Raw genomic sequence first — 576,716 nt, forward strand, 5'->3', positions numbered from 1 at the left:
TAACCTCCTACCAGTTTGGAACAGAATTGTACAAGAACATGAAAACTCATTTTTTAACTGCAAGTGTCCACCATGCTGTGGTGAGTAGTCAGTATTTATCAAAAAAGGGAGGAAGAGCAGTGGTCCAAAGTCTGTTTTAGGGTAGCCTGAATATCATCTTATTTTTAAAGATAATTTGGAAGAGATCCAAGAGTATTCCTCTAACAATGTCACCTTAATTCACATTTCAGTTTTCTTTCTTAAGTGAAGGCTGCTGAGATAAGGTTGGTTACCCTAAGCAGTGTGTAGCTCACAGAAGTTTACTACTGGCAATCATCACTCACTGAATGTTTGCAAGCTGACATGATATGGTTCTTAGGTGTGGAGGCTGTCAGTTATCTATTGCCTCAGTAGTGCTATATAGCAAATCAGCCCCAAGCTTGGCTTAAAGGAACCAGTTACTTCTCATAAGTCTGTACACTGGTGGAAGGTTCTGCTGATCTGGACTGACTGGGCTGATCCCAGATGGGTTGGCTCATGTGTCTGCAGTCAGTGGTAGGACAGACAGGACCTAACTAGTCATGGACTAGTTCTTGGCTGGCACTACTCAGTGGAAAGACCATTTGATCATTCCTACCAAGCTCTGGGCTATTCCTATATTTTGATGGGGGTTAAATTAGACATTCTCAGACCTTAATATGTATATAAATCATACCTGGAGATTTTTAGAAATTACAGATTTTGATTCAGAAGGTTTGGGACAGGGGCCCGAGATTTTGAAATTCTATCAAGTTACCAGGTGATGCCATGCTCCTGGCCCTCAGAACGCATCCAGAACAGTGAGAGTTATAGTTAAGACACCAAGGCTATGATGAGCTGCTCTGTGACATTTGGCATTGACTTATTTGCTGTGGCTATCTGGTAAATATATGTGTGACTGATCCTTGAGAAGTCAATTTAGAAAACAGGTCCATGGGAAGTTTCCACCCCTATCCTCAATCAGCAGCAACACCACAAGTTCATCTAAAAGCTGGCTTCTAGGTTCTCCGCATGTTTGCCGATCTGAGCTCTCACCCTATGCATTTATTGCAGCCTCATAGAGAAGAGCTTCCTATGAAATTATTTATTTCAAGCTCCTAGCCAACAGGTGAAATCTCCCCTCTCTCCCCTCCTGGTAAATGGTCACAGCAGCCTTTGACTACCTTGATGGCAGGGACTCGCTATTTCTAAAGGGGCCTGTTAACATTCAGGACAGCGTCCTTGAAAACAAAGTTCATCTTTCGGGCCGGTGCCGCGGCTCACTAGGCTAATCCTCCGCCTTGCGGCGCCGGCACACTGGGTTCTAGTCCCGGTTGGGGCACCGGATTCTGTCCCGGTTGCCCCTCTTCCAGGCCAGCTCTCTGCTGTGGCCAGGGAGTGCAGTGGAGGATGGCCCAAGTGCTTGGGCCCTGCACCCCATGGGAGACCAGGAGAAGCACCTGGCTCCTGCCATCGGATCAGCGCAGTGTGCCGACCACAGCGCGCCAGCCGCGGCGGCCATTGGAGGGTGAACCAACAGCAAAAGGAAGACCTTTCTCTCTGTTTCTCTCTCACTGTCCACTCTGCCTGTCATAAAAATAAATAAAATAATAAAAAAACAAAGTTCATCTTTCTGCTGAGTCAAAATCAATTTCTAGTAACCTTGGCCCACCAAGCTCCAGGAGCCACCTGCAGTGTTTCAAGTCAGCTAGCTCCCTCTTGCTCAGGTTGGCCTCCCTAACATTGTAGATAGCAGCTGTGCCTCCTTTCCTCTCTTCTCCAGTTGACCTCTCCAGCTCAAAGTCCTTCAATTGCTCTAAGGGCTCCGTTTTTATTGTTTGTACTAAACTTTTCTGGGCATGACCCTGTTGGTCGGTATTCCTCTTAAAAATGGTGCCTGGTCCATATCCAAGAGAATTGAAAACAGACTCTTGGAAAATATTCATACCTTCAGGTCATAGCAGCATTATTTGCAGTAGACAAAAGGTAGACCCAACTCATGCCATCAGCGGATGAGTGGACAAGCAAAATGTGATTTAATTTAATTAAATGCCATGGAATACTATCCAACCTTGCAAAGGAGGGGAATTCTGACCTATGCTACAACGTGGATGAGTCTTGAGTAGATGGCGCTAACTGAAATAAGCTGGTCACAAAAGAACAAATACTGTAGGAATCCACTTACATGAGGTACTGAAAGTAGTCACCTCCACAGAAATGCAGTGCTGATTTCCAGGTACCCGAAGGAGAAAAGGGAGCTTCTATTTAGGGGGTATAGAGTTTCAGTTTCACATGATAGACTATTGTACAACACTGTTCATGTGCTGAACACTGCCGAACTCAACAATGGTTAGCAAACTTTGTGTATTTTACAATTAAAAAAAAATAGTGCCCAGATCTAGATAGAGCCTTCCAGAAGTGTTAAGGTTAATGCACACTACACCAGGGTTATGATTTTCCTTTCATCGCCAACCCCCTCCATTTCTATACTGCAGCTTTGGATTATGGGCGCCACCCTTCTCAGTAGTCAGATAGTCACGTTGTACGTGTAGTCCAGTAACACCCTCAGCTCCTCTTCACATGGATTTCTGCCACACTGTCTTCAAATAACATAACTGACTTCTCTAGTTTCTACCTGTCTTTAAGAAAATATTATATATGGATGAGATGGCCATCTTTTAAAAATTACACTTTCTCTCGCATACTGTTTTATGTGCCTTTTATTTCCAAAAAAATAAATAAAAACTTTGATATTGGTCTTAAATCATTTCAAAGGAAGCTCACGAATATCTGTGTATCAGTAAACTTATGAGTAGTATCTAAGGATCTAAATTTATGGATAGTACTTGTGCCAGTATTTCTGTCTTCAAGCTGATATTTCTTTATTTAGTAATGCTTTAGCACTCTTGGCAAAACATACTAATAAAAACAACTCTTTACTTCCCAATGAAAACCTAAACACAAGCATGGTGGGTCATCCACTTTTGATGCTCTAATTTGTAGGAAACCCTCAGTAAAGAAACCACTGGCTTGAGAACAAAAGTGTCAAACACAGACACAGTCTTCTAATTTATTGATGACCATTAACCCAAACAGCAAATACTGCGATTCAAACCTCTATTGCTTTCATGCCATTGGCAGGTGTAATCATCTTTCTTTGAGTCTCATGTTTACCTATGTTTTGAAATTCCCCAGGTTACTAAATATATTTAGCTCTCCTTTTCTCAAGTTCCAACAACTACTTTGGTTCTTTTTTTCTTTTTGTTCTAGAGGCATATAGTTGTGTTTGAGTTTGTTTGGAAAAGCCAAGTGCAAGTGAGATAAAAAGGTGCTCACGAAGGGAATTGTGGTGTAGTTTCCAAAAGCTACCTGTTGCAGGAAATGTAATTTCCAGAGCCTCTTGGATGAAAAGGCTTGTAAGAGCTCAGTCACACTTCGCAATTACAGAAAATTGTTAGTTGCATTTAAGTCAATCAACTATACAAATAGACCAATTTTGGTTTTAAAAAAATGTTATCCCAGAATATCTATGGGTCAAGTCATTCAGGTGCCACTCACAGCAAAGACAATTTACTACCTCTGCACCACAAAAAGGAAGGTGAGTGAATCATTTACAGTTGTTTTGAGAATGCCAATGTAACAGCAGTTTACACTCAGTATTTTTTTTCTTCAAATAAAGATCACCAACTCTAAGAAAAAAGTTCCAATATAACTATGAAAGGTCACCAAAAAAAAAAAAATACTTACTTTAAACTCAAGGAGTAAAATGAGGACTATCAGTCCAGTGGTTCCTAGATTTTGTATCCTGGGTTTTGGTGACTTTCTATGATTTGTTCATTAAAGTGGATATTGATAGGTAAATCTCTTCATCCTGATGACTTTCTACATAGTGACAGAGAGACAGGGAGGGTAAAATCATGAATTCTTGTGCTCAGGGCAAAATCAAGACAATGTTTAAAATAAACTCAAAGTTACTGTTGATAATGCAAGAAATGCATACTTTCAATTTTCCCCGCAAATTCATTTAGATCTCCTGTGTATGTAAAATGAAGCTCTGAGGGGGAAAATGGCTGGACCCACTCAAGTTACACTTGAGTGAATAAACCTGTGGCCTGGTTATGGTTGCTGTGGGAGCTATAACTTTATCCCGATTTTTAATGTGTAACTTGTTGTCCAGAGGTGGTGATTGTTTTCGTCTTCTCCATATGGAATATCTGTGACATGGAAGAATGAGAATAACTAATGGAGATGGTTGACTTTTGCAACACTGTGCTTCCTTAGGATGCTCGCTGTGCAGAGTTCACGGGGGCTTGACCAAGTTTCCGGGGAGGTAAGGTCATGGGACACAGACGCATCCTTTGGCTCTGTTGAAAAGGAGCAAAGAGATAATGACTTGTGAACTTGCATTAACTTCTCTACGATGTCCAGACAGGGAAAAAGGAATACATTCAAGGCTATTTCTTATGCTCCCTCTGTAATTTGGACCTTTCTCAGTTAAATGCAGGAAGGAATTAGGAGAAAAAGCAATGAGGGAAGGAACTACCTTTCACCAAACATAGTTTCACCAAACTACGTCATCACCATGCCCTACCCATAGCCTTTCTCTCTATGGTGGGTAAATCCACTATTTTGGTATTGTCTACTGTGTTTTCAGCACCCTGAACGATACCTGGCACATCACTAGCTATTCCCCCAACACTTGATAATGAAAATTTTCAAACAGAATACTTTGAGAGAATTATGCAGTGAACAGCAGTGTAACACCTAGATTCTACCATTAGTAGTTTACCATCCTGCTTTAGCATGTACTGTTTATCCGCCCAACCATCTTCTCCAATCCTATACAACTTTAGGCATTTTGAAATAAGTTGCAGACACTATTTCACAACCCCCTAAGAAGTCTACACTCACATAACTGGAGGTTTTTTTTTTCTCTTTTGAATATACAAGTATGATGAAATGCACCCACCTTAAATGTGCTACTCAGTGAATTTTGACAAATGCATACAGCTGTGTAATGAAACCCTATCAAGATATAGCACTTCATCATGCCCTACCTCTAGAAGAGCCTCACACCCATCCCAGGCAATTTCTACCCGCCCCTCGTGAAATCACCCCTGTGGTATTTTTCCCCATAGACTAGTTTTGCCTGTTTCAAAACTTCATAGAAGTGGGTTTATTCAGGATGTATCTGGCTTATTTCACTCAGCATATTTTTTTAGATCAGCTATGTCCCTATGTGAACGACAGTTTTCAGTAAATATTGATTAGCTGATTTTTGTTTTTGATTAGGAATTCCAGTTGCTTATATTAATTAAATACAGTTAATGTAGCTTGAATACCTCTTGTTAAGCCCTTTGGGGGTTCAGGGTTGCTGTCAGTGAATGACTGAGTAAAGGCGGGGGAAGTTTGGTGAAAAAAGGAAAACAAGGTAGCTTCCTTTTAGAATTGAAGGAGAAAGGTGTTTGAGGATGGTTATGATGCGAGCACACGAGGCCGGCCTCTCCCGGACTCTCAGGTGGAGGTGTGATGTGCACCCACACGTGGAAGGCTTTACCCACAGCAGCTTAGGTGACGGGGATCTCCACGGCTGACCTCAGCAGCAGTTCCCCATTCTCCAGGGAGGGAGGCTGCGAACTGGCTGTGAGGAAGTGACAGGTCAGAGCTCCCCTTCAGCATCTGTTGCCGCAAACGTGACTGGCTTTTTTGGGGGAGTCCCAATTACTTGGAAGAGCCCCAACAGAAAATTTTCAAAAGAATCCCCGCAAATCCGCAACTACCTTCCCTCAAAGTGAGTTCCCAGGCTAAGAGAACTCCATACTATTTGCCATGAGAGTTTATTACTGACTTGACATTCCTGTTAAGATAAATCAGGTGGGTTTTAACCTCTGAGAAATCCATATTGTTTCCTATTAGTCAAATAGGCTAAATCACCGCTAGACTGGAGCTGACCTCGGTTTACAGGTAACTCATGATTGCTACCCCGAGGCACCTGCAACCCAAGGCAGCCTCCCAGGCTAAGCAGGGGGCTGGGTATACACTCTTCAACTAAAAGCAAGGCTCCATTCCCTACTTCCTGAGAGGCGTAGGTACAGAATTGCATTCAGAAGGAACCATGCATTTCCTTAAAATGCAAAGAATGTGCATTTCAGGACCACAGCAGCTTTCTTTGTGATTTGGTCTCCGGCGCCCCCCCGCCCCCCCCCCCCCCCCAGGAGCGCGTTTTGTACTAACGCTCTAACAGGGATTCTGGGCATAGAAGTGAGAAGGGGGATAGGAAGTGGGGGAGACTGCTATTTCTGGAAACTTCGGTCAAAGCTAGTTGGGACTGCACTTAACTGGATGCATCTGGGACAACTGGTGGGAGGAGGATGGGGCACATCCAAACTCCCAAGTTTTTGCTGCCTTGCCAGCTGCTAACATGACCAGTGCTAAACCCTTCTAAAATACGGATTCATTTTCTCAGGATCGATCGAGATGGGACGTTTTAACCATGAAAAAAAGCACTGTTCTTCAGCACATCTTGTTTTTCTGTTTGGCTGTTATATGCAGGTTCCTCACCATCCTTCCTAGACTCGAATCAATGTCAAGGAGTGCCTTGCTTGATTCCCCATAAAGATGACATCGGGCACTGAAATACTGTGCACGTCGAGTTTCCCATCAAATGCAGGAAGTAGGTAACTACAGACCACCCGCTGTTCTGTCTTTCAGTAACTCAGCACGTTGGAAACTGCTTTCCCTTGACCCTATAGCCGCCACCCATCACGCCTCACAGCCCCAAACTGGCCGCCGAATCATCAGGCATTTTGGCAGCACACGCCCAGTGCAAGCTAAATCTTTATCCACCGTCCAGTGGGCTGAGAGTTCATGATGTACTTTCCTGCGAGGGAAATCCATGCTTTCCCAAAGAGCTCCCCTCACACGCAGCAGCAAATCCATAGGGAGAGGGCTCGGCTGAGTCTTCAGCCAGCCTCAGGGTTCCCTTTGCCCTTGATGACGACCCAAAGCGTCGTCTGTTCACCGCCAAGGCGAGCCTAGCATCGGTGCCCACCGCCGCCCCCAGAAAAGCCAAGTCCAGTGCCGGCTAGGGCGGTGAGACGGTGCCTGCCAGGCCCACCGCCTGCCACCCAGCGAGCGGCTCGGAGGCCGCCTACAGGTGCAAACCGGGCACTGCGGTCCCGGCGGCGCGGCGCGGAAGGTGTGCAAGCCCACCTCCACCTCCGTCAGCCCTTCTTCCAGCCTGAACCGGGCTCCGGCTGGCCCGCCGCTCGCCGCGGCTAGCAAAGGAAGCCCGCAGCCCTCGCAGGTTCCGCAGACTCGGATTTGGGAGGGGGAGGGGCGCGGCCAAGGCTTCCCCCTCGAGTCTGCGGCCAGCCTGGCTCCGGGCAAGTTTTTTTCCCAAAGTTCCCAAGCCGCGTCTAAGCCCAGGTCGCCTCCGCAAGGGCGAGCAGACGGCGGCAAGCGCGCCAGCCTCGCCGCCGCCAGCCGAGCGCTCTGGGCGGCTCGCTCGCTCCCGGCAAGCGGGCCGGGCTCCCGGCGGCCAGGCCCTCCTCCAGGGGCGAAAGCCGCAGCTGACGCAGGCGGCTCGGAAGGCGGAAGCCGTCCCGCTCCGGCCGCTCGGGCAGCGCCGCGGCGTCTACACCTGGGGCCCCGACGTGCCCGGGGCGCGGTCCCCGTGGAGGAGCGGGGGGCGGCCGCGGCGCCCCGGAGCAGCGGCTGCGCGCTCTCCCTTCCCGGCGCTCCCGTGGACACGGGCTTGCGGTGGGGGGCCCTGGACGTCCACGAGCCCCGGGCCCCTTCCAAGTTCCTCCCCGCGCCGGCCCCCTCCCCGTCCACCAGGAGGGAAGGGGCGTGTCCCAAGAACTCACGGCCCCTCATGAATATTCATAAGCGCATGCGCTTTGCCGCGCGTGCTGGGTAGAGGTGGCCAGCGCGAGCCGCGGCTCCCAGACCGGCGCTCCGGGTCCCTCTCCGAGAGCCAGGCGGGCACGCGTCATTGTGTTACCTGCAGCCGGCCGGCCGGCGAGCTAGGCTCGGGTTTTTTTTTTTTCCCCTCCCTCCTTCTTCTCCCCCCCTTCCCATGCAGCTGATCTGAAAGGGAATAAAAGGCTGCGCATAACCATAATAATAAAAGAAGGGGAGCGTGAGCGAAGGAAAGAAAGCCGGGAGGTGGAAGAGGAGGGGGAGCGCCTCAAAGAAGCGATCAGAATAATAAAAGGAGGCCGGGCTCTCCGCCTTCTGGAACGGGCCGCTCCTGAAAGGGCTTTTGAAAAGTGGTGTTGTTTTCCAGTCGTGCATGCTCCAATCGGCGGAGTATATTAGAGCCGGGACGCGGCGGCCGCGGGGGCAGCGGCGACGGCAGCACCGGCGGCAGCAGCAGCGCGAGCAGCAGCAGCGGCAGCAGCAGCAGCGGCGGCGGCGGTGGCGTCCCCAGTGCGCGCGGCGCGCGGCGCAGCGATGCGGTCCCCACGGACGCGCGGCCGGCCCGGGCGCCCCCTGAGCCTCCTGCTCGCCCTGCTCTGTGCCCTGCGAGCCAAGGTAGGAGCCTCGCGCCGGGGCCTCCCTCCTGGCCGACCCCCCACCCCCACCCCTTACCCTCGTGGGCGCCCCGGCCGCGGGCGACGACACGAGCCCGTGGGTGCCCGGCCCCCCGAGCCCGAGAGGCTGCGCCTGGGCGGGAGCGCTCCTGCTACCCCTTGGGCAGCCCCGGGGGCACATTCCCCGGGCCGTAGTCGGATTTTTTTTTTTTCCTCCCCTCGCACTTGTGCGTTTTGTTCCCCCAGAATCACGTTGGGCCCTCGAAGCCAGTTTTCCAGAATTATTTTCACTTGGCGCCGAGGGCTCGCCGGGGCGGGCGGGCGGGCGGGCTGGGAGTCGCCGCCTCCACCCCCCGAGAAAACAACTTTCTCCCGCGCTGACCTGCCTCCCTCGCTCGCCGGCAGGTGTGCGGCGCCTCGGGTCAGTTCGAGTTGGAGATCCTGTCCATGCAGAACGTGAACGGGGAGCTGCAGAACGGGAACTGTTGCGGAGGTGCCCGCAACCCGGGGGACCGCAAGTGCACCCGCGACGAGTGTGACACGTACTTCAAAGTGTGCCTCAAGGAGTACCAGTCCCGCGTCACGGCCGGGGGCCCCTGCAGCTTCGGCTCGGGGTCCACGCCTGTCATCGGGGGCAACACCTTCAACCTCAAAGCCAGCCGCGGCAACGACCGCAACCGCATCGTGCTGCCTTTCAGTTTCGCCTGGCCGGTGAGTGGCCCCCTCTCCGCGCCACAGGCTCGGCGCTCGCGCGCCCGGCCCCGCGTGGCCTTTGCGAGACCGAGGTAAAAGCCCCCTGCCTTGCAACTCTGCGCCGACTGCGCGCGGCTTTCGGGGCGACGGATCCGGCAGCGGAGACTCCATTCGGAGAGTTAAGACTTGCGGGGCTGGGGCCCCATCTCCGCTGGTGTTTGCCTCGCGCGCCCAAGAGGGCACCCCCAGAAGGGGTAACGATTGCCACGCTCGCGGGAAGGCCGGTTTCAACTGGCCCCGGAGTCCACGCAGGCCCCCACCCCCGTGCCCCTGGAGCCAGGAGGTCCCTGGAGGTGATCTATTCGCTTCGCCGCTTAAACCCGGTGCGCCGCGGAGGGCGAGCCGACGCAGCTCTGGGCTGTGAACGCCGTCCAAATTGGCACTCTCCCTTTTCCCGTGAGCGGCCGGGAGGGCGGGTGTGTCCTTCCTGGAGGGTGTGTGTGTGTGTTGGGGGGCAGGGGGAGCCCGTTTCCCGCTGCTCCCTGGAAATCTCGGTGGGTGCGGGGGCGCTCTCCTGGCGGGGCGTGAGGGGCCTGGGGGCGGCCGCCGCGGGCTGCAGGCCCGGGAACCCCCGCCCCCTGCCGGCCCCTTCCTGCCCCCGCCCCCGCGCGGCGAAGCCCTTGTGGCCTCACTTCCAGCGGTTCCCGGGCCCTGGAACAGCTGTGTTTGCAAACTTCCCCGGGAAGGGCGGGCACACGCCCTCGTCCGGCGGGCGCGCGGTCCCCAGAAAGTTCGCAGGCCTTGCCAAGGGTTTTGCAAGGGGCAGCTCGCTAGAGGTAGTGCTTGCAGCGCGAGTGCGTGAACCTTCAACTCCCCCCCACCCCCACCCCTCCCTCCGCCATCATCCCAGAGGAGCTCGAGGCCCGGGCCCAGCTGGCAAAGCTGCAGCAAGGCCCTTACAACATCTCAAAATGGGTGGAAGGAAGATGGGTGCGATTGCAGAAGGGGAGGAAAGGGAAATGTTGGGGGTGTGCCCCGCGCCGGGCTCCCGCTGTCCAGGAGGCGTGACTCATTGCCAGGGCCGGGGCTGGGCGGGAGGGTGGTGGGAGGGGAGCTCGGCGCCCCCGAGGGTTGCTTTTCACCACGTGCTCTGGTGGGATGCGCTCTGCTGCCTCCTATCCGCCGGCCGGGGCTGTGGCTCCGCAACTGTGGGAGCGGAGGGCAGAGGTGTGCGTGAAACTTAGGGCGGCCGTTAATGTCCACGCTTCCAGGAGCCGGCGTTCTGAAATGCTCTCTGCTTTGAGTGACATCAGACCGTAATCAAAAACATGCCCTGGAATGGGTCGCACTAGATGTGAATTAGTGGATAAACAACGCGCCGCGCCGCGTGTGGAATTCTGAGCTCTGAAAGCGTTTTCTGCTGCGGGATTTCACTTTTACAAAGACTGTTTATCTTGTTTGTTAATCCCTTATTAGGGAGAACTTTAAGCTACAGAAGTTGGCCACCTTTAAATCTGGCTGGGCCCAAGCCGCGTGTGAATGCTGACTAACCTTGAACTGGTGTTTAGAGTTTAGGGGGAAGGGGCCTGCAGGTGGTGCCACCCTGGGAGGATCAGCCCAGAGCCCCTTGCTTTTCACAAGACCATAAAAGGAATCTTGTTAGTGATTTGAAAAAGCTGCGGGCCTGGCTGAGGTTTCTTCTATGAAGTAGGGTCAGAGGTGGCTTACAGGAAAAACTGGAAGCCTTGCTTGCCAGGCTGGCGGAGGACAAGTGGCCCAAGAAGGGGGTCTGTCCCTCTTTTGACACTGGACAGAGGGTCCTCTGGACGAGGAGCGGAAGTGGGGTGAGAGGGCAGGGCAAGGTGATTTGGTGGTACTCTTCTGTGGTTTGGGGCCTCACGGGTCACCAACCATGAAATAGACTCTTTGGCTTTGCTACTATGGGGGAGACTGCTGGGGCAATCCTCAGAGTGTGGTTGTTTTGAAGTCGGGCCAAATGCATGTATCACTCGCAAACAAGTCGCCACCCTTCTGCCCCAAAAAGGCCTCCCGTGAAACATAAACCCTGCTTCCCAAGAGAAACTGGAGTGTAGGTGCCGTGTTCAAATTTGTTTTCCCGTGTGTGGCTTGGAGAAACCCTGCCACCAGCAACGTGGGACAATGATTCCAGGGTGCGCGTCCACTGGAAAGCACTTAGGTAGCTAAGCTGGTATTGAAGTAGACAGCACTTTTTTGTGCGGTCTGGCAGTTGATAAGTGGATCTTTCTAAAGCTGATTTTTGGGCTAGGTTATAAGTGAACTTAGTGTGGAACTCCAGAGGTAGTGAATGGAAGATATGTGATGTGAAAGTAAGAACTCCCAAACCCCCGGACTTCTACCTCCATCCCCCAGCCCCCCATGCTGCCGGCCCCTGTGCAGCCACAGTTCCCATCTGTGTGCATCCTCCCAAATTTGCTGACGCTGGAAGAGCTGTTTGTTGGTTGTGTTGCAGGGGTAGGTCAGTTAGAGAAGGTCATGCAATTCATGCCTTTTGTTTGGAAGTATAACCCCAATCAAACAACTGTTCACGTCCTGCAGAGGAAAAGGAGGAAACGATTTGGGTAGATATGAAACACAGTCCACATTCCAGCGCGCGTTGTGAGATGCTCTGTGGAGGTGGGCCTGCCCGCCCACCCGCCCCATCAGATCTGATCACTGTGCCCCATCAGATCTGATCACTGTGCCCCATCAGATCTGATCACTGTGCCCCATCAGATCTGATCACTATGCCCCATCAGATCTGATCACTACGCCCCATCAGATCTGATCACTACTGGCTTGGAGTCCCCTGCCCTGGCCCCTGTTTCGTGGTAGTTTTTGCTTTGCTTGTTCGTCTCTGCTCCAAGGGGCTTGACTTGAAGCGCCCGGCCTGATTTACGGTGCTCAGGTTGGGGGGACCAAGTGATAAGAACAGCATTGTGAGAGGTAATTGGGCTTAACAAGAAATGACTTGGGAATAATCATTCATGAATCACTGAAATGGTTAATTTGCACCTCTCAAAATTAGTGCTAAATCCCAGTAGTGCCTGCTTATTAAAACTGTATTAGTGTAATTGCCACGACTTTTTTTTTTTTTTTTTTTTTTTTGGGAATCCCAGAACCCTAGTTAGCTATATGGCTGAGTTTGTGGCCCTAGAGTGACTGGGTGGTGGCAGGGGCGGGGAACAATTGCAATACCTAACTTGTTAGTCTCCTATTTAAATACTGTTGGCCCTATTTAAAGGCTAGCTGAGATCAACTTTTTTTTTTTTTCTTTTTTTTTAAAAGAAGAATCTAATGAAATGTGATTCTTGCATACCAGAGGGGATGCCAGCTTTGGCTTCCTTCACATGTTAGGCCTGAATGACCAATTGCCAGGGCTTTGGGTAAATCAGCTGCCAGCATGTAAATCACAAAATACCATTGACAAGTCTTTGCCTTTATGCCTCCTGCTGCCTTCCCCAGTCCCTGAGGCTCCAGAGCTGTGTGGACCCTTGGAGGGCAGAGGGATGGGGTTCTCATGATTGACCTGTGTGGTCAGCGTGTTATGCACACGTGTCATATGTAAGTGCTCAGTGCAGGGAACTTTGTGCACATGGAGAAAGAGCCCAGACGGAAGCAATGATATGTCTACAGAATGATGTGTCTACGTTTGCAAAGCCAGGCTGGGGGGGAAGCGGAACTGTGTCATGTGTCTTCAAGATGCTGCTCCCAAAATGAAATCCCAGTCCCAGGTACTTGGTTTCTAATAGTTTTCTCTTGCAGGTGTATAACCACCGCTGTTTTTTTTCCTCATTGTTGTCATGTTTCTTAGCAACTTATTCAAACCTCCAGTACTTAGATGAGTTTGCACCCCACCAGCTCCACACCCACAGTTCTACAGGGACTTGAGAACACTTGGAGAAAACGGTGAAGGTTTTGGCACAGAGGCTGTTGGGGGAGTTGAGTGCTAAAAGGAGCGGCAGCAGCAGCTTGCAGACGTGTAACCTTCCAGAAAGCCAGCCACGTGAATGCTGCCTGAGATCTTTACACTTGGACAGTGGGCATGTGGGCAGTTTAGCATGCAGAAAATGTGTTCTCTCTCTCTCTCTCTCTCTCACACACACACACACACACACACACAGCAGGACTAAGGCAACAAGTCATCTTCACGTTCCTGACCTGAAAACTGGAATACAGAGTCCTTGGCTGCATTCGTTAACGGCCACCAACCCTATTGTACAGGGGCCAGAACTTGGTCCCCATGTCAGGCTTTTAAGATTAGTTACAATGTAAGAATGCATAATCTCTGGACATGCATACAATTAGCATAGTAATCCACAAAAACAAATATTCCTGAGAATTCTTCCTGGGTAAGCTTCTAGAGGCATGCCTCCCCCTCACCTCCCCCACACCCCACAACCCCAGATTGGGATACATGGGATACAAAAAAAAAATTTTTTTAAAAAGTGGGAACGAAACAAGCTTAGCCTTTTTGTCCAGTTGTTGAGAGAGGAAGGCATGGGCAGTGGCTTTAGAACAGTGATGGAGGTGGGAGAAGGGTCTTGGGTGTTTGGAAATGCCCCACTTTCCCTGGCGAGTAGCCACGTAATGACTTCTGTGCTGTCTTCTGGTTTCTGGCTGCTGCGTGGCCCCCTGCGGCCCCCTGTGTGATGGTGTCAGTGACATCTATCACTGGCACCAGGCGTGTGCAGATGAAATTCCCTGGTGTGACTCCCTCTGGTTAAAGAGGGTATGCAAATAGTGGGACCTTCAGGGTCCTCGGCCAGCTCAGCCCAGTTTTTATGCCCTTTTGGTAAATCAGTAGAAAGGCTTCTTGTTCGGGCTTGCTCTGTGTGAACCGGACCGTTGAGCTTGGCTGGCTTCTCGGTATTCTATCTATTAACCTCGCCACCCTTTTGTAACTGGTGCATTTAATTATCAGTGGGATGCTTTTCAAACAGGTAAGGGTAATGATGGAAAGGGGATAGGGGCACTCATTGAGTCTCCAATCTGGATATGAGCTTTGGGGCCGCTTGGTGAGCCTTTGAGGTAGGCTTTGATGAGAAAAATCGCCCTTTGTAACCAGATCGGACTCTATTGACATGCCAAGCACTGCAGACTTGATTGCCTTCCACGGTGAAGGCTGGGCTCGCGAGCTGTGTAGGGGAGTTGTCTTCTCGTCGCTCGCCTTGCCAGAACTCCGTGGTACGAGGATGCTGTGTGTAAGCATGTGCCCACACATGAACTCCCCTGAAACCTGTTTTTGTTTCCTACGTTCTGTGACTGGAATATTTTAGACCCTGGCCACCCAGTTGCAGGCGGGACAATAGAGTTGGCCGAATGGACTGAATCGAGGATTACGGAGAAGAATGGGGCCTCTCCAGAAATACTGCTAATACAGGGACAGCGACAGGAAGCGGCAGTTGAGTCAGCAGAGTGCAGGGCCCCCCGACAGACCCGGGGCCGACCCACCGCGCACAATGGCTGCGCCGGGCATTCCCAGGATGTGCGTGCCTCCGGCTGGCCCGCCTGCCCGTCGCAACGGCCTGGGGTTTTGGATGCCCGCACGCGTGCCGTTTGGATGGCGGTTTGTTTGTGTCCGTCAGCTTGGCAGGAGGGGAGGCAGCCGCTTCTCAGGGCTTGGTTTGGCTGCCACTGTTGCCAGGAAAAGGAAGCTCCCAGCTGCCAACACAATTACCTTTGTTTCTAACATCCCCCCTTCTTAATGTGGCAATTAAGTGCTTACCGCTCTGCCCAGTGCCAAGGTAACCGCCATGGAGTGGGACAGGGCACAGCTCAGCAGAGTGTGGAGCCCTGGGGAGGAGGTGTTGGTGGGCCAGTGGTGGGGGGTGGGAAGGGGAACCTGGTGGCCCCAGGATGCCTTGGGGTGCTGATGCCAGGACTCTCCTCTAGGTAAAGTCCACAGAAACCGCCCAAAAAGCAGTTCTGCAAGCTGGCCAGTCCTGTCCGACGCTGCTGGGAAATGGCACCCGGCCTCTGTGTTGCCAGATTTCCTGGAGCCCAGAGTGGCGCAGGGACAGAAGTGACCACTTTGCAAATCCAGGCTGAAGATCTGGGCACTACCCATCCCTCCTGCATGGCCCCTAGACTCTGGATCTGGGAAAACTTAAGGAGAGGAGGAAAAAAGATGAAAGCCAGGTGACCCTGCCGAAGCATCTTAGTTTTTCTAGTTTGAAATCATGAAAAGCCCAGGTCTTTCCTGTTTCCTTGGCCTGAACTTAAGTTGGAAAACTTAAGTTTGAATACAGGACTGAAGGCCCTCGCTGGGTGTCAGGTTTGCAGTGACTGATGGGTTGGGGCAATTCATCCGAGCGGATTGCGGATCTGAGGCCTGGTACCTGCTTTGGTGTGCCTGGTCTAGGATCTGAGTGTCTAGATGGATCCTCGGGGATGTACAGAGGTCAAGCGTGGGCCTGGGAAAAATTAAAGTTCCCTAGCAACTAATAATCATTGCTGGGTTATCTTGATTGTTGATCTAGTGTGGGGATGGAGTGGGAGGTAAGAGTGCCTAATAGGAGCCTTGGAGGGAATCCTCTTCTCTGAAGATCCGGGCTCCAGGAGGCAAGTCCCCGAGCTCTCATCCCTTCTGTGAGACAAGGGAGCTAGAAAGTTCCTTAGGCTCTGCTGCTCTTGCAGGGCTGCAGTCTCCCCTCGTCCTGGGAAAGGAAGGTGGACCGTGGGCAGTCGCAACCATGCCAGGCCTCTTAAGAGCCTAGTGCGTCGTCAATTTCCCTCCAGGTCGGGTGGTGTTGGTCAGCAGCTTCTTGCTCGGTTGTGCAAGACCTAAGGAATCCTCGCTCTGTGGGTACTGGAGCAGGGCTACTGCTGCCATGCCAGCCCAGTCCCGGGGTGTCCTCCCTAGCAGTGGCATTTGTGGGTATTATGTGTTTAGCGCTTATGCAAGTCTGTCAGAACTCTCGGTATCAATGCATTTAATCAGAGAATTAATTACAGCAATATTGTTGAAGTGCAGGACGTGGGCCTCGACGTGACCAGCGAACGAAGGGCTTAATTATACGGAATTGGCCACACATCCGGCCTCGTTTCCACCAGGCTGTTGTCTAGAATCAGTTGAGAAACATAATTTCTTGCTGCTCTCTGGGAAGAGTCCTGTAATTTGTAGGAAGTCCTAAGAGACTTAAAGAGGCTGTAAATAAGGTGTAACTTTCACCAATAAAATATTAACGACGACGACAATGAACCTGGACCCATGGCCACTCACAGAAGAGGCCTGGGTATGTGCCCTGGCTTGCCCGGCTCTGCTTGCTTCTCCGAGCATTTTCCCACAGTTATCAGTGAACGAAATGGGATCCTACTCTGCTTTGAGTATGAAACATATTTCGGCTGAATTCCAAGGCTGGGTCTATCTTGGAGATATTTTTATATTCAGAGGAGACCTGCTGTGTCGCCTTGAGAGCAGTGAGCTTGCCTCCAATTATGAATGAAGCTTTTTTTTTTTTTTTCCCTCCTGCTCCCTTTCTTCTCTGCCCTTGCTTGTCAGGTGCCTCTTCTCTGCTTGGCGGCCCAGCATTAGCTCATCAGTACACACTTTCCAGGGTGTGGGTTTCTGACTGAGTTGAGCAGGGATGCACCGACAGGTTCACGGTCCTGGGCTGCCCACCTGCCCTGGGTGTATTTCACTAGTGCTAAGAGACAGAGCAGACAGTTCATGGAAACCCTGGTGTTTTGTGAGACTGACCTCATTGTAAACGACTACAAATGAAGATTTGAGTAAGAGCGGGCACTTTCTAATAGCGTGGGTTTTGGGGAGGGGGAGAGAGGAGGTAGGCAATCGTGAGATAAGCCTGGAAGATAAAAAAGTGCCTTCAGTATGAAAGCTGGCATCTTGCCCGTATCCAGGGGATTTGTTTAGTTAGTGGACTCTGATTATGCCTGGAATGTTAGATCTTATTGACAGATAAGTTCATCAATAAATATAACCCATGGGTGTGCGGGGATTTCTCCCTTTGTACATTCTTCCCCGAAGTCTGACCCCTCGGCCCCACCGCCCAAGTTAGGCAGCCGCCTTTGTCTTGGGAGTCTCTTTGCACCTACCCCCTCCTGCTTCCTAGGGTTACCTGATACTTGTGGGAGCTGGGATGGTCTCACACAGACAGGGCTTTCAAAGGGGTTCTGAAAAGGAAAAGGGGGCCTCCCTGGGGACCGCCCCACCAGGCCCCAAAGTGTAACCTTAGCAATACCCCTTTGCTACAGATACCTGGGTAGGTTAACTTAGAATAAATCCGTGTGTGTGCGTGTGTGTGTGTATTTTCCCTTGATTAGGGTTAGGGTTTGGAAACTTTTTGAGAAAAACGATATGCTGAGTGCTCTCATATGGGGAGGTGACATTTCTTGATGGGGACTTAGGACCACTTCCATGTAATAGCCCCAGTGGGTCCCCACCAAGTCGTTTGCCACCCTGGGGAGGGTGTGCGAGAGGGGAGGGGACCCCCTCTACATTTAGACACCCAAGACCTCCATGCAGTGGGCAGTGGAATCTTCATTTTGGCCTCGGGGCTCTGTTGGGCGGACTGTGAGAGAAGGCCTGGAGAGCTGAGCACTGTTGCTGACCGGCTAAGCCGTTGTTTCTCTGTCTTGCAGAGGTCCTACACGTTGCTTGTGGAGGCATGGGATTCCAGTAACGACACTGTTCGTAAGTATCACGTCGGGGGACCTGGCAGAGCTGGCTCTGTGTCCTCAGTGCCTGTCGGAACTATGACTGCCCCCTGCCCCTGGCTCGCCCAGTCTGGTGGAGTCTGCTGCTTAACTCTGCCTGGCATCCGGGCTTGGAATATTAAGTGGCCAGAACAGACTCCCAGTTAACTCAGTCCCCCGAATAAGGAATAAGGGACCTAGATTATCTTTGGGATAGAGATCTTAATGGTTTTACAACTTTAAAACCTTGTAGGCTGCTCAGGGATCAAAGTCATGACTTTTTAAAAGTCCATTTAAACTTTTGAGTGTTTAATCTCCCATCAGAAAGATAAACCCATCCAGGTGGCTCTGGGCTCTAAAGACCGACCTTGAATTTCCCTCAGTGGGCAGGTGAGCTTCAGGCCCATCTGGATTTCCCACGCTGCACACCACAGCTTTTCATTGAGGCAGAATTCCAGGGCCTCGGAGCCATTATCCGTTTCATCGCCTTGGAGAGATGCTCTGTTTTCTGCACAGGTCACTTTCCTGCACTGGACTGCGTGGGTGGGTTTGGATGGAGAAGCCACAGAGGGCGTGTGATGAGAAAGTAGCAGTCTGGCCACTACAGCAGCCTTGCTCTTCCTAACTTCAACGTATGTTTTCCCTCATGGGGCTGAAACTGCTGGTACCCTGTGTGCCTGCAGAGCCTGGGTGGCTGTCATTAGAAACCCCAAGTCATATTGAAGGCTCTTGGTCCATGCATGACGAAGACTTGACCCAACTTTTTTTTTTTTTTTTTAATACTTTGAGAGGTGGAGTTACAGTGAGAGGAGGAGACAGAGAGAGGTCTTCGATCCGCTGGTTCACTTCCCAAATGTCCACAATGGCCGGAGCTGGGCAGATCTGGAACCAGGAGCTTCTCCCGGGTCTCCAAAGCGGGTGCAGGGGCCCAAGGATGTGGGCCATCTTCTGCTTTCCCAGGCCATAGCAGAGAGCTGGATTGGAAGTGGAGCAGCCGGGACTTGAACCTGCGCCCATATGGGATGCTGGCCCCTTGACCCAACTTCTTCCCCCCCTTACTGATGCTTTGTGTGCTCACTGCTACCGACCTCTGCCCCTTCATCTTGGTGTTTCACAGAACCTGAAACTGGCGACTGTCTGGCATAGGCATTGTTGGAGCCAGGTTTCTGCTCTTTGGGCGGCTTTCAGTGCCGCTGGCCCAGGGGACAGCTCTGGGTCACAGAACCCTTGCTGAGCCCAGGGTGCCTGAGGCTGCTACGCCCTCTGGGTCACTCCTCTTTGTTTTGGAGCTCCCAGTCCAGCTCTGAGGTCATCATCCCTGCTGTAGGGGAGCCTGCAAATGTCCAGGGTCCGAGCCTTCCTCTATGGGGAGCATGCGGGGAGCCAACACCCCATCCTACCACGAGGGTGTGTGTATTTGGGGGATGGTGCCAGCTTTGGCTGTGGCTGATGGCGGTCAGGGTCACAGATACTTGTTTGTTCTCCCCTCCCTCTGCTGCCACAGACATTGAGGACTGAGTGAGCGTTATGTCACTGTGACCTGTTGACAATGGTAACTAAGCATTGGGAAGATGGGGGCGGGGAGTGGGGAGAAAGAGGCTCTTCAGGTAGTCAAGTGCAGGCCTGGTCTCCTTCCCCTGCCTGTTGGCTGTTAAACCATCCATGTGGAGGACGGGACATCAGTGAGGTGGCTCCTGCCTGTGCTAACAGTTGGGTGAGGGTACTGGTTAGGGATGCGAGAGAGAGACCCCACCAGCACCCAAGGGGCTGGCCTTCCCTCGCCCCACAGGTCAGGAAGGATCGTCCCTGGGAACCTGGTGCTTGCTTGTCCAGAGCTGCCCACATCTGTCTGCGTTTCCCAGTGGCCCCTTATGGTTCTGGGACCTCTCGGCTTTGGCTGGGAAGTAACTGAATTCCTGTAGGGGGACAAGGAAGATGGGGTGGGAATATACCTTGAGAGGCTGCTGAGGCCCACGTGGTGAGCCCTGGGGAGCAGGGGATCAGAATTCAGGATCTTCCCTCTGCAAAAGCACAGACCTCTTCTAAAGCCCTCTTGGGAGACGAGCACCAGTATATGAACACCCGGTGCTATAAGCCACACATCTGGAAGGCCTCTTGGGCATCTCGTCTCTCTGTACTCTCTCAGCACCTGTATGTTAATCTACCTCCATGTTCTGAAAATCTCATCACTGACACATCACTCAAATCTAGCCACCTCCCACCATCTCCACTGCCACAGTGCTGGCCCAAGGCACCAGCTGCTCACCCTGAGCTCTTAGGGGCCCACCAGCCGGCGGGTACCATATCTGCCTCCAGTGCTTTCTCCATTTTCCTGCCGTCCTGGTCTCAGAGCATAACATTTGATTGTTTCCCTGACTTCTAAAAGCCAACCATTTGGTGACTTCCTGTTCTGGGGACAGATCATCATGTGGCCCACAAAAACCTTGTCTCCCTGACCGCTTCGTCTGCTATACCATGTGCTTGTCCATCACATCTGTATCCTAGCCATACCCTAGCAGTTGCCTTTCCATCCTCAAATATGGTAGGTTCTCTGCCTCGGGGCCTTTGTACGTGATCTCCTGGTATGTTTTGCTCCTTTTTCTTTTTACCCTGTGTGCCTCCTGGTGGACTGGACTCCATGAGGGCTGAGGAATCCAGGCAGTGGGCTGCCCTTTGGGGCCCAGCAAGTTGCAAACATCCTAAGTTCTGATAGAAATTAAAGATATCCCAGAATTTGGGAAATACATCTTTGCTTGTTAGAAGGCCAGAATTCCTTCTGATATCAGTTCTACAATGAACCCTCATAAGCAGAATACAGTTCAAGGAAGTCCAGGGTGGACTAGGATTGTTCTAGTATGTGTTAGAATCTTCAGAGCTTGGCCCTCCTGTCCTCAGTCCTCCGAAGTTATTTGTGTTACATTTTGGGACTGGGGGGGGTATAAAGGTCTTAACTCTTTCTGTCTGTCGCAGAGTACATGGTTTAAGTTTATTGTATTGCTTAATAGGGAAATAGAAATAGACATGCATGAGACGAGACTTTCCTTAGCCGCCTTGGTTAAGACTCCCATCTAGGTTTGCCAGGTGCCATGACGCTGGGTCTGTCATGGTTTCCCTCTTGGCCCAAAAGCCAGTTGTGGGTGCTTTGTGAGATCACTGTCTTCAGGCACTTGAGGATTGCGGGGAGGTGTGGTGACATCCTGTCCTGGTCACGAGGCTGCGCTCTCCGGGGAGCTGTCCCAGTTACATTCTGAAAGCCCCACGCTGATGGCAAGTGCGATTCAGGCAGTAGCACGTGAGAAGCAGGTAGCAAATTCGCTCTCAAACAGTGCAGGCGCTGGAGAGCGTGTGACGGACAAGCCAGCTCCCTGCTGCAGCAGGTGGCAGCTTCTTGGAGCCCCCTGAGGATTCCCAAGTGATGATCTTCGCAGCATTTCCTGGAAATAAGGAGAAGGCCGTGAGCCACTGAGCGTTCCGTGTCAGTCCGTACATACCCTGCAGGTCACGCACACTCTTGCCGGAGTTGTTTGCTGTGATACCGGCCTGAGAGACGCTGGAAGCTTTGAGTCCTGGGCAGTGTGTTTAAGTCCTTTTCTTCATGAAGATCTTGTAATTGTGCTGTACATTTTCACCGAAGCAGCAGAACAAACAGTTAAGGGAGGGACGTTTTTGCTTGTCTTTTGCCTGTGTTTATTCAAGTTTTTGCAAATACAGTGTTATGTGCAAGTGCTATATGCCCAGGTGTGGGTCTGCAGGTGTGCGGGCTTGTTCAAGGCGCGTGTGACAGTCGAGAGAATGCCAGGGCTGTGTTGGAAGTGCAGTGTGCGGATGAAGCGCACAGGAATCTTTCTTTTCCTGGTCACCTGCGGGGCTTGTGAGGCTTGCTTTGTGAGGGAGCGCATAGGCTCAGGGCCTAGAAAAACAGCCGTGTGGGTGGGTAAGAATCACACAGACCTTGTGAGCAGGTCCCGAGTCTGTTTCTCCAAGGTGGCCTTGAATTTGACAAGGTGGTGAGGAGTTAGTGCTGCCAGGTTTAAGAAAACAAACACAAAACCAGGCACGGGCGCTGGCTTAGTACCCTGCTTCTGCCTTTGCACAACCCTCCCCTGAACTCCTGGCACCTGTGTTTGGAGCTGATTTTTCTACCTGTCTCTTATGTCAGACTAGATTATAAGTGACTGCAGGGCAGGGACCACTTGGTCCTTGCGAGAGCCGCTTGCACTCTGGGCTTATTTTCCTTAGGAAGCATTTTTATGTATTTATTTATTTTTAAAGATTTACGTATTTGAGAGGCAGAATGACAGAGATAGATCTTCCATCCACTGGTTCACTCCCCAGATGGCTGGGGCTGATCCAGGGCAAAGCCAAGAGCCTGGATTGCCATCCGGGTCTCCCACGTGAGTGGCAGGAACCCAGGCACTTGGACCATCTTCCACTGCTTTCTCAGATGACTTAGGGTGCTGGATTGGAAGTGGAGCAGAGGGGACTTGAACCGATACTCACATGGGACACTGGCATTGCAGGCAGCAGCTGACCCCTCAGTAAGACCTCTTTAAAGAAGATAACTTGGCAAAAAAAAAAAAAAAAAACAAAAGCCAAACCTCAATGACCTGTTTCAAGCTGACGCCCACATGGGATGCCAGCACTGAAGGCAGCAGCTTAACCTATGCCATAGCGCTGGCCTCGCTTACCTGTCTCTAAAACGTGGGTGAATTTTTCTCCCACCTGACTTTTAGGTGGTGGGAAAAAGTGAAAGACATTAGATCTGCAGTGTTGCTATTGAAATCCCAGCTTGAAAGGTGGCTGTGTTAGCTTTTTTTTTTTTTTTTTTTTTTTAATGTAACTCATTCTATTCCTTGAATTCCAGTGAGGCCACAAAAATAGACAAATCTTTTTCTAAGCAAAGCCCAAAACTCTAAAGGTGGAAGGGAAGAGACTGTTGACCTTTGGGCTCATGAAATTTGTTACATGTGACCTTCTGTAATATGTAAAGAGCCTTTGCAAATTGGGAGGGCCAACAAGGTAGCAAGAGGGTTGGCAAAGGAGAGGAACAGGTTGCAGCTCACAGGAACCCATACGCAGGATTTGTGAAGCACCTGAAAGGGTGTTCACTTAATTAGATGCTAATTAGAACAGAAGATGCTTGGGTACGTATCAGGCGGAGATCAGAAAGCGATAATCAACCCTGTTGGCACTGCTGCTGGAAATGCAGTTTCCTGTGCTAGTGGAAGTGCAGATTGGCAGGGCTTCGCTGGAGAGTCCTTTGGGATTCTCTGCGCACAGAGGGGATTGGTGGCCTCCACTAGGATGCTTCTTAGTGCTGGTGTTACATGTACCTCGGGGCTCTGGTTAATAGCAAGAGGCAAAAACAGCCTAAAGGCCCGAGGTTGGGGTCCTAGGTAAGTTATTTAAAGGAGCTCCTGGGCAATGCAGGACTGTGCACCCATCAGGGGGTCCACAACTGGTGACAGTGCAGTGTCTGCCTGTGGTGAGGGGGTGCAAACATTTCATTTTCTGCTCTTTTTGTACAACTGTTTGCATTTTGCACCATGCATATTTATTTATTTATGTATGTAGCCGACGTGGTCCCAGTAGGAGGCTCTGAGGGGATTCTTAATGCGATTCTCTTGCTCATCTTTTGCCTCTAGAACCGGACAGCATTATTGAGAAGGCCTCCCACTCGGGCATGATCAACCCCAGCCGCCAGTGGCAGACGCTGAAGCAGAACACGGGGGTGGCCCACTTTGAGTACCAGATCCGTGTGACCTGTGACGACTACTATTACGGCTTTGGCTGCAACAAGTTCTGCCGGCCCAGAGACGACTTCTTCGGCCACTATGCCTGCGACCAGAACGGCAACAAAACGTGCATGGAAGGCTGGATGGGCCCCGAGTGTAACAGAGGTATGTGCGCCTGTGGCTTTTTGCTTGCCCACTGGGCGGTCCGATGGTGTGTTCCTGTCTTAGGTGGGGTGGTGTTTTGGGAGTTAATACAGGCCTAAGTGCGAAGATGCTGAACAGATGAGCTTGGGGGGCAAAAGGCATAAACCCGTACATTTTGGTGCAAATGAGTCTTGAAAACCATGCAAAAGTTCATGGAAGATGTGTATTGTGAAAGAATTATATGGACTTCAGAAAAGTTTTTTTTTGTACCAAGGGGAGCTTACCTTTAGGTTCTGTTCTCTGCAAGCTGTTGGGGGTGCTGTGGTGCACCCATTCCCCAGCTGCTGAGCGCTCTGGCGCCTCGTAGCTTCCAGCTGCTCCTTTCCCCAGAGCTCATGGTCAGCGAGCGAGTGACAGCGTACGAAGGCCCGCCCCCTTTCCCTACACAAACACACACACACATATGTGCCTGTGCCTCCCTTGGGACCAGGCAGAAGCCAGATTCCAGCTGGAGCCACCTCTTGGCCCAGCTCTTGCCCTTGCCCTCCATCTCCTCCTCCTGCATGTGAGTCCCCTTCTCGGGATCTGCTAAGGAGCCTGACAGAAGAGATGGCAGTGGGACTGGGTTAGCCCACTGACGTCTGAGCTCAGAGTAGCCCCGTGAGCTTCTGCTGGACATCCCTGGGTGCTGGGGCATGGAGCAAGGCTAGCCTGCTCCTTCATACTTCTGGGGGATTGAGCCCCACACTTCCCCCACCCCAAAGGCGTAGAAGTTTCTAGAGTCCTGGGTGCAGTCTGCTGTCCTTGCCACTTCTAGAATTCAGTGATTTCTAATTCCTACAACTTGCTGGGTGACTAGTTAACCATATACTCTCCCCTCAGGAACAGTTAACAGACTGCCCATTTTGTATGATAACTGGGCAGATTCTTTGTTGAAACTCAAATGAATTTTTAAACCCTCACCTGGGGACATGTGGGAGGAATGAGCAGGTCTCCTGGGCGATGCTGCTTTCTTAACTGACAGGTGACAAGAGTTTTAAAAAGGACGGCACTTCTGGAATTCATATGAAAGAAGGAATTGATTGATATATTTTAAATAGTTGGTGTTTTAAGAATCAGTAACAGTCACTTAAACCCTGTGATGTTGAATGAATATTTTTAAGACATCAATCTTTATATACATGAAAGAATTGCTTGGGGAAGAAAATGTTGCCAGTTTAGCTTGCCAGATGAGGCCAGTGTGGAAGGCTCTGTGGCTCCCATGAGATTTTTGAAACCAAACAGTTGTAGGGGTTTTAGGAGCTCATCTGACTGCACCCTGATGGGCAGAGCAGGTGGGATGAGAAAGGATTCTCTTTTTCTTTTTTGATAAAGGTGGATGTAGGAAGGCTAGGAATTGGGGCTCCAAGAGGAGCGAACTGCTGCTTAGTGAGATTGGATGAGGGCCCCTTCCCCCATCCACTCGCCTGCATTTTGTCCCCATGTGTGTTTGGAGGATCTGCCAGCATGGCCTTGAAATTTAAAGCTGGATTTGTTATTTGGGCCCCTCCCGTCTTGCTCTCCTTCCGGTGGCCTTAACGTGAGAACTCTTAACATCGTGGATTTTGTAGGCTTAATGTATGCAGCCATTCTCATGATGGAGGCAGTGCGCTAATGTTTCCTTCTGTGATTTCTTACAGCTATTTGCCGGCAGGGCTGTAGCCCCAAGCACGGGTCTTGCAAACTCCCAGGAGACTGCAGGTAGATGACTCGACTGGTCTGTTGTGGGGTTCTTTGCTTCTTAACATTTCTTAAATGTGAGAGAGAGGGGCTGACTTTATTGTGAGCATTGCCTCTTTTTTTTTTTTTTTTTTTTTTTTTTTTGGAGGATGAGAAAGCTTTTAAAAAAAAATCAGATAGGCACATCCGAAGCTTATTAAATTATACCAGCTGTCCAGTGGAATGCACACAGCACTTCTCTCTTGGGGGGAGAAAAGGAAACTCTGATGGGCATAGCTGGTGACTTCATGTATTAACTGTTCTGTAAATTGATAACACACGTTCATAATCTTCCCTTAAAGTGCTAATGGACTCGATTGGAGGGATGTGGGTTTGTTGCTGTGCCCCTCTCCTCCTCCACCCTGGTGTTTCCTCTGCCTGCCCTCCCCCACTTTTCCCATCAATAGGCGAAAGTCCAGCATTCTTTAGAATGGGATTAGTACAATCTCCTGGCCCCTTTGCAGGCGGGAGCTGGGCTGGTGCTGAGAGGTTAATGGCTGCGCTGGAATCTTGTCAGTTGAGCCTGATGAATGTAGACTTTTGCTGCTGGCCTTTGAAGTTGGTTCTTTTATGGTCCAGGAACAATGCAGAAGCCAGAGACCTACTCTGGCTACGTCCTGATTCCGGTTTGGGGGGACGTCTTGAAATGTATATTATGCCAATTTGGGAAGGGAAATATTGGTGGTGTCTGTGGCGTTCTGACAGTCTTACACTTCCTCTTCTCCCCCCGCCCCCAACCTCAAGTTGTAAGGATTAGCAGATTGAATGTGACACTAAATGGATCCTTGGGGCCTGCCGCTTGTGTCCCCAAAGCTGCTCTGACTTGAGCCAAGGGCAGCTTATGGAGCAGAGTGCAAACCAGTGCACCTCAAATGAGGATGGTACCTGGGGCTGTTGCTAATATGCAGATCCTGATTCCGCAGGGCTGGGGAGGGCCCTGGTCTGCATCTCTACTGAGCGCCCAAGGGATGCTGCTGTCATGGGATGGCAGGGGGACCTTACTTCAGGAATCGCTGCCTCCAGAGCTCGGTGCTCAAAGCCTAATTCCCAGCATGAGCCAGGGGATTGTTAAAGTGCAGGTTCGTGATCTCGGGAATCTGCATCTGACAAGTTTGCCCCATGACTTTGCTGCGTAGTATGTCTTCCTGCTCTGAAGCCTTGACCCTGATGACCCCGCCCCTCCATCTGTTCCTGTCCCATGCAGCAGGGGACACTGAACTCTCAGGAGGTGAGACTAGGAACAGGTGTTCCTGAAAGGACCCCTTGCTGCATTTCAGAGTTTATCTTGCGGAAGGCCGAAGGGGCTCCCATCAATGCCCTCATGCGTGGCAGGTGACGGTAGGGTTTAGCGGCATTGCTGTCAGATGTGCGCAGGAATCCACCTACGTTCACTCTTGCTAATTAAGGGTGTTGTGGAGAAAGTCACTTCGGCGCTGCTATTAGTGACTCTGCTCCCTGCTCAGATGCGTATCAGCGGAGGCCACGATTTGTGCTACTGTCATCAGAATAAACATGCGGCGGCTGCTGCTGCTGCCGGTGCCGCTGCAGGGGAGGGCTCTCCCAGCCAGAACAACAGGCTTTGTTTCCCGAGTTGAGCCCTTTCTCTCTCTCGAAGTCTCACCTCCCACTCCCTGCCCAGACACGCAGCGGTGCCTTTGTTTACTTAAGGTGCCACTTTCCCACGCGGTATTTGCATAGCCTCTCAACCCCGGCTCCTTCTCCCTCCCTTGAAAGAAAAGCAAAACAGAACCTTCCAGCTAAGGAAGTGCAGGCCGTGTCCTGCTACAGAGATGGCTGACTGGCAAGTGCCTTGTCAGTTGTCTTTTGGATTATGTATTACACGGTTTTTTGTTTTTCTTCCTCCCTGCCATGAGAAAACTGCCTTGGTTTTCTGGTTCCCAAGTGCACACGGGTTTCCTTTTCCTGGGTGCACATGCTGACTTTATTACATGCCTGCCAATGATATCAAACTTAGTGATGAATCATCACCGGAGGAAAGTGGCTTCAATTTCTCATGAGAATCTTAATCATATATTATTAAACTGGGATAACTTGGTGGATGCCTGTCTCTTCAGGGTCAGTATTTTTATTTGTTTTCTTTTGAAGTCATCCGTGGCCTCTTGTGGTTGCTTTTTTTTCATGCTTTGGGATTGCGCTCTCGTTAGTTAGGAGGTGAGGCCGGGTCCTCGGCTGCCTCTCCTTTTTCTCTTAGGCGGGCCGGAGAGGTGTAGCAATCCCTAATGTGGGAAGGGTAGGAAAGACAGCCACAATATTGCCGTTTGCCTGTAATTTCACTCTTCCTATCTTCCAGGCTAAGACTGTCAGTCTCCACAGAACAGCTGCCCCCCGCCCCCTCCTCCCCCAACGGGGGTGTCCGCTCCTTAAAGTCATTTCTACCAGATGAGTTAGTCCCGCTTCACTCCTTGAAATAGTCGCTTGTCATTTAGACGGACGTTCTGTTTTACATGAGCCAGAATCCTGTGTCTGATTAATTTTAAACCACACATTCTCGTGGTTCTTGGTGTTTGGGTGTGGATGGCTTGTTTTTAGAAGTTAGGAAGCGGTTAGTCAGTATTCTCAGGGGTTAAGTTGCTTCTCGGCCATGGGTGATTAGCTATTTAGCTAGATCCCTATAATTTTCCCATGACAAGGATTTGCTCTAGCTCCAGCTCTCTGGAAACTGAAAGCCTTTCCTTCGGGGGTGGGGTGGGCGGGAGGTGGGCACTGGCGTTTGTTTTCCAGAGTTGCAGCTGAGCGGCTTACGGGTCGGTTGGTTCTGATCATGGCTCTTCCCAGGTCCTAGTCTGGAAACCTTGGTCCCGTCCCACGCTCACCCCCACCTTCATTCCGGCAGGGGCCGCTTGGTGCTCTCTCGCAAGCTCTCCCCACATCCTTTTGGGAAAGCTTGGTTTTTGAGAGGGCGGTTAGGGTTTCAGAGGGCTTGAAACTTGAGGGGAGAGTGGTTTGAGACCCTGCCCTCTCTCCCACCCAGGTGAAGGTTTATATTTGTGTTTTTGTTTGGGGATCAAAGACACCATTTGGCCTCGAAAGAGTCCGCTGAACAAGGCGCTTATAAAGGAAACTTGACTCCCCCAAAACTAGATAAACTCGGCTGTCCTTTTTTCTTTTTTTTCCCCTCTCTTGCAAAGTGAGAAATAACTATAAATTTTGCAGGGACAGCCATGGTAATGGGTCACAAATTATCTATGGAATTGGTTCCAAGTGCTGCTGCTTCCCTCTGTCACCCTGCAGAATTGGGGTTAGGGATGCGATGGGGGTCTCCCCCAAGGAGGATGCCTCTTCCCCTCCTTATTTGATTTTGTAACTTGTCATTGCAAGGCAGTTTGCTGCCACACTTAGTGTCTTGTTGCATTTCTCTGTGCCGGGGTCACGACTTGCTGTTGAGATAAAGAGGTCAGTGGAGCTGCAAGTGCAGCCTTTGCATAGCTTTTGTTGTCACCAGAGTCCTTTCCTTCTATGGTCTGTCCCAACCAGGTCCTGGCATTGATTTATTCCATACTCCCTCCCTCGCTCATTTGCGGGAGCCTGAGAAGAGAGTGGCTTTGTGAAGGGTGTCCCCACACTGGCCTCTCCCCAAACAGCTCTCCTTTTGTCGGGATCGGCTGGGAAGGGGACCTTGGCCCAACTGTGAAAATGTTTGTTTATAAGGAGTCCCCTGATGGGCCTTGCAAAGTGTACTACCCTGTCCCCAGAAACAAAGCAGAAAAGGCTTTGCCTTTGCGGTTCTGAGTATTCAAGAGGCTGGGAACAGGTGTTGTGGCGCCGCGGGTTAAGCCAGTGTGTTCCATATGGGAGTTCAAGTTCTGACTGCTCCGTGCTTCTGATGCAGCTTCCCGCTAAAGTGCCTGGGAGGCATACTTGGGTTCCTGCTACCCACATGGGAGACCCAGATGGAGTTCTGGGCTCCTGACTTCAACGTGGTCTAGCCCTGTCTGTTGTGGGCATTTGGAGAATGAACCAACAGATGGCAGATCTTTGTCTCTGTCTCTGTCTCTCTGCTTTTTAAATAAATAAATGAATCTTTACAAAGAAGGAAAAAAACCCTCTGGCTGAGCGGGGGTGTATATGCTTTATTTGCAGGTGCCAGTATGGCTGGCAGGGCCTGTACTGTGACAAGTGCATCCCACACCCGGGATGTGTCCACGGCACCTGCAATGAGCCCTGGCAGTGCCTCTGTGAGACCAACTGGGGCGGCCAGCTCTGTGACAAAGGTACACCCACAGAGGGAGGGCACCTGGGGACAGCGGGAGATTTTTAAGATTCTGAATCTGTTTGAATTTATCTAAAGTGGGGTTGATTGTTTCATTTTTAAAGGGGGCACGAGGCTACAGAACCATGGAGGGTTAGTCGTCTTGACAGGTGTCTGGTGGTGACTTTGGCATCTTTTTGGCAGATCTCAATTACTGTGGGACCCATCAGCCGTGTCTCAATGGGGGGACCTGTAGCAACACCGGTCCTGACAAATACCAGTGTTCCTGCCCTGAGGGCTATTCGGGACCCAACTGTGAAATTGGTGAGTGTTCCATGCTGAGTGAGATCTGTTGAGGTTTTTCTGTAAACTTGGCTGTACAAGCTTTGGACTTGTAAAAAAAAAAAAAAAAAAAAAAAAGTGACCGTAGTTGCCAGAGTTGATGACCCTGGCTCCAACCCTCCTGTGGGTCTCTGAAGCTTCTTTCAAGTTCTCGAAGTTGTATGGGTGATGCCAGCTAGTGCAGGAGGTGGCAAGAGATGCAGTGACCCTAGCCCTGAGATGCCCTGGAATGTGGCTGGAGACTGCATAGCGGGAAAGAGGACTTCCGTTCTTCCTAGACATCCCATCTCTGCAGGGTTCATATTACACGCTTGCTTGCAGTTCTGGAAGCATGTGTGATGGTGGCGTGGGCGTGGGATTCTGTTGAGGGGGGAGGTGGAGGTGGCTGTCGCCGGCCTCCCTTAACCACTGCCCTTCTTGGTTTCCGTAGCGGAACACGCCTGCCTCTCTGACCCATGCCACAACAGAGGCAGCTGCAAGGAGACCTCCTTGGGGTTTGAGTGCGAGTGTTCTCCGGGCTGGACTGGTCCCACGTGCTCCACGAGTAAGTCCAGGGTTTGGCTGGTGTCCATTATGGAGGATCATTGTATGCGGATTCGGGGTTAGGGTTATGTAACCTGGGCCTGCCTGTCGGGGAGGAGTGGGTGTGGCCTCATGGCACCCCCGCCCACCTGTTAAGTTAGCACACATGTGCGTTCTTGGAAGAGACTTCCTTTTGGAACAGCTTAGGGCTGTGCATGTGCTTCCCAGAGCTGTCTCCTCTGCATCGGGATTGTTCTGCTGTGGCCTTGGTAATGAGGCTGCTTTCACGAGCGGTTGGCACTACTGATTTTGTCAAAAGGCCAGGGCAGGGCGCAGGCTACAGTGCTTACCTTGGCTCTTGAGACTTGGCTGTTAGAACTGTTTGGGGTGCCTTATGGTGCAGCTCTGGGTCCCACCAATTCCCCCTAGAATTGGGGAGCCCACAGTCCTTCAGGCCTGAGAATTGCGTCATCGGCACCCTGACAGTGGCATGGGGTGTGGTTGGTGATGTGGATTCTGGGGTCAGGTTGCCCGAGGCCCTTGTAGGATGCTGGTGGACCGCGTAACCTCCCCAGTTCCTGTTCCAGTGGGCTGGTAGCAGCTTCTATCTTCAATGGTTCTTGTGAAGACGAGGGAGTGAGTTCTGCAACAGTGTGGCACACCTCATAAAAGAGGCAGAGAGATCTCCTAGTCCAGTGTGGGAGTTGGGGGTGCAGCCCCTGGGTGTGCTATTTTGGGAGACTCAGAGGAAGAGGTTTGCCACCTGTCAAAGTTACTTTCCCTTCCCTCTGCATGCGTAGTGGCCATGATGGGGGAAAAAAAAAACCAAAGATGAGGCAGATAAGGAACGTCCAGTGCTCCCCTGGGTTGATGCGCTGTGGGTATCCAGCTGTCTGTCTTTCCCCCCACTGCTTAGGGGGGATTAAATGAACTGGGGCAGTGGGGGATTTAAAGCTAAAATGGAGCCTTCAGCCGTATCGTCCCCGTCCCACTTGTCCTGCCGTGGCTTTGCTGGGAGCAGGTGTCTGGTTCCCTGGGACCGCGTCCTCCCTGGCTGTGCAGTGCATTGGCATTAAACTGTCGATTCCTCTGTGCTTTCTTGTTGAACAGATATTGATGACTGTTCTCCCAATAACTGTTCTCACGGGGGCACCTGCCTGGACTTGGTGAATGGATTTAAGTGTGTGTGCCCTCCCCAGTGGACCGGCAAAACATGCCAGTTAGGTAAGAGAATCCTTGGGACTGTCATTTCCATACCAGGGGTGGCTGCAATCATCGCAAGCTCTCGAGGAAGCAGAGCATGTGGCCAGCGGTGTGAGTTTGCGCTCCGTGACACTCCGGAGTCATGTACTCTCCAGACCCTAGCAGGCCTGGGAGAAATAACTTGAATGCAAATGGACTGAGCTCTTTTAGGCCCTGTGGGAAAGTTGTGGGATTCCTTGAACCATGTCAATCGTCTGTCCGAGGAGCGTTCAGCTGGGTTCCAAACGGGGATGATCTCATGAGGAATGAGCCGTCTGCATTCTTCTTAGCACATTTAGATCCCAGCAACTAGTGTTGTGCTGGGCTTTGCGCAGAAATGCCTGGTGGCTTTCTGCTGTTCTGTTGTGGGGCCGGTTGGTAACCAGCAGCTGGGAAGTTATCAATTAGCGCTCCTTCCTGGACAACGCAAGGGAGGGGGCTCAGATGGTCACAATAGAGGAGCCTGCTACCTCTTATTGTGCTGCCTTATTAAAGGGTCTCTATTTCACACCAGCTCTGGTGTTTCTTTCCAAGGGGAGGGGGGCAGGTGGGGGAGAGAACTCTGTCTCAGTGGTCATCCTTGTTTCCTTTCAGATGCAAATGAATGTGAGGCCAAACCTTGTGTAAATGCCAAATCCTGTAAGAATCTGATTGCCAGCTACTACTGTGACTGCCTTCCCGGCTGGATGGGTCAGAACTGTGACATAAGTGAGTGACTTGGTTTCCCCAGAACTTCTGGGGCTGGAGGCTCTTGCTCGGGCTGCAGTTCTGAGGCTTGAGCCATGGAAGGAACACTTAAACTGGGGATGTTTTTGGAGAGGTCGTGGTCAGTGCAGCAGTGCCAGCATACGCTGTGTCGGGCTCCATAGCTGCCAACCTGGCCATAGTCTGATAAGGTGGCGGGGACAAGGGCGTGACGTTTCACTCCCTGAGTCTGGAGCACTTAGCGGGGGAGCCCCATCTCACAGGGGGACCTTGATGGGAGACTTTGGTCTGTCCCGAGCTGAGAGGGCTTTTCCGTGAAGCTATATTTTGGGGTAAATCTCCTCTTTCCTCACTGTGCGTGTCCATCTGTATATATGAAATACATGAAATTTGTTCCCTTATAGAAGTTGTAAAAAACTTGCCTCTTTAATGTGATGACTTACTTACTTTTTAGATATCAATGACTGCCTTGGCCAGTGTCAGAATGACGCCGCCTGTCGGGTATGTAGACCCCTGCTTGATCCAAACTTTGGGCGACTGACAGCAGATCTCAAGATGTATGGGATGTGGGGAGAGCTCCGTCCCCATGAGGTTGAGAAATGCAGGTGGAGAGGGGGGTCTCTGGATGTTTCCCTGGGGCTGGCATTCCCCGGCCTCCTGGGCGGGGTGGGGGGAGGAGGGTCATCTTGAAGGATTCCTCTATGGCCTCAGGCAGTTAGGAGTGCTTTAGTTGAACAGTGGTGGCCCTGCGAACAGGCGGGGAAGCCCTGTGTCTGGAGTGCAAAGTCAGCGTGTGTTCCTCCTGCTTCTGCCCCTCCAGGATCTGGTGAATGGTTACCGCTGCATCTGTCCACCTGGCTACGCAGGCAACCACTGTGAGAAGGACATCGATGAATGTGCCAGCAACCCCTGTTTGAATGGGGGTCATTGTCAGAATGAAATCAACAGATTCCAGTGCCTGTGTCCCACTGGTTTCTCTGGAAACCTCTGTCAGGTGAGTGCTGATGAAGCCTCAGACGGCCAAGCTGCCACAGCGCTGCCACCTCCCCTCTTCCTCCACGTGCCCCCCTCTTGACTGTCGTGTCTGGAGTCTCGTGACGTCTGTCGTCCTATTGGTTAGGAGCTCCGCTAGACAGATGCTGGTTGGCAGGAGAGGTTGATGAAAGATTCTCTGCTTGAAGCCTGCAGCCCATACTGTTTGGCCTTGTGTTCCATTTCCATCACCCCCGGCTCAGTGCGCTCTGCGCTCTGCTCTGTTTTTTCAAATACATACCTGAACCTAGGGCATACGACACAAGGTGTCTCTTTATAGAAGCAGATGGAGGGTCATGTTCCTGCCCCAGAGTAGGGGCCATGATGCTTGTTTTACTTTGATTTTTTTTTTTCCCCCTCCCTCCTTCCCTGCGCTTGACATTTGCAGCTCGACATAGATTATTGCGAGCCCAATCCCTGCCAGAACGGTGCCCAGTGCTACAACCGTGCCAGCGACTACTTCTGCAAGTGCCCTGAGGACTATGAGGGCAAGAACTGCTCGCATCTGAAAGACCACTGCCGCACGACCCCTTGTGAAGGTACCCCCGGCCCCCAGAACCCGGCTTTCCCCAGACTTCGTCCTCTTTCACCCCAATTTGCCACCTCTCCTTGGTACTGCCAGAAAGGGCCTAGAGCTAAGGAGGACTGGCAGATTAAAACTACTGTGGTCTGCCTGCGAGGGAAGTCGGGACACCTGGAAACCATCTAGTCGGGCCCAGCAGTGGGAAGACTCTGCCTACAGGCAGCCCAGGGGAGAGCGTGTGAAATCCATTTCTCACTCTTGTTCTGGGGTGGGCTGACTGGCAACCCCAAGTTGAATTCCTCAGAGCAGCAGCTTTCCTGCAGCAGCCGGGAATGTCCTCTAGCTGTGTCGTCAGCTGTGGTAGCCCTGGCCACGGTGGCCACTGAGCATTTAGAGGTGTGAACTGGTGTCACTAGAAACTCATTTACATGCCGGTAGCCACATGTGGCCCGTGGCTGCTGTAGTAGGCCGCACAACCTTTTAAAGGCTTCTGCAGGTGTGTCCTTGCGTCTTGTCTGAAGCGAGATTAAGGAGGGAGGAGGTTGAGTTTTTTCCTTAGCAAGCATTTACCACATGCCCGAGTGGGATGCAGGGAGCCCACAGGCAGAGGGGGAGACTGCTTTAAGCAAACAATCTCCATGAGGTGTCTCAGCCCCGCCTGCCACTGCGCGGCAGGGCACGTTGCCGAGTGCTTCTCCCCTCTTCAGCCAAAGGGCGCTGCTCTCCAGGAAACAGGGCATGGCCCATGGGGGCCTCCGCTTAGGAAAGCCATGTCTGTGCGTGTCCCTGGCTGTGATCTGATCCCCAGCCTGTCTTCTAGTGATTGACAGCTGCACAGTGGCCATGGCGTCCAACGACACGCCTGAAGGGGTGCGGTATATTTCCTCGAACGTCTGTGGTCCCCACGGGAAGTGCAAGAGTCAGTCGGGAGGCAAATTCACCTGTGACTGTAACAAAGGCTTCACGGGAACATACTGCCATGAAAGTAAGACCCCTCTCATCAGGGATTGGGCCACAGCTGCCACTGCTCAGCCCGGGGGTGGGGTGGGAGGAGTCACTTAATCAGAAAGGGGAAGACTGGGGAGACTGGCAAAGGCTTACTACATCTGGGACCTGAGACTGAGGTCATGTTCCATTTACGAGATCTTGTTGGGCCTCCGTGCCTGTTCTGGAATGTTTTGGAATCCTACAAGTGTAGATGGTCCCTCTCTTCTGTAAAAGTTTCTTCCCCGTGTCCCCTAAGTAGCTTCGTGAGTGAGGCCATGAAACCACATGGGGAGGCACTGTCTGGAGGCCCCTGCTCGCTGAGCTGCCCGTATGTTTCAGAAAACGGTGCCCATGGAGTTGAGCACGCTGAGATGCTGGGAAGGCGCAGGGCTTGGCTGTGGCATGACTTGTCCTTCAGCCCCCTTTTCCTCCTCCCTCCTTTCACAGATATCAACGACTGCGAGAGCAACCCCTGTAAGAATGGCGGCACTTGCATCGACGGCGTCAACTCCTACAAGTGCATCTGTAGCGATGGCTGGGAGGGGGCCTACTGTGAAGCCAGTGAGTCTGCAGTGCTGGGAGTGACAGTCTTGCAAAGGGGAGGGCCCTGGGAGGACCCCGCCTCAACCTGGGGACTGTGTGCAGTAGGACTGTCTTGTGGTGTCCTGTTTGTGTTTGCTAACACTGCTGACAGCCGGCGGGGAGGGACTTCTGCTTGGGACAGCGCAATTAAGATAATACAGATCCTGTGTGGAAGGCAGGCACTCTTTCTGTTATTTTAGTGTCTGTTCATCTTGAATTTAATTGTCATGGGACTTTCAGAGGCCTGCCCGCTGTCTGGCCCGGCTTGGGGCATTCACAGGAGCCCTTTTGGGAGCGCTTTTATTCCTAGAAAAGGGGATGATGGTGTTGAAGTCCTCAGACTGCTCAGCTTTTCTTGGAATGTGGGGATTGGAAAGGAGGGCCCGGGTGTGCCGTGCATGGTTCTGGCATCACCTTTTGGCTGAACATCTCCTTGTCGATTCTAGATATTAATGACTGCAGCCAAAACCCCTGCCACAATGGGGGCACGTGCCGAGACCTGGTCAACGACTTCTACTGTGACTGCAAAAACGGGTGGAAAGGAAAGACCTGCCACTCGCGTAAGTGGCAGCTGGTGCCGGCGGTTGTCCTTGCCTCTGGGAGGGGTCTGGCTGGGGGCTCATGCCAAGCTGTTCTTCCTCCAGGTGACAGCCAGTGTGATGAGGCCACGTGCAACAATGGCGGTACCTGCTATGACGAAGGGGATGCATTTAAGTGCATGTGTCCTGGTGGCTGGGAAGGAACAACCTGCAACATAGGTAACCATCAGCCCCACAGGGGACCTGTGGTGGGCGTAGCCGCAGGAGCCTGTGTGCTGGTTGGCTCCTGGGACTTAGGGTCATGTTCCGGGGTTCCGGTTTTTGCTCCCTCCAGACGGTGAGCGCATTCTCAGAAGCGTGGTCTTGCCTGCTCTTGTCTTGTAGCCCGGAATAGTAGCTGCCTGCCCAACCCCTGCCATAATGGGGGCACCTGTGTGGTCAACGGCGAGTCCTTCACATGCGTGTGCAAAGAAGGCTGGGAGGGGCCCATCTGTACCCAGAGTGAGTGTCTTCCCCCTTGAACTCTCCCAGGGCTGCTGCGGCATAGTCTGACACCCCTGGGGACTGACTTGCAATCGAAACCAGAAGCAGAGCTGTTTGATGTCTGCTTTTGTATCACCTGGGTCTGTGTTAATGACTTGATGGGATGCAGTCCTGACCTGGGCATGAGAAAGTCGCCAATGAGATAAGTGGAGACAGATGGTGTCTTGTTCCCGGCTCTGGATCTGACCAGCAGCCTGTCTGCTTCCATGCTCTCCCCTACCAGGGCCTCTTCCTGCGTACATGTGTCCCACGGCAAATGAAACCGAGTGTGGTGCAGGCCTGGTTCCAATTTAGCAGAGGTTTTAAGCGTATTTTGCTGGTGTTAACTACGACTTTATCATTTGGTTATTATAGAAATAAGTGGTGCTTTTACTTAGGGCCAAGACTGCCTTCCCTGTTGAAGGCCTCACAGTTAAATTGTCTTTTCTTTGCAGATACCAATGACTGCAGCCCTCATCCCTGGTAAGTTTGACAGCTTTAACCTGCGTGGGAATCTGGCTTTATGTGCGGGTTCTGAGTCGGGAGGTCTGGGGTGGGGCTCCAGACTTCGCTGTCCTAACGAGCTCCCGGGTGGTGCTGAGCCGGCTGCTCTGTGAAGCACGCTTTAATTAGCCAGGTTGTGCCTTCATTTAGAGCAGTGGTTCTCAACCTTGGCTGCACAGGAGAATCACCTGGGGAGCTTTTAAAAGTCCCAGAGCCTGGGCTGCAACCGAGACCTAGGAAATTTAGACTCTCTAGGGCTGGGACCCAGGCATCAGTATTTTTGTAAACTCCCCGGGATGGTCAGGGGTGACAGCCGCTGATTCTAAGTGGCACAGTCATACATGATGGGTGGGCTGTCAGAGATGTGGACTGGGCCATTGGTTGGTAACCCAGGGGGATTATTTATCTATTTTTTGCTTTCTTAGCTACAACAGTGGCACCTGCGTGGATGGAGACAACTGGTACCGGTGCGAGTGTGCCCCGGGTTTTGCCGGGCCGGATTGCAGAATAAGTAAGGACCCACTCTGGTTTTTCCAATGGCTTTACTCTCCCCCAGCTCCACTCCTCAGCCCGAGACTGTCCATCTTTAAAAACAATTAAAGCCATCGCTGCTTTAAGGAACCCTGACAAAGCAAATAATCTCCTGCCTCCAGCTGGGATTAAGGTGTCCCTAGCTGGCTCCTCCCAGGTCCCTGCCAGTGGTTCCCCGGGTGGCACAGCTTGCATAGTTCTTGGGGGAAGTGAATGCCAGCTGCAGAATCTGACGACTAAGCTACACGGAGGCCCCAAGGAACGCGTTTGCTTTTCCTCATGACTAATGTGAACTTGTGGGCCCGTGGATGGTAACCACAGCTGTCGCGTGGAGCTAAGGCAAACGGAAGGGCCTTGAACAGTGGCTTCTGAAGGCTGCTTGCTCTGCAGTGGGTTTGAGCAGGCCTGAAGAAAATAAAAGTGAGAGGCAGGCAATGTGGATTTTTCAGGAAGCTTAACCTTTATTTTGAGTCTTTACTCTCTTACAAGTCCTCTATTCTTCCCCCCCCCCCAAAAAAAAAAAAAAAAAGTATAGAACAGTCAGTTTAGTACTGGTTTGTTCTTGGCCTCTATTGTCTGAAACTTTACTAGTGCCTCACATCTCCAGGTCTGGGGTGACTGGACCTCAGCACTGGGTGGGCATAGGTTTTATCTGTTCTGTGTTTCTAAGGGGCTGGCAGAGTACAGCCTGGTGTAGGGTACAACATCTGGCCCACGGCCTGTTTTTATACAAAGCTTTTTTGGCATATGGCCAGAACCCTTCGTTTTTACATTATCTATGGCTACTTCATGATGTCACCATAGAGTCGGGCAGTTGCGAGAGACCTTAGGGCTTGCAAAGCCTAAGCTATTGCCTCTTCAGGAAAAGCCTGCTGGCCTTGCTCTAAATTGTACTGTCAGGGAAAACGAATGAAACATTGGTATTCTGAGCTGGCAGAAGTCAGGATGGTGGGGATCTTAGGGAGGGTGGAGGCTTTGGGGATACATGAGTGAAAAGTCATCCAGCTTTGACTTATGTTTTATAAGCTTTTCTATCTGTGTTACTGAACAATATAGAAGAAAAACCACTGCTGCTCCACACTGGGGCCTAAACTTGAACTCCGTTTTTCCTAGACATCAATGAGTGTCAGTCTTCACCTTGTGCCTTCGGGGCAACTTGTGTGGATGAGATCAATGGCTACCAGTGTGTCTGTCCCCCAGGGCACAGTGGTGCCAAGTGCCAGGAAGGTAAGTGGGCCAGGCCCTGGCTACTCCCTGCATCTTAGCAGTTAGTGGGCACTGCAGTTACCTTTCTGCCTGTTCATGTTTGAGTGCTGTGCTCAGTGGGGGGACACATGGTGGGGGGCTGCAGGAGGAGTCTGCCCCAAACAGGGTAGCTACTTTTAGACAGCTGTTGCCACAGTATGGCTGAGTAACAAATGATCCCGAAACTGGCTGTATTGTGTAGGTGGGCAGAGTGAGATTGTGCTGGGGGGTCAGGTGAGGTTGGCCAGCAGCTAGCTGGGGGGCACATTTCCTTTATTAGCAAATGGCCAGGCCCATTGAGAGGCCGAGCTCAACTGTGACAGTCTGGTGATAAGGGTCTCTTGTCCCCTCTATTGCTGTTGCATTGGCCCAAGCAGGTCACATAGGCTAATAGGCAGAGTCAGTGAGAGCAGGGAATATATGTACCTGTTGTCCTGGAATGAACTGTTAGTGCCTGGGTATAACCATTTCATAACAAGGAAGGAGTTGAAGAGGCAAGAACCTTGATGCACTCCATGGAGAGGTATGTTCACTGACCTCTCTCCTCCACCTGTCAGTTTCAGGGAGACCTTGCGTCACCATGGGGAGTGTGATACCAGATGGGGCCAAATGGGATGATGACTGTAACACCTGCCAGTGCCTGAATGGACGGATTGCGTGCTCGAAGGTAGGGCATGGGAACTGCTGTGGTTCTCCTGCGTGCTGGAGTCGGCGTGGGTGTTCCTGCTAAGCTGCCACCTCCTGTTCTCTCTGCAGGTCTGGTGTGGCCCTCGACCTTGTCTGCTCCACAAAGGGCACAGCGAGTGTCCCAGTGGGCAGAGCTGCATCCCTATCCTGGATGACCAGTGCTTCGTCCGCCCCTGCACTGGTGTGGGCGAGTGTCGGTCGTCCGGTCTCCAGCCTGTGAAGACCAAGTGCACCTCGGACTCCTATTACCAGGATAACTGTGCAAACATCACGTTCACCTTTAACAAGGAGATGATGTCCCCAGTAAGTAGCACCTTTTTAGGAGTTGAGAATGGTGTGCAGGTGCTTGTTGTAAAGGAGGAGGGAGTTGAGATCCACCTCCCCTTAGCCTAAACCCCTGTCTTACGGTAAAACGAGGCTTGGGTTTTAGCCCTGCTTCCAAACATCAGCCTTTTGCTTTCTTCCTGTATCTTAACGTGTGTGGGTTTTCAAAAACTGTTTCAGGGTCTCACCACGGAACACATTTGTAGTGAATTGAGGAACCTGAATATTTTGAAGAATGTGTCTGCTGAATATTCAATCTACATAGCTTGTGAGCCTTCGCCCTCGGCAAACAATGAAATACACGTGGCCATTGTGAGTAGAAGATTCATTCTTACATACCCAATTATTTGACTGCAAGGTAGTTAAAACTTCAGTTATGTAGTATCAAAATGGGGCCAAATACACTGGAAAAAATAAAAAGCCCATGTGCATGGGTTGTCTAGTAATTTTGAATGAATGCTACCTTGATTGGTTCCTGGCTCTCAAAATGGACTGTTTTTTTCCAGTCCGCTGAAGACATCCGGGATGATGGAAACCCCATCAAAGAAATCACCGACAAAATAATAGACCTTGTTAGTAAGCGGGACGGAAACAGCTCCCTTATCGCTGCCGTGGCAGAAGTGAGAGTTCAGAGGCGGCCTCTGAAGAACAGAACAGGTAGGTGTCGAGTGCAGCAAATCCATCTCCTCACCGCACCCAGAAAACCCACCGCACCTGTTAACACTGGGGCCAGCCTGTCCAAGGTCACGTGGCTGATGGGGACAGAGGTCTGCTGTCTTTGGTGTTTGCCTGCTAGCACACTGTGTGCGTTCCCCTGAAGAACAATAGCAAGAGTCTAGGGCAAAGCACCGCTGTGCCTGGAGCCTGAGGTGGCACCGAGCCTGGTTTGGAGCTTTGATGTCATGACACAGACGGTGAAGTGCAGGTTTCATAGAGGGCTTGATGGCCCTGTCTACAACAGCTGGGGCTGGCCCATGTTGGAGCCAGGAGCCTAGCACCCCATCTGGGCCTCCCACATGGGTGGCAGGGACCCACGTACTGGAGCCAGCACTTGCTGCCTCCTTGGGTATGCATTAGCAGGAAGCTTGAGCAGGACTCATTCAGGCATTCCGACAGGATGCAGGCGTCCCAAGTGGGATCTTGCCTGTTGTGCCAAATGCTTTAGAGGATCCCAGCCCTCACTGCCCTGGCGAGGTGGGAACATGGGCCTGTGCTGTCTGTGCTCCGGTTGGGCTTCTGAGAATTCTGAAAACAGCTTCAGTCACAAGACACCTCTGGCCCCAAGCAGAGTTGGGGTGCCTGTAGAAGCTGCTGTTCTACCTGACCCCTCTGGCCACACAAGTGCCACGGTCTCTAAGGGCCCCTTAGAGCTGTGACGTGACTACATGCAGTTGTAAAAAGGGACTTGTCCCCATGGTGCCCCTGTTAGGGACTTGCCAGGAGGAAGCACTGTTGGTTTTCTTGGGTTCCTGGGCTGATGGCTCGGTTGTTGTGCTGAGCGTTCACTGATCCTGTGCCTGCCTTCCAGATTTCCTGGTTCCTTTGCTGAGCTCTGTCTTAACCGTGGCTTGGATCTGTTGCTTGGTGACGGCCTTCTACTGGTGCGTGCGGAAGCGACGGAAGCCAAGCAGCCATGCGCACTCGGCCTCGGAGGACAACACCACCAACAACGTGCGGGAGCAGCTGAACCAGATCAAGAACCCCATTGAGAAGCATGGCGCCAACACGGTCCCCATCAAGGATTACGAGAACAAAAACTCCAAAATGTCTAAAATAAGGACACACAACTCCGAAGTGGAAGAGGACGACATGGACAAGCACCAGCAGAAGGCCCGGTTTGCCAAACAGCCGGCGTACACGCTGGTAGACAGAGAGGAGAAGCCCCCCAACAGCACGCCGACAAAACACCCAAACTGGACAAACAAACAGGACAACAGAGACTTGGAGAGTGCCCAGAGCCTGAACCGGATGGAGTACATCGTATAGCAGACGGTGGGCGCTGCCACCAGCTAGGTAGAGTCTGAGGGCACTCGGAGCTTGTCGTTCTTTAAACTGTTGTCCTGTTCGAGTCTGAGGCTGTCGCTGACTTAGCAAAACCCCTGTGTTAATTTAAGTTTTGACAAGCTGGCTTACACTGGCAATGGTAGTTTCTGTGGCTGGCTGGGAAAGCGAGGGCTGCATCTCACAGCTATGCAAAAACAAAAACAAAAAAAACCAAAAACCCACAACAAACAAACAAAAAACCCACGTAGGCGAAAAGCGCCCTGGTGTTTGCGACCCCTCGCGGATCGGGCTCCCAGGAGACTGCCCCGGCCTTGAGCTCCCACTCCTGCCAGATGTCCTCATGGTGATGCAGTCTTAGGATCATAGTTTTATTTATATTTATTGACTCTTGAGTTGTTTTTGTATATTGGTTTTATGATGACGTACAAGTAGTTCTGTATTTGAAAGTGCCTTTGCAGCTCAGAACCACAGCAACTATCACAAATGAGTTTATTATTTATTTTTTTTATTGTATTTTTGTTTGTTGGGGGAGGGGGGACTTTGATGTCAGCAGTTGCTGGTAAAATGAAGAATTTAAAGAGGAAAAATGTGTCAAAAGTAGAATTTTGTAGTTATGTAAATAATTTTTTTATTAATCACTGTGTATATTTGATTTATTAACTTAATAATCAAGAGCCTTAAAACATCATTCCTTTTTATTTATATGTATGTTTAGAACTGAAGGTTTTTGATAGCAGTGTAAGCGTTACGACTTCATTTTTTTGAACTTATCTTCTCATTACGTGTTGCCTATAAGCCAAAATTAAGGTGTTTGAAACTAGTTTATTTTAAAATAAGATGGGCTTTTGTGCCTGGAATGCTGATGGATTTTTTTTTTTTTTGTACGACGTCAGATGTTAAAACACCTTCCGTAGGATCACTTTAAAATGCGTTTTAAGGACTGACTGAGGCAGTTTGAGAATTAGTCTAGAACAGGTTCCTTTTTTTTCCCCTGCTTTAGACTTGAAAAGAGACAAGCAGGTGATCAGCTACAGAGCAATTTAAGGGAACAAGCTGAGCTATGACTTAACGTAGCCAAAATGTGAGTGGTTGAATATCATTAAAAATATCAAATTGACTGTGTGAACTTGGAAGCACACCAATCTTACTTTGTAAATTCTGATTTCTTTTCACCATTCATATGTAATACTGAACCACTTGTAGATTTGATTTTTGTTGTTATCTGCTGCATTTAGGGAGTATTCTAATAAGCTAGTTGAATACTTGAACCATAAGATGTCCCGTAAGATCACTGTTTAGATTTGCCATAGAGTACACTGCCTGCCTTAAGTGAGGAAATCAAAGTGCTATTACAAAGTTCAAGGTCAAAAAGGCTTATAAGAGAGTAATCTTGTTGGTTCACCAGTGAGACCGTGAAGATACTTTGTATTGTCCTGTTGGTGTTATATGAACACAGAAATGCATCTTTGATGTGTTGTTCCTGGCAATAAATTTTGAAAGTAATATTTATTAAATTTTTTGTATGAAAACATGGACCAGTGTGGCCTCCTGTGAGCTTACATGGTTCTCCGTGGCTTTGCTGTGTGCCCCTGCCACGCTGCTGAGCCTGTCCTGGTAGTCGGGTGTAACAGGCTGTGCCTGATGGGCCCAAGGACGAAGAACTGAATGGCTTTTCAACCAGAAACTTCATCTGAGGTTCTCAAAAACCATGGGGCTGCTGTGGAGCTGGAGCTTGGGAGCCCCGTCTCGGGGAGCATGGATTCCCTTGTGATTCAACAGCAAGTGTGAATACTGCTTGAATAAACACCACTGGATTAATGGCCTCTAGTGTGGCGGTGAATTGTTTGTGAGCACTCACGGGAAATGCCCACCGCACCACGGGGGTTTTAAATAGTTTGGAATTGGGGGGATGAAGAGGGACGTTTAATGCTGTTTTTTTTCCCCACACTCCGGCTACTTGGATTAATACTGATGTCCTGTCTTCATTGCAGACTTTGTGCGTGCTCATCCATTGTGGGTGGTTTCTTTCTGCAGAGCAGGTAGCACTTACAAGCTTCTGACATCAGGACCCACGTACTCCTCACCTTGGTACGTGGGAATCTGTGGGGCTGGCCCCGCTGCTGTGAGTTGCCAGGTGTCTGGCCTGCCATGAGGTGGGCTTTCTCTATTTGTACAAGGGCAGAAGAGCTGCAGGTCTCCCTGGTGGCAGCTGGGATCTGGAGGTCTACTGGCAGAAGCTGAGGTCCCTGCCTGCCCCGCGGGAGCAGGGGAAACTGCCCCTGGCACCTCTACAGGGAGGGATGAGTGGCAGCGACAGGAACATGGACAGCTTCCAGCAGCTGCGGGGAGTCAACAGGAATGCCCTTGCTTCTGGGTAGGAAGCCAAAGCGTAGCCCTCTCAAGGCTGACCCCCGGCGCTTCACCAGTTTAGGCCTTTCTTCCCACCTCTGGTTTTTCATAGCTGAACTTCAGACGGTGTCAGGGACTCTGAATACAGGAAAAGCTGATGGGAATGTTTTTCTTCCATTCTTGGAAAAAAAAATTTTTTTTCTACTAGGCTAGGAATTGTCCTCTTTGGGCATCTTGTTTAGGCATGGGTGACAGGCTTTGGGGGTCTCTGCTTCCTTGTGCCTCAGCAGAGGTCATCAGGGGGCCAGAGTCCATGATGGCCCCAAGAGTGGCCAACAGCCTTTTGGCTCATTGGGGAGGCAGCCAACAAGACCTGGATGGTACAGTCCGGGTTCCCGTGACATCTTCCTGGGTTGGTGTAGCAATACTTTCACACTGGTAGACAGCTGGCTTCTGTAAGGTGGAGTCAAAGGAAAGGAGAAAACACAGACCACGAACCAGCAGACAGTCTGGCCCAGTCGCCCTGGATTCAAACACCATCCTGAAGCAATACCTTGTCCTGGTGGTTTGTAAACTTGGATTCTGCAGGACCCTAAAATTCTCTGGGTAGCTGCCAAATGCTTTTGTGCCAAGGAAAAAAGTTTAATGAGCCTCTGTGATTCTTCATTCCAGGAGGGAAGTGATCTTGAGATTCATGGGTGTTGTCTTAACGAACCTTCTGTCCAGGGCGCTGTTGGTAGTGGGAGGGCATAGATTAAGCTCCTCCTAGGCACAGCTCAAAGCCAGGAACTTAATTGTGAGGGGTGGTTTTTCCCTTTTCTGGGGAGAAGGGAGTAGGGAGTGAAGCCCTGGCTATCCTGGGATTCGGAAAGGGGAAAAGAAAGGACTTCTGGGCCCTCTTTAAAGGGGTCCTGGAAGAGAAAACACTTTTGGTCCAGAAACCGCACTGACTAGAACTCTAGCATTAGAATGTATCATTGAAATCCCAGGAATGAAGCAACTTGCAGCTGGTTGTTTTATGATGGGAAATCATAGACTTACAGTGTAGATTTGGAATATATCCACTAGAATATAAGTAAGGCTGAGTGGTAAATCTCCCTTAAATGCAGATTCCCAGGTTAAGCCCACGACTCCATTAGACCAGACCCATCCAGCTGGACCTGGGATCTGCATTCCCCACAAGCTCTCCTCCCCGCCCCCACCCCAGTTTATGTACAGTAAAATTTGAGAACAACCCTGCTCAAGTACTGAAGTACAAGCTCTTCATTAATTACAATGTTTTTCCTCCTTGTTAAACTGAATTAAATACCCTGGGAGCCAGTTTGTTGCTAAATTGCCACCTGACATCATTTTTAAGTAAAATAATTACACTGCCCCTTGAGCAAGTTATGGTCTAAGCCCTTCATCTTTATTAGCCGGTCTGAGAGGTCAGTGAGTCAAAGTTAACTTATTTAGTAATATTTCTTAGGTCGCAAAGAGCAAAAGGAACCACAGCATAGGTTTCCCACCTTTCTAAGTGGCTTACACCTGTCCCAAAGCGAGCAAATGTGCAGGTAAAAATCAGCTTTCTTTAAAGGAAAAAAAAAAGTTCTGCAGGCCTACAGAAGTTTGAATTTGGGCTGAGCAATGTTCCACCATTTCCGTTTTGACTGTGGGTCTCTTTCTTGCCTCTACTGGGAATGAGAAACAGGAGTTCAGAGGTTCCTGGTCTGGGAAGACACACAAGCACATGGGTTATGGGAAGCCTCCTCCTGCTAATGTGTATTTATACTTTGTAAGCTCTGATTCATCCAGGCATTGGAACAGAAATCTGCTTCCTGAGGTTCTGTTTTTAAATAGATAGTTTGCAAAAACAACAATTATTTTTCTTAACATTTTTTTTTCCACCCCACAAGCAGCTAAACATCCCAGCTCAGGCTATGTCAGTCTGCAACAATGCCAACAAACAGCTTGGTTATCTGAAGTGGAAGGGTGCCCCAAGGCAGTTCTTGACAGTTCTGGCCCCAGAAGTCTTAAAAAACAAAGTTTAGAAACCATTAGGGCAATCTTGTTGCATCATTTCAAATCCATGAGATATTTCTGTGTCTATTAAAAATAACGAATTTCCCTTTGTGAACTGCCTTGCAATGACTGTTAAAAGAGCAAGTGGTGAAAACGGAGGTTTTCAGGGCAGCAGCTGAACGGTTGCCTAGCAACAGAATCTCCTCTCCCTGCCGCCCCCCCCCCCCCCACCTGCATGGCATCCTCTAAGATCCTTTCAAAGGGGCGTGGTTCCCTTGCTTTGGACATACATTCTACCAGTATGACTTGCTCTTGCATGCCGGGCACAACCTTCCTGGCATGGACTGTGTTTCTTTCAAGTCCAAGGCAGCTTTTACAAGTCTCAAATTATGTATCATTATGCATGGGTCCAGTATTAACCTGTGATAACGCAAGTCTGGAAAATTAACTTGGAGAATAAGGCTCCTAAATTCAGTAAGAACCTTGCACTGAGTTCTTCCTGCTGCCTCCCCCAACCCACCCACCGCAAATAACCACACTAGGGCACTCAAGGGTTGAGTTATCCACAGAGCAAGCATCTGTGCCAACAACATGAAAGTAACAGCTCTGTTGTAAAGAGAAGCTCTCCTGGCAGGGCCAGTGGGGCTCATCCGTGATCCCGGAGGGAACTACAAGTTTGCAGCTGGCTTCCTAATGACTACTCAGGCGACCAAATGGTTTGGCCCCCTCTCTGTTTTGCACCTGAAGAGTGAAGAGCTGCTTTATTTTATCCTTGCTGAGATACGTGCGGCTGAAAAGCCTTCATCTTAGACCCACGGGATGTTAAAGCAAGCTGGGACCTTGCTGATCAAAGGACTCCCCTCCCCCCAACTACTTTCCCAGAAGGGGAAAGGTCTAGACAGTTTCAAGGACTTGCCCAAGGTCATACACAGCGTTAGCAACAGCCAGGGTTAGACCCTGGGGCTCCTGTTTCCTGGGCTGCTGAGTTTTTCTGTCTCTTCTGGGAATTTGCCAAGTTTATGCAGGGATCCTGCCTTTGGCATGGTTTTCAAAGGTGAAGCATTGGGAAATGCTTCACAAAACTGACACAAAGGCTCGAGGGAGGGCGCGGGAAGCTGCTGCAGTCACTGTGGCCGCTCTGAGCTGGTCTGGCCGAGGAAGTGACATCTTTCTAAATCCGGGATGGGACCAGTAGGCGTTTTCTGGATCAGGGGCAGATTAAGCCCCATTCCTTTGTAGGTTATTCCTTTGTTCTTGCGAAGTTTCATATTTCCTCTTTAGTTTCTATTTTATAGAATTATAAAGTGAATCACAGGAAAAGGAGTTCAGAGCGGAAATCCACAGCCCTATGAGGTCGCCCTCCTCCCTGTGCTTGCACATGCACGCACACGCACACGCATAATCCGCGCGCACATGCGCGCACACACACTTCGCAGGCGTCTTCCGGACCACAGTGCTTTCTGGGTGTGAAATATCCTGGCAAGAGGCCTGTCTTGTGTCAGACGATTGCAATTATGATGAGGCCTCATCCCATGTTCCTTAACTACTCCCGTGTCTCCCTGCAGGTTCCTTACAGGTTATCTTGGAAAAATCACCTGAGCACTTAGAAATAGCAAACTGCCGCTTGCTGGAAGTGATGAGGTTCACCACGTCCGGTGCGCAGCGGGGCCGGCACAGACATACTCGGGAGTTCCCGGAACTGCCTGTGGGTAGCTGCTTCCTTTGCCGGGCACCCCAAGACGGCTGCTCCCCCAGCTTGGCGCTGATGGCTTAGCAGCATATCCCACAAGTCATCTTTAACCTGCTTGTCATGTCGGGGTAGGCCAGAATTAACATATTACGCACAAGTTTCCTCTGTGCTGAGGCGCCCACGCAGACTGACTTGGAAAAACCCCATCCCAGAGACAGAAACATAAACCCTCCAAGTTCAGGAACATGAACAACCAGATACCCTCAGGGGGCTTTCTCTGGCTCTGCAGTCTTTTTTTCTTCTTTTTTTGAAAGTATTTTTAAAAGAATTCAAGGCACAACAAGGAACTCCAGGAGCACAAATGTGAACCAGCATGCGGGTTTTGCACAAAGCTAAGCATCCGCGTAGGGAAGGGAGCGGGAAGGGGCCGGGACGGGTGGAGGGTAGGGCTTCACCACAACCTCCGGCTTTCTCCGCATCCACGCCCCGTTATTTCTCGGCTTCCTGTGAGTTCTCGGTTGGACATCCTTGGCTGTGAGTGCAGTTCGCACGGAGGTCCTTAGCGTTTTCCTCCAGAGTGTTCTGCCCCCGCGCGGGCCTGGCTCCTCTCTGCACTGCCCTTTTACCTTCTCGGTGTGCAGAGTCAGGCTGTGTAGGCGCAAGCTGAGTGGCCAGGGGCACACACTCTGCGGCCAGACTGCCTTGACTCCATCCCAGCTCTTCCTCCCCAATTCCTGGCGTGGAATTTTCTGCCTGTGTGGCCCAACAACAGACTTTCTGGGCCTTGAGATCAGGAAGACCTGAATTCTAGGCTCTGCCACTGACTAACTTGGGAAAGTTTGTGAATCCCTCTCTGCCCAGTTTCCTTTTCTGACAGAGTGACCATGAACATGCAACACTGTCAATATTTATGAAAAGAACTGCAGGAGGAGAAAAGTCCACCGCCCTTACTATTTTCTCTAAGGAACCGGAGACACCAGAGTCTATGGAATGCAGCTAAGATTTCAATGAAGTCTCCTGTCTCCCCAAATAACCCGGCCTCCTATGAGAGGGCAGCTGTGGGCTGTCAGACATGCTGGTGGGCAGGATTCTGTTGGTGACCTGCTCAAACACCCCCTCCAGGTACTGTGGTCCAGGGATGTGGCAGATGTCACTGAAGTCCCAAATCAGCTGGCTTAGAATGCAGGTTATCCAGGTGGGGCAGACCTGCCCACAGGAGCTTTTTACAACCAGTTTTCTCTGGTTAGTCACAGAAGGAGAAGTCAGGAGATTCCAGGCTAAGAGATTCACAGCCAGGGTGATTTCTGCCGCTATTAATGAACTAGAGGGGGCCAGAGTGGTGAGGATCTGAGAAAGGCTCCTCGGAAGTCCCCAGCTCACAGCCAGAAAGACATTTGGGGACCTTAGCCCTAAAACCTCAAGGAACTGAATTCTGCAAACAACCTAAGGGAAGCTCATGCCTCCAGATAAGGAGATAGTCTGACATCCTGAGGTCAGCATAGCGAGGCCCTAACTAAAGGTGCCCTAGGCTGCGAGATAGTAAGTTTATGTTGTTTAAAGCTGCTAAGTTTGTTCCGCAGTGACAGAAAATGAACACGGGCCTCTCCTAAAGGGATTCATACCAGTCTGAGTCATGTGCAAATGCTGTATTTGATGGTTCCTGTACAAATCTTAGGCTTTTTCTTTGGTTCGGTGCCTACCGCCAGGGTAACAGAAAGAAAAACTCAAAGAATGAACTGCCGTACTACGAAAAACTTGGTGCCCAATTAAATTCTCCCACAGTGTGTGGTCTGTGGGTGTAGATCGCTGTCCATAGCCTACAAATAATGGGAGGAAAACGCAGTTCCTTCTTCTGTGTCATCACTGTTTCATAAAATTAGTGCCAAATGAGCTAAGTTCAGGTGCTTGACCTTGAAGAACTCCGGGATACAAATTCTTGGGCCAGTTTTCTATCTTTGTGAAATGGTGTGGTAATATTTGACTCTTCATTTCTTGATGGGGTTTTCAGTGGATTGAGCATTTCAGAAATACTTTATAATCTACCCCCCCTTCTCCCCCCGAAGCTTTTCCCCAACAAGGAAGTGCCTATCTTGACTGTCATCATTGCACAGTGGCCAGCTCTTCTGGTCTGGGAAGGGGCTAAATGTCAAACTCCCCTTTATCTCCCACTGTCTCCTCTCTCCTCGGATTGCCCTCATGCGGTGGGCAGCTGGCTCCGGAAGACATGCCTATCTGCTGGCTGAAAGCTAAAGTTTCTCTTGAGTTCTGTGGCTCTTCTAAAATATTCCTGGGACTTAGAATTAGTCCTGGCAAGCATGTGAAACGAGAGCCAACGTCATTGCTAGAATCAAGGCCCAGAAGAATGTGCGATTTGATAAACCAGTACCAAGAAGTATCGTCAAGCGAGAGGAATGGCAATTTGCTGCAAAGAACTGGCAGATGGCCAGAATCTCTTCGTCTTTGATTTTAGGTGTGATCTAGTAGGTTCTTCCAGCTGCAGTCTTACTAGCAACAACACACGGACACGGAAACCAACAGCAACACAGCTCCCCCGTATCTCTGGCATGCCTAGCTCTCCCACTGATGATGGGACACCTGTCACTGGAGAGATGCCTCGAAGGGCCTTTCGGGAAGCCCCAGGCTCTGCTCATGCAGTCTCCATGTCTTCTAGAACGGTTACTTTGCTGAGCAGAGAGGCACTGGGAAAAGGCTCACTAGGGAAGCATCTGAAGGAGGATACACAAATAAAGCAGTATTGCTGTTTCACAAGGCTCTGGCACCATTACAGCGAAGTCCTTCCAGGCTCCGCCTACTGGGACGCATCCCAAATACTGAGCCCAGGCTCCCACATCCTGGCTGGAGGTCACCCTGATTTAGCATTCTACCTTTTCCTGCTGACAACAGGAATGGAGGGGACGGTATTAACTCTCCCAGGCATCCAGAGTGGGTTTGGGAAAGAGCCCTCTGCATTCTTCTCACCAGTCAAGCATGCGAAGGGGGAACTGAGGAGCTCTGACAGCCACTGGGCCTAGAGAAGTTCCCAGTCAATCCATCACCTGCCTGTTCTGGAGCGGGGTCTGCCTGTCTGTCCACAGTTCCCGGGGCAGGTGGAGAGAAGCACTGAGGTAGTGAGTGGAAATCAGGGCTCTGGGTGTGTGTGTGTGTGTGTGTGTCTGTCTCTCTCTCTCTCTAAGCGTAGAGGCAGGCCCAGTAATAGCAGAGCAGGCAAGAGGGCGTGGGAGACTGGGAACTCATTTATAAAAGCTCTTCTGCCCTAAAGCAAGTCAAACTCCCTGCTGAGGAGTTGCTTTTTTTCTTCCTCCCTTTGGAGTCTTCTGTGCTGAACTGACCTCCCCCCTCACAGAGGTCAGCGCTCAGCTCGCCCTGCGCACACTCGGCCTTCTGGGGCTGCCTCGCCTTAGAGCCTGGAGAGGGGACAATTCAGCAGCCCGAACTCCTGAAAGAAAAGCTGTAGGAAATCTCTGAAGAAGCTGCCCTTTGTTTTTTTCCATAAAACACACACACACACACACACACGTTATGATGAAAATCTTTTGGGAACCGTGCAGAAAGCAGAAAGCAGAGATAAAAACTGTACATCATCACAGCCCCCTCTCTCAGCCTACTTCACCCCCTAAAATAAATCAGGCCGGCTAACGAATGAGGCTTTAAGAAATGTAGCTGAACGTAAAATACAAGGTCAGTATCTCATCCTAGGTAATCCTTCGCAGGATGAGAAATTCTCCTGATTTTCCCACAGGGTTATTTCAGATTCGCTTCCTGAGCCAAACTATTTTAAAAGCGTTCATTCTTCCACTGCCTTGCCAAATGCTAACTTGAGATTCACACGCACTTTGAGAGAGCCTATTAATGATATTAATGATCATGGATCAAAGGCAAACCCCAGAGGTTCATGTACAAATTTCAGGCAATTATTTAGGTGCTTTAAAAACTCATCTTCCAAATGTGGGTAACAATTTCTCGGTGCCGGCAAAAATGAAGTGGTGTGTGCGGATATATGGGATCTAAAGTGGCAGGACAGATGGAGAGGGACCTTCAGAAGAAAACAAAACACCATCGCTTTGTATGATAATGTGTGTTTACTGACACCTTCTCCCTGAAGTCTCTCTTACTCTGTTTGAAAAAAGATAGACTTTGGATTTGCAGAGAATAACCCCCACCTTGGTTTTTTGGAAAGGCAGAGTTATATAGAGAGAATTCTTCCACCCACTGGTACTCCCTAAATAGCTGCAATGGCTGGGGCTTGGCCAGGTCGAAGCCAGGAGTCAGGAAACTCCTCTGGGTCTCCCATATGGATGCAGGGGCTCATGTACCTGGGCTATTTTCTGCTGCCTCCCCCCCCCCCCCCCCAGGCCTCCAGAAGGGAGCAGGATGGGAAATAGAGCACATAGACCAGTGCTCACATGGGATGCCAGCATCGCAGGCAATGGCTTCACACACTAAGCCACAATGCCGGCCCCACCTCTTTTCTTTAAAAAAAATTATTTGAAGCAGAGACATACATGAGGAGGGGTGGGGTATGGGGGAGAGAGAGAGACAGAGGGAACACACACTCCCATCTACTGGTTCACCAACAACCTCCCCCACCTAAATGCCTGGGAGCCAGGAACTGGATCCAGCTCTCCCACATGGGTGGCAGGGACTCAACTACTTACCTGATGCCTCCCAGGGTGTGCATTAGTAGGAAGCTGCAATCAGGAATAGGCCAAGCACTGGAACTCAGGCACTCTGATGGGGAATTCAGGCACTCCAAGTGGTGTCTTAGCCAGCAGGCCAAATACCTGCCCCAGAAACCATCTCTTCTACAGGATACGCAGCTCTTAGATGACCCTGCCTCTTTTAACATTCAGTGTAGACACACACACCATATTTTAAAACACTCACTCTCAGTGGTGGCATCTCGTGAGAATCATTATTTGAGGAATCTTAAAAATACCAATGCATTGTAGTGTAGTGGTTTAAGCTGAGCCTTGGGACATCAGATTCCATATGAGGGTGCCCTGAGTCCTGCTTTCGATCCAGCTCCCTGCTAATGCCGCTGGGAAGTAGCAGATGATGGCTCAAGTATTTGAGTCCATGCCACCTACGTGGAAAACCCACAGATGGAGATCCTGGCTCCTGACTTAGACCTGCTCCAGTCCCGGCTGTGGTGGCCATCAGGGGAGTGCGACAGCAAGTGGAATCTCTATCACTCTGCCTTTCAAATAAATAAATAATTAAAAAAGAAAAACAAACAAAAAATACCAATGTTCAGGCCAAATCTTAGACATCTGGATTTAACTAGCAGCCATGCAGCTGATTCTAATGTTTGGCCAACGTACAGAACTGTTCCAAACAGAAGAAGAAATTAATACACGGGAGTGGTATGTTTACCTCAGCATTCTAAGAGCCATGGGTAGCACTTACAATAGCAGAGATTATTTTACTTGACAGATGGAGAAACCAAGGCCTGGGAGGTTAAGTGACTTGACTCAAACTATATAAAACCGATAAATGGGGGGATGGCATTGGGGCAGAGTGGGTTGAACCTCTCTGTGACATTGGCATCCCATATGAGCACAGGTATGATTCCTGGCTGCTCTATTTATGATCCAGCTGCTTGCTAATGTGCCTGGGAAAACAGCAGAGGACAGCCCAAGTGCTTGGGCCCCTGCCATCCACATGGGAGACCTGGATGGAGTTCCCGACTCCTGGCTTTGATCTGGCCCAGCCCTGGCCATTGTGGCCATTGGATAGTGAACCAGCAGATGGAGGACCTCTCACTTTCTCTCTGCCTTTCAAATAAATAAATAAATAAAACTTGTAAAAATATATTTTATTTATTTATTTTAGAGGCAGAGTTACAGACACAGGGAGAGACAGAAAGATAGGTCCTCCATCCTCTGGTTCACTCCCCAAATGGCTGCAAAGGCTGGAGTTGATCTGATCCAAAGCCAGGAGATTTTCCAGATCTCCCATGTGTGTGCAGGGGCCCAAGCAGTTGGGCCATCTTCTACTGCTTTCCCAGGCCATAGCGGAGATCTGGATGGGAAGAGGAGCAGCTGGGACATGACTTGGTGCCCATATGGGATACTGGCACTACAGGAGGAAGCTTAGCTCATTACGTCACAGCGCTGGACCCAGTAAATGAACCTTAAGAAATTAATAATAAAATTATGGGGCCGGTGCCATGTCTCACTTGGCTAATCCTCCGCCTGCAGTGCTGGAATCCCATATGGGCACTGGGTTCTAGTCCCGGTTGCTCCTCTTCCAGTCCAGTTCCCTGCTGTGGCCCAGGAAGGCAGTGGAGGATGGCCCAAGTGCTTGGACGCCTGCACCCGTGTGGGAGACCAGGAAGAAGCACCTGGCTCCTGGCTTCAGATCGGCATAGCTCTGGCCGTAGCGGCCATTTGGGGGGTGAACCAACAGAAGGAAGACCTTTCTCTCTGTCTCTCCCTCTCACTGTCTGTAACTCTACCAGTCAAAAAAAGAAAAAGAAATTAATAATAAATTAATGGAAAAGCAGTACTTGGATCCAAGGGTTTGTGGCTTGCAGTTCCTTGCTGTCCTGTAGTCCCCAGACACTGAGCCCAGCCTCATGTCCTGGGCAGGCCTCATTCCTATGGCCTAGACAGTACATGGCTGAGCAACCATGACCAAAACAGTAACAAGTGAGCTTTGCTTCATTAATTGCAGAGGTTCTCAGCATTGCACACCTAGGTATTCAAATGTATCATTCCAACAAGACGCTGAAATGTCTCTGAAAAGTTATGGCACAGGACAAGAGGGGAAACATTATTAGAAGTAAACAGGGCCGTCGCTGTAGCTGTGCAGGTTAATTCTCTGCCTTTGGTGCTGGCATCCCATATGGCTGCTGGTTCTAGTCCTGGCTGCTCCATTTCCAATCCAGCTCTCTGCTATGGCCTGAGAAGATGGCCCAAGTGCTTGGGTCCCTGCACCCACGTGGGAGACCTGAAAGAAGTTCCAGGCTCCTGGCTTTAGATCAGCCCAGCTCCAGCCCTTACAGTCATTTAGGGAGTAAATCAGCAGATGGAAGACCTTTCTCTTGGTTTCTCCCTCTCACTGTCTGTAACAGAAATGAATCTACTTGGGGAGGGCCAACGTTCTCTGCAAAGGGCTCAAAGCTCCATCCTTGAACCCCCACAAGAAGTCTATCTCAGTTCACGGTTGGGAGCAAGAAGTGGGAACAAGTCTGCATTGTAGTGGGTACTCCAAAATCTTAAAGGTCAACTATGTCTCAGTGTTTCACACTGGGTTTTCCATACCCGAATTTTTAGTGCCAGTGATTCAAATATAAAGTTCCTTTAGTTATTTTAACAAAGTGCTGTATTTGAAATATCAGAATTGATTCAAGGAGGACACAGTATCTTACAAATAGAACATAATTTAAAATAGCATGTTCAGAAAAAGGGCATGTTGGAGCATATTGCTTGGGTATTTATTCACCTGCTTGTGAAGAACAAAGTTTATACACACGAAGGTTCTGAAATGATTTTGCTCTTTAATCCTAAAACAGGTTTATTTCTCCTACATAATAGCTTTATCCCCTAGGCATGTACAACTACTGTAACTATTTAAGGAGTTTCAAATAAAACAAAAATGATAAAGTCAATGGGAAAAAATAACTCTTCTATTGATTATGGCAGTATTTGGTTTTTTTAACTTCAAGAAAGGTGTTCTGGGGGCTGGCACTGTGGTATAGTAGGTTAAGCCTCTGGCTGTGGCATTGGCATCCTATATGGGCACTGGTTTGTGTCTCGGCTATTCCTCTTCTGATCCAACTCCCTGTTAATGGCCTGGGAAAGCAGTAGAAGATGGCCCAAGTCCTTGGGCCCCTGCACCCCTGAGGGAGACCCGGAAGAAGCGCCAGGCTTCAGATTGGCCCAGCTCCCGTTATGGCCATTTGGGGAGTAAACCAGCGGGTGGAAGAGCTTTTTCTCTGTTTCTCCCTCTGTAACTCTGCCTCTCAAATAAATGAATAAAATTTTTAAAAAGAAAGAAAGAAAGATATTCTGAGGATATGTCAAATTCACACTTTCAGTCACCTGATGAGATAGTGAAGGGTCAAATGTAGGGTTTCACTGATTTTTTTCCAGGAATCAAAACTTTTGATAAAGAACTATAATGGCAATTATTAGGCGACACAGTATATAGTGGTGAAATGCTGCAAAATGAAACTTGCTTGAATGTTATTAGATTCAAGCCCAGTGCTGAGCAGTTCTGGATGACCGAAGACAAATTCGTCTATCCCTGCCCCCTCTGTTAAGCTGTACATTGCCATGCATTTGTTCCCTGGCTTGTTAAATAAATACAGAAAACAAATTAGAGAGAGGACTGCAAATTTCTGAGAATTTAATTATATCCTTAAATTACAGTATCAATTATATATATAATATATATATAGAGTTTGACTTCTGTAAGGAGTAATTATCTGAGCTAACTTCATTTTACGATGCTTAATTTATTTTGTACTAAGGAAAGCTTTCAAGTATGGAAAAGAAACCAGCTTAATTTTAATTTTGATTTTTTTTTTTAACTTGCTCTAACACGTTTCAATTCATTAGTGTTTCAGTAACAAGGAATGAACTCTTGTCTTGACAAACCAAGCATGGAAATTTCCTCATAAGAGAAAAAAAGAAATTAAAATGATTTCCATGTTCAAGTCACAGCATGCTAATACAGCATGTTTGGCCCTTAGGAGAGTCACTTGTTGCCTCAAAAGGAGAGCCACTCGCTCTAATGTGGTGGAAATATTACAGTAGTGCCTGCCAAGAAGGAATTCAAGGAAACTGGGAATAGCAACACTGTGATCCCAGGCCATTCTCTTGGGCACAGGGATTTCCTCCCCTTATGTGGGCTGCCCTCTCAAGTTCTTTTTGAAATCAAAGACCACTGATACGCACAACAATCCATGCTAAAATCCAAACATGACACCAAAAGCCAAAAGTTACACTGTGACCCCATTGTTTTTCTCTAAGATAGATTTAGAGATTTCTCATTTAGGGATAAGCTGTATTTGCCATAAATCAAAATACAGAGGTGTTTTGTGACTCCTGCCTTTGAGAAAATGAAGTATACTTCCCATACTTCCTTAGTATGGAAATAAGTGAACAACAACTCTCCACTCCCCCAATGTCTGCTTCTCTGCATGTGGCGATTCACACGCATCTCTGGATGGCTGACCTCCAGTGGCAAAGAAAAGAAAGAAATGTGTAAGAAGAAGCACACAGATTACCCCCATACAGTTCTTTATAGACATTAAATTAAAAAGACCCTGACACTGACCTATTAAAATGTCATTTGAAAGCATATAAAGGTGGCTTAGAATCCATGACACTCAGAAAGTTAGGAAGCTCAAAGTTATTACCTGAATCACATTAATATCTTCAAGCATCAAAGTCACAGTGATTTTAATATGAATCTAATTTTGGGTATTAAGTGGTTGAAGAACTTGTTCGTTAACAATAAATAAATAAATAAATAAATAAATAAATAAATAAAGGGGCTGGTGTTGTGGTATAGCGGGTAAAGCTGCCGCCTGCAGCGTTGGCATCCCATATGGGCGCTGGTTCTAGTCCTGGCTGCTCCACTTCCGATCCAGCTCTCTGCTCTGGCCTGGGAAAGCAGTAGAAGATGGCCCAAGTCCTTGTGGGAGACATGGACGGGGCTCCTTGCTCCTGGCTTTGGATCGGCACAGCTCTGATCATTGCAGCCAGTTGGGGAGTGAACCAGCGGATGGAAGAACTCTCTCTCTGCCTTTCCTTGTCTCTCTGTGTAACTCTTCCTTTCAAATAAATAAATAAATCTTTAAAAAAAAAGAACTTGTTCATTTTGGCTAAGAATACTGACAGGATCTCAGACGAAGATGCTGAATTATTAAGAATATCAAAATATACACCACTCTCAACAGTAGAGAAGTTTTCATATTCTACCTATTAAGCAACAAGAACAAAACAGTTTAGCATCCACTTTCCCCTCTGTACTTTCTAATATCCAAAGAATCACACATCTACTCAAGTGGCAAGAGATCCAGGGGTGTTTCAGACATGTGCAAGGAAAATGCTTAAAGTCAAAACTCCTCAAACACATGCCATTGGAGGGGAGCTATTCCCTGTCAATCCTGTTAAAATCCTTTGTGCAAGAAGGCTGTGAGAAAGACCACATCTATTTACAGCCAAAGGTGCTATTTTCCCGCTTAGATCACAGTACCTGTCATTTCCCCAAATATAATAAACTCTACAGTCAGACCTTTCTGAAAAAAGAAAAATCATTAACCACCAAGCCCAGGTTAGCTAAAGAGATAACTTTTCAGAAAGAACTCTCTCTGCTGGCTCCAGGGCACACGCTTCTCCCTCGTCCTGGAGCTGGCAGCAGCCATTGTTCCAGGATGGTCATTTTTTTATTCTAGGCCCTTTTCCAGGGAGCTATTTCTTGGCCTCTGATTTGGGCTAGTAGGAGAATTCACATGCGCCCTGTTTATAAACCGCTGTGATAACTGTTTCTGTTTAAGAAGATTCAGAGACACACTGTGGTCTTGTCTTCAGTAAAGAATGCATCTAGAACAGTGGGTCCAGGATGGGACACAGAACCTGATGTTCTGCCACACCCTCAGGTTTCCGTTCTGTGCAGTCACACCTACTGCCACAGAATCAGCTCGACTGATGTTGCTGCTGTTGGCTCTTTCCTCGCCTACAGGATCCTTTGACCGGAATCATTTGCGAGCAGCAAAAAAAGCTAGAGGGGAGAGGAAAGGTCTCTGGGGAGCAGGGCTATGATTCTAGTGGGAGTGGTGGGGCAGGGACCACAGGAAAGTGATAGGTTTTCCAGCAGGATTTAGGCTAGGCTTGGTGACCAAGTTTGAACTTTAAGGCTCAAAAAATGGTTCCATGAAATATGGCTGCGTCTGAATGAACCTCACCGTATCATACAAGAGGGGAGAGCACACATGGGGAGGGACAGAATAAGAAACCACCGATTCATCTCAAGCATGACCCTTCACAGTACTTGTTCCCATGTTCTTTTCTTTGATTGGGCCTCTCCTGGGTTCATTTTCTGCTGATTTCCACACTTTGAGCAATAGAATTGATTTTTCCTTATTATTTATGGGAGGTGTTATTTCAAAGAACTACCTGATAGTAAGAAAAAAAAAAAAACATGTTGGATGAATATAGTTTCTTCCTGTTATAGAATGAAACTGTTCATTAGTAGGTGTTCATCCGAAATAAGTCGTGGCTGTGACTCACTGTCACAGACATTTGAGCGAGCCCACTGCAGAAAGAAGGCAAGTCTCCTGTATTGAAACTTAAACTGCCTGTGAAGCTTCCAAATGGGAAACTAAAGTCTGGCCACTGAGTGCCCCCTGGGCTCAGGTCCGTCCTGAACCTAGTCCTTGGAGGTGGAGGCAAGAGAAGGGGCAGGGACATGCCTGAGCTGTAGTCAAGAGCACCTAGTCCATGTCTTCCCCTAGTGCTGGAATGAATTATTTGTCAACTTTCAAAATGGCAAGGTAAGCACTCGCTGGGTACTGTGGCTGCCACACTGCAGAATCTGGGACCAGAGTGACTCACACACTGGACTCAGGTGTTTGTTTCACAAGTTGGAGGGCGTCTGAGAGTAGACATGTTCTCATGTGGTCCCAGACGAGGGGATGAAGGCCATGGTGGCCAGGCCAGAGGAAATACACACCAAGGAGTCTCCAGTTAGTCTAGTGGTCCTCTCACCTGAGCATACTTCTGGATCAGGTGGAGCTCCTCGGTCAGCAGGTCTGGGGTGGAGCCATACCTCCCAACGGTGACGCTGACCCCAGGACCACGTACTTAGACTGGCAGCCCCCTTCCTGCCTCTGCCTGCCTCCCCTTGCCAGGCAGAGGAGCAGCAGGAGGGAAAGTACTCAGAGAATTGAACAGCAGCCCTGTGGCCCCAGCTGTATGTTGCGTCCTCACGTGGTCTGCCGAGGAAGACGCACGACTGGGTACTTCACGAGGAGCATGCACGGAAGGGCTTGTCCCTGACAAAGCAGGTGATTTGTTATCATCACAGTCATTTTTTGAAGATAGTGATAGGTAGGAAGAGAAAGTAGTGATGCTGTGAAAATGGGCCAGTAGCCTCCTGGGGGCGACTGCTTGAAACAAACTTTTACAGAGACAGGACTATACTCTAGTTCAATGAATCATTCTAATCAATTCCTTTAGAACCCCAGCATCTACACCCGCGGCTGTCCTGTCACAGGTTTGGCTGCTATATGCTTAACTATAATTTTGCAAACCTTTGCAACTTCTTCCTTTTCTTGGTTGGGCTGCCCTGCATCATAGATAATCTTTCAGTGTTTGTGGCTGAGCCCATGTGCTGTGCCTGCCCTGGGTTATTTTTCATAAGCTGTCTGGAGGAAAGATTTTCCAAAACATGTAAGTCTTCCTTAGACATGGTTTCTGCTAAATCTTGTTTCAAAAGGAACCCCGGATCTGACAACTCTAAAGTTGGCAACACATTGACAGCTTCCTCCCCCCACCCCCCGACTCCCACTATTATTTCTCTGGGGACTAATCGATCATTTCCAAGAGAAACTCTCTTGTGGTGGTCAAAGTCGTCCTCAGAGTCGCAGTTCCTGCACTTCTGTTGTGTTCTGGCAGCTTGTGGACTTTGTTTTGGACCTGGTGGTGCTGACTCACAGCTACAGACGGGGCTCCTGCTTCGAAGCCCTGTCTTCAACAGCTCCCCAGGATGAGGTTTTTGCTGGCTGCTAGTGTCTTCTGGCTGGCTCTGAGGAACATTTTCCAGCTTTTGAGCAGGAAGCCCCCAGTGGCGCTCAGCTGCCTTTATGTAATCTTAGCTTGTCCCGCGGAATCTGATGGAGAACTGGATGAGGCCTGTCATCCTTGCTACCTCTGCCATTGCTGAGTTGCTGGATGGCCCCACAATGTGCCTGCTGGTCTGTGATTTGCTCACAACGCTGCATTTTGTTTCAGTTCTTTTCGAACTAAAACAACAAACATGCAATGGCATACTTTTCTCTAAATGCCTTGCACCCCATTGCTCTACACCTGAAAAAGGAGGCACGTGCTACCTGCCTTCTCCTTGCCTCCTTTGCACATCTGGAAAAATCTCCAAGTGTCTCTTTAAATGCAGACTGGATCAAGCACATAATCCATTATATGTGGACACATTTTGCTTGTAGATCTCTGGTTATCAATGGAGTTATGTTGGAATTCAGATTTTGACCAAGGCAAATTTAGGCATTCCTTTCTGATGTTAAGGGCCAATATTGACTATGTTTGATACATCAATTTTTTTTAAAGATTTATTTTATTTATTTCAAAGACAGAGTTACAGAGAGAGGCAGAGACAGAGAGAGGGGTCCTCCATCTGCTGGCTCACTCCCCAGACGGCCGCAACAGCCGGAGCTGCGCCAATGTGAAGCCAGGAGCCAGGAGCTCCCTCTGGGTCTCCCACGTGGGTACAGGGCCTCAAGGACTTGGGCCATTCTCCACTGCTTTCCCAGGCCATAGCAGAGAGCTGGATCGGAAGAGGAGCAGCCAGGACCAGAACTGGCACCCATATGGGATGCCAGCACCTCAGGCCACGGCTTTAACCCACTGCACCACAGCGCTGGCCCCGATACATTGATTTTTATCCATGAACAGATACTCAAATACATTCAATGATCATCTCTCTCTGTGTGCATATACATAAATATGCACACATGCACACACATTTTCTATTTGTGAGTAGTAAGGGACAATCTGCAGGAACTTCTCTCGGGCTGTTTCAGGATGTTATTCAAATACAACAACCATTTAGCTCGTGTCAACTTGCTCATCGACCTGAAGGAAGCAGGGCTTAGCTAATAGAACTCGACGTGTCCCAGAAGAAACTTTTGATCGCCAGCATGAAAGAAAAGAAAGTAGAGTCACGGAAGACATGCCAGTGCTGGATTTACAAATCTCTTTTCTCCAGCATACACAACAGGCAATGTGAACTTCACTTGATTACAAAACTAACTCTTAGGGAGAACATAGAGAATAAAGAATCTAAGGTTACAATATATGAAGGTATTTCAAAAAATTCATGGAACACTGGAATAAAAAATTAAGTTTAATTTGGTGTAAGAAGTTTTGGAATGCATGTATATCAGGAGTCTCCCAAAAGATCATGGAACAATGCATGGTATGAAAAAAGTACTCACGATTTCAATGTTTTCTGTTTTTTGCACTAAAAGAAGTTTATCTTTTAATCTCATCTTTCCACAAACTTTCTGAAGTACCTTGTATTTTCAGGGTTGCTAATGGCCAGAACTTTCTTTAGTCACCAAACTCAAAACACTGAAGCTGAAATACTTATTTTGGGTAATCGTTAGTGTAGAAATAAATATATGTGAGTATAGATACATGCACTTTCTGTTGCTATCAGGGGTGCAAGGATTATGATAATTATATTAGAGTTAGAACAAGCATCGTAGGAAAGGAATGCAAGTTTTAGCTCTGTCTGCAGTCACTCAAAGTTGCATGAAACACACCACCAACAGGTGCTTTTTATCTTCAAAGAGCTTGTAATTAATTACTCCTTGCAACACACCTGTGGAGTAAGGACTCTATCCCCAGTGCCCAGAAAGCAGCGAGAGTCAGGAGGGTGGGAAGAGTGAGAATGGGACTAAGGGCAGGCTTGGTGCCAGAGGGGATTTTGTGATTAGGTTCCAGGCAGTCCTGTTTAATTCTAGACTTCGTGTTATCTATCCACACACAGAGGCAGTTGAAAATGGGAAAAAGGAAACACATTGGACCTACATTTCTTTCAGAGCATTTCTCTTGAGCTTTGCACTGGGAGGAAGTGGATTCTCTGCACACTCAGCAAAATAATCAGACACTCCATGGAGAGCTCTTTCTGTCTACTCCAAAAGATAACAAAAGCTCAATCAGAAATCTATGAGCTGAATATGAGAGAAAACAGTTACACTCTGAATGCCCCCACGACTAGATTTATTTTTGGAAAGACTAAATGAAACTGCTTAGTGTTAAGCCATTTAACCTTTTTTTATCCAGGACTTTATGACACACTGTAGCTTTGTCTGGACTGCTCAGTTTACACATCTCATACATGAGCATGCACCACACACTTACTAGACTGTAATGTAAAGGATGCCAATTCCAAACCATCTGGGAGCTCCTGGCTGACAGCTGACATTTCTTTGCCCCAAATTTGACAAAAGCCCTCAATCACTGTGCCAGGCAGCAGCATATTTATAAACTTTGCTCTTCCAACAAGACTTGATGGCACGATGGCCCACCCCCTGATTTTCCTAATGTTTCCCTACATTTTCTCTACCAACAAAAACAGGGAATAGGGCCTTTGCAACACTCAAGACTACATCAAGTGTTAAAACTTTTAATATTGCTGTTTTGAAAACTGGAGGCTGTGATTCTTGTCTACCAAGACAAACTGGCAGTTTTTTTTTTTTTCTTATACTAATCACTACCGTAGCTTTCTATAATTCATAGATTATCTGCCTATCTATTATGGTCCCGTAAAAATGCCATAAGGAAGTAATTATAAAAAATAAAAGCCTGCCAACCTTTGCCAACATTGATCCAACACTGTGGGACACTTTCCTCTCAGATGGCAGGTAGAAAACTCAGACAAGGTATTACCTGCTCTCATTTTCAGGGACAGTAAGAAGTCTTTCCCACCAACTTCCATTAAGATGTTGCTACCACTAGGAACAGTTTTGGTAAGTTATCAATAGGTCCCTACTTTGAGCTTACAATGGAATTCACAGCTACACTCCCTGGTAGAAGGCAGCCAGTAGTTTTATGCCTGGGTACTTCCCAGACCAGTGTGCTGAGTGTTACCTATTATGCCCCACACCAGAGTAGGATGAGCCTTCAGCTGTCTCACTGTCCTCAGACTGCAGAAAATGTCAACGTCATACCCAGTTATAACCCAACTCCGCTTTAAGAGTTAGTAAATAGATTATACTGTTTTATTGGATTATATTGCATTTTGATGCTTCTCCCTTTCGTTTTGCTTCCTAACACATACTAGTTGACCAAAAAGAGTGAGAGTTTAAAAGTTAAATATGAGAGATATTGAGAGCAATGGAGATTTATGTGTGAAACACTTCTAAACATGCCCTGTAAGTACAGTAGATTTTCCCCTTACAACCACACCCTGTAAGTGCTGTATTTTCAGAGCTGAACAATTAACATAAGGAGCATGAGTCAGGCTTTGAACAGCTCTGTGGGAACCAGAAAGCCTTTTGCTATTAGGAATGATGTAAATTCCCCAAGGCTGGAAGAAGTCCACAATGGAAGGCAGACAGGGTCATAAATAACAACAATGGATTCTGCACACACCACATAAAGTATGGTGCCGTGACAGTGACACTCACTTCAAATCTCAGATCGGATTGAATCACTGTCTTTATTTATTTATTTATAAAGCTCAGTTTAAAGAGCTCTATGTATTTCCTTTGGGAACTTCAAAAACTTCTTTAAGAAGAAACAGAGCTGCCAGTCGGCTCTCATCCCAAATCCCACTGACCACAGTGGGGGAATATGTCCTCGGAAGAAAAGGGACAACAGAAAAGGTGACAGAGTGATAGAAGGAATGTCCAGTTCAAAAAGGCTAAAACCTGTGACTTAGCTTTAAGGGGAAAAAAAGGAAAAGGAAAAGAAGAAAAGAACAGAAAGGCAAGGCGGGTCTCCTGCTTACAAATTAAAACCACATTTTGCAATTTGTTGAAGGAGGCATATTTACATTGGTATAAAGACTGGGTGGGCAGAGGAAAAAAAAGATTAGCCTCCTTCTTCAGCCCTTGAACTGCCAGGTTTCATTAGAAATCTCTTTTTCTTAGGTTTCTAGGGTCAGTTCACTTCCCTTTGTCACTAAATCATAGCTTCCAATCTGCCACCCTCCCTCCCCCGCAACAAGTAACCCCGAGGAAGCAGCTATCACCTGGAAACAGTATTTCCCAATGGGAGTTGTCCTGATTACTAATGGTTTCTCACATCTGGCATCAAAATGCAATCTGCAGCTTTTCCCGAGGCTCAGCTCCAAGGTGCAGATAGACAGTGTGTGCTGAGGAGGCTGCGAGTATCTCCCGGGCTTACACGTGACTCTACCAATGTTTTAGACTCTGCAGTTAATAATGACCCAGTCATCTTCTGCAAAGAATAGAAGTCCAGCATACTCAAAGAAGCTACCGACTGGCCATCCAAAGTCCAGAGACAGCACCCTACGGGATTCAGGTATTTAAGAAATGGATTAATCAAGAGCATCTCCGGGGATCTTCACAACCTGGAAGCTGGCCCTTAGTCTGCAAGTACCATTCCTTGGTATACTCCACCTTGCCTCCTGCTTCATCCCTGCCTTACCCCGATTTTAATTTTTCTTAGTATTTTAAGCATTTCAAAATTAAACCTTCTACCTATGAAGAGTGTCAGTATGCAGTTCTAGGGCAAAATCTAACAGAAATAGGGCCCCAAAAGTCTACTCAACTTCCACTGGCAAGTTGAACAGCCCTGGAGCAAGGTGTTAGGCCTTTTCTCCATCCCTGGGAATGCTCTGGGGACCAAGGAATGCGCCCCAGACTTGAAGACAGTCCAAGCACAAGTGCTCCAGTACAGATCCAAGGAGAAGGTGGAGGAGTGTTTGGGTATTTGCTGGGTGATGATAACCCCAAATCTATCTGGTCTGACCTGGTAAACACATTTTAAATGTTGGACAGAAAGGAATACAAAGAATCCCCACCAGAATAAACTGAGCACTCTTGACTGTATTCAGAGAATGGACTGGTTTGAAATGCAGTTAGAAACTATGGCTGATGCTCCAGTTAAGTGGATAAACTGAGGAGCTCACTCCAAGATGACTTATTGAAGAACATTTTTGAACAGAACATTGTTGGATTAATGGGGACTGGGGAGAGAAGTTGGCTTAAAACAACATAAAGAACACCTACTCTTGGGTTTACAATCTCCTCTCAAGAAGTCTGTAAAACACAGTCAGGCTCCGAAAGGCCAGTGGGAAGACTGGCTGCATCAGGGGCGCTATGGGAGCTTTTTAAAAATAAAGATTCCCAGGCCCCGTCCCTGGAAGTTCTGATTCACAAGATCTGGGGTGTGGCTCAGAGAGCTATATTTAGGTTCCCAGGTGATTCAAATGCTACTGATATATAAGAACAACACTTGACAAGGCAGAGCAATGGATAAATAAATGTACACTGGTACAATGAGATGGCATTTTGCAAAGTGGGGTCCAGTTATCTCAGACATCAAATCACTTGGGGAGTTTGTTAAAATGCTTTCCAGATTCTACCCAAGAATTTTGATCTCCAGGGATTGTGATCCCCAGTAGAACTAAGGACCCTCCATTTCAAAGGCACCTGGAATTGATGAGGAAGTAGAATAATCCAACTAGGCAAACCTGTACTCTGCACCCTGCACTGCTTGAGGTTGCTGGAGGAAAGGACGGGGACCCACAGACAAAAGACCTGGACTTCCTGCAGCCTCCATCTCCAGAGGGAAGACAAAAAAACATCTGAAGTCAGGTGGTGATGATGCCATGAGGAGAAACAAATGTCTAAGATCATAGGTGCTATTTCCTTATTCATCTGAAAGAGACGGAGAGAGAACACTCCCATTTGAGGGTTCACTCCCCCAATGCCTGCACCAGCTGGGCCTGGGGCAGGCCAAAACCAGGAACTTGGAATCCAAACCAGATCTCCCACACGAGCGGGACTCAGACAACTTGGGCCATCAACGCTGCCTCCCAGGGTACACATTAGCAGGAAGCTGGAATTGGGTGCGGTGCCAGGTGTATTAAGACCGGGCAGTCTGATGTAAGATCCAGGTGTTCCAAGCAGTGTCTTAACCACTGAGCCAAATGCTCACGCCCTGGGTACTAGCTAGATATAGCGTTCAGGGAAGGCTGTGGTTGGTCACAAGGTGAGTTTTACACAGAGACCTGAGTGAACGACAACTGGCATTTCAGGCAGGTGGAACAGTGAACACCCAGGCCCTGAGGACAGGGTGCCTGGAAGAGTGGAGAGAGAAGGGATAGATAAGAGGGGTAAAGGGAGATTGGGCTGGGTAGGGAGAGAAGGAGAGGGAGGGAGAGAGAGAAGGAGAGATAGAGACAAACATACAGAGAGAATTGGTGGTAGAAGGGTAAAATTGTTTATGACTTTTGTAAAGATGGCAAGTCTGGCTGTGAAGATGATGATGGGCTCATGGGAGGTTCTGAGGAGCAAAGTGACTGGACATTTTTAAAGAATCATTACAGGGAGACGAGTGATGAAGCCCTGGCAATAGTCCATTCAGAGATGATGGGTCTTGGAGAAGGTGGGTGGTGGGAAGAAGTGGCTAGACTGGAAATATAATCAAGATAAAATGATTCCACAGAGGCGAGAGAAAAAATGAAATGAAAGTGATGAATACACTGTCAGTAAAAGTGACAACTGTGTGGAATGCTGCTGACCTGTTACAAATGAAAAGTGACCATTGGATAAAGGTGACCCTGTCTTTTGCTGTTTTTGGTAAAGTGTTGGAACCTGAGATGGAGTCAAGAGGAAAGTGGAGACCAGAAAGCTCCAGCAGAAATACAATGTGGACTGTATAAGTAACCTGAACTTTTCTATAGTCCCATTAAAAAAGAAGGAAATTGGTGAAATTAAATTTCAATAAAGCATATAAGATCTAAAACATTATCATTATATGTACTCAATATAAAATATTTTATTTACTAAGTCTGGGAAATCAGGTGTGTATTTTATACTTATAGTATATCATTTCTGAATCACATTTTAAATGCTCAATAGCCAAATGCAGTTAATGGCAATGGTCCTGCCCAGAAAAGGTCTGGATAATACTTTAGAAATGAGAAATGAGATACAGGGGAACACACTAATGTCCCCCTCACTATAGCTAGATGAAGTAGATGTTATTATGAAGGGACTTTAAGATACTCATGGAAAAATGGAACAAAAAGATAAAAATAAAAATATAAACTTTATTTTTCAACATAACCTCTATCAAATTTAAGGCACTTCTGTAAGCAATGATAACCATTTAGTCCATCCCCGAGGAACTGAGGGTGCTGGGAATTTAACCATGCCAACCCAATATGTTGCATTGTTAACTGAAGAAAAACATATGTGTGTGAGTGTGTGTACATACACATGCACATATATTATAATATATATATATCATATATTATGCAACAAAAAGAAGTCAGAAGGAGCCAAATCTGGACTGTTGTAAGGTGGATGTGTAATGCTTTCCCCATTGAAACTTGCAGAACGGTCCTTGTTTGATGAGAGAAATGAGCAGGAAGGCAGGAATGCTGTGGTAGAGGCAAACTCTCTGGTAAAGCTTTTCTGGGAGTTTTTCTGCTACAATTTTGACTAACTTTCTCAAAACAGCCTCATGATAAGCAGATGTCATCTTCTTTGGACCTGCAGAAACTCAACAAGCAAAAAGTCCTTTAAGCATCTCAATAAACTGTTGCCATGACCTTTACTCTTGACATGTCTGCTTTTGCTTTGACTGGACCACTTCTCCCTCTTGGTAGCCATTGTTTTGATTGTGCTTTGTCTTCAGCCTTGTTTCATCTGGTATTGCAATTCATGGAAGAAATGCTTCAGGATGTTGATCCCATGTGTTTAAAAATTTCCATTGAAAGCTCTGCTTGTCTGCAATTGACCTGGGTACACAGTTATGGGACTCCTGGAGCAAAGTTTGCTCAAGTTTAAGTTTTCAGTCGCAATGGTGTGAGTGGAACTGGTTGAGATGTTTATGGTATTACTATTGTTTCTGCTGTCAACTACTGCTCGTCTTCAACTGGGGCATAAACATAAATTTTTTCGAGATTCATGTGGACGGTCTGGTGCTGCAGGCTTCTTTAAAATTATCTTACCCTTTCTTAAAACAAGTAATCCATTTGGAAAATGCTGATTTCTCTGGGGCATAAACTTTTCATATCGTACCAATGATTTCACCACTCTTCCACCCACGCTTCACCATCAATTTGATGTTTGTTGTTGCTTCAATTTTAGTAGAAGTCATGTTGTGCTGAGAGGGACTCCTTTCAAACTTATGTCTTATCCTTCTTACAGCCTCAAACTAGATCCTGTTCAAACATGTTATGACATGTTAGTATGTGTTTATTTTGGACAGAAAATATTTAAATCTACAAATAGTTTTTTTCATAATACACATTTTCCATGAACATTTGGAAGACCCCTGGTATTACTACCACACCACTAGCTAACACCTAATTCAACATGGACAAAACAGATTGGGTAGGCAATGCTACTTCTCATCTGAAAAACTGGGCTTTGTTGGGAAGATCTTACAGCTAGCTATCCAGCACCTCCCTGCGGGCTCAAGGGCATCAATAATAGTTAAAATTGAGATGATACTTGAGGACTTACCAGCAGGCTACTGGTCACTCCAAGAGCCCCATGGGTACACCAACCAATCACGGCTAATCCTAACCACATAGCCCACCCTTTGCGTAGTCCTCCTAGCACAACTGTAGCCACAGCCAGAAGCATGTGACAGAACTATCCCACCAAACTCTTGTTTTCAGGATTGTAAAACATATAAAGGCAATAATGGGATGTGGAAAAGGTCTTTAATGCTATCAAGATTATGTCAAGGTAGCATTTAATATAATAACGTGGTGCTCTCATTCTTTATCTTGTGACTGTTGGCTCTTTTTAAAAAAATTTATGTGTATGTACATGAGTTCTGAATCCCTTTTATTTACCCTCAAATGAAAATGCCTTAACTGTAAGGTTTTAAAAGTAGGCCATTCATAGACTATTAAACTATAGAGTCTTAGGACACATTCAAAACATCACCACTCTTAATCCCTCATGACCATATGTGCCAAGAAGGACACCCCTTGAGTTGACCAAACCAGGACACCTGCAGGATGAGCACAGAGCTGAGGGCAGTGGAGACCTTGGTCTCACTGTTATCACTGGCTTGTTGAAGGCTAGTTTCTCAACCCCTGATGGCTGGTTTCTCAACTACTTCCCTGGACTGTTTGGAAAAGATAAATGCAGTGAAGTGGGTGAATGCAGCATGCGTTGGAAAATTTTCTTGAAATTATTGAAAAAGAGAATCTGTTGCCTTCACAAACTATATGGGGCTGTGATTCTCAAAGTCTTATTCCCAAGCTCTCCTCTGGTCCTTCCTGGGTATTCAACAGCAAGGTATTGTCACTCTTTGACAGATGAGAAAAATGAGACCCACAGTCTTTGTGTTACAGGACTGAGTCCAAGAGGCCTTCCCCTAGCAGTGCTGTCTCCACTCTGTCCAGTGACCGTACTGTCATTCATCATCACAGGCAGAGATGAAGTCACATAAAAGGGAGAGGACTCTTAGTCAGAAGTCCTTGGCTCTAATCCCTCACTGGTCATCGTCTGGGTGTGAAATTTGGACAACAGTCTTATCTTCATTGAGAATTAGTTTCCTCATCTATAAATAAGGGAAGAAAAAAATATTTTTAGGGGCCAGCGCTATGAGGTAGCAGGTTAAGTTGCTGCCTGCAACGCCGGCATCCCATGTGGGTGCAGGCTGCTCAACTTCCCATCCAGCTCCCTGCTAATGTGCCTGGGAAAGCAATGGAGGATGGCCCAAGTCCTTGGGCCCCTGTACCCACATGGAAGACTTGGAAGAAGCTCCTGGCTCCTGGCTTTGGACTGGCCCAGCTCTTGTTATCACAGTCATTTGGGCAGTGAACCAGCTGTTGGAAGATCTCTCTCTCTCTCTCTCTGCCTCTCCTTCTCTGTAACTCTGCCTTTCAAGTAAAAATAAATAAATCTTTACAAAAAAAAAAAAAAAGAAAATAGTATTTCTATAATGGATACTTCTTGATTTCCTGGAAGTAATATTCAGATTTTACCTAAGGAATCACATTCTTGCCCTACATGCAAGGACCATGTATTTTAAGAGACTTTGTCTCTGTATCTGACTCCAGAAAGGGGCCTATGACTCAGTCTGGGCTGACAGGAACACAGGTACTGAATTTCAGAATCTTAAAGAGAAGCACGAAACACAGTAGTCCAGGGCAGACTCCAGTCTCCCTTCCTCCAGCAGGATACGAACCGGGAGCTGCCTGGACCAAGCGCCACATACAGGCTGAGAATGAAGTAAGCAAAGTAGCAAGGCAGGGCCAGATGTGGTGAGAACCAGTCTTAATGATAATCTTTGTGCCTCTGATCAAACTGTACCTGAAGTCTGGACTTTTCAGGGACACGAGCCAAAAACCTTCCTTTTTTTTTGCTAAACCATTTTGAGTTGGCCTTCCTGTCCTTTGAAAATGAAAAAGTTCAAGACTGATACAATCTCCTTTCAGGTCTGTTGCACTGAATAAGTTATTGTACGTGACTGGCTCTCTGCACTCTGCAAACAATTAAGGCCTTTTGCAAACAATGAAAGCAGAGCATAAGTGTAATATCTTATTAGCTTATTTTGAGGCACTGAGTAACATTAAAGTATAAAGCTGGAACTACTTTCAATTCTTCATGATTTTATTACAATGAAGCAAAAATCAGAAAAATTGCTCTCATCTTGCGGTGGGATGCCTATGATTGTAGTAGCATCAGTATTGTGAAATCTGACACGATCTGAAAGCTTGGGGTTAGTTATAGAGAGCTCAAGCAAAGCATAAATATGACAGTCTTGGACCACGATGTGACCACATGGAAGTCATGTGTCTTAAAAAGAGGAAGAAGCCTCTTTCCCAAATTTCACTTCTAATACATTCTGAAATTATTTGATAATAAGGAAGTATAAATGGGAATACAGGTGGGATGGAAATTAAAAGAACGGGTAGAGCTGTGCAGGTGGTGACTCAAAGGAATGGAAGCCCTGTGTAAAATGAGAAGGACAGCAGCACCTTATGACCACCACTGGCACTGACGTTGTTTCTGCTAAAGGTGATGAGGGTGGACATTTGTTGCCGAGACACCGTGGACAGAGCACGGTGTAGAGGCTATCCCCTGGTAAACCCGATGCCCACAAGGCAGACACGAGCTTCTCCATGTTAGGGATGAAGGAGGTCAAAATTCTGGTCATGTCAGCTGCTGGATTTCCAAAGTGAGGTGTCGGTCTTCTGCTCCCCTGTCTTTGACCCCAGTCCGTCCTCTCAGTCTTTCCCTTCTCTGCCTTCCCCTGAAAGGATGGGTCTCTCAAGGGAAGGAGAGCTGGGGGCTAGCTGTGCTAGTCATGAACGCTCTACTATTTTCTTAAAAAAAATTATTTTAAAGTTTTCTTTGATTGATGATTACGGAGCTGTTGTGTACATCTAGGGAAGTAGTAATAAGTAGTTTTAAAGGATGTTCCCCTAAAAATGTCAACAATGAAAAAACAAAATCAAGGAAGCTATTTTACAGGAAGTACATATTTCACAGGGATTTTCCAGTTTGCATTCACCTGCCCTCAAGAACCTAAATATACATCTGGATCTAACTCGGTCCCACTGAAGCCACACAACTGAGACAGGACTTGGTCATTTTGAAGAATTTGTATGTCTGGGCCAGTGTTTAACACTAAGGGTGGGGGTGGGGGGATGACCTTGACCATTCTGAGAATTGGATGAAAGCTATTTAAGTTTTACCAAAGAAACCATAATAATATGCAAACTATTTTTTTAATTCTAGGGAATTCATGAATCACAGTTTAATAACCCTCAGTTTCAAAGTAGAAGGGAAATATTTGTGAAAATGAGAGATTTAATGGGCATTATTCAAGGCAGAGATGGCCTTTGGGGGATCTCCTTGTTAAAAATGCCTCCCCCAGCAAAGGCCTGTGATCGAAAAAAAGCCAACACCTGCAAGAAGACGGCCAGCCCTTCATTCAGGGTGATCATCTCTTTCCTACCCCCTCACATGGCTGAGCATTTGGGCCTACACAGCATGGGAGAGGAGAAAGGTGGGCAGATATGGTCCCGTCATGCAGGTGGCGAGGCAGTGCGAAGCGGGCCCCCAGGAGCCAAGGACATTGGTGGGAAAGAGGCAGCGGAGCCAGAGACAAGACACCACAGAGGAATGTCTCATTCCAAACGCTGCTTGGCGCTGGCCCTCTGCCCAGGGATGTGGAAGGAACAGCTCTTGCCATTTCCCCTAAACAGAGAGCCCCTCTTTCCAAGACTCAGATCTCACGATAGTAACTGCTTTTGTGGACTAGGCTTGGGAATCTCATCCTCAATGACGACATTGTCTCCTTGGGAAAATGGGTACTGAATTCTAAATCATCTGTTTCCCAGTGAACTTTCCAAACACAAGCCACTCATACATCCAGCTCTGTCTGTGCTACGGCTGGTGCTACTATGAACAGCATGAGCTCTTAGGAACTTGAGCCCCAGCAGTCTGTTGTTTTTTACTTCCTGTGTACCTCAGAGAAGTGGCTGGGTCCTTCCTCCAAAGCCATATGTCAATGTGGGTCTATGGCAGTGAGTGGAAATGACCAGGGTTTAGCTGGTGCTCTCTGCTCCCTTTTTATAGGTTTAGTTATTTATTTGAAAGGCAAAGAATAAGAGAAAGAGGTATAGATAGAAAGGGAAGGGGAGAGAGAGGTGGAGAGGGAGGGGAGGGAAAGAGAGAGAGAGAGAGGTATCATTCACCTGCTGATTCACTCCCCAAATGGCCTAACACCTGATCTCCCACATGGGTAGCAGAGTCACTGGTTGGCTGGCTACAGGGGGCTTATCACTTTCTGGTACTTTAGTTTTTTAAAAAATTAACTTATTTATTTGAAAGGCACAGTGACATGGCACACACACACAGTGATTGATCATTCATTTGCTGGTTTTCTGCACAAACACTTGCAACAGCCAGGGCTGGGCCAGGCTGAAGCCAGGAGCCAATAACTCCTCAAAAGTGGCAGGAACCTAGGTATTTGAGCCATCATCTGTTTCCTCCTAGGCACAACAGTGGGAAGCTGGATCAGAAGCAGAGGTGGAGTTCCACCCCAGGCACTCTGATATGGGATGTAGGTAACCTGCTGAGTTACAACACCCATCTCTGGTAACTGAGCTTTGACAGCTGCAAGATGAAGTTGAGCTGGCAAGTGGAGACCAAGGAGGGTGCTGAGCCTCTTGAGGAAACACGTGCGCATGGATGCTATCAGCTACTTTGTTCATTTCAAGCACGGGGGAAGAAGCACAGCTACCTGCCAATTTGGTGAGAATGATCCTGAAATGAACTCCTCTAGTGAAGAAGGGACATGGTGATGATAATACTGTGTCTATCTGGAGCATTTACATGACATTTCAACATTCACCAACTCACCTGATCCACAGGGAAACTTGGGAAAGCCTGCGTGGCAGGCATCACTTTGACCCATTAGTGAATTAGGAGACTGAGGCTCCAAGGAGCCAAGCGATGCGTCTGAGACCAGGGAAGCAGTGGTCAGAGTTGGGCCTTTGTATTTTAACTGCTCTGTCTTCCAGTTGTTCAAATGCCCGCCTTGTTTTTTCCTAATTCATTTTATCAGGTAAATGTTTCTCATAGACCACTAACAGCTCTCTGCAACACCAGAAAAATGCAGCGTAAGAACAAACACAAAGGCTGCAGGCCCAGACACAACCTAGTGTAACTGATCTTAACTATTCCAATTCATTTATCCTATCCCATTCTAATTCAGCAAAGAGTAAATTTCCTTGTGGGGTGGGGCATGAACCATTTCACATTTGGTAGAATTTTATTTTTAGAAAAAGAGAACAAAACTTCAGGTTACTGTAACATATAAGCAAAGGATACTTAGTTTAAACAAAAAAAAATGATCTCACCCAAGAAATATTTTCCCTTATATTTTCTGCTACGGTCTAGAACAAGTAACTAGCAAAGAACATCTTCATCCATTCCACCTGCCTTTTCATTAGTATCATCCACCTGCCAGTTCACATGAGGGCAGGTGGGAAGGCCCCTCTCCAACAAAAATGGTCCACCCACAGAACCTGTTAAGGGACATCCAAGAAGTCCTCCAGCTAAGGGACAAAGAGGGAGCCAGGTCCCTAGAGCTGCCTCACTTCCATGAGTGAGGCACATGGAGCTTGGCCTGTTCTGTAAGCCTAAAAACCATAATTCACATGATGCTGGTCAACACACAGATGGAGGATCTCAAATCACAAACTGAACTAAGTTCCATATAAAACAGCACAAGAATATAAGTACATATTTAGTGAATTTGGAAAATATAATGCCGAGATCATCAAAAGCAGCCATTGTTATGGAAAATAGAAATTTGAGGACACAGACTTATACCAAACAGCAATGACACACAATTGAAAGGTAAATGACAAACTAAGAGCTACTTTCCTTACTATATAAGGAGTGTTTACAAAGTAAGGAATTTGTGAAATATAAAACATGAGCAGAAATATGGATACAAACACACAATTCACAAATGGAGACCTAATTATAATAAATGCACATTGACCTCAGTTATGAAGCATGCAAGAGGGACAGACACAGATTATACCAGTAACAGAGGTTATCTTTGGGTGGGGAGGTGCAGATAGTTTTTATTTTCTATGTATATATTTGGATTTACATTTTTTTGTACAGTGAACATGTACAATTTTGGTAATCAGTTATTAAGTAAATACTAAGATCAGAGCACTCTGGAAAATGTGAAATATGGAAGGAGTTTTTCCCTATTCAAGGAATTTTTCCTAGGGCTGCAGGACGCCCTCATTAAGGGCCTCCGTGTAACGCACCAGTAGCACTGGTTCACTAAGCACACTGTTCAGGACGGACGATGAGAAACGAGGAGACTGGATTTGTAAAGCCTATGATACTGGAAAAGTCACCCACTGCTTATTTAATCTAATAATTAAAAAAAAAAACAGAATTCTTTTCCTGAATGAACTGACTTATACCTATGTCAAAGCTCCCTTACGAAAGTTAAACAAGTCTGTCATCAGGGTACAAAAGTCAGTGCGTAATCAGATTGTTAAGTACATTACAGAGGCCTAAAATGTTTCCTTATAACTTCTATTTATCTTTCCTAAAACAGAATATAACTCTATCCTCCCAATTTTTTTATGACAATTGAAAAATGTACCAGTAAAGTCATTTTGTAGAAAGTTGCTTAAGTTTTTATTTAGCTACATTTTCGTCTGCCCCCTCTGACAGAATTTCTGTGTGAGTAAAGAGTTTTCAGATAACTTGATACCTATTCCTGCCCCCTCCCCTCCCCGACCCTCTCCCGAGAGGAGGGCCAAGGCCCACTGAGGTTGGATTACGCACAGCTGAGGAATACAACGGCCTAACTAAAAATAACCCAGCTGGCAGCATTTATTGCTCGAGATTCATTTTCACTTCAGTTTTATATTCATAAACTGGAAGGAAAATTCTTTCAGGCCAAACAGTAGTCTGACTTGAGAGAAGGCTCAACTTGGTGCTTAAACATGGTCTCTTGTCAGGTGGCCCAGTAATCCTTCTACTTACTCGGTGTTTCAGGGACATCGCCTGGTGTGGCTGGGCTGTGTCTCCAGAACTCTGACAGTTAGCTTCACAGTTCAGCCCCAGCTCATTGAAGCATCAGGAAGAGATTTCAATATCCTCCCAATCATATGCACTTGCACTATGTGCCTTTTTTTTTTTTTTTTAATTTCCAAAAGAATCATAGACCTCGACAGTTTAGGCTTTAAAAGTGAGAATGTCAATCTAGAATCCTAGACTTTTCTTCTGCGTAGTGGAAAATACGTAACTGAACGATGAAAGGAACAGGTGCTAAGCGCAATCATCTTTAGGAAAAATGCAATTACACTTTCCGATCAGCAGGGTGCCCTTACTTAGCACTGACTTGCCAGATTGTAAGCTCCTTGAGGGCAGAAGCATTTTTAAGCTTTTGTTTCCCCAGTGCCTATTAGAGTTCCTGACACAGAGCCAGCCACTCAGCAAATTATGTTAAAATGTGATGGTCAGAACAGATGGGAAACGGGGGTGGGGGGACAGGCATGGGGTGTCCCCAGAGACTGGGAGGAGTGGCTGTACCTAAGACACAGTGAAAGATTAGTTGTGTGCTACCCTGATATGTCCTATGATTATTTACACAATTTTAATAAGGAAATAATAGAAATAAAAATAATCTAAAATTTCCCAAAGCCTCCAAGGTTTACATTAGAAAGAAAACAGACTCTGCCTAGGAACTTAGGTTTGTAAAAACAAAATATTGTTAGAACAGAGGTAATGACAATTTGCTTAATGGTCTTCATATTTTTTAAGGACAAAAAAGGTAAGGACAGGAAATAGTAATAAAAACTAAAGGTAAAAACTCTCAAAAAGACTCTCCAGCTCCTTATCTAAGCAACAGGCCAAAAACTGAGGCTCTAAGGGCTTTGAGATTTCTTATGAGAAACTCTAGTAAGAAAAATACAATGACTCATTTCATAATAACGCCCTTTCTTCCCAAAGTACACATCACAATTCCCACATCCCTAGAGCATGGGCACCCTGGGCAGTTATTGCAACATGGAGAATCTCCCTGCACCAGTGTCCCCGAGTGGACAAGAGAAATGCCAGCTAGGGGAGTGGGGGAATAGACCTTCCTAGTGCTCAGGGGTGAGGGTGGGGTGGGGTGTGGGTGGGAGGGGGTGGTGGTGGCAGCCTAGCTGCATTCGCTGCGCCCTGCACAGGAGGGGAATTACTCCCTTTGTCCTGTCTGATACTGAACTGCAACAGCAGTTCCTTTGTGGACTGAGGAGCTCCGGGCAGCTGGCTTCCTTGTCTACAGGCTGCAGGAGTCCCTTGGCAGAGTGGTTCCGAATACATACTCACAGATTTCCTAACAAATCGTCACTTACCCAGGTGAGGAACCAAAAAGGGGACAGAAAGAGTGGGGGGAAAAGGGACCCATGCTCGGGTATCAGCTCGCTCCAATCACTTCTGCAGCCACGGGAAAATGAGTTAAGTAGTTGGTTATAGGAAAACAACTGGAGTTTCTTGTCCAAGAAACAGCTCCAATATAGCTACTCAGGCAGCCAATTTCTTAGGCCTTGCCCAGTCAGATATTCCTTGAGAATCATTGCTGAGAGACAATGAGATGGATCCTGCCCTTTGGCCAATATCAGTGTAAACTGACAATAGAATTCGAAAACTTACAGGAAGTTCAAGGAATACTCAGAGGGACCCGACATCAGTGACTTTGGGCATTTGAAGCACATAACAAGGAGTAAGAATGCCTTCTTCCCAGCAGAAAACAATTCTGGGAGGGAAGGATTGTTTATTGATCCTTGAATAGCTGAGACAGGCGGCTCCACAGAGGTCACATATCAATGAGGTTTAAGCTCTAAGACACTTTTGATGGAAAATCAGTATAGCTGACTTGATGGGCAATTTGCCAAGTGGGTCCTTTACCTGACCTGGATACTACTCCTTGCAACAAAGCAGAGGAAGTGGTGGAGTGGAGGCCCACAGGTGAGCAGGCTAGCAGAGAGGTGCACAGAGCTTGTGCCTGGAGGTGAAGCCATTGGTATTGTTGACTGTTCCACTTTGTGTGTGTGTGTGTGTCTGAGAAAGTGCATAGGCAAAGGCACAGACAAAGGGGGGAAAAAGAGCAACCAAACACAAAGAGACTGACTACAACTAAGGGGAATCACTCAAAATGATGTGAAAGCCCAATGCTGTAAATGGCATTTTACTAACAAGCCAACAGGATCATCTCGTGATGGTGGTACTGCTAGATATTGGACCATTTTAAAGATAAGGAAACTGAACTCACTCATATAAAAGTCTCAGCCTGGTCAACTTTGCAGAATGAAAATTCTCACCATTTAGGAAGTCTTCCAGATTATAAGATTTATATGACAGCAGCTACAGAAAACTTACATCTGTATAAATACCAGGGCCCCTAAGGGGGATAACATTTCATTTGTATTGAGATGTTTCAATTCTCCCTTAATAATTTAAGATACCAAGTATTAATATTACATATCAGATACAAGATATAATTTCTCCTGTATTCCATCTGAAAGCAATAATAGGTTCTGGTACAGTTAATTGCTGTTTTCTTAAACCACAGATCAATTTTTCCCTTGCTCTGAGAATCAGTTAAGCTATATTACATTATAGTCATATGCCAACAGCATTACTACTTTAGGATTTATTAACTTATTAAGATAACTCAACATCCTAGAACATTTTCAAAGGTTAAACTTTTAACACTCTTTGCCAAACCTGTTTCATGTATTTTATGTAATGTGCATATGAAGAGTTTTATTGACGGATGAAGAAGAAATATGAGAGTCACACCGGCTTTTCCAAAGGGCTACTCTGGTCCAAATGAAAGCATTTGCATTTAAAGATGAGTTTTCTGCTCTTTACGTTTCCTGGGTCTCTGTTCGCCCTTTGTAGCCTCTGAAACACTCTTATTATGTATTTGTTTAAGATGAGATAAGAAGCTGGTTTCAGACTATGTGGGCCAAATTTCAAATTTCATATGGATTTAAAAAATAATAAACATCAGGGGTAATTTAATATCCTCATAAATTATTTTAGAAGCATAATAATCATGTCATCCTTCATGGCCGGGTTAATGTCTGCTAGGCTTCTTTAATTCTTGTTTGTGAAAGTTTTAAGTCATCTGTCCAAGAAGTTTGGGCAGAGGCAAGGTCTAGTAGGTTGGGCTGTGACTGCAGCAAGACACACATACAGGCAAGGAGGCTGTCAAGTGTCCGTGTTAAGTTTAAAAGACAATGCTGAGAGCTACAATATTCCAAGGAAAAGTACTCTAGCTGTTTGTCCGAATAGAAAACTCCAATGAAACAGAAACAGGCCCTGATGGGGCTCAAGTCTTGAGAGAGAGAGCGAGAGTGCGTGTGAGAGTGAGCGAGCATGCGCACACACGCAAACCCTGTCAGCTAGGAAATAATTCACCAGGGAGAAGTACTGGTTCTCATGAAAATGCCAGTGATTCACCACAGAATAAAATTCAAAAGCCACTGACCCCAACGAAAGCTTCCAGCGGAAATGTGTGCATTTTGCTTCATTTACTTGAAATACTATCAAAGGCACCATCGCAGTTTTTGTGATATGTTGCTTTCTCATTTTAAATTGATATGGGAAAGATACTGCTGACCTAATAAAATACTCAAGGGGTCTTCAGGAATGGATAACACGGAACACAAAGATTAATCGATATTACCATGCAAAATAGGAAGGACATTTCAACAATTGAAAAAACAATAGAATTCTCTTTTTTCCTATTGTTTTATCATACCTTGGCATTTAGGCAGATTTATTTGTTTATAGAATTTTTTCATACGTACCAGCTCTTCCTTCTGACTCACCAAAAGATCATGATTGAATGCGAGCTGACTCACACAGACCACAAATCTGTCAGGGAATACACGGAGTTCTGTATGAAATGAAGAAAATCAAGTTACTAAAGGTGTCAAAAAACTGAGAACGCAGAGAAGCCCAGACAACTTCATTTTACGTTATGGCAGTATGCGTACACGTAAGACACATGCGTATCCTCCGCTCCTTCCAGGGCTGCCCATCAACAGGAATGGGTGCGTGCAAAGCACTAGGGAGAGCGAAGGAGGCTGCAGGTTGGGCCACTGGGCCCCTGGACCACTATATCGCAGGAAACCCCTAGGCAGGGACTTCACAGCCTTCTCCGGTGTCAGCTTTCTGTTTGGGACTTGTATTTGAGAAACAGCATCAACATTTTCTAATGAGTGTGCAGACTGGAGGAATATTCAGTCAAATCTGAAAAATGTGACCCATCAACAGGTTCACTAGTTTCTATATCATCTCCTTGGTCAGCTGGTCTCACAAAGGTCCTCTATGATGTAGGGCAAACTCTCAGTCTGAATCGGCTATGAAATAGCAGCTTCTCTTAGAATTTAATTAACAAACTATTTGGGAAATGGTTAAAGACACAGTAAGGATGATATAACCACACCATAGTCATAGTACTCTATTATTACAGCGTCTTATAGCAAAACCACTGACTTCCGAGTGGGGATGGCTAAACGAGTCACAGGACGGCACTCCTAATCACTCAGTGAGAGGAATACAAACGGTAATGCCATCTGAATCCCTCCTCTTATGTCATCCATTTGTTTGTCCATTCATTCATTCACCTGCCCCTGCCTACCCCAGGAATCATGTTCAACCAGTGCTAACAGTGGGCAGGGTCTTCTTTGTTACAGTTAGTTGTATTGCTTGAATTTTTGAAAAACATTTAAAATTTTTATTATTAATTTTAATTCATTTTTTAACAGATTCAATGTGTTTTGTAGACACAATTCTAAGAACACAATGATATTTCCTTTCTCCCTTCATCCCCCTCTTTCCTTCCCACTCTTCTTCCTCCTATCTTGTTTTTTAGCTTTGAGACAGTATTTTAAATTTATATTACAGTAAAAAGCCTTACTTCACTGAATAAGAAGCTTAATAAGTAAAAAAGCAAAACGACCTTGATTCAGTGGGAATATAGACAATGGCTATAAATAATAGTTGAGTGGAAAAATGACCATCCCACCCATATACAGTAAATTTTCAAGTAATCACGGATCATTAAAACTATAGTAGTATATCCTTCTTAACCACAGGTAAAAACATAGAAAACAAAGTTTTACAAAACTATATTTGCAGCAATACTGAAACACACAGACATCTTTTTTTCTTCTTCTTTCATTTGTTTTTAAAATTTTAGCTCCCACATATAAGAGAGAACATGAAATATTTATCTTTCTGGTTTCAGCTTATTTCACTCAACGTGATATCCTCCAGTTGTATACATTTTGCTGCAAATGGTAGACCTTCACTCTTTTTTATTTACTTGAACATTTTAAAAAAAGTTTACTTATTGGGGTGGGTGTTGTGGTGCTTAAGCTTAAGCCACTGCTTGTAATGTCTTTATCCTGTAATGAGGTGCCAGTTTGAGTTTGGCTACTTCATGCTTCTGGTCCAGCTTCCTGCTAATATACTTGGGAGGTAATACATGAAGGCCCAAGTAGTTGGCTAATTGAGTTCTTACCACCTGCATGGGAGACTCAGATGGAGTTACTGGCTCCTGGCTTTGGACTGGCCCAGCTATGGCTATTGTGGGCATTTAGGGAGTGAATCAGCAGATGGAAGATCTGTCTCTCCCTTTCTGCCTTTCAAGTAACCAAATATTTATTTTCGTTTTATTTGAAAGGCAGAGAGAGGGACAGACAGACAGACACAAAGAGACGCTCCTATCAGCTGGTTCACTTCTCTAATACATGCAACAGCCAGGTCTGGACCAGGACAAAGTCAGGAGTCCTGAGCTCCGTCAGGCAGCAGTAGTCCCAGCATTGATGCCGTCTTCTACTTCCTTCCAGGTGCATTAGCAGAAAGCTGGATCAGAAGAGGAGAAAACAGGATATGAACCAGACACACCTATATGTAAAGTGGGCATCGTAAACAGTGACTAAGCTGTTCTGCTATTTTTCTTTTTTTTTTTTTAATTTTAATTTTTGACAGGCAGAGTGGACAGTGAGAGAGAGAGACAGAGAGAAAGGTCTTCCTTTGCTGTTGGTTCACCCTCCAATGGCCGCCCCGGCCGGCGTGCTGCGGCCGGCACACTGCACTGATCCAAAGGCAGGAGCCAGGTGCTTCTCCTGGTCTCCCATGCTGGTGCAGGGCCCAAGCACTTGGGCCATCCTCCTCTGCACTCCCGGGCCATAGCAGAGAGCTGGCCTGGAAGAGGGGCAACTGGGACAGAATCCGGTGCCCCGACCTGGACTAGAACCTGGTGTGCCGGCGCCACAAGGCGGAGGATTAGCCTGTTGAGCCACGGCGCCGGCCTGTTCTGCTATTTTTCTAATTTATATTTTTATAATCCCTGCTTGAATATTTTTATAATATATACATTTCATATCTGAGATGGAAATAAACTCATTTGCCTAGAAGAATAAAATTTTTTAAAGATTTATTTGAAAATCAGAGTTATACAGAGAAGAGAGGCAGAGAGAGAGGTCTTCCATCCTCTGGTTCACTCCCCAATTGACTGCAACAGCTGGAGCTGCACCAATCCAAAGCCAGGAGCCAGGAGCCCCTGCCAGGTCTCCCACATGGGTGCAGGGGCCCAAGGACTTGGGCCATCTTCTACTGCTTTCCCAGGCCATGGCAGAGAGCTGGATTGGAAGTGGAGCAGCCGGGACTCAAACTGGTGCCCATATGGGATGCTGGCACTGCAGGTGGTGGCTTTACCCGTTATACCACAGTGCCAGCCCCTAAACTTTCTTAAAACATAAAGTTATGACCAGGTACATGAAGCCTTTTACAGAGAGTACACACGAGGCTACAGACTGCAGTAATCATGTGTCTCCACCTGATGCTCTCAGGAGCTAAGAATGAGTGCATCAGGGCTGACATTTGGCATAGTGGGTAAAGCTGCCTCCTGTGACACCGGCATCCCATATGGGCACTGGTTCGTGTCCTGGCTGCTCCACTTCTGATCCAGCTCCTTGCTAATGGCCTGGGAAAAGCAGCAGAAGATGGCCCAAGTATTTGGGCCCCTGCCACCCGCGTGGGAGACCTGGAAGAAGCCCCTGGTTCCTGGCTTTGGCATGGCCCAGCCCTGACCACTGCAGCTATCTGGGGAGTGAACCAGCTGATGAAAGGGTTCTCTGTCTCTCACTCTCTCTGTATAACTCTGACTTTCAAATAAAAAAATAAATCTTAAGAAAAAATAGAATGAATTATAATTATGATTATGCAGATGCACAATTTAAACAGTTAACATCTTACATTAAACTGGCCAGGTTAGATTAAGCCAAAAGGCCTAACGATCTGATCTGCTGTTCTAGTACCAGCTCTCCTTACCCCTGGATAGCTAACTGCTGTCTCCTTGGTGATCACTCCCCCTCTTCCAGTTCATCCAAATCAGCACAAGTTAACAGTTCAAACACAGGTTTACCGACCCCACCCAAAAGTCTATCATGGCTCCCCAGTGCCCAACATGGGAGGTACAAACATCAAAACCTGCTGTGAGTGGGCCTAGCCTATTGTCCTGTCATACCCCCAGCTTCAGGTGGGGAACTGGGTGTGCTTGAACCATGACTCAATGTGGATGGATCTGGCTATGAGACCAAGGATGGACTTTGAAAAGCCAGAAGAACCAAATTATCAAGGTAGATAACATTTATTCATTAGTTCTTAAAATGCCTAACATAGACAGGGGTAAGCAGCCTGCTTTCCACTTTATGGAAGGGGAAAGTGAACCAAAGAACTCATTATTTTTCCACCTGCCCTCAACAAAAATCAGAAAACTAAAACACTGCAGTTCATTAGTGAATCAGAATTAGAATGCAAAATTGTCAGTTCTTTCAAAAAAATTCCATGTTTTGTATTCCTATTTCTTCCTCTGAAAAATAAAAATGCTAGAATGGTAGCTTTTTAAACATTTGGTGGCAGGAATTGGGCAGAAAGCAACTCCTACACCCATTTACTCTGCTTGGGTCATAACAGTTATTTTAATATTTAACATAGATTATAGATTTAGGTAATGACAGTTCCTACCACGAAGGATAGCTGGGTTGTATTTTAACAGACACAATTAGCTGACTTCTTTTACTAAGAGAGTTGAACAGAGTGGAAGGCCCTATTAAGAGAGTAATATATTTGAGTAACACTTAAGAAAGTGTTGATAATTGTGAAGATTCTACAAGCAAACCTCCATGGAGTTAAGTTTTAGACCCCGGTTCTTATCTTACACCCAGAATGAAACGGTCTAAGGAAGCTGAGCTACATTTTCTTTCCAGTGTTCAGATCAACTCCAAGGATAGTCATTAGCTTCTGACTTTATTGTTGTTGGCTGGACAAGTCTGACATCATTTCCCCAGTGGACATCTTGACTTGGGGAAGTTGGGGGTAGGGAGGACTGGCCTCAGCGCATACCTAGGGAAGGCTCTGCCAGATCTGGGCTGGGAAAGTGTTCTCATATGCACGCTTGCTCTGTACCCCAGGGCCTTGGTGTGCACTGACAACCATGAAACTCTGGAAACCCAATAAAGTGCCGAAATGCATCAGCAAAGGAAAGCACAGTGTGGCCCTGCTCACTGTTCTCCAAGAAGCAGTAAACAGTACAAGCTGTGTGGCGGGGAAACCACGAATGTTTGGAAACACTCAATGACATGAAAGCAATGGAGCAAGCAGGAGTTTCCATCCCTTCATGTTCCTCCCTTCTCTAGGGCAGGCTGGTTGTGTGAAGTGATCCAAGGACTCAGCTTCTCACCAGAATTCCGTGAGCTTCTGATGCAGCGCAGACGTATCCCTCTCTTGAGGAAATAGGCTGTGATCTGAAAGCCATAACCTGAAAAAAATGAAAGAGGACATCCTTAGGTTCTAAGTTCCTTTACCACAGAACCCCAGGGGTCCGGCCCAGCGTGCAGTAGGCACTTAAGGATTACTTAGCAAACCAAAGGCTCAATAGAGGCAAGGGTGAACACTACTTTCTTGGCTCCTCCAGGAGGCCTGGTCCTAACACCTGGCATGGTCCCTAGCTCCTGAAGTGACTCAGTCACTCCACCTGTAAAATGGAATAAACGAGGAGGTGTAACACGCCTGAAAATCTGTGCTTTCAGGTGGGATGATTAATTCAGTCTGAGCTGGTGCACAGAACTTGGCCACCTTCTGCTAGCCAATGCTAATTAGCACATGAAAAGAATCATTTAACACCTATTTGAAGAAGCGTGTATCTTGTCTGTAAGTAAGTTACTCTAATTCAAGTAGAGCCAAGTCTTTATATAGAATAAGATAAAAGAAACATGACATGAGTAAAAAAGAAATTCCCCCAGTCACCAGGATGGCCTACATGAAAGAAGAGCCCCGAGTGTTGGCAGACTGTAGCACGGCTGGGACGTTCACGCACTACTAGGAGCACAAGTCGCTACCACCAATGTGAAAAAGGGCTGAGTATGAAGCAGGCACCTAGAGTGCTCATAACGGCACTCTTCGCAATCATCTCAGACTGGGACAAATGCAAATATTCATCAGCCAATGTTTTTCAAAATAAGGATACAGTCAGCAGCGAAATACTACGACATCCCTGAAATACGAATGAGCTGCAATGGCAAGCAATGACAGAACTAAACCTCAGAAACATCATGCTAAGTGAAAGAAGCCTGGCCCCAAGGCTTCTCTGAAGATGTGAGACACTATCATTCATCTTACAGGATTCACAGAAAGGACCAGGGTAACTCCTTCCTCCTGCCCTCGTTTTTCTCTCTCTCTCCCTCTCCCTGTTCCTGTCCCTGTCCCTCTCCCTCTCTTCCAGCTTCCCTAGAGGTATAAACTACCCTGTCCATGACTTCCCTGGAAAAGATAAAATAAGACTGTTGCCAGTTAACACAGTCAAGTATTTGGTGGAAGAATGGGAGGTGAAGGACCACCTGAGATGGGGGGGTGGGGGGGTGGATCTTGAGGTACTGAGATGATGTCCGGAAATCACTAGCTCCCTGAAACAATATTTTATTCATGAAATTGGAGGAGGCAAGAATTGAATGAAGTGATCTCCAGGCCATCAGATCCCCTCAGCACCCAAATCCATGACTATGATCGTTCTGAAATAATGTGTACATATGGGGCTGGTGATGTGGCATAACTGGTTAGGCCACCCTTTGCAATGCCAACATCCCATACGGGCACAGGCCTAGTCCCAGCTGTTCCACTTCTGATCCAGCTTCCTACTATGATACCTGGTAAAGCAATGTAAGATGGTCCAAGTCCTTGGGCCCCTGCAGCCATATGGGAGACCTGGATGAAGCTCCAGGCTCTTGGCTTCAGCCTGGCCCAGGCCCGGCTGTTGCAGCCATTTGGGGAGTGAACTAGCATATGGAAGATCTCTCTATCTGTAACTCCGCCTTTCAAATAAATAAGTCCTCAAAAAAGAATAAAGAAATAATGTGTACATAAAGGACAACATATTAAAAGTTCCCACTTTTACATTCAGTATTTTGCTAACACTCCTGCAGAAAGATCCAGGACATCAGTGAGTAGAGACTTTGACGCTCTGTCTAAACAAGTTACTGCTCTGACAGCACAATTGCTTTGGTCACGCGGATTGTGAAATAAGTGACATCTATGAAAGGCTAATCTCCAGATTTACTGAGATGAGATATATTTTTTTCCTAACAGTCTTGAAAATGCACTGCATTATGGTCATGTGGCTTTCTTCTGCTTAAAATGTCAAACAAAATGTGCACATTATTGGCATTACTCTGGGAGCTTTAAAACAAATGTTTCATTCCTTAGGTCACTGAGAGAGTGGAAGTCACTTCTCCAGCTGTTTATTTGTCCTACTGCTGGGGGCGGGGGGACTGTAACAGAATCGTCCTTAGCAATTTGGGACTCACAAACACACATTACAAAACTTAAAAGTGGTTTTTCAAGTCATGATTTATAATGTTTTCTCTGAAAGGATTGAACAACCACAACAAAACCAATGCAACATTGAACAGAGTCATTGTTTTTACTTGTCGACAATTCTAAATGATTAAGATTCAGATGGTATTTTCAAAATTTCAAAAATCTTCTTCCTGTGCAAATCTCCAGCAGTAAAATGTTATCAGGAAGAAGCTAAACCTGAAGTTGACCATGAAAGCTACAGCTTTGAGTTCAGGAAGCCTGGTATCTGGAGATACCACTTCAGTGATAAATCCTACTTGGCCTGGTCAACAATGAAGTCTCAATATGACACCTTCCCCTATAGAAAAAGAAAACAGTAAAAGGTAGATTCCTAATGATTTATCACTGAAGTTACCAGGGGAAATGAGTTTACTAAACCTTGCTTCCTACGCCCCCTCCCCCACCCCGAGGCCAGGAGCATGCCAAAGCAAATCATTCCTGAACCAGCACCTAGTTGTTAGTGGTTTCAAGAGAAAATAGTAATCCGGTCTCATAGCACCTGCAAACTGACTGGCAAATTCAACACGCAAGAGAGATCTGCAGCTGCTTAGTTCCAATTCCATTGGTCATATCAAAGTTTAGTTTTTAAAGAGAAGCTTGAAGAGAGATTAAACACACTAGGAACTTGTGTCAGTTCTCATGGCAAATCAAATCCATACATAAACAAAAAATGACTGTTGCTGAAACCTCAGGGAGATGTATTTCATTTGTGCATAGATAACAGGCAGTGATAAAGACCACATTCGCATCTCTGCTCTCCATGAAATCCACTTCGTAGCGCTCAGTAGCCCACTGCGATTCTGTATGTGCCCAGGGCTATGGTAAACCTCCTCTCTCGGAAGCTAACCCACCTTCCAAAGAATCTAGGAGGCCCTTTGCTTTCCTGACTCGGGGTACCAACTCCCAGCTTGTAACACTGGTGTTCTAAATCCTCAAAACCTGAGTCAGGAGGACAGTGGGGGGAAAGAAGCAAACCATAAAGCAGTAAACTTTCCATCTGAAAACTACCTGACAATGGCATTCAAAATTATGAGGCACTTGCAAATCATGGGTAAGTATGCCTGTTTTCTCATAGGCTGTTATGGTCCTTTTAAATCTGAGAGGGCTGTTTTTAGACATAGGATGAGATGGGGGGGAGGGAGGGTGACTTTGTAAGAAAAGTATCTTCCCACCAGGAACCTTCAGGTGTGTGCATTTCCGCAAATAATTCATGTTTCTAAATTGCTTAACATCATTGGATCGTCTCTGCTTGGCCTCCAAGCAGCCCGAAGTCTCCAGTCCCCCTCGGCCTCTTGCCTTCTGCACTTTTTTGAGAGTAGCTTCAGGTCTCTCTATCCTTCAACAACCTCCAAACCCTCAATGAAAATGATTTGTTCCCACGTTAACTTTCTTTTGGCTCACCTGGTTGTTTGCCAAAGAATATTAAGTCTCTGAGATAAAAAGGGGGGGGGGGTGTCCAATAATAGTTTATGATAGGAAGGACAAACGGGAGTTTTGCTACTATTTTATTTCATACTAAATTATTAACTGCTGGGGCTGGCACTGTATCCTAGTAGGCTAAGCTTTTGCCTGAGGCGCCTGCATCCCACATGGGTGCCAGTTCATGTCCTGGCTGCTCCTTTTCTGATCCAGCTCTCTGCTATGGCCTGGAAAGCAGTAGAAGATGGCCCAAGTCCTTGGGCCCCTGCACCAGTGTGGGAGACTTGGAAGATACTCCTGGCTCCTGGCTTTGGATCGGCCTAGCTCTTGCTGTTGCAGCCATTTGGGGAGTGAACCAGAGGATGGAAGATCTCTCTCTGACTCTTTCTGTAACTCTACCTCTCAAAATCTTTTAAAAAAATTAATTGTTCCAAAATAGCTTTATTAGAAATTGGAGATTTCACATGTAGACAAAAATTACAATTCAAAAAAAAAAGTCAAGCATGAATTGAACAAATTCCATCCTGGCTTAGCAAGGCAGTAAACTACTTACTGTGCTCTAATGAATAATGTGTTTAAGGGAGTGGTCATTTATTTAGGGTGCCATAGTTCACAGTCCCAAGACGCTGACAGCAAATCTCCAACAGAGTTCTTATTTTCAAAGTATCCAGCCTCACTTTTTGCTCTCAGTGGACTCATGGTCAAGGTGCCTGGAGCAGCCCCCGACTGCCAAAGAGAAACCTGTGGTGGAAAGAAAGCCCTCTGCCATGGCTCCTCTAGGACCTTTCACGGGGGCGCCTGGAAAAGTGCCCCTGTGTGGCCTGCTGACCACTGGGAAGGCCTGGCAGGTGCACACTGTTGCACAGGGGCCTCCAGCCATTACATACGGTGCTCTCCTCCAGCAAAGCCTTCTCCCCAGCCACAAGGCAGGCTCAGGAAGACCTACCATGCCCCGCAGTACTTCCCTCCCTCAGCTGACAGCTTTATTGGCATCATCATGCAATCATGAAAACAACCCAGACATTCAAAAATGTAGAAAAATAGTGCCACAAACACCCCAAAACCCTCAATCTGGATTCAATGATGGTTAAGATTTTGCTGCTTCATATCCAAACAATTGTATTTGCTAAATAATTTCAAAACAAATTAGACAATATGAAACTTTACTTCTAAATATGTGAGTGCAGACTTCCAAACAGTAAGGAGATTCCTGTCACCAAAAAAGTATTGCTGCAATAGAGCAAAACATTATTGCTCAAACTAGTACATATTTAGATATATCCAACTGTCCGAAATCTGTATCTCAGATTTTCTCTCAAATTGGAATCCAATCAAAGGTCATGAATTTTGAGATGTATTCTTTTTTTTTTTTTTTTTTTTTTTTTTGACAGGCAGAGTGGAGAGAGAGAGAGAGAGAGAGAGAGAGAGAGAGAGAGAGAGAAAGGTCTTCCTTTTTGCCGTTGGTTCACCCTCCAATGGTGGCCGCTGCGGCCGGTGCATCGTGCTGATCCAAAGCCAGGAGCCAGGTTCTTTTCCTGGTCTCCCATGCGGGTGCAGGGCCCAAGAACTTGGGCCATCCTCCACTGCCTTCCCGGGCTATAGCAGAGAGCTGGCCTGGAAGAGGGGCAACTGGGATAGAATCCGGCGCCCCAACCGGGACTAGAACCCAGTGTGCCGGCGCCGCAAGGCGGAGGATTAGCCTGTTAAGCTACGGCGCCGGTGAGATGTATTCTTTTTTTTTTTTTTTAAATATTTATTTATATGAAAGTCAGAATTAGAGAGAGAGAAGGGGAGACAAATCTTCCACCTGCTGATTCACTCCCAAATAGCGCCAGGCTGAAGCTAGGATCCTGGAATTTCATCCAGGTCTTCTATGTGGGTGCAGGGGCCCAAGGACTTGGATCAATCTTCCACTGTTTTCCCAGGTGCATTAGCAGGGAGCTGGATAGGAAGTGGAGCAGTTGGGAAATGAACCGGCACCCATATGGGATGCCAGTGTCCCAGGCGATATCATAACTTGTTAAGCCACAATGCTGGTCACGTCCTCTTTTCCTTTCATCTAAAGCAGTTTTCTTCTTCTCTTTATCATAACAATGAGCTTTTAAAGAGATTGGGCTAGTTATCTTATGGATCAACCCTCATTCTAGATTTTAACTTTTTAAAAATTTTAATTGACTCAATACAAATTTTAATCTGTATGCTCTTTAAGAATATAAGCCATTCATCACTTTTGATTTTTCCTTCAATTGCTATAGCAAAGTACAGGTTCAAACTACACTACACTTGATCTTAGCCAAAAGGCCAAGAAGCGATTACAGGTTCAAACTAAAGCTGTATTTATAATTCAAAATCTAGAATATAGATGACTTGAAGATTTAGTTCTGAAGGTAATTTCAAAGAAATCAACTTTAAAACTTTTAGATGCTCAAAATTTTGGCACAGGTAAGCTTACTTAAGGGATTTAGACAGTGGTCTTCTATTTGTTTTTAAGAAAGGGTATTGGTTTCAATCAGACTACTGTGCGTTAACCCAGAAGTGGCTCTGTATGGCATGCCAGTTCAGACATGCAACTGTTTTCAGTCTGAAGTTGTGAGTCAGTTCTCAATCTCCACCTGAAAAATTGGTTGCAGTTTAATAAGAGGGTAGGAAAAATGAGGCTAATATCTACCAAGTTTTGACAATGCCTTGGGTGCTAGACTCCATCAGGAACATAGAACATAAATGATGGAAAATGATCTGTTTTGTAGCTGTTTCACTCAAGGAAAATGAAGTCATAACTTATTACTCCCCAAACTGGGTGCATTTGCAACATTATACCCATCCCTATCTGGAGGTCTAGGGCAGAAAAGGTAGAGGAGTCATGAGTCTGACACTGTCACTTAAAACATAATGAGTCTAAGTCTGAGATGAGGCCTTTGGAAGAACCTCGTGTGGACCCTTGGAAACAAGTTGCAGGCCCAAGTGTGACCTTTACTATTGCTGCTGATGTGTGGGACTGAAGAAAGGGGTTGTTCTGTGGGAACCAAAAACTAAGAGTCCTGTCATAAGTTTAAGAATACACACACAGGATCCTAATCTAAGACCACAGTTGGGAAACAATTTGGGTGGGTAAGTTGAATATTTGGCCCTTGGCTAAAAATTTTACTTATTACCCAAGACATTTTAAGACTCCAAGAAGGTTCCCTGGAGATAACATTTCATGTCCTTAAATAAGGACAGTACTAGACTCTGAGTCACAATACAGCTATGTCTGTTTGATGCCAAAACAAATGGGGCAAACTGGTTAGTTTCATGGAAAAAAGTTGTGAATAAAATATTTGTTATCAAATTTATTTAGAGAAAACTTATTCTCTACCTGTCATCTGTTGACTGTATAGGTTATACCAGAGCCACATGAGCTGTTAATTTTATCTGTGGAAACCACCAGAGATTGTTAACGTTGAAAGAGAAAGCTTTTTGCGGCAGACAAAAATTAGAATAAAACAAATTGAGAAATTATCGCCTCGGATTTCTACTCTGAACTACTTTCTCACTTTCTGTTTATATAAAAATATGCCCTCGACGTTAAAAATGAAAAGTATGTTTAGATAATATGCAAGCAGAGATGAAATGATACTCAAAACTATGGTTCCCACAATCGTAACTCTGCCAGACCATGCACAATGATGAAAATGATATAATACTGTGTACTTATAAAACTCAATGTTCTCGACAAAAACTCTTCACTCATCTTTAAATAACCACGCTTAAAAGAAACACAGATTTTTAATAAATCTTCCAAATGGGGTAGCTTGTTAACTCTTCAAGCAGGCCCTCGGCAGCAGCCTGTGCCTGGGGAGTAGGCCAGACGAAGCCAGCCTCTGGGGCCTCCCCGGGGCCAGTCCAAGTCTGAGCCTCGACAGCCGTGTGCAGTGAGAACTCAGGAACCACTGGGCTGCACTAGCAGGATCTTGGCATCCAGGCAAGAAACCACCCTGAGAAGTCATCTACGCTCACCTCCACTGGGCAGTCGGGACCATCTTTTTTCAAAAGACAATACCAAAAATGTCGAAAATGCCATGCCACACCCACCCATGTGCAACTCAATTCTGCCTTCACCACTTGGACCCACGGGCCGGGTTCGATGCAGAAGCGGCAAGACAGGTACTGAGAGCAGGGTCTGGTTCTGACAGGAAGACTTGGAGGGAGCTCAGAGCCATGTTACAGCAGACAGTAGTGGCTCAGTACCAGCCATCAGTTGCCATTAGAAACTAATGATGCCACATGTTAGGCCTTTCCTGAAAAGCTGGAAATCCAAATTTTCCCTCGAATTTTCTCAAACTCTAGATGAATTTAAACTTTTCAAATATGCTGTGCAGTGCAAATAAAACGTTTGAGTCTCATGCAGCCTCAAGCTGCTAGCTCACACGCTCTCATGTAAATTCCTCACACGTGAAGTCTCTTTTTTGTGTCTTCTGCAGAGCAGAGCTGAGAGAGAGCGAGCTGTTCCCAAACGCTGGGAGATAGGTATTCAGTTTCAATTCAGCCATTTATTCTAAGCTAAATAAACCCAGGTCCTTAACCTCACTACACAGGGCATGTTTTTCCATGTTTAAATCATCTTTCTGACTCTTTTAAGTCCTGACATTAAGGCTATTCAGTTAAGGGTTTGACTCAATGTGGGGGAAAATGGAAAGATTATACAATTTTAGAAATTATTAATTGCATGAATGTGTGGGATTTGTATTAAAAAAAAAAACACAAAACTTCCATTAATAAAGAAACGAGTTGAAAAGATTGAGTAACATGCTATGTTCTCTATTGGAAGGGCTAACCTCAAAGATGTGAATTGTTCCCATATTTATTTACTTAACAAGTATGTACTGAGTGCCTATTATGTAGCAGACAATTCCAGTCAAAATCACAATGAAATTGTTATTTTTTTGTTTGTGTGTGAGGGGAGGAGGTAGCTTGGAAGTTGCCAAAAATAACTCTGAAGTTAATCTAGATGAATAATCAAGTAAGAAGAGTTGGAAAAATTCAAAATGAAAAGTTTTTTCTAATTAAAAGTAAAATGTATACTTTAGAATACAGTTAAAAGTAATATATTCTTAATAATTCTCTAAACATATAGACAAAAACAAGGTGTAAAGAAAAAGTTAAACCAACAACTTGCCTACCCAGAGATGTGATCAGTTAAGAATTTGTTTTTATGCAATCTCATGGATAAGAATTGAATATTCAGAAGAAGGTCGGCAATGATCCCCAGTGCCATTCTGTCACACATAGGCCTCTCCGAGTTATTTTATTCTATTAGTTGATCAGTCAGTACCCCCTGTGGTAACCACCTAACCTTTATTTATCATATTTTGATCTAGTAGGCCGAGTTCCTCTCCTGATCCCTCGAACAGTATTTTCCTTAAAAACCTGGAGGTATTCTTACCTTTTATCCTTTCATTTAGCTCATCAAGTTGCATGAAAAACTCCATGAAGAGTTTTATTTGAAAGACTTTGAATCTAAAGATCAGTTTGGAGAAAACCATACACCTTTATCTTTGTGTTAATGAGACTTCTTACACATTTAACACTGTAAATCTATCAATTCTGTTTTTCAATAAAACCTAAATTTCTCAACATAAATTTTTGGTGCTTTATTGAGCTATGTTTTTATTGTTGCAATTACAAATATTAACTCTGAAAAATTATATTTTCCAACTGACTTCTACAGATTGTCAGCTGAAAAGCCTATTAAACTCTTTATCCAGCTTTACTGAGATATAATTAACAAAAGTTAGATATTTAAATGACACAATGTGATGATCTGATACATGTACACATTGTGAAATGATTACCATAATCAATTAACACATCAATGCAGCACCTCATATAGCTGGTATTTTTTTTTCTTTCAGTGAGAAACGATCTACTCTCTTACCAAATTTCAAGTGTTAACTGCAGTTGATCCCTGACTTAAAACACTTGGACAAGTTTTTGACATTAGGATAGTGGGAAAACCATACAAACTGCATAGAAACTAAAATTTAATGGTGATCTCTCCTGTGATGCTGGGCAGTGGCAGGGAGTCGCAGCTCCCAACCAGCCATGAGGTCACCAGGGTGAACTGACACACTAGAATGCACTGTGCCCTTATGCTGTGATGTTCAGTAGGTTACATGCAACAAAGACATTTTCAGCTTAGGAAATTTTCAGTTTTATCAGTATGTAGGACTCCAATGTAAGTCAAGGAATATCTGTATAGTCACCATGCATTACATCAGATCCCCAGAATTCAACCATAACTCAAAGTTTCTGGGCTGGTGCTGTGGTGCAGTGGGTAAAGCCGCCACCTGCAGTGCTGGCATCCCATATGGTTGCTGGTTGAGTCCTGGCCGCTCTATTTCTGATCCAGCTCTCTGGCCTGGGAAAGCAGTAGAAGATAGCCCAAGTCCTTGGGCCCCTGCACCTGCATGTGAGACCCGGAGGAAGCTTCTGGCTCCTGACTTTGGATCAGCACAGCTCCGGCCATGGCGGCCATCTGGGGAGTGAACAAGCAGACGGAAGACCTCTCTCTGCCTCTGCCTCTCTGTAACACTGTCTTTCAAATAAATAAATAAATCTTAAAAAAAAAAAAAAAGAAAGTTTCTACCCTTTGACTAATACTCACATTCCCTATTCCTCCACTTCTCTCCATCTGCAGCTGGCCTCTGTCCCCAGCCCTGCCCATAGCAAGTACCATCCTAATCTGTTTCTGAGTTCAGCTTTTTCAGATCCCACATGTAGGAGATCATACAGTAGTTTTGTCTTTCTGTGTCTGGCTTATTTCACTTAGCATAATGCTCTCCAGGTTCATCCACACTGCTACACATGGAAGGAGATCCTTTTTTGGTGGCTGAAAAATATTCCATTATTAAGTACTCCACACATATACCACATTTTGTTTATCCATTCGTCTCCTAAGGGACACTTGGGCTGTTTCCACATTGTGACTATTGTGAATAATGTGAGTTTAAAAACAATTTTCTTTGAAAGGCAAGGAGAGAGAAACAGACAGATAATGACTGACTCTTCATCTGCTGATTCACCTCCAGATGGCCATACAGCTGGAGCTGGGCAAGCAGAAGCCAGGAGCCAGGAACTCAGTCAGGGTGTCCCATGTGGGTGGCAGGGACTCAAGTACTTCAGCCATCATCCCCTGCTTCACAGGCAAATTATTGGAGAGCTGAATAGGAAGTTGGGTAGCTGGGACTCAAATCAGCACTCTAAATATGGGATGTGGGTGTCCCAAGTAGAGCTTAACCTGTTGCACCACAGCACCTGTCATGATTTTGACTTTGAGATCACACACACACACACACACACACACATCATTGCCAAGACCAATGACACAGAGCTTTTCCTTTATAGTTTCTGCTGTCAGGTTTTACATTTAAGTCTAAGATGCATTTTGAGTGAATCTTGTGTATGTGTAACATAAGGTCCAATTTCATTCTTTTTTTTTTTTTTTTTTGACAGGCAGAGTGGATAGAGAGAGAGAGAGAGACAGAGAGAAAGGTCTTCCTTTTTGCTGTTGGTTCACCCTCCAATGGCTGCTGCGGCCGGCTCATCGCACTGATCCGAAGCCAGGAGCCAGGTGCTTCTCCTGGTCTCCCATGCGGGTGCAGGGCCCAAGGACTTGGGCCATCCTCCACTGCCTTCCCGGGCCATAGCAGAGAGCTGGCCTGGAAGAGGGGCAACCGGGACAGAATCCGGCGCCCCAACCAGGACTAGAACCCAGTGTGCCAGCGCCGCAAGGCAGAGGATTAGCCTGTTAAGCCATGGTGCCGGCCCCAATTTCATTCTTCTGCATGTGGATATCCAGTTTTCCTAACATCATTAATTGATGGGCCTGTCCTTTCCCTATTGTGCATTCCTTATGCCTTTGTCAAAGGCTAATTGTCCATGTCTGAATGGGTTTCCTGGGCTATCTTTTCTGTGCCATTGGTCTGTGTATCTGTTTTTATGCCATTACTATACTGTTTTGATTGCTATAGCTTTGTTATTAATTCTTATAATTAATATTTGCTTTAGACTTTTCCACATATGAGCAAAACCACCTGATTTACCAAAAAGAAGATACTTTATTTTTCTAATTTTTTCCTTATTGTTTAGGCTAAGAATTCCAACAGAGAGGTAGTGTTGCTAGTAGACATATTTCTCGTGCTTCTGATTAGAAAATTTTTTTGATGTTTCAGCACTGAGACAATATCTGCTGTAGGCTTTTTGTTGGCATAATCCAAATTCTATGAATTTCCATTATGAATGGTGGCTTTTTTTCTGTATCTAGTAAAATTGCTATATGCATTGTTCTTTTTTTAATGTTGTAAATACTAGTAATAGGCTTTTTAATGCTAAAACAACTTTCCATGTCATAATTCTGTTTTTTACACTCCTAAATTTGGCTTGCTAATATTTAAGAGTTTTGCTTTTATGTTGGAGATTGACTTGTAATTTTTTTCTCTTTTATTGCCCTGGTTCTTAGTGTCAAGTTATACTAGCATCATAAAATGAGTTGAGGATGTTCTTATTCAGGTACATACAACTGGCATCACCTAGTTCTTAAATTTTGGGGAGAATTAACTCAGTAAAATATCTAGACCTGGTGTTCTAAGTAGTGTTCACATTCTTTAATAAGATTTATTTAGGTTTTATATTTTTTCCTTTCATTTTTACTTATTTGAAGGCAGATATTATATGTGTATAATATAATATGTGTCTGTATATGTATATTTACATGCAGAGGGGTGGGGGGGAGACACACACACACACAGAGGCAGACAACATAGAGAGTGCCTATCCTCTGGTTTACTCCTCACATGCTCACAGTGGCCAGGGCCCAAACTGGGAGTTGGGAGTTGGGTGCTTAACCCAAGTCTCCTACATGAGTGGCAGGGACCCAATTACTTGAGCTATTACTGCTGCCTCCTAGTGTCTGCACTGGAATGAAGTCCGAGTCAGGGCCAGAGCCAGGGATCAAAATCAGGTCTTCTGATATGTGACACAGGCATCTTAACTACTAAGCTGAAGGCTCCCTATACTTATTCTGAACTCAGTTTTATAATTTCCTGGAAACTTTTCCATTATACCTACATTTGCAAATTTATTAGCATGAAGTTGTTCTTTATTAAGAAACTACTGTCTTATTTTGATTTCCACTGACATCTACTTTTGTCTTCTTCATTGCTAATATCTCTATTCCTAATGCTTCTCTTCACAATTTTCCTTTTATCATTCTTGATCAACTTCTTTTGATACTGTGTTTAGACTATTAAAGTCCGCGGTTCATCTTGCTAAAGCAGAGTTCTCTAGCTATCTTTCAGTTTTGAGCACTGTCTGGTTCACAAATTATTCTTTGCTTAAATAGTTTACCCTATTTTGTCTAAAGTTTTTCTTTTAAAAGAGCCAAGTGCGAGAAGGCAAGGGTCATAGGCAGATGTAGGACTAGTGGGAAAGGGACACATCCAAGGGACACTTCAGTGACTGGATCAGGGACACACTTGGCTGTCAACTAATGATGCTCAGAACAGGACAGTTCACTACCATGGCTTTTCTGATTAGATGAAAGGGAGCTTCTAGAAACAGAGAAACTGGGGAGAGTTGGTAAGATAATGAACCAGGCTTTAGAGAGAAGGATATCTGAGCAAAGCTGTCAAAAGAGCAAATAGAAACAAGGTGTAGAATTCCCGGCAGAGGTGAAGGTTGGAGATCTACAGAGGCACCTGTGGTCAAATGAAAGGGCCAAAAAAAAAAAAAGCAGAGCAAGTCAAAAAAGGAGGAGGACAGAAGCAATGCTGGAGAGTCATCAGGGAGAGAGAAATCCACACAGAGTGCTCAGCCAAGCAGGAGGATCACCGAGAGAGTGAAGTGCTGGAAAAGAGTTGAAAGATCAAATGCAGAGCAGGTATTTGGCTTAGCAGTTAAGTTGGGTCTTTTTCTTTTCTTTTCTTTTCTTTTTTTTTTTTTGACAGGCAGAGTGGACAGTGAAAGAGAGAGAGAGAGAGAGAAAGGTCTTCCTTTTCCATTGGTTCATCCCCCAGGGGCCACTGCGGCCGGCGCGCTGCGGCCAGCACACCGCGCTGATCCGAAGCCAGGAGCTAGGTGCCTCTCCCGGTCTCCCATGTGGGTGTAGGGCCCAAGGACTTGGGCCATCCTCCACTGCACTCCCAGGCCACAGCAGAGAGCCAGACTGGAAGAGGAGTGACCGGGACAGAATCCGGCACCCTGATCAGGACTAGAACCTGGTGTGCCAGCGCCGCAGGTGGAGGATTAGCCTAGTGAGCCGCGGCGCCGGCCATCTCATTTTTGATATATTGATTCAAGCCACACTTGAAAATATTAAACATCTCCAATATTTTTCAACTCTTCTACTTTCTTTTCCAGTTGTTAAGTAAACCACGATGACGTGACCATATCTAATATGTCTTTAACAGTGATGAGGCATGGGGAGAAAACTCATTTCTAAAGCACTCAAGGCCCAAACTACAAAGGTGAGTCCTAAGAAACCAATGCATATTAGCTCAATTATTATAACATCTCTAGAGGATTTCAAAGAGCATCTCTCATGCTTTGTCCCCCTCCCCTCTTTTCTTTCTCTTCTGTAACTTCTTACTGACCTTTTTTATTTATTTATTTATTTATTTTTATTTTTTTGACAGGCAGAGTGGATAGTGAGAGAGACAGAGAGAAGGGTCTTCCTTTTTGCCGTTGGTTCACCCTCCAATGGCCACTGTGGCTGGCGCATCGTGCTGATCCGAAGCCAGCCTACCTTTTATTTTTATCTTCTACAAATCTTCAAGGGCTTATAGAAAATGTATGTCATATTGATATGTAAAACCTAAAATGACAGGTAGGCAGCAACTTAAGACATTAATTAGATGCTAAATCAGGTATCATATAGATTCAGATTTTAAAATAAACTATGTATATCAACACCCAGGTGGTTTTTCCAAAATATTACTGTTATTTTAAGTGCCTGAATTAGGCAGTATCAGAAGAATATGTCAAGGGTCTTTTTAATTTTGTTTTGCTTAAACAGTATTCTCTAAAAATATAAGTACCAAATCTAAAATATTGATTAATTAAAAATCATAGAACAGGGCTGGTGTGGTGGTCCTGGTTGGGGAGCCGGATTCTGTCCCGGATTCTGGCCCCTCTTCCAGGCCAGCTCTCTGCTGTGGCCTGGGAGTGCAGTGGAGGATGGTCCAAGTCCTTGGGCCCTGCACCCGCATGGGAGACCAGGAAAGGCACCTGGCTCCTGGCTTCAGATTGGCATGATGCGCCCGCTGCAGCGCGTCAGCCATGGCAGCCATTGGAGGGTGAACCAGTGGCAAAGGGAAGACCTTTCTCTCTGTCTCTCTCTCTCTCACTGTCCACTCTGCCTGTCAAAAAAAAAAAAAAATCATAGAACAGAAACCTCATTTGCATTCCAAACACACTGCTAGCATGAAATTGGGCAAGATGTAACCAGAATTTGCCTGCTGCCCAATGAAACATATCCCATCTAACACCAAGTATTCTCACAGATATGGAAAAAAAAAACACAGTAATAAGAAGGAACTCGAAACTCATCAAGACTATGGATCAGACTATCAGTTTACGGAAAATACCATGTCTGGAAGAACACATTGCTACTATACATAGGCAGCCAGCCAGATCCAAACATGGGAAATTTCAGAGATGCTTGACCTGGTTTCTTTGATAAATAAACAGGGGAGAGGGGTTCCAAGGGGAGTTGCTATAGGCTAAAAGAAATGTCCATCTATGGTAAGGGGAATCAACCAAATGCAATGAAAGTGTAGACTAGCCTTGTGTAGACCCTGATTGAACAATTCAACTATAAAAGGATGGAAAAAATGTTCTGGATAATCTAAAGATGGATTAGACATTTGATTTTAAGACTTGAAAAACTGTCTTTTTTCCCCATCATTAAATTTTGTTTGACGGAGTCTCAAAATTTTGTGACAGATTTTTGGTTGAGTTGTCTGCATTAAAAAAATATGATTTGAAAAGCTAAAATTTAAAACTGTCCCTCCACACACACATGGCCCACAAATCACCCTCCTGACCTCCTGAACGTTTTGTGACGCATTGTTATCATTACCAGTCTTTTATTATTAAACTTGAATGATCAGTGGAAACAAACCATGCTGAGAACCTCCTTCCACCACTGAGACTGCTATGGCAGACACTAGGGATAATACTCATTTAGCCTTTGGAGCTTTCTTGGCAGACCTTACCAGCTCTGGTAGCCTTCTTGTCCACTGCCTCAATGATATCCACAGCAACTATCTCCTATCATGAACAGCAAAACAACCCAGATGAGCACAGTCAGAGAAGCTTTCAACACACCCGGGCTTGCCAGGAACCATATCAATGAAGGCAGCTTCACCAGACCAAGAATTCAGGGCCATTGTCCAGCTTCTTACCAGAACAGTGTTCACTCATTCCTCTCAGCTGAGCAAATGTGCAGGCAATGAACTATGGGAAAAACCAGTGCAGGGGCTTAAGGAGCACTGATTTGGCCTGGACGGTTTAGGATAATCACCTCAACATGAAGCGGCTGCTTCCACTGGGGAATCACTTTTGCTGTTGCTGGAAATGTTGCCACAACAAACATCTTTTTTTTTTTAAATGCACTTGAAAGCGAGAGGGAAACACAGACAAAGACACACACACACACAGGCAGAGAGAGAGAAAGAGAGACAGAAAGAGACACAGAAAAAGACCTTCCATCCATTGGTTCACTCCCACAATGGCCACAAAGAGAGAGACAGAGACAGAGACAGAGAGACACAGAAAAGATCTTTCATCCATTGGTTCACTTTCATAATGGCTACAAAAGCGAGATCTGGGCCAGGCTGAAACCAAGAGTCAAAAATTTCATCCTGGGCCGGCGCCGCGGCTCACTAGGCTAATCCTCCCCCTTGCGGCGCCGGCACACCGGGTTCTAGTCCCGGTCGGGGCACCGATCCTGTCCCGGTTGCCCCTCTTCCAGGCCAGCTCTCTGCTGTGGCCAGGGAGTGCAGTGGAGGATGGCCCAAGTCCTTGGGCCCTGCACCCCATGGGAGACCAGGAGAAGCACCTGGCTCCTGCCATCGGATCAGCGCAGTGTGCTGGCTGCAGCGCGCTACCGCGGCGGCCATTGGAGGGTGAACCAACGGCAAAAGGAAGACCTTTCTCTCTGTCTCTCTCTCACTGTCCACTCTGCCTGTCAAAAAAAAAAAAAAAAAAAAAAATTCCATCCTGGTCTCCCTCATGGGTGGCAGAAGCTTAAGTACTCAGGTAATCTTCCTTCGAAAACACATTAACAGGGAGCTGGATCAGAAGTGGAGCAGCTAGCATTTGAACCAGCAATCTGATATGGGATGCTGATATTGCAAACAGCAGCTTAACTGGCTCTACCACAATGCCACACCCATGATGAACATCTTTGACAGCCACATTTTTTTTTTTTTTTTTTTTTTGGACAGGCAGATTTAGACAGTGAGAGAGAGAGACAGAGAGAAAGGTCTTCCTTTCCATTGGTTCACCCCTCAAATGGCCGCTACGGCCGGTGCACTGCACCGATCCGAAGCCAGGAGCCAGGTGCTTCCTTCTGGTCTCCCATGCGGGTGCAGGGGGCCATCCTCCACTGCGCCTTTCCGGGCCACAGCAGAGAGCTGGCCACATTCCTGACACACTGAAGTTCACATTGTCCCCAGCCATGGCTTCACTTAAAGCTTCACGGGGCACTTCAACAGACTTCATTTCAATCATGTTATGGACTGGAGCAAAGGTGCCCACCATACCAGATTTGAGAACACCAATCTCTACAAGGCCTACAGGGAACATGTCAATACCATATCTATATTTTGTAGACATCCTATAGCAGCAAATGCAAGAGCTCGCTAATTGTTGGTAGGATACAAATCCAGGGCTTCGAGCAATGTACCTCACTGGCATTGCCATCTTTTCTGTGGCTTTGCATCCCTTGTACCAAGGCATATTAGCACTTGGCACCAGCAGGTTGTTACCATTCCAAGCAGGAATCAGCTCAAACACCACTGTGTCGGGGTTGTTGCCAATCTTCTTAGTGCATATGCTGACTGCCTCTTATTTCTTCTGGCTGCAGGAGACTCAGTGGAATCTACTTTGGTAACACCAACAGTTAGCTGTTTCACACACAGCGTGTAAACCAGGAGGTCATGCTCACGGGACTGCTCACTTTTAGAGACACCGGCTTCAAATTCATCAACCCAAGCACCAACAGTCAGGACAGCACATTCGGCCTGAGATGCACCTGCAATCACGTTTTTGATAAAATCTCTGTGTGCTGGGGTACAATGGCCATCACAAAATTGACCTCAAAGTTCCACAGGGAGATGGCAATGGTGATGGCAGGCTCACACTCTGCCTTCAGTTTACCCAAGGCCCACGGACTCTTGAAGCAGCCCTCTCTCACCTCAGCAGCCTCCTTCTCAATTTTTGAAATGGGTCTTTCGTCAATCCCACCACATTTTTAGATCAGATGGCCAGTAGTGATGGACTTGCTCATGCCCGTGTGTCCAATGACAACGATGTTGACATGAGCCTTTTCCCTTACCATTTTGGCATCAATTTAGCTGTGGCTTTTCAGGACAACTGTGTTCTGATGCCAAGCCCATTGTGAAAAGAACTTTCTTGTTTTTAGTATCACTTTGACTATAAAAAAAGAAGTGTTTCTTATCTTTTAGAGTTCTATATATTGAAATATTATTATATATAAAATGATACCCAGCATTCACTTTAAAATGGCCTGAAAGTAGGGGAGGGAAAAGTAGGTGAACATATTAATGAAGTAACTTTGGCCATACATTAAAATGCGCTGGGTGTCAGAAGAGTAGGCATTAATCATACAGTTTTATTGTTGTGTACATTCGAAATTTCTGATAAGCTTAAAAAATTGGAGACTCTTTTGAAGAGGACTTATTTTTTTTTAAAAGAAACACCATCATTTTATTAAAATATTTAAGAGCCTAAAAGATGATACCTCTTTTTGTGGTCTGAATATTTGTGTTAATACAGTCCCTCTTCCAGAGTCTCAGAACATAAATGATTAAGGCCTGCTTACTCTAGAAATAGCATTTTTAAAGAGTTCAAAAGTACTCTTTATTATAACTATGATTGCTTGAACAATTCTTTAAGCAGACAGCAACAATTCAAAAGGAAACTAAAAAAAAAAGAGCTATAATAGGTAACTGTAAAACTATCATCTTCTTCAAGTGAGCATACTACTGTAGAATAACAGTAACTCCACTTTAAGATTATTTTACAACTAGCTGCCCACACTAAACTATAACTCGTTATAGATACAGACGTAAGGACAGATTCACACACACATTTTGCATTTACCAACATGTTCAGCGTGGAGTAAAAAGTGTACCATTGTTGAAAAATAAAGCCTTGTAGTAAAAAGAGTTCAGCTCTAAAAGCTGAATCTAGGGTATCTTACACATTAAGATAAAGGGAATGTTTCTACTAAAACCAGATTTCGGCTAAAAGGAAAAACAAGCAGCTAAGCTCAAAACAAATGAAAATATCCACAGACAGGTGCAGTGGTTAAGACACTGCTTGGGATGCATGTATCCTGTGTCAGAGTGCCTTGGTTTGAGTCCCAGCCGTTTCCAAATCCAGCGTCCTGATATTATCTTTTTCTACCTAATGAATGAAAATTTTAAGTGAGAGAGAGAGAGAAAGAGAAAATTTTGAGGAAATACCAGGAATAGAGAAGAACTTAAAACAAGAACAGGAAACCATGGACAGATGCTTCAGTGGCCTACGGAGAGGGTCAGATCAGGCACACGCAGGTGAGGACTGAAGCTGCCTCCTGCCTGTGTCCTGCCCAGGCAGGCACGGATCTGTCACTCCGTGGACAGTCTGCTCTCCCTGGACTTCTGCTGCCATCCCCTGAGGCCCCCCAGGACCCAGCCTATGTTTCATCACAGACAGGTAGAGGGAGAGAGGGGGAGAAAGACAGATGTCTTCCATCTTCTGATTCACTCCCCAAATGGCCGCTACAGCTAGGGCTGGGCCATGCCGAAGGCAGGAGCCTGAAACTCCATCTGGGTCTCCCATGTGCGTGGCAGGGGCCCAAGTACTTGGGCTATATTAAACTGTGTTCTCAGGTTCATTAGCAGGGAGCTGGATTGGAAGGAGAGCAGACAGGACTTGAACCAGTGCCTATATGGGATACTGGCATTGTAACACAGCAGCTTAACCTGCTGGGACCACAGTGCTGGCCCAAAAACATGTCTTTTCTTTAAAAAGAAATTCTGGGTCTGAAAAAAATAAAAGAAGTGTCAGTAAGACCAACATTGTTGAACAAGTCCTGGTCTGGGAATTCTATGTTGGCTGATTCTATCATATATCACTCTCATGGTCAGCTATTACTGAGGGAGCAGCTGGAACAGCAGGCGTGAGTAGGTATTTCTAGATAGGCAAAACATTCCACTATGTGAGGATTTTAAGCTTTCTGACCCTGAAAATGATCTCAGTAGATTTCTAGGAGCAAGTGTGAATGAGAAGTGGTTACATTATTTCATTCTGTCACAACCCATGCCATTCTAATAGTCAAACAAGACATCCAGCTCATGCTGCTTGCACACCTACTACTATGTATGAATACTACCCAAGCCCTGGATGTGGCACGGAAAACACTCCGCTCTGGCTTCTGAGAGACTCACCAAGGTTGGAGGAAGACACAGGTAGACAGTTACAAGGTATTGCTACAACAAAGGCACAAGCAAAGGGAACTGGGGGAGCCAAGAAAAAGCCAAAGGGACGAGGGAGGGTAACAAACTACCGTGGGAAGAGGGAGCGCTCCAGAGGGCTGCATCCAAGCATATTCTTGAAGCATCAGGAGGAGTCTGCCATGACTGAAATGGGAGGGCACCGCATGCCTATCTGTGAAACCACAAACTCCGTGGGCTCCTAGGAGCTCTGCTACAATAGATGGAGGCCTAGAGTCCAGAATGTATGGAAGAATAGGGTGATAAGGGAGATGAGCCTGGAAGAGTAAGCCAAGGAGGCCAGGTTTTAACCTGAAGTCAACTGCCGAATCTGCAGTATTTAAATGAGAATTAGAGACCCATGAGTGTCCCTAGTTAAATCTCACAATAGACATCTCAATGTGGCTTTTCTACATTAAAGACCTTGCTGATAAACAGGCATTGCTTTTTTCCTCTGGTTTTAGTTAAAATGGAATGGAGCTAAATTTGTGAAATGGTTTAATTAAATCTAAAACCCTGAAGAAAATCTTTGGTAAAATAAATAGTATCTTATTAATTCATTAAAAATGAGGTTTTTAAACGATTTAAAATTACATTTGCACAGACTAGGTTAAAAATGACACTTTATCCTAACCAGTAAATATCAGTTTTGACCCTGCTAAGAAAAATAAATTATTAAAAAAATGAGATGACAATTTAAAATTTACTAAAAAGCTACAGCAGGGAGGCAGTGTTGTGGCTTAGCAGGTTAAGCCTCCACCTGCGATGCCTGCATCCCATGTGGGTGCTGGCTGCTCCGCTTATGGATACAGCTCCCTAACACACCTGGGAAAGCAGCCGAAGATGGCCCCGTGCTTGGGCGCCTGCACTCACATGGGAGACTCAGAAGAAAGTCTGGGCTCCTGGTTTTGGCCTGGCCCACCCAAACCATTGTAGCCATTCAGGGAGTGAACCAGTGGATGGAAGATCAATTTCTCTCTCTGTCTCTCTGTCTCTCTCTCTCTCCTTCTCAATCTTTAATTATGCCTTTCAATTAAATAAAAATTTTTAAAAAAGCTATAGCAATCAAGAGAGTATAGTAATGGCATGGGAATAGACATGTAGAAATAGAAAGGAAAGTCCAGAAATAAAGTCATACTTATTGTCAATTGATTTTCTTTTTTTTTTTAAGATTTATTTTATTTATTTGAAAGGTGGAGTTACAGAGAGGCAGAGGTAGAGAAAGCGAGGGAGGTCTTCCATCCAATGGTTCACTCCCCAGATGGCTGCAACAGCTGGAGGTGTGCTGATCCGAAGCCAGGACACAGGAGCTTCTTCCGGATCTCTCACATGGGTGCAGGGGCCCAAGGACTTGGGCCATCTCCTACTGCTTTCCCAGGACACAGCAGAGAGCTGGATCAGAAGAGGAGCAGCCGGGACTAGAACCGGCGCCCATATGGGATGCTGGCGCTGCAGGCTGGGGCATTAACCCACTGTGCCACAGCACAGGCCCCTCTAAATTGATTTTCAACGAAGCTGCCAACTATTCTGGGGACAGAATAGTCTTTTCTACAAATAATATTGTGACATCTGGATCTCCACAGGCAGGAGTATGAAGCTGGACCCCTTACCTCACATCATATACAAACATTAACCCAAAATAGATTAAAAAACTAGATGTAACAGATAAAACTATAAAACCCTTGGAAAAGACAACATGTTTAAATCTTCATGACCTTGGATTAGGCAATGCTTTCTTAGATATGACATCAAAATCACAAAAGAAAAAAATAAATTTGGCATTACTAAAATTAAAAACTCTTGTATTTCAGAGGATAATATCAACAGAGTAAAAATCTAGTCCACAGAAAGAGAAAAATCTTGCAAATCATATTTTAAGGGACAAACATTGAGAATATGTAAAGAGTACTCATGACTCAAGAACAAAAAGACACCCTAATTTTAAAAATGGGCAAAGGTTTTGAACAGATATTTCTCTAAAGATGACACACAAATGGCCAATAAGTACTTGAATACAAGGTAAACAGCAATATCTATCAGGGAAATGGTATCAAAATCAGAGTGAGACACCACACTTCACAGCCACTATGATGACTACAGTCAACAAGACAGACTCTAATGTGCTATTGAGGATGTGGAGAAAACGGAACCCTCATAGATTGCTAGCAGGAATATAAAATAGGATAGTCACTTGGAAAACAGTCAAAGTTCCTCAATATGCTAAATATGCAGGTACACAATAACCCAGAAATTCCATTCCTAGGTAGACACCTCTGAGAAATGAAAACATACATCCACTCAAAAGTCTGTAAACAAATGCTCATAGTAGCATTATTCATAATAGTCAGAAAGTACTAACAACCCAATTATCCATCACTTAATGAATGAACGAAATGTGGCATGTCCATACAATGAAACCTGTTGGCAAATAAAAAACTATTATGTCCTACTGACAAATACTATAACATGGATGAACCTTGAAAACATTATAATTAGTGAAAGAAGCCAGATACAAAGAAGTACACAGTGTATGACTCCATTAATATGAAATGTCCAGAAAAGGGCTATCAGGGGAAAATAGAAAGTAACTGCTAATGGGTACTGCATTTCATTTTAGAGTGATGAAAATTATCTGAAATCGATGCTGATGATGGTTGTACAATTCTGTGTATATATAAAACCACTGAATTATATACTTAAAATTGGGAAATTATATGGAATATAAAGTATTTCTTAATAAAGCTGTCATAAAAAAGAATGGGGAAAAACGTTCTTCAGCTAAAAATGGATAATGTTAATTTTTCTTATTCTTAAATCTCTCTGAGCCAAACAGTTAGGAAGAATTATGCCTTCCTTAACTGAAAATGCCAGAGCCTTTTAAAATGGGATATATGGTCAGTTGATCACACTGAAAAATTACAAGAGGATACATGGAAACAATGCTCTCCATCACTTCACCAAATCCCACAAATGCATCTAGGAGCATCTGAGATACAGATTCTGTGATTTTCCAACCATTGGCCTCCCTGCCCAATAGTTGTCCTAATTACATTTCATGGGTGTCTTGTAGTCCCTTAGAATACTACACATTACTAAAGCTACCCCAAGCTCGATTTTCACTTTTCTAAGAGGTCAGAGAAGAAAGATTTAATAAGCTAAAAATGAGGGGAGAGGGAGAATGAAAAAGCCTGTTTGTAAGAGGACTATGTGTAAACTCTGTACCCGTTTGGTTGTTAAAAAGTTAATATTTTGCTGAAATAAGGGTGAACTTCCACAATGAAAAAAAAAAGCATAGTCTTTCACAAGTTCATGTTACACCTGGAAGGGAAACCCTGAAGCTGTTTTATTTCCAAATATATCTTATAGAGCAAGATTTGCTAAGTGTTTCCAAAATGTTTTCTATTTAAGAGAAACCTTTACAAGTCATTCTTGTAAATAATGAGAATTTCTTTTCCCTCAGGGGAATACTCTCTACTTCAGTGTTTCTAAGAATACACAGAGTTAAAACCATGTAAAATAGATTTTCTCACAGTTGGGGGAGAGCAAAACACTGCAAATAGGAAACCAGACAGCTAGGGGGTCAAAACACTACACTTCCAGGTCAGACTTCTGGTTGCAATTAAGCAAAATTCCTGCAAATATTTGTAAGGAAATCATATTTTTGGTGTCCCCTTTCAGGACCTGTAACTTATATTTTCTTTAGCAGCAACTTAAATTTGTGGGCATATACATATCTATATACTTACTAAATACACAGAGAAACTCACACACACACACACACACACACACCTTTCCTTGCATATATATCCATCTAGATCCCAGAACTGCAACTTGATCTTGGCCTAAAACTTAAAACCAGTATCTTTTCCAGACATTCATGTCTATGTTTGAGATTATGTGAAGTTCGTTTGTTTTTTGCTTAATGTGGACATAGATAATTTTCTCCAAATATTTAATAAAATAAACTAGATATGTTTCCCATTAGGTTACATGGTTCTTGATCAAACAGTTAAAATAAATTAGCATTTGGCATCTGTTAGGTGCTAAGTAATGACAACACCACAGTAAACCAATGAATATAAAATAAGCTACACTATTAATGGTACCTGAAAGTTATTAAATATTACCTCACTCAACTTCCTGCTTCACGAATCTGCATCTCACTCATAATACGGCAAATGCAGGTAGGGCCAGTATAAATGCCTACATTTATACCTCTACCCAGTTCACAGAAGTTACTATAGTGAATATAAAGTTATTTTGCTTACAAACAATTGAAGTGGTTAACTGAAAGTATTTAGGAAAAAATATTTAGGAAAATTAAAAAAAATAATTCCAGATTCTCTACTTTTATTCTAAATGATTAGAATAATTAAGGGTGCCATGTAAGAAAACAGAAAGCAAATCTCTCTGGGTTTCAGTCATCATTTGGGTTGGAGTTCCTCAAAATTCCAAAGATATTTTTAGTTAGCAAATCTCAGCCCCAAAGTGTAAACCACAGTGTACTTTCCTAATACCGGGGCCTCTTCGCTGGGCCTTTATATCTTTCAGAATCACACGGTTCTTACTGATATCTTTTAGATTACCATGTATTTCTCTTCCAAGCTTTCCTATAAGGGTTAATAATAGTTACATGAATTATGTGAATTTTGGGTCCTAAGAATTCATGATGGGAGTCCTTGCAGGGGTTGGGTGGGGAATAAAGGGGACAGACAAGCTGGTAAATGCTACAGGCAAATTCCTAGATGTTGGAAATCTGGTGCTATAGGTATAACGGACATGAACTCCCATGGAAGAAACAGTATGTGCCAGGGTAAACATTCCTGCTAAACCCTGCCATACTACATATTAAAAGGTGGTGTGCTGCTCCTATGAGAAAAGACCCCGGCTTTATGAGGGTGGTAGGAAGAACTCTCCTTGTTAGTTATCTGCCAAACACTGGAGGCACCATGCCTTACGAGACTTCGGCCAGCACGTGTCAAGGGAAAGTTTCTCCTACTAGGGATCTCCCTATCTCCACACGTCCCTCACCCCTCACCCCGACATAGACACATCTGCTGTTGGCAGCTAAACCAGTCAGGCGATGTCAAGCCAGTGCCCTGGGGTACTGTGTTCCCAATGTGCTGGGATAAACCACGCCTTTCACCTGCGGAGGGCTGTTCTCAGCTGGGTCAAACTGGAGAACGACCGGCCTCCCAGCAGCTGTTGCCATGAGAAATATCGTGACACAACAGATCACCGTAAGAAAGGCTTTAATCTCACCTCCCCATCAATATAAGGGTGAGTAGCTTGCTCTCCCCCTTCCCAGCAGGACAGGAGTGCCAACCAGTTATACCTGATCCCCAAATGGGATTTTCTTTAGAATACCTAGCAATAAATCAGTTGGCTCCTGGCCAACTAGGACAACTCTTCCAAATGTCTTACAAATCAGAAGTTGATGACAAATATCTTTCTAGAATCTGAGAGTCTGGGGGGATTTGGTAGAGTAATGCTGTGGACTTTCCAGTTCCAATACATACAGAATTTTAGGTACAAAAAACCCAGCTGTACATCTGAACAAGCCAAAGCAGACTCAAAAGTAGCAGTGGAGGTGCAGCACCATACACACTTCAACAGAACTGTCACTGTGGTTTGAAACTAAAGACATATTTTGTTTTATGGGAGAAAAACTGCTGTTTTCCTGATGTGCAGGATGGTGGGTTCAGGGATAAGGGAGCTGGTGGGATCACAGTGGATGGAATCCCCCTAACAACAATATTGAAAAAGTCCTCTGGGGCTAGCACTAAGCCTCTGCCTGCAGTGCTGGCATCCCATATGGAATCCAGTTCATGTCCCAGCTGTACCTCTTCCAATCCAGCTCTCTGCCTATGGCCTGCAAAAGCAGATGAAGATGGCCCAAGTGCTTGGGCCCCTACAGCTGCATGGGAGACCCGGAAGAAGCTCCTGGCTCTTGGCTTTGGATCAGCCCACCTCCAGCTGTTGCAACCATTTGGGGAGTGAACCAGCAGATGGAAAACCTTTCTCTCTCTCTCTCTCTCTCTCTCTCTCTGTTACTCTCTCCCTCTGTAACTCTACCTCTCAAACAAATAAGTAAAATCTTTTTTTTTTTTTTTTAAGTCTTCTAGTGGGTCTAGTTGAAGTCCAACTACTTCCTCAATTGGTGAAAAGGATACTAAACTCTCTTGGAGTTGTACTTCAGAGGAGATTTCTTCTTTTGTATTTTAATTTCTTAGAAAATTAAAAAGAGACAAAGGATTAGGTAGTGCAGCTCTGACAATATCCATAACAGGTGACTCTGAGAAGCAGTGACAATACTGTTAAGAGATTTTGCTTTCTTTCCATTTATTGCAATAAATGGGTAGAGAAGTCTCCTGAGTTTTTGAAATACCAAAGCCATCTTCTATCAGTTGTTTTAGCAAACTTTTGGTGAAATGTATAAAACTTCAAGTTTTTACAAATTGCCCATTCCTGGAAAAATAATCTTTGCTGAAATTATGGCGCATTCACCAAAGGGCTTCTAGGCACTTGCTTTCATTACTGCCTTTTTAAGCTTTTCATGTGTGGATGAAAGCCTATAAAATGTTTTGATTGAGTACATTATGGGAAGAAATGTAAATAATAACCAAAGTTATTGAAACACATGTGTAAAAAGGAAACACATGTTCCCACTGAACGCTGCCACAGACCCAGGGAAGCCTGTTCCTGTTTGCAAAGGCTGTGAAGAGAAGACACTGGTCTAAATGTAAAGAATATTTAACCGAACCAGAGATGCTTGCAAACGGGCTATGTTGTTTCACTGTTCGTAAAATCACTCTGTCCTCCAGGTCTGCTTGGGAAAGGCAGAGTCCTCCCCACGGGGCTCCAGCGCAGCCTCATTCCTACTGTGGGTGTGCTCAGTAGGAACAAAACGCTAACGCTCCACTCTAATAGCTGACTCACGTACAAAGTGATCGTTAAAAATAGCATCATTTGACAAGGCCCTGTGTTTATTCAGGGTTAATGGCTGTTGGATGTATAGCATTTCTTAATTGTTATAAAAGTGTAAGGAAAATGTCAACTGCAGGTAAGCATAGGGATGGCATTTCAGGGTAAGTTTTCACTGTCCTTTTTGGAAATGCCTGAAGGTTTATATGAAGGAAGGGCTGGGCTCAACAGGGAGAAAAAAAAAGTACTTCCAAAATTTATTTTAAATAGAAAAAGGCCCTGTTTTCAATGGGCTGGGAAAATAAATAGAAAACAAAGCATCACATATACAAATTTGCACTCCTGGAGACACGGCGGGGGAGGGCGCACAATCCAGCCTGTGTCTGGAGGAGCAGGGAGAAAGCTTTCTTTGGCAGGTACCATGCACGCATTGGGTGCTGGGGAATGGAGCAGAGCATTTCTCAGACAGAGGGAAGGATAGGAAGAACTTGCTTGTTTTGGCGATTCTCATCTTTTTCTTTGTCTCCTCTTGTTGTGTGAACACCCACTGGCTTCCTCACATGGTGGTAATGGGCCCCACCACAAAATGCCGTGTGGGAGGTGGGCGCTCAGAACAGACAGGAAGCCCTGGTAATGCAGCCTCGCACATTTGCACGAGATCCCCGGGCTTCCAGGGAAGGATGGGCAGAGCCCACTGCCCTTTGGCTGGATTTAAGTGAAGCTTTTAGAGGAGCCTCCGTTTAGAAGCGCAGTCAGGAAGCAAGGCTCTGCAGACTGAAACCACAGTACCCAGGAAAATTTAATTTCTTTTCTGGCAGTTTCCAAAGGACTGGGTTTCTCAGATGTTAACTACAAGTAAAGGGTATACCAAACAGAATAATAGGTAGTAAAAGTTTTTTCTTTTTTAACTAATACTGCTGAATTAACAGGAAAATATAGGGAACCCCATTTAGACAACACACTGGGACAAGTGCTTAAAGCTGGAAGATTGAGGTCTGTTTTAGGGTCTGTTTTTCCCTTTCCATCTTGTGATCAGAGAGTAGGAAATAAAATCTCAAACAAAGATACCCACAGGGTAGGTTAAACAGAACAGTACTCCTGGTTCAAGGCAGCTGTGTTTTCATTATTAGAGAAAAATTTTCATAGAGGAACACAAACATTCTCCTTCTAGGGATACTGAAGCAGTGAGGAGAAGCCAGACACCAGGCAGTCCTGTTTCCACGCTGCCTTGGCCACTTAATAGCTATGTGACCTTTAGGCAAGTTACTTCAGCTCCAAGTCTGGTTCCTGTCTTCAGAACAAAGATTAAGAATGTGGGCTGCTGGGGTCTTTTCCAAGAAGTCTTTGCTGGTACCTATATCTTGCAGGGTTTCTCCAATGCTCTCTAATAATTTGATGGTATCAGGTCGTATATTTAAGTCTTTAATCCATGTTGAGTGAATTTTTGTGTAAGGTGAAAGGTAGGGGTCTTGCTTCATGATTCTGCACGTGGAAATCCAATTTTCCCAGCACCATTTATTGAATAGACTGCCCTTACTCCAGGGATTGGTTTTGGATCCTTGATCAAATATAAGTTGGCTGTAGATGTTTGGATTGATTTCTGGTGTTTCTATTCTGTTCTATTGGTCTATCCATCTGTTTCTGTACCAGTACCATGCTGTTTTGATAACAACTGCCCAGTAGTATGTCCTGAAATCTGGTATTGTGATGCCTCCGGCTTTGTTTTTGTTATACAAGATTGCTTTAGCTATTCGAGGTCTCCTGTGTCTCCATATGAATTTCAGCATCATTTTTTCCAGATCTGAGAAGATGTCTTCAGTATTTTGATTGGTATCACATTGAATCTATAAATTGCTTTTGGGAGAATGGACATTTTGATGATATTGATTCTTCCAATCCATGAGCATGGAAGATTTTTCCATTTTTTGGTATCCTCTTCTATTTCTTTCTTTAAGGTTTTGTAATTTTCATCGTAGAGATCTTTAACATCCTTGGTTAAGTTTATTCCAAGGTATTTGATTGTTTTTGTAGCTATTGTGAATGGGATTGACCTTAGAAGTTCCTCCTCAGCTGTGGTATTGCCTGTGTATACAAAGGCTGTTGATTTTTGTGCATTGATTTTATATCTTGCTACTTTTCCAAACTCTTCTATGAGTTCCAATAGTCTCTTAGTAGAGTTCTTTGGATCCCCTAAATAAAGAATCATATCATCTGCAAAGAGGGATAGTTTGAGTTCTTCCTTCCCAATTTGTATCCCTTTAATTTCTTTTTCTTGCCTAATAGCTCTGGCTAAAACTTCCAGAACTATATTGAATAGCATACTGATAGGTCTAAGAGTCAAAGGGATCACACAAACAAGACTAGTGTCTGCTAATAGTAACTGATAGAATCATAAAGGGAGAGAACGATCCATCATGGGAAGTGGAATACACAGCAGACTCATAGAATGGCAGATGTCCTAAATAGCACTCTGGCCTCAGAATCAGCCCTTAAGGCATTTGGATATGGCTGAAGAGCCCATGAGAGTATTTTAGGCATTGAAAGCCGAGACACTCTGGGGGAAAAAAAAAAAGACCTAAATGAAAGATCTCTGTGAGTGAGATCCCAGTGGGAAGAATGGGGCCATCAAAGAAGGAGGTACCTTTCTCTGAAGGGAGGAGAGAACTTCCACTTTGACTGTGACCCTGTCAGAATAAGATCGAAGTCGGCAAACTCAAAAGGCTTCCATAGCCTTGGCAACTCATGACTAGAGCCTAGGGAGATTACTGATGCCATAAACAAGAGTGTCAAATTGTTAAGTCAACAACAGGAGTCACTGTGTACTTACACCTCATGTGGGATCTGTCCTTAATGTGTTGTCCAATGTGAAGTAATGCTATAACTAGTACTGAAACAGTATTTTACACTTTGTGTTTCTGTGTGGGTGCAAACTGATGCAATCTTTACTTAATATATACTAAATCGATCTTCTGTATATAAAGATAATTGAAAATGAATCTTGATGTGAATGGAATGGGAGAGGGAGCGGGAGATGGGGAGGTGTGAGTGGGAGGGAAATTATGGGGGGGGGGGAAGCCATTGTAATCCATAAACTGTAATTTGAAAATTTATATTTACTAAATAAAGAAAAAAAGAAATTACATGAGAAAAAAAATTTAACACCTTCTCTATCAAAATTACTACCCAAGGACCAGATATGAGTCTTGTAAAATGAAATCTGAGGTCATAAACATGCTTTGCACATCTGGAATCTCGCCTGGGGCAGATATCCTAAACCTTGAGATGCTATATTAAAGCAAGGAAAAGAACATTAAAAAAAAAAAAAAGAATGTGGGCTGCAAAGCTCTGTCTCCAAGGATCTGCTATGGGTATGTGGAAGACCTAACCCAGCGCTGGAACTGGGTGGGTTGACGCCAGTTAACAGGTATTTGGTACTAAAGATCGCTTGGGATGCAGTGGAGCTGCAGGGAGAGTGTTTTCTACTGCTAGGGGTGCAGCCTAATCTTACAATGGGGTTGGATGTGGTTTTTGACTTTCTAAAATCTAAATGAGAAAAGCTACTTAATAATTAGTATGTCACTGATCACTTTGCTTCTGCCTTTTGCTGTAGGGTAGGGATGTGGCTACAGAAGCATGCTGCAAAGTCCTGGCAAAGAAACGTGGGACTGGTGGGCAGCAACAGCTTCTTTCTTTTTCCCAACACTTCCTATGCTCCTTCTGAATGACAGGCTTTGCCATGCGTGCCCAACAGGATAACCCTCCCACCCTTAATGAGACTACAGTCCATCTGGAAGGTGGCGAAGCCAATGGATCAAGTACCATACTGGAGAGCATGAACCAGGTACTCGGGGAGAGCAGAGGAAGCTCCCTGACAGAGAAGATATGCAGAATCAGATAGTACTCCTCAGAGGAAGTCACACCTGGCCACAGGTGTGCAAGATGAGCAGTTCACCCACTGGAGCGGAAGCAGCATGTGCAAAGGCCCAGAGGCAAGATACCATCACATTCTGGAGACTGTAAATCAGTAAGGGGAGACTGACAAGCTAATAAGTGACACAGACACTCTGGGTTTGCTGGCCAAAGTCAACTAGGAGCAATGATTCTCTTCTCCCTGGGGAAGAGGGTCTCCTCCCGAACTTAACACCCTACAGGACTAGACAGAGGGTGGCCAGTCTCCAGGGACTGGGTGGTTGGCTTGCCTAGCATTCTCCTGAACAGCCAGGCTGCTTGGTGCCTGAAGCTGAGACATCTGCCACCCCATCCTATGGGGTGACTTTTGTGTTTTCCCAATGACAAGGATGACCAGTGAGAGAATTGGGGCTCCTCTGCTGGAACACAACTACAAAGTACCTCAAGCTGTATCTGGTCAAGCAACCTTGCACAAAATGCTAAGGGAGCAGACGCTAGCTGGGGGAGGATGCCAGCCTGTGCCAAGGGATTCCCCTGAGTTCCTTGGAACCCTTTGTGAAAAGCTATGGGAACCAATCTGGGGAGCATACTGCTACAAAGGAGGTTCCTGTGAGAATGCAACCCTGAGAGAGTGAGAACTAGCTGTGGGAGGGTTAACAGCTCAATGAGGTATGGTATCTGTAAGACCACCAAAGTCCAAAAGTGGGTGGGTTACCTGATGACTGAGTGGCTAGAGGTGTGCAGTCAATTACAACCCACTGTAGGACAAATCAGTTGCTTTGCTGGACAGTCATAAGCCAGTGGTAACCTTGGTAGGAGCCCTGTCAGATGGCTTGACCCATATATACCTCTGGCTTATCTCTTAACTGATTATGTCCATAATTCCAAACAAGATAGAGAACATACCTAGGCCCTGCTGAAATTGTTTGTTACTGTGTTCCCCTAAATTTTACATGTTGAACCGGTAATTTCTAGAATCTCAGAATGTGACTGTATTGTGAGGATCAGGTCTTGAAATAGGTCATTAAGTTAAAATGAAAACATTAGGGTGGGCCCTAACCCAGTATGACTGGTATTGTTATAAGAAGAAACACAGACATGTATGGAGGGAAAACCATGTGAAGACACAGCCATCTAGAAGCTGATGAGAGGAGCCTCAGAAGAAACCAACCCCAGGGCAGGCGTCATGGCACAACAGATCAACCCACTGCTTGGGACACACATATCCCCTATCAGAGTGTGAGTTTAAGTCTTGGCTCCTCTGCTTCTGATCCAGCTTCCTGCTAATGCACCTTGAGAAGGCAGCAGAGGATAGCCCAAGTTCTTGGGTCCCTGCTCCCAAGTGCAAGAGCAGCATGGAATTCTTGGCTCTTGACTTTCATCTGGCCCAGCCCCAGCTGTAGTGGCCATTTGGTGAGTGAACCAGGGCATGGAAGATCTTTGGCTCTCATTCATTCTTGCACTGTTACTTTGCCTTTCAAACATATAAATAAATCATAAGGTAAGAAAACAGAGAAAAGAGATGAAGAGAAAAAAGAGAAAAGGACAAGACCAACCAATCAACCCTGTGGATATCTTGGTCTCAGACTTCTAGTCTCCAGACTGCGAATAGATAAATTTCCATTGGTTAAGTCTCTCCGTCTGTGGTGATTACGGCAGCTCTAGCAAATCAATACTGCAATAGAAAAAAAATCTTTTAAGAGCTTTTTAAATAAGGAAAGGACATGGTTTGTAAGAATGACTTTATCCTGATGGCTAGTTTACTCTAGACTGGAATGGAAATGGTGAAATGTTTAAAGTAAGTTGAAGAGGGTGTGTGGAAGTCACAAAAGGTTATAAGAAAAAGAAGTATTAAACATGCTAACTGCTGCTCCAGGGGGTATCTGTGCCATGCTCCAGGAAGAATGTTGTTTCTGGGTCAGACTGGACAGGTACAAACCCAAATTTGTACTTTTCCTGGACAATTCCAAACAGCTCCAGGACCAGGCCAAGCAGGGCTGGGATTTCTGGCCTAACATCTGGTCATGGAAATCTTGGCTATTTCCTCTCCTTGGCCCAATAACTTCTGTAATCTTGCTGCTTCTCTTTGGACCGTGTGTTTTTTAATGCCCTTGTTCGTTTTGTCTCTAGCAGACTAAGAGCTGTTGAACTCCAAATTGTCGTCAGACAAGGCTTCCAGCCCATCCCACTGGACGACCTGAGCAGCCCCCTGGACCGAGCAGCACAGTCTTTCTAAGGCTACTGTCACATACCATAGGACAGATAGCAAGAGGAAATACCCAAATCTCCCTCGATGCCCACATGCCAGCTTTGAAGAAGTTACAGAAGACGGAACTTCATCCATAATCCCAAAAAGAATTTTGGGTATTACCTCTTGAGGGGGGAATGTTAGGTAGGAAGTCAGTTATGAGCTTATGTGTGTGTGACAGGCCTAAACAGAAGACATCTATATGCATCTGCATCTCAAAGTCATCCTAACAATGTTTCAGGGGAAGCCCAGATTTCGCATCCTGCCTGCCCTGCCCCCTTCTACCTGATAACCTGCCAGGTGGAGGCCCTCACCCCTCCTGCTTCCTGCCTGATAAATCTTCCACAATCTCCCAGGTGCAGCCCAGTATCTGCATCTCAAACACCCTGCTCCCTTCCTCAGGTCTGATAACATTTGCATCCATAAAGTCCTTTGTTTCAGACCTTCAAGAGAAGTTTTTCTATTTACATCCAAAAAGCCCTTTGTTCCAAGAGGAGCAGAGGTGGGGAAGCAAGACCCATCTCCTTAAAACCCCCAGCCTCAACTGGACTGCGCGCTCAGCTCTCTGCATCTTTGCTGAGTTGCCCGCCTGGCCTGGCCTGGCCTGGCCAGGTGTACTCTCCACTCACCCATGCAGCCCCCCCCCCCCCCCCCCCCAGTCTGAGGGACTGGGCACTCTCTCTCAGGTCCTGTCTGGAGAGGTGCTCATCCGTCCTTACAGATGTTCCTTCTTAATAAACCTTGCTATTTTACCTCCCACTAAAAAAAAAAAAAAGAAAAAAAAAAAAAGAAAAAAAATCTTCTTCTGAGGACCTGCAATTGTTTACTAGGATATCTATGTAATTAGAAAAAGGAAATCCTAAAACTTGTGCGGGTTACTAGAAATGGACCATGGGATCAAGGGTTCATGATTGCCATCATGTTTTGCCGGAGGGTGATAAATAGAAATCTCACTTAGGGACCGGCATTGTGGCATAGGTTAAGCCTCTATCTGCATCCCATATGGGTGCAGATCCGGCTGCTCCACTTTTGATCCAGCTCCAAGAGAACAGCAGATCACCTAAGTCTTTGGGCCCCTGTATCCACATGTAAGACTTCAAAGAAGCTCCAGGCTCTTGGCTTTGGCCTGGTCCATCCTGGGCCATTGTGGCCATTTGGGGAATAAACCAGTGGATGGAAGATCTCTCTCTGTCTCTCCCTCTCTCCATAACTCTGCTTTTCAAATAAGTAAAAAAAAAAAAATCTTTAAAAAAATCTGACTTGAATTCATCTCACAAAAGCATAGCAGGTTTTTGAAAATCTCCTGTAGTTGTCTTTTTGGTTGCTGAGTGTATAATTGGGAAAGATTTAGTCTGCAATGGGTAGAATCCAAACTTGGACTTCCATATCATGGAGTTAATGATATTAAGGTCATGAAGGACCAGATGAAAGTCTCTAAAATTTCTCTCCCCATCAAAACTGTGAATCAGAGCACTATTAATCCTTATGGAATAAAAGAGATATGCTACCATGAAAAACTTGGAATATCTATGAGTACTTTTCAAATAGTCTTATTTAATATGCATCTTTGGTCTAAGTAGAAGACAGATACGGATCTTGGACAGTGATGGTAGATTAATGTAAGTTTAAACAGTCAGTATTCTTCCAGAGCTGGTCTCTCAACTCAATACAACCTAGCCTCAGGACTACAAAGCTGGCAAAATCTGTTGCTTTTTTCTTTCCCAGAGAGCAGTCAACATAGAAACAGATTTCTGTATACCAGGAGATGGCCCTATAGCTTCACTGTTTTTGCCTCATCGCTCAGTTAACATTCTGCTTCAGTGACACCATTCAGTCCACAGGCTCCTTCATTCTCTCACTGTCTTCTAGGATACTGTTCTGGTCTACTACACTGAAGGCAGTATGAAAAGACTGACAGGGTAGCAGGTGGCATGCAGTTTAGATGTCATGTTAAGACACAGGCATATCAGGCTTATCCAAAAGGAAAGTCATTTTTTATACCCTGTTCTCCTTCTACGAAATAGCACAGACTTCAACAAGTATGTTAATGTGTTTCTCTGACATTATATGAGCAAACTGGGACGGTGGGACTTAAATGGCTGGTTGACTAGGAGATAAAAACTTGGGCTTGGTCAACTGATGGTTCTGTCCAGTAGGATGCTATCACAGGGAGATGGGTCAGTGGTGGTGGTGAATTTTATCAGGCCTCCTCTTTTATCACACAAGAGGCAATGATTTATCGTAATTAAAATGGTCCCTTATTTTGGATTTGGATGTGCCATATTTCTTCCAGCCACGTGATCCTTGGACTCTGTGAAGGCCTCATTCACCATCACCATCACAGTGCTTCTCACAAAGAAACTCATTTTTCAGGGGACAAAGTAAGGCAGTGCACTCATAAAATTCAGTGGTCTTAATTAAGCAAGGCTCGAATGCAGCTGGCCTTCCAAATGGTGAAAAAGTCTATTAAAAATTCAATTAGGATACTAACTGTGAGGCAGACCTTGTGGAACTGGGTAAGTTCCTAACCCAAAAAATACAATACATGCTCTGACCAGCAGCACAATATGTGTTCCCTTGGCCAGGGACATGGTTCCTGGAAGCAGAGAGTGGAAGAGGGAGGTGACCAACTAAGCAAAGGTTTGCTTTCCATCCCCATTACTGCTTCTCAGGTCAAAGGAAAGCTGTAACCTAGAAGAAAAACAAGTTATTGGGTACAAATTTCTAAATGCCATGTAACTATTTCAGGCTCTTCATGCCACTAGAGACAAAGGCAAAAAAAAGGAGATGAACTATTGGCTCATGAAGACTTCCAGGGGCACAAGGACAAATGGACAAAACACAAGGGATGTAATGGGTTCTAACTAATGGAGCATATCTAGTGCTAAGAGTTAATGAAACAGTGGCTGCCCCGCCAAGACAGGACCACTGATGGCTCAAATCTCTCAAGAATGAAGGTAATGGATCCCGTTATTGATGAAGAAAACAGGGAATACACAGTAAATATTAGAGGCAGGAAGATATAAGCAGTAACTATTTGGTGGTTCAAAAAGTTAGGCTGCTATCTACCTTGCTATCCTATGTATATATTTATATACATTAACTACATTTCAGTTTGTTCCTTTTTATTTTACTCTTCTAAAATTTTTACGTATTTGAGACAGAGACAGAAAGAGAAAGATAGAGCCTCCATCTGCTTGTTCATTCCTCAAATGCCTACAACCACTGGGATTGGGCTGGGTTGAAGCTGGGAGCCAGAAACTTACTTCAAGTCTCCCTAAGGGGGGGGCAGGGACCCAGTGACCTGAGACATCACCGGCTGCCTTCCAGGATGTGTATTAGCAGAAAGCTGGAATTACAAGCAGAGCTGGGACTCAAACCCAGGGACTCAGACCTGGAATGTAGTCATCTGAAGCGGTGACTTAACTGCTAGGCCAAACACCTGACCCATCCTTATATTTTATTTAAGGTGTGTTGGCAACAGTTAACGTTATTATTTAGTTGACAAGTTAGTAAATATGTGAATTAACTAGAGGGAAATGCTTGACCTGGAGCTAGGACATTGAGACTCTGGGTTACCCCTTTGAGAGGAGAAGGTGAGCACATAACCTTTGTACTTGGGAAAGCAGTATTGTTAAGCAATAGCTTGTGGTTACTGTTTGGAAGTTTATTTAATAAAGAAATCAAGAGAAAAATTTTAGTGGACATTTGTAAACTGTGTCCACTCACTCCAAAGTCTTGACTATCCTTGTATGTTTAGGTAACAATTCACATTTTAGAAATCTCACATTGCCTAGGTAAAAATCAAACATTTTGCATCTTTGACTCATTTCCAACAGCCATGAGATGTAGTTTGCCTTGCAGTGGACTCAGAAGGAGCCTGAGTCTGGGGTCACACACCAGGCAGCTAGTACCTGCGGGAAGCAGAGGCCTGAGATAGGCAAGGCTTCTGGTAGCTGGTCATGAGCACTATACACAGCAGCCGGCCTGATGCATGCACTACAGCTTCCTTCCTGTCGTGGCTGAGGCTGTCCTGTCTGTGTAGCTTCAGAATGGGACTCTCAGAACCTTCCAGAGATCTTCTGAGCTAGTTAATGTCTTTGATGAGCTTCCTCTCTGCTATAAAGTGAGACCACGTTGGCCAGTCTCAAGCAGAGATGACACTGCATATAGCACATTAGGCAAGCAAGATTCCAGACCATCCTGGGTTTCAGGCTGGGAGCGATCCCATTTTTGTTTTCCAAAGGCCACTTCAGGAGCAGAGGTGTGGCTGACCTGGGAGGGAAATCAGAAGACTCTGGCAATAATTCAAGAGCTGATTAAGGAAAGAGTTGGCCAAGGGAGTAACAATAGGAAAAAGAGAAAAAAACTAAGAAGAAAAAGGAAAACACCCAAACTGTAATATTCAGGTTAGTCAGTAAACACATAAAACCTTGACAGTTCCTTTTTTGATTTTTGGCCAACCAGTCAGGCCAAAGTTAAAAATATCGATAACATCTAGTATTGGCAAAGCTGAGAGGGAAACTATTAATTAGGTAGAATTGATGGGAACTGACAGTTAAGTCTAAAAACTTTCTTATATCAGATACTTGTGTTGAATCCATAAACTTTTCAGTTGACTTTTGGAAATAATAAGGAAGTAAGTATTTGGTATAGCAGTGAAGTCACCACTTGAGACACTTGAATCCCATATGGAACAAAGGGCCTGATTGGAGTTTGAACTCTTCTGCTTCTGATGCAGCTTCCTACTGATGTGTATCTTGGGAGGCAGCAGGGTGATAGCTCGTGTACTTCAGTCCCTGCCACTCATATGAGAGACCCAGATGGAGTTCTGGGCTCTTGGCTTTGGCCTGGCCCAGCACTGCCTTTTCTGGGCATTTCATGAGTGAACCAATGGATGGAATATGTCTTTCTTTTCTTTTAAACTTTTTAAACAAAGATTTATTTACTTGAAAGGCAGTATGACAGAGAGACACAGAGAAAGATTTATCTGCTGGTTCACTCCCTAAATGCCTGCAATAGCAGGGGCTTGGTCAGGCTGAAGTCAGGAGGAGGAACTCCATCTGGGTCTCCCACATGGGTGGCAGGAGCCCAATTACTTGGCTGTCATATGCTGATAAACCCAGGTACATTACTAGAAACCTGAGTTTTCTGACTACAATGGAATGAAGCTGGAAATTAACAACCTAAGACTCTCTAGAAAATATGCAAACACATGGAGACTGAACAACATACTCCTGAATAAATAGTGGATCATAGAAGAAATCAAATAATTCAAGGAAACAAAGATGACAATAAAATATATCAAAACTTATGGGATACAGCAAAAGCAGTGTTAAGAGGGAAGTTTATAGCAATTAGTGTCTACCTCAAGAAATTGCAAAGTCATCAAGTAAATGAGCTATCAATGCAATTCAAGGGCCTAGAAAAACAACAAACCAAACCCCAAATTAGTAGGAGGAAAGAAATAATTAAAATGAGAAGAAACAATATCAAAACAAAAAAGAAAAAACCCACAAAAGATCAGTGAAATGAAGAGCTGTTTAGAAAAAATAAACAAAAATGATACATCATTGGCTCAACTAACCAAAAACAAAACAAAACAAACTGCAAACAAAAAAAAAGAGGAAGATGAGCAAAATTAATAAAATAAAATTGGAAATGAAAAGGAGATATAACAACAGATAACTACAGAAATAAAAAAGAATCATCAGGAATTACCACAAACAGCTATATACCAACAAATTGGAAAATTTAGAAGAAATGGAGAGATTCTTGGATACCCATAATCTACCCAAATTGAGGCACAAAGACATTGAAACCCTAAACAGACCAGGAGCCGAGACAGATTGAATCAGTAATAAAGACCCTCTCAACAAAGAAAAGCCCAGGACTGGATGGCTTCACTGCTGAATTCTATCACACTTTTAAAGAAGAAATAATCACAATTCTTCTGAAACTATTCAAAACAATTGAAAGGGAGGGAATTCTCCTAAACTTCTTCTATGAGGCCAGCATCACCTTAATTGCAAAACCAGAAAAAGATATAATGAAGATAAAAAACTACAGACCAGTATCAGTGATGAATATAGATGCAAAAATGCTCAACAAAATACTAGTTAATTGAATTCAACAACATATCAAAAAGATCATTCACCTGGACCAAGTGGGATTTGTGCTCGGTACACAGGTTCAACATACACAAATCAACCAATGTGATATATCACATCAACAAATTGAATAAAAACTATACAATTATCTCAATAGATGCAGAGAAAGAATCTGATAAACTACAACATCCTTTCATGATAAAAACTTTAAGCAAGTTGGGTACAGAAGGAACACTGCTCAACAGAATCAAGGCAATAAATAATAAGCCCACAGCTAGCATCATACTGAATGGGGAAAAATGGGAAACATTTTCACTAAGATATGGAACCAGACAAAGAGGCCCACTTACACCGCTGCTATTCAATATAGTTCTGGAAGTTTTAGCCAGCCAGAGCCATTAGGCAAGAAAAAGAAATCAAAGGGATACAAACTGGAGAGGAGGAAGTCAAATTATATGTTTGTATATGATATGATTTTATATATAGGGGAACCAAGTCTACTAAGAGACTACTGGAATTCTTAAGAGAGTTTGGTAAAGTTGCAGGATATAAAATCAACACACAAAAATCAATAGCCTTGGTATAGACAGACAAGAAACACACACACACACACACAAAATGGGAAAATCTTACATGTTATGGATTTGAAGAATATCAAAATGTTCATACTACTGAAAGCAATTTACAGATTCAATGAAATCCCAATTAAAATACCAATGACATTCTTCTCAAATCTAGAAAAAATGATGCTAAAATTCATATGAAAACACAACAGGCCCCGGATAGCTAAAGCAATTTTAAACAACAAAAACAAAGCCAGAGTTATTACAACACCAGATTTCAAGACATACTGCAGGGCAGTTATAATCAAAACAGCCTGGTACTGGCACAAAAATGGGCATGTAAACCAATGGAACAAAATAGAATCTTCAGAAATCAAACAATGCATCTACAACCAACTTTGACAAAGGAGCTAAAATCAATTCTTGGAGAAAGGACAGTCTCTTCAACAAATGGTGCTGGGAAAATTGGATCTCCCCATATGGAAGTATGAAACAAGACCCCTACTTTACACCTTCTATAAAACTGAACTCAAGGGGCCAACACTGTGGCATAGTGGGTTAAGCCACCACCCGCAGTGCCAGCATCCCATATGGGCGCTGCTTCAAGTCCTGGATGCTCCACTTCTGATCCAGCTCTCTGCTATGGCCTGGGAAAGCAGTAGAAGATGGCCCAAGTCCTTGGGCCCCTGCACCCATGTGGGAGACCCAGAAGTTCCTGGCTCCTGGCTTTGGATCAACGCAGCTCCAACCATTGTGGCCAACTGGGGAGTGAACCAGAGAATGGAAGAACCACCCCACCCCCCGTCTCTTCTTCTCTCTGTGTAATTCTGACATTCATATAAATAAATAAATCTTTAAAAAAATTCAACTCAATTTACTAGAGGAGAATATTGAGGAAACTCGTAAGACATTGGCATAAGCAAAGACTTCTTGGAAAAGACCCCAGAGGCACAGGAAATCTAAGTCAAAATAGACAAATGGAATTGCATCAAGTTAAGAAGCTTCTGCACTGCAAAGGAAGCACCTGACAAAGGAAGAGGCAGCTGACAGAATGGGAGAAAATATTTGCAAACTATACAATTGATAAAGGATTAATATCCAGAATCTATAAAGAGCTCAAGAAACTCAGCAACAACAAAACAAACAACTCAGTTGAGAAATAGGAAAAAGATTTGAATAGGCATTTTTCAAAAGAGAAAATTCAAATGGCCAATAGACACATGAAAAAATGCAATTAGTGAAATGCAAATCAAAACCCAATGAGGTTTTTACCTCACCCCAGTTAGAATGGCGTTCATGCAGAAATCAACAAACACTAAATGCTGAGGAGGATGTGGGGGAAAAGGTCCCCTAATTCACTGTTGGTGGAAATATAAACTAGTACAGCCATTGTGGATGCCATTATGGAGATTCCTCAGAGATCTGAAAATAGATCTACCATAAGACCCAGCCATCCCACTCCTGGGAATTTACCAAGTGAAATGAAATTAGCATATGAAAGAGTTACCTGTACCCTATGTTCATTGCAGCTCAGTTCACAATAGCTAAGCTTTGGAATCAATCCAGATGTCCATTAATAGATGACTGAATAAAGAAAATGTGGTATATATACACTATGGAATATTATTCAGCTGTAAAAAAAAAAAAAAGAAATCCTGTCTTTCACAAAAAAAAAAAGGATGCAACTAAAAATCATTATACTTACTGAAATAAGCCAGTTCCAAAAAGACAGATACCATATTTTTCCCCTGTACTGCAACTAATAGAATAGAAAAATGTAATGTATATAAGCAAAATTGACATTTTGAGATTTGATTATTACTTATAGTCCTTGTCTCTACTTTTGTGGAACAGTTTTTTCCCTTACTTTTTGTTGAATTCTTTACTTAGAGGAGGGCTAACCCTGAGATTATAAAATAAACAAAATAGGTCACTGTAAAAATTAAAAGAAAGAGTAGAGGAAGGAGGGCTGGAGTATAGGTGGAAGGGATGGAAGGATGGGAAGTATTACTATGCCTCTAAATCTGTATATATAAAATCCATGAAATTTGTTCACCTTATATAAATTTTTAAAAAGTTGATTAAAAAAGGCCAATGACAGACTGAGAAAAATCACCTATGTCATATATGATATTGATATACTTTAAGAACTCTTACAAACTAAAAAAAAGAGCATTGAACTAGAAACATTATAAAGAATTTGAAGTATGTATATTATTAGGGTATTCAAGGTGAAAATATTATATGCAATCTAAATAAATCCTATCAATAAATTAAGACTACATGAATTTAATGACATAGTATGCAAAACAGCAATGTGGATCTCAAACAGTCAAAAAAATCATGAGAAATAATGAAACAATTTAGAAAGGCTCAAACTTTTGATTTCAAAACTTACTGCAAAACTATGGTAATCCAAACAGTGTAGTGCTGGTATAAAGTCAGATACACAGTGAAATAGAGTGAAATAGAAAAGTCTCAGAAATAAATCATCACATATATGTTTACCTGATTCCTGATAAGAGTGTCGAGACCATTCAATGTAGGAAAGGACAGTCTTTTCAGTAAATAATGCTAGAACTACTGGACATCCATGTGCAAAAGTATAATAAAGTTGGACTTCTGTCTTAAACCATAATCAAAAAATTAACTTAAAATGCATTAACTATCTAAATGTAAAAGCTAACTCTATACAATTCTTAAAAACAGGGGGAAAGATTCATGGCATTGGATGTAGCAACGATTTCTTCTATATGACATGAAAAGCACAGATAACCAAAGATAAGTTGGCTACAATAGAGCTAACTGCTGTGCATTAGAAGACACTATTACGAGAATTAAAAAACAACACAGAACAGGTGAACAGATTTTCAAGTCACACACCTGATAAAGGGTTAATATGCAAAACATACAATGAACTCTTACAATTTAAAAAAACATAAAAACAGGGTCAGCACTGTGGCGTAGCAGGTAAAGCTGCTGGCTGCAGTGCTGGCATCCCATATGGGCGCGGGTTCAAGTCTCAGCTGCTCCACTTCTGATCCAGCTCTCTGCTATGGCCTGGGAAAGCAATGGAAGATGGCCCAAGTACTTGGGCCCTGGCACCCGCATAAGTGACCCAGAAGCAGCTCCTGGCTCCTTGCTCTGGATTTAGGCAGCTCTGGCCATTGCAGCCAATTGGGTAGGGAACTAGCAGATGGAAGACCTCTCTCCCTCTCTCTCTCTGCCTTTCCTTCTCTCTGTAACTCTGACTTTCAAATAAATAAATAACTCTTTAAAAAACATAAAAACAAACAATCCATTAAAAGATGGACAAAGGACATAAAAAGACATTTCTTCAAAAAAAACATACTGATGGCCAACAAACACATGAAAAGATGGTCAATATCACTAGGAAATGCCAATGAAAACCACAATAAGAAATTAGCTCACATCCATCAGGATGGCTATAATCAAAGTACCAGAAAACACATGCTGACAATAGCGTAGAGAAGCCAGAAAACTTGTGAATTGCTAGTGGTGTAAAACATAATTCCCTTTGGAAAACACTATAGCAGTTCCGCAAAAAAAATGAATTAGAATTACTACATGAGGCCAGCACCGTGGCTCAATAGGCTAATCCTCCACCTGTGGCACTGGCACACCAGGTTCTAGTCCCGGTCGGGGCGCCGGATTCTGTCCCGGTTGCCCCTCTTCCAGGCCAGCTCTCTGCTGTGGCCCGGGAGTGCAGTGGAGGATGGCCCAAGTGCTTGGGCCCTGCACCCCATGGGAGACCAGGACAAGCACCTGGCTCCTGCCTTCGGATCAGCGCGGTGTGCCAGCTGCGGCGCGCCAGCCATGGTGTCCATTGGAGGGTGGACCAATGGCAAAGGAAGACCTTTCTCTCTGTCTCTCTCTCACTGTCCACTCTGCCTGTCAAAAAAATTAAAAAAAAAAAAAAAAAAGAATTACTACATGATCCACCAACTCTATTTCTAGGTTTACACCCAAAAGTATTGAAAGCAAAGATTTAAACAAAGACTTAAACAGCAGCATTATTTACAATAGCCAACAATAACAATCCAAATGACCATCAATAGAGGAATGGATAAACAAAATGTGGTATCTAGTGGAATACTAGATACTACAGAAGAATACTATTGATCCTTAATAGTCTGATACATACTATAGACTATGGGTGAACTTTGAAAACATTATGCTAGGTGAATTAAGCCAGACACAAAAGGACAAATATTGTATGAATCCACTTATATGAGATACCTAGAGCAGTCAAAGTCATAGTTAGAGAGTAGAATAGTGGTTACCAAGGGCTTCGAGAGGGGGAATTGAAATTAGTAATCAGTAGGTACAGTTCAGTTTGGGAGGATGAAAAGGTTAAGGAGATGGACAGTGGTGATGAACAGAAATCTGAATGCGCTTAATGCTACTAAAGAGTACTCTTGGACATGATTTAAATAGTACATTTTATATTATCTCTATTTTTCAACAATAAAAAAGTTTCTGAAAATGGGGATGTATGTGAAGGGACTTTTTAATAATGCACCAGGTGTAAAACACAGTTCACAACAGTCACATATCCATACAGTATAAGATCACTTTTCTGTTTAAAAACAACATTTTGTTCCCATGTAAGTCCACGAACAGCTCTGACTGCCATTTTGGACCCAGAACTATGTTGCCTTCTTGTGAGAAAGTGTGGGAAGTGAAACATTCTGCTTCCTGCCCTCAGCAGCGAAGAGGACCCTGAAGGGTGGGTGGAGAACGGCTACCGAGCAGGCCCACTGGAGCACCTAGCTCACTGGGATGCGGTGCTGGCTCTTACTTTTCCTCTCATAACAGAAAGCAAGACAAGCCAGGTCTGTGGGCATACGAAGCGTGCGCATTCCTATGGTTTCCTCAAGATTTATATACTACTACGGAGACAAAACAGAAAACATCACCTACTACAACACTGTTCGGACTGAAAATTCCTTTTGTTCAGGCTTTCAGTTTGGGTAACAGCAATCTGCCTGCCTCACCCACACCAGGGCGAACACCGGATCCAGGATGCCATCGAAGGGGTGCATAGTGTTTTTCCTGAAGAGGTGTTGCACTGCTGCCGTCTGGTTCACAGCAGTCTAGAGGCTTCTGAGAATTAACTGGGGTGACTGTGTGTGTACAACAAATAGTGCTATGAAAATTCCAAAAAATTAAAAACCCAACCCTGAGGGTAGAAAGAACACCGAGTTGGGAGTCAGAAGAGCCAGGTCTGAGTTCAGGTTCTGTGACTTAGCATCCGACTTCGTTCAACATGTCACTAAAGCTGGCCCTGGGTTAAGTTCAGAGCAGGGGTGGTGGGAGGCGAAGATACTGAACAAACAGGATCATCTCCGTCCTTTAGAAGATGTTTTATTTGGGCAGCATATAATTCTGCAGACACCCAGCATCTTCGCCTATACCTAAAAGCTGTCACCTCACGTGTTATTAGAAAACAGGATGGATATCTCAACCTTGCTGCCTTCAAGTTTGGAGTCTGATCATTTTGTCTTGAGAGGAGGTTCCCCAGTACTGCTCCATCTCTCACCAGTTAAGACAACTGAAACTGCTGTGGACATTATCCAATGTCCCCCGGGGATAAGACTGACCCCATTTGAAAAACTTTGAATTAGGGTGACATACATGAAAACATTTTTTAAAAGTCTAAGGCACCAAATCAATTTAAGTCGGTATTAATATAAACCCACTTGTGAGACTACATGTCAAAAAAAAAATTCTTTTAAAGAATTCAGTTTCCTTAGGAATGTTTTATTTGCTATTTTTATTTATTTTGCCTACCATTAAAAGCCCTTAGGGGCTTTCTAGTTAATTTTCTTTACTCAAACAAAGTATTTTCATTACAACATATTTTTTAAATGTATCACTATACTAACACGACAAGTCCAACACAACTGCCATCTCTACAAAGCAGAAATTTTATCTTCTGTGTCCATAATCAAAGTGCTCTGTGCCTACCTTTTAAGGACAAAGGATTGGATCTTGTGAATTCAGGACTTGATGGCTTGTGTTGTTTACGAACTTCCAAGTATTCCTTAACTCTTGAATCAATGGTTTCTTTTAACAATAAACACACTTCCTAAAACAAACACAAAAATTGGATATAACTTTCTAATTTAATGCAATGCAAAAAAGTTAACACAGTACATATGAAAAAGTCAACATTGGACATTTCATTGTGTTTGCTTTTTAATTTAGCTATGAAGTCTGGAAGGCATGTGATGTGTGCTTTTGGATAACACCGCAGTTTTAAATTTGCTGCTGAGATTTATGGGAAGCCAGGATGCTGGCCCACTCTGCAAACTGGAAAATTCATTTCCTTTCTTGCTGCCTCAGTTTCACATCGCTGAAAAGATGACAGAAACACTTCAAGGTACAAATCAGGGTGATGAAGTGATAAAAATCAGCAAGGCGAAGAATGTTCCTCGGTAAATAGCAATCACTTACTGTATTGTGACAAAAAAAGAAAAGAAGCCAAGTATAGTCCATGCTGGCTGGCAGCAAGGGCCTGGGGGAATGAACACTGCAGACACGCCCACCCACACAGGGGGCTGAACACGAGGAAAGGGGCCAGGAGAAGGGGCCCGCTGGGTCACTGTCCGTGCAGATGGTCTAGGGGCCCACGGATGGTCACAGCCCAACCACTGCTGTCAGGTGTGCAGACCCAGTGCTGCAAGATTCTCCAATATGTCCAAGAGAAGCTGGGAAAGGCGATTTTGACATACAAATTTCACATTTTTAACCTCAGTTTATTTTTTTAAATATTATTTATTTGAAAGGCGAAGTTAGAGAGGGAGAGAGAGAGGGAGAGAGAGGTCTTCCACATGCTGTTTCACTTCCCAAATGGCTACAATGGCCGGAGCTGGCCCAATCCAAAGCCGGGAACCATGAACTTCCTCTGGGTCTTCCACATGGGTGCAGGGGCTCAAGTGCTTGAGCCACCTTCCGCTGCCCTGCCAGGGGCATTAGCAGGGAGCTGGATCAGAAGTGGAACAGCCGAGACTTGAACTGGCACTCAAATAGAATGCTGGTGCCACAGACAGCGGCTTCACCCACTAAGCCACAGTGCTAGCCCTTCAACCTTAGTTTAATTTGGGGCTGGCATTGTGGTGTAGCAGGTAAAGCTGCTGCCTGGGAAGCCAGCATCCTATTTGGGAGCTGGTTCATGTCCTGGCTGCTCCGCTTGTGATCCAGCTCCCTGTTAGTGGCCTGGGAAAGGCAGTGGAAGATGGCCTAAGGATTATGACCTCTGCCACCCATGTGGGAGACACGGATGAAACTCCTGGCTCTTGGCTTCGGCCTGGGCCAGCCCTGGCTATTGCTGCCATCTGGGGAGTGAATCAGCAGATGGAAGATCTCTCTTTATGTTCCTCCCTCTCTCTCTGTTAATTCTTTCAAATACATAAATAAATATTTAAAAAAAATAAATTTCTTAATCTAAATACCATCATTTATTTGTTTCTGACCTCAGGTTTAGAACTCTAGTAAAGCAGAGTTGTGAGCCCTGTATTAAACAGAGGACTGGACATCAGTGATCTGACTTTCTTTCCCACGCTTGCTGATGACACTGTGAATGCCCATTTGCTTTTGTTAAGAGTGCACCATATTGATCTATTATTAATAAAAATAATTATCTTCTACTTCTATAAAGTAGATTAACCTTTATTAGACCACAGAAACATAGTTTTAATTCAATTTAAACATGTTGTATTACCAGCAAAATTCTGGAAATGTCAAGTTTATATATTGGTTATTTATAAAAAGAAAACAAAAATTTAAAAGCTCAACCACGAAATGGGAAGATACTCTTGTGTAGTGTTCCCTGTACTACCAGGAAAATGTAATATAATATAGGAAAAGGTGGGGGGATCATAACATAAATCTAATTTTCTTAATTTAAATGCAGAAACGATTGGTACGGACTGATAATCCTGGGTCGATTCCCAAAGACTCTGAAGCAGGCTCTCAGCTGCCCAGGTCACCTCAAACCTGTTTCACTGGTTTCTTACTGATGCCATTGCAGGCTGATCTCTCAGAATCTTCCAGAATTAAAACAAGAAAAAGTTTTCAGCTGCTCTGAAGAGCAGTGATAGTGAAACTTTTCTTTTAATGCAAATACCTGCACTTCTCAAACAGTATAGAAAACCCTCAACTGACTTCACAAATGTGAGTTTCTAGATAAAATACAAATACTAGTCTCCCTTTTCCTGCTTTCCACTTTGCAGCTCGGAGATGTAGTGCCTTGTGGAATACAGAGATATCCATTTACAGTCCATGTTTTGGCATTGTTCACCCAACAGAAAGGCAGGCTTGCCTCATACTGTTATTTTAACAATTAAAGAATTTCACTTCACATGCAGGGTTCAATGATGACTGAGCTAGAAAATATGTGAAAGACATACATGGAAACAGGGGTTGTTAGAATTTGGCCATAAATGCCCTATAAGGCTAGAACTAAAAATAGTGTGTGACAAAAATAAAGCAAAGGCCCATACACACACGCTTTCTCCCTAAGGTTTTTGGGGCTTTTCCTTTTGTGAGTCAGGTTTGACGAACAAAAGGTAGACCACGCGCAATGTGGCCGAGGTTCCCTGATAACTGACCACACCACGTGTAGGGAAGCAGTCTCTTCAGAACCAGAGAAATGCAAGAAAGTACAACCTGCCAGTTACTCGTGGAGGGCTGACAAGAAAACTAAGTGAAAATCAATGAGACAGAGATGCAAGTGACATCTCTCAGCTAGTAGGGGCGTATGTGCACTCCCCCCAGTGGACAAATTAACAGTTTAAGTTGGACTTTTTGGGTCAAATGCTACTCATGCTGGGCTCCAAACAAACAAATATTTGCTTAATCCATGTAATTAGCTCCTTTCTCTAAGAATGAACTCAATAGACAGTCACTATCTAACATGACTGTTAAAATGCTATCAAATCGGCTGCTCGTGAAATCCCAATCACTGGATCATCTGAGGATTAAAAAAAAAAAAAAAAGGCACCGAGACACTACGCATGAGCGAGGGTCCCATCTTTTCCTCAACTCGCCTTTCTCCTTTCTTAGACTCACACACAAACGATCTCAGAACAATGCTAACGTCAGTGAACGTGCACATTAAAGGAATGGCGTGACGCAGGAGCAGCAAGTCGTCTGCTTTGCCGTGACAGGAATGCTCAGCTTGCTGGCACAACCCAGCTCTGGCAGCAGGTCCTGCGGTGCATGCGCACCTTTGCTAAGTCACTCCCTGCTGCCCTGCAGTGGGTGCTAGGCGGAGTCACCCTGTTGCAGGTGGCACCCCTAAAACAATGGAGCTTCATGCTTTGGCTCGGGGGTGATTCACACATTCATAGCTTTATTTTAAAGCATTCTAAATCAACGTTCTCTCGGGCAAAGCTGACTAAATATCAACACAAAAGGCTTAAGGCTGAGATGGGAAAGCTGGGAGAGAAGAAAGGAAATTCTGGGCCTGGAATAGGAGATTTGACAACACTGCTGTTCTAAGTTGTGTCAGAGGCCTTTTGGGTGAGGTCCCTTCAGGCGAATGTTAGTCATTTTGGGAAAATGAATGAACCGATTTGATTCATGGGGCATGCTAAAGCTTGGAACTTGGTAAAGGTGAGTGGCAGCAGGAGAGGTAGGCCTGCTACAGAAAGGAGTCCAGGTCGCTACCTGAACCTGGGGCCTTCCATTTCTCAGGTATCTTTGCAAAATAATGACAGTATTATAACAATAAGTACATTATATAAATATCATCTGATAATAATAATAAAACAATGATGACACTACCTTTGGGTGAGTGAAGGGAGGGACAGCTGCTAGCGATTTCCAGAAGCTGACTGAGAACAATTATCACAGGAAAGCTAGTCAGGTAGTGTTTGTTGGTTTTTTTGCCACTATGGCCAGTTTCTTCTCCATATACTACATATTAATATAGTTTGTTTTTATAGTCATTCTGGAAGTGCAATGTACAGATGGTCAGTTTCTAAAGTGGAAAGGAGTGTGTATCGGTGTCTGTCACTGGGAATACAGCTGTTGGTCAAGGAGGACACACAACTGCGGCTTTTCCCGCTAATGGAAATGAAAGCTGGGAAAAGCTAAATTTCTTGTTGCATTAGCAGCCACTTGCATTAAACAGTGAAAAGTTCTGTAGTACCTCCTTCTTCTGTTCAGAAAACCAGCTGGTATCTTTGTTTGGATCTTGCGGGGATATATGAAGATCCACCAGGACAGCAAAATTCCCGCACTGAAAGACAGAAATGGCAGAGTGAGTGTCGGTGCAGCTCACGCCCGGCAAACAATGAGAGAAAATCTCCCGAATTCCTATGTGGTTGCTCATGATGCAATGGCAGCAAAGTTCACGACTGCACAGAAATCTGTGGGACAAGGCTACAGGTTATAACTCTCTACTTTTCCTAAGTTTAAAGCCTGAAGTGGAAACACTAAGGAGACACGCAAGGTTCATCAGGACAGAACAAAACAAAAATGTCTATCTTGGTGCCACACCTTGAAAGGGGATGCCCAGACACCCCGGTGGCAGTTGGAGGATTATCAAACACCAAGGGAAGCTAAGTAGGTCAGTGCTAAGTAGGCTCCAGAGAAGAATGATCCTGTGCCAGGGGAATTCTTTCCTCTAAGCAGGAAAAGAACAGGTAGAAGCTATAGCATTTTTTTTAGACAGACAATAAGACTGGTTGGGACAGACATCTTGGAATAGAAATAAAGCAAGAAGGAATGAGAAAGAGTCAAGGAGAAGGTGGTAGATGCTCGATGTTAGTTATCTAAGCTAAGGCTCCATTAGAATACGCAACAAAGGGCAGGCTCAGGTGCAGCAGTAAAGATGCAGCTTGGGACATTTGCGTCTCGTAGTGCAGTTTGCATACCAACTCTGCTTCTAACTCCAACCTCCTATAATGCAAACCCTGGGAGGCAGCACGTGATGGCTCAAGTACTTGGGTCCCTGCCACCAACATGGGAGACCTAGATTAGTTTTGGGCTGCTGACTTCAGCCTCGGCCAGCTCTGGCTGTTGTAGGCATTTGGGTAGATTGGGGATCTCTCTCTCTTTCAAATAAAATAAATGTTTTTGAAAAAAAAGCTATGAAGCAGACCAAAGCCTGTCTCTGTTCTTATTCTACAGGTTAGCACTGTGCACTTAAAAAAAGTGGAAATATTCTATATTTGCTGTGTTCCATAATGTGGCCAATAGCTGAACCTGAAATTAAGTGCTTGAAGTGTGGCTACTTTGAGAATATAAATTTTTAATTTAATTTAAATAGCTACATGTGGCTCCTTATTTGACAGCATAGCTGTGGACCCTGTAAAACCTTGTAGCTTTATAAGTCCTCACACCTTATGAGTAATTTCTGATAGTCACAAGACCCAGATAAACAAATCTGAGAAGGAACTGATGACCAAGCCCATAGGTTGGGATGGTCTAAGGGATTGGAAGGTTCAGTTCACAGCCCACAGGAAAAGTCACTTTTGGGTTCCTCTGGTAGAAAAACTGATTAAAAAAATTCTGTGCTATCATTCAGAGGAAAAAAGTAGTTTCAACAAATGGTGTTAGAACATCAGTTATTAATATGGAGAGAAAAGGAAACTTGACACATTGCAGACAATACACAGAATCTGAGATGGCGAAAAATAGGGAAAGCTGGGTGTGGTTCAGTAATTGGGAGAAATACGCTATATGAGAGTCTGATACTAGAGGAAGCCTGGGTGAGGGGTAAATGGAAACTCTGTATTACTACCTCACAAATTTTGCTTTGTAAACTAATAAAGAAAAAAAAAAGGATTTGAGATGGACATAGACTCAAATACAAAAGCCAAAACAACCTTCCTGATGTATGAAGTAGGAAAAGATTTCTTAGGATTCAGAAAGCACTATGGAAGAAAAATCATAAAATTAGACATTGTCAAAATTCAAAATTCTGTTCATCATAAAGTACCATGAATATGTATGTCACAGAATGGGAAAAATGTATTCCAAAACATATATTTGACATAAAGGACTGGTATGCACAACATATAAAGAACTCCTACAAATGGATATTACAAAATAAATAACACAGGCTTAAATAAACAGGATAAATGAGTAGTCAAGAAGCACGTGAAAAAAAGTATTCATCATCATCAGTCAACAGGCAAAGGCAAATTAAAACCACTAAGAGATACAACTCAGCAGAATGATTAAAATGTCAAAGAATGACACACCACCACCACATGTTGGCAAAGACAAACTCGCACACAGTGCTGACAGAAACGTAAAATGGTTTAACCACTTTGGCAAGTAGTTTGCCAGTTTCCTATAGTTAAACATATTTTTTATTTACAGATTACACTAACAATTGCACCCCAGGTATTTACCTAAGAAATCTAAAGTATGTATGCACACAAAGATGCACACACAAATGGTCGTGTAAGTTTTATTCCTAACAACTAATACCAAAGACAACTAAAAAGCCTACCGACAGGGGACTAACCAAATGTGGTATGTTAGGAAAACACAGAAATTCTAGTTTGGTCATGCAGTGGAATGCTACTCACCAACCTACTGGTACATGCAACATGCATTCATCTCAAGAATATTATATTGAGAAAAAGACATCAGAAGAAAAGAAGACATAGTGGACAATTCCACTTAAGTGAAATTCTAAAAAGGTAAAACCAATGTACAGTGAAAGAAATCAGAACAGTGACTGCCCAGGGAGGCACTGGCTTAGAACCAGCACAAAGAAAATGTGTGGTGATGGGAATATTCTATTTCTTGATGTAGCATCTTTGACATAGAGCTAAGATCAGTTCCTTAGTGTATATAAATGGTAACGTGAAAATATTTGCAATATTTTTTATTGATTTGAAAGTTTGGGGGAGGGCAGGGAAAGGGAGGTGAAGGGAGGAAGAAGGAACGTGCACGCTCATTTGCTGATTTATACCTCAAATGCTGACAATGACTGGTGCTGGACCAAGCTGAAGCTGGAAACAAGAAACCCAATCCAGGTCGCCCATGAGTAGCAGGGACACAGCTAACTGAGCCATCACCTTCTACCTCCTAGGTTGTGCATTAGCAGGAAGCTGGAATCAGGAATGGGGCTATGACTTGAGCCTAGGCACCCTGATAAGGAATGCAGGTGTCTGACTCTCTAAGCCAAGTGCCCACCCCTAAATAATTTTTAAATGGTGCAGAAAATACATTCATATTCATTGACAAGTATTGTTGACAAGTGTGGCTTTTTTTGTGGGAGACCAAAATGAAGTTTGTTGATATTCTCCCATGATGTCAAATAGTGCACTCTGACCCACTAAACAGCAGCTTAGTATGTTGCAACTAGCATCTCATTTTAATGAAAGAGAATACTACAATGCAATAAAAAATATCGATGCATCACAAGGTAAGGTCAAGATCTACTCTGTGAAATGTAAGGATGTGAGTACTGGGTTATGATGGAAAACCTACTTCTTACTGTGGGTTGTGGTCTAAAGTATTTAAAAACCACATTCAAGTATACTATTATTTTTAAGTAAGTTTCTTCTCAACTGTTGACTACAGAGTCAACCTGTAAGGCGTATGCTGCCACCAGGTGGAGGTTGCATGCCACAACGACAAGGTACGAGCCAGGGGATATTAACCTTCTGTGTGCCACGGACCTCTCTAGTTGTGAAGCTGATGAAACTTGCTCAGAATGATGTTGTTAAATGCTTAAAAGACAACACATTCAAAAGAAAATTAACTACACTGAAGTTTAGTTATCAAGTTGTAAAAACCAAATTTGTGAGATAATAATAACGTATTTACTCATTTATTAAAGCACTGGATCACGCCACATGGTGCTGGATCCTGAGACTATTATAAATCCAAAGCAGTGATGAGTATCAATGATATTTGCAGGTATCTACAACAACTACAGTATGCAAAGAGCTGTAATTTCTAATGGTGAATGCTATTGCTAACACACATTTTCAACCCTACATTCATAAAAGGGATTTTCTCTGTAATTTTCTCATATCAATTATGACTTGGCAAAAATAAAGGTTTAAATTTTTTGAACCATCCAAGTTCAACAATCCTCTGAACTTTATAATAGGCCCACTGAAGTTCAGGAATTGTAGAATAAAATCCCTTCCAAACCAATGGTAGGTACCTCACACATTTTTTCTGGGGATTCCTATTGCTACTTTCTATGCTGACTCTTCAGTCTAAACCAAGTTCTCTGCTACACCTTCATTAGCAGAGTTGATTCTTAAAATAATTAAAAAACAGTGATGCCTGAATAGCCTGAACGGATACGATCCGAGACCCAGAGGCAGGAGTTTGGGGCAGTCCTTAAGACCACATTTGGGATCCTTGCATCCCCTATCACAGTGCCCGAGTTTGAGTCTCACCTCTGCTTCCAATTTCAGCTTCCTGCAAGGTAGCAGGTGACAGCTTTGGTACTTAGGTGCCTGCTACCCAGATGGTAGAGCCAGATTGAGTTCTGGGTCCTGGTGTTGGCCTGACCCAGCCCTAGCTGTTGTGGGCGTTTAGGGAATGAACCAACACATCAACAATTTCTTTCTCCCTCAATGTCTGTCTCTGTTACTCTTTTTGCCTTTCAAGTGGATAAAAATAAATATTTTTAAACTCATGGAAAAAATAAAAGGGTGTTTATTCTTAAAAATTTAAAAACAGGCCGGCACCACGACTAGGCTAATCCTCTGCCTGCGGCGCCGGCACCCTGGGTTCTAGTCCCGGTCGGGGCACCGGATTCTGTCCTGGTCGCCCCTCTTCCAGGCCAGCTCTCTGCTGTGGCCAGGGAGTGCAGTGGAGGATGGCCCAAGTGCTTGGGCCCTGCACCCCATGGGAGACCAGGAGAAGCACCTGGCTCCTGCCTTCGATCAGTGCGGTGCTCCGGCTGCAGTGCGCCGGCCGCAGCGGCCATTGGAGGGTGAACCAACGGCAAAAGGAAGACCTTTCTCTCTCTCTCTCACTGTCTACTCTGCCTATCAAACAAAACAAAACAAAACAAAACAAAAAAAACAAAAAACAAAAATTTGAAAACATATAAGAGCCAATTTAGTATTTTTCTTACTATTTCGTGACTTTGATCACAAATACTCTGGTCTAAGTCTGATCATAAACAGACTGATTAGAATGTCTTTTTTATGATTTATTTATTTATTTGAAAGAGTTACAGAGAGGTGAGGAGGGTGGGCAGAGACACAGAGAGACCTTCCATTTGCCAGTTCACTACCCGGATGGCCACAATGGCTAGCACTGAGCCAGGGCCAAGCCAGGAACTTCATTAGGGTCTGCCACATGGGTGGTAGGGGCCCAAGCACCTGGGCCATCTTCTGTTTTTCCAGGGATCTAAGCTAGGAAACTTAACAGCACCCATAAAGGATTCTGATGTCACAGGCAGTGGCTTTACTCACTAAGACACAACACTGGCCCCTTGAAGGTCTTTTTAAAAATTAAATCAATGAATCTGACTCTGGAATCAAACTTTGCCGGGGTTTCTGCACTATTCCACGGCTGAGAAGGTCATCCTCTCTCCCCTGCCCTTCCACCGGTCTCTTCCTCTGTGGGGCTCAGTTCTGAGATTTCTGGCAAAGAACCCTCTCAGACTTGCACATGAATCAGAGGTCTGTCTTTGGAAAGTCCCCTGCTATGCTTTGCTTCTTTTCTCCCAGAAGTAAACACAAGTAGAAAACAAACAAACAACAAAATACCAGCTTCTTACCACCGCAGGCAGCACAGTCTGTCTCCTCCTCCATAATCAGGAGGTGACTTCTACTCTTTTTTAAAGATTTTATTTATTTATTTATTTATTTATTTACAGAGAGAAAGACAGACATCTTTCATCAGCTGGTTCAATCCCCAAATGGCCACAATGGCCAGGTCAGGGCCGGGCTGAAGCTAGAAGCCAGGAGCTTCTTCCAGGTCTCCCACGTGGATGTAGACCTGGGTCATCTTCCTCTGCTTTCCCAGGCACATTAGTAGGGAGCTGGATGGGAAGTAGAGCAGCCAGGACTTGAACTGGTGCCATATGCGATGCCAGCACTGCAGGGGGCAGCTTAACCTCTAGGCCATGTTGCAGCCCTTGACTTACTTTCTTAGAAGAGGAACTCGAGCTGGCCTCTCACAGGAGCAACACGGAAACACCACTTCTTTCTCAGGCCATCAACAGAGCTGGTCATTCTTTTTTTCTACCCAAGAAACCTTTGAGCTGGTCACTTTATAGAGGCCAAGTTACCCCTTTAACAGCCTAGAAGCTACTAAAACAGCCTCACTTCCCTCACATTGGGAGGTGAATCAACAGGCCAAGGTCTGGTTCAGCTTCTACCCCCATCTCCACTCATAGGTTTTGGCCAAAAACCTGTGAGTCACCTCTAACTCTTCCCTTTACCTAACCCTCCAGGATTGGTCCCACATCCTGTCCATCTCTCTCTCGCACTGCTTCTCCTATCATCTCCCACAGGGAATATTAAAGCCAGTTCTGCTCATGTCCCAGAGAGCCCTCAACGCACTACCAGGGCAATCTCTAAACAACAAACTGGATCAGCAATATAAATCCATTCCTGCTGCAGCTCAAAGCACCACACTCAAAGTCTCCCATGGGGCCTCACCTTCCCCACTGCCTCTCATGGCTCTTCAGTACACGTGAGAATCCTTGGCCCTTCACTTGGAATGTACCTCTCCCTGTTCCCACACAGGGATAACTCTTGTGCATCCTTGAAGCCTGGTGAAACTGTAGCCATCTCTGTGAGCTTTTCTGAGTATTTTCTCTCTCCCCCCTCTCTGGAGCAAATAAATTCTTCATATGCCCAACTGATTTCTGCATTAAATTAACAAATTGAGTCCTTGTGGCGGCCCTGCCCTGCTAGACCATTAGCTCTGGAGCAGACAGAGTCCCACCTCTGCACATAGCAGCAGCCCTGAGGAAAAGCCCTGAGTAGCTCTGCTCAGAGTAAATGCTAACCCGTAAGGAAATGAAGAAAGGATGAATGAGAACATGACAGAACCAGTCAGCCCCGAGTTCTGAGCGCGTCACAGCCTTATCTGCAAAGCGAGGGCTCTAGGCCCTCTCTGGGGCCAGGGCCACTCCTAGTCAATCCAGGGCACTGGAGCACTGTGGACACTTCCTCTCTCCTTATTCTGGAGTGGCAGCAACTAGGTCATCACCAATGACAACCAGTCATTTTGCAAATGGTGAAAAACGGGAATGCAAGGATCCTAGGGTTACCTCACCACAAACGCACTGCCAGTGAAGCTTGCTGGTGACTTTCCCTGCCTCTTTCTTAAGAATCCCAGAGCTGCAACTTATCGTGCACTGCTTCCAAGTCTTCAGAGGTCAGGGACCCTGTCTTCCAATTTTACATTAAGAATAAAATAAAGGTGGGGATGTCGACATGTCACACACAAAGGCACCTCTGGAGCGGGGTGAGAACTCAAGAGAGATGTGGAAGGGTTCCCACATTCTCTCACTACCTCATTTATTCATTCATTAAACACCTGCTGAGCTTCAGAGGGGCACAGGGCCAGGCCCTGCGAGAGGGAGAGGCAGCAACGAGGCACTGGAGCGTGTGTGACCACGGCGCAGAGCCAAGGACCAGAAGCAGCAGAGTGGGAGCGACGCCTGAGGGCGGTCAGGGAAGAGACGATGGCTCACGTGGTGAAGGCCTAAGGAACAGCACAAGCAGTGGAGACGGAAAAACAAAGAGCACTGATGCAGAGAAAGAGGCCTGAGTCCACCGCATACTGCGGGGGCAGAGGAGCGTCTCAGAATGTGGCAAGACAGGGCAAGACCAGCAGATAAGGCAAACAGGGCAGGAGGGCCACGGAAGGGCCCTGGGGCACTGGTGGGCTGAAGGAGTGTGGAGCACGGGCTGGAGGGAGGAGGTCACCAGAGTCAGGCAGACAAGTTCAAAGTCACCACTAGGACCCAAGGGAGAGACGGTGGCAGGTGGTCCTGAGGTGGAGAAGGGGCAGATTTGAGGGATACGCAGAGGCGGAAGCAGGAGGATGTGGCTGTCGGATGCGAGGGGAGGAAGGCAAGGGTGAGGCCCAAGGTGTGTGCGCCGTTGCCACTGCACCTGTGCGGCTGTCCGGAGGCAGTGCATAAAGACGGGTCTGCTGTGAGGAGGCAGCAGAAACCGTCACGGTCAGTTCACACCCACCTGGCTTTAAGGACTTCAGGCAGCTCCCAGCAACAGGGAGAAGGTTCAAAATGGGAGAATTGGGTCAGAAAATCACAAGGGAAAATATAAAACAAAGACAGTGTTCGGTCTGCTGACAACTTCCCACCATAGTCCTAAGTCTTTGCAGCTTTTAACTCCAACTTTCCTAATTATCAATATAAAAAATGAATGTCAATCAGAGACCATCAGAGGAGGAGTAATCAGTGTTGAGACTAACTGAATCTTTTCTTGAAGATCTTCATAAAAAATGGCAATTTTCTTCCTGGAATTTTGATTTTACTAAGAGGTTTTAGGAAAAACATGAAATGTTTTCATATTTTCATATTAGAACAAACTGCATATATATTAGAGTGTGAAATTTTAAAGTCCCATGACTTTTTAAGAAATGCCACAGTTTAAAATATTTAGTACCATCTGCAGAGTGCCCATGCCAGTTTTACCCACACTCTTCGGTTTACTGCTTGCCACTAGCTTACGTGAGAGCCCAACTATATTACTCACATTCCGCAAACAAGGAGCAGAGGTGGCAAAGATGACCAGTGCAGGGTTACACAGTAACAGACCCAGCAACCAAACCCTGAACCGTGAGATCCCAAGCCCCTCCTTCAGCCATTCCTTTGAAGGCATTTTCACCCTGGGGAGGGCCACTCGGGACACACCTCCATTCAGCCCCATGTAGGGCGCATGGAAAATGGCTGAGCTTGGAACCCCTCCCCTTTGCTCAGGAGTCCCTCTAGGGTGAGCAATGGCAGATATGGTTGCCCTACAAGACCCCACCCCTAACGTCTGGTGACTGAACCAAGGATGCTGAATGGGGCCACTCAGCCCCCTTCCTTAGGCAGCTGGACTCCATGCTGGAGCAGAGGACGTGAGGGCTGGGAGCCGGACGCTGCCACTGTGGGGTCTCACGCTGGAACAGCAGGGCAGCGAAGCAGTGTGAGCCCCACCGCAGGTGGACAGGGATGGCAGGGATGGTGAGGGGAAAGGCAGGATGAGAAGGGTGAGAAGAGAAGGCAGCAGAGGACGAGGACAGTGACTCAGGTGGAAGGGGGTGGAATGAAAAGGGTAGGAAGAGAGGCCTCCCGACACTCCGATTCCCTATGCAGAGTTAAAAGCTAAGGAAGAGTCACTGAAAACTTGCGGGCAATTTACCCGCTCTGACTTCTCCCTGGTGTAGAATACTTAAGAAAATCCAAGCTTGCAGATTATAGTCAAGAAAGGGAAACAGCATACCTTTTAGATGGCACACACAAGAACCTAGCAGGCAGGTTAGGAGATGGGAGAAAAAAAGAGTTGTTCTGTTGGAACACACTATATCCTTGGCCCACTTGTGAAAACTTACTAATGGCAAACAAGTTGGCAATAACAATGGTTAAGGCTCATTGAGAACTTACTGTGTGCCAGACACTGCATCAAGTCCTTTCTGTGTCGTATTGTATTTAATGCTCATGACAACACAGAGACGCACAAACTATTGGCACTCAGTGTTCTAGAAACACTGAGAAACTTAAGAGCACTCTCTCTTTTAGAAAATCATGGCAGGGTTTTGTTTGGTGTGGTAGCTTGCCAACCTGGGAGTACTTGTCAGGCCAGGTACAAGCAGCACTCCGTAATCTTAGTAACAGAATTAGACACAATCTGCATTTGAGACCACAGCACAGAGGCGGCCTGGAGAAAGCCCTTTGATAACAAATGGGGAATGGTCTGGCACAGGAAGTCCAAAGAATGTGAAACTTTTCTGACAATGCCCTAATTCAGGAGGCATTATACTACTTCCCTTTTCCGGGTGTCTGCTCCCTTATATATTAAAAGAGAGAACCCATCTACATCTCCTGCAAGGCACCTTCCACTTTGAGATCCAATTCCGTGGATGCTTTGGCTTGCAACCATTTGCTTGGATTCTATCTGCACACAGAATGTCTGTTCTTCTGTAAATGTTACCGAGAAGCCACAATGAGTCTGGTACCTCGTACTGCCCTCCAGTCTGGGTTGTTCAAACACCGTGGTCAAATCCACCATCGTTTTTGGTGAATTAGAATAGAGAGTGGGACAGCATGTTTCCTGTGTACTGACCTCTGTGGGTTTGAGTTTACTCTTGGTAACCAAGGACAGAAAATGCCAGTCACACAGCTAGAAATCATGGTTCAAGCCATGGAAATGGAGAGCTTCAGTGGACTTAGGCGAGGGAAAGATCTTAGCAACCACCAAGTTTTTCCCCAAAGCGTTCCCTGACACCAGCAGGCAGAATGAAGCTCTTTGGCAATGCTGTAGCACTTTGTTCTGGCTTCTGTTGCAGGACTTTTCCCAAGCTATAAACACCTAACCACAGATCTCCTTCTCCCACGGGGTGTCCTGCAGCAAGGAGCAGCCTTCTTCTACCTCTTGGCTCACAATGCCTACCCCTGGGTCTGGCACACATGCTATGGAGAATGATAGATGAGTGGTGGAAAGTATACAGGCAGCAGCCCTGTTCTCTTTAGAAGGGGCTGCTTCTCTCTCACCTGCTCCCTGTCTTCAGAACAAGAGCTACATCAGAATTGTGCTCATGGTTTACAACTAACGTGGTCTCCTGTGTGCACAGACTTGATACCCCACAGCTGGGCAGTGATGCCTGCTGCTCCAAGCCAAATGGTGATTTTTCTCACCAGCCGATCGATCAGGTGGAACAAGAGGCAAGGATGAAATACTGATTGACGATAGGCACCCAGGCCCTTCAGAGGGAATGTCCTTGGTTTCAAATGGGTGACTGGTTCTTTGAACTTGTGTTTTTCTGGCTGAAGAGCAAGCATGAGAGTGTGTGAACCGTTCAATGTGCACAGGAGTTGGGTGGAGGAGGGGGCCTCCCTGACATGTTTGGTGTCTGTTGTGGACTTCCAACCCCCAGTCAGAGATGGGCAACTCACAATAGACTTATAACCAGGATTGGGGAAATGCTGAAAAGATAAAGAGCAAATCACAAAGGAATGAGAAAAAAAGAGGAGGGAAAAACAGAGTTAATGGATTTGGTGACAGCTTCTAAGAGGAGGAAACAAACAGAGTAAGAGAGGGAGGTTCTTCAGCAAATTGTCTCTGGTCTATTAAGGAGTTTTGGTGTTCACGGACAGCGCTGACGGAGTGGTCCCCTGCCCACCACCCCCCACCACCCCCGGGTTAGACTTGGGCAGGGAAGGAAAGTGCTGCTGGGAAGAAAGCAATGGCCAACCAACGTGCTACTAAGAAGGGACGCTTACATTTAACTCATGCCACTGGGGATAATTCAAGGCTGAATTCCAGACTAAAATCCATCACCGCGTGAAGACTGCAGTTAAGAACAGGCTATCAGCAGGTTCCTTTGAAAAATTAGAACTGACTTCAAGTCTTCAGACATTTTCCCTGCTGATGTCCAGGAAGTTATCCTTTCAAACGGAACCCATAGGTCCCTTTGCTCAGCTGACTGGCCCACAGCATGCACAGAGCACTTGTGGCAATGAGGAACACAATGGCTTGGGGTAGGACAGACCTGATATCAAACCCCGGCCCTGTGTCTCTTTGGGTGCATGGGGAAAATAATAACAAGTGTTTCCCGGAGTTGTTTTGAGGGTTGAGAAAGCATAGACATGAGGCCTCTGCAAGTCCCAGCCATACAAAGGGCTTAAAGTGAAATACTGGTTACTTCTGTGTTTTTTCCTCCTCCAAAGTAGATTTGGCCTCGAATTCCAAGGCATTTTAAATGAACTCTTATTTGTCAGTTCCTAAGATTTACAAATAGGTAGGGCAGAGGCTTCCACCCATTCCTACTAAGAGCTAATAAATGCCTCATAATTCTTTGGCACAGTTTACTCTGGCCACACACTGCTTCTCAGAAGAAGAGCAGATGGTTTATAATCACACCAGATTACAAGGTAAAAATACCAACTTTCCCCTTCCACACTTCAACAGAGACCACGAAAAGATAACTTGATGGAAATTATTACGCGCTCATTGTCGTTGAGGACCTGACTTGAGAGGGTCAGAGGAAACTAGGAAACAAGCCTCATCCATCCTTAGCAACACACAGGCTGTTAGGAGCATGTTCAGGATCAACTACGGCACTTGTAATCTGAAAACGGGGTTTGGTAAACAATAAGGGTTTCGGTCCCCACAAATTTTGTCCACAACTTTATCTGACATGTGTGAGCAGGCAGCTTTGGTATGTGGGTTTTAATTTAAACTCTCTAAAAATTAACGTGACAGAAGGTATATTTTTATATCTCTGAAGAATCTTGACAGAAATACAACACTGTTCAACTCAAGAATTAGAGGAATTTATGGTAAATTATGTGTGAGTCAAAGAAAAGGGAAAAAAAAAAAAAAAAAAACCCAAGCCATCAGTGTGGAGATTGGTGGACTGTTCTCAAGGGTGGCCATCCTTGGGGCGATTTCTTGAAATGAGAAGGGAGGACGAAAGCCAGGTGGCATGAACTCTCTCTCTCCTTGGCTGGGACCAGAGTCCTTGATGAACATTTTGGAATCCGGATGCTTAGAGGGAATTCTATTTATTTGGCTAGATGGAAAATAATGTAAAGAATCTCTCATGTCAGTATTTTTCCCTCTGGAATCCTCTGACCTAACTTCCTAACAGGAGTATAACAAAAGACTTGCCAGGGAGAGCTGCGGCAGGCACTCTCTGCTCTCTCCAGTGGTCATCTAATTTTTTCTGAGCTATTAAAATCATGTAAGAACTCTTGATACCAGGGGTTACAATTGCTCTTCTAAATTGGGTGCCAATTTTGACAGGCCTAAGACCAGGCTATATGTATGCTTTACAGGAGTCAAAAAGAATCCCAGGTGTGTGGCTGCAAAACAAAACACAATCTCAGAATGCAAAACTCCCTGAGGCTGATTGCACGAGGAGTTTCCTCATCCACAGGGCCCAGGGTTACCAGAGCCCCAAAGAGGACTAAAGCAAGTAGCAGACCAATTTCTGTCCTCAACCACACTTAACATTTTGGTTCTGCCGGCTTAGAAAAGCTCTCTGTATGCACAATCTCAACGGCATTTATCCACTGGAGTCTCAACGTACCAGCAGCAGCATCTCCTGGAGCTAGTTCGATCTGCAAATTGTGGGTCCCATTAAAACCTACCCAATCAGAAATTACAAGGATGGAGACAGGTAGCCTGTGTTTCAGCGACTCCTCCAGGTGATTCTGGTGCATGTGCAAGTTTAAAAACCAACACAGTAGGTCCCTATGTATCCCTGCAGCCTGCTCATAGCATTCTCAGTACAATACAGGAAGGTTTTTAAAGGTTACAATAGAAAGGAAGGAAAAAGATACCTGATGAGGTTTTACCAGGTAGTACAACACAAGATAACAATTTACCAGAATATGGTACAATTCTAAAATGCATGAGAACATCGCAATTTTATCACCATTATAAAAAGACCACTCCCTTGGTGTAAATTATGATTTTCTCAGGAAAGAAAAAATAAACGCTTTCCAAGTAAATTGATATGCAACCAGGACTGAGACCCACAGGTAAAATAACAGCTGGTGGGACATCCTAATCACTCACCCCTGGATTAGCATATAAAGATGGACACCCATAGTGAAAGAGATTTACCTGCTGGACCAAGAGAGCCTTACAAAGAAAATGAGAAGAAAGGCCAGAAATGGAAAGGGTGGTGCTGGTGAACTCAAAACATCAGGGAGAGTCTACAACTTAAATTCTTAAATGCTTTCATGAGTTCCCATCACTGGGCCCAGGGGTTTCCATCCCAGAGCAAGAAGAGAAGGGATGCTGCAGGGCAGCTCCACACGGTGTGTGTGTGTGTGTGTGTGTGTGTGGCTGTGGGTGTGGGTGTGTATGCACAGGATCTGCATCTACAACTTACCGAGGGCAAAATGCATAGCACTTTTCAAAGAGGTGAGAAAGCCAGAAGTTCATCCATGACGGAAATTAGAGGGGATGGAAAGGAAAATCTCCATTATGAAAATTTAATCTCATTTTCTTCTTTGACAAGGTTCCCTGACTGCCATGACCAGTGAAAGGTGGCTGCCAAAGCACATGTGGCCCTCAGCCAGGGGCCAGTTTCGCATGATGTTCAGCCACATGTTTCACATGTGTTCACCCCACTCCACCAAAACAGCTCAAGTCAAAGTTACAATGCTTTTTCTGCAGCCTGATGCTTCTTAGCACTATCTTAAAAAATGGTTCGTTCATTCTCTCCCCCTGGTTCTCCTCCCTCCCCACTGGCTGCCCTTTCTCGGTCTCTTCTGCTGGTGTGTCCCTACCACACAGACCTTGAAATGTTGGAGAGCCCAGGACGCAGTCCTTAGACCTCTCCCTGCCTCCATCTACGCTCACATCAGTCTTGAGATTCAGACACTGGGCAGTTCACCTGCTGAACTTAATGTTTAGCCTAATGTATTTGCTATAGCTTGAATTTCCCCTTTGCCTTTGGTTCCACATCTCTGACTGCCTACTTTGCATTTCCACTTGGATGTTCCATAGATACCTACCACTTATGTTCAAAACCAGACTACGGGGGCCAGCGCTGTGGCGCTGTGGTAGAGTGGGTTAATGCCCTGGCCTGAAGCACTGGCATCCCATATGGGTGCCAGTTCAAGACCGGCTGTTCCTCTTCCAATCCAGTTCTCTGCTATGGCTTATGATAGCAGTAGAAGATGGCCCAAGTCCTTGGACCCCTGCATCCATGTAGGAGACCTGAAGAAGCTCCTGGCTTCTATTGGTGCAGCTCCGGCTGAGGCAGCCAACTGGGGAGTGAACCAGAGGATGGAAGACATCTCCCTCCCTCCCTCTCTCCCTCTCTGCCTCTGCCTCTCCTCTCTCTGTGTAACTCTGACTTTCAAATAAATAATCTTTAAAAAAAAAAAAAACAACTATGCACAGACTTCAAAAAGCTCATGGAAAATGGAATTAAAAGATTATTTTTTGTGGTACAAAAAATTTTTGAAATCCATGTACATGAGCAGTCTTCAAAAAGTTCATAGAAAAATGTATTAGAAAAAAATTCATGAGTTTCAAATTTTTTTTGTGCCAAAATAAACTTAACTTTTAATTTTATTTTCCCACAATTTTTTTTAAGTACTCTGAAACTGATGCTTGAAATTTTCAAGCCTGCTCTCTGCCTCCCCAGTTTCGGTGAGCTGACTTGGTAAATGGCAATTCTAGTCTTCTAGTCGTTCAGGACAAAAACACTGGAGTCATTTTTGCTGTCTTTCCTTCTCCCATATTCCACATCTAATATATTAGCCAACCTCAACAACTATACTTTGAAAAGAGTCTGGCGGCCGGCATCGTGGCTTAACAGGCTAATCCTCCACCTTGCGGTGCTGGCACACCGGGTTCTAGTCCTGGTTGGGGCACCGGATTCTACCCCAGTTGCCCCTCTTCCAGGCCAGCTCTCTGCTATGGCCCAGGAAGGCAGTGGAGAATGGCCCAAGTGCTTGGGCCCTGCACCCGCATGGGAGACCAGGAGGAGTACCTGGCTCCTGGCTTCGGATCAGCGAGATGCGCCGGCCGCAGCGGCCATTGGAGGGTGAACCAACGGCAAAAAGGAAGACCTTTCTCTCTGTCTCTCTCTCTCACTATCCACTCTGCCTGTCAAAAAAAAAAAAAAGAGTCTGGCACATAGCAGGAGCTCAGTAAACATTAACAAAATGTGTTTATGAATGAACAAATGAATTCTCATGAAAACAGAAAAATAGGAGTGGACAAAAGAACAGATAGATAGATGGATATATACCCAGTTGATCAGCCATGAGCACAGGAGCCATTAAAGGCTTGCATCACCATGGCAGGAGATGTGAAGACCTTTTTCCTTGACCCTGACCTTGTTCTGCATGTTTAGCAGCATCATAGCTGAAAATACCCTGTACAGGTGCACAAAATAGGAAGGTAATGCTACACAGAACGAACAGTTGAGTACTAGGGAAGGGTGAAGGGATCTAAAATTGGATCTCTGTAACTCAGAGATATGAGAGCAATCTAACCAGAAGCAAGGGTATGGATAAGTGCCAACTTCTGGCTCAAGAAGCTAACGGCTCAAACACAGGAGTGCTCTTAATCAAGAGTAAGTGCTGTGAGTGGGCAGAAAAATGCTGTGACCAACAGTTAATTTCATTTTAGGTTGCCTTAAGAGCAGAGGACCAGAATAAGTGATAGGATGACTGTTTGGTTCATTGAACCATCACTTGCTGTTGATGATTTTTGTTTGTTTTTAAACTCCTAAAGATGTTAGGTTATGGACCTCAAGAATCAGGGGACCTGTCTTCTAAGAGATGCTTTAACATACAAAGCATGGCCTTTGGGATCATGCATGTATGTATCTAGACACTGGGTGCTCCTTTCACAGGCTGTACAAACCGGGTAAGTTTCTCAGACTCTCTGAGTCTCAGTCCTCTAACCTGTAAAATGGGGGCAATAATGCCTGCCCTTACAGAGGTACTATTATAATTAAATTCAAGATAAAACAGTTATCAAATAGGCACTAACTACAAGTCAGTAGTTAATAAATAATGATACCATTCGCAGTCTCAGAATCTCAAATGCCAAGGGTGACAAAACCTCACTGCTGGTTCAATAACTTCCTGTGATGATGGAGATGTGCTGTGTCTGTAACGTCCAGTACTTTAGCCTTGAGCCACACATGACTGCTCAATGTCTGAAATGAGGCTAGTGCAAATCTGGATTTTATTTAAATTAATTTATATGGACTAATGGATTTATAACTTATATGGACTAATTAGTAATTAATTTATTAACTTCAATGGCTACATGTAGCTGGTGGCTACTATCCAGGGAAGTGTTGATACTTCCCTAAAGTGGCTCCTGGGCAAGAAATTTATTATTTCAGTGACAGACAAAAACCACAGAGAGCAAACAACATTGGGAACCCCACAGTAGGAAGTGCCTGGTGAGGCAAGGGGATTCCCATCCCGTAGGGAACTCCAGAAGACCCTTCGGAACTACATGTGAGGGAATGACAGGGACTAACCTGGGAAATTTCTATGAACTTTACCAAGGAAGACTGATCCAACAGGGCTATTTCACTTACAGATGTTTTCCTAGTCAATAGAAAATTAAGAAAGCCAAACTTACTGACAGAGGATTAAGGGATTGAAGTTTCCCTTCACCTTTCACCCTGATCCTCTTTAATCAAGTCAGAACACAAATGCAAGTGGAATTCTTCAAATTAGTATTGAAGTCTCTGTATAATAAATGCTTGGTTTTGTTGAGAATGAATCTGAAAGTCTGGTCCCCAATTTTTCTCTATGCTTTGCTTCTAAGAGTTTAGGAAACAATTTTGTCACTATTTTTATCACTGAGAAAGTTTCTGCAAAATGAACAAGAGTTCAAAGGGAATTTTCAACCAATTCATGCCTAAGGCAGGAAATTGAAATACCAAATGAGACAGAAGTACGTTAGATAAACACAAGTGAGGTCTACTGGTGAGGGCCAAGTTTTTCCTCCTCTGACCCATTTTTAGAGAACTACAAAGAGGAATAAAGGGAGGTGGCTAATTGGTCACAGGACTGGTTTATAGAGCCACCTCTACTTTTCTTTTCTAATTGAGTGCTGGGAATAACACCCTCTTCAAGGAACGCTCAAAGGGGAAACGTGCTGGGACAGGAGACCACTGATGAAATGGTTTGAGAAGCTGAAGATCATTAATTAAGAATATTGAGAGGAGGTTGAAAGCTTAGCAGAAACGAGTGGGAGGGACAACTCAGTATCAGCTGCTGCCTACACTTGAGCAATTAAGCCCTATAAAGGCACTTGGTGGAAAGTTACATCTCCCAGGCATCCCACTCTTGGGCAGGTGGACTCTGAAGTCCACGGCATTGACCTCAGAGTAGTATTTCCAACATCCACTACTACACTCTGGAGTCTCAGTGTTCTGTGTCTTCTAAGCATCACTTCCCACCACCTGAACCAGAGATTCTCCAGCTTGACAATGCATCAGAATCACCAGGCAGGAGGCTTGTTAAGAACTTGGGTTGCTAAGGCTCAGATCTTAGACCTGGGGCAGGCTGAGAGTTTGCATTTCTAGCAGACATCCAGGTGATGCGGATGCTGTTGCTACGGGTGCACCCTGAGAAACACTGACCTGCAGCAGGCCTTCGCAACCATGGAAGCACATTAGAATCACTTGGGGAGTTTTATAAATACAGTTATGTCCAAATCCTACATTGATTAAATTAGACTATCTCGTCAGCTCCTCGGCTCAATAGGCTAATCCTCCACCTGCGGCGCCAGCACCTCGGGTTCTAGTCCCGGTCAGAGCGCCGGATTCTGTCCGGTTGCTCCTCTTCCAGTCCAGCTCTCTGCTGTGGCCCAGGAGTGCAGTGAAGGATGGCCCAAGTGCTTGGGCCCTACACCCCATGGGAGACCAGGAGAAGCACCTGGCTCCTGGCTTCAGATCAGCATGGTGCGCCGGCCACAGTGGCCATTGGGGGGTGAACCAACGACAAAGGAAGACCTTTCTGTCTCTCTCTGTCCACTCCGTCAATAAATAAATAAATAAATAAATAAAAGAAAGAAAGAAAGAAAGAAAAGAAAAATTAGACTCTCTTGGATGGGTTTTGGCCATCAGTCTATTTGAAAAGTTCCCTACTTGGTTCTTATACCCCAGCTAGGCTGAGACTCACTAGGTTGAGAAGACATTATTTAAATTTGGTGGCTCCATATACTCTGATCAATGTAATAATTATTCCTTGCTTTAAGTAAAACCCTTACCTTTAGAGCTTATAAAATAAATAAGGAAGTAGAAAACGATCTTGTTTTTCCTTACAAATTAGAAGAAGGCAGATCCTGGCATCCTTTTGTTTTTTCCCACTTTTCTTTCAAATCAAATATCAGGACCTTCCTCACCCCAGCAAATGCCACTCTGTGATCTTAAGATATTTAGATAGGATTCTCTGCAGATCTGCTAGTGAGAGCAACTGACACTGATAAACCTGCTAATCCCTTTAAGATATGGTGTGGAATGAATGAAACATTTTGAAATGTGAATCCTGTAACTAGTTGAGCAGCAGGTAATGATTTCTCAAACAGTCAACATCTTCCATGGTTTCTTCCTTCAGCCTATTTCCCTCTCCATGGATTCCTTTTCCTTCTTTCTAAATCAGTTTCTGCTTTTCCTCATTTCTATTCACCCATCATTTGCCTGCTTCTATCCTTCCCTCATTACCTCTACTTTAATATGACAAGAAGTTGATAATTATGCTTGGGAAACAAAGTTTCCTGGTGTCTGTCCCTAAATCAACAAACAGGGAACTACATAATTTGCTTTGGTGAGAAAAAAAGAAGCTAAATTATTTTTGCTATGTGCTGCCTGATTAACTGTGCCTTGAGCATTAGACCTCTAAAGGAAACTTGTTCTCCATCCCAAACTCCTCAAATGAAGGGATCATCAGGCTAAATACACTATGTGCCACGGACCAGCACCTGTGTGAAGTGTGACAGTATGGTTTACCCCAAATCATGATGTTACAGAGGAAGGGCTATATCACTGAGGTTCTGGAGTGGTGATTTGAGATTCTTATGTAGGGGGAGATTTTGCCTCTCTTTTCCCCATGTCCAACATCTGGAAACATTTAGGGTTGTCACAACTGGCATCTAGTGGTAGACTCCAGGAGTGCTGCTAAACAGCTTCCAGCGCATGGGCCAGCACCTGCCACAAAGAACCAGCTGGGGCACTCTGTCACTAGTGCCGAGGCAGAGAAATTAATTCTGATTTAGAAGCACCTATGTGTAGCAGCTTCTTAGCACTGGAGAATTTGCAAGGATCTAAGGCCAGGAGGAGGAAGAAAAGAGGACAAATGGTCCAGAGTCAAAGAAGTACAAAGAAAACCCCAAAGAGCTTGAGCTCATCCCCTCAACCACCAAGAAAAACAAAGACAGGGTCTTCTTAGCCTTCCCCTTGGCAGTAGTGCTCAACAAGGCCTTTCTTCATGGGGTTAGGAGCTTGATTTGGTAACAAAGGCAAATCTATTCCATGATTCATCACCTGGCCAAATGACAGAATGCATTCTTATATCATGGAAGGAAAAGGAGGGAAGGAGGAAGGAAGCAGGGGAAGAAAAATTAAAAAATAAGTACAAGAATCTGAACAGATAACATTTTAGAAACAGATTGCATCATCATTATGCCTTTTCTTGAGACAGTTTGTTATTTAACCATTTTTATTTTGGGTAACTCTCACTGAGGTGTTTGCAGTGGGGTAGATGGTGTGATATTTAAGGATTCTTCTCGTGCATCATTAATATCAGAATGAGATCATGATATTGGATGTATCTCCTGTTGCTATTTAATTCCTTAATAAAAATTACATGTATAGGTTTCCCCTGGTCTGCTTTAACAAAAACCAGGAAAAAGGGAAGGATAAGTAGCAGAAGCAATGTAAAGATAGGTGGCAGGCCAATTAATGGCTGCTTTACACAGTGATCTGCCATCAAGGAGACCCAACAGGCCAGTCCAATGCATTGGTTTTTGGTGTTGAAAGCCAAATCAGCTTATGAAGAGCCCTGGCAGCTCTGCCAGCCAAGAGTTGGGTCACTGGAAATGCAACTGCTCTGGAGTCAAAGGACTTCCTGGTCAGAGCCACAGACCTTGCTGGCTCCAAGCTGAAAAGCCCTTCACTCTGCCCAGCTTCCAAAGTGACCACTGCTGCTAAGGGGACGGCCAAGTAGCGTCAGCAACTTTGCAGCCAGAGCTGTAAATTTCCTGTTAGAGATGCCACTTGCCTTTACCTGGCCACCTCTCCTCCCAGGCCAGCCAAGTAATGAAATTCAACAGGGTGCCTTCCCTAAAGACGTCACACTTCCCTTATGATGTACCCCATGCGAAGAGACAGATAGGTTTGGGCCTCATAACTGGCAAGGCTTTAAAGTCCACCTAACTATTATCAAGCCCCCTTCTGTCAATTTCCATTTGCCTCTCAACGGGAAAACTTGCTCATGGTTTAGACAGCACCTTTCTCAGGTCCTCTAATAATGACTATTATGTTAACTGGGTCAGGTAGAGCAAAATGTTAAAAAGCTCCAACAAATTGCTACATATATTAAACAGTCTGCCCTAGGGTCCAAAGAGTTTCTCCTCTCTTCCTCCCTATGGAATCCCCTCACCACTTGGTTAATGCCACTCCTAGGACCATTGGCTGCTATTCTCACCTTGGCTTTTATACTACCTTGTCTGTTTAAATGTTTACAGGAGGTGATAATGGAACGAACCAAAGCTTTCACCAACCAGGCGTTCAACCAAATGCTGCTACAGGTATATACTCAATTGCCTAACAAGGAGATTGTGGCTTGAGACATCACTCCATTCCAGCAGAGAGTAACTTGTTGCCCCATGCCAGCAGGAAGTAGCTACAGAAGACAAACTCATCGTCCCTCCACACCTCTTGGGATTTTGGGGATGTAATCCCATACAACACTTGATTTATGAAAAACAAAAGGGTGGAATGTTAGTAAAATGGTGCCATCCTATCTGTGGTACCATCTTAAGCCCTGGGCGCCATCTTAGCTCTGGCCCCCATTGCCATCTTGCACAGAAAGCTTTGGTCCTATGCCCAGCCTGGCTTGCTAGAAGTCAGGTGACCACATGGCCCAACCTAGCGGCATTCATTGCTTCCACTTCCTTACCCACTGAGAGGCTCTAACAGGACCTGCTTCCCATGTGCTCTCTCTCTCTCCCTTTCTCTTTCTCTCTCTCTCCCTCTAGCCTGTTGGGTTTCTCTTACCCAACAATAAACTTTTCGTTTAAACAAAAATTGCATTTATCAACCAAAATATAAATATCAAATTGATTCAGCTTTAAAAGATCAATATTATGTTTTTAGATGTGTAGTGCTCAAAATGAGTATGGTAGCCAGCTATTATTTGTGATAATCTTTGGCTTTTAAATGCTAAATAGCTTCTTAATGGGCCATATAAATATCAAATTCAAAATTTTTGATTGATATTCATTTTATTTGAAAGGAAGAAAGATATGGGGGAAGGAGGGAGGTAGAGAGAGAGAGAGAGAGAGAGAGAGAGATTCTATCTGATGGTTCATTCCTCAAATGCCAGCAACAGCCAGGAGCATAGAACTCAATTTGGGTGGCAGAGCCCCAATTACTTGAGCTATCACCTGTTGCCTCCCAGGATATGTATTAGTAGGAAGATGCCTGAAAGCAAAGGAGCCAGGACTCAAACCAGGTGAACCAGGCTCTCTGATGATGGAATGAAGGCATCCCATGCCACCACTGTGCCAATCTTTAAAAATCTAAACTTTAAAAAGGGTTATATTAAGGAAGTGCTTAAATGTCTCACAAAATAGGACTTCCCTTCTAAGCATTCACTAAAGAGTCCTTTAAAGAGCGAAGCTCAGTGAGTTCACCTGAGTGCACACCTTCTTCCCTGCTGGGGAGGGAGAAGAAGAAACACTGGGAAAGACAACAGGGACTATCCTGAAGCAGTCCAGTTACATAAAACATCAAGGTAGCCCCAAAGTCTCACCACCTCCTCTCAATGCAGTTAGTGATTTCAATTCTAAAGTTTTACCATGAAACATAAACTTATGTCTAAATTATAAATTGTGTAGACATATCATCAAGAAATGTTAAAATGTCCCTATCAAATATAAATTGTTTATCCCAGGCCTATAATGTTCTCTGCCTTAATGCTTCAAAGATATTAGATACTAAAATTTGATTAAAACCATATTCCTTGCATTTGCTGCTATTATCAATGATACAAATTCACACATGTGCTAGCTAATGAAGCAGCCAGACAGGGTTTCATAGGCAGGAAAAAAAAAAAGCTGAAAAGAAATCTTTTTGCCAAATAGAAAGTGGCCCAATGTGGAAAATGATATGATATCCAAGGTAGTCCCCACAAGCCAAAATTGTAAATAAGGTTAGACCTTCACAAGGTTCCAAGGTCTGAGTATACATTACAACATCTTAAACCAAACATTCATTTCATTATAGGGATTTCTGCCAGCTGGCACGGCACAGCTGACCAAAGTGAAAACCAAGTTGGAGTTTTCCTTCCTTGTAAAACTCGGTACATTTGTAGCATTAGCCCCTTACCAGAAGAGGGCAACGGTGGCCAGGCTGGCACAGCTCACAAAGCACAGAGTTACCTGCGGTCAGAGTAACACCTGCCAAGGGACTCAGACCACATGGCACAGCCTGCAGACCTGTCGCCTCCAATGTGTCACACGTGCAAAGAAACAAGGCCCTCTGCCCTTCTTTCTTCTAGGGTGAATTAATAGGCAGCTGAAAGATCAAACATTTCAATATTTTCAATCCGTGACAGAGAACCACTCTTCTTTGCAACCCACCCATCACATTTTTAAAGTTGCCATCTCACATTTTAAAGCTGCCATCTCTCCCCATTCATACTAACTATAAAACTTCACAACCTGAAACTCAAGGTGCTTTACAGATCTTTGAATGGAGAATCATTGGGTAAATAGTATATAATAAGTCTGCAAACTATAAACACCAGCAGACTCAGGTTCACCTGCAAGTGCCCTGGCTTTCTAGCCCCCTCTGGTCAAGTCTCCAGCCTCTATCCCTGCTTCTTTCTCTCTCTCTCAGTCAGGTTTCCAGCTCAGGGTCTCTGGGCTTTTCCTAAGCAAAGCATTCTTCAACTTCTTATGCCTCTTGACAAAGCATTGACTGCCACACGGGTTTACTCAATATTTACTTCTCAATCCAGTAAGTCCCAAGTTTTCAAATCTGTGAATAGTGCAACAAAATTGACACAGGTGCAAAGTTAACATAAGTTGTATATTTATTGCTCAATTTAAGTTTTTACAGGTGTCCTATGTATGGGATGATGGGATATAATGGGCTAAACACATTCATTTCTAGTGAAAGAAAAAAATTCGCTTTCAGTTAGCGACATTTCAAGCATAAGTGAGTAGTGGATGGAGCAGGAATGGAGCCTGAAAAAGCATGAAACACAGGTGAAGTTACATTATTCTCTCCTGGTATGGGAATTCATGAGACTAAGTAGGAAACGGTGAAGTTCATACACTGACTTCTCAACCTGCCCCAGACTACGTATCTCCCCCCAAGCTGCTCCCTTTTTCTGTATTGCCACAGTCTGGCACCAAGACCTGGCCAGTTCCAAGACCTTGACACCTCCTTTTCTCAGCAGCTACGAGAACTCCTTACCATGCCCCAGTATTACATTCTCCATCCCCATTTCCAGTGCAAGCCACGATCGGGTCCTGCTTGGCCCCCTGCACCCCTTCAACTTACCTTCAATCAGTTACTTTGCCAGAGTGGCCAAGCCAGGCCTTGCCTCCACCCACAACTCCCACTCAGCTGAAAACTTTCGAAGGACTTCCCATTGCTCTGAGAGGAAAGACGGAAGTTCTGTGGTGGCCTGGAAGAGGCTGAGCACACATCCCACTTCGCCCAAGTCAGTTGCATTTTATGCTCTACTATCCTGACATAATTATTAATTGCACTTCCTTTTGCTCTAAAAACTGTCTCAAATTTCATGGTAACCTACATGGTTTCTTTACCTGCAATCTTGTGTGAAGTCTGGCCCTGCCAGCCTCTGCCCTCTCTGGCCCTGCACCAGCTCTCCTGGCCTTTGTTCATTCACTCATTTGTCACCAGACGCTAGCCCTGTGCCAGGAGCTGAACACGGAACAGGACACAATAGGATCTTGGTACTGGATGGAAGGAGCTCCCCACCCCTCCCTTCTCCCCACTCCCCTGGGCCCACACAGGGGCTTCCTTCCGTCCTGGCTCCAGGTCTCTCCTTCATGGAAACCTTCCAAGGCTCAAGGCCATGGCAACCCACACTTCATCTTGCCAGCAGCATCACATACCTCTTTTTTTATATATAATGAATATTTAATAACAATTGATCATGGAGCTATAACTAATTAACTGTAACCAATCATTGAAATTGCAAATCTTTTGAAAACAATAGTTCAAGATGGCAGTTGTTCCTGCTTCTGTGTGATTGACCTAAGTCTGTTTTTGCTATTTACTGATGTACTGATGCTACTCACTATTAGCACCTGGCCCATAGAAGGTGGTCAGGAAGGTACTGCAGAAAGAAAGGAAGGATGGAGGCAGGGAGGGCACTCCCTAACTCAGGGCCCATCTCCTGTTCCAGTGCAAATCAAGGATGCCCAGAGTTTTAGCCTCTTACGACTTCAGCCATTGTCGCTGCAGACTCCTGCGCTCATGGCTCAAAGCCGGCCCAGAGGTCTGGAAGGGAGCAGAAGCTGTGGATCCTGTCCATCACTCTCACTCCCCACAGCTGAGACAACTCTGCACGCCACACAGATTCTCACTCCCAGCAAAGGGCTGGGGGAAGACCGACAGGGGACACCAACCCCAACCACAGGAAAAAGGCATGGCAGTGTGAAAAGCCGGACCACACGGGATTGAGATAAAAAATCATGGAACGAAACAAAGAGATGCTTTACATAAAAAGGTAACACATGAGTCACAACGCTTCCTGCACCAAATGAGCTCTTTCCCACACAGTGGCTTATCTCAGACTTCTCTCCATTTCAGACTGGGGCTCTGCTTTATTTGCACTAATACAAGGTTTATTTGAACAGTTTTCCCAAGGAAATTCTGAACACTTACCTTTTCCCCTATTGACAGAAAAATATTGCTTGTGGCTTATGAAAGTCCATTTTTTCCTTTGGCTACTACCCATGATGGATTAAAATTTCACAATCCAAATTTAACTTGGGTACATGCACACATCTTGTGAGGAGGACTAAAACAGTGTGAATCTCTATTCAAGACATTGGTTATTTCCACCACAATTTGCCATCAAAGAGGGTAGAGTGTGCTGGAGGCTAGCAAGTATATATTTTTAATTAACTAGTTTGAAAAGTACAGAAACAGAGAGAGAGAGAGAGAGAGAGAAAGCTCCTATCCACTAATTTACTCACAAAATGCCTTGCAACAGCCAGGTTTGGGTTAGGCTGAAGCCACAAACCAGGACAAGAATCCAAATTTCCCACATAGGTGGCAAGGACCCAAGTGTGGAAGACATCACGGCTGCCTCCTAGAGTCTGCATTAGCAGGAAGCTAGAGTCAGGAGCCAAAGTTAGATGTGAAATCCAGGTACTTCTATGTGAGACACAGGCCAGATGGGATTTTCATGAACTAAACCACACTGACAACATGTGTAGCATGTGTGTCAGCAGAAAGGGCTTTGCCGTCACATCCTCCGAATCCACAGCACCTCCTTTGAGTCACCTGCTCAGACACAGGACTCACCAACGGACCCACCTAGTGACGAGGCAGATGACTTCAATTTTTCTTGCACTGGCAAATCATAATTGATATATTTATTTGAACATTGTGATGTCATACTTATACATTAAATCAAGTTCATTAATATATGGACCCTCTCAAAATTTTAACTATTCTGAATGGCGACATCAACTTTTCATTAGTGTTTTTGCTTATTTATTTATTTTTAAAGATTTAATTTATTTATTTGAAAGACGGAGTTACAGAGAGAGGTAGAGACAGAGAGAGAAGTCTTTCATATGCTGGTTCACTCCCCAGATGGCTGCAATGGCCGGAGCTGCGCCGATCCGAAGCCAGGAGCCAGGAGCCTCCTGTGGGTCTCCCACGTGGGTGCAGGGGCCCAAGGACTTGGGCCATCTTCTACTGCTTTCCCAGCCATAGCAGAGAGCTGGATCAGAAGAGGAGCAGCTGGGACAAGAACTGGCGCCCATATGGGATGCCGGCGCTTCAGGCCAGGGTGTTAACCCGCTGCGCCACAGCGTCAGCCCCAGTGTTTTTGTTTATTAAATAAACTGAGTCTATCTAAAACTTCTAATATTTTCCCACATAACAGTGGGTCTTTTAACTCTCCAGCGTGCCACTGCAGTACCCGCACACAACTACAGAGATCACTGCAGCCAGTTAGTGCAACATCTGGGTGAAGATGTTGAGGCCCAGAGTAAAAAAAGGCCAAGTCTTGCCAGCAAATACAAGCATGGTCAAGAACATAGTATCAGAAACAAATGCGATGCCCACAACCCATATCAGAGTCCCTAAGTTGAAGTCCTGCCTCCACTTCTGAGCCAGCTCCCTGCTAATGTGCACCCTAAGATACAGCAAATAATGGCTCAAGTATTTGGGTCCCTACCACTCAAATGAGAGACCTAAGTTGAGTTTCAGGCTCCCAGCTTCATCTCTGGCTGTTGATGACATTTAAGGAGTGAACCAGTAAATGGAAAATCTATCTTCCAAATAAGTAAATAAATGAATAGTATAAAAATAATTTTTTAAAAATCAGAACAATGAGAATTAAATGAGGTGAAATATGGTATGTATAATGATAAAAGATAAATGTTATAAAGAAATTAAAACCATCCTGATATATGGAACAGCACACAAAGATGAAAAGTTTGTACAACCTGCTTCTCTGGAACACTGACATGTTTCTATCTCAGAGGCTATGCACCTGCTGTTCCCTCTGCCAGAACCACTTCCTTGAGATCCCTGGGGAAGTGCCTCCCTGTTTTCATTCAGGCTGCAAGGCCATTGTTCCCTGTTTGAGGAGGCTCTCTGACCTTCCTGCTTCAGACTGGACCCACCACCAGTCACTAGTCATCAGATCACCATCTTTTGTTTTCTTCATGATACTTCTCAGGGCAGATTTGAGTATGTTTTATCCAAAAATGCTTGTGACTTAAGTGTTTTAGATTTCTTTTTTCCATTTCCATTTCTTTTCTGCAATGTTTGAATGCACTGTACAAGTATGGCATTCTTAATCTGAAAATTCAAAATTCCAAATTTCTGGAGTGTCATGCCAGTACTCATAAAGTTTGGGATTTTAGATTTTTGAATTAAGGACGATTAACCTGTATCTGACATTATCTTGTTTCTTCCCTTGTGCAGTGTGCCTTATCCTGAACAAAATATCATCTCTACCCTGTCAATCTTATTCCAAATTGTTTCACCAGAGCTAGGCACCATTCCTGGCAGAGAGAAAACAATGAACATTTATTAGGTACAATTTTCAAAAACAAGAGAAACACAGGAGTAGTAGAAGACCTAACTCTTGACTTTTAGTCCATGTCAGATCAAGGAGGCAAAAATGAACGAGATTAGAGAGAAAATATAACATGGAAAGCTGATCTGTATGATGGATGTCAAACCCTATATGATGAAAGTGGAAACATACCATATTTTCAAACATTCATGGAACAGTCTGTGTGTGTGTCAGCCCCATATGAATCTGAACATCTCTGTTAAGGCAGATCAGGTAGGAGGTAGGGTGAGGGTCCAATCCCATAGCAAGAAATAGTAGTTGGTGAGTGTGTGTGTGTGTGGGTGGGGGTTTCATCCTAGAAACAAGGCCACTCCCAGATACATCTACTGGGTCACTCCATTCTCATGCCATGCTGCTCAGTGCACATCAGTGTAAATCTAAATGAAGACATGATGCGACTTTACTACATAAACAAACCTAACTATGTATGTAAAGCCGGAGGCTCTATATAAACATGTGCTCCTCACGCTGCTGATGTACTACTCATGGCAATCTGCTAAGATAAAATGTGTGAGTCCAGACTCTGCCATCTGTACTTTTACATACAAGCCAGCTGCAACCTGGATTCGTTTTCAAAGTACTGGTAAATATTCTTCACTGCCCACCTTAGAGTCACTTTAGGAACTAAAACCCCTTTTTAAAAAAATTGTTTCAATACCCAAGTTAATTATTTTCTCTTTGTAATCAAACCAGTTTTGAAGCAAGATGGGAAAAAGCTGACAGTCTGTACAGCAAACCCTTATGCTCATGCCATAAATAATTTATAGCAAGACAGTTGCTTCTCAGCAGAAGGCTCAAATTCCCATTTTAATCAAAACTGATTTTGAAACCTATTTCTCAATTTACATGTGGTCAGGGAACTTCTCACCACGTGGACTCTCAGACTCCTTCATGGAAATGGGCGTGCTTCCCAAACTCCTCAAACATCGGGACATTATTAACCACTGGTAATCATTTTCTCCTGCCCGCTGATGCTCTTAACTTCATCAAAGGCTAACAGCATGGCAGTAGCTTCAGAGGAAAATCAAAAGCGAAAATCCACAGAACACCAGCGGTACTATGTTCACTGATATTTCTAAATGCGTAAACAGACCTCGAAAAGAAAAAGGCTCGAAGATTCCCTGAATTAGCTAAACTCACAAACTCATCCCAGAAACATTAAAAACTAACAAATAGATGCAACTAGCAACCACCATATTGTGGGACTGCAAATCTCCAAAGATATAACTCTGAGAATGCTTTGCTTTACTCTGGGGCAGGCAACACAGGGAAGCTTCTACAGATGACCTTTTTTCCAAACACAATCTGTATTCACCCTCTGGCAGAATAATTTAACTTTTTTTTTGGTCTTCGCAAGGTAGATTCCCTTAAATAAAAGAATACTTCAAGAAGTTTGTGGAAAATAGAATTTGTTATACAAAAAATTTTGAAATGCATGCATACAAGGAGTCTTCAAAATGTTCATGACAATAAATATTATTTAAAATATGATGCGGCCCAGCACTGTGGCATAATGAGTTAAAGCCCCATCCTGCAGTGCAGGCACCACATACCAGTGCATGTTCCTGTCCCAGCTGCTCCACTTCCGATTCAGCTCCCTGCTAATGCACCTGGAAAAGCAGCGGAGGATGACCCAAGTCCTTGGGCCCCTGCACCTGTGTGGGAGACCTGGAGGAAGCTCCTGGCTTTGGATTAGCCTAGCTCTGGCCTTTGTGGCCATTTGGGGAGTGAAGACACCCAACCCCCATCTCTCCCTCTCTCTGTAACTCTTTCAAATTAAATAAATAAGTAAATAGTGCATAATCTTCAGAGATTTTGCACCAAAAATAAACTTATTTTAATAAATTCCATCTCCCACAATTTTAAAATGAGCATACTCATTTTAAGTTGATAAGGGGTCAGCCTGCTCGAAATATGAATTCCCAAAGCTCTGGAGAAGTGCCATGCTCTATGTCTGAGCACTGACCAGGCCATCCAAATTGTAATGGAGAAAACTAGACTCTCCATGGAGTCAACTCTGCTGGTCAGCTCTAAACTTTCACCCCTCTGAGATGGAACCTCTGTAGAATACACATTGTCTTCATTAGTGGAGAAATGAAACAGTTGACAACTGAGACCAGAGACTCCAAAGGCTTCCTGAACTCACAAAGTTCTCCTGCTTGGAGAAAATTGCTAATTTTAGCCTAAGTTGGTTTATAACCAGATGTACCAGAATTGACATGATCGGAATTATGGAAGAAGGTCCTCAACATTTTAATGATTTTGGTATCCCTTCTTTTTTCTCCCCAGATACATCAGACCAATGACACATCTCTTCAGAATTCAATCTGATGAACTATGTCCCTTGTTTCTTAGAGGTATGGAATTCTAACAGAATTAGGATTTATAAAAAGAGTGACCAAGGTCACTTTTTAAAATTTATTTTTTGTAGCTGACACATAAGACCAGCACATATTTATGGAGGACCATAAATATGCATGTTTCAATACATATGTAATGCTCAATCAGAACAAATACAAACATTTCTCATTCCTTTGTGGTGAAAACATTCAAAATCTTTTCTTTCAGCTTAGAAACACAGAGTATATTACTGTCATCTATGGTCACTCTATTGTGCAATACAAACCAGAACTTATTTCCTCTAACTATGACTTAGTACCATTGATCAACCTATTCCCACCCCTTTCCTTCCTCCCCCAAGATCACGTTCTAACATGCCATTAATTTTATCTTCTTTCACTACAAGGCTGAAGAACAAAATTGTAAGATTAGATTATAAAAATCAAACATCTCTTATTAGCATGACAGGAAAACTACATGTACCTACTTCTCCTAAAACTGGACTTTCAATACAATTAAAGCAGTGGGCACAAATCTGAATCTACTTTTATCTTAGGATACCACCCTAAATTTATTATTATGAAAAACAGAATATGAGAAGTAGACTCAGATATCCATCTGAACAAAGTACCCTGATGTCTTAGTGCATTTCTTTCTTTGCACAGACCAAAATGAGATAATAAATATTGCCATGGTTTTAAGACAAGTACAAAAAAAAAAAGAAAAAGAAAGCTCCGGGAGTCTTCAACAGCTTCAACTCTGAGCTGGGCTATATTCAGTTACGTGGTCTGAGGGTATCTGAGATGTCTGCATATCTACATTTAGAAGGAAAATCTCAAATTAAAAAAACACGTATTGTGGCCTGTCAAACATGCTGAGCCCTGGGCAACATGATGACTGGGTCGAATACTGGCCAGCCGCTCCGGTCGGGTCTGGATCACCACACAGAAATCAAGAATTTTCCCTTCTGGGTCTCCAGACTGGGACTGACAAGTTAAGACCTCCGTCCATTATCCTGGTACATTAGGAGGCAGATTTAGGGGTTATTACAAAGAGCTAGTCTGTTATAATGACAACATACTCCCAAGAGTTTTATAAAACAGAAGAGAAAAGTAAAATTCCAAGAATATAGCAAGGCCAGTGAAGCTTAACTTCCACAAGTCTTTTAACTCCTAAGTCAAATTATTTTCTATTCCATGTTACTTGATGCTTTTGTCATTACTCATGAGTATCAGAGGAAGGAGGGGAGAAGTAGAACAGGGGCGCAAGTGACTACAGAAGGTGCAAATCCCACATGAATGATTTAATCTCACCATGAAAATTAATTACATCTCAAACATGATGATGTTTATCAAACTAATGACATGTTCCCATGAAGGGCCCAGTTTAAACACAGAGCTTTTAAAAAAAATGCTTTGATGCTCTTTTGTGTTTATAGAATTTCAGGGTTCAGAAAAGTTGTAAAAATGGTACAAAGTTGGAAAACTTAATAGGACATTTGGAATTAATTTCTAAGAACTATTTCTTAATTAATTACAGAAATAAAAAATAGAAATAAAATAAATTCTACTGTTCCCTGATAAATGGTTGCACAATGCCCATAATGATCAATTACTTGGGAAAGGTAGGAACATCAGGTCTGTCAACATTTTTTTTTAATTGGAACATGCAGGACAGAGGATGACATTTGTGACCTACTCCCAGGAGTGCAGAGATAAGCAGGATGGGGTTTATGTGCAATTACAGAGGCACCAGCTGTCCCTCTACCCCTTGCTATCCCAAATGACAAACTAGGATGGAATACAAATGAAAAGGAGCAATTATACTAATGGATAACCTTAAATGTCTATCAATTTTTGTTTCTTTTCTTTATTTAGTAAAGAAGTCACTGACCAACTTTGGTACTCGGGTCAGTTATAAAGAGGTACCTAAAACACTGCAATAGGAGATAGGGGTCAACCTGCAATTAGAACTAACAGAGATGATAATTTTGAGTTTCTGAGTTATTCCTCTGTTTTACTTAAGTGCAAGAGTCCATTAAAAGAATACCCTAGAGAAATAATTTTGAGTGCTATCAAGTACCCCAAACCAAATGAAGGCAAAAAACAATTCTAAGGGGGGTAAAGAAGTGCCTTCCTTTTGCCTCACACCTGACAAAAGCACCTTCCTTGGAGATGGGGTAAATTTTTAGGCCAACAAGTGACGGGGATCAAGTTGAATGAACTGAAAAGAATCTGTAGGAAGTTTCGGGTCTGACGGTTCACTTTGGTTCACAAACCACTCTGTACACTAGAGGTCTGTTAGAGAAACATCTCTGGATGGTGAATCACTGGACTAAACCTCTCATCAGTCCCTCTCTGTAGCTTTCCCACATATCTAATATTCTCGCTAGGGTTTCTCTTTGTATTTTTAATTTCTTATTTCCATGGCTTTGCAAGAGTATATTCAAACAATAGGTTAGGACCCTCCTGGGAAAGCTAGCCTTCGTAGCAATGCTGTGGGTTCCTGGAGGATCAGGATTTTGTTTATTTGCCTTTTATAAAGCCAGCTGCTAGAACACAGCCTGGTTTGTGGTATGTTTATCTGTTAAGTGAATAGACAGATAAGCAAAATATCCACTAATGGGTGATTACCATGACCAGGTATGATGATGTATCTTTTGACTAGCCACAAGGACCACACATCTTAATGGGCACCTGACTTGCTCCCTTTGTCAGTGTCATTGTCAGAACCTATGAGTACCATCTTATTTGGAAAATTAAGATGAAGCAATCTTAAGACAAAGGGATCATCCTGGATTATCCGAAGGCACCAATTGGAAGTGTCCAAAGGATACAGAAACACAGAAAAGAAGGTAATGCAAAGATTAAACCGAAGGACGTGGCCACAAAAAAGGCAGGCAGCAACTACTCGAAGCTGAACAAGGCAAAGGATTCTCCCCTAGAGCATCCAGAAATATGGCCTACCTGACATCTTGATTTCAGACTTCTGACCTTCCAAAACTGTGAGAGAATAGATTTATGCTGTTTTAACCCACCTAGTTTGTGGTCATTTGTTATAACACCCATAGGAAAAACATACAAGGCCTACTAAGAGCATTTCAGTAGATCTAAAAAATATTTGGTGGAAACATTTGAGTGGGAATATTGAAGACATGTTTCAGACAGTGAGCATTTGTTAGTTTGCTGATCATATCTGAAGTTACCTACTACACTGAAAATCATTTTCTTTGTGAAACACTATCACTTTTATTTGTTAATGAATTACTCCTTAGCTCTTCCCAAAAGGATCATGGCAGTGGACAAACTCAAAACCAAAAATTCCCATATACATGCTTGAAAACTGACTTTTCACTCTTGGCTAAACCAAAGTGGAAACGACCCTCTTTCTCAACTAGAATTTTTTCCCCTGAACAGGTATCTGGTTTGATGATGACACTTTTACCAGGTAGGAAACTGTGGAAGCACCCTCCATCCTGAGAAAAGAGTGTGAACAAATGCAGAGGTATGAAAAGGCATGGTGATGCTACAGCAGGAGAGAGGGCACGATGGGGAAGGCAGATCTTGAAACATAACTAGGACAAAGGGAATTGGCTCACAGGCCAGCAAGGAACAGGGCAAGGGCTTCAGTCATGAGTGAGGTCCTGCTGCACCTTGGCTCCAAAAATGCTGGCAGAAAGGCCTTCCCAAGACCCCAAGTCCTCACCCCATATTCATATTACTTCCTTACCAAATTATCAGAAGTGAGTACCAACAATAAGCCCAGAAAATGGAAGGCACGATGCAGGAAAGAGAGGATGCAACAGAGAAGAGTAATGAAGATAAACAGAATGACATCTGTGTCCTGAGTTTTAAATGGGGCTGGTCTAGTGTGCTGCACAACGATACTTCCAGGAAGAGACAAAGTAATGAGCTGATACATTACCTGATTGGCTTGGGAGTAGGGAAGCATTCTTTGGAAGTACTTCATAGCTCATTTTTTTTTTTATAATTCTGGAGGTAAATAGTCAAAGAAGCAAACAAAACTATAAAAAGAAGGGGGAGTGGGGAGAGAGGGGGAAAGAACAGGGAGAGGGAAGAGGACAAAAGGAAAGTAAAAAGAAGCAACTCTAATTTCCAGGAAAAACAAACCATGATAACATTAAGAAAATGCTCTCATGATATACAGTTTGGCTCAGCACTGAAAATACATATACAGTTCTAATAATACAAATATTACATACAGATTTAATCAAACATTAGGATACAACAGTGGAAGACAGAAACAGGACAAGTTTCTGTGTGGGTAAGCAGAAAGTGAAAGGTATAAGAGCTCTAAATTCTCATCTAGAAAATAACAAAAAATAAGGCTGGCGCCACGGCTCACTAGGCTAATCCTCCGCCTTGCGGCGCCGGCACACCGGGTTCCAGTCCCGGTTGGGGCGCCGGATTCTGTCCCGGTTGCCCCTCTTCCAGGCCAGCTCTCTGCTGTGGCCAGGGAGTGCAGTGAAGGATGGCCCAGGTGCTTGGGCCCTGCACCCGCATGGGAGACCAGGAAAAGCACCTGGCTCCTGCCATCGGATCAGCATGGTGCGCCGGCCGCAGCGCACCAGCCGCGGAGGCCATTGGAGGGTGAACCAACGGCAAAAGGAAGACCTTTCTCTCTGTCTCTCTCTCTCACTGTCCACTCTGCCTGTCAATAATAATAATAATAATAAATTTTAAAAAAAGAAAATAACAAAAAATTTTAAAATTCCCATAAAAAATAACATTAAAATTTGGCAAATCAAAAAATTATAAACTGCTAAAAAAGAAGTATTTTCTGGGGTACAGGCGTCCAGGACATGAGAACTGAAGGCAGAATGTAGTTTTTCATTAAAATCTTTGTAGCACAAAGTTTGATATTTTAATATATATAATATGTAAAATGATAAAAGTTATTAATCATAATAGTGATCAAACCACATTTGAAAGAAAAGAGGTAGGCTAGACCAGACTGTAAATATTTTGTTGTGGTTTCTATCTTCCTACTTTTAAATTTCTATTTATTTGAAAGGCAGAGACAGATGGACTACCCCCCGGTTCACTACCTAAATGCCCATACCAGCTGAGCATAGGCCAGGCTGAAGTCAGGACCCTGAAACTCAATCTAGGTCTGAGGTGGTTGGCAGGGATTCAAGCAGTCATCACCTGTTTCCTCTTAGGGTGTACAGTAGCAGGAAGCTAGAATAAGCAGAGCTGGGACTTGAACCCAGGTATTCTGATATGGGATAGGGGCATTCCAAGTGATGCCTGCCCCCTCCCTTTTAATAATGTGCTAAGGACTTTTCTAATCTTACATGCTAAACACACACACACACACACACACCACACAATTACCCTAGCTCCAAACGCAGGGTGGGTCAGAATCAATGACACTAGTCAAGTGGCTGGTACATGGTCCTGGCAGCAGGAGATGATAGCCTGAACTGAGGTGGTGGCTGCACAACAGATGAGGGGAAACGTCCAAGAAACAAACAAGAGTAACAGGAAAGATCAGACTCTGGACGTGCTGAGTTTCAGATGTGGGCAACCATGAATCACCCCATTCTGGAGATCTGTAAACTGAGGATCTGGAGAGAGGAATTGGCAGAGCTCCAGTCTTCCTTCTCAACATTGCTGTCTTCCACACATACATCATTTGGCTAATACTTGGGTAGCTCCACTACCATCCCACACCCTATGAAAACTTAAAAGTAACTCACAAAAATATTAATTATTTTCAACATCAAGGCACTTTCACATGTATAGCGAAATGAATTTCCAATTAAACCTCTTCCTTATGACTATTTCTCATCACCCCTGAGTGGGCCCCTGGGAGCGTGTGTGTTTCTGACTTCATCCCAGGCCTGGCCGTAGCTGATGGAACAATCGTTTCATGTTTCTCAGCAACACGGATGGCAGGGCAGGGCAGAGGTCCACAGCATCTCCCTGCACGGCTCTGCCTGTCATAAGAATACCTGGGCACTGCGGGGATGCAACAGGGCCAGAGGACCCGACTGCTTCCCAAAGAGGGGGTGACATGAGAGACATGGCAGAGCGTCCTCCTGCCCTGCAGTTCTATGAGCTGGCCCTGAAACTATGTCATAAATTCCAAATGGACACAGCCAGTCCACTTTACCAACCCCACGAGGCCTGCAGCTTTCTTCCCTCACACAACCTTGGACCGGGCCCAGGCTGCTGCTGTCACTAAGCCTCTTTGCTGTCTCCACACCTCCCAGCACAGAGTCTTCAGACCACGGGCTGGCTGCCCACCAGGCTTGAACGTTAGATCAGGCTGCCCAGCCCTCCCAAACCCAGGCCAGGCGGGAAACCAACCAACCACCGACTTCACTATTTCCTCACCTACTGTTGCTCATTCTTCAAAAGACTGATTCAAGAGATTCAACTGAGAATTCATCTGAAGCTGAATGGCAATGCGACTTTGTTTACATAGTGAGAAGCAACTCAAAAGCGATTTCTTAGTTTGTTCATGGTTTAAAGCTTCCGTGAGCCTCTTGCATAATCCCCCCTCCAGCAGGCAGCTCCAGTGTATCCTCTCCTGGAATATTCCATTCATTCATTCATTAAATAAGCACTGGAGGCTTGGTGCCGGGCACTGAGGAGGCTGCCATGGTCCCTGTCTTCCCAAGGCACTTACAACCTTAATTTAGAAACAATTAGAGAGTTTCCTGCAACATTTAAAAAGGAGAAGGAGCTATTACCTTATTTATTCTATAATTAATGAATATCTCTCCATATAATTATCTGTCTATAGATATGGAGAAATAAAAACAAAAGCAGGAATGGGCGTTTTAGCCTAGCGGCTAAGACATCTGCATTCCACATCAGTGTTTGGGTTTGATTCCCAGCTCTGGCTCTTGGCTCTAGCTTCCTGTGAACCGGCAAGCAGCGAGAGATGGCTCCACTGACTGAATTCCTGCCACCCACGTGGGAGACTTGGATTGAGTTCAGGCTCCCAGCTTCCACAAGACCCTGACTGCAGGGGAGTTTGGGCAGTAAACCAGCAGATAGGAGCTTGCTCAGTTTCTGTCTCTCAAATTAAAAAATAGAAATTTGAAAAGTAATAAACATAAGAACATCAGACTACACCCACATCCAGAAGTCAGTTGAAAGGGAGGGAACAATTTTGTTGATTTAACAATTCTCATGAAAAACAGTTAAATGTGATTGGAATGAATTCAGTTCCCTTTCTTCCCGGCTGTGAACCCTTATTAGAAACAAATAATAGCACAAACTTGTACCAGGAGGAGCTATCAGGCACTTCCATGACAATATCTTGTGGAACTGAGTTTGACAACATCCGGCCAGAGAGGCAGTCCCTGCTACTTTCTGCATGCACACACGTGGAACCACTCTTCCATGTTGTGCCAAGAGGTCTGATACAGAGGAAACACTGGACCTCTGTTTGCACTTGGGGTTCAGACACTCCCAGGCAGGTCCAGCAAAAGCAAGCAAGAGCAGTGGGCCAGGAGGAGCTCCAGGGCAATGAGTGCTCAGTGAGAGCGTTGAGCAATAGGAGAGGGGGCTGTGTGCCCAGTGGTGTCGCGGTGACATGCTGTCCTCCCAAACCCCGTATTCACAAAAGGTCCAAAGAACCTGTGGAGGATCCTCTTCCCCACCAACGGGCTGTGTCGCGGAGAGGATCCCTGTTCCCCGACAGTTCTGAGGCTGCTGTGGCTCTGACAGATTAAGAGCTTCATTGTCTGGGAAGAAGAATGAAGACAGCACTCTGAGGACCAGTAGCAGCCACTGGACTGATGGCAGGGAGACAACCCCTCCCTGGGAACAGCAGACGAGGAGAGGCTCATGGCTGAGCCTATACCCAGGTCAGCTTTAGTTGCATGTGCTGCCACTGGCACCCACAGGCCCAGGAGCAGGCATCTCCCTCCTGCCTTCACACTGCCCTTTGCTCCCTGCTGAGCTGCCTGGGGTGGGCAGGGCGGCAGACTTCCACCAATGCAGTGTCTCTGGTCTGTGAGCTTGCATACTCTGTTACCTGTATCGCTTAAGAAAAGATTGTATAGCTTTAAAAAGAGGAAAGAGAAGAAGTCTGAAAAACAGTGATTTATGCCGCTGAGATGGTTGGGAGGGCTTTAATAAGTCTTTTCAAAAACATGTAAGCTCTCAAGAAAAAGACAACACTAAATAACAACTAATAATCCCACCACATTAACTGCAACACAACCTACATTTTCTATTGACAGCAGAAGATCAAAACAGACATTTTCCAGGGTTATTTCACGAATAATAATTTCTCATGCTTGCATGTCACAACACATTTAATCAAATCCCTGTTCAGCGTCTCTGTACTGCAGAGCCCGCCTCTCCCAGCCTCCAGCTGCCCCAGGTCTATCTTGAGAATCTCTATCACTTGCCATGGTTGCTAATGTTCCGCGGCTGTGGTTAATGGACACTCTAATTGCTTCCATTTACTGTGCAAGGAGTCCATCAGCCCAGAGGAGGAAGCTGTCCCTCTGGAAGTCAGAGAGAGATGGCACATCAGGGTAGGGCCTGGTTCCACTTCGGGTCTGTATTTGCTCAAAAAATCTTAACCTCAGTCTCCTCTGGAAAATCTGAAGGGGCTGGTCTCGATCATGGCTAAGACGACTTCCAGATTTTTCGTTCTAAGGAAGTGGTCAGACTTACAGAGTGCCCTAACATGCGAGTTCAGTATGTTATTATTTCAACATACTACATAAAACTCTCTTTTAGAGCATCTTGACATGCTCTAATAATAGATTTCCTGGTTAACGAAGGCAATGTTGCAACAATAAGACAGCTTTTTTTTACACATACACGCATACACACACACCATCCATGCTTAATTTTTCCATAATATGCATTTTCCATGTATTTTTGAGGACCCTTCATATGCACAGATTTCAGAAAATAGTGACCAAAATAACCAGATCTTTAAATTCCATTCCCACAAATGTTGTAAAGTATCCTTGTACATATAAATGACACACATATATACCATACATACATACATATACACATTTTTTAAAATTATTGGGCACATGTGGGAGATATAAATGCCATTTATGAAGAGGGTCATCATTATGTGTCTTTAAAATTCAGTAAGGAAGACAGGCATTGTGACGCAGTGGGTTGACCAGACACCTGCAATGTCAACATCCAATATGGGTGATGCTTCGAGTCCAGGCCAGCTCCCCGCTAATGCACCTAGGAAAGCAATGGATGATGGTCCAAGTGCTTCGGTCTCTGCTACTCATGTGAGAGACCAGGAGAGAGTTCTGGGCTCCTGGATTGCCGTCCTTGGCCTAGCCATGGTGGCCATTTGGGTAGTAAACCACTGGATAGAATCTCTCTCTCTCTCTCTCTCTCTCTCTGTGTGTGTGTGTGTGTATCTCCCTGCCTCTCTTGTGACCCCACTTTTCAAATAATAAACAAATTTTTTAATAAAAATAAATCCAGTAAGATGGGGTGGGCATTTGGCACAGAGGCTAGGACACCACTTGGAAGCCTGCATTCCATATCCAAGTGCCTATATTTGAATCCTGGCTCTGCTCTCCAATCCAGTTTTCTGCTAATGTGTATACACAGGAGGCAGCAGGTGATGGTTCAAGTACACGGGTACCTGGAAGTCTTGGATTGAGTTCCAAGCTCCTGTCTGGACCAACCCAACCCTGCCTGTGGGTATTTGGAGAGTTAACCAGCAGATAGGAGATAGCTGTTCTCTCTTTCCCTCCCTTTCTCTGTGTGAGTCTTTCAAATAAAGTCAATAAATATTTAAAGTAGATAAGAGGGATTAAGTTATTAAATCCAGATCTCAGCAGGTATTCTATTCCCATATGATAAGGCAATAATTCTTTTATTTGTAATGACGACAAATGGATTGTTCTATATAAGATTGTTACCCAGATAATTGAAATTTACTCCTTTAAGCACTTAAGGTTCACAAAGAGCACCAGGCACAATGCCTAGCATAAAGGAGCTATTTAATAAGCATCTCAGAGGTGGGTTGCTGAGAAGTACCATAATAAAGTGATATTTCTATGTGACCGGACTCACACAGGACTGCCTGTAATCACATTAAATGATATATACACCCCAGTCTTTACTAATTATGCATTGATTTTAAAGGCCAGCATTTTACTATGGCAAGAAAAGCCCTCGCGCTTTAGTGGCCATGTTTGGGAATGCAGTACACTTCTGTTCTTTTCCTGTGACTAACTGCTTGCTCCCTAGAGTTCCAGGGATGACCAAGACTGCCATTTGAGGTTCAGTGCGCAGTTCTTGACTCAGCATTTTAGCTCCTTTTCAGTAGCCTTGAGCAGGAACAGAAAATACATTAATTAGCTCAAGGGTCTTAGATCAGGAACTTCATTAATTTGGGCATCAGTCTTCTCCACTGGATATAAAGGATCTTGGAGAAAAATTCATGCTAAGGTAGGAAGCCCGTGAGTCAAGTAGAGGAGAAAGGCAGGCAGGTCCTGAAAGAAGAGCAACAGGAAGCCTCTGGAATCCAGCACACTACAGGAGAGCGATCAGCCCAGAATGAATGGAACAAGAGAGGAATCCAGCAGGGATGACTCACAGCACAAACACACAGAAGGACAAAGGGGAAAATGGAACAGAAAGATTATCTGCCAGGTCTGATTGGGTAGAAAATTGGATTGGCAGGCACTTTAAAGAGTGAGAGACAGATCAGCAAGACTGCTGAAGAGAACAAGCAAAAAGCACAAAGGGCGGGGGTAGTAACTCAAAGGGAAAGAAACGTAATCAGAGTACACTGCTTGGCTCAGCAGTAAACACTGTCATAATAATGAGAATACATAGAGACTTAGGTAAGAAGGTGTCAAAATTAAATATACTGAGTTTGAAGTAATACTCAAGAAATTGCCAAGCATGTTATTTAGAAATGCAGAGGTAAAAACAGAAGAAACAGCCAAAAGAGTTTAGAGTCATCACTTCTAGAGAATGGGAACAGAGGATGCAGAAGAATGGAGGCAGGAACCATTGTTTTTCTTTCAAAGTGTATAACATGACTCGAGAATTAAAGGAGGAAAGAGTTTAAAAAGGAAAGAAAAGAAAACATATGTTCCTCCAGATGGTGCTGGGACAACTGGATAACCACAAGCAAAGGCTGAAGTGGAACACATTTCTCAAACCATACGCAAAAACCAACTCAAAATGAATCACAGACTTACACATATGAGCTAAAACCATAAAACTATTAGAAGAAAACATAGGCATAAACCTCCTCCACCTTGGTTAGCCTACGATTTCTTAGATATAACACCAAAAAGCACAAGCGACAAAAGAAAAACAGACTATAAAATTAAAACTTCTGTGCTTCAAAGTATACCATTAAGAGAATAAAGAGGCAACCCACAGGAGAAAATATTTGCAAATTGTGTATCTGACAATATATTAAAAAAAACTCTGGGTTCCAGCATTGTGGCACAGCAGGTCAAGCAGTTGCCTACAAATGTGGTCATCTCATATGGGATGTTCCAGTCCCAGCTGTTCCAATTCCAATCCAGCCCACTACTGATGCTACTGGGAAAGCAACTGATAATGGTTCAAGTACTTGAGCCCCTGCCACCCATGTGGGAGACCTGGAAGAAGCTCCTGGCTCCTGGCATTGGCTCAGCCCACCTCCAGCCATTGCAGCCATTTGGGGAGTGAACCAGTAGATGAAAAATCTCTCTCTGGGCAACTCCACCTTTCATGCAAATTTAAAAAATTGAAAAAAAAAAAAAAAAAAAAAAAAAAGAACAGATGGGAGTGGGTATTCAGCACAGCAGTTAAGACACTCACATCCCTCATTAGAATACCTGGGTTCGGGTCCTGGTTTTGGCTCATCTCCAGCTTTCTGCTAATGCAGATTGTGGGAGACAAGGGTGATGACACCCTTGGGAACCAAGTTTGATTCCCTGTGACATATGTGGGAGACTTGGACTGTCTTCATGGCTCCTGGCGTGGGCCTCAGCCCAGGCCCAGCCATTGCATGTATTTGGGTAGTGAACCAGCAGATGGGAGCTCTTTCTATATATGTGTATAGTTTTTTCTTTTTCTTTCTGCCTCACAAATAAGTAAATAAATATTTTATATTTATAAACAAATGGTCAATAAGCACATGGGATTACTCAATATCATCAATCATCAAGGAATTGCAAATTAAAACTACAATAAGAAACCACTTCACACCATAAGGATGGCTGTAAACAAGAAGACAAACAATATTTAACTTTTGGCACTGATAATAGAGAAATTAGGACCCGCATTCATTCACTGATGGTGAAAATATAAACTTGTTTAGTCTGTTTGAAAACAGTTTATCAGTTCCTCAAACAGTTAAACCTGGAGTTACAACATGACCTACAGTTCCACTCCAAAGTCCTAGGTATATATCCAAGAGAAATAAAAACATACATGTAGTCACAAATTTTTTTTTAATAAATTTTATTTGACAGGTAGAATTATAGACAGTGAGAGAGAGAGAGAGACAGCGAGAAATGTCTTCCTTCCGTTGGTTCACTCCCCAAATGGCTGCTACGGCCGGAGCTAGGCCAATCCGAAGCCAGGAGCCAGGTGCTTTCTTCCTGGTCTCCCATGCGGGTGCAGGGCCCAAGCACTTGGGCCATCCTCCACTGCCTTCCTGGGCCACAGCAGAGAGCCGGACTGGAAGAGGAGCAACCAGGACTAGAAACAAAAATTTTTACACAAAGATTCATAGCAGCATTAATCACAATAGGCCTCAAAAGTAGAAACAACCCAAATATCTACCAACTGATGACTCAATAAAAGTGGCACATTCATATAACAGAATCATATTTGATCATAAAAGAGGAATGAAGCATTGACAAATGCTACAACATGGAAGAACCTAGAAGACTTTCTGCTACGTGAAAGAAGCCAGTCACAAAAGACCTCATAAGAACTCGGTTTATCGGAATGTCCCAGACAGGCAATGTACCAAGATTGGAAGCAGATTCAGGGTTGCCAAAGACTAGGAATAGGGCTGGAGATGGAAGGAGGAATGGGGAGTGACTGCTAATGGCTATAGGGCTTCTTTTTGGGGTGATGAAAATGGCCTAAAATTAGTTTGGTGTGATGACTGCACATTTGTGAGTAGAATAAAAACCACTGAATTATCCACTTTACATGGGAAAAATCTTTAAGTATGTGAATTATATCTCAACAAAGCTGCTTTTTAAAGTCCATAAGGCAATGGATACTAGCGGTACACATTTGTCAAAACTCATCCAACTGTACACTTAAATGGTACATTTTATTTCAAGTGAATTATGCTTCAACAAAGTAGGTTTTAAAACAGTGCTTTCAATGCAATGATTTTATTACAGTGAATTCAGACAAATGTGACTTTCAGAACACCAGGCAGGAAAGACTATTAAACTTCCTAGTACCTTTCCACAGCCAGCATTAATCATCTACATGAAGAACTTACCCTCTGCCTGCGTTAGAAAAGCCGCTAGTGCTGGCTGGAGTACAGCCACGCAGTGACAAAACTCCTTCCAGCAGGAAAGCAGCAATGTCCGTTTAATCAACATCTTCCTGAGGCTATTAGCAAGAATGCCTTCCCGGCAGAGTAATTATTTTTCTAAATAGAGCTCTTTTATTTTTTTTTTAAATTATTTATTTATTAACAGGTAGAGTTACAGACAGTGAGAGGGAGAGACAGAGAGAGTTCCTTCCGTTGGTTCACCCCCCCCAAATGGCCGCCACGGCCGGAGCTATGCTGATCCGAAGCCAGGAGCCAGGTGCTTCTTCCTGGGCTCCCACTCGGGTGCAGGGCCCAAGCACTTGGGCCATCCTCCACTGCCTTCCCAGGCCACAGCAGAGAGCTGGACTGGAAGAGGAGCAACCGGGACTAGAACCCGGGGCCCATAGGGGATTCTGGCGCCACAGGTGGAGGATTAGCCAAGTGAGCCATGGCGCCAGCCCTAAATAGAGCTCTTAATTTTTAAGGTGCAGTTTGTTCTCAGTTTGCTTTTGGGGAGAAATGCATATTCACCTTTATCAACATAAAATGGGGACCAGCACTGTCATGCAGTGGGTTAAAGCACCAGCTTGCAGGTCCGCCATCCCATATGGGCACCAGTTTGAGTCCCAGCTACTCTACTTCCGATCCAGCTCCCTGCTGATGCACCTAGGAAAGTAGTGGAGGATGGCCCAAGTCTTTGGGCCCCTGCACCCACATGGCAGAACCAGAAGAAGCTTCTGGCTCCAGATAGGCTCAGCTCTGGCCATTGTGGCCATTTGGGGAGTGAACCAGTGGATGGAAGACCTCTCTCTCTGTCTCTTCCTCTTTCTCTAACTCCGATTTTCAAATAAATAAAATAAATATTAAGAAAAAACCCATGAAATGTTCCTCCTGGAAGAACCTTGGATGTCATATGCCTTCCTTTAGACCTGGAGAAATTAAAGACTCAATCAGGATCACATGGATAGTTAAGAGGACAAAGCTGTGATCGGAGTGCCAGCCCCAGCCACTTCTCTGCGCCTCCAGAGACGGAAGCCCCACCGTCAGCAAGCAGGGAGGCTTCCTAAAGCCTGCAGTGCTCTCCACACCTGTTCCTCACTACCGATTCCACAACGCACAGATGATTTCCCCCACTCCAATTTCAGCCCCACAGTCAAGGAGCTCATGAGAATGGAGCCGGGGGTCCGACTCAGGCTGTCGATCTTTCGCCACAAGCTAAACCTCTCATGAATGAGACATGCCCACCTCCCTAAAGCAAATGCCTCATGTTTTCATTTCTTTAATAAACGTTGTCATTGTACATTTCTAATACAGGGTGTGGTATGGACTGACACATCATTTCTGTTAGAACAGTCTGCTATCCCTACCATACACAAAAGCTCTGGCCTTTGTGTTGAATCTATATCCCTATCTCGCTCCGAGTCCCCTCTTGTCAAGCCAGCCTGAGGGTCAGACAGTACCCTTGGCCTTTGGCCGTGCTCAGGCATGACATCAGCCATGTGAGGGCAGATATGACAAGCAGTCTTGTTTGTGTGGTATAAATGGAAATAAAGAACCAATAAATCACGAAAGACAGCATGGAGTTCTGAGAAAGACCGGTTTAAAATAATTTCTTTAAATTTGTATTTTCTCAAATGGAAAGCCTTAATGATTTAAAATGATCAGGACAGACATAAATAGTTCTTCCCATGCTCATTCAAACACATGAGTCTATCAGGTTGTAAGTTGCAGGCTGACCTAAAAAAAAATTCTTGACCTCAAAATAAATCTATTAAATATTGTATAGATTGAAGAGAAGGAAAAGGAGAAGTCTCTGAGAACCAAGACCATATTTGGACTTAGGAATCCACTGAGATGTAAAACACAGACAAAATTATGGGCCACTTTAGAACAAAGCCGTAACTGCTCAGACAAGAATAAAAGCCAATGAAGACAACCTCAATGACTTCGAAATTTCTTTGCTCATTCTAGCAAACTCCTTCTTAAGAAACAGGGCAGTGAACTTATTATGTGATATTTGTATTATAGCTTTGTTTGATGGGGTGAGATGCTCCTTGTTAGAACCCTCTTGATGGAGAGGAGCCACAAAGCAATGAATATGAAATGCACATCCCAGAACTGATGCTTGCAAACAAACACACTTCTTGGAAGGTGGAACGCTCATTTCTGAATGCCCCAATGCTCAGGAATATCTCCCCTGCGATGGCTTATAGAGTCGGTCTCTAAGTTTTGCTGGAAAGTAATCTTCATGATTTTTGTCATACTTCAGCTGTGGTCAGTAACATTAACCACCTTATTTATCTACAACAGTGTTGCCTGTCATTTTCTTGGATTGAAAAATAAAACTTCCCCTTAAAGAATAAGAATTTGTCTGCATTTACATTTTGTGAGTATGTGCACCTAACCACACCAAGGAAGGTATCAGTAGCCCAGACACTATGGTGTGGATAAGGATAGCCCCAGAAATCAAGGGAGAGATGTTGTCAGGTGACCACACTGCCAAATCAAGTGCAAGGACTATTTCTTACAGCGTTTACATTTTACAAAGCTTAATTCAGTGACAGTGTTTGGGCTGATGAGCTGATGAGCTACACTTAAGTCATGAATTCTATACAGGAGACATCATTTCTTTTCAAATACTTGAGAAATATTAATATCCTAAGTCTCTAATGTATGCACATTGTAACTCTAAGTGTCCTGACTGGGCTGCATTTGGAGTAAGGAGCAAATACTATTTTCAACAAGCCCAAACATAACACGGATGAACCTGTTGCATACTATGTGAAGTGAAATGTGTCAAGCACAGAAAAGACAAATACCCATGTTCTCACAACACAGAGGCTAAAAAAAGTTGATTGCACAGAAGTAAAGGATACTGGTTACAGAGGCTGAAAAGGCTTGGGGGGAGGGGAAGATGGAAAGGGGATGCCTGTTGGGCACCGGGGTACAGCTGGATAGGAGGAATAACTTGTAATGTTCTGTAGCACAGCAGGAGAACTATAGGTGACGGCAATTAAATACATATTTCAAAATAGCCAATAGAGAGGGTTTTGAATGTTACCAACACAGAGAGATAAGAAGTGTCGGAGGTGACAGACACGCCAATCACACTGATCTAATCACTGCAAATGCACACCTGTTTCACCAGGGAGTAATTCCCCTAAAAATGTTTCCACTTAGATATGAATGTGAACTCAATTTAACACAAATACGTGAGCCTTTGATTTTTACCCCTAACCGTGAGTGTCCTATTTTCTAAAATACTTAAGAAAGGTCAAATTTAAATGATCCATATTCCCAATCAAAGAACAAGGTCTTGAAGCCAACAAGAACTATGTGGAGGCGACAATTCTGCTGCCATCCCTGTTCATAGTCACTAAACCTGACACAGAGCAGATGTACCTAAGTGGTGGGACATGTCTCAACCTGAAAGGATCAGACTACAAAGAAATGCACAAAGAACTAAGTTAATACTTAGCCTGTTTCTATTGTCTCTTTCTACATAAAAAATACTTTCAGAATATGTTACTGGTTTCCAGTCTTATAAACCTCCAACCCCACAAAGCTGCTTCGAAGAATTTCTCTCAATTTGACGTAAGTTAACTTGACAGTGAAGAAATACATTTTTTTTTTTTTTACCACATTAAGGCTCCCGTGTGGCCCATTAAAAGTGTTTGGGATTATTAGTACAGTTATTAAATGTTTAATGCATTATACAGAGGGTGATCTTTCCATGCTATGAGAACTTTAACTTCAGTATGCTCTGACCAGAATACTCAAACATGAAAGCTAACTGTTTGCAGATTTCTGCACTTAGTGCCCTAACATCAGCTAAAATGTAGAATACAAGAGGGAAGAATTTAGCCAAGAGCTTAACAGAACAGAAAAAGAAGTTGGGGCAAGAGTCAGGCAAACAGGAAACATCCTCTCATTTGTCCTGATGCCAGAATGATCTGAGTTGTCCAGGGGCAACATTCAAAATCTGAGAAAACACACCCAGCTGAACACACCTCAAAGGACACGTGAGAAAGCTGGGACCAGGAGACACACTTGCTGCGTCCCTGCTCCAGGGAGGAGCTTGTAACCCAACCTACAGGCACCCTGCTTTGCACTTTTCCCTAAGTGAGGAGCTTGCAAAAGCTCCAAATGACTGTCCTCATTGTGGTTAGGGTCATTGCTTTGGAAACTGTACAAAAAAATACCACCCAGAAATAATAAGAGCTGATAGGAATTACGTTTAAAGATTTCCTTTTGGCACAGGTTTATCTAAAGAAGGCAACTCCCTTTGAAAATGACATACAACTTGGTGTTCTCTTTAAATCAGTGAGCAAAAGTACTGAGGGGTGGGGTGGGGAGGCGGGTTCCAAGCTGTAAGTGTCCAGAGACTAGCGAGCTACAGGTGTCCTGGGGAGCAGCACATTGTAACGGCCAGGCAGCTGCTATGTTGAACACTAACTTCTGTACTCTGCTGCAGAGGGGCAGGGGCTGGTGAGAAGCAAAGCAGGAACCCCTCGTCCTTCTTAGGCTTCTTAGACACAGAGCCCCGCAGACACCAGAGGAAGCCCTAATGCAAACTGCGGTCCCTCTTCAAACCCTCTCTCCCCAAGGATCCAAGGATGCTCTTGCCCACCCAGCACCCTCTGGTCTCAAGTTCTTCCAATGCCTCAAGGCTTCTTTCAACAAGACCTAAGCATTTCATAATTATTCACTCCAACGGAAAGGTCCCATCTAACACTCCCCGAGCACTGTGATGTTTATACTGAAGGTGGCCCAGATGGGAGATAATGGGAGAATGCCAGTTCTGTCTCATCCCAAACTTCCACTTACATTTGACTGATTTATTAGATTTAATTATTTCGCACTTGTTCAGATTCGGAGCTTGGGTTCTGGGGTCAGACAGACTAAGTCTAACTCCAAATGCAACTACTAGCTCTGCTACTTTGGGCAAATTTCCCAACCTTTGTCCCAGTTTTCCTCATTAGTAAAAAGTGAATAATAGCCATGGTTAACTCATGGGATTAGTGAGCATTTCCTGAGCTAGAACATATAAAGCCGCTGGTACAGTGCTGTTGGTAAAGTGCCCAGCATAAAGGCACTACTCTCAAAAGACGAGCTATGGATACCCCCCAAGGGGGTTTCTAACCTTCCTACCAGGATTTCCTCTACTGCCAGGCCCTCTTCCTGCACTGGAACAGGACAGAAGCCTATGGAAAGGTGACCGGATGCAGAAGGGTCCCAACTGCAGTAAGGATTAAAATCAGTGATTCAATATTTAACACCAGGGCGACAATACATTATTGAGCAAGCAACTTTGAAACCAAAAGGGATGCTATTAACAATTATGTCAGGAGCAGATATTTAGCCTAGCAGTTAAGACACCAGCATCCCAGATCACAAGATATGAGTTGAATACCTGACTCCGGCTCTTGATTCCAGCTCCCTGCTTATGGGAACCCAGGGAGACAGTGGTGATGGTTTGAGTAATAGGGTACCTGTCAACAACTTGGGAGACCTGGATTGCGTTCCTTGCTCCTAGCTTTGACCCTGGCCTAGCCCTGAACATTAGAGCAGTGAACCAGTGGGCTGGAGTGCGCTTCCACTTTCACTCTTGCTCTTTCTCTCTCCATGCTTCTCAAATCATAACAATGATAATAGTTTAAAATGCTCTTTATCCTTTCTACATTAAAAATCATGCCAAAAAATTATAGCTACTTACTTAGCATCCTCTTAACAACACTTCATTATCGAGAAAAACCTAATTAAGTATGAACTATATGATCTAGGGATTTCCTAAATACAATTTCATTAGAACACAGCCATGCTCATTTGTCTACATATTATCTGTATCTGGCTCCACGCAACAATGGCAGAGTTCAGTTACTGCAACAGAAGTGATATGGTCCTCAGAGCCAACTCCTGTTTCATCCTGGAGTAATTCAAAGACACTGCCTTCCATTCCCTCAGTCTTACATTTGTATGCTATTCTCTGAGAAGAAGAAAATGGAAAAATCATTTCTCTTAAGATAAACATGGGTTGGGGCTCGGCGCTGTGCGCTAACACCCTGGCCTGAAGCACCCGCATCCCACATGGGCACTGGTTCAAGACCCGGCTGCTCCACTTCCAATCCAGCTCTCTGCTATGGCCTGGGAAAGCAGTAGAAGATGGCCCAAGTCCTTGGGTCCCTGCACCCGCATGGGAGACCCGGAAGAAGCTCCTGGCTCTGGATGGGCGCAGCTCCGGCCGTTGTGACCAACTGGGGAGTGAACCAGCGGATGGAAGATCTCCCTCTCTTTGCTTCTCCTTCTCTCTGTGTAACTCTTTCAAATAAATATATAAATCTTAAAAAAAAAGATAAACATGGGTTTTTACTAAGAAGTAGGGCCATATTTAAAATTAAACTAAAATTTATCAAAAGACAGCTTCCCCATGAGAGCCAAATCTCCAGAGGATTCTATCAAATCAAGAAGGATCAAAAAAGTAGGAATAGGAGCCAGCAGGATCAAAAAAGGATTAAAAATGTAGGAATGTGGCATAGCAGGTAAAGCTGCCACTTGCAAATGTGGCATAGCAGGTAAAGCTGCCGCCTGCAGTGTTGGCATCCCATATGGGTGCCGGTTCCGAGTCCTGAATGCTCCACTTCCAATCCAGCTCTCTGCTATGGCCTGGGAAAGCAGTAGAAGATGGCCCAAGTCCTTGGGCCCCTGCACCCACGTGGGAGATCCTGGCTTCGGTTCGGCACAGCTCCAGTCACTGCGGCCATCTGGGGAGTGAACAAGCAGACGAAAAATCTCTCTCTCTGCTCTCTATAACTCTGACTTTCAAATAATTTTTTTTTTAAAAGTAGGAATAGTTGGATGTGATGAATAGACATTATAAATGAATGTCAAAGGAACTCAGCTATTTAATATAGAAGAAGGCAAGATTTGGGATTGGGAAAGATAGGACTGTGGTCTCTGCATAGGGGAAAGGCTGTCACATGCATGGGTGAATCAGCATGACACATGACTCACGGCTGCTCTCCAGTCTGGCTACCTAACCATCATCCTTGACCCTCTCCAAACCTCATCTGCAAACTGGGGTAGCAACAGCCCTTTCCTCATGGGGAGGTGGAAGAGCATCGAATAAGGACAGCAGCCAGCTGCTGTTGCTGCTTTTATGAAGCTAATCATCTGCATTGGTGTTGTTACCAGTGAGGAGCTGGTGAACCGAGCCTGTTCTCAAAAGTCAAACAACTTGAGGGAGACTTCAGGGAGGCAGATTTCAGTTCCACATATGCAAGAGACTGATCACCGTACGGCTTGCCTGGTGGCCAGGTGAACAGACGCTGTTATAGGGAGCAGTCAAAAATCCCTGGCCATATCCCCAGAGGTGGTGGAACCCCATGGCAGAGAGCATGCAGGAGGGACCACAGAAGGGTGAGAATATGACCAGGTGACTCCAATGTCTTTCTCTAGAATTGCCCGTTAAGAAAGTTTTATGAGTACTTGCAGGATAAGTGCACATAATCAGCCCCATCTTATTGATGAGGAAATATGATCTACTGGAGATTAAATGGGTATCAGATGAGGAGAACAATGTACTGCCCTGCAAACTCTGAGTTTTAAAGAACCACTAGCAACTAAAAATAGAGTAAGAAAACAAGCCAGTTCCTTTTCGCCAGCGAGTTAAACGGACGGGCAAGAACACAGGCCCAAAGCCACGATACTCTGATGAATTAGCCCAGGAAGTGGCCTAGTCTCAAACAACAAACCCGGTGGTTTTGGCAGGCAGCATCCTTCAGAGGTACACTGTGCCCAATTCATGCTGGGTCCATTCATCCTGGCCCATTAATAATTTGCCAGGCGCCCGAGGCCAAGCCTAGGCTCGCTCTCACTGCAGCCTGCCTTATCTTTTAGCAGAGTTGGACAGGCTCCGACAGGAGGGCTCCATGCCCCACACTGATTGTGGCAGGCAGGAAAAAAAGCTGACTGCATAATGGGCCTGCAGTCCCAGCTGCCTCTTATCCCGGATGAAAGATATGTGTGGCCACAAGCAGTATAGACATGCACTCCGTAGTGCCCTAAAGGCCCGAGGGTCATTAGTTCAGAGTCTGAATACACATCAAGAGTTTTAAACCAATGCCGGAGCAGGAAAAGGAGAAGAAGAAAACAAGGGCTTACTATTCAAAATCACAGCTGAAACAGTGAGATAAGGCCACTGAGGGAGGGGGTGGATAAATGGATGAACCTAAGAACGCCTCGAGAACATGCACGGTCCACTTTTTTATTCTCAAATTATGTCTTCTCAGCCATCTCAAGCCCTCTCCCCAGACTAGACAGGGAGCTGAGAGGTATCCTGGGACACATAACGATTGTTGCTCCTTTGTGTGGCACTCTGGTTTATAAAACACAAACACTTACAGATACTACCAGGGCTGGGAAGGTCTACTCCCATTCTTGGAGATGAGGAAATGACTTGGCCAATGCCTTGTGGATAAAGAGCAGGGAAGGAGACCAGCGTCTGCAAACCCAGTGCCCTTTTTAATCAGATTACTGGACGACTATTGGATGCTGGAAATCTCAGGGTAGGAAGAGATGAAGCAGGGAGAGAGAGAGGCAGAAATGTCTGCCGATCTTGCAGGAAGTATGCAAATCAGCGTTGGAGAGGGAAAGTGAACTGTGCAGGGTCAAGCGCAAGTTCACACCAGCACTGACAGTGCTCACTCTGGGTGTTTCCTCCTCCTCAAGGCTGCATGGTAAGCAGTTATGAATGCGCCAAGGTAGGTGAAACCCGAAGACACGGCTAGAAGTTGCTTCATATCAGCTTTGGGAAACAGGGCACCAAAACCCAGGCCAGAACACAGGCAGGAGACATCGTAAGAACTGGCCAGGGGGGCTGAAGAAAGGAACGGGTGATGGTCAGGGTGGGAGGACGGTCAGGATGGCTGGGCACCTCAGGCACGTGTTTATCCTCTGCAGGATGCAAATTCAATTTGAAAGTAGTCATGGGGACTATGGACCAGCATGTGGTTTGCACTTGAGTCTTCTATTTGATAGAAAGAAAACAGAAGCAGAAACTTAAAAAGCAAGAGCAACCTGGGTTTTTCTAGAGCAGCACCTGCCTCCTCTGGCCCACAATTCCCACCTGCTGGCCCATGTTCTCACTGCTACCCAGTGGGGCTGTCCTGATCCTTCTAGACCCCTTCCCACTACCATACTTTCAGCAGTTAGTAGAAAGTGAGCAGGAGATGAAGATCAGGGTTTGAGTCTCTGTTGGTCTCTTTCTGAGCCCAGTTCCATGCCTGCCTTCCCAGCCCCCAGATGGGGCTGTGAGAAACCATGCAGCCCCCTACTGTCTCCACATTCCCAGCGATGTGAACCTGGCAACAAAGAGCCACTCCTTGCCATAACCTGCCAAGTGCTCTCTCCCTGACTGCCCAGGGATGTGAGCGGTATGAAGGTGCTGTAGGAGGCAGATGAACGATCTGAACTGACCTATGTGGACCTCAGAGTAAGCTCCAATTACCAAGTGCCAGCTGAGTCTCGGTTGCCGTAACAGAATGAATCCTTTCTCACAAAGGCTGCGGTAAAGACTCAATGAGATTGCACCTGCTAGAACCTGGTACTTCCCTCCTGGCACCGAAAAGCCCCTGAAGGAATGTTAGTTCTCTATACTTCCTTCCCTTCACCTAGTACTGGGAAGCTGAAATGGCCCGTGTGACATGTGCTCCTCTACCCCTTCCCTCCTGTTCTCCTTCAGCTGGATGTCTGCTAAATGCCACACACAAGGGCAGATTCCAAGACCTCACCTCAGAGGACCTCAGAAACACACCAGTAGCAACAACTCTTTCCTTCTTTTTCTAAAGAAATTTTACAATTTATTTTAAATATAATAAGTATGTCTTACTTTTAAATGCTTTGTTTTGGTATGAGGCTGAAAATGATCTGCAACTTTGTCAATGACAGTATTATCACTAATTCTATGCATATAATTTTAATGGGTGCATAATATTCTATCACAAAGTTATGTCAGAAGTTTACTTCTCATCTCAGCCCTGGACCAGCTGTCTCTAACTTTTCACTTTTGTAAATAACACTGCAATGAACATCTCTGTACATAAACCTTTATCCACACAATGAACAAGTTCCAAACTCTCTTTAACCAGCAGAAAATGTGGTCTGCATTTCAGAATCAGCAGAAAATGTGGTCTGGATTGCAGAATCATCCCACCAGGCATGGGAAATCTGACACTGAAGAGAGATCACCAACTTTACATTGTTGCTAAATCTGTCCCATTTACTAACTACTGGGTTTAGATATCACAACACAAAACCAGAGCATTTTGGTCCACAGTGGCTGAACTGTTCCATGGTGGAAGTATTGTGCTGTTGGTGACTGTCAGCTTAGCCATCTCAGTCACACCATGTTCCACCTGGGGGCCTTAGTTTCTCTAACTGTAAAAGTACATGCTAGAATGAGATTATCTCCATGTTTCCCACTACCTCCATATAAATGAATGAATACTTCTATGTTTAAAAAGATTTATTTATTTATTTGAAAGGCAGAGTTTCAGAGAGAGGGATAGACGGTAAGAGAAAGAGAAAGAATGAGAGAGAGAGAGAGAGAATCTTCTGTTCGTTGGTTCACTCCTTATATGGCCACAATAGCCAGGGCTGGGCCAGGCTGAAACAAGGAGCCTAGAGCTTCATCTGGGTCTCTCACTTGGGTGGCAGGGGCCCAAGCACTTGAACCATCTTCTGCTGCTTTCGCAGGCACATTAGCAAGGAGCTGGATCAGAAATGGAGCAGCCTGGACATGAACTAGTGCCCATATAGGATGCCCACATTGCAGGTAGCAGCCACAATGACTATTTTAGCTAAGACCCAGCAGTGACTTTCCTCCACAGCTGTATAGTCAGATGTCTCTCATGCTGAATTACAATCTGGTGTCAACTATCATGGCAGGGATGGGAGACCCTGCACCCAAGCACAAGGTCAGACATTATGAGAAGAGTCCCAGGTGAGGAGATAGGGAGCCCCTCCTTGGAGTTGGAAGGAAATGAGCCCACCATGGAGCAAGTCAGGAATGCTCACAGACCAGTGCAAGCATTCCCCGTGTGTCTGTCAACCAGCATCAAGATGTCACACTGGGAAGTCTGACAGACACCCCAAGTCAGGCCCCAAGGCCTTACCCAGAAAGCACTGCATTTGATTATCTGCTTTCCCAGGCTCCAGCAGACAGGAACTCTTCAAAGAGTGGAAGCTGTGTCCCACACTGAAGTACCTGGGTTCAGTTCCCAGATCTGTCTCCTGATTCCCACTTCCCACCAGTGCAGCAGCTGGGAGGCAGTGGTGACGGCTCAAGTGGTTGGTTTCCTGACATTCACATGGGAAATCTGGGCTGTGTTCCTGGCCCCAGCTCCTGCCCTGTGTAACCCGACCATTGCAGGCATTTGGGAAGTTAGCCAGCATTTGGGGGCTAGCTGTGTCTCTCTCAACTAAATAAATTAAACACACAAGTGAGAAGCAGGACAGAAGGAGAGCTAGAGGCAGGCCTGCTGACAACCGGAAGAGAACTGCTGGCTGGTGGAGAGGGAAGACAGCCACAGTTAGCAAAACCAAAGAAATCTGGGGCTGGTTCCTGGAGGAGGAAGGGGCCAATTACTTGGGAACATCAATGGATACTGACTTTTCTTTTTGCAAGATTTTTTATTTGAAAGTCAGAGTTACAGAGAGAGGGAAAGGCAGAGACAGAGATCTTTGGTCTGCTGGTTCTCTTCTCAGAAGGGTGCAATGGCCGAGGCTGCATCAGGCCAAAGCCAGGAGCCATGGGTTTCCCATGTGGGTTAGGGACCCAAGTATTTGGGCCATGTTCTACTGATTTTCCCAGGCTGTTAGCAGGGAGCTGGATTGGAAGTGGAGCAGCGAGGACATGAACCGGCACCCACAGTGGATGCTAGTGTTGCAGGCAGTGGTTTTACCTGCTACACCACACCTCTGGGCCCTGAATCCAGCTTTTGGTATTCAAAAGAATGATCCTGATTAATCCACACCAAAGGCTAGCAGGCATCATTTAAAAAGATACGGAATCCAAATCCAAATTTTATGATAATTCCTATCAGAAGCATTTAAAATCAGAACAACAAGCTTTACTTTTCTGGAAGAGTCACACATAAGTAGAATCTCATCCACTGAAGGTTATCCCGGAGGCAACGGCAACTTGGCCGAAACAAATCACGTGGCAGGGATGCCTGTGAAGAGACTCCGAGTTTCTCGGGCTCTGGCTGACCTGGCGCTGCCCCAGTCCTGAACAAGGAGCCTAAGGAGCAGGGCCAGTGCAGCAGGTGCAGGGGTGTCTGTACAGTCACTAGCTGACCACATCCAGGTGAGTTTGGGGTTACAGTGTCTACCACGTGGCCTTCTAGGAAGCGCAGGCTCTATTCTCCACCTCCTTCTCCCCCAGATGCAAACCAGAAACAAGAGAGCTGCAAAAAGCGCTATCAGTTGGACTCGCAATATGGGTTGTAGTGCAGGGACAGCAATCAAGGGTGATGATTAAAAAGAACCTTAATTTTGGGACCAGCACTGTGGCACAGTGGGTTAAAGCCCTGGCCTGAAGTGCTGGCATCCCATATGGGCGCCGGTTCTAGTCCCTACTGCTCCTCTTCTGATCCAGCTCTCTGCCATGGCCTGGGGAAGTAGTAAAAGATGGCCCTGCACCCGTGTGGGAGACCTGGAAGAAGCTCCTGGCTCCTGGCTTCAGATCCGCGCAGCTCTAGCCATTGTGGCCAATTGGGGAGTGAACCATTGGATGGAAGACCTCTCTCTCTGTCTCTAACTCTCTCTGTAACTCTGTCTTTCAAATAGATAAAGTAAATCTTTAAAAAAAATTTAATGTTGACATTATATAAAATAAAGGAGAATGTATGCCTGTTCATTGTACACTTGAGTATACACAACGAATAATAGAAAAGGCTGGAAGAAAATATGACAACATGTTAAGTGATAGAAATTCTGGGTGGTTGGTATAAAAGCACTGTTAGAATATTCTAGGAATTTTTTTTTTTGTATTTTCTAAATATCTCAAAACTAAACAGTGGGTTGCCTTCAGGAGGTGTGTCAGTAAAGCAATGGCCCACGAGTCTGTCTTTTCAAAAACTTACTATCTCACTGCGCCAAACATTTGCCAGCACAGGCCCATTACCGTCCAGCTCTGGTGATCCAAGCAGAGCCCTGCCCCTGTGCAGCTTTCAGTCCTGCAGTCTCCTTCCATTCTCTGAGCTCTCGCGAGAAAGGCAAGGAGAAGAGTGTGTCAATCTCACTGCTTCACACCAAGGAGAACCCAAGCCCCTGGGCGTGAGGCACAACCTTACCTGAGCCACCTCCTCCTTCCTCTCCACCTCCTTTCGTTGTGGGTCCGTCACAGCGGCCTCTCTCCTCTCTGTCTTAGGCCATTGTCATTCCTCTGCCTGCAACCTTCTCTCCTAACTCTTCATATAACACGTGCATCACATTCTAGTTCTGTTCAAATCTGAACCACGTGATCAATGGGCCTTGCTCCCTAAAGTCTGTGTCATACCCCCACTGGTCTTCCACTAAGAGATGAGATCTAAAGTGTTCTCGCCACACACAGAAAGACAGACACACACACACACACACACACATGGGTAATCATGTGAGATAATGGATGTGTTCATTATCTTGATTGTGGTAATCATTTCACAATGTGTAAGTACAGCAAATCATCACGTTAAACACTGTGAATAAATATAATTTTTATTAGTCAATTATATCCCCAATAAAGCTTGAAAGATAAATAAAAACAAAACATTGCCTGTCTCTTCCCCCTGCCTCATTCCTGCTGATACCTTCTGCTTTTTTTTTTTTTTTTTAATTTATTTATTATTGGGCTGGCGCCGCGGCTCACTAGGCTAATCCTCCGCCTTGCGGTGCCAGCACACCGGGTTCTAGTCCCGGTCGGGGCACCGGATTCTGTCCCGGTTGCCCCTCTTCCAGGCCAGCTCTCTGCTGTGGCCAGGGAGTGCAGTGGAGGATGGCCCAAGTGCTTGGGCCCTGCACCCCATGGGAGACCAGGAGAAGCACCTGGCTCCTGCCATCGGAACAGCACGGTGCACCGGCTGCAGTGCGCCGGCTGCGGCGGCCAATGGAGGGTGAACCAACGGCAAAAAGGAAGACCTTTCTCTCTGTCTCTCTCTCTCACTGTCCACTCTGCCTGTCAAAAAATTAAAAAATAAAATAAAAAATTATTTATTATTTATTAGAAAGAATTATGGAGAGAGAGAGAGACAGAGAGAGATCTTCTATCCTCTGGTTAACTCCCCAGATAGCTTCAACAGCCATTGGCTTGGACAGACTGAAGCCAGGAGCCAAGAGCTTATTCTAGGTTTCCCACATGGGCAGCAGGGGCCCAAGCACTTGGACCATTTTTTGCTGCTTTCCCAGGCACATTAGCAGGGAGCTAGATTAGAAGTGGAGCAGCCGGGACATGAACCAGTGCCCAAATGGGATGCCAGCATGACAGGTGGCAACTTTACCTGCTACACTGCAACATCAGCCCTTCAACTTTTCTTGTTGGGTGGTACTTACCACCTACACACACAATCTATGCTGTATTTGTTTCAGTTATTGCTTATGGTCTACCTCCTGTACTATCAGATGAGATCCATAAGAGAAGAACTGTATGTCCATTCTGTCCACTGACACATGCCAAGGGTCTCCAGAGTGCCCTCAGTATGCACTGGATGCTGATAAACCCACTTCACAGCAATCAGGTATCTTCTTGCACAGTTACCCGATTACTTATAATTTGTTTCCCCCTAGACAGCCAAAGAGAGGATGTACAACACTGAGGCAACAGCCACTCTCTTACTTAATCCAAATACTCAACAGGTAATGCATGGGAGGTGTTCAGTAAACGTGCGAAACAAGACACTGTCAGTCTAGGTCTAATGTGACTTTTTCTACCAAGGAACATTGTACCATTCCAGCTACCCATTTTCCTCTGATTCCCTAGAACAATCTTAGCCATCTGAAAGGGAATCATTATTTTAACTAACATAATCACAATGCAAAAATAATTACACTTATTCTGAATCCCAAATTTGGAAGTCAACTTCAGGCTGTAATTGCTGCCTAAATCCCAGTAGTAAACAAGCCAGCTTTGCCTTTTATATGTTACCATGAGGCTCTCTCCAGGTTTGCTCTTAGGAGCCAAAGAAATGTTGACACAGTTGCACACCAAGTTTCAACATGCTGATCATGTTAAAATAGTGCACAAGAAATATTTTTCCACTTTATAAAAAGCCAGACGTTTACATGCTTAAGTGGCCAGAGACTTTGCTATCTGTGTGTGGTCCTGAAGTTTCAATATCATAACCATGAATACAGAGTGGAGCAGCATGCAACACACTCATTTATGTAACTCCACAGCCAAAACGGGAACTGAGATGTTACCAGGCAGGAACTGACAAATGGGCAGGTTAACAGGGGCGGGGGAGAGGTACTTTTTGAAATCTAATTTTAAAATTGTTTTAAATAAAAAAATAATAGAATTTGGCTCTATTTATACACACTTAATATACAAAAACATATTATTAAATAGAGAGAGGGAAGGGGGGGGGACAGAAATAGCTTACAAGGTCTTTGGCGCACGTATTTCTGGTCGAGATCATACAGAAACATGATGAGCACAGCACTTTAACTACAGCGCCAGAGTCAAGTGGCAGAAAAAATCCAGGAAACGGTTACCAAACACGGATCTTCAGCACAAACATGAGAGAGAGATGAGAGGCGTTAGTTTGGCTTGGCCGGGCAGCCTAGCACAGGCCTTGTGCAACCTCCCAGGAGCACCCAGCAGAGGAGGGGCCCTGAGTGCACGGTCCGGCCAAAGGAGAAGAAATGCCTCATCTCCTATGTCTGTCCCGTTTCCCAAGTAGCACTGGCTTTGGTGCACGATAATTTCGTTTTTCTTCAAGCTAGAAATAGAACTTAAGAAGGGGCTCCACCCTGTCCAGACAAGATATAAGTGAAAAGAGACCTCACAGAAAGAAAAATTATCTACACCCGACTAACTGAAGACGTGCACACATTTCCAGAGTTCCAATGCTCCAGACGGTTTCAGGACTCAGGGCTGTTTGCATTTATCATTCCTCCAAGTCCCCTAATGCGGCAGGTTAGAGAGCACTGCCGGTTCTCACATTTTTAATAGCTCTCCACTTGAAGAAAGTTCTCAGTACACTGTGTCTAAACAAAAAAATAAATCACGTAATGCATGCAGGTTCATATTGCAACGTGAAATGCCATTTGCCATTCAATTGCCAAATGCACATAGTGTTATTCTCAGTTGACTGAATAAGTGAAAGAATGGTACTTCATTAGATTTTTTTTTCCTGGCATTATTTATTTTTTCCTCCTAGAGTTTCTTTTACAGAGTCTTCCATAGCTATAGGTCAAGACAGTTTTCCTGTTGCTATGAGAACAGTGTAAATAACTCAGTTTTAAAACTCACTTTGGGGGTATGGAGCTGACACATTTCCGGCTACTTAAGGCCTGCTGGGTGTGTGCTGCACTCTCTTCCTAACACACAGTGGATCACGGCCATTTCACACAGCCTGCTTCCATCGCGACCACCATCTTTCTGGCCAGGAAAATCCCATAAGCCTCACAGAGGCCCTCTCTAAGGACTGGGACCAACAGGCACAGATCTGGTAATGGTCTCCTGGCTCTGCAGGGAGAGGAAGGTCAAGTCCAATGTTACATTTCTCCACATGCAGGGAGGCCTAGCCTCCCCGACTCCACCAAGTGCCTTCTGCTTCCTGTATAACAACGAGAAGCCCTAGAGATACCTTTGGAAGGACAGGGTAAAGGCCAGGGAGGCCAGGCACACACAAGAGGAGTGCAGGGGTATCTAGTCCGGTGGGGCTAGGAGCCTGTGGGCACCTCAGCTGTAGGTAGAACGTGGCTGTCAGCTGTGGCTGGAATCTCCCCCTCTAGAACTTCTTGTGCTACATGTGTGACCTTGGGGTTTTAAAACACATTTTCAAGTTGCAATCTTCGAACCAGAGCTAGCAGAGGAGGGGGCTGAGCCCCTAAGAAGAATCAGGCTGTCTCCAGGAGACCCCCACTATCTCCAGAGCCTCAAGCCAATCAACATACAGTATGTGAAACCTCCCGTCCAATGGGCATCCCCAGTGAACAGAGTAATGCCTGAAAAACCCTGAGTGTTTCCTGAAAGCCATGTTCCCTTCGGGCACTCCATCTGGTCTCTTCTCAGAGCAGGTGCTTTACTGTCGCTTGCCAACCAAATGAGTTTGAGCTTCTTAGCAAATTATTTCCCAGCTTTTATTTCTATACTGAGGAAAAGATCTCATGAAACTTGCTCCAGCAACCACTCTCCGCTCAGTGACCAGTAACAAGGAGCTAACAACCACTTGTACCATCCGGTGCCAGCCTTGTAGATCTGTCTCCAGGCACCAGAGCTACACACCTGTGAGAGGGGAGTTCTTCCTGCATTTCTGGATAATTCTGCATGTACAGTTAACCTGTCCATTCTTCCAGTGATCCTGGACCTCAGAGCAAGAAAGAAGGTACACTTGACTCACTTTTCTGAACTGCACTCCAGGGTTTGAAGACAAAAACTGCAGACCTTGGACAAGCCAGTCAACAAACAGAACAGTATTTAGGGAAGCTCAAGAACATGAGAGAAGGTAAAGTCTGCTCTCCACCTTTACAAAACAGACATGTTTTCTTTATGGTTACAGTTTCTTTCTCAGAAATTATGTGGGTTGATCTGTGGCCTCCAAAACTACAAGAGGATAAGCCCAAATTCCTGGTACCTATGAATGTGACCTTATTTGGACAGAGGGACTTTGCAGATGTAATTAAGATAAAGTCACCTGGGTAGATCCTTAATCCAGTAAGACAGGTGTCCTTACAAGAAGAGAAGAATACAGAATCATGAGAGAGACAGCCGTGTGAGAACAGAAGCATAGATTCGAGCGACTTATCTGCAAGGCAAGGAACGCCAAAGACGGACAGTAAGCATCAGAAACCAGAAAGAAGGACAGTCCCATAGGGCCATCAGAGAGAAAGTATGGCCTTGATGACACCCTCAACTCAGAATTCTGACCTCCAGGACCCAGGACACAGCCATTCTGCTGTCTGAAGCCACCTGGTTTATGGTAACATTGTAATGGCAACCCTTGGAAACTTACACAAAGAAAGATTCTTGTTTCGAGCTGAGAAAATAAGTCATGACACTTGTGGGTGGAGATGCCCTTCAGACGAAGGCAGGGCAGCTTGCACAAAAGGCACAGGGCGACGCACATCAAGTCCTCCCATGGCAAGGTGGCAGCAGGCTGGCCTCAGGAGCAGTTTCTCAGCAGACAGCACATGTGGCTGCTTCTCAGAGGGACACTCAACACCTGGGATGTCTGGCTTTCTAGGGGGATTCAAGGGTCCATCCAACCCAGCCCCATCTCTGGGCCACGTATACACAAGTCTGCCATTTGGTCACATGCCAGTGGGGATGGAGACACAGCAGATACTTTAACCTTGTGCTACACTGGAGGAGGCAGGCCCCAAGACTAGGGAGGATGACATCATAAATACCCGAGTCATACCCTAACCTCGGCACATAGAAGGGCTCCATTCAGACCCACAGAAAGTCCCACTGATGTAAGGACATGTGGGAAGGCAGACAGCAGGATAGATCCTGAGTAGATACCCACAGTTGTATAATATTGGAGGGGTATCTAAGGCAGCCCAAGGCACATAACTGGGAGAAAAACTAGACTCTTGATCACCAATGCAAATTCTACTGGCAAATTCACCAAATATTAACTGAGTACTTCCTATGAGCCAGGAATTATTTTCCTGTCTTCAGGGCTGGCCTTGTGGCCAGAAACAGGTTAAGCCACTGCCTGTGAGGCCGATGTCCCATATGAGTGCAGGGTTGAGTTCTGCTTGCTTCACTTCCAATCCAGCTCCCTGTTAACACTCCTGGGAAAGCAGTAGGAGACGGCCCAAGTACTTGGGCCCCTGCCACACATGTGGGAGGCCGGGATGGAGATCCCAGGCTCCTGGTTTCAGCATGGGCTAGCTCTAGCAATTATAGCCATTTGGGGAGTGAACCAGCAGATGGAAGACTAATTCTCTCTCTCTCTCTGCCTTTCAAACAAATAAATCTTTTTTAAAAAAATTCCTGTCTTCATGAAATTTACATTGTAATTAAGACAGATCCTCCTCAGCCCCCACAATCAAAAAATAAATAAATAAATAAAGCAGAGAACAGGATAGGAAACACTGGGGATGGGGACAGTTGTTGTATAGAAAAGAAAAAGAGATCTTGTCAGTGGTCAGGGAGTATTCACTGTGAGTATCTGGAGGAAGACTCGAGACAGCAGGAGCAGCAAAAGTCAAGGCTGTGAGATGGGGGCTAGAGCCTTCGAAGAGTGTCAAGGAGGCCAGGGAGGGTGAAGGCAAGCAGCTTTGTGAGCGTACCTGCTCATGCGCACAGACAGCAGTCAGATCAGAGGTCTTACAGGCAGGAGCATTGCTCTACATATGGTGGCTTGCATCAACACCTCAGCACCTAAGCAGAGGAGTCGAGCGATATGACTCGTGTTTAACAGGCCCCTCTGCTGTTATTGAGGGCAGGCTGAAAGGGAGTGAGGGCAGAAAGACCAGGCTCCAGCTCTCCGAGTACAGAAATGCATGTGCTTCCTCAACTCTGCCAAGTTCCTGCAAGTAACCCCACTTCCTACACAGTCAGGCCACGGCGTCATGATCAAAGTAGGAGTCATCTCTCCTCACGTAAAGAGGAAGCTGCCACACCTGTACTAGAATGGAAGATTACAAACCTTTGCCGATGTGTGGAATGAGTTAACCCCTTTCTGGCATCTACCATAAAGGAAAAACTAATAAACTGCCACTTCAGCTGCACCCAATGAAAAACCTGCCCATTCTTTGCTTAGTGAAACTGTGCAAATCAAAATTCCTATCTAGCTTATTTAAGGTGACAAGGTCTACTCTTTTCACTCCCTATTGGAGTGCAGAGGATCGGGTCCTGCTTCTGCCTCCGATCTAGTTGCCTGTTAGTGCACATCCTGGTAGGCAGCAGGTGATGGCCCAAGTACTTAGGTTCCTGCCACCCACTGAGGAGACCGGTTGGAGTTCTGGGTACTGGCTTTGGCCTGACCCAGCTCCAGCTGTTATGGGCATCTGCGAAGTGAATTAGCAGATGAGAGAGGTCTCTGTGTGTGTGTGTGTCTCTGTTTCTGCCTTTCAAAGAAATAAATCTTAAAACAAAAAACAAAAACAACACCCTTCTCATAAAAGCAGAGGTATGTTTTCTAGAAGGTCTCATAACAAAACATTGTTTTTACAAGTTGTCTATGTCTCACAAGAAAATAAGAAATGATTACATCAAGATACAAATTTTTCGTGATGGTGAGAATTCTTATTTCACCACCAGACCTTTCCAAGGCTGACTTGGGTAAGCAGAAGCAAGTAAAAGCCGCCGTTTGGCACGACTGCCATCCTTTTGTGGCCATACAATAAATCCTTGGCAGCCCTGCCTGCCAGCCTCAAGAACCAAGCGGGCAGCACAGTGCAGAGGAGGTAATACAACGAGGCTTCTGTGGAGGCAAAGCATTTAGCACGGCTCCGGCTCTGAAGGCGGGGGGATTGCTGTGGGGCTGTGGGGCATGAACACTTCACCTTGAGCTCCCAGGAGGTCTAGCGGCTCTCTGGCAACCAGGAACAGTCACGTGCAACTCTCCAGTGAAGGCAGACTCAAGTTATGAATGGCAACCACTCCTTTCCTTAGCTCTAGTTCCCTTACTGCTCCCTAGTATCTGTTCTGAAAGCACAGACTTGGGGTGGGGGGTGGTGGTGAGGGAGAACAAAGGAAAATCCAACATAAGTTCAAGCATTAGTTCTTCTCTGGAATAGAGCAAAGCATTTTCTGTACTAGTCAAGAATGTAAGTTCTAGAGTTGGAAGAGTTGGGAAGGCACAGGGATTGTTTCAGCACGTTTGTCGGGACTCCTCAGAGAAGCAAAACCAATGGAGTGTGTGTGTTTTGGAGTGTTTTTCTATGGTTTAGATGCAGTCTGTCCCCCTAAAAGTCTCTGTGTTGGAAGTTCGGTCCTTGGAATGGTGATGTGAGAGGTAGGTGGAACCACAGGGCCAATGTTTGGCCTAAGGATTAAGATACTAGTTAAGATACCCATAACCCCAAATCAGAGTGCCTGGGTTCAACTCCTTGCTCTGGCTCCAGATTCCAGTCTCCTGCCAATGCTGACCCTGGGAGGTACCCGTGAGGGTATCCCACATGGCTTCAGTTTCCAGTTCCCAGTTCTAGCCCCCTACTCTTTGCAGCCATTTAGAAAGTGAACCAATGGATGCATGTGTTCTCCCCCTCTCTCCCTCCCACCTTCTCTGCCTCTCCTTCTACTCCTTTCTCTCTGAAATTGGTTGTCATTGGGGCACTGCCCTCAGAATGAATTGATATAGTCTTTAGGGGACCCAGGTTAGTTCTTGCAAATGAGTTATTATAAAGAACAAGACTGCCTTCCCCACTCTGGCCTCCTTTTCCACCATGTGACCTCTTTCCCTCACACCAGCTTCCACCCTGATGCCATCCTCCATGATGTGATACTACTATGTGGATCCCTCACCGGAGCCAGTGTCACACTGTCACCTTGTAGCCTTCAAACTATATACTTTTTTTTTTTTTTTTTTTTTTACAGAGTTAGACAGTGAGAGAGAGAGAGACAGAAACGTCTTCCTTCCGTTGGTTTGCCACCCAAATGGCCGACACGGCTGGTGCTGCGCCGATCCGAAGCCAGGAGCCAGGTGCTTCCTCCTGTTCTCCCACACAGGTGCAGGTGCCCAAGCACTTGGGCCATCCTCCACTGCCTTCCCAGGCCACAGCAAAGAGCTGAATTGGAAGACGAGCAACTGGGACTAGAACCTGGCACCCATACAGGATGCAGGCGCCGCAGGGGGAGGATTAACCAAGTGAGCCACAGCGCCGGCCCCTCTCCTCTTTTTTTTTTTTTTTTAAATATAAGATATCAGTCTCAGGTACTTTATTACAGTAATAGAAAACACTGAGTTAAAAGCTAATATGAATTTACACACACACACACACACGTTCTTCAAAAACATTAAAGGATGTGCTGGTGTTGTGGCACAGTGGGTTAAGCAACCTGCAACACCAGCATCCCGCGTTCAAACACCTGTTCAAGTTTCAGCTGCTCGACTACTGATCCAGTTCCCTACTAATGAGCCTGGAAGGACAGTAATACATGGGCCCCAAGCACATGGGCCCCTGCCGCTCACATAGAAGATCTGAATGGGTTTAACCTAACCCTGACCCAGACTTGGCTGTTATGGACATTTGGGGAGTGAGCCAGCGGATGCAAGAACTTTCTCTCTCTCTATGTCTCTCTGTCTTTCAAATAAATAACAACAAATTAAAAAAAAAAAAGCTTCATGAAAAAGCAAATCATGAGAAGGCTATGCATGAATTTCAAAGTTTTTTGTGCTAAAATAAACTTATCTTTTAAATTTTTATTTATTGGTTTTTATTTTATTTGAAACACAGACACAAAAACAGGGACAGACAAAGACCTTCCATCTACTGGCTTATTCTCCAAATGCCCACAACCACCAGGGCAGGGCCAGGCCAGAGGGAGCTCAGAACTCAAATCCAGAAACCCATGTCGGAGGCAGGAGCGCAAGGACATGAGCCATCGCCTGCTGCCTCCCAGGGTGTGCATCTGCAGGAAGCTGGAAGTGGAGCTGAAACTTGAACCTAGGCACTTCTATAGAAGATGTGCTCTTAATGCCCAACCTAAACTTACCTTTGTTATTCCATTTTTTTCACAAACTTCTTGAAATACCCTGTATTTGTGTGTTTGTGGAGAGATAGAGTGATTCATTTTAAGAAACGGACTCTCAATTGCAGGGCTGGCAGAGCCTGAAATCTGCAATGCAAGCCAGCAGGCTACAAATATGCGGAAGAGTTGATGGGGCATGTCTGGGTCTGGAAGGCAGTCTGGGGTAAGGTCCTCTTTGGGGACCTCGGTCTTTTCTCTGAAGCAGTGAATGGGTTGGATGTGACCTACCAACACTCTGGAGAACAACCTGCTTTAATCAGTCTAGCAACTTACATGTTAATATCATCTATAAAATGAGGGGCCTTCAAAAATTCCATGGAAAATGCACACTAATCTCTAATTCCTTATTTCCATGAACTTTTTAAAGTACCCTTATACCTTTACTGCAATACTTATACTTCAATGGGTCTTGATGACCAGAAATGGGGTATTATGATCAAGCTGACATACAAAATTGAAACCATCACACTCAGCTTCCTCATCTGAAAAAGGTATGAGATCACAAGACAGCTGTGGTTGTGACTCTACATGAGCTGTTCCATGTAAAATGCTTATTAGGATTGGTGTATGTGAAGGTGTATGTGAAAGTGCATGTGTTTGGGGCTGGCACTGTGGTGTATGGGGTAAAGCTGCAGTGCCAGCATCCCATATGGGCACCGGTTCTAGTCCCGGCTGCTCCACTTCCGATCCAGCTCTCTGCTATGGCCTGGGAAAGCAGTCGAAGATGTCCCAAGTCCTCGGGCCCTAGCACCTGCGTGGGAGACCCGGAAGAAGCTCCTGGCTTCGGATCAGTGCAGCTCCAGGCCTTGTGGCCAATAGGGGAGTGAACCAGCAGATGGAAGACCTCTCTCTCTCTGCCTCTCCTTCTATCTCTGTACAACTCTTTCAAATAAATAAATCTTTAAAAAAAGAAAGTGCATGTGTTCGTACATAAATGCTAGCCACCCTTATTATTATTACCACCACTCTTACCAGTAGTGTTTCTATTGTGTAGTAACTGAAAAATTTTCACCTATTTTAGCCACCATTAATGCAAGTACATAAGGCTAAACTCATAATTCATATGTGAATTTTCATGGCTTATTTCAGTAGACTTCCATAACAAAGGCACAAATTGATTTTCTCAAACATCATCAAGCCATTGGAAAAGGGAGTTCATGTCAAGTGAACATGGGAAAAGACTGGCTCGGCTATACTAGCCCCTACACACATGACCTTAACCTGTGTGTACATCGCACATTCTGTGTTTGATTCCTGAGTCTGGAAGCATCATCACCAAGAATATTACCCATAAAACAAAACTGGCTACAAAACAGGACAGTGAAATGAGCACCCGGGGCATGGGGCAGGGGGTGCAATGGCAGATGCTTACAAACATTCCTCTTTTTCGACACCTGAAAAGCAGCACAGGAGAGTCTTTGAATACAACATAACAATGCAGAGTTTTCTCTTTCTAACCTAGACCACACCATCCAATAAAGGGGCAGGGTTTTTATACAACCCTTTGATCTCCAGACAAAAAAGTATTTCTGAAAAAAATCACCTCAGAATTGTGCAATAACCACATTTTAGGAATAGCTTTTCTTTTTTCATCTTTGACACACATTATTTTCTTGAATTCAGTTAATTTTTCTATACCTCTAATAGCACCATTGTTGTGGTTAGCTATATATTTTTTCTCTTTTAAATCCAGTTAAACCCAGGTTATAGTTTGACATAAGTATTTCATTGTCTTTTATCATTTTAGTATTTTTTTTTTTTTGACAGGCAGAGTGGACAGTGAGAGAGAGACAGAGAGAAAGGTCTTCCTTTTGCCGTTGGTTCACCCTCCAATGGCCGCCGCGGTAGCGTGCTGCGGCCGGCGCACCGCGCTGATCCGATGGCAGGAGCCAGATGCTTCTCCTGGTCTCCCATGGGGTGCAGGGCCCAAGCACTTGGGCCATCCTCCACCACACTCCCTGGCCACAGCAGAGAGCTGGCCTGGAAGAGGGGCAACCGGGACAGGATCGGTGCCCCGACCGGGACTAGAACCCGGTGTGCCGGCGCCGCAAGGGGGAGGATTAGCCTAGTGAGCCGCGGCGCCGGCCCATTTTAGTATTTAAAGAGCCAAGTTTTAGCCGGCGCCATGGCTCAACAGGCTAATCCTCTGCCTTGCAGCGCCAGCACACCGGGTTCTAGTCCCGGTCGGGGTGCCGGATTCTGTCACGGTTGCCCCTCTTCCAAGCCAGCTCTCTGCTGTGGCCCGGGAGTGCGGTGGAGGATGGCCCAAGTCCTTGGGCCCTGCACCCCATGGGAGACCAGGAGAAGCACCTGGCTCCTGCCTTTGGATCAGTGTGGTGCTCAGGCCACAGTGTGCTGGCCGCGGCAGCCATTGGAGGGTGAACCAACAGCAAAGGAAGACCTTTCTCTGTCTCTCACTGTCCACTCTGCCTGTCAAAAAAAGAAAAAAAAAAAAAAAGAGCTAAGTTTTTTTTTTTTAATACATCAAAGGGATATCTGCACTCCCATTTTCAGTGCGGACTATTCATAATAGTCAAGATACAGAATCAACCAAGGTATGTTCACTGATGGATGAATGGCTAAAGAAAATGTGGTATATATACATAGTGAAATATTATTCAGCCTTAAAAAAGAATGAAATGATGTCATTTGAGGCAACATGGGTGGAACAGAAGGATACTGCCTTAAGTGAAATATACTAGTCACAGAAACAAAACACTGCATGTTCTCCCTCATTCGTGAAGCTAAAAAAGTAAAAATTACAGAAGAGGAGAGTAGAATCATGGTCACCAGGCATTAAGGAGGAGGAAAGGACTGGGGAAGTAGAAACAGGCTTGGCTCGATAATGAGTGTCAGATACAGTGAAACAGGAGAAATTTGTTCTACTCTTATATAGCACAGTAGGGTAACCATAGCCTAAAACAATTTATGATGTATTTTAAAATAACTAGAAGAGTCTCAAGGTTCCTAACACATACAAATGCTAAATGTTTGAGGAGATGGAAATGCTAATTACTCTGATTTGATGATTACACATTTTATGCATGTGTCAATTGTATCATACTCCATAAGTATACACAATTATATATAAGTTAAAATTTTTTTTAACTTTTATTTAATGAATATAAATTTCCAGTGTACAGCTTATGGATTACAATGGCTTCCCCCTCCCATAACTTCCCTCCCACCCGCAACCCTCCCCTCTCCCGCTCCCTCTCCCCTTCCATTTGCATCAAGATTCATTTTCAATTCTCTTTATATACAGATGATCAATTTAGTATAAAGATTTCAACAGTTTGCACCCACATAGAAACACAAAGTGAAACATACTGTTTGAGTACTAGTTGTAGCATTAAATCAAAATGTACAGCACATTAAGGACAGAGATCCCACATGAGGAGCAAGTGCACAGTGGCTCCTGTTGTTGACCCAACAAATTGACACTCTAGTTTATGGCGCCAGTAACCATCCTAGGCTGTCGTCATGAGTTCCCAAGGCTATGGAAGCCTTCCAAGTTCGCCAACTCTGATCATATTTAGACAAGGTCATAAAAGACAGAGTGAGGATAGTAACCAATGATCCTAAGAGTGGCATTTACCAGGTTTCAACAATTATACAGCATTAAGTGGGGAAGAGGACCATCAGTATACACAGGTTGGGAGTAGAGCCATTGGTGGTAGAGTAGAGGTTATGATTACAAAGGAATGAGGCCCAAGTACGCTAGACAGGGTCTAGAACAAAGGACAGAGTCATTATTAGAGGAGCTAAGAAAGGTGCTGTCTAAGCTACAAGTAATTTTTCTGATTGAGAGGCAAATAGAACCTGATAGAAGGGGCTTGATAATAATCTGTTGGGCTTTAGGCCTTGTAAGTTAAGAGGCCCAGACCTATCTATCTCTTCACATGGGGTATATCCTAAGGGAGGTGTGAACCTCCTAGGGGAAGGTAGGACGCACAATTTAATCTTTAGACCTTATAAAAGAGATGGCTAACATTTTTCTGTAATAGCATAGCCAAAATAAGAACTTAAATAATAATCTCATAGCTAGATTCTCTTCGCCATCAGCAAAGTATACAGTAAGTAGAAAAAACCTCCCTTTCAGACCAAAGGGAAAGAAAGTTTTAAAGTGAGAATATAATTTTACTCATGGGCATTGTCTACCTTAGAAAAACTACTACAGAACATGCCTGTGACTATAGACTTGTCGTTCAGGCCACCGAAGATTAGAGATGGGACTTGGGCACTCCCTTGACTTGCATCCTCTGGTCTGCTTTAAGACAAACCAGGAGGAAAAGAAAGCTAGGCATCAGAAGCAATGGGTGGCAGGCCTATTAATGGCTGATCTGTACAGTGATCTGCACTCAAGGAGACCCAACAGGCCAGTCCACTGCAGTGGCTTTCAATGTGGTAAGCCTGGGCCTCAGCAGAAGTCAGCTTGTGAAGAGCCCTGGCAGCTCTGCCAAGAGTTGGATCACTGGAAATGGACCTGCCCTGGAGTTGAAGGATGCCCAGGTCAGAGCCACAGATCTTATTGGCTCTAAGCTGAAAAGCCCTTCACTCAGCCCAACTTCCAAAGTGACCACTGCAGCTGAGGGGATGGTCAAGTAGGGTCAGCAACATTGCAGGCAGAACTGTAAATTTCTTGTTAGAGATGCCCCCTGCCTTTACCTTGCCAGCTCTCCTCCCAGGCCAGCCAAGTAATAAGTTAAAATATTTTTAAAAGAGAAAAAAGCCAAATTTTAGAAATTTTTTTATCTCAGATCAAATGGATTCTATACTCCCTGCTGTGAGAGGGGTTAAATAATGACTTTGTTCTCATATAGAAATAATCATTTTGCATTTTCAGGGACATCAGAGAATTTCTCATCTGTAAGGGAATACATTGAATATGTTTGGACAGTGCCTGTGCCAGTAATACAGCTGGAAAGATGAACAAGTGGGAAGCACATTAACTTTTACAGACATTATTGTTATGTACAGTAACCACTGTTTTCAAATAGTAACCCATTGGTGAGTCTAACAATCAACTTACTGGGTTACAACTAATATGCTTTTAAGTATAATGAAGAGTCTAGAATTGAATAAAGCTACGTATACTCTTACTATAAGTTACGAAGCTAAATGCTGTGACACTGGTTTCAATCATATGTATGACTTCATGTGTGGAGCGTGCATGTTGCATTAACAAGCATGTTGTATCTGCTATGTGTTTAGGTACTTGAAATCACTTAAAATATATTGCTTATTGTAGGTAGAGTCAAAGTTTTAAGATATACAAATGTGTCTTTATTTAAAGGGAAGAATGAGAAAGAGAGAGGGAGAGATGCAGAGAGAGGTCTTCCATCAGCTGGTTTACTCCCCAAAGGCGCTCAATAGCCAGGGCCTAGCTGAAGCTTAGCTGAAGCCAGGAGCCCAGAACTCCATCCAGATCTCCCACATGGGTGGCAGAGACCCCAGTACTGGGGCCATTATCCTTTGCCTTCCCAGGCGCATTAGCAGGAAGTTGGACTGGAAGCATGGTGCCTAGGATTTAAACCAGCACTCTGATATGGCAGGTAGGCATCCCAAGCAGTGGCTAAACCCACTGACCACAACTCCCACCACTGTCATCATTTAAAGAGAGCAAGTCTTAAATGTACAAAGCACACATGATATAAAATATCCAAAGGAAAATCTATATTAGGCCCACCTGGTTTGCCAAAGAAAGTAATTAACATGATCACTAGGTATGAATTAAAAATATGTTCACACATACAGTTAGGAAAATGATTATATATAATTAGTGCAGAGTAGAATATCATAAATCTGTTTAAAGCAAGAAGTTTTAAAAAACTATTAACTTTCAAAAAATTTTAATATAGACATTTAAAAGCTGAATCCTGAAAATAAGGGACAACAGACTCAATCACAACAGCATGCAAGGCACAATCGCCAACTCTGAACTCTGACATCACAACAACACAAAAATTACCTCCTGTCAAGATGAAAAAGTAAGTCCTTATTTTGAAGAATCCCTGTGGCAATTATCGTGGTTTTAAAACCATCCAAAAGCCATCAGAATGATAGATAAAATTAGGTTTAAAATTCAGAAAACCAATACATGTGCCAGAAATGAATGTGAGGGGCCAGCACCGTGGTATAGCAGGTTAAGCCTCTACCTGCAGCACTGGCATCCCGTATGGGCACCAGTTCAAACCTTGGCTGCTCCACTTCCCATCCAGTTCCCTGCTAATGTACCTGGGAAAGCAGTGGAAGATGGCCCAATTGCTTGGGCCTCTGCACCCATGTGGAAAACCCGGAAGAACCTCCTGGCTCCTGGCTTCTAACTGGCCCAACCTCTGCCATTCCAGCCATTTGGGGGATGAACCAGCTGTTGGAAGATCTCTCTCTCTCTCTCTCTCTCTCTCTCTCTCTCTCTCTCTCTCTCCCTGGCTCTGTAACTGCCTCTCAAATAAATCTTTTAAAAAAAATCAATAACCAATTTATTGTGCACAAAAAATTGTGAAAGTTCAATACTTAAATAAAATGTGCCAAGTCTAGATTACATATTCAAAAATATAAATACTGAATAACTTTATAGTTTAATGAAAATTTTGGAATCAAATATGTATGGGAGACATGGTGGATGATCTTGACTCTAAACCCCATTATCAATTTCCCTCTAGCTTCCTTCCAGTTATGGAGGCTCCATGACACAGTTCCTATTAACAAGATTGAATCTCTTGAGTGTGACTCCCAGAAAATCCTTTGCTTGTCTGGCAAAATGGGGACTCCTCAGCTGGCATCTTTCTTTTCTCATTAACCCTTTCCTAACTTCTTCTTGCACTGAACATGGATGTGATGCCTGGAAGTGCAGCAGCCAGTGTGCAGCCATGATGCAGCAGGAAAGAGAAAAAGGCCACAAGCTATGAGATAAGAAAGGAAAAACAGAAGCCTGTGTCCCTGACAGGAGTAGTAAGTCAGACTCTAGATTATGTGTTTCACAAGAAATAGCACCGAATTGTTTGTGCTCCTCTAAGTTTTCTGCTACTTGTCATTGAACAAAAAAGGACCTTCCAAAAACTCATGCAAAAAATGAATTAAAAGATAATGTGAATCTTCCACGTATGTTCTGAAACCTTCTCATAATCTTTTTTGTATTTATTTATTTATTTATTTATTTTTTATTTGACAGTTAGAGAGACAGAAAGGTCTTCTTCCATTGGTTCACCCCCGAAAATGGTCGCTACAGCCGGCGCTGCACCAATCTGAAGCCAGGAGCCAGGTGCTTCCTCCTTATCTCCCATGTGGATGCAAAGGCCCAAGCACTTGGGCCATCCTCCACTGCCTTCCCAGGCCACAGCAGAGAGCTGGACTGGAAGAGGAGCAGCCAGGACTAGAACCCGGCGCCCATATGGGGTGCCAGCGCCGTAGGCAGATTAGCCAAGTGAGCCCCGGTGCTGGCCCATCATAATCTTAACCATATGGTAAAAAGAATTGAGAATGAGCCCTAAAATGACAGAATGACTATGGCTATATTCTAAACCCAAATAGGGACTTTCAAATGAGAAGGGGACACAGGTTTAGATACACTCAGCAGAAGATAAGAAAGGGGACAGGAAGATGCAAAGAAAATAAATGGTAAGGCAAAATATACCCTAGCAGAAGTACATCTAAATATACCAATATTAACAATAAATCTAACACATCAACAGATATAGAACATTCACTGGGCAAAAACAAAAATTAAAAAAAAAATCTGATGTTTATAAAAGAGTACCCACAAAAAAGAGTGGAAAAGAAAATGAGTTACAAATTTTAACCAAAGAAACACTGATGAATATTTGTATCAGATAAAAGAGAATCTTAAAGAAAAGCTGTAATGTCACTAAAGATGTACACATGACAATATAAATAGAAAAAGCTACCAGGATGATAGAATAACTGTTCTTGTGCATCCTTAACAACACAGCTCCAAAACAGATACAGCAAACCCTGACAAAGGGTAAGGAAAAAAATGACAAAATTAAAACAGAGAGAAGTACTACCAGAAACTGAGGCAGCTTGAAAAATATTTGAATTATAATAATTACTGATTTGACAAAATCCTGAATTTAATATATACAGCGTGCTAGTTCTTTTAGATTATACACTCAACATTTACAAAAATTAATCATATGCCCAGGACAAAAAGGAAATCTCAAGAAACCTCTAAGAGTTGCTATCAGAGAGATCATATCTTCTACTCATAATGTAAGCAGTGAAATTAGAAATTCACAATAAAAGTGTTCTTAAAAAGTATTTGTCTGAGGCCTGCACTGTGGCGCAGGTTAATCCTCCACCTGCGGCCCCAGCATTTCATATGGGCACCGGTTCTAGTCCCAGCTGCTCTTCCTCCGATCCAGCTCTCTGCTGTGGCCTGAGAAAACAGTAGAAGATGGCACAAGTCCTTGGGCCCCTGTCCCCACGTGGGAGACCTGGAAGAAGCTCCTGGATCCTGGCTTCGGATCAGCACAACTCCGGCTGTTGCGGCCATTTGGGGAGTTGGTTGGAGCTGTTGGAAGACCTTTCTCTTTGTCTTTACCTCTCACTGTCTGTAACTCTACCTCTCAAATAAATAAAATCTTTAAAAAAAAGGTATTTGTCTAAGAAATTTAAGATGCAGTCCTAAATAAATCATAAATTAAACCTATAATATACAGTTAAAGAGATACTGAGATATAGTTTTACCATCAGATATATTTTTTATTTTTAATTAATAACAACATATTTAAAGGGTAAATGAGATGTTTCAGTATGTGCAAATGCAGGGTGATTACATCAAGCTAATTGACATATATCACCGTCATTTAATTTTTGTGACAAGACATCTAAAATTACTCTCTGTGCGACCCTGAAATACGCACATTAACTACAGCCACCATGTGGTACCTACCAGAGATCTCAAGAACTGACTCCACCAGTCTTGCCAAACTCCTTGCCCTACGGCAAACATCTCCCCATTCCCTCCTCACCCTTTCAACCTCTGCTTTATCTATTTCCTAAATCCTAAGAAGGAATCAAAATGAATTCAATTCACAATAGAGTAAACTAAAAAAAAGAAGTGTAGACAGAATGAAAAATGGGGGGAAGGAAGGAAGGAAATTAGAGGGGGGAGAGGAGAAAGTAGAAATTAAACAGAAAATAGTCACATTCAAATTCACCAGAAAAACTAATTAAGCAGGCAAAGCTCTGGCACAAACAATAGGGACTAAAAGGCAGGATATAATCATAAATATGGATTTTTAAAAAACAAAACTATAACTCATATCAATGACAATATTTGAAAACATGGATAAAAATGGCTGGTCTTTTAGAAAAGAAATTACTGAGACTCAAAAGAAATATTAAAATGTGTAGAAAGCAATAAATGTAAAGGAAATTGAACCAATCATCAAAACCCTATATTCCCATCCTCCACGCCTAAAAACTCAGGCCCATACACTGTCACAGGGAAGTTTTGCCAAGTCTTCAAGAAGCAAAGAGTCATAAATATTACAGAATATTTAAAAAGGCTGGTCTATCTCATTTAGTGAGATCAGGAACAACCACAGCCTAGAAAAAATTATAAAATGATAAAGTTCATTTATAAAAACAAATTAAAAAACCCTAAATTATAGTACTGGCAAACAAAAGCACAGTTTATCCCAGGATTAACAAAATTGACAAAATCTACTAGTATAATATATATTAAAATAATAAAGGAAAAAATGATCCTCTCAATGTTTTCTAAAAATCTTCAACAAAATTCAACATCATTCATCAGACAATATGGTAAAAAAACCAAAAACAAAAACAAAAAAAACAGACCAGTAGGAAACTTTTTTGATTTGAAAAGTGGTACCTGTCAGAGTCTTTAAAAAAAGTACTCCATTGGTGGTAGAGTAGAGGTTATGATTACAAAGGAATGAGGCCCAAGTGCACTAGACAGGGCCTAGAACAAAGGACAGAGTCATTATTAGAGGAGCTAAGAAAGGTGCTGTCTAAGCTACAATTAAGTTTTCTGATTGAGAGGCAAATAGAACCTGATAGAAGGGGCTTGATAATAATCTGTTGGGCTTTAGGCCTTGTAAGTGAAGAGGCCCAGACCTATCTATCTCTTCACATGGGGTATATCCTAAGGGAGGTGTGAACCTCCTAGGGGAAGGCACTCTGTTGACTTTCATTACTTGGCTGGCCTGGGAGGAGAGCTGGCAAGGTAAAGGCAGGTGGCATCTCTAACAAGAAATTTACAGTTCTGCCTGCAATGTTGCTGACCCTACTTGACCATCCCCTCAGCTGCAGTGGTCACTTTGGAAGTTGGGCTGAGTGAAGGGCTTTTCAGCTTAGAGCCAATAAGATCTGTGGCTCTGACCTGGGCATCCTTCGACTCCAGGGCAGGTCCATTTCCAGTGATCCAACTCTTGGCAGAGCTGCCAGGGCTCTTCACAAGCTGACTTCTGCTGAAGCCCAGGCTTACCACATTGAAAGCCACTGCAGTGGACTGGCCTGTTGGGTCTCCTTGAGGGCAGATCACTGTACAGATCAGCCATTAATAGGCCTGCCACCCATTGCTTCTGATGCCGAGCTTTCTTTTCCTCCTGGTTTGTGTTAAAGCAGACCAGAGGATGCAAATCAAGGGAGTGCCCAAGTCCCATCTCTAATCTTCAGTGGCCTGAACTACAGGTCTATAGTCACAGGCATGTTCTGTAGTAGTTTTTCCAAGGTAGACAATGCCCATGAGGAAAATTATATTCTCACTTTAAAACTTTCTTTTCCTTTGGCCTGAAAGGGAGGTTTTTTCTACTTACTGTATACTTCGCTGATGGCGAAGTGAATCTAGCTATGAGATTATTATTTGAGTTCTTATTTTGGCTATGCTATTGCAGAAAAATGTTAGCCATCTCTTTTATAAGGTCTAAAGATTAAATTGTGCATCCTACAGATTCCTTCATAATAGAATTAGTTTCCTACCTTGAAGAGAATAGAGAAATGAAAGAACAAGTTGGGCTTAGAATAGAGAAATGAGGGAGCAAGTCCTTGATCGCTTGCTGACAATAGCAATATCACATGAATACTTAGCAAACTGTTTCAACCATTAGATAACAACTTAAGAAAACATTTACCAGAAGGTCCAATTCCTTCTATTAATTTTAAGAATCATGTATTTGAAAACACCTCTTAAATATCTCTACTCTACCACCAATGGCTCTACTCCCAACATGTGTGTACTGATGGTCCTCTTCCCCACTTAATGCTGTATAATTGTTGAAACCTGGTAAATGCCACTCTTAGGATCATTGGTTACTATCCTCACTCTGTCTTTTATGACCTTGTCTAAATATGATCAGAGTCGGCGAACTTGGAAGGCTTCCATAGCCTTGGCAACTCATGACGACAGCCTAGGATGGTTACTGGCGCCATAAACTAGAGTGTCAATTTGTTGGGTCAACAACAGGAGCCACTGTGCACTTGCTCCTCAGGTGGGATCTCTGTCCTTAATGTGCTGTACATTGTGATTTAATGCTGTAACTAGTACTCAAACAGTATGTTTCACTTTGTGTTTCTATGTGGGTGCAAACTGTTGAAATCTTTATACTAAATTGATCTTCTGTATATAAAGAGAATTGAAAGTGAATCTTGATGCAAATGGAAGGGGAGAGGGAGCGGGAGAGGGGAGGGTTGTGGGTGGGAGGGAAGTTATGGGGGGGGGTGAAGCCATTGTAATCCATAAGCTGTACACTGGAAATTTATATTCATTAAATAAAAGTTTAAAAAAAAAAAAAAGAAAGCTGTGCATAATCAATGAAACAATTAATGGAGTGTATAGAAAACCAACAGAATGGAGGAAGACAGTGCTAGTCTTTAATCCAACAAAAATTTTATATTCAGACTATATCAGGAGCTAAAAAAAAACTCAGCAGCAAAAATCAAATAAATCCACTTAAACTGGACAAAAGACTTAAATATTTATAAAAACAAAAACGGTCAAAATATACATGAAAAAATGATCACTATTATGATCCACCAGGGAAATGAACATGAAAACCACAATGATATCACCTCACCATTTTTAGAATGGCTGTCATCAAAAAGACAGAAAGTAACAATTGATGGCAAAGAAATGGAGAAAGACAAACCCATGTATTGTTGGTGATGAGGTAAAGCAGTGCATCCACAAAGGAAAATAGTATTTCCTTAAAAAACTAACAAGAGAACTTAACATACGATCCAGCCATCCCACAACTAGGTACAATTCTAAGAGACATGAAATAATTGTATCAAAGAAATACTGGCTCCATCAGGTCTATGGTAGCACTGCTCACAATAGCCACGGTACAGCATCAAAGTATCAATCCTCAGATGAATTAATTAACAAAATGTCATACATACATATACATATACATACACACATACACTTGACCAAATGAATACTAGTATTATACAGCATAGTGGGCTGCCTATAGTTCACAAGTACTGATTATATAGTTTTTGAGCAAATAAAAAAAAGAGCCAAGCCCATGATCACAAAGTCACAGCAAAGAAGGGGAGACGTCAATGATTCTGATGTGATAAGTACACATTGTATACATATGTTGAAATGTTACGATGTAGCACCAAAATATGTACAGTTATTATTAATAAACTCTTGTTAAATATTATGTTCAATAAAACGTACTAAATCAAATCATCACTGGTTTTGAAATATATTAGAAATAATTAATTTAAAAAAATATTATGTAGGATCTCTGTCTTCAATGTGCTGTACACTCTTATTTAATGCTATAACTAGTTCTCCAACAGTATTTTTTTTTTCACTTTGTGTTGCTATATGGGGGCAAACTGGTGAAATCGTTACCTAATATATACTAAACTGATCTTCTGTATATAAAGAGAATTGAAAATGAATCATGATGTGATTGGAAGGGGAGAGGGAGCGGGAAAGGTGAGGGTTGTGGGTGGGAGGGAAGTTTTGGGAGGGGGAAGCCATTGTAACCCATAAGCTGTACTTTGGAAATTTATATTCATTAAATAAAAGTTTAATAAAAAAAAAAAAAGTACTCCAATGTGGAAGGCCGGCATTTTAACTGCTAGGCTAAATACCCACTCCACACTTTATCTTTTAATTCTGTATTTCCATGAACTTTTTGAAGCTCCCCCTTCAAAAACACAGGGAGGGGCCGGCGCTGTGGTGCAGCGGGTTAAAGCCCTGGTCTGAAGTGCCAGCATCCCATATGGGTGCCAGTTCTAGTCCTGGCAGCTCCTCTTCCGATCCAGCTCTCTGCTATGGCCTGGGATAGCAGTAGAGGATGGCCCAAGTCCTTGGGCCCCTGCACTTGTGTCAGAGACCCAGAAGAAGCTGCTGGCTTCGGATCAGTGCAGCTCCAGCCGTTACGGCCAACTGGGGAGTGAACCAGCGGATGGAAAACCCCTTTATATCTCTACCTCTCTCTGTAACTCTGTCTTTCAAATAAATAAAACAAATCTTTAAAAAAAAAATAAAAACCACTGGGAACTACACAGCGGATCCATCACTAGTTCTACTACACATATTCATGCAATTACGCTGCCAACGTGACCGTGAGTGGCAAGAGCAAATTGCATAAAACCAAACACAGTGTGTACCATTTATACCAAGTCTGAAAATGTGCAAATCAATACCAAATGTTGTTCATGGACACAGTTACCCCTAGAAAAGGCATAAAGACATGTAGAGAAAACAACAAATGCCAAATTCAGAAAAACTGTTATTTCTGAAGTGAAGAGTTAGAGGTTGAAGGGCTATACATAGAGGGATTCAAAGAGGTTTATTCTTGTCTAACACACGGACACTGGTGATGCACTAGATAACTAACTTGGGTGAAGACTTGACATATTTTTGTTAAATAATTATGTTTCCTATTTTATACACACCACATATTCTTTTATATATCAAATTATTTTATAAAAGTTTAAGGATTTAATCAAAGCAATTAATTCTGAAATTAAAAAAGAAATGGATGTTCAGATCTTTTTTTTTTTTTTAAAGATTTATTTATTTATTTTAAAGGCAGAGTTACAGAGAGGCAGAGAGGCAGAGAGGCAGAGAGAGAGAGAGAGAGAGAGAGAGAGAGATTTTCTTCTGCTGGTTCATTCCCCAAATGGCCACAATGGTCGGAGCTGGGCCAATCCGAAGCCAGGAGCCAGAGGCTTCTTCCAGTCTCCCACGTGGGTGCAGGGGCCCAAGGACTTAGGCCATCTTCTACTGCTTTCCCAGACCATAGTAGAGAGCTAGATTGGAAGTGGAGCAGCCAGACTCGAACCAGTGCCTATACAGGATGCCAGCACTGCAGGTGGCACCTTTACCTGTTACACCACAGCTCTAGCCTCTTGTCTTTAGATCCTAATGATCCCTCGTGTTTTGGGGAAAAGTGATAGAGATCAACTGCTATGACTCTTAGGGTAAAGGTACTCGGGCATTTTCCCATCATAAATGCAGAAAAATTCCATTTGCAAGGGGAGAAATCTGAGATGACCTAATGTTTGTCCACACTGGTCAAAGGAGAAAACAATAGTAGAGAATCCAAAAGCTGTAAGGTGTTGAAAGTTAGACCAGGGAACACGACATGAAGTTGCTGTCCTAGGATCCAGAAAGGATGTAGGCATGTGTCAAAAGGGCAGAAGAAGAATCCTCAGCAGAGACGATATGCAGGCACGCTTCTCAAAGATACTTCTGGAGCCAGCCCACTGAAAAGCAGAAAAAGCAGTGGAGAAGGTAAAAGATTAAAGGATATGGGAAAGCAGAAGATGGCCCAAGTGCTTGGGCCCTTGTACCCACGGGAGAGACCCAGAAGAAGCTCCTGGCTTCAGATCATCCCAGCTCTACCAGTTGCGGTCATTTAGGGAGTGAACCAGTGGATAGAAGATCCTCTCTCTCTCTCTCTCTCTCTCTGCCTCTGCCTCTGCCTCTCTGTAACTCTACCTTTCAAATAAATACATCCTTTTTTAAAAAAAAAAGAGACTAAGGGATAAGCACAAAACACATTTACAGAAAGAACCAAGACCCAATAATGGCATAAATATGATTATAGGGGCTAATAATCTTGGCTGAAAAAAATACTAATATGAGAAAAAATAGGGACACTGAGGGAGAAACAGGAGAAAACGTAAAGGCATTAAGAAAGAGGGCATGTAGCACAGTGGGTTAAGCCATCACTGGGGATACTCGCATCCCCTGTCAGAGCCTAGCTTGAGCCCCACCTTAACTTCCAACCTAGCTTCTTGCTAATGCATATCCTAAGAGGCAGAAGATGATGGTACAAGTATTTGGGTCGCTGCCACCTAAATGAGAGACCCAGATAGAGTTCCCAGCTCCTGGTTTCAGCCTGGCCCAACCCTAAATATTGCAGAAATTTGGAATGAACCGAAGATGGAAGATCTCTCTCTCTGTCTATCTCTACTTTTCAAATAAATTAAACACACACTTTTTAAGGCATTCATTTCTTTGTTTTCTTCAAGAGGAGCTGATGGATAATACTATGTTTAGCAAAAAGTTACGAAATATTTAAACTGGAGAATGAACTCAAAGGTGTTCCTTAAATATTTCAAAGGCAAATAAAATTTTTAAGAATCAATTCAATTTACAAATGACTGAAGCAAGACAACATTCAAGTACCAAAGTGTTTAAAGATTTGTTGTGTTTTGTTTTTTTTAAAGTGGAGCCTACTGATGGCAATGTGACAAAACCATTCTCCTCCATGCACTTTCCACTGTACTACCCTGAATGGGGATGAAAAGGGTGGAATTACAAGTAGCTTGCTCACAATTTTGCATAACCTTGGATACACCCCTGTGAGTGTGTGAGGCATTGAATGCCATCTGTGTTACAGCAGAAAACAAGTTGAAGAGCCACTGAATCGTAGCATTCAAATCAACGATTGAATACAAACTGGCTCTTAACCATCAGGAGCCCTGCTCCCAGAGAGGAGGAAAATGGACAGACACACTAAAAAAACCCACCAAATAGCAATGACAAACAATCTGAAGTCACTATTTGGCCAAGAATTTCATACTGCAGACCCACCAAATCTTTTCAACTTCTAACAACTAACAGCAACACAAAGGGGCTGAGTTTTGATTCCCTCCGCTCTTTCAGGGTGCTCTGGAAAAGGAACAAAAAAGGAGCAAAATGCAGGAACAATAGGTTACCGGAAAAAAGGCACTGAGATTAGAGTCGGAAAAATTCTTAAATGAGTGACAGGTCCCAACAAGGTGCTGTCAGAAGATTCTATGAGGCTGTGAATCGTGACCTTGGGGAGTGGGGGGGGGGGGCATTTTACTTAGTTTCAATCCATACTTGAAACCATAAGAAATAAATGCTACAGGAAAACACATGGGCCAAATTAAGCTGAATGTCTCCTTTGTTATGACTGCTCTGCTTAAGCCAGAGCCAATGCCTGGAACCTGCATGAAGACTGAGGCACAGATCCAGAAAAGGGGTATTTTTAATTACTGTATTTCATTCAGCAACAAATGAGATTACAAATAACCATAATCCATGTGATACATAGACTTACAAAAGTTTGGGTTTTCAATTTCTAAAAGAACATATTTGAGTACAATACCTCATTTTAAACCACAACATGTTTCTTAGGTTCATGTGCTAGAGATTCTTTCTTAAGGCCTTTAGTGGTGATGGTATTTTTCCAAGGTGTGTCACTCAAATTCCATACAGGTGATTCATCAGAGTCTCCTTAGAGTTAGATATTAATACTAAGGACATTTTTAGGCATTTTACTGTGTTTTAACCTATGAAAGATACATGCATGGTATGGAATTAAGCAAAGAAGAAAATTTAAAGCAGAGATTAGATTTAAACCTTGCAGGTATTAAAAACACCTTCAGAGAATCTGGAAAACATCATGTTGAGTGAAATAAGCCAGTCCTGTAGGGACAACTATCATATGTTCTCCCTGATCTGTGACAACTGAGCACCTAAAAGGAAACCTGTGGAAGTGAAACTGACACTATGAGAAGCAATGACTTGATCAGCCCTTGTCCTGACTGTTGAGGAACAGCTTACTATTTTATTCTTTTTAGTATTTTCTTTTTGTAGTTAACACCATTGGTTGAACTCTTTAATTAACATGATCATTCTTAGGTGTTGAAATCCAATTGAAAATGGATCCCTGTTTAAAATAAGAGTGGGAATAAGAGGAGAAGGAGATGTACAGTTTGGCACATGTTCCCTTGGACTTACCTCTAAGGATAAAGTTAAAAACTTGCCATGGGACTCCAATTAAGTTGGCAGGTACCAATGCCATCTTACTAGTTAAAGTGATCAGTTTAAGTTCATAACTGATCATAAAGATAGGATTAAGTGTCAAAGGGATCACATAAATAAGACCAAGTGTCTGCTAATAATAATTGATTGCATTAAAAAGGAAAGAATGATCCAACATGAAAAGCAGGACAAACAGCAGACTCACAGAATGACAAATGCCCTAAACAGCACTCTGGTCTCAGAATCAGCGCTTAAGGCATTCAGATCTGGCTTAAAAGGCCATGAGAGCATTTCAGGCATGGAAAGTTGAGACACTGTGGCAAAAAAATGACCTAAATGAAAGATCTCTGTGAGTGAGATCACAGTAGAAAGAACGGGCCATCAAAGAAGGAGGTACCTTTCTCTGAAGGGAGGAGAGGACTTCCACTTTGATTATGGCCTTGTCTAAATAAGGTCGGAGTTTGTGAACTCAAGAGGCTTCCATAGCCATGGCAGCTCATTACAAAAGCCTTGGGTGATCACTTATCATAAATAAGAGTGTCAATTGTTAAATCAACAACAGGAGTCACTGCGCACTGGCTCCCCATGTAGGACCTCTGTCCTTAACATGTTGTACAATGAGAATTAACGATAAAACTAGTCTTCAAACAGTACTTTATACTTTGTGTGTCTGTGTGGGTGTAAACTGTTGAAATCTTTACTTAGTACAGAGTTGATCTTCTGCACATAAAGATAATTAAAATGAATCTTAAGAATGGGATGAGAGAGGGAGTACGAGGTGGCATGGCTTGGGGTTAGGTGGGCAGGTATAGGGGAAAGAATCACTATAATCCAAAAGTTGTACTTACGAAATTTATATTTATTAAATAAAAGCTTTCTATAAAAAAAAAACCTTCAGCAGATAGCAATTCTTGAAGGATCCAATAAGCATCACTGAACATATGAATGAAAGCATACTTTTAATTTATCTGAATATAGTGCTCTGTGTTAACCATTTCTCTATCCTTCTCACCAAGGAGTACAAAGAAAACAGAAGGGGCTGTTATGAGACATCCAGACATATGTCATCTTGGCTAACCCTAGTCCCGTTTTAAATTATCTCCCTAAGCCTAGCCTGGGGTAAGCAGAGGAAATACTTCAGTGGAAGAAGGTGGTACAAGATGGTTCTGAGAAAACTAGGGAGTGGATCAGCTGGAAGACTAAAAGGTATCAAACATTTCATAACCTTATTTTAAAGGCTTCCCTTCTGTGCTTCTAATCAAATATATACTATTTTGTTGTTTTTAGAAAGAAAACAATTTTTTATTACTTATGCTTCCTTAAAAACTTTAAGATACTTTTTTTTAAAGATTTATTTATTTATTTGAAAGTCAAAGTTACAGAGAGAGAAAAGGAGAGGCAGAGAGAGAGAGACAGAGGTCTTCCATCCACTGGTTCAATCTCCAGTTGGCCCCAATGGCTGGAGCTACGCCGATCCAAAGCCAGTAGCCAGGAGCTCCCTCTGGGTCTCCCACGTGGGTGCAGGGGCCCAAGGACCTGGGCCATCTTCTACTGCTTTCTCAGGCTGTAGCAGAGAGCTGGATCGGAAGAGGAGCAGCCGGGACTCAACTGGCGCCCATATGGGATGCCGGCACTGGAGGCAGCGGCTTTACCCGCTATGCCATAGTCCAGCCCCTAAGATACATTTTTTTAAAATTACCCTCTGTCGTCTTGGGACTAAGGGAAAAAGAGGGAGAAGAATCTAAAGAAAAAGCCCAAGGTGGCACTACTTCAAAGACAGCTTGTGGTTTCAGTTGCAGAAGGAAAGATATGGGGGAAGAGAGAGGTTGGTGGTCGTTTCCTCACTGCACTCCTCTGGGTCAGCACCAAGCACTGTGTCTTGACTGTGCAGATCCGGGGACTCAACCATACTCTACTGACAAGTGAAGCAAGACGACCAAGCCCATGTGGAACTCGCTGACCTGTGTGCAGAAGGCGCCTGTGCAGCTGCTAACAGGGCTGAGGCATCTAGCCAACACCTGAGTGCTTTGTATCTAGGTAGCAGATTCCTTCGGCAACACCAGAAACAGCGTGGGACTTCTGAAAGAAATCATACAAATCTAGGCAAGAAAAGTTCATGAAGTGCCATCCAAAATGTGCTACTCTCAAACCAGTAAAAAATAGCTACATGGGGCCAGTGCTGTGGCCTAGTGGATTAAGCTTCCCCCTGAGGTGCAGGCATCCCATATGGGCACGGGATCTAGTCCCTGCTGCTCCTCTTCCAATCCAGCTCTCTGCTATGGCCTGGGAAAGCAACAGAAGATGGCTCAAGTACTTGGACCCCTGCACCCGCATGGGAGACCCAGGAGAAGCTCCTGGCTTCAAATTGGCCGAGTTCTGGCCAATATGGGCCATGTGGATGGAGAGTGAACCAGTGTAGATGGAAGACCTTTCCCTCTGTCTCTCTGTCTGTAACCCTACCTATCAAATAAATAAATAAAATCATTTTTAAAAATAGCTGTATGCTTTTAAGTGATATATTCTTTGGTTATTTATTGTATGCATATACAGACCAGACGTGCTGTCATTTTAGTGTGTCAACTTGGAAGAGACAGCCTTGCCCAATATTTTAACTTAAGGGAAGTATCACCAAAGACTCCTGAGCAGAAAGAACAAAATTGGGAACTGAAAAAGACATAAACTTTGTGTAGTTTAGTGATATTAAGAAATATAATTACTTTGCTGAAGATTGAACGTACTTTTTGAAGTATGAATCATCAGATGTCAGAGCAGGAAGCTCCCGACGTCATCTACTCCAACGCTGTTATTTACAAATAAGGAAGTAGAAGTCTAGGAAGTTGAGAGACTTGTTCCAAATTTTGTACCTTTTGGGGAATCAGGACGGCGTTAACTTCCTGAGGGTACTACAGAAAAGTACCACAAAAAGGGTGGCTTAAGCCAACAGAAATTTACTCTATCACAGTTCTGAGATTAACATAGTTCTGAAAATAAAAATTTGTAGAAAAAATATTCAATCTACTCTCTCAATTTGCCTAGAAAAGGAAGCACACACATGTGGAGCTTCTTATAGTGAGAAGACAGATCAAAGGCCTTGGATTTCCAACAGGCTTCAGTTTCTTTCTGCTGTCCAAGCGACACCATAAGGGGTTGGCAGGTGGATTCCTTCTGAGAGCTGGAGGGAGGAGATTAATCCCAGGAGTCCTCTGGGTTGTTCAATGGCATTTTCCCGATGTCTTCACATCTCCTGCCCTTTGTGCATGTCCAGTATTTCCCTTTTTCATGAGGACACCAGTCACGTTGAATTAAGGCTACACTAATGACCTCATTTACCTCTTTACAGGTTCGGTCACATTTTGCAGTACTGAGGATTAGAATGTCAAAGCTTTTCTGGAGGACACAATTCAACTCATAACTATACTATGAGTAGTACTCTGCTCAGGAGCTGGGGGGAGCCCAGGTCTCCAAATTCATGCCAGTGACCTTTCTTATTCATAAGATTTCTCTGCTCCTGGCACATATTAGCAGGTGGCAGGCCCTCCTCACAAAGTCAGATGTGACTTCTACCCACAATAAGTGGTTCTATCACAAAAGACAAGGAAACATTCAAACACCAGCAAAGGGAAACCATTATCCTATCTGATCACTAATATTTAACATATTTTAACTTCCTCTATCACAAAAATGCCTGAGATATTTCTCTGCTAGGTTTGCTCTTGTTTCTAAAATGTCTACTAGTCAGAGGAGGCAAATACGTGGAAAAAAGACTATGGAAGATGAAGAAATTAAGTCATCTCCCTTCGGTGCGGTGGTTAAGATGCCACATAGGATGCCCAAATCCATATCGAGTTCCTAGATCCAAGTTCTGGCTCTGCTTACAATTCCAGCTTTCTGCTCATGTGCACTTTGGGAGGTAAGAGGTGATGGCTCGAGTAGTTGGGTCCCTGACAACCACACAGGACACCCAGTTCGAGCCCCAGGCTTCTGGCTTTGGCCTGGCTCAGCCTTGGCTACTGTGGACATTTGCAGAGTTAATCAAGATGGAAAATCTGTTTCTCTGCCTTTCAAATAAAATGAAAATAAAAATTTATAGAAAAAATATTCAATCTACTCTCCCAATTTGCCTAGAAAAGGAAGCACATATGTGCGGAGTTTCTTGTAGTGAGAAGACAGATCAAAGGCCTTGGATTTCCAAAAGGCTTTAGTTTCTTTCTGCTGTCCAAGCGACACCATAAGGGGCTGGCAAAGCAAGTATGGTCAGAGACATGGAAGCCAACAGCTCAGCTGTGGCATCAGAGCTTGTGCTGGGTGCTGCAGCCTGGCAGAGGCACTTAACAGCAGCCTCTGTTCAAACTACTCCCTCATCCTGCTGCCTAAGTACCCTGAAGAGAATTGGCATACTGTCGTACTATTTTCCATTATAAACTAATGACATCTGTAATACTAAGACATAAAGAGTCTATCCAAAAAGCTGCATTAAAAATGACATGGAACTGTCTTCCCTAAGTGGCCTCTTAACAAAGACCTTACCCGCCCTTTTCCATTATGGCTTTAGAATCCTGATCTACAGCTGGCTTTGGAAAATTGGGAATTACATTTTTATAAGATCTAACAAGTTATTACAGTTCCAAAAAATGAAGAGAGAGAAGCAGTGTTAGATGCTGTGTTTGTTGCTTTGTTTTAACACTTAAAGAGCTACAGCCTTAATAATTTTCCACAGAGGATAGGTTTAGAGCTAGAAGGGCATGTGGGCTGCTCCAATTCAGACCTCTGTGTACTAAGTGGGACACTGAGGTCCAAAGAATTGAGTAAATCAGAACCAATGATGAAGCAAACTATCAACACCACTTGACTATACAAAAGTAACAAACCAAGTTAGAAATTCAGGCATTAGTTTTCTTCCAGACTAGACTCCTTTAAAAAAAAAAAAGAAAGAAAACTTCATATTTATTTGAAAGCCAGAGTGACAGGGAGAGAGAGAGAGAGTGACAAAAAGAGGTCTTCCACCCATTAATTCACTCCCCAAATAATCACAATGGCTGGAACTAGGCTGGGCCTAAGCCAGGAGCCTAACTCCACATCCAGGTCTCCTACATGGGCAGCAGGGACGAAGTAACTGGGCCTTCTGCTTCTGCTTTCCCGGGCACATTAGCAGGGATCTGGATCAGAGGTGGAACAGCCGGGACTCAAACGGGCACGCTGATAAGGAGCGCCAACATCGCAGACAACTCAAGCCACTGTGCCACAACCCCAACCCCCAATCTAGAATCCTTTCAGAAGGGTAATTTTTAAATGTTCTAAGAAATGCTAGGGTTTAGCATCTGATTTCAAGAAATATTTAAGGGATTAATTAGAATTTAACATTTTGTGCACAGGGACTACTGAGCTGGCCTGATCCTTTGACCCAGGAAAATTTAAACAATACTGATTTATTCTATATGAATGGACTGCCTATGCTATCTATAGTCCATTAGCAAATCAAATTCATCCAGACCTCTGACTTCAATATTCATGTCCATACAAATCAGACCCTGAAGCCTCACTGCTCCATATGTAGGGATTAAAAATCTTACCAGGATTAAAGAAGCTATATAAGTTCCTGGCACACAGGTTACATCTCTCAATTCTTGACCCTCGAGCAGAAAGCAGCACCTTCTCTACCCCTCAACTCCTGCAGCACTTTATCACTACTTTTCTCTGTGAATGGCATTTCTTCCTCTCTGAATGCCTAGGTAGTACTTGGTATCCTGCATACAACACATCCTCATCATTTCTGCCTGAATGTTTTAAATAAAACATTTTTGCTCTTTTTTGCAAAACTTATTTGTAAGAATCCCTGTCTATATAAAAAAAAAAAAAGAGTTGAAAGTTAATTTGCTTAAAACGTCAGAAAAAAAAAGGAAATTGCAACAAATTTACAAATCCTCCTAATTATTTAAGCCTTTTGCATACAAGAGGTGCAAAAAAGTGGAGCAGGCATTTAGGCTAGCAGGTAAGATGCTGGTTAAGACACTAATGTCCATATTGGAGTCCCTGAGTTCAATTCTCAGGTTTGGGATTGGATTCCCACCATTCATGTTGAAGACCTGGATTGAGCTCTGCTTCCTGCAGGGGCCATTGCATGAATACATCAAAAGCTATCTCATGACAGGATAAGAAAACCTCTCTCACTCAAGTTCATGGCTGAAGCCACTGTAACAAAAGGCAGACTAACAACAGAAAAGCAAACAAACTTATTTAACATAAGTTTTACATGACAAGGGAGCCTTTCCTAAGGAAATGAAGACATGAACAGCCAGCCAGCCATAAACTTGCCTATTTTTATGGGAGGTGCCTTGCAGAAGTGGATGGACATGAAGAAGCATGGCTGGATAAAATGTATGCTCTGACAGGAATAAACCGGAGGAAGCACAGCAAGTGCATTCGTTCAGATTTCTTCTCTGTGGCCCTTTGTCTGCAGAGATAAGGATATGCTTTTCCTCTGGGTCTGGGGAAGGCATTTCTTGAAAAGGGGTTTTATGCCATGCGTCAGGAAGAGGGCAGAAACTTCTTGCTAGGTTTTATGAGCTATTTCAGGAGAGGAAGGTGGAGGAAGGACAGAGAATGACCTAACTACTTCTGCTATTTTCACAAATGCCAAGATGCTGTATTTCATGGTATGGCACGTTCTGAACTAACATCATCACAGAGTCTTTTTTGGAAAGTATTACTTTAAAACATTTTCCTTTCTTGTTATTGGTTTCTTTTGGGCAAGAAGTAATGAAAATCTGTCTCATTACATTTCTTTCATACTCAGGTAGGACTTTTTCATTTCATAGTACTCAATGAGTACATAGAACCTCCTTGATAATCTTTTTGTTTGCTAGTAAAACTAAAGAGAATAAAATTGCTCTTTCCATACTAATTATAAAATTATATTTCTGGGGCTGGTACTGTGGCACAGCAGGTTAAAGCCCCAGCCTACAACACTGGGATCCCAGAGGGGAATGGTTCGGGCCCCAGCTGCTCCACTTCAGATCAAGCTCCCTGTTATGGCCTGGGAAAGCAGTAGAAGATGGCCCAAGTCCTTGGGCCCCTGTATCCGCCTGGGAGGCTCAGAAAAAGCTCCTGGTTCCTGGCTTTGGATCAGCACAGCTCCAGCCATTGCAGCCATTAGGGGAATGAACCATCCAATGGAAGACCTCTCTCTGTGTCTCTGCCTCTCTCTGTAACTCTTTCAAATAAATAAAATAAATCTTAAAAAAAATTATTTCTGGTGCTACTTATCCATTTACCATTATAGCTGGTAAATGAACATAAAACAGTGAGTGGTCGGGTTTGGTGAGACCTCTCTAATCCCAAAATTCTTAGTAATACCTCCAATTTTGTTTGTTTTAAAAAGGACACTGAACAGATACACTTTTTTTTTTTTTTTAAGATTTATTTATTTTAAAGGAAGAGTGACAAGAGACAGAGGCAGACGGAGAGATAGCATCCATCTGCTGGCTCACTCCTCAAATGTCCACAATAGACAGGGCCAGGCTAAAGACAGGAGCCGGGAATCCCATCCAGGTATCCCACCTGTACAATAAGTACTTCGACCATCAACTGCTACCTCGAGGCACATTACCAAGCAGCTGGATAGGAAGGGAAGAGTAGCCAGGACTTGAACGAAGCCCTCTGATATGGGATATGGGCATGCCTGCTGCACCACAACACCCACGCCAGATATGCTTTTTTTAAAAATCACTTTGCTAGGCCATATACCTTTATACCTTTATGGCCATATACCATATACCTTTCCTAAAACGTGTCATACTGCAAAGTTAAAATGGATAAATTTTATGATGTTCAAACTTTAAAAAATCATTTTGCTAGGCTATGCTTGAACATCAAGCATAGCCTAGCAAAATGATTTTTTAAAGTTTGAACATCATAAAATTTATCCATTTTAACTTTGCAGTATGACAGGTTTTAGGAAATGTATATGGTTGTGGGCCGGCACTGTGGTGTAGCATGTAAAGCCGCCACCTACAGTGCCGGCATCCCACATGGAGGCTGGTTCGAGTCCCGGCTGCTCCTCTTCCAATCCAGCTCTCTGCTATGACTGGGGAAAGCAGTAGAAGATGGCCCAAGTCCTTGGGCCCTTGCACCCACATTAGAGACCCGAAAAAAGCTCCTGGCTCCAGATCAGTGCAGCTCCAGCTATTGTTGCCAATTGGGGAATGAACCAGTGGATGGAAGACCTCTCTCTCTCCCCCTCTGCCACTCCTTCTCTCTCCGTGTAACTCTTTCAAATAAAAAAAAAAAAAGGTATATGGTTATATGACTGTCACCACAATCTACTTTTAGAGCATTTCCGTCACCCCCAGAACATTCTCTGAGCCCATTTGCCCACTTATGAACATGTGTTTCTCTTTCCTACTGTGAAGTGGAAGAATTGGATGTTTGGTAGACACAGTTAACAACAAGCAGCCTATGTGGACCTAGGCCTTCCTCATCCCTCCCCAGCAAGGAGCAGGCTCTCATTCAGGAGCTCTAACAGGCCAGAAGAGTAGGATCCCGGGGGCTCTGCTGCTAAAAATCACAGGGCCCACACTGTGGTGTAGTGGGTGGAGCCGCTTCCTGCAGTGCCAGCATCCCATAGGGGTACTGGTTTGAGTCCTGGCTGCTCCACTTCTGATCCAGCTCTCTGCTATAGCTTGGAAACACAGAAGAAGATGGCCCAAGCATGGGAGACCCAGAAGAAGCTCCTGGCTTCAGATGGCCATTTGGGAAGTGAACCAGCAGATAGAGGACCTCTCTCTCTGCCTTTGCCTCTGCTTCTCTGTAACTCCGCCTTTCAAATAAATAAGTAAACCTTAAAAAAAAAAAAATCACCTCATCTCAACTGGACTTTCTTTCTGCAGAGATCATCCTTTGCAGCCTCAGAAAGGGGGGTTAGTCAAAAATACTCCATCCTCACGTCGTAGCTTGAAGGGAAATCTAACTGGCCTTAGATACAGAGGGCAGAATATGAGAATGTTGCTTATACTGTATCACAACAAATAGAATATGTGAAAGAGCCACATGAAACCAAGGTTAAAAGGGCATGCTTTCTGTCTCCATCAAAAGCACAGTATAAAAAATGAACAGATTTACAAAAGGCACATGCCCAAGCCAGCAGGCAACATCATGCGAGAAACAGCAGCGCTCAACTGTACAACAGGGTCTGGGCCCCACGGCCTTTGACCAGCACAGTGGTCAGTGCATTTATTTCTTGAGAGGACTTTTGTTGGTGCTGTTGAGGGGCTGGGGGTCCCAGGTTCCCCTCTTGAATAATTATTTTTGTCTTGCCTACTCCCAAGGTTAACATATTTTAATATGGTTAATAGTAGTGTAGGTGGTAAAATGTTTAAAATCATAAACCACCGTATCATAAGGAGTTACATTTCTACTGGACAAGGGGGATTCTAAATTAATATCTTTATAAGATTGTAGCTACCAGTTTCAATCTTCACTTTGAAAGCTGCCTCTCACATTCTCTCCCTCTGAACTGCATCAATCACCCAGTCTCACCAGCCCTCATATTAACAGCCTCATGTTAACTGCCCTGTCAACAGCGAAATGTAGCTCCCAGTGTGGTGCGAATTAAGTAGGATAGCAGGTGAAAAACACCTACCTCAGTAGGCAGCCAGTAAGTGTTAGTTCCCTCTTCTTACTGTCACAGAAGTGACAGTAAGGGACTTTGTTACAAGAAACCACACACACTGCACTTTACATCCCAAGCAGCTGAAATGAAATGCCTGAAGAAGATAAGAGAGGGCCTAAATGGTCTTAAAATTGGCCTGTTTCTTAGCTGGTATCTTTATTTTGATTACTAATAGCTAAGGCTTATTTATTCAGCACCTTTTATGTAACAGTCCTGTGGAGACTGACACTTATCATCCCCAGGGTGCAGAGCAGGAACCAAGATCCCACAGGTAGGAGAAGCACCTGGGTCCATCCATCCATTGTGCAGTACCCCAACAGAACTCCTGTTAAAATAAAGGCAGACATCTATGGAACACTGGTGTCTTCACAGCCCAAGGTACCTCAAATTACCTGCTGCTTTTGTCATGGGAAAACACATGGTAATGTCCTAATAGTAACTCTTATTGTAATTCTAATAGTATTCCTTAGAATTTACACTAAGGGGCCACGACGCGCCGTGGCTCAACAGGCTAATCCTCCGCCTTGCGGCGCTGGCACACCAGGTTCTAGTCCCGGACGGGGCGCCGGATTCTGTCACGGTTGCCCCTCTTCCAGTTCAGCTCTCTGCTATGGCCCGGGAGTGGAGTGGAGGATGGCCCAAGTGCTTGGGCCCTGCACCCCATGGGAGACCAGGAGAAGCACCTGGCTCCTGCCTTTGGATCAGCGTGGTGCGCTGGCCGCAGCGTGCTGGCCGCGGCGGCCATTGGAGGGTGAACCAACGGCAAAAGAAAGACCTTTCTCTCCGTTTCTCTCTCTCACTGTCCACTCTGCCTGTCCAAAAAAAAATTTTTTTACACTAAGGACTGGAAGAAGGAACTGGGACACTGGTTTCACAAAAGAGAATTACCAACAGTGCAGAAGTTGGCAAATCCATCTTAAACATGAAAACCACACTTAAATGAGCTACAAGCTACCACTCACTTTAAAGCCAGCCTTCTCAGCTTGAATATTACTTAACTGTAAAATTCTCCACAACGTTGAAAGCTAGTGATAGATACCTCAGTGTTCCTCACATTCCTTCCTATTTTAATCGTTTTTAAATCTTCCATAGAAAAAATTTTCTTAAGTCTACACACATATCCTTCTGATTGCTGGCATGAGGGCTGATTCATGTTAAGCTTTACAGAAGATACTCTTCTCTGGATAATTTTAACTTTCCCTAAAAATAAACATTCCAGTCACCCACCCAGTGAGGGGGCAGCAGCTCAGGAATGCACCGTCATGGCAGATGGAGAATCAGTCATTGTGGGAAGTGAAACAGAGACCCAAGCGGCATCGGAACTGATACAGGGACATCTGATTCCACCAGGCAATCTTTACAACAGTAAGCATTTCATCAGCTGTTGGATGACTTGGTGCAGTGGCTAGCACCATTACTTGGCGACAATTAAAAATACTAAAGCATTTCTTCTTGTTTCATGCTGGAGGAAGTACAAAAGGAATGCTGAGTCAAAAGTAAACATGCCGACTCATAGTTGACCAGGGGACTCTGTGCAATGCATTCAGTGCTTCAAGATGTAAGATTTAAGACCAGATTCATTCGACTGAAAGGTGGGTCCTCTCCTGACCCCAATGTCGTCTAGAGAGTAGACAGTCATAAATTTTTGTACAATGGCATTCTCTTTGATACTTTTGTTGATTTTTGCAATATTTCGGTTTAATGAGCATAATACACACACACTGATAGGGGCAACCTTACAATGCCTTAATATGCACACCAATAATAAAGTCCCAAAACTATAAATAAATCAGTAAACATGATCATTCTCATCACCAGTAACCAAGAGAGCCTTCTCAAGGGTCAGATTATTCCAGTTGCCTCTTGGAACCCCTGAGGCCTCTCTACAAACATTAAGGACTCACGATGTTAGTAAGAAGATCTGTCCATGGCAGTGCTGAGAAGAAACTTTATAGACCTGTCTCTATGCCATACTTTACTATTGTATAGCTCCTGGGGACAGCTGTGTCCCTTTTTCTGACAACTGCCATCCCCAACAGTGGGCACAGGTGCTCGGCGCCGTCCTCGTCCAGCAAGAGACAGAGACCGAACACTTTGCACGGGGTTCCTTTATTGCTCGGCAAGCAGGAGATCCAGCTTCGATCTCTTCTGGGCAGGAACTTCCCTTACACCCGCGTAGCAAGGGTTTATATGCACAATACACGTCACAAATCAGGTGATAGGCTAGAAGCGCGGGGATAGGACAATCTCGTGACAAGGCGGGAAGGAGCGAGCTAGAGCGGGAAATCTAAGGCGGGAAGGAGCGAGCAAGAGCGGGAACTCCCTGAGATGAGGAAGAACCCGGAAGCAGGGAGTCGGCGCCATCTTAGGGGCACGGTTCCTCCGGTCTGGTTCCCTACATCTCCCTCCTTTTGTTTTTGCACAAATCACATCCCCGACGGCCCTGGCTCATGAGGGCCGGGAGAATATTTACTAGGCAGAGAGTAGAGGTGCATACCCAGCGTGCTTGTGATCCGTTAGTTACGGAACTTCAAGGGCCTGGCCACAACCCCTGATGTCTCCGTTAGGGATCAGTTTTTATTCCCTTTTGCTGGGGCAGGCTGGGAATTGAACCTGCATGCATATGCATATGCTCTCCCAGGACCCCCGGAACCCCCGGGTGGACTCCTGCTGCAGTACCTTTGGTCTCGCATACCCAGTTTTCGCTCCCCGTCAGGGATGGGTGATACAGCCCAATGAATGAGAGGGGGAACAAGACAACTCGAGGAAGGTGTGTGCCTGATGGAGGCATTGTCCATATGTGAGGCGTGAGTAGGGATGGGGGGACGAGGGTTTTAATCGCTTTGTTAGCTGTTGGTGGCGGAGCTGGTCCTGTGGGCCTCCGCCATCAGAGATATGCACGGGTGCCGTAGTGCGCCAGCACGCCCACTGTCCAGGCGTACCAACACAGGGGGCTGAGAGGTAGGGGGATGAATGGACTACCTGTGGCAAATGGTCAGGACTAGAGGACCTGCGAGTACTTTGTAACTGGGTGGCATAGTACGACTGACCGCCAGAAGTGCATTGGAAGTATGAGGAATCGCAAGAGCTGTGCATGGATTCTTGAAAGGTCAAGCAAGGACAGGAGTGGTTTTTGCTATGGGGATCAGAAACGCGGGGTTTGGGCACACATATGTAGCCGCGTGGTAGGCCGGGGATCCCCTGGAGGGGCAGATATGCAGTTTTGTCCCCACAATCAGCTGTGGCGATGTGAGTACGCTGCAGTACGGTGTTGCTGGTCCCCCCCTTGCAGTCGCAAGGGTTGCCTACGTTCTGCAGTAAAGCAGTGGGGTTGGAGTTAAAGCCCGCATAAGAGCCAGGGAGCAAAGCCGCTGCCAGTATGAAGAAGCGGAAGGGGTGCATCTCACGTCTCGTTGTTTTGTTGCAATTTGTCGTCCTGTGAGAGCGTGGTAATCTCGGTTATCTCGGGGGAGATGTCGTCCGTAGGTGATAGAGGTGTATCTTGTGGCGGCGGGGCTGTTTTTCTGACCAATCTTTCCGGTATCCAGAGAGGTTCTCTTCCAGATTCCTGTGGGAAGACACAGACCGCGCCTCGGTTCCAGCATAATACCGGATCCGGGCCGTACCACTTTCCCGTGAGGACATCTTTCCAACGGACATAGCCTCGTGAAGATGGCTCCTTTAACATGTGTCTCTCAGCGGGGGACATAGAATGATCTGTCAAATTCAAAAAGTTTATAGTAAACAGTGCAAGGGAGAGGCGCATTCGAGGGGTTTTGCCCGTGGCAATTCCCTCCTTTTGTTTTAAGAGAAAAGCCTTGAGGGTTCGATGAGCCCTTTCAATTATGGCCTGTCCCTGAGGGTTATAAGGGATTCCAGTTTTATGTTGTACCTGCATACGGGTGCAGAAATCTTGGAATGATTTACTTGTGTATGCAGGACCATTATCTGTTTTTAAAGTTTTTGGTTTGCCCCAGGCTGCCCATGCAGCAAGGCAGTGATTAATGACATGGGTGGTACGCTCACCCGTCTCCAGAGAAGCAAAAATTACTTGGGAACAGGTGTCAACTGACACATGAACATACTTTAAGGTCCCAAACTCGGATATGTGGGTGACATCCATCTGCCAGATATGTCCTGGTAGTAATCCTCGGGGATTAACCCCCACCGAAGGCACAGGGGTTAAAGTAGGGCATGCGGCACAATGGCGAACAATATCGCGAGCGGCAGCACGAGAAAGACCGAATTTGGCGGCAAGGGTTTTTGCGTTTACATGGAACTCTGAATGAAACTGGATAGCCTGCTCTTCTGGGGAAGAAAATTGGAGTATCCAAATGGGGCGTGTGGCTTGATCAGCTATAGCATTGCCTGTGGTCATGGGTCCAGGTAAGGAAGAATGAGCTCTAATATGAGTAATAAAGAAAGGAGCAGACCGATTCCAAATAGATTTTTGCAGGGTGAGGAAAACTGTCGCTACGGAGGATGAAGAATTGACTAGTCCTGCGGCCTCAAGGATAGACACAGAATTAACCACATAGCGTGAATCAGACACAATATTGACAGGTCCGGGGAAATCAGAGAAGACTTGGTTAACTATAAGAAGTTCAGTTACCTGGGGGGAGTTAGTAGCGAATTGGAATGTTTTTGGCACAGATCCTGAAACAACATATGCACCGACTCCTGTTTTAGAACCGTCGGTATACACTACTGGGGCTCCCTGTAAGGGCTTTTGGGATGTGGACTTTGGAAAAATAACTGGGTGAGACTGAACAAAGGTTAGCAAAGGATCAGAGGGTGTTCTGTTTGTAATAGTTGCGGAAGTGGAGCAGACTAAAACCGCCCAAGCATCAGTACAAGCGATTAGCACACGTACCTGTTCCATGGAATAGGGGACAACAATGGTGGATGGTTCGCGTCCAAAATGTTGGATAGCCCTCTGAATGGCTAGGAGAGTTATCTCCGCCACTGCCACGGGATAGTAACTAATAGATCTAGTAGATGACATTGAGGGATGGATCCAGAGGAGAGGCCCATCCTGCCATAGGACCGCGGTGGGCTGTTTAAGGGTGTCGAGGACCCAAAGAGTAAGGTCTCCCGCAGGGTCCCAACGTTTTAGGGCAGCTTTACTAAGGGCATCGTTGACAATTGACAGTGCTTGTTTGGCCTCAGAGGTGAAGGTTCGGGGGGAAGCAAGATCCGGGTCTCCTTTAAGTATATTAAAGAGGGGCTGCAATGCAGCATTAGGAATGTTAAGGTAGTGCCTAATCCAATTGATATCCCCTAAAAGTTTTTGTAAGTCATTTAGAGTGGAGATGGCATTGATTTTTATTTGAATTTTTTGAGGTCTAATTTGAGTAGGGGCGACTATAGCCCCAAGATAAGAAACTACAGACGACAATTGCACCTTATTAGGTGCAATATGCAGCCCTGCCCCTTCCAGCACTTGTTGGAGTGTACTGTATAAGGCCAGGAGCCTCTCTGCTGTGGGGGCTGCACACAGTAGGTCGTCCATATAATGTAGGCACCTGCAGTCGGAATATCGGTCTCTAAGAGGTTTTAGTACTTGGGCTACATAGACTTGACACATGGTGGGGCTATTAGTCATACCCTGAGGCAAGACTGTCCACTCCCAACGCTTGTCCGGTTGTTCCTGGTTCTGGGTGGGGACAGTAAAAGCAAAACGTGGGGTATCCTTTTTGTCCAATGGAATGGAAAAGAAACAATCCTTAAGATCTATTACAATAACAGGCCATTGGTTGGGAAGTGCCGAAAGCAGAGGAAGACCACGTTGCACAGGGCCCATAGGCTGCATCTGTGCGTTGACTGCCCTAAGATCATGTAAGAGTCTCCATTGACCTAATTTTTTACGGATGGCAAAAATAGGCGTATTCCATGGAGAGGTGGATGGGATCAAATGACCAGCGTTGACCTGCTCCAAGACCAGAGTGTTGACTGCCTCCAGTTTCTCCTGAGATAGGGGCCACTGTGGAACCCAGACGGGTACGTCCGTTAGCCACGAGATGGGTAAAGGCTCCACTGGTTTAGGAGGCGAAACAGTGACCCCTAGGAAAAACCCAGGCCAACTTTACTTGGTCTTTGTTTTGGTTCAATGGGGGAAGGGTGGCCCTGGAGCTGGACACCGAGTCCCTTGCCTGGGACGTAACCCATATTTTGTAGCATAGATCGTACTGCAGGGGAAGTGGTGACCAAAGCAACATCCATTTCTGCCAGGACGTCTCTCCCCCAAAGGGAAATGGGTAGAGGTAAAATGAATGGAGAAAACTGTCCTCTATGACCCTCGCTATCCTGCCATGACAACAAGGCTGCACTGATTTTTGGGAAATGAGCAAAACCAAGTCCTTGCAAGGTTTGTTCCGCCACATTTGTAGGCCATGTACTAGGCCAGTCCTTTGTTGCTATAATGGATTTGTCGGCTCCTGTGTCTAAAAGTCCCTTAATGTCCTTGCCATTAATCTGCAACACTAAAGTGGGACGTTCATTTAAAAGCATATGTAAGCCGGTAAAATTAATGCCAGAGGACCCAAAGTTACCAGTGCCGCGAACGTGGTTTTTAGCTGGGATTAAAGAGTGAAGACTGGGCAGTAATAACATTTGTGCGACACGGTCTCCAGGATTGATTACTAAAGGTCCCTGAGGGGCCTGAACCATGATCTTTACTTTACCAGTGAAATCAGAGTCAACTACCCCGGGGATCACAGCTAGCCCTCGGAGGGCGGCGGAGGACCGACCCAACACTAATCCAACCGAATCCGGGGGCAGAGGACCGGAGCAGTCGCTCTCCACTAATTGTACCCCCATCTCCGGAGTTAAGAGGAGAGGGGAGGTGGCGCGGAGGTCCAGGCCTGCGGACCCGTGAGTGGCACGGGCTGAGGGTGCACTGGGTGTAGCGCAGACACGGGAGGTGGAACCTGAGAGTAGATTTGATTTTGGGGGCTCCTCGCTGGGTTGGGGAGCCCCCTCTGGCCGTTTTTTGGCCCCTGGGCGCTACCTGTAAGTGGGTTGCCATCGATATCGAAAGCAGAACGGCATACCTCTGCCCTATGAGGGCCCTTGCGGCAACGGCGACAAGGCTCTATGCCTGAAGGCTGTGCCGTGGAATACCCATGGCTGAGATTGGGGCAATCGCGTTTTCTGTGACCCGGTTGATGACATTGGAAGCAAAGTCCTGAAGATATGGGGGGTCGGGTCGATTTAGATTTTGGACTGTTTTCTTTGACTTTTGCCAGCATCGCAGCTAGGCCCGCATTAGTAAGTGGCCCACCGGTATCTCTGCAGTATTTTAACCAGGAGTCCAGAGATTTATGTCTATATTGTCGAAGAATGTTTTTGCACTCTTTATTAGCCTGCTCAAAAATAATTTGTTTGACCAGTGGCTGAACGTCAACCTCGGAAGGGAAAATACGCGACGCAGCCTCAAGTATGCGAGCGACAAAATCAGCGAAGGGTTCGGCCGTGCCCTGAACGATCTTGGTGAGGTGGCTAGCTGAGTCACTTGGATTGGACGCCTGCCTCCACGCACGTTGGGCACAGTTGGAAATTTGCCTGTATACTTGTCTAGGGAATTGGGTCTGGTCAGCCTGATAAGGTCCACGCCCTAAAAGCATATCAGCATTCCACGTAGGGTGGCCGTCCTCAGCATTTTCATCTGCCTGGTCATGACAGCACTCTGTATTCATAGATTGCCACAAAAGAAAGCCGCCTGGACTTAAACAGGCCCGAGCCAATTGGGTCCAGTCGCTAGGTGTTAAAATGGACTGGCCGACTGATTCAAGGAGTGACAATGTGAATGGGGCTGTGGGTCCATAGTCATGGACCGCAGCCTTAAGTTGTTTTAATACTGTCATGTCCAATGGTTCGTGCCGGGCCTCTCGCGTGCCCAAAGCCAAAACAGGGTAAGCCTGAGCGGGGGCAGCGGGAGCGCCAGTTCGCAACTGTTTCCAGGCTTGTTGATGAAACTGTCTGCCTGAAAAAGGTGGCACATTTGGGACGTTTAATGGCCATGGCGGCACGGGTGTTAGATGGGGCTGAGGCACGCCTACATGACCGCCAGTAGGAGGCGATGCGTCTTTAATCTGATGGGCGGGCACGACATCGATAGGAGGAGCCGTAGGCACTAGAGGGCGTAAACAGGCATCTTTTAACTTTTGCCGCAGCTGCGCATACGTAGGAGGCGGGGATTTAGGATCGCCGTCCCCTTCCCCCTCAGACTCAGAGGAGGCGGAGCCACATTCGGAGCCTGAGGCCAGTGAGGAAGTCTGGCATCCCGTGTCCTTAAATTGTATGAGGTCCCGGGCGCCGTCCGAGCTCTGAGAACGAACTTCCTCGAGAGCCTCGCGAACCGCCGTAAGAGTCGGGCGGTCCGCTCCCACCGACCTCTCCTCTTGGAGGCACGCCCGCAGTAGTTCCCATAAGGGGAGAACAACGGGGTCGATATCGGGTTCCTGGGGATCGTTAACTGTGCGCCGGAGATCCTTTCCTAATTTCTCCCAAGACTCAAGAGTTATTTGGCCCTCGTGGGTGAGCCACGGCGCAAAGAAATCAACACTTCCAAGGAACCTGACAAGTGTGGTCTTAGAAACCTTAATCCCTTTGCTACGCAATAATGCTTTTAACGGATTAAGCAACATTGAATGGCTAGATGAATTTCCCATTTTCAGTTTAAAGCGGGAAGACACGTCCGCTATCTTATTTTCAGTTTAAAGCGGGGGAACAAGTCTGCTATTCTTTCAGTTTAAAGCGGGGAAACAAGTCTGCTATTCTTTCAGTTTAAAGCGGGGAAACAAGTCTGCTATTCTTTCAGTTTAAAGCGGGGAAACACGTCCGCTATCTTAGGGTGCGTCCACCCTCCAACCACGAGATATACCTCACTCGCGGGGCCCAGACGGTAAGACTGACCTCGCTTACCTTCTACTTACCGGGCAACGTAGAGGAAGTTCCCCGTACGGGCCACCAGCTGCTCGGCGCCGTCCTCGTCCAGCAAGAGACAGAGACCGAACACTTTGCACGGGGTTCCTTTATTGCTCGGCAAGCAGGAGATCCAGCTTCGATCTCTTCTGGGCAGGAACTTCCCTTACACCCGCGTAGCAAGGGTTTATATGCACAATACACGTCACAAATCAGGTGATAGGCTAGAAGCGCGGGGATAGGACAATCTCGTGACAAGGCGGGAAGGAGCGAGCTAGAGCGGGAAATCTAAGGCGGGAAGGAGCGAGCAAGAGCGGGAACTCCCTGAGATGAGGAAGAACCCGGAAGCAGGGAGTCGGCGCCATCTTAGGGGCACGGTTCCTCCGGTCTGGTTCCCTACACACAGGCAGGCACATATGCACTGACACTGGCCTTGTGTCAGGGTCGAGGAGCAAAGGTGAACACCTGCAGAAGTTCACTGCCGGCGCAGAAAGCCCAGTCTTCTTGTAGGATATGTCATGTGAGGGGAGAAGCTGCTGCATTCTATGACATTCACCCAGGAAGGAGACAGGCTGGCAGAGAAGAAACATGAGAAAGAGACAGCGGAGACCAGGATCTCCCTTCTCAAGGAGAGGCCCCTAGTGGAGCAGCCGGAAGCTGTCCCCGGGACTTCATGAAAATCAACGCCACCTTCCAGAAGTGTACTCTTGAGACTCTCGGGCTGAAAATGTACCCTTTCTCTGTTTCCGAGGTCTGTGTGGGTTTGCCACTTCCCTCCAGAGAACCCCGACTAACAGTTACGTTGATCCAATCAAGATATTGGCCTCTAAACAAGATCCTGAGTTCTCCTGGGCAATCTTTGAGCAGCTCACCTTCCGTCCCACAAGGATTCTTACCTCATCTCTGAAGGCGCTGAATTACACGCACTTGTCAGTGTGCTTCCCAACCCCCTTCTATCTGGGTCAAATGTGACACAAGACCTCAATGCGCTAACCTGATGGCAGCGCCACCACTGGGGCTGCAGCAGGAACAGGGGTCTGGCTTGGGCCCTCCCTACAACACAGAGCTTCCAGTGTGAAAACCCTGAACTGGAAACTCTTGGGCCCCCAGGAGCTTCCTACCAGCCATCGCCTGCTCACTCAAGGACACCAAGACAAAAGGATGAGGAAGATTACTCAAGCCCAGGCACCAGGAAGCTCAGGAAAGATGAGCCCTCTATTCCCGGCCACGACCTCAGGCCACAGCTCCCTCAGGGAAAGCAAAGGCTTCCGGTCCTGGATGGAGGCACCAGTGGAAGGCTGAGTGAAGTTATGGCGGGCAGCTCGGCGGCCAAACAGTGTCATCCCCAAGAACATGCCACCACCTCTGAATCAGCAGGTCCCAAAGACGGAACAAACTGCTCTGTGCTTTGGGAATTTGGTTTAAACATATGTGTAAGGGAGAGAAAAGAGGAAATGAACAAGGCAGCTGTGGAGATGGAGAGACTCAGGCCCCAGCCCAAACACCAAAGCCCAGGCCCTCTCAGCCCAGCTGGCCTTCCTTTTGGGGTTAGCCATGATCCTTATTTGACCACAAATTAGAAGGACAAAAAGAAAAAGAACAATACTCCATATAGAGACTTAAACAAAGGACATCCACATCTAAAATAAAGAAAGAGAGTTCTAGAGACAATGGCTCATCAAAACAAACTCCAGAGTTCAGACATTGCCTGGGGATTCATTAAAAGGGATTAATCACTCCCACAAAGGCTTCGAATGTATCTGCATAACTGTGTTGTATGATTTCTCCTCCTCACTGTAGACTGAAGAGTATCCTCTTCAGAATTTATGGGCTTTGAGGGTGGGCATTTGGCACAGCAGTTAAGACATCCACATCCTGCATCAGAGTGCCTGGGTTCAACTACTAGCTCTGTTTCACATTTCAGTTTCCTGCTAATACACACACCCTGGGAAGACCAGGTGATGGCTCAAGTACTTGGTTCCTGGCCACCCACATGGAAGACCTGATCTGAGTTCCAGGCTCCTAGTGTCAGCCTGATCCAGTCCCAACCAATACCAGGCATTTGGGGAGTGAACCAACACATGGGAGATTTCTCTCTCCCTCTTTCTTTCTCTGTGTGAGCGTGTGTGTTTGTCTCTGCGTGAGCGTGTATGTTAGTCTCTGCCTTTTAAGTAAACATTTTTTTTTTTTTTAAATCATGGGCTTTTGGGGGAAGCATTTACCATTGCAGTTAATGACACCACTTTTGGACACCCACATCCCATACCTTCAAGAGTGCCTGGGTTGGAATCCCAGCTCTGCTCCAGCTTCCTGGAAGGCAGCAGATGATGGCTCAAGTGGGTGGGTCCCTTCTACCCACACGCTAGACTTTGGCCTGGACCAGGGCTGGCTGTTGTGGGAATTTGGGGAGTAGAACCAGTGGAAAGGACCTCGCTCTCGCATATTCTTTCTCTAATAATTATAAGCTTTTATAAGAAACACCTTCAGACTCTGCTTAAACCAGTCTTCATTTCCTTGACAAGTTAAAATACTGGTAGACCAACAGATCATCCACAGGATTCTGAAAAGAACTAATCAGAACTCTGGTAGATTTAAAAAGAACTACAAAATAAGCTGCTTCATGAAACTTGCTAGGAAAAAATTAATCACATCGAGTAATATTTATGATGATAAGCATTACTGATAAAAATGCCTGACGTGTGCTAAACACTTCATATGCATCCTTTCACTTAACCCCCGCAGTAACAGCACGAGCACAATAAGATGCTGCAGTTAGTACAGCAGGTGCTGATGCTGCTGGTCTGAGGGGCGCATGTTGAAATCAGTGCTTTGGAGACTACCACAGAGCTTTCCTTTGCTTCTGCTCCCCTGAGTTGCTAAGCTTTCTGACTCAGGTGGCTTCTGAGATCATACCCCAGTCTCACCTGTCAGGCCTGGGCCAGAGGTCAAGTACTACCATGGCCAAAAATAGCCACAACACATGGCTTCTCCTTTCTGCCTGACAAAAGTTACCAGAAATGTCAAATAACAGCTATTCACAGATCAAAATGCATTTCCAAGCTAGTTCTTTTTAAGCCTGATTTCTTATGAGTGACGATGTTCTAAGGATAATTTATAACATAAAAACACATAACCTTAACAGACTGGGTTGAACTCCTGGTCTTAGAAAATATCCTAGGACTCACAAAACATAATTAGGTGCCTAAACATCTTTTTTTGGGGTGAGGCCCAAGCACCTGAGCCATCTTCCACTGCTTTCTCAGGCACATTAGCAGGAAGCTGGATTGGAAATGGAGCAGCCAGGATTCAATCAGCATCCCAACATCTTTATATGAGAATTAAAACAGAATGTTCAATTAATGCCTTTGATTGCTTACTGGTAGCTTTAAAAAGGTCCATATTAGATAGTAGAAAGGGTGCTAACACCTCCTGAGTGATGACTCTGCACTAAGATGGATAATTATTCTAAAAGTGAGTCAATATTAATATTTTATTGATGAGTACAAAAGTCTGTAAAGTCTCAAGTCACTGAGATCAATGTTAAGACCCTAATTCAAACCTAGGCCTTTCTGTCTCCAAAGCCCAAATTCTTTCTATTATATCAAGCACAAAGAATTTCTCCCATAAAAATTTATAATAGTATGGAAAAGTAGGGCTAGATAAACTCTTAGAAATTCCCTAATTTGGGGTGGCTTTGTGGCATAGTGGGTAAAGTTGTTGCTTGCGATGCTGGCATTCCATTTGGTTGCCAGTTTAAGTCCCAGCTTCTCCACTTCCAATCCAGTTCCTTGTTAATGGCCTAAGAAAAACAGTGGAGGATGGCCCAAATACTTGGGCCCCTGCACTCATGTGGGAGACCTGGAAGAAATTCCTGGCTCCTGGCTTCGGTCTGGCTCCGTCCTGACCACTGTGGTCATTTAGAGGATGAACCCAGTGGATGGAAGATCTCTCTCTCTCTCTCTCTCTGCCTTTCAAACAGATAAAATAAATCTTAAAAACTTTTCCCTAATTCAACATTTAACAGGTAAGGAAGCTATGGTAAAGGAATACCAAGGACAGTCAGTAATGATTCCTCCCCTTCTTTGGCTGTGCACAGAATCTGTTTCCTCTGCTCTTGACCCTGTGATGTGCTGACCAATAGAATTCGTTGGGTGTGAGGGTGTGTCAGTTCCTGAGGCATACTTCCATGCTCCTGGGGGAAGCCAGCCACCAAGCTGTGTGGGAGCTCAGGCTAGCTTACTGAATGACGAGACACCTTGTAAAGAGAGAGAGAGACATCATGGACAAGTGGTCATGTGAATGAAGCCCTTCTTGAGTTTTATAGTCCAGCAGATAAGTGAAAGCATGCAAGCATCCCAGTCAGTGCCAGGAAAAGCTGAAAAATTGCCCACAGGAATTCTGACCCTTGAATTGAGAGAAGTTTGGGACTCCCTTCGTTATGCAAATACAGATAATCAAAACAAATAAAGTTAGCTGATCTTTTCCAGTCAGCAAGGAAGAAAATCCAACCTTTTCTAATCATGGTCACCTGTCACTGTGGCCCACAGTATAAACTGATAAATACATAGGGCACCCAACAGATTGTCTGACCTAAGGCTTTGCCACAACATCCCATTCAGAGCTGAACAAAATTACCGCACTCATCTGGTTATGAACCAGCTAGGTGGGGTCTCTGGTATACCTGTTCACTTAACCTACTACTATTTAAAGCTTAACAGATGAATTTTTCACTGAAAACTCTCTCAGTAGAGGGACAGGCAATCACCAGCCTTGTCAGTCTCTCTCGTGCCCTACGAGGGCCTTATGTGGCAGACATAAATGAAGATTTGCTAAAGGAGACTTCACATATGAAAAGAATTACCCTTGTCTTCACTCCAAAGAATTATGAGATGAGGAACAAATAAAAAGTGAAGGCCAAGTCCCTCTAATACTATACAGAATGTCATTATAAAATAATTACTGAGGGCCCATGACATATATGAAATAATATTTTCATAAACACTTTCATAGCATGTCTTTTATTATTAATATTCAAATGAAGCCCTGAGAAACAGAGAGACCTGTTATTACTATCTTACAGCCATGGAAACGATGGTCAGAGAGGTAACATAATTCACCCAAATCTACCCAATCTTCACAAGGGAAGCCACAACATGAATTCAAAAATCTTGATTAAAAATCTGAGGCTAATTTCATTTTTTAGAATCTGAAATGATTTATTGTATTTAACTCCTTAGTTTTAGACCTTGTATGTTTTAGTTTTAGACCTCAGAAAACTGATTATCTAAATTCCAAGAAATCATTATAAAAGAACCAACAGTAACATAAGAAGATTATAGAGAACCAAAGAAATTTGGAACTCTACATGTTCTCAATATGAAGTAATAATATGTAATTTTTCAGGTAATGAGGACAGGGATGCTAGGCCTTGTTTATGCCTCACCAGAATATATATGATGATATTTAGCTTTGTGAAACAAATCGTGCAACATTCTATTTTCACTTCATATCATACAAAACATAACATATGCATGTGTATTTGTGAGTGTGTAGGGTAACTCCTAATAGCTTCCTGTTTATAACAGTCTTAAAATCAGCATGTTATTGTCATATGCTACTTGCATGTGACAGAGTGACACATACAGAGGTCTAGCTTCCTGTACTACTTCATCATGGGCATTCTAGGAGGCTACTACCAGACAAGTGTCTAAGAGGATAGTAAGTAAATACTGAGCATACACACATGACCAGACTACTGCACACCTGGGCCATTTCAATGGAACATCATTTCCACCACATTCTCAGGGGCTGTAGAATGCAAGCACACTTGTCAATCCCCACCCCACCCCTCACGTCCTCAATCAAGCATCTCCCAAACTACTGGTACTGATGACAATAAGGAAAAGTAAGTAAGAAGAGACAGTAAAAAAATTCTATGACTTCAAGTACTTCTCAGCCCCCATGGACCTGATCCAGCATTTACTGGGATAGGCTCCCAAAGCTTTGCAACAGCAAAAGCAATCCTTACTCTCAGAGCTCTTGGGGAATCCTGAGAACACTCCCTGAGGCCACCTGGATAGTTGTTATGATAGTTTTGCATGTGTTGCAGCACTGAGTGGTGGTAGACCTGGGAGCAGGTAGACGCAATCTAAGTGCACCGGCACATAACAGGGTAGGGATACAGGCAGGCACACAACTTGCAAGCAAACAAACAAGCCTTTAGAATTTCGTAACAATTTAGGAATAGGCAGAGATTCTCAAAGCACTTTAGCTGCTGTGCTTCCTTGGATCACACTATAGTTACTTTATAAACACAGAACAATGATGCCCTCTACAGTCCTCAAAGAGAAGCCAAGGCACACACTGACTTCAAAGATCCTATTTTTCTAGTAAGAACTTCTTTTTATAGTAGAAGAATATGTAACAAAAGTACCTGCATTGTATTTGGGAAATAATTAACATACAAGGTCTAAAACTAAGGAGTTAAATACAATAAATCATAACATTGCCCAGATAATGAAAACCATTATACTGAAACAGTTTAATTCCTGAAAGACATATAGAAGCAAATTCCATGGATTATCATTTTGATTACTAAAACAAGTTGCTTTTCAAAAGAATTATTGAAAATACTTTCAAAGAGGACCTTAGAAGGAGAAATGGGTTGAGATGAATTTTTTTTTTTCAAAAGAATACTACAAATTAAGGACATTGCCCAGCTGAAATTGAAAAGTGAGGAGTAAGAATAACTCTGAAGCTCCAGGGACTTCCCTGTCCTTCATTCCATGAGGAAGGAAACTTCTCATCTTTGGAATAAGGAAAGTGAGGGATACTGAGCACCTTGCAAATATTCTAGAACATGCAAGGCCTGTGAAGACACAAAAGCAGCCAAGCACAGACCCTTCCTCTCAAGGAACGTGGTTGGTCATGGTGCATACAAAAGTGTGTATTCAGATACATCTTCATGCATATATTACAACTGGAGAATATGTGTAAAACATGATAACATGAGCTTCATATAAAGCTAAAGCCTCAAAAAGTAACAGGGTACCAACATGAGAAAACCTAGATCATGTATCAAAGAAAAAGAGAGTCATTCATTGATTAAGCATGGAAAAAACTGACGGGCACGGATCAAGGAAGGAAAGGTGAGAGATAACAAGGCAGAAAATTACAGGTCAGGTGAGGGCAGGAAAGGCAAATGCTTCCATTTCCTAAGAAGTGGGCCATGTTCCCAAGTTCCAGATGAAAAACACGAGACCAAGTGAAAGAGGAAGGGGAGAGTAATAATCACAGCACCTTAAGTATAGCTGGAGAGTTTAGATTAGATCTGATTAAACAAAAGGAATTGCTCCAATCACTTAAGCATGGAGGTAACATGATGAAAACAGTGTTAAGAAAACACTACAGTGACACTTGTCTAGATGAACTGGAAAGGCAGGACAAGAGAGGCAGAGATCATCCAAAGATAAATGGAGAAATAAAAACAACAAAGATAATAAGGGATTGAGTCTGAAAGAAAAGGAGGGGCTGGCACTGTGGCATAGCAGGTAAAACCGCCGCCTGCAGTGCCAGCATCCCATATAGGTGCTGGTTCCGGCTGCTCCACTGCCGATCCGGCTCTATGCCATGGCCTGAGAAAGCAGTAAAAGATGGCCCAAGTCACCCGCATGGGAGACCTGGAAGAAGCTCCTGGCTTCGGTTTGGCGCAGCTCCTGCTGTTGCAGCCATCTGGGGAGTGAACCAGCAGATGGAAGACCTCTCTGTCTCTCTGTCTCTGCCTTGCCTCTCTGTAATTCTGCCTTTCAAATAAATAAATAAATCTTTAAAAAAAAAAAAAAAAGGAAAGAGAAGGTATAGATTCAAGATACTCTACAGAGGTTGGATGCATTAAATAGGCCACTGTGAATTACAGGACAAGAAGACTTCAATTGGGCAAGCCCAAGGTGTGTGAAGGTAGTACCAAGAACTTCCAAAGCAAAACTCAAATCTTAGTTCAATGTCTTAGAGATCCATTTAGGCAGAAACTTCCTGGAGTCAGGTGGAAAGTTGAGAACGTGGATAAGAAGCCAAGGCTGGATTCAAATGTTTTTTAAGTCATCCAATAAGAGAATAGATGAGTTTATACACATGGGGGAAATACTGGGAAAAAGAAATCCAGAAAACTGGCTGCCTGGCCAGAACGGCAGAGAAAACACTTAGAAAAGGAAGTTTCAAGTCCAAGAAGAACTTTTTTCAAAGACATCAATATTACCGAAAAGCTATAAGCCTCAATGAGCACTAAGTGAATGACCGCTGGTGAAGTTGATTAATTTGATTTCTACTCTATTAAGTAATCAGGATACATGATGGTGGTAAACCATGCAAGCTCTTTGTAAGGAAAAGATAGAAACAAGGAGAAGCTAGAAGATGAAGAGTTTTAAGTGTCACGAGAAGAAATACAGAGGTACTTCTTTCACTTCAAAAGGTTTCACAAACACAAATGTCTTTTTCAAAACATTCTGACATAAAGATGGCACACTCTGTTCATTCACGTTTCTTTCTAGAAAGGAATAAAACATGAGGCTTTTGTGATTTACTCTATTAGGACATTTCCATTTTACTTTTGCTTAAAATATAGTAGAAATCAATACCTAGAACTCAATTTACATGAAAATAATTTCCTGAATCTTTTTGCAATGTGATACACAAAAGCAACCCAACAATTTTCCAAACAGCACTGATAACAAGTGTCACGTTCCCCTTCAGGTAAACTAAAAATTTAGGACATAGATTTAAGTGACTCACTGGGGCATGTTAGCAAGACAAAAGCCTACAGATTACACATTTCCTATTCAACTGTCACTTTCTCTGAAGTTTAAAGTGTTTCTCTTTACTTTTACTATAAAGGGGAAATTACTGTCAATTCTTGGGCACATTTCCCTTTTTGTGGTATTCAAAGGAATGCAAAGACTCAGGGTAACTGAGATCCGGAGCAGAACATAAGGCTATTTTAATTTAATCGCTACAGAGTGGAAAGAAAAACAAAGATAGGAAAGATCCAAGGAGTCTAAAAAATAAAATCAGCCCTGTCTTCCTAAATATTAGTCAAACTTCAAAACCTCTTTAGATTTAGAAAGTGACTCTGGCTTTTCTATACCACAGCATCTCTCCCACTCTCTCTTACTTACACACACACACACACACACACAAAGTGGACAACTATCAAACAGCAAAAGTAAAAGCTTGCAGCCTCCTAGAGAGGGTGGGAAGGAGGAGGAGGAGGGGGTCATTACACATTCCCTGTGGAAGACAAAGCCAGATCCACATTCCAGGGAAATCTGGCTGGTCTGAGCTTTTCCTTAAACACAGATTGGCCTGTCACTAAGCCAGGCTCCGTAATCTTCCCAGGCTGCCTCCACTAGGGAAGCCAGGAATCCCTTCTAATTAATCAAGCCCTACCAACAAAAATTTTCCCACCCACAATTAAGTGGACTGGGAGGAGGGGAAACAGCAGAGCAAGCTTTGCAGCCAAAAGAATTCTAGACTTTGGTGTCATACCTAACTAATCCAAGAAAACAGATGCAGGAAGTAAAGGAAATGATCTACACACAGACACTGACAATGAGACAGAAAACTTGCCCCAGACCCAAGTTGAAAATTTAAAACCATTAGATGTAATGATCACAGAGAATGGATCCTTCAGTTTTCCCAGGCAGACACCACGTACTCAACTCTTCAACAAAAATTTCTCGTACAGATTTATCTGTTTACTAAAGTTTACTACATTTTTGTGTTCATGTCTACTTCTTGCTTCTAAATGCAAATAGGCTTAGGGCCTTTGCCCTTGCTAATTTATTCCACCCTTGTAGTTAGTTTAACCCCAAAACTTCATTAAATGTTTATCCTGACAAGGTCCAAGAAAGTACCTAAGGATGCAGTGATTTACATGTGTGCTCTCCAAAGCATCTGCTACCAGCCACCTGTACTGAGTATTTGAAAAAAGGCTCATGGGAATTGAGATGTACTGCAGGAGATATATTTATACATAAATCAGTATACTTCATACTCTGTAGGCAATAAGGTCTTTATTGGAACTACTCAACTCTGCCACTGTAGCATGAAAGTAGCCACAAACAATATGTGAACAAATAAGAGTGCTGTGCTCCAATACAACTTCACTTAAAGAAACAAGCAGCTGCCATGCGGGCTGTAATATGCAGACATCTGATCTAGCCCTTTTCCCTTACCTAAAGAATTTACAACTTTGGAAATTTTAAAATTTTAAAAGAGTAGGGAAGGGTGCAAATCTTGGGTTTAAGAATGCTATGGAGCTCAAGCAAGGTCCATGCCTGCAGCACCACTTCTTCCAATGAAGACAAGAGTCACTGGAGTGCAGACATACATCCCTGCCAAACCTGTTGTGGTCCAGAAGTCAGATCCTGGAAACTACAGGGCCAGGGACTCTCTGGTCTCTTGCAAGACTGACATTTCCTGGAAATCTGGCCTGGGGGGTGGTTCTAAGAAGAAAGAGTTCAAGGCCAAGGCCACAGCAGTTAGAAAGGAAAAAAAAAAAAAAAAAAAAAAAAAACAAGCAAAGGCTCCCTAATATGTAGGAAGGTCAACAGACTTTTCTTCATCTGAAAAAGGGTAAGTTGTTTGCGTGCACAATTAATACCAAGCCAGGGAGTCTTAGAATAAATACTCCTGATCCAAACGGCAAGCTATTCAAAGTTCATCAGTTTTGTTATTTAGGAACCTGCGTTCTATCTTAGTATTTTCTCAATGCAGTCAAAAGTAGATGAATCTGTATGAAAAATGTACATAAATTAATTTCCTTTAAATTTTATTAACATCTTTGTTAGTGTTTAGACACAAAATGATATATCCAAAACAGGTTTCTTCTGCCCTATCCAACCCTGACCCTCCATCCACCAGGTACAGCCACACTGAAAACCTGGCTATTTGATCTGGTATTTACCATCATATTTCTAAATACTATATTTATACCACGATGTCTTATTATTTTCATTTTACATCCCATCCATAGAAAACGAGAACTTACACCCACATGTGTTTTTTGCCAGCCTTCCCAAACTTGGAGTTCACAGTATTATGAAATGTAATCTTCCTTCAAACTCTAGCCTTGTAGTGCATTACACTATGCTTACTTTCCTATCTTGCACAATCATTTCTTTACTCACAATGAAGGGCTGTATCACTTTTCTTTCACTTAGTTTATCATAAACCTTGAACTAAATCATTCCTAGGATCTCTGACAGGTCTAAGAAAACCTCCTCAATACATTTACAAAAACATGAGATATTTTATTCCCTTCACTTTTTGCTGATGACACCTTTCACGAAACCCTCTGTTCTGTCCCAATGGCACTGGTGGTTTCCAGGCCTAAGAGTACACAGAGTTCACCATGGGATTTGCTTAGGCCCTTACTTCTTGGATTCCTTTTTTGCTGGATCCCATATCCGATTGTTTCTGTATGTACTTCCCACGTTAGAATTCCACGTACGTCAGAAGGAATTTTTCTTCACACCGCATCTCTAAAAATGTCTCTACTGCACCACAATATGTGATTGAAGGTTGGGCGGGCTGTGAAGGTAAATTCCAAGTGTTCTGAAATTTCAGACAATATCCCTTAGTACAACTCTTTTTCGTTGACTTTGATGAGTACTTACTTATAGTCCTTCCAAATAGGAACACTGTGTCCTACACTTGTGGTAAATTTTGCTGTATTACTTCTTTTTTAGCATTCCTCGCCATCATTTTGATTTGTTTTGTTTTCCTTTCTAGAAGTCCACATTTTCATATCAAGACTAAATCTCTAATTCTCTTGTGTTTTCTTCCCTTTTTTAAAATCTGATCTCTTTTTGTTTTTCTTTCTGGGCTGTATTCTTTGATGGTCTTTCCACATTTTATTTTGGTTTTTATCATGTTTTCAATTTACAAAAGTTCTTTCCTATTCTCAAGAATTTCCCTCCATCATAATATCCCAATCTTGTTATAATATCTTCCTTTTTCTGGTCAGATGACACAAATTATGATATAGTCTTCCTTTGCTCCCAGGAATCTCTCTGACCTGAGTTTGTTCACTCACTTTATTCTCTTATTTTTATATTCCAAGTTTCCCTTGAATCTGTAATGATACTCTTGAGTCCATGCATAATTAAAACAATGAGATAATGACTGGACATTTTGCATTCATGGACAGAGCTTATTAACTGAAAGATTCTGGGAATCCAGCAGGAACCTATAGTTCAATCAGCAGATCTCAAATATAGGCTATGTTAATAAATAACAAACAAGGGCCAATGCTGTGGCATAGTGGTAAAGCCACTGCCTGTGGTGCTGCATCCCATATACAGGCCAGTTAAAGCCCCTGCAACTCCACTTCCTATCCAGCTTCCTGCTAATGCACTTGGGAAAGGAATGGAACCCAGATGAAACTCTTGGCTCCTGATTTCAGACTGGCCCAGCTCCAGCCACTGCAGCCATATGGACAGAAGATTGATCTCTCTCTCTCTCTCTCTGTCTCAACTCTGCCTTTCAAAGACATAAATCAATCTTAAAAAAAAACACTCTAACAAACAGATTTTAAGAGATACTGGTAGAGGAGAGCGGCAAGATGGCGGAATAGGAAGGGAGCACACTATTAGTCCGGGGGAGAGACACTTTAATAAAAGTGGAGATACTGCAGGGTCAAGGAAGAGTAGGGGAAGAAACAGCAGAGGAAACTCTTCCGGAACTAGTGATTCACAGTGGACCTGCGTGGAGAGCGTGGGAGCCCAAGTTCGGGACACCAGCGGCAGACTCAACACACCAGCGCTGGAACGCGAGGTGAGCCGAACCTCAATAGCCTGAGACACCAGCGGGCAAGCGGAAAGAGGAGACTAGAGGGAACGAGGCTTGAAACCCCGTGGCGAAAAGTTCACCAGGATAACTAGAAGAGAGAGAGGAAAAAAAAAAAAAGTGACCGATACGGACACAAGTTTCTCTCTCTCTGCTCACCTCTTAAAGGTGAACAAGACAAAGAGCAGGCGCCATTTTGGACATATGTCATAAGCAGGGCGAGCTCAGGTCTGCACCGGCCCTGAGCCTAGCAGAAAAACCTGACTCTGGGGGGAGGGGTGAAATAACAGGAGATTAGGATCTAACTTGGCAACCCAGTGGGAGACTGCAGGAGAATTGGAGCCCACACCGAGGGCAGCAGAGATTCCCAGTGTGGTCCTTGGGAAAGAGCTTCCAATCTCTGGCTCCTGTGGGTATATCATTTGCCTGCTAACTACCTCCAATTACGTTCAGCTGTGCAGAATTACTTCCCTTTTGAATCAAAAAAAGAAAGAGATTTACCACACCTAACCTGGGAGTGTCATCTTTGACACACCCTCAACCCTGAGGAACCAAACACAGCTCTAAGTCCACACTCATCTCAAGCCTCTAAGGCTCCACTGAAAGCAGACAGTCCACTTAATATAGAGCCATAGTGTAACAAGAAAAAACACCACAGTGAAGAAACCAAATATCTCCAACATGCCAAACAACAAACGCAAAAACCGAGGGAACAAGAACAAGGAAGACACTATGACGCCCCCAAATGAAAAAAGACACCCCAGTTCAAGATTATGAAGACGATGAGATCGAAGCAATGCAAGAAGCGGATCTCAAAAAATTGATAAGAACATTAAGAAGTTCTCAAAAACAAATTCTTGAGCTACAGAAATCCTTAATGGACAAGATAGAAAATCTCTCTCATGAAAATGAAATATTAAGGAGGAATCAAAATGAAATGAAACAACTAGTGGAACAAGAAACTGTGATAGTGACGAGAAATCATAATGAAATGAAGAATTCAATAGATCAAATGACAAACACATTAGAGAGCCTTAAAAACAGAATGGGTGAAGCAGAAGAGAGAATATCAGACTTAGAAGACAGAGAACAGGAAAGGAAACAGGCAAACCAAAGAAAAGAAGAAGAAATTAGAAATCTAAAAAATATTGTCGGGAATCTACAGGATACTATTAAAAAACCCAACATTCGGGTTCTAGGAGTTCCTGAAGGCATGGAGAGGGAGAAAGGATTAGAAGGCATTTTCAGTGAGATACTAGCAGAAAATTTCCCAGGTTTGGAGAAGGACAGAGGCATCTTAGTACAGGAAGCTTACAGAACCCCTAATAAACATGACCAAAAGAGATCCTCACCACGACACATTGTAATCAAACTCATCACAGTGAAACATAAAGAAAAGATCCTAAAAGGTGCAAGAGAGAAACGTCAGATTACTCTTAGAGGATCTCCAATTAGACTCACAGCTGACTTCTCATCAGAAACCCTACAAGCTAGAAGGGAATGGCGAGACATAGCCCAGGTACTAAGAGAGAAAAACTGCCAGCCCAGAATACTATATCCTGCAAAGCTCTCATTTGTGAATGAAGGTGAAATTAAGACTTTTCATAGCAAACAGAAACTGAAAGAATATGTTGCCACTCATCCTGCCCTGCAAAAGATGCTTAAAGATGTGTTACACACAGAAACATGGTCACCAATATGAAGGAAGGTAAAGGAAGGAAACCTCACAGCAGAAGATCACAGGAAGCTCAATTTCTCTTTGACATAGAATTAAACTCTGATGCTCTGTTAAAGCAATGTGTTAAAGTAATCTAATATGTTCTCTTGATGTCTGTTAAATTCTAATTGTTCAAAAACAGCTGAATTTTTATTAAGAGCTATGGGTTATTTAAATATGTGTTTATTTTCAAAGATTTGAATAATCACCTTATAACAATGATCAAATTTGGTCTATGTTATGTCATGATTTTAAGGAATCTTATTTCAACCAGATATTTTGGATTTTGAGCCTTCTTGGCATTCTTGACAGCCATTCAAAAAATCAAAGTTTCAAACAATCTGGTCTCTAAAATTTCCAGTAAATCCTGGACTTTGGTTTTTCCAGTTTGGGCCCAACTGAAAAAAATCGAAGGACCTACGTCTCTCATCTTATAGAGACACCAACTAATCAGGCTATTTGGATTATATTAGAAGGACTGTCAAGATGTGATGTGGTACCAAACTTTAAGTTTCTATAAGGGAAAATGCTATTAATACAAATGTTTGAGAATTAAAAAGTCTAATGATCTTGTGTTACTAGACATGATAGTTATCTTAATGAGAAAGCCCCAGAGGCCTAAAGGGTTAAATACTTGTAAAATCCTACAGGTGCTTTCAAAAATACTGTGAAGTAAGCAAGTGCCTCTTGTTGATTGATGAGTTTATAATTTTAAACATGGCGACTTAAAGTCTTTTGTCATCTACAGTTATATATGATTTGCTGCTCATAAAACTAATGCGTTGTTGGTTCTGTGTTTAGCTGTCCTCCTATAGGTTCCTATGGACTTTTCCCAGCCCCTTCTATTGTATTCAGTACTTTGGGATGGCTCTGTAAACTGCTGAAGCCAATAATGTATTAACAGTACCAACTGAGAGAAAGTATGGTTAACTGAGGTTACTAAAAACAAAAAGCAATTCAAATCAATTGGCAATCTACAAAAAGAGTTAAAGATTTTAAAAGCTATTAAAAAAAAACCCCCTTTCAGACCAAAGGGAAAGAAAGTTTTAAAGTGAGAATATAATTTTCCTCATGGGCATTGTCTACCTTAGAAAAACTACTACAGAACATGCCTGTGACTATAGACTTGCAGTTCAGGCCACCGAAGATTAGAGATGGGACACGGGCACTCCCTTGACTTGCATCCTCTGGTCTGCTTTAACACAAACCAGGAGGAAAAGAAAGCTAGACATCAGAAGCAATGGGTGGCAGGACTATTAATGGCTGATCTGTACAGTGATCTGCCCTCAAGGAGACCCAACAGGCCAGTCCACTGCAGTGGCTTTCAATGTGGTAAGCCTGGGCTTCAGCAGAAGTCAGCTTGTGAAGAACCCTGGCAGCTCTGCCAAGAGTTGCATCACTGGAAATGGAGCTGCCCTGGAGTCGAAGGATGCCCAGGTCAGAGCCACAGATCTTATTGGCTCTAAGCTGAAAAGCCCTTCACTCAGCCCAACTTCCAAAGTGACCACTGCAGCTGAGGGGATGGTCAAGTAGGGTCAGCAACATTGCAGGCAGAACTGTAAATTTCTTGTTAGAGATGCCCCCTGCTTTTACCTGGCCAGCTCTCCTCCCAGGCCAGCCAAGTAATGAAAGTCAACAGAGTGCCTTCCCCTAGGAGGTTCACACCTCCCTTAGGATATACCCCATGTGAAGAGATAGATAGGTCTGGGCCTCTTAACTTACAAGGCCTAAAGCCCAACAGATTATTATCAAGCCCCTTCTATCAGGTTCTATTTGCCTCTCAATCAGAAAACTTAATTGTAGCTTAGACAGCACCTTTCTTAGCTCCTCTAATAATGACTCTGTCCTTTGTTCTAGGCCCTGTCTAGTGCACTTGGGCCTCATTCCCTTGTAATCATAACCTCTACTCTACCACCAATGGCTCTATTCCCAACCTGTGTATACTGATGGTCCTCTTCCCCACTTAATGCTGTATAATTGTTCAAACCTGGTAAATGCCTCGCTTAGGATCATTGGTTACTATCCTCACTCTGTCTTTTATGACCTTGTCTAAATATGATCAGAGTCGGTAAACTCGGAAGGCTTCCATAACCTTGGCAACTCATGACGACAGCCTAGGATGGTTACTGGCGCCATAAACTAGAGTGTCAATTTGTTGGGTCAACAACAGGAGTCACTGTGCACTTGCTCCTCATGTGGGATCTCTGTCCTTAATGTGCTGTATATTTTGATTTAATGCTATAACTAGTACTCAAACAGTATGTTTCACTTTGTGTTTCTATGTGGGTGCAAACTGTTGAAATCTTTATACTAAATTGATCTTCTGTATATAAAGAGAATTGGAAATGAATCTTGATGCAAATGGAAGGGGAGAGGGAGAGGGGAGGGTTGCGGGTGGGAGGGAAGTTATGGGAGGGGGAAGCCATTGTAATCCATAAGCTGTACACTGGAAATTTATATTCATTAAATAAAAGTTAAAAAAAAAGGGGGGGGGGAGGAAAAAAAAAAAAGAGAGATACTGGTACAGACAAAAAGACACATCCCCATCCTGCCAGCTTGAAACTCATGGTGGAGGTAATTCCCTTGCCTGCCTTATTTAAAAGCTGGGGTCCAAGCCGTGTAGATATTATAAAATGGGACAATATAGGGGCACCGGTTCAAGCGCCGGCTGCTCTACTTCCAATCCAGCTCTCTGCTATGGCTTGGGAAAGCAGAGGAAGATGGCTCAAGACTTGGGCCCTGCATCCGTGTGGGAGACCCAGAAGAATCTCCTGGCTCCTGGCTTCGGATTGGCACAGTTCCAGCCATTAACAGCCATCTGAGGAGTGAACCAGCAGATGGAAGACCTCTCACTCACTCTCGCTCTGCCTCTGCCTCTCTGAAACTCTGCCTTTCCAATAAATAAATAAATCTTTTTAAAAAATGGAACAATATAGTAGCAGAATCTGCCACTTCTGTGTATATGGTTTAGAAGTCAGTAGATCTATCTTTGACATAATTTGAGGCCTGGGCTCCAAGCTTTGTGGTTGGGTAGTACTGTCCATCCTACTGGGCCACACACAGTTTCAAAAAGAAGCCCTGTCCATTTCTAAGCAGATAACCTGCAGAAGATCAGTCTTGAATAAGTTAATCTCACTCTTCTAGCATACCAGAAACCACGGTATGAGAGTATCCCACAAACTTAAAAAAAAAGGGGGGGGGGGTGGCCAGAAGAGAACGGGGAGAATTAGGAGAATATCTGAGAAAAAAAATGGTCAAAAATTTTCCAAAAGTGATAAAAGATTTGAGTCTTCAGATTAAAGATGTTCCCTGCATCCCAAGCTACACACACACACACACACACACAATCAAGTCTATGTCTAGAGATTTCATAGAAAAAAACTGTAGCATCCCAAGGAAAAAATGAAATCTTAACAGTGACCAGAGAGAAAACAGACAACTAAGAAAGGAATCACATCAGGCCAACAGTAGACTTCTGTGATAGTCTCCGGGGATGTACTCCCAAATTCCCTGTAAGCACATGCTAGAAGAAACCCTAGTCATACAGAGTAGCCATCTGGGCAAGATTTGAAGGACAAGTAACAGACCTATTTGAAATTCTAACCACGGTCAACATCAAATGCCAGCTACATGTGTGCCATCTTTAATGTTCTACCCAGATTGAGTCTCTAGATATTTGCCGCCCCAGCTAACATCAAAAGGGAAAATTAGGTACAGGTGTGTGACACAGTGGCTAAGATAATTCACATCCCATACTGGATACCTGGATTAGATCCCTGGCTCTGGTTCCTGATTCCATCGTCCTGTTAATGCAGACCCTGGGAGACAACAGCTGATGGGTCAAGTGGTTGAGTCCCTGCCACTGAAGTGGGAAACCTGGATTGAGTTTCTTACTCCTGGCTCCAGCCCCACCATGGGCATCTGAGGAGTGAAACAACAGAAAGGACCTTCCCCTACCCTCTTTCCATTTTACTCTCCGTCCTTTCTCTCTCTGCCTCTCAAATTTTTAATTCAAAAAAAAAAAAAAAAAAAAGGAGACATCAGGGGCCAGCGCTGCGGCACAGCGGTTTAACGCCCTGGCCTGAAGCGCCAGCATCCCATATGGGCGCCGGTTTAAGACCTGGCTGCTCCACTTCCCACCCAGCTCTCTGCTATGGCCTGGAATAGCAGAAGATGGCCCAAGTCCTTGGGCCCCTGCACTTGTGTGGGAGACCCAGAAGCTCTGGCTCCTGGCTTCAGATCGGCACAGCTCCAGCCGTTGCGGCCAATTGGGGAGTGAACCAGCAGATGGAAGACCTCTCTCTCCTCTGTGTAACTCTTTCAATTAAATAAAGGGGGGGGGGGGGGCGGGGAGGAGGAAATCATCCAGCTGAAAGTTTCTTGGTAACCTGCAAGATCATGAGATAATAAAATGACTGATATTTTAAATCACTAAGTTTTAAGGGGTTTTAAGTATTTACAGATAATGAAAGCATTCTCAGTAGAAACAGCAGATTTCTTTCTGGAGTAAGACCAAAATACTTACAGACAAACACTGAAAGTTCACCACTTACATACTCACAGAAATACATACAACATATTGACAAAAGAAATAACTCTAGGAAGTTAAATTTTTAAGTATTTTGGGAAACCTAAGTAAGCACTGATGTGGTTAAAAAAAAAGTGCAACATTAAATGTATCTAACCCAGTCAAGTAGCTACTGTAATTTATTTGTAGTTTTATGTGTTGAACATGTACTTGAGATAACAGGATACAGAAAATGTATGCTACAATAGCAAACATATACAAGTGCAAAAGCATCTTTAAGATCTTGTACTACCCTTTTATCAATTCTTCTCCTTGCCTTCCCCACCACCCCTCACACAGGGTTCCCCCATCCCTCCACACCTGAGGAGGTCTCAATCTTAGCCACCGAGGGAGAGACGAGATATTTTTAAGAGGAAAATTGAAGGCAGGCAAGAGGACTCTCCCCAAGCATACACAGTTGAGTATTTATTGTCTGTTTCTTTTACTTTGACCTTTTATCAGCTTTATCATCATCAGAAGTCATGCCACTGACATGCAGTGGGAATGGTAATTTCTAACACTAAAGACCAGGTTATAACCAAAAAACATCTTAAGACCTAAATAAGGGGTTCCTCACAACCTGATAATTTTCTCCTCCATCTCATTCTAAAACTACTAAATTTTCAGTGCATTTACTTAAAAATTTCAGAGTCCCAAATGTAAAGAACAGAAAGAGTAGAAAGTTCAGAACTTCAATTTCCAGTTAACATAGAACTCAGTAATATTAGAAAGTGGTTAATCATTTTAAAGAAAATTGTTAAGCATTACTTACTTTAACAGCAAATTTCTTAGATGCCATGGCTTACTGATTCCAGAGCAACATATACCTTTAAAAAAAGAAAAAAGAAAGCTATAATTAGGTACATCAAAATCTTTTTAGGTAGATATTATTAGATCATCAGAACAATACCAATTATTATTTTTGAGATGAAAGTTCACTTTTAATTGCTCTTAACCAAATACTACCTTGAATTAACACTTGAAAACTTCCCTCAAAGAAAAGCACAAGCCCAGATGCTCTTCCTGGTATATTATCAGATGATTAAGGGATTAATAACAATCCTCACAAACTATTTAAAACAGAAGCAGAAGAAAAATCTCTCAAATCATCCTAAGAGATCAGTATTATCTTGATACAGATACTAGGCAAAGGTAGCAAAAGAAAATTACATGGCATTACTCCTTATGAAGAACACAAAAATCTTCAACATACAAAAGGACTATATACCATGACCAAGTTAGAGTCATACCAGAAATGCAAGGGTGGTTTAACATCTGAAAATTATCAATATATCATGTAATATAATAAAGCACACATGATAATCTCAAATACAAAAAAGAAAAAAATTAATCCCACATTAAAAAAAATCCAACACAACAGAAATAGAAGGGAATCTCTCTAAACCTGATAAAAGGGATCTACGAAAAGTTCACAACCAAATCATACCCAATGGTGAAAGACAATGTTTTCTCCCCAAACATGAAGACAAGAGCGTCTGCTCTGCTATTTCTATTCAACTTGTGATCAGTGGCTATGGTAATGTACAGCCCAGTTTTAGGGTATTTTTATTTAATAAGGAAAACACATATTTCTGTGTCCTGAATTTCTTCAGTAATAGGGTTATTTGGCTTAGCAGTCAAGAAGTCACTTAAGACATCAGTGTCCCACGATCAGGGTAGCTGTGTTTGACATCTGGATCTGGCTCCTGACTCGAGTGTTTTGCTGATGCAAAGCTTGGGAGGCAGCAGTGAGGGCTAGCTGGGTCCCTGTCACCCACAAGGAAAATCTGGATTAAGTTCCCCATTGCCAGCTTTGCTCACAAGTTCAACCTGGGCCCAACCCCTGCTGTTATAGGCATTTGGTAAGTGGACCAGCAGAAAGGGGCCATCTGTCGCTGTCTGTGTGTCTCTATCTGCCCCATAAATTAATTGAAATAGAAATAAGTAACTCAAAATTACTGAAGAGACTAAAGACACATAAAACACCCGATATAATTATTTCTAAACACTAGCCTTCAATGCACATAATAATTCCCAATACTTGGTAAATGGGTGATTGTTTTTCTAAATATAATAATTTTTATGGTTTTTTAAATAATCTGATAAGATTCTAATTTTTAAAATGGAAAAAATCTTTATTAAATCTTTTTAATTGTTCATTTCCGTTCTCTGAACAATACATACAATTTAGAAAATTTTTAACATCAATCTTGGCAAGCTCTTTTAGACATAGGTGTACATGGGAAAAAAAAATGTACTTGGAGAGATGCACCAGCAGTAAAGTCAGCGCTTAGGAGGTCTGCATCCCACCATCAGAATGCCTCGTTCAAGTTACAGCTCCTTGACTTCCCATCCAGCTTCCTGCTGATGCATGCCACAGGAGGTCGCAGGTGATGGCTCAGCCCTGGCTGTTGTAGGCATTGGGGGAATGAATCAAAGAATGAAAGATCTCTGTCTCTCCCTACCTTTAAAACTAAATTGCAAATAAGTTTGTTAAAAAAAAAAAAAGCTCCTAGAAAAATCAGGATATGTATATGAAAATATTTATAGTTTGTCCTGAAAAACCTTACTTTAGATCATTAAAATTATATTGCTTATGTTTTATATTTTAAAATCAGCCTCCTTAAATATTTTTTAATCAGAGTTGAGTGATTTTACTAAGGGTTTAAGGAGTCCCCCAGTGGGGTACTTAAAGGGTACTCAAGTGGATCAGCTAGGAAGAGAATAAGGAGAAGACTTTGTCAGCAAGTACCCAACGAAGGTGAAGCACGTGTGATTTCATTTTGCTTAAATATGTACTGGTTTCGCTGCATGGCCTTCCTTTACTCAAGGACAGGCTGACCACACAGAAGTCCAGTGCAAGGTTTTCACACTATATCTGCCCTTGGATAGATTACAAGCCGTATTACAGTGAAGGTTACATTTTTAACACACAATAGAGTGTGTGTGAGTGTGTGAGTGTGTGTGTGTGTGTGTTGATTGGTTTCCTGCTTTCATCAGTAAAACAAGAATGGCTACATTTGCTTTATAATGTCTGGATTTTTCAGAGTACCATCAAAATCCGATCTCAAAAATACAATTTGTAAGAATACAGAACAGAAGGACATCTGTTTTCATAAAAAATGATATGGTCTGTTAAAGTAAATAAGCTATAAGGGAAAAAGGAAATGTATACTTCAAATATTTTAGTCTGTTTTTAACAACATGAGGCACTCTGCCTCAATGTTTATAATTTATAATTTGTGCACTTGTTTCTATAATATTTACAGACTCAAAAAGTCACAACTGTAGAGCTAAAAGAATCTTGCAGACCATCTACTCCCTTCCCGATTTCCCTAGCAAGACCTTACGGGACCAAGCCAGGGTCTCACAGTTGACAGCTCAGCCAAAGGCTGGCATATTTCTTGTCAGACCCACCGAGGACAAACTAGCACCATCTGTCCCCAAAGAACTGCCAAGACCGATGGCTAACTGGACCATCACAGCCTTAGACACCTCCCCTTGTCAAGTCCCCAACCAGAAGTGACTTCAAATAAAGCTGCATGAGTAGTGGTTCTCTGCTGCTACTCAAAGACAGAAAGAAACCCTCTATAAAGAAAATGTAGTTTGAGTTAATTTATCATTATGCTATGGAATATGGCACACAGCATATACAGAATAAAAGCAAATGAATTTTACCAAAATAAAGCTTATAACATATCTGTATAGTCAGTTGCCTAGATCTTGCACTTGCATTCTTGCTGAATCATTTCAGGTTTTTAAAAATCATCTTTCCTTTGGTTCACTGCAGCCTAAGTCACAGGTGCTGGGAGTGAATTAAATAGTGTACCAAATTCCAAAACTAATAGAACCACTTTGCTAAGCCCCAACCACAGAAGTCACACACTTGCCCAGGGTGGAAGGAGTACGTGCGCGTAGGTGAGCAACTCGCAGAGCAGCACCTAACACTAGAGGGTGCTCAAGAAATGTCTGCTGGATGAAATGTTTTAGATAATTGCAGCTAAAAGTCACTGACACATACACCATCTCTCTAGTTTGCTATTTTTAGGGAAATTTTCCAAAAAATGGAGTGCTTACCAGTATTCACAAAAATACCATATATTGAATATTTCTTTGGCATTCCAGATCAAAACTGCCATGCCTTCATACACCGCACAATGTCCCTCTGATCTGCTGGCTCCTACACGGAGCTTCTCCACCTTAGACCTGTGGAATCTTCTGTCTGCTCCTACAGACTTTCTATGCTCAATCAGTGCCTCCTCTAGCTTCCTTTCTTCTCACCACTCTTAAACTTAATCAGATAAGCCGGCGCCGTGGCTCACTAGGCTAATCCTCCGCCTAGCGGTGCTGGTACACCAGGTTCTAGTCCCGGTCGGGGTGCCGGATTCTGTCCCGGCTGCCCCTTTTCCAGGCCAGCTCTCTGCTGTGGCCAGGGAGTGCAGTGGAGGATGGCCCAAGTCCTTGGGCCCTGCACCCCATGGGAGACCAGGAGAAGCACCTGGCTCCTGCCTTTGGATCAGCGCGCCGGCAGCAGCGCACTGGCCACGGCGGCCATTGGAGGGTGAACCAACAGCAAAAGGAAGACCTTTCTCTCTTTCTCTCTCACTGTCCACTCTGCCTGTCAAAAAGTAAAACAAAAAAACAAAAACTTAATCAGATGGACCTAAAAAAACCTCATGGATTTGCACAGATTTCAGTGCAAATGCTTGGAGCTGAGGTCAGTGTTGTGGTGTACCAGGTTAAGCAACCACCTGCAATGTTAGTATCCCATTTGGGTACCGGTTCAAGTCCTGGCTACTCTACTGCAGATACAGATCCTTCCTAATGCAACATGCAGGACACTTGGATGGAGTTCCAGGCTCCTGGCTTCACCCGGGCCCAGATCTGACTGTTGGGGCCATTTAGGGAGTGAACCAATGGATGGACAGGATCACTTTCTGGAACTTTGCCTTTCAAATAAAATCTTTTAAAAAAAAGTTTTGAGCCATTTATTTTAGATAATAAAATGACTGTTACCTTTACTTCAGAATAAGGATTTCTAGAATGGTAAAACTGCTGAGTCATATTATAGTAACAAGTATCTGCTAGATTTGAGCCTCAGAAATTAGTCTTGCCTCAGAGAGGTTGCACAGATCAATCTCTAAAGTCTTTTCTATTTCTGTTATTTATTTTCACTTACTTTTATATTTGAAAGCCAGAGAGAGAAAGAGATCAAGCCCACTTACCACGCATAAGCTGATTCACTCCCCAGAAATGACACCTGGGCTAGAAAAACACAGTGCCAGTCTCCCAGGCATGTGATGTGAATCCTATTACTTGAGCCATCACCACTGTCTCCCATGGTCTGCATTAACAGGAGGCTGGACTCAGGAGCCAAAGCCAGGTATTGAACTCAGTTACTCTGATAATGGACACGGGTGCCTCAACTATTAGTCTAAATGACCATCCCTCTTCCATTCTTCCACTTCCAAAGCTCTACAATCCAAAAGCAGTTCAAGCAAAAATGAATAAATAAATAAAAATGCCAGTTTATGAATACTTACAAAGAATGGAAGAGGGAAATCACCCACAACTCATTGTAAGGAGCCCGGAGAGCAAAATCAGATAAAAGCAGTGTAAGAAAAGAAAACTTCAGTCAATTCTATACATGAATACAGAGGTAACAATTCTAAACAAATACAAGTAATCTGAATGTAGCAACCCACTTAAAGAAAACAACCAACCAAACATCAGAACCTAGTTAGGTATATGAGTACAAGGTCAGTCTAACACTAGAAAAATCCCAGCTGCTCCACTTCCAATCCAGCTCTCTGCTATGGCCTAGAAAAGCAGTGAAGGATGGCCCAAGTCCTTGGGCCCCTGCACCCACATGGGAGACCTGGAAGAAGCTCCTGGCTTCGGATCAGCACAGCTCCAGCCGTTGAGGCCATCTGGGGAGTGAACCATCGGATGGAAGACCCCTCTCTCTCTCTGCCTCTATATCTCTCTGTGCAACTCTTTCAAATAAATAAAACTTTAAAAAAAAAAACCCTAATTTCTTTGAAACAGGTAGAAAATGTAGAACTGAAAATATAAAGTAGCACCCCATAAGTAAGAAATGTCTAGAAATAAAGAGATGTGTACGAGACATCCTCACATTGATTTATTACCTTAATGCAATTCCAACAACAACCTTGAACCTGAGGAAGAGCAAAAAGGACGAAACTCTTCTAGGAGAGAAGGGAAATAAAGGAGGGAAAGCGTGTTGTCTTAGTAGATTCAGGAAAACTACTACAATGCCGTGGAAAATAGATAAATGAACCAGCAAAGGAGTAGACAAACAGGCTGAAAGCTCCATCTACACACACCAGAAACAAATCCATGAATTTATGGAAATGATGTGACGGGCATTGCATTGTAAATTAGGGAGAAACAAAAAGACTATTCATTCAATAAACTGTGTTCAAATAACTGCCTACATCCATTTGGGGAAAAAATGAAATTGGGCCATAATTTACACAATACACAGAAATCAATTACTGATGGTTTAAAAACTCAAATGTGAAAAAGTAAAACCTTTCAGAGAATATTTTTATGAACTCAGATTAAGAAAGTGTTTTTTAAGCAGATACAAAAAGTATAAACCATAAAGAAAAAGAATGGCATATTTCATATTAAAATTAAAACTTTTCTAGAAAATGGGAGAAAATATTTGCAATCCACATATCCAACAAAAGATTTATATCTAGAATACATAAAGAACTCCCACAACTCAAGTTAGGGGCCAGAGTGATGGCACAGTGGGTTGAGCTGCTGCTTGGGATGTGGCATCCCTTATCAGAACTCAGGTTCAAGTCCTGGGTGTTCCACTTCTGATCCTGCTCTGGGCTAATGTGCTTGGTAGGGCAGCATAAGATGGCCCAAGTACTTGAGCCCGGGGCACCCATGTAAGACACTATGGTGGCCATTCCGGATCCAGGATGGAGATTCTGGACCCAAGCACCCATGAGACAGGCCAGGATGCAAATTCAGCCCAGCCTAACTCTGGCTGTTGCAGCATGAGAAGGTGAACCAGTGGATGGAAGATAGCTCTGTCTCTCCCTCTTCCTTGCATATAAATAAATAAGTTTAAAGGGGTCGGCGCTGTGGCGCAGCGGGTTGAAGCTCTGACCTGAAGTGCCAGCATCCCATATGGGCACCAGTTCTAGTCCTGGCTGCTGCTCTTCTGATCCAGCTCTTTGCTATGGCCTGGGAAAGCAGTAGCAGATGGCCTAGGTCCTCGGGCCCCTGCACCCAAGTGGGAAACCTGGAAGAAGCTCCTGGCCCCCAGCTTCAGATCAGCACAGCTCTGGCCGTTGCAGCCATCTGGGGAGTGAACCAGCAGATGAAAGACCTCTCTCTTTCTCTATGTCTCTCTGTAACTCTTCCAAATAAATAAATCTTAAAAAATAAATATAAAAAAGTCAATATCAACAAAATACTCACAATCTAATCATGAGCAAAAGCCATGAACAGCTATTTCACCAAACAGAATATACAAATGGCAAATGAGCACATGAAAAGATACTCAACATTCTTATCCAATAGAGAAATGCAAAATAAAACCATGATAAGATATGCACCTACCAGAAGGCAAATAACAAATAGCAAAAACACCATATGCCGATGAGGATGTGGCCAGAACAAATATCGTGTACTGGTGGGATTGTAAAAGTGTGCTGCATGCACTCCAGACAAAATGATTGCCACTTTTGTAGGAATCTAAGCACACAGTTACCACACAACCCCAAGACCACACTCCTGAGAAGTTATCCCAGAGATAGAAACCTGTATACAAATTCTACCAGCCCAAAACTGGAAACAATCCAGCTACCTTTCAGTGGGTGAATGGTTAAACAAACCACAGTAGTTCATACGATGGGCTATTACTCAGAAAGGAGAAGGGATGAACAAATTCACAAGAATTTGGATGTACCTCAAGGAAGTTATGCTGAAAGGAGAAAGCCAATATCAAAAGTATATGTAGAGGGGTCATTGCTGTGGCGCAGCCTGCAGTGCCGGCATCCTATATGGGTGCCGCTTCGAGTCCTGGCTGCTCCTCTTCCAATTCAGCTCTCTGCCATGGTCTGCAAAAGCAGTGGAAGTGGCCTGAGTCCTTGGGCCCCTGCACCTGAGTGAGAGACCCAGAAGCAGCTCCTGGCTCTTAGCTTCCAATCAGCTCAGCTCCAGCCATTGTGGCCATTTGGGGAGTGAACCAGCAGATGGAAGATGTCTGTCTGTCTCTCTCTCTCTCCCCCTCTGTCTCTAACTCTGCCTCTCAAATAAATAAAATCTTCAAAATATAAAAATAAAAATAAAACAAGTGGAGGGACTGAAACTTGAACCAGGAAAGCAGATATGTGATGCGAGCATCCCTCTGCTGCTCTTTCAAATAAATACATGTCTTTTAAAAAAGAAGAAGAAAGAAATAATATAGAGATGGGAAACAGACTAGTGGTTGCCAGAGGTTAGGGATGCAGAAGCTGGTGGTGTGGCTGTAAGGATGCAGGAAGGAACAAGTGGCAACAGGACAGTTCCATATACAGATTGTGCAGTCAGTGCTACGAATAAACGCATGTGAAAAAACCCACACAAAACTAACCGAATGCATGTGAAATTGGCTAAATCTGGGGCACGCGATGTGGCATACTGGGTAAAGCCTGCCTGTGGTGCCAGCATCCCATATGGGTACCGGTTTGAGTCCTGGCTGCTCCACTTCCAGTCCAGCTCCCTGCTAATGCACCTGGGAATGCAGCAGAGAATGGCCCAAGTGCTTGGGCCCCTGCACCCACATGGGAGACCCCGAAGAAGCTCCTGGCTTCGGTCTGGCCCATCTCTGGCCGATGCGAAGATTCTGTCTCTCCCCCTTCTCTCTCTGTAACTCTGCTTTTCAAATAAATACTGTCTCTTTTTAATGAAAGGGCTTTTTAAAGATTTTTTTTTTTTTTTGAAAGGCAGAGTTACAGAGAGAGGGAGGGAGAGATGGAGAGAGAATATTCCATACACTGATTCACTCCCCAAATGGCCACAACAGCCAGAGATGGGCCAGACTGAAGCTAGGAGCCAAGAGCTTCTTCCAGGTCTCCCACGCAGGTGCAGGGGCCCAAGTACATGGGCCATTCTCTTCTGCTTTCCCAGGCTCATTAGCAGAGAACTTGTCAGGAAATGGAGCAGCTGGGACTTGAACAAGCACCCATATGCAATGCCAGTGCTGACGGCTGTGGTGTAGTGGAATAAGGGATAAGTGCCAGCCCCTAAATAATAAATCCTAAAAAAAAAAAAAAAAAAAAAAAAAAAAAAAAGCTAAGTCAAATCTAATAAACTCTATACATTGGGGGCCAGCATTGTGGCGCAGCAGGTTGAACCACCAGCTGTAATGCCGGCATCCTAATATGGTTCCCAGTTTGAGTACAGGCTGCTCCACTTCTCACACAGCTTCTAGCTGGTGCACCTGGGAAGGCAGCAGAAGACGGCCCAAATGCCTGGGCTCTTGCCAACCACGTAGCAGATCTGAAGCTCCTGACTTTGGCCTGACCCAGCCCCAGCCGCTGCAATCTTTTGGAGAGTGAATCACCAGATAGAAGACTTTTCTCTGTCTCTCCTTTTCTCTCCATAACTCTGCCTTTCAAATAAATAAATCTTAAGAAAAAAAAAAAAAACCTATAGCCTAAACCAATGTAGATTTTGTTTTTATATTTGTGTTATAGTTATGTAAGATGTTACCACTGGGGCTGTGGCGTAGTGGATAAAGCCGCTGCCTGCGGCGCTGGCATTCCATATGGGCGCCAGTTCAAATCCCGGCTGCTCCACTTCCAATCCAGCTCTCTGCTATGGCCTGGGAAAGCAGTAGAAGATGGCCCAAGTCCTTGGACCCCTGCACCCATGTGGGAGACCCAAAGAAGCTCCCAACTCCTGGCTTCGGATCAACGCAGCTCCGGCCGTTGCGGCCATCTGGGGAGTGAACCAGCAGATGGAAGACCCCCCCCCCCGCCTCTCTCTCTCTCTCTGTAACTCTTTCAAATAAATAAATTAATCTTTAAAACAAACAAAATTGTACATTTAAAAAAAAAAAACCAGAAAAATGTTACCACTGAGGGAAACTGAGTGAAAGCACACAGGAACTCCCTGTATGTTGTTTGCAACTTCCTGTGAATCTTTAATTACTTCAAAATAAAAAGTTTTTAAAAGTTATAATCTGTTTATCAAAATACACCATTAAGAAATGAGGAGGAGGAGAGTCTTGAGTTGGGAAGAGACATTTGAAAAGCATATAACCAGCAAAGGATGAGTACCCAAAATAAAACAATCCAAGAGAAAAATGGGCAGAGGTGGTTTCCAGAGAAGAGCGGGCCTGTCTCCCAGCAAGTCCCTGCAGGTCTGGAAGGCAGAAGGCAGTGGAGGGGGAGCAATTCCCGATCCCTGCTGTCATTGATGGCTTAGCAACTACCAGGCAACATCCAATCAGGAATCACTTATCTTCTCTGGGAAGATAAGGGACATGTCCTCAAGAACTCTTTTATACAATTTGAGAAGTGTGATGTCCCAATGCAGAACTATTTGCCAGGGAATCCGTGGACAGCACACGGCTCTCTTCTCTTACTGCAGGCACACAGCCTGTCTCCTGAAACAGAACAGATGAGTCACAGATGGTTCCATCTGCTTCCCACGGGCAGGAAAAATCATTACATGGTGTTATGGTCTGAATGTGGATGTCCCCTCCAAAATTCTCATGTTGAAACCTAATACTCAAAATGACAGTGTTTAGAAGTGGAGCCTTTGGGACATGCAGTGTCATGAATAAGGTCAGTGTCCTTACAAAGGAGGCTCAAGTTGGGGGCCAGTGTTGTGGCATACAGGGGAAAGCCACTGCCTGTGATGCTGGCATCCCCTATGGGCACCGGTTCACATCCCGGCTGCTCCACTTTTGATCCAAATCCCTGCTAATGGCCTGGGAAAAGCAGCAGAAGATGGACCAAATGCTTGACCCCCTGCCACTGATGTGTAAGACCTGGATAAAACTCCTGGCTTCGACTTGGCTTATCCCTGGCCATTGCAGCCATTTGGGGAGTGAACCAGCAAATGGAAGCTCTCTCTCTCTACCTCCCTGGAACTCTTTCAAAATAAGTAAATATTAAAAAAAAAAAAAAGAGGCTCAATTGAACTCCCCCAAGAGGGAGCCATCTTTGGAGCAGAGAGTGAACCCTCACCAGACTCTGAAGCTGCTAGCCCCTTGACCCTGGACTTGCCAACCACTAAAATTATGACCAACAAATTACCATTGGTTACAAATTACCCAGTCTAAGGTATTTTGTTATAGCAGCCCAAAGAGACTAGGGCACATGGTGATGCCAGAAGATCCCAACCCAAAAGAGAAACTTATCCTGAGGGTTTCCAACAACCATATCCTCTACAAGCACCTCCCATCTCCATCCTTACCTTTCTATATCCCAAAAACAATCACTACAGGTATCTGAACAGGAATCCCCTACTCAAGACTCTTCCCTGGGACTTACCACAGCTTCCCTCCACCTGTGCCAAGGCCCACACCTCCATCTCATGGTGCAGGCAACTTCACATCTATTATGGACCATAATCAGCTCCTGGCAGATGCCCTTGAACACGCAGTTCTAGCTCTCCATACTCTGCCCATGCATGCTGCTTTATGGAATGCCCCCTTTGTCCAAATGGGAGTTTTCCCTAAAACTCAACTCAGATAACACCGGTTGCTTGGATCCTGCACAAATCTCTAGATTGACTCACTCCCACTCTGGGCCATATCTGCACCACTTCCACTCTGACGCTTAGCTCACTGAATTCCTCATAACTCAGGTCCTCAGTATCTCTCCTCTGCCTAAAAGTAAGCTTCCTGGCGTCAGAGTCCATTCCTGTCCACTTTAATACTGATGCTTGGCATAGGTGTGCAACAAAAGTTCTCTTGAATCTACCAATGTTATCAATGTAATGGCCAAAAGATCAGAGGAATGGTTAAAACCATAAAGGTGAGTTTTTTCAGTGCGTAAATTTTGGGGGTGATGGCTTCAAAATACTGACATGCTAATATTTATCTGAATGCAAAAAGATACTATTAGCCTCTGTTTAAATCTGGGTATGTTGAGGCTTTTCTAAACTTTTGTTTGCTGACCACTGAAAACCAAATGTACACGCACACACACACACACACAGAGAAAGCAATGATGCATCTTTAAAAAATTACTTTCTGGGGTGTGTGTTTGGCACAGCAGTAAAGACACTGTTTGGGACACCCATATCCATGTCTGAATGCCTGGTTCAAGTTTTGGCACTTCTGCTGCCAATCCACCTTCCTGCTAACATGCTCCCTGGGAGGCAGCCAACGATGGCTGGGGGGGGGGGGGTACCTGAGTTCCTACAACCCCCATGGGAGTCTTGGATGGAGTTCTGGGATCCACACTTGTTGCAGGCATTTGGAGAGTGAACCAGCAAATGGATCTCTACCCACCTCTCAAACAAAATGGAAATAAATTTTTTAAAATATTTATATTTATTTGGAAGGCAGAGTTATAGATACAGTTACAGAGACAGAGAGAGACAGAAAGAGAGGTCCTCCATCTGCTGGTTCATTCCCCAGATGGTCACAACAGCCGGAGCTGGGCTGATCCAAAGTCAGGAACCAGGAACTTCCTCTGGGTTTCCCATGTGGGTGCAGGGGCCCAAGGACTTGGGCCATCTTCCACTGCCTTTCCAGAACACAGCAGAGCTGGATCGGAAGTGGAGCAGCCAGGACTCAAACCAGCACCCATATGGGATGCTGGCACTGAAGGCGGCAGCTTTACTTGCTACGCCATGGTGCCGACCCCTAAATAAATAAATTTTCTATAATTAATTTCCTAGGCCCTCAAAGTTGCTTTCAGGAGAGCAGGGTTTAAAGCATAAATGGTAGAACATCTTTGCCACCAGAGTTGTTAGTTGAAGTCTAAATTCAGTGTCATTTTTATTTTGTTGCTTGTTTTTAAGAAGTTTAATACAATCTCCCAAAGATTAACTTTCCAAGTGTCTGAAAGCATGCAATTTACCAAAGCACACTGAGGAACTAAAATATACTATAAATCTCACAAAAAACGTCTCATCCTCTGTACTGCATCCGAGTCCACCTCCCCTGGCCTGGATGTGGACATTCTATCACGAAGAGGAGACTTCGACAGTGCATGACCCCACCAAATACGCGAGCATGTGTGTCTTCAGTGGGGAGGGAAAAGCCCTAAGACCCTTCAGAAAATTAATTTTAGGAGAGAAGTAGATTAAAAAATATCACATGATTGTCCTGTCATTTCAATACACAGCAGAGATAAACTCTAATAAAGAAAGTCAGTGACCTTGTAGATTATTCTGTGGGAAAATCTAAGGCATTCTGAAATTCCATTTGTCTTCCTTTTAGGGCTGCTGACCTATGTCACAAGTGAAAGCAACTACTACGATTAAAAAGGCCAGGAAATAACTAAGCTTCTAATCTCTGGATTTCCAATTTCATCCAGAAAATTATTATTTGTCTATCATCTTAAAAAACTTTCATCAGCTGTGGGAGCAGAAATAGAAAACAACAAAGGTCCTAGAACTTCTGAACTTACAACTATAATTCAATAATGAGAAATAATTTCACTGTTTCTCATCCTATAGCACCCACTAATTTTTTTCACCGAAAACCCCAACAACAAAGAATCACACAAACTTTAACAAGAAATCAAGGGAAAAATGACAAGTGAACAGAGATCTTACTGGTGACAACCCAGATAAAGTTTGAAAAGGCAACATCAGCACAGAAAAGAATCAGCTTTTCCTATTAGTCATAAGATAATTTAGAATGTCGAATTCCACTTGTAAAACAACACAAAGACCAGTGCTGTGGCATATAGGGTAAAGCCACCCCCTGCAGTGCTAGCATTCCCATATGAGCGCCTACTCTACTTCCAATCCAGCTCTCTGCTATGGCCTGGGAAAGCAGTAGAAGATAACCCAAGTGCTAGGGACCCTGCACCCACAGGGGAGACGGGGAAGAACCTCCTGGCTCTTTGCTTTGGACTGACTCAGCTCTGGCCATTGTAGCCATCTGGGGAGTGAACCGGCAGATGGAAGACCTCTCTGCCTGCCTGCCTCTGCCTCTCTGTAACTATCTTTCAAATAAATAAATCTTAAAAAAAATCACAAAGCAAAACAAGCTCCAACACAGGAAAAAAGTGACAAAACATCAGGCCTTTTCTTTTGTCATTAAAAGTAGTTCAAATATTGAAATCATTGACCAAGATTAATTCCACAGAACATTCCTGACCTTTTAGTCGCTCTGCCTTCAATCCAGTCAGGGGACCACTGATCCGAGCCTCTCCTTCCTGCTATGCCCACAGCAAATCCTTGCCAGGCACTGCAGGGATGCTTCACTAACAGGCAACATCCAATTTTTATTTCATTTCACACCTTATCAAAGACAGACACAGGCATCCCCATGTGGTGCTGTCATGTCCTCAAGTTCCAGTCAAACGCATCCCTTCTAAACCCGCCCGTTCATGCGACCTCAGACAAGCTATTCAATTCCTCTAAATCTCTGGCTTTCTTACTTATGAATTGGGATAGAGTAACAGTTTCTCACAGCTCCTGTGAGGACGGCATGAGATCTGATGCGTGTTCACTCGGCCCAGTGGCTGACACCCAGCAGGTGCTTTGTGAATCAGAGTCCTTACAACCACAGAGGGGACAGTAGACAGCGCATCATCAATCCACTTTGATTTATTTATTTTTTTATGATTTGACAGGTAGAGTTAGACAGTGAGAGAGAGAGACAGAGACACAGGTCTTCCTTCCGTTGGTTCACCCCCCAAATAGCCGCTATTGCCGGCGCTGTGCCGATCCGCAGCCAGGAGCCAGGTAGTTCTTCCTGGTCTCCCATGCGGGTGCAGGAGCCCAAGCACTTGGGCCATCCTCCACTGCACTCCTGGGCCACAGCAGAGAGCTGGACTGGAAGAGGAGCAACCGGGACTAGAACCCGGTGTCCACATGGGATGCCAGCGCTGCAGGCAGAGGATTAACCAAGTGAGCCACAGTGCCAGCCCCGATTTATTTATTTATTTATTTGAAAGGTAGAGTTACAGAGAAGGTAAGGCAGAGCAAAGAAAGAAAGAGGTCTTCCATCCACTGGTTTACTCCCAGATGGCTGCAACAGCCAAAACTGGACCAATCGGAGGCCAGGAGCTTCTTCCGGGTTTCCCATGTGGGTGCAGGGGCCCAAGGACGTGGGCCATCCTCCACTTTTTGTTTTTTCCAGGTGTATTGGCAGGGAGCTGCATCGGAAGTGGAGCAGCTGAGACTAGAACTGGCACCCACACAGATGCAAGCACTGCAGATGGCAGCTTTACCCACTTTACCACAGTGCAGGTCCCATCATTCCACTTTGTAACCCAAGATCCACTCTCTTGACTACTGTTTTCCAGTCACCTTCATCAGAGGGAAAAAAAAGAAGAAGAAAAAAAAAACACTTCTGATGATCATTAATGCAATGATCTTGAAATCTAACCTTTACAGGTCACTGGTTGCTAAGTGTGGAGAGGTGATGGGGTTACTATAATGAGGTAGCAGGAGGGAATTTAAGCAAGGGGAAGGGTGATGAAAAGTGTTCTGCATCCTGGTGGTTACAGGACTCAGTGCACTGGTCAGAAATCACAAAACTGTATACTTACTGAATGGCAATTTAAAATGGTTTTCAGTTGCAATAGACCTTTAGCCTATTCTAGCTAAAGAGCAAAGCAAAACAGACACAGATGAATTTTTACATCCAAGATGTTATACAAGCCACATTCTATATATTAACCTATAATTAACATAAGTCATATCCAATTTTAAAACACTTCTGATTTATTCAAGCTCAAAATGTCAATACTATTTAAAAAAAAAAAAAGAGGCACTGCTTTTCTATAATAGAAGCAAAAAGACTTTAGAAATGCACTTACATCAAGTCCCAATGTAAGTGGTACAAAACCATGTACTTACAAAAGGAAGCTTACGGCATTTTGGGCTTGGCTTTACAGAGCTTTATTCTGCAGCCTAATGAGATTTCTTAACGTGCACGAATTATTGTTCTTGGCCTCTAAAAAGTAATATATAAACAGAAGACTTTACAGATTTAAGAAGCCTTAAAATGATTAGACATGCACTTGTCTACTTAAAGGTGCCTCTGTTTTATATATTTTTAAAAATTTATTTATAAGTAAGTTACACAGACAGAGGAGAGACAGAGAAAGAGAGAGAGAGAGAGAGAATGAAAGAGAGAAAGAGAGAGGAGAGACAGAGAAAGAGAGATAGGGAGGTCTTCCATCCGCTGGTTCACTCCCCAGTTGGCCACAACTGCTGTTGCTGAGCCAATCCAAAGCCAGGAGCCAGGAGCTTCCTTCGGATCCCCCAAGTGGATGCAGGGGTCCAAGGGTCTGGACCATCTTCTACTGCTTTCCCAGGCCATAGCAGAGATCTGTGTTGGAAGTGGAGCAGCCAGGACTTGAACCGGTGCCCATATGGGATGCTGGCACCACAGGCGGTGGCTTTACCCTCTACGTCACAGTGCTGGTCCCTGTTTTGCATTTTTAAAGCCATATGTTTAATTCATAAAATAGTGAGTCATAAGCGACATAGAGGCATAGGTGAAGTCCCAACACAAACATGTTTTATCATTTTCATTGCTTATTTTCACTACATGCAGAAGAGTTGGCCACCAAATAATTAGCCTTTCTTTCTAGATTAAAATAACCTAGAGAGAAACAAAACAATGTACAAATGAGCAATGTAAAAATAAAGTCAGTCCTGAGCCAGCACTGTGGCATAGGGGCTACGCCTCCACCTACAGCATCAGCATCCCATACGGGTGCCGATTCTGGTTCTGGCTGCTCCACATCTGATCCTGCTCTCTACTATGGCTTGGGAAAGCAGTGGAAGATGGCCCACATGCCTGGGCCCCTGTATCCACGTGGGAGATCCGGAATAAGCTCCCAGCTCCTGATAGGCTCAGCTCCAGCCATTGCGGCCATTTGGGGAGTGACTAAACGGATAGAGAGCTTTCTCTCTGTATCTCCCTCTCTGTGTCTGTAACTCTGCCTCTCAAATAAATAAATAAAATCTTTAAAAAAAATAAAGTCCAAATGCCTATCAAGAGGTGAAGGTATAAACAAATTACTGTCTACCTTCACATTGCAATACTGCTCAGTAATTTAAAAAGAATGAGTTACTGACACCTGCAGCAACAGATGGCTCTCAAAATAATCATGATGTGTAGGAAAAGCCAAATTTCTCCTTCTGCCATAGACCACACATACTGCAAGATTCTATTTAGATAGAAACCTAGAAAATACAAACTCATCTCCAGTGATAGGCCAGTGGCTGCCTGCAAGAAAGCCACAGGAGGGATGAAAATGGGGAAGAAACCACCTTTGGGGAGGGTGGACACGATCATTATCTTGACGGTGCTGACGGCTTCACTGGTGTATACACTAGAAGATACCAAACTGTACACTTTAAATACATGCAACTTATTTTTATGACAAATAGACCTAAAGAAAGCTGACTAAAAAGGAAACAGAAAGCATCTTCCTGGTCTGTTTAGACCACCTTATTTCCAAACAGTCAAGCAGATGCATATCCTGCAAAGTTACAGGATGGCAGCACTCTTCCCCCAGCTGCTGCATGCACCAAACATCAAATGATGCTAAGGCTTAGCTATAATAAAAAACAACAATTGTTAATTAATACTGACATAGCTGTGGCTACGAGCCAGGTACCATTTTAAGCATTTCTATTGGATTAAGTTATCTGCATTCAACCCTATTTGACAGATGAGGAAGCTAAGGAGTTAATAATCTGTTCTAGGTCACACAGCTGGTAAGTGGAAGTGGTAGGAATCTGGCTCCAGAGTTCATTTCCTTACCCACCATATCTAATACCAAACAAAATATAAGAGTTCATTTCCTTACCCACTATATCTAATACCAAACAAAATATAAGATACAGTATGTAAAAATCATAAGCAATGAATATTGCCCCTACAGAATATGGGTTCAATACACCCCACACCATCCACACAAAACTAAATAAGAAACAATAGGAACTTTCATTTCTCTTTTTCTAATCAATACGTGGAGGACACAGAGAAAGACCGGCTGGCCAACTTGCTTAGGATAGAATAAATAAAGTTGGTCAGATACCGAGAAGTTGGTTCACTACATTCCCAATCCAATTATTCTTTTCATTGCCTTCAAAAATCACAATTGTTTTAAATAAAACCATAAAGGGGTGAAAAATCTAGCAAAGAGCAACATGAGAAACATAAAACCACCTGCTGTTCTCTCACACTCTACCAGCTCCTGGTAACATCCAGGAGGTCTTGAGTGTGGCTGATGCTGGAGCACCGGAAAAGCTCCCCAGGTGACTGTCCTGTGCAGCCAAGGCTGAGAACCCCTGATGCAGATCTCTCATTAAAGGAAGAGGCAGAAGACAGCAAGATCTCCAAAAGATCTGGTAAACCACAGCCCAAAGTTTTCAAATCAGTATTAAACTGCTGTCCACAGGCAGACTTTTGAGTTCAACTGTTAACAAATTAAAAGTCAAATATGCATGCAAGTCACAAGAAAGCAAGAAGCATAGGAAGCATTTTCTTTTTTTTTTCCAAATGCAAATGAACTGTCAACTAGATGTTAGGAGTTAAAAATACAACTACATTACAGATGTTGTAACGGATATTACATAAATGTGTACTGGACCGGTAAAACGACTTTTCAGCTTTCTGGATCATGACTACATAATTATTCCAAACATACACTGCCTTTAATATACGCAATAAACCGAAAAGACATTGTGGATCTGGTTAAAAAGTGCAGATTGGGCCCATGTCCTGAATCAGTGCTCGTCCCAGTCAGCTGCAGCTCATGGGGAAGATTCGCAGTCAGCACACCTGGGTCTTGTAGTACGGACAAGCTCACAGGTGGTGCTAATGCTGCTGACAGGCAGGCCACACCTGGTCCAGGAGGACCCAATTCACTTGAATACTGGCTGTAATGCACCAGTCACTTGGCTTACAGATACGATTACATCTAAGACCTAAGATTTAAGTATCAATACAATTCATTCCTAGCACAGGCCAAAAGACAGAGGGGGACAGCAGGTGGGTTAGAGAGAGGAGCAAGCAAAGTAGTAGAGCAGTGCTAAGAACCGCACAATACCTGATTACCCCAACCCAGTACCCGTCACGGTGATGGGGTGCAAGCTCCATAACAGAACGTTTTCCGTTTGGGCTGAATTCGTATGGCCTAACACAAACTAGACACTCGATAAACGCAGTGAGTACGTGAATGAATGGGACGTCGCATCGCAACACTGGGAAGAACGCTACATTTGCACACATGGATGCAGGCAGCCATAATTTAATACAAATCCCTGGCCCATCCATTGGGCTCCAAAAAAATATCCTAAAAAACAAACAAAAAACCAGAATTCTCCGGCGCATTTTCTCTTTAAAGGGCAGGCGTCCCGTACCCTGATGTTTAACACCTTCCTAGCTCTTTGAAAAACACGGAGCGGGGTGGAAGCCCAGGGAGGAGAATTAGGAAGACGCTAAAATTTGAAAGCAAAATTAACAAGGGAAAGAGGCGATGGGCGAGCAGCCGAGTTCAAGTGAAAGCACATCTTGGGGTCGTAGTCCGCTCTGTGTGCTTACCTAGGATGGTGCCGGGGTTTGGGTTCTGGCTTTTGTGTTTTGTAACTGCCCAGGGTCCCCGGCGGAGAAGCACCTGGCTGGGGAAACAGCCTAGGCAGGCAGCAAGCTCTGCAGCCAGCCAACTTCAGGCGCTTGGGGATTTCGAGTTTCGCGTCAATTTCCTTTTATTCCCAGCTCTCCCCGCGCGTTTGGCAAACACAGCCGCCGCCCGAACGCAAGATGATCCGGGCAGCTTCGTCGCGGGCCGGAAGCCACTGCCAGGAGTTAAGATGGCGGCAAAACGGTAGGCGAGGGCCTAGAGACTGCGAGAAGCCTGCCCACAACAAAAATGGCTTCCACGTCCGTGATGGCGGCTTTCCCGAGCCCAAAACAAACATGGTGGCAGAGGTTGTCCGTGCGGAGGCTGGGCACGCAATCGATGTGATTGGCTGGTAACGAATCACAGCTCCCGGCCAGAGCCGAAACGATCGAGAGAAAATTTAAACGTAGTTTCTGCGGTACACAGGTAAATTCCTAGCGCAAGGACGGAAGGGATCTTGGGAACGTAAGGTCGTAAGAAAGGTTGGACCGCAAAGGCGGCTTTCACAGTGCCGGAGGAACTTCGGGTAGCTCGCTTAAGCACAGCGTGCTCTGTAATTCCTTTTAATGGCGCAAGAGAATAGAAGTTTTGTCCTGGAGTCGCCACAAAGTAGGGAGGCCTGGCACTGCGTGCAGGACCTCACTTCTGGACGGAACCAGGGCGATCCGCAGGGAGACGCGCAGGGGCGCGACCGGCTCTGCCTGCGCCGGCCTGGCCTCCAGCCGGACCCACGCAGTCCTCACGGGGAGCTCCGTGTCTCCTGCTTTTCGAGGCAGCCAGAGCCAGAGGCGGGGCCTCGGCGCCGTGTGCTAGGTCGAGTCTGGGGGGGACGCCGGGCCGATCTCCACTCATACAATACATACTTGCTAATCCTACACCGAAGAACAGGCACTGTTTGCTTTGGCTGTGTTAGTTAAATCTGACGTGTTAGTATCTTCGGTTCCGAAAATCTGCTAAGATTGACAGTGAACAAACCCCGCCCCCTGACCTTGCCGTGACCTAGAACTTCCCCTAAAACCCGGATGCGCGGAATCCGAGAGGGTGGCGCGCCCGCCGCAGAGCTGCGCATGCGCTGCGTCCGCGCGGGGCAAAGGTGGCGCGGCTCCGGGGGCATCTGCGTGCGTTCCGGCTTCTGGGGCCGGCCTGGGGAGGCGCAGCGGCTGGCGGGCAGGTGAGAGCGCTGGATCCTCGGGCGAAAGCGCCCAGTTGTGCGGCCGAAGAGCGGGGAGGAGGCTCGAGTTGGCCGCCGCTCCACCCCGCAGAGGTCGCCGGCGTCCTCACTGCAGGATATTTGGGGCGCGGGGACCAGGAGGACGAAGATCCGCCTTTAAAATGGCCGTGGGCCGTCAGCACCTGCGACGGAGCGAGTGTGCATGGCGGGGGTGTGTGGACGATGTGGCGAGGGCTTCCTCGCACCGGCTCCACGTGCGCTGCCCCCTGCTCCCTGCAGCCCGCGGCTTCTCGGGTCTCCTGCCTTCTGGCCGCTGTCCGGTGGGCACGCGGGGTCCCCAAGGCTTGTCGCTCCAGGACTGGTTGGGGGTGAGGCAGAAGCGGGACCCGCAGCTCAGAGTGAGGGGTGCAGGACGCCTGCTGGGGCCATGTTCGCCCTCCCCCCAAGCTGGGACCGGGTCCAGCTCCTGTTGTGGTGGCAGATCCATTCATTCATAAGACCATCAGGTTTTCCGTTAATACGCATGGTCACGTGCCTGCCGTACAATGGCACGGGGGTCACCTGGCTGCGTACACAGCGGTGGTCCCACAAGATTATAGAGAAGGGACTCCAGAAACCCCTGTACCTAGTGATGGGGCTGCTGTCCTACAGGAGTATAGCACATGCTGACATGTATGGTACTTAATGCTTGATGATAAATGGCTGTGTTACTCTGTGTGTTTACTTTAAAAAGAAAGTTTGAAAGAGAGATGTCCATCCACTCACTCATTCCTCAAATGGCTGCAGTGCCCGAGGCCTGGAGCCAGGAATTCCATCGGGTCTCACACATGAGTGGCAGAGCCCAGTGCACTTGGGCCATGTTCGGCTGCTTTCCCAGGCATATTAGCAGGAAGCTGGATCAGAAGTGGAACAGCCAGGGCTGGAACCGAGGCACATACAGCACCAGCCCACATACCATACTTTTTATCATTATTTTTGAGTGTTCTTTCAAGTAACAAAAAAAACAAGAAACTTGTGCTTTGTTAGCGTCGCTAGCAGCCTCTGAGATGTTTACCAGTTGCCATCATTGGATCAAGTCACCATGTCAGGCGGTTGACCTGCACCATCTAGGTTTGTGCACATGCACTCTGACGTTCATACAATGGCAACCACCAAAACAGGACGTTTCCTGTTAAGCGATTGTAAAAGTGTGTGTCTTTGCAACACTGCTTGGATCCAACAGTGGTCAAAAGAGATATGAATCAGGCCATCCTCATCTTGGTCCCCTGAGCCTGCTAGTCTTGCAAGCAGACACTAGGTGAACATTTGAATATTATCTTGCATACATTTAAACTGAAAATTAAGCCCTAAATGATGTAAGCACTGGAGGTGTGACTGCATTTGCATCTAACTTTATGGTGTTTCTTAGTTTTGTTAATTGCAACCAAATGTTAGTCAAAACATTAGATGCTAATATATAAATTGCTTTTATCAGCAGGAGTCTCCAGAGCTGCCTGTTGTCGTATATGATTTGGATTTAAGATAATACATTTCCAATACTAAGTAAAGCTGCCATGTTTTCACTACTTCCCAATTTCTAGGCATAGAACTAAACTGTGAATGTATGTAGTAATCCTTATAATGTGGCCCCAGCTTACAGATTGCAAAACTGAGGCAGGAGAGAAGTGTTTGTGATGGAGGTCGGAATCTGATTCCCACTGTTAACTCAAAGCCTTTGCCCTTAAGTAGCCAGCAGTGTTTCTGGAAATGCAGTCTAAGTCCCAGTTGTACTCACGCTTCATCACTTGACGACTCTTATTGTCTTACCTATTTTCCGAGAAACAGATGTGAGATCATTCCCACTGCCTTTGCTGCGTTGCTCTGAGTGTTTTAGATTTTCCCATTTCCTTCAGTTTTGGTGGCTCTCACCTAAGGAGCTTGAATCTTAGTAAGCCCTAGAATCTGATTACAGATTCACTCTACCCCAATCAAAATACCATCACAAAGTCCCCAGAAGCTCTTTGCTTAAAATCTGAGTATGTTTACTCCTAACTAACTGAAACTGCCCAGAGAAAGGCCCTGCTTTTTGGGGATCTCTTCCCTTAATTTGGGCATCTGCTCCAATCCTGTCCTTGCTAAATTCCAGGTTAATTCCAGCAGCACCTTTTCTTCAAGAAATAAACACAATCAAAGCTGACCTTTGCTGAGCCTAGGCTACGTGCCAGATATTGTGTCAGCTGCCCAACAACCTGAGGAAGTCATCATCATTCTAATTTATAGATGAAACGGACGTTTAGTGAGATTAAGTGATTCATCCCAGACTGCACAGCCAGTTGTAAAATGGGTAGGTGGAGAATCAAAGTCCAGGCCGTGTAGTTCCACACATCTCATCCCCTCACTATGTGATACAGCATTTTAAAAAATTTATTTATTTATTTGAAAGAGTTACACAGAGGAGAGACAGAGATCTTCCATCAGCCAGTTCACTCCCCAAATGGCCACAACAGCGGAGGCTGGGCCAGGCTGAAGCCAGGAGCTTCTTCCGGGTCTTTCACATGGTTGGCAGGGGCCCAAACACTTGGCCATCCTCCTCTGCTTTCCCAGGCACACCAGCAGGAGCTGGATGGGAAATGGGGCAGCCGGGACTCAAACTGGCACCAATATGGGATGCAGGCACTGCTTAACTTGCTGCGCCACAGCGCCAGCCCCTTGACAATGCATTCTTAAAGTGAGTTGCTTTTTTCTGAAAACTAGTAGGCAAGAACTAGATCTTGGCCGGCGCCGTGGCTCAACAGGCTAATCCTCCGCCTAGCGGGGCCTGCACACTGGGTTCTAGTCCCGGTTGGGGCGCCGGATTCTGACCCGGTTGCCCCTCTTCCAGGCCAGCTCTCTGCTATGGCCCAGGAAGGCAGTGGAGGATGGCCTAAGTCCTTGGGCCCTGCACCCCATGGGAGACCAGGAGAAGCACCTGGCTCCTGCCATAGGATCAGCGCGGCTGCCATTGGAGGGTGAACCAACGGCAAAAGGAAGACCTTTCTCTCTGTCTCTCTCTCTCACTGTCCACTCTGCCTGTCAAAAATAAAAAAACAAAACAAAAACCTAGATCTTAGTGAGTTTTAATTTTATTTAAATTTTAGGATCTACTTAAATATGTCACTGAAGGCTTCTAAGCAAAGCAGGGACACAAGTAGATTTGAGGGTTTTGTAAGAGAGCTACATGGAGAGTGTAGAGAATGGATTTGTGTGGCATAGACTGGAGTGCTGGTTCTCCAATTTAGTCTCAGAGTTACCTAGGGAAGAGTTCGAGCTCTTGTAGAAGTCACCTAACAGGTTTTCTGGTGTATACTGGAAAACTCCCGATGGGCCAAGGGGGGTTGAGGGGTGTGTGGAATTCCCTAGAGAAACAGATCACTGGACACCGCCCTGAAGTTTCTGATTAAGTAGGTCAAGGGCGGAGAGGAGCCCAGGTGCTGTTAGTGCTGCTGAGAGGACCACACTTTGAGAAGCAAGGTTGTGTGAGGGGACAGGGGCCTGACTGTGACACAGGGACAGGAGTGCTCACGTCAGATAGCTGGACATGGTGCCAACTTGAGGTGCGTGAGGAAGGGGCAAAGTCCACTCAACCCAGATTTCTCAATAGAATAGCTTGGTAGATAAGGATTTTATTTTTTTTATTATTATTATTATTTTTTACTAAAGAAGGAAATGTAGGTAGGAGCCAGTGCTGTGGTGTAATGGGTTAAGCAGCACCAGATTCCCTTTTGAGCACTGGTTCAAGTCCTGGCTGCTCCTCTTCTGATCCAATTAATGGTCCAGAAAGCAGTGGAAGATGGCCCAAGTTCTTGAGCCCCTACACCCATGTGGGAGACCCAGAAGAAGCTCCTGGCTTCAGATCAGCCCAGCCCCGATCACTGTTGCAGCCATTTGGGGAGTGAACCAGCGGATGGAAGACCTCCCTCTGTCTCTCAAGGAAATAATTTTTTTTAGAAAAAGGAAATGGAGGTAGAACAGCAGTTTAGGAGTAAAAGGATTCTTTTTTTATGTAAGATGAGTTGAGACTTTTTGTGGGAACAGCTAGGTAATGGTGAACTGTAGCAGTTGGATATGTGGGTCTGAGCCGAAGGTGCGAGAGGCTTCAGTGGATGAATTATAGTAGACACATTGGGTATGAATTAGACCACCCAGGGAAGCAGAATATGGGAGAAGACGACCAGTGACGGATCCCGAATGCGGACAAACAGGTGGGTAGAAACTGATGGGCCATTAAAGGAGACCAAAAAGGATTGGTATAGAGCCCCGAGTACTTGGAGTCCTAAGAACACGGCAGAAAGCTTCAGAGCTCAAGGATGGAGGACTGGTGAGCTTTGTAGTCAGAGCAGGTGCCATGGAGGATGGAGCAAAAACATTACATGGGCTTAAAAGAGAGAATGGAAAGTGACTAGAAAGGAATTGGGTTTATAGCACCTGAAGGGGAGTTGCCTTTAGGAGTTTGGTTTTGGTTCTTTTCAATGGAATAGAGTGATCATGGTTATGCAGAGAAGGAAGAACTGTAAGAGGGGATGTTTGAGATGGGATAGTGAAGTTAGAACCCAGAAAGTGGGACTAGACCACAGGTAGCAGAGACAGGGAAGCTAGGTAAGATGAAAGCGGAGATGGATGGATGAAGACAGGAAGTTGAATACTGAAGTAGCTACAGTTATCTCCTGAAACAAAGGTAGGGAATAAAATACAATCATAAAAAGCAATGGGAGGCCGGCATTGTGGCACAGCAGGTTAAGCTGCCGCCTGTGACACCAGCATCCAATATAAGTGCTGATTTGAGTCCTGGCTGCTCTACTTCCAATCCAACTGCTAATGTGCCTGGGAAAGCAATTGATCATGACCCCAGTGCTTAAGCCCCTGCCAGCCATATGGGAGACCCAAATGGAGCTCCTGGCTCCTGGCTTCTGCCTGGCCCAGCCTTGGCCATTGCGTCCATTTGGGGAGTAAATCAGAGGATGGAAGATCTCTCTGTAACTGTAAAACACACACATACAGTGAAGGACAGAAACTGGCCCTTTAATAATTGAGAGCAGACCAAGATCAAAGTCACTGCTGTAGCACCGAGGACCCAGTCAGCTGGATGTTTAATCTGGAACAGTCTGGCTGTCTGCAGGCGCTCATCCCCTCTGCATCCTCACCATCCCCAACATCAAATGACAGCCAGGCATAGAGCAGTGCAGGAACTCTCAGACCACTGTATAAACCACTGCCACCTTTCTGATGAGCCACGGCCTGCCGGTAGGCTTCTTGACACATCTCATCAGTTGCTAATGTGTCACTTCATTTCTTGGATGCCTACAGTGTAAGACTTGTGATTTTTTTTTTTAAGGATTTATTTCATTTATTTGAAAGAGATACAGAGAGAGAAAGGTCTTCCATCTGCTGGTCCACTCCCCAAGTGACTGCAACAGGCCAGAGCTGAGCTGATCCAAAGCCAGGAGCCAGGAGCTTCCTCCAGGCTTCCCGTGCCAGTGCAGGGGCCCAGGAACTTGGGCCATCTTCCACTGCTTTCCCAGGCCACAGCAGAGAGCTGGATTGGAAATCCAGCAGCCAGACTCGAACAGGCACCCATAGGGGACATCGGCATTGCAGGCCAGGGCTTTAACCCTCTGTGCCACAGCACTGACCCCAACTTGTGATGTTTTAAGGGCAGTTTTTATTTTTGTTTTTAAATGCACTGAATCCACAGCAACAGGCAGGGGGCAAAGACCATGGAGTTCCTACATGGATTCTGTGACTACAGATTCACTCCTGACTTGTGCTGTCCACAGTCCTACCACTCACTGTAGGGCAAGCTGACCTTGAGTGGTGGGGTGGACAAGATGGCAGGATTTTGGAGAATGCAAGTTTTAGAACTCAGGTGTGATCTAGTGGTTGACAATAGGTGTGTATCTGTTTTTACAAGACTGGAGAAATCCTGCAAAATTGCCTGTTATTTTGGGTGATACAGTTAGAAAAGAAAAAGAATGGAAAATTACTGTTCTCTCCTCCATGCCCGTCAGTTGGATAGGCATGAGGGCAATGTCTACCAAAAAAAGAAAAAGAAAAAAAAAAAGCCAAAAGCCAAGCTATTATATTAAAAATTGAAGGTAAAAAGAGCTTTTTTTACATCAGTGATTGGAATTCTGGAGTGAAGAATTTACAGATGTCTAAAACCAACGTTGTCATTGCAAAAGAAAAGACGTTACATAATTTCAGCAAATAATCCAAAGAGCTCGTTGTTTAACATTCTGTCTACTGTTCTATTTGTGATTAAGTTACATTCAGGGACGTTTTTAGAAACTGCTATTTTTTTTTTTTTTTCAAATACTTTACACCTAGCAGCAATGAAGACTTAAAAAAGAATATCCGTTATACTGTCTCCAAAAGTACAGCAGATGGCGCCCAGCACAGCCAGTGGGCAAAAGGAGAACTTCTTATCCAGTGTTTCCTAATTCAGGCCTAATTTTGTGCCTGGCAGTAGCAAAACCCAGTGGTTTTAATTGACACTCTGCTGTGTAGCAAGAGTACTCTGCGAGCTACAGCCCAGCTGTTTGGGTTTTTCTGGGCATCATAATTGCCTGTTGGCCCTTCACCTTACTGTCCAGTCCTGTCACAAGGAAACCTAGCTTGGACTGTAACAAATTGCAGAAAGCCTCTCAGAGGCCTTGGTGGCAGAAATTGGAAAGATAGTAATCTCTGCAGCGCCCCGTCGAGGGGTGACGGAAAGTTGCTGTCCTGGATACGTAGTGCCTTAATGTTCAGGAGTGTCTGTGGTCTGAGTTCTCCTCCCTTGGCCTTTATAGCTACCCAGGAAGATTACAGTATTTGTAATGAGGTAGAGGTAAAGCAAACTTTTCCCCCTTTTGTTCGTTCATAAACCTCTTGCCTTTGGTTCTATACTGAGAACCAAGCTAAAGAAAACACCTGAAGTAAGCCTAGCTATTGGCTCATCTCAACCATCAGTAGGTAGCAGATGTGGGTTTGGAGGATGTAAACTCTGCCTTCTAACTCTGTGCAGAGGGGCACAGGACCATGGTTTACCTGGCATATACCTGACGTGAGACCAGAACATGCCAGTCAGAAGGCGCTAGGTCAGGTGGCCTCAGTGACCCCCCCGTGAGCGTGCTGCGTGCACTCTGAGTGTTCTCCTGATCCTCATGACTCACCTTGATCTCGTGATTGTACTGCCCACGCTGCGCACTAATTGTTAACTTTTAAAAATTCCTGATAGAATACCGGTGAAAGGGGGTTTGTTTGTTTTTTATTTACTTATTTGAGAGACAGAGCACGCACAAGAATGCACTCGTACCCGCTGGTTCACTCCTCAAGTACCTGCCATGGCCAGGCAGAAGTCAGGAGCTGAACACTCAGTCCAGGTATTCCATCCACGTGGGTGGCAGGAACCCACTTACTTGAGCCATCACCACTATTTCCCAGGAAGCTGGATTCAGAACCAGAACCAGGTATCAAACCCAAGATATCTGTCCAATGTTTGGACATGAGCGTCTTAGCCTCTGGGCTAAATACCTGCCCATGTTGAGACTTTTAAGAGTCCAAAATCTCAAATAGAGTACCAGAATTAACTGTTAATAATCTTAGAATCAGTCATGTCTTGTTTTCTTGCTTACAAAGTAGCCTCATGAAATTGTTGTGAAAACAAAACAAGGGGCTGGTACTGTGGTGTAGTGGGTAAAGCCACCGCCTGTTGCGCCAGCATCCCATATGGGTGCCTGTTCAAGTCCTGGCTGCTCCACTTCTGATCCAGCTCTCTGTTATGGACTGGAAAAGCAGTAGAAGATGGCCCAAGTCCTTGGGCCCATGCATCCATGTAGGAGACCCAGAAGAAGCTCCTGGCTTCAGCTGGGTGTAACTCCAGGCATTGCAGCCAATTGGGGAGTGAACCAGCAGATGGATAAATAAATATTTTTAAAAAAGATGAAGATGAAAAACAGAAAACCTTTTGAATAGTGCAAAACATATATTTTTGTAGGATCCCCGGGAGGCATAATTATGTTAATAGTATCCCTAAATTTTTTCTAAACTTAATGAAAGGCACATTTTTTTTTTTTAAGGAATGTACTGAAAGAACATTCAGGAAAGATAAGGACAGTGGCGGTTACACTAAGGCGAAAAGTCTATCATTTTTGTTGCTATTTTACTCCAGATTTGAAAAGTTCAATGAATGGACAGCAAGCACTAACTTAGCAGTTAGCCAGTATTGCTCATTAACTTGCACATTTTGAACACATTCTCAAGAAATTTTTGTTTCAGACTCAGGAATCATCGGTGTCCATAAGATTGTTTCATACCGCTTGCAGTGACATGCCTAGTGTTTTGAGAGAGGGACCATCTCAAAGTAAACTCTGTTAGCTTAATTTTGTTTCCCAAATTTGATCTCATGTCTGTATTCCCAAGTGAGTTAATTGTTTAAAAAAAAACTTTTTGTATAATCTTGAAGACACCATATATAAACTATAAGCATAAACTCAGAAGTATTTATTAGAATATAACAGCCACGTCCTTATAGCATGTGAATTTAGACCATGGGCAAGAGTGATTTCTAATGCTTGGAATAATTTCGTACCTAGGCATACATTACAGAGACAGTGCAGGCCATTTAGTCCATTACTACTGAATGTTATTCTTCACTTACAGGGAAGGAAATGAGTAAGAATTCTGTTTAAATGTTTTTCTAATGGCATTTACATAAAATTACAAAAATTTAGGAGATTCCATCCTACTAAAATGCAAAGATGCAGTGGAATCAAATGCTTAGCAAGTCCCGTAGATGGTACAACAGTCTGCACCCTGCTGTGCTCATAAAGAAACTTAGGAGCAGGTGGTTCATATCAGTACAAATCTGTAAGCTAATCATTAAATCCTAGTAAGTGTCCCTTAAATAAGAAAGTATAAGGAGGCTTTAGGGGTTGTACACATTTGAGTTCCAGGCCCAACAGATCAGCAGAACACAGCCTTACTTGGACTCATTCCGTATTTTCCAAATCAGAGGCAGGAGACAAAAATCTATTTTCAGCACTACCTAAGTTTGTAACTCTAGGTAACTTTCTGGCCTCAATTTATCCGCAAAAGCTATCTTGACAGTAACAGTAACAATGTAGGGGAAGGGTACTAGTGATTGGGGACAAACACTGTAAAATTAGTAATACAGCACAGGCATGTGGGAATAGCATAATTCACTCTAATTTATAGCACCCAAGCCAAAAGTCTTGCTGCAGTTTGAAGCCATGGTTGACTTGTCATCTCAGTTGAAGAACCATCACTTACATTCTATCCGAGTACAGAACCTTGTCTTGTTGCAAATATATTTAAGGACTAACATTTAATTCTTCTGTTAAAGCCGTAAGTAAATGTAACGTTAAAGAGAAGTTCTAACTTCATTATGCTTCAGAGAGTAAAATAAGCGAGATAAAGGACACTCATGCATAAGTGTCCCCAAAGATCCATCTCGCTCTCCCAGCAGCTAATGCAGTTCCTTTATAATTGTTGAAAGTGTAGTGTGCTATTTGTAGTGGTTTATACTTGTAGATGTGAGGTGAGACAAGAGTTTATGTTTTGGGTTTTGTTTTTTTTTCCTCCTTTAACTGTAGCCTTCTCTTAGGTGCACTGATGCTGAAAGACTATGAACTTGCAGAACTTCTGGAGAGACTACAAAGTTCTGGTGGTTATGGTACCTCTAGTCGGGCTCATCCATTTGGGGTGGCACAGAATCAAAAGTAGCCCCGTTTTCCAAGTACCTAACAAGGACAACATTCCTGAGCCAGACAGTCTGGCCCTTGCGAGTCTGCGGAAGGGCCCACCCCAAGGGAAATAGCAGACTTGCCATCTTCAGGTAAGTTCCGCTTAATCTGGTCAGTAAAGGGAAACTAGAATTTGAGCTGATGGTAACTTTTGAAATCATGGGTGACATTGTTTAGTAAGAAAGTTTTACGGTAGATCTAAACTGATACTTCCAAACATATTCTATAAAACAACTCATCTTTGTTTCTTGTACCCTGTTTTGCTGAAGTCTAGATCTGTGACCACAAGCGAATCAGTTTTGGCATCTTAAAAATAATTTCAGAGTCAATGATTTCTTCCTTTCACATTTTATGGAAGAATTCACTAAAAGATGTCCTTACTGTAAGAGAGTTGAAGAGAGGGAGAGACAGAGAGATCTTCCATCTGCTGGTTCGTTCCCCAGATGGCTGCAATGGCCCAAACTGGGCTGGTCAGGAGCCAGGAGTCTCTTTTAGTTCTCCCATGTGAGTGCAGAGGCCCAAGAAATTGGGCCATCCTCTGGCTGCTCTGCCAGGTGCATTAGCAGGGAGCTGGATCAGAAGTAGAGCAGCCAGGGCTTGGACTGGTCCCCGCATTTTACTTTTGAAAAGCTGGATATCACTCTTGTGTGAATTTTTTCTTCACTAAAAATTCATTTTATTAATTATAGTCTATTGAGTGTGTTAGTTTTAACATATGCAAATTACCATATAATATTTGGTTTGCTAAAGATTGCATTTAAATGCATTTCACTGATCTGCAGAACCTGGAATAACTATTGAAATAATATTTAAATACCTTAGCTATTAGCTGAAGAAAAAAATGGAGATTTGTTTCCCCTTTATCATGCTAAAAAAAAGTGACTATAGCATCACACTTAGGGAATATAGGGAGGGAACATGAGAGTGGGGGAAACTGGCCACTTTCGCCTTTACTTGTTTGGACCCAGTTGCCATGGTTACAGCCCTTTAACTAAATTGGAAGCAATAACCCAAATAATATTTTGCATAACATTCCCTCATTCTTGTTAGCTTTTCTGTGCAAATATTCAAATCACTGTTTTACTCTGCTCTACTATGAATGCCATAGTGTAGGAAGTACTTTAGGCAAAGGGGTTTTATTTATGCTAAATACTCTCCAAGTAGTTCAGCATAGTTAACATTCCTGAAAATAATTGATAATTAGCTAACCCTTCACCTTCAAAACACCAAGCCTCAACAAATAAGGTCTATGACCTGAGATTTTTATTCTTCCCACATAATCATAGTGTCAGGATTTTATGCCTCAAGGTGCACTATTTACTACTGGTAAGAAAAACAGAAGTGTATTTCTGTTTGTTCATGTGATAGATAAAGATTGTAAGGTGTTTAGGCTGTGTGAGATTGAATTGTAAATTAGATCTTTTTTTTTTTTTTTTTTTTTTGACAGGCAGAGTTAGACAGAGAGAGAGAAAAAAAAAGGTCTTCCTTCTGTTGGTTCACCCCCCAGATGGCCACTATGGCCGGCGTGCTGCACTGATCCAAAGCCAGGAGCCAGCTGCTTCCTCCTGGTCTCTCATGCGGGTGCAGGGCCCAAGGACCCAGGCCATCCTCCACTGCACTCCCAGGCCACAGCAGAGAGCTGGACTGGAAGAGGAGCAACCGGGACTAGAACCCGGGGTGCTGGCGCCACAGGCGGAGGATTAGCCAAGTGAGCTGTGGTGCCGGCCTGTAAATTAGATCTTATTCTCCCTTTGTCATCAAACATATTCTTTTGTTTTTGTATTTATTATCATTAACAAACATTTTGAGGAGGATTCTGGTTAATACTTCCAAAATTGAAAATCACTGATAGAGTAAAATTGTAGAAAATTAATCCAGGCCTTAGCCAAGTATTTAAAACATGGATTATTGTTTGGTATAATATGTTGTGCAGATTTAGTCAGCGAAATACAGATTGTACACCAGTGAGTTTCTGCAGTAGAAATGCTAACAGTGATCTTACTTTCATAATTATTTACAAGCAGGATATGTTCAGATCTGAAGTTTCTAAGCAAAGCAAGGTTACACATAAATTCATTAAATCTTGATATAAGAGAATTAAAAACCTTTGGGACTATGTTTTTAAGACTCAAGACCAAATTCCAAGTCTCATAATATAGCATTTCTTTTCTTAAAGCATGTCATATTCAAGTAACTGTACCGTAAGTTATCTGTTTTGTACATTCTAAAATAAAATTTTTACATAATAAATATATAAGGCATAGAGAGAGGAAGAGACAGAGACTGATATTCTGTCTGCTGGTTCACTCCCCAGCTAGGGCTAGGCCAAGTGGAAGCCAGCTGCCAGAACTCCATCTGAGTCTCTTCTATGGGTGGCAGGGGCCCATGTAGTTGGGCCATCTTCTGATGCTTTCCCAGACTATTAGCAGAGAGCTAGTTGGAAATGGAGTAGCCAGACTCAAACCAGCACTCATAAGAGACGTTGTCATCACAGGCAGTGGCTCAGCCTATTGTGCCACAACACTAGCTCCTAACCACTTTTTCTTATAGGGAGGCTCCATTGAAGAATAAAGGGATATTAAGTCTAGGTTGGTTAACCTTTCTTATTTTATGGAGGCTTGTGCCCCTTAGTAGTTCCTTAAAAAAAGAACAGCACTAAAATAAGTTACAAGTATAGTTTACAAAATATTTTAGAATTAGTCCTCTAAAATGTCTTATTTTTATTTCTTATAGAAGGTAGCAGCTTTGAATTTGAGCTTGATATTGAAAGAAGAGATGAGAAACACCAGCTGGATCCGAAAGAACTGGCTTCTTGTAGCTGGCGTGTCTTTCATAGGTGTCCATCTTGGAACGTACTTTATACAGAGGGCTGCAAAACAGTCTGTAAAGTCTCAGTCTGGAAGCAAATAGAAGAGCACTGAAGAATGAAGTAAAATAAATATGTGGAATCACCAACATGTCATTAAGTCATTATCCGTGCCTATCAGTTTCATAATCATAGAACCTTTTCATTTTCTAGCCTCAATGCTACATATTCAGACTTTCACTCCCAAGGAACAGTTTATTTTTTAATATAAACATACATGGCCTTGCAATAAATTGAAAAGTATGGTTAGTAAAATAAAAGCTGTCTGTATAATTTACCACCTAAAGTGACATGTCTCGTTTAGAAGCTAAGAAGCCATCATTGTGTGAAAGTGAACCACTGACGAGCGAGAGAGTCAGGGCCGCACTTTCTGTCTTGAAAGGCATCGTGACATCATGCTACGGCCCCTCCGGGAGGCTGAAGCAGCTGCACAATGGCCTTGGAGGTTATGTGAGGACAACTTCACAGTCCTGGGCCCTGCTCAGCAATCTCTCAGTCACTCACCCTGTATTAAAGATACTGACAGCCTCTGTGCAGAATCAGGCGGCGTGCTTCGGCGACTGCGGCTTATTCACAGCCATTCTCTGCTGCAACCTGATTGAAAATGTTCAAAGGCTAGCCTTGACCCCCGCCGCTGTCATTAGGTTAAATAAGCATCTCTTGAGTCTCTGCACTGATTACCTCAAGTCAGAGGCCTGTGGTTGCCGGATCCCAGTGGACTTCAGTAGTAGTCGGATCCTCCTTTGTTTGGTGCGCAGTATACTAACAAGTAAACCTGCCTGTATGCTCACCAGAAAGGAGATAGATCACATCAGTGCTTTGATCCTGAGAGCCTTTTTGTTCACCATTCCAGAAAACACCGAAGACCACATCATTTTAGGAAAGACCATAATCGTACCTTTGAAAGGTCAAAGAGTAATGGATTCTATTGTGTTACCTGGAATACTCATTGAAATGTCAGAAATTCAGTTTGTGAGGCTCTTGCCTTTCAAAAAAGCTGACGTCCTGAAGGTGGCTCTTTTTGGCATGTCCTTATCTGGAGACTTTTCTGACACTGGAGAAGGAACTGTGATGGTCAGTCGCGGGGTTTCTCTTGAAAATGCAGTCCTGGACCAGCTGCTTAGGCTAGGAAGGCAGCTAGTGAGTGACCACGTGGATCTGGTTCTGTGCCAGAAAGTCATTCACCCCTCCCTGAAACAGTTCCTCAGTACACACCGCGTCATTGCCATAGACAGAGTTGGTGGGACTCTAATGGAACCCCTGTGCAAAGTGACAGGTAAAAGTTACTCTGGGCTTGTGCCCCTTACAGCTAGTAAATCACACTCTCTTTCTGAGCCAAGATATTCTTGGTTTGTGTCACGGTTAACATCTTAAAACTTAAAACTTCTAGAAGCCGCCCACCTCAGCATGTGTGAGTATTGTTCCCTTAATGGAAGTGGAGTGATTATGCCATTTTCCATGTATTTAGCCCCAAAATGTACTACATATTCTATTATAATCGCACACCCATTTTACAGACTAAGAAGTCTTAACGCCTTATGATCATAAATTCTTTCATATTGTAACAAAATTCTTTTATTTGAATTGACAAAGCTTTTAAATCATGTTACATTCAGAAGGTAATCCTGCCATGAGAATAGCCCTCCGCTTATTTTTATTATAACTCCCAACAATTACTTGTGTGCTTCTATGGCCTAACTATAAATGTTGCAGATGGCAGGGAGGGTATGTGTGTGTGTGTGTACATATGTGAACGTATTTCAGCTGAACTCCTTGAGAGCCACAATCATTATCTTACTTTCCACACCCATAGCAGGCCTGGTGTTCCAAAGAGTTTGTTGAATTGACTGTAATATTTGCATTAGTAACATGCACGATTATATATTAACAGGCAAGAAATTCACTGTATCTCACAAACTCAGCGAAGTAAAAGCAGATGTAAAGTACATAGTCACATTAAAACAGAGAAAAATGCGAAGCTGAAGAGTTCCTGATTCGAGGCCCTTCTCAGTATCCTTCTAAACCACATTGACAGCTTACCAGAAAAATGATCATTTAGTTCCGCATTGATTGCAATTTTTAAGTTATTAGATGTAAACCAATGTTAAAATTCACTATGGTTTTACTATAAGTCATCAACATAAAATCTTTGAGTTTTTGCCCTTCCTTCCCATAACTGTCAAATGACCGTCAAAGTGGAAATTATTAAATAATGGAAATAATCTTTGGAACTTACAGTTGATATTGTGGGTCAGACTCATCCTTGAGTGTTGACTAGTTTTCATGAATTGGCCATTTAAAGCTTGTGAAGGTTGGGTATTCCCGATTAGTCAGGTTTTTGAAATGCTTAGCATTTTTGAAACACTTGGTTTTGTCCAGTTTATTTAGGAGGTGGACATTCTCATCCCCATGTTACTGTCACTTGAAGAAGCCCACCCCGAAAGCTTAAACAACCTCAAGGTCAGTGGCTGCTTAGCATAAGCCTGGCCTCTCCATCCAGAGTGTCTCCATCCTATGAAGCTGCACTGCATTATTGGAGAAACAGATCTTCCACCTTACTGCCCCCACAATGCTCCATAACAGAACAGTGGAACGGGGCTAAAACCCAAGCCGTCCAATGGGAGATGCCGGTATTTCAGGCAGCATCTTAACCAGATACCCACCCCTCTCTAAATCTTAGGTCATGCTAAAGTATTCTGTGTTCTTGAAGGTTTCAGAAAAAAAGGAGAGAATTAACAAATGAAGCTGTCCAGTGATTTTTTTTTTTTTTTTTTTTTTTTAGCTAGAGGAGTTTTTAGTCATCTTAACCCCATTAGCTTGAAAGAAATCTGGCCCAAAGTGGTGAATTGCGCAGTTAACAGTTTTCATCGTTAGCCTGTAAACTAGCGCTATTGATTTCCTGCATTAGTTTGGTGTAGGTTTCTTTGCTAATAAAATTTCCACTACATCTAGGGATTTTGGAAACAATTAAGTCATCCTAACTTCTTTTATTCACTTTTTTTTAAATGAATTTGTGATTTATAAATGTATTATTTTACCTGTACAGATAAGAGGGCAAAATACATAGTATGTCAAAGAACAGCAAAGTGAAATATGTATGTCATATTTGATTTGGCAAAATGTAGGTAGCTATTCACATACAGTACTAGACAAAAAGAATTTTAATGTTTACTGGAGTCCCAAATGAATTCAACTACACAAATACTTGGATAGCTTCATTTGAAAAATATTAATTTCTTAAAAACATGGCAGTTTCCCCTTTTACTGCCCTTTTTCCAGATTAGTGAGGCTCTAAATTTGGGGCCTCTGATCCCTGACTGGGCTTTCAGAGTCTCTGGACACTCTGGAAATATGTAGAATTGTGTCTTATCTTTCTCTGGGAAGAGAGTGCAAAACAGCTTCTCACAGATGGTGAAAGAGGCCTTTTTCCCTTTCTTTATTTATATATCATTTTAATAGCAGAATAGTACTTAATTCAGAGGACTAAGAAGATGCATTTTGTTATTTCTTTAATCTGTATTTCATATTTTCCATAGTATGCGTGTGGGAGTTTTATATTGATTAGGTATAAACATGACAGTTTGAATTGTTTGCTTCACCTTCACTTATATATTTTGTTTTCTAAACTTTAATAAACAGGAACACAGCCTATTGGTTCCCTAGATTCAGTGTCTTCCAGTAGTTATGGGAGTGTGAAAAATGTGTGCCCTGCACAGTGTGGCTCCAAGCACTTTCTTCATCTAATTCCCAGTGAAGCATCTATCTGCAGCTTGCTTCTCTGCAACAGAAACGACACTGCCTGGGATGAGCTGAAGGTAGGCAGTGAGCTCCAAGTTCATAGCCAGGGGCTGAGGCAGGGCAGGGACTCGGTGGGTACTCAACAGGTACTGTTAATTTGATTTTTTTTTTAAAGATTTATTTTATTTGAAAAGCAAACTTAGAGACAGATAGGGAGAAAGAGATCTTGTATCTACTTGTTCACTCCCACAAGTGGCTGCAACGGCCAGGGCCGGGCCAGACAAGCCAGGAGCTGCTCGGCGCCGTCCTCGTCCAGCAAGAGACAGAGACCGAACACTTTGCACGGGGTTCCTTTATTGCTCGGCAAGCAGGAGATCCAGCTTCGATCTCTTCTGGGCAGGAACTTCCCTTACACCCGCGTAGCAAGGGTTTATATGCACAATACACGTCACAAATCAGGTGATAGGCTAGAAGCGCGGGGATAGGACAATCTCGTGGCAAGGCGGGAAGGAGCGAGCTAGAGCGGGAAATCTAAGGCGGGAAGGAGCGAGCAAGAGCGGGAACTCCCTGAGATGAGGAAGAACCCGGAAGCAGGGAGTCGGCGCCATCTTAGGGGCACGGTTCCTCCGGTCTGGTTCCCTACATCTCCCTCCTTTTGTTTTTGCACAAATCACATCCCCGACGGCCCTGGCTCATGAGGGCCGGGAGAATATTTACTAGGCAGAGAGTAGAGGTGCATACCCAGCGTGCTTGTGATCCGTTAGTTACGGAACTTTAAGGGCCTGGCCACAACCCCTGATGTCTCCGTTAGGGATCAGTTTTTATTTCCTTTTGTTGGGGCAGGCTGGGAATTGAACCTGCATGCATATGCATATGCTCTCCCAGGACCCCCGGAACCCCCGGGTGGACTCCTGCTGCAGTACCTTTGGTCTCGCATACCCAGTTTTCGCTCCCCGTCAGGGATGGGTGATACAGCCCAATGAATGAGAGGGGGAACAAGACAACTTGAGGAAGGTGTGTGCCTGATGGAGGCATTGTCCATATGTGAGGCGTGAGTAGGGATGGGGGGACGAGGGTTTTAATCGCTTTGTTAGCTGTTGGTGGCGGAGCTGGTCCTGTGGGCCTCCGCCATCAGAGATATGCACGGGTGCCGTAGTGCGCCAGCACGCCCACTGTCCAGGCGTACCAACACAGGGGGCTGAGAGGTAGGGGGATGAATGGACTACCTGTGGCAAATGGTCAGGACTAGAGGACCTGTGAGTACTTTGTAACTGGGTGGCATAGTACGACTGACCGCCAGAAGTGCATTGGAAGTATGAGGAATCGCAAGAGCTGTGTATGGATTTTTGAAAGGTCGAGCAAGGACAGGAGTGGTTTTTGCTATGGGGATCAGAAACGCGGGGTTTGGGCACACATATGTAGCCGCGTGGTAGGCCGGGGATCCCCTGGAGGGGCAGATATGCAGTTTTGTCCCCACAATCAGCTGTGGCGATGTGAGTACGCTGCAGTACGGTGTTGCTGGTCCCCCCCTTGCAGTCGCAAGGGTTGCCTACGTTCTGCAGTAAAGCAGTGGGGTTGGAGTTAAAGCCCGCATAAGAGCCAGGGAGCAAAGCCGCTGCCAGTATGAAGAAGCGGAAGGGGTGCATCTCACGTCTCGTTGTTTTGTTGCAATTTGTCGTCCTGTGAGAGCGTGGTAATCTCGGTTATCTCGGGGGAGATGTCGTCCGTAGGTGATAGAGGTGTATCTTGCGGCGGCGGGGCTGTTTTTCTGACCAATCTTTCCGGTATCCAGAGAGGTTTTCTTCCAGATTTCTGTGGGAAGACACAGACCGCGCCTCGGTTCCAGCATAATACCGGATCCGGGCCGTACCACTTTCCCGTGAGGACATCTTTTCAACGGACATAGCCTCGTGAAGATGGCTCCTTTAACATGTGTCTCTCAGCGGGGGACATAGAATGATCTGTCAAATTCAAAAAGTTTATAGTAAACAGTGCAAGGGAGAGGCGCATTTGAGGGGTTTTGCCCGTGGCAATTCCCTCCTTTTGTTTTAAGAGAAAAGCCTTGAGGGTTTGATGAGCCCTTTTAATTATGGCCTGTCCCTGAGGGTTACAAGGGATTTTAGTTTTATGTTGTACCTGCATACGGGTGTAGAAATCTTGGAATGATTTACTTGTGTATGTAGGACCATTATCTGTTTTTAAAGTTTTTGGTTTGTCCCAGGCTGTCCATGCAGCAAGGCAGTGATTAATGACATGGGTGGTACGCTCACCCGTCTCCAGAGAAGCAAAAATTACTTGGGAACAGGTGTCAACTGACACATGAACATACTTTAAGGTCCCAAACTCGGATATGTGGGTGACATCCATCTGTCAGATATGTCCTGGTAGTAATCCTCGGGGATTAACCCCCACCGAAGGCACAGGGGTTAAAGTAGGGCATGCGGCACAATGGCGAACAATATCGCGAGCGGCAGCACGAGAAAGACCGAATTTGGCGGCAAGGGTTTTTGCGTTTACATGGAACTCTGAATGAAACTGGATAGCCTGCTCTTTTGGGGAAGAAAATTGGAGTATCCAAATGGGGCGTGTGGCTTGATCAGCTATAGCATTGCCTGTGGTCATGGGTCCAGGTAAGGAAGAATGAGCTCTAATATGAGTAATAAAGAAAGGAGCAGACCGATTTCAAATAGATTTTTGCAGGGTGAGGAAAACTGTCGCTACGGAGGATGAAGAATTGACTAGTCCTGCGGCCTCAAGGATAGACACAGAATTAACCACATAGCGTGAATCAGACACAATATTGACAGGTCCGGGGAAATCAGAGAAGACTTGGTTAACTATAAGAAGTTCAGTTACCTGGGGGGAGTTAGTAGCGAATTGGAATGTTTTTGGCACAGATCCTGAAACAACATATGCACCGACTCCTGTTTTAGAACCGTCGGTATACACTACTGGGGCTCCCTGTAAGGGCTTTTGGGATGTGGACTTTGGAAAAATAACTGGGTGAGACTGAACAAAGGTTAGCAAAGGATCAGAGGGTGTTTTGTTTGTAATAGTTGCGGAAGTGGAGCAGACTAAAACCGCCCAAGCATCAGTACAAGCGATTAGCACACGTACCTGTTCCATGGAATAGGGGACAACAATGGTGGATGGTTCGCGTCCAAAATGTTGGATAGCCCTCTGAATGGCTAGGAGAGTTATCTCCGCCACTGCCACGGGATAGTAACTAATAGATCTAGTAGATGACATTGAGGGATGGATCCAGAGGAGAGGCCCATCCTGCCATAGGACCGCGGTGGGCTGTTTAAGGGTGTCGAGGACCCAAAGAGTAAGGTCTCCCGCAGGGTCCCAACGTTTTAGGGCAGCTTTACTAAGGGCATTGTTGACAATTGACAGTGCTTGTTTGGCCTCAGAGGTGAAGGTTCGGGGGGAAGCAAGATCCGGGTCTCCTTTAAGTATATTAAAGAGGGGCTGCAATGCAGCATTAGGAATGTTAAGGTAGTGCCTAATCCAATTGATATCCCCTAAAAGTTTTTGTAAGTCATTTAGAGTGGAGATAGCATTGATTTTTATTTGAATTTTTTGAGGTTTAATTTGAGTAGGGGCGACTATAGCCCCAAGATAAGAAACTACAGACGACAATTGCACCTTATTAGGTGCAATATGCAGCCCTGCCCCTTCCAGCACTTGTTGGAGTGTACTGTATAAGGCCAGGAGCCTCTCTGCTGTGGGGGCTGCACACAGTAGGTTGTCCATATAATGTAGGCACCTGTAGTCGGAATATCGGTCTCTAAGAGGTTTTAGTACTTGGGCTACATAGACTTGACACATGGTGGGGCTATTAGTCATACCCTGAGGCAAGACTGTCCACTCCCAACGCTTGTCCGGTTGTTCCTGGTTCTGGGTGGGGACAGTAAAAGCAAAACGTGGGGTATCCTTTTTGTCCAATGGAATGGAAAAGAAACAATCCTTAAGATCTATTACAATAACAGGCCATTGGTTGGGAAGTGCCGAAAGCAGAGGAAGACCACGTTGCACAGGGCCCATAGGCTGCATCTGTGCGTTGACTGCCCTAAGATCATGTAAGAGTCTCCATTGACCTAATTTTTTGCGGATGGCAAAAATAGGCGTATTCCATGGAGAGGTGGATGGGATCAAATGACCAGCGTTGACCTGCTCCAAGACCAGAGTGTTGACTGCCTCCAGTTTCTCCTGAGATAGGGGCCACTGTGGAACCCAGACGGGTACGTCCGTTAGCCACGAGATGGGTAAAGGCTCCACTGGTTTAGGAGGCGAAACAGTGACCCCTAGGAAAAACCCAGGCCAACTTTACTTGGTCTTTGTTTTGGTTTAATGGGGGAAGGGTGGCCCTGGAGCTGGACACCGAGTCCCTTGCCTGGGACGTAACCCATATTTTGTAGCATAGATCGTACTGCAGGGGAAGTGGTGACCAAAGCAACATCCATTTCGGCCAGGACGTCTCTCCCCCAAAGGGAAATGGGTAGAGGTAAAATGAATGGAGAAAACTGTCCTCTATGACCCTCGCTATCCTGCCATGACAACAAGGCTGCACTGATTTTTGGGAAATGAGCAAAACCAAGTCCTTGTAAGGTTTGTTCCGCCACATTTGTAGGCCATGTACTAGGCCAGTCCTTTGTTGCTATAATGGATTTGTCGGCTCCTGTGTCTAAAAGTCCCTTAATGTCCTTGCCATTAATCTGCAACACTAAAGTGGGACGTTTATTTAAAAGCATATGTAAGCCGGTAAAATTAATGCCAGAGGACCCAAAGTTACCAGCGCCGCGAACGTGGTTTTTAGCTGGGATTAAAGAGTGAAGACTGGGCAGTAATAACATTTGTGCGATACGGTCTCCAGGATTGATTACTAAAGGTCCCTGAGGGGCCTGAACCATGATCTTTACTTTACCAGTGAAATCAGAGTCAACTACCCCGGGGATCACAGCTAGCCCTCGGAGGGCGGCGGAGGACCGACCCAACACTAATCCAACCGAATCCGGGGGCAGAGGACCGGAGCAGTCGCTCTCTACTAATTGTACCCCCATCTCCGGAGTTAAGAGGAGAGGGGAGGTGGCGCGGAGGTCCAGGCCTGCGGACCCGTGAGTGGCACGGGCTGAGGGTGCACTGGGTGTAGCGCAGACACGGGAGGTGGAACCTGAGAGTAGATTTGATTTTGGGGGCTCCTCGCTGGGTTGGGGAGCCCCCTCTGGCCGTTTTTTGGCCCCTGGGCGCTACCTGTAAGTGGGTTGCCATCGATATCGAAAGCAGAACGGCATACCTCTGCCCTATGAGGGCCCTTGTGGCAACGGCGACAAGGCTCTATGCCTGAAGGCTGTGCCGTGGAATACCCATGGCTGAGATTGGGGCAATCGCGTTTTCTGTGACCCGGTTGATGACATTGGAAGCAAAGTCCTGAAGATATGGGGGGTCGGGTCGATTTAGATTTTGGACTGTTTTCTTTGACTTTTGCCAGCATTGCAGCTAGGCCCGCATTAGTAAGTGGCCCACCGGTATCTCTGCAGTATTTTAACCAGGAGTCCAGAGATTTATGTCTATATTGTCGAAGAATGTTTTTGCACTCTTTATTAGCCTGCTCAAAAATAATTTGTTTGACCAGTGGCTGAACGTCAACCTCGGAAGGGAAAATACGCGACGCAGCCTCAAGTATGCGAGCGACAAAATTAGCGAAGGGTTCGGCCGTGCCCTGAACGATCTTGGTGAGGTGGCTAGCTGAGTCACTTGGATTGGACGCCTGCCTCCACGCACGTTGGGCACAGTTGGAAATTTGCCTGTATACTTGTCTAGGGAATTGGGTCTGGTCAGCCTGATAAGGTCCACGCCCTAAAAGCATATCAGCATTCCACGTAGGGTGGCCGTCCTCAGCATTTTCATCTGTCTGGTCATGACAGCACTCTGTATTCATAGATTGCCACAAAAGAAAGCCGCCTGGACTTAAACAGGCCCGAGCCAATTGGGTCCAGTCGCTAGGTGTTAAAATGGACTGGCCGACTGATTCAAGGAGTGACAATGTGAATGGGGCTGTGGGTCCATAGTCATGGACCGCAGCCTTAAGTTGTTTTAATACTGTCATGTCCAATGGTTCGTGCCGGGCCTCTCGCGTGCCCAAAGCCAAAACAGGGTAAGCCTGAGCGGGGGCAGCGGGAGCGCCAGTTCGCAACTGTTTCCAGGCTTGTTGATGAAACTGTCTGCCTGAAAAAGGTGGCACATTTGGGACGTTTAATGGCCATGGCGGCACGGGTGTTAGATGGGGCTGAGGCACGCCTACATGACCGCCAGTAGGAGGCGCTGCGTCTTTAATCTGATGGGCGGGCACGACATCGATAGGAGGAGCCGTAGGCACTAGAGGGCGTAAACAGGCATCTTTTAACTTTTGCCGCAGCTGCGCATACGTAGGAGGCGGGGATTTAGGATCGCCGTCCCCTTCCCCCTCAGACTCAGAGGAGGCGGAGCCACATTCGGAGCCTGAGGCCAGTGAGGAAGTCTGGCATCCCGTGTCCTTAAATTGTATGAGGTCCCGGGCGCCGTCCGAGCTCTGAGAACGAACTTTCTCGAGAGCCTCGCGAACCGCCGTAAGAGTCGGGCGGTCCGCTCCCACCGACCTCTCCTCTTGGAGGCACGCCCGCAGTAGTTCCCATAAGGGGAGAACAACGGGGTCGATATCGGGTTCCTGGGGATCGTTAACTGTGCGCCGGAGATCCTTTCCTAATTTCTCCCAAGACTCAAGAGTTATTTGGCCCTCGTGGGTGAGCCACGGCGCAAAGAAATCAACACTTCCAAGGAACCTGACAAGTGTGGTCTTAGAAACCTTAATCCCTTTGCTACGCAATAATGCTTTTAACGGATTAAGCAACATTGAATGGCTAGATGAATTTCCCATTTTCAGTTTAAAGCGGGAAGACACGTCCGCTATCTTATTTTCAGTTTAAAGCGGGGGAACAAGTCTGCTATTCTTTCAGTTTAAAGCGGGGAAACAAGTCTGCTATTCTTTCAGTTTAAAGCGGGGAAACACGTCCGCTATCTTAGGGTGCGTCCACCCTCCAACCACGAGATATACCTCACTCGCGGGGCCCAGACGGTAAGACTGACCTCGCTTACCTTCTACTTACCGGGCAACGTAGAGGAAGCTCCCCGTACGGGCCACCAGCTGCTCGGCGCCGTCCTCGTCCAGCAAGAGACAGAGACCGAACACTTTGCACGGGGTTCCTTTATTGCTCGGCAAGCAGGAGATCCAGCTTCGATCTCTTCTGGGCAGGAACTTCCCTTACACCCGCGTAGCAAGGGTTTATATGCACAATACACGTCACAAATCAGGTGATAGGCTAGAAGCGCGGGGATAGGACAATCTCGTGGCAAGGCGGGAAGGAGCGAGCTAGAGCGGGAAATCTAAGGCGGGAAGGAGCGAGCAAGAGCGGGAACTCCCTGAGATGAGGAAGAACCCGAAAGCAGGGAGTCGGCGCCATCTTAGGGGCACGGTTCCTCCGGTCTGGTTCCCTACAAGGAGCTTCATTCAGGTCTCCACTTGGGCCACTGTCTGCTACTTTTCCAGGTGCACCAGCAGGGAGCCAGATTGGAAAAGGAGCAGCCAGGACTTGAACCGTCATTCAGATGGGATGCTGGCATTGCAAGTGGCCTTAACCAGCTGTGCCACACACCAGCCCCAGTGTTTTCCACATTAGTGAGACTTGCTTTTTTTTTTCTCCCCATGACCTCCATGGGTTGCATAGAAAGCAAAAACAAAAATGAAAGAAGCAAAGTCACAGTAAAAGTTTAATTGTGACATAGTAGACTCTGCATGAATGGTCATTTATTATTTCTACCATTTACAAGTAACCTAAAAGGTCCTTTACAGGTAAATTTGAGAAATTATTTTAAATTATGTAGTCTTTGATGCTAATGTATGAATTATTCAATTAGAAGCTGAGCTCCCTTTGTGGGCACTGTGGCATAGCAGGTTAAATCAATGCCTGCAGCAACAACATCCCATATGGGCAACAGTTCAAGTCCCAGCTGCTCCATTTCTGATCCAGCTCCCTGCTAATGCACCTGAGAAGGCAGCAGAGGATGGTCCAAGTACTTGGGCCTCTGTACCCACAACAGAGACCAGGAAGAAGCTCCTGGCCTTGACCTGGCCCAGCCCCAGCCATTGTGGCCATTTTGGGGAGTGAACCAGTAGATGGAAGACTCTTGGTCTCTGCGTTTCTCTCTAACTCTGCCTATCAAATAAAAAATCTTTAATTAAAAAAACAGAGTGAGCTCCCCAAGTCAATACTGATCATTTAACTCTTAGTGGAGTTTGTTGTTCTCTGCCAGCAGTAACACATACAGCTTTTATATAAGGGAAATGATAATCTATGATCTACAGTCACAAGTCTGAAAATTCATTTCATTTAAAGATATATCTTTGGTGAATATTGAAAGTTTGTCTGTTTTTTTAGTGCTTGGTTGTAAATGTTTTATCAGTTTGAAATATATGCTGTAGCATTTATACAAATAATGTATTTAGACTGAAATAATTTTTTTCTTTAGTTCTTATTTATTTATTTGAGAGCAGAGATGCAAAGAAAGATGGAGGTCTTCCATCTACAAGTTCACTCCCTAATGGCTGCAGCAGCCAGGCCCGGCTAGGCCAAAACCAGGAGCTGTGAACTCAATCCGAGTCTCCCACATGGGTGATGAGGACTCAAGACTTACTTAGGTCATTGCCTGCTACTTCCCAGGTGGTGTATTAGCAGAAAGCTAGAATCAGGAGCCAGAGCTGGGACTCGAACCCAGGCACTCCAATATGGGAGGTGCCTCAAGCAACAGCTTAACCTTTCAACCATACTCCTGCCCCTAATTTTTTTTTTTTAGTAGAAGTACCACAAAGTTTGTTAATCCAGATATTTTGAGGCCATATATTTGTGAATCACAATTTGAAGACCGCAGTATATACGAAAGAAAATTTAAAATGGCTTCATGAAAAGAAACTTCGGCTAAACTGCCTTCTTCATTCTATTATTCCATAATGTATTCATCACGTGACAACCTGGACAAAGCAGATTGTGTCCTTTTGCAATTAAAGTCATGCTTTTTGAGTGTGTTGTGTAGCTTTGAGAACGCTTCTATTTCTTCATCCTTCTGATGTGGATGCCTGCTATTTTGTTTTGCAGCTCACATGCCAAACAGCACTGCATGTCTTACAGTCAACACTCAAGGAACCATGGGTTTTGTTGGGCGGTGGCTGTACTGAAACTCATCTGGCTGCATATATCAGACACAAAGTAAGTTAGTCCCATCCAGATTGAATTCTCAGCAACTCTTGTTTTATATGATAATAAAGCCAAATAATAATAACCTGGAGCTTCTAATACTACATTTTTCATCATCTAAATCAGTTATTTTTACTGGAAAAGACTTGAGGAAAATAACACTTGTAAAGATAAGGTCATACCTTCATTGCAATGATTATTGCAGATCTAATCCTTTAGCAGATGATCACAGTCTTTCAGGACTGTCCATATGCACTGCATGTTGAAACTAGAACTTTAGAGTTCTCATGATTTAAATGTGAAACACTTGGTATTCACAATGAAAGGGCTGGGGTTCTAACAAAATGCTTCAGTACCTTCTGGAGAATCAAGAAAATAATTACTTTCATTTACCAGTGCATTCAGGAATCAGATTTTAGATATAAATATGGATAAATATACTCTACTAAATAGAATTTTTGAATGGTCCGGGAAACTATTTCCTTCAACTGTCAGAGAAGTTTAGTGCATTCTAGCTGATTAGTTACTTCACTGGTATCAGGCTACTTTTTTTTGAAAATGGATACAAAGAACTGTAAATGTTTTCCATATATTCAGAGTCAATTCATTGGGCAGACAGGAAAAGTTATTGAGAGGAGCTTTGCAGAGCTTCTAGTAGGTGACTGATATTAAAGAGTAAACATCCATAGATATGCCCCATGATGATTTCTGAAATAAGAATCTGTTAGAGCCGGCGCCGTGGCTCAATAGGCTAATCCTCCACCTGTGGCGCCGGCACACCAGGTTCTAGTCCTGGTCGGGGCGCCGGATTCTGTCCCAGTTGCCCCTCTTCCAGGCCAGCTCTCTGCTGTGGCCAGGGAGTGCAGTGGAGGATGGCCCAAGTGCTTGGGCCCTGCACCCCATGGGAGACCAGGATAAGCACCTGGCTCCTGCCATAGGATCAGCGCGGTACACCAGCCGCAGCGTGCTGGCCGCGGCGGCCATTGGAGGGTGAACCAACGGCAAAGGAAGACCTTTCTCTCTGTCTCTCTCTCTCACTGTCCACTCTGCCTGTCAAAAAAATAAAATAAAATAAATAAAAAAAAGAATCTATTAGAAGATAAAGCTCATTCACTAAAAGTTATCAGAATACACATTATGAAAGACAAAGTCTTCAGCAGTCTATTCATTCAGAATAGACAGTAATGGAATCTGCAGGTGAAATTAAGTAAATATAGAAGGTTCTGGAGAAAGCAAAGGATTCAAATAAGATTTTGCAGAAACAATACAGCAGGGAGGATATGGAGGAAAACATGCAGTAGAGATTATTTCATGTAGTTCAAACCTCCCATTTTAAGAAAAAGGAAATTATCACTGTTTTTCAGTTGTTAGAGTACTGGTTCTTAACCATCATTCAGTTATTAGTGTGCTAATATGTTCATTTTTATTACTCATGGACTTTCCATGATAAAATTTTGAGAACTATGGAACTAAAAAAAAAAAAAATCCTGTTTAAATTCTTATTACTTTTCTTTAATTTAAAATTATTCATTTTAAAAATCTTAACATAAAAAATTGTACTTAAGGTATCTTAATAATAACCTGTGCCTTCTTGTTTTAAACACATTTTGCGAGTGCAGTAAGCACTTTATTGGTGCCGTTAGTCTTCAGGAACCTCCGAGTGTGTGCATCACAGCCTCGGATGTGCGTCATGCCTCGCCCTCCGTGTCTTCAGAAGGCCCGGGCAGTCATTCCGAATAGCCGGATACTGGAGTTGCTCAGACTCGTTCTTTCTCCTAACCTGACTGGTAGCATGCATTATTCACTATAACCAAGCAGGTGAAGGGATTGCAACCTTAGGCCCGCTAACCCATACAAACCCATGCGACAGTAAGTAGCATCTTTGTGAATAAGGTTCTGATCAAGTGTCCTATTTTTCTGAAACGTCCTTATATTAACTGCTCTGTGTTTTCAATGGTTTTGTTACCCTCAGACTCACACCGAGCCAGAAAACCTTCTCAGCGATGATGGATGTACTAAGACAGAACTGGAACTAATTGCTGAAGCATTCTGCAGCGCTCTGGAATCTCTCGCCGGCTCTTTGGAACATGATGGAGGTGAAACTCTCACCGACATGAAGTATGGGCACTGTTGGTCAGTTCAGGCAGGTTCTCCCGCTGTTGTCAGCTGGGCAGATTTGCTTTCACAGTGTGGCTGTGGGTTACACAATAGCCAGGAAGAACTCAGCTGGTCTTTTTTAAAAAGTACACGTCATCCTGTTGCACCAGATACCTGCCTTCCACAAAAAGCTACAGACTCAGCCGGCGGCCTGACCGTGGACTGTTTGACTGCTAAGCTTGGTGGCCTCCAGGTGGCTGTAGAAACAGCCAATTTGATTTTGGATCTTTCATACATCATTCAAGATAAAAACTGATAAAAGAGAATGATGTGTTTATATTATGAAACAAACCCATTAGGTATCAAGAAAAGCAGTTTATTCTAAGTGTGTTTGCATATTTGGATAGATGATTCATAAAATTCTAGATAAACTTATTTAAGGAACAAAAGGTATAATTCTGTAATAGAAATGTCACAGAATAATACATGTGAATCATTGTTAATATGAATATTGTGCTGATCTGAGGAATTCTCATTGATTGCTGTGCATTGTTTTAAATTTTGGTTATTGTTATTTTAACATCTTTCTAAGAACATACAGAAATAAATTCTTACTGCATACTCTAATTGGATATGTTTATATTATCTAATTAATAGTTATTCTATATGTTTATAATGTAAAATTAGGTTCCAAAGTATCACAAAGCACCCTGTATGTATTGCTCAATCAAAAGAAGTATTCAGGCTACACCTGTAGTAAAAGTCCACTTTTCTCAGTGCCCTTTTTCTCAGACTATGATTAGGAAATTATCTAGACCTAGGTTACCTACAATTCCTAGTTTGTATCACTAGTCCACGTTTTTGTTATTTTAAGGAAATGTGTGATTAGGAAAAAGGGGTTAATAAGTTCATATAATAATTAAAAGTGAAACAACTGGGTAATACCTTCACATTTAAATAGGAAGAAAGGAGCTGGTGTTTGGCAGTGTGGTTAGGACACCTCTTGGGATGCCCACATCCCATATCAGAGGGCCTGATTCAAGTCCCTACTCTTCCACAGCCCAGCATCCTGCTAATTCACACCCTGGGAGGCAGCAGATGATGGCTTAAGTGCTTGGGTCTCTGCTGCCCACATGAGTGCCGAAATGAGTTCCATTCTGCACAAAATCTGTGACGTAATAAATTCTAAGTCAAGTTTTGGTTATTTTTTTGTTGTGCAGCAATAGATTCCTAATAGAGGCAGGAAGAAAGCTGACTTGTGATTACTTACTGAAAATCTGTTCACACAAGTAGATAAAAGCATTCTTGATGCCTCTGGACTTTCACCATCACCCCGAAAAGTTTTCTCCGTCACACGTATTTATATGGTTTTTACAATTGCTGAAGAAATTGTGTCACACAAGAATGTGAGAATTGTTTTGGTTCTCCTTGGTCCTATATTGCATTTTTAAATTGTTCCAGGAAGGGCTAATGCAATTGACTATACTTTTTACTTTCCATAATAGCCATTTTAGCTCTGTCATTTTTAGCTTTGTCATAAAATTTGGTAGATTCCTTGGTGAAATATCAGTGTTCTCAATGTGAATGTGTCATAAATTTGATGAAATATTTTTATTAGCTCATTTGTGTTTCTTGAAGTTGTATATAATCTTTACTACAAAATGCTGGAAATGGAAAAAAAATTAACAGTTCAAGAAAAATCACCACTCAAACACAGATGGTAAAATATGAGATCAAATTGATGAAAACAATTTCAGAGGAGCTCATTTTGGCAACAATGAGTGACAAGAAAAAATAGCAACTTAGTTAGGCCTCAGGCACTGTTTTGTGACTAAACTAAGATTGAAGTCTGAATATTGCATTATGAAGTACCTCAGGAGACAGAACAGGAAACCCTGATAGCTACAAAAAAAAAAAAAAAAAAGGAAAGGGAGAGTAATGCAAAAGAGAATGAAGTCAGTGACAGCTGCTTAATACTTTTCCTAGGACTCAGGCCCTGTAGCCTTAGTGTTTACTGAACCATAGGAGTTTGAAAGGATTAATATCCAAGGAGGTTAGGATTTAAACAGCAAGGGGAAAATGGAGAACTAAACTAAAGCAAATTAAAAGAACTTTTTCAGTCAAAATACTTATTTGGTCTTATAGACACCTACTCTTTAATTCTTCCTTTTGTACTATATTAGAGAATCTGTGTTAGACAGTTTAAACCAACCATTACAATGAAGTATCTCACACAAAATAGGTGAATTGTGTAGTATCAGTAGTATTGTTATCATAGGTGTCCTTACACCTGTTTAGTTTGTATAATCAAAGCTATTCTAGTGATTTACATCATAAAAGAGAAATTTGGAGTGCTCCAATACTGGTTTTTATACCCTATCGTAGATTGCCAAATAGTTCCTTGGATAACTTTAAAATAAAATAACATTGTTTGTAGTCATAAATTATATAGGTTATTATTAAAGAGTATCATGTACAAAATCACTGTCATAATCAATGCAATCTCTGTCAAAACATCCCATTAGTTCAGTTATTTCTTTCTGATAATCTTTGGGGAATAGTCAAAAAGACTAAACATCTTTTATAGAGCACCATTTTTCAGCTGTCTAAATAAACCTATCTCTTAATCTGAAGGAAAAGGCAATTTTGAATATCTGATATCTTTATATTTTTTAATGTTGTTAAATGTTTCCATTTAGTAACTGTGATATCCCTTAAGACTTGAAAACTTATCACTCACTTATAAAAGTCAGATTTAGATGCACCTAAACCCATTGCTAGCCTGTATTTTGGATTAAGATTTATATTCTTTATTAATAATATAGTAATAATAATAAAAGAGTGCAATCCCTATCCCTATATGTACCTAAAACCCTTTTATGGAGAGATGATTTGTAATCTTGGTGCAATAAAAGCACTGGAACATTATCACCTGTAATAAATTGTGAATTTAGGGGCCAGCCCTGTGGTGTAGTAGGCTGTTTCCACCTGTGGCGCCAGCATCCCATATGGGTGCTGGTTTGTGTCCCAGCTGCTCTTCTTCTTATCCAGCTCTCTGCTATGGCCTGGGAAAGCAGAAGACGGCCCAAGTACATGGACCCCTGCACCTGCATGGGAGACCTGGAAGAAGCTCCTGGCTCCTGGCTTCAGATCGGACCAGCTCCAGCCATTATAGCCATTTGGGGAATGAACCAGAGGATGGAAGATCTTTGTCTCTGACTCTCCCTCTCTCTGTCTGAATCTCTAACTCTCAAATAAATTAAAAAAATTTTTGAAAATTGTGAACTTGAAAATAAAATAGCTTGACAATCTCCCATTCTAAAAAAATCACCTTGAGGGAGTAGGCATAGTGACACAGTGTTTGGGGCATGCATAACCTATATCAGAGTGCTGGTTTGAGTTCCAGTACTTGACTTCCAAACCATCTTCCTGCCAATGTGCCTAGGAAGGCAGTGGAAGATGGCCCAAATACTTGGGTCACTGCCACCCATGTGGGAGACCCAGATGGAGTTCCTGGCTCCAAGCTTCAGCCTAGCCCAGCCCTGGCTGTTGTGAGTATTCGGGGAATGAATCAACAGATGAAATATCACCTTATCTCTCCCTCTCTGACCCTCTGCATTTCAAATAAACAAATCTTTTTGAAAAATCACACTGAGGAAATATTTTTAGTAAGCATCCTATTTTAACCCTATACCTTTAGTTTGAAGTATTGAGATTTTGGAAAGTACTGTATTCATTAAACTCTTTTTGTTTGCTTGAAACAATAGTCAGTAGTATTGACCATAAGGGGAAAAAACAGCACAAGATTGGTTCACAATCCTTAACCTTAAGGAGTTGATCATTTAGCCAAAGACAGTTTTTAAAAATATTTTTTAAAAAAATAATTTCATAAAATTAATATACTAGAAAATTCTGAAAATATTAAATATGCACAAAAAGGAAAATGAAGTCAAATGCAATCCTACTATCTACAAATAACCACCACTTACATTTTATATGCATGTTTTTGGTTTTCTATAAATATTTTTCAAAAAATATGATCACACAGTAATTTGTTTCTTTTACTCAATCTGTAATGAGTGTAATAAATATTTACAGTCCTCTACTACATAATTTTTAATACCTGAAGAATTCTACTTGTAGGGATTATACCATAATTTAGTTAATGATCTTGGGATTGGTAAACTTTTAGGCTGTTTTCAGTTTTGTATTAAAATAAGCAATAATGTGGTAAATCTAATCTATGTGTTCCTTCTTCATATTCCAGATTATGTCTTCAGGATAAACAAACATAATTAGGATTTCTGGGTCCAAATGTATATAAAATGGAAGGACTATATTGTTACTCTTTTTAATACTTTTTTTTTTTTTTGACAGGCAGAGTGGACAGTGAGAGAGACAGAGAGAAAGGTCTTCCTTTTTGCCGTTGGTTCACCCTCCAATGGCCGCTGCGGTAGGCGTGCTGCGGCCGGCGCACCGCACTGATCCGATGGCAGGAGCCAGGTGCTTATCCTGGTCTCCCATGGGGTGTTATTTATTTATTTTCTTTTATTGGAAAGAGTGACACAGAAACAGACTGACAGAGACAGTGAGATTCTTCATCCACTGGCTCACTCTGAAATGCCAGTTATATGTAGAGGTAGGCTAGGTCAAAGCCAGGAGACCAGAACTTAATCCCTATCTCCCATGTTGGTACAAATAGTCAAGCCGTCAGATGTTGGCTCCTAGGGTGTGCATTAGCAGGAAGCTGGAGATGGAAATGGAGCTAGGACTCAAACCTAGGTACTCCCATATAGGATACAAGCAGCATACAAGTAACCACTTTGCCAAATGCCCATCCCCTTTTAATAATTTTAAAAACACATTTTTAAAAAGTCCATTTCATTTACTAAACTGGCAGAAATAATAACCAATATTGAAAAAAGTTCAGGAAAATGAGCATTTTTGCACACTATGGTTGCTGTATGTTTATACAAGAGCTAGAACATCCTTAGACTATACACAGCCAGCTCCCATATCTAGGGGTTCTACATGAATGGATTCAGCCACCCATGATAGAAAATATTGGATGAAATACAGGATAATAATTATTTACAGAATATTTACATTATATTAGGTATTACAAGAAGTCTAAAAGTTTATGTAAAGCAAATAGAGAGGTGTGCAAAGATTTTATGTGAATACCACAGTGTTTTATATAAGGGACTTGAGAACATCTGTAGATTCTGGTATCCTTGAGGGAGTCCTGAAACCAATGTGTCATGGCTACTGAGGGACAACTGTTCAATTCTTCCATTTTGAGTAAACTTTAGTCAAATGCTTTTTAAAAGTATTTGTTTTTGTTTACTTATTTAAAGGCAGAGTTGAGAGAGACTATCTCCCATCTGCTGGTTCACCCCTCAAATGGCCACAAGAGGCAGGGCTGGTCCAGGCTGAAGCCAGGAACCTGAAACTTCTGAGTCTCACACATGTGTGACAGGAGCCCAAGCACTTGGGCCATCTTCCACTGCTTTCCTGGGCACATTAGCTGGATGGGAAGTGGAGCAGCCAGGGCATGAACTAGCACCCATATGGGATACCAGTATCACAGCTGGTGGCTTATCCCACTGAACCACAACACCAGCCCCTTGTCAAATAATTTTTAATAGGCCTTCCACATTTTCCTTTTAAAGTTAATTTTAAGCATGTATTTGAAAGGCAGAGAGAGAGAATGAAGCTTCCAACCTCTGGTTTTCTCCTCAAACACCTGCAAAAGCCAAGAATGGGCCCGGCTGACACCAGGAACCTAAAGCTCCACCTGGGACTCTCAAAGGAGTGGCAAGGACACAGTACTTGAGCCATCTCTCACTGCCTCCCAGCATGTGCATTAGTAAGAACATGGGACTGTAAGGGGAGCCAAGACTAAGACTCAGGCCCTCTGGTATCCAAAGCGGCATCTTAATGACCGTACCACTCACCTACCCTGCCTTCAACATTTTCTATCGGCGACATCATCCTTCTCACGTGCATTTGTATTTTTATACTTATTTTCTCATATGCATCATAAAAGATACGTAAATAAAAAACTAATCAGCCACACATCCCCAAGCTCGACATGGTGCTTTCTTAATGGACCGGTTCCTACTGATTTATCACTTGCCCACTGCAGCAGAAACACCTATGAAATATGATGTTTAAAATTGTAAACAAACTGTTGCCCTTGAGTATTTTACTGCCTTCTAACTCTTTAAGCACACGAGAAATAGGATGGTCTATTAGTTTGCTAGGACTGCCATAACAAGTTACCATAAACAGAACAGAAATGGGGGCCAGTGCTGTGGCATAGTGAGCTAAGCCTCCACCTGTGGTGCTGGCATCCCATATGGGTGCCGGTTCATGTCCTGGCTGCTCCTCTTCTGATCCAACAAAGAGCTTGGGCCCCTGCACCCATGTGGGAAGCCCAGAAGAAGCTCCTGGCTCCTGGCTTTGGGTCAGCTCATCTCTGGCTGTTGTAGCCTTTTGGGGAGTAAACCAGCGGATGGAAGACCTTCCTCTCTGTCTCTCCTTCTCTGTCTATAGCTCTACTTCTCAAATAAGTAAATAAAAATTTAAAAAAGAAAACAGAAATGTATTATTTTATGGTTCTGGAAGCTAAAAATCCAAAATCAAGGTTTTAGCAGTGCTGGGCCTGCCCACATCTCTAGGGGACAGTCATTCCTTGCCTTTTCCAGCTTCTAGGGACTCTAGGCAAGTAATTCCAGGCATACAAAGACAACCTATACAAGGCCATGGTGCAGGCAGAAACATAGTTGAAGAATTGAAAGGTTTCTGTGGCCAAATTGTACATAAAGAGAACAAATGCTGTGAAAGGTGATTCTGAAGACATAGGTTGATGCAAGGCTAGACCAAGCTTTGTAAGCCAGGATGAAGTGCTAAGAATTAAACCTAAATACTATGAAAAGGCTGACATTGTTTTAAATTGAGATAGGAGGGCATCAGCGGGAAAAGTGGTGAGTTTGGGGAAGCAAAGACTAGTCAGGAAATTGTTCACTAGAAGGGAGATTAAATGATGGTGATGTCAGCATAGAGGAGAGACCTGGATTCCAGAAATATTTATCAGATAAATCCAATAGGAGTTATGATGACCTAGAACATCACAAAAATAATTGGGCCAGTGCTGTGGCACAGTGGGTAAAGCCACTGCTCACTGTGCTGGCATCCCATATGGATGCTGGTTTGAGTTTCAGCTGCTCCACTCTTGATCCAGCTCTCTACTGTGGCCTGGGAAAGCAGTAGAAGATGGCCCAAGTCCTTGGGGCCCCTGCACCCACGTGGGAGACCCAGAAGAAGCTCCTGGTTTCTGGCTTCGAATGGGAACAGCTCTGGCCATTGCAGCATTTGGAGAGTGGACCAGCATGTAGAAGACTTTTTCATTCTCTCCCACTCCCTTGCTTTCTCTCTCTGCTTCTCTGTAACTCTGTATCTTAAATAAATAAATAAATCTTAAAAAAAAAAAAAGAACATCACAAATGGAAGTTGGATAGTTAGTAGTAACTCCCTGTTTTTGGTTTATTCAACTTGATTGTTGCCAAGAAGAAAGAGTTTGCAGGAGGGTAGTAGTTTTGAACATAAGCAGACTGGATTGCTTCCTTGCTAATCAAGTGAAGAGATGAATAAGGTAGTTAGCTGTGTAAGTCCAGAGATCAGAGGACAAGTCTGGGATAGAAATACAAATATGCGAGTCATTTTGATATAGGTGATACCAAAGCTGTTCATTCACCCACTGATTTATCACACTCCTACCACGTGCTGGTCATTGTTCTGGGTTCTAAGGACTTATACACATTTCAGAATCAGTTGGATAATTTCCACCAAACTATTTTGAGACTTTAATTGGAATTACATTATTTGTATATAACTGACATCTGTGTAATATGTAAGTTTTTCACCAAAAATGTATATTCATTCACTCCTTTAGGTTTTATTTAATGCTCTTAGAGTTTTTCATTTGTTTCATTACATACTTTGCATGTTTCTTCATGTTGTTTATTCTTACATATTTTATAAGATTTTCAGTTATTATGAATGGAATCTTTATGTCACATTTTTAAGTTTTTTGCCTGTTGAACTTGTATTCAACTTTTGCACTTTGTACCTTTCTTTCTTTAGGGCCTCATTGCATTGGCTATGACTGCCAGTACAATCTGAATAAGATGGCTGGTTGGGGCCTGTTTTATGTTCTTTTTTTTTTAATTTCCATGTTTTACAAATTTAAACTCCTCCCAGCTAAAAAAAGGTCTATTGGGATATAGAACCAAGAAATGTAATGTTTTTAAATGTTTCAATTGCTAGGAAAATGAGTAATGTATAAAATAACTTAATTTATAGGCTTTATTTCATTATTATAAAATTTCAAAACATTAAATTTTACTGTTCTGGGGATTATTTGAAAAAAACTAGTGATATAACATGGACCTGCCAGTTCCAAACAAAAAAAATCTTTCTGGTTTCCTTGTCTGAAATTTATATCCTAAAACATAAGGTGAGGTTAGAAAATAACAGGAAAAATAAAGCCAACTTAGCTACAAAGTGCTGGTGCTTCACAGTTAATGATGTCCTTGTAGCCTGGGCTACAAATAGCAATTTTCTTCCTGTTAATAACAGCTTTCCTGGGTCAGTGCTGTGGTATAGCAGGTAAAGCCGCCACCTGCAGTGCCAGCATCCCATATAGGTAGGCACTGGTTCGAGTCTTGGCTGCTCCATTTCCTATCCAGCTCTCTGCCATGGCCTGGGAACGCAGTAGAAGATGGCCCAAGTCCTTGGGCCCCTGCACCTGCGTGGGAGACCTGGAAGAAGCTCCGAGCTCCTGGCTTCAAATCAGCTCAGTTCTGGCTGTTGTAGCTGTTTGGGGAGTGAACCAGCGAATGGAAGACCTCTCTTTCGCTTTCTTGCTCTCTTGCTCTGGCTCTCCTTCTCTATCTCTAACTCTTTCAAATAAATAAAGTAAATCTTTAAAAAAATTATTTAAAAAAAGAAACATGAATGATTTTTGCTGGGTAATCATGATTTTGCTATCAGCTTTTATAGTCTATATTTAAAAACTATACAGAATAAGCATATATTATGACATAATTTTAAAAACTAATATTTTTTACAAGTGTATTGAAGCCCCTACAAAATGTTCACTAGAGGTAGTATTTTCAAGTGGGAAATCCAGCAAATGTTAGTAAACTACAAGTAAAATTGGTCTTTCTCAGATTTCTAGCCTCTGCTTGCCTTCCCTCCCTTTGGAGAGAGACTTGACCATCTCAATAGTCAGGGGAGAACTAGCAGAATAATTCTCCCGGTGGAATCTTTACCATGCATTGCCAAGGTGGCTGGACTGCTTTGTGTCTTGACCAGTAGTAAGTGCACATACCCATATCCCCCATCTTCACTCACCTACACTCTAGTTTGCTGCAATTATAGGCCATGCTGCCTCAGAAAGAGGGACCTTTGGAGTTAGCTCTCTCTAAATCCCACCTTCCATATATGCTACTTGCCTGGTATTATGTAGGTTTAATCATAATATGTAGATTAAACCTACTACCTTAATGCTGAAGCGTTCATTTCAATCATTCAAGGCCATTTTGTAGAGGCAGGAGACTGATGGTAAAGGGACAGACAAAATAGCTTTTAAAAAGTCAGGAGCCTGGTGGGACCCAGGAGGTGGGCATTTAAATACCTAGTCGAGTAGTACTCTGTGTTAAGTGCTTTGGTGAAGGAGTGGGGTGTGTGCACACGCGAGCCGTCAGGAGGAAGGGAATGTGACTGCTTCTGTATGGGGAAAAAGGCACAGTCCAGGTAAGGCCATCCAGGAAATGGTATTGGGCTGAGGCTTGCAGGTGAACAGAGAATTGTTTTGTCAGTTTGTACATACATACACGTATGTAGAGGGAGGGGCTGTCCACGGCACATCCATCACCTTAAATGCTCACTTCCCAGCAACCAGGAGTTAGCACAGTTAGTTAACACAAGAGCAGCACACATACAAGAGAGGAGCTTGTAAAGGGAAGAAAAGGGAGAAGCACGTGAACAAAAAAGAAAAGAAAATATATCAGGAAGAGGCCTGGGAAGGAGAAAGGGAGAAAAGCATGCGTTTTTATGACTGTCTTTGGTCACAAAATCTAGACATGATCTTTGCTGTCTTCCATCTCTTTAAACAGCCCCTAGAGTCTTATAGAATCAAATAGCATGACCTGATCACCAAGCTGCAGCAGTCCAAAGCAGTGGGTGTCAACCTTGAGCTGAGATATGCATCAGCTGGAAAACATCTTACAAGTCCCCAGGGCCCCAGCTCCAAAAATTCTGATAGAGAGAGCCTGAGATGGAGTAGCCAGTGTTATGGCACAGCAGGTTAAGCTGCCACCTGTGATGCCGGCATCCCATTTGGGCGCTGGTTCAGATTCCAGGTGCTCCACTTCTGATCCAACTCCCTGATAAGCATCTGGGAAAGCAGAAGATGGCCCAAGTGCTTGGGATCTGCCACCCACATGGGAGATTAGAATGGAGTTTCAGGCTTCTGGTTTTGGCCTGGCCTGGCCCCAGCCATTGTGGCCCTTTGGGGAGTGAAACAGAGGATGGAAGATCTCTCTCTAACTCTATTCTTAAAATAAACAATCTTTTAGAAAATGAAATCCTAGGTGGAACCTTGGATTCTGAATTTCCCCTGCAGACACAAGGCTCTAGGCTGAAGAACAAGGGTACAAAGAAATAGGACTAGAAGTCAGATATGGATGGTAACATCTCCTTATTCTCAAATACTGGGGTATTTCCTAAAAGATTAAGCTCATAGAACAATGCTATTAAAAGCATATATTTAATGTTAAATAAATTGTATTTTAGTCCCAATTCTCCTAATTCCTAGTGAGTGACATTTGATGAATAATTTCTCCGTGCCTTGGTTTTCTCATCTGTAAAATGGGGATAATAATGGCTGCCCCATGGGAGTACTATGAAGATTGAGTGAAATGATGCATGTAAATTGCTGAACATAGTGTCAAACACAGCAAGTACTCAGATATTTGTTGATAGCACTATTAATGCAATGTAATTCCATTTCAGAGTTGACTTCCGATGGGACACAGAATTTAATGGAAATATCGATTTTTTTCTTTACAAAGAAACTAAGTTTAACAGTAAAAGTGAATCCTAATAGAATTTTGAAATTATAGTAGTAAAGAAACTTGTTAAATTTTTATTTTGCAGCCTGTTTCTTCAACAAATAACAGCAGGGGAGGAAAGGTAAAGAGATTGGGAAGTGGGGAGTCTATTGATTAAAAGGGACTTAAGAGATACAGTAATCAAATGTAACATATGGACACTGATTGGATCCTGAATCAGAAAGTTAACTAAAAAAACCCACAAGACAATGAGGAAAATTATAGTATTGTCTCACTATTAGAGGATATTAAAGAATTTTTGCCGATTTACTTTAGTAATATTAATGGTATCATGATATTTAAATGAAGTGTGTCTAAAAGAAGTGTATGTGTGTATGTGTGTACATACACAAGTTATTACAGATGAAATATGTCTGGGATTTGCTTTAAAACCCATCTAGTGGGTAGAGTGAGGAAACATGTAGAGTATGGCTGAAATAAAAATCAACCATAAATGTTGATATTGTATGATGGGAACATGGGGTTTTATTATGTCCTCTGTTTCAGTCTATGTTTGAATAGGTAAATTCATTTACTATCATAAGAGAGTAGTAGCAACTTATATAATTCTTGTGACTCAATATTAGAAAAGTTTTATTTTTAAGTTATTGAGGGCCATGTTAAGTCCCAATTTCTTTGATACGAGCATTTTTATACAGCATGCATTAAAATTTCTGTCTCTAAGTGCTTTTATAATTTATGAAGTTCAAAGGAACATATCTGGGCATTTCAGCTCAACGCAGGTGGAGGAAACATTGAAAAATGGAGTCATGATTTAAAAAATCTTCAAAAAGTCTTAACACGATTAGACTCCCAAATGAGCCAAATTTAATTTAATTTTGCACCTATTGATTGGAGAGTCAGAAAATGAAAGGGGATTTTAGAAGAGGCTTACATTAGGAACATCGAAATTCTGAAATGTCATCAACAATATTCATTTCATCAAAGGATTTGCCTCGACCTTCCTTTAAACAGCTGCTCTACTTGAGCACTTAGCCCAAATTTGATTAACGCTACCATTTTTAAAAGCACACTCATTAGACAGAATACCTCCATAGTATTATGCTGCTCAATGATGGAGACAAATTCTGAAAAATGCATCTGCAACTTGCCTCAGAAGTCAAACCAATAGGGCCATTGCAACTTGAAATTATGCTTCCCAAACTATGAGCTAAATAAATCTTTCCTTTCATAAGTCAGTTGCCGCAGATATTTTGTTGTAGTAACGTAATTATATCAATCATGATCTATTTATAATAATCATGATCAATCATGATATATTTATATATATATATAAATAGCCTTATATAATGACAGTCATTTGATCAAGTATCACTTATTCAAAAGACCATTCTTTCTCCACTTACCTGAAAAGCTTTCTTTGTCACAGATGAGGTGACCATGGATGCGTAACCATAATTAATGTGAGGGTAGGGGAGGGAGAAAAAGGAAGGTATTTCTGCTTACACACTTCAAAAGGTCTTTTACGTACTTCCCCCAATTGCAAATTCCTGTTAGCTATGCCTATTATCAGTGCTCATAAATAAGATGATAAATAGATTCAAAAGAAATTTCATCTACTTTCCAGTGGAAACTCTTCCATTATTGGATGGAAAAATTTTAGAAACTATCCTAACATAGAAATACAATGTAAATGAGCTTCAGTTAAAAACACTTAGCAGGAGTGGTGCTGTAGCGTAGCAGGTTCATCTGCTGCCTACAAGTGCTGGCATCCCATATGGGCACTGTTCTAGGCCCCGAGTTCCACTTCCAATTCAGCTCCCTGCTAATGGACCTGGGAAAGCAGCTAAAGATGGCCCAAGTCTTTTCAGTTTGAACCCATGTGAGATACACAGAAGCTCCTATCTTCAGCCTGACTCAGCCCCGGCTGATGGAGCCATTTGGGAAGTGAAACAGGGGATGAAAGATCTCTGTGTCTCCCTCTCTCTCTGTAACTCTGCTTTTCAAATAAACGAATCAATTTTTTTAATTTTTAAAAAGGCTAACAGATTAAGTGAAGCAAAAACCATAAAATACATATTATTTATGAGAGAAATAGAAAAAAAAATCCATATTCTTAACAACCAATATAACTCATTGTGTCTACAATAAACCAGAAGTTCTCCTTCCTCCACCTGTCTTTATTATTTCTTAGTGGTTCTTATTCTAAGCCCTACCCATAGGAATAGTAGGCAGGAGAGCAGTATCAGCCACTCTCAGCAGGAGTGAAAGGAAAGGGCACTGCGGGCAAAATTGAGTCCCAGGAGCCTAAAAAGCAGGAATATTTGAGCTTCTTACCTTTGAAAGCCTCTGCTTAGAAACAGCAGTGCTTGGTTTAAATTATCCTCAGTCTCAGAAAGATAAAAGGAAAATCATCTGTGACAGGTAATTGTCCAAAGCAGAACATTTAGGAAAGGGTTGACAACTGTCTTCTGAGTGAAAAGTGCTTCCTGATAAGGTTATAATATTTCAAATCCATTTGCTCAGATCTTAGCTTGCAGTTTAATTGCTGACAATTTTATTCTTCCTTCCTCAAAATGGATAACGAAGATTTATCACCCCATGGGCTGGACCTTCTCTATCCTTAACTGTAGCATGAAATATCAAATCAATCAATTTTTCATTGCTATCCGCTATAGAAAAGTACAAACCACAGAAGATAACTAAGAGGGGAAAAACCAAGAAGCTGGACTGGGTAGGACTTTTCAGTCATCAAAATCAGCCCCATCCTTTAACAGGCGAGAAACCATAGACCAAAAAGGTAGTAGGACTTGTTTAATGTTTTGTAAGTAGCTAATGAGAGTTGGGAACAGAGCCCAGGCCTGGAGGTCTCCTCCCATACATTCATTTGGTTGGGTGCATTCATCAGACAAGGAAGAAGCATTAGGCTATGAAACGTAAGTGTCTCAGGGCCAGTGCTGTGGCGTAGCAGGTAAAGCCGCTGCCTGCAGTGGCGGCATCTTATATGGGTGCCGGTTTGAGTCCCGGCTGCTCCACTTCCAATCCAGCTCTCTGCTATGGCTTGGGAAGGCAGTGGGAGACAGCCCAGGTCCTTGGGCCCTTGCACTTGCATAGGAGACCAGGAGGAAACTCTTGGATCCTGGCTTCCGATCGGCACAGCTCCGGCTTTTGCACCCAATTGGGGAGTGAACCAGTGGATGGAAGACCTCTCTCTCTCTGCCTCTCCTTCTCTGTGTAACTCTGACTTTCAAATAAATAAATAAATCTTAAAAAAAGAAATATGTGTCTGTATATTAATTACCAATTGCTGCAAAAATGTTGCCCATACTTCTACCATTACGATCATGTCTGATGGTTTGAGGAGTTTACTGTAAGTTACTTAAGCTAAGGCCACTAAGCACCAGGAACTGCCCAGACCATCCTTCATAACAGACACAGGTGGTGAGCCTGATAAAGACTGGGGGACATTACATCATAAGAAGAAGTCAACCAGCTGGCTTCTGCATCACTTCACCCTCACTACTGCACCACAATTGGCCACACCCAGAAGACCCCTAAAATACCATTGTTCACACCCAAACACCAACATCACCAAAAAGATGACTCTGTGATTGGTGACACAGGCACATTCACCGCCCACCTACCCCAGAGTGGGGGTAAAAAGGCAACCCTCACACCTGCTCTTCATCCTCTCGGGATGAAGTCTCCACTGACTGAAGCTCTGCTCGCCACTTTGCTGGAGCCCACCTTGCCTGGACGTCCCAACCACTGCAGGAGCTGACATCGGAGCCGGACCGGAACACTCATCAGTTGACCTCTCCAATGCTCTACTTTGCTGTCTGTCTTGGGACTCCAAGTCTACTGCCCAGAGTGCCAGTCTTCCTACGACTCCTGCCCATAGTGACTGCTCTGAGATTTGTCTCACCCAGTGGTAATGGAGACTTTGGACTCTAGACTTTGGACTTTGCCCTTTTTTCTTCGTGACCATGATAGGAACCTTGAGAATGCAGCATTCATATTCATCCTTAGCCATGAGTGTTTAGGTTGGTTACGCTTTTATGCCTTGTATGTGTTATACTTATTTCTATTGCTGGATATTTCTGGGAGTTGCCTTACTCCTAGATGTGTATTGTGACCTGTGGACTAATGACATATTTAGTGGTGTTGACCTTTAGATGTGTGCATTGAATATATATATTGAGTGGTATTAAATATTGAATAATAAATTACATTGAAAAGACTATCACAATTCTGTGTGATTCTTCCCCGTGTTCCGACACATCACATTAACCTTGTGAGCTGCATAACAAGTGGCACTCCCGACAGATTTTTAAAAAAATAACAAAGGAGAGAGAGAGAAAGAGAGAGAGAGAGATAGAGAGATCTCTATCCACTGCTTCACTCCCCCAAATGCCTGAAACACCTGGAGCTAGGCCAGGGTACAGCCAGGAGCCCAGAACTCAATCCAGGTCTCACATGTGGGTGGCAGAGACCCAATTACTTGAGCCATCATCTGCTACTTCCCAAGGTGCACATTAGCAGGGAGTTGGAATCAGGAGCAGAGCTGGGATTGGTACTCGGCACTCAGATACTAATCTGAGCATCTCAAGCAATGACTTACTTACCTGCTGTGCCAAATGACTGACCTCCCCTTAGTGGACCTTTCTGATTGATGTACACACTAAGGTTCTGGGAGGGTGATATTAGTAAAATGGCACAGTCTTATCTGTGGTATAACCTATACCCCAACACCATCCTAGGCCCTGCCACTCCCCCTGCCCTGCCACCATGCTGGACTACATGGTCCAACCATAGGTGTCAGCTCTACCCCTACCCTAATGGGGTTTGCTGTTCCACTTCCCTGCCCCCACCAAAGGTATAACAGGACCTGCTTCTAGCACACATGCCCTCTCTCTCCCGATCCCTCTCTCGCCCTCTCCCCCCGGCCCATTGGGCTTTCCCTACCCAACAATAAACCTTTCCTCTAACTCCAGTGTTTGATGTGTTTCGTGGCAGCCTTACAGGTGATGCACCTGGATTCCACAAGGAGAAGTCGTTGAAGTTTGTGTCTCCTCTTCCCCCTGACCCTGCCTACACATTGCTTCATTTGGCTGTCCCTGATCTATATCCTTTATAATAAAGCTGTAATTATAAACATGGCACTTTCCTGAATTCTGTAAATCATTCTAGCAGATCACTACAGCTGAGCGGGTCATAGGAACTCCCGAATTTATAAGTACCTTTTCAGAAGTGTTAGTAAAATGGTACCATCTTCCAAAGCCCAGCCTGGCTTACTAGAAGTCAGGTGACCAAATGGCCCAATCATGAGCATCAGCTCCACCCCCAACCTAACGGGATTTGCTGCTCCCACTTCCTTACCTCTGCAAAGCTATATAAGACCTGTTCTCCCAATACAGGCTACTGTTCTCTCGTGCATGGGGAGGCAGCCTGTCGGGTTTCCCCCACCCAACAATAAACCTTTTCCCTTACTCCGGTGTTTGGTGTGTTTTGTGCTGACCTTTTAGCCAGCATACGTAAGGGGGCACAATGTTGTGGAAGACTAGCCCTTAGCCTGGGGTGTCTGTTCTAATTCTGGGTAGTTAGTATAAGAACTGAATTGCAGAACATCTGGTTGATGTCACAGAATTGGTGTTAGAACAGTCACATGTATGACACTGGTTCTTCTTAGTTACCAAGCTTTGTTTTTATATTCTTATTCTTCTCATTTGTCTTAAAGCGGAATTTTATATACACAGCACCTCTCCATATGCTAGAGAATACTTACAGTTAGCACAAAAAGCTGAGAGCATTCTATTTTTATCACCAAAGCTCTCTCTTCCACTTTCTCCCTAATGCCAAAGAAACCCACTGCACATTTGTAATTTCCACTCCAGAGGATTTCCTATCCTGTCTTAAGTTTTAAGGATCATAAAAGGCTTAGCTAGCACATCTTTCTGACAGGTTAGAATGCTCTGCTCTGGTAGAGGTAATTGCAACAACATTTTCAGGACTCAGCTCTTGGATCTTTTCTTTTCTACTTACATTCTCTGTAGTTGATTTCAGCCTATATCCTGACTTTAAATTCTACCTACCTACTCCCAACTGGAAATCCCCCCCGATTCTTGGGTCAGCTGCCCAGTCAATATCTCCACTTACATGCTTAACATTCATCTCCAACTCAACATGTACAAAACTAAGCTTATAGTGTTCTCTCCAAATCCTGCCCTCCCCCATTTTCCCAATCTCAGTTAACGGCACCTTCATTCTTGTGGTTGCACAGCCACTACCCTTGACCTTCTTTCTTACGTATCACATGTCTGACTTATCAACAGATCCTAACAACTCTATTTCTAAATGTAGTCAATGATTTCTCACCACTCTCAATGGCACCCCTGGGTCCAAATCATCATTATCTATTGACTAAATCATTATAGTGTCCTTCTAATTGCTCTTCTTGCAATTAACCATCCTTGTCTGCTCCCCCAAGTCTGTTTTTCACAAAGAAGACAGATATTCCATTTAAAATAAGAAAATAGATGAATTATATTTTGCCACTTGTCAGTTTAAGCCTCCTCATGCCCATTAAGAGCAAAAGATAACGTTCTGAGTAATACCTATAGGTCCTACAAAACCTAGCTCCACACCTCTATGATTTCATTTTCCAACTTCACCTGTTTGTTTTCTCCACTGAGTCAAAATGGTCTTTCTGCTGCTCCAACACAGCAGACATACTCCTACCTCAGAGCCACTGTACTAGCTGTTCTTGCCTTAAAAGCTAACCCCCCAAGTACTCATTTAGGTTAACTCTTGCTTAATACGGATCCCTACTCAAAATTAGGCTTTTCACTAAGTCGTCGTCTTTGGAATTTCACGTTCCCCTTTCCTTCTTGATTTTTCTCCTTAGCTTGTATACCTATCTAATATACTATATATTTTGCCTAACAAATACCTAGTTAAGGTTTGAATTAAACACCTAAAAAATTACAGTGTTTGGGAAAAGAAGAGATCCATACAGCCAGGAAAGACTTCAGAGAACAGGAGGGTTCAAGTTGACTTGTGAAGAAAGGAGTAGGGTTTGAATAGTCAGTGAGGAGTGTAGGGGCAGAAAAGTCATACTTTTTCCTCACGTATCACATGGATCATGGCTGACACTACCCCTCTGACAAAAGACATATGAACAAGAGAAAAGCATTACATTTAATCAGCATTTGACATGACATGAGAGCCTTCAGAAATGAAGACATAAAGACCCAAGGAAAGCTGTATTTTTCTGTGATGAATGATAATGTGGGGTAGTTGTGGAAACATAAGATTAGACAAAAAAAAAAATGGTAATAAACCAAGGGGAAGCCCAACATGGCCTGCTGATTCAGATACTTCTTGGTCTCTCTGTGTACCAGCCTTTTCCTCTAACATAGGACAAGACACCTGTTACATGAGGGTCTTATGACTCTTAATTTTAGGAGTGTTACCCCAGAGAGCGACTCTCTATATTTTGTGCCTTACCTCAGGGGAGAAGAGTGGATAGGAGACAGGAGAGTGGGAGAAGTTCAGAGAAACCTGTTTTGCTTCTGAGGCTCTCCTGTCTCAGCTCAAAAATACTCCACATGTCCAGGCACTATACTGAGGGCTATCATGCTCTCACTCCCAACGGGAAAATGGAGGCTATTCCACAGGAAAGGAGATGGGAGCTATTTTCGGGAGATTTGTGTGTATAAAAAGCAGATCTCTTAGTAAGCTGGATTTTGAAGTACATTTGTTTATTCTAAAATAAAGGTGTATCTCATGATCAAGAGTTGTTATGCTTTAAATGGCAGCATCTTTTCTTCCTTGTGGTTTTTTAATGGTAATTTTACAAATATTGTCCTAGAGCTACAAAATCAGATAAAGGAAGACCCCCCCTTCCCTTTGAATGCAAGGACTTTTTCATCCCTATATTCTCACAAGTTTATCTTACTACCTGTCATAGAACAGAAATTCAATAAATGTTGTGTGGATTTTTGATGAACAAATGGAATGGATGGATAAGTAGATGTATAGAGGGATGGATGATACAAATTCATGGATCCAGCTGTTTTCTGCTCAAGTAACATTGCTCTCTGATGAACTACAACCATAAAGATTCTTTACCCAATGAAGCAGGAGAAAATTTTGACTCACAAATGAAAGAAACATTTTTAAAAAAACTATTGTTAATAACTTCTAGTCTTTTAGAAAAGGTTAACCCCAACCCTTTATGCTACTTTGACATGAGCAGTCATTGGAAAGCGTTCTACCTTGGAAGCTAAAGCTCCCTGATGCGTAATTAAAAACTAGAGTGGGAAACAAGAGCTGATTATTCATTTCCTGGTCTGATTGTCATGTGCATTCAGTAGGGAAAATGGTATTTATTCTAATTCCATATACAAGGCAAGTCAAAATACTATGTATTATCAATTTTTTTTTTTACAGGTAGATTTAGACAGTGATAGAGAGACAGAGAGAGAGGTCCTCTTTCCGTTGGTTCACTCCCCAAATGGTGGCTATGGCTGGAACTAGCCGATCCAAAGCCAGGAGCCAGGTGCTTCTTCCTGGTCTCACATGGGGGTGTAGGAGCCCAAGTACCTGGGCCATCCTCCACTGCCCTCCCGGGCCACAGTAGAGAGCTAGACTGGAAGAGGAGCAACCAGGACTAGAATATGGCGCCCATATAGGATGCCGGCACTGCAGGCAGTGGATTAACCAAGTGAGCCACGGCGCCGGCCCATATATTATCAATTCTAAGACTCTCTTCACTCATATTTTAATATATCTGAAATAAAGGTGTATCTCATGATCAAGTGTTGTTATGCTTTAATTGGTAGCATCTTTTCTTTCCTTGTGGTGTTTTTTAATGGTATATTTTACCACTATTGTCCTAGAGATACAAAATCAGATAAATGAAGACCCCCCCCTTTCTCCCTCCCTCCCCCTCTCCATCACTCTGCCTCCCAAATGAATCTCTTTTTTAAAAAAGAAAAGATAGTCTCAAAAATCCCAAACTTGGGGCCAGCATTGCAGCACAGTGGTTCAAGATGCTGCTTGCAATGTCAGCATTCCACATGGGAGGCCTGTTGAATCCTGGCTGCTCCACTTCCCAGCTAACTTCCTGGTGATGTGCCTGGGAAAGTGGTAGATAACGGGCTTCTGCAGCCTGTGTGGGAGACCCAGATGGAGTTTCTGGCTTCTCATTTTGACACGGTCCAGCCATGCATTTGTGGATTGAACCAGTGGATGGAAGGAAGCCTCTGTGCTCTGCCACATCCACCACCACCCCAGGCCCCGCTCCTTCCCTCCTACTTCCACCATCCTGCCTTTAAAACAAACCAGTCTTTAAAAAAAAATCCTAAACTCAATGCAACGTAGGACTGAAACTAGAAGTAAGGTTTACACAGTTTTAAACGAGTATTTTAATGACTAGGTGACATTTTCCCTTAAAAAGAGAATCCTTCCCAAATTGCTTTTATACAATGTCTCATAAATTTAAAGAAACTAGTCAATCTTTTTCTAAAGATTTAGGAGCTGGCTCTGTGGTGTAGCGGGCTAAGCTGCTGCCTGCAGTGCCAGCATCCCACGTGGGCACCAATTCAAGACCTCGCTGCTCCATTTCTTATCCGGATCTCTGCTGTGGCCTGGGAAAGTGGTAGAGGATGACCCAAGTCCTTGGGCCCCTGCACCCATGTAGGAGACCCGGAGGAAGATCCTGGCTCCTGGCTTTGGATCGGTGCAGCTCTGGCCGTTGCAGCCGATTGGGGAGTGAAACAGTGTATGGAAGACCTCTCTCTCTGCCTCTCCTCTCTGAAACTCTGACTTTCAAATAAATAAATAACTTGGTTTTAAATTGGACATTGCATAGAAAATTAATCAATTTTTAAAGAATATCATGTAGGATCTCTGTCCTTAATGTGCTGTACATTGTGATTTAATGCTATAACTAGTACTCCAACAGTATTTTTCACTTTGTGTTGCTATGTGAGGGCAAACTGTTGAAATCTTTACTTAATATATACTAAACTGATCTTCTGTATATAAAGAGAATTGAAAATGAATCTTGATGTGAAGGAAGGGGAGAGGGAGCGGGAAAGGGGAGGGTTGCGGGTGGGAGGGAAGTTCGTGGGGTGGGGGGGAAGCCATTGTAATCCATAAGCTGTACTTTGGAAATTTATATTCATTAAATAAAAGTTTTAAAATAAATAAATAAATAAATCTTCTAAAGAAAGATTTTTTTTCAGCTTAAAACGAATTTATTTTGTCATCATTTCCATGAGATAAAAGTCAGGTGCAGCTGAGCTGGTTGCCCTGGTGAGGGTCTCACAAGGCTATACGCGAGGTGAGTGAGGGTCTCACAAGGCTGTACGTGAGGGACTGGGGGCTTCATTCTCATTTGAAGCTTGAGGTCCTGTGCCATGTTCAGCCGAGCTGACAGAATGGCTCCTCGTGGCTGTAGGACGGAGATTCCCATTTTTCTTTTTTTTTTTTTTTGTGCTAACTCTCAGTGGGCACCGCTCAGTTCCTGGAGGCACCTCACAGCATCACCTCTGCTCTCTTCCAGGCCTAGAGAAACTTCTGGCTTTTTTCTTTCTTTCTTGAATGCTCCTTTTAAAAAAGGCCTTACACCCTTCACACGACCAGACTCTGTAGTGATATCCTGACGCATAGTCGCTGCAGACGGCACAGAAGCGGGCATCCTTCTTCAAACTTGTCACGGGGCTGGCGCAAAAAGATTTAGTTATTTGAGAGTCAGAGTTACAGACAGAAAGAGGTCTTCCATCCCCTGGTTAACTCCTCAAATGGCCACAATCCAAAGCCAGGTGATTCTTCTAGGTCTCCCACGTGGGTTCAGGGGGCCAAGCACTTGGGCCATTTTCCATTGCTTTCCCAAACCATTAGCAGGAACCTGGATCAGAAGTGGAGCAGCCAGGGCCCATATTGGATGCCAGTGCTGCAGTCAGAGGCTCACCCTACTATGCCACAGTGCTGACCCTTGGTCAATCTTTTTCTATATGTTTCCCGTTTGATGCTACATGGGAAGAAATGGGCTTTTGGAAACATTATTTTATGGCAAGTTTCTTGCAGCTAGAACTTCACCTAATGTTGCCTGATACAGCCAATAACAATATAGAGATGTTCCACAATTTGCATTTCAGACTGAAAAATAATTATTTATCAGAAATTCAAATTTAGCCAGGCATCTTCTATTTAATCTGTCAATCCTAACCTCATCTACTTTTTTGAAGAAAGGAAATCAACAGACTAGACAGGTTTCTACTTTCCACAACTTCTGAGACCAGAGTGCCAAGAAAGCACTGGGCGGGGAGTTATGAGCTGCCCCGTTCATCAGGCGTTGAGGCACTCTGGACATTGTATGGTCTGGCACTTGAGAGTGTCCCTGACTCAGCTCTCAAGATCCATGCTGCAAGTGTACCAACTACTCATTTTGGCTGAATGGCGACTGGACTAGTGTTTAAAAAAATATTGGGTTAGAGTCAAATATCACCAACTTGGAATGAACTTCCCCGGGCAGGTTATTTTCCTTAACAACTCACAGTCTGAATGGAATAAAATATCAATACAAAAATAAACAGTTTTGAAAGTTTATTTAATGTCATGAATGATAATAATCTAATAATTCTGCAAAGATTGAGAACATGCATTGTATATAATACTTTTTTTAAAAATATTTTTTATTCTGCTTTCCATTCTTAGTGAAAATTGTATAAACATTTGTTGGCTCATAAAGGATAGAATTCTCTTCCTAAAGTTATCCAACAGAGCTATCTTTTTTTTTTTAAGATTTATTTATTTATTTGAAAGAGTTACACACACACACAGAGAGAAAGAAAAAGAGAGAGAGAGAGAGAGAGAAAGGTCTTCCATCTGCTGTTTCACTCCCCAATTGGTTGCAATGGCTGGAGCTGTGCCGATTAGAAGCCAGGAGCTTCTTCCGGGTCTCCCATGTGGATGCAGGAGCCCAAGGACTTGGGCCATCTTCTACTGCTTTCCCAGGCCACAGCAGAGAGCTGGATTGGAAGTGGAGCAGCTGGGTCTTGAACTGGCACCCATATGGGATGCCAGCACTCCAGGCCACGGTGTTAACCCACTGCGCCACAGTTGCAGGCCCCAGAGCTATTCTCTTAATATATTCCTATTAGCTGATGATGTATTGCCTTATTATTTGAAAGTTTATAAACATTTATTTGCATAACTTGATCACTTTTACAATAGTATTTTAAACTCTTGCACTAATAAGTGTAAATTTATATATGGGGACTTAAAAAGTACATGGAAATTGGAATTAAAGTATACATTGATTTTGGTGCAAAAATTTTTTAAATCTATGCATAGCTTTTTCATAATACACATTTTCTATGAACTTTTTCAATACTTCCTCATATTTTAGATTATTGGTATAATGTGGGAGATCTGGATGATGCTCCTGGCTTTGGCCTGGCCCAGCATTGGCTGTTGCAACCATTTTGGGTGTGAACTAGTGAATGGAAGATCCTCTCTCTAACTCTGCCTTTCACATAAATACATCTTAGAAAAAGATCTGATATGTGGGAGTCAGCAACCTGTGGGCACTGACTTTCAAGTTTGAACTCTAAGTTAAATACTGATTCTGATCTCTCAACCTAATTAGAACTATAGAGCTACAAAAAGAGAGAGAGAATCTTCTCCCTAGTGGCCACAATGGCCAGGGCTGGGCTAAGCCAAAGTCAGGAGCCAGGAACTCTATCCAGGTCTCCCGTGTGGGTAGCAGGGGTCCAAGTACTTGGGCCATCCTCTGCCACATTCCCAGGAGCATTAGCAGGAAACTGAATGTGAAGTGGAGCAGCTAGGACACAAACCAGTGCCCATATGGGATGCTGGCATTGCAGGCAGCAGCTTAACCCACTCTGCTACGATGCCAGCACTGAGACTCACTTAAATTTAACCTAAATTCCTCCAGCAACTGAAAGTTCATCTCCACACTTGAACAATTCCTGATTACAGGTCCACGTCCATGGTGTGCTTTGGAATTTGAAATTGTCAGATTAGTAGAAAGGTAATGTGGTATATACATTGCAGGTCAGATTACATCTCCAGGGGGACCTAAAGCAGCATCCTGTAATGAACACATTTACACGGTTGACGAGATAAATAGCCCTTATCAACAGCCCAGTGAGTTCTGGTTTTGCCTTTATACTTAAAGAGACGCTTTTTTTCTGAGGTTTTCTACTTGGGCAGCATGGACAGAAGATTGTGGGTTCAAATGACGTGGTGCAAGTTGCTATGTAAAAATAAAAGAGAAGGAGCATGGATTGGGGAAAATTGAAGGGAAACAAACGAACAGCAGCAGCAATGCACATCAAGAAAGCTCATTTAGCAGGTTTCTTCCCCAAAGCAAGCTGTGTTTGAGTGCAAATTGTCTGGTCCCTGAGAGGGTCAGGCTCAGAGCCCCAACCAGGAGACCTTGCAATAAAGGAGACTGATTTGGATTGGGAGATGCAGTGTAGGGAAGAAAGGAAGTAATGAAGAGTGAGCATTGGGAGCACGTGGAAGTGGCATCCTGTGTGTGGGCTCATTATTCCCACCTCTGAGTCATTCCCCAAGCAGTTTACAGCTGGCTCCCTTTTGTAGCCCCCGTTCTTTTAATTCATCTGCATCGAGGCATTTGGTGGTGGGTGGTTCTGGATGTCTTGGTCTAACCTCCCCTCCAGCCCATAGACCCATTGTTCCTGGAGACTTTTAGAAATCTGATGGCCTCTTTTCAGATTTGTAAATTTTGCATCCAGGCCTCTTTTCAGATTTGTAAATTTTGCATCCAAAACCATTGTATCTTTTTCTCCTTTACTGTATTTCTTCACAGAAGCAAGGGAGGGATCCCTTGGGTGTCCTCTGATGATTCAATTGTTGTTTGAGGATCCTAACAGGTAAATGAAAAGAAGTTGGGAAATAGGACACTGTGGCCTAAGGAACATTTACTCCTTTCTTTCTTAGCATATTCCTGAGACTTCACCGTAGGTCTCATCCTTTAAAGGGCGAATCCAGGCCACAAGGTGTCAGATCAAACATGAGCAAATCACAAGCAAATCATTTCTTCCTCACAAATACTTGACTGAATAGAAAAACAAATAACCTCCTTTGTAGGTTCTGTGCTAATCCTGGGTAGCTAGTGTCAGAGTTGAAATGTAGGACAGTAAATTTGTGTCCAAACCAGTGAATTGCTTGGTGTGGAAAATCCACACATTTGGTATCAGAAGTACTGTGAGCATTTAGAAAAAGTTTTTTCAATGACTTATCACAATCAAAATTATGGACAATAAAGCAAGTGTAACAGTCATTCACCAGCCTGTTGCCAATTAACCTGTTATTCCATTACTTTTTATTTTTTAAAGACTATTTGAAAGTCAGAATTACAGAGAGGGAGAGTGCGAGAGCTAGAGCTTCCATCCTCTGGTTCACTCGCAACAGCTGGGGCTGGGCCAGGCCGAAGCAAGGAGCTTCATCTGGGTCTCCCACAAGGGTGTAGGAGTCCAAGGACTTGGGCCATCCTCTGCTGCTTTTCCTAGGATCATTAGCAAGGAGCTGGATCAGAAGTGGAGCAGTCGGGACTCAAACCAGTACCCACACAGGATGCTGGTGCTGCAAACGGCAGCTTAACCCCTTGCGTCACAATGCTGGCCCTGTCTCATTACTTTGTAATCACACATATGCATATTAATAAAGAAAATTGCTTATGTGTTTAACTTACAAAAGGCTTTGTGTCAAATTTCCTAGTAGTGGCCTCATTTTACACACAATCATATAATCTAATACAAACACACTGGCTTATGACTGTGTGTCAGGCAGTACAATCTAGGCTGTAGACTCTTACTATTCAAAGTGTAGTCTAAAGCCCAGCAGGAGAGCAATCAACTGGGTACCTGGTAGACATGCAGAGTCCCAGGCCTCACCTCAGACCTACTCTCAGAACCTTCACTTTAATCAGATGGTCAAAAGGTTCCCATTTACACGAAAGTGTGGCTAAAGTGGCACTTGTCAAAACTACCAGAATCAGATCTCATTATTGCCAAACAAGGATGAAAAGAGTAACATTTCCATTTTAGAAAGGAAGAAATAGAGGCATAGGAAGTCCTGGCAAATGAAATTTTAGAGAAAGACAGGCTTAAAATCATAATGTTATGTGAACTCCACCCTATTTTCTAAGCATTTGATTTATGTCTAAATTTCAGCACACTACCTTGGTGTACAGAAATGCTGACCCTCCTTGGGTGTCTGGCCTTTTTAGTACTAGCTTTTGGTGATGCTGATGTTTTGCTGGTAAGTGATTAAACAAAGTAGAATGTGACAATAGAGGACTGGTTGTGTTCTCTGGCAGCACAGATGAATACAAGAATCGACAATGTTGAGTTTTACCTGAGCCTTGCCCTACAGGAACACATCATAGAGACCCTCCCAAACTTGTATTCCTGGAAATGATGTCCAGCAAAGAACTACCCTCTCCCCCATGATTTAGTTAACACTGGTTCTCATGGCACCCATTAGCCTTGCAATGACTGACTTACCTCTGACAAGCCAAACATAGACTTTGTCCCTTTGCTTGAACCTACTGAAAGGCTACAGTCAGACCCTCAACTCCTCTGTTCTTTGTTTCATAATTATTCGAGACAGGAACTAGCTGTCCCAATGAATATAGCTGGGAAGATATACTTTTCTTTTTCAGCCGATAGACAGAGGTACCCCTCAATTGCAAAGTAATCCAGCTGTAGATCATCTCACCTGTAATTTATGTCATTTACATAACTTGTATGTATATATGTATATATATATATATATATATCAAAAACATACATCTCCCTGTAAAAGTTGAAGGCAGACTACCCTGCCAAAATACTGTGGGGTGTGCCCCTATTTTAATAGCCTGGATAAAATTATTTCCTCACTCATTTCTGTTCTGGCAGAGCTCATGGTTTAATCTTTAGCAACTCAGGATTGGAGGTTGACCTAGCAAAGATGAACACTGTCTTTTTACATCCAAGGTTGGTAATGTTAGGAGTAATAAATGACCGTTATTGTGAAGCCCGCAGGAAGGTCTTCTCCCCAGTTTCCCGTCATTTTCTCCCAGCTTTGGCAACTCTATCATTATCTCAAAGACTCTTTTTAGCCCAGGACATACTTTGGTTCCATTACCAGTCTGTGTGAAGCTCATCCTTAGCAGGCTCAGCAGCCCGAGTTTCCTGCCAAAGTGCTAAAGATGTTTGAAAAGTGTGAGAAGGTTTAAAGCAGAAATCCTCTAAATGTCTAAGTGTATAATGAGTTGCAGAATTGATTTGACAAGCATTGGAAGGCTTTGCACTAAGATACATATATTCTCTTATAATATTTGCATTCCATTTAATAATACCATTTTGTTTCTCTAAAAATTTGCTTAACCTCTAAATGCAAAAGTTGACATGGGAGGAATACATACTTATTCAATTTTATTTGTCACAAGGGAAGGAAAATAACCACTTTATTAAACTTAACTAAAACCTGTTTTCTACAAAATGCAGCTAGAAGTATCAGGGGAAGGAGGTTCTCATTTATTCTACCTTCCATTTTTGCCATTATAGAAGCAATTCTGAGGTTTATAAAAACCCATCTGGGCATCCTTCTTTGCATTGCACCTGTGTTGTAGGTTCAACATTACATGATTAGGGGATAGAAAATAGGAAGTAAACAGAAAAATCCTGATTAACTAGATGATTTATGACTTGATTTTTTAAATCCTGACAGTTGAATGTGCTATTTACTCATCTTTTCATATTAAGTATAGAGTATATTTAAAGAATTCAAATCAGAAAATATTTTTGGGTTTTCTTAAAGTCAAGACTAAGGCATTCATAGAAACTAAAATACCAAGATCCATTAATTACTCTTTCTGTAAAACTCTATAAAGCTATTGTTAGAATTTTTATCACCAAAAGTGTCAATACAGAAATATTTATGAGCTATAAACATTTTTATTCTGCATATAGGATATGCAGAAGATCATCTAGTTATTTGTTATTTTCACTGTATACAACCAGCATCTTTTCATTAGAATCTCAAGATTTACTTTCATATCTGTATTTTCTAGTCTGTGTCTAGAGACTAATTAGGTAGAACCAACAACAGTGAAGATAATTAAATGATTGCAATAGATTTCAGAGTCAGCAACAAATAACACTGAGTAAATATAGACCTTTCTGCACGATAGCAACAGAGTGGTTGGGTTTTGAGTGTAAGCCAACTGAATTATTTTGTATGAATATATATAGTTAGGCTATTGCAAAATTATCTTAATGTTTTCACAAAATGATCTCTTTGTTATGAATCAATGCATAGGATCCCAAGATGACTGTTCATTTTTTTTTTCTAATTTATAAACTGAATTAAATGAAGGTCAAAATAGCAGCACTTCCTATCAAAAGCAAATATATGTGTATATTCACCTTTCAAATGTTGAATGAGGGGCCAGAGCTGTGGCATAGCATGTAAAGCCGCCGCCTACAGGGCCAGCATCCCATATGGGTGACGGTTCGAGTCCTGGCTGCTCCACTTCCAATCCAGATCTCTGCTATGGCCTGGGAAAGCTGTAGAGATGGCCCAAGTCCTTGGGCCATTGCACCCATGTGGGAGACCCAGAAGAGGCTCCTGGTTCCTGGCTTCAGATGGGCACAGCTCCAGCCATATGACCAACTGGTGAGTGAACCAGAGGATGGAAGACCTCTCTCTCTGCCTCTCTTTCTCCCTCTGTAACTCTGAATCTCAAATAAATAAATCTTTAAAAAAAAAGAAAAAAAAAAAAACGTTGAATGAGTCCCTGGGCTAATGAAAAGATGTTGGTTGTATACAGTGAAAATGACAAATAACTAGATGATCTTCTGCATATCCTATATGCAGAATAAAAATGTTTATAGCTCATAAATATTTCTGTATTGACACTTTTGGTGATAAAAATTCTAACAATAGCTTTATAGAGTTTTACAGAAAGAGTAATTAATGGATCTGGTATTTTAGTTTCTATGAATGCCTTAGTCTTGACTTTAAGAAAACCCAAAAATACATCAAGTGAGTAAGTTCAATTTAATTAAACATTTCTATGCTTTATAATCTTAAAGCACTTATTTGTACTGAATGTTTTTTAAATAAAATTATGACATTTTGGGCCAGTGTTGTGGTGTAGCAGGTTAAGCTGCTACCTGTGATGCCAGCATCCCATCTGGGTACCAGTTCATGTCCCAGCTGCTCCACTTCCAATCATCTCCCTGCTAACATGCCTAGGAAAAACAGTAAAAGGTGGCACTCATGTTTGGGTCCCTGTACCATCATGGGAGACATAGAAGCAGCTCCTGGGGGCCGGTGCTGTGGCTCACTTGGTTAATCCTCCGCCTGCAGTGCCTGTATCTCATATGGGCGCCTGTTCTAGTCCCGGTTGCTCCTTTTCCAGTCCAGCTCTCTGCTGTGGCCCGGCAGGGCAGTGGAGGATGGCCCAAGTGCTTGGGCCCCTGCACCTGCATGAGAGACCAGGAAGAAGCACCTGGCTCCTGGCTGTGGATTGGTGCAGCGCCGGCCATTGCAGCCATTTGGGGAGTGAACCAATGGAAGGAAGACCTTTCTCTCTGTCTCTCTCTCTCACTGTCTATAACACTACCTTGTAAAAAAAAAAAAAAAAAAAAGCAGCAGCTCTTGGCTCTGGGCTTCAGCCCAGTGCATCCCAGTCTGTCGTGGACATTCGGGGAGTGAACCAGTAGATGGAAGAGCTCTGTCTCTGTCTATCTCTAACCCTGCCTTTCAAATAAATACATCTTTAAAAAATTATGACATTTAAAGACACCACATATAACATGTACTGTACTTACCACCTAGCTTAAGTAACATAATTTTACTTTTATATTTGAAACCTCCATGTTGTCTTTCCCAATTACAATCCCCTCCCCTTAGCAAGAAGCATAGTCTTGAGTTTGATGATTGATTTTTCTATGTATTTATTTTTATATAAATATATTTTAAGCAATATTTAGCACTTTGTGCATTTTTAAAAATATGAAACTATATGAAACCCATGGCAATTTGCTGTATTTAGTCAACATTATATTTGTGAGATTCATCTCATGATGCTTCTAACTATAGAAAATTTCTTTTACCAGTTGTATACTGTTACATTATGGCTACCCATCACTTCTCGGCCTTTTGGCTAAGATCAAGTGTACATTATAGCTACTGTCTTGTAGCCATACAAGATACTTGCCTAACATTAGATATTGTCTATTGTTTCCCAATGTTATTTTAATTAATATAAGGATTTCTGTTGTTCCATATTCTTGCCAACATTGGCGTTGTTCAATTTGTAAATTGCATGAATATTCTAGTTAGTTTCATTCAAGTGTTTATGTAAATTTGAACTTGAAACAATCAAATCTAGAAATTGGAACTAAATTACAGTTCCTATGTATATTAGAGACCAGCAATGTTTTCTGTAAAAGGCCATATAGTAAATATCATAAGCTTTGTGGGTCATAAAATCTTTTTTAAAAATATTTATTTATTTATTTGAAAAACAGAGATACACAGAGAAGGAGAGAGAGACAAAGAGACAGAGATCTTCCCTCCGCTGGCTCACTCCCCCAATGGCCACATTGGCCTGCTGGGCCAAGCTGAAGCCAGGAGCTTCTTCCAGGTCTCTGACTTGGGTACAGGAACCCAAGTACTTGGGCCTTCTTCCACTGCTTTCCCAGGTGCATTAGCAGAGAGCTGGATGGGAAGTGGAGCAGCCAGTACTTGAACAGGTGCCCAAATAGGATGCCGACACTATAGGTGGAGGCTTAACTTTCTACACCACAGCACTGGCTCCAGGTCATGAAATCTCTATTGAAACTACTTAGCTCTGCTGCTGCAGTGTGATAGCAGCCATGGACAGTACATACATCAACAGGCACAGTAGCATTGCCATCAAACTTTAGAAAATCAAGAGGCTGTGGCTGGCACTGTGGCTTAGCAGGTAAAGCCGCTGCCTGCAGTACCGGCATCCCATATGGGCACCAGTTCGAGTCTCGACTGCTCCACTTCCAATCTAGCTCTCTGCTCTGGCCTGAGAAAGCAGTGGAGGATGGCCCAAGTCCTTGGGCCCCTTCACCCATGTAGGAGACCAGGAAGAAGATCCTGGCTCCTGGCTTTGGATCGGCCAACTCCAGCCATTGTGGCCAATTGGGTAGTAGACCATGGATGGAAGCGTGCGCTCTCTCTCTCTCTCTCTCCCTCTCTGCCTCTGTTTCTCTCTCTGTATAACTCTTTCAAATAAATAAATCTTAAAAAAATAAAATAAGAGGCTACATTCAAGCCATAGTTTCCTCATACTGAGTTAGAGTAAATAGCATTAACTGCTATAATTTATTATTTTCAAGTCTCAGTAATTAACAAAATAAAGACTTCTTTCTCATCCAAGCTATTGAACTTGTTATTTGGCTCCTGGGATGGTCCCTTTTGAGCAGTGATTCAGTCAGCTGTGCCTGTTTCATGGGCGCTGTAATACATGCTTTTGTGGAAAGAGACTGCACACCTGCTACATGACCAATCCACATCACTTCTATCCATATTCCATTGACCAGAGCCCAGCCACATGACTCCAACTTTAGGCCAAAGGTGGCTGGAAAATGTTGTCTCATGTGCCAGGAAAAAGGAATAAGATCAATGAGCATTGAGCCAGTCTTCACCACAATGTCATAAAGTTAAATATTATTTCATGGTTTTTTTTCCACCTAAAACATCAGAATTTTCAGGCTCGTCACCTGAAGAATTTGAAAATCATCAAGGTCGGTCCTTATTTACAAGATTGTCACTTCCGCTGGGTTCTTTGATCACTTTCATCCAAGAGATTTTATCTTCTCTTCTTTTTAAAAACATAGTCACTAGACTTGCTAAAACCTTTCTTTTTAAAGATTTATTTTATTACTTATTTGAAAGGTAGAGCTACACAGAGATGAAGAGAAAGAAAGAGAAACAGCCTCCATCTGCTGGCTCACTTTCAAATAGCCACAACAACTGGGGCTAGATCAGGAAGAAGCCAGGGACTCCATTGGGGTCGCCCATGTAGGTGGCAGAGGTCCAGGTACTTGGTCCATCTCCTGCTGCTTTCCCAAGGAGACGGATTGGAAATGGAGCAGCTGGGACTTGAACCGGCACTCATAGGAATGGAAGACCTCTCTCTCTCTCTCCCTCTTTCTCTGCCTCTCCTTCTCTCTCTGTGTAACTCTTTCAAATAAATAAATTTTTAAAAAAAATTCGAGATTTTATTTTTCCTTACTAAAAAGACTGAAGCAAATCAGATGACTAAGTGCCACAGATATATGTGAATATCTTCCTTCAATGAATTGCTTCATCCTTGTCTACATTTCAGTTCAAGAAAAGAATTTATGGAATAAAGCTGGTTCGAATAGTTTTTCCTTCACTATAGACATGTTGGCTGGGTTTTGTACTTTTTAACACAATAAGAGTCACCCATGCTGTCTAAATTAAGCAGATGCCAGATGATTTGATTTCAAATTTGAGGCTTTTTAGATATTTACATTTTTCTAAATGAAATATCCAGGATGGTCACCTACCTTTCTAGGGATGATGTGTACTTTGGAATTAGAATAGCCAGGAGTGCATTTTGAGCCGTGGCACTGGCCTAAAACTAATTTCTACACATGCATTTGTTTCCCAGGTTTGCATATAGTTTCTTTGTTCTATGGATCTATTTTATTTTGACCACAGAAATATACTTCTTTGTAAAGTGGAAGTGGAAAAGACTACATAAACTATACATTCTTTGTTTCCTTTGCTTTTTTATAGTTACACATTATGATTCTGCTTTGCAATGAAATGAATATCACTAACTTAAGAACCCAAGAGCCTTTTCAACACATATCACAAAATTTTTAGTATTGTGAAATATAAATGAGTCAGATGGAAATTTGAGGGAAATAAAAAAATCAAATATTTTGGATGTCTACAGTATTGTTCTTAAGATGTAAGTTTTCTTTTTTCCTAAGAACCACTCCACTGTTTATTATAAGTGGCTTCTGGTAATAATGTAGGCTTTCAGAGGATGGCAGCTCAGTTGCAACTGTGATATATCTGGTATAATTTTAGGAACATACCGAGGAGTTGTTTTTATCATCCTCATTTTATTAAAGATGAAACTAAGGTCCAAAGTCCTATCCATCATCACATGGCTAGTAAACACAATAGAAACGAGACTCAATGCAATTTTTCCATTTAAGTTTTTAGTGACACTTTCTCTGCACCAAACTTGTCTCTATTAGAATGGCACTCAACTATAGAAGACTGTGTGTACAGTTGATGGCAATAATGCCTGTATTGGCTTTTTCCCCCCTCTACAAATTGCCAGAATGTTATAAAACTCGATCCTTCACAAAGCAATTTCATACCCTGTATCCCTCTATGGAATCTCTGCTCATAAAAATTGTTACTGTTGATTCGGAATTCCCATTGTCTGGGAAGAAGAGTTATGTTTTATTCAATTAGGAATGAGAAATGAACTATCGATCAAACAAAACGAAATGGAACATTACTTGAGGGAGTGAAAAATATGATGGGCTTTCTGAGAGATGATCTGGCCTTTGTTCCAGTCCTAAATACAGTAAATACACAAAACAGACTCAGACTGTATCATGGAAACCATCAATGGACTTGATAGAAGAATGTCAATTCTTGAAAAGTTCACTGAATTGTTTCTTTTAGGCAGAGCACCTGTTGTGTGCTAGCTTTTAGAAGTGATTTTGTTATTAAAAATTGTTTAATCTTTCTGGAGTTTAGTTTTGTCATCTGTAGAATAAATAAAGCCTGTTCTTATCACCTCTCGAGATTGTGGAGGTCAGATGCAAAGATTTCCATTAATATCAACTCTTACACTATTCCCACCATCCTCTCTGAGCAGACCCAAACTTCTTGAGTAAGGGATGGCGGCTGCTGCAGGTGATGTGCCTTTAAGTCATCCTTTCCAGGAGAGAAGAATAAGCCTGACATTTGCTAGCTTTAGGCTCCTTCAGGAAGCAATGACAATAGAACAAGCCAGCCATGTAGATAGGCTGTAACTTGAGTTATCATAGACTACCTTTGACCAAAATCAAGGAGAGAAATATCACTTGGATGTAGACACTCTCCAACAGATTTGATTTAACTCTTCTATAAATAAGAATGCTTTACTTCACTTTATCCTTTATAACCCAAGTCCCAAGGTGGAGCTACAGAGACCATCATAACCTCCACCTCTAATTACTGTTTATTTCATTGAGGTTTTTTTTTTTTTTTTTGTCCCCAGTATATGAGGGCAGGCAAGTCATCATGAAGGAATCCAAGTGAGCATGTGTTCAGGCTCTGTGGGACTCTGCCCTTTTGGGTCACATTCCAAATCTGTTTTTGGCTCAATTCACTTTTGTGCTTTCAAGAAGTAAATTTGCACTTTTCTCCTCTTATATTATCCATTTCTCTGTAAGATCTCAGTGAATGTATATTCCTATGAGTTCATTGACTTCACACATTGCATTCATACATTGATCTCAGTATATTTTCCTCCTTTGATATAATAAACTCCCTGACAGACCTGCAGAACCTACTCACAGTGAAAAGACCATGAATAAACATGAGACCCTTTATAAACTTGATACTGCTGTTGTTAGATTTGTATTGGTCATTTCAAACCTAAAGCATTCGCAAGAGTGAACGAACAGTCTCGGACCAAATCTTATTTTTCTTTTTCCAGGTTCTTGTTCCTATAGTTTTGTATCTTTCAGTGTCCTTCCATCTTCCCAACAAATGTTTAGATTCTATCAACCTTGGTATTGCAACTTGCCTGGAAACACTACGTTAACATCCCAAGTGTGGAGTCATTATTTATTGGCAGTTATTATCTGTAGAATCCATTTATAAATTTATTCAAGAACTGCCTTGCAATATTACCTTGCTTGCTCTCTTGACCACGTATTCATCTTTCGTTCAGGGCATTGTAACATTAATGTCATTTCTTCCCACCTAGAATTTTAAGCTCCTTGAGAATAATTGTTGATTGTACTTCTAGGTGATCCCATCCTAGTCAGGCCACTTTAGGAGACCCTCTAGGAATGATTGCTTTTATTTTTTGTTTTTCACATTGGTGGAACATAAATACTTCTGACATTTTTTCAAAGGAAATTAAATCAGGTTAAGACTCCTTTTCTAACACTTTGACATAGAACATTTGAAAATTTACTTCTTTTAAAGTAAAACAACCTTTGGTACAGCCATTCAGAACCCACTCGTGATGCCCACAGCCTTTATCAGAAGGTGTCCTGCCTGGGTTCCTGACTTCATTCTTGCTAATGAGCACCCTGGGCGGCAGCAGGTGACAGCTCAGGGACTTAGGTCCTGGCCATCCTTAAAGGAGACTGACAGTGAATTTCCAACTCCCAGATTCAGCCTGGACTAGCCCCTTCTGCTGAAGGAATTTGGGGAGTAAACCAGTGATTGGGAGCTCTGTCTCTGCCTCCTTTTGTGTGTGTCTGTCTTCAAATAAATAAAATAAAAAAGGCTAACAGAGAAAATTTGTTATGGGGTGGAGGTGTTTTCCACAGTTGAGAATAGCTAACATCAGTGAGCACTTCTTATGAATCATGCTATGACACAAAAATGTTAGAACTTTGTTCTTAGTTCCTGGCACAGAATGTCAGAAGCCTCTGGAATTACCTCAGTGACAGAAGTATCTTTTCTTAATCATAATGAATCCCCTTCCATTATTCCTGAATTTATGCTGAGGTATTGAGTTAGAGCAGTATCCCTATATAGCTTCAGGATGTAGCCTGCTGCCCAGAAAAACCGACAATGTGATTGCAGGTTGGAACTTCAGGTCCCATCCCCCGTTAGCATAGGAGGGGAGGGTGGCCAGAGATTTGAGTTCAGTTATGTGGTTAATGATTTCATCAGCCCAGGAGGGAGGCAGATGCCGGCTCTGGGGGACAGAAGCTCTTATGCTCAGGACCTTTCCAGTCTTGCCACCTTATGTGTTTCTCCATCTGAAGATTCATTTGTATCTTTCATCTAAGTTTTAAATATTGTAAAAATTAATTTCCCCAAAAGGCAGAGAAAGAGAGAGGAAGGAAAGACAGATGGATTCTATTTGCTGCATTGTTCTTCAGATTCTCCTAATAGCCAAGTCAAAGCCCAGAACTGAGAACTCAATTCGAGCCTCCCATACAGGTGGCAGGACACACATCAGCTTCTTCCCAAGGTGTATGTTAGCAGGAAGCTGGAATTGAAGTGAGGCTGGGACTCTAACTTAGGCAATCCGATATGGGGTGCAGGCTGCCAACTTGTATTTGTGTCTTTTATGAGAAAAAGGTTAAATTTATTGCTTTTTGGAATTCTGTGAGATGATTGAACCTGGGCTTTCAGGCAGTCTCCAATTTGTAGTCTGCTGGGCAGAGCTATGCATGCCTTGAGAATATCCAAGACTTAGGGCTGGCATCTGGAATGGTGGCAATCTTATGGGATTAACCCTTCCAGCTCTGGTAACTCTAAATAGTTAATGTCAGAATGGAACTGAATTGTGGGACACCCAGTTGGTACTAGAGATTTGGTGTGAGAACATACCTGCCTAGGACTAAGTACTTTCTGTATGTTTTCTCATATTCAACTCATGAAGGAAGTATTGTTGTCATTATCCTTTTATACCATTCAGGAAGTTGAAACACACAGAAGGAGATTCTCCCAAATCAGGAGCTTGGTTTCTTGACCTCAAAGTCCAATGATCTGACTTATAATGTTATATGAAGGTACTTCAACAAGTTCATAGAAAAAAAAACAGAATTAAAAGATTTTTATTTCATGCAAAAAAATTGAAATCCATGCATACTCTTTACTATGCATTTTCTGTGAATTTTTTGACACCCCCTCCATATGCATGATTTTGAAAATTTTTTGCACCTAAATAAATTTATCTTTTAATTTCCACAAACTTTTAGAAGTACCCTTGTACTATTCCTTAGTCTGCAAAATCTCACAAGCTAAGGAAAGCCCAGATAAAAAGACAGGAAAAATCCTAATGAGGAAATAATAGTGTATGGGACACCTCTTTAAATCACACATGACCCCTCTGGCCCACCTCTTACCCCACTTCTTACCACAGCCACCAGTTCAGAACACGCCTTGGCCAGTTTTGGAGAGATATACTGCACTCAGAACAGCCACAGGCCATTTGTGGAATACCCTTAGGAACCACTCAGTATCTACACATGGGTATTCCTGATGCATGAAGGTATGGACCATTGACTAATGATGGATGGAAGGCAATGGGTGGGTAAAAAAAATGTTTCCCTCTTTTGTCACTAAGTTATTGTTCACAAGACTTTTCAGAAAGTCTTATGATTTCAAACACTAGTTATCATGTAGTGGTGGCTCACTCAACAGTACATTCATGTTTTGTTTTTTTTTCCTTCTTATTGCGATGCCCTCTTTCATCTTTTTTCTACTCTGGAATTATTTCCAGAATGAACTCTATTTTTTCAGTCTCTGCTGAGAGAAAATACCAGGCTAAGAAAATTTCAGCTGGAGTGATACTACCTTAATGACACAGTGGCACAGTGGGATAATTGAGCTCTTACTGAATTAATGTTCCCATACAACCCCTGATTTATGGTGAAAGAAAATATGTTGAAACTAATTAAAATTGATTCACATCATGGAATCTTTTGAAAGGAATGACCTTGAACTAATAACATCTGAAATGAATGATAGGGCAACTGAAATATTAACATCAATGAAGTCTGTTCATTAGCAGTTATAAAAAATTAATGTGAGGATATTTCTGAGTAGATAAGATATCCTTTTACATGAGTTTCAAATTTATTTTATTATGGAGGGATTTAGAATAAAGAAACCTTTGATTTAGTATTATCTGAATAATGAAAGCCAGTGGCCATATCGTACTGATGTTTTTATTCTCATCCTTTGGTGCCTGGAATGTAACAGATACTTCTCAAAGTGTGTTGAGTGAATAGAATCTTTAAAATTTTTAAATTGGTGATTTTACCAGTTTATATTGTGGCCACCAAAAGATATATATCCAAGTTTCAGTTCTGGGTACTTAAGAATATCGTCTTATTTGAACAGGTGGTCATCATGGCCGTAAATGCTATATCTAATGTCCTTACAAGAAGAGAAGAAACAGATATGGAGCCAAGCCATGTGAAGGAGAATCAGAGATTAGAGTTATGAAGCCAAGCCCAGGGATTCCTGGGACCCTCAAATAACGGAAGGGACCAGGAAAATTCTCCCCTAAAGGCTTTGGAAGGAGAGTAGCCCTGTCGACATTCTGATTTCATACATCTGGCCTCCAGAACTGTGAGAATGCATTCCTCTTGTTTTAAGCCATGCCATTTGTTATGGCAGACCTGGAAGACTCCTATAGAGGCATTAAAAGAAAATAAAACACATGACAAAAGCTCCGGATGGAGCCCAGCCCCGGCTAGGCTATTGTGGCCATTTGGGGGAGTGAACCAGTAGATGAAGGATAGCTCTCCCCACTCCCCCCTAACCCCCCACCCCCCCACCCTCGCCCTTCCTAGACATGGGAAAAAGAGCTTTTCCTTTTGGAATATCCTATAGCATTTGACAAAGTTGATCTCAAAGACTACGTTGAAAGTCAGACTCTCTGGTCTGTTGTAGACAATAACCTGAATTTTCTTGTACAGACAGCTGTTACAATTTCATAGCAGGGGTCAGGAAAATATTTCAGGAAGAATCAAACTCAGGAGTAAAAGCAAACTAACCAACAGATACCAGATATTCTTTTCCTCAGTTCCCTTTCTCTCTCTCTCTCTCCCTCTCTCTGTCTCTCTCTCTCTCTCCCACACACACACGCACACACACACTTTCCAATTTTATTTAACTTTCCTAAAGCACTCCAAATGGAAGTTTTCACTGTATTCTTTACCTTGTCAATTATGATCATGTTCAACTTTTAAAACTGGAGGGGCTAATGTTGTGGCGTAGCAGGTAAAGCTGCTGTCTACGATGCCGGCATTCCATATGGGCGCTGGTTTGTGTCCCAGCTGCTCCCTTTCTGATCCAGCTCCCTACTAATACACATGGGAAAGCAGCTGATAATGGCCCAAATGCTTGGGCCCCTGCACCCACATGAGAGACCCTGATGACACTCCTGACTTCATTCAGTCTGGCCCAACCCCGGGCTTATACAGCCATCTGGGGAGTGAATCAGCAGACTGAAGATCTCTCTCTCCCTCTCTCTGTAACTATATCTTTCAAATAAAAATAAATCTTTTATAAACCCCACTCCTTTGAGTAATTAAGAATATGAATAAGCAAAGACATTTCTCTTCCAAAAAATTGGTGGCTGATATTTAAGAATATAATTTCAGCTTTGTTCTTATTACTATGAATCTATAATTCTGTAAAATTAGATTTGTAAAACTGAGCTGAAAGTACTTACTATCAGATGAAGAATCATTAGAAGTTGAGCCAGATAATTGTATTGTCCGAGTAGAGAGCCATTTACTTCTTGTTTTAATCCATAACAACACAGACTGGGTAAGTTAAAATGACCAGAAATCTGCCGACTTACGTTTCTAGAGGCTGGGAAGTCCAACAGCAACATGCTGGCATCTGTTGAGGGCCTTTTTGCTGCGTTGAAACATAGCAGAAGCCATCACACAACAGAAAGGAAAGAGACTTAGAGAGGGTCGAACTCACCCTTTTCTGCCAGCATGAATCCCACGTGAAGACAGAGCCGTCAACATCCAATTATCTCTTAAAGGTTCCATCTCTTAGCACTGTTACGATGGCAGTTAACTTCCAACATGAGTTTTGGAGGGGAAGATATTCAAACCAACCCATTCTGTACCTGGAGAGGTGCTGGAAAGTTCACGGTCCCTCTCTCCCCACAATGAGTCCCTCACTGTCCTGTTGAAACGTCTCTGATTCCTAAGGTTAGAGTCATTTCTTTTGTGTTTCTACAACACTTAATCCTAAATGAACACAGGGAAGAGATTGTCAGAAAACAAAGCAAACAAAAAAACACAGACGCAGGGAACTCCAGCATGATGAAATCAGTTACCCTTTCTCCTTTGCGTCTTGAAAACTACAAAATCTTCATGGAGAATGAAACAACAGAACATAGATTCTATCTTCAGTCAAAGTAGGAGACAAATAGGATCTATAAACTTTAAAAAAGCAACAGGGAGGGGCAGCAGCTGAAAAAAGCAAAGGGAAGAATAAAACCACCTGTGGTTGGCAGGTGCAGAGAGGAACTTAACAGGAAAGAGACTGTGAACAATTTAGCAATGTGCGAGATGTAAAACCAAGGATCAAATGTAAAGTTTTTAGCACATAACATGGTATGGGCACCAGACAATCGTCATGGACCCTTCACTGGGTCTCTCCCCTCTGCCAGAATCAACCCTTTGGTGCCTGGCTGATCCTGGGGGCTCCTGCTGGAGGAGTTGGGATGATGGGGCTAATCTAAGGCTTATAAAGCTAATTGCCTCAGGGCCATGGCTAGTTACCAATTAGTGCTTAAACATGAGGCTGTCTTAACAAGCTATGAGTGCCAGCTGAAACTCAGCACTGGCTATAACCTAGACAAAACTTCGTCAAAATTTACTTTTTTGAATTTTTTTTTTAAAGATTTATTTATTCATTTGAAAGAGTTACATAGAAAGAGGAGAGGGAGGGAAGGAGAGAGAGAGAGAGAGAGAGAGAGAGAGAGAGAGTCTTCCATCCCCAGTTGGCCACAACAGCCAGAGCTGCACTAATCTGAAGCCAAGAGCCAGGAGCCAGGAGCTTCTTCCGGGTCTCCCACGTGGGTACAGGGACTCATGGACTTGAGCCATCTTCCACTGCTTTCCCAGGCCACAGCAAAGAGCTAGATTGGAAGTGGAGCAGCTAAGACTCGAACCGGCACCCATATGGGATGCTGGCACTGCAGGTGGCAGCTTTACCCACTACGCCACAGCACCGGCCCCATGAATTGGGTTTAAGATGGCATTTTGCTGACTCTCACTTTGCAAATGGGGACTAGAAAATCTATAAAATCTATGACATTCAAATGACTGCAATTCACACTTTCCTGTTTAGTGACTGTAGGAGATAGACCCTCTGAAGAGCTAATATGGGCTGGATTAATCTAGACTTGTGTTTTAAAACTTTTGTTCACATAAATTTCTAAGCATTAATTGGTTGTGTAAGTTTATCTATTTTTGTATATAAAAATCTCAAGATAAATTCACAAGCTGCTTTTCTTGAAAGTGTGATCACCTGATGCTAAACTCCTAGGGGAGACTACTAGGATGTGGGTGAATACCAACATCTGGGTTAACTTTTTTATTGTTATTATCTGAAGGGAAGTGAGTAATTTGAAGTGCTGAGGACTGAAATAATCATGAGCTTTCTTTGTACAAATAGAGAACAAGGTATTTCTATGTTTTCAATATGTAGAATAGATTCTGAAGGAGGTTCTGAGAGTCTATTACGCTGTTAAGCTGGCTTCATTGTACTGTGTGGCTGCAATGCACATGACTTTCTGTTGCCTATGCAGAGTACTTAAATGATTAAAGACATTTTTCTGATTTTACTGTCATGAATTTTTTTTTACTAGTATGAGTATTGTTAAGAATACAGAAAATTTGGAAGACAAAAAAAAAAAAAGTGGGAACTTTGTTTTCATTGTTAGACAATGTTCTGTTCCCAGATCACAGATTGTCAAGTTTTGTTTTGTTTTTCAGTAGGTGGCCAGATAGCACATATTTTAGACTGAATTGGCCTTCCAGTCTCCATCACAGCTATTAAACTCTGCAGCAAAAGTAGCCTCCTACAACACAAACTATTGCAAGTATCTGGGTTCCAATAAAATTTTATTTACAGTTGTGGGTGTTTGGCATAGCAACTTAATTCACCACTTGGACATATGCATCTCAATCAGAGACTGATTTGAATCCTGGATCCTGTTCTTCTGATCTAGCTTCCTTCTAATACACACCCAGGGAGATAGCAGGTGATGGCTCAAGTACCTGAGTTCCTATCACCCATGTGAGAGACCTGGATGGAGTTCTAGATTCATGGCTGCAGCCTGGCTCAGCCCTGGTTGTTGTGAACATTTGGGGAGTGAACCAGTGGATCGAAGTTCTCTGTCTGTCTCTGCCTTTCAAATGAAATGAAAATAAATTTTAAAGATTTTTTTTTTTTTTGGACAGGCAGAGTAGATAGTGAGAGAGAGAGACAGAGAGAAAGGTCTTCCTTTTTGCAGTTGGTTCACCCTCCAATGGCTGCTGCGGCCGGCGCATCTCGCTGATCTGAAGCCAGGAGCCAGGTGCTTCTCCTGGTCTCCCATGCAGGTGCAGGGCCCAAACACTTGGGCCATCCTCCACTGCCTTCCCGGGCCATAGCAGAGAGCTGGCCTGGAAGAGGGGTAACCGGGATAGAACCCGGCGCCCCGACTGGGACTAGAACCCGGTGTGCCGGTGCCACAAGGCGGAGGATTAGCCTGTTAAGCCACGGCGCCGGCCTTAAAGATTTTTAAAAACAGGAAATGAGATAGATTGGCTCAGAGGCTAAGCAGTGCTATTGTTCAATGACTTTTGCCCTAAATCATGTGATCTAAATTTGTTTGTTTACGTTTAGTGATTTTTTTTTTTTTTTTTTTTTTTTTGGCCAGGAAGAGTCAGACAGTGAGAGAGACAGAGAGAAAGGTCTTCCTTTTCCGTTGGTTCACTCACCAAATGGCCACCATGGCTTGTGCGCTGTGCTGATCCGAAGCCAGGAGCCAGGTGCTTCCTCCTGGTCTCCCATGAGGGTGCAGGGGCCCAAGCACTTGGGCCATCCTCCACTGCCTTCCCAGGTCACAGCAGAGAGCTGGACTGGAAGAGGAGCAACTGGGACAGAACCCGGCACCCTGACCGGGACTAGAACCCGGGGTGCCAGTGCCGCAGGTTGGAGGATTAGCCTAGTGAGCCACAGCGCCGGCCTACCTTTAGTGATTTTTTTAAAGATTTATTTATTTGAGAGGCAGAGTTAAAGAGAGAGGGAAATAGTGAGAGAGTCTCCAAATGCCCGCAACTGCCAGAGCTCGGCCAATCTGAAGCCAAGAGCAGGAGCTTCTTCTGGTCTCCCACATGAGTGCAGGGATCCAAGCACCTAGGCCATCTTCCACTGCTTTCCCAGGCCATTAGTAGAGAGCTGGATTGAAAGAGGAGCAGCCAGGACTTGAATCGGCACCCATTTGGGATGCCAGTGCCTCAGGCGAAGGCATAGCCTACTATGCCATAGCACTGGCCCCTACCATTTATTGTTAATGAGGGAAGAGACAACTTACAACTCTGAAAAAGTTGTTAAGTTCCTTTTTTTGGAAACTGACATAAAATATTTTTGTTCAATGTTATCAAATACTTTTTGTCTAGGAACAATGGGAATTATTTTTGCCCCATAGAGATACAAGTGATTTTTCTTGAGTGGAAAAGATAACCCCACAGGTTATGATGGTCTTATTGCTCGTAGGACAATACCAGTTTTTTTCTTTCATTGCCTATATAATTATCACCTCCTCAAAACCATTAACTCTTCAATGAATTTAATAACACTTTGATTTCTGCTCATTATGAATTTATTTGAAAAACATATAATTTCAAACACTTGAAAATTATAATTTAGGTATTGTCTGTTAAGATAGTTCTCTATATTAGATCTCCAGACTCATATCCTTCTATTTAGTGAACGGGGAGAGAAAGGAAAAAGCATTGCACTGACATCAGCAACCGATGACTTGTAAGTAATCTAAGTGCTGAAGACAAGTAAAAGCTATCCGAATGTGATAAGCCCCGAGTGCTTTGGACAGAGCAAACATTTAGGATATGGCTTCAAGTTTGGCAATAGCAGAAAACGTGTGGCATGCATTTCTAATTCTGACAGGGTGAACTTCTTGCAGCATTTTTTGTTGGCAAAATCTGTATCGAGGTGGCAGGTGTTTTGCCTACTGCAAGTTGTCAGCACACGTCTCTGGTATTACCTTCACTTTCGCATGTAAACATGAGAGAATTAAAGTACTTGTTCCGTGTGTACTAAATACATGCATTACATGTCTGTAAAAGAGACACAGAAACTTGAGCGTTCTGACTCCTCTGTCTGCCTTCGGTTCACAGCAAGGACTGCACCTGCTTTAGGAGAGGTGAACCTTTGAAGGACAGTCGAGTTCATGCCGATCAGCAGGCAGTGGTGAACTGAAATGGGTTTTCTTTCACTGCAGACTAGATGGTACAGTGCCATGCTGGAAAATATTATCAGCTTCAGTTTGGATTCATGTTGATATTTTTCTACTGTGCGATACTTGAAAGTCAAACTGAATGTCAGAGATAAAAATGCCATGTAGATCATAACTAGGTTCCCCTGGCTTCACTGGAGGTGTTCACAGCTGAGAGCCGCGACTGAGGTGTGGGGAGGTCAGTTCAGCTCTGCTGTGCCCACCCTCCCCTCTCCCTCTAGTCCTTACTCCCTAAAGGTATTTCACTTTATTGTATCCAGTTGAAACTCAGGGAAGACTAATATTTATCTGGACTCCCACAAGCTTAAAACAGCCAATTTATGAAAGTGCTAAAAGCTACTTTTTTTTTTTTTTGGTAAAAAAAAGATAACCTCGATACTCTTACTAAACCATTAAATGAACATATGTCAAAGGTTTTATTTAACTCACTAGCTGTAGGAATAACCAGTAAGAACCAGTTACAAGTAATTTGAAGGAGAATCCAGAGAAAATAAGAATATAGACTATCAGGAATGTTGAAATGAATTTGAATTTGCTTAACTGTCGCCAAAATGACTTCTTCCACAAAAGAGAAGGGAAAATAAATTGAACCCCCACTAAATACTTTTGCACATTTGTGGACAAGAATCATTTGTATTTCTTTTTTATTTCATAGCAGCATTATTAATAACCAAAATGTGGAAGAAACACAAATGTTTATCAACTGATAAGTGCACAATCAAAAGATGGTATTTCCACACAATGGAATACCACCCAGCCATGAGAAGGAATGACTATTCATTCATGTCACAATACAGATGGATTTTGGAAACATTATGCTACATCCAAGGAAGCAATCACAATAGGCCATATTGCATGATTCTGTTTGTATGAGTTCCCTGGCATAGGCAGATCCATAGAGACAGAAAATAGATCAATAGTCATAAAGGAATTGGAGGAAGGTGGAAAGCAGGGTGACAGTCCATGGACCCAAAGTGATGAACTGTTCAGAATTAAATAATGCTAATTGCATATTTTCAATGATTTGCATTTCAATTATTTACAATTTACAGAATGGTAAAGAACCCATAGAATTAGATAACCTGCTATTTAAGACAACACCTAAGTTCTCCATTGAAAACTTCCAGGAATTTTTGAGGGCAGGTATATACATATATATATATATATATATATTTAAATTTCCTTTATATCTCTAATGAGACACAGGTGGGGCTCTTGCCCTTAAAGTCTTTCTTTTATTATTATTATTTTTTTAATTATCTATTTGAGACATAGAGTTAAGACAGTAAGAGGAAGAGACAGAGAGAAAGGTCTTCCAGCCACTACTGCTTCTACTGCTTTCCCAGTACTTGTTCTGCTTTCCCAGGCCATAGCAGAGAACTGGATTGGAAGAGGAGCAGCTGGGACTAGAACCGGCGCCCATATGAGATGCTGGCGCTGCAGTCAGATGATTAACCTACCGAGCCACAGTGCCAGCCTGGAGCAGGCATAATTTAATCCTTGCAATTTTCCCCTGGAAAAGAATACCTGATTAAAATCATGTCTGTATCTCTAGGGTTATATAAAATAGAAAAGGCAATAGTGTCCTCTTGCATCTGTTTGTGGAGAACAATCAAAATAGAACAACAGATGGACTGAGCAGCAGACACTGAAAAGCTGGAGAAAGCAAATGGAAGGAAAACTAAACTATAAAATGCCCTATGTTTAACTATTTTCCTTACAACACATTACTTTGCACTGCACACTGTGAAGAATTTTAAGAGAATAATACTTAGCTATCCTGTTTTCATTTCACAACCTTTTCAGTATTTTGGAATATTAAGGAAAGCACCATGAATCGAAAATCTTGGGCAATAAGATGAAAAATCTTGTGAGAATCTTTTATTGAAAGTGAGGACAAGGTTCCACCAAGCATGCCTTCCTAATAATAACCCCTGTTTCAATCAACCCCTCCCAAGAGTTCTACTCCTAATGGCTGTTCCTCAATCTTTTCACTTGTTGTCCAAAATTTCTAATTGAGTTGGCTTTTCTCCATACTACCGCTATCTTTTTTCTTTTTGTTCGATGAAGACTAATTTCACCTTCACAACTGACTCAAGTCTTTTCCTGTTCTCAGCACAACAACATCCTGGAAAACAAACTTTGCAAATTTTATTTCCTTATCCTTAGAAAGAAATCCAGAGGCCTAGCACAAGAGCCTGTGATTTGATATTTTTCTCCATGCCACACTTTATTTTCAACCTAAAGATTAAATATCTTTACTATAGAACATTTATGTAAATAGTTATAACATTGTGATTTTCATAGATGATAGTGATTTCATTAGACTTTTGTAAGAAAGGATTCCTGTTTTTTTGAATGTCAACCAGATTCCCCAAAACAGTTCAAAAAATTCAGGCAGGTAATGGACTGTATAACAACTCTGGCCATTGCAGCCACTTGGGGAGTGGACCAGTGGATGGAAGACCTCTCTCTCTCTCTCTCTGCCTCTGTCTTTCTGTAACACTGCCTTTCAAATAAATTAATTACTTAATTTAAAAAGGCCTACCTATGCATTTCAAAAAATTTTCCCCAAGAAAGATTATCTTTCAATTCTATTTTTCCACAGTGTTCTGTTTGTCTTAGTTTTTTAGACTTGCCATAACAAAACACTGTTGACTGATTGGCTCCAACAGTAGAAACCTATTTCCTCACAATTCTGGAGGAGGCTAGAAGTCCAAAATGCTCATTCAAGTTCTAGCTGCTCTGCTTCCAATCCAGTTTCCTGCTAAGCCACCTGGGAGGGAAGCAGAAGATGGTCCAAGTACTTGGGCCCACACCACCCGTATGGGAGACTGAGATGGAGTTCCAGTCTCCTGGCTTTTGCCTGTGAGTGGTCACTGCGGCCATTTGGGGGGAGTGACCAGTTGTAGGAAGATCTCTTTTTCTCTGTGTCTCTCCCTCTTTCTCTGCCTTTCCAATAAATAAAATAACTCTTAAGAAAAGTAGAATGAATCCTAATCAATAGATAGAAAATAAAATCAGGTTAATTTAGCATCTACCTTGGCATGCAAATTTATCCTTTAATTTAGAAGGTAGAAAGCTAGAATCCCTCAAATCTGCCATTTTTCCAGAAGGAAAAACTGTAAAAAAATGAATACATTTATTTCCAACAAACATGCATGTGCATAAAAATCTACCTCAAAATAGCTGAAATGGTAAAAGATGTGTTGCCATTTTAAAGACAGAAGATTTCAATCTGCCTCAGGCAATTGGAAGCTTCTGGGATGTGATGGCTCACCAGTTCAGGTTAGAAACAGAAATACAGAGGCATGGCTAGGTTTCAGTATCTGCCATTTTTTCATAATTTTGTAACACAGGGATTTTCATGCAGAGAGCAAGTGAGGGAACAGAAATTTAGGGAGGAAGGAATGAACGGTACTAAGGGAGCTGGTCCAACTATTTGTCTTCATTTTTAATAAGCTTCAAAGTCAGTCATGCATGCTGAGCCCTGAAAAAGCATCAGGCATTTGTTAGGGAAAAAAAATCCTCTGGGGATGCACTTCAGGAAGGGGACAAAATGGCTTCATAAAGAAATGATGAAAACACTGCAGTTTGCCCTGCCAGCAACTTCTCTCTTTATTTACTGCCGAATGAAATATCCACTACGCCAAAGCCTCCGTCAGCTGCAAAAACAATGTGTTGTAATCTGATATTTATTTTTGCTGAAACAGAGCTGTGGCCCTGCCATTTCAGGTTCTGCAGCCTTGTAAAGCACCCAGAGCCTTGGCTGCCCTTGGGGGAGTGCAGAAGGCTATCGAAACATCCTTACTTTTGCGGTATAATTTTTCTTCAAAAACCCAAACCAGAGCTGGATGAGTTTCCAACCAACTTTCGGAGGGAAAATCAAAAATGGGTTAATGAAGCTTATCAGACAGCCTTTTAAAAATGTAATATCATGAAGCTTATCAGACAGCCTTTTAAAAGTATAATATCAGTTCTTTATTATGATATGATATCATCCAACACTTGCTTCTCTTTCCCTGGGAGGATCTGGATTGGAACTGCTGATCATGGAAGAGGCGCTTTGCTGTCCCAGGCCACACACTTACATGATTTAAATTTAGTCTCTGGAGAGATTTGACATCATATACGGAAATTGTGTTCAGGTTTTCTGGTCTGTGAAAACATTACCTCAGCACAGCTAAACTCACTCACTACCACTTCTTGGTTTCTCTACACCACCAAATTTCACAGGAGAGAAATCATCGTTGCCTATTTCACCATCTAATATTTCCTTAACTCTAGGATGTGCTACACAGAGCATTTTAATGATGTTATTCTTTTGAAGGTCATCCAGGACTTCACAGTCGCCAACATGGTCAGCATTTTTCATTCACAATGTGCTACAGCATTAGACATGGTTTATCAGCCTCACTTTTCACTCTGAAGCTTTAAAAAATTTACATATTTGAAATGCAGAGAAACAGAGTCAAAAGCTCCCTTCTACTGGTTTACTCCCTAAATGCCACAACAGTTTTGGCTGGGGCTGGCCAAAGACAGGAGCCAGGACCACAGCCTGGGTCTTCAACATGAGTGGTAGGGACCCAAGTACTTGATCTAGCACCTGTGCCTTCCAGGGTGTACACTAATGGGAAGCTGGGATTGGAAACCAAGTGGGGACTTGAAGTCAGGCACTCCAATACAGGGTTGGGGATTGGCATCCCAAGAGGCACCTTAATTGCTGCCATCACATTTTGTTGACATGGTCCTGGAAGTTTTCTCTTCTCTTTCTGGTGCACCTCCCAAGCTTTTCTTTGTGGTCACTCTCCAAGTTTCTTCCAAACTCTTGTTCTTTATATTCCTTCTGCTAAGAAGCATCTTTCCCTCATTTATAGTCGTAACTTCCCTGATAGCTGGAGCTTTAGCAGCAACCATGAATGATGAAGTTCCCTTGAGGATGGAATTCGCCAGGGAAGAATATTGAAGTGAGAACTTGTAAGGAACTTGGCTCCCGGATGACTTTCTGGAGTCACCCATACCTGTTCTGCCTCACCTATCTCCTGATATCTTCTATATACTAGAACAAACTCTGTGTGTTTGACCAATTCTTATTGTGAATTTTTAATTATATACAACAGAACATAATTTAAATATAAAAAAATCAGTAAAATAGTGCCTTGCTTGTAAAGTCAGTGTAAGGTTACATGATGTAATATAGATCATGCATCTAGCTTCTGTGGTCAAATATTATAGGTACTGTTATTATAAGCTCTATGATTACATTCTCTACTATGGTATACATCACACCAGAGAACATTAATTATATCTAAAACAAATCCCCCTAAAACGTATTCCTAATCTCCTAATTGTTTGATTTGTAACATAACATCTTATTGTTAGTCAAGGTGCTGATTCACTCCATCATTCCCTCTTAACATTGAACTAGTTGCTAAATCCTGTAGATCTAGCCCTTCAGAGCTTCTCCAATTTTCTTTTTCTATTTCCCCTACAAATTCTCTAGTTGATATTTTTTTGCCACCTGCCGAAACAATTTCAACTGCCAACTCAATTGTTTTCCCACTTCCTGTATATTTCCCTCTGCGGATTCTGGCACTTGAAACCCCAATCTATCATCTGACTCTGACCTCTGTCTCCTTCTTTGCTAGGCAATCTTGCCTGTTCTATTTCCCTTCTGCTTTCATAATTTTATTTGTTGGATCACGCTTCAGTCACCAGATCGTCCTCATTTTCCAGACACTCCCTAAGTCCAGTATCTTTGCTAGCTTCCAAAGCTTAATGGAACTACCTGCTTTCACTCCAGGAAGTCCTTCCCAAATGGATATCATTCTCCTTGTACTCATTTGTGCTCTATTGCTTTGCAGCAAAGACTCCCAAATTTTAGGGAAGCATAAGAATCCCCTGGAAGAATTATGGAAACACAGATTGCTGGGCCACACTCTCAGTGACCCTGATTCTGAAGTTCTGGGATTGGGGCCCAAGAATCTACATTTCTCACAGGCTGCAAGATGATGCCAATGCTGCTGACCTGGGGATCATACTGAGAACTGCTTTATAATTACTTGGTTCTCATGTTCCCACTATATTATAAACTTTCTGAAACCAGATAATGTGGTTTATTTTAATCTCTGTAGTCCCTGTAACTCCCAGCTCACAGAAAATAATTAAGAGGTATTTATTAAAATTGCATAGAACAAGAGGGTAACGGTTTGCCTTTGAACCTGGCACTGACCTTTTGAAGTCATATTTAGTAGCTGGTTTCCACCAACCAAAAAGATCACATCTAAGTAGTTTGCTTGGGGCATAGGTGAATTCTTCTGGTCTTTGGTATTGTTCTAGGTGAGCTCATTTTTGTGCTTGGAGGAATTTTAAGTATTAAAGGCAACAAAAGAACATGAATTCAGGGAAAGCAGTAGTTGAAGGATTCCCCCAAAGGAATAGGATGACAAAAGTTCAACATTTGGGAAATTAAGTAGGAAGGTTGCCATGGTAAGGTAACAACAGATTTCACATGTATAATTGTACCTGGAGAGAGGCAGGTTAGAGTCCCCTTGGTGTATTTTTGTTCTCTCTTATGATTTTAATGCATCAGAAGCAAGTCACTCTGGATTCAAGTGGTGCTTATAATTACTCTTATTATTATCCTCAAAACATTCTTTAGAACCACATAGATTTTAGGAAAGAAAAGTAATTGTAGCTTTTCTTGATTTGGAAATGTGGGCAACTTGTTATTCTGGCAAATTCATGTCCTCCTTTCTTCCTTTGTGTAGATAACTGACTTCCTCCTCTACCTGTCTGTGCATTTCTCCAGGCTGGGCATTTTTTTTTTTTAGTGGGTGAGATGGAATTTTACAGATGGAAATTGTTTTTGAAATCACAAGAAAATCAAGAACAAGTTGGCCAGAGAAACAAAAACATCACAGTCATCACCCAGAGATCTTAGTTTTAAAAATATTTGATGCTATGCTTCTCATGAAGTGAATATTCTATAGAAGTAGCAAAGGATATGTGGAGATCATTACAATAAAGATGCATGTCAAATATGGCTATTTTTTATTTTAAGGAGGCAATTCAATTATACCCAGATGGAACATTTAAAAAGTCACAGTTATGCATCATCATTTTTCAGCAGGAGCACAGATGGTACCTTTTCATTTTCACCCTGTGCCAATGTAGTCAGTGCATCCAGCTGTCTGCCCCATCCCCATCACAATTCCAAGTTCACATGTAAGAGGACTGTTGCTCAAGTTAAGTCAGAGACCCTTGGGAAACCGCGTTATCTGGGGCACCGACGTCGGGCTGCATAGTGTTTTCTTGAAGAAAGCAGATGGGATTGCCAGCCCGTGACTGTTATCTACTATTCCTGAGTAAAGCACCCCGAAGCTTCCTGTCCCTTCCCAGAGACAGGACACAGATCTGCAGTGATGGAAAGAACCAGACAACATCTGCAGACCTTCTGCTAAAAACCCTTATTTGTCTAAACACCCCCTTTTTTTTTTCAACTATTTATGTTTCTCAAAAATTAAGGAAATGTTCATCCCTTCTTGTCCCAAATCAGGTTAAAAATTGAATAATGTCATCAAGGGCCCATGGGTCAGGTCACCAGTGAAAAAAATAACTCAAGAAATACAGTGGGAGACATACTCCCTGCAGCCCCCACAGCTGATGGGTGGCAGGGGTGGCAGGGGGTAGCAGCAGAAATTCTGCCTCTCTAGGGACATTCCTACAGTCTCTTGGGGGTCTCAAACCAGCTCAGCAGCCCAAAAGAATCCTATCAAGGGAAGGCACCAACTGATTACTGGGAGGCACAATTGCTTTTGAGGGGAGAATGAAATCTTCTGCCAGTCTATCTCATGCTGTCCTGCAATTTGTGATAAACTAAAACTGCCCACAGAGGAGAGAATCCTGAATTTTGGCATATCCTAGGGCCATAAAACATGAGAGTATTGTAGGCATGGAAAGCCAAGATACCATGGGAAAAAAAAAAAAGACCTAAATGAAAGATCTCTGTGAGTGAGATCCCAGTGGAAAGAACTGGGCCATCAAAGAAGGAGGTACCTTTCTCCGAAGGGAGGAGAGAACTTCCACTTTGACTATGACCCTATCGGAATAAGATCAAAGTCAGCGAACTCTAAAGGCTTCCATAGCCCTGACAACTCATGATTAGAGCCTAGGGAGATTACTGACGCCATGAACAGGAGTGTCAAATTGTTAAGTCAGCAACAGGAGTCACTGTGTACTTACACCCCATGTGGGATCTGTCCTTAATGTGTTGTCTAATGTGAAGTGATGCTATAACTAGTACTGAAACAGTATTTTTATACTTTGTGTTTCTGTGTGGGTACAAACTGATGAGGTCTTTACTAATTATATACTGAATTGATCTTCTGTATATAAAGATAATTGGAAATGAAAAAAAAAACAACCTGGTGTTAAATTGGAAATGGCATAGAAAATTAATTAATTTAAAAAAATATTATGTAGGATCTCTGTCTTTAATGTGCTGTACACTGTTATTTAATGCTATAACTAGTACTCCAACGGTAGTTTTTTCACTTTGTGTTGCTATATGGGGCAAACTGTTGAAATCTTTACCTAATATATACTTAACTGATCTTCTGTATATAAAAAGAATTGAAAATGAATCTTGATGTGAATGGAAGGGGAGAGGGAGCGGGAAAGGGGAGGGTTGCGGGCGGGAGGGAAGTTATGGGAGGGGGGAATCCATTGTAACCCATAAGCTGTAAAAAAAAAATTTTTTTTTTGACAGTCTAGCATTTATCTATCCCTTTCATTCTTGGCTTCCTAAGCTGACTGATTCTACTGACAGCAAGAGGTACTTATCACTTCGAACATTTCACAACTACAAATGATCTTCAAAAAATTCTTGGAAAATGTGCATTATGGAAAAACTATGCATGTATTTCATTTAATTTGTTTTTCCATGAACTTTTTGAAGTACCCACATGTACTACCCTCTGTTGTCTCTTGTCCCTCGCTGTTACTGTAGAGTTTCCATTCATTTGAAAAACACTGATTTTCCCCTCTTCAGTCCATCCTTTATCCATGTCTTTTTCCCTGTAGCTCTGCAGCTCCCCCCAAGAGGTGGAACCGGCTTCCCTGTTGCGATTCTGATTTCACCATGTGACTTGGTTTGGCCAATGGGGCAGTAGGAAATGTGACTCCAGCAGAGGCTTGGGAAAGCGCTTACTCATTCCATTGTGGTTTGCTCCTCTGTTGTCACCATGAACAGTGCCCAGGCTGTCCTGCCCAAGGGTGAAAAACACATGGATCAACGGCCCAGGGAAGGACAGTTTAGACCAACCGACTGCCAACCAACTCCCAGCCCAATACTTCACCTTTTGATCCATACTCGAATTCTGGTTTTAGCTCCTGTGTAATTCCCAAGTCCTACTACTCTCTGTCCATCTCATGGTCACAGCCCTAGCCCAGAACACTTGTGGCCTATTTTAGCTGGATCCTGTAATGGTCTCTTACATGGGGCTCCTGCTTCCCCTCGGGCTCCCCAGCAAACCTTTCCCCATGCAGTAGCCAGGATGCACGGCTTTTCAAACACAAGTCATAGGGTACTAGTCCCCTGGCTAAACCCTTTTCTAGGTTCTCCTCACCCTTAGAATAAAATCCAGTCTTGCCCATCTGCTGTGCTTCTTCATCTGAGCTCACAAAGCTGTCCTGCCCTCTTACTATGCTCTGTTCCACCACTGACCTGCACCTAGTCCCCTCTGCCAAACCGGTTAAGTTCCTTCCCAGCTTACAGCCTCTGCCTGTGCTGGTCCCTCAGCCTGGAATGCCTCTCCATAGCACTGCTAATCAGTGGCTCAATTTCCTCACTAGTCTCTGCTGAGAATGTCTGTATGTTCAGGACACGTGCAACTTTTGTTCAAGTGCTTCTGTTGCAGAGTTGGTTGAATCCATGGGTGCAGAACTCGTGAACGTGAAGGGCTGACTGGGTATCATTGTCATAAATTCTTTTCATGTGACTGTTTATTGGGCAGTCTCCTTGTTAAATTCTAAAACCTTCAAAAGTCCCATTCATGTTTGTATCTCCTGAGCTTGGCACAATACCAGCTAAAGTGGCTTCTTGGTCACTGGGGAGTTCCTGTCATGAAGAGGAGATGGATGCTGTATGATGTGGATGATGAAGAGGAGGTGGATGTGGGGGCTGGGGGGCCCACGAAGCCTCACACTATCATCCAGAGTTCACTGGGTATGGATGGGTGGCTGCATCCCCAGATGAACCAGATGTGTGCAAGTTTCTCCCTCATTGTCAAACCCTCCTGCTCATCCAGCTCTGGAGCTTTCCAAGGCCTGGGTCTGGGGTGTTCCCTTTGGCTTTGTGTCTGCAAAGTCTGTGTTTATTTTCTGCTCTACTCTTGTTTTTCTCTCCTCCTTGCTCTGTTCTGCCACTCCCACCTCCCAAACAGCAGTGACTCAAGACCTTCAATGCTGCTCCTTTTTCACTTGGGAAGTGTATGTTTTCCATCCTTATTGCTTTTAGGCTTACCAGAGTTGGTTAGCAAGGTCTTATTTTTCAGGGCCTGGCTGCAGAGCTCAAATCCATAAGCAGGGGGTCATGTTAGTACTCCAGTCATCTTGCCTCTAGTGCAGTAGCAGCTGAACATGAAACCTGAAAATTCAGGATTGGGTGTCAGCCAAAGAGCTGATCCTGAGTCTTTCCAGTTCTTTGTCTATAAATCTAGCTTTTCAACTCAGAATTCCTGGCCAACATTTGCAATCAAATTTGACTTCTCCTAAAACCTGACTGTTTCCTATTAGCCTCAAATATGGTTAGATGATTGTTTTAACTCTAGATAAATAAGAATTCCAAGGTAGGGGTGGTGGTAGTGGCATATTATCTACCTTTAAGCTGTTTAGAAGCCACAATTATGGTTGTGGTCATGAAACCAGAGCTTTGGGGGAAAGGTTTAATATCTTATTTAAAAAATGACTGAATTAGTTATTGATTGCAGCAAAAGAAATCATCCACAAATTTTGCAGCTGAAAATAACAAACATTCATGGTCTCACAAACTTTCTGAGCCTCAGGATACAGGAACAGCATAGCTGATTATTCTGGCTTAGGGTCTCCTATGAGGTTGCAGTGTAGATGTTGGTTGGGGCTATGTTGATCAGAAGGAGTTGGAAGATCTGCTCCCAAGAAGGCTTATTAAAATGGTTGTTAGCTACAGACCTCAATTCCTTATCATACAGAGTTCTCCATGGGGTTGCTTGACTGTCCATAGGACTGGGCAGTTGAAGTCTCCTGGCACACGCGATCCAAAAGAAACAAAGTATGAAGCCACAAAGCCTTTGATAGCCTCATCTCTGAACTTATACATGGTCATTTTTGCCTTATAGTGGTCCTTGGTAGTGAGTCACTGCATGTTTAAGGGAAGTGAATTAGGCTTCATCTTTTGAAAGGAATTTGTAAATGCATTTTAAACCACCAGAGTATCTTTCCTTCAAATGTCTATAGAGAAGAAAAACAAATCCTTGTTACCCTGTGAATAAAATACCACCTGGCATTTGAATGTTCTCCTGGAATGTTGAAAGAAACAGAAATCTGACATCACATTTAGTGGAGTATTGAAAAAAATAATACTGCTGCTGTCTTAGGTGTGAATGGGAGAAGAGTTTGGAAAGTGTGTGTGTGTGTGTGTGTATGATTGACTTTAGTATTTTCTGTTTAGTGTATACAATGACAACTAACTACCATGCTGTGTTCTTTTATGCAACATTCAACACCAGGAACTCTGATGAATAAAACAAAATCCCTACCTCCCAGTATAAGTGATGGGTAAAGCAGAACTATTTCAGCTAAGTTTCCTAAATTCAGCTCGACTTAGACCATAGATTCATGAATGAACTTAGTAGAGACCATAGGAATTGCTCAGGTGAGCTCAGCTCAGGTTTGCTGAACCATGTAAAAGCGTAAAGTGTGAAACATTCATATTTATTGTTGTAGGCCACTGAGATTACATGATTATTTGTTATGAAATAATAATAATTAATATGTTTATAGTGTCATGAAAGAGGTAAGCATAAAAGCAATTTTTGCAAAGCAATATGATAAATATCATTTGAAGATTATATAGGATGTTCTGACAAGATAGGAGTGCTTAAATCTGTCCCTTAGTGGTCAGGGAAGTTGAAGACTTCAGCTGGTACCTGAATGAAGTCCTAAGGATGAACAGATATTTGCCAAGGTAGGCTGGGAGAAATACATACTTTTCAGATAATTGCAAACATCTTAGTAAACTAGAGAGAAATAAAAAGAAATGAGTCCTAATTGCTGACAGCCACTAGATAATGATTAGCTTCATATGGCCTTCTTAAGAGTTTGCACTTCATGTTAAAGATAACCATTAAAAGATTGAAGAGATACAGCATGATCCGATGGTTTTTTTTTTTAAATTTTATTTTATTATTTTTTTTATTTTTGACAGGCAGAGTGGACAGTAGAGGGAGACAGAGAGAAAGGTCTTCCTTTTGCCGTTGGTTCACCCTCCAATGGCCGCCGTGGTAGGTGCGCTGCAGCCGGTGCACCGCGCTGTTCCGATGGCAGGAGCCAGGTGTTTATCCTGGTCTCCCATGGGGTGCAGGGCCCAAAAACTTGGGCCATCCTCCACTGCACTCCCTGGCCACAGCAGAGAGCTGGCCTGGAAGAGGGGCAACCGGGACAGGATCGGTGCCCCGACTGGGACTAGAACCCGGTGTGCCGGCACCGCAAGGCAGAGGATTAGCCTACTGAGCTGTGGCGCTGGCCAATGGGGGTTTATTAAGCTCACCCTAGAAGTGGTACAGGGTGGAACAGGATCCAGGTAGGAACTTATAAGGTTCATACTGAGTTTGTGCTTCCCCAGACATGGCCACAGGAAGGGAGGGGGTGGAGAAGAGATATTTGAAGGTGGTGTTGACAAGACTTGGTAACTGATTTAATGAGGAGGCTTCAGTATCTGGCTTCAGTCCCAAGGCAGAGAAGTTTATGAGGGGGTGGTAGTGAACATTTTATTGTAGATCTTGATGAGTTTGAAATGCCTGTGGGTGAGCTAGAAGGAGGTGTTTAGTAGGCAGGCAGAAATGTGGTTTTGGGCCTCCAAAGAGAAGCCTGCAGAGACATCTAATTTTGGGAATTATCTACATTGAAGTAGTAGCTGAAACCATTGTAGGCAAGGTTGGATTTATATGCAGAGTACTTAGAGAAATACACTGAATTTAGTATCTAAGGGAAACACCACCACCTAAAAGATGGGAGGGAAAAGATCAACAAAGGATATTGAAAAAAATCAGCCAGAGAATAACAGAAGATCCATGGGAAGGTAGATTCATGAAAACAGGAAATAGTTTTTAAGTTACAGGTTTAACAATATCAAATATCCCAGAGATGTCAAAGTAGCTGAGGGTTGAAAGATCTTTCGTTGTTTTATATCCAGAAACTGTGATGAGTTTCATGATGATTTGAGCAATGATTTCATCCAAAGTCAAGAGAGATGAAAGATGCTTTCAGAATAGATAAGAAAATAGAGAACCTGGAAGTGGAGATAATGATAACCAACAGCTGTGTGGTTGTAGAAGCATCCATAGTCTCTTGGCCTTAGCTCTAGATTCAGCTGTTGATGTTTAGGCCATTTTGTGCAGACTTTGATGACACACCTCAAGTAAGCTGCACTGTGCCACTAGTGTATACTTTGAATTATCCATTCTGTTTCAAGGCTTCTCCAATGCTATGGGCACTGATGAGAACTTACTCATCCATATGCATCATGGGGATGAGAGCTGATTAATAAATACTCTCATCTCCCCTCTTTCAGGTAGACAACTTGAGAGCATTCTATAAACCAGAGGTTCCATGGAATTGAGCCCCATATCCCAGACGGATGACCTCAACAACAATGCATATATCAACTTTTGTTGGCTTTTCTTCCTTACTAGATTCTGCACTCCTCCTCCCTGGATGTCACCTCCTAAATAAACTATCTGAATCCAAGTCTACATCTCAGGCTCTGTTTGGGATCATTTAAGCTGAAAAGAAATTGTCTTAGATATTAGAGATCTAAGATTATGCAGATACTGAGAGGTGGTAACTCATTCTCTGAGCATACAACTGAGCTCAGCCAATCTAAATATAGGGTGATCAGAGTGTAGACACTGAAAGGTTGAGATGAAAAGGAGTGGAGAAAGCAAGGTTGGTTTTCTACAGCAAACTTTCTAAAGGACCAAAAGCAGTGAGACTAAAGAGATAGGCAGAAATTAAAAAAAAAAAAAAAAAAGATAGGCAGAAATGGAGCCACAACATAGCCCGTGAGTGAAAGAAAGAGAAGAGCCCTTTATTTTCCACGACTCCAATTTCAATTCTTTTGTGGGATTCTTCACCCAAGCCCCCTTTTGCCTGAAGTAATTTCAGTGAGACAGTTTCCTGTAGCTCCAACAGTCAGTGCAACCAGAGGAAGATCTCCATTGACACGTAATATGTTGGATGACACCTTTCGTCCCTTTAAGCCAAGGCCCAGCCTTTTCCACTCTGTTCTGGCTCTTTTTAAATTTCTTGTTTTCATTTTGCTTGAGAGGCAGAAAGATGCAGAGATACAGCGAAGTCTTTCATCTAGTGGTTTACTCCCTGGATGCCTACAACAGCCAGGGATGAGCCATGCTGAAGCCAGGAGCCTGGAACTCAATCTGGATCTCCCTCGTGGGTGGTAGGTACTCAAGTACTTGAACCATCACCTACTGCTTCCCAAACAGCTAGACTAGAGTGGAGGATCTGGGACAAGAACAAGGCTGTACAATAGAGGATGTGAACATCCCACATGGCAACCTAACGGCTGTGGCAAACGCCAGGCCCTGTTCTGAGTCTCAGCAGTGCCAGCTTTTGGAAATTTCAACACTGACTCCAAATCTTAGCTCTGGACAGGGCGGGGGTTGGCACCTGGGAGCCAACTGAAAGGCCTGAGGTCCGATGGTAAAGGGAAGGGAGACTGCAGTGCTTATGCACACCTTCTTCTTTGCGATTGGCTCCATCTCTCCCCCAGAGGGTGCTGCTCCAGCCAGGGGGTCCTCCAGGGAATGCAACACCCATTCTAGTTTCAGGGAAACTAGTGCTTTGCTTTTTTTGGACTAGAGATGGGAAGAATCCCCACTGTTGTTGGTCCCAGGGGACTATAATCTTCTTCTGAGTTTGCCTGAGCCTGTATGCACCCTTACGGGTAGTTTCTGTTATTAAATTCTTACATTACCCAGCCCCCCAGGGGCCTGATGGATGTAGGCAGGTAGTTCAACACAGCTGGGAAAAAAGCACTTTGAAACTGAAGGTACGGGAAATGGAAGTAGTTTGTGCCTGATAATTGCAGTCTGTGGTGTTATACTACTTCAAGAAGCTTTTTTCACATTGAGATAGAATTGTGTAACCTATGCCCCTGCTGAAAACTTCAATTTCCCTTTCAAATGCAAGGTAAAATCATGCCAAAGGAGAAAGAGGGGGAAAGTGGGGATAGGAGGGGTTTCTTTGTGCTTGGAAGGCCCTGGAGCTGAAGGAAGAGACTAAGGAAGTTGGCCATTGCATATTTTGCATTCATTTTTCTTAAGATTTATTTAAACTTTTATTTGAAAGGTAGAGTGATAGAGAGAGGGGAGAAACAGAGAGAAAGAGATCTGCCATACATTGGTTCACTCCCTAAATGACTACGATGGTCAGGGCTGGAGCAGGTCAAAGCCAAAAAACTAGAACTCCATCCATGTCTTCCACATGGGTGGTAGGTGTCCAAGCACTTGGGCCATGTTCTGTTTTCCAAGGGATATTAACATGAAGTTGGATTGGCAGTGGAGCAGACAAGACTTGAACTGGTGCTAATAGGGGATGCCAGCATTATAGGCAGCAGTTTAACACATTGTGCCACAATGCTGTCATTTTTAATACTTTTCCAAAACTTCTTATTGAGATATAACATACATACAGAAAAGTGTGTGCATATTGTATTCAGGGAATTTTCACTTACTGATCATACCCAGATACAGAATCCATATCAACAGTCAGGATGTTACCAGCTCTCCTGAAACTTCCATTGCATCTTGTTGTAGTCACTAACCATTCACCTCCAAGGGTAACACTATTCTAACTTGTAACACTATGTAACACTATTTGTTTATTCTGTTTTTGAACTTTATATACACAGGATCAATAATAGTACTTTTTTTGTATTTTGCTTCTTCCATTCTACATTGAGCTAAAAGATCTATCTATGTTGCTACAGTATATAGCTGTAGTGTTCTTACTCTTTTTTAATTTAAATATTTATTCATTTGAAAGGTAGATGAGGGGGGAAGAGAGAGAGAGAGAGAAATACAAACACATACAGAGAGAGAGAGAGAGAGAGAGAGAGAGACCTCCCACCCTCTGGTTCACTCCCCAGGTGTTCCAAAAATCAAGGCTAGGGCAAGCAGAAGCCAGGAGCCAAGGACTCCATCTGGGTTTTCAATGAGGGCGGTGGGAACCCAAGTATTTGGGCCAATATCCTCTGACTCCCAGGCACACTAACAGGAAGCTGGATCAGAAAAATGGTGTAGCCAGGACTCAAGTCGGGCACTCAGATATGGTATGAGGGTGTCCTAAGCAGTGACTTAACCCTTTGTGACACAACATCAGCCCCGATTTGTTATTCTTATTACTATAGCTATTTCATGTTTTTATTTTTAAATATGGAATGCTTCATGAATTTGCATGTCATCTTTGTGCAGGGGCCATGCTAATCTTCTCATTACAATTTTAGTATATGTGCTGCTGAAGTGAGCATGCTATTTCATGTTTAAACAATAGTAATTATTTCTTTATTAATAGATATTTGAGTAAATTCTAGTTCTATTAGGAATACTTTTTTTAAAAAAAGATTATTTGAAAGGCAGAGTTACAGAGTGAGAGGGAAAAACAGAGAGACGAGACAGAGAGACAGAATCTTCCATTGATTCACTCCCCAAATGGCTGCAATGGCCAAGATAGGACCAGGTTGAAGCCAGGCACCTGGAACTCCATCTAAATCTCCCTTGAGGATGAGGATGGCAGGGGCCCAATACTTGGGCCAACATCTCTTCTTTCCCAGGCATATTAGCAGGAAGCTGGATCAGAAGTGGAGCAGCTGGGATTCTATCTGGCACTCATGTGGGATGTGGGCACTGCAGGTGTTGGCCCAACCTGCTGTGCCACAACACTGATCCCAACAATTCCTTTTGCTATGAACATTCTAGTACATGTCTTTTGTTGAACTAAAGTATATATTTCTATTGGGTAGATATCTTGGACAGGAATTGTAGAATCGTAATATGCATATGTATTTAGCTTTAGTAAATCATTGTCAAATACCCAGGAGATTCAAAAAGTTTGTGCAAAAATAGAGTTAAAAATAATTTTAGGGGTAATTGTTTGGCACAGCAGTTAGATGCTGCTTGAGATGCCCATATCCTATATTAGAGCGCCTTTGTTCAAGTCCTGGCTCGGCTTTGAATTCTAGCTTCCTGCTAATGTGCACCCTGGGAGGCAAGATGATGGCTTGAGTAACTGAGTCATTGTCATCTCATGGAGAACTGCATTGAGTTCCTGGCTCCTGGCTTTGGCCTGGTCCAGACCTAGCTATTGCAGATTTTTGAGGAATGAACCAGTGAATGGAAGTTTTTCTGGGCCTTTGGTGCAGTACATTCTTGCAAAGAACATTTTGGCATTGATAGTAACAATCCAAAAGAGCAGGACAGGGGTTATTGCCTTGTCCTATGATAATCCTTGGCTGAAAGGAGATGGAGGGGTAAATATTTCTCCCTTTCTTGCTCCAGGAAGATGGTTCTGAAATGCATTTTATAATACCCCTCAACTGGCCCACTGGACCAAACACCCAGGAGCCTGTCAGGTTGGCTAATTTCATAATGCACTGGCTTTCTGATGAGTCTTTTCCATCATTTTACTCTCTCACCTTTCCTTCTGCACCCCGGAGTCCCACTCTTGGGTAAACGTAGACTTTTGCCTCTATATCAGGCTTTGTTTATTAAGGAATCAGCCATGTAACATCCCTTCACTTGCGAAAACACCACCAAGGCACTTCAGAATTCCTTCTTGGTTTGAAATCATTGCTCTAGAATAAAATTATGTTGCAATAGTTGGCTAAGAACTGCTAATCATTTTCAGAACCGAGCAGGCTATTTGCATGTAAGGTATATAAATGAAAATTTAAGGGGTAGAAATTCAAATGGCCTACTGTCATGGCTGAGTCAACAGGCAAAGAAGACAAAGGGAATTTTTAGTAGAGAGGAAGGGAAACGACTGGAAAATATATTTGGCATTGTTTGGAGTTTTGTCTTTAATAACAAATGATTGTACAAATATAGGTCTCTAGGGCTTTCTATCACCATAGCCTGTGAAAGTTTAAAACACACATCATCAACACTTGCCTCATCTTTCCTAAACTGGCAATTGTCACGGTTCCTTTAAAGAAGTAAGACAGTGCCTGGGAAGACAGCAGTCACCTCCCACACCCCTACACCCCCACATACCCTGAATATATCTTGTGTATACTTAAGCTGTCTCTGACACACATAATTTCTTTTTCATCCCTGAGTAATCAGTCTTTTTTATCCCCTTAGCAAAGAGAACAGTATAATTTTGTACAGAGAAGCTTGGGAGGAAAGGGAAAATAGAAGAACCTTTCTAACCCAAATTTCACTGTAAATTTCTACAAAGCCGCAGCAAATAAAAGACATGACGGGCGAACCACAGAAGTTTCTAGAATAAGGAATTTGTCAAATGACAGTTGATGATCCAGCTCTAGCTTGTTCATCTGTAAATGTTTTCATTCAAGTTCTGGGTGTTTAGTGGTTAATGATGGTGGGTGAAATCTAGTGCTTTGAATAAGAGGGATTAGTTTCCTTATTTCTGGATTAAGGTCAGTGTTATCAACAGGCTGCACATCCTGTCAGCAGCCACCTCTGCTCTGCTCTCACTCTGCTCATAGTGCTCAGATCCTCTCTGGGGCTGCTGGGCTGCTGAACCCTCCATGTTTTCTTTTGAATATTACTAAAGGTAAAAAACATTCACCCACTCCAAAGCATAGTGAGCGTTCACCCACCCTTCACTATCCATGAGACTCTAAGGACACAGAAGAGAGAAGGAGAATTCCATAGGGCTCATTGAGGTTATGGTAGATGGAGATGTAGCAATCTTTATCATTAGGAACACAGAGACACTTGGAGAGTTTAACAGATCAGACAAAGGCGTGAGAGAACTTTAGTGTGAAAAATTAATTTACTTAGGCCAAACATGAAGTCCAGTGAGTATGTCACATGCACACACAGGTGGTCAGTAACTTCTCTGATTAAAAGTGGCAAGTGACACCGATTCATATCCTTCATGCTTCTGATTGTAATTCCTTTCCCTTTAATTGTATTCTTAGTGGCACGTAAGATGTTCAAGATATTTTAACGTAAATCATTGCAGTTGATATTTCCAATCATTCTGTTTATATATTGTCTATACACAGACAGACCAAGATGTGGGAAAGTCTTAAGGTTATTGTTGCTTTTTTCCCATTGCATTTGCACTCTCCTTTTCAGGTTATAACCTGATGGGAGGCAGCACATTGTCTTTTACTGCAGACTTTCATTCCTCCAACCTTAATTTGGGGAGGGTATAATGGCACATGAGAGGGAAAAGGATGAATTTCATGAATGAAGAGCAACAGACTTAGGCCATAGTTGGTATAGATTTGCATGTAGCTTTCCTCTCACCACCAAAGAATGCTGGTTTTTAAACATAGGCATAGGCATTAAGGACCAGTTCATTAAAAAGGATGATCCAAAGAATGCCAGGAGGCAGCAGAAGGCAGCACATTTCTCTGTTTTGAGGGAGATGCTCAGGTGCCCACTTAAATCTCATGAAAACTTTGTCTTAAGTAGGACTTGCCTAGAAGTAGATCCTGAGACAAGGATTTCAAGGCAAGTATTTTTTTTTTTTTTACATTTTAAGCTTTTATTTAGTAAGAAAGATGCATAGGAGAGTGAGAGCTTTCTCTAAAAGAGAGGGAATAATCTGGGTTCATTCTGAGTACCAGGAACCAGCCACGTGGAAGAGCATCTACGCCAGGAAGCCTAGGGCAGGTGGCCTGAAGGCCACGTGCCCTGGAGGCACAGGGCTACAGTTAGCCACCTCTTGGCAAGAGGCCAGGGCATAGGAGGGAGAAAAAAAAGGCCGGACACACCGTGTCCCAGGCTTTTAATCCACTCTCAAAGGGGAGTGGTTAATTAACCTGATTGGCTGGTGGGCACTCAGGTATGGCCAGGTAGGGGCATGAGGTCACACAGGGCGTGGCAAAGACATGGTCTTCTAGCTCACAAACCTAATCAATTTTAACCTGTATGACTGTCTACTTCATTTCAGAGCAAGTAATTTACTTGAAAGGGACATTAAATAGTGAGGTAGGCAAGAGAAAGAGGAGTGAATAAAGAGTGATAGTATTCAGGCAAGTTGTTATGGGAGCAACTAGAGATGAATTCTTCAGGGGGACAGTGTAGAACACACAAGAGCTATCCCAACTCAGGACCAAGGAAGCTGAGTTATCCACCCACCCATCTCCATTCATCCTTGGTTGAACACTGCTTTGGGAGGCATTAAAATATCAGCACTTGCAACTTTACCTGCCCCAAAGCAGAGAGTTACATGGTTCTTCACTGTAAACAGTCTGTTGTGAGTAAGGTGCTCAAAGGATGTGGGCAGGGCACAGCAGTGTCTGATCTGAAGATCATGGACTACATTACTCTGATTTCCTTATGGGAAGAGGATCATGAACTCAAGGAAGTAAACCCCCTGAAAGAATGATTTTGAACCCTTGTTATGGCAAGAGTCTAGAGGAGTCATGGATTATGTCCTGTAGGTGAACATCTGCTGGTGGCACCCTGCCTGGGGCTGATCCCATGGAACCCTTAGGTAAAACATCCAGAAGATAGCTGTGGTGCCACAGTTAAATGCTTTGTTATGGTTCGATTTTCCTTAGTTTCTTTGTTCTCCAAATCTTCCTACATTCTAGGAGAAGAATGTGAGTTTCCACAAGTTACATGGGGAACCTGAAGTAGACAACTAATCTGTTTGAAGGTAAATTAACAAGTTGATGATTGTGTAAAGATCTAAAACTTGGACTATGAGACCAATACATTCTATACTTATAATAAGATTGATTTCACATTTATCCATTACATGCTATTTGTTTCAGTCTGTGAACTTGCTTACTTGCTAATTGGGACAAGGATTTTGCAAGTATCTCTTGGACAACATAGAGGTTAACTAAAGCCTGTGTTGATGGAGTTGCAAAAGAGGAACCCCAGTATTACTAAATAATAAGCTACGTGTAGTTTGTGTGTTTGCTTCATCGTTCCCAGATGGATCCACTTTAACAATAACATTTTAGTTACGCTAGTCCATGAACAATTTCCTGATTGAATTTTACATTATTGGTGAGGTCTTCTTTGATCATTTTGTTTTAAAATAACACCCTCTTTTCCACCTTCTCCACTTTCTAGCCCCTTTGCTGCTTTGCATTTCCCTATGAAACCTACCATCTGATACTTATATATTTTCTTCATTTATTTATCTATTGCTATCTTGAGTGCAAGTCCAATTTATGAAGGAAATTTTCCCTGTTTTTTTTTTGTTGTTGTTGTTGCTTGTTTTCTTTACTGCTGTATTAAAATATTCAGATCATGATCTGGAAAATAATAGAAGCTCAATAAATAATTCCTAAATTTACAAATGGACAAATGGGTTTCCCAAGACCTTTTACTGAGAAGGCCAGGACATTTGTCTTTGCTGTTCCTCATGGAACCAGCTGTCCTCTGGAGTTTCCTGGCTGGCTGAACTGAGAGAGGTACAGCCCTGGGATGTATCTTCCAGGCCTCTTAATAATTTGGAGTAAGGCACATCTGATTTAAATCATACCTGCTTCACTTACTCACTGAGGGATCTTGTTCAAATAAAACTATTAATGTCTTCATCTGCAAAGGGGTGCTAAAATTCCAATTTTCCCAAGTTTGCTGCATTTTTAAGAGAGCTTAATGATTTCACTAAGTGAGGCCTTTAACACAGTGCTTGGCAGGTCCTTGCTGGGCACAGAATATGAACTGCCTTCCCCTTCTCTTAATGTCCAGTCCAGTCATCATTTCACCGACAAATTGTAACTCAGAATTTGGAGAAAGTTGGTCAAAGAAGGTGCTGGGGGGAAGATCTAGAAGGACCTGGGAAACCATAAGTAGAGAGGCAGACAGGACCGGGGACCACTCTTCACCTGACAGTTTTTTATCAAAGGATCCTTTTGCAAGTGCTGTGTGTGACAGAAGTAGAAGATTTAACCTTTATAGTGTCCTGCCTTGCATACTACCCTGAGCTAATTCTTCTCTGGGGAGTATGTCTTCCTTTAGCCCAAAGGAGATGACTGCCTAATGGCTGAGGTAGGCAAATGCAATCATCAAAGGAAAATGAATATATTTTAGAATGAATTATGTGATAGGCCTTATAGCAAATGCCTGTATCTTACTCTTCATATATCCACTGTGAAGTTTTAATTGCTAAAACAATGCAAAAAGACACTAATTCATCTGGCAGACTACAGATGGAGTTTGGAAGAGAATTTTCTAATGTGGCTCATATATTGAGTCCCTAGTAGTTTTGACATATATAGTACATACTCACTTTCTCAGTCTTCTCACATCTTTTTTCTACCTTAATTTTAAGGAGGAAATATGTTGTCACGGTTGTACCTGAGAATAACTTCCTTTAGCATCTATGCACCTATAGAATCTGTTCTGAAGCTTGGGAAGGGGTTCAAGAACTGAAGATATTTATTGAAAATGCTAAGTTTGCCATCACTGCTTTTATTTCTTATCTGTTCTCATCAAACCTCTAGAGATGCTTCCATGGGCAAAATTATATGTCAGCCAACCAAGGTAAATAGGATAATTTTATGTGTTTTTATTATTTATTTGAAAGGCAGAGATAGAGAAATACCTATAATGGAGGATCTGCATTAGCACGGAGCTAGTCAGGAGCTAGAACTGGGAGTTGAATCCAGTTCATTTGGATTCAGTTGATCTGGAATGCAGGTGTCTTATCCGGCCTTCTAACTGCTAGGCTAAATGTCCACCCATGGGGTTTTTTCCATGTCTGCTGGAAAATTAATTTTTCTACCACAGCCAATACTGAATTCACACACACTATTTCTGAAGTAGATTAAGAAAATCAAGCCAAGTCATCAGTTGCCATTGGAATTAAAAGGGACATCTTTGGCTTTTCCATATGATATTCTCAGCAACACAGAACTAGTTTCCTATGAGAAATGGGACAGAGTAGCCAGGTTTTCTCTTCTCGTGTAAGTGCAAATTTAAGACGGGTCCACGAAGAAATTAAAACAGATACCTGGAGTCCATAGTTTTTAATAATTTTTAAACTAGCTACAAAATGTCAATTACTTCACAAACCAACAGAGAAGACAGGAGGAATTTAATATTACATGCTGTAAGGATATTTATCTCACAGTTTATCTATATTTCATTCATTTATGTTATTTTTTAAAGGTTTCTTTATCAGCTACTTAACATCTCAGCAATTTGGTGTGCATAGCTCTAGATTAAGCAACAAAGAATTGTACTGTTAACAAATCACAGGGGAAATGGAGATTAATTAAAGTCAACCTTAGAAAATTTACATTTCCACACTGTTTCACAGCAAGATTGCTTTCTCCAAAACATAGTCTTCAAAAGCAGCAAACAAACCTTACAGTGCATCCATGTCACATAGTTTCAGCCAAACACACATTTTACTGGAAATAATTAAATGGTGATGTGTCAAATCCATCTTTTTTTAAAACTATATTTTTTTAAAAAAGGATGATTATGGTTAATAAGTCTATATGTTGCCAGAAAGAAAATGACACTACTGCAGTTTTGCTGGTATAACTTAATCTTGACAGTGTCTCAGTACTGAGCATGCTTTGTTGTTGTTTTGTTGTTGCTGTTGTTGTGTGTTTTCTCATCAGTATGCTACTGTCATGGAAAGTTTTTGTTTAAGTAGGAATCTAAAAATCTATTTAGTTCTCATGCATAAATGCATAAATCACATCACTTTTAGTGCAATGTCTGTTATGTAATTCCACATTGTCTAGTCATGAAATCATAAAGACAGATAACAGCCATGAGGAACCCAACAGAGCACATTTTGAGAAATTCAGAGCCTGACACCCAATGAAAGGACCGTGGCAGTAGCTCTGTGGAATGTCACAGTTTTACAAGAACAATACTGTGTATTGAAAGAATCAACAGCACATTGAGCATTCCTAAATTGTTGTCATTCAGCAAACACCACTGAGGAGAGAAAGGAAAAATGAAACCCAAGACTTCTAATGTAGGGCGTTAGAGCCACCAAATGAACACTATATACAACCTTTTGAAAGAAAGAGACCCAGAGAACGAAAGACACATAGTATTGTCGGAAAGCTGACAGACGACACAAGACAACATTCACAATGAGGGTGGATTGATGTGTGTTTGTGTGCAGACCTATTAGGTAATACCATGAGAAAAGCATGAAGGAGCTATCTTGCCCAACAGCATTCGAGAGAGAACAGAGGCAGGCACATTTAACCACTTCCCAGCATCTTTGTTGCACGTTGGTTGGCCTCATCAATTCTGGTTTTGTTGGAATCAGCCTGGAAAGAAGGGGAAAGAAAACAGAACTCAGGAACCCCTTAAAATTCTATTCATCCTTTTGGGTACAGTGCAAGTGCTTCATTTTGGTGAAATCATCTTGAAATTTCCTTGGTCAGATTTGACTATCCATTTCTTTGTATTTATATGATGATCACTATAGCTCCACTTGGACAAGACCACAGAAGTTTAGTTTTTGACAGTTTTCCCAACCAGAGAGCATCATTTTGAGGGTGGCATGTATACACACTTATCTGTCTTGGAATGACCCTCAGTGATGACTTGGAATGACCCTCAGTGATGACTATAGACATTCATACTTGTTGAACTGAGTTCAATTGCCACTATTTGTACAGTTTGATTCAAATCGTGGCTAACTTACTAGCAATGTCACATTGAGCAAATTATATTTCATGGCCTCAGGTTTCTTGTCTACAAACTAGAAGCCATAAAGAACACTGATTATAAGCAAGAGCATCTGTTACGTTCCACTTCTTCAGCATCGACAATAACAACTATGAGGTGAGTATGACTATTAGCTCCATTTTCCAAGTGAGGAAGCCAGCTAGACTATTTGTCTAAAGTCAGGGCTAATGAATGGGGAAACCAGGGTCAGGATGCATGCCGCCTGGGGTCAAAGTACACATGGTTAATAACTCTGCTGCTGAAGTGTGCATGTGGATTTGCTAAGTTTCCATACATGATATACTTAGAATAATATTTTGAAAAATTAAGGGCTCAATTTTTCTTATATTGCAGTTATCATTTACTGGGTGAAAACATGGCTTGCTTTTGGGTACCTCATTAGTTTATAAGCCCTGTTTCTGAAGACTCACTTCAATATTTGATCACAAGCTTGTTTTTAATATGGCCAAGTGTACCATACTTTTGTACCTTGGTCACATATGTTCCTTGATTAATCTCTTCACTGCTTGGATTGTGTTTTGCTGTATATGAAATGAAATCTAGGGCTTCTACCAGGCTTAACCCTGGAAACCCCTGAAAACTAGTTATCCCCATCACCACTGAGAAAGGTGAGTACATGAGATTGCAAGTAGAGGTGAAGTAAATGGTTCTATTTAAGCTATTCCTTGACCCTGTGCTGACTGGTAATGTTGTCTTCCGCTCGACAGCCTGGGAAGAGGAAAATAAAGCTCCTAGGTAGTAGGGGAAACCAAACTCTTCTGTCAACCAGAATTAATACGACTCTTACTGACTTTGCAAATACTACCACGCCTGGTGCTTTCCAGTCTCCATCAAGTTAGGTCTTCCTATTTAATTTGCATTATGAATTACAAAGACATTAGTTATCTAAATTCAAATAGAAAATTTTAAGGTTAAAAATATTTCATAACTCTGAATTATCTGGCCATGGTTCTCTGCCATCTGTTCGGATAATCAAGAGTTGGCTTTCAAAACAAGTATTTACTTCCTAAGACAGAACATTGATTCTCCTTGATTATTTTAAACTATAGACTCAAATATTTGGCCTTAGATTCCTCATTTGAAAAATGGATTATCCATCCAATTTTACTTGACTCTTAAATCCTCCCTCTCCAACTACAAATCATATCTGAAATAATGACACTACAGCACAAGGAAAATTGCAGGCTCAGACCAACGTGAAATGTTTCTGTAGATTGAATTATTGAACTCAGAAAAGCTCACATGAGAAAAAATAATCCATTTTAGAACAAATGGCATTTTTGAAGGTAAATTTTTTGTAATATCTTCCATAAGAATATACCTATAAACCTTACAAAGGGATATTTGATAGCACAAGGTTACTCTTTGGATATCTTCAAAGGTAATGGCCAGATCTGGGACAGACTTATGTTCAATAAGTATATATGATTCCTACCTAAATTTTTTTTGAAGCATAATAAAACTCCAGCTTACAGTATCTGACAGAAGAGTACCACATGTTTATTTAATTATATAAAAGGAGAACCTTGTGGGAAAAATTCCAAGAATCTCCTTTAGATATCTTCTTGGTGTTCAGAGAATGTATCTGTGTTCATCTTATTTGTATATTAGGGGATTTATTTATGGAAGCTAACCTATACAGTTTTCATATTTCTACCTAGAGAACCCTGAACTCACTGGCATATCCAACATATGCTATATTCTTTACCCTAAGAGAAAGCCAGGATGACCACTGGAGTGCCCTAGGTTTGAATTATTCTCTTACTCACTTTTAGATCTAGAAATACAAAGTAGCTAAATCAAGATATCTCTTGCCTTTCCAAGAACACATTTTCTGGCTTAAAGTCCAACCCTGTCAATTACCCCTCTATTAGTAAAACCTCTCTTTATGTAACTCTAACTGACTTTGATGCTTTACTGCTTGCATCTGCAAGTAAATTGGCTCCATTAATAGAAAATGAATACTTCCTGTTTTCTCAAATCATTTTCACATTGCAGTATAGTTCAGCAATTATTTTTCAGTTCATTTTTCTGGGCCATAACGGCTTAGGTCATCTTGTGCTGGCTGTGGTGCATTTTTCTCCCCCCAGAAACCTTTTATTTAAGGAATATAAATTCATTTTGAAACTCTCAAATTCTAAAATCCATTGACTTCAAACACTTTGTCATATCAAAGGCTTCAGCAATAATAAGTATGTCATAACTTGCAAAAGCAAGCAAAGAACAAGTATTTTGCCAACTAACACTGACATTTTGGTAACTCAATATTGATAAGGCAAGATATTATACAATCAGATATTTTTAACATGATAAGGAAAGTGTTCCCTTTATGACTACTCATTCCTTTTTCAAGTCACTGCAGGCTTTTCTGGTACCATGGAACTACTATGTAGCCTTATGATTCAAAAGTCTCCAAACTATCCTTCTGTGTCTACTGAAGTGGAATCAAGCATTATCAAGAAATTCAGTGTCTCAGAATAAGAACTTCAATATCTCCCAGGCAATAAACACACAACATAAGAGAAGCCAAAACAAGATTATAGATACATAATTACTGCAAGGAAGTAGAAATTATGTCAGATTTGTATGGTATAGAATATTAGATTTTGGTGCCTTCTCTTCATAGACTTTTCTTTCTGTTCTGTTCTAATTTTAAGCCCCCAGCCCCATCTCTTCCCATTCTACCTTCTCCATTCTTCTTTATGGCTCTTGTTGACACAGATGATCTTAAAGCTAAGCCTAGTGTCCGTGTGTGAACTCAGTTTCATCAAGTGGTAATTTTCCTGTTTTGATATCTGAGGATGTGAACTGTTGGACTGGAAATGCAAACCAGGTCTTGAACTATGATTCGTGTTTTGGCATTTGTAACAACAAAGCACATACACATTGCCTGTTAAACCAACTGTTCTTTCTCCCATTTCTTGATTGAATTGCTTTGCCATCTCCAGTTGACAAAATTCCACTGTTTAAGACTACTCAAATTCAGCTTTTCTTTTGAGATTTTTCCAATCCATGCTCCTTGAAATCTTTCCTTATCTAACCCTTTCAGCATTTTATCTGTAGATTGTCTTAGTGGTCATAAATTCATATGGTGGCTAGTTGTCTCCCATAGGGTAAGAATGGTGTTTTCCTCATTTTCATATGTTTTACCACACCTAATACAATACCTGGCATATAGGAGCCTGTGACAAATAGCCAGTAGGTTAAATTCTACCTGTTTGTCTTCACTCCAGTTCTGTTGCTGAATCCTGGGTTTTCATTTAGGAAAATTACAGGGGAAATTTCCAAGTATCAACAGACCTGAATGGAATGCCATGGTTTGAGGGTCCTGTTGTGCCCTTCATGCTTCCTATTGGTTGTTTCGGTAGTGACCAACAGTAGCCACTTGCTGACTGCCACATGCTCACCTTCTCCATGATCCTGTCAATCTGGCGATTCTGCGTATCGATCTCATTGCCCATGTCCAGGGCCATGTGACGCAGGTTCCCAATGATGCCGCTCACCTGCTCCAGGTTTTCATCCATTTCATTTTCTCGTGCATCATTTGTTACCCTGGCAGCCAAATAATATTTTTTGGAAGAGAGAGGGTGAGAAAAATCTTGAATAAGCAGGACGCAAAGCTTAGGGAATGTCTGTAGAAATTTAGGCATCTATTTTATCTGTCTTTATTCTCTATTCAATGCAAGAACACAGTTTAGCTTTCATACATAAGAAAGTAATTTTATGCTTCATTTTTAGGGAAAAGGAGGGGGACATATAGGAGGAAAAGGATATGTGTGTATGTTTGTATGTATTTAGGGAGGTTCCTGGAGGAACATCATTTGGCAAGTGCTTTCCTGGAATAGCAGCTTAGAATTTTTTTTGGTGTAAATTGAGCCAGAAATTTGAACATAAAAAGAAACTTCATAATTGCTTCTTTTCTGTATAGCCAACTTGCTAAATAAAATGCAGCATTTGGACTGCAAAAGAAGTAATTTTAAAAATTGCATTTTGAACCCCTGACTTTCTATTTTAAAGAAAGTATATTTAAATAGATTGGTTTATCTACTTTTCTCACTTCTACCAGCATATCTTTCCCACCTTCATGTTTACCAAAATTTTTATTTTTTAAGGATAAAATCATATTAGTTGGAAGTACTACAGGTCATCAAATGAAGGTTGAACTAGATAGGAACTATGTTTTTCTTTCTGTAATGTCAACCAAAGTCTTCAAGATTCAAATTGAGAATAAAAGAAAACATTTATTGTGTTGAGTCAGAAAACCTTTCTACTCTTCTCTTTTTTCATTTGGGAACAACATCAACAGGAAGAGTAATAATGATAATGACAGTCTGCCCCATTAATCCTGCTTGCTTCTAATAACTCCAAAGGGAGTTACTTATTCAAGATTAATTTTATTCATTCACATTTTAATGCTATAATTTTTTAAAGTAGTATATATGAATGAGTAATTTCAAAGTAGAAAACTATGATAAAAGATTATTGTTTCAGTTTGAATGAGGTGGGAGTGGGGAAGAAGGAGCTGGCTCACACAGCACTTTACTATCTTGATATTTTTTCACAATCAAACTTGAAAGTTAAGGTGCTTGATTGCAAATGGCAAATGCTTATTCTAGAATTTTTCCCAGTACATAAAAGGTACTTTAAAAATTTGTCAAGGGATAGGTGCTGTGGCACAGAAGGTTAAGCTGTTTGTGATGCCAGCATCCTGTGTTGGAGCACCAGCTTGATTCCTGGCTGCTTTGCTTCCAATCCATTTCTCTCATGATGTGCTGCAAAGCAGGTAGAGGATGGCCTAAGTACTTGGGCCCCTACCACCTATGTGGGAGACTCGGATGGAGTTCCTGGCTCCTGCCTGTGAACTGGGCCAGCTCCAGTTGCTGTGGGCATTTGGGGAGTAAAAGCTCGCTTTCTCTCTCTCTCTCTCTCTCTCTCTCTCTCTCTCTCTCTCTCTCTGCCTTTCAAAGAAATAAATCATTTAAAAATGTGGAAAAGTGGATTTTTGGTGTCACTTTTTTGAAACCTATGCATAGTTTTTTCATAATATGAAAATTTCACAAACTTTTTGGAGACCCTTTATCTGCTTCCAGTTTGATGGTTCTTGGCTCTGATTGCACCCATCTGAGAAGCTTAAAAAGCAAGGATGTTCGTATCCTATTTCAAGAGAGTCTGATTCAGTTGGTGTGCATTGCAAAAATTGAAGGAATATTTTAAAACATTTCCTCAGAAGACTCTGACATGCAGCCATTGGCTTAAGAACCCTTGGTTCAGTTTCCCTGGAAGCAGACAGAAGCAGGAATACACTTGACATCGGTCAGGTTCTAGGTACATTTCCATGCCTTACACTTCAGTGACAGTGACACATCACTTAAATGGCAGCTATTGGTTGGTCAATAGTGGCCCAGGAACAGGTAATTACACAAGTAACTACTCTGGCCACTAGTGAGTCTTGGTGTAAAGGCAGAATATCCTTTATCTAAGATGTTTGAATGAGAAATGTTTCTGACTTTGAATTTTTGGGGGATTTTGAAATATTTGTATAGACATTGTAGTATATCTTCAGGAATGGACCCACATTTAATTGTCAAATTCAGTTATATTTCATATATACCATATACACATAGTCTGAAGATAATTTTATACCAAACTTTTTTTGTATTCCTTGGTGTTGACTGCATCCCATCACATGGGGTTAGGTTTGAAGTTTTCACTTGTGGCACTCCAAAAATTTTGGATTTCATATTTTTGGAAAACCTGAAAATCAACCTGTAGTAGCCTGTAAAAAGATATAATTTTTTTCCACCAGAAATACTTCGTTGTTATTCTGCTTTCTGGTCTCCTAAGAGCTAAGTTCTGAATTGGCTGATATGTTTAATTTGAGAGTTTTAAAATATTTTAAGTTGGTTTTTGTTTCTAGATCTCAAAAGAAATAAAAAACTCATTATTCTCTATTTTCATCACAAATTAATTATCTAACCATCTTTGTGCCTTGAAAGGCTGACCTCCATGGCTATATCAGCCACTTTCTCCTACCCTCTGGCTCCCAGTGGCCTTTGGCTAATGATCAATGAGATGCTGGAGAACAAGAAGAAGGAAGGGGTGGGGTATTTAATTTTCTCTCCCTTTCTATTTCCTGTTAGGTATGGCAGTGGCTACATTTCTCCACCAATAGTCCCTTACCATAGCTGTGACTATTTCCAGGTACTGATACTAGTTTCCTTTCTTGTTCCTTCAGGACCTTGGGGGTAACAGTTTCCTGCTATTACTAACGCATAAGTACATCATCATCTCTTGTTCTTAACCCTGCCCCAAACTCTGCAAACAGCTCCTTTAGTAAGCTCTGTTCAATTAAAGCCATGCAACGAGATGACTTTTTGCTACCCCATTGAGTCTATGTTGTCATTTGACTTGGTTTGTCTAAGCAGACTTTAGCAAACATGACTCAAGCTAAGATCTGAACTCATGCATTGGGGCTTCTCCCTTGGAATGCTGCTACTACCAGATAAGAAACCTGGGCTACCCTGCTAGGGAGGCCATATGAAAGAGAAGACAGATACCCCACTGACAGCCCCACTCAACCACCAGGTAAGTGAGGCCACCGGGTACTCTGATCATTTAGCCCCATGGAATAATCTCCCTGCCGACATACAGTTTGTGAGTAATAAAATGGTTGCTGAGCTAAGATCCATTCAGCTTTGGAGTGGTTCATCACATTCGCAATAGAGAACTGCTCCTATGTGGGTTGCATGAGGCTCACCTGCGGATGAAGCCACCACTGATGGCCATCTGCTCCCTTTCGTCCACCACACGAGCAGGCTGGCTAGCCACCACTCCATCCTGATTATTGCCCCAGGCTTTTTTGTAAGCATCACTTGATTTAAGCCTATGCAAAAAAGAGGGTGAGTGACAAGGCACGGGGGGTGGAGCAGCAAGCTCACAACAATCTTGACTTCTTCAAGCGAAGTACCTAACCAAGCAAATGAGATTTCAGTAGAGGCATTAGAGAATACCGATATATCATTATCCAGACCCAAACAGTTGGCCACCACCATGCCTCAGCTACTCAGCATTTTATTTCCAATTGAATCAGTTGCAATTGTTAAGACTGCAACCTTTGTCCACATGGTTGTTCTTGCTTGGGTTTATTTTTGTGGTGCAGTTGAATTTAAGACAAGGATTAAGATAGCTGAAGGACATTCAGTTCTATTTCAGTCACATGGTTCTATCTTGAGAGACAAAACACACAGAAAAAAACACATACTGGCAGACGGACACAAAACAAGACTGCCAAGTAGAGTGTGTACATCACACCACGGCAACACACTGTCATCAAGAAAAACATACTCAACCAAGTTTTTACACACTATCATGCAAAGATCCCTGTTTGATGTTTTCCCCAATGTATGGGAACAACTAACATTTCTAACTCTGTATAAAGGACATAAAGGATTGGTGGTTGGCCAAGGGTGATGGTCTGTGAGTTGCCTCTAGAGCAATTTGAAATAGATAATATATCGGTACTTCCAAACAGTCACCATACATCCAGAATTGATGTACAAACCTTTGTCCACAGAGACAAAAAGTAAAAGAAGCATAGTGAAATGAATGCAGGAAAATAGAAGAGAGAAACAAGGCATCTAGCATCAAAAAGGGAAACCCCTCTATGTCTTCTTCATGCACCAGCTACAGGCATGAGTAGAAAGTGAAGCATTCTCATTTAAGCCAAACTATTCCAGAAGTTGACCATTCTCGAAAAAGGCACTAGCAGGACAGTAATAGCCTTCATGAGGATTTGAAACGCAGGTTCAGTAGCTTCTTTGCTGGGCTGAGGAGCAGGGTAGAGAGCACTTACAAACTTCTACTTCAAACTATCCTGGGGTTGTGATGGGGTTTGGATCTGGTGTGGTCTCCATGGGCTGTATTTCACTGAGCTGCCTTGGAGAAAAACTTAAAATCCAGGCATACCTGTTGTGCCCAATAGAAACATGTGCAGCATATTTTGGTGGGTGTGTTGGAATTTAAGGCAATCAAAGATGTTTTTAGGTTCTTTGCATAGTAGAAACCACGTGCATTTTAGTCCAAACACAAGAGACATCCTTTGGTCCCATTTTCACATTGTTTACTACAAGACACCAGAATTTTACTTTCTGAATTTTGATTTTTCCCCCCTTTCTCTAAAGGACCACAGCTATCTATTAAAACTGGCCCTAATATTTCCATATTGGTGCCCAAACAACCTTGGCAACAAATTGGAAAATTGTACCAATGTAATTCTAGCAATTCCCACAATCTCATGCATAGTACCATAACCCTTTCAGCAGTCAGCATTTACTGCCACAAAGGGCCACAGCCCCAGTCAATGGGACAAGATCTCCAAGCTAATTTTAATAGAGGTTTGAGTATGTTTTTAGTTTTTCCTAACCCCTGTTACCTCCCTCCTTACATGAAAAGAAGTGATATGGACTTTGTAATGTTTTCTGCTATGTAAAATATCTGACATACCATCTTTGGCAAAGTCAAAGGAGTAGGAAATATGCGTTTCTGAAAGAAGGCAAACCACTGCACCCACAATGCTGCACATAGACTCACATCACTGCCGTACATCTATCATAGTCCTTCGAAACATGCTGAGACAGGGCGAAACCCTCAGATAATCCAGGGCACCACCAGCCACTGCGTTGTGACACATGGTTTTTAAAGCATTATTTACACACAATAGGGAACACTTCAGTCAAGCTTTGAAGCTCAATTAGGGTCTCTTATGCATTAAGGAATCAATGACCACTAATATGTGGCATTTGTAGGGGCCATCATTTTATGAGAACATTGGAGAGCATCCCAAGGGGACCCTGGCTCCACCCTTTCTTCACACTCAGTGGATTAAGGGAGGGGGGGAGAATGTATTTTGAATTTATCACCAAAGAGATGAAAATATCACATACGGGCAAGTTGCCGATCAAAGGATATAGAGTCAAATTTTGACTAACTGGAATACTTGGCAATGGGTAATATTGGTAAGCTTTATGAATTTCCTAATGAACAATGAGTCACAGAGGAATATTTTGTTTTAATGGAAATTGATAAATATCCATGTCAGACTCTCGAGCTACTTTTTGCCTGAGAGCTACTTTTTGGGTTCTGGACATAACCAAATCTCTCCTTGGTTATGATTTATTCTGATGTGTCTAATGGCCTTTCCTCTGAAGATCACCTGTTATCATTTGGTATTCTTAGCCGTGGAGGCCGTAAGTGGATGGAGACTGAGTAAGTCACTGCGAACTAAATAGCGCTCGAAGAAAAATCATTTATAATCTCTGTTGTGATTTTTTTTCTTTGCTTTTGTTAAAAGTGGAAGGAAGCAAAAGCGTAGTCAAGGATCCCATTAGCTAGATTCCAGTTAGTCAGGCTTTACTGTAGATCATTCTTTTAAAAACAAATTTTCTATTTATTTGCAAATTGAGCCCCTCCCCCTCCTAAACAGGAAGTGGGATACTTTAAATCAGCCTCAAAGTTTAAAGGATGCGAATGGTCATATAATCCACTAAAAAGGACATCAATTTCTATTCTATAAAGGCAGGACCAGGAGAGCTTTTAGGAAAAAGGCTTCTTTTAGAAAGGGGAAGAGGGAGGGGTGAGGGAGATCGGGTAACAAATTTAATTTTCCAAATGCATGTTGGACAATCCACTCATGCATTTTGTTTTTCGCTACCAGTCATGTGAGACTATCTTCTAGAACCCTCAGTTTCAGGTTCCTTCTGTTGCAAACCTTTATAACCACATGTCACATTTCTGCTACATTCCAGAATAAGCGTTGCAGAACCTTGAGAACAGTTGAATGTTTTGTGATGTCGTGCATGCAAAATCTACACATTTCAACATTTCAGCCAGTGTACTGTTAGATCTTCCAAGGGGAAGAATTTCAGAGGGATGGGTCCAATTTGGGTAAAGCTCGAGCCCTTTTTGCCAAAGTGCTCATTGCCTCTGCATCGGGTGCAGTTGCAGCATCTCATGACCAAATTTGTCAATGGTGGGCAGGAGAAATAGGGGAATCTCTGTCATTCTCTTTTAAAGAATGCTGACTTGGGCCAAATCATCTCTCTTTTCCTTCTGAAAAAACAAATCTTGATACATGTGTTTCTCATCTTCCAAACATACTCACTTACCAACTTTTCTAAATCCGCAGTTTTGGCTCTTGGGGTTGGGAAAAATATAGTTCCCTGGGTGCCTCTTTCTTGAGGCTTTTCTCTGTCTTAAGGTACACTTTCTGGAAAATGTTGAAACGTTAATCAATAAAAGTTGCTGACAGTGAAGCTTTCACTGTAGTATGCCTGATTTTTAATGCATCAACAGTAACTCCCACTAATATTATCTATGCTATGAGATGAATGCATTGGAGACGGTATTGATCTGTTCTGCATGCCACATGCTCATCCTGCCCATGAGCCTGGCAGGAATGAGCTTGTCAAGGCTTGGAGATGGGCCTTGGGAAACCAAAGCTTCAGGCAGGCAGGCAGCACCTACTTGTTACAGGGACACACACAAAGCCCGCAGAATTTTCCTAGGTCCGTCAAATTCTTTTCTGCTTCTTTCATGTCCTTATTGATTTGGTCCATCCCTTCCTCAATGCGTTCCAGTTGTTCTGATTAAACACAAGTATTTTATCCCCACAGAATGAAGCAGATGGAAAAGGACAAAGAAAAAAAAGACAAAACTTCAGACATTCACTTTGACATTAAAAAGAAAAAAAAAAGAAAGAAAGAAAACTGGACGCCACAGATTAGAGCTGGTACCCAGTACCTACTTGTTACAAGGACATATGAAAAGGCCACAGCATTTCCCTAAATCTTTTAAATTTTTCTCGGCCTCCTTCATGTCTTGGTTGATATGGTTCATGCCTTCTTCAACACGATCGAGTTGTTCTGGTTAGGACAAAGGGATGACAGTGTGGAATGAATTTTTTTGGGGTTTCCAACAGAACATGAGAAATGACTACGTGAAACGGAATTTGAGAGAGAAAGAGAGATTACAATGCATTGTTCCAAGAGGATGCATTGTGGTAGACTGCTGCCGCTCACCCTGAGCAGACATGAGTGGAAGGAAATGAACAAAATGATGCTCAAAATAGTTTGAAATTCCAACATGATGAGATGAGTTTGAAGGTCTGTTTGATTCTGAATGTCCAGGGACACAGCCCAGCATCATCACTTACTCAGACACCAGCGAAACCCCCGGAGAAAGTAAAACAGGATGTTAGCTTATGCTTTCGGTACTCTGATTTAATGTCACTAGAGAAAGCACCTGTTTCCATTTAGATATGTTCACTTTTCTGTTTTTAAGCATCCTCAACAGATAAAGGTAGAAAATGGAATCTGTTTTCTTCCTTGAGGAAAACAGCAGCAACAGCAGCAGCAGCAATAATTGTCAATGGGTATGGATCATGTTCTCCTATCAGTGGCTATCTAGTCATAGGTAGCCCATGGTCTATTCTTGGTTTGCATATTTACTTCATAGAAACTGTGAAAAAAGTTACATCAGTACAGTGGCATTATAAGTACTGAAGCATTTCAGTTCCTCTCCCATCCTACGACTCACTTGTTATGAAAGCATTTCACTTCTCTGCTGATTTTCCAGTCTCTACAATGAGGGGGCATGCTAATTGCCAATCCCAGGCAAAGAGCAGGGAGGACGATGTCTCTTTGGGGTTGGGAGGTGATGGATTGGAAAACAGAACAATTCTGTGTCATTACTGCTGGCAAAATTGACCTTAGTGTATCTAAGAAATAGATCGATAGTCATAAGGACAAATCATACTTCTGGGTTGCCAGGGTTATATACTCCAACCTGATTAATTTTTCAAAAGTTGTGTCATCAAATTGAGAGAACTACAAGTTCAATGAAGGAGTTTTAAAAACAGCTTTTAAGACCATTAAAGGAGAGTAGCAATGAGATGTCTTGGTTGTCTAATTACAAAACCTAATTACATTTCCATTTTTCTTTTCATCTATATTGTCATGAATACATGCATGCTTACGCCTCCAAGAATAAAGGCATACCTAGAATTAAATTGATAAGCACATTTCCAGCCTAAGGGAACAAAAACATCACTTAAAAACAATTTCATGTTAAGCTGTACAGTAGCAATTGTCATTCCAAAAACTGAGATAGTAACCGAAGCTAAGGGGACCGTGCATTTAGAAAACAAGAGCCTGTTGTGTTATCTTTTGTGGGACTGAAGAATACAAATCAGCTTATCAGGAATCTGTTACCTCTGCAATGCTTTTCAAATGACTGGGAAAACAAAATGTCAATGTTTACTCAGTATTGGATACTTGGAGGAAATGAGAGTGTAGTGCTAGAGAATTTTTGCTGAATAAATAAAGCTCTTTTGGAAAACCCTCAAGTGCAGAGATAGATGGATAGAGAGATATCACATATATAGAATTCTTTATGTTTTGGAAGATTTTTTTCTTTTCTGAAGATGTCAATCTAGTTTGTTTTCAAGAATGCGATAAGTGAGTGTGCAAATAAGTGAGTGTGCAAATCAACACTTCAGGGGATTGTGGAAGGAAAAGGAGCTCAACATCAAAGAGCTCATCAAATGAAGAACCATCATACACACAGACAGAAATGGGGATGCCAGATCCCCATCAGATACTGGCGAACAGTTTCTAGGAGTGATGAGTTCAGACAGATTGGAGGAGGTGTCTGGGTTCAGGGAAAAAGAACACTAGATTGCACTCATGACAGCTGAAATGGGCACAGACTATGGTGTGCAGATACGTATTCAAGTACTTGTCCTTCTTGAAGAGTTTCTCTCAAGTGAGAAAGCGAGTTAATATTTTTTCAATCAAAACATTAACTTCTGACAAGATTTCAGGGACCTCATCCACTGTGTGTGCAGGGATTAGGAGGAAACATATATGTAAATCACTCCATAAGTGTTAGACCTCTGAACTAGAGAACTGAAACTGAAACTGAAAAAGAGATAGGAGTTGAGTCCAGTGGTTAAGGTACTGGTGAAGAAAACCAGCAACCCATATCAGAGTGCCTGGGTTTGATTCCTGGCTCCCACTCCTGACTGCTAGTACAGACCCTAGGAGGCATTGGTGATGGTTGAAGTGACTGGGTTACTGTCACCTATATGAGACCTTGAGTTCCTGGCTCCTGGCTTTGGTCCCATCCTGGAGCTATTGCAGGCATTTAGGGAGTGAGGATATATCTCTCTTTGCTTCTCATAGAAATTAAAAAAAAAAAAAAAGAAACAAAACCCAGGCCAATTAAAATCCATATATCTGAGGGTTTGGCTCTGTCAAGAGTCACCAGATTGATTTGGAAAGGTTTGACTAGAAGAAAAAATTCTGAACCTAGATTTGATTCAGACAAGTATTCAGAAAATAGTTGGTCCAGAAAATTACTTCATACCTATCAACAACCTCTGAATGTATCTTTGCATACAAATTATGTTGAGCCCTTAATTTAAAAAATTCCATGGACCCATTTTGTCACAGATATTCTAACAGGAATTTTTAGAGAGTGCTGAGTTACGTTTATGGACATATTTGGCATATTGAAATTTCACATTCCATTGGTTTCTGAGAAGACATTTCTCAGGTAATGCTTCTAAGCAACAAATGTCCTTTTCATTTCTCTCTTGGGTGGACAGTAGTATCTTTCAGGCTGACACAATGTACCATCCAGGGTTGAAGGCTTCTTAATTCCCTAAATTTGCTTTCTGACTGTTATATGCTTAATCCTGAAGACTTGGAGGAGAATAACATTTTGGGCCTGGAGAGGATTTCTAGTAGATAGTACTATATCTACTTAGATAGTAACCTATCTACTTATCTAGATATCTAGTTATCTATCTATAGTGATGTGCAATATCTTCTGTTGTCATATTTAGGGGGTTGGTTATTTGTGATAGATCCACCAATGGCATTATGCTCAGGCACCTAAGTTTAAGCATATATTCTACTAATCTCACCTATGCACAGCAATATGGGACCCTTAGTATCCTTGATGTGGTAAAAACAGCAGAAGAATAATAAGACATCAATGTTACTGAGATAGCGTGAAAGCCTTCTTGACAATATCTTGTTACAAGAAGTCACCTATGTGGTTTTTATTTTCTTTAGTATTAATGCACATACAGAGATTAATTTAAACAAATTTAAATAGCCTCATGTGATCAGTGACTACCATGTTGGACAGTGAAGCTATAGTCATTCATAATGGACTTCAGCAAGAGGGATATTTTTTGAAATGCTGCTATGCAGTGCCTTGAGTCTTTTAAGATAGTCAGCTGTCTCTCAGGCTGGGGGCTTCACTTTGTCTTTCCTCTGGCAAGCAGAGGTGGTCAAAGATTTCACTATTTACTCTGAGTTCATCCCAGATTTCACCAAGAACCTAATTTTTAGCATCAAAACGAACACATAATCCCAAAAAGACCAACAAAATGAACAAGAGATACAGAGATGAGAGGTTAAATCATTCCACATTAAGTATCAAGATTGTTCAGGGCGTTCTCATCGAGAAAAGTTTTCTAAGGGAATGAAAGTGCTAAGGCTTAGTACATTTCCAGGGCTGTCTGTCATGCTCATTGCTCCTTGGTATTTCCTGATACCTGAGTATAAAACAAGAATCCCATAAGGAATTTCCCAGCGCAACCACATAGCTGGACAACCTGCAATGGTCTGGACTGACCCAACCGTGGTTGGAAAGGTTCTTTAGAACGATGGCTGTTTCTTGAGACTCCTGTGCAGCTGTAGGGCAGAAATAGTCAACATTTCTGGTGTTCAGGCAAAGAAAAAATTAACAAAGCATAAGTGAAGAGAAATTTTAAAGCAGTTACTGATCTAAACAACTACACACGACATATACAAGTTTAAAATGCACTTACGATGGCAGTGAGGATAATTGTTGACTTACGCTCATCTCATTTTGAAAGCCCCTAAGCTCCTACTGTAGGATAAATGAAATGGGTACCACTTAAAACCAGAAAGAAATCACATGCTTTAGGAGATTTTACAATTGCAGGCTTCTCATCCGTATCAATCTTTCAGCATGCATCTGGCAAAAACCCAGGCAGTCCTAAAAGGAAATCTGTTTAACTGAGGGGCTCGGCATTTATTGTGGCAAGGTCACAATTGAAACACTTTAGCTGAGAACATTAACTGTCTCATGAGAAAATCTGTCAAAAAGACATTATATTCTGCTTTGTTTCTCAGACAAAAATGTACACATGTTCCTGGGAGTTCTTTGTGCTTGAGAATTAAATGTTTTTGCATCTGTATTGGATTTTGGAAAATTGTGTCTGAAGTTTTTGCGTCAAGTTACAGTGAAATTTGCAACTCAGATAAGTATGTTATTCACCTTCTCCCTTTTCAATTCCAAATTTGTATGTATTATTTCCCATGTCTGTATGTCAATGCTTTACAGTTGGGGAAAAGGCATTGTCCTGGATCTTCCCCAAACCTGTCTGTTGCAAACCTCCTTCCCCTCACCCTTTTCACATTGTACATTACTAATGGAAAGAATTACTAAGGCAGAATTGCTAATTTTTTAGTAGATATGTATGAGTTTTGCTCTGGAAATGAAATACCACTCTTCTATACGGGAATCTGTGGTTGAATTTTTTAAAAGCAAGGATTTGCTACATCTTGAGTTTCAAAGCCTTGGAGATAAAACTAGCAAGTCTTATATTTATGGAAAATTCATTTGGAGAGTTCTTGAAGATTACCACGGTTATTGTAATACCTGTATAACAGAACTCCACTAGATTCTGTTATTTGTCTATTGGTTTCAACAATTTGTATTTTTAAAATTGTAGGGGAGGTGCTGGGTTAGGTATTCAATTTTTTTCTTAATTGTTTTGATTGGTTAGTTAGTGTATATTTATTGGAAACATTTAATACAAAGAAAAAATGTAAAAACAAAAATCCTTAGATGACGGCAGTGAGGGGGCACTTCTGAGAGCTCACTCCAGGAGGAGTGAAGAGAGCTGACGCCTCTGAGCATCTGTGGGGGTGGGGTCTGCCACAGCATTTACATTGAGGCCACGCTCCCCCCAGGATGCTCTAACCCCACAACGGGGCTCCTTGAACCCAATAAGGCTATTGGAGCAGGAGCATCTCTGCCCAATACAGGGTTCTTCTAATGGGGATGCTTTGCTCCTGGCTCTCTAACTGCCCGGTGGAGACTTTTTCAGGGAAGCACTTTGTCTGAGGCTGTTCCCACCCAATCTTCTTTACTTGCTCATCTATTTTTCAGGTCTCAGATGGTTTGCAGGCTCTCCTTGTCTACTCCCAGGCCCCTCCCTGACCTGTCCAGATGTTTCCCCAATAAATCTCTTATATTTCTAATTGCTTCTTAGCACTTGCTTCCCAAAGGACAAAAGAGGATATATTTCTGTCCCCACCCCAGGCCCCAGAAGTCCATCGATAAAGATTTACTTTATTGATTGTAGTAGTTACAAAAAATTCCTTTTATCATTATTAATTTAATTTAATTTCATTGACAGAAATTTAGGTTGTTTTAGTTTTACACAATTACAATTAGGGCATGCATATTTTTCATCATATAGTTATAAACATATCTCTGCAGTGTAAAATTTTAGGAGAGGAATGTCTTATTCAAAGATAGGCACACTTTAAAGTATGAAAATATTAACAAATTACTCTTGAAGACATTTGTTTGGTCCATAGCATCCATCCATAGGATGAGAGCTTCATTTTTCCTAGTATACTCACACCATTAGTTAGTATCAGATTTTAAAAATTATGCAGATTGCTAGAGAAAGAGTGGTATCTCATTGGTGCTGATGGTTGAAGCCTGGCTTCACATATCTACTTCTAAATTGATTTGAATCTATGTCTATTTTTCTTTTGGGTTATTGCTCTTTATTTTTCCCTTACTGACCTCTAAGAATTCTACATATTTTAGGCAAAAATGCTGTAAGTCTGTTACCTGTGTAGTGATTCCCCTACCCCACCCCAAGTTTCAGATTTATGCTTGGGATTTGTTTATTGTGTCTTGTGCTGTGAATGAGTCTTACATTTTTATCCTTGCTTTTAAAAATTCCTCATGATTCTGAAAATATTTCTAATGTTTTCACAAAGGCATAAACTAAGGAAAAAAAACCTCAAAAATCTGTTTATTATATAATTCAGAATGCAATCAGGTAAAAAAAACTACCAGCTAGAATTATACACAATATCACCTTACGCCCAGATATATTGAGACAAACTAAAACTATGGTGTTATCCTTTTATGTTCCACTTTAGAGCTTAGAGGTGCTATATAAAAAGATTGGATCTTTGAGTTTTACTGTTTTTAGTATTTCCATAATCATTTTAAAAACAGGCAAATATTTCAATCATTTTAATTTTCCATTTTCCAGATGATCCCTCTTTGCTTGTGTCCTGTTAAAAATAGCTCCCAGTTATTTAAGAAATTTCCACAGTGACATGAAAATTAAAACTGTCAGATACTGAATTAAGATGATCAGAAGAAAACAATTGTTCTTTATCCTATCTAGGTATTATAACAAAAAACAAAATTTACTGAGAAAGTTGAAGAGTGAGGAAAATAGAATTCTCACACTGTCCAAAATACTATCCTTAAATAAAATGCAAACACAGAACTTTTGAATTCAAATTTCTGCTATTTCAATGTAAATAAGACACAGTAGTACCATTCACTCATGAAGAAGGCCTCAACATTTCCAGATGTTTACAGCTCTTTTCAACAGAAAAAGAAAAAAAGCAAGATGAGAATTTTAGAACCTTCATACTCATAAACATGCATAACATATATCAAAATGACCACTGGTAGATGCACAAATAATTTTTAAAAATGCACTTTATTTGAAAAATTGTTCTTACTGAAGAAATCTGAACTTACCTCCTTGTTCATCCAACATAACCAAAGTCCTGATACCAGCATCTTTACTCTACATTCCAATAATGGTAGCAAAGTTGAAAAGGAGTTAGAGAGAAAAGAGAGAAAGAGAAATCAGTAAGGGGACAATTAGCCCTAGAAATGGAAAATGAAGAAGGACCCAAGGAAAAAAGGGAAGAGATGGCGAGTGGAGCAGGGGTCTGGGAGGGACTTAGAGGACTGGGTAAAGGGTGGACTTGCTCCATCACAGATTCTTTGGGGTTGAGCAGTCTCACAGAGTAGGTTTGGTGATGGGGCTTCCAATATGTTAAGTAAGTATTGGAATATGCATATTTAATAATACACCGCAATTTTATCCTTGGAAAATAAAAATGCCAACCTCAGATGGCAAATCTTTCAACCTCTCCTAGGTTAAATTTTCCTCTCCAACAGGATCTATCAGAAAGTTGCCATCGAGGAGCTGCGGAGGGATGCCCTGGGGGGATGCGTAAGAACCTTGAGGGGTGAGATTTTCGGGTTCATCAGAGAGAGTATGGTTTCACAAAGGCTAAGAAACACAGCTCAACAGGAAACTCCCTGTCTCGTTTTCTCTTCATGGAGAGAAGTTCTGCAAGACTTAGAAAAGGGATTGAGATGAGAAAAAAGGGCTCTTTGTTCTGAAATCTAAAATTCTGCACAATGATATAGTGGGAGAAAATAACTCCTCTCCGAGGTTCACTGCAGTCCTTTTGTGCAAGAGGTGTTTCAAAGGTACTCCTCATCTCACTCCTTGTTACACAAACAAATCAAACACCATCTGAACTATCGGGAGGAGGGGAGGAGGACTTGGCAAGCAGAGAAGGACTAAAGATATTCACATTAGTCATTCTTAGGAATCATCATTTCTAGGAATTCTAGCAAGTTACGTAAAGACTAGATATTTTATGGTTAATGAGTATAAAATGGCATTGCTTATGGTTTAGATTAATTGGTTTTTCAAGGAAAGCTCATATAACCACTAAAATAAATTCTAAAATAAGGCATATCTTACAGTCCCATTATTTTCTACTGACTTATTTTGAACTAGTAAAAAGAGAGATGTTAGCAGAGGCCAACTGAGGGTCTGTTAAAAAATACAGCATTTTAACAATTAAATTCCAACTGAGCCCCTAAAAAATAAAACACTGATAATGATTTCTGGGAACTTTTATCGACTCACCATTCTAGAGAATGTATGCAGTCAACTCTCCAGGACACAGAAGTGAATCTAGCTTTTGAACACACTTTGATAGCCTTTAGTGTCAAAGTGAGGACATAGTTGGGAGACAGATGGCTCAGAATGACTTCAGGAGTCATTGACAGTACAGATTCTGGGCTGGGATTTTTATTTCTTAGCTGTGGGGCCTCAGCAAGTATCCTAATTGCTTTGTGCCTCAGTTCTCTCAACTTTAATAGAGCAATCATAATAGTTAATACCTCTCTGAGTTATGGGAATCCAATAAATTAATATGTGAAATGTGCTGAAATGGAGCCTTTTTATAGTTAATATGACATAAGTGTTGATAAAATAAATATATTCAGAAGAAGAATCATAGCAGGAGATACAGCTGGACCAAAAATATCATCATTACCACCTACCATGAGAAGTTGTTTCTAGACTGGTATTTCTCAAACTTTAACGTGCATATGAATCATCTTAACATTCAGATTCAGATTCTGGTTCAGTAGGGTTTGGGTAGAACCAGGAGACCCTGCATTTCTAACAACCTCCCCATGTGCACTGCTGGTGCTGGCACATACCCTGCATAGCAATATTATAGACCATAAGAGTTAGTTTAATATTTTTTCCTTAAATGTGTAGTAAATGGAATTTTGTCTGTACTTGCCTGTATTTTAAAGAGTTCTTTGCCCTTTCCTGTATATTTTAACCATTGCTTATGGGATGAAATTCTGAAGAGCAGATGACATTTTCAGGCCTATGGCTGTGACAATGCAAATTCTGGTAAGGACAGGGGCTTCTCAGAGAGTACTTTGTCAGGGGCAAGCTGTGGCATAGTAGGCTAAGCCTCCGCCTGTGACACGACATCCCATTTAGGCACTGGTTCGTGTTCCAGCTACTCCACTTCCAATCCAGCTCCCTGCTGATGACCTGGGAAAGCAGAAGATGGTCCAAGTACTTGGGCCCCTGCACCCATATGGGAGACCCAGAAGAAGCTCCTGGCTCCTGGCTTTGGCCTGGTCTAGTGCTGGCCATTTGTGGCCATTTGGAGCAGTGAACCAGTGGATAGAAGACCTTTCTCTCTTTCTGTAACTCTGCCTTTCAAATAAATAAATCAAAAATCTTGAAGAAAAGAGAGAGTACTTTGACTTTGAGGACCCAGTGAAGGACATGCATGAGATCCCTGAATCATTCTATTGAAGACACTGGACAGGATACAGATTTATAATTTTATTTTATCTGTCCAGCTCTCAACTATTTATGTTTTGATATTCTGTCATACCCATTTATTTTTTGGAGCCCTGAAAGTATAATTTCACATTTGTATAATTTGGCACTGAATGTCTCAGCACTAGAACCATTCACAGAACAAACTTGAAAGAGCATAAATTTGAGAGACCAGGAACAGACAGCACTGTTTTGGGAGTCAGGAATACCAGTTTGTGTTCTTAGCTCAGCACCCAGCTGGTCCTGAGACTGTGGAAGATTACCCTGATCTTTCAGGAAGTTTCTCCATACTGAAGATAAAGGTAGAGATGCCAAGTAAGAGTATGTGGTTGGTAGGTTGGTTCATTCATTCACTTGCTGACTCACTCTTCCCTTGTTTCCCTCATTCAGTAAATGTTTATTGAACATCTCTTCTGCCCCAGGCCCAAGGGTAAAGGAAGACAAATGTATGGCTTCTCCATTGTGCTTCTCAGTGTGGGAGACAACTTGGTCAGTGGGCAGAAATGGAATTGGGACCTGGGGGTCCTTATTGTTACAGTCCCATCTCTCTAAAGTCATCTGTTCCGTGTCTCAGTTTCCCTAGCTGTTAAAGGGAACAGTAAGAGCTCCTTCACTTCCTGTCTACAGTAATTATGAGGGTAAAATAAGCTGCAGAATGTGAAGTCCTCCCCAAATCCCTTCCAACAGGAGACTGTGCTAAGTTCAAGAAGGAAAACATTAAGCTGCAAGATTTAACTTGAGTGGAATATCACTCAGGTTAGAATGAGCTGCTTGGTTTTCTTTAATCCATTTCCTTGTGGTGAAATTCTCAAAGAAAAACAATATAGTAGGAGTTCCTGGTGAAGGGCAGCTAAGTGCTGTGTATAAAAATTCGTGCTCTTGAATCAGGTATACCCGGATTTTAATCTCTGTCATTTACAGCTCTGTGTCTCAAGCAAGTAATGTAACCAATGTGTATCTCAAATTCCTCCTTGGTAAAATGGAGAACAAAGAATAGTATAATGCAGCTACAGGGATTAAAGTAGACAACGCAGGCTTGATGATGGCAACAATGATGGTGATGACTGTGCTAAGCACAGTACCTGGCATCTAACATCAACACATGTTAGAACTTATACTTTGTGCCACATTTGTGCTGATACCTTCTATCAAAATAACTAGATTATTCTTCAGGGAACCAGGAGGGGAAGCAGAAGTGAGGGGGGTGATATTTCATGGAGATGGACTATTACTTTTTCTTATTCTTTAAAGAGTATTATGATTTAGTAGCTAAGAGAGAATCGGTGTCTCTTTTCTTATACTTGCCCAATCCTTGGTTTCTGTTTGAGATTGCTGGGAAAACAGCTTACCTCAAAACAGGAGATGAAAGATAAAAGGGATTTTTTTTCTCACTTTGTTTTTTTTCTCTGTCCTCCCCCTCAACCACAGCTTTTTCCTCCTTCTCATTCTTCCCTCTTTTCTTTCCCAATGAACTATGACGATACTGATGGAACATTACGAAATCTTTCTTTCTGTCATTCTCAGATGCTTTCCCCCAAAATCCAATGCATTTGATTTAAAACAAGAACACTCAAGGCAGTCTCTTAAACAAACTCCATGGGGCTGGTGCTGTGATGTAGCAGGTTAGGCCTTCACCTGTGGCACTGGCACCCCATATGGGCACCGGTTCAAGTCCCGGACGCTCCACTTCCAATCCAGCTCTTTGCTAATAGCCTAGGAAAGCAGCAGAGGATGGCCTGAGTGCTTGGGTCTCTGCACCCCCATGGGAGATTCGAAGAAGGCTCCTGGCTCCTGGCTCCTGGCTTTGGATTGGTCTAGCTCTGGCCATTGCAACCATTTGGGCAGTGAACCAGTGGATGGAAGACCTCTCTCTCTCTCTCTCTTTCTATCTCTCTAACTATGCTTCTCAAATAAATGAATAAATTTTTTTTTAAAAGAATGAATATTCCAAAAAAAAGTTCCAAATGACTTTAAATCTCCATATCTGAAAAGAGCTACCCAATCTGAATTAGTTAATTTTTAGGAGAAATTCTGGCATAGCACAAACACAACATTCAAATACTTATTCTTTTCCCACAGTCAAAGTGTCTTTAAGGATAAGTTGACATGAACAGAAAAGAGGCTAAAATATCTATGAAATGTCAGTGGTTCAATGACCATCCCAAAAAACTGTGGTGCTTTTGACTTAGCCTGCCCTGCAGAAGTATGGTTTTCCCAGGGCTTAGTTTTCATAGCCCATGGCATTAATGTGTAGACTTTATTTCCTTCATATAGCGCGTTAGCAGAGTTAACTTTTTTTTTTGTCTAAAATCAAATATCCTCTCCTTGAAATTATCTTTATGATTCTTCTATCAGAATCAGCTATTCCCTCCTCTATGCTCCTAGGGCAGGCATGCTCTTGGTTTTGGAGAGCCATTTACATATCTGTTTCCCTGTATACATCTACTTAGATCTTCCTTCTCATTCCCAGTTAGGTTGTCCATAAATATTGGTTGAAATGCATTTCCCAACTTCAGGCTGGGAGGCAAGTGCTACATGATTTCTATCCATCCCCTACTCCCCCCACCCCTTTTTTAAAAAAAAAAAAAAGAAAGAAAACTGTCTATGGTTTCCAGTTTCTCTGAATTTTCCCAATAACCTCTAGGTAACTTTGAAATGCTTAAGATGGCTTTTATTAAAAAGCAGTGTTGTATATTGCACTTCCAAGTGGGAGCATTTGCCTCAGGAAGACTTCACAAGTTTAGTAACCTTTCCTGTCTTTGAGATTGAATTTCAATAAGGTTTCAACTCAATTCAAATTATACAGCACTGATGAACTTTGGGATCATGGGCAAAATTCTGGTATTTCAATGCTCAGATTTTCCAAATGATTTCTGCCTTGATGCATATTTAATGTTGAGAGAATTTCCTTTTTGATTGAAAAACAGACTATCATCTGAATAGTCAATACCCTAGACACTCAGAATATTTGACTATAAATATAAAATAACCCAAGAGAAAGCAGGACCAAATCAATCCACTCTAATAATGCCTGGCTCGTATTTTCCTAGGGATGGAAGGTCTAATAGCCTCCACACATTGATGAGAGGTAGGGGATAGCTTACTCTGTTTTGCTCCTTGTTCTAAGATGCTATTTCATGCTTGAATAAGAAACACTTTAGGAGAAAAAATATACGGTTTGAGAATGCTACTTGATAGAGCTTTTGAGATTTTTTCCTCCTAGAATAAATTAGGGCAGACCTCATTTTTCAAAATGTGTTGACACTACTTGCAGTTTGAGAAGACATATGGAAAGACTGGTCACATCCCAAGATGCTGATGGCTGAGGGGCCACGTCTAGGTGGAACTTCCTGATGCATTTGACCCACTGCTTTGAACATTCCAGGCTAGCTCTCAACATTGCACAGGAAGGTCAATTGGCGACAGATCTATTATTCCAGGTACTTATATTACATGTGCATGTAGGTGAACAAAAGTGAAAAATGAGATTGAAGACAGGTTGAGGCCAGCGCCGTGGCTCAACAGGCTAATCCTCCACCTTGCGGCGCCAGCACACCGGGTTCTATTCCCAGTTGAGGTGCCGGATTCTATCCCGGTTGCCCCTCTTCCAGGCCAGCTCTCTGCTATGGCCCGGGAAGGCAGTGGAGGATGGCCCAAGTGCTTGGGCCCTGCACCCGCATGGGAGACCAGGAGAAGCACCTGGCTCCTGGCTTCGGATTGGCGCAATGCGCCGGCTGCAGCGGCCATTGGAGGGTGAACCAACAGCAAAAAAAGGAAGACCTTTCTCTCTGTCTCTCTCTCTTTCACTATCCACTCTGCCTGTCAAAATAATAAAAAAAAAAAAAGACAGGTTGAAGGTCATAAAATGTATTATAATAATAATAGCGAAATATTTATGGCGGCTGACTTTTAGGCTCCCTTCAGGTTATTATCAGAGCTCAGATAGGAATGCTACTGGCATTTGCTCCTTTTATATATTTTTTTCTCTCATGACAAGTTGAGGGAAAAGTAAATATACTCTGAGAGCTTCACCAACACTACTGGATTGAAAATATCTGTTTTCCTCCTTGGTCCTCAGGTATTTCCGCATGAGCAGTGTCCCAAAACAGAGTAAAGAAAACATTCTTTAGAGATGGAATGCTGCTTCCTCTGCTGCATGGGTTTCCAGGCTGGGCCTGCCTTTCTTGATTGGGTTGGCAGGGTTCAAGTTCAGTATTTGAAAGACATTAGGGAGCTCATGGTTGCCACTTGGTCCCCGTTCCTCCCATGGCAATTCCCATTTAGTCATATTTCATCCCTAGGTAAGAAGTGAAGCTGAAGAAAGAAGGGAAGACATGGACTACCACTGTGTGAAAGTTAGTGCCTTCCCCGGGTTTATTTTCCCCCTCTTCATGTCATCGCATAAGTAATTTACAGTAGCATGAGTCAAGTAGGCACATTTAATCATTCTGCTGGAGACAGCCCAAGATCTCTAAAAATGATAATCGCATGTGAAATGAATACATTGAAAAGCAGTTTCAAAGCATAGCTAAAATAGCATCTCACTGACTAAAAACTATTAGGCTTGTTTTATTAGGTTAAGATAAATATAGTCCAACCCATTCTTTTTCCACTTCATCTCTCCCAATGGACAAGTTCAATTAACCCATTTATTCTTCCTGGTTGACTGCTGCTCTGCCAAACGCGGGAGGTTTATTGCAAATGCCCTTTTGATTCCATTATTGCTATCTGCCCTATTTTACCCATTTAAAAATAGTTGGGGATTCATTAACCATGCCTCACAAATGGATGTTCAACCCAGAGTCAGGAATATAAAAGAGCTTTTACATTTATATTATCGGACTTGATAGCTCCTTTTGTTTGAGATCTTTTCTGCCTTTTTTTTTTTCTCCTATAAATTTGAGTGCCTGGCTCTAAATAGAAGGATTTTTGAAAATGGTATACATAAATATCACATATAAGGCTCAAGTCAGAACAGAACATCAAGATTATTTGTGACTCATAGGCATCAAAACCATTATGTAGACAATTTATGTAGCTAATTCCTTTGTATATTAAAAATTGCTCTTACTTGCTTAAAGTAACCTTGCTTAAACGTGGCTTCAGTGGGTGGGGAAGATGAACATGCTTTGGTGACTGCTGGCAACTGAAGTGCCTCACCTGCCACACCATGTGGCTTCCTGAGAGTTCACGTTAACACCAGCACCAAGAGGATCAGGGCCCAGGAGTGGCAGCAGAGGCTAGGAAGTAACAGGTCAGCGCCAGGGTGTGGCTTATTTATCGTAAAATATAATCACTCCTTACCTCTTCAACCAGTTGCAGCATACGACGGGTGCTTTCCAGCGACTAAAATAGAAAACAGAAATATTAGGAGTGCAGGATCCAGAGGTCTTAGAAAATCCAACAAACTACTTTATCACTTGTTCTTTTATGCTTGTAACTGACACACAAAATGTCTTCCCATTTTCAGTCTCTTTCTTATTGGGCTTTCTATATGATCTGAATCCCTAAAGCAATTACATTAAAGTCTATCATCATAACATCAAAACCATATGAAGCTGATCTTGGTATCAAAGTAATCTGGAAAAGATAATTCTGCACGCTCAGGATGCATAAAAATTATCTCAGATACTCAGAGGACTAATTTGACCTCCCTAGGATAGGAATATTGAATTTTAAACACTGACATAATTCTTTAAATGAATACATCACATTTCTTATATAGTTCCTAGAAACACAATTGGAAGTTCTTATCAATACAAATTAGGTTGTCGCCTTAGGGTGAAAAAATCAAGCGTGTCTGAAATCAGTAGCCTATAAGAGACAGCTACAATAATTATCTTCATCCTTAGATAAGAAAAAATGAGATGGAAAGTCTGGGCTCAGGGCTGGTCCCTCAGGCACTTTTTCCCTCATTGCTTTTGGAACTACAAGAATCTAATAACTTGTGTGATCGCAAAAGTTGTGCTTTTAAGTGACAGATTTATTTTGGACAAGATTCTGCAGGACACTGAAGGATGTTAACTTCCCCGGAAGAGCTGTGACAGGCAGCTTTTTAAAATAGAATGGTTGTAAACTGTGGAATGCAGGTACATGTAACATCTGGCTTTTTGAAAAGTACAAATATATCTTAGTCATGACCCAGGTTTGTATTTTCTTAACATACAAGATGAACAGCATACATTTCTACATGATAATAAAATATATAATACTCTTTACTGCAAATTCCAGACAGCCAATTGATTTTCACAGAAAGATGCTGGGGACTTCTGCTGAACTCTGGTGTTTGTAGCTAGTCATGTGATGAACAAGTATGGTTCCGACACGAATGTTGGTTGGATAGTCTGTGTATGTTCAAGAGTAAAATGCAACAATGAAGACATACATTGGAGTTCTACTCATTTGCCACTGACAAGAGTGACTTTTGTATTGAAGAGCAGTCATAGTTTTCACGTTCTGAAAGACTTCCTCAACTGTTTTTGAATTCTCCATAATGTAATGGCGGCAGGCATGTATTAATATTTTCTCTACTTTCTTAACTTTAGCAAGTCAACACAATAATAAGCCACGTTTTTGAAGATTTCTGTGGCATACATGTTCTTTGTTTTTTTAAAATCTAGAAACCTTTTATTTAGGTATACAAACTTCATGCATTTCATACATACAAATTTTGGAACACGGTGATTTTTCCCACCCTACCTGCTCTCCCGCCCACACTTAACACTTCTCTTCCTCCTCCTACCCTATTTCTGCCCCCAGCAGGATATCACCGAATATGAAGCTGTGAAGATACACAGTGACACACCATTATACGGATATAAATAACTAAAGAAAATAAATAGTGGTAAAGTAACTAGCAAGTCTTGGGCTTCAGTATTCGTTACCCTTGATTTTAATAGGGCCTAATTACCTGTCTATATAATTCAATTTTAATAAAGGTTATATTTAGCAACTAGCTTGCAAAATTGCTGAAAGTATTAATAATCAGCTCTCAGAATCAAGCAAGTTCCAGCATACTCTTGCTTATGAGATACACAAAAATACTGTTTTTTCCTAGAGTACCTCGACTTTTCAAGATTTTTAGAAATCAGGAGTTTGGGCCAAAATATTAATTTGTAGGCAGTTTTTATAATCAATTCATTCTGGTCTACAGAGGCCTTAGGTACATAGAAAACTTAGGTCAGCATTTTAAAAAATTGAAACATTAACAGAAGGCTTTTCCCCACCTGGACCTGAATAAGACAAACCTCCTAGCTCCCCAGTTTTGTTCCGTGGGTCTTCTCAGGTCTCCAGGCCTTACCTCATCTGCCAGCTGGTCAGCCCTTCGCTGCATCTCCTCCAGCTCATTGCGCATATCCGCGTCTTCAGCCATGGTAGTGGTGGGGGGAGGCTGGGCGCCCGGCCGAGGGGTCAGTGATGGGTCTGCTCACAGAACCTGGGAAGAAATAGGTTTTCCAATGTAAGAGCTTATATGTGATCATGTAAGTGCGCATGTGGATAAAGAGTGGACAATCTAAATGGCCCACATTCTGCTCCCATAGCTCAGCCATATTCTGAACTGGAAGGTGCACTTGGGCAGGGCTTGACAGAATTAGGTTATTTGTCCAAAAGCTACCATGAATGCATACTGGCCACCTCTACCATGGAGACTAGGAAATTTTTTTTTGATAAGCAGAGTGGACGGTGAGAGAGAGAGAGAGACAGAGAGAAAGGTCTTCCTTTTCCGTTGGTTCACCTCCAATGGCCGCTGCGGCCGGCGCACCGTGCTGATCTGAAGCCAGGAGCCAGGTGCTTCCTCCTGGTCTCCCATGCGGGTGCAGGGCCCAAGCACTTGGGCCATCCTCCACTGCACTCTCGGGCCATAGCAGAGAGTTGGACTGGAAGAGGGGCAACCGGGACAGAATCCAGCGCCCCGACCGGGACTAGAACCTGGGGTGCCGGTGCCGCAGGTGGAGGATTAGCCTATTGAGCCGTGGCGCTGGCTGGAAATTTTTTTAAAAGATTTATTTATTTGAGGGGCTGGCACTGTGGCATAGTAGGTTAAGCCTCTGCCTGCAGTGCTGGCATCCCATGTGGGCGCAGGTGTGTGTCCCAGATGCTCCTCTTCCAGTCTGGCTCTCTGCTGGTGGCCTGGGAGGGTGGTGGAGGATGGCTCAGGTGCTTGGACCCCTGCGCCCATGTGGGAGACCCAGAGGAGGCTCCTGGCTCCTGGCTTCAGATCAGCCCTCCTCCAGCCATTGTGGCCATTTGGTGAGTGAATTAGCAGATGGAGGACCTCTCTGTCTTTCCCTCTCTCTATCTGTGACTCTGTCTCTCAAACAAATGGATATATCTTGAAAAAAAAACAACAACAACACCAATTTACTTATTTGAAAAGAAGAATGACAGGGAAGGAGAGAGAGACAGAGACAGACAGAGACAGACAGAGAGAGCGACTGATTTTTCACCTCTGTTAACTCCTAAAATGCCCACACAGCCAAGGCTAGGCCAGGAACAAGGAACTCCATCTTGGCCTCCCACTTGGGTAGCAGGAATCTCAGCACTTGGGCCATTACCTGCTGCCTCCTAGGTCCAGTATCAGGAAGCTGGGTCAGAAATGGAGGCAGGACTTGATCCCAAACTTTCCAATATGGGATGCAAGTGTCCTAAGAGGCACCTTAATCTGTTGTGCCAAAAGCCTGCCCCACCCCTTGAGACTATAAAGTATTTTTAAAGACACAGCCAGGGCCTGGTACTGTAGCACAGCCGGTAAAACCACTGCCTGCAGTGCTGGCATCCCATATGGGCACTGGTTCGAGTCCCAGCTGCTTCACTTCAGATCTAGCTCTCTGCTATGGCCTGGGATCGCAGTGGAAGATGGCCCAAGTCCTTGGGCCCCCAGATCCATGTGGGAGACCTGGCAGAGGCTCCTAGCCCTTGGCTTCAGATCATCACAGCTCTGGCTGGTGTGGCCATCTGAGGAGTGAACCAGCAGATGGAAGACCTCTTTCCCTCTATCTTCATCTGCCTCTCTGTAACCCATTCAAATAAATAAATCTTAAAAAAAAAAAAAGACACAGATTGCCGAGGGTTGAGCCTGATGGGCTAGAGGGATGTGGTGCTGGATTGAGACACTTTTAATTTCATATTTATTTATTTATATCTACTTTATTTTCTAACAGATTTATTGAGGTGCAATTGACATACAATCAACCCCATATATTTGAATGCAAAATTTGAATTTTAGTCTATGCATACACTCAGGAAATCATGACTACAATAAAAAAACCAAATGGTTCTATCACTCCCAAAAATTTCCTTATGCTACTTACAATCCTACCCACCCACAGTTCCCTACCCAATTCCACCCTACCCCTGTGCCCAAGAAACTTCTGGTCTACTCTCAACCATTAAAATTAGTTTGAATTTCCTAGAATTTTATTGAAGAATAACCATATTATCTATGCTATTTTGGGGGTGTGTGTGGCTTTTTAAAATTATTTTGAGATCTTCCCAGGTTGTACCAAGTATTGGTGGTTCTTTTCTTTTTATTGTTGAGTAGAAATCCATATACTCAGAGTCATTTAGAAACAAAAGGTAAAAAATGCTTCATCTTTTTCAGCTGCCATCAAGGGCTTGAGGGAGGGTGAACACGGTCCCCTCAAAGATAGATGACTCCTTGGTCCATTTCTTGGCCACTCTCTTAAACCCCCATGAGGTGCAAGTCACAGGCAGCCAGACTTCACTGTTTCCAGGGAGACCTTCCCTTCTTGCTTTTCTCGAAGCCTCTCTTTGTTTTTAAATATTTACTGAGCACCTGTAATGTGCCAGGACAGTGATAGGCACTAAGGATAAAGTGATGGGTAAGACAGGCAAACTCACCGGCTTCACAGAACTACAGCATAACAGGAAAGATAGGAATGAAAGGAGGAAATTAGATTATTCAGAGTGATAGCCAGTACACAAGAACACTTGCCAGGTGTCACATGTACCCAGAAGGTCACAGCAGGCCTCCCAGGGGAAGGCAGGTCCCAGGAGTGGCCAGGCTCCAGCTGGTGAGATTTGCTGTGATAAAAACCTCTCTGTGAGTTGGACAGTGCAGAGGGCCTGCTCTCTTGTATCAAGGCTGAGATAGTCAGTTGTGCCCTGGACAGTATCTTCTCCTTTACACATCAGAGCAAGGTCTCTGTGAAAGGAGTGTCAGCCAGGAGTTCACACTTCCAGTCCTCAGTGTAAGGAAAGGTGTCATGTGGCTAGAGCTGACCCAGGAGCTGCAGAGCAAATGGAGTGTCCCTGTCGGACTAAGCAGGGCAGAAGCAGGTATTGCACCACTTGCTTCTCCTTCTGCCACAGAGACAGGGTCCCTGAGGGTGGCTGAGCCATGAGCCAGCAGGCACTTGTGTCCTCTGAATCCATTTAAGGCAGGAAGCTGACTGCTGACCAGGAGCACCTGAAATTTTACAGAAGTGGACAAAACACAACTGAAAATGTTAGGGTATTTTTTCATTTTGCTGTAGCAGCTGGGGTTACACTAATGAAGAAAGGCCTGCAGAAACCTGAAGTGGAATAGGAACCTGGTGCCCTAATTGTAAGACACATTTGTGTTTCTCCCAAATTGACAACTGTAGCTGGGTAAAGAAATTAAATATTTAAGACCTTAGGGCAGTACCATGTTGTTGATGTTATTCCTATTACTTGTGTGAGAATCATTTTTTTTTTTTGCAAAAGTAAAAACTCTTCATTAAAAAATCAGGACTGTACACATTGAGACAAGGGAACCCAAGTTCACAGAGGCAGGAACCTGATCTGAGCTTGGGGAGGGGCCCTGCCACCCTGTCCCCAGGTCTATTAGGAGAGTATTTCCAAAAGTTCATGGAAAATGAGGTTAAAAGATAAGTTTAGTTTGGTGCAAACAACCTGAAATTCATGCACATGAAGAGTCTTCCAAAAGTTCATGAGACATGTATGTTATGAAAAAACAGTGTGTAGATTCCAAAATTTTTTGGTACTAAAATAAACCCAGCTTTTAAATCCATTTTCTATAAGCCTTCTGAAAAAACCTCATATATTCCGTTCTCAACTGCTGACTGAATTCCTCTTGGATTTCAACTTAGTACATATTATTAGAATCTTCCACATTTATTGCTCTCGTGAAGTGAGTCACACTACTTCGGGGCCTTAGATCGGAGGAATTCTAAAGTAAAATGCCTTTGCAGATAACAGATTTCACAGTTCTTTGCTATTCCGTGGTTCTTGGACAAAAATTCAAATATGAAGTCATAGTAAAAGTGAAAGCCAGAGCTGCATACTACCACTGGCATTAAAAAGACGTGGTAGTAAATGTTAGCCTAGCTCTATGGGCAGTCATTTACTAAATTGATCTTCTGTATATAAAGATAATTGAAAATGAATCTTGATGTGAATGGAATGGGAGAGGGAGCGAGAGATGGGAGGGTTGTGGGTGGGAGGGAAGTTATGGGGGGGAAAAAGCCATTGTAATCCATAAACTGTACTTTGGAAATTTATATTTACTAAATAAAAGTTTAAAAAAAATTGATAGAGTATCCTACCATGAGCCAGCTAAGTTTCCAACTCATGTTCTGGCCACCAAAATATGTTCTTGTGATATGATCTAGCTCTTTAAACACTTTGTGTTTTACTTACAAACAGGTTTCCAGTTCAGAAATTAGGGACCTAGGGAAAAGAAACTGGAAGTAATTTACACCAAGTCACTCTTGAGCCTCACAATAAAAAGAAACAAAATTCCAATGTTTCCCCCAAGTGTTTGGAGATCTGTCCTGCAGAATAAAGTAATAGACATGTGGCAAAGTTGAGTAGATTGCCGGCCATAACTTAGTGACATGAGTAAGCACTTTGGCATTTGAAAAGACTGGGCTGGGGCCGGTGCTGCTGTGGAGCATGTAAAGCCACTGCCTGCAGTGTCCACATCCCATATGGACACCAGTTCAAGTCCTGGCTGCTCCACTTCCAAACTAGCTCTGCTATGGTCTGAGAAAGCAGTAGAGGATGGCCCAAGTCCTTAGGCCCCTGCACCCACGTGGGAGACCAGGAAGAAGCTCCTGGCTCCTGCCTTCGGATCGGCGCTGGGGAGCTGGGGAGTTAACTAGCGGATGGAAGACCTCTCACTCTGTCACTGCATCTCCTTCTCTCTGTGTAACTCTCACTTTCAAATAAATAAATAAATCTTTAAAAAAAAAAAAAAAGGACTGGGTTGGACTCTTGGCTCTGGCATTCAGAAGCTGGGTGGCTGGGGCCAGATCCTCACCCCCTCCGAGCCTTAATTATCTTAACAGGGCACAGCATATCGATCTCATGGGTTTGCTGAGTTACAGAATGAGGTGTAGAAAGTTTTGATCTACACTGTCTGTTAGGATGTGGAGGATTAATATTCAGAAAGCCTTTCTCACTCAGGTAAGCCCATGGCCTTTGTTGGGAGTGGAGCAAACCCAGACTTGGTTAATTGGCTTTCCTTTACCCACTGCTGGATGTGAGTTGCTGTGGCGCTGAGCTCCCTTGGAAGCCTGAAACCAGGGAAACCAGCAGAGCGCCTGAGCATCAGTCTCTAAGCAGTGACTCTCCCAGGATTAGCACACGCAGACAAACAAGAGCTCTTTCTGGCTCTGTTCTCCGTCTTTCTATTTTGCTGCTGGGTTCCTTGGGAGAAGCTCTGCCTTCAGCCTGAGCGAGTAGCTGACCTTAACTTGGAAGGCCAGGCCTGTGGGCTCCCAGAGCAACAGCGTTACTGCTGTTTCCTACTGCTCTGGATCTATTTTCTGGTATATATCTGTGCTCCCCCCACCCCCACCCTTCTTCCTCTCTCCCTCTCCTCCAGACTCAAATTTCCTTGGCAATCTCATCTCAAGGCTGCTGTTCTCAGCACATGAAGAATAGTACAGGGCCCCCTGGCTCCAAGCGGACAGGACCTGCCCGGGTCTGGCTGGTAGGCAGGTGATCTGAGGCAGAGAAGCCGTGGGGTGGAAACCCATGTTTCCATCACGTTCACAGTACCTTCCCACCCCCAGAGCTCCTGCACTTTTGTTCTGCTCTAAAATGCATGTCTGTGATTTGGGAGGAGGGCTGATAATCCAACAGATCTCAAACATACAGCATTTTAAAGCTGAAAAAAATAACAATGCTTACTCTTCTCCCTACAACAACTGGAGAGTAGGCCCTGAGAGTAACTCTAAGCCTTCTGTTAGGAGGTTCATTGCTAGTGTTTGATAAATTGTACCCGCACACCTCAAACTCATGCCTGTTAGCATTCTAAAGAAGACAACTGGCATGGCCTAATGATGCCAACTGACAGTCACTTCAGTTGCTGAGAGGATTTGCCAGTGAAATGGCATGGACGTCTGACTCATGTTAGCACATGAAACCATCATCTTGTGCATTGTCCCAGAGCGGCTCCAACCAGCAAAGTGAGGACAGCAGGAAGCAGAGCCACGCAAAATAATTTCCTGGGCTTTGATATAAGATAATTCCCCAGTCCAGCATCAGCCCCCAACAGCATCTAAGACATTATCTCAAATCACTAGTGCAGGGGGAGGTATCTGGTTCCTAGTAGGTGTTTAATTCATGTTAAATAACTTGTTGAATGAATGACTGAATGAACTATTGTGGCACCTGCAGAAAGCATTTAGTGTTCCCAAATCGGCTCTGTTCAACAGTGTGACCTAGGAGAGTGTTTTCCAACTGGAGCAGGAGTCAGAGTCTCTGCAACACTTGTTTAAACAGTGAGAGCCCATGCTGAGAGCGGCTGATTCAGTGGGTGTGAGATAGGGCCCCAGAGTGCACATTTTTGACAAGTCTCCAGGTAAATGTCACTGCTTGCTGCTGGTCCCCAGGCCACACTTTGAGTAACGCTCATCTATAGAGCACTCTCTCCTGGAAGGGTAATGAGGGTCACCAGGCAGATGGAAGGAAGGCCCTCCACTATCTAGAATGGGGGAATAGTGGCCAAAGTAATTGTGGGGCTTCAATGGAACTGGGTCTCACAGGTCACATCCAGCTGGTTGTCTGTTTTTCTGTCGGTCTTGAGCTAAGGACAACTTTACATTTTTAAATAATTAAAAGGACTTGGAGAAGAAGGAACTTTGGGACATGTGAAAATCTATGAAACCTACATTTCAAAGTCCATCAATAAGTTTTTGTTGGAGCACACACACCTGTTTGCTTACCTAATGCCAATGGTTCCTTTCATGCTACAAGGACAGAGCCAACAGTATGGTCACAACAATACCATATGGCCTGGAAAGCTGAAAATATTTACTACCTGGCTCTATACAGAACATACTTGCGGGTCCCTGGCCTAAAACAGAGTTAAGCAGAAATCCTTAAGCGTGCCTTATCAGTCTTTAATAATATCCCCAAGGCATTGTACATTTCCTGTAGGCAAACACGGCAGCATATTTTTGTGTATATTTGTAAAATTCCCTTTTCATGAGCTTCCTGCTATATGTTTGTGTTTCCTGGATTATTATTATTATTATTATTATTATTATTTAACAGGCAGAGAGAGAGAGAGAGAGAGAGAGAGAGCTCCCATATTCTAGTTCACTTCCAAAATGCCCACAATGGCTGGGACTGGGCTGAAGCTGGAAGCCAGGAACTCAGTCCTAGTCTCCACATATATGGCACAGACACACCTACTGAAGTTTCCCTGTTTCCCAGGGTCTGCATTAGCAGGGAGCTGGAATCAGGAGCTGGAGCTGGGATTCAATCCCAGGTATTCTGAAATGGGAGATGGGCACCTGTCTCAACATCTTTTTAAAGATATCAACTAACTACTTTTGTTTTCTTTCTTTCTTTCTTTTTTTTGACAAGCAGAGTGGATAGTCAGAGAGAGAGAGACAGAGAGAAAGGTCTTCCTTTTTTGCCGTTGGTTCACCCTCCAATGGCCGCTGCAGCGGGCGCATTGTGCTGATCTGAAGCCAGGAGCCAGGTGCTTCTCCTGGTCTCCCATGCGGGTGCAGGGCCCAAGCACTTGTGCCATCCTCCACTGCCTTCCCGGGCCATAGCACCCGGCGCCCCAACCGGGACTAGAACCCGGTGTGCCGGCGCCGCAAGGCGGAGGGTTAGCCTGCTGAGCCACGGCACCGGCCAACTAACTACTTTTGTTTTCATTTTATTTGAAAGGTAGGTACATACACACACACACACACACATTGAGAGAGAGAGAGAGCAAGAGAGAGAGAGAGAATCTTCTATGTTGGTTTACTCCTTAAATGTTACAATAGTGAGGGCTGCATCAGGCCAAAGCCAGGTGACTGAAACTCAATCTAGGTCTCCCATGTTGATGGGAGGACCCCAATTACTTGAGCCATGACCTGTTAGTGGGAGTGGGAAGTTGAATCAGAAGTGGAGTAGCCAGACTCCAGCCAGGCAATCCAATATGGGATACAAGCACCCCAAGCAATGACTTTACCACTGCCTGCCCCTAACAGGTATCTTAACAGTTAGCCACCTCCCTACTACCCCCACTACCTGGAACATATTTTAAAATACAAAATGATACATGGAGTAAAATACAAAATACAAATCACCAATTGTCCTTTGACTATTCCTACAAAATTTAAGGATTGCAAATCAGATTCATCTCACATGATTAATTGTGAAGTTGTGGGATGCCCTCACAGCCCTCATAAAGATTCCTAATCTTTATCTTTTATTCTGGCTGCCAGTAGCAATACCATCTGAGGGTCTCTCACCATTGAGGTATATGAGACAAAGTGAGCAGGCTGCGGCTCTTCTGCAGTGTCAATCTGTGTAATTTTGAAGCTCTTCTTTATTTAAAGCTACACCCACGTCTGTCTGGGACCCTCACCAGAAAGACACGAGTGGACTCCAGAGAGAAACTTCTCTCCCTCTCCAGATGCTTACTTACTTTGGTGCATTAGGGTAAAACTACTTTCTTGCTGGAGAGTCTGGGCTCAAACATGAGATTAGAACCCAGGAGGAAGAGGTGAGTGTGGATATGGTACAGTGTGTTGCTTTAGTAAGTCTACAAGGTAGACTAAGACATTATACTAGGGACATTGTATAAATCTGAGTGTATTAAGAAGGTGTAAAAGGTGTGTACTCTGAAATAATATTTGTTGTTTCCCACGTGTCCTGTTTTAATTAATAAAATAATCCAAGAGTGGGAACTTAGTGCAGGGGTTAAGTTGCCACTTGGGATGCTTTCATCCCACGTTGGAGTGCCTGGTTTGAATTCTGGCTTCTCTGTTTCCAATCCAGCTTCTTGCTAATGCATATCCTGGGAGGCAGTAGATGATGGCTCAAGTATTGGGTTCCTGCACCTATGTGGGAGATCCAGAGGGAGATCCTGGTTTATGGATTTGGCCTGGCCCAGCCCTGAGTGTTGTATGGAAGATCCGCCCCCCCCCCCCGTGTATGTGTGTGTGTGTGTGTGTACAAGTGTTGTCTCTGTCTCTCTTAATCTCTCCATCTCTCTGCCTTTCAAATTACAAATTATATTTTAAAAAGACCATTTCTTAAATCTGGTGGGTCCATGGTTTAAGTTTTTAAAAGAGGAGACTGAACTTGGATCCTTGTTATATTTTGAATGTTTTTTTTAACTTTTATTTAGTAAATATAAATATCCAAAGTACAGTTTATGGATTACAATGGCTTTCCCTCCCATAACTTCCCTCCCACTCGCACCCCCCCATCTCCCGCTCCCTCTCCCATTGCATTTACATCAAGATTCATTTTCAATTATCTTTACATACTGAAGATCGATTTAGTATATATTAAGTAAAGGTTGCATCAGTTTGCACCCACACAGAACCACAAAGTGTAAAACACTGTTTCAGTACTACTTATAACATTACTTCACATTGGACAACACATTAAGGACAGATCCCACATGAGGAGTAAGTACACAGTGACTCCTGTTGTTGACTTAACAATTTGACACTCTTGTTTATGGTGTCAGTAATCTCCCTAGGCTCTAGTCATGAGTTTCCAAGGCTATGGAAGCCTTTTGAGTTCGCTGACTTTGATCTTATTCTGATAGGGTCATAGTCAAAGTGGAAATTCTCTCCTCCCTTCAGAGAAAGGTACCTCCTTCTTTGATGGCCTATTCTTTCCACTGGGATCTCACTCGCAGAGATCTTTCAGTTAGGTCTTTCTTTTTTTTTTTTTTTTTTTTTTGCCAGAGTGTCTTGGCTTTCCATGAGAGTATTTTGAATGTTCTTGTGCAAAAATTCAAGCTCCTCTTTTCTTCGTAGATTTTACAAGTTTTAATAATTTTTTAGTTAGATCAAAGATTATATTTCAAATATGACAAATACATGGCTCATGAATGAATTTATATATCATTATGTGTCATTTGGCATCCATTTTACACATTGTGTGACTAATGGATAACTCACAACTGCTGTTAACAGGACCTCTTAACATGGTCTGAGGTTTCCTTGCATGGAAACCTTTTTCAATTATTTGTTAAAATGCATATTCCTGGGGCAGGCTTTGTGGCATAAAGGGTTGAGTCTCCACTTGTGATGCTTGCATCCCCTACCAGAGTGCCAGTTTGACTCTGAGCTGCCCTGTTTCCAATCCAGCCTCCTGCCAATGCATCCTGGGAGACAATAGATAAAGGCTAAAGTGCTTGGACCCCTGCCACCCATATAGATGGAGTTCCTGGCTTCTAGCTTCTTCCTGGCCAGTCTTGGCTGTAGTGAGCATTTTGAGTGAACCAGCAAATCTCTTTCTCTGTTGCTCTGCCTTTCAAGTAGTCAAAAATAAATAAATATTTTTAAAATGCAGATTATCAGTTGCACCACCTGTGAAAAGAGATCAATGGTGGTGGGACTAGAATTTTCATTCTAACAATAGCCACGGAGCCTTCTACTGTCCCTAGGTTAGGAGCATTATCACTCGGGGTTGAAAGTTTTGCAAGTGTCTGATAGAAAACGTTGGCAAGCCATTGAGAAAACCATCTGTGAACACAAGTGCAGGTTCCCCAGATTTAGAAGGCTGCCTTGATCTGAGGTAGTGGCCTCTTTCTCCCCATAAGGTTCTTTTCAGTATTTGATGCCATATTGTGTCCCAGGTTAAATGCCCTGAATGTATTTCTTACAGGAGACTTTGGCTGAACAACCAACTCCAGCGACAGGTTCTTCAGCCAGCTCCTTGAAGCATCGTCCTCTCCCTCCTCTCTCTGAGAGGAGACACTGAGCAGCACTGGACACCTGGCTTCTTCCAAGCATGCATGATTTATTTGCCAGACCATCCCCCCCGTCACCACTCTTAAATGGTACTTTATATCTTCATATCTGGTTATAAACAGACATAGTCCTAATCCAGCTTCTTCTGAGAAGGGAGGCCTGGCTTCCCTCATGAGCTCCTTTCCCTGGGCTATTCGAGGATGAATGGCAACCTAGCTGAGGGGCAGCTTTGGCTTGGGTTTTGTGTTTTAGGGTGTTGGTTCTGGGGTGGCCTGGTATTTAAATGCAGCCTGCATTGGCATTTCTTAATTGCCACAACCAGCACTCATTATGCCTAAATCTCCCTTTTTCAAAAATGCCAATGTTTCCTTTGTCTGTTTTGCAAATGTGGCTAAATGGATATTTAGCACTGTGGTCTGTGTTATGCAACAGTTCCTGATTGTTTACTCTGGAGCTGAAGCACGGTGGACTCACTGACCAGGAGAGAGAGAAGGGTAGCACTAAACCTTGTCTGGTTTATCCTGATCATGTGCAAAGCAATAGTGGGTCCGTCCACCTCACTGAGTGCTACTGTGAGGGCATCTGCATCCAGCATGCAACTGGAGTGGACCAACCACCTGGAAGGGATGGGTCTAGGAGCCTTTTGCTTTCAGGTCTTCTCCTGTACCTTGCCTAGGAGAGAACTAATGAAAACTTTTGCATTCCAAGGCCTAAAGCTTGGTTCCTGGGATATGGGCAATATCTTGCAGAACTAACTCTTGGCTGCCATAAAAACAAGTCTTGCAATACCACCAATAAAATGATTCTAATCAGGGATGCATGAATGTGCAGAATTCAAGGCCAGGGGATTCCCCCACCCCCATTCACATTAAACCAAACTATTCCTGTGCTCATGTAGCCGAATCAACAGAAGGAAAGTCTGCATATTTAGGCTCACTAACAGTTCTGCCTTCAGGAATGGAAGTAGCTGGTGTCCTGCTCAGCCCCCTTACTGGTTCTTTGTGGACATCTCTTCATTTCTGTGCCTAGGACAGCCTTTTTATAAGACCAACCTAGGGGTGCTCCACCTGGCCCACTGAGAATCGCAAGTGTCTGGGAGGTTATGTTTCCCCAGTGCAGGCCTCAGCCAACATCTGACTGGCATGAGTGTACAAAAGCCCAGCTCTTTTTCCTTGACGTGAGACAAAGCATGAAGTGTAACATACATCCAAAGATACTCTCAGGATCCTGCCCAGGCTGGGACCCCACCTGCAAGGCCTCCTTTGCTTGGGATCCTCTGTGCTGCTTCTCCCACTTCTTGTCTGGTTTGTCCCGAGAGCACTTAATAAGTCACTTGCACAAAATCTTCTAAGAAAGTCAACCTAAGGCAATTGCCATTTGTGCGTGAATTTTGTTTTCTCACTTATGGATGACTGGGTGCCAGGTCCTTAAAAGAATCAACAAATCGCTGTGTCAGGAGAAGAGTGGGAGAAATACAAATTTCCTGTATTCCCAGCCATGCCAAAGAACAGAACAGTGTAAGTCTTGGCCAGACTTAGATTTGAGAGTTTCACACCCCAAATATCCCACAATGACTAGAACTTGCTGGTTATCGAATGGAGGAGAAGCAGCTTAGAGAAGTAGAGTAATTTGAGATTGCAGGCTCATCTGGAAGATGAATCTGTAAATGCTCAACCAAGGGCTCATCTTAAGGTACACTTGACACAGAAGGAAAGCATCGGAAAACTTGTGAGGAAGGGACTTGAAGGTTTTCATTGAGAATGTTCCTGGAATGGATAAAAATAGCATGACTAGGCTAGTGTGGTCTGTGCTTTTTCATATTGTTAATTTGAAACAATGGCTACTTTAGTGCCATGATATTATCCTTACACAACAAAACTGAAACTCCTCTTTCTTCTAGCCTAGGTATTCACCGGTGAGTACTGGTTTTGGTATAGAATGCTCTCTCTCCTCATTTGAAAGAAGCTGTATGAACCATAGGTGCTTTATCAAAGAAACAATGGTATTTGTGTTCAGCTAATCAAGTTTTGGCATTTTCTAGTTCCTCCTGGAGATAAGATGAACAGCTTGGCAGGCAAATTATGGTGATCATCATGGTATTGATTTTCCTAGAAAAGATACTCAAGGTAAGATTCCCATGGTCAGGGCCCACTAGTCTGAACTCATTACCCTGGCAAAACATCTTTCCAAAACTATGGGTTTCTTATGCTTCTTCATAGCGCAGGTGGATATGCTAGATTAATAATCTACTTAATCATTTTTAAAAATTGATTTTAATGGATTCACCCTTCAATCTTTACCCCAATCTAAGTAATATTATCTATAAAATCAGAAATTTCATGTGCTAATTAAGTTTTATTAAATACATTAAAATGGACACAATTTTTACAACATAAAACACAAGTGTCATTTATCATTCACCTAAGCTCATTTGGCAAGACATCAGGGTGGTGTGTCATACCTGGAAAGTCACTGCTACTCCTGTGGATTAGGGTCAGGTATCCCACAATCTTAGTTACATTTTCACATATGGGAGCCATGCAGTGAGCACTAAGGTAGGCAAGGGAAGTCGGCAAAGAAGGGCTTTGGATTTGAGCAAATGTAGAGTTTGGTGGTCCAGGGCACAGAGGTGGAACATTTGGGATATGTTGTAAGTGCCTATATCTTGGGCTCAAGGAGCCCACAGAACAAATGTTTTCCATTAAATGCTCAATTCAGTGATTTGTGGTGAATTTAAAGCTGAGAGGAGAATAAGGCCAACCAGGTCTTTGAAGTCACATTTTACTAAAGATGGTTGATAGGATGAGGGAGAAAAGGCAGTAGAGTGGGGCCAGTGCTGTGGCTCATTGGGCTACACCTCTGCCTGCAGGGCTGGTATCCCCTATGGGCACTGGTTTGTGTCCCAGAAGCTCCTCTTCTGATCCAGCTCTCTGTAATAGCCTAGGAAATCAGTGGAAGATGGCCCAAATCTTTGGGCCCCTGCACCGGCGTGGGAGACCCAGAAGAAACTGCTGGCTTCGGATTGGCCCAGCTCTGTTGGTTGCGGCCATTTGGGGAGTGAACCAGCAGATGGAAGACCTTTCTCTCTGTCTCTCCCCCTCTTTATCTGTAACTCTACCTATCAAATAAATGAATAAAATCTTTTTTAAAAAAGGCAGCAGAGCAAGACTCTAGTCACCAGAAGGAATAGATATTAGACTCATTCTATGTGGATCATTAAATTGTGATTTAACTTAATTATTTTTGCAATAGATATGTGCTAGTTGTAATCTGTACTCTACAGGTGGTTGGTAAACACTATAGGACCCTGTCTGGAACACATACTTCCTGGTTGGCTAGTTAGTATTGCAAAGATTGTTATCAAAAACAGTTGAGTTTCTGCTACCCATATAGGAGATTTGGATTGAGTTCTCCAGCTGCCATTTTTGGAATGATCCATTGTGGGCATTTGGGGAATGAACTAGTTCTCTCTCTCTCTATCTACCTCTGTTTCTCTTTCTGTCACTCAAATAAATAAATGAACACAAAATCTGTGAATCAGCTAGAAATCTCACATAAATAGTAAATAGCATGCATAGATAGATAGAGAATCTATAGCTATTCCATTGACCTAATTCTTAAATTTATTCTTTTATTCTGTCATGGTTAGGGGATCATTTTTCCCACTAGTTCTCACCTGTAGGACTCACTAAATCTCAGATTGCAGACCAGGAAATGATTCTGGGGTAGGGCTTGATAATTCATATCTTTAAGGTTCTCATTCTTGGGTTATTTCCCTGCTGCTGGTTCACCAAACATCTTTTGGGAATCAATCTTCATTTATGATTTCCCTACATGGTCACCTGGCTCCTGGCACTAGAATTGTTATATCTTCCCCTCATAAGCCTTTAATGACAGGTACTTATTGGACTGCCAGAAAAAATAGAAATCTGGGACTTGATTGTATTCATAGAACAATTTTTCAATTAGTAATGTGTCTGCTTCCAACATATTTGAGTGGAGAGAAGAATTTATCATGGGGTTGTTTTCCTTGTAGCAAAATACCCAGTTGCAAGGTCATTAGGGAGCACACCTGCACACCCCACCTGCCCTAACTGCATCTACTAAAATAATTGCTGAGAATTACATCAGAGGACAAAGTACAATCAACTCTAAGAAACAAAACCTTTAACACTGTGAGTAAGTTCTAGAAAAACAGAATTTGGATTGATAAAGAACTTTCTAAGAGATCTGTCCAGAGTTTAGGTTGGAGGACTTGGATGCAGGCAGTTACTGGTCCTGAGAGCTTTCAAGGAGTGGCTGACTGACTAGCTGATGGTCTTTAGTGGATGTGGCTCATTATGAGATGGGACATGGGGTAGGTAAGGTGATGTGTAAATGTACTTCCAAAGCTGGGGTCTCTGGCTCTATAAAGGAAGCCAAAATGTGTGAATGGTATTGATTCCACAAGCCCATGTTCCCTCATAAGAATGGGTTCTTTTGGTTTCTGACCAGGGCAAGATAGCAGGAAAAAAAGTGGAGGAAGTGTATTCCCATGTGAGAGTTGGAGGGAAGTTTGTAGTGGAAATTCTACATAAATAAGAGGAACAGCATGGATAGTGCAGGTGCGCAGTAGTTTGTGGGGACACCACACAAAAATCCTGCAGCTGGGCCTGGAGGAGATGCCAGGTTCTGAGAGCAAGGTGAGGGCAGACTGTGGCAGTCCGTGCCACTGGTGATACTTCAATGAGGGAGAATCCTGCAGACCACACTGACTTTGAGTCTGGCCTAGAGCCCTAGTATGGGTCGGGGGACGGGACAGGGCACCCAGCTAAGCCAGCAAAGTAAAAGCACTTTTCCTTCTTCTCATCCCCCAACAGGGGTGCCTAGGGAGCAGGCACCATGATGATACTAGTAGAGGCTATAGCAGATCTTGATCCAGTGGTCAGGGGATTTTACCAGAGGGAAAAATCCATGCTTCTCACTGACTTTGAGTTTGGCTGGGAGTTCTCAGGGGGCTGAGCACCCACATAGGACTGTGATGTGCCTCAATCCTCTCAACCTATCACAGGCTCCCGGGCTCAAACTGCCAAGGCAGAGGACTCACAGGCAGTTGGCTCTGGAAACAACTCTGCTGTCTCTGTGCATGGGACAGGCTCTTGAGAATGAGAGGGGATCTTCTGCATCCTGTGACTATGGGAGCCCTGCATGTTCTGACTTAGGGAATCCTGTGACTGCATGATAGGCTGTGGGGTGTGGCCAGGTTCCGGGCAACCACCGTGTCTGGTGTCAGAGGCGTAGAGCTCCTGACTACTGACTGCCTGAGGTGTCACTGATGAGGGTTCCGTGCTTAGACTGAGAACTGCACATAACCTTTGTGGGTTCATGTACCAGCATGGGTGGGGGCAGTACCCACTGTGGGCTAACCCAGGACATTGATCACCTTGGAAGAGGGGAGGTGAGGTTGTGATTATGCTGGCAAGTGTGATCATACCATCCTCCCTGCTGATAAGAGAGGAGATCTACCATGTCCAGCTTGGGTATCACCCTGGATTCTCATCCTCCCCTTGAGCACTGACCAGAGCTCCTTGGTTTCACCCAGCACATGCCTCTGGATATTCACTGAAGGAGTAGACACTTCATTAAGCCACAGAGGCACAGATCAAAAATGAAATCCATCAGTGGAGAAAACAAGTAAGTGTTTCCATAAATACCTAAAATTAAATGCAGAAATACAAGAAACAAGAACAGGGAAGACAACATGACTCCCTCAAAGGGGCACAACATTTCGATGTTAGAATGTGAAGACAAAGAGATTGATGAAATGCATGAAAAAGAATTCAAAAGAATGATCATAGGATTACTCAAAAGCAGTTAGAAGCAAATCCATCTGTTAAAGAAATCCATACATGACATTGATGAAAAATTTTCTCATAAGACAGAGATTTTGAAGAGAAATCAAACTGAAATATTAGAAACAAAGTATTCAATATATCAAATAAAAATATAGTGGAAAGCCTTAACAGACTTGATGAGGCAGAACAAAGAATATCTGAGCTGGAAGACAAATCTTTGATGATATCTCAGACCCCAAAAAAAAAAAAAAGAATAAGTAGTAATTAGAAAACTTAAAAACAGTATTGTAAGGTTAGATGAGTGGTGACAAGTTCTTTCAATTTCTGTTTGATATGGAAGGTCTTTCTTTCATCCTCATTCCTAAATGAGACCTTTGCAGAGTGCAGTATTCTTGGTATACAGCTTTTTTATTTTTTAAGATTTTATTTATTTATTTGAGAGGTAGAGTTACAGACGGTGAGAGGGAGAGACAGAGAGAAAGGTCTTCCATCCACTGGTTCACTCCCCCAAATGGCTGCAATGACTAGAGCTGTGCTGATCTGAGGCCAGGAGCCAGGATCTTCTTCTGGTCTCCCACATGGGTGAAGGGGCCCAAGGGCTTGAGCCATCTTCCACTGCTTTGCCATGCCATATCAGAAAGCTGGATTGGAAGAGGAGCAGCTAGGACTAAAACTGGCACCCATATGGGATGCTGGTGCCACAGGCAGAGGATTAACCTACTGCATCACAGTGCTGGCCCCTACAGCTTTTTTCTTTTAAGGCTTGGACTATGTCTCTCCATTCTCTCTTAGCCTGTAAGGTTTCTGATGAGAAATCAGCTGTCAGTCTAATTGGAGATCCTCTGATAGTAATCTAGCATTTCTCTTTATTTATTTTATTTTATTTTAGAATATTTTCTTTATGTTTTACTGTTGAATGTTTGACTACAATATGTTGCGGTGCAGATCTTTTCTGGTCATATCTATTAAGAGTTCTATGTGCTTCCTGTATTTGGATGTCTCTTTCTTTCTCCAAATCAGGGAAATTTTTTGTTATTATTTCTGAATAGGCCTTCTAATCCATTCTCTCTTTCCACACCTTCAGGAACTCTTAAGACTCAGACATCTTATTGAATGGGGAAAAGTTGGAAGCATTTCAATTAAGATCAGGAATCAGACAAAGATGCCCATTTTCACTATTGCTCTTCAATATAGTCCTACAAGTTTTAGCCAAAGCCATTAGGCAAGAAAAAGAAATCAAAGGAAACAAATTAAAAATGGGAAAGTCAAACTATCCCTGTCAGCAGAGAATTTTTATCTCTGTTTGCAGAGACTATTTTAACTCATTAGAGAGTTTGGTAAAGTTGCAAGATATAAAATATATAAAATCAACACATGAAAATCAATAGCCTTAGTATACACAGACAATGCCATGGCTGAAAAAGAACTTATAAGATTAGTCCCATTCACAATAGCTACAAAAAATTTAAATATTTTGAAATAAATTTAACCAATGAGGTGAAAGATCTCTATGATGAAAATTACAAAACATTAAAGAAAGAAATAGAAGACACAAGAAAATGTAAAAATCTTTCATGTTCATGGATTGGAAAAATTAATATTATCAAAATGTTCATACTACCAAAAGCAATTTACAGATTGAATGCAATCCCAATCAAAATACTGACATTCTTCACAGATCTAGAAAAAAACATGCTAAAATTCATTTGGAAACACAAGAGACCCTGATTAGCCAAAGCAATATTAAACAACAAAATAAAGCTAAAGGCATCACAATACCAGATTTCAAGACATACTACAGGGCAGTTATAATTAAATAAGCTGATACTGGCATAAAAATAGACATGTAGACCAATGGAACAGAATAGAATCCCCAGAAATCTATCCATGTACCTCCAACCAACTAATCTTTGACAAAGCAGTTAAAACCAATACCTGGAGGAAGTACAGTCTCTCCAGTAAAAAGTGCTGGGAAAATCAGATCTCTGCATGTAGAAATATGAAACAAGTCTCTTACCTTATACTTTATACAAAAATCAAGTCAAAATGGATCAAGGACCTAAGTCAAACTTCTAGAGGAGAACATTGGGGAAACTCTGCAAGACAGTGGCATACACAAAGACTTTTTGGAAAAGACCACAGAAGCACAATCAAACAAAAATTGACAATGGGATTACATCAAATTAAGAAGCTTCTGCACTGCAAAGGAAACACTTTCCAAGATGAAGAGACAACTGACAGAATGGGAAAAAATATTTGCAAACTACGCAGCTGATGAAGGATTAATATCCAGAATATATAAAGCACTCAAGAAACTCAACAACAATAACACAAAAAAAATAGTTAAAAAATGTGCAAAGGACTTGGACAGGCATTTTTCAAAAGAGGAAATTCAAACAGCCACCAGACACATGAAAAGATACTCAGGATCACTAGGCATCAGAAAAATGTAAACTTGAACCACAATGTAGTTTCACCTCACTCCAGTTAGAATGGCTCTCATATATAAATAAACAAATAAATGCTGGTGAGGCTGTGGGGAAAAAGGTTCTTTAATCCACTGTTGGGAGGAATGTAATCTAGTACAGTCATTGTGGAAGACAGTGTGGAGATTCCTCAGAGAACTAGATCTATCATATGACTGAGCCATCCCACCTATGGGAATTTACCCAAACAAAATGAAATTGGCATATTAAAGAGTTTCTGTACCCCCATGTTTATTGTGGCTCAGTTCACAATAGCTTAGATATGGAATTAACCCATATGTCCATCAACTGATGACTAGATAAAGTGGTATATTTATACTGGAATATTACTCAGCCATAAAAAAGAATGAAATTCTGTCTTTTGCCACAAAATGGATACAAGTTTGTATCTTAGAAAGTTCACTGGCTCACTTCAAATTTTGTTTCCATGGATGTGAAAGAATTAAAAAAAATGCCAACCTAATTGTTATTCTCAGATTAATCTGATAATCTCCTATCAAACAACATGGCATTCACTCCAGACTTTATACCTTTTCCTTTTTTTGTTTTTGACAGGCAGAGTTAGACAGTGAGAGAGACAGAGAGAAAGGTCTTCCTTCCATTGGTTCACCCCCCAAAATGGCTTTTACAGCCAGCGTGCTGCACTGATCCAAAGCCAGGAGCCAGGTACTTCCTCCTGGTCTCCTATGCAGGTGCAGGGCCCAAGCACTTGGGCCATCCTCCACTGCCTTCCCAGGCCACAGCAGAGAGTTGGACTGGAAGAGGGGCAACCGGGACAGAACCGGCTCCCCAACCGGGACTAGAACCCAGAGTGCCAGTGCCACAGGCGGAGGATTAGTCTAGTGAGCCGCAGCACCAGCCTATACCTTTTACTTTCGATGATCATTTTTTTCTTCATTTTTTGAAGTTTTATTTATTTACTTACTTACTTACTTACTTACATACATTTATTTACGTGAAAGGCAGAGTAAAAGAAAGAAAGAGAGAGAAATATTCACTCCCCAAATAATTACAACAGCTGGGTCTGGACCACACTTAAGCCATCAGCCAAGCACTCCAGGTCTCCCAAGGTGTGCATTAGCAGAAACGCTGTGTGGAAAGTAGAGATGTCATCCAAACCAGTTATTCCAATCTGGGATGAAAATGTCCCAAGCCTCAAACATCAGCTTAACCTGCTGTACTCAATGCTTGCCCCATTTTCATTTCTCCTTCTTCCTCCCTTCCTCCTTCCCTCCCTCCTTCCCTTCCTTTCTTTTTTTTTTTCTTTTTTGTCTTAGGAAACAGTTCTGTGATGGTTCTCTTTAAAGAATCCAGGACCTATGAATGTAACCCCACTCCAAACAAACCTACTCTACTGCAGCTTACTAAGCAGTTAAGCTAAGAGACTCTCTAGAAAATTATTCGCTGTAGAAATGAATTCACCAAGAGTTTTGTTAAACAGCAAAACTACTGCTTACATTCTAGGATTTTACAGATCATTAATTAGTTGACACAAAGAGTAGGAACAAAGAATAAAAAGTCCAGCCAAAGTGTCAAGTATTGATAAAGTAATCTGATTGTGTAAGTCAATGGGAATAGAAGACTGATTGATAAAATTAGATTTACCAAAATCTCCAGTTGCTCATGATATGTAACCAGTCTGACCCTAACTACCCCAGTGTGTAAATTTAACATCTCCAGTTACTCAATGTTAACATTCACTATCATTAAAATGAAGTGGATTTCAAAAGCACTTTAGATTAGACCTTGTGGGAAAGGGCCTGGAGATTTTTGTAAACCACACAGTGAGCATGATCTGAGGACATTAGAGGGAAGAAGATTTTCTGTGGCCAGATGGCAAGATGTTTTCTGTTTACTTCTATTACTGAAGCTGTTTGATGATAAAAGGTTTGAAAGTGCAATTTCAGAAAGTTAAAGACATAATTCTCATAAAAATATAGACTGAATATGTTTAAGGGTTTATTTGACTCATTATTTACCAAGAATATGGTAAAGCTACTTTAGAGATAATTCATATATAATGCTGGGATAAGATTGCTAATTTAGGGTCCTGTACTATTGTGCACTGGATTAAGCCACTGCCTGTGACACTGGCACATGAGTCCTGGTTGCTCACTTCCTATCCAGCTCCCTGCTAATATGCCTGGAAAAGCAGGGCAAATCGTCCAAGTATTTGGACCTCTACCACTCATATGGGAGACTTGGATAGAGTTCCTTGCTCCTGGCTTCAACCTGATTCAGCCCCTGCCACTGTGACCATCTGAGGAGTGAATCAGAGGAAGGAAGATCTCTCTGTCTCTCTCTCTGTAACTCTGCTAAATATTTTTTAATTGCTAACTTATACACAAAGCTATCTAATATCTCATAGAGTAATAAAACTATAACCTCTGTAGTTAACTTTTCTACTAGACAGAAGTCATATACGTTTTTATGACACAGGAATCTCCAAATTAACAAACATGATCAAAATTTAACTGTAAGCCACAGAAGGAATTGGGTAATCCATGAGCAGTCACTTAGACAATGCAGAAATATGTCAAGTGAAAAGACATACACCTAGTACTTTTGCCTTATTTGCAAATTTTGGACATTTTTTCTAAGAATAAAGGAGTCGAGTATGTGGGTTCAATTCAGAGCTATGGCTCTTGATTCCAGTTTCCCAACAGTGCAGATCTTGGGAGGCAGTAGGGGTGGCTCAAGTCATTGGGTCCTTGCAATCCACATAGGAGACCTAGATTGAGTTCCCACTTCCCAGCTTCTGTTTGGTCCTGCCCCGTCCATTGTGGGCATTTGTGTAGTGAACCAACAGATGTGAACACTCTATTTGTCTCTCTGATTCTCCAAAACAAAAAAGTGAGTTTTTCCTTGGATATTAGGTTGTGAAATTTGATAGCAGCTACCAGGTGAACTTCCTTTGTTGGTAAGTTGAGAGGATATTCATTCTTTCTCGTAGTATGTTTCGTAGTATCTTTTGTCCATGATTCTCAAATCTGAGCAAGGGGGCACATAAAAATAGCCTGGGGGACTTTACTTGTATTATGGAAATTTCCATTAATCATTAAACATTGATTAAATGCCACTTTTGGATTGCACTGTATTCCATTATATAGATATATCATGATTTACTTAGCTAATCTCCTGGTATTGGCCGGTGAGTGTTTCTCCACCCCATCCCTCCTCTCCTCTCTCTTTCCCTTCTTTTTTCTTTCTTTTCTCCTTGTGAGTTGGACTGCCATGAACATACTCATACATGAATTTTTATCAAATCTTGGATCTTTTCCTTTTAATGGATTCCTAGGAGTGGATTTAAAGGCAAAAGAAAATGAATGCTTTAAAGATATCTGTGATATAGTACCAAAATGCATTCTAACAATGTATACTCTAACTCACAATTTTCTCAATTTTTTATTTTCAAATTTTTACTTATTCCAAAAATAGTTAAAAATTCATTTTCCTAGTTCTCTCCAGGATCACTTTAATTTAAATTTTCAATCTAGTTAGATGACTTTTGTATTTTTTTCTAAAGGAGGTGAAGGCTTTTTCTTTTCTTTTTCTTTTCCTTTTAAAGATTTATTTTATTTATTTGAAAGAGAGAGCTACAGAGAGAGGTAGAGACAGAGAGAGAGGTCTTCCATCCACTGGTTCACTCTCCAGATGGCCGCAACGGCCAGAGCTGCACCAATCCGAAGCCAGGAGCCAAGAGCTTCTTCCTGGTCTCCCACATGGATAGTGCAGGGGCCCAAGGACTTGGGCCATCCTTCACTGCTTTCCCAGGCCACAGCAGAGAGCTGGATCGGAAGAGGAGCAGCCGGGATTAGAACCAGCGCCCATATGAGATGCCAGCGCTTCAGGCCAGGGCTTTAACCCGCTGCACCACAGTGCCAGCCCCAGACTTTTGTATTTATTAAAGGTCTTCAAAGAGTTCTTGGAGAGTGAATATCATGAAAAAAAAAAAAGCTGCATAGATTTCATTTTTTGGTACCAAAATAGACTTGTTTTTCATTTCATTTTTTCCCTGCAAACATTTTGAAATCCCTTCCCATATTGAAAGAGCTAAAGCTCTAATATATAACATTTCTTCTAATAGCCCTATTTCTCAGTATCATTTGTTGAATATTTCTTTTTTCCTCCATTAATAATTCAAGGAAATTTAAAAGAAAATACATGAATTAATTAACTGTACTTTGTGATTGTGGATAGTCTTACAGATGTATATGAAGAGTGTTGAAACTACTAAGAAACCAGCTTAAAAATCTTCTTGTCAAATTTTAACTGTCATTATTTCTTAGAGATACCTCATTCTGCTTTCAACCCTGAATCATTTATAGAACACTTAGGTGTTGAAAAACAATGCAAAGCTCATCCTCTCTAAGATGGCTTTAATCATCTGCAAGCAGCTTGTAGCTTTGCCAGCAACAGGCCTGCTTAAATCCATCTGTTCTACTTTAAATATTCCCCCTTTGTAATACTGTTTATATCTTTGCATTATCTCTAAAGAAAAGCCTTCCCACATAATGTCCTAGATTGATTCATTGCCAATTCTGGATTTAGTAGGATCTGTTTTATATTCTTTTATTGTATACTTATTAATATTTTATATACATATTTTAATAATCATTATAGTCTCACTGCTTGGTGCTTGGTAGCCCTATTTAAAAGAAGCAGAGCTCCAAGTTATCAAAATCATATTACACAAAGGACAAAGAAGCCAGATTTTTAATTATGCTCAAGAAAACAGAAAAAAGTTTAATGCATGTAGGACATAAATCTTCTCCCTTCTAACCCATGTAACACCAATAGGAAAGGTATATGTGCCTGCTAATTTTTTAATAATTAACATGATTATTCTTTATTAGAAATGTTCATTGAACAACTCTTGCTCTAAGAGGATGTACAGACCACCAGTGATTGTCACAAAGAAAAAAATTGGTCTCAGCGAGTTCTTACTCCAGAATCATGATCAAGAAGAGGAAATCAGACACCTGGGTGTGTCTGTGTGTGTGTGTGTCCCCCCATGTTTTGGGTCCAGAATCTGGTAGGAACATAAGTGATGGACAAGAATTAAGGTTGTCATCTGTGGCCAAGGGAGCAGGCATAGTTTGATGGTTTATAAGAAATCAAGCTTTGAAATGCTTTCTGGTATCTGTGAGTCTGTGTTACACCATATAGACTTTCAGAAACCCAGTAAGTTGGTGGTCATGGTCATTACAGACCCTCATAAGCCTGCTTGGACCTCCTGACTTGGCAAACTGCAGCAGCAAATTTAGAGCTCTTTCTCTTAGCCAAAGACCAGGCTATGGGCTGCCCTGATGCCTTGGGGGATGGATCTCTATCATTCCCAGTGCCCTGCGTCAGCAAACAGCTGGATCAGAACTCCCATTGTGTCTCTTCAACCTTTTTACTCCAAATGAAAAAATAGTCTGAAGCCCCAGATCCCTTTCTGTGCTGACTGAGCTGAGGACTGACGTCAGGGAAGCTTTCCCTGAGGTCAACGAGACACAGAGCAGGCTGTGTCTGTTTGGGAAGAGGTTCCTAAGGCTCTGGGACTGCTCAATGCGTTAAAAAGAAAACTCTCCAGATCTGTGGCAGCTCTGACTTTCCAGCACTTTGCCTTGGGGGAATCAATCTTTCCTTGCAGGATTTTGAATTGCTTCTTTCTCTTTTTTACCACAAGTCCCAGATCTTCCTATTCTGCTGCTTCTTCTGCCCCCACTAGGTTGACAAAGTGAGTAGCTCCGGATGGGTTAAATTGCTCAAACAAAGCCCTCTTTTTCTAGGGTCTTTAAAGCAGACCCTCCTTTGGGATTTGCCAAGCTCTCCACAGAGATGCCCTTCTCCATAACAGGTGAGAGTGAGGGGGAAGCTAAGTAGTGTTGGTCTGGCTTCTCCCAGGGATCAAGCCTGAGCCAAGAGTTTATGTACAAGGGATTTATGGAACAAGTGCTCCCAGGGCACACTGGGAAGGGAGTGGAACAAATAGGTCCAGAAAGAGAAAGAAATCAAGCCAGAGGGATTCCAAGAGTCAGCCTCATCCTCCAGGGAGTCCTCAAGTTGCAGTGCACATCAAAGTAAGTCTACCTTCATTACAGGGAGCTGGGCTTTTCTACTCTCACATTGGTCAGTCATTGGCTAAAATCACTTTTGGGATACAAAAATACCCATGCATTTCTGTTTCTTTGTAAGGGTGAAATCACAAATTGCCTTTAGCAGCAAAACATGCAGAAGATGTGCAAAGGATGGTAAAAGGCTTGCAAGGGGGATCTTATGGGGGCACACATACTATCTGTTAAAGGAACCCTTTGCTGAGAAATGATGCACCTCAGCCTGGGCAATACTCAGAAGTGGGGAGGAGCCATCTTCCCCAAAGCAGGTGGAAAGCCATCTGTGGCCTCTGCGGGAACAGGTGGTATATCCTGAGTGGAGAACCCTGCCAGTCATCAGAATGAAAGGCCTGGCCAGGTCACCCTAAAAACTATCTGGCCAGCCTGTTTGTAGTGTCAACACCCTTTCTCTTGTCTGAGAGTATGTATGATACGTAGATCACAGGGTATCATTATGTCATTAAACTGTATCTATAATGCCTTAAACTTATGAGTAAGGAAAATAAACTGTATCTATAGCTATCAGACAACTTGTGTTGGCACCCCAGATCCTCTTTTGGAGTTACTGCTGAGTGACATCCCAAAGGGGAATTATCCTGTGTGTAAAAATTACATGTTCCACTTTCATCACCCCGAGAAGTCCACCAACACCCTGCAGATTCTTGTATGTGATAGCTCACTGCAGCAGTCTCAACAGCTCCATGTGAGGTGGATGCCTTCATTATCCCCATTTTATAGATAAGAAACCAAGGCATACAGAGAGGTTAACTATATGGCTCAGGGTCGTATAGGTAGGAGTTGGCATAGCTGGGATTTGAGTCAGGGGAGCTTGAATCCAGAATCCTTATCACTGACTGCTGAGCTCCAAGACCATGTAAGACATTCCAAAGCACTTCTCTACCCTTAGGAAACACATTCTTGATCTGTGGTCTTTCTGGTCACCATATTACTTCATTCAGATAGCTTCTCACCCATCTTTTTCCTTAGAAACAATAATGAGAATAGATAACAATTACTAGGACCCTACGTACTTGGTGCTTGCTAAGCACCCCAGATGCACAGTTTTATTAATCCTAGTAATACACCTATGACATAGGAATCTATTATTATCTCTGATTTTTTAAGATGGAGAATCTGAGCCTTAGGGAGGTTTAAATATTTTGCCTGAGGTTACACAATTTGTAAGTGATCAATACCTAAACCTCTTTGACTCTAGACAATTATTTTAATTAATCCAGAAAAACTATCTGAAACTTGGGTATAAAACAGAAAGAATGATAGCATTCTTTAATATCATGCTAGAAAATTTAATGCCTTTAGGATAATACTTTTAGGCTTGTACAAAGATTATCTAGGGAAATGTCCATTTGTTTGGCTTACTATTTTTTTCTCTCTCATTTCACTGCTCTATTAAAATATAAGTGACTCACAATAGACACACATATTTAATGTACAACCTGATAAATTTTGACATATTTATATTGCCATGAAACCAGCAATGAAGGGAATATACGTATCTTTCATCACCAAAAGTCTTTGCTTTTTACTCTTAATTAGAGACCTGACTGTCCACTTAGATGTTACTTTATGGATGACTGAGTAAATGACTTTTGTCCAGTAAGATGCAAATGATTCCCTCCGATAGAAAGGATAACCTCAAGGGTTATAGTTTTATTGCCTGATATGGCATTTATCACTTTTGAGCACTACCTTTTTTTTTGACTAGTTACATAAATATTTTTCTTAAAACAGTCTGTGAACTAGCAGGACTAACCTACTGGTTCTCTCACTAACAAAGTCAAGAAATCTGACATACATTCACTATACTTTCTAGTGAGATCATGTTCTAACACTTTGGAAATTATACTTTGAATGTGCACGTGTGTTTCAGTAGGTGTGTTTGTGAGGAAATGTCTCAGGCCCTTCCAGAGTGTATATTGTCCTGTCCACCTATGGATGATAAAATTCTAGATAGTTCTAGAAGGTCCTAACAGGTGTAAAAGAAAGTAAGCTTATGAACATCACTCACACTTAATTTCCCAAGGACTGGTAGAGAAATCAAACAACACAAGTATACACAGAATTTGTGCCTCAAGTCTCTCTAGGTTCCTGTTCTTTCATTCCCTCAAATTTGAGATTTCCTTTCCTGTAGCTATACAAATATCTAACATTTCCATAAATGCACTTTCTAGGAGGAACATATTTTAGGCAAACAGGCTTTTCTGGGCCTGCAGTTTATTTAGCTACAACCTCAAGGGGATACAAGAAAATGAAAGATTTCATGAATAACAATGAAAAGACAAAAGCCACCCAGGAAAGGTTAGCCTGGTTTAATCACAAGTGCAGACCCGGCTCCCTTCAAATAGAATTATGTGTTTCTTTTTTTGGAAGTAGCGTTTAAAATTTTCCATGGGATCAGATCTCATGCTTATTAATCATTGCTCCCTCGGGAACAAACCTGGTGGGAATACAATGCTTACCTCTGTACTCCTACTGTAATCCCCCAAGTGTCTGTTATTTCCTTTGCTATAATATCACCCCTCAGTTATGCCTTGCCTTCTTCATCTGTCCAGCTTCCATGCAGTCTTTAATTTTCATTGAAAATGTTATCTCCTGGAGGAGACCAGCATTCTGGGCCAGGTCCTTCTGGATTCCTGTGTGGCTCGCAGGCACCCATCATGCCTTAATACTTTTTAAAATTGGCCTTGGGGCTGGTGCTGTGGCGCAGTGGGTTAAAGCCCTGGCCTGAAGTGCTGACATCCCATATGGGTGCCGGTTCTAGTCCTGGCTGCTCCTCTTCCGATCCAGCTCTCTGCTGTGGCCTGGGAAAGCAGTAGAAGATGGTCCAAGTCCTTGGGCCCCTGCATCTACGTGGGAGATCCGGAAGAAGCTCCTGGCTCCTAGCTTCAGATCGGCCCAGCTCTGGCCATTGCAGCCATCTGGGGAGTGAACCAGCAGATGGAAGACCCTTCTCTCTGTCTCTACCTCTCTGTAACTCTGTCTTTCAAATAAATAAAATAAATCTTTAAAAAATAATAAAAAAATAAAAATTGGGCTCTTTGTGTTATCTGCATCCTTCAGTACAAGGTGATAGGTCTTTAAAGGGGATCTCTCTTTCAGTCCAAGCGCCAGGCACAAAGAAGCATCCTTGGGTATAGTCAGGCTTCACTAACTGGAGGTCCCACATTCATGGATTCAACCATCCACAGATTACAAATATTAGAAAAAATTATATCTGTACTGAATATATAGATTTCCTTTTTTTCTCATCATTCTCTAAACAACACAGTATAACAACTATTTACATACCATTTTGTTTTGTTAAGTGCTATAATCAATCTATAGATGATTTAAAGTATATAGTAGGATGTGTAGGTTATATGCAAACAATTTACCATATTATATAAGGGCTTGAGAATCTCCAGATTTTAGTTTCCATGGAAATTCCTGGAATCAATCGTCTGCAAATATCAAGGGGTGGCTGTGAATAGTTGGGTAGACAAGGATCACATCTCACACTTCATTATAATACTTTTTGTTGGACATTATGTTGGGCTCTCAAATTTGGATATATTTAAACACATGTTCCTCTTTTTTTAAGAAAACCATTTATTTATTTATTTGAAAGTCAGACTTACAGAGAGAAGGAGAGACAGAGAGGGGGAGGGGGAGAGAGAAAGAGAGAGAAGAAGGGGGAAGAGAGAGAGAGAGAGAGAGAGAGAGAGAGAGAGAATCTTCTATCCTCAGGTTTACTCTCCAAATGGCTACAATGGCCAGGGCTGGGCCAGGCTGAAGCCAGGAGCCAGGAGCTTCTTCTGGGTCTCCCACATGGGTGCAGGGGCACAAGTATATGAGCCACTTCTACTCCTTTCCCAGGTGCATTAGCAGGGAGCTAGATCAGAAGTGGAGCAGCTAGGACTCAAACCAGTGCCCATATGGAATGCCAGCACTGAAGGAAGTGGCTTAACCCATTACGCCACAGCACCAGTTCCTGAATACATGTTTCTTAATTTTCCCAAGCAGCATTTTGGCACTAAAACTTCTTTGACCATTCAAGGCACGATGTTCTCAATTAATTTGAGCATGTTAATATTCATTGGAGTGCTCAATAAGTTATTTAAGAAGTCACACACACTTGTGCACTCATTTACCCTTTAAACCTCGGTCTCCTAAAAGGTGAAGGTGCTGAGTGTTCAACAGTGAAGGTAAATGTTTGGGCAACACTTTCAGGTTTCCTATCCAGGGGCCTTGGAGACCATTCTTGGCCATTTGGGTGTTGCTTTTGTAGGGTTTGTCTAATACACCCAGAAAATTCGGCCCCCATGTGATGAAATGGGGGCTTTGGTTCTAACATATAGAAGGTGATCAACATCTCCTGAGCATGAAATCACAAAGCTGAACAAGCCATAGACTGACACTTACTTAGTCCCAGTGAGTATTTTCTTTTGTTTCTTCTTCTTCTTCTTCTTCTTCTTCTTCTTCTTCTTCTTCTTCTTCTTCTTCTTCTTCTTCTTCTTCTTCTTCAAGATTTATTTACTTGAGAAGTAAGTTACAGACAGAGAGGGAGAGACAGAGAGAGAAGTCTTCTATCCACTGGTTCACTTTCCAAGTGGCTGCAACAGCCAGAGCTAGTCCTATCCAAAGCCAGGAACCAGGAGCTTCTTCCAGGTCTCCCACATGGGTACAGGGGCCCAAACACTTGGACCATCTTCTACTGCTTTCCCAGGTCATCAGCAGGGAACAGTACTGGAAGTGGAGAATCCAGGACTCGAACTGATACCCATATGGCATGCTGGCGCCACAGACAGATGCTTAACCTACCACACCACAGCGCAGGTCTGGAGTACTTTCAAAAATGCCCTGAACTGGGCCAGTGCTGTGGCTCAGCAGGTAAAAGTCCTGGCTTTTAGCACCTATATCCCATACTGGGGCCAGTTTTTAGTGCCTATATCCCATATTGGGGCCGGCTGCTCCACTTGCAATCCAGTGCCCTGCTAATGGACATGAGAAAGCAGCAAAAAATGGCCCAAGTATTTGGGCCTCTGCATCTACATGGGAGACCCAGAAGAAGCTCCTGGCTTCTGTCTTCTGTCTGGCTCAGTCCTGGCTCTTGTGGCCATTTTGGGAATGTACCCTCCTTCTCTCTCACACTGCCCCAAATAACCATAACTACCTCTATTTCAAAAGAATTTGTGGACTTTGGTTGAAAAATGAGTTTTACAAGTAGGTAGCTTCCTAAAATGAGTTCCTTAGTTGAGAAAATATAATTTGTAAATGGAATTCCAGAATCAAAAATCTTGAAAGTAACAGAAAGCTAAAGTGCATTTTTCATTTGAGAATGCTTGTCTAGTCCCCAGTGTGGTCTAGGACAGACAGCAGTAGCATCCCAAGAGCTCACATGCAAATTCAGGGAGCAGGCATCTGTGTCAGTGGTTAAGACAGCTGTATCCCACATCTGAGTGCCTGGGTTTGATATCCACTTCTTGACTCCAACTGTTTGCTAATGCAGATCCTAAGAGGTAGCAGTAGTAGCTCAAATGACTGGGTTCCTAATACCCCTGTGGGAGACCTAGATTGAGTTCCTGGCTTCTGACTCCAGCCTTGACCCATACTCAGCAATTGCAGTCACCTGGGAAGTCAACAAGCAGAGGGGATCCTCTCTCTCTCTCTCCGTGTATGTGTGTGTGTGTGTATTTGTGTGTCTTTCTTCCTCCTCCTACCCCACTCCTCCCTCCCCCTCTCCCTCCTTCTCTCTCCCTTTCAAATAAGTAAAAATATTTTTAAACATGCAAATTCATGAGCTCTACTGTAGATCTACTGTGATGGAACCACTGAAAGTGTAGTCCAGGAGTTTATGTCTAAGAAGCTCTCCAGATGATTCTGACAGTCACTAAAGTTTGAGCCATGCACACCTGAAAATTTCCACAAGGGCAACTGTAATCCCTGAGAAGCAAAATACAGTCTTGTCTCAGGGTTGTCTCCAGGAACCCCTGGATAGCAAAATGCACAGGTACTCAAGTTCTTTATATAAAATGACTTAGTGTTTGTATATAACCTGAGCACAAACTCCTATATACTTTAAATCACTTCTAGATTATTTATAATAACTAATACAATATAAATGCTATATAAATTGTTGTTATACTGCATTGTCTAGTGAATAATGACCATGAAAAATATCTGTTGAATTTCAGTATCGGTGTATTTTTTCTGAATCTTTCAGACCCAAGGTTGGTTGAAGATGCAGATGCAGAACCCACTGACACAGAGGTCTGACTGTAATTAGTTCTGCAAGATTCTCACCAGATCAGGGCTTCCAAACACTTGGTTGCATAAAAATACCTGGAGGGGCATGCACTTGGGAGAGCAGTTAAGTTGCCACTTGGGATGCTCTCATCCAATATGAGTGTACCTGTTTAAGTTCTGACTCTGCTTCTAACCAGCTTCCTGCTCATAGGCAGCAGTGATCACTCACACAGTACTTGGGTCTCTGAAACTCATGTGGGAGACCTGGACTATGTTCCTGGCTCTTGGCTTCAGTCTAGATCAGCCCTTGCTGTTATGGGCTTTTGGAGGAATGAACCAATGGATGGAACATCTCTCTCTGCCTTTCATATAAAATAAATAAATATAATTTTTAAAAAGTCACCTGGAGAGCTTGTTAAAACACAGATTCCTGAGTCCCAATGCTTGAAATTCCAGTCCAATTTATTTTGGGTGGGCATATGGATTAGCATGCCTATCATGGTGCACAGTGATGCTGCTGGTCCCTTGGCCACACTTTGAATAACAAGGATAGATAAGCAGAAAGCACCACACCTAACCTACATGAAAACGCCAAGCTCAGCCTACACTCCATCTGCTCATAATATCACGAAAGCTTTGTGATCACAGGGTTTTTTTTATTCTTTCCTTTCTTATAAGAAATTTGACAAACTAACTCCAGGCTCCTTGCTGTTTAAAAATAGCAGGTACCTTTGGAGCAGGTTCTTTTCTGTAACTTCAGAAGGTAACATCTGCATGCGTTCTTTTCTGTTCAGATCTCTCTTGATGAGGACTGCCATTCCTCCCGTCACACACACAGTCACTTAATATCAGTATGGAGGGCTTCATGGCTAAGAGCTCCTCACCAAGGAAACAAATGGAGGAATGCAATCTACACCCCTCCTAGTAATGTCCAGCTTTCAGAGGGGCTGCATCTAGCTTCTACACTTCCTCAATGAGCTCACGAGCTTGACTACAAGAGGGGCACGGGCTATCAATGAAAGTGAACGTTGCCTGTGTTTATTGTTTTCTATAGAGTAAACTGGAAAAGAAAAAGAATACTGTCAGCCAGCTGTGTGTCCATGGCGTTTTTCTTGAGCCTCTCTGAATTTCTGTTTCTATCTTCTGTGAAGTGGAATGCACAGTACAAACCTTCAGACTGCTGTGAACAGAGCTACCGGTGATGTAGTTCAAAGACCAGCTGCCTCAGCACCACCTGAAGGACTGTGGGAAATGCAAATTCTTTTATCCTACCCCAGACCAGCTGCATCACAATAGCCAGGGTTGGGTTCAGCAACCCCAGCCTTAACAAACCTTGCAGGGCATGCTGGTGCACACTCAAGTTCCAGTAGCATGAATGTGAGAACTTTCAAATGGTTCAGGATGCTCTGAGGAATGAGGCTGTTGTTCAAATGCTGCTGCCACCCCTTACGTTCTGTGTGATTGCAGGTGAGATGTTTAGCCAAGTGCCTCATTTTCTCATCTCAAAAGTGATTTTTCTAGTGTGAATTAAATAAGTCAATGCTTTCATAATGAGAATCTGGACAAAATTCTGACATATAGGGCTCAATGAATTGTACTATTGGTATTATTTTAAATGTAAAAGAAAATATATAAAATTATAAGCATTGCCTCTGGCTATGAGATCATGCTTGATTATTTTCTCTCTGTTATACTTCCCTTTGCCTTACACATTTTTCTGCAATAATTTAAATTGCTTTTACAACTAGAAAAAACACCAGCAAACTGATTAGAGCTGAAGGTGATGGAGCAAGACCAAAAGCAGATCTAAAACACCGCACTGCTTTTCAGTCCCTCACCTACGTGACTGAGAGCAGATCCTGTCCAGTGAGGGACTTCCCAGTTCCCTGCATTCTTCCTTAAACCAGCTCAACCCAGCCTCAGACACTAGTGCTTTCCCTGTCGAGTTTGAAAAGCCGATGCAAAGCAGCTCAGCCCTGCCTAACACTGGCCACTCATGACCCTCAACTAACACTCATCCACTCATGACTCAACTGCCTCAACTACAGAGACCTCAGCCTGCAGGAGAGCCCAGCTCTCTGCCACATGTTCACCCCCTATGTGTGCTGGTAGTGAGCCCCTCTCAGGTTTATTTTTAAATAAACCTGTCTAGCTGTGAGTTTGTGTTTTCTGCTCTCTTTGTCTTGCTCTTCAAACCTTACAGAAGGTAGGAAAATATTAACTGATTAGATGAGGTATTAGGTTGGCTATGGAATATTTTACAGATCCTCTTGGGCTTTGCTATATCCCAACCCCTTATTCCTTGAAGCAATTGGCGGCTTCTGTGCACTTGTATCCCCATGCAATTCAGTCAGGAAGAATGACCTTTTAGGTCTCTTTACCCACTGAGGGGTTCTCCATCCTTCTCTGCATCCATGCAGCCACCAGGTGAATGACCCTGGCAAGCCCAGTGGATCATGAGATTGACCCTGTGGGACATACAGAGGTCATCTCAGCCATGGACGCTCTAGATGGGCTAGTACCTAGTTGATGTACCGACTGACAGCAGAGTGCCTCCAACTGACCTCCATTCAGATTGCTCCATTCACATTGTCAAGTGATGAGCTAAATAAACGGATGTTGTTGGAAGGCACTAAGTTTGGGGTCATTTGTTACACAGCAAAGGCTAACTGCCATGCTGGGTATACCTCAAAAGTTGCTGTTGTGCCATCGTCCTCTCTCCCTATTCAGCCTTCCACACTCAGCAGTCACATTTCTTTTCTTTCTTTTTTGTTAGGAGTTTTACAGACAGCTGGACTATCAGTATGAGTAAGCAGCAGGCAGCAAGTAGAGCAGAAATAAAGCATGCTTGGAAGGCACGTCAAAAATGGAAAGCACTGTCTTCACATCCTTTAATAAAAGAAAACAGGCCCAGAGGAGAGAAGGAAGCCTGGATTAATCTAAATTTTTCATATGGCATCCCACGAACAAGCAGAGATTCTATTTTGAGCCTTTTCTCTATTGAAGCTGAGATTTGTTTCCAGTTTAATGCCCATCTTGGTCTGAAAGAGAATACTGGAGTTGCATTCCGGGACAGGAAGAATGTTAGTCAAGATGTTGCTGTCATTCCATATTAAAAGCCCAGGAACACGTGCTGCCAGGGCTTGACCCAGATGTCACCAGCGATCGGCACAAGTGATTGCTGGTGGCACCTCTTTACCCCTTTGCTGATGGCTATCAGTGAATGAGAGCTCAGAGGCAGTGCTCTGGGAAGCTCTATGGTCTTTTCTGCAGCTCCTCCATCCTTTTATGGAATCAGAAAGATCCCCACCTTTGCCACTGAAGCACTCTCTGTTCTTTTCTAATATTTAGAACTCCTGGGTCTTGCTTAGAGGCCTGAAGTCATTCTTGTCATAGTTGACCTTTATGAAACACTCTCTTAGGCCAAGCAGTGTCTAATTTCTTTAGTGTCTTATTATTATCAGCCCTAGTTTACACATGAGAAGCTGAGGAACTGGAAGGTTAAAAAACATCCCTTAGGTCTGAGGTCAGGACACCCACCCTTCACCCTTATGTTAAAATGGCATCAGATGCCTGTACCTAGAGAGATGCTCAGCCGATACTGTGCCTGCCTGAGCACAGTGGCCCTCACAGGGATGAGGTGCCTGGGGCTTAGAGAACACTCCTTTGGACTCAATGCTAATGATAAGGCATTGAATTCTTCTCCTTTTCAGTCCCTAACTCTCCACTTAAAGGGCCACCCTAAGCACCTCTATTCTTTTTGGATCTCAAGGGGACCATGAAATTCCAAGGTGGCAATCTGGCAGGAAGTTTAGGAGATACATCTGCAAAGTGAGTTTTCTCAGCATGTGCACTGCTTTCATTGAAGCTGTGTTTGCACCGTAGCAGAGGACTGGGTTACTGATGGAGGCTCCAGGCAGACTGGGCAGCCAGAGAACCCCCTACCCCCACCATCACATACATACACACAGGAGCTGTGGTCAGGGTGACTTGCCAGTTTTCTCTCCTCTCTCCGTGATGTCTTAGCCAAACATCCAAATGTCCAGAAAACAGTTAATCATTTTGTCTTCATTGCCAAGGAAGTTCTTGCAAGTGCAATACTCTCTCAATAAGTAGGTCAACTCATACTCTTTCTTTTCATCTTCTCCCAGCCCACACATACATGCTGATGCGCACACAACACACTCTCCTACTGTCTTCACTTGTGCTCTAAACTAGGAAAATTCAATGTGAGACCCTATCTTTTGAAACATAATGATTCTGAAATAGCTCAGAATCAGCCTAGAATCAATATGTCCCTAGCGAGACCACTGGAATTCAAAGTTTTCCCAGCAGGCTTCGGACAGCAGCAGAGTCAACATATTCAAGCATAAAATGAATTCCAATGAGCTCCACGAAATGATGCCAGTGCTTGAGAACATTCGTTCATTCACTGGGCTGAAAAGTATGCAACTTGAAAGATGCAGGTGGGTTTAAAATTTCAGTCATGAAGTGAATTAATGCTCTTTGATTCCTTGCCAATACTGGAAGCAGAAAAATGATTTTAAATGGTGACAAGATGGGACAAAGGAAAGGATGAAACTTAAGATTTGCATGCACTCTTGGAGTTTCAAATATAGATACAGTGGTAAATAAGCAAGTCATAGGATGTTATTATAAGTCTATTTAATTAGAATTTAATTTAAAATACATACCGAGTACCAACTGTGTGAAAATTGTCACTGTGTATGTGTGTGTGAGAAAGAGGGGGGGGGGGGAGCGAGAGTGAGAGATCAATAAAATAACATTCCTGCCACTGAGAAGTTTGTAGTTGAATTCAGGTGCAAAGATATGAATATGAGGACATACCCAGGGTGAGAACATAAATGTAATACCTTGAAACCTATACAGTCCTAGAACCAGTATTATTTTAAACCCCATATTCAAATGAATACTCATTCTGTCCAAACAAAATTTCAATAGCTAGTCCAAATTCCCATAATCAGAATCTTCTTTTGCATTGCAACATTTTGAGCTAAAAGTTAAGGAGGAACAATTGATTTTGCTAAGTGCGGAAGATAAAGCAAGGGGGCCGGTGCTGTGGTGTAGCAGGTAAAGCTGTTGCCTGCAGTGCCTGCATCCCATATGGGTGCCGATTTGAGTCCCAGCTGCTTCACTTCTGATCCAGCTCTCTGCTATGGCCTGGGAAAGCAGCAGAAGATGGCCCAAGTCTTTGGGCCCTTGAACCCACATGGGAGACTTGGAAGAAGCTTCCTGGCTTCGGATTGGCCCAGTTTAGCCCATTGTGGCCATTTAGGGAGTGAACCAGTGGATGGAAGATCTCTCTCTCTCTCTGCAACTCTGCCTTTCAAAAAATAAATAAAAAAAAAATCTTAAAAAAAAAGACAAAGCAAAAGATGTGTTTTAAATGGTCCAGATCCTTTTATGCTGGCCTTTATTCTAGTTAACTGAAAGAGATGCCTCTCTTTGTTAAGTATAGGTTCAAACTTACTGCTTTATGTCACTAAAGTCCATTATTATGGCAGCAGATATCTGAAATATGAGGCTGGAGCTAAGGAAGGTATGGTGGGGCCAATGTTGTACATAGTGGGTAAAGCTGCTGCCTGCAATGCTAGCATCCCACATGGGCACGGGTTTGTGTCCCGGCTGCTCCACTTCCAATCCAGTTTCCTGTTAATGGCCTGGGAAAAGCAGTGGAAGATGGCCCAAGAGTTTAGGCCCCTTCTCCTTACATGGGAGACCTGGAAGAAGCTCCAGGTTCCTGGCTCTTGGCTTTAGCTTGGCTCAGCCCTAGCCATTGAAGCCATCTTGGGAATCAGCAGATGGAAGATCTCTCTCTGACTCTGTCTCTCCATCTCTTGCTGTAACCCTGACTTCAAATAAATAAATAAAATTTTTTTCAGAAAGGAAGGCCTCATTACTACCACTATTAGTAGCTGACATTTGCTGAATGTTTACACTATGGTCAAAACTTTATAGGCATTATCTTTGCAATAACTTAAATATAGATACTCTATTGATATCCATTTCTCAGATGAGGAAACTGAGGCTCTGAGAAGACTGTGCAATCTGTTTAAGGTAGCATAGCCAAGAAGTGCTGGTACAATCCCAGGGGATCTGAAGAATACAAAGTTCAGAATTATCAAAGAAAGTTTGCACAGTAGTAATTAAGAATGAAGGCAAGACATCAAAGATGGAGGTACCTTTCTCTGAAGGGAGGAGAGAACTTCCACTTTGTCTATGACCCTATCAGAATAAGATCAAAGTCGGCGAACCCTAAAGGCTTCCATAGCCTTGGCAACTCATGACTAGAGCCTGGGGAGATTACTGACGCCATAAACAAGAGTGTCAAATTGTTAAGTCAACAACAGGAGTCACTGTGTACTTACGTCCCATGTGGGATCTGTCCTAATGTGTTGTCTAATGTGAAGTGATGCTATAACTAGTACTAAAACAGTATTTTTACACTTTGTGTTTCTGTGTGGGTGTAAACTGATGAAATCTTTACTTAGTATATACAGAATCGATCTTCTGTATATAAAGATAATTGGAAATGGAAAAAAAAACCTGGTGTTAAATTGGAAATTGCATAGAAAATTAATCAATTTTTTAAAAATATCATGTAGGATCTCTGTCCTTAATGTGCTGTACACTGTTATTTAATTCTATAACTAGTACTCCAACAGTATTTTTTCACTTTGTGTTGCTATGTGGGGGCAAACTGTTGAAATCTTTATTTAATATATACTACACTTATCTTCTGTATATAAAGAGAATTGAAAATGAATCTTGATGTGAATGGAAGGGGAGAGGGAGCAGGAAAGGGGAGGGTTGCGGGTGGTAGGGAAGTTATGGGGTGGGGGAAGCCATTGTAATCCATAAGCTGTACATTGGAAATTTATATTCATTAAATAAAAGTTAAAAAAAAGAATGAAGGCAAGGACAATGTGGTGGCCATTAAAATGTGTCTTAAAGACTTTTGCCTCATTGCAGCTTCCTTCCCACAAGCAAACACACACACATACACATCCATACTTGGAGGGTGGAATAGACTCAAAGATTAAAATAGGAAAAGGAAAATACTAACTACTGCCAGTGAACTGGCAAACAGAACCTTCACCAAGCCAAAACTATAACCTTACCAGTGATATCACATGACTCTATCTCTACCCTCTGACATCATGTGATGGGTAGGACTCGTCTCCTCTGCTCTATTCCTTCCAACACTCCATAGCCCTGACTCACAACTGTAGTCTTATTCTGCAGCAAGAACAACAATGGGCAAACCCAGACTGGGGAAATTCCACTGGAGACCTGGTCAATGCTCTTCACGACTGTCAAGGTCATGGACAACAAGTAAGGCTGGGAAACTGTCACAGACCAAAGGAGAAGAAGACATAACAATTCAATGCAGTGTGGAACTCTGGGTTGGTCCTGGAACAGGAAGAATTCCTAATGGGAACACTGGAAACATTCTAATAAAGTATAATACAGAGGTACTAATGTCAGTTTCTTAGTGTGACAAATGTACCCCAGTAATATTCAGTGTTAACCATGGAGGAAATTGGGTCAGATTGGGTGATAGGTACACTATCTTTGCAAATTTCTGTACACCTAAAATTATTCCAAAATTAACAGTTTATTAAAAATTAACTCCAGAGGTTATAATTTCACTGATTTAGGTTATGGTCTGGGCTTTGAATTTTTTTTATAAGATTCCAGAGTATTTTTTATTTGCAGACAAGTTTTGGAAACCACTAGCCTACATTCTTGAGAGCTACATAATAGAATGGCAAAGCCAGTGTTATTTAAGTAAACCGTGGCAGGCATGAGGCAGCTGTATTAGGCGGCCCTGCTCCTTAGCTACTGGTTCCTTCTCTGCAATGGCAGTGCAGTGGTTTTCTTAGGAGCAGCACTGTGCTAATAGGCCCCATTCATTTTCAGTAGCAGAGGGTCAGAGCTCATTGGTGGCAGACTCTAATGTACTGGTTAAGTGCACCTAATCCTAATCTCCTTTCATGTTGACTAAATGGATATTCAGATATAACCTTCCAGCATGCAGTGAATTTATTCCTGAGAAGTTGGGTAAATAGAACACCCATAAATTGATTCTTTTTTAAGTGCATAGTGGGAGTTGACCACTTAAAGGTGTTATGAAGAGAATCTGCGGGCAATGGGAGATAGCTTCTGTAACAGGCCTCCTATATTAACTCATTTATTTTTAGGAATGTAGGCCCTATACTTTTTTGCAATAGGGTTCTTTCTTAGTCTAGCACCCTCTCTCAGTGAAGTCATGGTTATTATCAAAGATGCTGGAGGTGCCCTGCCCAGATCCATGTTATCCATTTGCTGGCAGGAGCACCTCTTCCCCAGACACTGAGATTGCCATGGCCTACAGTTTACAAGTATGACTTCTCCTGAGCTCTGACCTTGACTGACAGGAGCCCCCTTCCTTAAACATGCCTGGGAATTTTCATACCCCTCCCTCCATGCCGGATTGACAGATTATAGGGCCCCCAAAACTGGCCTCCTTAGCTGGAAGGCAGGACTAAGCATGATATAATTCACACTCCAGAGCTTCTGTGGAATCAGCCTGATGCCAGTCCCTGGCTGAGGCCACATGAGTCTTCCTCCAGCCCCATCCTGCTCCTCTCACTTTATTTTAAATTTCGTTTGAGAATTTGCCCTCACTGAATCACCTGCACACAATTCGGCTGCATTTAGAGAACTTAGAGTTTGCTTCCATTTTTTCGCAGGTGGTGACAGAGGGATAGTAGTTAGGACTCTGGTGATTCTGCCTGATGATATTTACCCACTGGCCATCCCTGTCTAGCTGGGAGCTCCTTGTAAGTTACACCCATGCTCTAGGTCCTGGTTTCTTCACCCATAGCCACACTCTGGACCTGCAATGGCTTCCTAGTGGGTTTCTTGTTTCCGCTCTTGTTCCACTATCAGCCAAAGTGATCTTGTGAACAGGCATATTGTATTATGTCAATTCCCTTCTTAAATTCCAGGGTCTGTGGTGGGCATTTGTTCTAGTGTTAAGATGCTGGTCCGGACATCCATATTTCATCCCAGAATGCCTACATTCAAGTCCTGGCTCTAGCCCATTGTTCTGGCTTCCTGCTCATGTGCACCCTGGGAAGCAGCAGGTGATGGCTCAAGTAGTTGGGTCCCTGCCACCCACTTGGGAGATCTGGATTGAGCTCTTGGATCCTGGCTTTGGTCTGGCTCAACCTCAGCTGTTGCAGGCATTTGGGGAATGAACCGGTGGACAGAAACTCGCTGTCTCTTTATCTCTACCTCTCAAAGAGTAAAGTAATACATAAGCTAAATTAAATTCCAGAGTCTTCCCAATCCTCTTCACACAAAGGCAAGTCTCCATACCAGGCTGAAAGGTCTTGGCTGATCTGGTTCCTTCCTTGCTCTTGTCATTCTGCCCACTTCCCTCTAGCAGCACTGGCAAACTGCCATTTCTCAAACACCAGCCTTGCCTCACCTCAAGCTTTGCATGGTCAGAAATGCCCCTCCCCTCATCATCATCTCATGACTAATCCTTTCTTATAATCAGAGAGAGTTTTCCTCATCCCAGTCCTCATTATGGTTTCACCTTGTTTTGATCTCCTTCTTAGTCCCTATCCCCATCTTACATGTTTTCTTGTCCATCAGTGTGTTTTGACATCTGTCTTTTTCCCACAAGGGGAGTCCTTGCCTGACATGCTCACTCCTATTTTTCCAGTGTTTAAAGCAGCACCAGGCAAGTAACAGACGCTCAGTAAATATGTGATGAAAGACAAAAGCAGTGAGAGAGATCGAACAGATGCTGTTGGCTCCAACTCCCACAATGAGGATGATGATGAAGCACAGTGTTGCACCAATCCATGCTCTCTGAGATTCAGGTCACACTGCCAGGTTGCCTGTCAATCACACAACAAGGGTGCTGACCTCATCGACCAATTGCACCTGCTGTGCCAAGTCTGGCCTCTCAAGGTCTGTCCCAAGACTTGGCTCTCTGGCCAAGACCTCTGCTGCTCTTTTTGGCTAAAAGCAGCCTATCTTTGGCTGGACTCAGTCCAAAGCTGAGCTGTTTTGAGCCAAAAAGCAGAGTGAGGCCTGGATTGAAAAGACCACACTGGCCTTGCCATTCACCTCGGGCCTCTCTTGAGCAGGGCAGCAACTCTAGACCTCTGGCTTGGTTCTGTGGAAGCTCATTGAGTCTGAAGGGAATTCCCATTTCCCCCCAGCAGCTGCTCCACGGAGGAGTTTCTCTAGCTCATGTCAGGGGCCCTGAAGCCTGCTGTGATTGCTGGCTCCACGGAGCAATTGAAGCCATTCGCATCACTCCCCAGGGGACTAATGGCAAACACTGGAAGAGGAACATTCGCAAGCCCCCTGCTTGTTCTTCCAGGGCTCTGCAGGCTTCACCTCGCCTGCAACCCATGATTGTGGATTGAAGCAATCAAGGTCAGAAAAATGCATGCAGGTCCCAACTCAGGCAGGCAAATGGGTCTGCAAACATCAGAATTACCCCGTTCAGAACAAAGCCTGGCAACTGAAAAATGACATTTGAGTGGCCTCTGTGGGATGTGGACTGAGGATCTCCCACAGGCAAGAGCTCGCACAGCTGTGGAAGGGGGTCCAGAGGATGCCTGAAGGAAGTGGAACTTTGCTTTTCCCCATGTGGAAGGCAGAACTCTAAGGTGGCCCTGACTACCGGCCCTGGTGCACAAGTTCTATATATCCTTTCCTTGAGTGTGCATGGCACCAGTGAATAGGATAAGACATCACTCCAAGATTAGGTTAGGATAGATGGAAAAGCAAGGGGATTCTGCAAGTGTAATTAAGGTTCCCAATAAGTTGATCTGCAATGAAGAAGAAGGAGGTCATTAGTGGGGAGTCTGCCTTGATCAGGATCTGGCCCTTCCTGGAGAGAGAGACTCCTCTGCTGGCCTTGAAGAAGTCAGCTGTCCTGTTCTGAGTGGTGTGTGGCAGATAGCCAGTGGTGGAGAAAGCGAGTGGTGTCTGGCAGATAGCCAGTTGGGAAGCAGGGTCCTCAACCTATAATGCAAGGAACTGAACCCACTATTGGCTCCAAAAAGCTTAGAAGTGGACCTCAGGCTCCAGATGAGAGTGCAGCTCCACTGACCCCTGCAGGGTAGCCTTGGGAGTCACTGAACAGACAGCCATACCTGTTGGACCAAAAGTCCTGACCCATGGATACTGTGAACTAAAAAAGGGATGTTGTTTCAAGCCACTAAGTTTGTGGGAATATTGTCACATGGTAATAGTTAACGAATACACCCATATCCCAGAAAGGCCACTCTAGGTTCTCAGTGCTACCTCTTCCTCATCCGGGGCCTTCTATGCCATCTTGTCTTCCTCTGCTCCTCTATTTAGGGAAGACTCAAGAACACTGGTTCCAGGTAAACTGACTTCCAGGGTGCCCACCCCACTGACTAGCATGGGGCTCTGGGCATATTCTCTGTAATCTCTTGGCAACTCAATCTCCTCATCTGCAAGTGAGAGTATTCAGAGTATCTACTGTATCTAGCCAAGGTGAACATGTGGATGATTTCATTTACATAGGACCCTCAGCTCAGCATCTAGCAGTGTGAAAAAAAATTTTTTTTTGGACAGGCAGAGTTAGACAGTGAGAGAGAGACAGAGAGAAAGGTCTTCCTTTTCCATTGGTTCACCCCCCAAATGGCTGCTACGGCCGGCGTGCTGCACCAATCCAAAGCCAGGAGCCAGGTGTTTCCTCCTGGTCTCCCATGCAGGTGCAGGGCCCAAGCACTTGGGCCATCCTCCACTGCACTCCCGGGCCACAGCAGAGAGCTGGACTGGAAGAGGAGCAACCAGGACATAATCTGGTGCCCCAACTGGGACTAGAACCCCGGGGTGCAGGTGCCGCAGGTGGAGGATTAGCCAAGTGAGCCGAGGTGCCGGCCTAGCAGTGTGAAATACTAATACTTTCTTAAAAGAATTCTCTATTGCTTGTACCACTGCCTGCCACTATAAATGAAATCTAGTTTGTTCTTTAAAAAGGTGGATAGGCTTGGACCTAGTAAGAACCCATTGTGTTCCAAAACCAAAATACTTACATGAATGCCTGCTCTAAGTATAGAATCCTCACCATTCTCTCTGTTCTTTTCATATTATTTTTCTTCAGAGCACTGATGTTACCTGCAACATCATATATAATGTGTGTTTCCGGACTGCATAGTTTAACTTCAGTTAATGGCTGATCACAAATACAACAGTGATTCTGTTAGGTTATAAAGGAGCTGAGAAATTACTATCATCTAGCGATAGTCCTTATGATATTTGGCACAACACATTACTTATGTGTATGGTGAAGCTGGTATAAACAAATCTACTGAATTGCCACTCATATAAAAGCAAAGCACATGCAATTGCATACAGTACATAATCCTTGGTCATGATAATGAGTGTTACTTGATCTATTTACTATAATATACTTTATATGGATATTTTAGAACATATTACTTCTACTTATTAAAAAAAAGCTTCACTGTAAGACAGTGTGTCTCATTACTTGATCAGCTCATTTTCTCTTGTCCTTGATTTCATCTCACGTTGTTTTGCTCATCATGGCCCTATGAGCAATAGGCTATACCATACACACACCATATAGCCTAGGTCTGTAGAGGACTGGACCATCTAGGTTTTTGTACATACACCTTATTGTGTTTGCTCAGCAATGAAATTGCCAAAGGACATTTCCAAGAGTAAGTACCCATAGGTAAGTGATGCATGACTTGGGGTGTGTATGAAATTCAGCTGTTTTCTAAAGTTGCAGAGGGACATGAGCTGAGATGTTCAAAAGAACCTGGAGTTGGGGGTCATTGATGAGATTTAAAACCAGTTCTGAATGATTTAGGACCCCCTAATCTTTTTCAATTAAAACACTTTGGATTTTGTCATTTAAATAGCTTATTTGGACCAAAAATTTACCTAAAATTTATACCCACTCATCTGATCCATACCACATTTCCTTCAAATACCTTTGTCATATTCTTATTGTTCTTACAGTTCCAATTTGTGTGTGTGTGCGTGTGTATGTGAAGAATGAAGAGAACCTGCCACTCACTGATACTGGCTTTTGAGCACCAGAGATGGTGGTCGCCTTGGTGCTTTATTGAGAGTGCTTTTCAAAGTAATAGCAAGATGGTCATGAAGTCAGATACATGAGCTCTAAAATGGAAGCACGCAGCATCCTCTTGCACCCTGCCCACTCCCCTTTATATTTTTTGCCACCTGAAATCTAAAGTTCTATGGTTACTGTTGTGTATCCGCTGAGACTGTGATAGCTGCTGCCTCCCTCCCACTCCCTTGTTGGCAGGCTAGAATTAACTATTCCTTCTCTTGGTCCTTGTCTCATGCCATTCTATTTTTAAAATAATAAGAACAGTAAATCAGGACTTACATTTTAGCTGAATGCTTAAAGTCAAACCACTTAGTTTGATTTGGTCAGAGTGCATGGGTGAAATTAGCATGAAAGTGGCAGGTGCCACAAAAAGATGGCTCTCCAGTTCCTTCTCGACTAGGGTGCCTGAAGCAGCACCTGCCAAAGTGCCTGACACACCTGGTGGGAAGAGTACAGATCAGGGTCTGTGTGAGTGGGGAGACTCAGAGATGTCATGAGTTTGGAGACAGCGGTCACAGTGCCCCAGGCCCTGGAGGAGGAAAGGCCTCATGAGAGGGTTTGGAACGCTCAAAGAATAACAGCTAATTCTATGAAGGGACTGGGAAGAGATAAAAGAACAAGAGAGATAAAGAAAGAAAAGAAGGACTCAGGAGAAACAGTATATGTGGGTTAGGTATGACTGGATCTTGGCTGGAAGCAATAGGAAAACAGATTCCCACCTAATTGGGATGGAGATGGCAGTGGATGGAGCTCAGGCTTGAAAATGGACCTGGATGGGAATCTCAGCTCTGCTACTTTGAAGCTGAGAGACTTAAGGTAGTTATTTAACTTTGCTACATCTCAGTTTTTTTCAGTTGTAAAATGAACTAATACTTTGCCAGTCATTGTGAGAATCTAATAAGATGATATGTGTAACAATCTTAGCTCAATACCGGGCATATGGGTGCCCAGTAGGAGCCTAATGAATGTGGGTTGAACAATGATGGGCTAAGATATCAATGCATGCAAGCTGCAGACAACTATTGTGACAGATGAGGTGTTTGGCAATGACTGTTTACAAAGCTATAGCCACCAGCTGGTGTTCTCCTACATCCCCTTGTCACTCACCTCTTCTGTAGATTCTGAGAGCATCTACCTGTATCCCCTCTCTTGCAAGTGAGGCAAGACTGACTGACTGCCTGCCATAAGGCTTTCTACAGCCTCAGGATTTGCCTTCTCACCTCAAAGACCTACTGCAAATTTACGCCCTGGAAATAGCCCATAGCTGTTGGAGTTGGTGCACAGTTACCCCGGCTTCCTTACCGTTCAGTTGGGGCAAGTCAGGCACATTGTACACTGGGTCCAGTAGAAGTCACTAGCCAGAATGAGCCTTAGCAGGTGGCAATTTGGTCAAACACACCCCTTGTTTTGGCTTCCTTCAAATCCCCTGAGTCCTTCATCTAGCCTCCTCACTCACTTTCCTGCATTTTTAGAATCGCTTCCCAAAAAAAGCATGTACACTTACATCCTTCACTCAGGGTCTGCTTCTGGAGGGCCCAACCTAAGACAGATTCCAAATGAACATTAGAAACATCTGAATTTTTTTTTGAAGGTTTAGTAAACTGAAGCTGGTACAAGAATCCAAAAAAGTGGACAGTTCTCATGTGCATGGCTCAACCTTCAGGGGTCTGCCGTCTGGTATCATCAGTAGTGAGCTGAGAAGTACCTGATGAGGGGTGAGTCAGAGTCCCCTGCTAATCGATGAAATAACTAAGGCAAAGGGGTTGGTGGAGCCTGCTGTGAGCTTGGATGCAGTTGCCTGGCTTGTTTTCCATGACGCAGCAGCACAGTTGAAAAGCCTTCAGGGTTTTTTCCACTGCCTCCTCCTTCTTCGAGTTCCCATTGCCAAAGTGCTCATTGGGCGGAGGGCCGGCTGAAGAGTGTTTCTGCCATTATTTGTAGCTCTTGTAATTAGAGGAGAAAGTGGGCTTCGCTTAAGCAGGGGGACTTAGAGAGAGACAGTGAAAACTTAAAACCCAATTACCCTCAACAAGACAGGTCCAAGTCAAATTTCAGATACAGAAATAACACCACAAAACAATAAAAGGTTGTCCCCGCCCCCTCAGTTTAAATACAGAGAGGCTTAGTCATCCTTGATGCTCAAGAGAGAAACTTTCCTGCAACTGGCCCCTGAATGTACCTGATCCCTTTGTCTGTATTGCCTGGAGAAATGCACCTACGTATTCCAGATGCCCTTGCTGCAAGGATCCCCAAATACTTAGGCCTGAGGACCCCGAGTTTGGCTGGGGAAGGAAATGAGAGGTCTGAGGTGAGTAGGGCAATATTGATCCATGTAAAAATTCCACAGTTTGTGGTATTTAGAGGGAGATGTGCAGCTCCAGGGTGGACCGGCAGAGCCCAGCTCCCGGCCTGTGGCAGACGGAAGGGATTTCTCTGAGTTTTGATCCCAAGATTCAGGACTGTGACAGATTGTTTTTTTGTAAAAATGACTATAATTATTCCCCTGTCAGTAATCATCATTCCCCCTTCCACACTGACGCTGTGCTTGGCCACGTGACTTACTTTGGTCAATGAGATAAGAGCAAAAGGGGCCTAACCAGATTTGAAAAGTGCTGGTATAATGGGGCTTGCTTTCTCTCAGTGTTTTGAGGAACTCTGTAACTCCCACCACATCCATATGCCAACACTTTGGGCTAGCTTGTTGGATGATGAGGGACACATGGTCCAATTGTCCTGGATGCCCCAGCTAGATCAACACAAACCACCAGATATGGGAGAGCACACACTGTAGACCAAGCAGACCCCAGCCAATCTATTAGCTGATTGAAGAACCAAAGAGCTAGATCACAGACTCATAAGCAATCAGAAGTAGTTGCTGTGCTTGCTATAAAGTTTTGCAGTGGTTTGTTAAACAACAAAAATATTTGTCCCAGGGCCTCCTAGATGTCACTGGTACCTGAATGGAATATGTGTCCACTCCTCCATCCACTCAACTGGCTTCCTTCCCAGAGGGGTATAGAAGGGTTCAGACATTGATGTGTCACCAATGAAATCTCAGTTGTCTTTGTGTCACTTTATACTTGTTGCGAATTTCCAAACATATCTTATATTTTTATTGCCTTTTTGAAATTATGGTTGGTATTAGATTCACCACTAAATACTGTTACTTAAGGCTTTAATGTAAAAAAAGATTACATTTTATCATATCATATTTTTTAAAGAAATACCTTGGTAACTTTAATATAACTGATTTCCTGTGTAATTCTATTTATACATTTAAAAAAATCCCTCTGAAATGGGATCCATCACTTTTACCATATAACCAGTGGAATCCATGGGAAAAACAGAAAACTAAACTACCATGGATTCTCTCAACAGTCTTGGTTGTTATACTTAGAGCAGCTTACTTGCCCAAGGTTGTTTCTCAAAATGTTGACAGAGCTTATGGAGACATCCACAAGAAAGAGTGGTGGTAAAATAACCAGGGAAACTTGTAGTCATTTCTGATCCTGACAGATGGTAGAACCATCAAGAATTCTATAAATTTATTAGGCAGTAGAAGCAAACTCAAATGCCTGCAGGGCTGAAAAGGTAATACAAAAATATGTGGCTGGATCAGGAATACAAAGACAAGAAATTATAGGCTCTGTAGCAAATTAGAGGAAAGATCTTGCTTCAAGGTATTCAGATGAAAGATTTTACAAATCCAGTACTAGCCAAAAAAAAAAAAAGTTTCTGGATAGTATTAAGTCTATGGGTCAGATGTTTCCTATCTATGGATTGGGAACAAGGCAGAGGAACTGGACATCTGATCAACTTTCATCCCCGAACAGGTTCTGCCATCAAACAAGTAAGTGACCTTTTTTAGGGCAGTCACATTTCTTATGTCCTGGTTTTTACATCTGCAAAGTGATTATTGTTTCTTTGTCATCTTCCATTCCATTCCAGAGCTGTCATGAAGATAAAAAATTAGATCATAGTAGGGAAGCAATTTGGAAAAAAGAATCAAGTGTCATTAAACAGATGGCAGTTTCACAATGCAACTGTTTGCTGAGTGATCTCATAAAACTCAAGGCTGTCTATATAGGTCATGACTCTTTCAAGTCACCAATCTTTCAAATCCAAGAGAAGCACCTCAAAAGTAATGAAGTGGACATTGCCTGCTTCAATGAGAGGCCAGTTCTGACCCATTGAGCCAGAAATGTTAGGTAGAGTTGGGAAGAAAGAGCGTATGAAAGGGTTTATATTGAGTTCCCAGCCCTAATCTGGAGGAACTGATTTCCAACTTAATAATACACGAAAAGCTTCACTCGGGAAACCAAACTTGAAAACATGCTCAAATAAAACAAAAGAAGTAAAAACTCGACTCCTGTAATAGTACAGCATGAAGAGATTAAGCAAGAGGAATTAATGAATGAAAACATGATCTTAAACCTTAATTTGCTGCCCAGGAAGCAAGATCTTGTGACCTAAAAGCATCCAATGGGCCCAGTTCCCCCTTCCTATGGTCTGTGTACCTTCTTACAGTCATTGCATCATTCAATTATATGCCAGCCCTTCATGTTTATCTTCTCATTGAGCTTTATACTGGTCATTTTGGTGATTTATGGAAAGATAGGTTCTAGTGATGGACGCAGAGGCAGAAGGCTCTCTATTTTTCTCTTTCTTTTTTTATAATTTTTTTTTAATTTTTATTTTTGACAGGCAGAGTGGACAGTGAGAGAGAGAGACAGAGAGAAAGGTCTTCCTTTGCCATTGGTTCACCCTCCAATGGCCGCCACGGCCGGTGTGCTGCAGCTGGTGCACCGCGCTGATCCGAAGGCAGGAGCCAGGTGCTTCTCATGCGGTGCAGGGCCCAAGCACTTGGGCCATCCTCCACTGCACTCCTAGGCCATAGCAGAGAGCTGACCTGGAAGAGGGGCAACCGGGACAGAATCCGGCACCCCGACCGGGACTAGAACCTGCTGTGCCGGCGCCACAAGGCGGAGGGTTAGCCTGTTGAACCATGGTGCCTGCCCTATTTTTCTCTTTCCTAGCAACCCCCTTCCATGACTACTACCACAACGTCTACTGCCCAGATGAGTCTAGGTTTACATGTTATGGTTAGATGGGTGAAAGGATCATACAGATACCTTTTCCCACTGGGTCACATATGTTCTTATAAAGTTCACAAGGGCTACAGCCTAAGTAGCTATAGGAGCAACTAGAAGCATGAATCTTAAGCTTGACGGTAAATTCACCACCACTTTATGCCAAGTTCCTTGGTTTGACTCTAATCTTTGAATCTTTCAGCCTACAGAGAACATAGGTTGGCCCATCTCGCTAGTATGTCTGTGCACATAATAAGGTCATCCTGAGGCAAAAGGAGGCAGAGGATGAAGGACTTGGACCAGAAGTCAGAGCTATCATTCATTTTTATCCCTGAGGGCTGTTCAGATTTCATGAAGTCACTTTCTCTCATTATACCCTAGAGCTATGCGTGCCCTTGGTCTTGAAATCTGGAAGACGAATGGAAAGATGATGGGAAAGCATATTTGTATTATCCAGAACAAGATCCGGTTTATTTCTAGTGCTAAGCAAGTTCTGGAGTTCTGCCAAAGGTGTAGAGTAGAGGGGAATGAAAGTCCCTGAGTTCATGGAAGACTTTACCTCTACTCAAATGCCATCTCTCAAAGAAGGCTTAGCTTACCACCCTTTCCAAATCTTCATTCTACCCCATTGGGGTTATCACTCTATCCCTCTGGCCTACAATACTTCATTCATAACATTCTGCATCCATCTCTTCCAAATTTTCTGTCCTGTGCAGGCCAATTCTCCAATCAGGAAATCTCGGTCTGTTAGAAGAGACGGATGCAGGGATGACAAGTCAGTACAGAGCAGTGGAAAGAACACTGCGATGTGAGCCAGAAGCCCTCATTGCAGAGTTCATTCTGTGATGTTGGTGAGTTATTTGCTCCTAGGTTTAATCATTTGCCATTTTTTAAAAGTGTAATTTGGATGTCTGTGCCAGGCCTCCAAACCCATGATTTTAAATGAGAGGAGAACAGAAAAGAAGGCCAATGTGAGGCATCAGTATATTTTTCCAAGGGTAGTTGGTGCTCTGATCCAGGGCAGAAAACAAGAAATTGCAGGGACAAGTGGAAAGAGGCCAAACATTTCCTTGCACCTTGGGGGAAGAGGAGGAGTAATGGAAACCGCTTTGTCCTTTGCATGAGGAGGAGGGGGCCGACTTTTCCTCTCTGGTATCCTTCTAGAGTTGTTGGTTTGAACTGTAGAAGGAGGAAAGGGGTTATGCTATCATTTGGTGAGATTTTAAGTTTTGATAGTCTTTGGGGAACAAGATTATAAAAACTGGAGACTGAGCCATTTTTTTTGCAGGAGACAAAGCATAACAAAAGAGTCTGTTGACCCCTCCAACCCAGAGCCTTGTCTTCATTTTGTGGACACTTAATCTTTCAAATTCATTCTAATGAAAAATAGCACCTCTATTACTGAAGATAGGTTATGAGTAGCAACTTCTATCCAATGGCCCCAGACAGCTCTTCTTTCCAAGTATCCAGCCACTGATTTGATAAGGTTGACAACAGAAAAAACACCCCAACCTCACCAGTGAACCTCTAAGAGTGATGTGAACCCTTGAAGGAGTGACTAAGATCTCTTGTACAGTGGTTCTCAGTCTGTAGTACACATCAGAATCAGATGGAAATGAATAGAGTACAGGTTACTGGGCCAACCCTAGAGTTTCAAATTTACTAGGTCTGGAGTAGGGCCTGAGAATTGCATGTATAACTAACTCTGAGCTGATGGTGATGCTGCTGGTCCAAAGATTGGTTTGAAAAGCAGTGTTGTAATGTAATAAATCATGGATTATGGAAGATCAGTGCCATTTCACTTGGAGTCTTAAATCTGATCTCAAGTCCTCTGTCTTATTTTCTGTTAGAAAGAGGAAGCATTTTCTCCTTTACAAAGATTCAACAATTCCTACCTTCTTCTGTAAAATGAAGACTTCCACTCTGGAAATTCCAGAGCTAGGAAGATTGATTTCATGATCCATTCTGCTCCTTCCTTTATTTGTCCCTTCCACTCCCATCTTAAGTGCTCTGTGATACAGGAAATAAACCATGAGCAAGCACGTTCAACTTCCTATTTGGCTTTTTCTTAAGGATTAACTTTCCCATAGCAAGCATGTATTTCCTGTTCCTCTAAACTTGAAGGCTGAGTTGGGCTCAGTCTCCAGGAGGAATGGAAAAGGAGGGAGGGCCAGTTCTCTGATTTTTCTCATCATCCTGTCTGACTGGATGTATTTCTGATGCCCTCTCTCCTTTGATTATAAGATCCTTTGGTGGTCCTTAGAGTAAGACAAGGAAGGAGTAAGGGAGTCAGATAGTCTGACTCTGGCTGCTGCTTGCAACCATATGTTTTCAATCCAGATGTAATGAAACACATATTTTAATTACAATCCCTTGTCCATGTATCAAGTAATTAATGGGAGGAGAAGTGGTAATGACCATCTTAGAATCCTTAGTGATGTCTTAACCAAATGATATTCTGTGTAAAATAAAAACAACTACTCAGGAGGTTGCTATAGGAATTAAATACAAAACTAGCTACAATAGACAGTAATAAAGTAACAAGGACTTATCAGATGCTCAAAATACAGTATGGATTTCAAAAAATTTTCCTAGCAAGTTGCCTTGTCCTGTGGGCCTACATTTTCAGGAATTATCTCCAAAGCAGAATTTAAGGTCATTGCTGAATAATACAGATTTCTTTTGGTTTTCATAAAAGTAGGGCTAATTTTTTACAGTTCATATAACTTGGCTATACAGGTTTTGTATTACTGGTTTATGAATAAGGCTGAAATTATTTGCAATAAGGTGATACGTACATGAATCTTGCACCAAGGGCTGATTTAAAGAATAAACCTTGAGTTGTACCTCTCTGCTTATACAATCACAATTCAAAATGTTTCTGGGAAAAATGGAATTAAATAAGTTTATTTTTGTGCAAAAGTATTTTTGAAACCCACACATAGTTTTTTCATAATATGCATTTCAAAATACTTTTAAAGATTCCTTGTATATTGTGTTCACATATGAAGACATATGCACAATGATATTTAACAAGGAACCTACTTTCCTCTCAACAAAACCCTTAACACAAAGCTGAATACAAAATTAAGCCAACAGATGTGGCTTCAGTAATGATTCACTAAATAGCTCGAAGCAAATTCCTTTTTCATAAGCTAAAGAATAGCAGGAAATTCTGCATATCATCTCTTTTAACTTCTCGAGGGCCATTAAAATCCAAGGTATTAAGCAAGAGGGGACAAGTGTTTAGTTGAATGACAACTGAGCCTCTTTGGGTATCCAAATGTTATCCTGAGAATCTTGAGGCCATCCCCAAAGCAGAGATACTAATCAAAGACAATTTTATTCCTCCCTTAAAAGGAAAAAAATCAAAGACTTTTGGCACATTTTCCCCATTTATCATGCATGGTGTTCATGCTAAAAAATGACATGATACTAAGACCTGTTGATTCTTTAAGCAAACAACATAATAAAAAGGAAAAGAAGCATATGGCCTTCCCATAACCAGCAGCAAAGAGAACTGGAATATGGCATGGCAAATGGTGGATAATAAAATGTAGCAACCATCCTTTCCTCTCTCAGGGGAGTGGAGTAACAGTACTTCACAAACATTAGGTGCTTTAGGTCTCATGATAACCACTTGGTATATCCATGGCCCATATTGCTTTATTTTTACAGATGTGAGAGCTGAGGCCCAGTTTAGGTTAGGTAAGTTGTCCAGGGTCATTCAACTGAGGTGGCAGAGTGGTACACAGTCATCTGACTCTCAGTCCTGCACTCAGTGAACTCCGCTGGGCACTTAGTTCCCCGGCCACCCATATCACCATAGCTCACCAGACTTTTTAGTCCAGACGACTGAGCTCTTTGGGTTTTGCTCTGTCATGCTCTACACACCAGCAGCATGTACTCTATTATAGCATTTGAATGGATTGCATATAAATCATGGGACATTCATGGGGTAGTGGAGAAATATGGACTTCACAATCAGAACAACAGTTGAAGCTTTCTTCAGGTTACCATGGAAATTAAATGGGATAACATACACCAACTGTCTAGCAAAGCATACAGTAGGCATTCAGGTACTTTTTTTTTTTTTTTTGTGGTTATTAAGTGAAGTATCTGTATTCTCCTCTAGAAAAAGTAGCGTACAGAATCACTGACCAGTGGTTTTAGATGTTTCATGAGAAGGAATGGGAGGAAAGATGCAAAATTCGGCCTGCACCTCGGCTCAATAGGCTAATCCTCTGCCTGCAGCGCCGGCACACTGGGTTCTAGTCCTGGTCGGGGCACCGGATTCTGTCCCGGTTGCCCCTCTTCCAGGCCAGCTCTCTGCTGTGGCCCGGGAGTGCAGTGGAGGATGGCCCAAGTTCTTGGGCCCTGTACCCCATGGGAGACCAGGAGAAAGCACCTGGCTCCTGGCTTCGGATCAGTGCGGTGCGCCGGCTGCAGTGCACTGGCCGCAGCGGCCATTGGAGGGTGAACCAAGGGAAAAGGAAGACCTTTCTCTCTGTCTCTCTCTCTCTCACTGTCCACTCTGCCTGTCAGAAAAAAAAAAAGATGCAAAATTCAATATTTAGTTGATGATGTGGCTTTTTCTTAAAGACAAATGGAAGTAATTTACTACATCAGGACCAAGTTTATTTTTCTCTCCTAGGAAAGAAGATGCTGGCTATTTGAAAGGAAAAGTTAGTGATGGCTGTCTCTGGAGGACACTTTCAAGGAAGCCAAATTAATATGGAAAGCTTATGAATACCATGCCAATCCTAACAGAGCATCAGCAAATACGTGACCCTGAGGACAACTGTTAACTGCAGCCAAAAATACATCCCCTGGTGACTATAATATGAGTATGTATCTCAATAGATATATGGACAATGACAGCAAAAATATTCTTACCATTCCAGTTAACAGCAAAGAATTTTAAATATATTTTTATTTATGCTAAACAGCTTAGTTTTTATATAAAACTGACTTAAATTGCTCTTGGGCAATGGCTTTTGGTCTCTAAATATAAACCTGATTTCAGCAATGCTTTTCTTGAGAAACTTCTGCTCTTTCATTAGCATGTTCACCTCTGACTCATAGGTGATGAAATAACAAGTTGGAATAATAAATTATTTGCCATGGTTTGACATGTAGTTGGAATGGACCAAAGTATCTCACTAGGACATAAGTTTATTCCAACATTTAGGATGAATTTACATGCAGATCTATATAACAATTCCTGTACTGTTCTGATCATAACATTGGATCAAGAAATGGCAGGGCTATTTACAGTGATAGAATTCTTTTCTCTGCATAGGAGTAGCTGGTATCCCCATTTACTCAAACATTTCCTGCATAGCTGGTATATGACAGGCACTGTTTTAAATACTGAGGATCCAGAGATGGTTGAGATATTGCCCTTGTTCTCAAGGGCTTCCTTGGACTATTCGGGAGACAAATGTAGGCAGTTACAAAGCAAAGTGACAAATCTTACAAGAGAGATAGGAGCATTGCTCATTGATAAAATGTGAAGTTTTAAAAGTAGGTTTTAATGGATTAAGACTTGTTTCTTCTTGATCATGAGTCTTTAAACCTTTTTTAATGACAAAGAGTTTTCAGAAGAGGGAAGTTGACTTGAGAGGTACTGTCCCTCAAAGAAAACTGCATGTTCTCATTTGGTCACCTTTTTCTTAACATTACTCCATGAATTTTAGAGTTGAGTATGAGTTTTCTGGCCCAGGAGGTCCCAGGTTTCTTAAAGTTTTACTTCTCCCCAGAGAGTGATGGGATATCATCAATACAGGTAGAAGTTAGAACACACTTGGATATTAAAACTTAGATATCTACACAAGGAGAGTTTAGTGAAATTCTAACTGATTGCCATGTAAATTGAGATAAACTTACACAAAAGTTTAGCTTAGCTATGCACTTAATTCTTTAATGGCTAAGGCTGGTTCTTTATATATGTATTTATTTATGATGTAGCAATCTGTCTTTGAATACTGACCACTTAGTAGAAATCTTCAATCTATTGTGCATTTTGAATAGAGTCTAGTTCTGTGTTCTAAGACTCTAAAGGAATGCTTGAATAACTCTAAAAGGAATATTTGAAACATGTCTTCTAAAATTATAATAGATCAGAGGGAGATCCATTGAGGGCAGAAACATGGCTATTTTACTTACTGCTAAATTTTCAGTAACCAGTATAGTGTTTTGCGGGTACATGGCAGAGTCTCAAAAATAACTTTGCTGAGTGAACTAATTAATGAAGAGTGCCGTAATATGTTCCGGGACTACCTGGACAGTCATCTTAGAATTTTTAAAAAGCAGATTTGCTCAGCAATTGCCCAGGCATAAATCAGGAACAGTATTTTTGATTTCTAGTGAAGTTTCCTAATGAATCAAGTTACAATGGATTTTCCAACTAAAATAAAATATTCACTCAACAGGACTACCACTAGTATTCTGCCCAGCAATTTTTCTGGCATTTATTTCCTTCTACTTTCTGTTTATTGACGGTAAAGTCACAATGTGATTTATCTATAAGCCAGCTGTCAGATCAACCTTGGGCTAACTGCAGGAAAATTTGAAAAATTCACTGTTCTACAATTTGTACAAAAGATGAATATAAATAAAAGAGATCAACTGCTTAGACTGAGACTCTCCATGGAAAGCGAGCTCTGTCCAGCTTGCAGGACTCTCAGAACTCAACTGAGAATTCTCTAAAACAGGAATGAGGCAGGAGTGCAGGGCTGAACTCTGGCCTCAGGGGGGCACCTAAGAGGCTTTCATTTTCTTCCATGCTGCTATCAGTAAAGGACAGAAACCATTGAATCAAGCCTGCAGGCATGGACAGTCTCTACCAAATTGAAAATCTGTGACTAGTGTCATTTGAGTAAAAGAAGTGATGAGGTAGCTGGGACCAGATGGTCATTTTGTAGAACCTGTCACTCTGGAGGAAAATAACCTTGCTCTTTAAATACAAAAATGGACCATGTTGGAAGACAAGACAAGGTGAGTCAGCAGAAAGTGCAAACGGTCTCAGTTTAAAACACAAGAAATTGTTGTGTAATAGAAATCGAATTAGATCAACAACATCAGCAAAGTAGGGGATCAAAAATGTTTTTCCATAACCAAATAAAGCAATCCATGGACCCAGCACAGCTGTCACTCACTGTCAAGCCTGCACAGGCAACATAATTCACTTCGACTGAGTTTCTCTAGAACAACTGCTAAGCATTTAAAAGGAAACACTAATCCTTAAACAGGATTTCCCCCTATCTCTTTTTGGGGACACAGATTTGTTTTTACCAATCAGTTAACCACAGCTGAGGGTAACAGTTTGTGAGTTAGCAATAAGGAAGTCAGTTAGGATCTCCTCTTGTGCTATCATACTTTACCATTGTGGAGAGATGCTGCAATGTGTAGTAGTTGTAATAGCAAAGGAAATGCGTCTTTTCTGGGAAATGTAAATTTAATGGACTTATAATATGAATTTAATTAATATATATTGTGTCACAGTTGTTGATCTCTGAACCTTAACTTAATTCCTATAGGCTTGAATCATCCCCTTCGGCTGGCCCCATTTCTTACAGCTTTCTTTTTATGAGATTAGTTTTTGAACTGACTACCAGTATCCTGCGGTGTAGATGCTATGGAAATTGCACATTTAAAGTATACAACAGCTCTTAGATTCTATCAAAGTTTCTGTTTTCTCTTTTCTAAGTGACAGAGGAAAAGAGTGAGGAAATGGCAGATAACAAATTGCTTTAAGTTGAGTATAGGAGATATCAAACAGAGATCTAAAGAGGAATTTAAAGAAATGGTTATTTAGGTGGAACAAAATAAATATCTAGGCAGGTTGTAAGGATTGTATACGCCAAACAGTTATAAATCAGATTGAGAAGGTCAGGAGAAACCCAAAGCAGAGATGACTCAGAACAGAGCTTTTAGGGAAAAGCAAGGATTTCTTAAGTCTGATTAGAAAAGCTTCAGAAATATGACATTAAAGCAACTTGGGGGAAAAAAAAAGGACTGGGGATAAAAGAGATGATGGATGTATTAATCTTAAGATGTGGTGGAAGGGGGAGCCTGGTTTAGTTATTGTAGAATTATAAAGGAAATGGCAGCTGTGACTGTCAGTCACCAGGCCCAGACACATGGCCAGGCGTTTCCACCACTGATTTTGTTGACTGCTGCGTGGAAGGGAGAGCGAGCAACATTAGTTCACTTTTGTCTTTCTGCAGATGAAGAAACTGAGTTCAACAGTGGTTACATGACTTATTTAAAACACAACATGATTCCAAAATAGGAGATTACAAGCAATTGCTTCAAAGATAAAAAACTAGGGCCCACTGGCTGCTGAATAGCATTCTTGCCATCGTGTCTTGTTGCCCAAATGAGGAGAAGAGACATTGCAAAAAGTCACATGCATTCTCTGTCCCTCATTTGACAAACCTGAAAAATGTAGAAGAGCAAGAGGTAGCACAGGATCTAGTTCCAAGCTTAGTCTCTGAATTTAGACTAATTGCATAAGACATGGTTCTACTCTATGACAAGTTACTAGCCTTGATCTACCTTATATACTTTATCTGTATGTATGAAATAGTAACTAATAGTAATAGTAACCTGATAGTAATTGTTACTAATAGTAACCTGACCACATGGAGGTTATGAGGATTAGTGAACAGTATAGATAAGGTGCTTTCTTCTCCCCCCTCCCCCCCACCTAGTCTATTCTGATTAATCATGTCTTTGGGTATCTCTGTCTTTCTAACTCAGAGCTATGTCTTCCTAATGGTATTTAACATCATGACCAAGGTTTGTGTTGTTCAAGTAGAAATTAGAAGCTTCTTGGACTTTTACATGTTTAAGGGGAAGTGCTTAAGATTCTGGAGAAGGAAATTAAATAGAAAGACTGGATATTTTTGTTATAACAACAACAGCAACTCTGAAGAGCTTATTGCATAGTTGAGGGTCTCTGGAATTTTCTGAGTTTTTTCCTGTTGTAAGGCTAATTTCTTTACAGCTTTTTCCATTCACACCTCCCATTTCCTCAATGTGCTGTCACATCTTCTCTCTTCCTCTTACCTGATGTTTAGAGGCCTTTGGGGACTCAGTTTACTAATTCCCAGCCTGACTTCCTCCTAAGGCATCAAATGTCACAACTCTCCTGTTTCTCCTGGGACGTCAGCTCAGAAATCAGAACGTTACCCTAGGACATCTCTTTTTTCAGTGTTTTGATGAAGAACAAATGAGGTTACACTCTTGATACTTCACAGCCACAGTGAAATAGCAATAAATCCTAAGTCTGCAACTGCTACTTCTTCCTTTCCAGGAAGCCATCAACTACTTTGGTTTAGCAGTTCCATCGGTACTTGTAATCTTGATTTTCCACTGGCAAGAGTAGTAAACACTAGGTTACAATGGAAATAGGTGTAGTCCAGATTTCAAGTAGCCCTTGGGGGGGTAATCAGCAAGCATCAGCAAAGTTGCTATATAAAGAAATTTGACTCGCTGCCAACCTCCCTCACTCCAGACTTTCTGAATTTTCTCACATCACCCCCCACCCCATTCTTAGTCAATTGTTTTGCTGCCTGAGACATGCTCAGAAGATCTGATGTCTTTTTTCATCCAACCAGTGTATTTGAGAATGCAGAATACTCAGAGAGCACAAGAGAGTGTTCTGCATCACATTGATCAGGTAAGTATACCTTCTGAGACTTCTCATCACCAGATTCCTGACCTGTTTTCAATCTCAGGTACTCATCTTAAATAATTTGTTCTAGTTAGTGGTGGAAAGTTGAAACTTACAATTAACTTCTGGGCAGGCCTTACATGTTCTGCGTATGTGCATCTTGAAGAGTGAGCTTAAAAGATTCTTCAATGATGAGTGATATTTTTGAAATTAGTGATCCCTCACAACATTATTTTTCTCCTCTCAATTTCTGGAAGAACATAAATTAAATCCACTGTGTCAACAGCAATCTCTGGATATTAAAAAAGACCTGATTACTTTGTTATATCAGTTTCTGCTCAGAAATCAATTTTAGAAGATAAAGTACCAAATTCTCAGTTTTGCATTTAAAGCCTTCCACAGAAGGCTCCAATTCTGGTATAGCAACCCCTTTGCCCCCCAAAATACACACGCAAGTTTATGATTCCACTCAGATGGATGGGCTCTTTCAGGGTTTGCTGACCATAGCATGGAACTTGCCCAACTTGCAGTTCTGCTTACGCTGTAACTTCTCCTTAGCAGACTTCTTCAGCCTCTCTCCAATCTTCAAAAGACAGCTCAAGATCAGATCTGCAACACTGCTGTCCTCTGAATTTACATTCCTTCGTGATAGTCACATTCACTGGACACTTACTAATATGTTCCCTCACATATTTTCTTCCACCATTTTATTGCATTTTAGTTCTAGTAATGTTTACTGACTTTAAACTTTTTTAAAGGTTGCTAGATGTTAAACTCATTGAGGTCAAAGGCCATATAACTATGAGGTCTGATATCCCCCCATGGGAGTTCCTTTATGTATCTGGTGTTGACTGATTGATTGGTATCTTATCAGGTTAGTCGCTGCTGACAAGGGATGACATTGCAGAAACAAATCCAGCGCTGAAGCTGAAAACATGGATTTTCCTAGGTTGGTAGAATTGCAAAACAGTTCCATAACACAAGAAACATTGTTTATTCAGAGTGCATCATCTAAAAATCAGTTTCATTTCTTTTTCTTCTTTCTAGTCTCTTCTCTCAATATCTTTCTTGAATTATTTCTCCCATTTAATGCTCAAGACCTACAGGTTCTGCTGAAGGCCTGCTGTTATGCAGCTTCCAGGTGGGACTGGAACAAACATCAATCTTCCAGTTGATAACCCTGACACCGAGGGCTAACATTTAGAGCTCAGGAATATCTTTAGACAAGCTAACTAAGGGACAGTTTATGTTGTGTTTGCACATGTGTGATTGTGCATGTCTAACAGAGTGAAAATAAAAGGTTTCATTTTTCAGAGACTTTACCATAGAACAGGCTCAGAAGACTGTAAGTTGTTTTGTTATCTGAATGCCAAAATAGTAATATAGAAAATTCCAGGTACCATCAGAGGGGCTGCATGAATGATACCTGGTTCATCCTTTTGTCTATCTGCTCATACCTCTTCTCACTGCACTGCCCTGGATTTTTAAATTTCTTAAAATAACACATCTTAGATTCCTTTTTATGAAGCTTATCAACAAGGTACATGTTAACTTCATGATTCAATGATGTTTTCCTTTAATTTATCAGTAAGCTCGTTTAGAATGAGCCCTATCACCCTGCATTTTGCTTCTCCCTCCCAGTCCTGTGCCCTTTGCAGCTTCACTGCAGTCCTCTACCTCTTCCTCCTATCCCCAGTCTTCCACTAGCAAACAAACTCAGCAGTAATTACCAATGTCCAAGCACGTAATTCCAGCTGCATTAGGCTTTTCTTTTGACGCAACTACGCAGAGAGCTGTCTGGATATGCAGCACGAAGATAAAAACATTTTTAATGATTCCTGTCCATAACTCCCTTCCTCCCATAACTGAAACAAGTTATTTATTTTGCCTGAAGATTTTAGAGTTACAAACTTCTTTCATGCGGTATAGACTGATGAATAAATGTCCACCCAAATAATTTTTACATCCATACAGAACAAATATCTTTATATATATATTATATACAATACACACACACAAACACACACATATATATATAAATGCATGGTTAACCATAAAAAGGAATAACACTATGTAATAATTAGACAGCTTGAGATGGAAAAACCTTCTGTATGTGAACAAGATGTTGTAGAATCTTTAGTATACAGATGATTGGAGTTATGCCTAATTAAACACAATCCAAGATCCTATTTTGAGTCTTTTAAATGGATCATGGTAGCATTTTTTAAATATGCTGTACATATTCTTACATATGACACTGTTATTCTTTTTGCCAGCTACTTAAATAGTACAATTTTGATCCCAGCCATTTCATGACAATTTGATCTGTCTAAATCAAAGAGAAATATTGCTGTGATGATTTTTGCTCACTCAGAGGCTCCAAACCCCAGAGTGGAAAATGGTCAAAGTATTTATCATCACCTCAGCAAAATCCTGCAGTGTCATAACAGAAATTGCAGTAGATCTTTAGGTCGGAATCCGGTTTCATTCTAACACCCTGGTTCTCTCACCTGCCGTGTCCTGAAGGACACAGTTGGATTGTCCTGTGGTAGACCAGTCTTAATGTTATCAAAACAAAACAAACTACTGACCAGCAATAACCAACAACTACAGGAAATACTTCCACTAACTCTGAATTCACAGCCAGAGAGGTTCAATATATACACTATAGGACTGTAATAGTCCTCGAAGATGTATTTTTGTGAATGTGTGCTCGTGGTAATGTTGATTCTTATTAATTCAGTTAATCCTAAATATTTAGAGATATATCACTTCTATAAACAGTTTTGCCATCTTCATATATTCCCCACTCATGCCCACCCAAGATCTATAGATTGATTTACTCTGTTAAAAACAAAAACAAACAAAAATGTATATATCTTGCTAGAGACTTAACACATATTATTTTTAAAAGTGTTTATTTCCTACCGAATAGGGGCAGAGGGCAACATAGAGGGTTTCCACCAGCAGACTTTTTTTTTTTGATGGTATGCAGAAGGTGAACAGGAGAGCAGGCAATTGTCTGAAGTCTTTGTGGACAGGATTTATTTATTCTTCCCTTTTCTCTTTAAACCTACTATGCCTGCTCTATTAATGGTCCATGTAAGATCAGGGTGTCAGAGAGACGATTTGACCTCCAACCCTGGCACATCCAGTCCCCGCCAGGCGTCTGCCGCAGGTAGATGCCGCTCTGCGGCCGGACTGCTGTCCGTGGTGCTGAAAGGTCGCCGGCGCCAGCACGGGCCCCTGGTACTGCTCTCCAGGGTGCTGAGCACCGGCCGCCGCAGTCCCCGGGGCGAGCCCACCTTGCCAGCCCTCCGCAGAGCCCTCCCACTCGGCACGACCCGCCCGCCTCCCGCCAGCCTGCAGTTGACGTGGAGCAGGCGGCATAAATCAAGTCCGCGGGGCATGGAGGCTGCTGCCGCTGCCGCAGCTCCGCTTGCCCGGGGGGAGAACTCGTTCTTTCTCCTTTGGCCTCCCCAGCGCCCCACACCTTGCTTTCTCCTTAATTCTCCCCAAGAGAATTAGAACAACATGATGGCTTTTTGTTTTGATTCTTTTTTTTTTTTTTTTTGGTCCACAGAAAGAAAAACAAACCCCTACTCCCTACCCCCTAGCCTGCTAAACATCTCCGAAAACTGCATCGCAAAATGGAAGAGACAGAGTCCCACGACTGTTGCAGAGGAGTAACTTATTATGCGGTATGTATCCTTGCTCTTCCTCCTCATCGCTCCACCTGCACTATCTCCATTCATCCCTTCCCCAAGCAGCTCACCTCGAAAATACTTTATAAAGCCCCAGAAGGGAGTCTAGCCAGACGTGCATACCCGGAATACCGCACCCTGAGTGTATAAACACTTGCATTTGCCCAAGCTCACTTGCTCTGCCCAGCTGTGGGGTCCCTTTGGGGTACACAGACATCTAGAGCCAGAACCTCGAGCTGGGGAGGGTCCCCTTACCTTGGCTTCTCCAGAGGGTGGTGTTCGCCGGGGCCCCTGCAGGTTGCAAGCGTGGAGGAGCCGCCAAGCAGGGAGGGAAGGAAAGACAGCGCCTGACCTCGGCGAGGTTTCGTCTTCAATGCAACGTGAGCTCTGCCCTCATCAAAGATGGCCGTCCCTTTGACGTCAGCAGCTTTTAATAGCCGGCTCGGGAGGGGCGGGGAGGAAGTATGCTGGCGAGGGGCGGGGTGAGTGGGGGGAATGGAGAGCAGGGAGGGTCGAATGAGGGAGGGGGCGCGTGGAGGCCGGGGAGGAGCGAGGGGGGCGGAGGCGCGTGAAGGGAGGGGACGAGGCTGGAGGTGCCCAGAGCTTGACTCAGCTCCGTGTGCGCTTCACTGCGAATCTTTGTATTTTAGCGTTCTATAAACACCCGAACAGAGAGATTTTAGGACTCCATTTTAACACCCGGTCTTGGGTGAACACATTTACCTTGCCACTGGCTCCCTGATGTCCTTCGTTGTGTGTGCCTATGAATGTTAATATACGTACATCTATAGAGCACATATACATAATTTACTCCAGCTGAATTGAGTCACACGCGAAGAGAGGAAGGCAGAGGCGGTGGTGGGAATGGTGAGAGAGGGGGAAATTTCAACTACGATTTGTGCCCCTAACCACCAGAAAAGGGTCCGAAGGGACATCCCTGTCAACCCTCGCCAGCTCCATATATGGCTAGGCTACGTGGGTTGCTATTTTTATGAGTGATTTCTTCATTTTATCCGAGCTGCAACGAGGGCTAGGAGTTTGCATTCATGTGGTCAGTTGGGAAGAGAGACTCACACACTTTATTTTAAAGTACGTCAGAGCTATTACCACGGAGAGTATCCGCTGAGTCCGGAAGGGTCGTTAACCAAAGCAGCAGGGGGTTGCCAGGGCTCCAGGCTTGGAGTTGAGAGCTGTTGGCTAGGGTAACGTTGATGACGCTGTTTTCAGCGGAATTTGCAGTCTGAGCCTGGGGTTTTGCGTTGGGTATTTTAGGAAAAGTCCGCACAGGCACGTAGGCGCCTCCTGGATCTGTCCAGACATCCAGGGAGAAGGTGGGGGTTTGCGTTCAAGCATGGTTAGGACGCGATAAAACGCTGGTGTTTCGCTCAGTGCGCAAAGCCTGGGCACCACGACAGGCTGGCTCGGGGGCTCTCTGATGTTCAAATCAGGGCATGAGTGAGGAAGGTGTCTTGTGCAAGTCATATGAGAAATTAAAAATAATAATAAAAAAGCAATAATCCTAGCTACCCCCACCCCACCCTGTTGTCGTGCAGGAGGCGCCCAGGGAGGCGGTGGTGGCGGTGATGGGGGTGGCATGCAAATAGCTCTGCCTAGGAGCCTCTCTCGGATGATTCACAGGTGTTGGGGAGGCTGTCGCGGGGCTCTCTGCGGGGAGGGCAGGCTGCTGGGCGCGTAGGAGGTGGGGGACCTCGTCTGAGGAACTGTTTGTACTTTTCTGGGGAGGATGCAATTAGAAGTCGTGCCTCGCAGTGTTAAAACTTGATGGCCTCTTTTGGGCTATGGAAGATCCTTGTCATTTAGAACTGGCTTCGGAAAAATATACAGACAAGTACAGAGACACACACGCACCCACACACGCACCTCGCTGGCTGAGGGCCAAGCTTCAGCAATAATAAGCCTTTTAATTTTGCATGTGATTGCGGGAAGTGGTGATGGGGGGAGGAAAGACCAGTTGTAAAGGGACTGTGTTCAGGAGGGAAGGAGCTGCTAGAGTTTAATGCAGGTTGCCTTTAATTGAAATCAGTGGAAGTCATTGTTTCTAAAAGACTCCCTGATCCCCAGAGTATTTTGAAATATTAATGTTTGCAATAATAATAGTGTCTGGATTTTTATTAAAGCTGGATTCCTAAAATAAAGGCATGTGGCTGAAATTTGTTTACTTAAATATTTATTAAACATTCAAGGTTCCTGTAAAGAAAAAAACCTGCATGGTCCTCAGATACTTACTTGCCAATAAATCTCTCCCAATTATGCTTCATATTTTCATTATAAAAGGCAAGTTGGAATAGAGTGGGGAAAGCAGTGAGAATGTAATGGTCTTGAAAAATCCTTCAGAGTCAAAATTTTTTCCAAAATGTGACGCTTTGAAAAAAAAAAATAGGCAGCATGCGGGAGTTTGTAGAAAAAAAAACAAGAAGGCCCGCAGTGGGGAGAAACAAAATGTATGTAGGGCTCTCTGATGAGAAATCATTCAGGCAGAAAGTTTGTGAAAGAATGGAGGAGGCGGGGGATTTTCCAGATTAAAAAAAAAAAAGTAAGTACGTCAGTGAGGAAGCTCATCCTGCAGGCAAAAGCTGTGTGGCAGCCACAGGGGAGGACTGGCTTTGTAGCTGGGGTTTTCAGCTGCTGATGCCTCACACCAACACCTCTAAAAACTGCAGATGAGAGGAGAGAGTCAAACTGATTCACTGGGCTTGCAAGGTTAGGTGACAGCATTTTCATTGCCATGTGCTTGCTTTGAAGACAGTGCTGCTTGAAAGGTTCTTCATTTTGCTTTGGGGGAAAAAAATAACAGTCTAATTTGACAGAAGTCTAGTAAGTTTGACCAGATGGCCCTAATATATTTTGAATATGATAATGTTTCCTCCTAGTGTTTTCTCATTCTTTGATTAAAACAAAAGAAAAACAAATAAACAGATGAATAAAAAATAAAATCCATAGTCATCCTTGCCAGTAGGAAACCAGCAGATTTATGTCAGTCAGGGTTCACGAACGGAAGGCTTGAACCCTACATGAAGGAAGATTAAGGAAACTTTGCTCCCAAATGAGTCAGCTGTTTGTGGGTTATTTCTATAAGAACCAGCATATTGGGTAACTAACGCTTAGGAATTCATTTGATGAGCAATGAGAAAATTACCTGCTCTGTTGGATGGATATTTACACTGTGCTAATTCAATCGCTGAAAGCTTATTTTCTGGTACATCATGCCCTAAAGTATTCTGGTTTGTAATAGCTCCAGGTTCAAGATATTTAGTTTATATTTCTGACGGAAGGCACAATACTCATGGTTGACTCAATAATTATAATTTAATAATGAATAATAAGAGTTTTTATAAAGTACCATATGACTTTTATAAAGTCGACTAGGAAGTTGTTTAGAACTAGCCTCACTCAGAAGCCTGCGGGGACAGGCCTAGAATCCCGTGACAATGTGTGAAAACCTTGCGAGGGCGTGAGGCTTGGGCACAGGAATGTATCATTAGACACATCAACTGTCTGCTTTCCTTGGTCTGTTTTCCACATGGTTTATTTGCTTCTTTCTCTTTATATATTCTTCCACCCTTACCCTAGACCCCTCCCATTTACCCCATGGTGAATTAGTAGAACTTATTAAGCTCTAGGTCTAAACTCCCCAGGCTGTAGGGAGTTTAGATGTGGCCTCTGAGGTAGGAACATAGCTTGAAAGATATAGAAAGAGAATCAGGAATATTAACTGTTTCTGGGTCGCCATGTTGAAAAAATGAGGCTGCACACTCAGAATCTTAACTAACACTTTTTTTCCTCCCTAAGAACAGCATTGTGGGAAGGAAGGAGAAGAGGGCTTAGCTGCCAGATGCTGTTCCTTTCTTCATCATAATTAGACTTTGTCTTAGGAGACTGCATCCTGGGACCCTCTCAATATTGATACCTGCCAGTGGTCAGGTAGGAAAGAAGAGTTTTGTGACCACAGGGATAGAGGGAAGGAGAAAATGATAGTCAAATTCAAAAAGGCTATTTGAAAGAGACCATGGTATTTCTTTTGTTAACCTTTAAGGAATTCCATTCAGTTCATAACCTGTCTGTACCTCCGTCATCTCATAGGTAAAACACAGCAGTAATTATATCCTACTCACAATAATATTATGAAGCACTTAGAATCACATCTAGCACCATGATTATTGCTTAAATATAATACATTATCATTTGAGGAAATTTTATTTCTGTAAGAATGTGTAACTCTTATACTATAGAAGCTTGATTTCTTCATTGACCACTAGCTTTCTATGCATCACTTAATTGTTCTGGGCCTTTATTTCTTTATAGTAACTAAATAATTTATTCAATATCTTATACCTCCCATTGCTTGGCATTGGGATATATTGAGATCTAAGTAAAAGGAGAGGGAGTGATAGATTAGACATTAAATAACCTGATCAAGGACACAGCTAATAAATGGAAAAGCTGGGATTTGAACCACAGGGCCTAAGCTCATAATCACTGTGTTTTGGCGTAGGATTCTCCAGTTCCATCAGACTCACTTCCTCCCTCTGCAGTAAGGGTTTTTGTCTCAACATATTGAGGTTTGTGTATGACTTTTCTCATTAGTGGTTTCAGGGTTTCATTTATTAGAGAGATAAGTCTATGTATCACTGGTTTGGTTGAGTGAGTCTCAGGTTGGTTGGAGTGAATTACAAGGGAAGGGGCTAGGCTGTTCATCTGGTATAAACAGAAACAACATGGTCAAAGGAAGAGAGTATAATACAATCAAGGAAAATATTCAGAGGTCAATGCCTAGTAAGTGTCTTCAGTAAGATTCAGGGTACAACATGCACTCAAAATATAGCTGAGAGGGTCAGCCAGAGGTTATAGCATAATAACAATGGGGGCTGATGGTTTTGAGTGGGATGATATGAGGTCTTAAACAAAGGCTAGGAACTCTGGGGAGGAGGATCAAGTTAAGATGGGTTGACATGAATCATTCAGTACATGCCTAAAAATGAACAAGGATATCTGGTGCCATGGTGTTGATACTGGAGGGAACACCTGCAGTTCAGCCAGCTCACAATATCTCTACAAATTTTATCAATGATCCCTTGGTCCATGTCCAATGGACTTTTCATCTTTGACTTCTGGAATCACATGACTCTCTGAACTCACTCTTTCCTTTTCTTAAAGCTTGTTTTTTTTTTTTTTTAAACCCCAAGATTGATTTATTTATTTGAAAGTCAGAGTTACACACAGAAAGAAGGATAGGCAGAGAGAGAGAGAGAGAGAGGTCCTCCATCTGCTGGTTCACTCCCCAATTGGCTGTAATGGCTGGAGCTGCGCCAATCCAAAGCCAGGAGCCTGGAGCTTCTTCTGGGTCTCCCACATGGGTGTAGGGGCCCAAGGATTTGGGCCATCTTCTACTGCTTTCCCAGGCCGTAGCAGAGAGCTGGATCGGAAGTGGAGCAGTCGGGTCTCAAAGCAGCGCCCATATGGGGTTATGGCACTGCAGGTGGCGGCTTTACCTGCTACACCACAGCGGCGGCTCCTCTTAAAGCTCTTTTTATCAGGTGCCTTCACCTCTGTCTCACTCCTCTTTGTTGGCTTCACATTTTCTATAGCAGATGGGTTAAAGCAGAAACATTGTGGTGCTCAGCAGGTTAAGTTAGACATTTCCCTGAGTCTCTCACAAGCCCCCTGAGAGCTCCATATGTCCATGGAACCTGTCCTGACTCTCCATCATGAAGGCTGTGGACTCTAGGCCAAACAGAAGAAAAATAATGAACAGTTCACATTTGAATAGCTTTGTACATGTTGCAAAGCACTGTCATACACATGACCACATTTTATTCTTTTTTTAAAGATTTTTTATTTATTTATTTGAGAGGTAGAGTTACAGACAATGAGAGGGAGAGACAGAGAGAGGGGTCTTCCTTCCACTGGTTCACTCCCCAAATGGCCACAACAGCCAGAGCTATGCTGATCCGAAGCCAGGAGTCAGGCTCTTCTTCCTGGTCTCCCATGTGGGTGCGGGGGCCCAAGCACTTGGGCCATCTTCTCCTGCTTTCCCAGGCCATAACAGAGAGCTGGATTGGAAGAGGAGCAGCCGGGACTAAAACCGGCACCCATATGGGATGCCGGTGCCACAGGCAGAGGATTAACCTACTGCACCATGTCACCGGCCCCTACATTTTATTCTTGCAACAATTTTCTGGAATCTATATACTAATTTTTATTTTCATTCCCAATTGATAGATGAAGATTTTGTACCATGCAGCTAGTTAGTAGTGGAGTTGGAAAAGGCACTGAAAACTTTATATTCCAAATTCTTTATTAGATCTTTCAAAATTTTGATTGGTCTTCCAGACTTATGTACTGACTTTGGTATATCATTAACACTCAATATCCTATTCCTTCCTTCATACACTGTCTTCAAAGTATCTTATTCATGAGGTGGGTATGTGGTCTAGCTGTTAAGATGCTTGCATTCCATATTGAAGTGCCTGGGTTTGATCCTTGCCTGAGGCTCCTGACTCAACTTCCTGCTAATGCATATCCTGGTAGGCACAGGTGATAGTTCAAGTAATTGGGTTTGTGCCACTCTTGTGGAAGACCTGGATTGGATTCCCAGTTCTACACTTCAGTCACCTTAGTCCTGGCTGTTGGCATTTGAGTAATGAACCAGAGTATGGGAGCTTTCTCTGTCAGTATCTCTCCCTCCTTCTCTCTCTCTCTAATAAATAAATGAATAAATACATTTAATAAATTTAATTATTTTATATTTATCACTGCTAATTTCATACTATTTCTAACTCATGAACTTCTTTTTTAACTACTGGACATTTTGATTTGGATGTTCAAAACCACCTTAAATTGAAAATATGAGGATATGTCAAAAATTTAATGTAAAACAGAATCAAAAGATAGTTTTATTTTGGTGCAAAGTATTTTTAAATTCATGCACAGTTACTTTTTTCATATTGCATTTCCCACAAATGTTTTGAAGTCCTCTCATATATAAGTTGATTCTTTCCTTTTTTTAATTTTTGACAGGCAGAGTGGACAGTGAGAGAGAGAGACAGAGAGGAAGGTCTTCCTTTGCCGTTGGTTCACCCTCCAATGGCCACCGCGGTAGGCACACTGCGGCCGGCGCACTGTGCTGTTCCGATGGCAGGGGCCAGGTGCTTATCCTGGTCTCCCATGGGGTGCAGGGCCCAAGAACTTGGGCCATCCTCCACTGCACTCCCTGGCCACAACAGAGAGCTGGCCTGGAAGAGGGGCAACCGGGACAGGATCGGTGCTCCGACCGGGACTAGAACCCTGTGTGCCGGTGCCGCAAGGTGGAGGATTAGCTTACTGAGCCGCAGCGCCGGCCTCGGCCTCTTTCCTTTCTTTAAGAATCGACTTCTATTCTTAGGTTCCTAATTAACAATCTCCACAGGTATCCCAATTCCCAAACTAACACACTCAGAAGTGTCTGTTGTTGGCTATGCTTCATCTTCCTAACTTTGAGGGCTCAAGTGAGTGCTTTTCTCCTCACTCTACACCCGTTTTTAAGTAATATCCAATTCCAAGGCCTTGAGTGGTATCTATGTGGGGAGAATGTGTTGATGTACTCCTAACAACATATTTAGTCCTTACTGCATTCCTGAAGTCCGGTTTGTATATACAAATGCTCTGCTCAACACCTGCACTTAAATACAAAGCAAATGTGGACTTCTAATGCATATACAAAGTATAATGAATATCTTTAACTCCAAGAGACTCCTTTCACCCTCTTCCTCATATTAGAAAATGGGAAATACATTCCCCCAATTCCTGATAAAAAACTTATTTAATTGATCTCTTTCATATACACTTCTAATCCATAAAATACTTTCAGAGTATTTTCCAAATCTAACTATCTGTCAACATTTCCACAGATAACACCTTGGTTTAAGTCACTGTCATTTCTTCCTTGGGCTATTATAGTAGCCTCTTATTTTTTCTCCTTGCCTCTCTTTTTCAACATAGTGGCCATGATAATACTTTTAAAAGACCAATCTGATCATATCACTCTTTCTTAAAAACTTTCAGTGGCTTCTATCACATCTGAAGTTCTTCACTTTCACACAAAATCTTGTTGCTGGTTACCTCTCCAAACTTGTTTCACATCTCTCTCCCTTCCCTTCCCCCTCTTTTCATTCCAGTTACATTGGCCTTTTTCCTTTTCATTGACCAACCAAGCACATCTTCAGCTCAGGACCACTACATTTGCTTTTACTGGAAATACTGTTTCCAAAATTTTCTTACGTCTCAGTTTCGTGAGACTTTTTAAATGCCACTTTTTAAAAGAAGCTTTCTCTAACAACCCAAATCAGCTAAAATTACTAACCTCCAACTCACTATCATTCATTATTTTTTTTACCCCACACTATTTTTCTTCACAGTACACTTCTCCTACTTATATCTGCATCTATATCCTATTTCCAAGAAGCAATAATTTTCAATGATATTTGCTTTTCTGTCAGGTATATTCTTTGTTTCTAAATAATGTGCAGACATTGCTCATTCCTGAATTGGAAAATACACTATCAGTTGACTTCCTGTTAGGGCAGATGGTAGTCAAACTCTGTTGTAACACCTCCCTTTCTTTCCCTTATCCTGTCAATAGTACAACTTTTTGTTAAGCAGTCAGTCATTAATATGACTAGGTAAATATTGTTCACTGATAAATTAATATCACACGATGAGTATGCTTTTCTCTGTTCAGTTTCCTGCTTTACCTGGAGAAAATCTTATGAGCTCCCATAGCAAAGAAAAAGATGGCAACATGCAAAAGAATAAGGGTAATATCAATATTAAATGAATCAGCATCAGCAAATCCAGATGTTAGAGGTCAAAGAAAAAAGTATTTCAATACTGGAAGAAAAACAAACATTAGCCTGTAAGTCTCTATGAAACCAAAATACTAATAAAGATTGAAGGACAAAATAAGGACATTTCTAGATGTGCATGGACTCAGGGAGCTTACCTCTCTTGAATTTTTTTGCAAATAAAAATACTTTCTGAATATTGTACTCTAATAATACAACAACTCACAAAGGAATCCACAAAAGCAGGAAGCATAGATATTTGGGAAATATCACAACCAATGTAAAATTTCTTTACTGAAGTCAGAGCTAGAAAGCAGGTTCAGAAATAAATCCATGTTAATTAGATAATAGTATAATTTAAAAGGTGGCTAATTGAAGGCTGACAAAGGCAGAGATATCATCTATGAGCAATCAAAATAAAATACTTCTATACACAATAGGAAACACAAAATATATATAAATGTTTTCCTTCAAATATGAAGTCAAACATGTTATAACACAATTTTAAGCAATTTTTAAATGAAATTTAGGGAAAGATCTCCCATTTGTATTTTTCTTCTTGTTTATTTTCGTTGTGAGAAGATTTGGCGCCAAAGTGATATTTCTTCTTTAAACAGTCTCCATTCTGCCTGGTTCTACAGTAAATAATATTTACATAATCATAATAAAATACTATTTATTGATTTTCAACATTTAAAATCCAAGTTGCAGGCCAACAATGAAAGACTTAATTATGTTTACCAAACAGGACCTAATGTTATGAGGCTTAACAGACAAGAGTGGTGATAGGATTGGCAGAATACGGGAGGTAAAGAAGGATGGCTCAGAGGATAAGGTTGAGAAGTTTTACCTAACATAGAAGCACTCATTTCATATGGTAAACGGTTAAGGGAATTGGTGTTAAGTTGATAAAACTAAAAATAAATTTTAGTTATCCTGTGTTGTTATTTATAAGTATATAAAGTTAGCCAACAGAAAACAAAAAGTAGCATCCAATAATAACAGAAGTAGCAAAGTTTGGTAATTGTAATAAAGGAGAAAGAGGGGTCAGCATTGTGATACAGTAAGCTAAGCTGCTGCCTGACCTGCTGCCATCATCCCATATAAGCTCAGGCTGCTCTGCTTCATACCCAGCTCCCTGCCATTGCACCTGGGAAAGCAGTAGAAAATAGCCTAAGTACTTGGGACCCCACTAATGTGGGAGACCAGGATGGTATTCTTGGCTCCTGGCTTAGGTCTGGACCAGCCTCTGCCTTTGCAGCCACTTGGGGAGTAAACTAGCAGATAGAAGATCTTTCTCTCTCTCTCTCTCCCTCTCTCTCTCTCTCTCTTTCTGACTTTCACATAAATAAATAAATAAATATTTTAAAAAGGAGAAAGAGCCATTAGATAACATTTTCATCTCTCACAAAGATCAGTTAATATATATTATTTAAAGCTGATACATCAAGAAATATAAGTATATTGCTTAAAATTAAGGTTGTAGACCACCAAGAAAAATTTACAATTGAAATATTTAAAGATGGTTGTTTATGTGAATCATAAAAACTAAGGTGCAAGATTTTATTTTTAAATTTTTATTACTGTTTTCATGTAAACGTGTTACTCTTTTTAAAAAGAATGGACATAAGAACATTGATTCAGGATGCTCTTACACAGGTCCGTGCAATCTTGGTGGGCTACAATGTCCTGCTTCAGTGTGCTATTCCATAAAGCCTTGGCAGTTCTGAAAACTTTCTTATTCAATCTATCAAAATGACATAAGCTTTTATGGTAGGAAACATCTTGGATTCCTTGAAGTGTACTTTGAATCCCTTAGTTTTTCTGGACAATGCAAAAGAGAGACTGAGACTGAAATTGAAAAATAAGATGTGAGAGCTGACATCAGGACAGGAGATCTGTTGGAGCCAATATTTAAACAATAAAATTTATATGGGAGAGTCACATCTGGAATGGTAGAATAGGGATCTTTGCAAACTTATTCCTCTTCAAAAGCAAGAAGAACATCAACAAAACTTTTTAGAACTTGAGAAATTAATCAAAGGCTTGCAACAATCTGAGGAGCATTTATTCAAGAAAAATAATTGAAACTTGATAAAAAAAAAACTCTGTAGTATTTAACGTACCCTATTCCCATATCCCTATTTCCAGCTCTACAGTAGTATCACTGGTGAATTCTGCCATACTTTAAAAAAAGAATTAACAGTAATATTTCTAAGGTCTTCCAATAAAGTAGAAGAGATGTGACTTCCCAACTCATTTTATGAGGTCAGTATAACGCTAATACCAACACCAAAGATATCACAAAAAATCTACATATCAATATGTATTATGAATATAGAAACAAAATATTATTAACAAAGTATTATAAAACCAAAAGTTTAGTAACATATGAAATTATTATAAATGATGACAAAGTTGGATTTGTTCCAGGAATGCAAGTTTGGTTCAACAAACAATAATAAATCAATATATTATACTTATAGAATAAAGGACACCCTTTCATTATAAAAGCAATCAACAAACTAGAAATAGAAGAAAAATTTCTCAACTTGATAAGGGCTATCTATGAAAAACATACAGCTAATATCATGCTTAATGCAAAATTACTGAAAGTTTTTCTCTACAGATCAAGAACAAGACAAGGAAGTCCACTGTCACCACTGCTATTCAATATTATACTGGAGGTTCTAGTTAGGTAATAAAAAATAATGTCATCCATATATAAAAGAAAATTAAAACTATGTATATTTGTAAATGACATGAGTTTGGATATAGAAAACACTAAGATATACACTACACACTTACATACACAATTAGAAATAATAAACAACTTAAGCAGGTTCCCGGGATACACACTAGTAATGACTATCAAAAAAATGAAGTTAAGAAAACAACAGCATTGGGGGCTGGTGTTGTGGCACAGTGGGTAAAACCACCACCTGGGATGCCAGCATCCCATATGGGGCCAGTTTGAGTCTGGGCTGCTCCACTTTTTTAAATTTATTTTTTAAGGAACACAAATTTCATAAGTACATTTATGTTTAGGAATATAGTTGCTCCACTTCTGATCCAGCTCTCTGCTAATGTGCGTGGGAAAGCAGCAGAAAGAAGACGGCCCAAGTGCTTCAGGCCACTGCACTCTGACGGGAGACCCAGAAGAAGCTCCTGGCTTCCGCCTTGTCTAGCCCTGGCTGTTGTGGCCATCTGGGGAGTGAACCAGTTGATGAAGATCTCTCTCTTTCTCTCTCTTGCTCTCCAACTCTGCCTTTAAAATAAATAAATAAATATTTTTTTTTTAAAAAAAAAGGAAATGATGTCATTTAGAAGGTACCAAAAAGAAATCTATTTAGGAACAAATTTGATAAAAAAAAAAAAGTATAAGACTTGTATAACAAACACTATAAACCATCATTTAAATTATCTACATAAATGGAAATATACCATGTTTATGGATTGGAAACCTTAATATTAAGAAAGAAATTTCCCCAAATTGATTTTTAGATTAATGCAATCTCTATCAAAACTTTAGCTCTGTTTTTGGGAAAATTGATAGTATGACTGTGAATTTCATATGAAAAAGCAAGAGATCCAGAATAGCCAAAAATATCTTGAAAAAGAACAAAGCAATCACATTGTCCCATTTCAAAACTTAATACCCAGATAAATAAATATCTTATGATATTGGCACAAAAATAGATCAATTGAACCAAATTAAATGTCTAGAAATAAACCCTTATGTTTATAATTGATTATTTTTGACAAGGATGCCAACAGAACAATGTGATAAAAACAATATTTTCAACAAGAAAAGAACTTGATACTCATATATAAAATAATGAAGCTGGTCCCTTTCTTCAAATTATATACAAAAATGAAATCGTCCAAGGAACCTACAGGTTCAATGCAATTCTCATCAAAATTCTACTGGTATTTTTTGCAGAAATAGAAAAATAAATGCTCCTTATTAAATTCATGTAGCATTTGAAGGGATCCTGAATATCCAAAGCAAAGCAATCTTTAAAATAAATGAAATGGGAGGTTTCAGACTTCCTGACTTCAAAACTTAGAACAAAGCTATATAATCAAGCAAATGTACAGCTGGCATAAAGACAAACCAATGGAAAAGAATAGAAATCTCATAAATAAACTCTCACAATTAAGGTCAAATAATTTTTGATAAAGATGCTAAAAATACTCAAAGGGGAAAGGTCAATTGTTTTAACAAATAATACTGGGAAAACTGGATATTCATATGTAGAATAAATAATGAGATTAGTCTCTCCTTGTATCATCTATAAAAACTCACTCAAAAAGGACCAAAGACTTAAATATAGGAGCTCAAACAATAAAAATTTTGACAATGTGTCTGAGATCTTCCTGACTTTGGATTTGGCAATGGTTTTTTAGATACAACAACAAAACACAGGTGACAAAAAGAGAGGGGGGAGAAGAGAGAGATTAAACTTCCTCAAAATAATCAAATGTGTTTCTTAAGACATCATCAAGAAAATGGAAAGATAAAAAGAAAGTGAGAAGAATGATCTATTTGCAAGTCATATATCTGATAGGTATCCAATACATATAAAGAATACCTACAACTTTATAATAATACAAAGGAAATCCAAATTAAAAGAACAGAAATTTCCAAAAGATATACAAATGGACACAAAACACATGAAAATATCCTTGGCATTAGTAGTTATTAAGGAAATGCAAATCAAAAGCACAATGAGATACTACTTCACATTCTCAGGATATCTGTGACACAAAAGATAGAAAATAGCAGATGTTGGCAAAGATATGGAGAAAATGAAGCATTCATCTATTGTTAGTAAGAATGTAAGATGACATTGACACTTTGAAAAATATTTTCGCAGTCCTTTAAAAACTGAAACATAGAGCTAACATATGAATCAGTAGTTTGAGTTCTGTAGTCATATGCTCAAGAGGATTGGAAGCATATAACCACAAAAACAACTGCACACAAATGTTCATAGCAGAATTATGCTAATAACCAAAAATTGACAATTAATTGACAAATATATAAACAAAGTGTGACACATCTATACAATGGGGTATTTGTTGATGTGAAAGAATGAAATACTGGTACATGCTATGACATAGAAGAACCTTAAACAATTATACTAAGTTTGTGAAATAAGCCAGATACAAAAGGCCACATAGTATCTCCTTACATTTATATGAAATGCCCAGTACAGGCAAAAATAAAGAGATGAAACCAGAGTAGTGATTGCCAGAAAGCAAGGGAAGGAGTGTGAATGGGAAGTGACTGCTAATGGGTATATGATTCCCTTTTGGGGTGATTAAAATGCTCTGGAATTAGAGAGTAGTAATTATTACACAACTATGGGAAGATAATAAAAATCATTCAATTATATTTAAAATAAAATAAAATCTTAAAATATGATAATGATTAGTGTGTACATCTGTAATGGAAATATTTCTATTCCCCTGTAATCTATGTATGCCCTTCTAATGTAATTGTCGCTGCTTTTCTGTTCCATTCCTTGCAGTCATTGCTCTTGCAGGGTTCACTCCCCCACAGCGTTCACTGCCCTCTCATCTTACTTATGATCCTCAGAAAAATTCTTTCTCTGTAGTTGCTCAGCCAAGAGTTCTGATTCAGACATTGACAATCTTGTATCTTTCCCACCTTTCCCACCGAACTTCTGGCCTTAAGCCCTGCTCCAACATCTGGCCAAACTCAAAGCTTTCATGAATTTGACAAACAACTCACTCTGCCTCTTCTCCGGTCTTGTCAAAAGTCCCATGGTGTTTCAAGGTCTCCAGGCCCCTCTGTTCACTGAAGGGTCACTTTTCTGGCCCTCTCTCTGCTAAGCCTTGACATCATAATTTCCTATTGCCTCCCACACTTTGACTCACCTCTCTAAATTCAATTTAAAAATGAAAGCTCTTAGTAGGGAGGATAACTAACAGTGGTTTTCATTTTTATGTAAATTTCACATTGACCTTCCACTCCCACTTGCACATCTATAGGCCTGTGGTTCTGAATATCAGCTGCAAAATAGAATCCCATGGACAGAGTATCAATTTTCTACTGCTGCTGGAACAAATTACTACAAACTTAGTGGCCTAAAACAACAGAAACCTATTCTCTCACCACTTCAAAGATCAGAGATACAAAGTGGTTTCTGTAGGTTGACAACTAGATGTTGGCTAAATTTCATTCTCTCTAAGGGATCTGGGGCAGAATCTGTTTACCTTTTCCTTGTCTGCTGGGTGCTATCATTCCATAGCTTGCTGCTACATTCCTTTAAACTTTATAATCAGCATCTCCAAATTGCTCTTCTCTATCACCTTCTCTTCTGTTTCCCTTTCTAAAGAATAGCTGTAGGGGCCAGTGTTGTGGTGCAGTGGGTTGTCACTGCTTGCAATGTCAGCATCCCATACTGGAGTGCCAGTTCAAGTCCTGGCTATCTGTTTTCCAAACCGACTTCCTGTTCATGCACCTGGGAAGGCAGTGGAAGATGGCTTAAGTACTTGAGCCCCTGCCACCTGTGTGGGAGACCAAGATGGAGATCCTGGGTCCTGGCTTCAGACTAGCCTGGACTTGGTTTTTGTGGGTATTTGGGGAGTGAACCAGTGAATGTCTGTCTCTCTCTCTCAGTCACTTTTTCAATACTTTTTCAATAAGAAATCTTAAAAAACAAACAAACCTGTAAGCCGATTAGAAGAGAGCTCCAGGGTACCATGGAAAACACTTTGCACAGGGAGTCAGGATTTATTTTATTTACTAACGCATGTAACAAAGCCATACGTTGCCAGCATAGTTCTAAATACTTTATAGATTTGGGGCCAGCACTGTGGCACAGTGGATTAGTCCCTTGCCTGCAATGGCAGCATCCCGTATGGCAGGGAAGAATACCACAAGTGCTTTGGCTCCTAAGCCCATGTGGGAGACCCAGGAATAGTTCTAGGCTCCTGATTTCAGCCTGGCCCAGCCCCGGCTGTTGTGGCCATTTGAGGAGTGAACCAGCAGATGGAAGATCATTCTCTCTCTCTCTCTCTCTCTCTCTCTCTCTCCCTTTCTCTCTGTAACTCTGCCTCTCAAATAAAATACATCTTTTTAAAAATATTTTATTTATTTATTTGAGAGGCAGAGTTATGGACAGAGAGAGGGAAAGACATAGAGAGAGATCTTTGGTCTGCTGGTTCACTCCCCAATGGCTATAATGGCTGGAGCTGGGCCGATCCAAAGCCAGGAGCTTCTTCAGGGTCTCCCACACGGGTGCAGGGGCTCAAGCATCTGGGCCATCTTCCACTGCTTTCCCAGGCCATAAGCAGAGAGCCGGATTGGAAGAGGAGCAGCCAGAACACAAATTGGTGCCCATATGGGATGCCAGTGCTGCAGGCAGAGGCTTAGCCTACTATGCCACAGCGCTGGTACCCAAAATAATAAATCTTTTTAAAAAATACTTCACAGATTTAATCCCATGCAACTTCATAATGTTCGTACCATTATAATACCAAGTGAATAGTTGAGTGCTCTGAGGCACAGAACAGTATTTTGCTCAAGGACACTCAGGTAATAAATGCTAGGATCTAGACTGCTAGCTCCAGAGTACTAGTGTTCAAACGTTACCCTCTGCTTTCTTGTATCTCCTCAGCTCTGCTGTCTGACTTTTTGAAAACGATTCAACCTTTCTGGACTTACTGTTTTCATTTTTTAAAGATTTATTTATTTGAAAGGCAGAGTTCCAGAGGAAGAGGAAGAGGCAGAGAGAGAGGTCTTCCATCTGTTGGTTCACTCCCCATATGGCTGCAATGGCAGGAGCTAGGCTGATCCAGAACTAGGAGCAAGGAACTTCTTCTGGGTCTCCCATGCGGGTGCAGGGCCCAGGGACTTGGGCCATCTTCTACTGCTTTCCCAGGCCAGCTGGATCAGAAGTGGAGCAGCCGAGACTTAAACTGGCACCCTTATGGGACGCTGTCTCCACAGGTGGAGGTTTAACCTGCCACAGTGCTGGCCTCGTCATTTCTTAAATCATTGTTTTTAATTGGATTTCACACCACACACAGGGGTCAACCCATTTTCTTCTGGTTGATGGAAGCATCTTTTTTTTTGTCTGCCCATTATTTTTATTGTAATTTGTATGCTAGGTTGCTATAACCTATTTAAGCTGGGAACCTGACAATGTGAGTGTCTTAGACAGTCTGGGCTCAAGCAAGTCTTTGGAATAGCCTCATCTTCTCACTTCACAAGTGTAAAAACTGGCCAGCACCGCGGCTCACTAGGCTAATCCTCCGCCTGCGGCACCGGCACACCGGGTTCTAGTCCCGGTTGGGGCGCTGGATTCTGTCCCAGTTGCTCCTCTTCCAGTCCAGCTCTCTGCTGTGGCCCGGGAGTGCAGTTGAGGATGCCCAAGTACTTAGGTCCTGCACCCGCATGGGAGACCAGGAGAAACACCTGGCTCCTGGCTTTGGATTGGCACGCTGTGTAGTGGCCATTTGGGGGGTGAACCAACGGAAGGAAGACCTTTCTCTCTCTCTGTGTGTCTAACTCTGCCTGTCAAAAAAAAGTGTAGAAACTGAGGCAGAGAGGAACCACAGGGCCAGCTTTTCCCACAACATGGTATGTTTTTTAGAGCAGAACTTCATAAACATATATCTATCTATCTACACACACACACACACACACACACACACACACACACACACACACACACGAATCCCCTGGGGATCTTGTTAAGCTGCAGATTTTTTCAGCTGGCCTGGAGTGAGGCCATTCAAACTCTCAGGTGATGCTGAATCTGCTGGCCCACAGTTTGGGTGTAACACATGAAATGTGTTGCTTCTGGCCCATTGTAGGCACCTTGAAGAGTTATGTCTGTCCCCAATATTATCTATACAGTGTCTGTATGCCCATATGTGAAACAGCCCATATTATCTCATGAAATCCCCATAGACTTGTGACCAAAACAGCAAATATAACAAAGATTTTGGAATCTGGAAGTTGGGAAAATGACTAATAACATGTGGTGGGAGTAGAACAGGGATTAGCAGATGAGCCAAAAACTTGGATGTGGTCAGCAAATTTGGAAAATGGAGCAACTTTTCAGAGCAGGACTACTTTGCTTGTAGGTTATAAATATCCAGACTGGAGTAACTTGGGCATAAAAGGGACTGTGGCTTATATAACTGAAAAGTCTGGGTTTGAGTTCAAAGTTTGAATGAAAGCTGGATTCAAGTGGTCAGAAACATACCTCTCATCATCTCTGTGTTGAGCTTGTTCTCAGATCTACTCAGCCAGTTGTGATCAATGGTGGCAGAGAACTTGCCGCTTCTCCAAAATTTCCGTAAATTCCATGGCTACTTTTTCCATTGGTGAGACATCTGCATTCCTAGAACCTTAAGTCCTACCCAAATCACATGGGCTGGGAGCGGGTGGTGGTGGTGAAAAGGCAGGTTGAGATAAACAAGAAGGAACCCTATGCTGAGCAAGCAAATAATGGATGCTCGTCCAGAGAGGGAAGCCGTTTGAAAAACTGGAGACATCAAGGGTGTGGGTGGTAGCTTAGAGGCTCGGCAAAGGGCTGCAGCTTGAAGGGCTTGCTCATTAATACAGTAAACCTGGCTACAAATGCGTTTCTAGGGGTACTATTGTTGCTACAGCAGTGTTTCTCGGATTCTGATTTAGTAGGGCTGGTTAGAAATCTACATTTCTGACAAACTCCCAGGTGATGCTGATGTTGCTGATTCATGAGACACAGTCTGGTATGATATGATGCTGAAGCATCAGCCTCAATAATCCTCAGCTGCAGTGAATTGGGCGTCCTAACTGCTCTTCCCTGGAACTGGTGGAGAATTGGAAGCATCTGTGTGCCCTGACTGCGTGTGTATCCTTAGAAGGCTCTGTCTTGCCATCAGTCACTTCTCCCAGGGGTAACATGGAGATGGGAGCCAGTCTTTCTTCCAGAATCATGGATTTGCACTTTTATCTATGCCAAGACTACATGGGCATAAGGCATTGGACCAAAGGATATCCTTGGCATACAGTTCTAGGGATTTAGATAGTTGGTCCAAATCAGCTTTTATTGAATAAAAGAGTCTGAGATTACTCCACTTCCTGCAGCTCACTTCCTGCTCCTTGGTCATAGATTAAATTTGTTTGCCCAAGTCCAGACAACTGAAGTTTCATGAGGGATCCTGGTTGAGACTAGTGCACAGCAGAACAGCCAGGTGGACCTCTAGGTCACTAAGTTACACTACATGGTGGTTATAGTGATCTATCACATCTGGGGAAGGCTTGCAATATTGCATTATTGTGGCAATAGGTTACTAACAGACTGTGTGAACTTGGGGCATTTTATTTATTTATTTGAGAGGTAGAGTTACAGAGAGAGGGAGAGACAGAGAGAAAGGTCTTCCATTCTCTGGTTCACTCCCCAACTTCTGGAGCTGAGCCAATCCAAAGCCAAGAGGCAAGAGCTTCTTCCTGGCCTCCCCTGTAGGTATAGGGGCCCAAGCACCTGTACCATCTTCCACCACTTTCCTTGGGGCACTTTTTTTTTTTTTGACAGGCAGAGTGGATAGTGAGAGAGAGACAGAGAGAAAGGTCTTCCTTTTCCATTGGTTCACCCTCCAATGGCCGCCACAGCTGGCACGCTGCGTCCAGCGCACCGCGCTGATCCAAAGGCAGGAGCCAGGTGCTTCTCCTGGTCTCCCATGGGGTGCAGGGCCCAAGCACTTGGGCCATCCTCCACTGCACTCCCTGGCCACAGCAGAGAGCTGGCCTGGAAGAGGGGCAACCGGGATAGAATCCAGCGCCCCAACCGGGACTAGAACCTGATGTGCCGGCGCCGCAAGGCAGAGGATTAGCCTGTTAAGCCACGGCGCCGGCTTCCTTGGGGCATTTTTTAAAAATGCCTTTCTTTATCTTTTTCATACAGTTTTTCTTTTATTAATTGTTAAAAGGATTTATTTATTATTTTACTCATTTGAATGACAGAGTTACAGAGAGAGGTAGAGACAGAGAGAAAGGTTTTCCATCTGCTGGTTCACTCCCCAGATGGCCGCAACGGCTGGAGCTGTGCCAATCCAAAGCCAGGAGCCAGGAGCTTCATTCGGGTCTCCCATGTGGGTGTAGGGGCCCAAGGACTTGGGCCATCTTCTACTGCTTTCCCAGGCCATAGCAGAGTTGGATCTGAAGAGGAGCAGCTGGGACTAGAACTGGTGCCCATATGGGATACCAGCGCTTCAGGCCAGGGCTTTAACCCGCTGCACCATAGCACCGGCCCCTCCTTGGGGCATTTTTTTAACCTTACTAAAATTTTGGGAATAAAGTCACATAGGGTTATTGAGAAGATTTAATAGAATAAGGAAGGTGAAATTTTGACCCAGTTTTCTAGCAAATGGCAAGGCTTAGAACTGCGGCTTACCCTTCCATAGGTGGTTTTCATGGAGAAGGAAACTCTTGGGTAGAAGAAGTGATGGTATGAGAAAGAGGAAACACAGAACTTCGTGCCACTCCCTGCCTGGTTTCAGGCCCTTTCCCAGTTCCTTGAAGTATTTCATAGCATTCTCTTTCCTATGAATTTGTGTGTTAAGGTCTTCTACTCCCATTTCATAGGCAAGAAAACCATGCAGAAAAGTGAGGTGATTTTATCTAAATCAGATTAGTAGTAGAAGCCCTAAGATTAAAACAAAAAGCAAAACCAAAAATTCAAATTTAGGTTTTTTAGTCTAATTTCCTTGCTCTTTCTACGATTAAACCTCAATTCAAACCTTAATCACATTACAGATTTTACTAAAATATTTTTATTGAAGACTCCTAAATAGTATGGAGATAATTCAACCAAACCTTTCATATACTATTTTTGCTTTTTCCATTTGACTTAGAAATATATATTCTTCCTAAAATCAGTTTTTCTCTCACTCTCTCTCTAAATCTTTCTTTCTTTCTTTCAATCTTTTTGCTTTTTTTTTTTTTCCTGTTTCCCCATCTGTGTTTCTCTCTCTCTCTAGCATAGGCTGCCTTCATATCCCTGTAGTTAAAATTCAAAAGAGAGACAAGTGACTCAGCAAACTGGTTGTTGATCTCTATGGTTTATTTGTTCTTAAAGAAAAAAAAAATCTCTTTGCAGTATATCTAGAAGATAGGAATGAAATCCTTAAGGCTCTTATAGAAAAAGCATCTTAGGAATATCTAAGGAGTATTTTATTTTTAGTGTCTAGGAAAGAATTTTTTTTTCCTTTTCAAATTTAATTTTTAACTTTAAGATTTAACATTTTTAAAACACTTTTGCCATATTCACTTCATATTTTTAAGCAGTAAGGCAGGAAAAGTTTCAAGCTCACAGCAAAGTTTAGATAAACTTTCACATGTCATTTATGACTACATGGATGATGGATGAGCCATTCTTCTTCCTAGCTTTGCTGTCTTTAGGAAATTAGACCTAGAAATGCCCTTGTCAAATTCACTCCCTCACTTCTATCTAATTCTTGACCCATTTACACATATAGCTTTTCTCCTTGTAAGAAACAAAACACAGATCCCATTGTCCCCATCTGTGATCTGGATTTGGGTAATGTGTTGACCAGAGTATGCTAAATTATATTACAGTAACAAATATCTCATGTTCACAGAGACACAACAGAGCAAATGTTTGTTCTACTCCATAACTATCCAATGCAGATTAACACAGCTTTTCTCCATCATACTCACTAATAGAATTCTGATGAAGACTTCAGCTGGAATTCTATGACTGCCAATATAGGGAAAATAGAGGAGTTAAACACAAGTCCTGAGTGCTTCCACTGAAAGCAACATACATCATTCTTTCTTTTTTAATTTTAGGTGATGGGAAGTAGAGTCTTCTCATATTCCTGGAGAACTACAGCCAGCCAGGGGTTTTATAAGCAGCTCTAATAACTTGCACAGGTCAACTCCCTGAAGTCAGATAGTCTTTGTCTCTCTTGGATCAATGATGAAACTGACCAAGATCCAATTCAATTTCCTCAAATGATACCATAGTTTATTACACTCAGATCTTAGAAGGTGTGCTTACACAAGGAATCTCCGTGCTTTGCATATGGTATCATAGAATTTTTTTCTTTAAAATGATACATACTTGGGGAAAATAGTCAACCTTCTTTATTCTTTCTTGCTTCTGTTGTTGCCTTAAGTGCTTAAACTCTTGTCAGGGGTTATTTGCTTTAGCTCTTAAAACCTTTAACCTATAATGATCACTGAGCTCTGAGAAGTTAAAGTCTTGTTCATATTAGAAATATAAAATTTAGCTTTTCAAGATAAACTGACCCTTCAAATATACAAAATTCATATTAAGAAACTGTATGCATATGTCAGAATTTCAGCAAAATACAGGCCCTGCTTTCATTTCCTAAAAGTGTATCCTATTTTCTACCAAATAAGGTAGAGATTACTTGACCTGGAAGGCTGGACACACTAACTTCATGGAAACAGTTTCTAGAACAGTCTTGTCCAGTATAACTTTCTGTGATGATAGAAAATATTCTATGGCTGCATTGTCCAAGAAGATAGCCACTAACCTCATGTGGCCATTCAGCACTGGACTTATGATTAGTGTGACTAAGGAATTTCACTTTAAATTTTGTTTAATTTTGACTAGATTAAATTTAAATCTAAATCGCCACATATGTCTAGTGGCTACTGTATTGAAAAACACAATTCTAAGAGTTGGGCTTTCAGTAAATGTTTCCTATTGTTATTTTTTTTTAACAAAAATTAAACTATATCCCCAAGCCAGGTGCCTGGCCTGGTGGTTAAGACACAACTTAGGATACCTGCAGCCCACATTGGAATGCCTGGATGTGATCCTGGCTCTGGCTCCTGATGCAAGCTTCCTGCAATGTAGACCCTAAGAAGTAGCAGGTGCTGGTTTAACTAATTGGGCTCCTGCCATCCATATGGGAGATCTGAACTGGGTCCTGACTTTGGCCTGGTCCAGCCCAAATCATTACAGGCACTTGGAGAGTGAACCAGTGGAAGGAAGCTCTTTTTGTCAGCATGCATGTCTGTCTCTCTGCTTCTTAAGATACATTTTTTAAAAAATAAACTGCATCATTAGCTTGAAATAAACAAAACTCACATGTGCATCCCTGGTCTGCTTGCTGGAACCTGAGACAGCTGTGGAGATGTTTCCTAATTCTGGGGTAGGAATATCTTGGTATTACAACCACTGCAGAATCACTTCTTTCGGAGTGGATTCTGGATTAGGCTATATTGGGTGGTGGTGCTGGGGTGGGATGGAGGACAAAAACAGTGCTGGCGCAGAACTATTTTGTCAGTTTGGTGATCCTGATGCCCCTCCCAGTAATCCCATTGACTCAGGAACATGACCTGAGGAGGATCAAAGAGAGACCTTGCCATTTTGTGCTACAAAAGATCTGATATTGACAAACATACAAACATCCTGTAGTTATCCCCACTATCCTTATTCCCCATCACTGCTGGGGATCAAGGTTGCCAGTTTTCCACCTCCCCCACCTCTTTGCATGCAGGAAACCCTCCTCATCATTCTGTAAGGTGACAATTGTGCTTCCTCAGATTTTTCCAAAATATTACACACAGTTTCTCCCTTCCCCCTTCACTATACATACACAATTCAAAGGCTCTCTTTAGAAGTCAACTCTCCCCCAACCTAGGTATTTGGGAGTAGACACTGGACATACTAGGACACAAAGCACTTGAAAAATGTTCCTTTATTTTCCGATTTGTCCAGGATCTCCAAACCTTTTCTTCTTCTTTTTTTTTTAAAGATTTATTTATTTATTTATTTGAAAGTCAGAGTTACACAGAGAGAGGAGAGGCAGAGAGAGAGAGAGAGAGAGAGAGAGAGGGAGAGAGGTCTTCCATCCAATGGTTCAGTCCCTAGCTGGCCGCAATGACCAGAACTGTGCAGATCCAAAGCCAGGAGCCAGGATCTTCTTCCAGGTCTCCCATGCAGGTGCAGGGGCCCAAGAACTTGAGCCATCTCCCACTGCTTTCCCAGACTATAGCAGAAAGCTGGATTGGAAGTGGAGCAGCCAGGTCTCGAACTGGCGCCCATAAGGGATGCCAGCACTTTAGGCCAGGGTGTTAACCTGCTGAGCCACAGCACTGGCCCCTCCAATCCTTCTTAAATGTAATATGTGCCAGCTACCTTGCTAAACCCTCCCAGGATAGAAGTAACTGGCACAGGTCTCCTCTTTCAGGCAGCTCCTAGCCAACAGTGGGAGATAGTCATAAATAGTCAATTCTTGATAAAACAGAGTAGTAGTGGTAAAAGATGCTTGGAAATACAGGAAAGGGAGTGACACAATGGGAATATTCAGCATGAGACTAACATCCTCCACATTGCTTTGAATTCAAAAGGAAATGTTTCCAAAAATGTTAGTGGCAGAGATTGGCTCAACCCTCACTGATCCTGTTGTCTTTTTATGGTCTCATAAGCCACATTACCCAGCCTTGCTTTTATTTAGGCAGAGGCCATATGACGAGATATTGGGCAACATATCTGGTCCAATTTACCTGCCTCCCATACTCCTGTTTTTTCTTCACATTTCTTTTTTTCTCTTACAGGAGCTATGCAGGTCAGGTAGAGAGGATGTTAACATTGCAAGATGAATGCGGCTGGATCCTTGAAACACAGCTTGGAGAAAAGACCCCAAGAACACTTCATGAATCCAACTGGATGGTTATGTGAGAAATAAACTTTTATTATGTGTTAAGCTGCTATAATTTGAAGGCTGTTACATCTGTTGGCATCAATTATCCTTACTAATGTATTGCTCCACTGGCTTCGATTTGGACATCAGATGTAATCATAGAATTTTATAAGTTAGAAGGCTCTCAGTCTATTTAATTCTTCCATTTTACAGAAGAAGAAATGAAATATTTGCCTAATGTCATACAGCCAGTTTTTGGAGCTCTTAGTTAAAGGCCAGCTCTATAAGACGAACTTTGCTTCTGTTTATATATAGTTTCTGGTGACTGTCATGGGACTGCCAGCAAAACAGAAACATGTAGATTGAATTTTTAGAAAATGAAATTTGTTTTTATGGGGAAGGGAGCACTGGAGTGTAGACAAAATTGATTTATTTTGATGTTAGCCTGTTTAGGTTGTCGGTAAAGTACAAAATTTGTAACATGGCTGTATTTCTTTATCAGGACAATTTTAGATTTATTATCAGGTTAGTACATTATTATATTGTTTGGTCTTATTATATGCTATAACTCCATTGTCAGGAGGTAAGCTGTTAAAATTCTTTGGATACAACATACGTATTCATTATTTACTGAGAAGAGTATAGTGCAACTTTGCTGAGATTCAATGTCATCAGATTGAATGATAACTATCTTAACCCATTGATCTAACCCATAGCATCCATACTTTCTAGGGTACAGTGGAAGAAAAAGAACAGAGGGTAATTGAATTGCTGTGGCAGATGCTGTTGCTTGTGTGATCAATAGCCATTCTTCCCTCCTTTATAGATAACAGAACTTTGATACATTTCGGTGGCAGTGAGCCTAGCCCAGGTCATGATGAATAGTGATGAATGCAGACCACACATGGCTGTCTTGTCTCCTTTGCAAATGATTTCTCTTGTAATAGGAGTGGGTCTGAATTCTGGCCAGGAAAATATAACCCAAAATCATTGGAGGCTTCTGGGAAACATTTTCCTCTCTGTGAAGTGGGAGGATGTGAGGAGATGGTATAATTGTCTCCTTCGTCTTGCATCTGCATTCAGTTGTTTGGGGATGTGACTCCAGAGTGGTTGCACCAGTTCAAAAGTGGGAAACACCTTATTTGAGTTGGGACACTTTATTTGTCACAGCTTTTGCAACAATCCCTCTTTAAAACTGCAGTTTCTGGTTTTCAAGTCACTAGAAGTGAGGGATTGAAGAACTAAGCCCCAACCCCACCCCCTAAGAGACACAGGGTTCTGTTCCCCATCCATTCTCAAACTAATTGGCTGGTCAAAGTGTGCTTCAAAAAGTTTGTGTGAAATGGAATTAAAAGATAAGTTTATTTTAGTGCAAAAAATTTGAAATCTATGCATACAAGGGGTCCTCAAAAAGTTCACAGAAAATGTGATTTTTCAGGAAACTACATAGATTTCAATTTGTTTTTGTACCCAAATTAATTTATCTTTTAATTCCATTTTCCATGAACTTTTGGAAGTATTCTCATGCTGCCATAACTTCTATCTGCTTTGATCATGAAAGATACCAATAATAACTGCACACAAATTTCTTATTTGTAAAACTGTGGTGATAAAAACCTACTTGATAGAATTATTGGAAGAACTGTACTGCATTCACTTGTTTAAATAATATTCCCTAAGTGCCTACTATGGGTCAAAATTTCTGGTAATCACTGGTGATACTAAAAGTAAATAAATGGTTTGTATGATCAATTTTTTGAGATGTATTTTAAAAAATATTTAATATTTTCATTTCCTTGAAACGGGGAAAGGGAGAGAAAGATACCTTCTATATACTGGTTCACTTCCCAAATGCCTTATAACAACAGGGCTGGGCCAGGATGAAGTCAGGAGCCCATAACTCCATCCAGGTCTCCCATGCGGGTGGCCGGGGCCAAGCACTTGAGCCGTCATCCTCTGCCTCCCAGAATTCACTAGCAGGAAGCTGGATCAGAAGCAGAGTAGCCGGTACTTGCACTGGCACTCTGATATTATAATATGGAAAGTGAGCTTCCCTAATCCTGTTGTGCCACAATGCCAGTCTCAAACTTTTATCCAAAATATTCTAGATTTTGTGTGAAAAAGATTTGGAGTGGTTAACATGTAGACTGGGGAGATCCAAATAGGTGGTTACTGTTACAGCAAGAGATGTCAGTGGCTTTAGACTGGGGGAATCAACAGTAGCAGAACTAGAAAGAAGTGAATGAATGCAGGAAAAAGTGAAAAAATAGGGCCGGCGCCACGGCTCAATAGGCTAATCCTCTGCCTTGCGGCGCCGGTACCCCGGGTTCTAGTCCCGGTCGGGGCGCTGGATTCTGTCCCGGTTGCCCCTCTTCCAGGCCAGCTCTCTGCTATGGCTAGGGAGTGCAGTGGAGGATGGCCCAAGTGCTTGGGCCCTGCATCCCATGGGAGACCAGGAGAAGCACCTGGCTCCTGCCTTCGGATCAGTGTGGTGCGCTGGCCGCGGCAGCCATTGGAAGGTTAACCAACGGTAAAGGAAGACCTTTCTCTCTGTCTCTCTCTCTCTCTCTCACTGTCCACTCTGCCTGTCAAAAAAAAAAAAAAAGTGAAAAAATAGAAACAGCAGGACTTTGTGATGGTTTGATGTGGAGGACATGGGGAAGGAAGAATTACGTGTTATCTTTCAAATGTTGGACTTTTAGGTGGGCCAGTTTCTGAGAAGGGAAAACTGGAGGGTAGGGTTTGAACTTTGTGTGAAAGTCAACAGTTTAGTGAAGATATTTCTTTCTTTCTTTTTTTTTTTTTAAAAGATTTATTTATTTACTTATTTATTTCCTTGAAAGGCAGAGTTACAGTGAGAGAGGAAGAGACAGAGAGAGAGAGAGAGGTCTTCTATCCTCTGTTCATTCCCCAAATGGCAGAAAAAGCTGAACTGGTGTGTCATTTAGGAATCTCTGCAAAGCACATCACACCAAAAGTTAACCAACTTAGAACAATAACTACCGGGGCCAGCATTGTGGCATAGCGGGTAAAGCTGCTGCCTGCAACACAAGCATCTAATGTGTGCCGGTTCATGTCCCAGCTGCTCCACTTCCAATCTAACTTCCTGCTAATGGCCTGGGAAAAGTAGTGGGCAATGGCCCAAGTGCTTGGGCTGCACCCATGTAGGAGACCTGGATGAAGCTCCTTGTTGCTGGATTTAGCTTGGATAAGCCCTGGCCATTGTAGCCATCTGGGAACTGAAACCATGGATGGAAGACTCCCTCCCTCTCTCTGTGAGTGTGTGTGTGGGGGGACTGCCCTTCTCCCTCTGTAACTCTTCCAAATAAGTAAACCTTTAAAGAACAATTAAAAAAAAAAAACAATGCCATTATCTTGCGATTCTGTAAGTTGGTTATTTAGCCTTGGCTAATCAGGTAGGCTCATGTGGTCTTTCTTGGGTTCCCCCATGCCTCAAGGGTCAGCCATGAGGTGGTTAGATGAACATTGCTGGGGGCTGTTTGGCTGTCAGCTGGTGGATGGGTCTACGTCATTTTTCATCCTCTAGTGTGCTGCCTTGGGCTTGTTCTTAGGGTAAAGGGACAGTTCCAAGAGTAGACAGAGACTTGAATTCACACTTGGTACATTGTCACTTTCCAAGCATTCTACTGAGCAAAGAACATCTATAAGGCCAACCCAAATTCAGAGGGTGGGGGAACAGACTTCACTTCCTGATGAAAGCTTTTGCAAAATCACATTGCAAGACTGTGTGAATATAGAGAGGCCATTAACTGAGTCCAGCAGTGAAAATTAGCTGGCTACAGTCCAGGTTGTCATATGAAAATCTTTATCAGTGTTATTGAAAGCCATGGGAACAACTGAGCTCAATTGAAGAGGGTGTGTAGATAAAGAGGAGAAGGTTCCTAAGAAACACAAACATTTTGCCAGTGAATTTGGAACAAGCAAAATGACCTAGAAGGAAAGACCAGTGATGTAGAAGGTGAAATAGGAAATTGAATCATGTAAAACAGAGATCATCAGTACGTATTAATGTTTAATAAATTTTGTCTGGATAGGATTCACATTCATTACTGAAAGTCTCTTGATTTTAGGGCACTTAGCTAGCTCTGAGGTAGAAAAAAACGAGATATAAATTTTGGTCCTCCTGTCAGACCGTGTAGAATATATTATTTATTAGGAGTGACGGCCTAACACTTACATAAAGTTAATAATTATTCAAGACAACTATACAGATGTTTCTCAAAAGCACATCACTGAGAGTTTTTCAAAATGAGATTAAAAACTCAGCCCTTTAGCTCATTCTATGAGTGTTTTAATGCAATGAAAATTGATCATATCATACATTTATTATTGGTATACTCATATGTGTATATGTATATATAAATATTTATTACATTAAAATAAAAAGCTGAAAGACACACATCTCAGAACTCTGGGTTTTTGATGCTTGATAGTGGTTTAGTTGGATTAGAAATGATAAATACATTTTTCATAAGACTTACTTTTACATATTTACATATAATGATATATTCATACATATATACTTAAGACCCAACATTTATAAAATGAATCTTAAGAATAAACAAAATAAGTTCTTTCTATTCATAAACAATTTAGTCATGATAGATTTAAAAAATATTTATTTTTTTGAAGACTATATCACCTTGTCTTCTATCCTAGCTTAACTGAATCTCCAGCATGTAAAAGGTATTTAATCATCTGCCTCAGCATGCACTGTACTCTCTGTACAGAGCAAAAGAAAATTCAAACAAGAGAAATTGCTTTTTGTTATAAATTTATGCTAATAAAAGGCCTCTTTTGAATAAGACAACTGAAGAAAAAATGGAACAGTTAAAATGAAAAGAAGACTGTGCAAGAATTTTTTTTAAAGACCATATCAGATAGGGGTTTGCTTGGGAAACTGGAATGGAGACAAATTGGCTGTGTCAAAGAAGGGAAAGTAGATTTCAGAAAATTGAAAACAATCATAGATCTAAAGGTGGTACTAATAACTTAGGTATGCGGGGGGAAGGATGGAAAGATAGCTTGAATACTCGGGAAGCTTGTACGTGTTCCACAGCAAATTCACACAGAAGCAGATTTCTCATAACTAATGCAATACAAATATTAACTGTAAATCCTCGATCTGTGTGAACCTCGTCAGTGACTGAACTCACAGAGTAGGCTGTGTTGCAGATCTAGAGATGATCAGATATGGAGAGACTTGATTTAGATGAGGAAAGCAAAGCCCAAAGGGATTAAATAATTTTCTGAAGGTCATCTGACTAATAAGAGGTTCACATAGAACCAGAGCTACCAATAAAGAGATATGGAACTGGAATGAGTTTGTCACCTTAATGTCCAGAGAGACCTGCCCAGTTCTACTGGTTAAATCATGCAAAAATTGACTTTATTGAGGTTGAAGTGGGTGAGGATTTTTTTCCATATTGGTTTAAAGCAGTGATCAGAAGGAGTGGGAATGCCAAGGAAAGTGATTTATAAAGGGTGCCAAATTGCGTAAGAGAGTGGCAGTTTTTTGCTTGTTTGTTTTTTAGTGGCAACAATAATCTGACACTGTTCTGAGAGGATAGATATCTGTCTCCTTCTGGATTTGAGAGGGTTTGTCACTGCCACCGGACAAGAGATTGGGGGCAAGGGATTAAGGGTAGAAGCCAGGACATAAATTCAGAGGCTGTGGCTGTCTTACAAGATAATGGCAGCTTGGATTGTGGTGAAGAAGAGATTATAAACATTTATTGGAGATAAAATTAACTGGAATTGATGATAGAATGGATATGGGAGGGGTTGGCTAGAGCTACTAAATAGTGCTAATTCCTCTAGATAAAAAATTTAAGTACAGGAGCCAGCGCCATGGCGCAGTAGGTTAATCCTTCACCTGCAGTGCCAGCATCCCATATGGACGCTGGTTCAAGTCTCGGCTGCTCCTCTTCCAATCCAGCTCTCTGCTATGGCCTGGGAAAGCAGTAGAAGATGGCCCAAGTCCTTGGGCCCCTACACCCTTGTGGGAGATCTAGAAGAAGCACCTAGCTCCTGGCTTCAGATCAGCGCAGCTCCAGACATTGTGGCCATTTGGGAAGTGAATCAGTGGATGGAAGACCTTCCTCTCTCTCTCTCTCTCACTGTCTGTAACTCTGCATCTCAAATAAATAAAATCTTAAAAAAAAATAGGTACAGAAACTAGAAGTCCTAAGTTAGCTTTGTTTCATTTCAGATGACCATGAAATACCTTAATTTCTACTGATAGCTGGTTAAGTGGGTAGCTGGATCAACAAGCCTATAGCTCAAGTAAGAGGTCTAAGCTAGATATATTTTTTTTCTTTGTAAGCAAAGATGAGTTTTTAAAATTTGAATTATTCTTTTGATACAACCATGTTGGATTTTCTCCAAATTGATAAATATCAATTTTTTAGGCTTCCCAATCACTTCAACTTTTTGCCATAACGTCTAGGGGATGAGGATGGGAGGTGGTGGGGGGAAGATCTGTAGTTTAAATGGCTCCAGAGCACACATTTCTGCTTTTACAGCATCCCCTTGGAGTTCAAAAGATAGATACTTGAGGCCAAAAGTCTAAGAATAAGGTGATGCCCACTTGTGAGATCTGCCTGTAAAATTCCATAACTCAACATGGCAAATTACATTTTTTTTTTCAGTCTAGAAAATGCTCAAGGGATGGCTTCCCTTCCAGATCTAATAACTACTAATGAGACTGTAGTATTAGTTGGTTCCCTTGCTCCAAAGTCCTTACTAGACTTGCCATTGTTTTCCTTTTAGGTAATTTCTATTCCTCAATCTTGTTAGCTTGTCCCCTTTATGTCATAGCTTTGGGAGGATACACCTGCACCTGTTAACTCATTTCTTTAGAATTCATTCTTTTCTTTTCTTTATACCATTGATTTTTACTCTGCAATCTTTGTAATTGGTCCTTGTCATGGGAAATTAAAATGCTGGAGAAAGTAGAATAGGATGCTTTCTCTGAATATATGCCACACATCTACATGTATAGGACGATTGTTCTGGATTCCTGAGGAATCTAAGTGGGAAATGGCTCATCAATAACATATCTGGGTAATTTTCCCCAAAAGGGGCAAGATCAGTGTTGTTAGTCTAAGTCAATAATTCATCAGACTGAAAATTTGCATCTATCATAAGTGATTATGACCACAGACTCTGGCATGAGATCAATCTGAGTACACAGGGACATTTCAAAAAATTAAAGGGAAATAGACTTAAAAGATAAGTTTATTTCGGTACAAAATTTTTTGAAAACCATCCATATGAGGGATCTTCAAACAGTTCTTAGAAAATGTATGTTATGAAAAAACTATGCAAGCATTTCAGAATTTTTTGTCCCCAAGTAAAGCTATCTCTTACTGTCATTTTTTTTTTCATGAACTTTTGGAGTACTTTGGTATAATTTTAGTCTGACTCAGGAGCCAGAGATCTGACTTTGAGCATAATCATTTAATATTCCTGTTGAATGTTCCTCTCACCCATATTTTTGTAATTCCAACTCATCTTTAACCATGAAGTCTTAACTCAAATGATCTCCCTATGAAACACCTTTTCTGCCTGACCTCCATCTGAAGGAACCAACTCTTGCCTCTGGCAAGTTATTTCCTTACTTGGTACTTCATTTCCTTCCTTCTACTCATGATACTTATCTGTAATTGTCTTATTTACAATATTTGCTCTGTTCTTACTTCTGATTCAACTGATACTCTTTCCCTAACTCAGGATAAGTGCTCCGTTAATAGTGAAACATTTGTGCAAGGCCAAAATCATCAGAAAGCTGAGAAAACGTGATGCAATTGATTGTTATTCCCTGCCTTGCCCTATTAAATGGAAATATAATGTAAGTCATTTATGCAATTTTAAATGTTCTAGGCACCACATAAAATTTGGATATACCGGCCGGTGCCCTGGCTCAATAGGCTAATCCTCCGCCTTGCGGCGCCGGCACACGGGGTTTAGTCCCTGTTGGGCCGCCGGATTCTATCCTGGTTGCCCCTCTTCCAGGCCAGCTCTCTGCTATGGCCCGGGAAGGCAGTGGAGGATGGCCCAAGTCCTTGGGCCCTGCACCCGCATGGGAGACCAGGAGAAGCACAGGGCTCCTGCCTTCGGATCAGCGTGGTGCGCCGGCCACAGCGCGCCGGCCGCAGCGGCCATTGAAGGGTGAACCAACGGCAAAGGAAGACCTTTCTCTCTCTCTCTCTCTCTCTCACTGTCCACTCTGCCTGAAGCTGGGCTGATCTGAAGCCAAGAGCCAGGGGTTTCTTCCAGGTCTTGGGCCATGTTCCATTGCTTTCCCAGGCCATTAGCAGGGAGCTGGATTAGAAATGGAGCAACCAGGACTTGAACCAGTCCCCATATGGGATGCTGGTGCTGCATGTGGATGCTTAACCTACTGTGCTACAACACGAGTCCCACTTAAATTATTTTAATGCTTGAATCAATTATAAAACTTATTTAAGTTTAAATGAATTAAAATTCCATGAAATTTAAACATTCAGTTCCTAGTTAAAATAGCTGCGTTCTGAGGGCTTAATAGCTACATATGGCTAGAGGCTAGGACACGATAGCTCTTGGCATCTCATCAATTGTGGCCACGTTGTTTTGTGGAAGCCTATCTATACAATCAGATAGATTATTCCAAAACAAGACAGAAAAAGGAACTTGTATACAGCAAACAGAAGTGCATGCAAGGCACCTTGGCAACCTCTACGATAAGCACATGAAGTAGATTTCATTGCCCCCATTTTATATATTCTGAAAGCCGACAGAGAACTTGCTTCAAGCACACAATGTCTGTTTGTTGGCTTACAACCGAGAAGTGTAAGCATAGGGAAGCTCATTGTCAGCTTTCTACCCTGTCCTCCCTCTGTCTTCTAGGCACCCCCACTGGCTGCTTCTGCTCAGGGAAGGTGCCTAGGACTTGGGCCATTTCTAGGCCATAGCGGAGAGCTGGATCAGAAGTGGAGCAGCATATATAATCTATAAGTCAATCCCCCATATTTATTCAGTGTGTAAGATACTTCCAGTATGTTCGTAAGTCAAATATTGGAAATCTAGTTTCTACTTCATTTTTCAGAACTCTTTAATTTTGCATTTTCCAAATGGCATTTCTTTCCTTTTCCTCTCACCATTTTTGTTTCGGTGCTTCGATATAAGACTTCCCAATGTCATTCTTCAAAAGCAGATACAGAGTGGGACGAATTACCAAGAGGAATATTTTTCTGGGTAGGGAAGGATAGCACAAAAGTTGAACAAGGTAGAAGACAAGTTTGGCTTTCTGTACTACCAGAAAGTGATGCCTAGAATGCTGGCATAATTACCCTAGTCTTGCTTGATAACATACTAAGGATACAGGCAAAAAGGGTATGGGTATGAAAAAGATTAGAGGAAGTACCCACTTTAGAGTGGTGGTAACTCTAATGAATGAAATAAAAGCTATGTTATAATTTTTCATTTTATATATGTTTTGATTATTTTATTTTTCTCTATAATGAGCATTTCTTGTTCTACTTTTTGAAAAAATAAAAACAACAGCATATGCATAAGTCAAGAGGTAGCAATGGTTGGTTATAAGGTCACAGAGGCCATGGAAATGTTCAGCTGTACCCCTGCCCAAAGCCATTTACAGGGCCAAGACCACCCTCTGGAAAACCATAGCACTCACTAGATCTGCCCTTGTATCTTCTAGGGGATTTTCCTCTTAACTATATATGGGAATAGTTTCTCGGTAAACAGTAGGAGGGCAGAGAAATGTTCAGCCAGGCTGGAGGTCACCAGTAGACTAGATTGCCACATGCTCAATCCCAAATATGTATCCAGGTGCTTCTGCATGTTGTTAGTATAGTTTTTGCTGAGTCCCTTGAAATATCTCAATTCCTCTTACTCCAGCCATTTTGCTACTTTCCCTTTAAAATAATCCATTTCTCTGTCCAACTTCATGGCCAGTTATTTATTTATAGATTGATTGCATTATTGGAATATTTTCATGCCTCCTTCTATTCAGAGTTTTGGTTAGTGAAATTCCATATTGATTCTTGTCTTGGTCGTGGGAAATGTTTGGCTAGTGAGACAATAGACAAGAGCCTTGAGCCTCTTGGCATGCCCACATTCCTTATCTGAGTGCCTTGTTTGAGTCCTGGTAACTCAGTTTCTGATCCAGCTTCCTGATAATTCACACCCTGGGAAGCAATAGATAATATAGTATACATATTTGTGATCATGTGGGAGACTCAGATGCAGTTCCTGACTTCTGGCTTGGGCCTGACCCAGCCCTGGCAATTGTGGGCATTTGAAGAATGAACCAGTGGACTGAAGATCACTTTCTTTCTCTGCCTTTTAAATAAGTAAAAATTAATAAAATAATGAGTTAAACATTTTTAAAATATAGAAAAAAAGAGACTTGGAGAAGTACTTGTGCATTTTGACTTGGTCTCTTGGATTTTTGGCATCATCAGGAGAATAAGCCTAAGCTGGTCTGCTTGATGGGTGAAAAAGCTACATGGAGCAAGACCAAGTCAGTCCAGCTGAGGCCAACTTGGGTCAGCCAGCTGACAGCCAGCCTGGTAGCTGACAGTGAATGCTTGAGCAAGCCTTGCCAAGATCAACCAAGACTGATACAGACTTGCAGTACCTCCTAGTGGAACCGCAGGTTCATGATAAATCACAAATAATTGTTTTGTACCACAAACTTTTGGAATGATTTCTTACATATTAATAGCTAATTGATTAGTGAACATTTCATTCCTCACTTGTCTCCCTCCTTTCATCTCCACACAGTCAGGTCAGTCTATCTCAACAACTTCCTCATTTCTACTTGTCAAGACTTCCTTGGTCATATTTTCAGCTATTTCTAAGAATTGGCTTCTGCTCACAGGCCTGCAGGAAAGACAGAGGAAAAGAATTCTATCAAGGTTCTTGGAAGTGGTCTCTTTTCTACAAAGACAAGGAATAAACTCCCTCCCCTGATTTGTTCTGGGATACTCCTTAGGCAGACAAATGCCACATTATAGTTGGCAAACTGATTGATCTCTAGTATGAGTGTGCTTTCATCCACAGAGCTTTCATTCTCTTTCTTTTCTTGCCAACTCCTCACTAACATCACAGGTTTTGGCCCATTTCATCAAAGCTAGAAATTACGCAATTATAGCTCAAATCCCTGAGTTCTCGTCATAGTTCATGGCTCATAGCTCCTAGAAATTTCTCACCACCGCCATAGGAAGGAAAAATAAAGGAAAAGGTGGAAAAATATTGAAGTTAATGAAGTTAGTCTCTGCACATCGTCTCAATGCTGGTGGGCACAGGGAGTTCAAGGTATGGCCTGTAGGAAAATTATAAACCATCATCCTATGGATCCAGGGTTCTGCAGTATAAATAGATCTCATAATAAATTCAAGTTTTTGTTCTGTAACATCTATATGACTGTACCAGTTGGTTTTCTCCATGTACCAAACCACCCTCAAATCTTGTGATGTCAAACAACAACCATTAATTTGTCATTATTCATGGATCTATGAGTCAACTATGGGTTCTGATGGTTTGGGTTGAATTTTCCAGGTCTTTCTGAGGCTAGCTGATGTATCCATCTGTGGTCACCTGGAGGTTTGGTGCTAATTAATTTATTATGGTGACATACAGTCACCAAAATTTGGAATCTTACTCAATCTAGTTGCTCATCACCCAGCAGGCTAGCATGGGCTGTTGCTCATCATTCAGCAGGCTAGCCTGAGCTACTTCTCATCGTGGTAACAGAGCTAGAGAGCATTAAGGAGTGGAAAGTCCTAATTCATAAGCACTTTTCAAGCCTCTGCTTGTATCATATCTGTTCTATCTCACTGAAGCAACCACATGGAAAGATAGATACAGAGAGACATAAAAAAAATTAGGGCAGTTGATCCATCCCTCTGCTGATATAGTAATCCCTTGCTTTCCGTGAGCCCCAGTTTCCTCCTTGAAAAGTGGACTTGGTAATACTAGGCTGTAATGGGTTGAATTGTGGACCTTCCACAAATACATAGAAGCTCTTAACCTCTGGTACCTATGAATGTGAGTTACGTTGGAAATAGAATCTGCAGGTGTTAAAATGAGGTCCAAAATGAGGGTTCCAATCCAACAAACAGCATTAAAAAAGAAAAACACCACATGAAGACGAAGACATACAGGGAGAATGTTACATGACAAGTGAGGTAGAAAATGGTACAGCATATGTACAAGCCCATGAGGATTGATGGCCACCAGCAGGAGATAGCAATAGGAAAGGAAAAATTTTATGAAGAGACTCAGAGAGAATATAGTTCTGCCAACACTTGGTCTTGAACTTCAAGCCTTCAGAATTATGAGATAACACATTTCCATAGTTTCAAACCACACAGTTTGTAGTCTCTTGTTATGGCATCCCTGTGAAACTAACAGACATTACTTCAAACAGTTTATGAAAATGGATTTCAGAGAGAAGTTTGGTGCAAAAAATCTTGAAGTTCATGCACAGGTTTTTTTCATGATAATATTTTTAAATTACTTAAAAAGCTTTATTAATTTATTTGAAAAGCAGAGTGACAGAAAAGAGAAAAGGAGGGAGAGAGAGAGAGAGAGGGAGAGAGAGAGGGATCTCATCTGCCAGTTCATCCCCCAAATGCCTGCAACAGTTGGGGCTGGGCCAAGCCAAAGCCAGGAACCAGGAGCCTGAAACTCTCTCTGGGTCTCTAACACAGGTGGCAGGAACTGAAGTACTTGGGCATTATCCGCTGCCTCCAAGACACATTAGTGGGAAGCTGGGTAGGAAGCAGAGAGGAGATTGAAACGCATTCACTCCAAAATGGGATGTGGGCATCTCAAGTGGCAGCATAACCCACTATGCTACAATGCTTGCCCTGTGGATTCCAATTTTTTTTTTGCACCAAAATAAGTTTATTTTTAAATCCTATTTTCCATAAACTTTTTGAAAGACCCTTAGAAGAACTTGACTTCATCTGGAAAAGCTTCTATCAAGGATGAATGAGAACAGTGACTGCTGATCAAAGGATTCTGACCCTACAAATGATTATATGGATATGATGCCACCTAGCTCATACTGGGAGGAAACTCTTCAAGCAGGAATGAAGTGGTACAGCTGCTGGTGCGTAAGAGCTGCCTCAGATCTGTGTTGTTAGAAGCCTTGGTGTTTCCAAAGGAAGAAAAATGACTGCATGGCGTGTCTTCTTGTTATTCTCTGTTCTGGTTTGTGGTCAGTTTCCAGGCTGCTGATAGACACCTGCTTCCTCAACACCTGAGCTTGGAATGAGGCATGGCTGCAAGGACTTGGATTTTTCTCCTTGCTGAAGGAGAAAATTAAAGCAACACTGCTGGCTTTAGTAGCACAGAGTTCTAGTTCCTACATTGGGAACATTCCAGGAGGGCAGAGACTAGATTTAGTCTTTGTTATCTTGTAATTTCCATATTGTGTGCTTCATTCAGACTCTGAAAATTCAGTCAACATCTTTCCCAGCATTGCTAGAGGCAGGTAGTATTTGTTTTGCAGCCAAACACAGACAGTAAAAGTTTTGTCCTGTGGGAAGTCTCACATCTCCCCATACATTTTATAAGGATAGATATCTGAAAGTGTTCCCAGAATGCTCTCAGTTGCCATCCACCTCTCTAACTTTGCTAACTCTGTTCTTTTGACTAGAAAAGGCTTTCTACCATCTCTACCTATTGAAGTGGTTTTTAAGCGTTGAGAACCTTAAAGCATAGGCCAGATTGGAGGGAACCCAGGACTTCAGACAGAAGACTGAAGTTTGTGATCTGCATCCTAACCCTTATTGTGTGTCCTTCACTAAGTCACTTAGCATTCCTATACCCTAGTAGTATAATCATTATTATTATTGTCTGATGGGAATAGTAACACCATTCTGTGAATTAGCTAACATATGGAAATGCAAATGCTCAACCATGTAGGAAAAATTTGAGAGACAATTCACTCATTCATTCATCCAATAACTATTTTTGTGCCAGGTCCTCTGTTAGATGCTGGTCATAAAGTAATAACCAATAGAGTTGAAGTCTCTACTCTCATAGAGCCTGCATTCTAGTACAGAAAATAGAGAATAAGCAAGCAGATAAATAAACAAATAAAATAGCAAACAAGTAAGTAGGAATACTTGCAAATAAACATACGGCTATGAATTACAGCAATTGCTAGGAGGAAAACTGATGAGCTGATGCATTGGAGAAAGCCTCATGGTTTGGAGTAACAGGGACAGAACTGAAATCATCTAGGTGGGATGGCTCTAATCCTGTGCCTGGAGGGAAAACCAGGAAGACAGAAGTGTGATAGGGATAAGTACTGGATTTGCTATATATTTTCAATGTATTTAGAATTTTTTGTAGATCTGTTTGGATTGCTCTCTTGCTACTTTCTCCTCATGGAATCACTGGCATGTAATGTCTATCTTCATGGGGCTGGCAGACACCCCATAGACAGATACTGAATGTTAGTGAAATGGTGCTTCTTATCTGTGGCACCATCTTAAGCCCTAGGCACCACCCTGCACAGTAAGCTGTGGTCCTAAGCCCAGCTTGGCTGGCTATAAGTCAGGTGACCAAATGGCCCAACCACAAGTGTCAGCTCCACCCCTACCCTAACAGGATTCACTGCGCCCACTTCCCTACCCCCTACACGACTATAACAGGACCTACTTCCTGCACAAGAGTTTTCTCTTTCTTGCTCTCTTGCCCTCTCCCTCCAGCCTGTCGGGTTTTCCTCATCTGACAACAAACCTCTCCCTTAACTCTGGTGTTTGGTGTGTTTTGTGGTGACCTTTCATTGAGTTTCACCAAACTATCATGGGGGCTTTAGAAGTCTATTGAAACCAAAGTTGAGAAAGCTAGTTTTTGTTGACAAGTAAAAAGAGATTCAAAATGTTTAACATTTCTTTTAATTACAGGAGCTTTGTGGAACACAAGATTTTACTGTAAACTGGACTAGAATGAGTTAAACTTATATTTAAAGTGAAGTTTCAATGAGATGTAAGGGAAATAGGAAATTTCCTACTAGTAATTCAGAAAGGGGAGGAGGGAGAGAATGAGAGAGAGAGAGAGAGAGAGAGAAGAATGGGAGATCAGATACAAATATGAGAGTTCCTTCTAGTATATATAATAAATCTTTTGGATGACGGCTTTAGGGGACATTATTGTTGGAACAACAATATTCCATAATCACCTATCTCCTTATTGATAGAACACATCTTTTTCTAGGTGTCAATCTTGCTTCACACAATCCCCATGATCTGAGAAACTGAACTCACATATAAATACAGGGGTGGGGCTTAGTCTAAACAAACAAAGGTGATCCCAACCTCCTTGTTGGCAACTTGTTCAGAACTTGTGATTTAGTTGATTATCACATAACATTTCTCCCTTCATGCTTGTCTTTTCTTAGTTAACCCAATAGGCTGAAGGAAAAGCTTTCTGTTTATCAATTTTTAAACTTACTTATGACTCTTTTTTTGTTTAAGAGACAGAGAACGATTGATTCTATCCACGGATCACTCCCTACATGTTTTTAGTGACCAGGGTTAAGCCAGGCCAAAGGTGGGAGATGGGTCCTCCATCGAGGTCTCTCACATGCATCACAGAGACTCGACTACTTGAGTCATTACCATTGCCTCTGTGAGTGCAAACTAGCAGGAAACTGGAATCGGGAGTGGAGCTAGCCCATGAGCCTAAGTACTCCAGCAGATGTAGGTGTCCCAACCAACAGCTTAATCACTAGGCAAAATGCCTACCCCAGAGAAGCTTTTTAATGCCAGATTACAAAGAGGGTTTCTCCTTCTCATCCGCACTGTTGATGGGGGAAGCAGGCCCTAGGTGCTATTTACAGCCAACTTCTGACCATGCAGGGAAACCAGCTTTGGAATGAAGCCAGCCACGGTTTCAGCCATGAAGAGAGAAAGGAGCCGTGACCTGCTTGACACAGCTGCGCTTTTGAGTCTGCCAGCACTCGTGCCAGATTTCCAGTTTTGTGATATAAGGATGCTTTCTTGTTTAATCTAGTTTGATCCAGGGTTTCTTTATTTAGAGCCAAAAGCATCTGAGATGATACAATGGGAGAAATAAGTAGACAGCTTTAGAGGCACACCAGAGCAGGGAAAATTATTGTTCCGTTTTAGCAGCAGATCCTAGGGAAATTTAGAAATCATTAGATGAGTCCTATGCCAAAAGGCGGAAGGTAAGGCTAAATGACATGATGTGGTTGAGTAGCAACAAAGCTGATGCCCTTACTTTATTCTGAGAATGCTTTAAAAGGAATCAAATCCCCTAAATGTCCCAGGGGACAGAGGACAGAGAGGTATGTAAGACAGATGAGGGAACTGGGTTGTAACCCAATCACTCTTAGGAGTTCCCTGATCAGGGGGCTCTTCCCAGTAAAGGGTATGGTGATTTTGTGGTAGAGGGCTGCAGGGTGGGCCACTCTGGCTAGATTGAATGGGAATCATTTCCATGTTCCAGAGGAGCAGTTTCACCAACTTGGAGAAGCCATGACTGTTATGGTCTTTGGGAGTATGAACCAGTGGATGGGAGTTCTGTCTCTGGCTATTTCTGTTCCTGTCTCTACTTCTCTGCCTTTCAAATAAATAATAAATAAAATTTATTAAAAAAGAAAACAGAGCAAGATGAGAACAAAATAGTAAAGAAAGTTTCTTTCCATTTTTCTTTCCTCCTTTCTTTTCTTTCTTTTTAATTTCTATCTGTTCAGTTTCCCACTTTTTTTTTTAACCATGGAAGAAAAGAGAACATATAGAAAGGCAAAAACATAGAAAAGAATTTTAAAATTACTTCTAATCATACAATCTTAAAATAATTAGTATCCATATTTTGGTGCATACTCATCAGGAATTTTTCAAATATTCAAATATTATGAGACTCCCAACTGAAGACTGAATTGATCCAAGTTATCTCTCTTTCCAATTCAAACATATAGAAGTGTCAAAACATAATGGGACATAAATAACATGACAAAGAATAGGATAGAGTTAGTGCATTCTAAAGTATGGTATTGTTTGGAAGAAGGGTAGAGATGCCAAAAGCTTGAAATAAAAGTAGTTTTTAAGTATACGTTTTAAATATTTAAGGGCAACTGCTAAAACCGTAGAAATAAAATATGACTTCTAAATCAATGGAGGGAGTGAGAAGAAAATAGATCCAATGGAGTTCAGGGGCAGGAAGAAGAAGCAGAAAAAGCTCTCAAAGGGAATATATGATTAAATATAGCAGACATAACTTCAAATGTGTCAGAAATTGTAGATAGATTTATAAAAGGTAGAGATAAGCTGAGTGTATAAAAATAAACTACTTGCTACTCTCTAGAAGTATACTTAGAAGACTCAGAAAAGTTCGAAATAAAGGAATAGAAAAGACATTTGCTGCATCAGACTGTAATAAGTAAAAGAAAGTTACCATTACAAATGACCATTAAAGATATGAAAAAAGCACGGAATATACTGTAGCATTGCCTTTATTAGAGAAAATTTGGCAAGAGCCTAAATATCCATCAAATATGGAATGGATAAGTAGATTACATAGTCACATGATGGAATGCCACGTAGCATTTGCAATGAATAAGCTAGAGTTACACACATCCAAATAAATAGATGAAAAGAAATATTGAATGGAAAATAAATGGCAAAATATTACATTCAGTCTGCTAACAATTATCCATATTTTAAAAAACTCTATATATTTCCCATATGTGTGTAGCAAAAATATAAAAACCTAGACTGAGTGTGATACACAGAAATTTACCCCAGTCAGCTTGAAAGAGGACAAGATAAGACACAGAAAGAGGAAAAACTGAGGCTTGAGTTTTATATGTATTGCTCTGGCTATTTTGATTAAAAATTCAGAATAAGATATAATGCATTAATATTTCTTTCATCGTTCTATGTAATTGTATGTTTGAAAAGGTTTCAAAGTATAACTCTTTAGAACAGAGTTAGGGATATTTTTTCTAAGACCTTTCTCAATGATCATAACTAATATATAAAGAGAAAGACAAAAACAGAAATCAAGTGTGCTTTGGAAACTGCAGGCAAATATTAGAGCATTATTGACTTCAGAAAAAAATATTGGGAAAATGCTAAATGCCTCAAAATAATAAAGTTAGCACTTATCTTTGGGATCAGCATTAAACAGTCAGTAAACTTACGTTCCTAAACAATATTTCATTAAATGGTGAAAATGTGTCTAAAAGTTGCTAAGTTAATTGAGCAAGGTATAAAACTATATATGTGTTCTATATAACCCTATATTTATATGTATGCATGTAAAGTATATCTTTCTGGTTGATGGCTTTATAAAATTTTAACTATTTTCTGTAATAAGCATATATTACTTTACAATTACAGTATTTTTAGCTAGATGAGGCTGATTTTATTATAATTATATAATATAATAATAACATATTATATATATATTTTAAATTTTATTTAATGAATATAAATTTCCGAAGTACAGCTTATAGATTACAATGGCTTCCCCCTCCCATAACTTCTCTCCCACCCGCAACCCTCCCCTCTCCCGCTCCCTCTCCCCTTCCATTCACATCAAGATTCATTTTCAATTCTCTTTATATACAGAAGATCAATTTAGTATAAAGATTTCAACAGTTTGCACCCACATAGAAACACAAAGTGAAACATACTGTTTGAGTACTAGTTATAGCATTAAATCACAATGTACAGCACATTAAGGACAGAGATCCCACATGAGGAGCAAGTGCACAGTGGCTCCTGTTGTTGACCCAACAAATTGACACTCTAGTTTATGGTGCCAGTAACCATCCTAGGCTGTCGTCATGAGTTGCCAAGGCTATGGAAGCCTTCCAAGTTTGCCAACTCTGATCATATTTAGACAAGGTCATAAAAGACAGAGTGAGGATAGTAACCAATGATCCTAAGAGTGGCATTTACCAGGTTTGAACAATTATACAGCATTAAGTGGGGAAGAGGACCATTAGTACACACAGGTTGGGAGTAGAGCCATTGGTGGTAGAGTAGAGGTTATGATTACAAAGGAATGAGGCCCAAGTACGCTAGACAGGGTCTAGAACAAAGGACAGAGTCATTATTAGAGGAGCTAAGAAAGGTGCTGTCTAAGCTACAATTAAGTTTTCTGATTTAGAGGCAAATAGAACCTGATAGAAGGGGCTTGATAATAATCTGGTGGGCTTTAGGCCTTGTAAGTTAAGAGGCCCAGACCTATCTATCTCTTCACATGGGGTACATCCTAAGGGAGGTGTGAACCTCCTAGGGGAAGGCACTCTGTTGACTTTCATTACTTAGCTGGCCTGGGAGGAGAGCTGGCCAGGTAAAGGCAGGTGGCATCTCTAACAAGAAATTTACAGTTCTGCCTGCAATGTTGCTGACCCTACTTGACCATACCCTCAGCTGCAGTGGTCACTTTGGAAGTTGGGCTGAGTGAAGGGCTTTTCAGCTTCGAGCCAATAAGATCTGTGGCTCTGACCTGGGCATTCTTCGACTCCAGGGCAGGTCCATTTGCAGTGATCCAACTCTTGGCAGAGCTGCCAGGGCTCTTTACAAGCTGACTTCTGCTGAAGCCCAGGCTTACCACCTTGAAAGCCACTGCAGTGGACTGGCCTGTTGGGTCTCCTTGAGGGCAGATCACTGTACAGATCAGCCATTAATAGGCCTGCCACCCATTGCTTCTGATGCCTAGCTTTCTTTTCCTCCTGGTTTGTGTTAAAGCAGACCAGAGGATGCAAGTCAAGGGAGTGCCCAAGTCCCATCTCTAATCTTTGGTGGCCTGAACTACAAGTCTATAGTCACAGGCATGTTCTGTAGTAGTTTTTCTAATGTAGACAATGCCCATGAGGAAAATTATATTCTCACTTAAAAACTTTCTTTCCCTTTGGTCTGAAAGGGAGTTTTTTTCTACTTACTGTATACTTTGCTGATGGCGAAGTGAATCTAGCTATGAGATTATTATTTAAGTTCTTATTTTGGCTATGCTATTACAGAAAAATGTTAGCCATCTCTTTTATAAGGTCTAAAGATTAAATTGTGCATCCTACAGATTCCTTTATAATATAATTAGTTTCCTACCTTGAAGAGAGATAGAGAAATGAAAGAACAAGTTGGGCTTAGAATAGAGAAATGAGGGAGCAAGTCCTAGATCGCTTGCTGACAATAGCAATATCACATGAATACTTAGCAAACAGTTTCAACCATTAGATAACAACTTAAGAAAACATTTACCAGAAGGTCTAATGCCTTCTATAAATTTTAAGAATCATGTATTTGAAAACACCTCTTAAATATCTAACATGGTGTAGTTTGTTTAACCAGTAAACTTAAGCACAACCATATAAAATGTTTTTAGTTTCTTTCTACCAACAAGTTTAAAACATATGATACACAGATTCAGGTCACACAAATTAAAATGTATCTTTGATTGATTTTAGCAGCTTAAATTTATGGACAATCTTATCTATAAGCCATTTAAAATAAAACTCTTAATAAAATTTCCCCATGTGGACATACAATATGTACATACATATAACATAGCATAGTAGACCAATATAGCAATTTCAATAATAGCTTTTAAAATCTTTAACTCTTTTTGTAGATTGCCAATTGATTTGAATTGCTTTTTGTTTTTAGTAACCTCAGTTAACCATACTTTCTCTCAGTTGGTACTGTTAATACATTATTGGCTTCATCTGTTTACAGAGCCATCCCAAAGTACTGAATACAATAGAAGTGGCTGGGAAAAGTCCATAGGAACCTATAGGAGGACAGCTAAACACAGAACCAACAATGCTTTAGTTTTATGAGCAGCAAATCATATATAACTGTGGATGACAAAAGACTTTAAGTCGCCATGTTTAAAATTATAAACTCATCAACCAACAAGAGGCACTTGCTTACTTCACAATATTTTTGAAAGCACCTGTAGGATTTTACAAGTATTTAACCCTTTAGGCCTCTGGGGCTTTCTCATTAAGATAACTATCATGTCTAGTAACACAAGATCATTAGACTTTTTAATTCTCAAACATTTGTATTAATAGCATTTTCCATTATAGAAACTTAAAGTTTGGTACCACATCACATCTTGACAGTACTTCTAATATAATCCAAATAGCCAGATTAGTTGGTGTCTCTATAAGATGAGAGACATAGGTCCTTCGATTTTTTCAGTTGGGCCCAAACTGGAAAAACCAAAGTCCAAGATTTACTGGAAATTTTAGAGACCAGATTGTTTGAAACTTTGATTTTTTGAATGCCTGTCAAGAATGCCAAGAAGGCTCAAAATCCAAAATATCTGGTTGAAATAAGATTCCTTAAAATCATGACATAACATAGACCAAATTTGATCATTGTTACAAGGTGATTATTCAAATCTTTGAAAATAAGCACATATTTAAATAACCCATAGCTCTTAATAAAAATTCAGCTGTTTTTGAACAATTAGAAATTAACAGACATCAAGAGAACATAATAGATTACTTTAACACATTGCTTTAACAGAGCATCAGAGTTTAATTCTATGTCAAAGAGAAATTGAGCTTCCTGTGATCTTTTGCTGTGAGGTTTCCTTCCTTTACCTTCTTTCATATTGGTGACCATGTTTCTGTGTTTCTGTGTGTAACACATCTTTAAGCATCTTTTGCAGGGCAGGATGAGTGGCAACAAATTCTTTCAGTTTCTGTTTGCTATGAAAAGTCTTAATTTCACCTTCATTCACAAATGAGAGCTTTGCAGGATATAGTATTCTGGGCTGGCAGTTTTTCTCTCTTAGTACCTGGGCTATGTCTCGCCATTCCCTTCTAGCTTGTAGGGTTTCTGATGAGAAGTCTGCTGTGAGTCTAATTGGAGATCCTCTAAGAGTAATCTGACGTTTCTCTCTTGCACATTTTAGGATCTTTTCTTTCTGTTTCACTGTGGTGAGTTTGATTATAACATGTCGTGGTGAGGATCTCTTTTGGTCATGTTTATTAGGGGTTCTATAAGCTTCCTGTACTAAGATGCCTCTGTCCTTCTCCAAACCTGGGAAATTTTCTGCTAGTATCTCACTGAAAATGCCTTCTAATCCTTTCTCCCTCTCCATGCCTTCAGGAACTCCTAGAACCCGAATGTTGGGTTTTTTAATAGTATCCTGTAGATTCCCGACAATATTTTTTAGATTTCTAATTTCTTCTTCTTTTCTTTGGTTTGCCTGTTTCCTTTCCTGTTCTCTGTCTTCTAAGTCCGATATTCTCTCTTCTGCTTTGCCCATTCTGTTTTTAAGGCTCTCTAATGTGTTTGTCATTTGATCTATTTTATTCTTCATTTCATTATGATTTCTCGTCACTATCACAGTTTCTTGTTCTACTAGTTGTTTCATTTCATTTTGATTCCTCCTTAATATTTCACTTTCACGAGAGAGATTTTCTATCTTGTCCATGAAGGATTTCTGTAGTTCAAGAATTTGTTTTTGAGAACTTCTTAATGTTCTTAGCAATTTTTTGAGATCTGCTTCTTGCATTTCTTCTATCTCATCATCTTCATAATCTTGAATTGGGGTGTCTTTTTCATTTGGGGGCGTCATAGTGTCTTCCTTGTTCTTGTTACCTCGGTTTTTGCATTTGTTGTTTGGCATGTTGGAGATATTTGGTTTCTTCACTGTGGTGTTTTTTCTTGTTACACTATGGCTCTATATTAAGTGGACTGTCTGCTTTCGGTGGAGCCTTAGAGGCTTGAGATGAGTGTGGACTGAGAGCTGTGTTTGGTTCCTCAGGGTTGAGGGTGTGTCAAAGATGACACTCCCAGGTTAGGTGTGGTAAATCTCTTTCTTTCTTTTTTTGATTCAAAAGGGAAGTAATTCCGCACAGCTGAATGTAATTGGAGGTAGTTAGCAGGCAAATGATATACCCACAGGAGCCAGAGATTGGAAGCTCTTTCCCAAGGACCACACAGGGAATCTGTGCTGACCTCAGTGTGGGCTCCAATTCTCCTGCAGTCTCCCACTGGGTTGCCAAGTTAGATGCTAATCTCCTGTTATTTCACCCCTCCCCCCAGAGTCAGGTTTTTCTGCTAGGCTCAGGGCCGGTGCAGACCTGAGGTCGCCCTGCTTATGACATAAGTCCAAAATGGCGCCTGCTCTTTGTCTTGCTCGTCTTTGAGGGGTGAGCGGAGAGAGAGAAACTCGTGTCCATATAGGTCACTATTTTTTTTCCCTCTCTCTCTTCTAGTTAGCCTGGTGAACTTTTCCCCACGGAGTTTCAAGCCTCGTTCCCTCTAGTCTCCTCTTTCCGCTTGCCCACTGGTGTCTTGGGCTATTGAAGTTCGGCTCACCTCGCGTTCCAGGGCTGGTGTGTTGAGTCTGCTGCTGGTGTCCCGAACTTGGGCTCCCACGCTCTCCACGCAGGTCCACTGTGAATCACTAGTTCCAGAAGAGTTTCCTCTGCTGTTTCTTCCCCTACTCTTCCTTGACCCTGCAGTATCTCCACTTTTATTAACCTGTCTTTCCCCCGGACTAATAGTGTGCTACCTTCCTATTCTGCCATCTTGCCGCTCTCCCAATAACATATTATATTATAATTACATAATTATTATATTATATAATAATACATTATATTATTATAATTATATAATACTATGTAAATTTGTTTAAAAATAATGGGAGCAGGCATTTGGTTAACAAGTCACTTGGGATGCCTCTATCCCATATCAGTGTCTGGGTTTGAATCCCAGCTCTGCTGTGAATTCCAGTTTCCTGCTAATATTCACCCCCAGAGGCAGTGCTGATAGCTTAAAGAGTTTGGTCCCTGCCATCCACATGGGAGATTTGTATTGCGTTCCCAGCTCCTAGCTTTGGCCTGGGTCAGCCCAGTTGGTGCAGGCATTTCAAAAATGAACCAGTGAATGGAAGCTCTTTGTGTCTGTCTCTATCTCTCTGCCTCTCAAATAAATAAAAAATAAGAGCATCTTTTTTAAAAGATTTTATTTATTTATTTGAGAGGTAGCGTTACAGAGAAAGGGAGAAACAGAGAGAAAGGTCTTCCATCTGCTGGTTTACTCCCCAAATGGCCACAATGGCCAGAGCTGGGCTGATCTGAAGCTAGGAGCCAAGAGCTTCTTCTGGGTCTCCCATGTGGGTGCAGTTGGGCCATCCTCCACTGCTTCCCCCTGGCCATAAGCTGAGAGCTGAATTGGAAGAGGAGCAGCCAGGACATGAACTGGTGCCCATAAGGGATGCTGTCACTGCAGGCAGAGGCTTAGCCTACTGTGTCACAGCACTGGCCCCCAAGACTATCTTTTTTTAACCTACTTGACAAGTCTTAGAAGGCCAACACATTAGAAATGATCTAGATTAGTCTTCTTTAGTTATCATCTGTGTTTTCCTTCTTACTTAAGGGTACATTAGCTGTAGGTACAGGGTGAAAACAGATAAATGGGCAAGTTAGAACAGTTAAGCAATCAAATGTTCATGGACAGTCTGTGGAGTACCTAGGCCTACCACCATGGTAATAAGGGTATGGGCCTGAATAGACATTTTAACCTGATGGCAATTTGGATTCAGTCCAAGATTGGGAGCTGCTTCTCTTACAAAGCATTTTCACACACAGCATTGGAAGAAGCACTTCCTATGGGCCAAGGAGTGCCTTTTCTCAGACTCTTACTGTTTTTGGCCTTGAATTAGAGTTTTCCCAGAGATGGTCCTCGTCTGTGGTTTATGTCTCACTGTCCTCGAGATTTTGACCTTGAAACAGAATTTTATTTATTTTCCTATGGAATACTCTATTTGTCTTTCTAATGCAAAGGTAACTCAGTTTACTGAATTTTAGCATTTTCCAACAGTCTTAAAAAGCAAACCCTAGAATACTTGGGGTTACCAAGTAATACTGCAGATACCAAGCTTAAGGCCTCTGTAAAGTAGGGACTTGGGGGACCCATGTGTTTCAGACAAAAGCTCAAATGAAGGTCTACATTGGCAACCTTGTTTCTTTTCAAAGCAGAGATGGCTTTGGAAGCCAGTGCGATCAAGCAATGAAAAACTAAAGAAGTTTTGTATTCTGTGGTAAATACTAGACAACTTTTTTATTGTTGTTGTTACCATTAATGCTATTGGTAGACAGCAAACAGCATGAAAGTGTCTATTTTAATAAATCAGCAGAATAAGAAAAGGAGCTACAGTTTGTACCACAACGTCACTTGGAAACTGGCCTTGTAACAGTAATTGTCTGAATTATTGGGAATATTTGCCTGTCCCAGGCTTATCACTAAGATTGGTTCTTTAAAAACTGCCAGCATTTCTTGTTTGCTTCATGAATGACATTTCCAGGCATTCTTGGTACACAGAGGACATGTAAGATAAAATTAAGCTTGGTTGATTTTTCTGTATCTCCTTCTGCCATAGCTTGTGCTAGAAATTACTTTTTGTGCCTAAGAATAGTGGAAAGAACACCTGCTTCATGTCCTGCTTCTGCTTCACAGCCAAAGGATTTCTGTGGACGCTTGCCAAACATCCATTAATTTAACTGTTCTCCGTGGATGGACCGACATATGCCCTGATTTCTGGAAATTCCCAAGAAAGAACCGACTTACTCCCTGGTTTGGCTGACCACAAACTTGTTTAGAATATGTTTACTTCTTCCCTGAGCACTGAAACTATCTTTCTAGTTGAAAAATGCATATCCATTGTGGGATCACAAATCATACCGTTAGCGTCTTTCACTTTGCTAAATCACTCAGTGTGAGTTATTGAAGCTTCATCTTTTGATAAAAATGTGCATGATGAAAACAGCAACAAGAGCCCATCAGTTAACAGGTGTTGAGTGAAAAACAATCTTTCTCTCTGAAACATACTTAAACATCAATTATATATAAATAAAAAGCAATGATCAAAAAGTATACAGGTCACAATGGAGTCCAATATAACTATGAAGTAATAATAATTAATAAAAGGTCATAGAAGAGTTCAGTCTTCAAAATAAATCAAAGATGCCATAACCAATCTTTCTACTCTTTTCACATTCTAACAAATAACAGGAAGGTGCTATGAAACTACTGAATGCTATTGAAAAGAATGTATCATCATAAGACTGTTCATAAAGTCCCATGGGGTTGAAGAAATCAAACAATGCTCAAATGAGTATATATCATACATTTTCCTTTCCGTATCTAGAGCAGTTCAATTTATTATATGCTGATGCAACCCCAAAATGGTAGGACTCTCTTGTGGACCAGTCTTTGCCTGGAAGTGACAGCAGTATAGCTTCCAATGCCTTGAAGACAAATGTAAACTTTTACAATAAATTTCTTCTAAGATATAGTAAAAGGGTTTTGTACAGTATGCCACCAAGAAAACATTTACAATACTCCCTCCAGAAATCTCTCACTAAAGTGTCCAATAAGAACAGCTGCTAAATTTTCTCCCTTTTTCCCCATGTATTCCATTCACCATCACATGGCTCCCCATTTCCAGCAAAGCCATATTCCTGCCCACCCTGCTTCCAGCATGAGAACTCCCTTATACATCACAGCATTATTGTCCATTACACACTCATTCCCTTTCCCAGGCTAACTTTAAATGAAATGACAGTAAATAAAATCCTTTACCACAGTAAGAGACGAAACTGCCATCCCCTTAAGCATGGGCTATAACTAACAACTCCATTCCAAAGAATACAGTAGGGACAGGGAGTAAAAAGTAATATTATAGTGAAGAAACCTTATCCAGACAGTCAAGGTTAACATCATTAGAGATAAGTCATATTGATGGTATATACACTTGATAGGATGGTTTCAAAATGCCATTTTGCCTCCTCCATAAATGCATAACCAAGTCTAATCCTAAAAACAAAAAAGGAAAACTGAGGTACCACCTACCAAATATCTGATCAGCTCCCTTCAAAACTTCCACAGTCACCCAAATTAAGTATAGCTGGAGAAACTGTCACAGCTCTGAGCGATCACAAAAGGTGAAATGACAATTAAATGTGATATGGTATCCTAGATGAGATCGTTGGAAAAACCAATGAAATCTGAATAAAATATGCAACTTAGGTTTTGATTTCTTTTCCACAAGAAAAGAGCAATTGATGTTCTGATTTGGACCAAGCATCTTGTGAAGTTAAAAACTTTGGTTATCTTGCCAAGGGATATAACGATTCCTAACTATATTTTTCCCATATAAATTCCCAGTTCCCATGTGATCTAGGCCTGCCAAAGTGTTCCATTATAAATCCAACAGAGTTAGTAGCTGAAAGTAGTACAAATAAAAGGTAGATCAAACTTTAGCTGACTATCTAGAAGAAAATTAAAACAAATCATATTCGTAATAGCACATCATTTAGAAAAATCCTTATTCTACCCAGTTTTAATTAACCTCTTGTTTTTCTCATTTTCTAAATTTCTTTCTATGCCCCAGCTCAGGTTTTCCTACAGCCCTCCCACACATAGCTCTCCTACCTGTTCTCTCCTTTCCTCCTGCTTTTTCTGGACTTTGTCTGCCCATCAGTCATATTCAGCTACCACAAAGTCTGGGCCCTTTCCCAGCAAAGACAGAGTAGAGTACACAATGCTGACTAATCGAAGAGAACACTGTCTTTGGCAGCAAGGAGAGATAGGAATGAAGGAAGCCTGAGGGCTCTGAGAACAAATCCCCCCATCACAAATACAATTTTTTTTGAAGATTTATTAATTTATTTGAGAGACAGAGACAGAGAGAAGTCCTTCATCTGCTGGTTCACTCCCCAGATGGCTGCAATGGCTGCAGCTGGACTGATCTGAAGCCAGGAGCCTGGAGTTTCTTCCGGACCTCCCATACAGGTGCAGGGGCCCAAGGATTTGGGATGTCTCCTGCTGCTTTCCCAGGCACATTAGCAAGTAGCTGGATTGGAAGTGGAGCAGCTGGGACTTGAACCGGTGCCCACATGGGATGCCAGCATGGCAGGTGGCAGCTTTACCTGCTAAGCCACAATGCTGGTCCCTACAATGGTTTTTGATATACCAACAAGTATTAGGAAAACCATAGCAGTATAAGGGGATGAAGAGTACATGCATGGGTCTCCAAGTGGGACATCTGCATCCTGTATCAGAGTGCCTGGTTCAAGTCCTGGTTACCCGACTTCTCTTTCAGCTTCCTGCTAATGTGCACCCTAGGGGGCAGCAGATGATGGCTCAAGGACTTGAGTCCCTGCCACCCATGTGGGAGACTTGGATGGTGTTCTGGACTCTTGGCTTTGGCCTGGCCCAGCTCTGGCTACTGTAGGTGTTTGGGGAGAGAACCAGAGGATGGGAGATCTGTCTCCATCTGTCTTTCTGTCTCTGCCTTAAAAATCAATTTAAAAAAAAATTGAAAAGAGAAAAGTAAATCAGAGGAGGAAATCAGAGACCTTGATTCAAGGACCAGCTGTACCACTTAACTGGTAAACTCTATAGCCTGTATGGATAGAATCAATGTCTTGTTTTGTGTGACATTGCCACAACTCAGCCCAGAAAAAAATTCCCAGTGCATGACCTTGAGAACAAGGTATCAGCTTTTTCCATTGTAAAGAAGCAAACTTATGCACTGTCTGCCTTAATCACTTCATAGGCCTTTAATGAGGAGCCACATGACCTGCATATTATTGGACATGAGTGCAGAGCAGACAGAGCATCTATGTGGGCAATGCCAGTGTGGAATCCAGAATAACCCTCCATAATCAGAGGGGGACTCAGGTGAGTACATTGGCTTTAGCTTCTCATCTGTTGAATGGTTAAGATTAGGTTACATAACCTCCAAGTTCTCATTGACTCTCTGCAATGTGACTTTGCAACTTCTTCCATCAAGAAATGGCATTGTTGATTTGCTTTGACAAGTAGGTCATGGTGGAATGACAGTGAGCAAGTTGTGAGACTACATCTCCAGAGACCTTATGTGATCTTCTGCTGCTCTTGAACCCTGACTCCATCCTGTGAATAAGCCCAGGCAAGGCTCTGAAGGATGAGAGACATATGGGCTAGTAACTCTGTGTCATCCCAGCCGATAGCCAGCCATGCTCAGAAACAGAGCTGCTTAGTCTTGTAGTCTATTACTCTTGTTTCACTTGTACCTTCCAACAGATGTCACAAGTTGAAGGTAACCTGTCCCAACCAAGAAGGGAATCTAAAGCATCCAGCATATTGTTTTGACAGCCTTATGTTTTTGTAGACTTCCTATGCTTTTGTGGTATTGGCTATTATAAACTTCCTATGCCTTGCTATATTGGGTATTATAAAAGCTCCAGCAGAAATGCTTAAAATTTAGTCCTGGACCTTTTTATTCATTTCTTACACTCTTTCATATTTAGCTAAGGCTAAGCTAGGTTTGGTGCTTGCTATTCACTGAAGAAAATAATGGGACAGGACATGTTTGTTTTTAGTGTTCTCACTCTTCTTTTCTGGGAGCCATTGTCCTTGAGGTAGCCAGCACTCTGCTATCTTTAGACGCCTGGGATCTTTTGTTATGAACACTTCAACTTGCTTGTTTGGTGTTCTGTTAGATCAGAGCTCTTTTCTCTGCATTTCAAGGTAATACCTAGCTATGCACCAGACTAACTCTACTATGATGTGGAATATCACTGGAAACTCAACTCAAACTGGCTTGAGTGAAAAAAGGGGAATCTGCTTCTGTTACTGAAAAGTAGCTGCCTTCAGACAATGGTTTTAATTAAGTCTCAGCCTTTTCCATCCCATCAGAAAGTTATCTTCATTTGTGTTGGATTGACAGGCAGACTTTCTGAGCCTCTGAGCTGCTGAGAGCCCAAGACTTCCACGGTTTCTGTTGAAAAACTGTAGCAGAAAGAGACATTTCTTTCCCCAATAATTTCAGCACGTCTTAAGACTGATTCTCATTGGTCCTCTTTATATCACATATTGTGACTGAACCAATCACTTTCTCCAAGGGAATGAAAAAGTGCTATGTAGCATGGGAAGTGAGAGTTGGGTTCATGTCACTCAATTACATGAATAAAGATGTGGTGGGGACAGTGTTGTGTCATAACAAGTTAAGCTGACATTTGGGAGGCCAGCATTCTATTTCACATGGCCTGTTGGAGTCCCACCTCCTTTGCTTCCTAGCCAGCTTCCCGCTAATACACGCAGGTAGGCAGCAGAAGCCATGTGGGAGACCCAGCAGGAGTTTCTCACTTCTGGCTTTGGCCTAGCCCAGATCCAGCTGTTGTGGCCGTCTGAAGAGTGAACCGTGGATGGGAAGGTCTCTTTCTGTCTCTCCCTCCCCCTACCTTCTCTTTCTCTGTTGTTCTGCCTTTCAAGTAACTAAATAAATCTTTTTTAAAAAAAGACAATGTGGGATTTCCGAAGGAATATAAATGCTGTTTCTAGAATGGAGAACATAAGCGGTTGGCAAACCCAACAGCATTAGATCAGAGGGTTTCAGCCTTACTGTATGTTATAGTCACCAGGGGGAACATTTAGAAAACAACTTCAGAATTAGTCTGAGGTATGGTCTGGGCATCAGTATTAAACTCTACAAGCGACTCTAATGAACAGCCAAAGCACAGAACTGATGCACTGGGGATATCAACCGCTAACTAAGCCTTAACCCTGGGAATGCCTGGGAGCGCTGTGGAATGGTCAGAAGGGATGCATCTTTTAGGATAGAGCTTCTGACTCCAGAGGAAGCCAAGTGTGTGTGGTGCAGCAGACATGAGAACGGACTAGGGTAGATAAGCAGGAAGCTCTGAGTGCCCCCAGGAGTACAGAAGAGTACAAATATTAACAGCTACGTTCTGTGTGCACAAGCTGCCAGTCCTGATGACAGTTTTAGCAATTAAATTTAGAGAAACCTTGTGTTCCAGGAAGCCAAGATCTACACAGTGAAACCCCCTATTACAGACTGAAAAGTATAGAAGGTTAGCCCCCGTGTCAGAGACGGCTTCCCCGAGGGTCAAGTGTAGAGGCCCTGGCATCTACTCAGCCTGCGACGCCCACGCCTGACCCATTGCTGTGGGCTGGAACAGTCTTTTCCACCTTTGCGGCTGCAGTGTTTCCTCCCAGCTGGTTGGAGGACCGGATTCTTTCCATCTCTCCGGTGAGGAAAAGTTCTGGCCAATCACAAGAAGCCAGCTGGAGACTGCAAATATGGGAATGAGACGGCAAAATCTGTTTTTGCTACTGCCAAAGACAAACCTCTCCGTGTGCAGAGATGGCCCAGAAACTGGTCCTTGGCTGGCGCTGGCAGCTGCACGCAGCTCAGGGCTGTGTGGGGGATGTCAGCAGCTGATGCCTGCTTGGGTCTCGGTGTCCAGAATTCCACGATGTTCCTTTAACCAGGGCCGAGGCCCCTGGTAAACCACACTGTAGGGCTTTCCCCAGCATTGTAAGTCTGGAGAGACCAGGAGAAGACTATGCTCAGGGAAAGTTATTTGTGTGCAGTAGGCAAACCAGTGAATTGGAAATTCCAAGCCTAACCTTGATTGCTGTGTGCCTCAGTTTCCTTATCTGAAAAATGGGTGCCAGATGCCATCTGAGACTCCTCCGTGCTCTGCGGATTCTGGGAGGCAGGGGCCACTGGCCTGTTTTCCTTTGGGGGACAGTGGGTGGTTTGGAGCCAGTGGCCTATTGACGACTCCTCATTTTTTGAGAACAACCCCCCACCCCCCTTCCCATCCCTTCCTCCCAGTCCTCTTCTTGCCTCCTTACCACCATCCCTGTAATGATAGGAGACTAAATCTGAGGGTGACAGCCAGAGTGTGTGAGGGCCAGCCCAGCCGAGCTCCCTCATCGCCCTGCACTTTTAGTTTCTGTATTACCCAGAGATATTTCCTGCAGTGTGCGGGCACAGAAGCCAAGTTGCCCTGCACTTGCGCTCCTCTCCGCCTCCGCCTCCTCCTCTCCTCCTTTGCCTCTTTCCCGCCCCGTCCCTCCCGGCTGCTTTCCAGCCGGGCACTGTGCCAAATGCGTGGCCCCGAATTCTTCTGGGGGTGGATTAGAAGGCTCTGATCTCACAGTCTCCAGGGGCGCATGTAGAAATAAACAAACAGTGACAAGAGAGTGGCCCCGAGGGCTGCTGTGGAAATGTGCACGGGCTGTTTGGAAGGCCCCCAGGCGGACCCCTGACCCTGGGACGCCTCACCAGCGCCCCTAGCCTGGGTAGCAGATTGCAGGGGGGCGGGGAGGCGCCGCTCCAGCCCTGCGCCTGTGGCGGGCGCTGCCTGTGCCGCAGTGAGTCAGGAATCCCGCCTCCCAGCCTGCGCTGGCAAGCCAATCACCGGCACCCAGCCCACTGCGGCGCGGCCCGGCAGATTCCCCACTGCCCACGCCCTCCGCGCCGCCCGCTGGGCGCCTGCCAGCTCCGCGCCCCCTGCGCCTTTGCCTTCTGCTCCACTCAGAGCTGAGGCTCCCTGAGCCAGCGGCCGCTGAAGGGAGGCGATCGCTCCGCTCCAGGGTTCCTCTGCAGCGGGAACGTTGCCCAGGAAGGGAAAAACAGAAACAGGGAAATGATTCAGGATTTTTGCAGCAGCTAAGACAGAGTGGTGCAGAGAGGCCTCATTCCAGACCCCTGTGTCTCTGCCGCCTTGGGACCCCTGCCCAAGCTCTTAGCTTAAATTTCTGCAGGCGGGTAAAAATGCGGCTCTAATTTATAGCTCTAAAAATGTCAGACTGATGTATTCAGATGAATTTGCGGCAAGCAGGTGACCCAGAAAAACGAAATAAGATCGCAGAGCCTTGAGCATCCACAAAATAATCACTCTGCTGGGTAAAGACCAAGATCTTGAAGCCCAGTGACCTTTTCAGTTGATCTTTTGGGAAGAAAGGTCAGAGGGATGATGGCAGCAAGGTGGGGGTGGGGGGGAGTGGTTTCAGTCTCAAACCACCCAAAGGGTACAGCTCAGCAAAGCAAAGGAGCTCAGGGGCTGCAGGAGTTGGTGAGGGAATTGTACTTCCCAGGGCCTCTGGGATGAAAGAGCTGCCCCAGGCCTGGATTTGCTTGGGCTGATTGGGAGCCACTGTTCGCAGAGGGGCAATGGAGGACCCTAGTGCATTTGGAAGCCAAGGTCACACTCCTGGAACCTTAGTTAGGTCACAGTCTGGCTGCCCAGGTCCCTCCACTGCTTTCCATCAAGGTCAGGACCAAGCCTATGGGGCTGGCCACCATGAGGCACCTACTAGGTTGGGCTGTCTCTCTCTCTCCCCCTTCCCTCCCCTTCCCTCCCCTTCCCTCCCCTTCTCTCCCCTCCCCTCCCCTCCCCTCCTCTCCTCTCCTCTCCTCTCCTCTCCTCTCCTCTCCTCTCCTCTCCTCTCCCTCCTTTAGCAACACTGACCCTTTTTCTGTTCTTTGGACACACCAGGCACAGCCACAACCCTGCCTGTGGCTTCCACACATGCTATCTCCTCCACTTTGAGCTTACTTCCCCGAGGTATTTGTTTAATTTCACTGCCCAAAAGAATGTCCTATCCCAAATAGCACCCTATTCCTAGCATCTTGGGGTTTCCCTTTAAACCTCCTTATTGTTTTCATGTCCTCTTTGTACATTTATTTATCTGTTTATCACGTGTCTACTCTAGAATGTGAGTTCTCTGAAAGCAAAGACTTGATCATCTAGACTATTTTATTCCTAGCACATGGAGCACTGTAGATGCTCCATAAACATTTGTGGAGAGAATGAAGTTTGCAAAACCTATGGAATTAGCTCAAATTTTTGCTCAGTGGCACAGCGAGGATCTGAATGCTTATCTTCCTCTCCTGACCTAGAATTTTTCTATCTGATGACCAAGCTGGGTATTCTGATACAATCTCAAAATGAAATCAGATTAGACAATGGCCACTGAACAAGCTGGGCACTTTCTGAACAAGATAGAGGTTTTAGGATTCTCCAATCTCTCTAAAAGCTCAAATGCTCCATTATTTTTTTTAAAGTGCCAAGTTCCAATAGATGTTGAGAATTTCACAATGTAGTATCAATCTCCGATCTTTCCTGACATTTATTCTGTTGTCACCTCTGAAGACTTGACTGGAAGCCAAAGGTTAAGGAGTTGACTTCAGACTTTTGCGTTATACCTCATCCTACCCATTTAGGCTGGAGTTATTTTAGGGAGAGTGAGTCTTGCCAACTTAACACAGAATCTTGAGATCTATAGTGGTAAGCTGGAATATGCTTGATAGTCATTGGGGCAAAAATGAGAATTTTAAGTGGTTCGGTCCTCTTTTTTAAAAGATTTATTTATTTATTTGAAAAGCGGAGTTACAGAGAGAGAAAGGAAGAGAAACAGAGAGAGATTTTGCATCCACTGCTTCACTCCCCAAATGGCTGCTATAGCCAGGGCTGGGCTAGACTGAAGTGAGGAGCAGCCAAGAGTCTCTTCTGGTCTCTCACATGGCCCAAGCACTTGGGGCATCTTTTGCTGCTTTCCCAGGCATATTAGCAGGGAGCTGGATCAGAAGTGGGGCAGCTGGGCCTCGAACCGGCTCCCATATGGGATGCTGGCATGTGGATGGTGGTTAGACCTGCTGCATCATGATGCCAGCTTCTTGGTCCTCTTAAAGACATTTTTTTCCCTTTGAGCCACAGCAACTAGTTTCTTAGTAATGATTTCTTTTCTGTTATTAGGATGAATATTATAATGGTCCTCAAATTTCATCAGTGCTGGCACTTTTTAAAATATTATAATGCAAAGACATAATTACCAGGGTTAGAATTGGATAAACTATACTTGTTCTATCTGCCAACCCTGTGAACATTTTTGTACTTTGGGTTCTCCTTTGAACAGTTATGAACATACTATCCACATGAGAATACTGGTCAGATGAGTCGTTGTGGAATAAAATGCTTTGTAAACAGTACCACACTAACAAGTTATACATGATTATACTTATATATATATATATATGTGATATATATGTATGATATATATATATATATGAATTTTGGTTCTCAATTTATATATATTTCTGAGGCTATACTCAGGGTGGGTGCTGTGTACAAAACACAGCCTACTGTGCACATGAAGAAAGGGGTGGGAAGTTTGCCAGAATCCAGTCTGAAATGAGCACTTTGCCAGGAAATGAGGAAATCTGATCTGTGAATATGTTGGAAGATTTGTGATGGCTGAACCGCAGGGGTCTAGAACTGGTCAAGTTGGAGGGAAGTAGGAAAATGGAACTGGTCAAACAGATAAAAGAGTGGGATGGACAGAGGGAGCATTTGGATAGAGACCAATACTGCTTCTTTAATTGAATAAATATTGAGCACCTACCAGATAGGTGACAGACGTATTTCCCACAGATAACTGATGAAGGGTCAGATCCTCTTGTCAGTGGGTTGGTATCAGGACACTTCTACCCCAAACCCAGCTTTGCACTGTTATTTAAAAAGCTAATGGATTTTGAGGCCGGCACTGTGATATAGCCGGTAAAGCCACCACCTGTAGTGTTGGCATCCCATATAGTACTGGTTGAAGTCCCAGCTGCTCCACTTCTGATCCATCTCTCTGCTATGGCCTCAGAAAACAGTAGAAGATGGCCCAAGCCCTTGGGTCCTGTACCTATATGAGAGACCCATAAGAAGCTCCTGTCTTTAGATATCTCTCTCTCTTTCTCTCTCTGTAACTCTTTCAAGCAAAAAAAAAAAAAAAAAAGCTAATGGATTTTAATGTTTAAAATACATAGAAAAGTATGTAATTTTCTTTAGATGGAAGCCTGCTGCAGGTTTCTAGGGAGGCATAAGAGATGGATTTTCTGGGGCTTTAGAAATTACAATGTAGTCATCGAGGATGATACTAGAAAGTCAGGTGAAGCATAACGTTGAATTTTACCTTTTTATTACCAATGTATCCAATACCTATTCAGTGTTTTCTACCTTTTGCCTGCATCTGCATTATCGATACTTGTTGATAAACCACTAGGAAATGGACATCCTGTCTTCATGTCACATGGAGCACTGGGTGACTATGTAAAGGAAAACATAAGAAATATTCCCTGACAGCAATGTGTTTTCTCTAAGATCTTAACCATACAATAGCCTTTGTACGTTTGCAGTTATCAACCACTCATAAAATATTTATCTAGCAGGGGCCAGCGTCGTGGCGTAGTAGGTAAAGCCAGTGCCTGCAACATCTGCATCCCATATGGGTGTGGTTTGAGTCCTGGCCACTCCACTTCCAGTCGAGCTCCCTGATAATACACATAGGAAGGCAGAGGAGAATGGCGCAATTACTTGGTCCCCTCCACTTTTATGGGAGACCCAGAAGAAGCTCCTGGCTCCTGGCTTCAGCTGGCCCAATGCTCATTGTTGCAGTCATCTGGGGAGTGAACCAGCAGATGGAAGATTCCTTTGTGTGTGTGTGTGAATGCCTCTCCCCCTCTCTCTCTGTGTATGTCATCCTTTCAAATTAGAAAGTAAAATAAATCTTCAAAAAATATTTAGCAGCTCTGGCACTTTCTTTTGTGTATACTACCATTCTGGTACCCAAAAATAGCTTTGTATAATTCTATGATGACACAGATCCTGATATTGAAATGTATGCTAAGCTGGGACTCAAGAAGAGGTAGTGATCCACTTTTGGAAAGAAACAGAGAGTAATGATATTAAAGGGAAAAATCCATTTGCATTGAATTAGGGGCAGGAAGATGAAAGCAAGGTGGTAAGTGTATCAGTCAGTTATTGCTGTATAGCACCAAACTCAGGTGTTTCAAACAATAATCTTTTTCTTGCTCATTTGTCAGCAAGTGGCTGGACGTTGGACAATCTAAATTGGGCACAGATGGACTTAAAACAGTGAGTGGATTGGTTTTAGATCTGTACACTTTTTTTTTAATTTCTTGGTCCACTGAGCTACTGTGGACATAGTGTAGAAGCACAAGAGGGCAAGTTCAATCTAATAAATCCGTTTCCAGTCTTTTCTTGTACCACATTTTGCTAAAATTCACTGGATGAAGCAGATCCCACTGCTATGCCCATAGTCAATGGAGGAGTAGAATATATTTTGCCTCTAGTGGGAAGAATTGCAAAGGATTATGGATATAAGGAGGGGTTGAAGATTGGTATTAGTAATGCAAAAATAAAAATTCAATTTCTGTATTTGGATTGTTTCTAGAATATGGGAATATTACCTTATTTTATGTTCTAATTTGCTGGAATCAGTTAATCCCTGGAGTCAGCTGTTCTAGCAGCATTTGGAATTCTTCCCCAGTGAAGGATCTTTTGTTTATTGGTTCATTGGCAAATGTCAAATCAGACGCATTGTTGGGCAGGACCAGAAGGTCTTGGATTTGCCACTTGGTGGCACCTCTTACCATCTGTACATACCTGGGTGATCGTTGAACCTTTCTGAGCCTCCATTTTCTCATCTGTAAAATGGAGGGAGGGTAAAATTCCAAGCTCTATTTATCTTATAGGGTTGTAATAAAGAAGAATATGGGATCCTGAGAATGAAAGTGTTTTTATAAGCTGGAAATAACTGTACAAATAAGTTAGTATGACTGGCAAAGGAGTTCAAAGCCTTCCAGTGGATACTGTTTCTGTTGGAGATATGTAGAGATCCATCTTCTTAACCAAGTCCACTGAATGCAATGACTTGCATTATTTTTGTGCTCATTAGGCCTTGCTCTTTGGGGCAGCCAGATTAAAGAATAAGAAGTTTCAGTTGGGGGTGAGACAGTCAGGGTAGAATTATTGTTAAAGAAGAGTAGAAAGAGGTGGTGAGGCCAAGGGAGAATTCATCCCATATCTTGTTCTTCTGAATGTTAATTCTGCCATCAATAAGTTTTCCAACATGAAATTCTGAAGGCAACATCCTTTTTTTGCAACTTTCATTTATTGTTTCCTGGTTATTTTCCAGTGGTTTCTCTGGAGGTTAGAACATGCTATGGGAGGCCAAAATGCATAATTTTCAACAGTGTCTTGTGGTTTCCTTTGCTTGGCTTTCATTTCAGTTATAAAATTCTTGATTTTTATAAAGTCACTTAAAATGCATACTTATTTAATAACCTTAGCAGTCTGCATTATATATAGTCATATCTGGAATGCCATCTGTTCTTTCAATTGGAAAGGGTTGGTTCCTAGGTTTTTAGTATCCAACCTCATGCAGGTGGTGCCCTGGGGAGCCCATATGGCTTCTGGCATTTTCCTAGTCATACTAGTACCTGGACTTAGTCCCAGGAACTGCTTTGGGATTAGGGAAGAGCATCAGACAAAATGGACCAAGGCTGGATTTGCAGTATAATCTGACTTTTCAGGCTGTTTCTGAAAGGAGAATAGACCATGGGATATTTCCTGCAATGTCCAATGACAAAACTCATTGTGTGGGAGGATTTTCTCCCTAATGCAATTATTTAGGCAAGGTCACCAGTGGTATAATCTGAGGTTTTCTAAAAATAAACATCACACATCACATGCAAGATAGGTTATAATGTTCAAATGTGAGCTTAAGATAAATGGATATGAAAGTAAAATAGAAAACCTTAAGCCAAAATTAATGCGGGTAGTATGGTAGGATTCCCTAGCTGCAACCCCAACCTTGTTTCTAACTAGCTATAAAGTCTTGAGGAAATTATAGTAACCATACTTAATACTATAGAACAACTGAAATTATTCCTCCAATTCCGTTGCTCCCATATAGCATTCACCATTTTCTCTTTATTTGATCTTCCCCTTCTCTAGCCTCTGATAACCACTATTCTATTTTCTTCTTCCACAAAATTAACTTTTATAGTTTCTAGATATAAGCAAGAAGACATGTATTTGTCTTTATGTACCTGATTTATTTCACTTAACATAATATCCTCCAGCTTCATCCATGCTGCCATAAATGACACAGTTTTATTTATTTTCAATCGCTGAAGAGTATTCCACTGCAGTCATATATGAAATTTTCTTTATCAGTTCCTCTGTCAATGGCATTTAGTTTGATTCCCTATCTTGGCTATTATGACTAGTGCTGCGATAAAAACAGGAATGTAGCTATCACGGAGATCAGATGAGATCGGGGGGGGGGGGGTATGGCTGTAGACAAGTGTAGCTATCTCTTCACATAAAGGTTCCTGTTTTTGGATATATCTGCAGCAGAATTGCCAGGTCATATGATAGTTTTGCAAGCATTTCCAGTTTGTTAAGGAATATCCTTACTGTTTTTTGCAGAGGGTACACTTATTTACATTCTCACCAATAGTGTATGAGGGTTCTTTTTTACCTGAATCCTTGCCAGCATTTGTTACTGCACTCTTCTTTAAAATAACCATTCTAACTAGGGCAAGAGGATTCTCACTGTGATTTTGATTTCAACTTCTCTGATGATTAACAGCATTAAGCACTATTTCGTATACTTTTGCTCATTTATCTTCTTTTCAGAAAGGAGTTGCCTATTTTCAATTGAGTTATTTTTGTTGTTGAATGTTTAAATTCCTTTGTCAGATGAATATCTTTTTCCTGTTCTTCAGGTTTTTCTTCATTCTGGTGACTGTTTCCTCTTCTGTTCAAGGAGATTTTTAGTTTGGTATAACCTAATTTATTTATTTTTCTTCTTATTATCTTGCTTTTGGGATCATATTTAAAGAATCTTTGTCCACGGGCTGGCGCCGTGGCTCAACAGGCTAATCCTCCGCCTAGCGGCGCCGGCACACCAGGTTGTAGTCCCGGTCAGGGCGCCGGATTCTGTCCTGGTTGCCCCTCTTCCAGGCCAGCTCTCTGCTATGGCCAGGGAGTGCAGTGGAGGATGGCCCAAGTCTTGGGCCCTGCACCCCTTGGGAGACCAGGATAAGTACCTGGCTCCTGGCTTCGGATCAGCGTGGTGCAGCGGCCATTAGAGGGTGGACCAACGGCAAAGGAAGACCTTTCTCTCTGTCTCTCTCTCTCTCACTGTCCACTCTGCCTGTCAAAATAAAATAAAATAAAATAAAATAAAATAAAATAAAATAAAGAATCTTTGTCCAGTCCAATGTCTTGAAGTGTTTCCCCTATTTTTTCTTCTGGTAGATTCATTAGAGTTGGGGGTCTTATCTTTAAGTCTTTGATCCATTTTGAGTTTATTTTTGTGTGTGTTGAGAAATAGTGGCCTAGTTTCATTCTATTGGCCCTTGATATCCAGTTTTTCCAGCACCATTTATTGATGATATTGTCCTTTCTCCAATGAGTCTTTTTCTGCTGTTCTTAAAATCAGTTGATTGTAAATACATGGATTTATTTTTGTGTTTTCTATGCTGTTCTGTTATCTATGTGTCAATTTTTATGGCAGTACTACATTGTTTTGGCTACTATAACTTTGTAGTATGTTTTCAAGTCAAGTGTCATGATGCTTCTAGCTTTTCTCCTTTTGCTCAGGATTGCTTTGGCTCTTTGGGGTCATTTGTGGTTCTATATGAATTTTAGGAGTGTTTTGTCTATTTCTAGGATAAATATCATTAGTATTTTGGTAGGGATTTCATTGAACCTGTAAATTGCCTTGGTAGTGTGGATATTTTAACCACATTAATCCTTCCAATTCATGAACATAAGATGTCTTCACATACTCTCATTCATTCAGTGGAAAGATCTGTATGGCTCATTGCCACTACTAGAATCAAAACATTAATGAGCATGTTTTATTAATGAGCAAGTTTGGCTTGTTTGTGCTTTTATTTTCTTTCTCCAAATTTTCCATCTAGTACAAGTACATCAACCTTGTTTGGCCAGCACTGACAGGAAAGTATACTTTGGCCTACTGGGTTTTGAATTCATTCCTTCATTCTAGACAGAGTCTATGCCAAAATAGTCTGTGTATACTTCATTCTGCTTAGCAGTGGAAAGGTAGAACTCATGTAAGTCAATAACTTGTGGGTGCATTTTTAAAGTTATAAGTAAGCATGCTATTTTTTAGTGAATTCCTTTTGGAACCACGTCATCTAGTAATGAGTAATAATAATAGTAATAATAATAATGGCTAATAAACCAATGGAGAAGTAAGGAAATGAGATAGAGAAAAGGAAGCGGTTAATGAAGGGTACATTATAAAACAAATTACGCTCAGTCTCACTGGGTAACTCTGTGAGTCTATATAGAACATTGTTACAAGAGAGCTAGGAAGTGAGAGTATTTATCTACAGACTCCTGACGGTCATTAGTGGAGGACTGCTTCTGAGGGATGTTTATTATCCAGTTCATCTGGATTGTCTTGTGCTGAGGCAGAATCGCTAGAGTAAGCCCTTATGAGTAGGAATCAGATAGAAGGGCTTTACCGTGGCAATATCTAAGGGGTATGGGCAAATCTCCGAATATACTTGCTACAAGTAGACACATCAAGAAGATCATGTATAATAAATGTTTATGAATGTATAAGAATTTTCAACTCAAACCTAAATAATACAGGAAGCGAAATGATTCAAAACTAAAACGTCTAAAGATTGATGTGGCTTTGTTTGAAGCTTCACTGCTTTGAGCAAACATCATTTCCTTCTCTCTTTTTTTTTTTTACCATATAATTATATATTGGCTCCATTGTTGATATTGATATTTGCTACATTCACATTTGTGTAATAGCTAATAATAGCTTCTTGGAGCTATATTTTCTAGGTTCAACATCTAGCAAAGAAGAGGAAGTTTGTTCTTCAAATATCTTATGTCCTGGGATTAGTGATTTTTTTTTGCCATGATTGGCCTGATTAGTATCATATTCTAATGATTAAACCAATTGCTGCAGGCATGGGCTTAAATTTTTCAAAAATCACTTTTGGATGGAGGGAAAGGTAACTTGACTCAAAATACAGGGCTGAGAAATTTGAAGCCTGTTAGGACAAGAGTAGGCTCAATCCCACTGGGGAACTCTGAAAGCCCATAAAGAGAATTATTTGAAGACAGCAAGGAAGCAGTATTTATCCACAAACTGCTGCTACTCATTGGTTGAAGGCTGCCTCCAAGGGTGTTTACTACCCAATGCTTCTGGACTGTCTGGACTGTCTTGTGCTAGTAATTAATATTGGTGCCAATAGTACAAGTATTTCATGAAGTAAACCAATGAGCCAAATCAGTAATATTATTTCAGTCCTCTGATATCAGAGGTCTTCTGAATGTCCAGGGAGGAGGGCAAGAGATTAGCTACAGCACGATAAGGGGAGGGAGGGACAGAATGGAAAATTGATGGTGAAAAGCATGGGTACCAACAACCACTCCAGGGAGCTGAATTCAGACTGTATCTTTGACAACACTAATGCTGGTTAATATTTATTTAGCTGAGCCTAATAAGCAGTGTAAAGAGTCTCATCTCTCAAATTGGCACAGCAAGGGGCTACAGCAGCCAGGCTGCTGATAATTAACAGTGAAATGCCTGGCACGTTTTCTGCGTGCAACATCCGAAGGGATGCCTGCAACTGCTGGGTGAATTCATTTCCCTCTCATCGGCTGGTATAAGGATGGAGCATGCTGCAGAAAATTACTGGCTAGGGAGCCAGCCCAGGGAAGAACAAAATGGCTGTTCTGAACAGGCAGACTAGGGAGGGTAACTTAGCTCTTACCTGTGGAAGATCACATACTCACACATTTTGCACTTTTAGTGCCCTTAAGAGTAGCCCAAACAGGTGAAGGGGAGTTGTGTTGTTTATAGCTCACAAGTCGTTTGAAACCGTAGCTATAGAATGATAAAATGCAGTAGCTGCATAGTGAGAAAATGTTAGAATTAAAATTAACCTTGGAAAGGGTGTTTTCAACCACCTTCATTGATGAAGGAACAAATGTGTAGCTTGTTTCCTCTCACAGTGAGTTCATTGTAGAGTTGACATATTTGCCAGTTCAAGGTTGATAATAACAATGTCTATGATCTAAACCCTGAAGATCCAACAAGGACATAGATCTTATTCCTCTTTAGCAGATGGATCATTTAGTGGAATTTAGACAGCAAGTCTGTAAGAGATGGAAGAGTCCAATCCTATTCAGTACTGTCCACAAATAATTCTGGAAGTCCTCTCTAACTAATGATAATGAGGATGAGGATGCAAAGCAATTGTTTGATTCTCAAAATATTCCAGGAACTGTGTTAGCTAATCCAATATATTCTAGGCACTATTATTTGTGTTATAATTATTTTTAATTTATTATTTTTAAATTTTAATCCTCATAATAAATCTTTGACGTAAATACTATTCCTACTGAAGTTTACAGAGTTTATGAGCTGGCCCAAATCCCACAATTAGTTAACAGTAGAGCCAGGATCTGACATGACATAGTCTTAGCTAAAGCTTATACCTGTAACCACTACTAACCTTAACTTTCCCCTCCTAGCCCCTGCCAGTTTTAACGTCTTCTATTGCATTTTTCTTCTCAAATAAGAAATTGTATATCTGGAGAAATCTGGTATAATTTCTTGTTCCTAACAAAAAAACCATATATTTATATTATACTCTACAGAATTGCTGTTGAAGGTTTTGGAGATTTTTGTAAAGAGGAGTGCATGTGAAGCACATTTACATATTAAAAGACAACTTTCCAAAATGTCAGTTCAAAATAGAGATTTATTGGGATTTGGAAACAAAATTATTTTCCTTTATTGCTAATGTTGCTAGCTGTGAAGACTGTGCAAGTTTCATTCCAGAATTAAAGTGTGGTAGGGATCTGACCCCACCCAACTATCCCAGCCAAATAACCTCTCTTCTTTTCCATTTCCCCGCCCTGATCTGCATGACTTCCAATTCTCCTTCCCCCAGTTTCTCCAGATGGCAGGCATCTTTCAGCCTCCTGGCTTCTGCAACTTCTTCCTATGAATTGGAGCCAATTCCGGCAATCCAACTTCCTCTACTTCAAATGGATGTGCATAGCTTCTGGAAGAATGAGGCCATCTGACTCCTCTGCCTGTTGTCTTCTCATGCCAATGTCCTTATTTGACCTCAGTTTTTCTCCAGTTAGACCCCATGAAAAGATGACCATTGGCCTGACTTGCATCAGGTTTTCCTGTTGGTCACTGTCTCATCTTAATTCTTTCTTCAACCTCACCAGTAACATCTCACGCTTCTTTACTTTGCTGCTGTTCCTTCCTCTTACTATAATAGCATTTTTGTAACCTAGTGCAGATGAATTAAACATGATGTTTTAAATTTCAACCATTTTGGTAATTATATCGCTAGGGAGCTGGCTCAAAAATGACCAGAGAATTTACTGCTCATCTACAGGGGTATAGGTAGAACTGCTTAGCATAGAGCAACTCACCACAAAATAATGGATTGCTGAGGTAGTGTCAAGAATCACACAGAACACACCTGAACATGATTGTAGTTTTCTCTTTTTCTGACTTAGCTTGTTAGGATCCGAATTTACCTATCTTTCTTCCCTTTAGGTAGTTATTGCCTAATGCTTTAGTCCAAATTTTTGCTGCATTATCAACAATAAATATGGTCCTATTCCTATTTTCTAGAAAGTTTTAATTTATCTGAATGTGATATGTAAAATTAGACATTTCTAAAAGTAGAAATACTCAATTGTTAGAATTTATGCTGGTCATTGGGCTATTATCTTTATTTTTTTTAGCATTTTATTTATTTATTTGCAAGGTAGAGTTACAGACAGAGAGAGGGAGATAAAGAGAGAAATATCTTCCATCTGCTGGTTCACTCCCCAAATGGCCACAACACCTGTAGCTGGGCCGATCCAAAGATAGGAACCAGGAACTTCCTCAGGGTCTCCCAAGTGGGTTCAGGGGCCCAAGCATTTGGATCATCTTCTACTGTTTTCCTGGGCCACAGCAGAGAGTTGGATCGAAGTGGAGCAGCTGGGACAAGAATGGGTGCCCATATGGATATTGGTGCGGCAGGCAGAGGCTTAGTCCACTATGGCACAGCACTGGCCCCAGGACTATTATCTTTAAAAGAGAACATTTCTTCTGTTGGATCTTTTTATCTTCAATGTGGGTACTTCTGACTTTCCAACTCTATCTGCATTTATATTTTAATGCATTACTTTATTTTTATTTTCTTTATGTTGCTCTTTGGTAAGAGCTGTGAGTTCTGCTCATCAGGAAAATGTCCAAATTTCTCTCTCTCTCTCTCTCTCTCTCTCTCACACACACACACACACACACACACACACACTCACTCTCTTACTCTCTCTCACACAAAACACACACACACAATTTTGGCCACAACATCAAAGTTATCATTGATTCTCACACACAGAGAAATGGTCCTCAAACTGTAAGATTAATTATTCTTAGATGGATGGGGTTATTTTACTTAACTAATCCCTGTCATTTGTAGAATAAAGCCCCAAACCTTCTGTAACCATTGTATAAATTTCTCTTCCATTCCATTCATTTTCTGTTTTAGTAATATTTTATGCATTCCTAACCCTTCACACCTTTGCTCAATCTCTGCCTTGAAGAATCTTTCTCAGTCACACTAATGACAACATCGGTGAGTCCTTGTACAACCCCAACTAACTTCAAAGAAAATATATCAGGATTCCTCTGCGCTTTCTTTACCTTCCAACTTCTGGAAGTTTTTATCTCTTTGGTAATAGTTAGGGCCATATAGATCTTAAAACTAAACAAAGCCTTGAAAGATCATTTGAAATGCTTTTTTTCAGCTTGTTTCATATTATTTATTCCTTTGAAAATAAAAATTTAAAAATGCTTAATGTGCAAGCACCACACGCCAGGCACTGACCTGGACACTGAAGCACAGTAGTTAGTGGATGAGGCAACAGAGCCTCTATTCTCACAGAAGCTTCTTTTTGTTGGGAGAAGAGAAACAATAAATAAATAAGTAAATAAGTAAAAATAAGAAGACAACAGCGACAGATATTTCCAAATATTGACTGTTTGGAAGACTATCACTTTGAAAAATAAGTTAAATCAGGACTTTAGGAGTGGAGAAGACTTTAAAAAAAAAAAAAACTGGGAGGCCATGGAAAACATCTCTGAAATTTCATTTGAGACCTGTATAGCAAGAAGGGGCTGGCAGGCTGAGTATGAGGGGAGAGAATGTGCAGCAATGCAAGGTCCTGAAAGCTTTCTGGAGCACATTGAAGGTTAATAGAACCAAAGAGGGAAGGGCGTTCTTTGACAAGGCCAGATAACTCACTAGGAGCAAGGAACTTGGAATTTATTCTAAATGACATAAAGACTTCTAAGTTTTGCAAGGTCTACCTAAACCTTAGTTAACTCTATTCTGCTGTGGTTGAGCACAAAAAGCAAAATAAATGAATGCTGTAAATACAAAAGTTACACAACCAAGTCATTGAGAATGTTAACATATTCCTTATTGTAAACCAGAAAAAAAAAAGTATTTTCTGGGCTACTCATGAATGTTCATGGTCCCATTTGGCTGCTAGGGAATTTAGCCATTAAATAGCAACCTTTGGATTTCAATTTCCTCCAAGGACCATTGTAGATACTTCCATGAGCTTCTCTCAGTCTCATTTGCCCTGCTAGCTTCCATTCATTCTACTTTCTTCGAGTCTATCTCAGCACTGAAATGGTTTGAAGCCTCAGGAGTTTTACAAGCTTCAATCTGCTCTTGGCGCTTTGCCTCTGACATTCAATTTTCACACTTACTTTATGAATTCAAGAATGGTACTAGACTGGTTTCCTCTGATAGGATTTTTTTTTCTTTCAACACATTGTCAAACATTACTGATTTAGAAGGTTTTATAAAACATGTACGTTCGGCCTAAAGAATAATCATAAAGCCAATACTTGTGTAATAACTATCTCAGTTAGGAAATGGGATACTGCATGTTAGAATGCAGGATTTTAGAACCGAAAGCAACCTTTAGAATTGGAAGCAGAATCACTTGATTTGCACCCATTTTATAGACAAAAAGACAAAGGCTCAGAATTGGCAAGTGGTTTCATACAAGCCATGCTGCAGTTACTGACAGAGCTATCAGAGTCATGAACTCTCAGCTAGCAGGCCCCATAAAGATCAGGAACCTAATCTTTTTAAAGATTTATTTATTTATTTGAAAGTCAGAGTTACACAGAGAGACGGAGGGAGAGGGAGAGGGAGAGGGAGAGGGAGAGAGAGAGAGGTCTTCCATCCTCTGGTTCACTCCCCAAATGACTGCAACAGCTGAAGCTGGGCCAGGCCAAAGCCAGGAGCCAGGAGCTTCATCCAGATTTCCCATGTGGATGGCAGGGGCCCAAGCACTTAGAACATCTTTTGCTGCTCTTTGCAGTACATCAGTAGGGAGCTGAATAGGAAGTGAAGCAGCCAGGACACAAACTGGCGCTCACATGGGATGCCAGTGTTGCAGGCAGTCGCTTTGCCCACTGTGCCGAATGCTGGCCCCGGGAGAACCTAATTTCTGACACTGGTGGTTTAGATTATAGACCAACATTTTCACTCAGAGTTGAGAGAAAAGAAACTAATTATCTCATGAATGGACTGTTGCTTCTGTTTCCAGGACTTTTCTATGAAGATGTCTCTGTGGTCTACTCTGAAGGTGCTTGGTGTTTTCATATGTAATTGGATTTTTATCAGAGTCCTTTATTTTATTATTTTTATTATTTTTTTTTGACAGGCAGAGTGGACAGTGAGAGAGAGAGACAGAGAGAAAGGTCTTCCTTTGCCGTTGGTTCACCCCCGCAATGGCCGCCGCGGCTGGTGCGCTGCGGCTGGCGCACCGCGCTGATCCAAAGCCGGGAGCCAGGTGCTTCTCCTGGTCTCCCATGGGGTGCAGCCCAAGCACTTGGGCCATCTTCCACTGCACTCCCTGACCACAGCAGAGAGCTGGCCTGGAAGAGGGGCAACTGGGGCAGAATCCGGTGCCCCAGAGTCCTTTATTTTTATTTTCAAAATTATTTATTTTTATTTTGTTTGAAAAGCAGAGAGAAAGACGGAGAGAGATCTTCCAGTTTACACACTCCCTAAATGTCTGCAACAGCCAGGACTGGGCCAGGATGAAGCCAGGAGCCCAGAACTCAATCTAGGTCTCCCACATAGGTGGCAGGCCCCCAGATACTGGGGCCATCATTAACTGTCTCCCAAGGTGCCCATTACGAAGAGACTGGAATTGGAGTAGCCAGGATTTGAACCAGGTACTCTGACATGGGATGTGGTGATTCCAAGTGGTGATTTTCACTGTTGTGGCCATTTGGGGAATGTACCAGCAGACGGAAAATTCATCTCTCTCAACCTCTCTCTCTCTCTCCCTCTCTCTCTGTAACTCTCCCTTCCAAATAAATAAATACATCTTTTAAAAATAAAGCTAAAATGTTGATGCTATTTTAAATGTTATTTTGCCACCTTCCACTATTTTTACTTAATTTCATTTTATTTAAGACGTCCTGTTGCAAAAAAAAAAAGAAAATATAAAGTTTTTTAGCCAAGTATGAAACCTCTAGAGAGAAATTTCTATTTTTTAAAATTTTTTTCTGTCATGTGCCTGGGAGACAAGCACTTGGAAGTCACCTAAAAACAATTTAAGGATTTGCAACTCAAATGTATGCTGTATGACAAAGCTATAGCACTTAGAGTCTAACTTTTGTCATCCTGATCCAGTGAAACTGACAAAAACCTTTCCTACCTCTCAGAGGCATCTTCTATATGGGTAAAATGTGGTACCAAATGAAGATCGACTTCCCTAGAGCTATAACTTCCCTCTGGATCTTGGCTTGTTACCGCTTTATGACCACTTTCACTCTTGCATGATTTCAAGTGAAAATATTCATGATATATACCTTTCTTAGCATTATTATTACTTGAGCTGGAAAAGAAAAAAAATTCCACCCATCATTGGCTTTCTTCATAAACATATGAGGAAGACTTTTAAAACTTCATGGAATAGCTAGATTTACTTTGCCATCAGCGAAGTAAACAGTAAGTAGAAAAAAACCTCCCTTTCAGACCAAAGGGAAAGAAAGTTTTTAAGTGAGAATATAGTTTTCCTCATGGGCATTGTCTACATTAGAAAAACTACTACAGAACATACCTGTGACTATAGACTTGTAGTTCAGGCCACCGAAGATTAGAGATGGGACTTGGGCACTCCCTTGACTTGCATCCTCTGGTCTGCTTTAACAAAAACCAGGAGGAAAAGAAAGCTCGGCATCAGAAGCAATGGGTGGCAGGCCTATTAATGGCTGATCTGTACAGTGATCTGCCCTCAAGGAGACCCAACAGGCCAGTCCACTGCAGTGGCTTTCAATGTGGTAAGCCTGGGCTTCAGCAGAAGTCAGCTTGTGAAGAGCCCTGGCAGCTCTGCCAAGAGTTGGATCACTGGAAATGGACCTGCCCTGGAGTTGAAGGATGCCCAGGTCAGAGCCACAGATCTTATTGGCTCTAAGCTGAAAAGCCCTTCACTCAGCCCAACTTCCAAAGTGACCACTGCAGCTGAGGGGACAGCCAAGTAGGGTCAGCAACATTGCAGGCAGAACTGTAAATTTCTTGTTAGAGATGCCACCTGCCTTTACCTGGCCAGCTCTCCTCCCAGGCCAGCTAAGTAATGAAAGTCAACAGAGTGCCTTCCCCTAGGAGGTTCACACCTCCCTTAGGATGTACCCCATGTGAAGAGATAGATAGGTCTGGGCCTCTTAACTTACAAGGCCTAAAGCCCACCAGATTATTATCAAGCCCCTTCTGTCAGGTTCTATTTGCCTTTCAATCAGAAAACTTAATTGTAGCTTAGACAGCACCTTTCTTAGCTCCTCTAATAATGACTCTGTCCTTTGTTCTAGACCCTGTCTAGCGCACTTGGGCCTTATTCCTTCGTAATCATAACCCCTACTCTATCACCAATGGCTCTACTCCCAACCTGTGTGTACTGATGGTCCTCTTCCCCACTTAATGCTGTATAATTGTCCAGACCTGGTTAATGCCACTCTTAGGATCATTGGTTACTATCCTCACCCTGTCTTTTATGACCTTGTCTAAATATGATCAGAGTCGGCAAACTTGGAAGGCTTCCATAACCTTGGCAACTCATGACGACAGCCTTGGGTGGTTACTGGTGCCATAAACTAGGGTGTCAATTTGTTGGGTCAACAACAGGAGCCTCTGTGCACTTGCTCCTCATGTGGGATCTCTGTCCTTAATGTGTTGTACATTTTGATTTAATGCTATAACTAGTACTCAAACAGTATGTTTCACTTTGTGCTGCTATGTGGGGCAAACTGTTGAAATCTTTACTTAATATATACTAAATTGATCTTCTGTATATAAAGAGAATTGAAAATAAATCTTGATGTGAATGGAAGGGGAGAGGGAGCGGGAGAGGGGAGGGTTGCGGGTGGGAGAGAAGTTATGGGAGGGGGAAGCCACTGTAATCCATAAGCTGTACACTCGAAATTTATATTCATTAAATAAAAGTTAAAAAAAAAAAAAACTTCATGTAAGTCGAAGGCCGGCGCCATGGCTCAACAGGCTAATCCTCCACCTGCGGCACTGGTACAGCGGGTTCTAGTCCTGGTTGGGGCGCTGGATTCTGTCCAGGTTGCCCCTCTTCCAGGCTAGCTCTCTGCTGTGGCCCAGGAGTGCAGTGGAGGATGGCCCAGGTGCTTGGGCCCTTCACCCTCATGGGAGACCAGGAGAAGCACCTGGCTCCTGACTTCAGATCAGCGCAGTGTGCCAGCCACGGTGGCCATTGGAGCATGAACCAACGGCAAAGGAAGACTTTTCTCTCTGTCTCTCTCTCACTGTCTACCTTGCCTGTCAAAAAAAAAAAAAAAACTTCATGGAAAATGGGAATAAACAATAATGCAGATTTCCATGAACTTTTTGAAGACTCCTTGTGTGTGTGTGTGTGTGTGTGTGTTAATGATTAGGAGTGATAGTGTGAAATTTTGAAAAATATATAACTGGAGGTTCTGAAAGCCAAACCATTTTCTCTTGACAAACTCCGGATGTGTGACAACTTCAGAAGCAAATGAGTTCTTTTTGTGAGGTTCAGCTAAAGATATAACTTCTTTTCAACATAGGCTTCTGGTGAGTTTGAAAATTGGCAGATCAATCTGTGAGTACTTGCAAAAGAGAGCTTTCTTAGTTTTTTGTGGCTTAAAATTGCATAAACACATGAAGATTTCTTTAAAATAAAGTTTTCATTGAAATATAAATTAAATTCAAAAATATGCACATATTGTAAATACAATTGAATGAATTTTAGTAATCAACACATCCATGTAACCAGGACACAGATACATAACTATATCATTGCCAGTATTTCCAATGTTTCTTTCATATTGCCTCCTAGTCACTAACTCCTCAAGGTTCACTATTCTGTTTTCTCACATCATGGATAAACTGCTTGTTTTTAAACTGCTCATGTGGAATAATTCATTTAGTATATTTTTTTTGTGTCCAGTTATCTGGTTCCCTTCTTCCAATAGTCTGTTTGTGAGGTCTATCAATATTATTGCATGCAATTGGAAATCATTCACTCTCATTTTTTATAGTAATTCATTGTATGAATTCTTAAATAATTTATTTATCCCTTCTATGTTGATAGACATGGGGATTCTCACCATTTTGGGCTGTTTATAAACAGTGCCATTCTTGTGAGTTCTTGTTGCCTTCTATTAACTGCAGTTATCAAGAAGACTCTTGACTTTTCCTCTCCCAAGTTTTATCCTGTCCACCAGGACCTTGATCCAGATTCTTGTCCTAGGTATTTTAATTTGAACTGCATAGCTAAGATGAAGATCCTAAAATTGTTTTCATGAGCTGCTTTCTGGATGAACTGAACACACTTTGCCTAGCTGACTGTGACTTTTTGCCTTGACCATTTTTGTAGAGTCTAATGGTCAAATAAGATGAATGTGCTAAGATGACAGAAAGATCTTATCAGTAGAGCATCTCATTCTACTGAAACTTTGAGCCTGTACCATGATTTCTGAACACTGGATTGTAGTTCTACATGGTGAACCTAGTTATATCTGCTATCCATTTCAGATTGTCTGGGAAATTAATTCTATATTCCGGTTGAATCTCTTAAGAATGTGAAAAAGTCCTATATATATCCATGGAATAGGCAGTCTCTTCTGAAACTATCATTACAATTCTACTAGCTAATGATAATCTGTGAGAATTCACAAAAGAAGGGTTGTCTGCTCCGGGATATACAGTTTTCTTAAAACCTACTTATAAAGAAAAATCATCTATACATTAGCGCAAAATATGCTTAAAACAGGGTATTATGAGCAATTTGGGTTATAGTCATATATGCCTCAGAGCCAAACAGATGGCTGTTACAGGAATTATAAGGGAATTACTCATTCATTCCACAAAACCAACTGAGCCTCTAGTATTTGCTACTCTCTATGCTAATGTAATTTACATTAAATTATATTAAATGTTAATTATATAACATACTACTGTTAGAATATGATATAATTTCAATGAGTGATGAGAGCTAGGGAGAAAACAAGTCAAGATAGGAAGAAGAAGGAGAGCTGGATGTTATTTTAGATTGGGGAGAGGTGTCAGGGAAATCTCTTTGAACAGATGACTTGTATGAAATTGGGGACTAAACCTGGCCAGAGGGAATTTCAAGAGCAAACACTCTTAGAGGAGAGCAAGACTGACAGCTCAAGGAGGAGCAAAAGGACAGATGTGGTTGGAGGACAGTGAACAAGGGGTTACATAAAGTGGATTTTAGTCCAAGGGTGACAAGATGCCCTGTTTTTTTCTATGAGAGGGAGGTGTGAGGTTTGATTTGAGGCTGAGTTTGGCTGCTGCAAAGAGGATGGATTCTGTGTGTCAGAGTGGAAGCGAGTAGTTTCCCTGAATTCTGAGACTGCACTTGACTCTTGGGATTGGAGAGCAGGGGAGATATGTATTGTGGAAACAGAAACAGAGCAGAGAAGGAGATTGTGTCTAAGAAAGAAAGGGGCCAACATGGATGAGTGAATTGTGAAAATTTCGGGTTGAGATGTTGTCAGTTAACCAATGCATTCCACTCCTTTTTTTATAGGTAAGAAAACCAAATCTCAGAGAAGTTAGATATCTTTCCTAAGATGAAGGTGTGTTAATCACATTAAAAAACACAATGATAATTGGAGAAAATTAATTACTGATCCTAAATTAAAATTTATATACAATAAAGAAAAATTACAGGTATGGATGAAAAATATTTTGAAACTGAATCTTTTCATTTTTTTAAAGCTGAAATTTTGGGGAAAATAAAATGGTAAGCTTATGATCATTACATGTTCTTTAGGAAAACCACATTGATTCTGAGCTTGTTAATAGCAATTCCCATGCCTTATTAATTTTCCTTAAACACTTTTTGTGAAGAATGGCTGGTATATGTTGGGGCTTAATAGATGTTTGATGAATAAATATGAATATTTAATGAAATTTGGAATCAGATTCTACAGGGTTGTGGACAAAGAGAAAAGGAGAAAGCATCTGCTCTGTGGTTTGCACTTGGTAATGCTGAGAAAGAATGGTGAAGGCAATAGTCAGGGTGCTTTGGATTGGGAATGACAGAAACTCAGTCACTCAAATTGATTTAAATATTAAAGAGCATTCACTGGCACATGTAACTAAGTGCAAGGAGTAATTCTAATTTCTGGTATGGCTGGATCCACAACGCATATAGGACCTGAAGGATTCTCTCACTGTTTCCATCTCTATTTTCCAATTTGTTTGGCAGTGTTGTTTTCACTCTCAGGCAGGCTTTCTTCACATGGCAGTTGGATGGCAATAGTTATGGGTTTACATCCTCTAGTTTATTGAAGCCAACAGAAAGTTCCCATTTCCCAAAAGGGAAAGTCTTCAGATTCATTTCCATTGTCTGTGGTTGTCCAGGCTTGCATCATGTGATGCCATCTGAGCCAATCATGGTGATTCAGATGAAGGAATGACCTAGTTTGCCAGTACTGGTTCCTGCTCCCAGTTAACCCACACCACACCAGTCAGCCCATATGAACATGGACTGAGAGTCAGGGAGTGTTTCTCAAAGGAAGAGTAAGGAATGGTTTACAAAATTTGGTAGAATGGAAAATAGTAGGCAAAATAACAAGCATCTTCTACCAAAGGAAAGGATGATAAAGGAATCTTGAAGACAACAAGGCAACTTCTGCCTATTAAATACCCCTGAACCCTTTGTTTTTAAAAGAAGCTTGTGTTTGTTTTGTTTTTTAAAGATTTATTTATTTAGTTGAAAGGCAGAATTCGAGAGAGAGAGAGAGAGGAGAGAGAGAGAGAGATTGGTCTTCTATCCACTGGTTCACTCCCTAGAATCTGCTGGTTCACTGCCCAAATGGCTGCAATGGCCAGAGCTGAACTGATCCTAAGCCAAAAGTTTCTTCCAGGTCTCCCACGTGGGTACCGGGGCCCAAGCACTTGGGCCATCTTCTACTGATATCCCAGGTTCATAGCAGAGATCTGGATCAGAAGAGAAGTAGCCAGGACTCAAACTGGTGCCCATATGGGATGCCGGCACTGCAGGTGGTGGCTTTACTCACTATGCCACAGCACCAGCCCCTTTACCCCTGACTCTTAAGGCACCTCAACTTGAAGTGAAATTTATTAGTTCAGTATTCAAAGACTACTTTGGAAACAGTACTAACAGCATAGCTATTGGCAGATGTTCTTAAATGCTTTAATTATTTTTCTTTCAGTTTTCCTGAGACACTAGATTTTCCCTAGGCACCCTGAGAAATCAAATAGGCTTTCTGAGTGCATGAGAGCTCATCTCTTTTCTTCTCACACAATCCTGGGCCATCAGTATAGAGCTCCAAAGAGTTATAGTGCATCCATCGATTTTTGAAGTCCTGCTTCCTGATTATTCCAGGAACCATCCATTGACCCAATACCTGCTTTCCTGAGAAGTCAACAGCTGGGTCAGTGGAATGGTAAGCCTAATAGGATGGTCACTTCAAATAAGCATAAAACTTGCTCTGTGATGAGGGTAAGTTCTATGACTTGGGTAACATTTTGGATATTGAATGTCTGCCAAAGGCCCATGTGTTAAAAGTTTGCTCCCCAAAGTCTTATAGTAATTGTACTAAGATGTTGACAGTTTAATTCCATCATGGTGTTGAGGGGTGGACCCTTAGGGAGGGATTGTATTGGATTGCATCGTTAGGATGGAAACCCCATGATTAAATCCTGATTTAATTTTGTAAAAATTTGTAAAAAAATCACATAGATGTAGACATAGGCACACATACTCATCTCTGTGCTATTCAGGAGAAGAATGTCATCAGTAAAAGCTAAAACTAATGGAATTGCCTAATATTGGATCATGAGCCCCAAAAATCATAAGCCCAAGTAAATTTCCTTTCCTTATAAAGTTAATTGCCTCAATTATTTTGTTGTAGTAATGAAAAGCTATGTAACACAGTAATCAATGAGACAGTCTCTGCTTCCCTACATCCTACCAAAATGTTCCCAAAACATCCTCCCAGAGCCAGTTGAAAAATCAATCAACAAAAGGACTCAGTGCAATTTCATTATTAAAAATACATTTTATCAAATGAATTGAACAGATTATTTGAGGTCACAGAGCAGAAACTAATGAATGCTTGCCTCAGTATTTTCAGCTTTGCTTTGACTCCAAATTGTTACACTTCTGAAATCTACTCATCTTGCTTCTGTAAGTAAATTCTGAGAATGTGTTTCTAGTTATGACCCTATGAGACCAGTGTTTACTACCATGTTAGTCCATTTTCCTTTACTATAATGAAACAGCTGAGGCAAGCTACTTTCATAAAGAAAATAGGTTTATTTAGTTCACAATTCTGGAGGCTCACCATCTAAGACTGGGCAGGGTAGGGGGCTCCATTGATTTGGCCTCCAGTGAGGGTCTAACAATAGATGATGCCACCACCCTGGGAGGGTATTGGGAGGAAGAGTTTGCACCTCAACCCAGAAATCCAAAGAGAAACTGGGGTTCTACAATCCATTTTGAGGGCACGCCTCTGGTTGGCCTAAGGACCTCCCACTAGGCCTGTCCTCTTCCTTTTTTAACATTTAATTTCAAAATTGCTTTAAATTTACAAAGCAAAAATAGTATGAGGTAATAATACGAAGAGTTTCCATATACCCTCTTGCCCCTCTTCCCATTTTTAACATCTCCTATAAGGATATCTGTCACAATTAATGAACCACACCCAGCATCCCCTATTTTTTGTGTCCAAATTGGCCTCTTCATAAAGGCCCTATCTCCCAGTACCACCATGCTGAGGGTAAAGGTTTCAACATACGAACCCTTGGGAGATAAGCCATATCTATATCATGTAATAATCACAGTTTTTCTTCTTGCCATTTGTACCATATTAGTAAGGTTCAGGGAAGGCAAAGGTAATCACTCTGGGTATTTCAAACTGAAGATAATTTAACACAAGAAAACAAATGCACACAAAATTAAAGGAAAAGTAGAGGTTGTAGGCACCAGTGGAATTTTGGCTTTAATGTCAAAGTCAAGAGGTTGTAGTTACCCTGCCTCTGTAACCTTGCTGCCTCTGTAACCTCCGTAGTCCCACAGGGCACTTGGCTAGAGAGTATAACCCTGAGTCTGACTCCTGCAAGTGTTCTAATATCTCAGAGTTCACTAAAGTGTTGCTCAGTTGCAGCAGGACTGCCTCATTTGATTGATTTCTGCCTTATAAGACTCATACAACTTCATCTAGCTGTTACACCATAATTCATATTCAGACACTAACTGCAGATATCCAAATTTTTGTGATGAAAATAGGATGTTCATAGAACTAATGCAAAAACATACCACCTGTACTCACTTAAAATTAAAGTTATTTTAAAATGATACCTTATATTGATACTATAAATTAAAATACAGGATAATTTGCCATCAACAGAAGGTACTTATAAAAATAAATACAAGAAAATTGTTCACCTTAAGTTTCCCCAAGATCTTCTTCTTCCATGAGGGAATAGACTGATTATATAAAGCCTTTTCTCTTAGCCTTTACTTGTTACTAGGGGCTCTCTCCTCCATGGTACCTCTGTCTATCCACTTTGTGTGAGCCTAAAGCCAGTATTTGCAATGAGGTTACAGGATATTTTGAATTAAATCAGACGTCTAGGAAAATCAATTTCATACCTTTTTATGGATGGGAAATGCAGAAGACCACTCAGAATCTGTCAGTTCCACCAGCAATATACATCAATGCATTTCATTGATGTGAAATGCTTTTTAAGAGTATAAATACTTTGAGGATGCTTTGATCTCCTTTGTCTTAACTTCTAGGATAGGCTCCACATTTTAAAAAATCTAACATAGATTTCAAAATCTAGGAAGGAAGAAAAGCAAGAGAGCTGAGTCTTTCAAGATTTCCGGAAGAGAAAAAAGAACAACAATCCTTTTTAAAATAGGCCTTGTTGCTTCCTCCAGAGTGAGGACTGCAACCCTAGAGTCACTTTCCTGCTGTGTTGAGTCTGTCCTTCCATTTTTTTTTAAGATTTACTTATTTATTTGAAAGGCAGAGTTACAAAGAGGGAGAGAGAGAGAGAGGTTGTCCACCCACTGGTTCACTCCCCAATTGGCCACAATGGTCAGAACTGCAATGATCAGGAGCCAGGAGCTTCTTCTGGGTCTCCCACGTGGGTACAGGGGCCCAAGGACTTGGGCCATCTTCCACTGCTTTCCCAGGCCATTGCAGAGAGCTGGATTGGAAATGGAGCAGCCAGGTCTCAAACTGTCACCCATATGGGATGCTGGTGCTGCAGACCGTGGCTTTAATTAGCTGTGTCACAGCACCAGCCCCTGTCCTTACTTTTATCAGAAAACTTAACCCTTCTCTGTCACCATAGCTTTTTCCTTTCTTCTTTCCACATCACAGTGGTCATCATGTCCGTTACCCTCATATTTCCAGCCTAAGAGGGCAGAGCAGTTATCATTGTAAAGCTTCATTCTATGCTGCTGTCTGCCTTTCAAAGACATCAGTGATTGTCTACTTTATTCACAGTGCTTGATATAAGCCTTCAATTCATGTTTGTTGAATGAATAGTGAATGAGTGAGTCCAAACTAATCTCAGAAATAAGCCCAAAACCAGCTCAGACTTATTCTGAACCTTACTAGATTTCACAGAATATTAGATAAACCAAAATGATTTACCATTAAAGTAACTAAGAGTGCAAGTTGTTTTTGCTACTATAATGATATACCTGAGGCAGGCTGGCTTCATAGAGGAAAGAAGTTTGTTTTGACTTACATTTGAAATTCAAAGACCAAACAGCATGGCACAGTCTTTGGCAAGGCTCCCCCTTGGCTGTATCACATAGTGGCATCACATAGTGGCAGAGGCACATGTGACTCTATATGCCTGGTTCTGTCCCTCTTCTTATAAAGCTACCAAGATTCAACCATGAGGTCTCTACTTCAATGACCTAATCCAATCTAACCACTTCTCAAAGGCCCTTCTTCTTCTTCTTCTTCTTCTTCTTCTTCTTCTTCTTCTTCTTCTTCTTCTTCTTCTTCTTCTTCTTCTTCTTCTTCTTCTTCTTCTTCTTTTTGACAGGCAGAGTTAGACAGTGAGAGAGAAATACAGAGAGAAAGGTCTTCCCTGCATTGGTTCACCCCCCAAATGGCTACCACGGCCGGCGCACTGCGCCAATCCGAAGCCAGGAGCCAGGTGCTTCCTCCTGGTCTCCCATGCAGGTGCAGGTAGGCCATCCTCCACTGCCTTTCTGGGCCACAGCAGAGAGCTGGACTGGAAGATGAGCAACCGGGACAGAACCGGCGCCCCAACCGGGACTAGAACCCAGAGTGCTGGTGCCGCAGGTGGAGGATTAGCCTAGTGAGCCGCAGTGCCAACCATCAAAAGTCCTACTTCTAAACACCATGATTTGATGAAGTTTCTATACTCTTAGGATCATTATCATAAGACTTCGGGGATTATACTCCTGCATGATTTGGGAGGACAAATATTCAAACCATAGCTGTGACAGACCTCAATCAGATTCCCAGGAAGGCTTTTCAAGGGTATTTGAGTGATCTTTTGCTTTAACATTTATGAATGAATGAAATCAACGGTAGATATTTATTCAGGATTTTAACTGAACAGCTGTTATTCCACTTCAATAGTAATTTTGCTGTTGAACCTATCCACTTTCTATTTGTCCCATAAAAACATAGAAGCCCACATACCTCATGAAGATCTTTAACATAGCCATGACTAGTGCAGAATACATAAGAAGGTACAAGAAAACACGGACATTGTTCTTCTGTCACAGGCTGCTGGCTTTTGTCAAGGTGCTAGTGATTTATTTAGTATTCTAGTTGCAAGGAAAAAAATACCAGATAAATAAATATTGTTCCCTGATATTCAAGATTCCCTATCAAAGTAACTAATCCCAATTAAGACAATATTCACTAAGGTCCTGAAAAAACAAAGCAATAAAGCATATATTCAATAGTAAGATTTTTTAAAATATAGTTAATAAAAGTTTGGCACTTATATTATGCATTTTTCCACTAAGGTCTTAATATGATTTGCAAATACAACTCCAGTGCCACTGATTGCCAGCTTCCTGCTCCCATTCTTTGTCTTTTAAAGAAATGGAGAGGTGAGGACTGAAGACCCACAGCTTCTGTTCAGTGATGGTTTTGAATTCTTGCATCTAACTGTGGTAGAATATTATTCAGCATATTTCCCTTTCTTCTCTCTAAACATCCAAGGAGATGACTTTGCCATCTCATCAATGTTCACTGTATGCATTCTGCCATGGCCTATGGCATGTTTGTGGAGTGACAGTGTGCCAGGTACTTGCCTAGACTTCAGGAGACAGTGCATGTTTTTGTTGGTGCTTCTGGAAGCTTCTTCCTCCATCATGAGAACTCCTCCATGGTGGTTCCTCCCTTTTTAACCTGGGTCTCAAAATGTGATTCACGGAACAAAGCTGCCCCAGTCTACCTACAGACGATGAGAATCTCTGCCATCAGCAGGAAGCTGGGTTGGAAATAAAGCATCTGGGACTTGAACAGCACACACATGAGATGCCAGCATCGCAGGTGGTGGATTTACATGCTATGCCGCAATAATAGGTAAATCAGTGGATTCCACAGAGGTTTGTTTAGCAACATGTTTGTGTCAGTAGTTACCTGAGACAGTATCATTTGGCATGACAGCCTTTCTTGTGCCCTTTGAGGAATCTGGTTCCTATAATTACTCTATTCAGGGTCCAGTTGATTAGGAAGTAGTGATCATGGTAGTGCTGTACTTATAGAAAAATCAGTTTCTAATTTTTAAAAGCCCTGAAGTAAAGTGTATCTAACGGTTGTTTCTAAGGTCTAAATCAATGATCCTCAACCAAAGGCAATTTTGCTTCCTAGGAGTATATGGCAATGTCTGGGTACATTTTTAATTGTTACCTCCCAGAACGGGGGTGCTACTGGCACCAAAGAGGTCATGGATGCTGCTAAATACCTGACACTTCTGAAAGCAAAGAATTATGTATTATAAATATTTATTATTTCAAGGTTGACAAACCCTGGGCCATATCTCTACCTCTATCTATCTATCTATCTATCTATCTAATTGAACAGAGGGGCTATCAGATATTATGTTTGAGCATCATAGCATTAGAACTGATATTCACTAAGAACAAACAGTAAAACATGGCTAAGTAAGCAATGATCTCTAGAAAGAGGCCAGAACCCATCTATTATTTTATTTATTTATTTATTTATTTATTTATTTATTTATTTATTTTTTAACAGGCAGAGTGGACAGTGAAAGAGAGAGACAGAGAGAAAGGTCTTCCTTTTCCCTTGGTTCACCCTCAATGGCCACTGTGGCTGGCACACTGTGGCCGGCGCACCGCACTTATCTGAAGCCAGGAGTCAGGAGCTTCTCCTGGTCTCCCATGCGGCTGCAGGGCCCAAGGACTTGGGCCATCCTCCGCTGCACCCCCCGGGCCACAGCAGAGAGCTGGACTGGAAGAGGAGCAACCGGGATAGAATCCGGTGCCCAGACTGGGACTAGAACCAGGTGTGCCAGTGCCGCAGGTGGAGGATTAGCCTATTGATCCTCAGCGCCGGCCTCCCATCTATTATTTATTAACTCACTGGTACTATAAAACAGAATCAATTATCTGTTTCTTTTTAGTTAAAAATTTTCATGGGACTTAAATATTTCACTGAGACTGTCCTTTTTTTCATCAGCACTTCAGGGAAATTCTGTTTCACTCAAATATCAGAGATGCCATGATTTAGCTACTCAACTGGTTTCTTATCCATTCAGATGATTTATGGCACTCTGACTATATGCCAGGCACTCTTAGGATTTATCATTCCCTAGATGTCAGCTTTTATTTGTTTTGTTTTAAACTGAGTACACAAGAGTCATGAAAGTTCATATTTGTTTGAGGCACTCCAACAATGAACACAAGCTTTGTCTTCATTGAATGCCTCATTTTATGTTATGCATCTGAAAGGAAGTAGAGCCTGTATTTTCCCACCTTCTCCTATAGACAATCAGAGAAAACTGTGTAGGACTTGGTATTAGAAAGTAGAAGCCATTCTGATGATGGCTAGATGTAGGTGCAAAAGGTTAATGATAGCAGCTGAAGCACAGATTCACTTTACAAACGTTTATCAGTGTCTCTTTTAAGTTAGTATCACATTTTATCACAAATATTCTACATGTTTCGTTAGTAGGAGGCATGCCATCAGAATTTGATCGATTAGGTAAACAATAATGAAATTAAGTTTAAAGCAATGGTGATTCCCCAAGAGATCTAATTAGGTTGAATCAGAAGTGGCTCAATAATAGGCCACTATTATTTGAGAAGTAGAGAGGGATCCCCTCTATTGATATATTCCTCACATTTCCACAGTGACCAGGGCTGGGCCAGGCTCCATCCAGGAGCTGGGGACACAATCCAGGCCTCCCGCATGGGTGGTAGATACCCCATCACTTGAGCCATCCCCTGTTGCCTCCCAGAGTGCATACCCAGGCAGTACAATATGGGCTGCAGGTGTCCTAACAGGGTCTTAGCCACTAAGCCAGAAGCCCGCTCTAAACAACAGACATTTATCTCTTGAAACAGAAGGAATTTTCTGGCAGCTCCATAGGCCCAACTGGATTCCCCAAAATATCTAACCTAGAAAATGTGTCTCCACCTCCCACCCTGGGTTTGAAGAGAACCTGTACTGTTCCACCACTCTCTTGGCTTTGTCTCTTTTAACTCACAGTGGGTGGGTTCTAGTGAACCAGTGTGTTAAGAAAGATGGTTCCAGGGCTGATCTATGTATCTGAAGAGTGCAGAAAGCATCACAATGCAACACTTTGTTGACCATGATGAACAGGAATGCCCATGTCTTTTGGCTAATTCTATTTGGCTTTCTTGGATTCAACCTTACTATCCTCTTCAGATAATGCTTCTTTGTGTACCTAGCTACAGAAAGAGGAGAAAGCAACTAGCAGGAAAGCAGTGGTCTGAGAGTGAAAGAGAAGATCTGGGGCAGATATCTGCTTTAGCATTTTCTTATCCAATCCTTAAAACAAAGTGGGAAGGCTTTGTTGCTCTTTTTCAGACGTACCTAGAGGTTCAGAGAGGTAACCTGATTTCTAACTTAGATTAATCTGAGTTTCAAGTCCATGCATGTGCTTTTTCCTTAACTATAAGAGTCAAAGTGGGCTCCCCTTTATGGCTGGTTAATATTAAAATAAGTAAAAGTTTTGTCTTGGAGAAATCGGAGGTCTACTTGGAGAGAGCAAGCAGAGAACACAAATTCTGTCCTTTTGATGAAAGGATGACATTGCGCAAGGTTTCACATCACTCAGGGAGGAGGCAATAAATCTGAGTTTGAAAACTTGAATTTGAGGCCTCAAAGGATATGATCTGGGTCAGAGTCAATATTTTTGCCCAGGGACAGGTGAGCAGCAGATTACCAGGCGATTATCTGTTCCTTTCTGACCCACCTGTCCTACTCAACAAATTATTGTACAGTCAGAAAACTACCAAGTGAAAGGAAGCTTTCTGCCCTCTTTTACTCTCTTCCTGTCTCCTTGGACTTCTCAGCACCATCTTGATGGCAGACAATGGCCACCTGCCTACAGGAGCAAGTTATTTGAAGAAATAAGGCAAGAGCTGCAGCCAACAACTGCATGGTTAAGGACCTTTCCTGTTTGTTTCAAGGAAACATGGTGTCATGAAAGGGTCAAATGGAGTGTAGTGGGACAGATGTGTCACAGCAGGTTAAGCCACTGCTTAGGAGGCCCACATTCCTTGTTAGAGAGCCAGGGAATGAGTTCTGCCTGTACTTCTAATCTGGTTTCCAGCTAATGCACCTGGGAGGTAGCAGATGCTGGCTTAAGTAGTTGGCTTCTACCACCCACGTGGTAGTTCCTGGCTCCTGGCTTCACTGTGGCTTAGCCCCAGTTTTTGTGGGCATTTGGGGAATGAACCTGTGGATGAAACATCTTTCTTTCCCACTCTGTCTCTTTCTATCACTTCACCTTTCAAAACATAAATAAGCAGAAATAGATCTACTATATGACTCAGTCATTCCACTCATGGGAATTCACCCAAAGGAAATGAAATCAGCCTATGAAAAACTTATCTATATGCCCATGTTTATAGCAGCTAAATTCACAATAACTGAGATATTGAATCAACCCAGTTGTCCATCAGCTGACAACTGGATAAATAAACTGTGTGTGTATGTGTCTGTGTGTGTGTCAATGAAATACTACTCAGCCATAAAAAGAATGAAATCCTGTCTTTCACAATAAAATATTGCAACTGGAGACCATTATCCCTAGTGAAATAAGCCAGTACCCAAAAGACAAATATCTTAAGTTTTCTCTGGTTTGTGATAACTAATATATAGAGTGCAAAAAAGCAATGTATATGAATGAAATTGATACCTTAAGATTTGATTATTATTTATAGCCCCTGTATATACTATTGAGGAACAGTGGCCTTTCTATTTAATAGATGTTGAATTCTTTATTTGGTGGAAAATTAAGCTTGTGATTATAAAGTACACTGAAAGAATGTCATTGCAAAGATTAAAAGAAAAATAACAGAGGATGCAGGAGGATGGGAGCAAAGGAGGGAAGGAGAGAGGGACATATCATTAGGTTTTTTAAAGATTTCATTTATTTATTTGAAAGGAAGAGTTATGGAGAGAGAGGGAGAGTGGGAAAGGGAGGAAGGGAGGGAGAGAGATAAGTGTTCCATCCACTTCTTCACTCCCCAAATAGCCACAATAGCCAGGGCTGGGCAGGATGAAGCCAGAAGCCAAGAGCTTCTTCCAGGTTTTCCACATGGGTGGCAGGGGCCCAAGGACTTGGGCCATCTTCCACTGTTTTGCCAGGTACATTAGGGAGCAGGATCAGCAGTGGAGCAGCTGGGACTCGAATCATTGCCCATCTGGAATGCCGGCCTTGCAGGCAATGGCTTTACCTGCTATGCCACAATGCCAGCCAGCCCCTATCATTATGTTCTTAAAACTTATATGTGAAATACATGAAATCTGTTCCCTTTATGTAAGTAAATAAAAAGAAAAGGTACGTTTAAAAATAAATAAATGCAAATTTGGAAAACAGGGGTATAGTAGCAAGTAAATAGACTGTGCAGCAAAATTGCTCAAATCCTGGATCTTCTGTTTACTCCTAGCATGACCCGGGGGATGTTACTTCACTCCTTCAATGTCTGAGCTTCCTTGACTGTAAAAGGGACTCATTTATTCATTTCACACGTGTGTTCTGAGTACGAACCATATGCCAGGTCTTAATTTCCTGTGCAAGGAATGGAGCACTGAGCAGTCAACCAAGTCCTTCTGCTCTGGCAGAGAAGACATATCATAAACGGATGCACTTACAACATAAATTTAGGTCATAATGCAATTGTGCAGAAAAATAAAGCAGGGTAAATATGGAGCTAGAGAGGAGGGGATAGTTATCTTAAAAGGGACAGAAAGGAAAGGCCCTTGGGGAAATAACACGGTGAGAAGATCAGAATAATGTGAAGGGGAGGGAGACACTTAGATATCCAAGGCAGGACTGTTCCAAGCAGAAGGAACAGGGAGAAAAAAAATTACCACTGTGCACTTATTGGATTGCTGTGAAAGTTAAATTAGGTAACATGTATAAAATGAGGCTCATGAACTTCTCTGTGAGGGTCAGCTTTGCATGGGCCATAGCATCCCAGAGTTGAAAGGATGATGATGTTCTATTCTGACCTTCAGCTTAAGTCCTTGTCACAATGGAAAGCTTGCCTTCCATCACCAGATGGCTTTTCTTTGTGTATAGGTGCCTCCCGCTCATGAACTTACACCCTACCTGAAAAGCCACAGGGAAACACCTGCTGTTTCTTTCACCATGACAACACCTCTAACGTTCAAAATGTTTCATCTCTACTCCATCAATTCCTTCCATGATTTGTACTGAATCCAGATTCCTCTTACTTTTGGATGGAAGATCTCTGTCTCTCTCACTCTATAACTCTGCATTTCAAATAATTAAATAAATCATTTTAAACATACAGCATAATATGTTGAGTCTCTGAATGACACAGAGGCGATGGTGAAATGAGCCTTTGAGACTCAAGAGCATCTTCCTAAAGAGCAGAGTCCCTAGTTGAGGGGGTTATGTATCACCTCTCCTAGGTGAGTGCCTTCCCTGTCTTGTCATCTTGTGAAGGCATAATCTCAGACTTCAGCAATCGGAAAATACATCTCTGATAATAAGTTAGCAGATTAAATCAGCTGATGAGTTTCCAGCTTTCTGGAGACTGGAGTGGAAAAGAAAGAAAAAAAGAGCAGGAGGTGTTGAGATGGTGGTGATGATGGTAGGTTCAAGGCAGACGTTACTGCCCTGATAATTAATCAAGCATCACATCAATGTGATTGGGACAGAATTGATGCTTCAAACTCCTAAGTTCCATTTTCTATGAGTGAGTCAGCTTGGTCCTGCTCCTCAGCCTCAGTCGAACTCCTTATCCCTGTCAGCTGCCTCATAAGCATGAGCCATGGCCACAAAGGAGGTTGATAGGTCAGCATAATTCCATCTCTGCTCCTACAAACTCATTCCCAGCAGAAATCTCCATGGTGGAAGACTTGGGACTTGTTATCTCTACAGCTTGCCTTGCAGTTCCTCCTTGGTCTGAGTTTGGAAATGATGGGCAGGTTTTATCACTATGGACCACAGGTCTGACTTTTAAGCAATTCATTCAATGGTGAATATAAACTCTGTAAAATTGTGCAGCTGTGAAGTTCTATAGCATCCTTTTCTGTTTCAATTATTGCACAAACTTGGTAGGTTGTAGGTAGAAACTGGAGACACCAGGAGACTCATGTTTTGGTCTATTTATTAAGTTGTTTAAGTTTTCATATTTAAAACAAAAGCTTAATTCTTAAATTGAATGCGGGAAGAGTGAGTGCAAGAATAATTGAGGTATCCACTCAGGCTGATCCAATATGAAACCATTGTCATGGTGCAAACAGCCTCTAATTGCAACTTCACAGTGATTTATCTGCTCTGCTGGCCTGGCTTGATAAAGCGGCCACTCCATCAACATTAATATGATGCCATTCCAGGATTCAATTTGCCGGGAGCTGCCAATTGGCTGAGTAGCTGCTGGAAAATAATGCGTCTATTCCTCATTGGTTGATCTCCTTGACTGACAGAAAGGCCAAGGATCTTGTGCAGGCTGGTTCTTTCAAGGGCAGCCTGCAATCTGACCTTGAAATTGTCCAGCCTGGGCAAGCTGCCATTTGGGGATCCTGACACCAACAGCCACGAGAATTTGCAGACTCATCCTACCTGGCTCAAAGCTTTTGCTGTTGTGGAAAATGTGCCTGCAGAATTTTACTGCTTTCTGCAGTTTGCAGACATAATTTTTTTTAAACTCAGTGGAGGTGGGAAATTATTATTCCTTGAGCTCTCTGTCTTCCAGCCAAAGCTCAATCATTCTTCAAAGGCAGACTCCTGCATGGATTTTTTTTTTCATCATCAGAGTGTATGAACTCCTAGAACTTCTCTTGTCTGGCCAGTGTCTCTCAGCCTTTCATGTACTTGGGATCTTCTGGGGATCTCTTTAAAGCACAGGTTCTGATCTAGCAGGTCTGGGGTCTCTAACAAGGTCCCAGGCAATGCATATGTCTACAGCTAGGGTACATTTCTTTGACAGTGATAATGAGTTGTCTTGTAGTAATCTTGCTCTTTTCTCCAAATGTCCTCACAGCTTATTGAGGGCTTATTTGCCTTCTTCCTTTATAGTCCCCCCAACACCACTAAACAGGCAGTTGTCAACAAATGTTTGTAGACTAAGTAAAGTCCTATGTGGAACAAAGTGTGTTTATTCCTCCCTAGCACCATGACTCATGCACGAAATGAACTTAGTAATAATCAAATGAATAAAGGCACTGCCAGTATTTAGGTAGCTAGTGAGAGGAGACAAAAAAGAGGAGACTAAATCTAAGTGTGATTTTTACCTTCTATCAGCTTCAATGAAAGGTAGTAATGAACTGTAATGAACTCATTTGCACCCTCACCTTGCAGCATCTGATGCATTGCTGGACCTTTTAGCTAGTGGTTGCTGTGTGAAGCTCACAGCAGGGGTAGGGAAAGAAGGCAAGAAGCATTCAGCTGGGCGAAGTTCCATGGGAAGACAGTCCTGGGCTGCCTCAGACCACCCACCAACACACAGGAGACTCAGAACACTTACAGGCCTTGGCCTGGAAACTTGACTCTCCTTCTTGCATAGCTTGGAGTTTGGATTCCATGCCCTTGCCCACACTACTGGTAAAGGCCACAGCTATTCTCAGAGAGGGGCATCCACCCCCAAGCATGTCAGGAGAGCCATTGATGGCAGAGTGGTGACATTTATGGAAGTAAATTGGGCAGCTGAGTGAACCAGAAAATCCTCAGGTTAGTACAGTAACAGGATTCCTTCTCTTCAGACCTGGGGAGTTGATTGGGTTCACATTCCACTAAGGCAACTCACTATATATTGTGGTTTTCCAGCCCCACAAGTTTCTTCGCCTGCACTAAGCAGCCATCTTACAGCCTGTGGTAGCCCTTTCCCTATGACTGTTCACTTAAAACCATCCTTCCTAGGTTAGGAAACATATCTAACATTGGCACTGGAAGACCACTGTTAACTGCAGGTTGGGAAGGCTGCATGTTTCCTCAGAGTCTTCCTGTGCCAGAACATGGACCAGTAGAGTCCTAATGCATTTTTCAGCCCCCTCTAGCTGGACATGAAGAGAAGCCATGGACTCTAGGGACCATCACAGGGCTGAAGGTTCAAGGGAAACATCAAGACCTCTCTAGAATAAACAGAGCAAGTCAACAACCTGGAGCTGCTACCTACTGGGGCAGAAAGGAGGTGTGAAACCCCAGGGTCCTCAGCCCCTGCAGCCATGCAAGGGCATGCCCTGGGCTGCTTCTGTCTTGAGTTACTGTACCCAGCTTTCCAGTCTGCTCTGTAGCCTGGCTGGCTTTACTGCAGAGCTCTGTGCCCTCTGGTACAGGTGGTGTTGATGCTTTACAAGGCCCAGCCAAGGTGCACTGGGAAGCTTCCAGTCTCCCTGCAGAGCCGAGAGAGCTCTGCAGTGAGGGCCACGGGCCAGCTCTGGGCTGGCTGCCAAGAGCCTCTTACAGACTGCGTCACAGCACAAGCCTCTTGCTTGCAGGCAAGGGAGGAACACACAGGAGAGGCAGGGACTTGAAATACATCCCTCGTGTTGCTTCATTCCTCTTTCTGGGCCCTTCTCTGCTATTCACGCAGTAGTGGGCGTCCTAATGGGTTCTACACTCCACCACTTAGCCACCCCGCCCCTTAACATTGTGGCATTATGTCCTTCTCAGTGATTCCTCATGCCAACCCCCAACTCATGCCAACTACTCAGGCCAAAGTGCATGCCCTCAGGATACTGCTCTCTAGGGAGAAACAGGTTGTCTGGCCTGATGAAGTACTCAGCATGTTAAGGGATATCAGTGCAAAACAAAGGAAATATCTGCATTCATAATCGACAGAGCTTCCATTGAGGGACGTGGGACCTTCCCCTGGCACAGAAGTAGCCATGTGCCCTTGGCACATCACGTTTATCTTTTTGTGTCTTGACTTCTCCACCTACAAAGTGAGAACAATGATTCCTTCCTTCTATACTTCACAGAGTTTTGTACAAAACATTTAGAGCTTCACAAACTTTCATGCATACGAAAATTACCTGGGGATCTTTCCAAAATGCATGTCCTGATTTCACAGGCCTGGGCTGGGGCCTGGGGTTCTTCTTTGTGACAAAATCCTAGCTTGGTGGATGCTGCTGGTGATCTGACGATCACTCTGAGTGGCGAGGGGGGCTCATAAAATAAATAATTTGACAGCATGAAGCCCCAGATGAATGTGACTTTCTAACTATTTTGTATATTTGTCCTAAAAAAGCATACTTGAAAGCTAAAAGGATCCATCGCATCTTTGTTGCCAGTGAATGTGATTATTTTAGGCACCTTGGATGTCGACAGGAGAGACTGTGAAGGTAGGAGGGACTCCTCCGTTGTCCTGAGCTGCAAATCCACCTACCCAAGTCCAGAGACAGGTGTGCAAAGCTGATTGGGGTTCAATGCTCTGTCCTGTATCTGTGTTTCTCCAAGAAGGGTCTGCAAGTTGTGGGGTATCAGTTAACTGCCGACCACAATAATGCCACCCAACAAGACTATGCCTGGCAGCATTATTCATAAAGTCAAAGATGGAAAGAACCTAATTAGCTAGTAATAATAGAATAGAAAAAAACTGAGCAGTAAATGGAATACTATACAACAACAAAAAAGACTTACTATCACACGTACCCCTGTGCATGAAACTCCTTATAGCCAAAGTGATGAGCAGAAAAAGCCAGGCTTCAGAGCAAATACTGCGTGATTTCAATTATACGTGGTTTTAAAATAGTTGAAATGAATCTACAGTAGTATAAATCAGAGAAGGGGTTGCTTCTTGGGGAGGGGTGATAATGACCAGGAATAGGCACTAGGGAGCCTTCCAAGTGCTGGAAGCTGACATGGGAACTGACGTCACCAATTCACTGAGATGAACTCTTCAAATTTGCGTGATTTACTGAATGTTTGTTACACTCTAATAAAGCAAAGTGTTAATGGCACAGAAGAAAAAGCCTAGTTCTAATTATACCCCAAATCTCACATTTTGGGGGCCCTTCTCTTCCACATCCTCATGAAATGGAAGCTGTGTTGGCCCCGTCAGTCAGTTTGCTCCCTGCTGGCTTCCCGGTTTCTTTTTCCAGACTACATGACAAAAATAGAACCTGCCTTCTCGTCACTTCCTCCCCCTGTGATTTCACAGGAGGCTCACAAAGGCCCACTTCGACTCTAAGCCTGCCTGCCTGCCTCGGGTTCTGTTTCTTGGCTACCAAAGCCTGTGCCTCCTCCTTGGCCCCGAGCTGCAAATCCACGTAGCCGAGCCAAGGGTCAGGTGTGCAGAGCTCTTTATAGCTTGGAGTTATTGCTTCTGTCCTGTATATGAGTTTTTCCAGGAAGGGTCTGAAAGCTGTGGGGCATCAGTTGGTCACAATAATGCTACCCAATAAGCCATCAAAACACATGTCTGCAAACAATGACCAGTATTCTCTCTCAAGTTTACAGGTCAGCTGAGTGGTCTTTCTGATCTGCCCTGTAGATCTCAGCTGGGCTTACTCGGGAGTCATTGATTATCCACAGGATGGGTGCTCTAGGATGGACTCACCCACGTTTGGTGTCAGCTGGCTACTGTTCTCGAGGGAGGATGTGCTGGGCCTTACATCTTTCATCCTCCAGCAGGCTATTCTGTTCTGAGCATCTGTCATGGTGCTGGCTATGGGTCCAGGAGGAAGACGAGAGTTTCTCAAGGGCTCCAGAGGTCGGGTCTAAAACTTGCAAATCATCCCTTTGTCCTATTGTCCAAAACAACTTATAGATTCAAGAACATGGGAAACATCGTCTACCTCTGGATTGTAAGAATGGTAAAACCACCCTACAAAGAATAGAGCGAGGAGTAGAAAACAAGGACCCCCCCCCCCTTTATTTTGTAATCAATATGCTACTTGTGACTGGGGCAAGAAGACAATGGTGTTGATAATTAGATCTTCTCCCTCCCTCCCACAGCACATCTATGTTGAGATAGCAGCCACTGTCTAGACCTCCCAGGCTGCAGTCCTGACACTGACCTGACAGAGCCAATCAAAGCTCTTCTTCAGCCTTCTTTCATGTATTACTGCTTGGGCACCCAGAAGACTATGTATTTTGTTTGGTGGTGGTTGTTGTTTTTAAGTAAGTTTTTAATTTCAGAGTAGTTCTAAGTTTACAAAATAAAGATTTTGAAGTAGGGGCTGACATGGTGGCATAGCAGATAAAGCTGCTGCCTGCAAGGCCAGTATCCCATACAGGCACTGGTTTTGGCCCCAGCTGCTCCATTTCCGATCCATCTCTCTGCTAATGGCCTGGGGAAAGCAGAAGAAGATGGCCCACATGCTTGAACTCCTGCTACCCTTGTGGGAGACCTTGAAGAAGTTTCTGGCTACTGATTTTGGCCTGGCCCAGCTCCAGCCATTGCGGTTATCTGGAAAGTGAACCAGCAGATGGAAGACCTCTCTCTGTGTAACTCTGACTTTCAAATCTTTTAAAAGATTATATTTATTTATTTGAGAGGTAGAGTTATAGACAGTGAGAGAGAGAGAGAGAGACAGACAGACAGACAGAGAGAAACGTCTTCTATCTTCTGCTTCACTCCCAAAATGGCCTCAAAGGCTGGAGCAGACCCATCCAGTCAGGAGCCCGGAACTTCTTCCAGGTCTCCCATGTGAGTGCAGGGACCCAAGGACTTGGGCCATCCTCTACTACTTTCCCAGGCCACAGCAGAAAGCTGGATTGGAAGAGGAGCAGCCAGGACTCGAACCAATGCCCATATGGGATGTCAGCATCACAAGTGGAAGATTAACCTACTGTGCCATAGCGCCAGCCCCATAAAAAAAATCTTAAAAAAAAAAAGATTTTGTAGTACAAAGAGTTCTCATATACCTGTCACCCAACCTACCCTATTTTAACATCTTTTATTGGTACATTTGTCACAATTAATAAACTTACCTGGCTCCATGGCTCCATTATTATTAATATCTCATGAATATGGTTTATTTGTTGTAATTAATGAACCACATCCAGTTTCTTGTGCTTTTTTTAAATCCAAACTCTATCTCCCCACCTCTCTTAGCCTCTGTTGTCATCATTCAGTGTTTAAATTCAGATTTCTTTTTTAGCTCCCACACATGAGGGAGAACATATATATCTCTGTCTTTCTGTATCTAGCTTATTTCGCTTAACATGATGTCTTCCAGTTCTATTTGTCTACAAATGACAGGATTTTATTATTTTTTTATGGCTGACTAGTTTTCTATTATGTATATTTGCCACATTTTCTTTCTCCATTCATCCAATGATTGGATACTTTGGTTAATTCCATATCTTGGCTATAGTGAACAGTGCTGCCAGTGCTGCAAAAAACATGATAGAACAGATACATCTTTGATATTATGATTTAATGTCTTTTGGATGTATATACTCAGAAATGGGATTGCTGGGTCATTTGACAGTTCTGTTTCAAGTTTTTTTTTTTTTTTTAAGAAATTTCTCTACTGTTTTCCATAGTGGTTGTATTAATTTACATTCCCACCAAGAGTGTATAAGAGTGCCCCTTTCTCTACATCCTCACCAGCATTTGTTACTTTCTGTCTCTTTTGACAGTAGTAGCTATAACAATGGTGAGGTGATATCTCATTGTGATTTTAATTTACATTTCCTTGTGGCTAGTGATATTGAACTTTTTTTCATATATTTGTTGATTTTTATTTTTCCTTTTGAGCGCTGTCTGTTCAGGTGTTTTGTCCATTTCTTCACTGGTTGTTGAAGTTTTTGAGTCCCTGATATAATCTGGGTATTAATACTTTTCAGATAAGTAGCATGCAGATACTTTGTCCCATTCTGTTGAGTGTCCCTTCAATCTATTCATTATTTCCTTTGCTGTGCAGAAGCTTTTGAGTTTGGTATAATCTCATTTGTCTAGTTTTGCTTTTTGTTTCTCATACTTTAAGGGTCTTTTTAAAAACTCATTGCTTACACTAATGTCTTAAAGTAGTTCTATGTTTTCTTCTAGCAGTTTCATAGTTTCAGGACTTACATTTAAGTCTGATTCATCTTAAGTTGATTCTCACATACAGTGAGAAGCAGGGATCGAATTTCCTTCTTCTACATATGCATGCCCAGTTTTGCCAGCTCCATTTACTGGAAAGACAATCCTTTCTTCAATGTAGGTTCTTACCACCTTTTTTTTTTTTTTTTTTTTTTTCAAAAATCAGTCGGCTGTATGTATTTCGATTGATTTCTGGGCCTGTGCTCTGTTCCATTGTTCTATGTGTCACTTTCTATGCCAGTACCATGCTGTTTTAATTGCTATAGCTGTGTAATATGCTCTTTGTTATGTTCCCTGCATGAATTTTTTTTTAGTTTTTGCTCAGGATCACGTTTGCTATTTTGGCTCTTCTGTGGTTCAATATAAATTTTAGAGTTTTCCCAGTTCTATTAAGATGTCCTTGGTATTTTGATAGAGATTGCATTGAATGTACAGATTACTTCAGGTGGTATAGACATTTTAATATTAATTCTCCCAGTTCATGAACAAAAGTTACTTTTCCATTTTTTGTGTTCTTGATGATATCTTTTACAAGCGCTTTATAATTTTCATTGTAGAGCTCTTTCACTTTTTTGGTTAAATTTATTCCTAAATACTAAAAAGTTTTAAGCTGTTTTGAATGGGACTTCTTTCTTTATTTCTTTTTCAGCAAGATCATTATTGGTTTATAAAATACTATTTTTGCATGTCAGTTCTGTATCTCTGATACAGAATGGGTTTTACCAGTTCAAACAGCTTTTTTGGTGGAGTATTTAGGTTTTTCCATGTATAAAAATATGTCATCTGCAAGCATGAGTATTTTTACTTCCTCTTTTACAGTGCTGGTGTCCTTTATTTCTTTTCCCTAACTTTTCTTGCTAATACTTCCAATACTATATTGAGCAAGTGATTAAATGGACATCCTGTCTTATTCCAGTTCTGAGTATAATATTGACTATAGATTTGTCATATGTAGCCTTTATAAATTTGAGGTAGGTTTCTTCTATACCTAATGTATTGATAGTATTTTTTATTGTGAAGGGAAGTTGAATCTTATGAAATACTTTCTCTGCATCTATTGAAATGATCATACATGGCATTTGTTCTTCATTCTATTGATGTATATTAGTTTGTGAATGTTGAACCAGGAGGCTATTTAAACCTTGGCTGGTTAAAGAAATTTGTGGCAATAAGTGAGCACACAAAAGGAAGAGCTGTCAATATTTCTACTCAATATAAGCGTGTTTTAAGTCAAATTTCCTAGAAGAGCCTATAATGTGGAGTCCTGTCAAGTGATTTGTTGAGGGGGTGTTCTCAGAAGAGGAGAAGGGGCTATGTATTGCTATGTCTTTCATGGAGCTCATAATTGCCACATCCTGAGACAAGGACACCTTATAAAAATGTTTGTTTATTTTTATCTACAAGAGAGAAAGAGATATCCTCCATTCACTGGTTCACTCCACAACTGTCCACAAGAGCCGAGGCTGGGCCATGCCAAAACCAGGAGCTCAGGACTCCATTTGTGTCTTTACTTTAGCCATCATCTTCTGCCTTCCAGAATTCATTAGTAGGAAGCTGGATCAGAAATGGGGTAGCTGAGACTTGAACTAGCACTCCAATATGGGATGTGGGTGTCCTAAGCAGCAAGTTAACCTGCTGCACCACAACGCCTATCAACTAGGTCAAGGAGGCTTTTCTGACTCCATAATAGTGAGTTATTGTCTGTGGCTTCCCCTGGGGTGAGGGCTGGCACAATATCTCCATTGCTCGGGCTCTCACCATCCTAGAGCAATGTTCCAAATTGGGGGTATCTTGAGCTCTTAAACATCCAACACTCAGAGAGTGGGGAATGGGAATATGGCCCAGAAAAGGGGTCTGGGCTGGATTCCCAATTATATCTACTACAGATGGCCACTATTTAGAAAATGAATTCTGAACTCAAAGAACTAGAGAACATTTAGAGGAGTCCTGATAACTGTCTTTAAATGTTTCATGGATTGTGACATCATCTAAGGAACTCTGTCTTGTAGGAAGACCTAGGATCCATAGTAGGACTGTCTGTTGATAAAGATTTGTATGATTAGGATAATCTGAAATAAAAAATGTTTTCCTTGGGAGCAATGAGTTTCCCAAGACAAAAGGAAAAGGAGGCTGGGCACCATTTGGTGGGCAGATAATACAGGACACTGGTTAGTTTCCTCAAAGAAATAAAGAGATAACAGCTGGGACATCCACATCTTTGAGTCCTTTGTATTATGGCCAGAAGTCCAAGACAGAGAGTTATGAAAAGTGGATTTTCAGGGCAAGTACACTTCTCTAAACATAGGGCTTTGTACCCAAGCCCTTCTTCATAACTTTCAGCTCTGGGCTCAGGCTAGCAAGGCATTGGTACATATGTAGCACTAGCCAGAGAAAGATAGAGAGAGAAAATAGACCTTAAAAGATAGTCCCTAAAAAGAAAGAAGACTAAGTATGCATTTCCCCTCAAAAATCCACTATCTGGTACTGGTTTTGAGTCTCATCAGAGATATACTGTCAAATGTGTGGGTCTTTATACAGAGAACAATAGAGTTTCTCTCATGCCTCTAATCTGGCTGCACAATAAAACCATCTGAGGGCTTTTAAAAATCCCACTGTCCAGCTGGTCCACAGATCAATAAAATCTAAATTTCTCAAGGCGGGAGATAGATAGCTGTAATTCTAAAGCCCCAGGTGATCTCTCTATGTAATTAAGGTTGAGTATCATTGTTCTGGGGCAGCAGTTTTCAGACTTTAGCTTACATCAGAATCACCTAGAGGCTTGTTCAGAACACAGATTATGGGCTGTACCCTCAGAATGTCAGATTCAATAGCTCAGGACCAGGCCTGAGATTTCTACATTTCTAACAAATTTCCAGGAAATACTTACATTGCTGGTCTGGAATCATTGCTTTAGGGCAATGCTATTTAAGCATATGTGTGTACCAATCACTGGAGATCTTTTTAAAAGGTGGGTTCTGATTCAGTAGATCTAGGATGACACCTGAGATCCTGCATGTCTAAAAAGCTCCCAGGTGATGCTGATGCTACTGGTGAGAAGACCACATTTTCAGTAATAAGTTTCTAGATTTAGCTTCTCCCTCTCGCCATCCCATCCCATGTGTGCTGACTGGGGTCAGGGGTTGGTGGAGAGGAACACCTCATTAGGATGATTATAGGCAGTGATGAGTATTGCATAGTTTTATTTGGGACTAAGAGAAGAGCCGGCAAGGATGGTGTCTATTGTAAATGCAAGTGGGATATTTCTCAGTTAGAGTGAAATTTTCACTGTCAAAAAGTAGCTGATGAAAGTCATATATTTCAAAGTGGATTTAAAAGTACTTCTCTGCGATAAGGGTATTTGACTTAGTTATAAACTAAAATTCCTAGTCAGGAAGTAACACTGTGATATGAAACAAACCAACAAGCCATACAGCTAAATGAAATGATGTTAGCCAGGAAGTGACAGAAGCCACCTTACTTGCACACAGTGGTCCAGCACTACAGGTAAGTATCATATTTGGTGCTAGCCATTGAACTTCTGAATTTTTATCAAGAATATCATCCAGGGATAAAGAAATAATAAAGGAAGATTTAAATACAACTGTAAATGTTGTATTTTTCTGATATTAAGAGGACTAAGTTACAAAATAAAATCAAGCATTTTATAAAAATTTTATTAGAGTGGAAACTTATCTAGTAAAAGTAGCTAGCCACTCCTTCTAAACCCTTTGTCCTCTCTTATAGTTCTTTCCAGTCCTGATAGTATACATATATATTTTATTATTACAGGCTATATATTAACATAATGGATTAGTACTTATGTTGACTAAAAGTATTCAGTTTCTCTTTACCAAGCATAGGTAGCAACTCTGCATCCCTTACCCATATCCTTTCTCCACTTTTATTTCTACTAACTGAACCATGAATAGTTTTCTTTGTTTTTAAAGATTTATTTATTTATTTGAAAGGCAGAGATACAGAGATAGAGTACCAAAGAGAGAGACAGAGATAGATATCTCCCATCCACTAGTTCACTCCCCAAGTAGGCACAATGGCTAGGGCTGGGACAGGCTGAAGCCAGGAGCTTCGTCTGGATCTCCCACATATCTGGCAGGGGCCCAAGTGTTTAGGCTATCTTCTGATGCTTTCCCACGTGCATTAGCAAGGAGCTGGATTGGAAGTGGAGCAGCTGGGGCAGGCACTGTCTCCCATATGGCATGCTGGCATCACAGGTAACATTTTAACCCACTACACAACAACACCAGCCCTAGGACCCTAAATATCTTTCAAACGAATTAAGTACTCAGTTAAAATGCCTACCATTCCACCTTCCTTGCAGCTGGTCAGCTGCCAGTCCCAGCCAATGAAGTGTGAATGGTAGTCACTAGCAGAACTTTCTACAAAATCTTTTAGATGTGTAAGAACCAGCTGATATGTACTTTTATCCCCGTTGCCTTCATCATTCTTCTTCCTGTCTTGTACATGAATGAGAGGGAGAGGTTAAATAGCTTTCTTGGGACCTTGAGGTTTTGAATCTGAGGACAAAAGCCATTGGCCAAGTTTGGCGGAGTGCAAAGGTAGAAGGTGTCTGGGACAGAGGTAGCATCATGATTTTGCAGCATTAGCCCAGAATTATTGACAAAAAACAAACTCTTGCTTAGTTAGATCCTTATAATTCCATTTCTGTTCTCTGCACCCTAACTAATCCCAACTGGTATATTTACCTACTTCTTAAAGTAGCTTTACTACTGGCAGTGGTTCTCAGACCTTAATCGGCATCAGAATCACCAGGAGGACTTATTGAAACACAGATGGCCAAGTCCCAGCCCCAGAAGTTCCAATTCAGTAAATCTGAGGAGAGGCCTGAGAATGTACACTTTTAACAAGCTCCCTGAAGATATACCTGCCCCTGCCCTAGGAATCACACTTTAAGAGCCCACCAGCAGAGGTGTGCAGAAAGAAAGAAAATCTGTATGTGATGGTTTCAGTGTATCCTTCCCTCAAGTGAGGACTTATGGTGGGTGATACTTTAATGTCCATTTCTTGAATCTCTTGATTCTGTGATCACACTGAATGTTATTTATATCCAGCTATTGGGTGCCAGATAGTCAAACCCTCAAAATGATTGGATAAATATTTTCAAGACATTCTCTGTAGTCCAGCAACGGATAAAAGCAATCCATTGTTGGGTCAAATATCTTCATGAAATCAAATCTTCTCCTAAAGGTACTAGGGTATTTCTGGGGGTCCAGGACATTTCTCATAGTGGGTTTAAGGCAACTTCTTTTTTTTTGCTATGTGCCTGCCAGCACCTGTCTCCTGCAAAGTTCCTTTAAGAGAACAGCTTTTCTCTTCTCAGTGAGTTGGGAAGAAACTCAAGGTGACATTGACTTACCGTTTATCTTTTGAAGACTCTCTTTCATATCATCTAGTAATAATTGCTAACTTTTCAAAGGAGAGAGGGGAGATTAATACTCTGCAAATGCTGATTTATGACCAGCCACCTCTGAGAAGATGGCCTGAGTCATTCTCTCTGACTCATGTTCACTCCAGAATATTCAATGATAAAAATCTTCCTTTAAACATAGAAAATTTATGGGCAATCTCCAAGGTCCTCCTCCAAAATTTAGCAATCAATCTTGAGGAAAAGAAGATAAAGGTTATTTATAGAGAAGCAAAAAGGGATGTCCCAAATTTGGATTTTCCAGCTGTCCCCAAGATGTGATTGTATTGACCTTCTGTCCTTCACACTCCCTGTGTCTCCCCAATTAGGGATGAAGCAGAACCTTCCCCAATTATAAGGACCAAGTAGTTTAAGATGCTTTTGAGAATACACAGAATAGGATAGTCATTATTAAAAATACATTTTTTAAAAAATTTATTCACTTTATTTAAAAGTCAGAATTACTGAGACAGAGAGCAAGAAGCATCTTTCATCCACTGGCCCATTCCCCAGATGGCCATACCATCCAGGACTGGGGCTGGGCCAGGCTGAAACCAGGATCCAGGAGACTCATCCGGGCCTTCCACATGGGTGAAGGGGCCCAGGAACTTGAGCTATCTTCTGCTGCTTTCCCAGGTATGCTAGTGGGGAGCTGGATTGGAAGTGGAGCAGCCAGGACTTGAATCAGCACCTACGTGAGATGCTGGTATCATAGGTGGTGGCTTAACGCACTGTGCCACAACACCAGCTTCTAAAAATGCATTTATTGAGCAAAAATAATCATAAGCCAGGAACTCAACCCAGGTTTCACATCTAGGTGGGCAGGAACCCAAATACTTGAGGGATCATTGTTGCCCACTCAGAGATAACATTAGTAGGAAACCAGCATCATGAACTGGAGTTAGAGACCAACCCCGGGCATCTGATTTGGAATATGGGCATTCTAGCCAGTGTCTTAACCACTAGGCTATAAAGTTCTCAGCCTAATCTGAATCTTTCCCCCAAGGAAACCTGATTCTCAAATTTCAGGTGGATGCCCCTCCTAGTTTCTGCCTTAGATTCTACAGTCAGTCCCTCCACAGGGTGTGCAGTAGATTAGTATCTTTTGATGGGTTTGTCTCCTACACAGCCTTGAGCTCTGAGAAGGCAGTAGTGACGTTTGTCGTTCACTCATGTAAATGGCTATTTCACTCAAAATGGGCTTCTTTCCCCACAGCATCAACATCAACTGGGAACTTGCTAAAAATGCCAATTCTTGGGGCTCATCTCAGATGTACTGAAGCCAAATCTCTGAAAGTGGGGCCCAGGAATCTATTTCACAAGTCATCCAGGTGATTCCCGTGAGCACTAACCTTTGAGATGTACCAGTAGCCAGCAAGGTCCCAGGATCCTGGTAGATAATTAGTGAATGAACAAATACTTAAGTTCTAATTATACCACTAATGATATGATCTTTACCAAGTCACTAATCTTCTATATGCTACATAATTCTCATTTGCTGGTCCTTTTTTCACAGGGTTGGTAGTAGCAAACATGAATGTTTATGAAGTAGCCTTGGCACAATGCCTGACACATTGCAGATCTCCTTTCTATTTGTTCATTCTTATTTGTAATTCGACTGTCCGCTTGCCAGGGCAGCTTTCAAGCCATTAGCCTGTTTTCAGACCCTTCTTGGGGGCACATTTGGGTCATCCCTACTTGTGACTGTAGATCCCCAACAGGATCAGCAAAATGGGGCTGATAGAGAAAGGAGTTTGCAGATGGTTGATGTGTTCAGGAGTTTGATTGTGTGGGTTGGCCGACATATGTTAGTAGATGACACGATATTGAAATGTTTGGTTTCCAAGCCTCAAGCCTACAGGCGAGGTGAAAGCTATCTTTTTTAAAATTTTATTTTAAAAGTTGAAATTTTGGTTACTGTTTCCAGCGCTGTAGCATAGCAGGTTAAACTGCTGCCTGTGGTGTCAGCATCCCATATGGGTGCTGGTTTGAGTCCCTGCTGATCCACTTCTTATCCAACTCCCTGTTAATGGCCTGGGAAAGCAGTGAAAGATGGCCCAAGTCTTTGGGCCTCTGCATTCATGTGGGAGACCTGGAAGAAGCTCCTGGTCCTGGTTTCAGCCTGACCCAGCCCCAGCTGTTGTAGCCATTTGAGGAATGAACCAGTGGATGGAAGATCTCTCTCTCTCTGCCTTTCAAATAAATAAATCTCTAAAAAAAATTTGGTTACTAATATTTCTCAATGTCAAATTAAATTAACTGTATTCATCTGATTTAGTGGTTTCATAATTTTGGAAAATATATTTCCCGGAGCCAGCACCATGGCTCACTTGGTTAATCCTCCTCCTGCAGTGCTGACATCCCATGTGGGCACTGGTTCTAGTCCTGGTTGCTCCTCTTCCAGCCCAGCTCTCTGCTGTGGCCCGGGAGGGCAGTGGAGGATGGCCCAGGTGCTTGAGTCCTGCACCTGCATGGGAGACCAGGAAGAAGCACCTGGCTCCTGGCTTTGGATTGGCGCAGCGCCAGCTGTAGTGGCCATTTGGGGAGTGAACCAATGGAAGGAAGACCTTTCTCTCTCTCTCTCACACTGTCTAACTCTATCTGTCAAATAAAAAAAAAAAGAAAATATATTTCCCAATTTTATGGTTTAAAAGTTTTTCTTAAAAGCAAAATAAGACAGAATTTGCAAATTCCTGGATTGTTTCCTTTGACCACATCAGAGTCTGGTTTCTAAGTTCCTAATGGTTTCAATCAAGGTTTCATTCTCCTTAAATGGTTGTTGAACTGTTGAAGAGGATTATAATTTCCTCCACATTTATTTGAAATTGAATGGTTAATTAAAAAGCATGCTAACCCTTAAATCGACTGGACTTCTAAGAAATTTTTCAAAGTGTTTTTAAGGGGATATTAAAACAAATGATGCTTGAATGTCTAAAAGCCTAACATTCTTTTAATGGCACACTTTAATTTAGGCAGAAACTCATGCAATATGAAAAACTCTACAAAGAATGGAGAAGGATAGTAAGGGTGTTTATGTTTTTCACCAGAAGGAAATCATAGTTGGAAACAGCAAAGGCAGAGACATGGAGATTAGTGGAGACAAAGAGAGGAGTGGTAGTTTCTGATCTTGAACCCTAGAATCTCCTTTGAATAGAATGGGTGTTAAGACCCACAAAGGGAAGCTTGAGACCAGGCTCTGGGAAAAGAGCCTCAAGTACCCAAGACCTCTGACCCAACTGTCAGCGCTACCTTCCTTCCAGGAACTATATACCTCTGAATAATGTGCCTACATGGTGACCAGATAACAGGGGGACATAGCCCCTGCCCCCAAACCCTATGTTGCTTGGGTCATTTGGCAGACTGTGGGATGGGCAGGAAGAACTCATACTTACCGAGACTGAGTCTTGACCCAAGTGAAACGGAGTTGGAGTCAACTACAGTTTTATTTTCTCTCTTTTGAAGACTAAAGCACTGTGTCCCAATTTTAGGCATGAGAATTTTTGGAAGCAGAAGCAGGCTGACACAATCTTCCTTTCCCTTTGATCTCTGCATTATCTCATCCCTATTAAAGATGTCAGAACCAAGCAGACATGAGTAAGTCAGTTATTTTGTGGATGGAATAAGAATAGATGATAGAGGCCAGCCCAGAGTGTTGGAAATCCTCTCACTTACATTTAATAGGACATTCTGGGCTGTATGCTTAAGAATGGAGCCACTGTGAGAAGATAAGAGTCTGAAATCCAGGGATTGATGGAAAAGCACTCTACTTGTCAGAGGCAATGTACATTGTGGTTAAGTGAGCAACTGGGTTCAATCCTAGTTTCACTACTTGCTACCTGTGTTGTCTGAGGGCTGACAATCATCCTTTCTGTACTTCAGTTGGGTACCTTACAATATCATGGCCATGATTAAATGAGCTGATTTATTCACAGCACTTAGAATAGTGTCTTGGCCAGGACTGGTTCTCTGTGAACATTAATATCATCATTATCATCAGCACATGGGGCTATGTCAGATGACCAGAGTTCTAATTCTGATTTTACTACTTCCTTTTACAAAATAAAAAAGATCAAGATCAATCAAACTAAAGTCAGCTGTTTCCAAATATGTTTTTAGCAGTAGATATCATTCTTCAAGCATGGATATCAAGAGATTCTAAATATATATGTACTCATTGATTTTTAAAAATTCTACTTGCTTAAATAAGCCAACAATAAATTTGTGACCTCACTTAAAAAAAACCTCTAAGGATGATGAGCATCAACAATAATTGAATATTGAGTTCAAAATCATTATGGTCAATTTTATTTTCTGTTTCCTCTTCACTCTGCTTCTTGCCTTTCTACTCCAGTTCTGTGATTCTCTGCCTCTCTTCCTCTTCATCACAGGATGGCTGCCAGCAGCATTCAGAGCAATGTCCTTTTAAATTCCAATCTAGTGAAAAGGAGTGAGCATCTTTTTCATAGTTTTACCTGGGATGCATTCACTTTGAATGACCTGGCCTGGACCACATGCCCAGTCCTACACTAATCACAATGGCCAGAGGTCATACAGATCACTTTGGGTAATATGTTCCATCTTTGAGACCAGGAAGAAAGGGAATAGGCTTGTTCTCTACTGTACCTTTTGGTAGTGCTTTCTCAAAATCTATAGTGTTTTGAATTTGGAACCCACTAGATGTGATTTCTAACATTTGGCAAGTTTCCAAGGTATGGAATCCTATAAAAGCAATTGCTATGGAAGAAGTGAGAGCTTCAGCAGTCCCCTAAAGGAGGTTACATTGAGTTCCCCTGAAACCACAGTATGCATACATCCACTAATTCTACTGTCCTGGGAGGCACTGCCTTGTATCTGTGCACCCACAACAGTGCTATCCTTGGCATTTATCTGGAAGTGGTCACAAGATTTTCCTGGGTTTAGTTCTTCCTCACACTGCATGTAGTTTACTTCATGTTCTGATTATGTATTGCAGTGGAACAAACATCTTCACAATATAGAGATTTAACATTATAAGAATATATTAGTATCTCTCACAGTTCTTTTTTTTATTTTTAATTTTTAATTTTTTATTTATTTTATTTATTTTTTTTTATTTTTGACAGGCAGAGTGGACAGTGAGAGAGAGACAGAGAGAAAGGTCTTCCTTTTGCCGTTGGTTCACCCTCCAATGGCCGCCGCGGTAGCGCGCTGCGGCCGGCGCACCGCGCTGTTCCGATGGCAGGAGCCAGGTGCTTCTCCTGGTCTCCCATGGGGTGCAGAGCCCAAGCACTTGGGCCATCCTCCACTGCACTCCCTGGCCACAGCAGAGAGCTGGCCTGGAAGAGGGGCAACCGGGACAGGATCGGTGCCCCGACCGGGACTAGAACCCGGGGTGCCGGCGCCGCGAGGCGGAGGATTAGCCTGTTGAGCCACGGCGCCGGCCTCTCTCACAGTTCTTGGGTCAACTGGGCTTCTCCAGGTGTTTCCAGCTTGGGTTCTATGTAGTTACAATTGGATAGCAACTTGTTAGTGTTGTCTTGATGGCAGCATCATTCACATGTATAATATAATGACTGGACTGGAAAGATTCAAACAGCCAGGGCTGAAATAGCTAAGGTTTGCTGTACCCTGCCCCGCCCTCTCACCACATGGGATCTCCAGCAGTACAGCCCATGATAGTTGGGTTTCTTACATGGCAGAGCATACCAAGAGTTAGTGTTCCTGGAGAATGGGAGGAGGCTGCAGAACAAATATTTTTAGGCCTAACCTTTAGAACCACAAAGTGTCACTTCCACTACCCTTGCAAAGCCCACATGTGTAGCCTTCCTAAAAGCTTCAGACCTCCTGAAGGTGGCTTCGGGACAACTTGCCAAACAATGTGTACCTTCCAGGTCTCTGATAAACCATGTCACACTTTTCTATCTGAAATCACAGTTTAGAGATTATCCCTGCTCATGCTGTGATGATTCTGTCCTAGTCTTGATGGAAATGAGTTTGCAGGAGGTGAGATTACGGAGGCATAGCAAGAAAAGTGGCTTCTTAAATGTGTGCTGAAAAGAGGCTTAGACATGATATGCAAATGCAATAGTCTGTCTGGGCACAGTGACTTATTTTGAATAGCTGTGATCCTTTTGAATACTTGTAAACATATAGCAATGCCTCACCCTGTGCATCTGAGGCATTAGCTATGGAATACAGGTAGAGTGAGGAAAGACATTTGCTTTACCACTTACTAATTGAAAGCAATGAGGCACCCTGAAGAGACTGTGATACAACCTGATGTTATTACCAGCAATTTGAGCAACTTCAGGAAAAAAGATGATGCTATCTTCCAGGTGAGCTCCCACGTTAATTGCAGACTTTGGCGTGACCTCATAAGCAAGGGAAAAGGGAAAACACACAGGCGTGTGAGTGCACTAAAGCTTAACGCTCTGCAGCTCCATCCCTTTGAGGATCACAGAGGATATGAATAATCAGAAGGCAAGAGAAAGAGAGCTGGTACTGCACTTATGTGGCCTCCTGGGAGAAGTGGATTATGAAATCCTGGTTCTCACATTTTTGCAAGGCTGTTTAAGAAAGGAGAGAGCATGGATGGAAGTGTGAAGGGATTGTCAAAACACAAAATTTGTGTCAATTTTAATTTCTGACACCTAGTCCAGCTTAACACCTGTTATTTGTCCTTAAGTACTTTCAAATATTGGAAGAATTAAATCTACATTACAGAATGGGCTTGTCATCAGAAACTAAGTATTGCTGAGCAAAAAACACTAGATAAAATTATAAAATTAGCAAAGATGCTCTCTAACCTTCTACTCTTTAGTGTGCTCACATTCGGTCCTTCAGAAATCTATTCCTAGTAATTCTGGCAGCAATAACTCTGGGATACTATGGCCAACTACTTTCTTCTTAAGGCTTAAGACTGTCAAGTTAGGTGGCAAATATTTATGATATCTGGTCACTGGGTCCATTTAACATAATAATAAATGCATTCACTGTGCATTTATTGAGCAGCAATTACATGCCAGGGGCTGTTAGGTAGCTGGTTTATCGAAATGAACAATCCAGCAATAGTTTTGATGTATGGAACTAACAGCTTAGCATTATGTCTTTCTAGAAGAACCTCAGTGGGAGAGTGGGTGGATATCTATACATTATTCATTTTGCCTATAAAACCTAGAGAGAGAACAATGGGGAGTCT

General features: G+C 42.9%; 6 protein-coding genes and 2 pseudogenes across 8 annotated transcripts; 4 read left to right on the top strand and 4 right to left on the bottom strand.

Moving 5' to 3' along the window:
• Positions 1–8,454: 8,454 nt before the first annotated feature.
• JAG1 (jagged canonical Notch ligand 1) lies at positions 8,455–43,861 on the top strand. Its single transcript, XM_062203868.1, has 26 exons — positions 8,455–8,535; positions 8,940–9,245; positions 17,850–17,901; positions 23,549–23,803; positions 25,462–25,522; positions 29,642–29,772; positions 29,955–30,074; positions 30,523–30,636; positions 31,725–31,838; positions 32,451–32,564; positions 33,016–33,062; positions 33,382–33,555; positions 33,982–34,132; positions 34,937–35,101; positions 35,551–35,664; positions 36,132–36,245; positions 36,330–36,443; positions 36,609–36,725; positions 37,202–37,229; positions 37,676–37,761; positions 38,895–39,008; positions 39,584–39,693; positions 39,783–40,016; positions 40,218–40,349; positions 40,544–40,694; positions 41,566–43,861. Exons 1-26 carry the CDS (start codon positions 8,455–8,457, stop codon positions 42,021–42,023), a joined length of 3,657 nt encoding a protein of 1,218 aa, XP_062059852.1. The 3' UTR covers positions 42,024–43,861.
• A 4,612-nt stretch (positions 43,862–48,473) lies between these two features.
• SLX4IP (SLX4 interacting protein) lies at positions 48,474–277,742 on the bottom strand. Its single transcript, XM_062202515.1, is given in 16 exon segments — positions 48,474–48,613; positions 51,432–51,506; positions 53,424–53,427; positions 57,948–58,034; positions 58,709–58,801; positions 59,823–59,898; positions 60,368–60,929; positions 60,932–60,972; positions 60,974–61,078; positions 62,883–62,983; positions 80,377–80,465; positions 85,323–85,400; positions 131,418–131,538; positions 135,607–135,696; positions 258,154–258,208; positions 277,117–277,742. Coding segments are annotated over 15 exon segments (1,689 nt in total). The 5' UTR covers positions 258,181–258,208; positions 277,117–277,742.
• On the bottom strand, positions 165,950–166,012 carry LOC133769287 (small nucleolar RNA SNORD77; annotated as a pseudogene).
• Positions 277,519–288,201, top strand: LOC133768903 (uncharacterized). 3 transcript variants are annotated; one of them, XM_062203872.1, is made up of 2 exons: positions 277,519–277,621; positions 287,978–288,201. In XM_062203872.1, exon 2 carries the CDS (start codon positions 288,010–288,012, stop codon positions 288,199–288,201), a length of 192 nt encoding a protein of 63 aa, XP_062059856.1. In that variant the 5' UTR covers positions 277,519–277,621; positions 287,978–288,009. The 3 variants fall into 3 exon arrangements, with proteins under 3 accessions (XP_062059856.1, XP_062059854.1, XP_062059855.1); XM_062203870.1 differs by having other exon boundaries at positions 277,526–277,621; positions 287,989–288,201; XM_062203871.1 differs by lacking the exon at positions 277,519–277,621 and adding an exon at positions 278,268–278,366 and having other exon boundaries at positions 287,989–288,201.
• Positions 288,202–290,902: 2,701 nt separating this feature from the next.
• Positions 290,903–291,270, top strand: LOC133768905 (uncharacterized). The gene has a single exon (XM_062203873.1). The coding sequence runs from the start codon at positions 290,903–290,905 to the stop codon at positions 291,035–291,037; it is 135 nt and encodes a 44-aa protein (XP_062059857.1). The 3' UTR covers positions 291,038–291,270.
• A 14-nt stretch (positions 291,271–291,284) lies between these two features.
• MKKS (MKKS centrosomal shuttling protein) lies at positions 291,285–306,729 on the top strand. Its single transcript, XM_062203869.1, has 4 exons — positions 291,285–292,269; positions 294,633–294,808; positions 303,920–304,030; positions 305,991–306,729. The coding sequence occupies exons 1-4, from the start codon at positions 291,285–291,287 to the stop codon at positions 306,429–306,431; spliced, it is 1,713 nt and encodes a 570-aa protein (XP_062059853.1). The 3' UTR covers positions 306,432–306,729.
• A 60,558-nt stretch (positions 306,730–367,287) lies between these two features.
• Positions 367,288–367,388, bottom strand: LOC133769230 (U6 spliceosomal RNA; annotated as a pseudogene).
• Positions 367,389–375,251: 7,863 nt separating this feature from the next.
• Positions 375,252–466,866, bottom strand: SNAP25 (synaptosome associated protein 25). Its single transcript, XM_062202278.1, has 8 exons — positions 466,804–466,866; positions 403,368–403,502; positions 401,372–401,413; positions 393,646–393,694; positions 386,546–386,663; positions 382,502–382,627; positions 379,152–379,296; positions 375,252–375,320 (listed from the first exon to the last, which is right to left on the bottom strand). Exons 2-8 carry the CDS (start codon positions 403,437–403,439, stop codon positions 375,252–375,254), a joined length of 621 nt encoding a protein of 206 aa, XP_062058262.1. The 5' UTR covers positions 403,440–403,502; positions 466,804–466,866.
• Between the last annotated feature and the right edge of the window lie 109,850 nt (positions 466,867–576,716).

This window comes from Lepus europaeus, chromosome 10 (genome assembly GCF_033115175.1).
Source record: "Lepus europaeus isolate LE1 chromosome 10, mLepTim1.pri, whole genome shotgun sequence".
Lineage (NCBI taxonomy): Eukaryota > Metazoa > Chordata > Mammalia > Lagomorpha > Leporidae > Lepus > Lepus europaeus.

Bases quoted from the DNA above. Each gene is read 5' to 3' on its own strand.
- MKKS (XM_062203869.1), top strand. From the start codon at position 291,285: ATGTCTCGTTTAGAAGCTAAGAAGCCATCATTGTGTGAAAGTGAACCA. The intron at 292,270-294,632 runs GTAAAAGTTACT...TTTAATAAACAG, and splicing joins ACCCCTGTGCAAAGTGACAG to GAACACAGCCTATTGGTTCC. The intron at 294,809-303,919 runs GTAGGCAGTGAG...TTTGTTTTGCAG, and splicing joins CTGCCTGGGATGAGCTGAAG to CTCACATGCCAAACAGCACT.
- LOC133768903 (XM_062203872.1), top strand. From the start codon at position 288,010: ATGAACTTGCAGAACTTCTGGAGAGACTACAAAGTTCTGGTGGTTATG.
- JAG1 (XM_062203868.1), top strand. From the start codon at position 8,455: ATGCGGTCCCCACGGACGCGCGGCCGGCCCGGGCGCCCCCTGAGCCTC. The intron at 25,523-29,641 runs GTAGATGACTCG...CTTTATTTGCAG, and splicing joins AAACTCCCAGGAGACTGCAG to GTGCCAGTATGGCTGGCAGG. The intron at 30,075-30,522 runs GTGAGTGTTCCA...TGGTTTCCGTAG, and splicing joins GGGACCCAACTGTGAAATTG to CGGAACACGCCTGCCTCTCT.
- SNAP25 (XM_062202278.1), bottom strand. From the start codon at position 403,439: ATGGCTGAAGACGCGGATATGCGCAATGAGCTGGAGGAGATGCAGCGA. The intron at 382,628-386,545 runs GTAGGTACTGGG...TTTTTTGCATAG, and splicing joins TTCATATGTCCTTGTAACAA to GCTTAAATCAAGTGATGCTT. The intron at 375,321-379,151 runs GTGAGCATGTGG...CCTTCTTTCCAG, and splicing joins TTGACAGGATCATGGAGAAG to GCTGATTCCAACAAAACCAG.
- LOC133768905 (XM_062203873.1), top strand. From the start codon at position 290,903: ATGAGAAACACCAGCTGGATCCGAAAGAACTGGCTTCTTGTAGCTGGC.